The 576,716-nt window shown below is 40.0% G+C and overlaps 2 protein-coding genes across 2 annotated transcripts; both read left to right on the forward strand.

Annotated features, from left to right (window-relative positions):
* Positions 1-182,645: 182,645 nt before the first annotated feature.
* CFAP20DC (CFAP20 domain containing) lies at positions 182,646-442,675 on the forward strand. The gene is made up of 16 exons (XM_080817181.1): positions 182,646-183,003; positions 185,592-185,681; positions 188,361-188,454; positions 196,972-197,044; positions 268,613-268,727; positions 294,203-294,359; positions 317,600-317,764; positions 340,231-340,367; positions 341,229-341,391; positions 342,948-343,064; positions 344,283-344,402; positions 346,822-347,153; positions 383,893-384,096; positions 394,923-394,984; positions 430,914-431,008; positions 442,095-442,675. The coding sequence occupies exons 1-16, from the start codon at positions 182,983-182,985 to the stop codon at positions 442,205-442,207; spliced, it is 2,058 nt and encodes a 685-aa protein (XP_080673307.1). The 5' UTR covers positions 182,646-182,982; the 3' UTR covers positions 442,208-442,675.
* A 73,118-nt stretch (positions 442,676-515,793) lies between these two features.
* FAM3D (FAM3 metabolism regulating signaling molecule D) lies at positions 515,794-543,556 on the forward strand. Its single transcript, XM_080819374.1, has 10 exons — positions 515,794-516,173; positions 518,385-518,435; positions 520,277-520,384; positions 522,802-522,822; positions 526,161-526,278; positions 532,239-532,297; positions 535,036-535,086; positions 539,833-539,917; positions 540,599-540,725; positions 543,134-543,556. The coding sequence occupies exons 2-10, from the start codon at positions 518,423-518,425 to the stop codon at positions 543,221-543,223; spliced, it is 672 nt and encodes a 223-aa protein (XP_080675500.1). The 5' UTR covers positions 515,794-516,173; positions 518,385-518,422; the 3' UTR covers positions 543,224-543,556.
* Positions 543,557-576,716: the final 33,160 nt, after the last annotated feature.

Genomic DNA, 576,716 nt, shown 5'->3' on the forward strand with positions numbered 1-576,716 from the left:
GAAAAAAACATTCTGAAGATCATAACAGTAGTATCTGTAAAGTATTTAGGAAAAATGATTTTCTGATATAGCACTGGCATTCATTTGGATGATATGAATTGCAAAATATGTCTCATCCTCTTGACAAAATAAATGGAGTCTCATAAAACCTTGGCACATTTGGATTGGAAGGGACCTAGAGTTACTTATTTACTTTCATCATTTAGACTTAAGTATGTTATCTCTACCATAATTCCAACTAATGATTGCCCAGACCTTCCCTGAACACCTCTACAAAAACAGGACGCTAATTTTGGCAGCTCATTCTTCCTTGTTCTGAGACAACAGTCCATCTGGGTCTTTCTTTTCACCCTTAGATCATCTCTCTGCCTTCCGCACCCATGCACATTGCATCCTCCCCAAATTGGGACTCCCCAGAGTTCCCCTCTTTGACCTCTGCACAAAAAGTCTAGTTTGGAGTCTCTCACCATCATCGTTCTAGTTCTCCGGGTCACTCCAATCTGTCACTGCCCCTCCTGTCATCTGGTGCCCATGACCCAGCCTGGTACTCCAGAAAAGGTTTGGCCTTCTACTTGCATTATTTGTTTGGCATCAGGATTTCTGTAAGAAAGATATTCAATTACATTCCTTAGATATGATCTGTAAATCAGATTTGCCATTGAAAATGGCCTACCCTCCAATGAGTCCAAAATTTGAGGGATTTTTTTTTCTCTCTGTTGTTCCTCTCTCAAGTCCAGATTGTCTCTTTAAGTCATCCTGAGCTATAAAAGCCAAAACAAATCAAAATTAAGATTGCCCAAGTATCACCCCCAGCAATACAGAAATAAAAAGTCAAACATGATCAGGTATACCGTTTCTTCAATGTAAAAATGACTGAAAAACGAACTGAAAAAAGAGACTCAAAAAACAAGCTGAAAAATGATGAGACTTTTTAAAAAAGATTTATTTATTTATTCATTTGAGAGAGAGAGAGCGGGTATGAGTAGAGGGGAGGGACAAAAGGAGAGGAAGAGAGAGAATCTTAAGCAGATTTTGCTCTAAGTGCAGAACTCAATGCTGGGCTCCATCTTACCACCCTGAGATCATGACCTGAGCCAAAACCAAGAGTCAGACACTTAACTGAGCCACCCAGGTACCCCAATCATAAGAGACTCTTAACTATATAGAGAGAACAAACTGAGGGTAGATGGAGGGAGGGAGGTGGGGGATGGGCTAAATGGGTGATGGGTATTAAGGAGAGCACGTGTTGTGAAGAGCCCTGGGTATTACATGTAAGTGTTGAATCATTAAATTCTACACCTGAAGCCAGTTTTACCATACATGTTAACTAACTAGAGTTCAAATAAAAACTTGAAGTAAAAAAAAAGTAAAAAATAAACACATTTTAAAAATTAAAAAAAAATTAAAAACAAGATGAAAAAGTCTCCTAACTTGATAAAGTTCCTTTTACAAACTTTTCCATCTGAGAAGAAATTGAAAGTAGAGTAATTCTTGTGAATGAAACACAGAAAAGATTACTTTAATATTTTCTACTTTCAAAAAAAAGCCCTAATTTATTACCAAAATATTTGCTAGGCCTGGTTTCAAAATTATTTATTTAATACTCTTGTTCTTAACACTCAGGACTTACTAGGGGTAGAAAGGCAGGAGAGAGAGGGAAGCAGACCCACGACATTGGGGAGAGGCCCAGTGAGCCTGCACCCTGATGGTGGACACAGTGGTAAGACCCAAGCTCATGATGGGAGCCAGGGGCAGCTGTCTGGCAGGTGCCTTGGCTCCAGAGAGCAGTTGATTACTATTCCAACAGTACATTTCACAGTGGAACAAAAGACAATTACTCCCCTTAGAAGTTGGGTGTTTGGGTTTCACACCTTCTCATTTGGGCATTCTTTGCTTGGCCATCAACAAGAACTGATTGAAAAGAAATACTCACAGAGATTTCAATTACTGTTAATGTGGCCTAAGTGTTTTCACTGTCACAGTCTAGGGCTTCAACTTTTTAATAAGTTTCCCATAATTATTACAAGTTTTTGGTCTAATTCCAGCTGAGGATTTAATGGGACTCATTCTGACAAGATATAGGATATTGTCCCAATAGATGTTCATTTGGAAATGGGCCACTTGCAATTTCGAGTGTGCAGAGCTGTGCAAGATTAAAAGCACTGGCAGTATAATTTCTACCTTGTGTCCCAGGCTCTGTGGATTTGTAGCTCATCCAGGCTGTCCATCTGGGGAGCAAACAGCATGTACTCCTTGATGAGAAACTCTGGCCAACCAACCAGCTGTGAAAAAAATAGATTACTCTTGTCATTTTTTTCTCCTAGGTAATTTGCTGGGAGTAAAAATATAATTTCTTAGAAGGTGCGCAGTTAAAAGCAAATACTAGAGATGTGTCTGATTTATATTTAAAACTTCACTACACTTTTATTTGTTAAATTTAATTTTCAACAATACCCTGGCTGTGATAATATTTTCTAATTCACAGGAGATGGAAAGATTGGTTTGTGGTATTTGTACACTAAGCAAACACAGGAAGGAGGATGTGGATGAGAAAAGAACATAGGAGAAGGACTCAGCTGGCAGGCTGAGCTGAACACAAAAAAATGCACTGTCGTTCTTCCTAAGGTAAAGAAGATATTATGGTAGAATTAAGTAACAGTTGGGAAAATAAATCTTCCTATTGCCCCCAGGAAGCTAAAATGGTAAATGCATCTTTTTAAGGCCTCTGACATATAACTTCATCCTTGTAAAAATTCCGAAGGTCATGCTAGATAGATAATCATGTTAATTCTAGATCAATTGAGCTTCAGAGCTAAAAGAGATTGTTAATAACAGTATGAGTTGTAATATGTAATAGCTATAGGTGTAACTTACATATTTCAGCCAGCCAAAGGGAATGTATTTTCAGTCAGCCAAAGGGAATGGAAGGATATATGTCAAGTAAAATTAAACTCTTCCTTTTGTACCCAGTGGAAACTTAATGATACAATTTGAAATGAAAGAATTTTGGTAATACCTCTGCACTGTGAGTTACAAAATATGTAGACATAAATGAGTGTTGCAGAGTAACTTGCTGTCTGAATTTTTAAAATTACAGCACTGTGCCTCATATAACCTTACCCAGAAATTGTTCTGTCCCAGAAATTATTTTTAAAAAATTGATTCCAAACAGGTATTAACATTTTTTAATTGCTATATTAATGTTAAATATTATTTGATATATTTTGACATTGGCTATATTTAGCTCTGCATTAGTATATACATGTACACATACATACACACACACACACACACACACACAAACACATAGGACAAAAGACTTTGTATCCATAGTCTTTTTTTCCTACAACTCAAAAAAAGGAGGATTCTTACAATTTGATAAAAGGAAGCCAAATAAACCAATAAAAAATAACGCACAAATATCTGAACAGAATCTCTACAAAAAAAGATATATTTATAGGTAAGAAGCACATGCAGAGGAGTTCAACATCAAGACTTATGAGGGCATTGCAAATTAAAACAATAATGAGATACCACTCCACATTCATTAGATTGAATACAACTTACAAGCCTGACATTATCAAATGTTGATGAGGAAATGAAGCAATGGGAATTCTCCAACATTGCTAGAGGGAATGCAAAATGGTTCACTTTTTTTTTTTTTTTAAATAGTTTGGCACATATAAAGTTTAACGTTCTTTTACTATTGACCCAGCTATTCTATTTCTAGATATTTATTCAAGAAAAGTGAAAGCATAGGTCCACACAAAGACTGACATATGCTTTGCTCATGACAGTTTTACTCATAACAGTCAGAAACTGAAAACAACCCAAATGTCCTTTACCATACCCAGTGAATGGCTAATTAAATCGAGGTATACTCATACAATAGAATACTATTCAGCACTAATAAAAGAATTATTAATACACACAACATGGGTAAATCTCAAGGCATTATGCTGGGGTGCCTGGGTAGCTCAGTGGGTTAAGCCTCCAACTCTTGACTTTGGGTCATGAGCTCTGGGTTGTGAGATCAAGCCTCTCATCAGGGCTCAGCAGGGAGTCTCCTTGGGATTCTCTCCCTCAGTCCTCCTCCCACTCTCTTTCTCCACCACCCCCCCCCAAAAATAAATCTTAAGAAAAAAAATTGCACTGAACAAAAACAGCCAGACACCAAAGGGTACTATATGATTCCATTTGTATAAAGGTCTAAAAAAAAAAAAATCTAATCTTTAGTCATAGAAAAAAAAGATTAGTGGTTGCTTGGAACCAGACATGGGAGCTGGTTACTGACTAAGATGGGCACAAAGGAACTTTCTGGGTAATAAAATTTTTTTATATCCTGATAATGGTGGTATTTATACAAGTATACAAATGTTTCAATACTCTTTAGAGTACATTTCATTGTATATAAATGTATACCTCAATAAATGTGATTAGTGCATTTTTTAAATTGCCAGTGACTTTCTAATTCATTTAGAGTAAGCCTTTAAAGGATTATCAGGCTTCTCTTTGACTTCATTGTCTTCTTTTCACCTCCTTCTCTACCAAAACCACCACCTTACCCATCTTGATGTGTAACTGGAAATGCCAGACACACTAAAATCTTAAGCAAACCATTCCTTCTGTCTGGAAAACTATAATTTCAGATCCTGCTTGACTCATTTCCTCAACTTCAATTATTTTCTCAAATGTCTTTTTCTCAGTGGGACCCACTTTGCCTACTCTACTTAAAATAACAACCTTCCTAACATTGCCCATAACCTATTCTTTTATTTTTCTGTATAACTTCTATCACCTTCTAATACATTCAATATTTTACCGATTTTTTTTATATTTTAGCTGCCCCAAACTACAACGTAAATGTCATGAGTTTGGGATTTCACCTGTTGTATTCATTGTTGAATCCCTAGAACATTGTCACATAGGAGGCACTTAACATGTTTGCTGAATAAATGCATAAATAAAATCATAAAAGAAATGAAATCAACCTTATAGTCATAATACTAAATATGGCAGATCCAAATTCCCACATTAAAACAACAGATAGTCATATCATGTATAAAACAAAACCCAACTGCATTCACCCAAATAAAAGTAAATAATCAAGGTTGAAAATCACTTTATGTTAGATCAATACAAGCAAATAAAAGCAAAAGCAGCAGCAATATTAAAATTACTAAGGACTAATCTAAGAGAATATCATGTTGTATAACTTATGAAAAGAATTTAACGGTTATAAATCTATAGATATCAAAAAACACATCAAAAAAAGCAAAAATAATACAAATGAAGCAGAGCTTAGTAAGAATAATAGTGGAAATCTTTTCAGAGTTGAACAGATCTGGTACACAAAATAAGTATAGATAGAGGAATTGAACGAAAAAATAAATTTATAAGGCACTTATTTCTCAATGAACATTGTCATTTCATTAAAATATAAACCCCACAAAGCAAACTATGTATCTGTGCTGTTGACTTGCTATATAACCAGCATGTAGAAAAAAGCCTGGCATAGAACTGAGCTTGATGAATATTTGTTGAATGAATATTTGCATTCACAATATTTGACTCTGTACTTGATTAACAAAACCTTCAACAAAATATTTTTAACAGATGTGTTTAAAGTAAAGCTTGTGCAAACCACATGATAGAAATTATGTAGGGTGAAACATTTGAAAGAACATATTAGCAATGTAATCCAACAATGCAGCAAAGAATAATAATATCATGTGATCAACTAAGGTATATTCTAGGAATGCAAGAGTGAGTTACTATCAGGAAATCTATAATTATAAATTCATCATATCATTAAAGGAAGAATATCACATGATCATATCAGTATTTGTTGAAAGGGCCTTAGATAAAACTAAGCCACTATTGCTGACATAAAAGCTAAATAAAAACAAAATAGATGGGGCACCTGGTGGCTCAGTCATTAAGCATCTGCCTTCGGCTCAGGTCATTATCCCAGGGTCCTGGGATCAAGCCCCACATCTGGCTCCCTGCTCGATGGAAAGCCTGCTTCTCCCTCTCCCACTCCCCCTGCTTGTGTTCCCTCTCTCACTGTGTCTCTCCCTCTGTCAAATAAATAAATAAAATCTTTTAAAAACAAATTAATAAAAAAGGAAAATAGATATCAATGACTTAAGTATAATAAAGTTTATTTACCAGTGATTAAAAAATATTATCCTAGATTATGAATCACTAAACACATTTTAATTTAAGTTAGGAGCTATACTGAGGTATCTGTTAATCATCTTCAGTATGTAATAGTAACTTGACAGTTTGAAAAAAATAAAATAGAGCCAGAAAATAAAATAATAGTATAAGTATTAGGGGAAAAAAGAGATAATATTTTTTGTTGTTGATTATAGGATTCTGTGCCTTGGAAACCCAGAAGACTCTGGTAAACTACTAGTAAATTTAATGAGGAACTTAGCAAAGAGCTGAGTACCATAGAAATAAACAGAAGCCAACATCTCTCTGAATAAATACAAAGACATGTGATGTTCTTGAATGGGTAGATTTCAAAATCACCAAAGAAATCCAAAAATTAATATATAAATTTAATACAATTAAAACTGAGGTAAGAGACTTTAAAGAGTTAGTCCATTTATTTTAAAGTTTAGATCCAAGAGGGGTGGGAAAGCCCAAAAGCTACTAAGAAAAAGATGAAGAAGAAAAGGAGATGATGTCTTTTTTTTTTTTTTTTAAAGATTTTATTTATTTATTTGACAGAGAGAGATCACAAGTAGGCAGAGACACAGGCGGGGGCAGGGGGAAGCAGGCTCCCTGCCAAATAGAGAGCCCGATATGGGGCTCAATCCCAGGACCCTGAGATTATGACCTGAGCTGAAGGCAGAGGCCTAACCCACTGAGCCACCCAGGCGCCCCAAGAACTTTAATATTCTGCTGTAATCGGGGCACCTGGGTGGCTCAGTGGTTAAAGCTTCTGCCTTCAGCTCAGGTCATGATCCCAGGGTCCTGGGATCCAGCCCTGAATCAGGCTCCCTGCTCAGTGGGGAGGCTGCTTCCCCCTCTCTCTCTGCCTGCCTCTCTGCCTACTTGTGATCTCTCTCTCTCTTTTTCTCTCTCTCTCTCTCTGTCAAATAAATAAATAAAATCTTTTAAAAATATTTTATTGTAATCAAAATAGTATCATAATGGTACCAAAATATTCACTGGGTAGTCAGTGTAATAAACAAAGAATCCACAACCAGATCTCTCTAAATTTGAGGATTAAATATATATCAGAAATTTTATTTCAGTTCAGCTAAAAAAAGAATGAATGGTTTAAGCAATGTAGACCAAGTTGGTTATTCATCTGGAAGAAAATACAGGTGAAACTCTCTCTTGCAACTTAAACAAAAATAAATCTCAAATAAAGAATAAACCATAAAAAACAAAATACAATAAATCTAGACTACATGTATAATCTAGAAAGTAAGAAAAACCTTTCTAATAAAGACAAAAAATCCGGAGATAACAAAAAACAAACAAACAAAAAAGATGAAACTACACTACAGATAATTGTTAAACATCTGTATGTAAAAAAGGTGCAATAAACAAAATCCACAAGAACATGTATGGATTTGAGACTGTATTTCCACTAATAATGAGAACCAGAGGGTTAATATCTAGAATACATAAGAATCTTTTAAAAATTAACAGGAAAAATAACTACCCCAATAGAAAAATGGTAGGAGAATATGGAAAGAACAAATCCAAATGTCCACAAACACAAAAAAAGATATTCAACCTTATTAAAAGTAAGGAAAAAAAACAATAATCAATAAAATACTTTCTACCTAGTAGAAAGGCAAAAATTAGAGAGTAATAATGTCCACTGGTTGTGGGGATAAGAGGAAAATGGATATATTTTGACATCGCTGATGAACATATGAATTGGTATGTCCTTTTGGAAACAGTCTGGCAGCATTTTTTAAAACTAAAATACCGATAGCTTTTGCCCTAGCACTCCTTCACCCCAGAATCTCCCTTAATAAAAGCACAAATATGCAAAATATATTTACAAGAATATTTATAACAGCACTACTTGAGGTAGCAAAATACTACAAAGTAACTGGTGCCCTTCAATAAAATGAAGTTAAACTCTGGACAAGTCACTCGACTATTATGTCTCTATCAAAAAGAATGAATTTTAGCTAAACCAATACACTTAGAAGAATATCCATGCTTATTGTTTAATAATTTTTTAAAGTTGTGCAAAGTGTTATATAATAACATAATCCCATTTTTTCAAACAATGACCTAGAAACCATGTTGTTCATGACACTGAGAATAATACAAGAAATACAGACCAGGTTGTTAACATGGATTCCCTGGATAGAAAGTTTGGTGATGTGGGACAAAGGCATGGGAGAAAGGTGAGAAGGAGGAGGAAGCCAAGCAAAAAGAAAATACTACATTTTTAAAGCAATGTATAAAATACTACACTCTTAAAATACAAAGCATGTAATCCCATTTGTGTATTTGTGGTATGTGTGTGTGGTATATGCATGTGTATGGATGTATGTGTGTGTGTGTGTGTGTGTTATATGTATGTGCCACAAAAAGAGACAGAGAATGTGTGAGAGAGAAATAATTCACTAGTTTCCAATGGAAAACAATTTTTTAAACTATCTTAAAATTATTTGGTTCTTTTCTGCTTGGACGAATCTTTCAAAATGTTTAGAAGATGAAAATAGATATAAATTATTTAAGTATTTTACAACCTTTCAGAAGCATACATCCATACTCCTGAAAGGAGGAAACACTTGTTTCCAGAAACTTCCTTATGACTGAAATGGTATGAACTTAATAAAGACTGATAAAAATCACAGAACAAGGTGCATAAAACAGAAATAACTCAAGTTCAATCTCTTTACGTTTAGGCTATCCTTAATTAGATTCTTATATCATAGATCGAATTGTGAAAACAGCAGGTATTTCATTTTTTAAAAAGTTCAGTTTGGCTGTTTCATCAATAAACTGCAAAACCAAGGATTTAAAATAGGCAAAAAAAAAAAAAAAAGAATTTTTCCACATTTAAAGAATCATGAAGTAAGAAGTTTCAATTTTATCTTAAAGACCATGAAAGATTTCCATTGAAGAGAAGGAGCTATTCATTCTCATATACTATATTGGTTTCCTGTGGCTTCTGTAACAAATTAACAAAATTTTGTGGCTTACCACAACAGAAATCTATTCTTTCACAGTTCTAGAGGCCAGATATCCAAAATCAGTATCACTGGGCCAAAATGAAGATGTTGACAGCCATGTAGTCCTCTGTAGGCTCTAGAGAGAACCCATTACTTTCCTCTTCCAGCTTCTTGTGGTTGCCAGCATTCATTGGTTTGTGACCACATCACTCCAGTCTCCACCTCTGTGGTCATATTGTCTTCTCCTCTTCTGTCTGTGATTTTCCACTGCCTCTCTCTTATACGGACCTTGTGACTGCATTTAAGGTCCACTTGGATAATCCAGGAAAATCTCTCCATTTCAGGGTCTTTATTTAGTCACATCTACAAAGACCCTTTTCCCCAAAAAAGTAACATTACAAGTTCCAAAGATTAGGACTTCATACTTATGGGGACTATTATTCAGCCTACTATAAATACTGTAGTAGAAAATGAGTACAATTTTTATGGGGCATGGCTTGTTAAACTGCATTTAAATCCTTAAAAATGGGTGTATCTTTGATGAAAAATACCATTACTAGAAATGTATTCTAACCAAAACAATTCATTCAGTTAATTCAGTTAATAGTTATAACACATTCAGTTATAGTTATAGTCATTCAGTTAATAGTTATAACACATACAATCTTATGAACATGGATGTTTGCCTAAAAGAATTATAATAATGACAGATTAGAAACAGCCTAAGTACTTAACAAGAAGAGAACAGGTTTATAAATTAAGAATCCATGCAATAAAGAACAAAGCAACCATAAAATAATAATATAAATGTGTACTTATAGACATGGAAAGACATATATGATATTTTAAGTAAGAAAATCAGGTTACCAAACAGTGTGATCCCATTGAATATTTGTTTATTTATGTGCTTCTGTGTTTATATTTATTCATATACATGTGTGTATGTATGTATATATATTCAGAAACACAAAGAATGGAAGTATGTTCCTCGAAATATCAACAGTGATTATCTACAGGTGAAAGGATTTAAGTTTATTTTTCTAAAGTGAATATGTATTGCAATAATAATTTTTTTAAAGCAAAAAGACACGCGCTTCTGAGAATGAATGACTAAGAGACTGCACACACACACACACAAAATAACACCAGGATATACTACAAAGAGCAGCAATCTTTAGGGCATGAAGAAAGAGGAGAAAAAAGTACAAAGGTCTTCTTTGCCTTTAGCCCGGAGCTAAGTGTACTTGACACCAGCCTGCAAGGGGGTAGGGTGCAGAGTGCAGTTGGGAAAACTGTATTATCTCTGGTTTGAGAATCAGAAAGACAAAGCTGGGGAAACCATGACTATACAAGGTAGTGGGGAAATCCTGGAAGGGAAAGACACAGAGAAAGAACTGTCGGATTCCTGACCTACATTTCTAACCGACCCCTGAACCACATATTCAGGGAAGTAGCTCAAAGCAGCTAAGCTAGTGACGAGACATCTGAACTGAGGTCTAAGCTACCACCGCAAGAAACAAGATTTGCAAGGCGAATCAACATAACCATCTACTAAAACAAAAGAAACAAAACTCATGTGAGTAAGATAACATAATACAGAACCTCCACAGCTTAACAAATAACATCAAAGACACAATTCAAAATTACCCAACATGTGAAAAGCCAAGAGAATGGAACACTCTATCAAGAGAAATGAACATCAACCAAAACTTCCTCCAAGCTGAACCACGTTTTAGAACTAGTAGATGAGGATTTTTTAATCATTATTATAATTAGTCTAAATGAAGTGAAATAAAATGTGCTTACAAAGAATGATGGTGTTCCTGTCTTCAGTGGTTGGTATGTGAAGTCAGTTGGGCAGTTCTTACACACCATCCGCCCTATACCAGCAGCCTTGAACTCATGCAACCACTCAACCCCACATCTGTTGGTTCACACTTGAATTCATTCATGCCTCAAATGTCTTTGAAATTCAAAAGCATTTTCTTTATTCTAGTAAACTTCTAACTCATTAACATATCTCAAATACCATTTCTAAAATATTAATCAAGGGATGCCTGAGGGGCTCAGTCGGTTAAACATCTGCCTTCCACTCAGGTCATGATCCCAGAGTCTTGGGATCGAGTCCCGCATTGGGCTCCCTGTGGAGAGCCTGCTTCTCCCTCTGCCTCTGCTGCTCCCCCTGCTTGTGCTCTTTCTCTCTGACAAATAAAATAAAATCTTTTAAAAATAAATAAAATAAAATATTCGTCAAGCATCAGCTGTGTGCAAGTGTTAGTGCTAAGGCTAGAAAGCCAGAAGAATGACTAAGATAACCATGTTATAGCCTTTGTGAAATGAAGTAGGAAATAAATGAACAAGTATAGCTCCTCTTTGCTTGCCATCTAGTAAGGATAAGCTAAGTACACACTAATTATAAAAATTATATACTATAGATGACACAACATAATGCTCAATACCCAGGATTTTTAACTGGAGTGTGAAGAAGGCTATGCTTTTTTTAACCCAAACACAACCCACTAGAAAGCCTGATATGCCTGCCCCGCCCCCACTGCCTACCAAGAAATGGTGAGAAATACTGCCACAGTGGTTTACTGCCTTTGATGAAAGAGTTCCATATCCCTCATATCCGTTAGAGTTAAAAATGGTCAAAACTTCAGCTATATATAATTATTTTCTAGTTAAACACACACATATATTAATGGCATATTGGAGTTTCATAACAATAATACAGAAAAAAATATTCCATCATTTTGAATTTTTACTCCTCTGATTCATATTCCATAGTTACCTCTCCAACAGAGTATGAACACCAATGACTGACCCACTGATATATATAAAAGTCTTAAGAAAGTCTTCAGAAAAACACTCATGGATTAATTATTCCCAGAGTTATCCATAAGAAAGTTATCCATAAGAATGTTATCCATAAAAATGTCTCCTTCACCTCACCCTAGTCCCAGATGGGAAAATCTTAGTTGGTGGATCCATGTAGGTGGAAATCAAACTTGTACCATCCACCTGGTGGCAACCATCCCAATAATATGGGTTATTGCCTTTGTCTAGCTGCAGACTCAACCTGTTGTACTTGCCCTAAAAAACTAAAATAACTGAAAAATGAAAGAGAAGCAAGAATGTTAAAGAGACTCTGGTTGATCATTAATAGGTTCAAATATTTGCGCTTAATTGAGCTGCGCTTACATGACATAAGGTCATTAGTTGATTGGGTTAATTTTGTCCAAGAACTGGCCAATCCAAAAAAAAAAAAAAAGAAAGAAAGAAAGAAAGAGAAACAACAGAAAAGAGTGATAGCAGCTATTTATTGAATTGTAGTCAGGTAGGTCTCAGTGCTTTGGCTGTGGGTGTAGAATACTGAAAAGGAATGGAGGCTCCTATGAAAATGGTAACTTCAGGTATTAAATCAATATGTACATGTACATAGCAAAGCATCTCATAGAAATTAGACATTTTTTTAGTTTAAGCTGATTTTTAAATGTTGAATCCATAAATACATATGACCATTTACATTTTAAAACTTTTGCCTTTAAATGTTAAAATCTGGTATTTGCAACAAGATGATGGTAGGAAGCTTCCTATTAAATTGCTTTCACTATTTTAGTTTGTACAGGACAAGATATTTTTCTTCCTCTTTTCTAATTATAAATGTAGCATATTCTCACATAGATAACTTGAACATTACAGAAGTTTCAAAAGGCAAAAAGAAATCTCCCATAATCCTACCCCCAAAGGCAACCGCATTGTTCATTTAGATACATTTTCTTCCAGTCTTTTTTTTTACATTTTAAACACAGGTAAGATTATGGTGGGCCATTCGTACATTATCCCTGTGGCTTGATACCACCATTTCCTTTGTGCTTACTTACTTGAAAAAGGCAATCACTTCATATTTGCAAATGTTATTAGTTAAAAATCATGATAGCGTATACTTGGAAAAATTCTTGGAAGAGGTATAAGATAATATTGTTAACAAAGGAGTAGAAATATACTGCCAGCAGTCTACCGTGACAATTTCATGCTTGAGAAATCAGAGATCAGGCATGCATTTCTCTCTCTATGCTACTATGATCAAAAAATTTATCTCCAAAGAAGTCTCAGAAAAAAATATCCATGTTTGTTCTCCTATTTTCTTGCATGGTCTAACTAAAATGATTCATTAGCAATAAGCTCTCAGGATAAAGGATTTTTGTTGTTACGTTATTTGTGGTTTTTTAAAAGAGCTAGTTAGGAGGCACAGTGCGTACGCATGTTTTCTCATCAAAATCAAATATTCCAACAGTACCAATTTGGGGGGCCTAAATGACATCTAGAAGATGACTATGTCTTCTTCTTCATCAGAGCCAGAGTATAATTATCCTCCATAACACTAACTTCAGCCCAGGTAAGCAGGAAAGAAAGTTGAAAATGAGCTAGCTGAACCCCAGATGTCAAGGTTGGGAACATTCCAGAGAGTTACATCTGGAAGCATCTACAGCCAAACCTGTCCTATCTGTAACAAAGGTGATAAATCCCTCCTTCAGAGGAGAGAAAACCAGAACAGGTAAAAAACAACGTTGTTGAGTCAGGTTTTTGGCAAGCTGGTACCATTCTCCGTGAGCCTTCAAGAAAGGACTGAAAAGAACCAAGGAAGTCAAGAATTGAGACCAGAATGCTAAACAAAATTCAAAAGAAGACACAAATTACAAGGATACAGGAATTAAGGATACAGGAAAGAATGTCGTTGTTTTCTTTTTCTTCCCCCCAGCCCCAAGCCATAAATAAGATACAACAGTGCACCCTTCTGGTCAAAATGCAAAACTAACATTCAGATAAAAGTCCAGTCTCTTCTAATTCTTTGGGGATAAACTCAAAGAGTTTCTGGTTTCCTCATCTAGTGAGGGGGCTCATAGTAATGACCTCACTTGCAGACTTTTTCTTAAATGACAAAAGCAAGAGACTTTCACACATGGAACTTATTTCCGTAAGGGAGCTTTGTCACTGAATGAGAGGAACACAATGGCAAAGAAAACTCAAGGCCTTTGATGCTGTATTTACTCAATATTTGTATGGGTATCTGATACTCTATTCCTTTGACTTTCTAGGAGCTTTCCCTAAATGTGATAATTACCCTAAGTACTTGCTGAATAAATTAATCAAGCAAATTTCTGAAATGCTAACCCTCAGTGAAATCTGAAAATCAATTGTATTTCAGCCCATATGCAATAGGTCTGAAAGTTTCAATAATGGGAAGCCCAAAGTATTATGCAAAGGAAAAGCAAGTATGAAAATGCCTAGCCTTTCTTGTTACATTTGTACAAATGCATTAACATCAGCATAGAATTTATGCACAGCAATGAAATCTGATCTATGTAGAACCAGTTGCTATCCTTATCATTAAGTGAAGGGTATCAAAAATTACTGCGAAGAACTCTGCATACTGCTTTGATGGAGCAATGAGTATAAAAGGTAGTTCATAAATAGCTTTGCATTAGAAAGTCTTTCCAGACCACCTGTCCACTTCTGTAAGCTATAGGCAGTGGAGGGCACCAAGGGAAGTACTTGAGCATCTTCTAAATTAAAAAAAGAAAATGTTTCAGAAACTCATAATCCTATTTTTGGAAATAACTATAAGTATGTTGTCACCTATTTTCAAATAGTTGACAGCAGTCGGGACACAGGTTCCTAAAAAGTAACTGATATTGCAAAATTCCATTTCTCCCTCACCCAATGAAAACTGTACAACACAGTAAGCTTTCCTGCCCTTTAGAATTTCCATATTAAAACTTGGAATGTTCAGAGCATGTCTTCACATATTATCCTTTTTTGGTTTCATAGTCAAAAGTATCAAAAGACTTAAAACAATATTATAAAAAGTCAGCAATATTTATAAAATATCATTATCACAATACAGCCATGTTTCACATCTCTGTAAAAGCATCCATGGTTATCTTCCTACCCTTGGTCGCCTTGCAGCAATCTATCTCTTTGAGAACTGTTTTCTGCCTTGACCACAATCTCTTAGAATTAATGAGGCTAAGAATTAATGTTTCAGTAAATGGGAACTCTTTCTTTGGCACTAGGTTGACATTATGCTATACTTATAAATGCCACCAGCTGTATTCCAATATATAGTGCATTACATGGTCTGCTCAAGTCAATGATTCATCTGACAGACAACACCCTAAAAGCATAACAGCATGACTCAGTGTTAGCAAAAATAAATTTTATACATTGATCAAAGTTTGGGGACTTTCCTATAGAGGCCTGCTATACACTACTTCCAAGGCATGCCAGTTAAGAACCAAGTATATTGACACATATGCAAAGAATGATTAGACATTCTAGAGATAAAAATAGTCTCAAAGAATTATGAATGCTGATTTCCAAAAATAGGTGTTAGTCTGAAACTCCTTGCAAAAATTACTCCAGCCACAGAAAGTCAACGAAAGCAGGAAAGAAGTCCTCTCCTAAAATCTAAACACACACACACACACACACACACACACACACAAGCTTTCCTAAGACACACTTGGGATTCAATTTTTAGCAATAAATCATCTTGCCTATAAAGATTTCTTCCAGCAAGTTCAAACCACGCAGATATCAGACACTGTAATACTAGCATAAAAATACAATGGTCAGAAGCAAAGTTCATGGACAAAAGATCCAGACTTGATAGGGGCATCAGCAGGATATAATCAAAGGAAAGGGAAGAACAGAGACTTCCTGAAGAAATGAAAGACTCTGCTCTTCTGGCTTGTCAGAGCCATGGAAGAAACACATTTAAAACCAAAAAAAACGTAGCCAAAGAAAGCAACCAAGGGTTAATGTTTCTTGAAATAGAGATGAAACTGGGAAGCATGAAAAGCAAAAAAGGTTTCCAAAGCAGATAACCTGCATACCCCAAATCTTGAGAACGCAGGCAGTGAAAGTACTCATATATTATAAAACACCTTGCCTATCACAGAAACACCTGGATCCATGGGCAATAGACCTGAAATGGTGTCCATATCAAATGCAAGATGAAAGAGAACATCAAGAAAGAGCAGATGAGCTTTGTGGAGTTAGAATGTTAGAATCAGGAAATAATACAAAATGGGGCACTTGCAGAGAACCCACAGGGAGTAGCCATGGATGGGTAGGTGGGGGAGATTTATCTGGAGGTAAGTCTCGGTAAGTATTTTGTAAAATTAGAGGTCTGCCAGAAATTAATTGATGATACAATAAGCTAAGTTTTAAATGAGCCATTACATAACGCTGTATGAAAGGTTAGTGGTGGGGTGTGCAAGTACAAAAATGATGGCAAGATCCGCAAAAAGATACAAAAGTTTGCCAACAAACAGAGGCCAATCTATAAGCCTACCTTGTGCCTAAGCATGGTGGTGGGTGTTGACAGCATGTGAAGGAATAAGAAGACACTGTCTCCGCCCCCCAAGGAACATAGGAATGAAAGGTTCTAGACGGCTTTAATCCTTATGAAAATCCTGTGAGATAGATATAACCACCTCCATTTTACAGATAAGGAAACTGAGGTTTGAAGAGATTAAGTATTTTGCCAAAGGTGCACAGCTAGAAAAGTGCTAATTCAGAACTCAAAGCACATGATTTTTCCACTAAAACACATATTCTAATACATTGTAGAATAATATGCAGCATATTTAAAAAATAGCAACCAATATGGGGTGGCTGGGTGGCTCAGTGGGTTAAGCCTCTGCCTTCAGCTCAGGTCATGGTCTCAGGGTCCTGGGATCAAGCCCTGCATTGGGGGGGGGGGGGGTTGTCTCTGCTCAGCAGGGAGTCTGCTTCCTCCTCTCTCTTGTGATCTCTGTCTGTCAAATAAATAAATAAAAATCTTAAAAAAAAATAGCAACCAATACAAAATAGCAGGTTTTGAGTGTCAAACACAAGAAAATCTGGTAACATATAGCACAGATGAAAGGTAGAAATACAGTGGAGTGTCGATTGTGTATCCTAGACATCAGTGCTGGAGCTGATCAGAAAGGAGGGGGCTCAAAGAAGACAGAGGTAGTCAAGAAAAGCAATGGACAAAGGGATATCTTTCTTGGCAGGATCATCACGTGCAGGAAAGTGAGCGCAGTGGGTTCAAGGCACAGGAAGGAGAGCGGCCTACCAGAAGTGGAGCTAGGAGGGGCCACCATGGAGAAATGCAGCATGGGCAGGTCACATAGAACCTGGAGAACCGGGCAAGAAATTTGAGATTCAATGTGGTGGGAAAGAGAGAACACTTAAGATTTCTGAGCTGAAGAGTAAAATTCCTACTGTCCCATTGTAGTCTAAATTTGTCCTTATGTTAGTTTTCTAGTGCCACTGTAACCAATGACCACAAGTGTAGTGGATTACTACAATACAATTACTATCCTGCAATTCTGTCCAACATGGATCTCACTTTGCTAAAATCAAGGTGTCAGCAGGGCTGCATTCCTTTGTGAAGACTCAAGGGAAGAATTCCTTTCCTTGCCTTTTCCAGCTGTTAGAAGTTGCCTGCACACTTTGGTAATTGGCCCCCTTCCTTCATTTTCAAAGTCAACAACAATTTTGCAGTCACATTTCCGTCTGACCACATCCATAAAAGTTGTCTGCTTTCATGGACTCATGTGAGTAGGATAGGGCCATCTGGATAAACCAGTATGCCCCTTCCTGTGATTAAGGTCCTTAACATTAGTTGCTTCTGCCAAGACCCTTTTTCTAAATAAGATCATATATTTACAGGTTCCAGGGATTAGGACACAGACATTTGGGGGACGATTATTTTGCCAGCCAGACTCCTGACTATCACATGTCCGTTCATGCATCTCTAGCCCCTTGTGGCTGTCACACATCCTCCTCTCTGTTCCCTAGCTCCTCTCTGTTCCTCTGCTCAAAACCTTCAATGGCAAAAACTACTCACTGAATGACAAGATGCTTAGTTTGGCATTCCTGTCAAATGACTGGGAACCAAATGAAGGAATAAAATCACTGTGTGAGGAAGACCTGAGAAAGATGAGGGCAAGACAGAGGCAATGGGCTGATGCTTGGGAGATGGTAAGCTTGGCCTGGAGTTGAGGTCAGCAAGGCAGAGAAGCACACTGTGGCTGCAGAGCCAGACTCCATCCCTGGGAGGTGTGATGTAGGGAATTTATAGCACCTCTTTCAGTTCTGTTATGGGTCTACTGAAATGGGGATACTAATAGAGCTTTCCTCACTGGATTACTGTAAGAATTGATGAAATAAATGAAATTAAATACATGGCAGCCATTTATCACATAGTAGGCACTCAATAAATGTTACTTCCCTCTCCTTTCCCAATATAAGGAAAAATATAGCAACTGAATTACAGTGATTCATGAGAACTAACAGAGAGATGCAGAGGTATTAAATGTTGGGCTTAGTTCAGGGTAATTGCTCTTTCCACATGGGTAGAAAATGCTATATCACTTCTCTTTAGGATGTGTGACCATATTTCTATACAGAACTAATGAAAAGATGTCATTAGCAATGAATATTTAATTGAAAAATTATAATCTAGAGAAACAGAATTTAAATGTTAAGTGATAAGTACAAAATGAAAGTTCTTAAATATGTGTGTATGTATAATATCACTAAAAATCAAATGCTGTATTCACAATGATTGAGCATTAGAAAATTTATGAATTATTTATTCATTGAAAAGTATTCATTGAATACCTTTTATATTATATGTCAATATATATTATATGCTAAACACTTAAGATACACTCTGCCCTCTTAGAACTTACATTCTAGAGGGGGGAGACTAATATATTTATATATATAATTAATATACATACATAGTAAATAAAATAAGTGAATAATTCTCTTTCCCAAGGTTTTTCTCATAGATGCCCAATAAGTACAAAATTTTTTCATGGGCCCTTAATAAATATGCATCTAAATTATATTTTAACTTGATAAGTTTTTTCATATTAAAGCAAGAAGTTGTTTTTGGGCTTTTTTGTTGTTGTTTTTTTTAAGATTTCATTTATTTATTTGACAGACAGAGATCACAAGTAGGCAGAGAGGCGGGCAGAGAGAGAAGACGAAGAAGGATCCCTGAGGAGCAGAGAGCCCGATGCGGGGCTTGATCCCAGGACTCTGGGATCATGACCTGAGCCGAAGGCAGAGGCTTTAACCCACTGAGCCACCCAGAAGCCCCTAAAGCAAGAAGAAGTTTTAAGAAATATTATACCAAGACAAAACCTATAAATAAGGGAGGGAGACTCAGTAATAAATTATTCTCAAGAATCTGTGTATACAAAGAAATACGCTGCTTATTTTTATGCCTCCACATCATTCTAAACCTCAATTCACATATGCAACAATACAGGATGTAAGAGAGAAGAAAAGAGGCAAAAAAGAAAGAGGGAGAGGGAGAGCGAAAGTAAGGAAAAGAGAATGTGGGGGTGGGGGAGGGAGTGAGAATAGAAGGAAGGAAATGTAAATGAAAGCAACAGCAGGAAAATGAGATTAATACTGTAACACGTTTCTTTTCTGGAAAGGGACTAGAAATTAGAAACTCTGAGCTACTTAGCAGTCAAAGCAAAGAAGGAATACAATTACCAACAATCGTCACAGAGTTCTAAAAATAAATATGTGCCTGAAGAAAAGCATATATTTACTTGCTCAGAGACCTAAGAGAAATCTCTCCCACAGATTCTCCTCATACCTGTAATACTACATTTTCAACAACAGTTTAGGCACAACAATTTTAATGCTGGTGTCTTCAACACACTGGAAGGCTGCAGCTAAGGGGCAGAGAAAGGAGTAGAGTTCCAGCAGCCCTCCAAAATGGATACCTCAGACCTGTACCATATAACACACGGTGAGCTGCTCAATGACACAAGTGCGTTGCACCACGAGTGCTCTGCTCTGTTCATGTCTGAGGAGAAAGACTGGAAGCGTCTGATCTTGATAAATGGATGGAGCAAAGATCCTTTAGCCATTCTTTTTTTTTTTTTTTTAAGATTTATTCATCTTAGAGAGAGAGAGAGCTCAAGCAGGGCAGAGGGAGAAGGGGAGAGAGAAAAGAAGACTCCCCACTGAGTGCAGAGCCCAACGCAAGGCTCCATCCCACAACGCCGAGATCCTGACCTCAGCTGAAACCAAGAGTGGGACACTTAACCGACTGAGGCACCCTCCTTTAGGCATTCTTTTTTTTTTTTTTTTAAGATTTTTATTTATTTATTTGACAGAGAGGAAGAGAGCACAAACAGAGGGAGGAGCAGGCAGAGGGAGAGGGAGAAGCAAGATCCTCACTGAGCAGGGAGCCTGATATGTGGGACTTGATTCCAGGGATCTGGGATCATGACCTGAGCAGAAGGCAGCCGCTTAATCGACGCAACCACTCAGGCGTCCCACCCCTTTAGGCATTCTTAAGTGTGAACATAGTTAAGTAGCTGAGCTTGGTAAGACCAGAACAAAGGGGAATTTAGAGTCCGTCCTCTGCCAAAAGTCTGGAAAATGAATCTTCTGGTCAACTGGATGCCTTGGGGGTAAATTTGGCATCTTCTTATTAAAGGCAAGAAGCCTTCCAGAGCGCTTGCCTGACAGAAGACCATCTTCCCTGGGCACCGAGGCCTGCTAAGTCCAGTAGCACCCCATAATGGACACAGCTATAACCTAAATGTCTTTCTTGAACAAAACATTAAAATGTTCAAATGAATCATACATTTGAAGAAATAGTTGCAAGATAATTTAATTCTGCTACTACAGTTTTATTGATTTTATATGTTCCTTTACTTTTAAAATACACTAGAAGCAATTAACCCTAGTGGATTTTGACATTTGCTGTTCCTTAGAGTACCATCAACTTTAATTAGATTCTAGAAATGAAGTAACAATATCTTTTTTTTTTTTAAGATTTTATTTCTTTATTTGACAGAGAGAGACACTGTGAGAGAAGGAACACAAGCAGGGGGAGTGGGAGAGGGTGAAGCAGGCCTCCCGCCAAGGAGGGAGCCAATGCGGGGCTCCATCCCAGGATGACACCCACCCCCCAACCATGTCCTGAGCTGAAGGCAGACACTTAAGGACTGAGCCACCCAGGCACCCGGAAGCAACAGTATCTTATCAACAGGAAGACATTTTGAGGATGGAAAAGCCAGCATCAGACACCACCGACTTTAAGAAACATTAAAAGCCAAACTTGTAAAACAGAGAAGTTAGTAGGATATAATTTACATTTCCAGAATTATTCCTGACTTTACAAAAGCATTCACTGCAGGGATCCTTTAAATAGCAGATTTCTCTTGTACATTTGAAATATTAACTAATTTACAAAAAATTCCCTCTTCAGGGTGCATTTATGTTGTTAATCTAGGCTCAGGGCAATCAACGAAGAAGCTTAACTCTTCTCCATATGTACGCAGAGTAATTGGAGGCAAATCACTTCACTTCTCTGATAGCGGTTTCCATATCTCTCCTCGTCCAGACTATCACTCAGAATTGATGAAAGGGGTAAACATCTTATTCTTGAAAGTGTTTTGTAAACTTTAAAGTTCTTTTCAAATATTTACTTTGATACAAGAAGGAAGGAAGGGCTCTAGCATTCAGACAGTGATACACATTATTTGATTTTCTCTTCACCACATTGTTACTTGAGTCATACCATTACCACATGAAGCTTCTGTGACTCAGACCTTGCTCACACAGCTACTCAGTGATCATTCTAGAATATTAAGCCTGGTCTGTCTGACTCCAAACACCACTCATTCTACTACGTCAGGTTCAAGTACTTGCTCCATCACCTATTAATAGTGTGACTTGAGCAAGTTAATGAACCCCTCTGAAATGCAGTTAGCTTGTCTCAAGATTAACATGAAAATATGTCTTACCTCAGAGGTTTACTGTGAGGACTGAATGAGCTGATACATATAAAAGCCTTGGCACTGTGCCTGACAGACTAAGTACCCAATATATATGGATTATAAGCAGGTTTTTAGCCTCCTCCTTGGCCCTGCAAAAAAAAAAAAAAAAAGTTTTCAAACCCAAACAAAAGTTAGGACACACCTTAGCACAAGCAGGATTTAAATATCTATAAATGGAAAAGAATGGTTTTTCTAAGCAGTAACAGAAGATGTTATTTTGTGATATTACTGTAGTATTTCTATTATGCATGCTTAGTAAAAGCACTAGATTTAGTATGAATAAACAGGAAACCTGGATTCTTAGTTGAGTTATTAACTAGGAATTCTGCTTGAAGCAAAATCTCTATATGTTTCAGCTTTCTTTACTATCAGAGATTTTAAAAATGAGAAAATTACAGAAGTGATAACAACATATAAATAAATCCAAATGGTACTGATTTTTTTCCTTTTCCCAAAATGGCAGACCATTTTATTTGAAACAAACCTTACTTCCATCAATCACTACAAAAGCTGGAGAAAATTAAAACAAGCATCTATTTGAAGTCAGTCAGAGCGCTACCAAGACAGTAAGAATTTGAAGGACTAAGATCTTAAAAAGAAAAGAAACCCGGAAAAGTGAACTGGCATTTGGCACTGCTTTTCCCCTCTGAAGAATTTATGAATTCTCAAGAAGCATTTATTTTTTTTTTAAGATTTTATTTATTTATTTGACAGAATGGGAGAGATCACAAGTAAGCAGAGAGGCAGGCAGAGAGAGAGGGGGTGAAGCAGGCTCTCTACCGAGCAGAGCGCCAGATGGAAGGCTCGATCCCAGGACCCCAAGATCACGACCGGACCCGAAGGCAGAGGCTTAACCCATTGAGCCACCCAGGCGCCCCTCAAGAAGCGTTTAAAAGAGAAGAAAAACTGAACAGAAAATCGTGTTTGAAAGCCTGTAGAGCTGAACGGAGTTTACTGCAGTCTCAGAAAATTTGTGGTTCTCAGTTCACCCAGCAGGAGGGGCCCAAGTAAACACTTCAGGCTTTAGTTGATATTTGTGAAGTGCTGTCATTTAGGAGTATAAACTCTAAATAGAACAGGTCTCACAGAGCTGAAGCCCAGCTTTGTACCTCTTCCACACAGGAATGGATTAAACTGATATGCAGCCTAGGCCGCCTGCAGGCCAAAAACAAATGTAAACCTCCCTGAAGTAAGAGATGATCCAGAAATTCTAGCTATCTCTATAATCTTTATAAATAACAACCCAAGTTCAACTAGAAGTAACAAAGCATGACAAAAAGTTAGCGAAAAGTAAAAATATTGAAAGACTATGGAAATAGACCCACAGGAGACACAAATATTAGAATTTTCGTATAGGGACCTTAAGGATTATGTTTCTAAAAGTACATGACAAAATGGAGAATTTCAAGGAAAGACCTGAAAATTATAAAGAAAAAGTCAAAATAAAATTAAAGAACTTAAAAAAAGTTCATAAAATCCAGTAAATGAAATTAAGGACTCAATGAATAGGTTAAAAAGCAGAATCAATCCAGCTAAAAAGAGAATCAATAGACTAGAAGATAAATTAGAAGAAAATACCCAGACAAAAGAGACAGAGTGAGGGGAAAATATAAAAAAAAAAGTGTAAGGGTCATGTGGGATATGTGCAGAAGTTCTAATATGTATAATTGGAGTCCCCAAAGAGGAGAGAGAATGGGAGCAAAAGCAAAATCTGAAAAGATAACATCTGAAAATTATTTTTAAAAAACTGGAAGAAGATACTAAGCTATAGACTCAAAAAGTGCTACTATGAATTCCAAGTAAAATAAATACAAAGAAAAATCACACCTAGTCACAACAGGACAAAACTGCTAAAAACCAAAGACAAAGAGAAAAATTTAACAGCTAGAGGGAAATATCACATTACTTCTGGAGGATCTACAGTAAGATCAAGAGATTATTAACAACAGAAACCAGGGATGCCTGTGGCTCAGTCATTAAGCGTCTGCCTTCAGCTCAGGTCATGGTCCTGGGTCCTGGGATGAAGTCCCGCATTTGGCTCCCTGCTCAGTGGGAAGTCTACTTTTCCCTCTCCCACTCCCCCTGCTTGTGTTCCTTCTCTCGCTATGTCTCTCTCTGTCAAATAAGTAAATAAAATCTTTAAAAAAAAATTGGGGTACAGATGGCCCTGTACCCCAAAGATACATCTGTATCTTTGGGGTAAATACCCAGTAGTGCAATTGCAGGGTCATAGGGAAGCTCTATTTTTAATTTCTTGAGGAATCTCCACACTGTTCTCCAAAGTGGCTGCACCAACTTGCATTCCCACCAACAAGGTAAGAGGGTTCCCCTTTCTCCACATCCTCTCCAACACACGTTGTTTCCTGTCTTGCTAATTTTGGCCATTCTAACTGGTGTAAGGTGGTATCTCAATGTGGTTTTAATTTGAATCTCCCTGATGGCCAAGTGATGATGAACATTTTTTCATGTGTCTGATAGCCATTTGTATGTCTTCATTGGAGAAGTGTCTGTTCGTATCTTCTGCCCATTTTTTGATATGATTATCTGTTTTGTGTGTGTTGAGTTTGAGGAGTTCTTTATAGATCCTGGATATCAACCTTTTGTCTGTATTGTCATTTGCAAATATCTTCTCCCATTCTGTGGGTTGCCTCTTTGTTTTCTTGACTGTTTCCTTTGCTGTGCAGAAGCTTTTCATCTTGATGAGGTCCCAAAAGTTCATTTTTGCTTTTGTTTCCTTTGCCTTTGGAGACATATCTTGAAAGAAGTTGCTGTGGCTGATATCGAAGAGGTTACTGCCTATGTTCTCCTCTAGGATTCTGATGGATTCCTGTCTCACGTTGAGGTCTTTTATCCATTTCGAGTTTATCTTTGTGTACGGTGTAAGAGAATGGTCGAGTTTCATTCTTCTACATATAGCTGTCCAGTTTTCCCAGCACCATTTATTGATATGGATTTTTTTCCTGTTTTGTCTAAGATTATTTGACCCTAGAGTTGAGGGTCCATATCTGGGCTCTCTACTCTGTTCCACTGGTCTATGTGTCTGTTTTTATGCCAGTACCATGCTGTCTTGGTGATCACAGCTTTGTAGTAAAGCTTGAAATCAGGTACCCCAATGTTTATAGCAGCAATGGCCACGGTCGCCAAACTCTGGAAAGAACCAAGATGCCCTTCAACGGACAAATGGATAAGGAAGATGTGGTCCATATACACTATGGAGTATTATGCCTCCATCAGAAAGGACGAATACCCAACTTTTGTAGCAACATGGACGGGACTGGAAGAGATTATGCTGAGTGAAATAAGTCAAGCAGAGAGAGTCAAGTATCATATGGTTTCACTTATTTGTGGAGCATAACAAATAACATGGAGGAAAAGGGTAGATGGAGAGGAGAAGGGAGTTGAGGGAAATTGGAAGGGGAGGTGAACCATGAGAGACTATGGACTCTGAAAAACAACCTGAGGGTTTTGAAGGGGCGGGGGGTGGGAGGTTGGGGGAACCAAGTGGTGGGTATTAGGGAGGACACGGATTGCATGGAGCACTGGGTGTGGTGAAAAAACAATGAATACTGTTATGCTGAAAAGAAATGAAAAATATTTTAAAAATGTATTAAATAACTATTTCATGTCAAGAAAAAAAAAAAAAAAATAGAAACCAAAGACAATGGGATTATCTCTTCAAAGTGCCAGAGGGAGAAAGGTTACCAAACCTACAATTCTAAGCCTAGTCAAATTGTCTTTAATAAAGTCTTAAATTTGCAGACAAATTACTTTCTATTGCTGAGAAGTATCTCAATGTACGCATATATCCTATTTTGTTCACCCACTGATCTATTAATAATCATTTGGGTTTTTGGTTTTTCACCATTATAAATAACACTGCTGTGAATGTTAGTATGCAGATGTCTGGATGGACATACACTAGCTTTCATTTCTCTTTATTATGTCAAAGGTGGCACTGAATTATAGTGGGTAAAACTGGTCCTTTAAATACATGATGCTGGGGCGCCTGGGTGGCTCAGTGGGTTAAAGCCTCTGTCTTTGGCTCAGGTCATGATCCCGGGGTCCTGGGATCGAGCCCCGCATCAGGCTCTCTGCTCAGTGGGAGCTTGCCTCCCTCTCTCTGTCTCTCCGCCTGCCTCTGCCTACTTGTGATCTCTGTCTGTCAAATAAATAAATAAAATCCTTAAATAAATAAATAAATGATGCTATGTCAATTATCCATATGGAAAAAGTATCAACTGACCTCCCCCAAACTCACACCACACACAAAAATCAATTCTAAGTAACTTGTAGATCTAAATGAAAGAGAGAAAGGAAGAAAGGAAGAAAGGAAGGAAGGAAGGAAGGAAGGAAGAAAGAAAGAAAGGAAGAATTTCTAGAAAACAAAGAGGATAATATCCTTAGGACTTTGGGTTAAGCAAAGATTTCTTTTCTTTTCTTTTTTTTAAGCAAAGATTTCTTAAACAACACAAAGCCCTAGCCATAGAAGCAAAGAATCATGAATTCTGCTACATTAAATTAAATATTTCCACTTATCAAGAGGTACCAGTAAGATAGTTTAAAAAAAAAAAAAAAAGGAAAGACATTGAGGGGTATTTTTTTTCCTTTTTTTGGAATTCATGTATCCTTCAAAAGGCTCCAGAATAAATAATTCCTATGAATCAATGAGAAAAACAAAAAGACAATCGAATAGGGAAATTGGTAAGAGATACTTCATAAAACAGGATATCTAAATTGCCAATGGACTTATTAAAAGATAGTAAACATCATTAGTCATCAGGAAAATGTGAATTAAAATCACGAGACAGCACCACAAACCCACTGCAATAGCTAAACAAACTAGAATACTTGAGTTTGTTCTGGTGGGATACGCAACCTACCAAAACTCCCTGAGACTGTGGTATGCATACCTGATGACCCAGCAATCCCTCTTCTAGATACATACTCAGCTGGTATATATTTATGTGTCACCAAGACAGACACATAAAAGAATGTTTACAGCAGCTTTAGTCAAAGTAGCAAAAAAATAAAAACAAAACTGGAATCAATACCCACCAACAGGAGAATCTGGTTTATTCCTATTAACAAATACTTCAAAGCTATTAAAATTTAAAAAGTACTATCACATGCAACCACATGAATGTATTTGCTGAGAGTAATGTGGAGATAGAATGCTCAGACACACACACAAAAAGTATACTGTATAATTCAACTTACATAAAATGCAAAAACATACAAAACTAACAATGGAGTTAGAAGTTAGGAGAGTATCTTCTCTGTGTGTATAATAAAATATATGTAATACAAAATGAAATATTTTAGCCATTTTTAAGTGTACAGGTTAGTGGCATCAGGTACATTCAAACTATGATGCAGCCATTGCCACTATACATCTCCAGAACTCTTCTCATCAATGCAAACTGAAACTCTGTATCTATTAAAAAATAACTCCTCATTCTCCCTTCCTCCAGCCCCTGCAGCCTTCTGTCTGTATGAATTTGACTACTATGAGTATCTCATATAAATGGGGTCACACAATATTTGTCCTTTTGTGTCTGGTTTATTTCACTGAGGATGATGTCTTCAAAGTTCATCCATATTATAGTATATATCAGAATTTCCTTCACTTTCGGGGCTAAATAATAAATATGTACCACATTTTTAAATCCATTCATCTGTCAATGGACATTTGAGTTGTTTCTACCTTTTGGCTATTGTGAATAAGGATGCTATAAATATTGATACACAAGTATCTGTTTGAGTCCTTGCTTTCAATTATTTCAGTATATACCCAAAAGCAGAATTGCTGGATCATGTGATAATTCAAACTTAATTATTTGGGAGAACTGCCAGACTCTTTTCCATACTGGCTGGATCACTTTATGTGCCCCTCAGCAATGTACAAAAATTCCAGTTTTTCTGCATCTTCACCAACACTTGTTGTTTTCCTGAGTTTCTGTCTTGGTTTGGTTTGGTTTTGATAAGAGCAATCCTAATGGATGTGAAACATTATCTCCTTGTGGTTTCGATTTGCATTTCCCTAATGACCAGTTATGTTAAGTGTCTTTTCATACATGTTATTTATTGGCCAGCTATATCTTCTTTACAGAAGTGTCTATTCAAGCCTCTTGCCCATTTTTTAATCAAGTTGTTTGTCTTTTTGTTGCTGTTTTGATTTAGGAGTTCTTTATATATTCTGAATATTAATCCCTTATCAGATAAGTGATTTGCAAATACTTTCTCCCATCCTGCGGGTTGCTTTCTCATTCTCTTGATAGTGCCCTTTGATGCACAAAAAAGTTTTAATTTTGATATTTTTTTTCCTTTATGCCGTGAAGAGTCATCGTTGATGATGAGAGAACACTTAGAGGATGATTGAGAGCTTCTGAGGTGCTACTAGTGTTCTATAAACTTATAATTTGTACATTTTTCTGGTTATACCTTTTCTTGTGACTGGACATATGACTGGAAAACAGGATGAAAAGACAGCCAAGTTAGTGGGTTTGGTTGGTTTAATGATCAGTTTAGGTCACTGCTATGCTAAATCAATTAACTGTAGGTATTAGTCATTAAGTAAAACCAAAAATCAGGCTTACGTAAATATTTATTTTTAAATGCTCATTTTTAAAGCACTAAAAATTAATAAATGTTAGATGTGTTTACTTTATTAAGTAAAGTGGCTACAATATTGTTAAATTATAGTAATTAATGATACAAAATATAGCTAAGCATCATCTTCCTAGGTTGTCAGGAAGCTACCTGTCTCCTCACTTATTATTGTGCATATTAGATAATTAATTATGTGCAGGTACGCATATCATTTCTAAAAGTCTATTTCACAAAATGTATCCAAAAATATTTTAAATGTGCTTGCTCCTTGACTCATCTTTTTCAGTTTTAGAAATATTCAGTTATTCTGAGCAAGTAAACAAAACTATGCAGGATATTCCCTGAAGTATTGCTTATAATAGTAAACAATTGGAAACAATTGTCCAACAATAGGGTATTGGTTAAATAAAATGTAGTCTGGTTAAATAAAACACTGTCTATACATGCTATAGAAAAGTATATACATCAATTAACTTTATATTTTAAATCTATACTAATGTGAAAAGGTAAAATAAATAATTCTATTAAAAGTTCAGTTCAGAAAACCATGTGTATGGTATAATCTCATGTTTTAATGTGAGAAGAAAGTTGAGAAGGACATAACACCTTAGTAGGACTATCTCTGGGAGGTAAAATTACCACTAATTTTTCCCTTAATTTGCCTACTTATGACCCTAATATTTTTTTCAGTGAAATGTCTTACTTTGTATTAAACACACTTAAAATGCAGCTTTCCTCTGAAAACAAAATTGGTCATCTTGGATCAGATTTATCACAATTTAATTATTAGTTTGTGAGATGGCATTTTGCAATTTTCATTAAGTAGATATGTTTACACATGCATAAGCACACACATATATAAATATGATGCAATGACAGTCTTCATAACAAGCCAACACGTTTCAATTTTAGATTAAAATGACAATACAACCTTGCAAATAATATTTTCTATCTACATGTCCACACCAGTGCATCACCAGCACATTAATAGAATAAAGAAGAAAACAAAACAAACTTCATTTTGATCTATCATATGAACACCAAATGGAAAAACAGTATCTCAATTGTGTTATCCATTTTATACTTTGCTGGTTTGTTATGATTTGTTTTATTTGTTAGTTGGATGGTTGTTTATCTCATTTATGACTATGTTTGACTGAAAAACAGAGAACCAAAGGGTAGCCAATTTAGTGGGTTTGGTCTGGTTTTATGGTCAATTCAGATCACTGATATGCCAAGTCAATTGACTTTGCAGATATTTGCCATTAAGCAAGACCAACAATCAGATAAACTCTGCCGAGTCCAATTTGAATGTACTGTCCAGACACAGCCTTTGGCAAGCAGAGTTCACTTCCTCAGCTTCTCCCCAGTCTTGCTTTATCCCAATTTGGTAAGCTTTCTGCCACAAAGAAAAAAAAAAAACCAAGACTAGAAGGAAAGAATTACACTTTTTTTAGTTTCAATTACAAGAGCTAGACAACATAAGCAGAGATCCGAAAAGAGCCTTTAATATAGCAATTGATTCTTTTCTCTCACTGTGGGGAATGGCTACCATTGGTATCATTAAGACGGACAGTTTCTACTCAATTTAGTTTCTGCCAGAAGCCAGAAAGTACATTCAACATGTTAACAAAAGAGTCTATGGAGTCTATGTAGTCTTTACCAAAATGTCAACAATGTAGTATGTCTCTGTGCCATATAACTTATTGGATTTCATGCTGGGAGAAATGTTTGGAGAAAGGCCTGAGAACCATTTTTGAGTTACTAAAAGTGCAGAGCTGAAATTCTGTTGACCTAAAAGTGTGAGATCGATGTCTTCGGAGGAGACACTCTCATACTCTGAACTGGGTTGAATGATAGAAAGCTCATTCGAGGCTTATGACACTGTGGTTTACACCTAAGCTATCTCCTGGATGTCTTTCTAACGAGGACTTCTGAATATAATAAATGGTAACATTTGTCACTGAAGTAACTCCCACCTCAACTGCATTCTGGAATTTATCATTTCCTACTGTGTAGGTCATGTGAATGGTATATTCTTCTGTCAAAAATATAACTTTCAACTAATAATTCCATACCATTCATCACTGGACTTCTCTGCATCACCATCCAAAAGGACAAGCCCATTTACAACTCTGTATTTTGAAAGTGAATAATTTTTATAAGTCCAGTTGATCTTATATTTATTTTTTAATTAATCAAACTTTTCAAAATTTGGTGCATTATATTCAAACAATAGAATTACATTTTAAAACAACTAGTATTGAATTTACTTAGAAAACCAAGGAAAAATCCAGAAAATGAACTGAAGACTGGCCTTGTGAATTAAAGCTTTGTTCTGTCAGTGCTTTTGTATCAGCTTCCAAGATGAGCAGCACAATGCCGTCAGTTTGGTCAGAGACTAGCAAAGGGGCATCTCAAGAAAGCTCCTATTGAAAGATATTTGGGGAACACTATAAACAATGCCTATCCCCATGGAAATTAAAATTGCAAACTAACACATTAAAAACTGTGAACCCAGCAATAAACTTTTAAACCGTTGCTTAACCCAGTGTCTCCATCTATAAAAAATCCATATTTGAGAAATACCAGTTAAAGATAAAAGAAGTTTCTGGAAGAATACTGTCCAATAGAAATACAATGTAAGCCATATACGTAATTTTAAATTTTCTTATAGCTACATAAATATAAACAAAAATAAAAAGTTAAAATTAATTTTATTAATATCTTTCATTTGATGGAGCCAAAATATTTTTCAAAATATAAATAATTAAATAACATATTATTATATTATTATATTGCTAAATAATAATATAAATTATTAAAGAGAGGTATGCTTTTTTGGTAACAAATCTTTAAAATTCAGTGTGTATTTTACACCACCTTGATTCAATGTAACCATGTTTCAAGTATTCGATAGCTACATGTGACTAGTGGCTACCTTACTGGACAGGCACACATCAAAATTAATGATGTCATGAATTTAAATATTTAAAATCTCATAATATTTTACAAATTGATTATAATCCAGCTAATCAACAAATGATACGTAAGGTAATTACATATTAACAATTGTTATTTAGACAACAGTACTATGTTGAACTTCTTGTTGCCAATGGAAACCAGAATTGCTTGGTTATGTCCAGCAGCTTTTTCAAAACAATAAATTTTTTATGTATTTTGTTAATTGCTATATCCATAGAATAGTGCCAAACATATAGTTGATGGCCAATAAATATTTGTAAAATGAATACCATTCTCACTTAGGAGAAAGTCATATTTATAACACATGGTCAATAAATGCTTTAGGTTTGCCTTACTCAACATACTATGGACTATTCAGAGCATCAACTACATGCAACTTACTAAGTGGTATAGTTTAACAATTGAATAAGCCCTCAATTAAGGAACTGATAGCAGGGGTTAGCAAATTTTTTTCAACAATGGTCCAGATAGTAAATATTTTATGTTTTATGGGCCATGTTGTCTCTACTACAACTACACTCAACTCTGCCATTGAAGTACAAAAACAGCCATAAACAATATTTAAACAAACAGGCATGACACTGTTCCAATAAAACTCTACTTACAAAAACATGTGGCAGGTCATATATTGCCGGAGAGCTATAGTTTGCAACCTCTGGCTTATACCATATAATAAGCAGCTTAAATATATAAGACCTAATTACAACCCCACTTACAATAATGACAGAAAAGGCTGAACACCTAAATAATAAAAAATCAACTTAGAAAAGAATTGGACAGAAACCATATTGAGAATTTTGAATTCTACTACAGAATATATGTGATCCATATCTCCCCCAAAAGCTAATTTCCTGAAACTATAAATAACACTGAAAATGAATAAATTAATATAGTAATCCAATAAAAACTGGGCAAAGTCAAAGAAACACAAATGGCTCTCAAACACAGAGACGATGACCAGCCTTATTCATAATAGAAAAATGTAATTTGGAACTACAGAACTCTATTAGTAAGAATGGGGGGAACAGGAAATATGAATTGGTACCATCCTTTTGGAGAGAAATTTAGCAACATCTATCAAAATTACAGATGCATGTCTCAGCAATCCCACCTCTAAAAATTTTTTTCCCTGAAGATAAACACACTCTTGCTCATGCGTGAAATGATATAACACACAGGGTTATCCACTACAGCTTTGTTTATAATAGTGAAAGTTGTGGAAAAACCTTAGTCCATTATTAAGGGAGAGTTAAAGAAATTATGATACAGCCAAAAAATGGAATACTATGCATCCCTAAGAGAGGAATGAGGATATACCTGAGGTGGTGGATGAAGGGGTCTCTAAAACATTTGGTGGACAATAAAAGTACAGAACAGTGTATATAGTATGATACCATTTCTGTAACAAGAGAGGAGAAAATAGATGATAGGTAGAAGATAGTGAGATAGATATTAATATATGTATAATATATGTGTGTGTGTGTTCTTATATAGATTAAAATAACTCTGGAAAGATACAAAGAAACTAATAACATTGGTTTCTTATTGACTGGGGAAATGAATGTGTTGGTAGACAATGGTGTGGAAGGAAAGCTTTTCAATGCATACCTTATCTTTTGAACTTCAAACATATTCAAAACTAAACATGATATAAAATAAATAAGAATGAAACAAAGCAGAATGAAATGTACATTAAATCAAAGTGTGAGCAATATGATACACAAGGCATAAGAAAATGAAGGTTAATTTGATGGGATGAAGCATCCTTCTGGGGTCAGTATATGCCTCTCACTTGTAAAATCAGTTAGATACATTTCATGTGTTTACAGATAGAATCACAAATGAAATTAGGGAATCAGAACCTAGCCTCTGTCCCTCATCTCTCTTGCAACTATCCTTATCCCTACTTGGTCTGAAATGTCTACAATAACTTGTAGCTATATCACAAACTGGAAGCTATAAAACCATCCCATAGATTTCTTCATCTTATTATCAAGGAAATTTGGTCACTTGGTCAAATGCCATGCCAAAGTAATCACTACACCTCACATTTATATTCTGGAAAGCATTTATACCAAAAAACCAGAAACAAAAACAAACATAATTAAGCAGCATTCCTTTATTCAGCAGGTACTTATTGAGTGCTTACTGTAGGGCACTGTTGAAGATAGTAGGAGTACAGTAAAGGTTAAGACACATGTGATCATAAACTTCACTGAATTTGTATTCCAGTAGGAAAGAAGCCAGACAATAAACAAATAAAGTCACTGCAGTATAATTTTATATAGCAATAAATGTCTTAAATAAAAACAATAAGGTAACATTTTTTGGCTATTAATCTGGATAGGGCTTCCATACAGAGCCCCAAATGATAAGACTACACTGTCTTTGGCATTTCCTCAGTCCACTGGTCTTGTGAATAATCCGAAGAAAAAACAATACTATTTTGGCCTGACTTGAAAAGCCTGTGTTCAGAATGAGTCATCACTTTTTGTCCCCCCAATTATCCACAAAAAGTAATTTTGAATTACTTCAGATCCAGATCAAGCTTATTAGCCAACTGCTTTTTTTTATCCTCTCCTTTTGAAAATTAGGATGCCAGCCCCTACCCAGGATCCTGGAAATTCTCTGACACTCCATGATTTCTCAGAGATTACCAACTACAACTGCAGTTCTTTGATCAGGGCCCCGGAATGGGAGTTGCCTATGACTTTTCATCTAAGCTCTAGTTAAGGGCCAAGTGTTCTTCTTCAAATCTCTCTTGGACTTAAATTTTCTTTTTACCGATTTTTAGTCCATCCTTCTGGCTTGAAGATCATTCTCCTTCTAGAAGAACAAAGAAATCAAAGCAAAATCAAAGTTGGAAGGCACTGCCTTTTCTCTCTTATTTGTTAAACATTACATTACCTGCCCCAAGCAGGTCTAGCCTTTCTTTGTGCTGCAAATATAGCTTGAAAAATCCTTTGGGGCTGTTCTGAACTATCCCATAAGAGTAGATCTTCTAAGAAATAAGCTCTCATTTGTTCCTTTCTATGAATTTTTTTTTCATCTGTTGAGACAAGTTTACTACTTCTTCAACTCTTAAAATTTGCATAAACAGATCATTTATTGTCAGATCACTGTTTGTTATGATCACACACACAAACACACACGTACCTCAAACCGATTTCAAAAAAATAAAAGTCATCAAAGAGGAAAGCCAATAGAGCTGTAGTTTCATTCACTCCAGTGGCCTTGTATGACTTTTCCCTAATTACAACAAAATGCCTGGTGGGCACAATATGCCTCCAGAAATATTTTTATTCTTTTTTTGAGCCCGAGTTTTGTTGGTTGAAACAAAGCACTGTGATCTCTCTTTTTTCCCTCTGGAGGTTTCTTTCTTTCTGGTTTGATACTTTATTAAGATAAAAGGTGAACAGATTTTCCTTCGTTTCTTCTTCTTACAGAAGTTCACAAGACCTATCCAAAAGGATAATATATTTGGCCTTAAGGAAGTGGTTGGGCCTCAAGCATTTGCACACTTTCTTGCTGGCTCTCTCTGGGTCATTGCAGATGACCACCTGAGTACAGGAAAAGAATAAAAAAAAAACAAAAAACAAAAAACCCTCACATGAAAACAGGTTTTTTAAAATTGAGCTAAAATTACCTGAAGGGACCATCTAAACACACCCTCAGAAAAGATAAAGCTACCTTTTTCTCATGCTCTCTCAGCTGGAAGAAAAAAATTTCAGCATAAAGAACAGGAGGGCCACCCATTCCACCTCAGAGAATTTATTGCCCAAAGCCAGCTGTGAAAGTATAGACCAAAGACTTATCTTCCCATCTGCTTGTCCGACAGTTTGCCAATCACTGAGGTTCATGCTCTCTATTCTCTCCCGCCTCTCTCTTTAATACAAGTAGTTTTCAATTCTATAAAGTAACCAGTGAAAAGAAAAATCTCTAAGCACTTTGATTTACCATACCAGAATCTGACAAGATAAAAGTGCACAAAATTTTACTTATAAGCAAACAAAAATGTAATGCAAACTTCAAATTAGAATAACATCCTTTCTCTGGAAATTTCTTAACAAAGAGAGATGTTATCTAGTAAAATAAATTGGGTTTTTAGCTTGATTTTATTGGGAAATAAGTTTCTCTTTTCAAGTTTTCTTCTCATCAAAAGTTCCTTCTTTTTTCCATGCTCCACTTCTTGTTTCCTTCTTTTCTTTCTTTCATTTTGGCTTTACTTGTTAGAGACAACCTAACCTACACTGGTCAGGCTAAGGGTCACCTAATTAGTCCAACTTGGAGACCTAAAGCCTTTGTTTCCTAATAAGCCATATTTATTTTTCTGAATCCAGATTTTGATTCCACTAAAACAACTCTGTGCACTTTGGAGAAGAGAAAATATATATCAAAGTTAAAGACTATAAGGAAAAATTAAAAGAAATATTCCCAAATCTAAAAATAATCAAAAGTTTGAAAGAAAAATAAATGACTGGGGTGAAAAAAGATATGGCAAAGATCCTAATTCAGAGAATAATCCGAAGAGTAGAGTCTACCCAAGCATCTCATTGTAAAATAAAACAGTATATTTTGTTAAGAGTTGCAGAATTGGCTTTTAAATTACATTACAATGAATTTAAATCGTCTTAAAAGGACATGCTAAACCGCTGGGATTTTCGGATTTATTACTGTAGCATCATTTAGATGCACCTAGTTGTTAAAATAGAGATGTAGTGAAGATTAAATAAGATTATATATATTGAAAGCACTTAACATTATCATCATCAGGTGGTGCCTAATATGGTGCAAAATAATAATAAAATACTTTGCACATAGCTAAGACTTCAATAAATGACTGCTTTTGTTATTGTTAATGTTTTTGCTTAAGTCCTGCTGCTCCTCTTCCCACATCACAGGCTGCTCTTGATCCACTCTGATTCCCACTATCAAGGAATTTATTACTATTGAGGAAATGTCTCAATCTCTCAGGTATGGAATATGTGTCAATTGGTGTATTGAAGTAAGTGTGGCTTTGTGCCAATGTAGCCTGCCACATGCCACTTGGAATCATCACCCTCTATATCTGACCCAGAACAGGTCTTTTCTCTCTTTCTCTCTCTCTCAATCTCTGTCCTGGCTCTATGTCTCTTGCTCCTCCATCTGCCATGGGTTTTGCATCCTTGTTCCTTGCTTTGTGATAACGGATGTTTCTGTGCCTCCTTCTTGACGAAAAGTAACTGCCAAGTAGAGCCCAAGTTGAAAAGTGTTCTGTAGGGACAAAGAAAGAATTCTATGACTTTTTTTTTTTAAGATTTTATTTATTTATCTGAGAGCGAGAGAGAGAGCACGCACAAACGGGGTGAGGGGGTTCCCTGCTGAGCAAGGAGCCAGATGCTGGGCTCAATTCTGGAACTATGGGATCATGGCCTGAGCTGAAGGCAGGCCCCAATGACATTTCTTGCAGGAGTTCAGGAGTTTTAATTTAATTATTTTACACCCACTATCATATAGGGCATGAATGCTCACTATAGGGAGATGGCAATGATGTCCAAAAAAAGGAGGAGGGGAGGAAAGAGGAAGGAATTAAATATAGGGAAGGAAAATTACAATATATATATTACATATATATATACATATTATATGTATATATATGAATATTTCTTTATTAGCCCCTTTGATAAGCACTGTATATACATTATCTGTTTCTGAATATCTGTTTCTGAATAGAAGACTTTAAGGGGCAACTCTTGACAGTTTTCCAGAACATCTGGTTAAGTCTCTAAGTTTCATGCAATTAAAGCAAAGAAATGGGATAAGAGCCGTATTTGTCAATGGTGCCAAAAGTTCCATGTCCCATGCAAGGTCGTGTAGAAATTAAAACCCTTGTGTACTGCTGTGGCTATGTAAAATAGTGCAGCCACTGTGGAAAATAGCATGGCATCTCTCCCCCCAAATTAAACATTCAATCACCACATGATCCAGCAATTCTGCTTTCTGTTGTATACTAAAATAATTGAAAGCAGGGACTCAAAGAGATATTTGTACACCAATGTTTATAACAGTATTATTCCCAGTGACCAAAAGGTGGGAAATGTCCATTAAAGATGAACGGATAAAAAACATGGGGAACATACATATTATTCAGTCCCCAAAAGGAAGGAAATTTGGCATATGCTACTCCACTAATGAACCTCGAGGACATTATCCTAAGTGAAATAAATAAGCCAGTCACAAAAAGACAAATATTGAATGATTTCTTTGTATGTGGTACCTAGAGTGATCAAGTGATCTAGCTGGGGGCTAGAGGGAGGAATGAATGGCAAGTGGTTTAATGGGTACAGAGTTTCAGTCTTGGAAGATGAACAAAGTTCTGAAGGTGGGTGGTGGTGATGGTTGCGCAAGAATGTGAATCTATTTGATGCCACTCAAGTGTCCACTTAGAAATGGTTAAAATGATGAATTTTAAGTTACGTACATTTTACCACGATTTGTAAAAGAAAAGTTCCACAAGCTGTAGACAACGCACACTGAGGTCTCCAGGAAGGACCCACCTGTGGGAGGTCTGTGCTCTTCCCTCTGCTGTGTGGGGAACCGTAGTCATGAGGAAAGGATGAAGATATGGATGACACCGGTTAAAGCAGAGCAGCCAGGCAATTCAGTTGGAAGTATTCTGACATTTAATTTAACTGAGGTTTCCCAAGCATTTGATGTTTGCTTCCTTCAGGGAGAATAGACGATTTCCATTGCCTTGACTGTTCTGTCCAGTAGAGTGTGTGAGTTCTTTCCAGCTCTGCTTCAGAAAGGAAATACAGATGGTAGTTGCTTTCTTCCTGTCTTCATCACCTTGCCAATAAAGGCAGCTTCCTTTCCAAAGCGTCCCTGTCGCACATGTCATGTGTTCCCCCCCCCCTTCCTCTCTCCTTTTATTACTTTTTTCTCTTTCAGACATATGGAGAGACATGTGTCGGAGCAGACCCAGTTTCCTATACCACTGCCAAAGTCAGGGGCAGCTCTGAAACTTAGGGAATTGACCTTAGGCCTGTAAAACTGATTAAGAGGGTAGAAGGAAGTCTGAAATTCTAAGTGAGAAGTGGTATGTGAGCAAAGTGTAGTCTGGCAGAACGAGGAAATAACTCAGGCCATGTTGACGACGACACCACAAGTTATTCTATGTCACATGACATTAAAATATCACAAGGCTGGGGCGCCTGGGTGGCTCAGTGGATAAAAGCCTCTGCCTTCGGCTGGGGTCATGATCCCAGAGTCCTGGGATCGAGCCCCGCATAGGGATCCCTGCTCAGCAGGGAGCCTCCTTCCTCCTCTCTCTCTCTGCCTGCCTCTCTGCCTACTTGTGATCTCTGTCAAATAAATAAATAAAATCTTTAAAAAATATATCACAAGGCTGTTCACTCTGCCCTGGCTGTATTGGGGGTAGGATGCGGAGAAAATGCGACCAAAAATATGTATCGATCAATGAGAGACCCATGAAATATATTTTGAAACATCCAAAACAGGTGCTACAAAATGGTCTTGCGTGAGTTAGGAAAAGTGCGCCCCCTGGTGGTGGGTCAATTGCAAAAAGCCAGACCGTCCCCCACCCCACCAACCAGGAGGTCAAAAATGCAACAGCTCGGGCTCTCAGGGCCACAAGCTGCAGGGGCATAGGCTGCATTTCAGCTTCCAGACACAATTTGCTCCCAACCTGCAATGCATGGAGACATTAAAAAAGAAAATCCTCTGAGATACATAATTAAGTAAAATGAAAAACTGAGAAGAATTGTTTTTTAAATACAAATGTATGCATGGGTTATTTCTGGAGAAGGAAAAAAAATCTGTGAGACTGGTGCTTACCAGTAGTAACTCCAGTGTTTGCAGTTTCAAGTGACAGATGAGTGAGCCTTTGTACCTGGAACGGAATGCCAGACATGCTGGTTGGGGCAGGAGTAGGCAGTTTTTTTTTTCTTATTATTATTCCTCTTCCTTCTCCTCCTTCTCCACCTCTCTACCCTCCTTCTTCTTTTCTTTTCCGTCCCATGAGGTTGCATGCTTTGAATCGGAGAGCATGAGATCTCCATCAATGTCATTTTCCTCAGTTTGGAGGATAGCATTTAAACCAGGAGAAATGTTAAAAGTCTTTAAAAAGTAATTTGGCTCTTTCTTGCTAAAGAGCACCACTGGCTACCAGTTTTCACTTAAATTAACAAGAGCTGAGGCTTCATTTTGGTTCACAGCCTTAAGAATTATCTCCAAATATTTAATTGAATTATTTTTCTTTGGCTTAAAATCAATACCTTCCTTTGGAAGAGAGAGTGGGAAATGTAAGGCAAAGTAGGTCAAGTCTCAGGTTCCCCACTTTTGTTTGCCACTGACAGTTAGGAGGCATATGAGTCACCTGTTGATTTTGTTACTTCAGAGAACCCTGAATAAATACACTGTCTGATAGGCTAGTCTCTCTTCAGTGGCCAAAGTTTTCCTTATGAACTTACATCCAGCTTGTCTAGTTAAAATTAAAAACTGTTATTTGTTATTGTAATGCTATTAAGTGTATACTCTATAGCATAATTTAAGCTTAGAAACTGAAAATGTAATTTGGGGAGAACACAAATCTTTGTGATAGTATGGAGTCTTTCTATGATCGAGGCTTATTTTCTAGCTTTCAGGAGTATTTCATATCTTTTTCACTCATCCAAACATTTCTTGTTAAGGTTATTCCTATATGTTGTCCTTTTTGATATCACCATAAATTCTATCTTTTGTCTATCATATATCATGTTTGCTAACTGTTTGCATACAGGAAAGCTACTGCTTTCTGAATAAATCATTCCATCCCCCACAACTTTTTGAAATTTCTTTTTCATTTGTGGTAGTTCTCTACTTGATTTCCTGGGTTTCCCAGGTATAAGAACCTATCTTCTGCAAACATTGGTAGTTTTTCCTCCACCTTCTCTGATTTTATATTAGTAATTACATAACTTTCAAAAATTACTTTGGTTTAGCCAAATGCAGTATTATATTAGTGATAGTGATGGGCATAATCAATCTGTCTCTAACCTCCACAGGTATACCTCTAGAATTTTTCCTCAAACCAAAATGCTGGCTTTTAGGCTGAGATAGAAAATTATTACATATTAAGAAAGAGTTCACCTGGTTTTATTTGTGTACCAGATTTTTTTTTTAATTGCAAATCACTACTGAATTTTCTCAAATTATTTTTCAGTAGCTATCAAGTGATGAGAGGGTTTTTTCCTTAGGTCTAACGAATATTTATATTAATAGATCTCCTAATAGTGAGCCATCCTGGCATTTCCAGGCTGGAAGGGAATGACTTCATCATGATATATTCTTGTATTTTTTTAATATATGTGAAACATAGCATACATATAGAGAAGTGAAGACATGTATGTGTACTTCGATCAGGCAATAACCATTAACCACTATGCAGGTCAAGAATCAGAACACTGGAGTATTGAAGAAGCCTCCATATTTCCCTTCCTAGTAACAAACTCTCCCCTTTCTTTTTGGAGGTAACCACATTCCTGATTTTTCTGACAATAATTTCTTTAATTTTCTTTATAGATTTAGTGATGTCTTCTCAGTTTTAAACAACTAGAATCAATAATACCTACTATGTTTTGTCTAATCTCTACCTAGGTAAGACTGTTATGTTATGGCAGATAGCTGTGGGTTTTTCATTTTCATTGCTCTTTAATATTTCAGTCTCTAAATGTACCAAAATTTATATATTCATTCTATTGCTGGTGAACAATTGAATGCTTTCTACATTTGGGTTATAAAAACACCACCTGTGTCTATGAACTATTATATAAATAAGCATATATATATATATATATATATATATATATATATATGCTTATTTTTCTAAGAGATATATCCAGGAACAGAAGTACTGAGTCGTAAGACATACATATCTGCAACTGTACTTGATAATGCCAAATTGTTTTACAATGGTTATATTAATTTACACCCCTATGAACTAGTATATGATAGTGCTGATTGGACCACATCATTTTCAACACTTTTTATGTCAAACTTTTTAATTTAAGGCAAACCATTAAGTGGTAATCAAATCTCATAGTGGCATTAATTATATTCCCCACTACTAATAAGAATGAGCACCTTTCCACATGTTCACTAGCCATTTGGATTTCTACTTTTTTGAAATTTTCATTTTTGAAGTTTCCACTTCCAATTTTATTTGTTTTTCTTTTTCTTACTAATTAGTAGGAGGGGAGTTTTTTCAATTTTTTATTTAAATTCTAATTAGTTAACATACAGTGTAATATTGGTTTCAGGAGCAGAATTTAGTGATTCATCACTTACATATAACACTCAATGCTCAGTACAACAAGTGCCCTCCTTAATACCCATCACCCATTTAGCCCATCCCCCCAGCCACCGCCCATCCCCCCAGCTGCCTCCCCTCCATCAACCCTGTTTGTTCTCTATAGAGAACATATATATATATATAACTCTATATGAGTCTCTTATGCTTTGTTTCCCTCTCTTTTTTTCCCTTCCCCATGTACATCTTTATATATTTTGTATATGAATCATTTGTTGGAAAGATGTGTTAGAAATATCTTCTCTTGTTCAGTGGCTTATCTTTTCAGTCATTTTGTAATATCTTTTGATGAATACAATTCATAATTTTAATGTAGACAATTTTTTAAAATATTTTTGTTTATAATTAATAAGTTTTGTGACCTCTTAAATGAAACTTTTATGTACTCTATGATCATTAATATATTCATCTGCATTGTCCACTAGAAGATTTTCTTGTTTTGTCTGTCATTATAGATCTTATTTCACCTAAAATAAATTTTTTGTTTAAGAATACAACTTTGTTATTGCTTCTTGGCCTTTTAGCAAAGATCAAGTGTAGTATCTGTTCTTATCAGTTTAATATCTGATCTGTCCTCTATCCGAGGACAATATATTAAATGGATTTGGAATTAGGAGATGGAATAGGAGCTTATATACTCCATCCACTCCACCATCGACCTGGTATTGCAGTACTTCCAGGAACGGTGCACCCCCTTCAGGGGGAATTAACTGCTGTGCAAAAATTGGAATTTAAGAAGCCTTGTGTTCGGTTTTGTCGCTGTGCTGTTTTTGCTCTCGATAATAAAAACTTACTGCATTCGGGAAAAAAAAAAAGAATACAACTTTACTTTCCTCATATGGGTACTTACTTGTCACAGCCAACTTTACTGAAAAGATTGTCCTTTACCTACTGTTTTGCAATGAATCCTTTGTCATACAACAAGTGTCAATATGTCTATAAGATTTTTATTCAATTCCATTTGTTGATTTGTTTTCTCTACACTAATGCCACCCTGACTTAATTACTCCAGTTCTTTAATAATTCTCAGGATCTCCTAGAGCAAGTCTATCACCTTATTTTTTAAAGAATCTTTTGGTTATTCACGGCTCTTTTCTTAACATATAAATATTAGAATCAACTTACCAAATTCCTCAAAAAATACCTTTTGGGATTTTGATTTTAATTGCATTGAATGGATACATCTATTTGGAGATAACTGACCTTTTAAAAATATTCAAATCTTTAGTTCATAAACAGAATATATGCCATCCTTTAAGTCTTTTTTAATGTCTTACAATAAAGTTTTATACTTCTCCCTATAAAGGGCCTGCATATATTTTGTTATGCTTATTTCTAGGTGTTATTGTAAAAATTATATCTTTTTTTGATCATATAGTATGCGTTACTCATTTTAGAGGAAACTGGTTATAATCTTATTTAGCAGATGTCAATTTTTTTAGTCACATAACATAAAATTAACCATCTTAACCATTTCGAAGTATAAAGTTCAGTAATAAAAGTATATTTATACTGTTGTGCAGCCAATCTCCATAACTTTTTATCTTGCAAAACTGAAACTCTACACCCATTAAACAATTCCCATTTCCCCTCCTCCCAGCTTCTAGCAACCAGCATTCTACTTTCTTGTAAAAAATACCTTTTTGCTTACTTGATTTTTTTAAAAAAGCTTTTATTTATTTATTTGACAGAGAGAGAGATCACAAGCAGACAGAGAGGCAGGCAGAGTGAGAAGGAGAAGCAGGCTCCCCATCAAGCAAGAGCCGGATCCAGGGCTCAATGCAGGGCTCGATCCCAGGACCCCGAGACCTGAGCCGAAGGCAGAGGCTTAACCCACTGAGCCACCCAGGCGCCCCGCTTACTTGATTTTTTAACTGTTGCTCAGAGTACTTTTAAGTCTCTTATTTCTTGAGGATTTTCTGTGTAGTTACTCTCAGTTATTGGTAAATGTATACAAACTCTGACTATTAATTGTGGATTTGTTTATTTCTCCTTACAGCTCAATCAATTTTTGCTTCACAAATTTTAAAGTCCTGTCATCATGTCTATAAATGTTAGCAATTATTATGTCCTTTTGATGACTTCTCTTTTATTATTATGATATGATTCTCTTTATCCTTGATAACATTCTTTGCTTTGAAATCAACCTCAGTATTAACATACCTACCCCAGCTTTCTTTTCATTTGTGACAGCGTGCTGTCTTTTTCAATCCTTATTCTCTTAATTTTTTTATGTTTTTATATTTATAGCATCATTTCAGTTAAACACTCTCAGCAAACTAAACATAGAAGGTAACTTTCCCAACCTAATAAAAGGTGCCTGTGAAGAACCTACAAAATCCAAATACTCAATGGAGAGAGACTGAATGCTTTCCCCCTAAAATCAGAAACAAGACAAGGATGTCCACTTTAATACTGTATCCAACATTACACTGAAGATTCCTATTAGTAAAATAAAACAATAAAAAGAAACAAGACATGTAAGATTGGAAAAGAAAAAGTAAAAATGCCTGAGTAGTAAAAAAGTAGAAAATGTGATGAAATATACAAAATGCTACAGAAACAAATAACTGGCTTTAGCAGGTTTACAGGATAAAAGATCAATATACAAAAATTAATTCTAAGAGGAGTCAAGATGGCGGAGAAGTAGCAGGCTGAGACTACATCAGGTAGCAGGAGATCAGCTAGATAGCTTATCAAACCATTGCAAACACCTACAAATCCAATGGGAGATCGAAGAGAAGAACAGCAATTCTAGAAACAGAAAATCGACCACTTTCTGAAAGGTAGAACCGGCGGAGAAGTGAATCCAAAGCGACGGGAAGATAGACCACGGTGGGGGGGCGGGGGGCTGGCTCCCGGCAAGTGGCGGAGCAACTGAGCACTAAATCAGGACTTTTAAAAGTCTGCTCCACTGAGAGACATCGCTCCAGAGGCTAAACCAAGGTGAAGCCCACACAGGGTCAGCATTGCCCCAGGTCCTGCAGGGTCACAGAAGGATCGGGGGTGTCTGAGTGTCGCAGAGCTTGCAGGTATTAGAGCGGGGAAGCCGGCTACAGAGACAGAGCTGAGGAGTGAGCTCTCACCTTGGGGTTCCCTTGAACCGGTCACAGGCTGGGTGAGCTCAGAGCGCAGTCGGAGGCCAGGGAGACAGGAGTGATTGAGCACTTTTCTCTGAGGGTGCACTGAAGAGTGGGGCCCCATGCTCTCAGCTCCTCTGGGCTGGAGATTGGGAGGCCGCCATTTTCATTCCTGTCCTCTGGAACTCTACGGAAAGTGTTCAGGGAATAAAAGCTCCCAAAAGCGAACCAGAGCGGATTACTTAGCCCGGCTCCTGGTAAGGGTGGTGCAATTCCGCCTCGGGCAAAGACACTTGAGACTCACTACAACAGGCCCCTCCCCCAGAAGATCAACAAGAAATCCAGCCAAGACCAAGTTCACTTACCAAGGAGAACAGTGGAATTCCAGATGAGGAGAAAGCAAAGCATGGAACTCATAGCTTTCTCCCCACGATTCTTTAGTCTTGCAGTTAATTTAATTTTTTTTTAAATTTTATCTTTTTTTCTTCTGCTAAAATTGTTTTTGACTTTTACCCTTTCCTTTTTAACGTTTTTTAACTAGTTTATCTTAACAATACCTTTCATTAAAAAAATAATAATAATAATCTTTTTCGAACCTTCATTATTATAGTCATATTTTATCCTTCATTGTATCTAACTTTATTTTTTGTATACACATAGGGTTTTTTCTTCTAAAAAATTTGAGGTACAACTTCTTCTAATAGATCAAAATATACCCTAAATCTAGTTCCAGGCTTGTTCTAGTCTCCAGCCCGAGCAAATTCTCTCCACTTTCTTTTTCTTTATTCTCCCAACCAACTTACTTTATCAACTCCTTTTTTAGAAACTTATAAAAAAAAATTTTTCATCTTTATAGGCATATTCCATCCCTTCATTGTGTTTACCCTTATATATGTTTTTCATTCTTTAAAATTTTGGGAGGTGGTTTCTTCTAAGAGACCAAAATACTCCCAAAATGAAGTGGGTGACCCTGTTCTAGTCACCAGTCTAATATATATATTTTTTTCTTTTTTATATTTTTTCTTGAATTTGTTTTCTTTTTTAATTTTTTTTTCTGAACTTCTTTTTATCCCTTTTCTCCCCCCCACGATTTGGGGTCTCTTCTGATTTGGTTAAAGTGCATTTTCTGGGGGTCTTTGCCACCCTTTTAGTATTTTATTTGCTCCTTCATATATTCTAATCTGGACAAAATGAAAAGGCGGAAAAACTCACCACACAAAAAAAGAACAAGAGGCAGCACCAAAGGCTAGGGACCTAATCAATATGGACATTCATAATATGACAGATCTAGAGTTCAGAATGAATCTTAAGGTTCTAGCCGGGCTCGAAAAAGGCGTGGAAGATATTAGAGAAACCCTCTCTGGAGATATAAAAGCCCTTTCTGGAGAAATAAAAGAACTAAAATCTAACCAAGTTGAAATTTAAAAAAGCTATTAATGAGGTGCAATAAAAAATGGAGGCTCTAACTGCTATGACAAATAAGGCAGAAGAAAGAATTAGTGATATAGAAGACCAAATGACAGAGAATAAAGAAGCTGAGCAAAAGGGAGACAAACAGCTACAGGATCATGAGGGGAGAATTTGAGAGATAAGTGACACCATAAGACGAAACAGCATTAGAATAATTGGGATTCCAGAAGAAGAAGAAAGAGAGAGGGGAGCAGAAGGTATATTGGAGAGAATTGTAGAGAATTTCCCTAATATAGCAAAGGGAACAAGCATCAAAATCCAGGAGGTGCAGAGAACCCCCCTCAAAATCAACAAGAATAGGTCCACACCTTGTCACCTGATAGTAAAATTTACAAGTCTTAGTGACAAAGAGAAAATCCTGAAAGCAGCCCGGGAAAAGAAGTCTGTAACATACAACGGTAAAAATATTAGATTGGCAGCAGACTTATCCACAGAGACCTGGCAGGCCAGAAAGAACTGGCATGATATATTCAGAGCACTAAATAAGAAAAACATGCAGCCAAGCATACTATATCCAGCTAGACTATCTTTGAAAAAATAAGAGAGATAAAATGCTTTCAGGACAAACAAAAACTGAAAGAATTTGCAAACACCAAACCATCTCTACAGGAAATATTGAAAGGGGTCCTCTAAGCAAAGAGAAACCCTAAAAGTAGTAGATCAGAAAGGAACGGAGATGGGGCACCTGGGTGGCTCAGTGGATTAAAGCCTCTGCCTTCGGCTCAGGTCATGGTCCCAGGGTCCTGGGATTGAGCCCCACATCAGGCTCCCTGCTCAGTGGGGAGCCTGCCTCCTCCTCTCTCTCTCTCTGCCTGCCTCTCTGCCTACTTGTAATCTGTCTGTCAAACAAATAAATAATAAAAAAAAAAGAAAAGAAAGGAACAGAGACAATATACAGTAACAGTCACCTTACAGGCAATACAATGGCACTAAATTCATATCTCTCAATAGTTACCCTGAATGTTAATGGGCTAAATGCCCCAATCAAAAGACAGAGCGTATCAGAATGGATAAAAAAACAAAACCCATCAATATGCTGCCTACAAGAAACACATTTTAGACCCGAAGACACCTCCAGATTTAAAGTGAGGGGGTGGAAAACAATGTACCATGCTAAGGGACATCAGAAGAAAGCTGGGGTGGCAATCTTTATATCAGATCAATTAGATTTTAAGCCAAAGACTATAATAAGAGATGAGGAAGGACACTATATCATACTCAAAGGGTGTGTCCAACAAGAAGACCTAACAATCTTAAATATCTATGCCCCTAACATGGGAGCAGCCAACTATATAAACCAATTAATAACAAAATCAAAGAAACACATCAACAATAATACAATAATAGTAGGGGACTTTAACACTCCCCTCACTGAAATGGACAGGTCATCCAAGCAAAAGATCAACAAGGAAATAAAGGCCTTAAATGACACATTGGACCAGATGGACATCACAGATATATTCAGAACATTTCATCCCAAAGCAACAGAATACACATTATTCTCTACTGAACATAGAACATTCTCCAGAATAGATCATATCCTGGGTCATAAATCAGGTCTCAACTGGTATCAAAAGATTGAGATCATTCCCTATTTTCAGACCACAATGCTCTGAAGCTAGAACTCAATCACAAGAGGAAATTTGGAAAGAACCCAAATACATGGAGACTAAACAGCATCCTTCTAAAGAATGAATGGGTCAACTAGGAAATTAAAGAAGAATTGAAAAAATTCATGGAAACAAATGATAATGAAAACACCATGGTTCAAAATCTGTGGGACACAGCAAAGGCAGTCCTGAGAGGAAAATATATAGCAGTACAAGCCTTTCTCAAGAAACAAGAAAGGTCTCAAATACACAACCTAACCCTACACCTAAAGGAGCTGGAGAAAGAACAACAAAGAAAGCCTAAACCCAGCAGAAGAGAAATAATAAAGATCAGAGCAGAAATCAATGAAATAGAAAAAACAAAAAAAAAATAGTAGAACTAATCAGTGAAACTAGGAGCTGGTTCTTTGAAAGAATTAATAAGATTGATAAACCCCTGGCCAGACTTATCAAAATGAAAAGAGAAAGGACCCAAATAAATAAAATCATGAATGAGAGATTACAACCAACACCAAAGAAATACAAACAATTATAAGAACATAATATGAGCAACTCTACGCCAACAAATTTGACAATCTGGAAGAAATGGATGCATTCCTAGAGACATATAAACTACCACAACTGAACCAGGAACAAATAGAAAACCTAAACAGACCCATAACCAGTAAGGAGATTGAAACAGTCATCAAAAATCTCCAAACAAACAAAAGCCCAGGGCCAGATGGCTTCCCAGGGGAATTCTACCAAACATTTAAAGAATTAATTCCTATTCTCCTGAAACTGTACCAAAAAATAGAAATGGAAGGAAAACTTCCAAACTCATTTTATGAGGCCAGCATGACTTTGATCCCCAAACAAGACAAGGATCCCACCAACAAAGAGAATTACAGACCAATATCCTTGATGAACACAGATGCAAAAATTCTCACCAAAATACTGGCCAATAGGATCCAACAGTACATTAAAAGGATTATTCACCATGACCAAGTGGGATTTATTCCAGGGCTGCAAGGTTGGTTCAACATCCACAAATCAATCAATGTGATACAATACATTAATAAAAGAAAGAACAAGAACCATATGGTGCTCTCAATAGATGCTGAAAAAGCATTTGACAAAGTACAGCATCCCTTCCTGATCAAAACTCTTCAAAGTGTAGGGATAGAGGGCACATACCTCAATATTATCAAAGCCATCTATGAAAAACCCATAGCAAATATCATTCTCAATGGAGAAAAACTGAAAGCTTTTCAGCTAAGGTCAGGAACACGGCAGGGATGTCCATTATCACCACTGCTGTTCAACATAGTACTAGAAGTCCTAGCCTCGGCAATCAGACAACAAAAAGAAATTAAAGGCATCCAAATCGGCAAAGAAGAAGTCAAACTATCACTCTTTGCAGATGATAGGACACTATATGTGGAAAACCCAAAAGACTCCACTCTAAAACTGCTAGAACTTGTACAGGAATTCAGTAAAGTGTCAGGATATAAAATCAATGCACAGCAATCAGTTGCATTTCTCTACACCAACAACAAGACAGAAAAAAGAGAAATTAAGGAGTCAATCCCATTTACAATTGTACCCAAAACCATAAGATACTTAGGAATAAACCTAACCAAAGAGGCAAAGAATCTATACTCAGAAAACTATAACATACTCATGAAAGAAACTAAGGAAGACACAAAGAAATGGAAAAATGTTCCATGCTCCTGGGTTGGAAGAACAAATATTGTGAAAATGTCTATGCTACCTAAAGCAATCTACACATTTAATGCAATCTGTATCAAAATCCCACCCATTTTTTTCAAGGAAATGGAACAAATAATCCTAAAATTTATATGGAACCAGAAAAGACCTCGAATAGCCAAAAGAATATTGAAAAAGAAAGCCAAAGTTGGTGGCACCACAATTCCGGACTTCAAGCTCTATTACAAAGCTGTCATCATCAAGACAGTATGGTACTGGCACAAAAACAGACACATAGATCAATGGAACAGAACAGAGAGCCCAGAAATAGAACCTCATCTTTATGGTCAACTAATCTTTGACAAAGCAGGAAAGAATGTCCAATGGAAAAAAGACAGCCTCTTCAACAAATGGTGTTGGGAAAATTAGACAGCCACATGCAGAAAAATGAAATTGGACCATTTCCTTACACCACACGAAAATAGACTCAAAATGGATGAAGGACCTCAATGTGAGAAAGGAATCTATCAAAATCCTGGAGGAGAACACAGGCAGCAAACTCTTTGACCTCAGCCACAGCAACTTCTTCCTAGGAACATCACCAAAGGCAAGGGAAGCAAGGGCAAAAATGAACTATTGGGATTTCATCAAGATCAAAGCTTTTGCACAGCAAAGGAAACAGTTAACAAAACCAAAAGACAACTGACAGAATGGGAGAAGATATTTGCAAATGACATATCAGATAAAGGGCTAGTTTCCAAAATCTATAAAGAGCTTAGCAAACTCAACACCCAAAGAACAAATAATCCAATCAAGAAATGGGCAGAAGACATGAACAGACATTTCTGCCAAGAAGACATCTAGATGGCCAACAGACACATGAAAAAATGCTCCACATCACTTGGCATCAGGGGAATACAAATCAAAACCACAATGAGATACCACCTCACACCAGTCAGAAGGGCTAAAATTAACAAGTCAGAAAATGACAGATGCTGGCGAGGATGCGGAGAAAGGGGAACCCTCCTACACTGTTGGTGGAAATGCAAGCTGGTGCAGCCACTCTGGAAAACAGTATGGAGGGTCCTCAAAAAGTTGAAAATAGAGCTACCCTATGTCCCACTAATTGCACTACTGGGTGTTTACCCTAAAGATACAAACGTAGTGATCTGAAGGGGCACGTGCACCCGAACGTTTATAGCAGCAATGTCCACAATAGCCAAACTATGGAAAGAACCTAGATTTCCATCAACAGATGAATGGAGAAAGAAGAGGTGGTATATATATACAATGGAATACTATGCAGCCATCAAAAGAAATGAAATCTTGCCATTTGCGAAGATGTGGGTGGAAGTAGAGGGTATTATGCTTAGCAAAATAAGTCAATAGGAGAAAGACAACTATCATATGATCTCCCTGATATGAGGAAGTTGAGATGCAACCTGGGGGGCTTGGGGGTAGGAAAAGAATAAATGAAACAAGATGGGATCGGGAGGAGACAAACCATAAGTGACTCTTAAGCTCACAAAACAAACTGAGGGTTGCTGGGGGGAAGGGGGGTCGGGAGAGGGGGGTGAGTTTATGGACATCGGGGAAGGTATGTGCTATGGTGAGTGCTGTGAAGTGTGTAAACCTGGCGATTCACAGACCTGTACCCCTGGGGATAAAAATACATTATATGTATTTATTTATTTAATTTTATTTAAAAAATAAATTAATTAATTAATTCTGTTCCTGTATAGTAGGAATTTACGATCAGAAATTGAAATATTAAAATGTCATTTATATTATCAAAAATGCAAAATATTAGCAATAAAATTGAGAAAAGTTATATAAGACCTATTCACTGAAAACTACAGAACAGTTGTCAGAGAAGCTAAAGAATGCCTAAATAGATAGAAATACATGTCTATGGGTCAGAAGACTCAATATTGATAAGACGTCAATTCTCCCTAAATTGGTCTATAGGTTCAATGCAATCCTAATAAAAAACCCAGCAGAGTTTTTTAGTAGAAATTGACAAAACTACTCTAAAGTTTATGTAGAAATACAAGGTTCTTGAATAACCTAAACAACTTATAAAAAGAACAAAACAGAAGAATTCCTATTACCTGATTTCAAGATTTATTATAAAGGTACTACCAAGATAGTATAGCATTGGTATAAAGAGAGGCAATGGAATAGAATAAAAAATCTGGAGACAGACTCACAAATATATCAAATATGATTTTCAGCAAAGGTGCATAGACAATTCAGTAAATAAAGTATAGTTTTTTCCAATATATGGCACTAGAATTGGATATCCCTGGGAAGAAAGGAGAACTTCATCCCATATCTTGTACCATATATAGAAATTAACTCAAAATGTAAAACAAAACTAGACAAGTTCTAGAAGAAAACAGAGGAGAAAATCTTCATGATTTTGGATTAAATAAAGGCTTCTTATATGACACCAAAAGTATTACCTATAAAAGGAAGATCTGATAAATTGGACCTCATGAAAATTCTACTCTTCAAAGGAGACTGTTAAGAGGATGAAAGATAAGACCTACATTGGGAATAAATTTTTATAAATCATATAGCCGATGAAAGAACTTATATACAGAATATATTAAGAACTCTCAAAACTAAATAAAAATATAAGCAATCAAAAATTTTAAATGGACAAGGTATTTGAATAGACACATATACCAATGGTAAATAAATACATAAAAAATGCTCAACATCATTAGTCATAAGTGAAATATCAATTAACATAACAATGAAATACTTCTACATACATTTTAGAATGGCTGAAAATAAAAGGCCTAACTATATCAAGAGTTGGCAAAAATATGAAACAAACACCATTGCTGATGGGAATGTAAAATGATACAACCACGCTGGAAAATAGTTACACAATTTCTTAAAAAGTTAAGCATTCACCTTCCATATGATCTAGCCATTTTAGTCATAGGTATTTCCCCGAAGAAATTAAAGCACATATCCATAAAAAGACTTACATGCAAATATTTGTAGTAGTTTTAGTTGCTATAGGAAAAAGCTAAAAATGACCCAGATATCCATCACAAGTGAGTGGATAAACAATTATGGTATGTCATAAGATGGAATACTACTCAGTAATATACATAGGGAATTACAGACGAATCTCAAAATAATTATGCTGGGTAAAAGAAGCCAACAAAAAAAAAAAACAGTATTTTTACTCTGTGATTCCATTTACATATAATTCTAGAAAATTCTTATGGATGTAAAGTGACAGACGTTGATCAGGAATTGCCTGGGGATGGGGACAACAAAGAAGCACAAGAAAACTTTGGGGGAGTGACAGATATATTTATTATCTTGATTACGGTCATGGTTTCATTGCTGTATATATATTGTTTTCATATAACTACATATACAAATTTATTTAGCTGTATGTTTTAAATATGTGAAGATTATTGAACATTAATTATACTTTAAACAGTGACAACAACCAGCTTATTTTTTTGACAAGTCTTTGGACTGATAAGTAAGCAGTGGTCTAGCTGATCTAAGATGGGCTTATATGGGACAACTCAGATCAGTTCCATGTGCTCCTTCATCCTCTAGGAGTCTAGGTGAAGCTTATTCTTGTGTCAGTCAGACGGGTCCAAGAGGAAGAGGAAAAGAATGTAACGACTCTTAAGGTCTAGGCAGGCAATCACTCTATTACACTGGCTAAGATAAATCAAAAGACCATCATAGATTCAAGATGTGAAAAATAGGCTCTATACCCTGAGGGGAGAAACATCAAAGTCCTATTTTAAAAGGGTATAGATACAGGAAAGAGTGTAGACTCTCGGTCATTTTTGCAATTAATCTACCACACCTACTAAATAGCTGGCATCCCTAGAAACGAAGAATTACAAATACTATTTCCTTTGATCATCCTTAGAACTCAAATAGGTAGAATCTTAATTTTGAAGATGAAGAAACTGAGTCCTAGAGAAGAGGTTAAGTAACATGACCAAAGTCCCACAGCTAATCAGCTGCAGAGGTGGGATCCAAGCTTTCCTGATTCCAGAGCATCTGCCCTTCGAAGTTATGATTCATCACTTGTCTTTACTGCTACAATTTTCTTTCCAAAAGTCATAACCCATCTGCCTAGGATGGCCCCCATCTCACTGCCATGTCTAGAAAAGGCGCCAAAAACTTTTCATTGATGGCATATATAAAATGGGAGTAGGGAGGGCTTTCTCTATCCTTAATTTCTATGAACCAAGCTTTACCCTGGGTAGATTTTAGTTTAAGTATGAAACCTCTGAAGCAGTATAAATTTCAATCCCAATCAAGAAAAATTATGTTGTGTATGCAAAGATTGCATACTAAACCCCAAATGTGATTTCACAGGACATGAGAAAGATTGTCCTATTTGAAAAATTTATTAAGACTATTGGATCTACTGAAGGTCAATCATTATCTACCTGTTTATACCTGTTTATAAAGGCAATTTGTTAATAAATTGTGTTCCTAAAGTTTATACATAGGCCAATGATTTGGAAATCAGATTACATTATTTTCATAGAAATAATGCAATAAATGCTTCCAAGATAGCCTATTAAAGGCCACTTAACACATAATGGCTGAAATATAATACAAAGAATGAAAGAGTACTTCCATGAAGTGTTTAAAAAATAAAATGTTTCTGGGGAAAAAAAATGCCTGACAACTTCCAACTCAGTATTCCACAAATAGAATTATCTTCTATATGCCTTCTGAAAACGGAAGAGCAATATAAACATTTATTTCCCAACAGGTATGAAGCATGCCACTTGCTTTAGAAGACAATATCAACTATAGTCACATTTGGGTTTTTTTTTTTAATTTAAATTCAATTAATTAACACATAATGTATTGTTTCACGGGTACAGGTCTGTGATTCATCAGTCTTATATAATACCCAGTGCTCATTTCAACACATACCCTCCCCAATGTCCATCACCCAGTTACCCCATCCCTTCACTCCCCTCCAGCAACCCTTAGTTTGATTCCTATGATTAAGAGACTCACATTTGTTTTTGTTTTTGTTTTTTTAAGATTTAGTTATTTATTTGTTTTGGAGAGGGAGGGGCAGAGGGAAAGGGAGAAGCAGACTCTCCGATGAGCAGGGAGCCTGACACCTGGCTTGATCCTAGGACCCCAGGATCAAGACCTGAGCTGAAGGCAGCCCCTTAACAAACTAAGCCACCCAGGGACCCCCACTTTGGTTTTTTTGTTTGTTTGTTTTGTTTGTTTTTTTAGGATTTTATTTATTTATTTGTCAGAGAGAGAGAACACAAGCAGGGAGAGCGGTAGGCAGAGGGAGAAGCAGGCTCCCCATTGAGCAAGGGGAAGCAGGCTCCCCCTCAGGCAAGGAGCCTGATAAGGGACTTGTTCCCAGGACCCTGGGATCATGACCTAAGCTGAAGGCAGACTCTTAACCAACTGAGCCACCCAGACATCCCTACCACATTTGTTTTCATCTTAACTACACATATAAAGGACATTCATGCCTGTGCATTAACCAAAACAAACAAACAAATCACAGGACTATTTTCAAATGAAAAATATAGTTCAGATACTAAAATTGGAAAATAAGACCTACATCTAAATTTAAGTTCTCTATTTAAAATTCTCCAATGGTACCCCATCTCACTCACAGTAGAAACCAAAGTCATTAAATAGCCTATAAGGCCCCACATGGTCTGCCCCAGTCTCCTTATTTCTATTGCTTTGTTATCTTTTTCCTCCCTCTCCTCTTTGACTCTGTTCCTACTCTGACCAACTTACGTTTCCCCAAACAGGATAAGCACGCTGCTGTCTCAGGGCCTTTGCCCTTGTTTCCTGTAACCAGAACACTCTTTCTCCAGACACCTATATGATTCTCTCAACCCCTTCACATCTTTGCCCAAATGTCATTTTTCAACTAGAGCTTCACTGACCATCCCTTGTAATATAGCAACTATTATTCCTCCTTTTCCCCATTCCTTACTCTCATCATCCCTCCTTACTTGATTTTACTCCATATACAGCTTTCCACTTTATATATATTATGCAGGGGCACCTGAATGGCTCAGTCAGTTAAGTGTCTGACTTGATTTCAGCTCAGCCCATGATCTCAGGGTTGTGGGATCGAGCACCTCATCAGGCCATGGTGGGTATGGAGTCTGCTTAAGATTTACTCTCTTCCTCTCCCTCTGTCCCTGCCTCCTCTAAAAATAAATAAATAACTATACTATTCAATTCACTTATTAGTTTATCATGCTACTATCACCACCATTAACATGTCATTTCCATGACAGTGATGATTTTATATCTTTTGGTCCCTTCTATAGGATCCAACACTTCCATGTTCCAGAATGCTGCATAAACAACTTCTCTTATTTCATAATCTATTTATTTATACACCCATTTATTTCATATGTATATTTTTTGTTTCACTGTCTCTTTTGAGTCTTCTGCTTAAAGGGAATAGTTCTTCCCTTTGGCAAAAGATTTATCTGGGAATAACTAGTGAGCCATCAAAATTGCAGATAGAAAATTCATTGTTGGAATGGTTGGTGCAACAGCCTTTCAAATAGTTCTTGGTATTCAGATCATTAAAAAATTTGTGTTTTCTATATTCCTATAGAGTGGCATAAATCTGGTTGAAGCTGTTCTCTAATCAATACTCATTTAGACTGTATGATTGTGTAATGTTTTAGCACCCTGTAGAATTATATCTGCTGTCAATAAAGTATCCATTCATGAATAGCATGTACTGTATTATTTAAAACCCAAAATTACATTGATTATGAAAAGGTCCAGTTCAATGATTTTTGCCATGTATTTCATTGAATTAAAATTTTACTATTTCCTTAAATCTGTTTTTTATCAATTAATCTAGATAAAAACCAGCCCCCATCATTGTTTTGAATATATCTATACCATCGCTTCCAAGTATTATTTAGTATAGCAACTCTGACATTTGTTGGTATGATTTCTGTAATACAGCTCTCCTCATATGTTGCTATCTTAATACTCATTCACTCTGATTCCCAATTCACTGGATCCAGTTGGGCAAACACTGTGGCCTCCAATCAGGCTGCTAATGGTGCCAAATTAAGAAATGGTTTTGCAAGGCTTATAAAATTAAAGATGACATATGAATTCAAATTTCTTTTTAACCTAGCTTGGAAGCTGAAGAAAATATATTGTATTCTGCCTATATTCTCATACCAATACATTCACACTTAATGGGTTTGGTATTTAACATTAGTCCTCCCCACCTCTTTCAAGTATGCAGAATACAACTATGAGTTGAACACATTCTGAAGCATTCTCTTTTGTAGGACTCTGATGAATTCTGAAAACTGGAATGCATGTGTCATTTAAAATTATTTTCAAGTTAAATAAATGTGTATTGTAACTGACAGTCTATCTTTGATAATTATTTAGGGCACATATTAAAAACATATTGAAACTGTACCTTAATAGCAATACAAAAGCTTATGGAAATAGAAATCACATTGAGTGAAAGCCTACCATATACTCAGCCTAAGATGTAATTAAAATATGGATAAAACTCAGGCCCCACCTAAAGAAAATGATTAGTTATACATATATACAAAGAGTATCCCACAAGAGAAGATATGGTAAATACCATTAAAATAACATTTTGTTGTTGTAAACAAATTTTGAGCAAAAAAGATATTATAAACTTTCATTTGAGCATCACAACTTCCTTTCAAGAGATTAAACTCTTATCAAAAATGTCCCCCCATTCAGTCTGTGAAAATTTGAAATATATGTTCAACTGTCTGAAAGTAATTTACTCAGCCTTATAAATAGCTAAGAATAAAACATTTTCAGTTCATCATCTCAAAATATTGAATTTTTCTCTCCAGTTTTCCTGCAATTATTTTCACTGCAACTCTTTGGTAACTTTAAGAACTCATAGAGTAACAGTAAATTACAGTAGCAGTAAATATATATATGTATATATATCACTTATATATAAATTATACATATTATCTTCTTGTTTCTCTTCAGGAGAAAAGTTAATCCTGTTCTTTTCTTTCTAAAATAAGTCTTAGTTATTAAATTAAAATTTGCATAATAGGAGATTATGAATATGTTTGATAAATATTTCAGATAGCTTACTGTCATCATAATTTCAAAAAGGATTTCCTTAATCTCAACATTAAGGCATAAAAGATTAAGGAAGAGCCTCAAGAATTTTAACTCAGATAATAAAACAGATAAAAAATGAGAATTTTAGAAAGAAGAAATCAATAAAAATACCTAGAATATAGTATGTATTTTTAACTGAATATTTTCTATTAAAATGGATAGAATTCACAATTCTCTTACTGTAAAATGATAATGAAGTTAGAAATATATAAATAATGTTCCTCTAATTGTTTGTCAATTTTTAAATTATTTTAAACTGTCAGAATAATATATTTGAAATCTACCTTTCAAAAACCTCACATTTCTCTGGAGCTGCAGGTGTCTCCTAAACATTTGCTTATTGTTTGAAAGTTCTTTGTCCATGAGCATGAGACATTTAACTAGTTATAAATTAAGCTTTATGTTCTGAGAATCTGCACACATCAGTGATTTTACAAATAATCACTGATGTGATGTCAAACACTGATTTCAAACATCCTTGTGGCTTTGTGCTGTGATGGACAGGCTGGTGAATTTCAAGAAAAGTCAAAATCATGGTATTTGCTTGATCAACACCAGGATTCTATCATTTATTTTTGAGTCTTGAAGTATTTGATTTACCCTATAATTTTCATTAGCATATTTTTTTAATGTGTACAACATGTTTATTCAACAATTCTATACATTACTCGGTGCTCACCATGATATGTGTAGTCACCATCTGTCACCATAAAACATTATTATATTATTGACTAATTTCTTTACGTGATATTTTTCACCTCTTAGACTTACCTTCCACCTCTTTTATAACTGGAAGTTTGTATCTCTCTTTTTTTTTTTTAATGTTTTTTAAAAAGATTTATTTATTTATTTTAGAAAGAGAGAGCATGGGTAGAGGGAAAGAGAATCCTCAAGCAGACTCCCTGCTAAGCAGGGAGTCTAACATGGGACTCCATCCCAGGATCCTGAGATCACGACCTGAGCGAAAAATAAAGAGTCTGCCACTTAACCAACTGAGCCACTCAGGCACCCCAGTTTGTACCTTTTAATTCCCTTTACTTTGCCCATTCTTCCATTACCAGTTGGCTCTCTATAGTCTGTTTGGGTTTTGGGGGGGGGGGTGTTCATTTGTTCTGTTTTTAACATTCCACATATAAGTGAAGTCATAAGGTATTTGTCTTTGTCTGACATATTTCACATAACATAACACGCAATGGACCCTCTAGATCCATCTATATTGTTGCAAATGGCAACATAACATTCCCTTTTATACCTGAGTAATGTTTCACTGCATATATATTCCATATCTTCTTTATCAATTCATCTCTCAGTGGAAAGACACTTGGGTTCCTTCTAGTCTTGGCTATTGTAAATAATGTTTCAATAAACATAGGGGCTCATACACCTTTTTGAATAAGTTTTTTTTAATTCCAGTATGGTTAACATACGATGTTGTTATCAGCTACATCATTAGCATTTCTTTTAGTTAGTCTCAAAACACAAGTATTCTATCTACCCCCCAGTGTTACAAATTAAAGGTAAGATTAAATTTAAGCCAAAAATAGAGATCATTTATATCTGTCTTCAAATAATCTGCAAAGTCCCTATGGGGAAAATGGGTTAGTCTCAACCTGTGGTTGCAGAGAGCTGTGCTAGGACTAGAAGAAGGATCAGGCAGTCAGACTGCAGTCAAAATAAGCAAAGGCTTGAATTAGAACCAACTGGAAATAGAGTATTCTATCTTGTGAGGGGGCATTCCTGGCCACTTGATGTGCCTTACCAGTTACCGAAATGTTGTAAAAGAATTTGAGTTCAAATTTAGAAACAAGTTATTTGACACCACTTTCTGCCTCTTAGGGCGTCTTATATGTTATGAAACCCTGGTCTATGGCCAGCTCTATTGACCACTCACCCAAACTTGTATTTGACATTTGTTCAGTATGAACTGATATATTTACACACATGTCACCACAGTATACATAGCAGCCTCTTGGTGATACCTAATTTCCAACCAATTTCCGTGTGTAAATAATTCCCCCTGGGGTGGTATCTTTGATGAATCAGAAACTGCTGGTAGCAGTTACAGAGGCCTATGCAGGGCAGTAGTAAGATACAAGGCCAAAGGCAGGCGAATAAATATATTCTTGTAACAAGTTCCAAACACTTTTCTTTTCCCTTATTTCTTTTAGTAGATTTATAAAGTGATCTTTAACAGTACCAACATTCTCTCCCCCATCAATATTCAAAGTGAGGTATTACTGAGGTCACTGATGGCCACAGAAAGACATTTTCGTGTAATTGAATGCCACGATATTTTGACACAGGTGTTCCAACGTGCCATATTGAGTTATATAAATCAGAATGTAAAAGCATTTAAAATTCTAAAAAATTATTTTGATAATAATATATTATTATATAGTGAGAGGTTCACTTCACCCTCCACCCTAACTTACCCTTTTTGCAAGGAATAAGATAAGACAACAGAAGGGGGTGAAGACATCTAATGAACATGTTACTTTACAATATGTAAAACCTTGAAGCAAGTTTAAAGACCCCCTTTTCAACCTATGTCTAAATCGATTGCTAACCTACCGTCTTAGGGAAGCAGGGAAGCTCCCATAGGCAGAGCTTTGTGCTGATTCTTCTGTGAACCCTATGGTCCCTTCCAAAATGTGCACTACCAGGAGGGTGGCTGAGACATGATACCCTATCAGCGGAGTAACTGGGAGTGGTAAAACTAGAGGCAAAGAAGCTTATCCATTCTCCTCCTGAAATAAATGGATCTCAACCATGGTGCTATTGGGTAGATTTGCCACTTAAATTGTCAATACCCATGAGTTCCAGGCTTTGGGGAATCCTAACACCCAACTGTTACTTATTTGATTAAACAAAACCCCCTTTACTCCTTTCAGAAGAACTCCATTCTGTACAATATTAAAATGAATGGAAATTAAATGGCATTTCAGAGTCTTGAGAATTTTGCAGTATGTTTTGAGATACGCAGAAAGATTCCAAGTGGCTGGCTTGGGAATGCAGTTAGTGACAGTAGATGAATCTGTAAGAACACAAGTATTATTCTTTGTCTTATTCACTGCCTAATTAATATATGCTAGAGGGGAGATGAATGAGCAGAAAACATAAAGGAATGTGAGAGCTAATAAAACCCATCTAGGGGGCGCCTGGGTGACTCAGTTGTTACACGTCTGCCTTCGCCTGGGGTCATGATCCCACGGTCCTGGGATCAAGCCCCGCATTGGGATCCCTGCTCAGCGGGGAGCCTGCTTCTCCCTCGTCCACTCCCCCTGCTTGTGTTCCCTCTCTCGCTGTGTCTCTGTCGAACGAACAAATAAAATCTAAAAAAAAGAAAAAAGAAAAAAAGTTTGGGGCACCTGGGTGGCTCAGTGGGTTAAAGCCTCTGCCTTCCGCTTGGGTCGTGATCCCAGGATCCTGGGATCAAGCCCCACGTCGGGCTCTCTGCTCAGCGGGAAGCCTGCTTCCCTTCCTCTCTCTCTCTGCCTACCTGTGATCTCTGTCTGTCAAATAAATAAATAAAATCTTAAAAAAAAAAAAAAAAAAGCCGATCCAGTTGTTGGAGCAGTCTAGAGGAGTCAATAGTCCAATGAACAGCATCCAAAGAAATCTGGTCAATTTGAACCTACTTCCTGCAGATGTCGTCTTCCAAGGAGGTCTAATTTTGTGAGAGCTTAGATGAAGTAATGGAAAAGGACACAATACACAAATTTTAACTGGCTTCCATGAGTTTCTTAATTATAAAGCATTTATATATATATACATATATACACACACACATATATAGTATATATATAGCATACATAAAGCATAATTATAAAGCATATCTTGAAATCAAAAAGCTGATGAAACTTACGGAAATTCAGCTGACCTGACAGAATATTCATTATTTTTACAGATCCTAATAATTATTCATAAAATGTGAATGTATTTTAGTTACATATTCATAAGTTTATTGTCAGGATAATTAAATACCTAATTTTTCTTGGATACAGTATCTAAGTCCAATAATCAAACTTTTGAATTGTTCAAAGTCATGGGTTGGTTTTTTGTTTTGTTTTGTTTTGTTTTTTAAGATTTTATTTATTTATTTGACAGACAGAGATCACAAGTAGGCAGAGAAGCAGGCAGAGAGAGAGGAAGGGAAGCAGGCTCCCTGCAGAGCAGAGAGCCCAATGCAGGGCTCGATCCCAGAACCCTGAGATCATGACCTGAGCTGAAGGCAGAGGCTTTAACCCACTGAACCACCCAGGCGCCCCCAAAGTCATGGGTTTTTAAAGGTAAAAATAGATGAAGTCAAGAGTCTGTCCCTAGGAATTATAAATGGTGCTGTGCCATTCTGTATGACACTGAAACAGCTAAAACTATGAGAAACTATGTTCTTCTGAATATAAAGGTATATTTGTATCCAGGTAAGTGTAATATACAATGATCTAGATTTATTTCAGGGTCACATATTTATTATATTAATAAGGTATATACTATAATACATACCAGAATATGTATTATATGTATATATATATAATATAATGAATATTATATTATATATAATAAAATCACCTTTAACACAAATTCACTGGATTATGTTCTTCTACATGATTACAGCTTATAATCATTGATATGTGTTTTTTTATTTCTTTGGTCTTATAGAGTTTTTCTCTTCTCATTCTCAGACATTTTTGTTTCTTTATAAATGTTTTTCTTCAGTGTGATGGACTTTCATGTTTGAGTCTTGATGTATTTGAAGTTACATTAGCATTTCTTTTACATATTCTCAGAAGTTCTTAGGGTTAAGCATTACACAGTTCTTAAAATTTTTAAATCTTTGATGATATAAGTAAATACTGAAAGTACCTAAAATTCTTAGTAAAAAGTCTTCATAAACACACTTAATTCTTATAAACATGCTTAGACATCATATTAACTTCAAAATCTAAGATATTTGTTAAATGTTAACATTATTACTCAGAAACTTACACAATTCTTAAAGCAGTCACTATCTACTTCTCACCCATTGATGTCAACACTTACAAGTTATTAGATATGACTTTCATAAATTACTAACTATAAAAACCATAGAGTTACAAACCAAAGACCAGAAGAGTTAAACTTGGAGAAATAATTTTAGTTTTTTTGTTATTGTTGTTTGTCTTTTGTTTTAATTAAAATATATCCACCTGCAGGAATAGGGGCCTCAATTGGGAACCAGAGTACGAAGCAGGGCAACTAATGATGAAAGTGCCAGTTGTGTAAGCTTGTTCAACCCTTCGAGCTCCTTCTAGACACAACAACAAACAATTCTGGACCAGTACAACTAAATTCCGACACCATTGACTGGTATGGTTAAAGCTTAGAATATTTCTCCTACCTTCATCAGATCTGGCTCAGAATCTGAGCCTCCTGGAGGAAGGTGTCAGAAATTATAGTGGACAAGAACTGGGAAAAGTAAACTTTGATAGAAAGTAAAATAAAAAATGTCTAGAAAAGATCTGGCAATAACCAAGTCTAAAAATTTGCCTCTAAGAAATGAAGCACTGATCTGCTCATCCCTGAGATCTTTGCAAAATGTGATCACAAGACTTCCGTGACTCCAACAACCTTCCCTCCACTGCACCACCTTTATCCCCTTCTCTGCCCCAGAATCCTATAGAAGGGATTCAGGCTTTGGGCTAAAATATTGCCTTAGTACTTTTAATCCCAATGTTTTATAGGGATAGAGCATCCCACTGGTCTGCAATAAGATTTGTTTTCTGCATTAGCTCATTTCATGGGTGTGTTCATTTTATAAAATCATGAATCAAACCCCTTGAAATATGTAAAATTCTATGTGTAAAACTCTAAGTGTATTCATGGTGGTTATATATATAAGGGACTGTCAGATCCCAACCCCAATTATGTGTACTTACTGAAAACACATTCACAAATGAGTAGAACTCAAGATCATAAGTTCTATTAATTTTAATGCTCCCAAGATGAGTCAGAATTTTTAAAGAAAATGGCTCATTTGCTTGGATCCTTAGCTCTGGAAGTTGTTTTAAATTAGTGAAATTGGTTGTCCTGAAATGTTTAAGTTGATGTAGAGTTTTTCTTTCCACTTCTGAGGATTCTTTTCAGTGATTAAGGAGGTTTTATATTTTAATATTAAATAAAATTTTGCCCTCAATAACTTTTAATATTTTAATAGAATATGCATGCTTTGCCTAACATTAGTCAGTTCAAATGATGTATAAACTATTATAGACTGAATTTCATTACTGTTCTAATTTCTCTATGAGCTACTATGTTATTTCCCCACTGCTCAAATCTAAAATACTATGTGACAATAAATATTTAAGAGGATGAATTCCACAGCAATTTTGGTTAATAGAATTCACCATAACTAAGAAAATTATTATAATAAATATGTATTAAGATCCATTTCACCAAATCCCAGAATATTAAACATTTACAAATGCCCTTAAAAATTAAATAAAATATTCTTAAAGAATGCAAACTTGTAAAATTTGCCATCCAGAGAAATAGTGCAAGCAAAAATGTAAGTTGGTTTAGAGATACATAAAAAAGTTTCATAAATGTGACTCTGAAAATGTATATCTATTTTGATGTTAAAAAAATTGCCATACAGCTTGGCATGACATTTTGCTGGTCTCTTTTTACTCATATAATAACTATTCATTAAGTAAATATACATATGTATATATAATAATATATATTCAGTAATAATTTCAGAATTATTCAGAATGACATATATTCAGTAATAATTCTGATATTGACATGTTGAAATAATATTTTGGATGTACTGAGTTAAATAAAATATATATTAAAGTTAATTTCATAATTAATTTTAATTAATTATGATTAATTAAAAATTAATTAATTTAACATGGATTTAATTTAATGAATTAATAATTAATCCATTTAACATGGATACTAGAATATTTTACATTTATAGGTGGCTCTCATTATATTTCTACTGGATAGTGCTGGTCTAAGGAAAATTGACAATAAACATATAAATAAAAAATAAATGTAAAATTTAATATATGTAAAAAAAAGCATTCTGAATCTGATCATCAGAAAGTCATGATAAAGAATGTAGCAGGATGAATAATGGTCACCCAAAGATATCAAATCCTAATGCCTGGGACTTGTAAATGTTATCTTATTTGGAAAAAGGACACTTACAGACATGATGAAAGAATTTTGAGTTGAAGAGATTACTCTGGACCTGAGTGGGCCCTAAAAGTCTCACAAGTATATTTATAGGAGAAAGGCAAAAGAGATAACACAGAAGAGAAGAGGCAATGTGACTATGGAGGCAGAGTTTGGAGTGATGAGGCTACAAGCCAAGGAATGCCAACAGCAACCAAAAGCTGGAAGACAAAATGAGTCCCTAGAGCTCCCAAAAAAGTACAACACTGCCAACACCTTGATTTGGTACTTCCGGCCTCTAGAACTATATAAAAATACATTTTTGTTTTAAGTTCCTCAGTATGTGGTAATTTATTATAATAGCCACAGAAACTAATACAGAGATAATGGTGGGAAGAGGTTGTATGGAGTGGCATTAAAAGTAAATGGGGAGAGGAAATTCCTTGAATGGAATGATCACTAAAGTCTATCTAAGAAAGCTACCTTCAGGTGAGATTTAAAGAAAAAGAAAATACTAATTATTTGAAGAGATTGGGGAGAGCATTCTGATCACAGGGAGCAAGACATGGGCAGGCTCTGAGATGGGAAAAAGATTAATCTCTTCTAGGAACAGAGAAGAAGCTAAAGTTTCTGAAACACAGTAAGCAAAGGAGAGCATGACTCAAAAACAAAATGGAGAGTAAGCAGAGGGCATTCAGGACCATGTCTGCCATGATTAGGAGTATGGATTTTATTTTAATTATAACAAACTGTATTAAGTGGTAGAATATTATGGTTAGATTTATGTTTAGAGAAAGACTTCTGTTGTTGATTTGTAGAGAATGTATTGAAGTGTAGCTAGGATAGAGCAGAAGAATCAATTAGGAGGAGGATGTAGTAAGCCAGGCAATAGATCCCAATAATCTGGCCAAGCTGCTGGTAGTAGAGATGGTAAAAAAGCAGAATAATTTAAGATAATTTTGAAGACTGAATGTGGGGAAATTGTATGAATTGGGTATAGTGAGTGAAAGTACACAGAATAAAATATAACTCCTAGGTTTCTGGCTTGAACAACTAAACTGATTATTGAGATAGGTAAGACTAGAAAATGAGGAATTTCACAAAAATTTGTGTGCTTAGTTGCAGTGATGTTAATTTTGAAGTGCATGTGAGATACCAACTATGCACCAAGCAGAAATATATATAAATTTATGTATGAATTTTGAGGTCCAAGGTGAACACTAGATTCAAAATACAAATTTGGAAGTCATTAGTCGGTAGCGATAGATAAATCCATGGGCATGGATAAGATGACCTAAGGAAAGAACATAAAGAGATAAGAGAGAGAGGCCTAGGACTGAGTGCTGAGGAACTCTAAACTTTAAAAATTAGATAGAAGAGGAAATGCCAAGGAAGAAGACTGAACAGAAAAAGCCATGGAAGAGGAATGACAAGAAGAGTGCAGTATCTCAGAAGCCAAAAGAGAAGACTACTTTGAGGAAAAGAAACATTTACTACAATAAATAGTGCTCAGAAGCTGAGTAGGAATAATGAGAGGAAAATGGCCACTGGATTTGACAAAATGGGGGTCACTGGAGAGTACATCAAGATCTCTTTTCATAAAATGATCAGAACAGAAGTCAGATTGATAAGAATTAAAAAGTGAAGAGACTGATTTTGGTGTATGATATGAAGTAAAGATCTGATTTTACTATTTTCAGTAGGGATAAACAATTAAGCTCAAAAACAGGTAAATCTGAGGAATGCATTTTATAGTGATGCATACTTATGTGGAAAATTACTTGAAAAGTAAAGGAATTATAAAAGCAAAAATGTAGGCAGATAGTTAACTCCTGAGGAGGAAACAAAAGGACAGAATTCAGGCCACTCAGGTATCCTCAAAGGAATTGATAATATTCTTGTCACTAAGTTAATCATTGCTTCATAAGAATTTATTTAATACTTATATTCATAATCTACATCATAGCCCTATATTTTTTATTTTTTTTATTTTTTTTTTTTTACAGATTTTATTTGCCAGATTGAGAGAGAGAGAGAGTACACACAAGCAGGCCGAGAGGCAGGCAGAGGCAGTGAGAGAAGCAGGTTCCCTGACGAGCAAGGAGCCCGATGCGGAACTCGATCCCAGGACTCCGGGATCATGACCCGAGCCGAAGGCAGCGGCTTAACCCACTGAGCCACCCAGGCGTCCCATAGCCCTATATTTTTTATATGGCATGTAAACTAAGGATTCTGGGAAGCTGGTGGAGTTGGAAGCACCAAGAACCTGCCTTCCCACCTAGATAACAATTATGCTGGCAGAATCTGTCTGATATAGCTATTTTGGAACTCAACTTTCAGGAGAAGATTTGGACAATAAATTAGTTGATTTTAGTTTATTTCAGCTCTTAGCTTAGCAACAACTACCCATTCTCCAGTCACCAGCTCTGTGGCAGGCAGCCCTGCACATGATCCTGGGGTAGCTTGCAAATAGCCTATGGAAGTGAGATGGACAATAAGGACCCTGTCCTTCAAGTTACAAGGATGTGTGTTCTGATCACTGTTACCTGCTTCTGGTAACAGAGGTACATGCACAAATGTAGGGGGCATTTCTTCCTCCTCAGGGTTGCACGTTACATTCCCTCAGGCCAAAACAATTTCCAGGGTTAAGATTTAAAGAGCCAGTGCCTTTTCTCCCCCTTCATTTTATGACTTGTGAGAGTCAGACTCTCAAGACCAGGACATTAAAAAACAACTGCATATACCAGGTAAATTAGAAAATCATCATGCAAGTTCAAGGAAATGTGCAGGCTCAGAAAAGACCAGAGAAGACCTTAAATTTATACCTCAGGATGATCTCTGGCACAGAGACAGCCTACAGCAATTAAAACAAAACAAAATAAAAATAGCAAAGCCTGAGGAAGGCGGAGAATCTGGTTATCATCATTGCCCCATTATTAAATTCAAATGTCCAGTTTTCAAAAACAACAAAACTGTAAGGCATACAAAGAAACAGGGAAGTGTGGACCATTCAAAGGAAAAAAGTAAACCGGGTACTGGGGAGGGCACGGATTGCATGGAGCACTGGGTGTGGTGAAAAAACAATGAATACTGTTACGCTGAAAAGAAATAAAACATTAAAAAAAAAAAAGTAAACCAACTGCCTCTGAGAGATACCAGATGGTGGGCCTACTAGACAAAGATTCTGAACAACTTTCTTAAAGATGATCAAAGTACTAAAAACAGAATGTGAAGAAAGTCAATAAAATGATCTAGAAACAAAATGAAAATATTAATAAAGAGAATAGAAAAACCTAGAAAGAAATAAAAAAGAAATTCAAGAGCTGAAAAGTACAATTATTCAAATTTAAGATAAGATTTGCTTTCTCCTGCTGTGGAATTCCACTGTTCTTGGTGAGCGAAGTTGGTTTTGGCTGGGTTTCTTGTTGATCTTCTGGGAGAGGGGCCTGTTGTAGTGATTCTCAAGTGTCTTTGCCACAGGCGGAATTGCACCGCCCTTGCCAGGGGCCGGGATAAGTAATCCGCTCGGGTTTGCTTTCAGGAGATTTTGTTCCCTGAGCGCTTTCTGTAGAGTTCCGGAGGATGGGAATGCAGATGGCGGCCTCCCAATCTCTCAGCCCGGAGGAGCCGAGAGCTTGGGGTTCCGCTCCTCAGTGCGCCCTCAGAGTAAAGCGCCCAACGGCCTGCCTCCCTGGCCTGCAGTTGCGCCGGTAGGAAAGCAGTCAATTGCTGGAACCTGGAGAAAAGCGCCTGGTCGCTTCTGTCTCCGTGGCCTCCGGCCACGCTCCGAGCCCACCCAGCCTGCAACCTGCACAAGGTAACCCCGGGCTTAGAGCTCACTCCTCGGCTTTGTCACTGTAGCCGGCTTCCCCGCTCTAATACCTGCGAGCTCTGCGGCCCTCAGACACCCCCAGTCCTTCTGTGACCCCGCGGGACCTGGGGTTATGCTGACCCCGCCTGGGTTTCCCCCAGGTTTAGCCTCTGGAGCAATCTCCCAGTGGAGCCGACTTTTAAAAGTCCCCAATTATTCAAATTTAAAAATTTACTAAAATGAGTCAAAGGCAGATACAAGCAAGCAGGAGAAAGAATCTATGAACTTGAATGTAGGACAATGGAAATTATCAAGCCTGAGAAACAGAAAGAAAAAAGATGGAATAAAAATGAAGAGAGCTTATGAGACTTATGAGACACTGCTCAGGAGACCAACATGCGCATACATTGTAGGCATCCCAGAAGAAAAAGACAAGAGAAAGGGCAGAGAGATTAATGGCTAAAACTTCCCAAGTTGGATGAAAGATATGACTATAAACAACAAAAAGCTCAACAAACTCCAAGTAGGATGAATTCAAAGAGATCCACACAACGACACATTATAATCAAAATGTCTAAAGACAAAGACAATCTTAAGAGCAGCAAGAAAGAAGAAACTTGCCACATATAACAGATGTTCAGTAAGATTATCAGAGACTTTTCATCAGAAATTTTGGAGGCCAGAAGACAATGAGTTGAAATATTCAAGGCACTAAAAGAAAAAAACTGACAACAAAGAATCCTATATCTGTCAAAAGTGGCCTTCAAACAGTGAAGGAGAAATTAAGACATTCCCAGATAAACAAAAGTTGATGAAATGTGTTATTTGCAAGATATGCGAAAGGGAGTCCTGTAGGTTGAAATAAGAGAATACTAGACATATCTCGAGACTTTATAAAGAAATAAAAATCTCAGTAAAGGTAAATAAATTATAATGGTCAATTATAAAATCTCTTATTATTGTAACAACAGATTGTAATTCATTTTTTGTTTTCTGCATGCTTAAAAAGACATTAAAAATATTATTCTAAAAACTATTATTGTAACTTTGGTTTATAACTCCATATTTCATTGGGGGTTTTTTGCATAATTTAAAGACTAACATATTTTTAAAAAACAATTATTGTTTATATTTTTGGACACATAATGTATAAAGATGTAATTTTGTGACATCAATAACTGAAAGGGACAGAAAAGGGGCTGTAAAGGAGCAGAATTTCTGTATATTATTGAAATTAAGTTGGCAGAAATTCATATTGTAGTGTTAAAATCGTAGGATTTTAGATGTAATCCCCATGGTAACTACAAAGAAATAGTTATAGAATATACATAAAAGGACATGACAAGGGAATTTAAATATTTCACTACAAAAATAAAACTAAACACAAAAGAAGATAGTAATTCAGAAAATGAGGACAAAAGTACTACAAAGCATATAGAAAACAAATAGCAAAATAGCACAAGTCCCTCTGTATTAATAGTTACTTTAAATGTACATGGATTAAACTCTCCAGTTAAAAGACAGAGATTGGTAGGATGAGGGGAAATGAACAAAAACTATAATCCAAGCAGATGCTGTACAAGAGAATCACCATATATCCCAAGATACAAATAGGGTGGGAGTGAAAAGATGGAAAAAGATATTCCATGCAAATAATAATTAAAAGAGAGCAGGTTAGCTATACTAATATCAGACAAAATAAACTTTAAATCAAAAAATAGTTTATAGGGGCGCCTGGGTGGCTTGGGGATTAAAGCCTCTGCCTTCCACTCTGGTCATGATCTCAGGGTCCTGGGATCAAGCCCCGCATCAGGCTCTCTGCTCAGCGGGAAGCCTGCTTCCCCCCCACCTCTCTCTGCCTGCTTCTCTGCCTACTTGAGATCTCTGTCAAATAAATAAATAAAATCTTAGAAAAAAAACCCATAAAATAGTTTATAAGATAAAAAGAAGGACTTTACATGATAAAAAAAAAAAGATCAGGAAAGCAAGAAGATACAACTATAAACATTTGAGTACCTAATAACAGACCATCAAAATGAATGAAATAAAAAGTGACAGAATTGAAGGGAGAAATAGACAGTTCTATAATAATGGTTGAAGACTTCAATATTCCATTCTCAATAATGGATAGAACAGTGAGATGGAAGTTAAGTAAGGAAATAAAAGACTTGAACAACATGATGAGCAAACTAAGTCTGACATATACAGAGCACTCTATCCAATAAAACAGATTATACATTCTTCTCAAGTGCATATGGGGTATTTTTCAGCATTGACCATATGTTAGGCCACAAATTAAGACTCAATAGGTTAAAAGACATAGAGATCATGCAAAGTATCTTCCCTGACCACAACATGATGGAGTTAGAAATCAATAACAGAAGTAAAATGGGAAAATTTCAAAATTTATGGAAATTAACACACTTAATCAATGAACCAATGAATCAAATGAACCAATGAGTCAAAGAGCTCAAAAGGGAAATTAGAAAATCCTTATAAATGATGAAAACCAAACCACAATATATCAAAACATAGAGGATGCAGCAAAAGCAATGCTAAGAGGGAAATGTATAGCTATAAATCTTACATTAAAAAAATAAGAAAGTTCTCAAATCAACAGCCTAATTTTGCACTGTAAGAAACTAGGAGGAAAAAAAGAAAAAAATAAATCCAAGCTTGCAGAAGAAAGTAAATAATAAAGATTGAATCAGAGAGTAAAATAAAGAACAGAAAAACAATGGAGAAAATCCATGAAAATAATGTTTATTCTTTGAAAAGATCAACAAATTCGGGGCACCTGGATGGCTCAGTGGGTTAAAGCCTCTGCCTTTGGCTCAGGTCATGATCCCAGGGTCCTGGGATCAAGCCCTGCATCGGGCTCTCTGCTCGGTAAGGAGCCTGCTTCCCTTCTTCTCTCTCTCTCTGCCTGCCTCTCTGCCTACTTGTGATCTCTGTCTGTCCAATAAATAAATAAAATCTTAAAAAAAAAGAAAAGATCAACAAATCCAACAAGTCCTTAGCTAAATTGACTAAGAATAAAGAGAAAGACTCAAATTATTAAAAAGAGAAATGGAAGTGGGGACATTACTACTTATTCTACAGAAATAAAAAGGATTTTAAGAGAGTACTATGAAAAACTGTACACCAACAAATTGGATAATGTAAATAAAATGGACAAGTTCCTACAAACACAAAAAGTACAAAAACTGAATCACAAAGAAAGATGAATCCAAATACATCTATAATTAGTAAGGGGAATGAATCAGTAACATAAAATAAAGAAAAATCTCCCAGCAAAAAAAGAAGTCCTGGAGTTGATGGATGCACTGGTAAATTCTATAAACATTTAAAGAATTAACACTAATTCTTCTCAAACTTTTCTAAAAAATTGAAGAGGAATTAACACTTCCTTACTCGTTCTATGAAATGAGCATTGCCCTGATACCAAAGCCAGACAAAGACACTACAAAAAACCACAGACCAATATACCTTATGCATATTGATGCAAAAATCCTCAACAGAATACCAGCAAATCTAAGTCAACAGCATATTAAGAGGATTATACACCATGACCAAGTGAGATCTACTCCTGGAAATGTTCAACATATGAAAATGATCAATGTAATATGCCATTTTAGCAGAATGAAGTTAAAAAAAATTATCATCTCAATTGATGCAGAAAAGGAATTTGACAAAATTCTACATGCTTTCATGATTAAAAATACCCAAAAAACTAGGACTAGGAAGAGACTATCTCAATATAATAAAAAACCATATGTGGAAAACCTGCAGCAAACATCATACTCAGTGTGGGGGAAAAAAAAAAAATGAGAGCTTTTCCTCTAACATCAGGATCAAGGCAAAGATTCCCACTGAAGATTGCTGAAGATGCAGAGAAACACAAGGAACCTAAATTTTAGAAGTGATAAATCCATCTAGGAGAAGAGATCCATAGACTCTTTACTCCCTGGCAAAATATCAAGAGGATAAGTCTGCCAAAAATAGCATGAAGAAGAAACTATCTAAATTTTGAAAAACTTAGCATCTCTTTGAAGGTTGGTGTGATGAATTTGATCTTGAGGAACCCTAAAGTTTTCCCCAACTAGGCTATTCTTTCCCATTGAATTTAATTGAGTGTCAAAGGCTGGGTGTAGGTCAGAAGAGACAACAGAGTCTTCACCAAATACAACTACAGCAGTGACTCACTGAAGCCTGAAGGTAAAACAGGAGAATGAAGAGAAGTCACTCACAATCTTCACCAAGTTAAGGTAGGAGATGCTGAATGCTGAGGTCAGGGCAAAACACCAAAGGAAACCTCCAAAACATTATGTTAAGTGAAGGAAACAAGAAACAGATGATCACGTTACAGCTGATCCTTGAAGAACATGAACATGAACTGTATGGGTCCACTTACATGTGTATTTTTTTCAATAAATACAGTAGAGAACTGTAAGCGTATTTTCTCTTCCTTATGAGTTTCTTAATAACATTTTATTTTCTCTAGTTTGTGTTATTTTAAGAATACAGCATATAATACATAGAACATACAAAATATGTGTTAACTGTTTGTATTATCAGTAAGGCTTCTAGTCAGCAGTAGGCTATTAGTAATTAAGTTTTGGGGAAGACAAAAGTAATACATGGACTTTTGTCTGTGCAGGGAGTCAGCACCTCTAACCCCTATGTTGTTCAAGGATCAATTGGATAGGATTCCAATGATATGAATTATCCAGAACTGGTAAATCCAAAGACACAGAATATATATGGGTGGTTGCCAGTGGCCAGGCAGAGGAACTGCTTAATGGATAAGAAGTTTTATTTTGAGACAATGGAAATATTTTAGAACTAGGTAGAAATGGTGTTTGCATAGCTTTCTGAATGTACTAAATGTCACCTAATTGTTCACTTTAAAATAGTTAATTTATAGATTGTGAATTTCCTCTCAATAGATTTTAATAAGTAAGTAAATAAATAAACAAATGCCTAAAAGCATGTTTTGTTTTATTTTTTAATCTCAAAGAAATTCCTCTAAGGTACTCTGGGGCCTTAACCGTGGGTACTATAGCAGTCCTCTAGAGGGGACTGGGCAGCAAGGTGAAAGGGGGCAATAAGCTGGGGGCAGAACTAGAGAGCAAAGAGGGCTCCCAGTGATAATTATACTGGTAGCTGGGATCTCTACAGTCTCATAAAACCCTACCATCAAAACATTTGAGCCAGTGACAACTGAAATAACGAAATATGGGACAAAGCCCTGATCCAGCTCTACTATAGATAGATTGATTTAGTCCCTCATATTAATAGCCTGACAGAAGAAGCAACATCACTTTTATGGTGGTAAATATTATTTATAATGTCCTTCTACATACAATGCCTGGCATAAAATTAAAAAAAAATCGTAAGATATGTGAAGAAGCAGGAAATATGTGACTCATGATCAGGAAAGAGAAAAAAATAATAGAAGCAAATCTGGAGAGAACTTATATATTTGTATTTATCAGATAGAGATATTAAAATAATTATGATCAATACATTAAAGAAATCAGTATAAAATTTGGGTAACATGAGTGAACAGATAGAAGAATTTTGACAGATACAGAAACTATAGTCAAGAACCAAGTGGAAGAGCTGGTGTGGCAAGAATTAAATTGTACTGATATAAGGATCTTACATTGGCTCATGCCCTTTAAATATAAAGGGTTTATCTCTAAATTATATTATCTATAGAGCAACCACTAAAAATATACAGAGGTATACATAAAAAGTCAATAGAGGAAATAAAAAAAAAATACTAAATATAGTGATTCACCCACAAGAAGCAAGAAAGGAGGCACAGAGAGATAAGGAACATACAGGAAAAATAAACTGAAATACCAAGATGATAGACTAAAATCCAACCATATGAATAATTACACTAACTGAAAGTGGACTAAGTACTCCATGTGAAAGGAGAAGATTGTCAGACTGGATTTTGCTATTTGGAAGAAACATACTTTAAATATTAAAAACCCAGCTAAATCCAAAGCTAAGTTTATCATATATTCCCCAGAAATAAAAATATATAAACATGTAAAAAAAATCAAAAATATTTCATTTAAAATCCATAGATAAGGGGCACCTGGGTGGCTCAGTGGGTTAAAGCCTCTGCCTTTGGCTCAGGTCATGATCCCAGGGTCCTGGGATCGAGCCCCACATCGGGCTCTCTGCTCAGCGGGGAGCCTGCTTCTCCCTCTCTCTCTGCCTGCCTCTCTGCCTACTTGTGATCTCTGTCTGTCAAATAAATAAATAAAATCTTTAAAAAAAAATCCATAGATAATAGCTTCATACCGGATACCTCAGAAAAAGCTAAGAACATCCTGAGTTCTGCCCATTCTGAGACATACAACTGAGAGAATAAAGACAATATTCTCTCCCCCCAAATTCTCCTGACGTCCTTGCCATGAAAACACAATACAGAACTGGAAGACAGTCTCATTGACACTCCATAAAACATTCTGAATTTTCATGGTTTTACATGTAAATGTAATACATGCATATATACATACTTACACACATTTATACTTTCATACAAACATATGTGTGTATGTATAACTCCCTCCAAAAAATATTAAGTGGTCAAACAGTATCAACCTGAGCTAATGTTGACTCACAGGAAGAGCTCTGGCTTGAGTGAATAACAGATGACTTTAAAGACAAGACCCCAAGTCTTAAAAGACTCTTCCTACAAAAGGAGTGTTCAAGCTCTCCAATGGCCACACAGTGGCCTCTCCAAAGTTGCTCTCCAAAGGCGACATAAGCATCCAAGCATGCTAATCCTGCAGAGAGGGCGCAGTACCAAAAAAATAACAACACAAACTTGGGGCTCAGGAAAGGACATAGAGCTTTAGTGATCCACAAAGCAGTCTGCAGAGCACATCTGAGAGGAGCAATGTTTTACATAGACATTAATTGATAAAATCTCAGGATATAATGGCTATACTTTGAGTAAGTGCACAAACACATAACAGTATTCAGCTATAAGGGTCTGGAGGCAAGAAATGAGCATTGTAACATAGACCAGACCAGTTGGAAAAAGGAAGATAAAGAGAATACCTATACTGTAACCACTACATTCATTTAGCCATAGTTGTTAGGGTTATCGCCAGTTACCTTAATAAGGAAGAAATCATCAACAATATCAGAACCCACTTGTTTACTCAATTGTATATATTTATGAGAGTGGGCGTTCAAATATGTTCAACAAACAACAGTTATCATTAAAGAGAAGTGTCTGAATTGCATGGGCCGTAATTACTTCTCCCTGGGTATGTGATACATTATATACTATAAAAATTTGGCCACAGACATGGAGGGGGGACTAAATCATAAGAGCATAAACAACCATGTCCAAAAATATTTAAAGCCTTGTTACATAACTAATTCCATAACTGATAGAAAATGTGTAAGATATCAAGAAACTGTGAAAGCAAATTACATCATAATCCCTCAGATGTTAAAGTATTTACCTAAGTCATATTTTACCCCTTTATACCTATCAACTTTGAATTAGATAAATTATACTGTCCCTTCATATCTCTGTAGCATTGCTTTCAAGTGGTTAAGAGTCATCCAGAGAATAGGGAACAAAAACGTCGTTGTTGAAGGACTTTGGATCTAAAAGTCCACAGAGATGCATAAAGATGACACAGAGACCCATTTAATGGGACAGTGTAAAATAGTAGGTGGTCCTTCACCCCTGAAATGCTTCATGGAACAGATCATTTTGAAAGAAGAGAAAAGGCTTTGATATAAACTAATCGCAGGTATGAGAAAAAAAGAAAATACCTTTAGAAAAGATGTGAGAAGATAAAAAGCAAGAAACCAATCCTCCCAAGACAGAAGTCTGAATCAAAGTTGAGCTGCTTTCCCCCAGACTGACTTGAACATATTAATGTCTTGAATCTGAACACTGGCACTGGAAATTTCAGAAGAGCTCATCGATTTTTAGCACTTGTGCTTGAGGCCAGAATAGAACAAGAACAGAAACAGAGCAGGTATGCTTCTTATATATTTTTCCACCAATTAAAAAGGAACCCAAACTGAAGAACTACTTTTCTGAACCCAGAATCACTTCCCTCGTTGGGACCACTGTCTTCCATTTACATTCCTCAAGACATTTACATACTCACCTTAGTGAGCTGGGAACAAGTGTACGCACAATCTAAAAAGAACCTATTCTATATTTTGAAACTGCATTGCTATTAAGGAAAGTTGGAGCCACTTAAGTTCATGCTAGTCTTTAATACATTTTTGAAATGTTATCAGAATAATCCTGTACTTAAAATTGGACAAAATGTACACAGGAGGTTTTAACTTAAAAATCACTTTGTTTACTTTTTCATTTAAATACTATTCTTATTTTTCATTGTTATTCTTTATGAAAGTTATGCCTGAGATACAGTGTAAGGAGTAAACATTACAAGGGTTTTATTTCTGAAAAATAACAGTTTCCTGACCTGCTCTCTCCTGATTCTTCCCCTTCCAAAGGCAACCCTTGCTCCTCTTTCAGGTTATTAATTGTTTTAGAATTTGCCTCCATATCTCTAAATAACATGTTCACATTATTTTAATTCTTCTCTTTTTTACTTCCCATTACAGAATGTGTGTGTTTAGCACGTTTCCTTCTGCTGTTCCTACCATACACTTAACACTCTTGTCCACTTCCTCACCATTAATACAGGTATACAGGGAGGATCGAACAAAGATCATGGGTTTTGATATTATGATTATGTAAATATCATCCAAAGTTGTGCTATGAAATGAACTCTATTGCTTTTCTGCACATCTTCTTGTTTTCTCTGGAGCTAATAACTATGTTACTATTTAATCATTTACTTACTGTTCTATATATGTATCATTAATTCAAGCCCTAACTCGATGTCAGTTTTATAAATCTCTCAAGACAGACACGTCAGGTTTCTATCAGTTTCCTCTCCCACCCCTTTCCCCCGATCTCTTGGAACCTTGTGACCTGCTCCAATCATACTGGTAGATCAGCTCTGCCTGATATGCCACACTCATCCTGGGATTCCCTTCACCATTATCCTGGGGACTTTTTTTCCCCCTCTCAGCTCTAGTGCATCTTCTGTTTCTGGTATCCTTTTTCTTTCTTTCTTAGTATCCCCCCTGATTCTTTGAAGTATTATTGCTTCCTAAGAAAGGATAGAAAGGTTAGAGTACAGTAGCTTCCAAAGAAAAGGTGCACGGTTTTTAGTTTTAGGTTTATACAAAATTTGAGCAGAAAGTACAGAATTCTCACTATGGCCTTTCTCCACAAGTCTCCCTCTCTACACATTTTCCCCTCTTGCTAATATTTTGCATTAGTGTAGTACATGTCTACAATTGATGACCCAGTATTGATATATTATTAACTAAAATTCATAGTTTACTTTAGGGTTCATTCTTTGTGTTGCACATTCAGTGGGTTTTGATAAATGTGTAATGACATGTACCTATCATTACAGTATCATACAGAATAGGTTCATGGCCCTACAACACTCTGTTCCATGTATTTATCCCTTTCTTCCTCCCTCTTCCTGAACCACTGATCTTTTTACTGTCTCCATAGGTTTGCCTTTTGGCCCATAACTATTTCCTTAGTAGTCCCCTTGAAAAGAAGTTGACCTTATTTTCCTTTTCAGGTAGTTTGTGCTCTGGTAATACATGACGTAGGGGACAACTGAGAGCTGAACGCTAAATTCCTGAGTGTTAGAGCCAAGAGACAGAAAGAAAGAAAATGAAACTATAAATTGGGAGTAACACAGAAATTTAAAAACACAGTTTGGTAAGAGAATATATATTGCAGAAAGTCAAAGCTAGCAAATAAGGAAAAATCTGTACCTCAAAATGATAAAAAAAAGTTTACATGATCTATTAATGAGCTATAATTTTAAGAAATATTTAATAAATGATAAATTGGACATAGCAACCTAAATTCATTGATATTTTTAAAAAAGTAAATGTTCTATCAGTAAAGCCCTACAGGTCTTTGTCATCATTCTTTAGCCACTTAATCATATGAAATGATATAATATGTAGTCCCCGTGCCCAAGTTTAATTTATAAAAGCTGAAATTAAAGGTGGGGCTTGCACATCTACATGAAAGATAGCAAGAATACTTTTAAACTCTTCTGGTGATGTTGACAAGAAGCTGGCTTGAAAGGGCTCTCATCGGCCAAAATGTGAGGAGTGTGAACATGAGTCAAAAAGAAACTGTTTATAACTGTAGAACGAAATTATTTGAGTCTGTGAAAGGCCATAAATATATGATGATGTTAAAAAGGAATATATATTAGAAACTATGGTAGATAAATTTACCAGCTACCACTTACAAACTTGTAAACCCATATCGTGCATCAAGAATTGACATGTCTAGACATTTGCCTAAATGGGTAAGTTATTTTGTAATGGTGTTGTGGGCTGTATAAGAATAGCTGGGACAGAGAAAAAAAATGTCCATTCCTTTCCTCAGATGAGGCAGGACTCTACCATGTATGGACATCATTCCTGGAACCTGTACAACCCATTAAGGTACTTGGGGCCACGAAAAAGTCATGCCAAGATACACTATACTGATCCTGTTCATTGTGCCATCAACTACCATAACATTCTGGATTCTTGAGTAACTATACGGGGAACTAATATTGTACATGAGTGTGTGTGAAAACAATCATCCTGCCAATCCATATTTCCCTGAAATTCATGCTGCATGATAGGATATCACTTTATACACAAAACAGTTTAGGAGGATAGACGCCAAAATGTTAACAGTGATTTTTACCTGGACAGCTGGATTTAACATAAGTCTCACTCTCTTATTTATAAAAAACAATATTAAAAAAAAGAGGTTTTATTTCAAAAATTTAAAAAATTAAACTTATCATGAGTTTGAATGCAACAATAATAGCATTTGTTGTTTAAGAGCTGCAGAATTCTGTCCTGACATTTCCAAACAGAAGTGCTAAACTACTGAAGTTTTACAAGTATCATTACTGCAAAAGGGTAGCTCCAACAATGTACGAACTTGGGACATGTTTTAGCTCTCTTGAACTTCAGTTTCTTCTTACATAAAATGGAGAAAGTACCACCTACTTCATGACTGTTGTGAGAACTGAAGATACACTGATGACATGTCACATGTACATGTCTCTTAGCATAAATAACATACTTGTCCCATTCATAAAATATTTCATGGTAGTAAGAAAGGAGGAATATGAACATATAGTTGCATTTGCTTGAATTTGTGCAAAGAGATTCTAGGAAGATAAATATGCAAAAAATAAGTATAATTCCTTGGCCTAGGGAGAAGAGGGGAAACAGGATGGGTGGGAGATGGTAAAAGTGAGACTTTCCATTATACCTTTATATCTTATCATTATACCATATATCTTTATATGGTTTTGATTGGTTTTAAAATAAATTAAATCAGCTTCACAATAACTTCAAAATTTCTCCTTCAAACTCAGTCCACCAGGGCTAAATACTTTCCATGATGCTTAGTCATCTCTCATGTTTCTGACAAGAAATTACTTTAAGATTCATTTCCACATCCCTGCCTTCAGGAACAGGAATCTGTGATCCTCTATGACTGCCAATTAGCACTGCAAAACAAAATATACTTCAGCCTATTTGCATCAGACACCTAACTTCCCAATAAAAGCCTGCTCTGTGTTCTTGTGCAACAACCACAGCCATCAGAAAATTATAGATAGGCTGATTTTAGGTAACCACATAATTTGTTACTGTTTCAGATTCTTCCTTCTTTTTTTAATTCTAAAGGAAATATATTTGGCCAACTGGATTTCTTTGGGAATACCAAATATCCTAGCCCAGAGATCAGTCAAAATAAATAATAATTGACTATAGCATCTAATATTAATTTTAATCTCTGCTATGCCAATTATTCTACTGCGTTGCTAAGAAAATCTAATGTTGAGGGGTGCCTGGGTGGCTCAGTGGGTTAAAGCCTCTGCCTTCGGCTCAGGTCATGGTCCAGGGTCCTGGGATCGAGCCCCGCATCGGGCTCTCTGCTCAGCGAGGAGCCTGCTTCCCCCTCTCTCTCTGCCTGCCTCTCTGCCTACTTGTGATCTGTCTGTCAAATAAATAAATAAAATCTAAAAAAAAAAAAGAAAATCTAATGTTGAGAGTAAAAATTTTGGAGTAGGAAATGAGATTATAATGCCTTGATGCATAACGGTAAGAAGGCTATTAATTTTTTTTCACAGATGATTTGTTTCTCCTGAATGGGCAGAGGATAGGATGTAGGTGAGGGTGCTTTTAGTTTATATTCAGTCTTGGTGTTAAAACTTTCTCTCTGCTCAAGAAATCTAGAGAGATAATTACTACTTGCAATAAATTCTTTATATTCAAAATTTGACACATTACAAAGTTTGCTAATGACAATGTTCATGCAGACCCCAAATCCTCCTGATTCCTTTTCTCTTGGGGGAAAAGTTTCTTTAAAAAGATTTGAGAATCTGGTTGAACTGCATAACTCTGCTTATTTTTCAGCTAATTCAGGAAATGAAAATGTAAGCTATTCATGCCTAAAATGAAGATGTACTATAATTGGAGATCCAGAAAAAGCATTAACCTAGTTTAAAACACATGTCTTTTATTAGGGGAGGAATAGGAATTTTAACAAAATAGTTTAAAGTTATGTTTTCCATATTTCTGGCTTCATTTTCAGAAATGCTGGTACAAATTCTTGATGATCTTATGCCAAGGTAGAGAAGGAAACAGAGACTGAACAATCTCAGGGATTTTTCTACTGAACCTTTAATTCTAGGCATAGTGTCCTGCCTGCTAGTGGGACACAATGCAGCCTGACTGAAATGACAGGTCTAAGCTCTAAAAAAAAATCCTGAAATTTAAGCCTTTCATTTCCAGTTGAACTTAATTAAAATGAAAAAGATTGTTTTCTTATAAGCACACCAGTCTTCCCCTGTAGGGAAAGACAACCATTTTTTTCCAGTGCACTTGTAAAATCTCCCTTAGGTTAGAAAAACAGAATCCCAATTGATGTTTCAACTGGAATGTTGAACAAGAATTCATTAACCTTGAGTATGTGGTACCTTAAAGAAGTACAATCCAAATGTATTCTCTCATTTCCTAACTTTCCACCTGGATGCAAATGGTTTCCAAATGTATAGTTCTCACTCATATATTTGCCTTTGGTAAGAGTCATTTATATACTCATCTGAACCTCAAGCCCACTATCTTGTCCCACTTCAGAGCATTGTACAGATTTTTCCATCTGCTTGGAACAGTCTTTCCTGGATCAGCACATGTCAGCTTCCATATCGTTCAGATTTCAATTCAAAGACAGGCCCCTCCACACCATCTTATCCTATGTTATCTTTAGATGGCACTTTCAGGATTTGAAATTCTTATTTATATGTTGATTTCTGTGTCTTTCCAGCTAGAATCTTGGTTCATCAAGGCTAGAACATCTGTCTTGCTTACCTCTATCTACCTGGACCATTACAAACACATAAATGATTATAACAGAAATATAGTCTTAACAACAGAAATATAGTCCTCTATTCTCAGAAATGCTGTGGATATAGTAGGTAACCAAAAGTTATTCATTCTCAATGAATTCTACCACTTTCCCCAAATATGATCAAACAAAACTAATCACATACCCAGGTTTAAAACCAAGAGAAATACTGACTAACCATCAGTTCCTTAGATCTAGATTCAAAGTGTTTAAGAAAGTGAAAGACTCAAATAATTTTTTCAAATTATGTGATCTTATTTTGCTAAATGAATACCATAAAATCTGAGATCATGTGCATAATAAATTGTCCAGATAAGCCATGTCATATTATTAAGTTTTGACTCCATAGTTGAATAAGGTTATGGGGAGGGGGATATTTTAAGTCCCTTAGAGTACTAATATGTACATTCATAATGTAACTATTATTGGGGTATGGGGCTGGTTCAGTAGGTAGAGCATTCATTTCCTGATCTCAGGGTCATGAGTTTGAGCCCTACATTGGGTATAGAGATTGCTTAAATAAATAAACAAATCTTCAAAAAAAAAATAGGTGTAACCATTTTTACTAATTTTAAAATTAACTAATTTAAAAATTTTTAGAAAACATTGAAGTATGTTTAAGAAGATTCTTGCACTGGGCGCCTGGGTGGCTCAGTCAGTTAAGTGTCCAATGCTTGGTTTTGGCTCAGGTCATAATCTCAGGGTTGTGAGATCAAGTCCCAGGTCAGGCTCTGTGTTCAGTACGGAGTCTGCTTGAGATTCTCTCTCTCCCTCTGCCCTCCCCTTTATGCTTGCACTCTTTCTCTCAAATAAATAAATAAAATCTTAAAAAAAGAAAAAGAAGAAGAAGAAGATTCCTGTACCAAAAATATGTCTTCAAGATAAAAAACATGAGGGGGCACCTGGGTGGTTCAGTCAGTTAAGCAAGCAACTTCTGGTTTCAGCTCAGGGCATGATCTCAGCAGTCATGAGATCCAGCCCTGCGTCAGTTTCCAGGCTTAGTAGGGAATCTGCTTGAGATTCTCTCCCTCTTCTCCTTCCCCATTCCCCACTTTCTCTCCCTTTCTGTCTGTCTCTCAAGTAAATAAATAAATAAATACATACATAAACAAATAAAACCTTTTTAAAAAGATAAGAAACATGAGTTTGCTATATTCTCAGGAAAAATGACAAAGAAGAAAGCAACTAATAGAAACACTTATAGAACAACCTAACTAAAAAGGTTAAATTTGCTTTTAGCTATTTAGTTATATTAGGTATATAAGTCTACTAGGTATTAAGTATAGCAGTTATAAAAATAGATGTTTGGTAGGTAAAAAGCAGTTGAAAATCAACAGTTATACATGGATAAACTTAGACATAGAGAAGATTTCCTAAATGCCAAACACTGTAATGGCAATTGTCACATCCTATCATTTAAAGTTCCCAAGGAGTCTCTGAGCATTATCCCTATCTTACAATTAAAGAAACATGGGCTTAGAGAAACTAACTTCTCCAAGGTCAAAGAGTTATGCAGTTCTACAGCAAGAATTAAACCCCGAGTCTTCCCATCTCCACAAACCATTCTGTTTCTGTGTCACCCTATACTCTATGTAAACATGTACTTTTTTATTAATTAATAACATCTTTGCCTTAAATTCCCTACTTTCATTGCTGGCTGGATCTCCATGGTTGGATGCTTAAAACTGAGCATTATAATTAATCCTTTTTATGTTACCATTAACAAAAAAAAATAGGAAAAGGGAAGTGCCTCTTGAGATATATCAGAACAGTAACCAAGCCATTTCTGAGACCAATATTTATGTTCCCATGAGGCCAAGGGCAAGCTTTGTTTTCATCTTGAAAAGTTTTTTTCCTGCTATTAATTTGGAGGATGCATGGAAAGTAAGTGTACAGGCTAACTTAAATTGTGAAAAGCAAGATACAACGAGAAATAATGTACTTGGATTCAGATAAATCATTCAAGCTTTGGGACTAATGTACAGCAAATTGAGCTCAGTCCAGAGAAAATGTAGATAAAATGAGTTTGGGAGCAAATAATGGGATGTGGAAATACATTTTAAATGGAACAATGCTTCAGTTTAATAGTTAAGAAACTATTTTAAGAACCAAGGCAGAAAATTTCTCATAAAATTTACTAGTCTATACAACAGGCATAGCAGAACAAACTGATATGGTAGATAAGGTGATGGTTATGTTGCTAGAGGCTTAGAAGTCAAATAAAAAAGTGATATTGACAATTTTTTGATATGGTGAAGGGGATTTCAAATGTCATTCAGTAGGGATTTACCTACCTTCCCACAAACATTTTCAAACATTATCAGAAGATTAAGTGTTCTCTAAGGCATGAGTGAGTAAGACAAGCCAAGTCTGAATCTTGACTCTACCTTTATTAGCTTTATCATGGAGGGAAGACATCAATTTCTCTAAGCTTCCTGATCAACTAAAATAGAGTAAATAGTAACCACCTCACAGAGTATTTAGGAACAAATGAGATGGTGTATGTAAGAGGAGTTTGTGATCTGTAAAGCGTTATAAAATGAAAATTTAAAATGTTACTACTAATAACAGAAACTAAAATAAAATGAAAGGTGATATCCTACAAGTGGTATGATCTTACTTATAGAAAATTAGAATATCTGTGTTTATAAAGGCATGAAGAAGTTAGAAAGATAATATTAGAACCATACCTAGTGACTTGCAAGGCTATCCATGGTGTGAAGTGAAAAAAGCAAACTGCATATAGCATTATTCTATTTCAATAACAAGCAATAAATGTGCATATATGCTTGGATATATTTGTATGAAGGAGGGAAAAATTGTGAAATGGGTCATTTCAGGCTGTCAGGGAAGTGAGGGAATTGTTCAGTTCTCATATAATGCACATATACACACACATGCATACACATGTAACTATCATTCGCTTTCCTTTTTTTTTTTTAAAGATTTCATTTAATTTGACAGACAGAGATCACAGATAGGCAGAGAGGCAGGCAGAGAGAGAGGGGGAAGCAGGCTCCCCACTGAGCAGAGAGCCTGATGCAGGACTCGATCCCAAGACCCTGAGATCATGACCTGAGCCGAAGGCAGGGGCCTAACCCACTGAGCCACCCAGGTGCCCCCTCATTTGCTTTCTTAACCACATGTCCATATTATATTAGTAATTGGAGAAACAAAGGGGATTTTTAAAAATGCTAGTAATATGAACCCTTGAAGGCAATATTAATAACACCAAAAAATCACCAAAGTATGCAGCAGCATCCAAACTTATACTCATTAGCAGTTGTTCTACCTGATTATTCAACGTGCTTCAAGTCACCTTTGAACTGTCAATCCAAACCACAAAGTGGGGCAGCTTTGCTGTCCACGGAAATCATACTTATAACATCAAAGTAAAGGGTACACCAGGGGATCTGAATCTAGCCTGAGGGTCCTGGGGCTTTGGGGCATCTGAAATACTGATGGAGTGGGTAAAAGGGATGGGAGACAGGGCGCTTGTTAAGGACCTCAATGCACACCATGAAGTTCTTTAAATTGGGGAGCATGTAGGCCACCTAAAAGATCTCTCACTTAGATGACATAGGGGAGCCATTATATGTATTAATACACTTAGTTTCAAGCCACTTCAGGTATATTTTCCACCTACAGTTAGTAGGGGGAAAGTAGTGGCCACGTTGTCTGTTTCTTTTTAATTCGATTAGGAAAGGCTCTGAAAGCATAGAAACTCTATAAAGGAATGTTGACTGGATATACAAAATAAGCACTTTACGTTTAAGATCTCCAAGTCAGAGAAAGACTAACGAAAATCAAGAAATGAATTTTAAAGAAATGCATGGCATTCTGCTTATCTTTCACAATCCTTTTTTTTTTTATTTTTTTATTTTTACCAAAGTCTGTTTCTGTAAAGAGAAATTACAATGTTTGCCAGAGCAGATGTTTATGTGACAAATCAGAGAAGGCATTGGAGATGTTTAGGAGGGGAAGTGAAAATGTTTGAGCAAGGCCGTATTTATTATTTTTGGTGGTGACTTCTCCAAAGCGTTCATAAGTTTTCCCCAGGTGTTTGGAACCATTCTCTAGGACTTACTCCTGCTCAGAGAAAGAGACCTCCCACAGAAGGAACGTTTACTCAGTTTCTTTAAGTAAAGACTAAAATGTTGTCATTTCATTAAAAATACCTTCATTTCTTCCAGAAACACTTCTTCGAACATAGAGCCTTCTTTGTTCTCACCAAGGAATCCTAAGGTACTTTACTGGTAATATGAGGATGGAACCTAGCTTGGGCTCTTGGTTTTTCCAGCTGACGCTGTCACATCTTCAAAACAGCATTCCAAACCACAGAGGTACAGCTTTGAAAGCAGCCAAAGGCTTTGAAAGTGATATTCTTCCATCTAAATTGAGAGACGAGCTGGTACAGAGAGGAGTGCTCTTCTAATCTATTTAAACAAATGATACAGAAGGGAATGAGTGTTAAGCAAATGAGGGCTTCTCCTTGTGAAGCAGACTGCTCCAGCTGCTTAACAGGACAGGCTCCACATGAAAAGCTCTGGCCCCTCCATGGAAATACATGAACCTAGCAATGGTCCTTTGAACATGAAATGTTCTCAGTAGGCTCTACTGAATAGATCGGACTCTGTTCTAGCAATATTTATTGGGACTAGCAGGCCTGCATTCCTTAGGATGAAGAAGACTCAGCTTAGGAACACTTGAACAAACACATTTAAAGCCAGTCTTTCCTTCTCCTTCAAGGACACAATGATAGCACCAGTAAATCACAGTATTGTATTCAGAAAACCTAAATGTTACATAAAAGGAAACTTTGAAGGGGAGAAATTCTCCTAAGGTGGGCAAGGAAAAGACAAGACAAGAAAAAGACAAAGACAATAAAAAAGGAGGAGTTGTGGATTCACTGAGTTGAAGAGTTTTGAACCTAACTAGATTTCTCAATGTAGCCAGTACTGGAAATGCTGGCTCGCCACGGTCTTCTGATCTTTGTTTCTGATGAGATATTAAGGAAGATTAGCCTCTCCTTACAGACTTAGGGGCAGAGAAAAAAAAAGTTCTAACAGAGATAAAGTTAGAAGGAAACAAAAATTTTAATAAAAATTAAAATATGGACAGTCTATTTAAAGTGTGGTCATCCTTTTATCGGTTTGTTTCACAAAAATCTGCTAAGAAAATTAGGTAAAAAGAAGCTTTCTGAATCCCAAAGAATGAGCTTTTATAGAAAATCCAAGGAGCTTTAGAAAACCTTAAGATTTGTCCAAAGATGATGAAATACAACTAGATGAGTTTGGAGAGGTGACAAGTTCAAATATTGAAGTAGTAATGAGCTTGAGATCACGCCAGGAGATGAAAGAGATTTTTTGGCACTTTGGGGGAATAAACAACTATTTTTCTTGGTACATAATATGTAGCACCTTTTTATATACTCTACAAAAGAAAAAGTTCTTCAGTTCTTAAAGTAAAGCTTGATATAAAGCCTAGTGGCTGTCTCTTTGAAAAGCAACAATTACATTAAGAGAAATGGGTACAAATTCTTAGCCATGATATAAATTTAAAATGCCATTTTCAGAAAGACTTAGAAAATTAGACTTTCATGAATATTTAGACAAGCAACTTTTTTTTTTTTTTTTTGCAAAAGTAAGTTTGAATGCAGCAAGATGTGAAGGTTCAAACAGTGTCACTGACACATTTTTCAATGATGGATCAAACTTGGAAAAATTGAAGCTTAAATCCTGCTCAGTGTCTGGTTTGTCTCTTATATGAGAATGAGGTATTCAGAACTTCACTTCAAGTCTGCAGTGAGACAGCTTCTGGAGACTTAGAGCGTGAAAGCTTAAGTTGCAGTTACTTTTGTTGTCAAGTTAACAATGCTGCTATCAGTACAACTACAATTTTAAGTCGGTCTTTCAGCCTAACAAACAGCAGCTTCTAAGAATAAACGTTTTCTTCCCGTCTATTGAGCAAAACTACATGTCATTGTTGAATTAATTTCTTTTAAATACATTACAAAAAACTTAGACAAGTGTCCAAGCCACTTTTCTGCTTTCCTTTTCTTGTTTGTATGTTATGTATGTATGTATATATATGTGTGTGTGTGTGTGCACCCAAGCAGGGGGAGAGGCAGAGAGAGAGAGGGGGAGAAAGAATCCCAAGCAGACTCTGCCATCGGCATGGAGTCCTACTTAAGGGCTTGATCCCACAACCCTGAGATCACAACCTGAGCTGAAACCAAGAGTCAGAAGCTTAACCAACTGAGCCCCCATGGTGCCCCAACAGAGCTATTTTTATTGAATGCACAGATAACTTGATTGTCTTTGCCTCACTAAATTTCTTTGCTGGGTTGAAACTGTGATTACCTCGTGTGAACCTAGGGAGCATTTTTTTAGTAAAGACATGCTTCTGTTGAAGCGGCTGTGAGAGGTTTACCATGGAATAACTTGACATCAAAGAACTCTGGCAGATCATCTGTGACAGACTCAGGTTCTGTCCCCTGCACCCTTTCTTTCCTTCTCAGCCTCCTTCTTGGTGGATGGAGGGGTTTTTTTGACACAGTTATATCAAAGTTGTGCTATAAGGGTTGTGTTTATATTAACACCAGAGAGGCTGGTTTTATAACAGATTTCATTCTAAGAAATCTGAAAGGTTTAAGCTAAATCCCATGGAAGGCTGTGAGGGGCCATCAACCCTGATTCCTCATCACCTTCTAGATTAGATCCAAGAACAGTGGTTTCTCCAGCTTTGACCAGGGAGGAGAGTAAAGGAGTAAAAGGAGGATACCTAGGGGGGAAGGGGTCTACAGTTGACTCAGGCTAAAAGATCATAATGAAAATATTAAACAAAAAATATTTTTCATCATACAGTGCATTCTGAGAATGCTTGCAGTCAGCTACTAGTAAGATTATATTTTTTCTGGCAATGGACTGGACATGCATGGCTCCTCAGACGTTACAGAGAATAATAGAGGATTACATGCACATTGTGAAATAAACTGCTAAATGATCAGAAAATAACATCTATTTTTCACGTGGCAGTATTCTTGCTTTATTGCAGTGTGGACTTCTGAGGATTATTTAAATTAGTAGTAAACAGTAAGATGGCTTCAGCCCCTTCTTACCTCTAAAGGAGACTGGGTCCCCAACTCTCCAGTTATCAAAAATCAGCTTAAATGGATAAGATAAAATGACAGAAATAGTAATCAAAGTTAGAAAGCTAAATGAAGGGGCACCTGGGTGGCTCGGTGGGTTAAGCCTCTGCCTTCGTCTCAGGTCATGATCCCAGGGTCCTGGGATCGAGCCCCGCATCAGCCTCTCTGCTCAGCGGGGAGCCTGCTTCCCCCTCTCTCTCTGCCTGCCTCTCTACCTACTTGCAATCTCTGTCAAATAAATAAATTAAATCTTTTTAAAAAAATTAAAAAAAAAAAGAAAGCCAAATGAAGTCAGCTATCAGACACTGATTTTCATTGTTCCTGTGTACTGTAGCAGACCTTGTGTAGAGATAGGGACTTTTTATGAAGCATTTATATGACTTGAGATTGCTTTTACGCAGACTGCATTATGACTGTATTGTTTATTATGCTGTGTTAGCTTCTCTTCCAGCATGATTCATAAAATCAGGAGAGAGTGGGCTCCTCCGAATTCTAATTATTGTAACTACTTCAATCATATGGAAAGAACAGGGGAAACAACATACCATGATTCTCTCATTATTTGATCCTCAAACAAGCACAGGTATTTGCTATAACCCACTAAATGGTCAGGCATGCAAGGAACTTGAGCAATATCATTCTCTCATCCGTCTAACCTGGCACAGTCATCATGAGTGATACTCATGATGATAAAAGCAACTTCCCGAGGCACAGGATGTTATGGCTCAGCTGCAGGGGTTGCTCCTGTGGGCTGTAGTCATGGCATTTTACCCTGTGCTTCTGCCAGATGTATGACACCCTAGATACCTTGTGGAGATCTTTTCCTTCGGCATTTTAGGTAAAATGCCACTTCATCAGAAAGGTACTCCTAGTCTGGGGAAGCCTTCCAAACACTCATCCCTTCCTCATTATTGTTGCCTACTATACCTTGTTTTTTATCATACTTCTAACATAGTGTAATGAGATATTTATTTTTCCATTTACATAGCAGCAAGCACAATAGTTATCTGTAGAGAGGAAATGTCATCAGTGGTGACTCAACAAGGCCCTCCTCGTGTTGCTCCTTAGGGCCTGCCTGTGAGCTCCAAAAGCCCCCCCCCCCCTTCCTTCCTCTGAGCCCAACCAGAAGAACTTCATGTGAAGCTGTGCTAAAAACCTAAGTCTCAACATTTTGCTAGACCTTAGGAACTGGGTAATCTGGGCAATTTCAACAAGCAGCTTTACTGGACAAAGTATCTTCACAGCTCACACTGATACTAATAAATGAATATGAAGATGTATACAACATCAAGAAACATCAGATAAATGCTAATAAAAGCATACTTGATCCGCTAGTCACACACATACAAACACACACACACACACAATGTGTTTTTTAAAAGTGTTGTGATGAGCACTGGGTGTTATACAAAACTAATGAAACATTGAACACTACATCAAAAACTAATGGCTAAATGAACGTAATAAAAAATCATAACAACTAATGTTAATAAATTCTACTTTAAGATGAAATTCATCTCCACTCTCTCTACTCATCTCTACTAACTACTTTACTATATTCATCTCTACTCTTATCCACTGAAACCTATCCCCACTCTTTTGGAATAGACAACATAGAGGGAGAATAGTAATGATTTTAGTACCTTTGACTCACTCCTTCAAATTTATACTAAAGAGATAATTCAAAGGAAATGTAAAAGTTAAGACGCACAAAACATTACTTCAGTATTTTGTATCATTGCAAACATTTGGGAAACATCTAAATGTCCAATACTTAAAGAATGGTTATAGCATAAACAAAGTGATAGAAAGCACACATCAAAGATTCTGCAAACAAAACAAATACTAGGGGGAAGAGTCTTTTTATTAACAAGCAGAATACAAAATAATATATGTATCATACATTGATTTATTTGAAGTTACTTATTAAACACATGTTATTTGGCAGGCTCTAGTCTAAGAACTGAGAATATATCCATGAACAAAACAATCTCCCCTTGAGCTTTTATTCTAATTGGTAGAGAAAGACAACAAACCACTAAGAAATAAAATTTATGATAGTTTTCTACCAATGACAGTAGTTTATCACAGTCAACCTCCAAATACATGTCTATAAGCAAGCAAAGTAAAATAATTTTATTCCTTAAATAGAATCTTTGAAAATTTCAAATTTTATCTTCCGAATTAAGCATATCTATGTTACTAATGATGCTAAGTGTGTCTATTGCAAGAAGGCACAAACTCAAGGAAATTCTATTTCTCAAAAAGAAAAAAAGATGACAAGGATAAAATTAATTCTAGAAGCAAACACACTTGACCTCATCTATGGGGTCTAATCTACTTCTGCCTTTTCTATCCTGGTTGTAATTTTATCTGGTTTAAATAAAACTCTGTATTTTTACACAGCTGAAATTCCCAGAAACTACATATACATATATAAAGTAGGTCAATAATTTCACTTATTTGGTATGTTTATCTGCTTTGGGTCTCTCTCTCTCACTGAAAGGTTATCCCCATGGTAGCCAAGGCCTGGAATGTCTCCCTTGCCACTATTATTCCCAGCACCTAGTATGGTGCCTGGAAAAAATGATAATGTCATTCTGGACTCTCTTCCTCTTACACCCTACATCTGGTCTGGGCTCTAGTTAAAAAAATATCTCCAGATATTTCATACTTCATACTACATCCTTGTTGGGAGACAATTCCTCATGGATTTTTTTGTTTGTTTTTACATTTCTGCTTATATTACAAAGGAAGGCACTGACAGCTTTTGTTCTAGACTACCTTTTCAAGGAGTTTTGGATACCAAAAAGCGAGTAGTGATTGGTAGATAGTGATTGTATTCCCTCTGGAACAGAGACCAGGTTTATTTACTATCCAGTATAAAAAAGAGAGCAGCGGTTAGGCAAGTTTGCTTGTAGTCCATTATAAAAGATTGGGTGCTCCTAAACTTAGGGTTCCTTGGCTGTGACACAAATCCACTATACACACATGTCCACTAAAGCCACTCTGCATCACCTGTGAGACCTGGGGGACAAACAGAATGAAACAAACATGAAGCATGGGGTGACTGCCATGTCATGAAAAATAAGTCCTTTGTCTCTGATCCATAAATCTCCTATTTTCTGCCAGCATGCAAGAAACTAGGTAATTTGATAGCTTGTAAGTAGAGGATAAAATCTCAGACCCTCACAGCTCTCGACAGTGCTCCACTCCTATACTAGCACAACAGACCATCCTCTCTCACAAAGTAGCCTCCTAAGGGTCTCCTGCCTCCACCCTGGTTCACCCATAGAATTTTTTCCACATGGCAGCCAGAATGATCCTTTGAAAACTAAGTCAGATAAAGCAATTCCTCTGTTTAAAACTCTCCCATGGTTTCCAGTCTTGACAATGCCCCACAAAGCTCAAAGTCTCTAGCTCTCCCCTGTCTTCTTTTATCTCATTTTTGTTCCACTCTACGCACTATTCCATAGCTCAAGCCATGCTGGTGTCCTTGCTGTTCCTCTAGGCACACTTTCATCTCAACCCCTTTATACTTACTGTCTTCCTCTGCCTGAAATGTTCTCCTGCAGAGTTGGGACCCTTCCTTCAACTCTTTTAGGCCTCCGCTTAAATACTGCTTTCTCAGCTAGGCTTTCCCTGATCACCCTATTCAAAATTGCAATCTCTCTCCCTACTTGGCCTCCTTTCTCTGCCTTATTTCTCTCTAAAGCACTTTTAAGCTTCCAATATGTCACCTGCCATTCATTTTTGTTTATGCCTCCTCATAGGAGAAAGTAAGCTCAATGAGGCCTTTGCTTTGTTCATTTTGGTATTCCTAATCTTGAACAATTTCTGATACATAGTTGGTGCTTAATAAATTCTTATTAAATTATGGAGAATGGACTTCTAATCAGGCCAAGCTCAATCTCTTATTATTAATCATATCACTTTGGACAAGTTGCATAGTTTCTCTGAGACATAGCTTCCTATCTGTAAAAACAGAATCATCATGTTCATATGACTGTTGAATTGATTGGACAAGGTGCACATGAAAAGCACTTACTAGGTACCTAATTAATGACATTTCTACTTAATAAGATCTCAATGAAAATTATATTAATTATATACATTTTAATATCACCAGGAAAAACTTGATATATTTTGTATATCACTAAGCACATCTTTTCATCTTTATATCCTCAGCACACAGCTCAGTTTCTAGAAAACACTAGGAATTCAATAAGGGTGAACTTGTTCATTTGCTTTCTCTCATTATAAAAATAATACCACATTAAAAAATTTTAGAAAAGATAGAGAAGGAAAAAAATCACCCATATTTCCTACATAGTAACATGACTATCATTATTATTTTATTGTATTTTCTTCTAGAATTTTTCCAATGACAATTTTAACTGAAATTATAATGTGCATTTGTATTTGTATTTGTATCTTTTATACATTTTTCCACATAGTTATGTTGTCTTTCCAACCATTAGATTTTGAGAGTTGCATCGTTTTGTCAAGTAGATATATTATAGTTTACTTGAGCACTTTCTCATTATTGGATATTTAAATAAATTCCTACTGTTTACTTCAATATATTTTAAAGGATTAAAAAGAAAAAGAATCTACTTCTCTCTCTCTTCTAAACTAAAAGCACGTCTGACCCTTTTGGGGAAAAAGGGACTGAATTCCTCTACTTTGCATTTGTAAGAGAGCACTTCTGAATAATTCATGGGTACATAAAGATGGAAAAGATATACATCATCTAGCTGATTATTAACATAATACAGCCAAATGAAACATTATCCTAAAAAGTCATTTAATTGCAGCTGTGGAAATGAGACTTTGAACATTTTAGAAAGAAGTCATATTTGAGATGTAAATAAATACATTTCAAAATTATTTTAAGGCATTGCCTAGTGCAAATTCTTTGCTGTAAATGGTGGTTATTGGGTTTTTTTCCATAAAAATGGAAAATCAGTCCTTCCAATTTACCAAGTTAGTGAACAATCTGGAGAATAATGTAGTAAACTTCAAAAATATCTACAAATAAAAGGTAACACTAAAGTCACCTACATTTTTGTATATGTATGTTAGTAGCTTTTTTCACTGCTTAGTTAAGGTTATATGACTCAAATGATGACATAAAAACTATGCTAATTCCTTTAATCACTGATAATGTGTGATTATATTATTCCTAAAAGAAAGGTATACTTCTTATGCCTTTCCCAAAAATGGAAACTATAAACAGATTATGAAAAAGATAAGTATAAAGACATTTATTTCACACAGGGCCAAACCAATCAAAAAGAAAAAAGAAGGATGCAGCACTTCCAGCACACTCCTTACTGGTTACTGAATGCACTGATGATTTAAAACCTCAGACGACCTGAGTTCAAATGTCTTCCTTCACTCCCCTTTCCCTCAGCCTGTCTCTTTCTATCTATGCCAGCTGCACTCTGAGCCTAATTGTGTAGTTGCATGCTGAACTTCCTTTCATGGTTTATTTCTTAGTTTATTATTGGTTTCAGTTAAAGTGCATCCTCCAGTTGCTTCCTAAGAAGGTAAATGTTTTCAGTACTTGTATATCTGAAAAAATAGCTTCATTCTACCATTTATCCTACTTGATTAATCTCTTAATAGATTAAGAAGCTGGGCACATACTCTTACGATTTTGAAGGCATTGCTACAGTACTTTCAGCATCAATTTTTGGATTTGAAAAGGGCCTGAGGGAAGACATCTGGCTGTCAGATTTCTGAGATCAGAGTGGGGAGAAGGGGAGGTGCTGAGAATTCCATTGTTCAGTAAATTGAACACATAATTTGTTGTTGCAGTCCTTACCTTGGTGCTTCACTCTAATGTCACTGGTCAAGCCTCCTCCAGTTCAAATCATGAGAATGAGCCTGTTGCTCTTTAAGGCAGGAGGCCAGGGTCCAACCACCTTCATTCCCTCTCTATCCCTATACATATCACTCCCACCTTCTGCAGGACTTGGTGCTTGCAAGAGCTGAGACTCCAGAGGCTGTCCAGGGGCCACTGGCATACATCTAGTCTAATCACTCTAATCTCCTTATCTGTTTACTGATTCTGAAAATATTTCATCTACTCCTATCTCTGTGCTCTCTATTTTTGTGAAATAAAAACTATGTTTTATTCCTTTATTGCCCTTTTCTAAAATGTATTGGAAGAAAGAAAGGCTCTTTATTCTTCAACTGATGGCATGTTCTTTTTTTTTTTTTTTTTTTTTTTTGAGGCCTCCTTGATGACAGAGTCCTCTGGTCCACTGTTCCGTTCCTCCCTCTAAGTTATCAGAGTGCTGGGAACTGATCTCTAGCAGTGACTTTCTGGTCTTTTTTCACCTCTTCTACAAACACTACACCTACACCCTATATGTACATTTGAGTACTTGGACACAACCATCTTGATTTGCCTGTATTTCATGTATCAGAAGGCATGTCATTGCAGGGACACAGACTAGCATTTCTTATGCAGCCCCACAATGCCTGAAATAGGGGATATCAGATTCTAGCATGCCTAAAGATCATTTAGAGAACTCTTTGAAATGAAGATTCCCAGACTTCACCTCAGAGAAACTGAAATGACTTCAGCATGGTCCTAAGATCTGGATATTGGAAAGGTACACCCACATAATTCTGATGCAGGTAGTTTGGGAAATATTGCCTGTGAGATATATTGCCTAAGGACATGTCTGAGCACTTGTTCAGTAAAAAAATGAAGTGATTACATTGGTTGACTTGTTGTTTTTCCCTATTTTTTCCTTCTAAAGTTTAGAATTCTGGTTTCCCTTAATATGTCAACATGAATCTGACATTCATGAATTTATCTGTTTTTTCTTTAGACTTTTTAGTTTTTTCCCTTTAATAGCCTAGTATTACAAATTTTGTTAAGTTTATAGCCAGATAAAGTATAGTTCCATGTTTTTCTGTTGCCCTTGATTTATTTTTTACAAGACTCACAGATATTCTAGTTATAAAATCCTGGATTTGATAAACGTTTCAGTCAGCTCAGGCTGTCATAACAAAACACCATAGATTAGGTGGCTTGAACAACAGAACTTTATTTTCCCACAGTTCTGGCAGCTGGAAGTTCAAGATCAGGGTGCAAGCATGGTTAATTGTGATGAAAACCTTCTTCCAAGCTTACAGACTTCCTGGCTGCCTTCTCACTGTGTGCTCACATGACCTTTCCTCAGTATGTGCAAGAAGAGAAAGGGAGAGAGAGATGGAGAGAGAGCTCTTCCTCTTTGTATGAGGCCACCAATTCTACCAGATTAGGACCCAATCCTTATGACCTCATTTAACCTTAATTACCTCCTAAAAGCCCTGCCGCCAAATAGAGTCACCTCGGAGGTCAGAGCTTCAACACAGGAATGGGGAGGAGGGGCAGGGAGACACAATTCAGTCCATAGCAACAAACTAACACAATATTTAGTTACAACTACAGCTACACACAAGCATGTGCATCCAGGACTTGGCACCATACACAGAATGTTCCAGGTGCTCGGGGAGCATTTGTTTGATGAGTGAAATAACAAAACATCTAGAAAACAAAGCTACAAAAATAGCTAAGAAGAGTATCTGACGTGCTCTGCTTTACACAATCAATGTATAAAAATGCGGGAATTCACATAGTGATATACTTGATATACAAAAGAATTCCCTAACACTTCCTTTGGGCATATGAATCATTTAAAAACCCCATTTATATATTTTTTTTGAAAAAAAGTGTTACCAAGCAAATTAAGGTATATATATAGCTAACAAAAGCAACAAGTAACCAGACTGACAGTTTGGGTGGTTTATCTATGAAGGTTTCATGAAGACATTATTTTCAGGAGCTTGGAGAAGAGGGAAATAGAGATTCAAGCGCTGGAAATTAAATATCTCCGCTACAGTTCACTGGCCAAACACAAGTCCTGCGGAATTCTCCCCTGCATAGGGAAAAGTGAACTGGTCAATGAATAGTGGTAAATGCTGCCACAGTGACTACAGGAGTTTTTTTCAATGCAAAACCGTCTGTATTCTCAAGGTATCTGTTGAAACATTTTAGTTTTACTGATTTGAGTGTTAGCAACAATTCCCGACCACCGTGCAGAAAATGAAAGCAAGAGGTGGCTTAGAGGTCTACAGCTGCTGGTTGATGGGCCGCAATTTCTTTTCCACACCTCTCTTTGGCATCTGAGTGGATCTGAAGAGACAATTTTGGTCTTTGAGGCTTCAGAATTGATTGAAAGTGAAATAATTAGGGTCCCTTGCTTCGCCTGAAAAAGCCAGAACCTGAAAGGTACCCCCAGGGGAAGAGTAGCAGCTAAACGATATGCACTCTAGAGGCGAGAAATGCTGGCTCTTACAAATCTGCTGAAAGCCTCTCTCAACAGTTTTCTCATCCTTGCCTCCTCAGAGAGCTGAGCAGCGAATTCAATGAACAGAGACAGAAATCTAATGCAGCTGTCTAGCATGCTACTTACAAGAAAGAGACACTCATCTTCCTTACGACGACGGCATTCTCGGGGCTCACAGAGCCGGGGAACTTTCTCCTTCTGAAGGAATGGTGAAGTAGGAAAATCAACCTTCCCTTCACAGTGAACTTCACCTCTTAGGGAACTCCAGGGTGGGAGCTGTAACTATCCACACCACCTTAGAATCAGAACTGCATTGGGATTGCCCCACAACCAACCAATAGCACCTCTAACTAACAAGTCTAAGATTCCTGGTTCTGTGTGACTCTCCCAGCTAACACCGAGTAACATAATTTCCAAATGAAGACCTTCACATGGTGTAGGATAAAAGGAAATAAAAGTGACCCAAAGGTGCCCACTTGGGGCTGTAAAAAAAAAAAACAAAAACCTGAAGCCATTTCATTTAGCTGGATTGGGGGAATGGCCTTGACAGTAATCTAGACAGAAGAGATTATTCATAAACCAATCTCACCAGAGGATGACTATGGACAGAACTTAACTATGCATGAATAATACTGAATTCTGTTTGCACCTCAGGCCCGTTGAGGATTTCACTATAGTACACCCTCTGTAACCAATCTCCACTCAGGCTATCTATCAGATTAACCACCTATCCCCCCAGTGTCACTGTGAAATATCCCAGCCAGTACTACAGCACACGAGATCCTATTCTTTTGTAAATCCATGTACTTTTTCAATTCCCACCAACTTGAGTTGTATATTTACCAAGAGTCAAGTGTATTTGTCCCCAAACTTGCTAACATCAGTTGTACTCCTTTTAATTATAAAATTTAATTACATGTCATGTAAACTAATGAAATGTAAATGTGAGAAGAAATGAGAGAAGTTGCTTCTTCTATAAAAGCCAGTATAAATGCTTTGGAAAGATTCAAATAAAAGTGTATGATAGGGACGCCTGGGTGGCTCAGTTGGTTGGGCGACTGCCTTGGGCTCGGGTCATGATCCTGGAGTCCTGGGATCGAGTCCCATATCAGACTCCCTGCTCGGCAGGGAGTCTGCTTCTCCCTCTGACCCTCCCACTTCTCATGCTCATTCTCTCTCTCACACTCTCTCTCTCAAATAAATAAATAAATAAAATCTTTTTTTTTAAGTGTATTATAGAAGAGAGAAATGTAAAATACTAGAGGAAAAAATAAAATAAATCTAGAAGAATTTCGTCTCACTGCTTTGCAACTGACTTTACTTAGTTTTACATAACTGAAAATGGGAATTCTTATAATTATGGTGTGATATAATACAAGATAGATTCAGAACTCCAATTACCTATACCTTACTTAAAGAGAAGTAATTGGCCTTATATTAAAAGGTTTTAAAATAATTCATGTTAATAAGCTTTAAATAAACAATTCTTAAGATAATAAGAAATATTTTGTTTTTAAGTTTTTCCAATATTTTACTAGAAAAATATCAAATTGATATAAAAAGACAAATCTGTAGGGCTATAAACACTTGTACACCTTCACCAAGTTTCACCAATCTTAATATTTTGCCACATTTTTAATCTCCTTCAAGACAGATATACACACATATGTGTATGTTTTAGGAACCTTTTGAAAGTAAGTTGCAGATATTATAACACTTCACCCTTAAGTACTCTAGCCAGAATCTCCTAAGAGTACAGATATTTTCCTATCTAACCATAATACCATAATCATACTCAGATAATTGAAAGTAATTCAGTAATACCGTCTAATGTGCTGTCTTAATTTAAATAATCTCAGAAGCCTCCAAAATGTCTTCTAGATCACCTTTTCCCATATACAGAATCCAAATCAAGTTTTGTACGTGGCATTTGCTTATTTTGTCTCTTTAGTCTCTTTTAATTTAGAACAGCTTTGTTATTGTCTGTTTTTTGTGACATTTTTTTTTTAGTCCAGGCCATCATATTATGAAATTGTCTTATTATCTTCTCACTATTAGATTTAGTCATAACTTTTTTTCTCAAGAACACTAGATAATTAACATGTATTTCTTATTGCATCTTTTCAGGTTGCAGTATTGTCATCACTGGTAGCAGTACCTCTATTGGTAATAATAAATTTGATCACTTGCCGAAAGTACACATTTCTTTCTTGTAATTTGAACCTGATCTGTATGTCACCATGGCATGAATATTCTATTCTGCAACCACCTTTGATCCAATAGTTACAGCCTCTATTGATGATCACCGCCTAACTCAAGTATTACGCAGGGAGAGGCAAAAGAGGGATTTCCTAATTCTACAGTCACTTCTGCTTTGATTAGTTGATATTTTTGTGTATACCTGCATGTAAAAAATTAAAACAGCTTTCCCTCGGTTTTCTTTTTCTCTTGTAAGTACCTCATCAACTCAGAAATTTCTTTTTTTTTTTTTGATGTGTAATAATCAACATGTTTGATTCCCCATGGTGTAATTCAACATGTTTCTCAGCTTTTAGTATCTCCTATAGATTGGTTGTTAGATCTAGAAACTTTTAGATTTTACCTGGCAAAGACAGTTTAAGTGATGTCATGTAACTTCATTTGGAGGTGCATAATACCTGACTGATTTTTTATATAGGATGTCAGCAACTAATGATGATCATTGCTGAAATCCATTAATTTATTAAGACTGCAAAATAGTGATACTGTAATTCTTCCTTCTTTATTTATTAGCTGGAATACTCTTATAAATACACAAATTCCCCCTCATCAAATATTTAGTTACTCAGGGATACAATGTGAATAGGAAAAAAAGAATAAATATTTGACACTTTCTCTTTATTAACTATTTTTTCAGAATAATGAGTTGATTACCTAGAATTCCCCAAAAGTAGCCAATAATTTCTTTTTATCATTATAAACTCATGAATTTTAAACCTATTTGCTGTGCTACAGTTACTGGAATTATTTTCACATTGTGTTCATATTTTGTCCAAAAAGATCTTGTTCAAGATAGCTCCCATATCCCTCTGTCACAATAAGAGTCGTCTTTGGCATTTATCTTACTTTTTGATAATGGTAAGATGGTTCAGGCTTATCTTGTAAATTCTCTGCTCAAGATTCTGGAATCTGCCACTTCTTAATCAAGTTCTGGTTTCTTTTAGTGAGAATTGAGATATAGAGACCACAATAAGGACTCTCTTCATTGCTATGGGTCCATTATTGTTTTTCAAGTTATTTTAAAGGAAAGTGCTAGAAAATGCTTTAAAAAAAAAAAAGCATGTGTTCATATTGATAATTCCAATTCAAATTCAGGACCACAATACTTTATTAATCTCATAAATCTTATTATCTGTATCTCCTTTCTCCTATACAAAATATCTCAGCTCTCAACATCCTATTATTATACCCCTTTTACTTTATTTCACAATACACATTCCCCAGTCTCAGAAGAGTGCCTACATTACCACCAACAATGTTTACCAAAAAGATTATTTTGTCTTTTCTGTTTTTTTTTTCTTTTGAATATAATCCATTGGGGACATATAGTCAACTTTAATTCAATTACCTATAGCGTATACTTATAACTGAAATAACTCTCCTTCGTGGTTTTGCCACCAGCTCCATACATTTAGACATTTGTTTTATTTTGCTTCAGATTTTTAGGATCATTTTTAATTTCATTTTGTTTATATAAAATATTTACACTGATACAAACTCAGATCTGTAAATCAGAGTATGATCAGAGAAACCTAGCTTTTATCTCTGTCTCCTTCATATTGTTTACTCTTTCTCCCAAAGAATAATCAATATTTTTATTTATCCTCCTATTAAATACACACACACACACACACACACAAACATACACAAATGTGTGAATTCTTATATCCTCCACTTAAAAAATGGTAACATAAAATGCACACTTTTCTGTAACTTACTTTTCTCATTTATACAACACGTATTGGAGATCCTTTATAGAAGATATTACTCATTATCCTCTATGGCTGCCTGATAATTTATTGTGCAGTACTCATAACTGCCCTACTGATGAATATTTGGAAATTTCTTTTGCTATCATGAACAGTGCTAAAAGGAAGAGCTTTTTGCTTATGCTTTATGTATTTTTGCTACTATACTGCTTTTGCTACTGTATCTTCTAGAGCTCTAGAAGTTAGATTGCTAGACTAAAGTATAAATGTATATGTAGGGGTGCCTGGGTGGCTCAGTGGGTTAAAGCCTCTGCCTTCGGCTCAGGTCGTGATCTCAGGGTCCTGGGATCGAGCCCCACATCGGACTCTCTGCTCAGCAGGGAGCCTGCTTACTCCTCTCTCTCTCTGCCTACTTGTGATCTCTATCTGTCAAATAAATAAATAAAAATCTTTCAAAAAATGTATATGTAATTTTTCTAGACGTTTACAAATTCCTCTTCAAATTATTTTATTACTTTGATTCCTATCAGCAATACACAACATTAATTTATTTCTCCATAGCTTCACCAATGTGTAAGTTGTCAAACTTTTGGACTTTTGCCAATATGATAGATGAAAATTTTATTTTAGGGCGTTTTAATTTGCATTTCTCTTGTTATAAATGACAAATGAGGTTAAGCATCATTTTCGTAGTTAAGGATCATTTGCAGTAATTTTCATGAATTGACTATTCAAATTACTAACTTATTTTTCTATAGAGTTGCTGGTCCTTTTTCTTTTCCATTTCAGATGCTATTGACATATTTAATATTTGGTCTGTGATAAAAGTTGCAATTTTTAAAAATTTGCCCTTCATCTTTTTACATATGGTAAAAATATTTCCTTTTCTTGTTTTTACCATGCAAAAGTTATTTTTTTACATCATATTAACAATTATCTCCCTTTTAGATTTCATGAAGATTTCAGTCCTATTTCTCCTGCCACTCATGATTTCTTTTATTTTAACATTTAAATCTCTAATCTGTTTGAAATTTATCATTATATTCAGTATTAGGAAGATATTTGATTTCATATATTTCTCCATGACTATCCAGTTTACCCCAATACCACTTATGAAAAGTTCATCATTTCCCATTAATTTGGGATGTGCCTTTACAGTGTACATGACAACCTACAGTGTTGTGGATTTTCTATTCTGTTCTATTATTCTGTTTGTCTATTCAGGCACCATGATCTCACTGTTTTAATTTATTTTTTTCTTTTTTTATTATTAACATATGATATATTATTTGTTTCAAGGGCACAAGTCTGTGATTCATCAGTCTTACATGATATATAAAGTAGGCCTATTCTACCCCCCTTGCTCTTCATTTCCAGTGACCTCCTACATATATTTGACTATTCACTTAAATGAACTTTATAATCAACTTTTATACCCCCAAAGGAAAAAAAAACCTGATAGTAGTTTATTGGAATTCTGTTAAAATTATAAATTAACTTAGAGAAAATTGACAACTTTATGATGCTTCCTCTTTCTATTCAAGCCTATGGTAAAACTTTTTACACGTTCAAGTTAATTTTTGTGTCTTTCAGGAATATTTTTATAGTTTTATTTTTATTATATGTTTCAGATACTTCTTGATTTTATGCCTAGGTATTTTATTTTGAATATAATAAATGATATCCTCTCTTCTATTACATCTTCTAAATGGTTTAGCTCTCCACATGATAAGGCTATTGTTTTGAATATTGACTTTATAACCTACTTTACTAAATTCTCTTACTAACTTGTATTACTTTTCCCACTGATGTTTTGGGCCTTCCAGATATAAAATAATATCACTTGAAATAGAGGTCATCTTTCTTTTTTCAAATTCACATGCTTTTAATTATTTTCTCTTTTTTGGTTAGAAAAGAAGAAAGATGTAAGATTAACAGTAATCATTTCCACATTAGAAAACAAGAAAGAGAAGTGTAAATTAAATCCAAATTAAGCACAAGAAAAGGAATACTAAGAATTATATCAGAAATCAGTGGAATTAAAAACAAGAAATCAATAGAGAAAAATGAATGAAACTAAAAGCTGAATCTCTGGGAAAATCAGTAAAATCAATAAATCTTTACAAAGACTAAGAAAGGAAGGGAGGATACAAATTACTAATGTCAGAAATGAAAAAGGAGACATAACTATGTCTCCATAGATTCTATGGACATTAAAAGGATAAGAAAGGAATACTATGAATATGCTACGCACACAAATTTAATAACCCAGATGAAATGGACCAATTCCTTGAAAGACACAACTTGCCAAAACTCAAACAAGAAGAAACAGACCATCTGAATAGGGCGTTATCTATTAAAGATATTGAATCATTTATTAATAACCTTCTCAAACAAAAAGCACCACCCAGATGGGCTCACTGGTGATACCTACAAAGCATTTAAGGAAGAAATTTTACCAATTCTCTATAATTTCTTTTTTTTTCAGAGGATAAAACCAGAGAGGAAATGGAGTAACAGGAATGCTCATTTATTGCTGGTGGGAATGCAAAATGGTACAGCCATTTTGGAAGACAGTTTAGTAATGTCTCACAAAATTAAATGTACTCTTACCATACAATCTAGTGCTCACACCCTTTGGTATTTACCCAAAGGAGTTGAAAATTTATGTCCACCCAAAAACCTGCACATAGATGTTTATAGTCACTTTATTCATAATTGTTGAAACCTAGAAGCAACTAAGATGTCCTTCAGTTAAAGAATGGATAAATAAAGGTGCCTGGGTAGCTCAGTGGGTTAAAGCCTCTGCCTTCAGCTCAGGTCATGATCTCAGGGTCCTGGGATGAAGCCCCGCATCAGGCTCTCTGCTCAGCGGGGAGCCTGCTTCTCCCCCCGGCCCCGCCTGCCTCTCTGACTACTTGTGATCTCTGTCAAATAAATAAATAAATTTAAAAAAAAAAAGAATGGATAAATAAGCTGTGGAACATTCAGAAAATGGAATATTATTCAGTGCTAAAAAGAAATGCACTATGAAGCCATGAGAAGATGTGGAGAAACCATAAATGCATATTTCTAAGTGAGAGAAGTTAGTCTAAAAATGCTACATAGTATAAAATTCTAATCTGAAAAGTCTACATACTATAAAACTATATGACATTCCAAAAAAGACAAAATGATGGGGACTGCAGAAAGATCAGTGGTTGTCAGGAGTTGGGGGTTGGGGTGCAGTGAATAGGTGCAGCACAGATTTTTAGAAAACTGAAAATACTCTGTGTAATACTATAATGAGGGATACATGTTATTATACATGTGTCCAAATACATGGAATGTACATCTCCAAGAGTGAACCCTAAGGTAAACTATGGACTCTGGATGATTATGATGTATCAATATAAGCTCAACAATTACAACAAATGTACCAGTTTGGTGAGAGATGTTGATAATGAGGAATGCATAGCATATGTGGGGGCAAGAATATGGGAAATTTGTACCTTCTGCTCAATATTGTTGGGAACCTAAAACTGCTCTAAAAAAACAAAGTCAAAAAATATTAAAAAATTAATATGGAAATCCAAGGACCTCAAATAATGAAAAGTATTTTAAAAAGTCAAATTTGGAGGCTTTACACTATCTGATTTCAAGATTTATTATAAAGCTACAGTAATCAAGACAGTGTAATATGACATAAAGATAGATTAATAGCACAAAATTATCCAGAAACTGACCCACACATATCTGATCTACAGATTTTGACAAAAGCACCAATATAATTCAATGGTGAAATTATAATTCTTTCAATAAATGGAACAATAACTGGATATCTGTATAGGGAACAAAAAAGGTGAGCCTCAACCCGCACTTCTCACCATATACAAAATAAGCTCAAAATGAACATATACTAATAAAGTGGTCTACCAAAAAGAAAAATCTAACAATTATAAATATTCATGCCCCTAACCTGGGAGCAGCCATCTATATAAACCAATTAATAATAAAATTAAAGAAAAACATTGATAATAACACAATAATAGTAGGGGACTTTAATGCCCTACTCACAGCAATGGACAGATCATCAAAAATGAAGATAAACAAGGAAACAAGGGCTTTGAATGACACACTGGACCACATGGACTTGAGAGATATATTTAGAGCATTTCCTCCTTCATACACATTCTTCTTGAGTCCCCATTGCACATTCTCCAGAACAGATCACATACTAGTTCACAAATCAGGTCTCACCTGGTACAAAAAAGATTGAGATTATACCATGCATATTTTCAGACCACAATGCTATAAAACTTCAACTCAGTCACAAGAGGAAATTTGGAAGAAACACAAAAACATAGAGGTTAAAGAAAATCCTACTAAAGAATGAATGGGTTAACCAGGAAATTAAAGATGAATTTAAAAATACATGGAAACAAATGAAAATGAAAACATGTCAATTCAGAACTTTGGGATGCAGCAAAGGTGGTCCTAAGAGGGAAGTGTATAGCAATACAGGCTTTTCTCAAGAAACAAGAAACATCTCAAATACACTGTCTATAGGAGCTGTAAAAAGAAAAGAAAATAAAGTCTAAACCCAGCAGAAGAAGAGAAATAATAAAAATTAAGAGCAGAAATCAATGATACAGAAATTTTTGAAAAAGTAGAAACAGATCAACAAAACTAGGGACTGGTTCTTTGAAAGATAAGACTGATAAACCCTAGGCAGACCTATCAATAATAAAAGAGAAAGGATCCAAATAAATAAAATCATGAATGAAAAAGGAGAGATCACAACCAACACCCAAGAAATACAAACTATTATAAGAGAATAATATGAGTAATTACAAGCCAACAAATTAGGCAATCTGTAAGAAATGGATGCATTCCGGGGCACCTGGGTGGCTCAGGGGGTTGAGCCTCTGCCTTCCGCTCAGGTCATGATCTCAGGGTCCTGGGATCAAGCCTCGCATCGGGCTCTCTCCTCAGCGGGGATCCTGCTTCCCCCTCTCTCTCTGCCTGCCTCTTTGCCTACTTGTGATTTCTCTCTGTCAAATAAATAAATAAAATCTTAAAAAAAAAAAAAAAAAGAAAGAAATGGATGCATTCCTAAAGACATATAAACTACCAAAACTGAAACAGGAAGAAACAGAAAACCTGAACAAACCCATAACCAGCAAAGAAACTGAATCAGTAATCAAAACTCTTCCAATAAACAAGACCCCAAAGCAGGATGTCTTCCCAAGGGAATCCTACCAAACATTTAAAGAATTGATACCTATTCTAAAGCTGTTTCAAAAAATAGAAATGGAAGGAAAACTTCCAAATTCATTCTATGAGGTATTACCTTGATACCAAAACCAGAAAAAGACCCCACCAAAAAGGAAAATTACAGACCAATATCCCTGATGAACATGGAGCAAAAATACTCACCAAAATACTAGCTAAGAGGACAACAGTACATTAAAAGGATTATTCACCATGACCAAGTGGGATTTGTTCCTGGCCTGAAAGGGTATTTAACATCCACAAATCAATGTGATACACCACATTAATAAAAGAAAGGACAAGAACCATATGATACTCTCAGTAGATGCAGAAAAATCATCTGACAAAGTGCAACATCCTTTCTTGATAAAAACTCTCTGCAGTGTAGGGATAGAAGAAATGACCTCAATATCATAAGAGCCATATACAAAACACCTCAGTATTTCCTCAATGTGAAAATACTGAGAGCTTTCTCCTAAAGTCAGAAATATGACAGAGGTGTCCACTCTCACACTGTTGTTTAACATAGTACTGAAAGTCCTACCCTCAGCAAACAGACAACAAGAAATAAATAAATAAAAGGTATCCAAATTGGCAAAGAAGTCAAACTCTCACTCTTTGCAGATGACATGATACTCTACATAGAAAACCAGAAAGACTCTACCCCAAAATTGCCATAACTCATACAAGAATTCAGCAAAGTGGCAGGATATAAAATCAATGCACAGAAGTTAGTTGCATTTCTATACACTAAAAATGAAGCAGCAGAAAGAGAAATCAAGGAACTGATCCTGTCTACAATTGCACCAAAAACTGTAAGATGAGTAGGAGTAAACCTAACCAAAGAGGCAAAAGATCTGTACTCTGAAAACTATAGAACACTTATGAAAGAAACTGAGGGAAGACAAAAGGAAATAAAGAAACAGTCCATGCTCATGGATTGAAGAACAAATATTGTTAAAATCTCTATGCTATCCAAAACAATTTACACATTCAGTGGAATTCCTATCAAAATTCCACCAGCATTTTTCTTTAAACAATTTTTTTAAAGATTTTATTTATTTATTTGACAGACAGAGATCACAGGAGGCAGAGAGGCAGGCAGAGAGATAGGAGGAAGCAGACTCCCTGCTGAGCAGAGAGCCCGATATGGGGCTCGATCCCAGGACCCTGGAATCATGACCTGAGCTGAAGGCAGAGGCTTTAACCCACTGAGCCACCCAGGCGCCCTCCACCAGCATTTTTCATAGAGCTAGAACAAACAGTCCTAAAATTTGTAAGGAACCAGAAACGACCACTAATAGCCAAAGTAATATTGAAAAGGCAAACCAAAGCTGGAGGCATCACAGTTCCAGACTTCGAGCCATATTACAAAGCTGTAATAATCAAGACAGTGTGGTACTGGCACAAAAACAGACACATAGGTCAATGGAACAGAATAGAGAACTCAGAAATGGACTCTCAACTCCATGGTCAACTAATCTTCAAGAAAGGAGGAAAGCCAATGGAAAAAAGACAGTCTTTCCAACAAAGGTGTTAGGAAAATTGGTCAGCCACATCCAAAAGAATGAAATTGGACCACTTTCTTACACCATACACAAAAATAAACCCAAAATGGATGAAATGGATGAAAAATGTGAGACAGGAACCTATCAAAATCCTAGAGGAAACACAGGCAGCAACCTCTTGGCCTTGGCCATAGTAACTCCTTGCTAGACTTGTCTCTAGACACAAGGGAAACAAAAGCAAAAATGAACTATTGGGACTTCATCTGGATAAAAAGCTCTTACATAACAAAGGAAACAATCAACAAAACTAAAAGGCAATCTATGGAATGGAAGAAGATATTTGCAAATGACATTATCAGATAAAAGGCTAATATCCAAAATCTATAAACTACTTACCAAACTCAATACCTAAAAAACAAAAAATCCAGTCAAGAAATGGGCAGAAGACATGAACAGACATTTCTTCAAAGAAGACATAGAAATGGCTAACAGACACATGTAAAAATGATCAACATCACTTGGCATCAGAGAAATACAAATCAAAACCACAATGAGATATTACTTCACACAGTCAGAATGGCTGTTTTGTTTCTTAAATTCCACATATGAGTGAAATGATATGGTATTTGTCTTTCTCTGACTGACTTATTTCACTTAGTGTAATACCCTCTAGTTCTATCCACATCATTGTAAATGGCAAGATTTCATTCTTTTTGATGGTTGAATAATATTCCATCATATATATATATATATATATATATATATATATATATATGAATGACAGGGGAGAAAAAAGAATAATAATAAATGATAATAGACTTAAGGAAGATAGGGCCATCATCAAGCATAATAACATTCACATTATAAGAATCCCAGGAGAAAAGAGAGAAAAGGGGGTAGAAAATTTATTTGAAGAAATAAAAGATGAGGGACACCTGGTGGCTCAGTAGGTTAAGCAGCCGCCTTAGGCTCAGGTCATGATCCCAGGGACCTGGGATTGAGTCCCACATTGGGCTCATTGCTCAGTGGGGAGCCTGCTTCTCCCTTTGCCTGCTCTGCCTGCCGCTCCCCCTACTGTGCTCTCTCTCTCTGACAAATAAATAAATAAAAGCTTTTTTAAAAAGAGAAAGAAAAAAATAAAGTCTGAAAACCTCCTGAATCTGGAGAAGGAAATTGAAATCCAAATCTAAGAAGCACAGAGAGCCCCCAAGAAAATCAATCCAAGAAGGTCTACACCAAGATATATGGTAATTAAAATGGTAAAAAGTTGTAAAGAGAGAATTTTAAAAGCAGCAAGAGAAAAGAAAACAGTTACATACAAGGGAAATACCATAGGCTATCAGTGTATTTTTCACCAGAAACTTTGTAAGCCAGACGAGAGGGGCATGATATATTCAAACTGCTGCACAGAAAAAACAGTGGGCGAAGAATACTCTATCCAGAGAGGCTACCATTCAGAATAGGAGAGATAAACAGGTTCCCAGACAAACAAAAGCTAAAGTAATTCAGAATACACATTCTTTTCAAGTGCATCTTGAACACTCTCCAGAAGAGAGTACATATTGGGCCACCAAAGGAGTTTCATCAAGTTCAAAAAGACCACGGCATACAGTGTATCTTTTCCAATCACAATACTATGAACCTAGAAATCAACCACAAGAAAAAATCTGGAAAGAACACAAATACAAGGAGGTTAAAGAAAAAGTGCTACTAAACAATAAATGGGTCAACCAAGAAATCAAAGAAGAAATAAAAAAATATATGGAGACAAATGAAAATGAAAACACAATGGTCCCAAATCTTTGGGATGCAGCAAAAGTGGGTTCTAAGAGGGACATTAATAGCAATACAGACCTACCTCAAAAAGCAAGAAAAATCTCAAAAAACCTAAAGGAGCTAGAAAAAGAAGAACACACAAAACCCAAAGCCAGTAGAAGGAAGTAAATAATAAAGATAAGAGCAGAAATAAACAAAATAGAAACTAAAAATCAACAGAACAAACACATCAAAGAAACCAGGAGTGGTCTTGGCAAAGACCAACAAAATTGATAAACTTTTAGCCAGACTCATTAAGAGACAGAGACTCTGAGAAAAGACTCAAACAAAATCAGAAATGAAAGAGAAATAACAACCAGCACCACAAAAATACAAAGGACTATAAGAGAATATGAAAAACTATATACCAACGAATTGGACAACCTAGAAGGAATGGATAAATTCCTAGAAACATATAACCTCCCAAAACTGAATCAGGAAGAAATAGAAAATTTGAACAGACCAATTATCAGCAAAGAAATTTAGTCAGTAATCCAAAAGCTTTCATCAAACAAAAGTCTAGGACCAGACAGTTTAACAGGTAACTCCTACCAAACATACAAAGAAGAACTAATACCTATTTTTCTCAAAATATCCCAAAAAAATAGAAGAGGGGAAAAAGCTTCCAAATTAATTTTATGAGTCTAGCATTACCCTGATACCAAAACCAACCAGATAAAGATATTACCAAAAAAGAGAAATAAAGGCTAATATCTCTGATGAACACATATTCAAAAATCCTCAACAAAACATTAGCAAACCAAATTCAACAATACATGAAAAAAAAAAATCATTCACCATGGGGCACCATGGGGCAGTGCGTTAAGCACCCAACTCTTGATTTCAGCCCTGGTCATGATCTCAGGGTCCTGAGATCGGGCCCCATGCTCAGCAGAGAGTCTGTCTGAGATTCTCTCTTTTCCCACTCTCCCCCGCAACCCAAATAAATAAATAAGTCTTGAAATAAGATCATTCAACACACTGAGTGAGATTTATTCTTGGGTTAGGAGAAGGGGGTCAATATTTAAAAATCGCTCAGCACAATATATCCCACACGATTTATCACATCAATAAGATAAAGGATAAGAACCATATGATCATTTCAATAGATGAAGAAAAAGCATAGCATCCATTTATGATTAAAAAAAAAAAAACCCTCCACAAATCTAGGTTCAGGAGGCATCCAAATTGGTAAAGAAGAAGTAAAGCTTTCACTATTTACAAATGATATAATATAATATAATATAATATATATAATATAATGTAATATAATATAATACTCCATCTACATTGTTAACTATAGAGAACAAACTGGTAGTTGCCAGAGGGGAGGTGGAGAGGGATTGGTGAAATAGGTGAAGGGGATTAAGACTGCATTTATCATGATGAGCACTGAGTAATGTATAGAATTGTTAAATCACTATAATGTATACCTGAAATTTATGTGACACTGTATGTTAACTGTGCTGGAATTAAAAAAAAAAAAAAAAAAAGATTCTGGAGGCCAAAAAAAAAAAAAAAGAAGTGAAACTACTTGCCACAGATTAAGATAAAACATTCAAAATAAAAAATAAGATCCAAATATATCTGACAAAACTCTCATATCAAGAATATACAAGGAACACTTACAACAGAATAATAAGACTAGCAACAAATAAAAATAAAGATACCTATTATATTGGTTCCAAAATTGATCCTACGGCCAGCTATTAGCAGGACTTCTGACTGCTTGATATTGCCTAAAGGGCAAGATATCCAATTTCAGGAGTATTGCTGGATTTACTTCATTCAACCTTGCACACAGAGTGTGAAACAAGTTAAAAAACAGAGAGCAGGGACTTCTGCAAGTTTACAGATCAGTTTGTAAGAACTGTTTTGAGCCTGCTCCACTAATGATACCTGTCCACCAAATGTCTACATATAAGACAGTAAAGTAAGAAAAGGGAAAGGAATAAAAGTATACTACATGGCTCCACTTCCCAAAAAGTTGTAGAAATGTAAATTCCAAATATTACTTTAACCACAGTTTTGACAGAACTATTTTGAGAGGGATAAATTGAAAAGCAGTTCTTCTGGAAGTAAGGATGTTAGATAGAAATTAAGAATTAAGTCAGAAATTATATCTAGTAAAATGTATACTGATTCACAGAACTGTACCAAACCAAACTATGATATTCATTATAGACTCTCACAATTAACACCAGGTTATTCAGACTCCTATATATAAGACCACAAATAAACTGATACAAGGGTAATTCCACATAGCCTCATGTATTCTAAAAAATAAAACCACCAATGTTCCATCAGCCCCTTAACTTACAAATTCTGATCAATCCTTGCTAAGATCACCCAGATTTTATAACCCTCCCTTCATTAGCCCCTTCTGAAACACACCTTTGTTCTGCATCATGTACGGTCTCCTTTGTTGCAGCAAATAATAAACTTAACTCGATTTCAGGTGTGATTCTAATGGTCTCCGGCAGATATCGAAAGCAGATACAGTGTATGGTGCTAGATCCTCATTCCCCATAGCTGGAAATGATTAGACAATGAATAAAATTTATAAATCAAGAAGCAACAATAAAAACATGTTATTTAGATATAAGGAGATAGGTATCAAAATAATCAGCTAAGGAAATTGAAAGTGGTTGCCTCAGGGAATGAGTTAGAACATGGTCATTTTGTTTAAAATGTTGAAGAACTATTGAAATCCTTAAGCTATATGCATATATTACTTTGATAATGAAATTAAATTGAAAATAATAACTTAGACAAATATTTGAGAACAAAAATGAGAAACAAAGCTATTTCTATTTCTTGCTTACCTGAATTTATACTCATTCAACAGGTATTTCTTGATTGAACACCATTATGTACCAGACAGTTCTGCATACTGGGGATACAGTAGAGAAAAAAAGAAAAAAAAATAGTCTCTCCTCTGAAAAAGCTCAGACAGAAGAGGAAACTGGGCCCCACCTATACCTCAAAAGGTGAAACAGTTCTAGGTCACATAGCTAGCAAATGGTTAAGACAGGATTTGAAATAAGGCCATGTGATTCTAGAACCTACTGATTCTAATTTTAATTATAGACAGATTGAGACAAGGACAGAAAATTTCTAAAAAGAATCTAGAGCATTTTATAGTGCCAGAAAGTAAGAAAAAACTCAAAAAAAAAAAAAAAAGGACTCCAATAAGGAGCATATGTCAAAAGGACATGGGCACATGGTAGCCAACTAAAAGAGATCATAATGGCCAAAGCGTAACAATTTGAGCAATAAAAAATAAGGAAGTATTGGATTATAGCACAAAATATAAACTAAATATCCATGAGTCCATATTGACATAGGTAAATGGTAAATATATTCATATGAACATGCATACATACATATATACATGGGAAAATAGACAAATCTCCCATGGGGCATTCCATATAATTTATACAGCTACTCCACTCTCTACGTGGGGGAGCATAATTCTCCCCTCCTTAAATTGGACTGTGCATAGTGACTTCTTTCCAAAGATGACAGTGTGGAAAGAGTGATAAAAAAAGAGTAAAGATACAATGAATAAACTGGACAAACACTACTTCAGCCAGATGTCAAGATCAACATCAACAGTGATGTTGTATTGATAGTAACTTCTTTTGATAGGATATGATGAGATGGTACTTTATTTTGTTGTCTTCCTACCAAAAACTCCTAACTCCAGGTCAATCATGACAAGAACATCAAAATATCCCAACTGAATGGCATTCTAAAAATATATGAAGAGTACTCATTAAAACTCTCAAGGTCATTAAAAACAAGGAACATCTAAGAAACTTTCACAGGTAAGAGGAGTTTAAGGAGACACCACAACTAAATGTAATGTAGTATTCTGGGTGGGATTCTGAAAGTGAGAAAGGGCATTAGGTAAAAACTAAGGAAATGGTGAATAAAGTCTGAGCTTTGATAACATATCAATATTAGTTACTTAATTGTAACACACATACTATACTAATAATGCAAGATGTTAATAATAGGGGAAACTGGGTAGAGGGTATATGGGAACTCTCTGTACTATCTTTGCCATTTTTCTGTAAATCTAAAAGTGTTTCTTAAAATACAGTTTATTTTTAAAACATTTGAACAAGTGAAAAATACTTGGACAGCATGGCAATTTGGCAATTATGGTCTGTTCTATCCTTCAAAAATAACAATATAGACCCTAGCTGGCTAAGTCTCCTTATCATGTGTTTTATGAAACAAGCTGTTTAAAAGCCAAGGTTATGAATTCCAAGTTGAATATTCCAGAAAAGTGTATTAAAAAAACAAATACCTAAATATCAAAAGTAGTTCTCTCTAGGGGGAGATTACAGGTGACCTTTTTGTTGTTGTTTTCTGTGTTTTACAAGTTATCTGTAATGCTTATGTATTACACATACAATTTCAGAAAAGAACATAATAATACTAAAAGAAAAGAAAGGTGCTTTTAGTACAATTTGCAATTAAATAACTGCAGAGGGCACCTAAGAGGAAGGAAAAAGAAGAACATAATTTTACAAATACTAGATAACTCACTGGGCTGAGCACTTAACACGTATTATTTCATTTAGGTGTGTAAAATAAAGATGTCCTAGAATTGAATCACATTTGGAGAGTAATTTTATGCTTATGAAGCAATTATAACTTTACAACAAAAATGCAAAGACATGCTCTTTAGAATTCCGGTCATGCATTTTTTTGCTCCTACACTGAAAGCACAATTAGTTACCCACCACCTAACATGTCATCCACGTTTTTTTCTTGTCACATATTTTTATTTGATCCACTTCTGAAGAGAAGCCAATATACCATGTCATGCCTATATATGAATCTCTTAAACTAATTATATGCTTCATTGTGAAATAATTGATTTGTGATTCACAGGACATTAATTAACTCATAAGCCTTTAATAGTAAGTAAATAATGAAGTTTAGAAAATGATGGCATGCTCGGAGGAGTCAAGATGGCGGAGAAGTAGCAGGCTGAGACCACATTGGATAGCAGGAGATCAGCTAGATAGCTTATCTAACCATTGTGAACACCTACAAATCCAACGGGAAATCAAAGAGAAGAAGAGCAACAATTCTAGAAACAGAAAATCGATCACTTTCTGAAAGGTAGGACCTGCGGAGAAGTGAATCCAAAGCGACGGGAAGATAGACCCCGGGGGGAGGGGCCGGCTCCCGGCAAGTGGCGGAGCAACAGAGCACAAAATCGTGACTTTTAAAAGTCTGCTCCACTGGGAAACATCGCTCCAGAGGCTAAACCGGGGGGAAACCCAGGCGGGGTCAGCATAACCCCAGGTCCCACGGGGTCACAGAAGGACCGGGGGTGTCTGAGGGCCGCAGAGCTCGCAGGTATTAGAGCGGGGAAGCCGGCTACAGTGACAAAGCTGAGGAGTGAATTCTCAGCCGGGGGTTACCTTGTGCCAGTCGCAGGCTGGGTGGGCTCGGAGCGTGGCCGGAGGCCACGGAGACAGAAGCGACTGGGCGCTTTTCTCCAGGTTCCAGCAATTGACTGCTTTCCTACCGGCGCAACTGCAGGCCAGGGAGGCAGGCCGTTGGGCGCTTTACTCTGAGGGCGCACTGAGGAGCGGAACCCCAAGCTCTCGGCTCCTCCAGGCCAAGAGATTGGGAGGCCGCCATCTTCATTCCCGTCCTCCGGAACTCTACGGAAAGTGCTCAGGGAACAAAAGCTCCCGAAAGCAAATCCGAGCGGATTACTTAGGCCGGCCCCTGGCAAGGGCGGTGCAATTCCGCCTGCAGCAAAGACACTTGAGAATCACTACAACAGGCCCCTCTCCCAGAAGATCAACAAGAAACCCATCCAAAACCAACTTCAGTCACCAAGAACAGTGGAATTCCACAGCAGGAGAAAGCAAATCTTATCTGGACAAAATGACAAGGCGGAAAAAGTCACCTCAAAAAAAAGAACAAGAGGCCTTACCGAAGGCTGGAGACCTAATCAATACGGACATTGATAACATGACAGATCTAGAGTTCAGAATGACAATTCTCAAGGTTCTAGCCGGGCTTGAAAAAGGCATAGAAGATATTAGAGAAACCCTCTCCGGAGAGATAAAAGCCCTTTCTGGAGAAATAAAAGAACTAAAATCTAACCAAGTTGAAATCAAAAAAGCTATTCATGAGGTGCAATCAAAAATGGAAGCTCTCACTGCTAGGATAAATGAGGCAGAAGAAAGAATTAGTGACATAGAAGACCAAATGACAGAGAATAAAGAAGCTGAGCAAAAGAGAGACAAACAAATACTGGACCACGAGGAGAGAATTCGAGAGATAAGTGATACCATAAGATGACACAACATTAGAATAATTGGGATTCCAGAAGAAGAAGAAAGAGAGAGGGGAGCAGAAGGTATATTGGAGACAATTATTGGAGAGAATTTCCCTAATATGGCAAAGGGAACAAACATCAAAATCCAGGAAATGCTAAGAACGCCCCTCAAAATCAATAAAAATAGGTCCACACCTCGTCACCTGATAGTAAAATTTACAAGTCTTAGCGACAAAGAGAAAATCCTGAAAGCAGCCCGGGAAAAGAAGTCTGTAACATACAAGGGTAAAAACATTAGATTGGCAGCGGACCTATCCACAGAGACCTGGCAGGCCAGAAAGAACTGGCATGATATATTCAGAGCACTAAACAAGAAAAACATGCAGCCAAGCATACATACCCAGCTAGGCTATCCTTGAAAATAGAAGGAGAGATAAAGAGCTTCCAGGACAAACAAAAGCTGAAAGAATTTGCAAACACCAAACCAGCTCTACAGGAAATATTGAAAGGGGTCCTCTAAGCAAAGAGAGACCCTAAAAGAAGTAGATCAGAAAGAAACAGAGACAATATACAGTAACAGTCACCTTACAGGCAATACAATGGCACTAAATTCATATCTCTTAATAGTTACCCTGAATGTTAATGGGCTAAATGCCCCAATCAAAAGACACAGGGTATCAGAATGGATAAAAAAACAAAACCCATCAATATGCTGCCTACAAGAAACTCATTTTAGACCCGAAGACACCTCCAGATTTAAAGTGAGGGGGTGGAAAACAATGTACCATGCTAAGGGACATCAGAAGAAAGCTGGGGTGGCAATCTTTATATCAGATCAATTAGATTTTAAGCCAAAGACTATAATAAGAGATGAGGAAGGACACTATATCATACTCAAAGGGTGTGTCCAACAAGAAGACCTAACAATCTTAAATATCTATGCCCCTAACATGGGAGCAGCCAACTATATAAACCAATTAATAACAAAATCAAAGAAATACATCGACAGTAATACAATAATAGCAGGGGACTTTAACACTCCCCTCACTGAAATGGACAGATCATCTAAGCAAAAGATCAACAAGGAAATAAAGGCCTTAAATGACACACTGGACCAGATGGACATCACAGATATATTCAGAACATTCCATCCCAAAGCAACAGAATATACATTCTTCTCTAGTGCACATGGAACATTCTCCAGAATAGACCACATCCTGGGTCATAAATCAGGTCTCAATCGGTACCAAAAGATTGAGATCATTCCCTGCATATTTTCACACCACAATGCTCTGAAGATAGAACTCAATCACAAGAGGAAATTTGGAAAGAACCCAAATACATGGAGAATAAACAGCATCCTTCTAAAAAATGAATGGGTCAACCAGGAAATTAAAGAAGAATTGGAAAAAAATCATGGAAACAAATGATAACGAAAACACAACGGTTCAAAATCTGTGGGACACAACAAAGGCAGTCCTGAGAGGAAAATATATAGCGGTGCAAGCCTTTCTCAAGAAACAACAAAGGTCTCAAATACACAACCTAACCCTACACCTAAAGGAGCTGGAGAAAGAACAACAAAGAAAGCCTAAACCCAGCAGGAGAAGAGAAATCATAAAGATCAGAGCAGAAATCAATGAAATAGAAACTAAAAAAACAATAGAACAAATCAACAAAACTAGGAGCTGGTTCTTTGAGAGAATTAATAAGATTGACAAACCCCTGGCCAGACTTATCAAAAAGAAAAGAGAAAGGACGCAAATAAATAAAATCATGAATGAAAGAGGAGAGATCACAACCAACATCAAAGAAATACAAACAATTATAAGAACATACTACGAGCAACTCTACACCAACAAATTTGACAATCTGGAAGAAATGGATACATTTCTAGAGACATATAAACTACCACAACTGAACCAGGAAGAAATAGATAACCTGAACAGACCCATAACCAGTAAGGAGATTGAAACAGTCATCAAAAATCTCCAAACAAAAGCCCAGGGCCAGATGGCTTCCCAGGGGAATTCTACCAAACATTTAAAGAAGAATTAATTCCTATTCTCCTGAAACTGTTCCAAAAAATAGAAATGGAAGGAAAACTTCCAAACTCATTCTATGAGGCCAGCATCACCTTGATCCCAAAACCAGACAAGGACCCCACCAAAAAAGAGAATTACAGACCAATATCCTTGATGAACACAGATGCGAAAATTCTCACCAAAATACTGGCCAATAGGATCCAACAGCACATTAAAAGGATTATTCACCACGACCAAGTGGGATTTATTCCAGGACTGCAAGGTTGGTTCAACATCTGCAAATCCATCAATGTGATACAATACATTAATAAAAGAAAGAGTAAGAACCATATGATACTCTCAATAGATGCTGAAAAAGCATTTGACAAAGTGCAGCATCCTTTCCTGATTAAAACTCTTCAAAGTGTAGGGATAGAGGGCACATACCTCAATATTATCAAAGCCATCTATGAAAAACCCACCGCAAATATCATTCTCAATGGAGAAAAACTGAAAGCTTTTCTGCTAAGGTCAGGAACACGGCAGGGATGTCCGTTATCACCACTGCTGTTCAACATAGTACTACAAGTCCTAGCCTCAGCAATCAGACAACAAAAAGAAATTAAAGGCATCCAAATTGGCAAAGAAGAAGTCAAACTATCACTCTTTGCAGATGATATGATACTATATGTGGAAAACCCAAAAGGCTCCACTCCAAAACCGCTAGAACTTATACAGGAATTCAGTAAAGTGTCAGGATATAAAGTCAATGCACAGAAATCAGTCGCATTTCTTTACACTAACAACAAGACAGAAGAAAGAGACATTGAGGGGTCAGTCCCATTTACAATCGCACCCAAAACCATAAGATACCTAGGAATAAATCTAACCAAAGAGGCAAAGAATCTATACTCAGAAAACTATAAAGTACTCATGAAAGAAATTGAGGAAGACACAAAGAAATGGAAAAATATTCCATGCTCATGGATTGGAAGAACAAATATTGTGAAAATGTCTATTCTACCTAAAGCAATCTACACATTTAATGCAATCTCTATCAAAATCCCATCCATTTTATTAAAGAAATAGAACAAATAATCCTAAAATTTATATGGAACCAGAAAAGACCTCGAATAGCCAAAGCAATATTGAAAATGCCAAAGTCGGTGGCATCACAATTCCGGACTTCAAGCTCTATTACAAAGCTGTCATCATCAAGACAGTATGGTACTGGCACAAAAACAGACATATAGATAAATGGAACAGAATAGAGAGCCCAGAAATAGACTCTTAACTTAACTCTATGGTCAACTAATCTTCGACAAAGCAGGAAAGAATATCCAATGGGAAAAAGACAGCCTCTTCAACAAATGGTGCTGGGAAAATTGGACAGCCACATGCAGAAAAATGAAACTGGACTATTTCCTTACACCACACACAAAAATAGACTCAAAATGGATGAAGGTCCTCAATGTGAGAAAGGAATCTATCAAAATCCTTGAGGAGAATGCAGGCAGCAACCTATTTGACCTCAACCGCAGCAACATCTTCCTAGGAACATCGCCAAAGGCAACAGAAGCAAGGGCAAAAATGAACTATTGGGATTTCATCAAGATCAAAAGATTTTGCACAGCGAAGGAAACAGTTAACAAAACCAAAAGACAAATGACAGAATGGGAGAAAATATTTGCAAATGCCATATCAGATAAAGGGCTAGTATCCAAAATCTATAAAGAGTTTATCAAACTCAATACCCAAAGAACAAATAATCCAGTCAAGAAACGGGCAGAGGACATGAACAGACATTTCTGCAAAGACGACGGCCAACAGACACATGAAAAAATGCTCCACATCACTCGGCATCAGGGAAATACAAATCAAAACCACAGTGAGATACCACCTCACACCAGTCAGAATGGCTAAAATTAACAAGTCAAGAAATGACAGATGCTGGCGAGGATGCGGAGAGAGGGGAACCCTCCTACACTGCTGGTGGAAATGCAAGCTGGTGCAACCACTCTGGAAAACAGTGTGGAGGTTCCTCAAAAAACTGAAAATAGAGCTACCCTATGACCCACTAATTGCACTACTGTGTATAGATCCTAAAGATACAAACGTGGTGCTCCGAAGGGGCACGTGCACCCAAATGTTTATAGCAGCAATGTCCACAATAGCCAAACTGTGGAAAGAGCCTAGATGTCCATCAACAGATGAATGGATAAAGAAGATGAGGTATATATACACAATGGAATACTATGCAGCCATCAAAAGACATGAAATCTTGCCATTTGCAACGATGTGGATGGAACTAGAGGGTATCATGCTTAGCGAAATAAGTCAATCGGGGAAAGACAACTATCATATGATCTCTTTGATATGAGGAAGTGGAGATGCAATGAGGGGGGGGGTTGGGGGGAGGTAGGAAAAGAAAAAATGAAAAGATGGGATTGGGAGGGAGACAAACCATAAAAGACTCAATCTCAAAAAACAGACTGAGGGTTGCTGGGGGGAGGAGGGATGGGAGAGGGTGGTGGGGAAATGGACATTGGGGAGGGTATGTGCTATGATGAGTGCTGTGAAATGTGTAAACCTGGCGATTCACAGACCTGTACCCCTGGGGATAAAAATACATTATATGTTTATTAAAATAAAAAAAAATTAAAATTAAAATTAAAAAAAAAGAAAATGATGGCATGTAACTGAGTCTAGACTCTTTCCCATAGTTTTTGTTTTGCTTTTTACATTTTATCAAATAAAGACAGTCTATATTGTAATCACAGTGATCACAGATATTAAGATCACAAATTTTACATATATGTTAATATTTTTTAAAAGGGCCCATTTTCTGGGGAAGCCTACCTTGAAATCAAAACTGTAACAAATAATCAACATATACTGTTCTTGCAAGTGATTGCTGCAAGTGGATGTTCGGTAAGTTTGTAAATTTGTAGAGTTTAGGTTATTTTCTCTAAAGGTTTCCAACAAACATAGAAAAACCTGTTTTTTCCCCCCAATGCCTTTTTCTGGAGGTGACTGCTTAATTCCAGAGAGTGACAACATGATAATTATTGAATGCTGGCTTTGCATTTTTATCATGTAGTCTGATTTAATCCCTACAGTAACTTGTGGTATAGGTACTGTTATCCCCAGTTTATAGGAATCTGCATGAAGTCACCCAGCAGTAGGTAGAAGAGCTATGTTTCAAACCTGTGTTATGTCTGATTCCAAAGCCCAGAGCCTTTACCACCCTGCTGTACTGTTTCTTAGCATTGGTGCCTTTATTTGAGGCTGAGTTAGCTTCAGCTTCTCAGCTTATCCAGCTCGCCCTGGGGAGTTGATCTTACTCTAGAGTTCTATGCCATCTTGTCCAAACCACCTTCATCCCTCACCTAGACCACTGCCTCAGACTCCTCTGTATGGTTCTATGGTCTTCCTCATCCTTTCTTTATGTCTCTTTCCTCCTTCTCCACCCCCAGCCTCAATCCATTCTCCACACTGTAATCACAATGATTTTTTTTATCAGGCCTATATGCCATTATGTTTGCTGTGTGAATTTCCACTTTTACTTTTCACAATGCTACCCCTCACTCTCAGTGCTCCTGCCACTCTAGTCTTCTTTACATATGAATATGTACCATGGTCCCTCCTGCCACTATACCATTGCATAAGCTGTTCCATCTCCTTGGATTACCCTTTGCTTAGTTAGCTCACCGCTCACATAACAACTCATAATAATACCATCAGGAAGCCTTTCTTGACCTCTCTACCAAGACATAATTCCTCCTATTATACACTCCAGCAATGTGCATCTCTGTTCCATTACATGCTATCATTACGATGTTATATTTTTTGTGTGTGTGATTTCTTGATTAATGTCTGATCTAAGCCCTATGCCTTACTATGCACCAGATTGTAAGCTCAGTGAAGACAAGGGCTCTGTTTGCTTTTGCTCCCCTCATGGTGATTTTGCACACAGTAAGCTTCCAACAAATGCCTATAGGTAAATGACTATTCCCCTTTTCTTCCACCATCATCATCTAGATAGGGACTACGATCCTTCTCCAATAGGAAGAATATTCTCTGCCCTTCCACAAAATCAAAGGCAGGAGTAAAACTAGGGCAAAGAGGGAAGAGAAATGTAAATAGTAGTGGCTGCCGATTAAACTGTCTGGGATCCATGGACAAGAATTTCAACAGCTACTTTAAATTCTAGGTATTAGTTTCAAATGTATATTTCCAGCCTTCATATATCCCCTGACCTACAAATTTCTATATATGTCTATTTAACATCTCCACTAGAATTTCTAAGAGGCATTTCAAATTTCACACACCCCAAACTGAACTATTTGGATTTCTCCTCAAAATTCATTCCTCCCTAGTTTTCCCTACCTCAGTAAATGGCATCACCCTGTATCTAATGCTCAGGCCAGAAACCTGAGAACCATGCCTGATATTCCTTTTTCTCATACACCCTACATCTAAATTCAAATTTGTCCCCAGTTCAAAACTCTCCAATGGCTCCTATCATACTTAGAATAAAATCAAAAATCCTTATTTGACCTTAAAACTTCATAATGTGGCCCCTCATTACCTCTTTGATCTCATTTTCTCCATTGTTCCCTTCTCATAGTAGTTCCGCGTCATTGGCTTCTTTGCCAATGTTCCTGGAAGATGCACATGACCACCTCAGAATCTTTGTATTTGCTTCCCTGTGCCTCAAAGAGTCTTACCTTAGATATTTGCTCAGCTCAGCATTCTCTCACTGCTTTCAGGCACTGCTCACATGTTCGCTTATGAAGAGGTCTTCCCTCATCACCATAGCTATATAGCCCTCAGAGCTTAGAGCTCTGTATCTCTCTCCCTTTTCCAAACAGTACATATCAATACCGTATTAAATCATATATTTGTTTATGTATTTATTCATTATGGCCCCACTGCTATATTTTAAACCCCTCAAGTGTTATCTATCCTGTTAAGCATCTAGGAGCTTAATAATTATCCTATGAACGAATGAACATTATTGTCTTTTGAATTATTTAACAGTTTGAATTTTTTATATCAACCAGAGCTGGAATAGGAAATAAATGAACTATTTAATAACTAATGTTAAAAAAGATAACAATGAAAAGAAGACAGCCATGCAAAATGTCATTTTTTAATGATTAGCTAAGAATGATTACAAATGTGTTCCAGTGTAAAAAAATAAATTAATTAAAGCTTTATTGTTGTAGTTTCTTAATTGTTTAGGAAACTTAGAATCAGATAAACCACTTCCTTTATTGTTTCCCCTTAGCCTTCCTCTGTGAAGTCTGTCATTAGTAGCTACTCATGACAATATCATGTAATAAAACTGTGTGTCAATGCAAAGATCATATAATTTATAAGAAAAAAGACAATAATGTTAAAAGCAATAAAATTGTTAAGTGATTCACCCTGTGATTACTCAGTAAGTAAAAGCATAAGAGATATGGACAGAAGCTCACTGTTAATTTTTTTCTTTATGTTACACTAACATCAGCACCAAAGAATTAAAAATTTCTGATTCAAGCAAGAAAGAAAGATGATAGGCATCTTTATATCTCCTATTTTATATTTCCTATTTTAGATGATGGATACTTCACCCTAAAATTTCCAGTATGCCAGAGGAAAGCTAAGAGAGCTCAAAAGGACACACATCTACTTACTTAAGCAGGTCAGTAAAGCTGGAAGCCAGCCTCGACACTCCTCTTTCCTGTGCTTGTTGCCCACCTCCCCCACTATTCAGTGTATCATTGAGTCCTATTTTCTACTATGTCTCAAAGTCATCAGTTTAAGGCTTGGTTGGTCACTGCCCTAATCCTCTTACTCAGATTATGAAATAGTTTCCTGAAAGTTCTCTCCACGTTCACCTGTTTTCCTTCAGATCCATTCTCCAGTTTATAGCAGAGGATATTGTATTATCCATATCCAATAATTTGTCCCCCCATTCCTTAAAAACATACAGTGACTTCTCTTTGCTTTTAGGAGAACTCTGGTCCTTAATGTGACCAAAGGCCACATGTATTCTGGCCTCTGCCTAACTTCCCAACCTCGTTAGGAACCAATTTCCCCTTTGTTCTTTCCACGTGAGCTACACCATTCTCCTGTTAGATCCTTCAAAGTGCCAAATGCCTTTTTGTCTCAGAGCCCCCTCATAGGTAACATTTTGATTTCAGATCAAAGGTCACTCCCTCAAGGGAAGTTTCCCAGTCCCTCCAGACTAGGAGAGGCTCTCCAACTACAAATCTTCATAGGTGTTCTCTGCACTTTTCCATCCCAACACAAGCCATAATTGTACAATTTACTTATTTACTCTTTTTCTTCTTATACCTTGTAAGCATCCTGAAAACAAGAACCACAGTAGTGCTGTTTGCTATTATACCCCAACACCTAACATATAACCTAGTATACAGCAGAAGTTCTGTAAATATTCATTGAATGATAACAGCATGAGATGAGAAGAAACAGTCAAATGTTGGCATTAGGAATCCGTGCTACATTTAAGAGGACTTTCCCAGCATCAGTGAACATTGGAATGGGCTCCCCCAAAAAGGCTGAAGAATTATCCCCTATGGAGACTCTTAAAAATAATACATATTTATATCTGTCTAGAGCTGTACTATCTAATAAGGTAGCCACTTGTCAAATGTGACTATTGAATTCTTGAAATGTGTAAAATGTCCTAAATTTTTACATTGACTACATGTTGAAATAATATTTTTGATATATTGGGTTAAATAAAATAACATGCTAAATTTAATTTCACCTCTCTTTTTACCTTTTTTAATATGACTACTAGGAAATTTAAAATATAGGCATCTCACATTACATTTCTATTAGACCATGGTAGTCTATAGTATTTCAGGATGATATTGCCTAAAGATAGGCAATGACATAGTGAGACAAGCTCAAGCTGTTGACATGGATCTGAATACTGTAAAAAGTCCTGAAGACTCTTATGCTAGCAATGTGTTTCTATCTCCCAATATCATCCTGTACCACTTAGCTGTGGCTGTGGCCTTTCACCACACACTCAAATATTTGTTCAACATATGGCCCCACATGGTCAAACAATCTTTACAAACTGAATTTCAAAGCTCCTCCTTATGTTTTTATTCAATCAGTATCTTAAAGTCTAACATAAAGTTTGCTAAGTTCAGCTTTCTCACTTCACTGAATTCCAAATGGCCAGTTTGTTGATAGAGAGCTTGGGACAAAGTGTCATTTCTACCCAAGGTAACTAGTAACCAAACATTTCAAGCAGCAGCTCTGTTTAGAATTGTAGATGTAGGGTTTTATGGATTTTCTACATACCTCAGAAAGCTTTGCCCCTCACAGTTTTGTGTTCTTAAGGCAGTTTTCCCATGAACTCTTCACATGCTGTCTTCCTCTTAAGGTCCTGAGGCAAGTGAATTTATAGATTTATCTTGGTATCCCTAGCATCTAGCCTACCACAGTGCCTGACACAAAGTAAATACTCAATAAATCTTTTCTAGAGTGTGTTGAGTGAATGTATTTTTCCTCACTCTGATCACTCCTTAACTCTAACCCCAACACTGACTATAGATTCAATTTACAAGCTTGTACTTAATGACCCATTGCCCAGGGATTATTTTAGGACCATTTCATGAGTATGTGTTTTGAATGGCTAAATCAAAGAGTATCGAACTTCCTTAAAATGCTTAGGGCTATGCTTTAAGCATTGTATAGGTTCAATATACACTAACTAACAAATTCTAATCATTAGATCAAATACTATTCCCACATACAGATAAAGGACCAGACTATGATTGCTCTTAGCATACTCCGTTTCCTGGTCAAAGGCTATGCTTAGGTATACAATTAGTATTCATACAACTTTGTGAGTATACCTCTAAGATGTAAGCTACAGTTTAGGATCACTAGCAACCACTGAAATATGGAGTCCAAATAATTCCTTTTGGACATAAACTCTTCACAACATAAAGATGATTGAAAAACTACATCAAAAATGTGTACTGAATAATTTATCTTAGGCCATTAGGTCTAGGTGAATAGAGCCACAAAGTAGTCATGGGTACATGGCAGACTAATATATACAAACTTCATGTTTGACCAGCTGCAACCCAAGACCTTGCTTCTACACAAGAACATTGAAAGCCACAACAGCATGGCTGTTGACCGCCAGGAATCAACACAAGGTGACAGATAACCGTGGTACCTGGCAGCGTTAGAGATTCACTGTTTCAGCAAAAGCATTAGGCAGTCTAACCAGGTGAAGGACAATGCAGCAAATATCCATAGTTCTAGAAATTTTTGCTAATGGGAGGGAAGTCCAAGTGTACTCTTGGGGTGAGTCCAATATCTTAATGAAATATGAACATTAACCAGTCAGGTATAATTAAATTGGAAATTCAGTTTTGGGGATTTCAATTGGATGATTCTCATCAAGAGGTCACAACCCCAAGACAAAGAGATTTTGTTTTACAGCAGGTTTTTCTTCTACACTGGTAGCCCACAGAACAATACTATATCACAGAATGTTTTTTAATAGTTAAAGGTGTGTGTGTGTGTGTGTGTGTGTGTGTGTGTACTCCTCCAAGTTGTATAAACCTTAAAAACCAACATTTATACATATAAATGGCTGACCTGGTCTACAACCAGCTCATTAGTACTTTTATCCTTGGTCACTATCATCTGCCTTAGCAATGGTCTAGAGAAAATGTGTATGGAAAAATTGCAATCCCATTTCAGTAACTGATAGATAGTGGGTTCTAAGCATTGTGGCAGTCACAACCTCTAGCTATTCCATTTTTCCATAAACAAAGGAATAATCCACTAATGTGGATTCAACTAGAGGCATTAACACTGTCTTTGCCAACACATTCTCTTCTTGCTAAAAACTACAACTTGCCATTTTGCAAACAATCAATGTTGCAAAGAGAGTCATAAAAACTCATAAAAAGCTATTTAACCCATTATGTGAATGAGATGACATGGAAGGAAAAAATGACAGGTAAATGGGGAAAGGACAGGAAGGAAAATATGGGATTCCCTAGAGCAATGATAACACAGAAAAATTCCAAGGGGAATTATAAATTCATCTCAGCTATAATATGAATTAGGAGATTAGATTATTTGATAACCCAACTACATTTGTAATGATATTTCCATGGGAAATGTCTCTAAAATGATTTCCTGAAATTAAATCTGCTTTATATCACCTTTTGCCTATAAAAAGATTTAAATGAAAAGTAGTAAAAGGTAGTTACAGTTAATTAAAAAAAAATAAAAGGAATTCATTTATTCTCTCCTACTTATTGGAGATACAGGAAAGTAAACAAAGCATGTGGTAAGCTAACTGCTTTAACAGGATGTAGGGCGCCATGGAATACAAAGGAAGGGCATGGAAGTAGAGAGGGAGTCAAGGAAGGCATGGTGGGGGGTGATTTGAGAGCCTTGAAATGTAAAGGACCGATAAGAGTATTCTTGGCCAAAAAAAAAAAAAAAAAAAATTCTAGAGACAAGAGAAATAGTAGAGTCAAGGAAGACTCTCAGGTTTCCAGAGTAATAGTGGTACCATTCACCAAGAGAGGGAATAAAGAGAGGTCCAGCATGAAAAGGAAAATGTAGAATTTAGTTTTGGATATGTATCAAAAGTACCTAAGGAACAAACAACTGGTGGTATCTAGGAGGTAGATATCTGTATCTCAGGATCATGAGACTTCTGGGCTGGAAACACAGATTTTTAAGCCATAGGAATAGTAACTGGGGGTTTTGGAGAAAAAAAAAAAATCCCCTTCTCTAAGAGTGTACTGATGTGAGAAGGGATAACCCCAAAGAAAAGGTAACAAAAGAGAAATGGCCAGAATGTTTGGAAGAAAATTTAAAGATGCCACTGAAGCAAAATAAACAAGAGGATTTTAAGAAGGAATGAGTGATTGAGAAGGATGACTAACTAATATGAGGACTGATATGAACCTGCTGGATTGAGTTACATGGGGGCCATTGCCAACTTTGGTAAGAGCAGTACACTGGAATGGTGCAGGAGTACAGTAGCTGAATTGTGAAGAAGTAGAGGCAGGTAGGTAGATAATTCTCAAAAAGTATGCCTGTCAAGAAGCAAATAAAAATATGGATGTACTGGGAGGACAACATGGGCTTGAAGCAGGGAGGGCTTTTATTTCATTTTGCTTTATTTACATAGTCAGGTGAAGGAGCCAACAAGAGAAAGGAAGAATTTGAAGGTATGAGAGACAAAATCAAGAAACGGAGAGACTTATAAAGGAGGGAAAGAATGGGACTCAGAGACCATGTGGAAGGAATTAGCCTTAAATAGGAAGAGATCTATATTCTTCATGGGAGGAACAAGAGAAAAGGAGAAAAATATAAAAGTAAAAAAATATATATAAAAATATAAAAAGGAGGGAAAAAAAAGTAAGTTTGTTGCCTGGAGTTGGAGGTGTTTTCTCTGATGATTTCTGTTGTCTCCATGCAGCAAGAAATGTTTTCATCAGCTGAGAAGAAGTAGGAGTAAAAAGGTATAGAGGGACAGCTTTGCGCAGAGTGGGGAGGGGGTGAGAGAACTGATTCTACACACATGGAAGACTTGTAGAACTCTACCAAAAACATAACAAGGTTCTGAGGTTTTTGCCAGTAACTGGTTGAAGTGCTGGCTCATAGGCTGTGAACTCTACAATTTACAGACTGGGAAAAAAGGAGAAATGAAGAGACCTGAGGCATCTACGAGAAGAAAGAATAATTGTTGGGGAAGAGACTGAAAGACCTGGAAAATTCGATTTTTAAAATTAATATTGCAAAGGTAGGGCAATTCCAGGTAATAGCAAGAATGAGGGCATGCTTACTGTTGTAGGTGGCTGAAGTTGGGTGGAGATAAGGGTCATGAGAGTTGATAAAGTCACAGAAACGAGATGTTACAGCTGTTGGATAAGTTGTTCACAGAGGCAAGGAAGTCACTCAGAACAATGGTAAAAACTGGGGGAAAAAAAATGAACAAATTGTCTTTAATTAATGAATAGAAAAGCTGTGATGAATGCCAAAATTGAAGTGCTCAAAAAACAGAAATCAATGATTAAAGATAGAGGAGGGAAACAAAAAAACAACCTAAAAAATTTCCAATGGCCAAGGTTTTTGAATGAAACAATAGGTTTGAATTATAGCACAAAAGTAAAATAAACATCCATAAGTTTATATTGATATAAATAAATGATAAAATTAATAAATAGTGGGAGAAGTGACAAGTTTTCCATACAGAATAATTCTAAATAATAAATGCAGAAAGAATGAGGAAAATAGAAAATTGCCACAGCAATATTTGCTTTAGGCAAGATCCACAGATGAATGCTAAAAGCAGCCACCAAAACATTAAGGAGAAACAGGATAATTTCCATAGCCTCAAACTATCTTCCTCAATATATTTATTAATTACTGTGGTGATTTTAACATATGTCTAAGCATTTTTCAATATTTCTCCCTCTAGGAAGTAGAGCTTAATTCTCCTCCTCTTAAGTGTGGGCTAGACTTAATGACTCATTTCTACCTGAGATTCTGAAAGGAGGAAAAAATAGTAACTCTACAGAGGAGAATCCTCATAGACACTACCTTAACCTAGTGATCAAGGTTTATATCACCAGTCCTAAGATGTATTGATGTCACGCACCCCCTGACACGATGTGATGGCAAGGGTACTTTCCTTCTGTGGTAGTCTTCCTCCAAAACCATACCCTCAGTCTAATCATGAGAAAACATCTCATGATGAGGGACAAATTCAGGGACATTCTACAAAATATCTGGTCAGTAATCTTCAAAATTCAAAATCATGAGAAACAAGGAAATGCTGTGAAACAAGGAAAGACAGATCGGAGGAGACTAAAGGGACAAGACAACTAAGTACAATGTGTACTGGACTGACTGGATCCTGGAACAGAGGACATTCATGTAAAAACTGGTGAAACCCAACCACTAAAGGCCACTAAAGCCTGTCATTTAGTTGATATTATTGGACCAATGCTAATTTCCTTGTTTTGGTAAGATGTTAACATTAAGAGAAGCTGGCTGAAGGGTTTATGGGAATTCTATATACTTCTTTAGAACTTTTTAATAAATATTAATTCATTCAAAATTAAAAAATTAAAGAGCTTTAATGAAGAAGAATGGATAGCTAGGAGACCACTATATAATCCAGTAAAAGACAGGGGATATAATGAATGTGGAAGATGAATGACATGAGGATCAATGGAGCAGGAGGTTTTACAGAAAGATGAAGAAGGAATGTTTTGAAACATCATTAACGGAGTGAGGAATATAGGCCAACTTATAAACTCAGCATTAGAGCCCAACATTTATTTGACCAGATGCTATTGCTATGTCTGGAAGTCAAATGAGAATTGAGAAGTGTTCACTGTGTTTGATAATTATCTGATCCAAGTATTATGTGGACCACTGATCCTGGTAAGAAAGGCCATCATCCTTGAAATCTATCAATATCAATCAGCTCCCTTCCATTGTCTATAGCAAATATATGCTACTTCCTGCTTCAAAGTTTGCAGCCCCCATGGGCAAACTTTTATAAGTGATCTAGGGAAAGCCACAAGTCCTCAGTTGTTTTGCATAATAGAGATGACTTGCATATTTGGAACCTAGCAAATGATCACGTTCCTTGCTCATATTTCCAGCTTTCCTCACCTTTGACTGCCTCTTACCAATGAGGAAGTTTTCTACAAAGTACTCTAAACATTATGTCAAAGTAGCAAAAAATTTAACAAGGAAAGGAATTTTTAAAAAATCAAAACTGGAGTTTGTTGAGTGCTTGTCAAGAGTTCAAGCTAGTAATTAATACTTTACATAAATGATCTCAATTAGGAATAATTCAGAAAATGTGAATACAAACATGTAAAATGAAACTCTGATAAATACTACTCACTATACTAATTGGAAAAATTAATAATGCATACTACTCTAAATTAAAAATTTAGGAAAAACAAGAATGGGAAGGAAAAGTTTTAAGGTACAGACAGTTGGACTCTTCCACAGTAGCTTTAGGTATCGTTTAACCCAACCTATGGTTTATTTACTGTGGTTAATTGCCAGCCTACAACCACAGCAAAGTCACAGATGCAAACAGAGCGATGCGACAAAGGAGATTCGCCAAGGCACACAGAGTCAACACTGCCCATCACAACCAGCAAAACAACTCAAATCTGCATTTAATATTCATCCCAAAGTTCCAGAAAGAAAAAAAAAAAAAAACTCCCAACTTTTCAGAAGGGTTTCACTTAATATATCAGTTTAACAACTACAACTAGAATTAAAATATAATGATGATACAAAAATGAAAGATAGATGATAGATTAGGTGGGAAGATATAGACAGAGAGACAGACCGATGAAACAACAATAAATGTGTTCTAAGAACCAGATCCAAAACTTCAGTTAATAACGTCCATTAGGTTAAGAAACGGAATAAAAAATAAAAAAAAAAAACCTTTTCTAAGACTAGCAATATTTGAGTGCTTAAATAAACAATAGAGAAACAAGTGCAATAAAACATTATAGCTTCTTCAGCACCTGGCTTCTGAGAAGCTTAAAGTGCTTTATATATAATGTCAGTTGCACTCCCAGAGAATTAAGCTGGAATTGGCATCATGAATAAAATGAACTGATCTGCTCAAAAGCACATAGCAAAAATGACTGGGCCAAATCAAATCCTAGAAGAGTGTTTTATGCAGCACAGAAGAGTTACAGCGGAAACATGGAAAGACACACTGAGACTGTCCTAAAAGACATTCAAAAAATTTTTTTCAGAAGTAAAAAATCACAAGAGAAAATGAAGAATTTGAACAGATTGGGGATTTGTAGGCTTTATCTTAAATGGTTCAAGCAGTATTCTCACACAGCTCAAAGTTTACACCAAATTTAATACATACACTGGGCCATATAATTCACTGGGATAGGATACATATAATATCTACACTTTAAATTATTTAATCAATATGAAGACTCAAAAAAATATGAAGACTCAGATAATTTTATTCTGTTTGACACTGTAATAACCAAGATTTTATTTACGTTTTTTAAAGATTTTATTTATTTGTCAGAGAGAGAGAGAAAGAGCATGAGCACAAGCAGGGGGAGTAGCAGGCAGAGGGAGAAGCAGGCTCCACACTGAGCAGGGAGCCTGATGCAGGACTGGACCCCAGGACCCTGGGATCATGACCTGAGCCAAAAGCAGACGCTTAACTGAATGAGTCACCCAAGCATCCCAATAACTAAGATTTTAAAAAACCTTTTTATTGAAATATACATATAGAGAAGAACACATATCTTTTTTACTTATTTTGTTTTTAATAGACTTTGTTTTTAGAGCAGTTTTATTTTCACAGAAATACTGAGTAAAAGGTACAGGGATTTCCCATATTCTCCCTGCCCCACACATGCATAGCCCCTCCTTGCCCTTAACACCCCCCCCACAAAGTGTGGTATATTTGTTACAACTGAGGAACCTACACTGACACGTTATTATCACCCAAAGCCCATAGTTTACATTAGCGTTCACTCTTCATAAGTGAACATTCCATGGTTGGAGAAATATATAATGCCACATATCCATTATTAGTCGCCCCTAACCCAGGCAACCACTGATTTTTTTTTACAGTCTCCATAGTTTTGCCTTTTCTAAAATGTCATATAGTTGGAACCTTATAGTATGTAGCCTTCTCAGATTGGCTTCTTTCACTTAGTAATATGCATTTAAGCTTCTTCCATATCTTTTCATGGCTTCCTAGCTCATTTCTTTTTATTGCTGAATAATATTCCATTATTTGGATATACCACCGCTTATTTATTTATTCGGCTACTGAAGGACATCTTGATTACTTCTAAGTATTGACAATTATGAATAAAGTTGCTATAAACATCTGTGTGCAAGTTTTTACATGGATGTAAGTTTCCAACCCCTTTGGATAAATACAAAAGAATGAGAGTACTGGATTGTATGCTAACAGTATCACCAAAATATCTTCCAAAGTAGCTGTACCATTTTGCATTTCCATCAGCAATAAATGGGAGCTCCTGTTGCTCCTTATCATTTCCAGTATTTGGTATTGTCAGTGTTCTGGATTTTGACCATTCTGATTGGTGGTGTATAGTGTCTCATTGTTGTTTTGATTTGCATTTTCTTGAGGGTACATGATGTGTACCATATTTACATATGCTTATTTGGCATTTGTAGATCTTCAATGGGGTTTCTATCAAGGTCTTTGGCTCATTTGTTGATCAAGTTGTTTGTCTTCTTATTGTTGAGTTTTAAGAATTCTTTTTATATTTTGGATAACAGTCCTTCATCAGTTGTATCTTTTGCATGTATTTTCTCCCAGTCTGTGTCCTGTTTTCTAATTCTCTTTACAGTGTCTTTTGCAAAGCAGAATTTTAAAATTTTAAAGGAGTCAGCTTATCAAGTCTGAAAAGTACAAGGCCATCCAATGTTTCTTCTATGTTGTCTTCTAGGAGTTTTACAGTTTTGTATTTTAAATTCAGTATTGTGATCGATTTTGAGTTAATTTTTGTGAAGGGCATATGGTCTGTATTTAGATTTATCTTTTTGCATCTGAATATTCAGTTGATCCAGCACTATTTGTTAAAAAGATAATCTTTGCTCCATTGTATTGTGTATGCTTCTTTGTCAAGATAAGCTGACTATATTTATGGGGTCATGTGTCTAAAGTATAAAGAGTAGAAATTTTCACACATTGAATAAACCCAAATAACCATGTTTTAAATGTTATGAGTACATCTAACTAAAGAAATACTCTTCAGTATTCCATATACATGTTCAAATATTATCAAAAAACACTTGCTGGCATTTTTAACCCTTAGAAATATGTAACCATTTTTATCTCCTGAATTTCTTCTTTCACTTATTAGTTTTAAGAACTCAGGCCCAATGTTAGAAAATAAAATTATCTCATTACCTGCAAATTTGACACCAAACATATTCCTCAACTGGTGCCTGGGTGGCTCAGTGGGTAAAGCCTCTGCCTTTGGCTCAGGTCACAATCTCAGGGTCCTGGGATCGAGCCCCACATTGAGCTCTCTGCTCAGCGGGGAGCCTGCTTCTCTCTCTCTGCCTGCCTCTCTGCCTACTTGTGATCTCTCTCTGTCAAATAAATAAAATCTTTAAAAAAAAAAAAAACATATTCCTCAACATATTTCTTTAAGCACCCCACTCAATTCCAAGTTAAGACTTTCTAATATAAAATTGGGTGAGAAATTTTTATTCCAGGTTTCATGTCCTTTTCAAATTTGCCTCAGACACTAATGATGATTCCAATGATATGGACTCTGAATTCTGTTTATAAGAATGATGATCCTGAGGCTTCTTCCACATCCCTTGTAGCTGTAACAGAGATAGGGTTGGCCAAGCTTGGGACTAGGGTATAGCGGAACGAGGATTAGCTCAAGAGTAGGTCCTAAACCTTTCAAAGTTGTCTTTTTATTATTATTACTATTATGTTCAGTTAGCCAGCATATAGTACATCATAAGTTTTTGAAGTAGTGTTCAACAAATTCATTTGTTGCATATAAGTCTTCTTAAAGAGGTAGAGTCTTGATACCTAGGAAAACTGAGAGGGATTCCAAACTATCTCAATCATGTTCCAGTGTCAGCAAATATGACCTCAACTCATATACTTCATCACACCCACAACCCTGTACAGTTGTTTATTCCAAACCAGACTAGAAGAAGCAAAATGAGAATTGCTTAGATAACTGAAAAATCCAAGGGTATATCTGATTTTATGAGGCTTGGCTAGACCCAGGGGCTCAAAGCCATCCAAATTTAGCTCCTGTCCCACAGTGGTCTCAAGTGAATTCCTGGAAGTCTCAAAGATACACCTTTCCTCAGTCATGTCCAGTAGAAAATAGTGAGAGTTCTTGTCCCAACATTCCTACTTAATCAAGGATTCATTGTCTCATTGTTTCCAATCTGATCACATGACTTTCTCTAAACAAATTTTCTAACTCTTAGTGTTTGTTGGAGTTACAACAAGCACTAAGAGTTAGAAAACCTGGTTAATCTGTAATGACTTCTACACAAAACAACCTGCCCCATGTCAATATCATCCTCTTCTCACTGAAGTGGGCAGTCTTTCTCAACACTGTCCAAAAAACATCTTTAACTAAAAGAAAGAAATGAAGTTTGAACTGTTTGCAATGTTTTCACTGGATAGATTAATCTGTGAAGTAAAAGGCAGAGATATGTGATTAATACATAAAGCACTAAGCCCTAGGATCTCAAAAAGGGCACCCATGGAAATCAGAGCTGTGTTCTTAAAAAAAATTGGTTGCTCACTGAAAAATTCTGATATACTTTCATTGTGGGCATAAATAGAAATAGAGAACTCATATAGATCTTAAGACTCAAGAAAAGTAATATAACACAGCACATTCAGTAACATCATTTATATTAAAATTAACCTGCTGGCTAATGCTACCTGAGTGGGGTGTGGAGGCCTAATGAGTTCAGGCAGCCACCCAGAAAGACCCACCCTGAGAATTTAAACAATTGATAGAGTAGCAAACATTCAGCCAGGGTTTTCTTCAAAGGATAAACAGAAAAGAGTGGGGCCAGGGGATAATCATATAGTTGTATAAAATGCTAGATTTTTCTTAGCAACATATTCACAAAGCACTATAACAATGCATACTAAATCTGCAGTATTATAAATTAATGGGTAATCAGTAATATGCGTGTAATCATACAATGATAGCATGTAATAGTAATGGGTTAAATTTTCTTCGCTATTTGTAGAGGTCTCTCAAAATTCCTTATCTATTAGATCAGTAGTGTCATTATTCTTTATTACATGTATCGGATGAAAAGATGGATGCATGCATGAATGAAGTGAATTAACTAGTGATTGAACTTAAGTTTTCACAAAGGGTTAATTTTATGAACTTGTGTGTGCAAGAGTTGGAGTATTCATTCTTGCGAAACAGCTTTTGCTCTATAAGCTAATTTCAGATTGTGTTACCATGCCACTTTTTTTTAGTATGGCTATAATGCCTACATCAGAGCTGTTTAGTCTCTACAGGGTTTTGGGGCAAGTTAGAGGTATCCCTTAAGGAAAGATGCAGCTCCTTGGACATGTGAGTTGGTGAAAAGGGGGAGACCTTGTATAAAAACAAGAAATAAAATGTGCCCCATTCTCTAGAAGACTTGGGGAGGTGGTGAGGGACTGGGCTGGATTTCTACCCCACTACCTCATCTTTGTTGAAAGTATAAGTGGTATAGCCTTAGCTGTATAATACAGAATAATCATAAAGAAAGGAGTGAAAATCATAACTTCCTTACTTTTCTGTTTCGTGGACTCATTTTCCTCAAGTCAGATTCTATTAATAAACAATATAATCAATAGTTGTAAATACTACCTAAAAGAATGTATTTAAATGTTAAAAACTTCAAATTTCCCCCAAATTGTTTTTCAACCTATTCTTTCTTACCTAATATGATTTTTCTTGAAGGCCAAGTGGAATAAAATCATTAAAAAAGTAATACACATACAATATTTATTATATGTGCATGTGTGTGGGGGGGGTCACAAAAACTTTCTAGTCTAATCTTACAGAAATTTTTCAAAGTAAAATGTTATTGCTATCTAGTAGCTATTTGTTTTACTTCTTTTGTATCCGTGAAGGTTATTTTTCTTTCTTTCCCCTATGACTTTCCAATGGCTATTGTGATCAACTAAAGTCCCCCATTCTAATTCTAAGAGATGAGATATGCTCAGAGCAAGGAAAATGGGGAAAGAGCGATGGAGAATGGTAATGGAATCTATTTTATCCTGAAGTAATAACCAAATGAATTCAATTTGCACAAAAGGATTCTGATTTGCAGCCAAAGGAGTAAAAATGTCCTTCTGTTTACTTTTCATTAGACAAGTATACATGCCACATTCTTTTCTGGCTATCTTATAGCCATGAAATGAGTTTGCTCCCCCAGCTGTTAAGCTCTGCAAGCTGAGGCTAGTTCTGCATGTTTTTAAATTTTATTTAAATTCCAGTAGAGTTAACATACAGTGTTATCTTAGTTTTAGGTGTACAATATAGTGATTCAACAATTCCATACATCATTCAGTGCTCATTACGACAAGTGCACTCCTTAATCCCCACTCCCTGTTTCACCCATTCCCCACCCCCCACCACCTCCCCTCTGGTAACTATCAGTTTGTTCTCAAGATTTAAGAGAGTGTTTCTTGGCTTGTCTCTTTTTTCTCTCTTTGTTCATTTGTTTTGTTTCTTAAATTCCACACGAGTGAAATCATATGGTATTCGTCTTTTTCTGTCTGACTGACTTATTACACTTAGCATTATACTCTCTACCTCCATTCATGTTGTTGCAAATGACAAGGTATCATTTTTATGGCTGAGTAATATTCCATTGTATATATACCACATCTTATTTATCCATTCATCTATCAATGGACACTTGGGCTGCTTCTATAATTTGACTATTGTAAATAATGTTGCTAATAAACATAGGGGTGCATGCATCCTTTGATATAGTGTTCTTATGTTTTTTGAATAAATACCCAGTGGTGTAATTAATGAATCACAGGGTAGTTCTATTTTTAACTTTTTGAAGAACCTCCATACCCTTTTCTACATGGTTGCAGCAGTTTCCCTTCTCACCAACAGTGCAAGAACATTCCTTTTTCTCCATATCCTTGCCAACACTTGTTGTTTCTTGTTGGTTCTGCATGTTGAGTTGGAAAGAAGTGGACTGTGAACCAGCAGATCCAGGTTTGAGTCTCAGTTTCTCACAAACCGACCTTATTCTTTTTTTTTTTTTGTATTTTTTTTAAGTTTTGTATTTCTTTTCAGCGTAACAGTATTCATTCTTTTTGCACCACACCCAGTGCTCCATGCAATCCGTGCCCTCCCTAATACCCACCACCTGGTTCCCCCAACCTCCCACCCCCCGCCCCTTCAAAACCCTCAGGTTGTTTTTCAGAGTCCATAGTCTCTCATGGTTCACCTCCCCTTCCAATTTCCCTCAACTCCCTTCTCCTCTCCATCTCCCCTTGCCCTCCATGTTATTTGTTATGCTCCACAAATAAGTGAAACCATATGATACTTGACTCTCTCTGCTTGACTTATTTCACTCAGCATAATCTCTTCCAGTCCTGTCCATGTTGCTACAAAAGTTGGGTATTCGTCTTTTCTGATGGAGGCATAATACTCCGACCTTATTCTTGGCAAACAACCAAGTCTCCCAGTTCCTTCAGCTGTGAGATGGGGTAGAGCTAAGTAAGTGGTTATACTAATGATAGCAGCTGCCATTTATTGAGAGCCAACTATGTACCAAGTACTATGGTAAGCATTTGCAGTATCATTGTCTCATCTAACCATCAGAAGTCTGGTAAACTGAGTGATTTCACAGGAAAGAAGCTAAAGCTTAGTTGGGTTAAATAACTTACCAGGGTCCTAGAGCCAAAAGTATCAGAGCCAAGATAGGATCAGAGGTCTCACTTAAAAATCCATCTGGCATATTTACAGACTAAGTGAAAAGCAAGCAATAATGTGAATCTCAAACAAGAGCTACCTTCAGGTTTTCTTTTTTCCACATACCTAAGCGAATTGACTCTAGAACCAATGAGCTACAAACATGGTTTGTAAGCTCTACGATGAGCTTCCAAACATGTTAGTGAAAAAGAAACAAGACTGCTCTCTTAACAAGCGTGTTAATGGTGCCAAATCCATTGCTGTGTCTTATCACCATGCGTTTGCATGTCTAATAGTGAAGATACAGATTTCATTTTACACAATTCATATTCTTCTTAAGAACTGATACAATGCAAAGAAAATTTCATGGGCTGTGAAGCCAATTCCCAAAGATTTCACTCATATGTGGAATTTAAGAAACAAAAGAATTCTAAAAACATTTTGAAAATGGTATCATCATGAAACAACTCAGTGGTTTCTGAAGTGGCTACTCTAACTGGGAGATAGTCTTTAACTGGGTAGGTGCAGGCACTTTGTTAAAATCTATCACATGACTTCAGAAACACACAGTATATGGTGAGTGTTTATTTATAAACTGACTCATTCAGGAGAATGTGTGGAGTACTTATTGTTCTGGGCACAAGAGACACAATGCAATCAAGATGGAAATTGTCCCTGTCCTCATGAAACATAGATGAAGAGACAGAAAATGAACAAGCAAATACTACAAAAATAACTACAGGTTGGATTAAGTTCTATGAAGGATATAGGATGCTCTTCTAGAGAAAAATAATTGGAGAAGGCAGTCCATTTTAGCTGGGGTTGTCAGGAAAGGCTTTTTTGAGATTTGAAGGATGAGAAGAAGCCAAACATGAAAAAAAGAAGGATGGCAAAAACTCTGAGGCAGGAAAGTTTGTCAAGTTCTAAAAACTATGTGTGGTTGGTGCATAAAAAACTATGGGTAAAAAACCACAGCTAATAACGCACTTAAAAAAAATATTTTGTTTATTTATTTGACAGACAGAGATCACAAGTAGAGAGAGAGGCAGGCAGAGATTGAGAGAGAGAGAGGAAGCAGGTTCTCTGCTGAGAAGAGAGCCCAATGCAGGGCTTGATCCCAGTACCCCAAGATCATGACCTGAGCCGAAGGCAGAGGCTTTAACCCACTGAGCCACCCAGGCGCTCCTAAAATCGCACTTACTGATAAAACACTGAAATACTTTCCTTGTATAATCAAGAGGAAGACAAAAATGTCAGTTCTCGCCATTTTTATCCAACACATGTTCTTAGGCAAAAAAAAAAAAAAAAGAGAGAGAGAGAGAGAATAAAAGGCATACAGACTGAAAAGAAAGAAGTAAAACCATCTCTGAAGATGACATGATGTTGTACATAGAAAATCCTCAGGTCTACAAAAAAACTATGAGAGCTAATAAATGAAAACAGGAAAGTTGCAAGATACAAGATCAATATACAAAAATCAATTATATTTCTACAAATTTGCAATGAATAATTTGAAAATGAAATGAATAAATCATTCATTGACAAAAAGAAAATATTTAGGGGGCGCCTGGGTGGCTCAGTGGGTTAAAGTCTCTGCCTTCGGCTCAGGTCATGATCCCAGGGTCCTGGGATCAAGCCCCGCATAGGGCTCTCTGCTCAGCAGGGAGCCTGCTTCCTCCTCTCTCTCTGCCTGCTTCTCTGCCTACTCGTGATCTCTGTTTGCCAAATAAATAAATAAAATCTTTAAAAAAAAAAAAAAGAAAATATTTAGGGATGAATTTATCGAACAAGTCTAAAACTTTGTACACTAAAATCTATAAAACATCACCAAAACAAAACAAAGAAGATGTAAAAAAAAAATAAGTTAAATTTAAAAAAAGAAATTAAAGAAGATCTAAATGAATGAAAAGACATCCTATATTAGAATAGATTATATTATTAGAAGACATAGTATTATTAAGATGGCAATAACCCCCAGATTGATGAAGAGATTCAAAACAATTCCTATTAAAACCTTAGGTGCCTTTTTTGCAGAAATTGACAAGCTGATCTTATAATGTATATGGAAATGCAAAAACAAAAATAAAAACAAAAACCAGAACAGCCAAAACAATCTTGAAAAAGAATAAGGTAGGAAGATTCACACTTACACAATTTCAAAACTCACTACAAAACCACAACAATCTAGATAGTGTGGTACTGACACAAGGGTAGACTTATAGATTAATGGAATGATTTGAGAGTCCAACAATAAACCCAGACATCTATGATCAACTGACTTGTAACAATGGTGCCAAGACCATTGAACAGGAACAGAACAGTCTTTTGAACAAGTGGTGCTGGGATAACTGGATTACCACACATGCAAAAGAGTGAAGTTGGATCCCTTCCTCATACTATATACAAATATTAACTCAAAATGGGTCAATGACCTCATTGTAAGGGCTTAAAAATTAAATTCTTAGAAGAAAACATAGGTTTAAATCTTTGTGATCTTGGATTGAGCAACAGTTTCCTAGACATGACACAGAAGCACAAGCCACAAAAGAAAAAATAAATTTCTCTTCATCAAAATTATAAATACTTGTTATTCAAAGGACACTATCAAGAAAGCAAAAAGAATCCACACAATGGGAAAAAATGTTTGCAATTCATTTTTCTGATGAGAAACTTCTACTTAGAATATATAAATAACTCTCACAATGCATTAAGAAAAAAAATCCAATTTTTTAAATGGGCAAAAATTCTGGATTAACATTTCTCCTAAGAAGATATAAAAATGAACACTAGGCGATAAATAGATGCGCAACATCATTATCATCTGAGAAATGTGAATTAAACCCACAATAAGATACCATTTCCCACTAGGATGGCTATACTAAAAAAGACGAATAGTTACAAGTATTGGCAAGAATGTGGAGAAATTGGAGCCCTCATACACAGCTGGTAGGAATATAAAATGGCACAGTTGCCTTGGAAAACAATTTGGCAATTCCTCAAGGTTATAGTAGTCCCCCACCTTGTCCACAGTTTTGCTTTCCACAGTTTCACTTATCTGTGGTGAATTGCAGTCCAGAAGCAGATGATCCTCCTTCTGATATATCATCAGAAGGTCAACAGTAGCCTAATGCTACATCACAATGCTATGTCATTCACCTCACTTCATCTCACCACACAGGCGTTTTACCATCTCACATCATCACAAGAAGAAAGGTGAGAACAGTGCAAGATATTCTGAGAGAGAGAGAGAGAGAGAGAGAGAGAAAACGACCAGTTACATAACTTTTATTACGGTATGTTGTTGTAATCGTTCTATTTTATTATTAGTTATTATTGTCAATCTCTTACTGTGCCCAATTTATAAATTAAGTTTTATCATAGGTAAATAAAGGGAAAACATACTACATAAAAGGTTCTGTACTATGTGTAGTTTCAGGCATCCACTAGAAGTCTTGGAACATATCCATCATGGATAAGGGAGGATCACTGCAACCATAGAGTTATGATATGGCCCAGAAACTCTGCTCCTAGCTATATATCAAAGGGAAATAAAAATACAGCTCCACTTAGAGACTAGTACGTGAATGTTCATTGCAGCACTATTCATAATAGCCAAAAAATGGAGACAACTCAAATATCCATCAACTGGTGAATGGATACATAACATGTGATACATCTACACAATGGAGTATTCTGTGAAAAAAATGTCCGGATATAGTCCGGATACGCACTACAACAATGGATGAAACTTGAAAACGTTATGTAAGTGAAAAAAGCCAGTCACAAAAATCATACCTTGCTTGATCCCATTTAAATAAAGAATAAGCAAATCTATAGAGATAGAAAGTTGATTAGTGGTTGCCTAGGGCTAAGAGTGTCAGAGTAAATTAAGGATGACTGTTAAAGGGTGCAGGGTTTTCTTTCGGAGTGATGAAAATGTTCTAAATATGATTGTGGTGAAGGATGCACAGTTTTCTGGCTATATAAAAATCTATTGAATTTACACTTTAGATGGTTCAATTGTATGGCATGTAAATTACAGTTCTGTATTCCTGTAACCAGAAAAAATCCTGAGAGGAAAAAAAGAGACTGGGGATAGAGATGAATTTGGAGATGTAGGCACGTGTGAGAGCTTGGAGGGCTTTATTGGCCATTTTACGGAACTAGGATTATATACTCAGGGCAGAGGGAAGCCACAGAAGAATTTTTTTTTTAAAGATTTTATTTATTTACTTGACAGGGAGAAAGATCACAAGTAGGCAGAGAGTCAGGCAGAGAGAGAGGGGGAAGCAGGCTCTCTGCTCAGCAGGGATGCTGAGGCAGATGCGGGGCTCGATCCCAGGACCCTGAGATCATGACCTGAGCCGAAGGCAGCGGCTTAATCCACTGAGCCACCCAGGCGCCCCAACCATAGAAGGATTTTAAGGAGAGGAATGATATATGATTGAGAGTTTTAAAAGTTCATTCTGGCTGCTTGGAGGGGGGCAAAAATGGAAGCAGGGAGAGCAGCAAAAGGCTACAATCGCTGCCCAGGTACAACACGATATTATTTGAATTAAGACATGTTACAAAGAAGCTGGAGAAAAACAAATGGATTTGAGAGATATTTTGGAGATAGAACATATATATGTATACATAAATATATAAATATATATTTTATATATAATATAGTCTATATACATATAGAACATTTATATATTTATATATTATTATATATAATACTATCAAATAATGTATATATGTAAATCATACTTAAAATAATTTAAATAAAACAAAAAAATTAAGGATATTTGTTGAAAATACTGTTTCTGTTTAAAATTACAATGTTTTAGGGGCACCTGGGTGGCTCATTTGGTTTAACATCGCCTTTGGTTCAGGTCATGATCCAAGGGTCATGGGATCGAGTCCCACGTCCAGGTTCCCTGCTCAGCAGGGAGTCTACTATCCCTCGGCCCCTCCCCCTACTCATGCTCTCCTCTTTCTCTCTCAAATAAATAAATAAAATCTCAAAAAAAGCCCCCGCAAAATTACAAAATTTTATATTTAACTAGGAATTTGTAATGGGCTAGATAATTTTCTAGAGTCTCAATTCATTTAATTCTATTATTTTAATAACTAATTTCTATAAAGAATAACTATATAATTTCATCCAGATTTTAAAATGAGATGGAATTAAAATCACACAAATATAAAAAGTATGTTAAACTATCAGTCCTAATTTGTTGACCCTAACTGTGTATCATAGTTGCTCACAGAATTTCAAGAACCTAAAGGTCACTTATTTAGTCTAATGATCCTATCATCCGATGGTTAAATTTTTTTCTACAACATCTTGACAAGCAATCAGCCAGATCTGACATCTTATCAATGCTGAATATTTATTAACAAAGAGATAATGGAATTTTGACATCTCTAAAGATTCACTTTGGACATGAACATTTTTAGTGGATGCTTTAAAACATAAATATTTTGAAGCTATACCTACAGGACAATACTATAAAGAAATTACTATTTAGGGGTGCCTGGGTGGTTCAGTTGGTTAAGCATCTGCCTTCAGCTCAGGTCATGATCTTGGGCTCCTGGGATAGAGCTCTATATGGGGATCCATGCTCAGTGGGGAGTCTGCTTCTCCCACTCCTTCTGCCCCTTCCCCTCACTCATGCTCACTTGCTCACTCTCTCAAATAAATAAATCTTTTAAAAAAAGATTTTTAAAAAGATTTTATTTATTTATTTGACAGAGAGACAGATAACAAGAGAGGGAACACAAGCAGGGGGAGTGGGAGAGGGAGAAACAGACTCCCCACTGAACAGGCAGCCCAATGCGGGGCTCACTCAACCCCAGGACCCTGGGATTATGACCTGAGCCGAAGGCAGATGCCTAACAACTGAGCCACCCTGGCACCCCTCAAGTAAATAAAATCTTTTAAAAAATTGTAGTTGCACTGATAACAGCATTAACTTGACAGCAAAAGTAACTACAACTGAAGTTCAGTGCAGTCTGCCTGGGATTCTCTCCCTCTCCCTCTACCCTTCCCCCATGCACGTGTGCTCTCTCTCTCAAATGAAAAAAATCTTTAAAAAATAAGAAATTGCAATTTAAATAAATTATAGTTACTTTTATAAATAATTTTGTTTACAAGTGTTTCTTAATTTATTTTTATCTTTACATGTAAAGAAACTGTCTAAATGAAGTCAGAATCCATTTTTTCTCCATGAGATAAACTGACCATCCATGAAAAGTTTACATATGGCTACTAGCAAAAATTTACTAGTGAATTTATACCAAAATGAATGAATCATGTATCTAGCAACTCCAGCAACAGCAGATTTATCTGGCCAAGTTGAGGAATGAAATATGCCATGCAAACAAATTTTACAAATAAACTCCTATTGTAATCAATTCACGGAGACTTTTCATCTTAAAACATTTCTCACTGAAATCCCTCTAAATCTGCCTAAGGTGCTATAAGCTTCACTATCATAGCAAATAGGTGAACATAATTTAAAACTTGCTGATGAATTAGGATCATTATTTTTTAAATTTCATATAATGATGCTAGTGAACTGAATAAAAGTTAGCTTGTCCACCCACTAAATGTTTCCATTGACAGCAGAGCTGATGGATTTTATTGACACATTAAGTACATACACTGTAGAGGTCATCTCATTTCCTTTAAAAAAAGCTTTAGCAAAAAATTTTTTGTGCCCCAGTTATTTCAAAACTCTTCATCCTGATTAATTCCTTAGGTATACTCCTCTCAGATTCATTGTAAAAATATTCTCTCTGTAAAAGGGCCTCTCTCTTGTACTGGGGGTTCTCCTTTGAATCACTCAGGGATTTTAGTTGCAATCAAGAGAGACTAACTTTAGCCAATTAAAGAGAAGAAGCAGTTCATTAAATAAGATTTGTGGAAGCTCCCAGAATTTCTAGGACTAGACTAGGACTAGACCTAGACTAGTGACTAGGTCCAAGAGGACTAGACTTGACACTAAGATTCTAGGATAAAGGACTAAAACCACTCTGCAAAACTGACAGAATGGAAGACTACCACTGCCACTGCTGCCCTACAAATGTCATTCATATACTCAGATATTCCCATACTTTCCTGCCAGAGCAGGGTTTTTTTTTTTAATATTTTGATATCACAGCATCAGACGTACAGTAACTATTCAATACATGTTTATTCATTCAGCAATTCTGTAGTGAACACCTACTACTCTTCTTGAATTGAACTAAAACCCCTTTAATGTCCTTAAGTATATAAGGTGATTCTACACATTTTCTCAATATATACTACATGTTTAAGCACAAAGTACTGCGCTGACACTAAAGAAATGATTTTGACAACTGGTAACCCAGCCTGAAATCAATGTACATCTGGTCTGCAAGCATTACCTATAGCTTAAAACTAATTGCCTGTGGGAGTAGGAAAAAAACTACAATGTGGATTACTATAAGGCCACTTTAAACTAATAAGATAATCATTGTAAGCACCCTATACGTGTTATGCATGAGTAGTTGCACTGAGATTGGAAGAGGTTGGCGCATAGCTACACTTTAAGCTTGGTTAATGCTAAACTCAGTTAACTGTTCTGGATAAAAATGAATGTACAAATGTAGATACCACTTCAAAGATACCACTTCAAAGTGGTATTCTTTTACAAATAATGAAGATTTACAATCTTCATACATATAAATAACTCAGATCCCACTCAGAGATCCTAAACAGACTCAGGTATGAGCCACCTGGAGGCCTAGAGAATGAACACTGCAGTGAAACCTGAGAAAAGGAGCTCAGATCAAATTAGCTACTGTTACAGTGGGGAAAAAGGCAAATCATTATCTTGTCTCCATTAATACTCTTATCCTCTGTCTCTGGGTTTCTGGTCAAATTCCTGATCCTGCTATACAATGTAGGGGAACATACTTTTCCTTTTGCCTCAGGTTTTAACATGGCTCAGCACAGCAATGCCTGGTTGATCATACTCTCAGACTCAAGTGAAACAAAACTGTTGGGTTGTGTAATATGAAATTAATGTTTTTGTAAACCCAAAATGGCCAATTATCAGTAATTTTATATGGTTCAATCTAAAATTTACACTTCAGATCCATAGGACTGATCCCTGCTAGTAGTTCATAAAATTCTAATTACCATGCTTGACATTGGGTCATAGAAGTGCACTTATAATAATGTGAAAAATGAAGGCCAGGAAAGTTAAAGTGCCTGGTTAGGTTAAAATAGGACAAGAACTCAAGTCTTTGACAGCCTGACCATAACCTTTTCATGATACTAGGATGCTTGATGGTAGAATTCTTAATGCTTTGTTTGACCAACATTATGGTATTTAAATTTTGAATAACTTGTCAACATTTTTGAAGAACTGACAAAACATTGTATACAAGTTTCAGGTATACAACATAGTGATTTGATATTTATATACCTTATGAAATGATCATCACAAGTCTAGTGACCATCTGTCACCATACAAAGTTGTTACAATACCATTGACTATATTCCCTATGCTGTGTATTATACCCCTGCATCTTATTTATATTACAGCTGGAAGGTTTTACCTCTAAATCAATTTCAGCTATTTTGTCCGCCTCCCAATCCCATCCCCTGTGGCAACCATTAGTTTGTCCTTTGTATGTATAAGTCTGTTTCTATTTTGTTTGTTCATTTGTTTTGTTTTTTTTTTTTTAGATTCCACTTATAAGTCCAGTAATAAGGTATTTGTCTTCCTGTCTGACTTATTTCACTTAGCATAATACCTTCCAGGTCTATCCATGTTGCCACAAAAGGCAAGATTTCATCCTTTTTTACGGCTGAGTAATGTTTCTCTGTGTGTCTATGTATGTGTGCGTGTGTTTGTGTGATATACACGTGTGTGTGTGTGTGTGTGTGTGTGTGTGTGTGTGTATGATATACACATCTTATTTATCCATTCATCTTTTGGTGGATGTTTAAGTTACTTCCATATCATGGCCATTCTAAATAATGCTACAAAGAACATAGGGACATATATATCTCTTTGGATGGATATTTTCATTTTCTTTGGATAAATACCTACAAGTAGAATCGCTGGGTCATATGTTACTTTTATTTTTAATTTTTTTGAGGAAACTTTATACTGTTTTATATAGTGGTTGCACCAACTTACATTCCCACCTACAACACACAAAGATTCCCTTTTCTTTACATCCTCATCAACACTTATGTCTTCTCTTTTACAAAATAGCCATTCTGACAGCTATAGCATAGAAGTGATATAGAAGTGATAGCTTATGGTGGTTTTAATTTGCATTTCCCTGATGGCTAATGATTATGTTGAGCACCTTTTCATAAGCCTGCTGGCCATCTATGTCTTCTTTGAGAAAAATGCCTATACAAGTCATCTGCCCATTTTTATTTTACTTATTTTTATCAGAAAGAGAGAGAAAGTGGGAGGGAGGGTGAGAGAAAATCTGAAGCAGACTCCACACTGAGTACAGAGCCCAACTTGGGGCTCAATCCCACAATTGGGAGATCATGACCTTAGCCAAAACCAAGAGTTGGATGCTGAACCAACTGAGCCACCGAGGTGTACCACAAGTAATCTGGCCATTTTTAAATCAGACTTTTTTAATACTGAGTTTTTTTAGTTCTTTTTATATTTTGGATGTTAACCCCTATCAGACATATCATTTTTAAATAGCTTCTCCCATTCAGTAGGTTGCCTTTCCATTTTGTTAATGGTTTCCTTCGGTATGTAAACGCATTTTTCGTTTGATGTAGTTCCATTTGTTTATTTTTGCTTTTGTTTTTCTTGAATTCAGATCCAAAAACATATCACTAAGACTCATGTCAAAGAGCTTACTGCCTATGTTTTATCATAGTTTTATGATTCCAGGTCTCATAGTTAAGTCTTCAATCCATGTTGAGTTTATTTTTGTACACGGTAAAAGAAAATGGTCTATTTTCATTCTTTCACATGTAACTTCCCAGTTTTCCCAACACCACATAGAAACTCTTCATCTCTCCTTCAATTCTGAATGATAACCTTGCTGGGTACCTTTGATTGTTAAGGTTTTTCCTTTCAGCTCTTTGAATACATTATGCCACTCTCTTTAGACCTGCAAAATTTCTCCTGAAAAATCAGCTGATAGTCTCCAGAGGTGTTCCCTGTGTAGGCTGTGTTCACCCTCCTGTTGTGGCAGAGCTGTGACTACTATAGGCATGCTGATGACTGGGGTTGGACCTTGGCTGGGGTGCTGAGAGTCTTGGCCATGACTGCTACAGATGCACTGGTGGGTAGGGTTACTGTTCTGTCAGCTATAAGGCTTGGCAAGACATAAGACTGGGCAGGTCTCAGTGGGGCACACCACATGACACAGCAGTCTAGATGGAAGATTCCAAAATGGCGCTCAATGACACTGACATCAGCAGGGCAGAATGAGCAGACAAATGGGGCTGTCACCAGCATCTCAGTCCCTAAGGAGAGGCCCAGCTGCTTTCTCCCACCCTGATGGCAGGCCAAGATTAGTAAGTGGGTTTCCTTTACAGGTAGTCTTTGGGATTTTTGATCTGATGTCTTTGCACTGGTTTCTAGACTAAGTGGATCTGTAAAGTACCTTTAAGAGTGAGTTTTGATATCTGTACAGTCCTATAGTTTTCCTGAACATATTCTCTGTTGCTTTTCAAAGTCAGATGTTTTAGGAGCTCATGTATCTTACACAGGACCTAAGGGTTCAGGTATCTGATATGGAGCTCAAATTTCTCACATCTCAGGGAAGTACGTACCTTTGAAATCCCTCCAGACCATAGAGAACCATGACTGGGGTGTATTTTTTTCCTTAGTGAGACCGTATTTCTTCTACCTATCTAGGTGCTGTCCCTTGGTGGAGGTTCTGTTCATCTAGTTTCTGGGTCCCTTTTGGTGGGAATTATTCCAAATGTAGTTATATATTGTTATATCCAGGGTAAGGAGGTGGGATCAGGATCTCCCCACACTTTTGTCTTGAGCCCAAGATTCCTAGCCAACATATTTAAAATATGAGATTTCACATTAAAACCTGGATGTGTCAACCTCTCTCAAAAAAATGGAGAAATTTTGTTTTGGGTCCAGGATCAGGATTGGGGTGAGACAAATGAGGCACTCTGTGGACACAAAATTTCAAGGGCTGCCAAGAAACTTGATAATCAGGATAAATAATATTTTAATGCAATCTGTAAAAAACAAAATGCAAAAAATTCATGATTAATAAAATATCAAAATGTTAAATGGAGATAGGCTATTGTTACTTTGTTTTATACATTATGTGCAATTATTATGGAATGAAAATAGTCATTTCCAACCAACCCTCTGTTCTGGGGTCACGTGCCCATCAACTCTTCCCACTGGACAGATTTCTGAGGGTTCATAATTTTATGCAAACTGATTGAGCTGATTTTTGTTGTAGACTTTTAAGTAACTTTTTCCAATTAGTTCAAAATATAAGAGGATATTTTGATAAGTACATACAGAAATAAATGTTTTTCATTTTGCCTTAAGTTCCAATATGGCTTTTCATGGTGGTGCCTGGCAACAACAAGGTGAACGCAAGTAGCAGCTGAGCCTTTGGCTGGAGATATACTCCCAGGCAACATAGCCTGCATTCAACCCTCTTCACTTACCTGACCTCCTTTGCTTTTTCTCTGCTATCTTTTAAATGTTGGAAAAACTCGGAATTCAGATCTGTACCCTTTCCTCTTCCCTAGGTAATCTCTCCAGAGATTGAAATCATGGATTTAAATGCCATCCATATGCCATTAACCCTCGAATATATATGTCCAATAGTATGACCTTTCCTTGAGCTCCAAATTTTAAATATATAACTGCCCACTTGATATTCTACTAGGAGGATGAATAGGATCACAAAATTGACCTTTTCAAAACAGAAACACTTTTTATTTTTTTCTGCCCTAACTTGTTTCTCCTCCAATCTTCCCCATCTCAGTAAAGGATACCACCATCCTCCTAGTTCTGGACACCAAATACTTAGAAGTCCTCTTTGATTTATCTAATCTCCCCATCTCTTTAACCCATTAATAAGTACCATTAACTCTAACTTTAAAAAAGTATCATATCTACTCATCTTTTTCCACCTCTCTTGTTATTATTATGGTCCAAAATAAGATTATCACCATCTCTTTTCCTGACTTTTGACAAAAGCCTTTCTATTGGTCTTTCTATTTTAACTTTGCATTCTATCTCCCTCTCTATTCCATTTTCCATTGAGTGGCCTAACTGACCTATCTGAAATATACATTGGATTATGTTCCTACCGTGCTTAAAAGTTTCACAATGCCTTTCTGTTGCAAATAGACCAAAATGTATACTACTTATTATGGCCTACAAAACATGAGTCCTGGGGCGCCTGGGTGGCTCAGTGGGTTAAAGCCTCTGCCTTTGGCTCAGGTCATGGTCTCAGGGTCCTGGGATGGAGCCCTGCATCAGGCTCTCTGCTCAGCAGGGAGCCTGCTTCCTCCTCTCTCCCTGCCTGCCTCTCTGACTACTTGTAACTTCTGTCTATCAAATAAATAAATAAAAATCTTAAAAAAAAAAAACAAAACATGAGTCCTACATCATCACATTCCAACTACAGTGGATTCTAATTCTCAGAAACAGTCTAATCTCTCCTAGAGGCACAATCTCTCCTAGAGGTCTTTTATAGTCTCATGGCCTAAAATGCTCTTTCCACAAATCCTCACATAGCTGGATGTTTTTTCTCATCCTTCAGATCTTAGCTCACCTATCACCTCCCCAGAGACAACCTGTAGACCAATTTACAAGAGGTTCTTCGGCCACTCTTTCTTGGTGTGACCTTATCTTTTGAAATTACTGTTTTCTTGTTTATTTTTTCCTTTCCTTGTGTGGAGTTCACTGTATAATCCCAGCATCTAGCCTAGTGCTAGGTAAGCATAAGTGTTTGATAGATATTTGCTGAATCAATGCCTAGATCCATGAAGGAGTAAGTAAAACCAACCATATCTCAAAGAGAGGACCTAAATGGGAGCATTAAGTATTATAAACTATCTAAAACGCTATCCAAATTCATATTTCCTCCAGAAGTACAATGCTTTCTTTTGAAATGGTTATCTCCATAAGCTTACTATAGATCAAAATATTTCAATTCAGAAAAGACACAAATCTTTACTGTAAAACAGTATTTGGGTCCTAGAAAATAACATTAGAGAAAATTTAGAGTCAACAATAACCATATGAAACTATATGAATTATAAAGTAATTGATAAAATGAAGACCTTAAAAGACTTATCTGGCCACGAAAAACAGAAATAAAAGCAGCAAAAGAGAAATTATTTTTAAACATTGTGGTCTCATCTCATTTTTAATTGTTCTGTCCTCATCCCCCCACTTCCTGTATTTTAGCACATTACCATGTGTCATGCATCTTTTTGTTTCCTTAAACAGCTTTACTATTATGTAAAAAATTTATCAAAAAATTCAAGTGAACAATTTAAGCGATTTTTAGCAAGTTAACTGAGTGGTGCAATCTTCCCCATAAATCATTTTTAAAACAATTTGATACCCCAAATAAAATCCCTCATAGCCATTTATATTAAATCCAGATTTCCACTCCCAGACCCAGGCAATCACTAATCTCCTTTCTATCTACATAAATTTGCCCTTTCTGGACATGTCCTAGAAATGGAATCATACAATATGTGTTTCTTTCACTTTGCATTGTTTCTGAGGTTTATCTATAATGAAGAATGTGTAAGTAGTATGTTATTTTTATTGCTGAAAAATATCCAATTATATGGATATGTTATATTTTGTCTATTTATTACTAAATGGACATTAGAGTTGTTTCCAGTTCTTGGCTATTATAAATAATGTTGCTATCAACATTCACATATAAGTTTTTGTGGGAGCTTGTATTTTCATTTTTCTTGGTAGTACCCAGAAGTCAACTCCTGGTAGTTTTAACTTTTTGAAAAACTTTCAAATAGTTTTTGAAAGTGGCTACAGATCTTACATTCCCACCAGCAACATATGAGTTTCCATTTCTCTACACCCTCACAAATATTTGTTATCTTACTTATCATAGCCATTCTAGTGGGTATGAAATGGTATCTCATTGTGGTTCTAATTGCCATTTCCCTAATAGCTAATAATATTGAGCATCTTTTCATACGCTCAATAGCCATTTCTAAATACTCTTTAGTGAAATGTCTGCTCATATCTTTAAGTCATTTTTTTTTGGTTGAGTTGTATTAGTCTAGCATTTTAAGGGTTCTTGGTAAATTCTGGGTGCAAGTCCTTTATCAGATATGTGTTTCTTCCCAGTCTATTGTTTATTTTCTCATTTTCTTAATGGAGACTTTTGAAATGCAAAAGTTTTGGATTTTGATGTTCAATTTATTAATTTTTTTTGTGGCCTGTGCTTTTGGCATAGCAAAGAAATAGCTAAGCAATCTTTGCCTGACCAGTGTCTCAAAGATTACTTACTATGTTTTATTCTAAAAGTTTTATTGTTTTAGTTTACATTTAAGACTATTATTTTTATGTATAATAAAAGTGAAGTGAGAGTATAAGTTCATCTTTTTGTATGTGGGTATCCAATTGTCCCAAATTCACTTGTTGAAAAGATTACTATTTCCCCCAATGAATTTCTTTGGAATATTTGTTTAAAATCAATTAATTATAAATATACATATTTATTTCTGGACTCTCAATTGTGTTGTATTCATCTATATATCTATCCTTATGTTACTGCCACACTATCCTGATTATAAATTATATTTATAGTAAGTTCTGAAATTGAGAAGTGAAAGTCCTCCAACTTTGTCTTTTTCAAAATTGTCTTGACTATTATAGGTGTTTTGCATTTCCATATAAATTTTAGAACCTGCTTCTCAACTTATGCAAAAAGGCAGCCAGAATTTTCATAAGGATTATACTGAATCCATAGCTCAGATAGTGCAGAATTTCCATCTTAACCACATTGAATCTTCTAATCCATGAACACGGAATGAACTTCCGTTAATTTAGATCCTTACTTGTTCTCAAAAAATATTTTAAATTTTCAGTGTAATAGTCTCATATTTCTTTTATTAAACATATTCCAAAGGTATTTAATTCTTTTTTTTATTAAATTCAATTAGCCAACATAGTACATCATTAGTTTCAGATGTAACGTTCAACAGTTCATCAGTTGCATATTCTTTTTGATGCTATTTTGAATAGAATAATATTTTCTGTTTTCTGGTTCATCATTGTACAAAAATACAATTGAATTTTTCTCACCTGGAACAAATAACTTTGCATTTTTTTTGTTTTATAGGTATATAATTCATATGCCATAAAATCTATCCTTTTAAAATGTATAATCCTGAGGTTTTCAGTATATTCACAGAGTTGGACAATCTTCATCACTATCTAACTCCAGAATACTTTCATTACCCAGAAAAGAAACACTGTGCCCATTAGCAGTCATTCTTCCTTTCCCCTTACCCCCAGCCTCTGGCAATCACTAATCTTTGTCTCTACAGGTTTGTCTATCCTAGGTATTTCACATAAATGGAATCATACAAGCAGAGTCGCACAGCGGAAGCATGCTGGGCCCATAAATGGAATCATACAATATGTGGCCTTCTGTGTCTGGCTTCTTTTACTTAACATAATGTTTTCAAAGTTCATCCATGTATTGTTTGGTTTGTTTCCACTTTTTGAGTATTATAAATAATACTACTATAAACATTCATGTACAAGTTTTCATGTGGATATATGTGGATATAACATATCTCTTGGGATATGTTTCTCTTGGGAATATACCTATGAGTGGAAAAACTAGGTCATATGGTAACTCTACATTTAATCTCTAGAGGAACTGCCAAACTTTTTCAAAAGCTGCACCATTTTACATTCCCATCATCTGTATATGAGGGTTGCAATTTCTCCACATCCTCACCAACATTGTCTTTTTTTTTTTTTAATTATACCCATTTTAGTGGGTGTGAAGTGGTGTATCATCATGGGTTTGGTTTTTCTCCAGAGGCTAAGGATGTTGAACATCTTTTCATATGCATATTGGACATTTGTTATATCTTATTTGGAAAAGTGTTACTCAAATCCTTTGATCACTTTTAAATTGGGTTACGTATCTTTTTATTGATTAGTAATGTGTTTTAAACTGCTGAATACAAGTCTTTTATCAGATAATTTATAAATATTTTCTCTCATTCTTTTGATTATTAATTTCCTGATAATGTCCTTTGAAGCAGAATTTTTTTTTCCATTTTGATGGTCTCATTATCTATTTCTTTCTTTTGTGGCTTATACTTTTGGTGATGTATCTAACCAACCATTGCTTGAGCCAAGGGCATGATGATTTACACAAAGGTTATCCTCTAAAAGTTTTGTAGTTTTAGCAACTACATTTAGGTCTTTGATTCAACATGAGTTAATTTTTGAATATGGGGTGAGATAGGGATACAACTTAATTCTTTAGCATGTGGATATCTGGTAGTCCCAGAATCATTTGTTTAAAAGATTATTCTTTCCCTATTAAATGATCTTTGTACTATCATAACCAATATCATAAGTCTGAAATAATAAAACATCAAGTTCTGATGTCATAATGGTAATAGTATATCCATTTGCTTCTGATAGCTGAAAGTCTTTAAGTTATCTTTTCATATTAAAATAATACTTGATGGGTGCCTGGGTGGCTCAGTGGGTTAAGCCTCTGCCTTCCGCTCAGGTCATAATCTCAGGGTTCTGCAATCGAGTCCTACATCGGGCTCTCTGCTCAGCAGGGAGCCTGTTTCCCCTCTCTCTCTGCCTGTCTCTCTGCCTACTTGTGATCTCTCTCTCTCTGTCAAATAAATAAAATCTTTAAAATAAAATAAAATAATACTTGAAAAGAATTTCAGAAGTATTTTTCATTTTAGAGTATCTTAATAATCAGTTTGACACAGTTATAGTCCAACTTGAAAACACTTTTTTGTCAGAGTTCTATTTATTTCAGAAGAATATGATACTAGATTTTTAAGAGTTAGAATGTTTTCTGCCACATGTACAGGAAACATCGATCACACGGACTTAAATAAAAATGTATATCATTATCTCATATAAAAGAAGCCCAGAGATAGGGCAAGCCCCTGAGTTAGTTGATTCAGTAGCACACTGAGGAAGGTAGATAGCATTTAGGGAAGGCACATTCTCCAGTGCCCTCTTCAGATGTATCCAGGAAGAATGATGAAAAGGAAGGTAAGCAGACAGACATGGGGGAAAAAGTATACTGAGAAGCTATTCCCAAAAAGCAGAAACAGTGACCAATAAAGGGATTTTCCTCACCCCTAGGGTAAAAGGTTCTTGTGAAGCCTGTAGGATTTCAAACTATAATGACAAAACTAATGATTACTATGTCTCCCATTATTGCCCTTTCAGGAATGGGAATACTTATTGCAGTACCCATCCATGTTACATCTTTGTATTTAAGGAGTAGAAAATTTGCCTTTTTAGGTTCACAAGTCCCTGAAGAGGAGTCACATCAATGCTTTACAGGGAAACTATCATAATATCTTGAATTTTGAGCCTTATACTGTGATTGGATGTGACTACTGAGTTGTCTATCTTGAGTATAGAATGAGTATATTTTATACTTAAAAAGGAAGGAAAACCGGGCACCTGGGTGGCTCAGTGGGTTAAAGCCTCTGCCTTCAGCTCGGGTCATGATCCCAGGGTCCTGGGATCGAGTTCCGCATCGGGCTCTCTGCTCAGCGGGGAGCCTGTTTCCCCTCTCTCTCTGCCTGCCTCTCTGCCTACTTGTGATCTCCGTCTGTCAAATAAAGAAATAAATAAATAAATCTTTAAAAAAAATAAATAAAAAGGAAGGAAAACCAAGAGGGTAAAGTATGGTAAATAATACTGTTCAAAACATTTCGTACTTCATAACATCAGGCTTTGCCATATGATTTCCTTTGGCCAATAAAATAGAGAAGCCAGATATGCCACTTCCAAGTAGACGCTTTAAGAGCCATTGTGTGATTCTACTACATTTTTCATTTTCTTTCACCATGTGACTGTCAATGTTCCAGATAAAGGCTGTTCCCTCAGCATGGGTTCCAGAATGGAGACAACATCAAACTGAGTTACAGCTGACCAATGGGAGATGTGTTGAAAGACTAGGAAATAAGCCTTTGCTCTTTCAAGCTTCTGAGAATTGAGAATTGTTTTTGTTATGGCAGCACAGCCTCAGCTGATGAAAATAAAGATGATTTTACAATTGTTTCAGAACTTTTGATTCATTAAATACCTCTACGGAGTCCATAATATACAAAGGAAAGCTTGGTTTCTTAGACTTAATTCCAAATTCTAAAAAATTAGAAAAAATACTTCTTTTAAGACAAGACCTGGCACAACTCTTATATGCCAATCTAAATTTACATAAATTTCTATCAACTTTCCTACTTAATTATCTTCAAGGACCTAACATCTGAATATGATGCTATTATCCCAATATTCAACTAGAAAACTTGCAGTTTCCAATATACTCAAATATTTAAATTTTGTATTACAATATATGACTTACATACTATACTTACTCATATTTATATAAGTGCTCCCAAAGTAAAATCATTCATTAAAGAAAAAGAGCCAAAATGCATTCATGGGGTTTCTTATATGGAAATTATTCCTAATATCACACATTGAATAGTTTTTACACACCAAAGAATCTTCTAACTTAGAGCCATTCAGTTCTCAGCATGTTGCAGCTAAGTTCCAACTATTTGAAGTAAAAAGAGAATACAAGTTACTTGTAACAATCTACATTTTGGTTGAAGGAAGTTCTAACACACTAGGAAGTGGTTTGTTAGAGAAGTAACAGCATATTTACTGGTATATTTCAACCTGAAATAAAAATTAAAATGTGTAAATTTTGTATTTTATTAGGCTATCCTTATGACAATACCTACATGTTCTTACATATTAAAAAGTTCACTCAAGATTATGTTATAGTTTTAAAGAAAATCATAATTCCAACACTGGTTCTACTATCTATAAACAGGATTGCTTTCTAGCAAACTAAAAAACAATTTCCAAAACAAGCAAATGAACAGAAAACAAAGCTGCTAAAGTCCTTTTGCAGACTTATATTTTTCTATATAGTATTTACATTTTAGCTTATAGGTATTAAAAGGAATATTATCGTGAAAAATACAAGGATTGGAAAAAGTCCAAACAAGCCAACCAAGGAGATAAACAAATGGGACAAAGAAGTGGGGAGAGAAAACTAAAAAGCTAAACCAATTCAGTAAGTATTAAGTAACTTAATTCTAATCCCGTATCAGGAGAGTACCAGATTCCCTAAGCAATATAACAGAGATTAAATTTTTGTTCTACAGAAATGAGTCCTATTTTCAATAGAACTATTTTATTATCTAAATATAGCTACAATTAATTTTAATTTAGCTAAGTGCATTATCCATGACTATCCATTTGAAAGATTATCTTTAGCACTCTGTCAGGACAACAAAGAAACTATAGGATTGGGAAGAGACTAAAGACTACTAAAGCAATAGAGGACAGAACCAATGCTTGTGCATTTCCTATCATGCATCACAGCAAATACAGTATGGCATCACTCAAACTTCTGTGGATCTCAATGACAGAATATCTTTTAAATAATCCTGCTTTGTAATTTTAGATATACAAAATAAAGCTAGTGGGTGATAGCAGTAGACAAAAAGAGATTATGATTTTGTTTGAAGTAAATATATTTTGATATTCTGCATAGTGACTGTAAATTTTACATCTTTTATTTTACAGTTTCATCCCCATGCTCATATTCACATTTACAAATTTCATCTACTCTACAAGAGATATCATATCCTCCAAGAAAAGTTAATTTATACATCTTTTATGGTATTTTTTAGTAAAGCAGTATAGGTAGCCTAGCATGGGCTTACTCTTTATTATTAATATATAGTATTATACAATACTATATTATTAATATAGTGTATTATATTCAATATAAAATATATTACATATACTTTATAAAGTATTATATTTTATTATAAAAGTATTATAAATACTTTTTATTACATTAAAAACACAAATAAATAAAAAACACAAATAAAAAAACAGAAAAATAAAAAACTGTTCATCCTCTCTGCCTTGCTCTGTTTATTTGTAAAATAGGGATTAGGAGACAAGATGGCGGGGAAGTAGGAGGAGGCGCCTTTTCAACCTGCACCCTAAAGTGAGCTGATTACCTACCAAAGAACTCCGATCACCCATGAAATCAGCCTGAGATCAGAATTATACACGTCTGGATCTCTACGGGGGCCAGAAGACGCCAGTGGGCAGGTAAAGTGGAGTGGGAACGTTGGACTGATATCGGAAGATAAACAAAAGGGGGAGGGAGCCACCAGAGGCGACCAACTGGAAAATAATACCCCAATACGAGAGTGCCCGGCATCTGGGGACCAGCATTAACTTGGAGTCTTGTTGAAAGCACTCAAAAGAGCAAAGACTCGAGCGGGGAAATTGTGGGAATCGGGGCGGATAGGGATAGGGGCTTAAGTCCCCAGACCCAGGGCAGCATCCCCTGGCACTGAGCCGGAGAGTGCGGCGGAGAAACCTGGTCTTTGTCCCGGAGCCGCCAGTGCGCCCGAGAACGGGTGGAGTCCGGCTCCCGTGAGGGGCTGGGAGCCACACCAGACGGCAGAACGCGCACCTTACTGGAGATGCGCGCGTCCCTCAACCTCCCCTGAGAGAGGTGCACGCCCAGCCTGGTGTTCTGGGACCCACGCGGCGATAGACCCACGCGGTGATAGAGCCGATAGAGCTGGAGGCGCCGCGCCCCAAACCATCCCCTGGGAGAGGTGCGCGCAAGACCTGAGCTCTTAGCCCCAGCCAGCGGGAAAATCTCAGTGTGCGATTGCTGCTTGGAACCTCTCTGGCGGTCTGGAGCTGCCCAGACAGCCACAGCTGCCTTGGTTTTGCGTACAAGCAGGAGATCCTGCGTCCCCAGGGACCGTGACTCAGAACCTGCTCTGCCAGCGGCCCAGCGGCTGCAGCACCTGCAGGGGAGCAGACTGAGGCTTCTCTCTGAGAGGGAGGTTGGGGTGCAGTTTTCTTTCCTCTAAACCTCCAAAAACCATCAAAAGCTGTCAAGGCGAGAGAAAAGAAGTGAACAAACATAAAAACCTCCAGAGAACAAAAACCTGAAAAAAAACGTTTTTCTCAGAGCCCACCCCCTTGAGGGGGTCGGGAGGACTTAACTCAGGGAACATCATTGACTGAAAACCCACGTGGCAGCCCCCTCCCCCAGAAAACAAATCAGGAAAAAAAAAAAAAAAAAAGACTACAAGAGAACAACCACCACTACTTCATAGATACAACTTTTATTTTTAATTCTTTCCCACTATTCTGGTTCATTTTTTTTCTTTTTTTATATAGATAATTTTTTAACCTATTTACCATCACAGTGAGATGTCCAGTACATCAAATTCCATGATAAACTTCTAACCTGAATTTTTTGATACATACACATGTGTTTTTCTTTTGCTTTTCTATTTTCTTAATTTTTAAAAAAATTTTTAATTCAGTTTAGTCCAGTTTATTCCTTTTTTATTTTTATTTTCTAATATTCATATAGAGTTAAACTTCAAGGTAACCCCCTTTCTCCAAGCAATGCTACCCCTATAGGTGAACCAATTTTTAATCCCCCTTTTTCTTAGGAAAGTTGAGTCCTTTAACAAAGATATCAAGATACATCCAGGAAGAATCAAAATAACCTTCCTCGCCCACACCGAGAATCTATAACCATGCTCCCATCTTTTTCTTCTGCCAGTGTCTCTGTGTATTTATGTTTGTCCGGATAGTATATAAATCTTATACTTGGGGTTCTTCTTGACGAGGCTCCTCCTTTTTTTTGCTTATATATATATATATTTTCTCTCGTCATATACTTTTATCAGTCTTTTTGTTTGTCTGTTTTTGTTTGTATACGTCATAAACCTTACCCTGGGGCCCATTTGGGCTGAACCTTCACTTTTATCTTCCCTTTTTTTCCTGTCTCTCTCTCTCCCTCTTTTTTCTTTTTCTTTTCTTTTTTCTCTCATTTGGGTGGGGAATCCTGAGTGCTCAGAAGCGTTCCAGGGTGCACCTTGACTGCACCACGGTCAATACATCCAGCTACATCTGTCCAGTCATCTCTCACCAAAATGACTAGGAGGAGGAATCCCCAACAGAAGAAAAATACAGAGGATGGGCCTTCTGCAACAGAGCTAACGGCTATCAACATAGACAATATGTCAGAAAGAGAATTCAGGCTAACAATTATCCAGGCAATAGCTAGGTTGGAGAAAGCCATGGATGACCAAACAGAATTGATTAGGGCAGAATTGAAAGCGACCAGAGAGGAGGTTCATAATGTTAGGGCAGAGCTGAAGGCCACCAGGGATGAGGTTCACAACGCTCTCAATGAGTTCCAATCTAATCTAAATTCTCTAAAAGCTAGGGTAACTGAGACAGAAGATAGAATTAGTGATCTGGAGGACAAACAAATAGAAAGGATCAGGAGGAAGCCTGGAACAAACAGCTTAGAAGCCACGAAAACAGAATCAGGGAAATAAATGATGCCATGAAACGTTCCAACGTCAGAATTATTGGAATCCCTGAAGGGGAGGAGAAAGAAAGAAGTCTAGAAGATATAGTGGAACAAGTTTTTCATGAAAATTTTCCCAATCTTGCGAATGGAACAAGTGTTCATGTACTAGAAGTAGAAAGGTCCCCCCCCCAAGATTATAAATTCAAAAAAAACATCCAGGCACCTCATAGTAAAATTGAGGAATCATAATTGTAGATACAATCTCTTGAAAGCCGCTAGGACAAAGAAGCTCCTTACATACAGAGGAAAGCCCATCAGAATAACGTCAGACCTGTCCACAGAGACCTGGCAAGCCAGAAAGGGCTGGCAAGATATATTCAGGGCACTAAATGAGAAGAACATGCAGCCAAGAATACTTTATCCAGCAAGACTGACATTCAAAATGGATGGAGAGATAAAGAGTTTCCAAGACCGGCAAGGCTTGAAAGACTATGCAACCACCAAGCCGACACTGCAGGAAATATTAAGGGGGGTTCTATAAAAGAGGAAAAATCCTAAGAATAGCATTGAACAGAAATATAGAGACAATCGACAGAAAGAAAGACTTCAAAGATAACACAATGTCAATAAAAACGTATCTCTCAATAATCACTCTCAATGTGAATGGCCTAAATGCACCCATAAAACGACACAGGGTTGCAGATTGGATAAAACGACAGGACCCATCCATATGTTGTCTACAAGAGACCCATTTTGAACCTAAAGATACACCCAGACTGAAAGTGAAGGGATGGAGAAGCATCTTTCACGCCAATGGGCCTCAAAAGAAGGCCGGGGTAGCGATTCTCATATCAGATAAATTAGATTTTAAACTAAAGACGGTAGTCAGGGATACAGAAGGACACTACATCATTCTTAAAGGGACTATCCACCAAGATGATCTAACAATTGTAAATATCTATGCCCCCAATATGGGAGCAGCCAATTACATAAGAAAACTATTAATCAAGATAAAGAGTCATATTGATATGAATACATTAATAGTAGGAGATCTTAACACGCCTCTCTCAGAAATAGACAGATCATCGAAGCAGAAAATCAATAAAGAAATAAGAGCATTGAATGATACATTGGACCAGATGGACCTCATAGATATATACAGAACATTCCACCCTAAAACAACAGAATACTCATTCTTCTCAAGTGCACATGGAACCTTCTCCAGAATAGACCACATCCTGGGTCACAAATCAGGGCTCAACTGATACCAAAAGACTGAGATTATTCCCTGCATATTCTCAGATCACAATGCTTTGAAACTGGAGCTCAATCACAAGGAAAAGTTCAGAAGGAACTCAAATACCTGGAAGCTAAAGACCACCTTGCTTAAGAATGCTTGGATCAACCAGGAGATCAAAGAAGAACTTAAACAATTTATGGAAACCAATGAGAACGAAGACACTTCACTCCAAAACCTATGGGATACAGCAAAGGCGGTCCTAAGGGGGAAATTCATAGCCATCCAAGCCTCCCTCAAAAAAATTGAAAAATCCAGAATACACCAGCTGTCTCTACACCTTAAAGAACTGGAGAATCAACAACAAATCAAACCAACTCCACACGTAAGAAGGGAAATAATCAAGATTAGAGCAGAGATCAACGAGGTAGAAACCAGAGATACAGTAGAACGTATCAACAAAACTAGAAGCTGGTTTTTTGAAAGAATCAATAAGATCGATAAACCATTGGCCACACTAATCCAAAAGAAAAGAGAGAAAGCCCAAATTAATAAAATTAAGAATGAAAAGGGAGAGATCACAACTAACACCAAGGAAGTAGAAACAATCATCAGAAGCTATTATCAACAGTTATATGCCAATAAGCTAAGCAACCTAGATGAAATGGATGCATTCCTGGAAAACTATAAACTCCCAAAATTGAACCAGGAAGAAATTGACAACCTGAATAGACCGATATCTAGTAACGAGATTGAAGCAGTGATCAAAAACCTCCCAAAAAACAAGAGCCCAGGACCTGACGGATTCCCTGGGGAATTCTATCAAACTTTCAAAGAAGAAATAATACCTATTCTCCTGAAGCTGTTTCAAAAAATTGAAGCAGAAGGAAAACTTCCAGACTCTTTTTATGAAGCCAGCATTACCCTGATCCCCAAACCAGGCAAAGACCCTACCAAAAAGGAGAATTTCAGACCGATATCACTGATGAATATGGATGCTAAGATTCTCAACAAGATCCTAGCAAACAGGATCCAACAGCACATTAAAAAGATTATCCACCATGACCAGGTAGGATTCATCCCTGGGTTACAAGGATGGTTCAACATTCGCAAATCAATCAATGTGATAGAACAAATCAATAAGAGAAGAACCACATGATCCTCTCCATTGATGCAGAAAAAGCTTTTGACAAAATCCAGCATCCGTTCCTGATTAAAACGCTTCAAAGTATAGGGATAGAGGGAACATTCCTGAACTTCATCAAATCTATCTATGAAAAACCCACAGCAAATATCATCCTCAATGGGAAAAAGCTTGCAGCCTTCCCATTGAGATCAGGAACACGACAAGGATGCCCACTCTCACCACTCTTGTTCAACATAGTATTAGAAGTCCTAGCAACAGCAATCAGACAACAAAGAGAAATAAAAGGTATCCAGATTGGCAAGGAAGAAGTCAAACTCTCTCTCTTCGCAGATGACATGATTCTTTATATGGAAAACCCGAAAGACTCCACCTCCAAACTACTAGAACTCATACAGCAATTCAGTAATGTAGCAGGATACAAAATCAATGTCCAGAAATCAGTGGCTTTCTTATACACTAACAATGAAAATACAGAAAGGCAAATTAGAGAATCGATTCCATTTACTATAGCACCAAAAACCATAAGATACCTCGGAATAAACCTAACCAAAGAGGTTAAAGATCTGTACTCGAGGAACTACAGAACACTCCTAAAAGAAATTGAAGAAGACACAAAAAGATGGAAGACCATTCCATGCTCTTGGATGGGAAGAATAAACATCGTTAAAATGTCTATACTGCCCAGAGCAATCTATACTTTTAATGCCATTCCAATCAAAATTCCACCAGTATTTTTCAAAGAGCTGGAGCAAATAATACTAAAATTTGTATGGAATCAGAAGAGACCCCGAATTGCTAAGGAAATGTTGAAAAACAAAAATAAAACTGGTGGCATCACGTTACCTGATTTCAAGCTTTACTACAAAGCTGTGATCACCAAGACAGCATGGTACTGGCATAAAAACAGACACATGGACCAGTGGAACAGAGTAGAGAGCCCAGATATGGACCCTCAACTCTATGGTCAAATAATCTTTGACAAAACAGGAAAAAATATCCAGTGGAAAAAAGACAGTCTCTTCAATAAATGGTGCTGGGAAAACTGGACAGCTATATGTAGAAGAATGAAACTTGACCATTCTCTTACACCGTACACAAAGATAAACTCGAAATGGATAAAAGACCTCAACGTGAGACAGGAATCCATCAGAATCCTCGAGGAGAACATAGGGAGTAACCTCTTTGATATCAGCCACAGCAACTTCTTTCAAGATATGTCTCCAAAGGCGAAGGAAACAAAGGCAAAGATGAACTTCTGGGACTTCATCAAGATAAAAAGCTTCTGCACAGCAAAAGAAACAGTCATCAAAACAAAGAGGCAACCCACGGAATGGGAGAAGATATTTGCAAATGACAGTACAGATAAAAGGTTGATATCCAGGATCTATAAAGAACTCCTCAAACTCAACACACACAAAACAGATAATCATATTAAAAAATGGGCAGAAGATATGAACAGACACTTCTCCAAGGAAGACATACAAATGGCTACCAGACACATGAAAAAATGTTCATCATCACTAGCCATCAGAGAGATTCAAATCAAAACCACATTGAGATACCACCTTACACCAGTTAGAATGGCCAAAATTAGCAAGACAGGAAACAACGTGTGTTGGAGAGGATGTGGAGAAAGGGGAACCCTCTTACACTGTTGGTGGGAATGCAAACTGGTGCAGCCACTTTGGAGAACAGTGTGGAGATTCCTCAGGAAATTAAAAATAGATCTTCCCTATGACCCTGCAATTGCACTGCTGGGTATTTACCCCAAAGATACAGATGTAGTGAAAAGAAGGGCCATCTGTACCCCAATGTTTATAGCAGCAATGGCCACGGTCGCCAAACTGTGGAAAGAACCAAGATGCCCTTCAACGGATGAATGGATAAGGAAGATGTGGTCCATATACACTATGGAGTATTATGCCTCCATCAGAAAGGACGAATACCCAACTTTTGTAGCAACATGGACAGGACTGGAAGAGATTATGCTGAGTGAAATAAGTCAAACAGAGAAAGTCAAGTATCATATGGTTTCACTTATTGGTGGAGCATAACAAATAATATAGAGGACAAGGGTAGATGGAGAGGAGAAGGGAGTTGAGGGAAATTGGAAGGGGAGGTGAACCATGAGAGACTATGGACTCTGAAAAACAACCTGAGGGTTTTGAAGGGGCGGGGTGGGAGGGTGGGGGAACCAGGTGGTGGGTATTAGGGAGGGCACAGATTGCATGGAGCACTGGGTGTGGTGAAAAAACAATGAATACTGTTACGCTGAAAATAAATAAAAAATTAAAATAAAATTTAAAAATAAATAAATAAATAAATAAATAAATAAATTAAAAATAGGGATTAAATTAAAACTGCTTCTTAGGGGTGCCTGGGTGGTTCAGTTGTTAAGTGTCTGCGTTTGGTTCAGGTCATGTTCCCAGGGTACTGGGATCAAGCCCCACATCGGGTTCATTGCTCAGCAGGGATCCTGCTTCTCAACTTCTCCTTCTGCCTGCCATTCCCCTGCTTACGCTCTCTCTCTGTCAAATAAATAAATAAAATCTTAAAAAAAAAACAACTATCCCTTAGGTTGGTTGTAAGGATTACAAGAAGGAATACACACAAAGTACTTAGACTAGGACCTGACACACATTAAGTTCTCAATTAATTTTAGCTCTTCGGATCATAGAGAAAGCAGAGGATAAACTGCATTGTCGATGGTTAGATTCCATATCTAACACAGTGCCTGGCACCTAGTAGCTCTCAACTATCTACTTTTGAATGAATAAAAACGTGGCCTTGAGAAGTACTTCTAATTAGAGAGAAAGAAGAGTCAGCAGAGAAGTTTTCAAGGCAGAGGTGAGCAATAAGTTTGTTTGTTTGTTTGTTTGTTTCAAGAATTTCTATTTATTGGACAGAGAGAGAGCACACACGAGAGCCTGCACAAGCAGGCAGAATAACAGGTAGAGGGAGAAGGAGAAGCAGGCTCCCTGCTGAGCAACGAGCCCGAGCCAGATGTGAGGCTTGATCCCAGTACCCTGGGAACATGACCTGAGTCAAAGGCAGACACTTAACTGACTGAGCCACCCAGGCGCCCCAGGCAAAAAGTTTTTAAAACTGAAGGACATTCAAACAATGTGGAGACTAGGGGGAAAAGGAACTGGGTCCTATGGTCAGTGCATTAAGTAACTTGCTTCCCGTGGGGATTATACTAGGGATTTTATTAGGAAAATGGATGATAGTAACAAAATATAACCAGACCCCAAATCTTTGATTAAATTTGGTTAATAATTTTTATAATAAGGAAGAAAAGCAAATTTACACAATCATAAAGTATTGTATAATAAATATAGCTGGTATATACTTTAGATATACCTGAAGACCATTTTAAAAATACTTTTGCAAAAAGTTTTTAAAACTTTCTAGTCTTTTAAAAAAAGTTTGTCTTAACCAAAGCATCAATGAAGAAACCTTTATCTTATATGTTTGCTTTGAACTTTTCTGTGTTTTTTCAAGGGCTTTTCAATTGATTAAGGGGTATTTAAAGACTATCATTATGTAAAAAAAAAAAAAGACTCATTATGTATACATGTGTACATATGCATTATGCATGCACTATAACCACATAACCACTATAACCACCAATGGAAGTCTGTTAACAGTAAAAAACATCTTTTCTTTCAACTTATAACAAACATACAAAGACATTAGATATCAGAATACCATGCAAGATGAGCATCTGGAGTCCTTTTACAATCTTTGTTGTGACCTTTCCTACCCCTCTGTACTTGCTGAAGCCCCATTCTAGAAGAGTAGATTAAGTAGAATGAGTGGCTCATTCCGAATTCTATCCATGCCTCCATCCTGGTAATCATAGCAGGTCCTTTCCCTGTGTTCCCACAAAGGAGGTGGAAGCCCTTTCAATTGGACCTTCTAGGAGACAAATCTTTCTCCTCATAATATCAACTATATACCCATTGTTTAATTTCAATTAATATGCTAAAAAACGTATCTGACTCCTATGGGATAAGAAATGGTAATAAGGAGAAGAAAATCCCATTCAGCAACACAGTCCTGTTAGTGAAATAAAGCTAGTAAGAGGATACCTGAGTAGAATTGGAGCCCTGTTGCTTTTGTTCAGTGGAGTTAGACAACATCCCTCTTCACAATGTCAATTTGGATTAGAATTAGATGTTTGTAGATACTGAAGCAGAATAAATTACATTATGCATGTATCCATTTGCATCCTGTGATTTGCACTGGGGCCAAAGTCTTCCAGGGAAAAATATTTAAACTCTATCCACTATTGAGGTTGAGATATAACTAACTGACAGAGAATTAGGGGCCCTAATGAAAGTTAGATTTTAGGAGGGGATGTGCCAGAAGGGATCCACCATAAGGGAAGAATATACAATGAGTTAAACCAGTAACAGCAGCCAAAAATGGCAGCAGGATATTGGTTAAAGATACAACAAATACCCCAACTGTCCCAACCCAATCACCCCAGTGGAATTAGTCCATCAGTGGGGGGGGGGGGTTGGGGGTGGGGGGAGGGTAGGATATTTGTGTAAATTTCTAAAATTAGAGCATTTTGGCACTCAGTCAACGTCATGTGGAGTCCTCCTGACCCCCAAAACCTTTTCTTACCTTGAAAAGACATCTTTGCCTGGGTGAATAGATGAAGAACTCTACCAGAAAACCAGGCATCAACAGTAATAGTGACAAGCAGTTTAAATGACACTCAAGAGAGTGTAGGTGACTCTACTGAAATAGTTTTACTTGAAGTCTTGGCTTCAAAGTTAGGGTTTGACTAGCTTCAGCATTTGAGTAAAAACTCATCATTGCTAAACACTGAACACTAGGACCTGAGTAACTTTCCAGAAGACTCCCCTACCTTCAATCCTGGCAATTGAATGAAATTTCTACAAACTTTCTGTCTGCTCCTAAGAATGAAACACAGAGTTCTGGATTTACTGGTGTTAATTCCCAATAGCTAAAGAACATCAGAAACATAGCAGTAATTAAAGAAGTTGGGTTCATCCCTTTTATTGCAAAAAAGGGAGAAAACACCATTGCGGAACCATGGGCATTTCAATAAGAGGATGTTAAAATTTATTTTAGAATTTGGGCTTATGTTAGTTGATATGGGGGAAAGTTTAGGGAAGCAGGTCTTTACTTGGGATTGGATCCTGTCAGGAAGCAGGGATAATTCAACAGTTGGGAATATTAATAAATCTTATCTATACAATGGGAGGAAGCAGGTAAAGCTTAGCTATAAGTGGTAACGAAAGAGCAGTAACTCATATTAGCCAGGATAAGGAACTGTTTGGTTATCTCCATAGTTTGGACAATGTTCATGTTTTTGTCTGTGTTCAGACATGGTTGTGGAGTGGTCTTATTTTCGTATTGATCCATCACAGTCAGAGAGTAGCTTTGTCTGATATTCTGTGAAATTATTCATGCATAATGACCCACCAAAGCCTAGCTATGAGTGGTGGGCCAGCTCCTAGATGTCTCTTTCTTACAGTGACAACATTAGCTACAGTAGTTACAGTCTAATTTCAACAGCTTCAAACATGACAGATATTCAGTGGCAATAGTGGCAACCAAGCAGAATCCTTCATAAAAATGTTGGGTCTAAGGAACAGTGCAACCAAGTACACACTCCCAAAGTGATTCCCAGATACCTAGTCTCCCCCTAAAGATCTTAGAAAACACATGATCATCTAATAACATAATGGATTTCCTGTGCCTATATAGGAAAGGTCCTAGAGAATCTAAGAGTTAATGTGAAACCTAGAATAATTAAATGGGTAGTGGATTAAACTAATTTTGTCTGTAATCTCTACAAAATCACCACATATATGACAACACTATAATGGACATTTGCTTTTGGCTACCCAACATCTATCCTCCCCCTTTCTTATAAGAGGACCCAGAGTTTCCTTTGAAAATAATCCCTCCACATTCCCAGGCTGAGTTTGGTGGCTTTATTCTGAATCAATCATTATATCCCATTTCTTTAGCTGCAGTGATTGCCTTAAAGACACAATCTTGTCTTAAGCCAATTAAGATGCACAATTATCTGACTGCTGTGGTTGGTAGAGATAGGCATATGATCCCAGTTGATGCAAATGAAGGTGAATTTAAGGTCTTTGGCTCAAAATGGTCTACTTTGATTTAAGGATATAAGATTGAGAAAGCTGCAGCCATTTTGTGAGCCCAAGGAGAGCCAGCCTAGGGACTGAGCTACCTAGAAGAATGTAGAGAAAAAATCTGGCAATGCTTTTTGAGCTCTGGATACAGCTGGATCTACTCTGGGTAGCTAAGTTACATAAACCAATAATCAACTACTTATTGTTTGAGCCCGTTACAATTTAGTGTTCAATCACTTTAAACAAAAAGAGTGCTGATAAAACAAATGTGCAAATTAGTAACTTCTGATTTGGGAAATGTACTCAAATAAGACAAAATTCCTATTATACAAAATAATAATATAATACCAAAATAATAACATGATCACCAAATCAGTTCAAACACCTTCAAGATCCAAAATTTTGGATACCATAATCTGTTTTTTTTTTTTAACATTATGATCTGGTTCATAAATAAAACCACCTTCATAAAAGGGTACTGATGCAATTTTCCTCTCCAATGCTAACAGTGACTAAATTCTTTTTTTTTTTTTTTAAGATTTTATTTATTTATTCGACAGGGAGAGAGACAGAGAGACAGAGTACAAGCAGGAGGAGCAGCAAGGGAAAGGGAAAAGCAGGTTCTCTGCCAAGCAGGGAGCCCAATGAGGGGGCTCAATCCCAGGACCCTGGGATCACGACCTGAGCTAAAGGCAGACGCTTAACTGACTGAGCCACCCAGGCACCCCAGTGACTAAATTCTTATAATAAAAGTAAACCAAGGGGTGCTTGGGTGGCTCCGTGGATTAAGCCGCTGCCTTCAGCTCAGGTCATGGTCTCAGGGTCCTGGGATTGAGCCCCGCATCAGGCTCTCTGCTCAGCGGAGAGCCTGCTTCCTCCTCTCTCTCTGTCTGCCTCTCTGCCTACTTGTGATCTCTGTCAAATAAATAAATAAAATCTTTAAAAAAAAAAAAAAGTAAACCAAAATCTGTTTTATAAAACCATAAAATAGGCTATTTTATACTGTGAATGTTTAAGGTTTTTTGACAAAGCATGAAAAAGGTGAGTTTCCTGAGAGAATTTATAATAACAAATAAATTTATCCTGTCCTTTGATTTTCAGATTAACTTGCCACATGATTTTGACCCTTTATAAGTTTTTGCACTAAGCTTTTCCTTTTTGCCTTCAACTGTAAATTTCCCTATAGTTTCATAGAACTATGACAAAAGAATATTTCTTTTAAAAATCACCACATAGGGGCGCCTGGGTGGCTCAGTGGGTTAAAGCCTCTGCCTTCGGCTCGGGTCATGATCCCGGGGTCCTGGGATCGAGCCCCGCATCGGGCTCTCCGCTCCGCGGGGAGCCTGCTTCCTCCTCTCTCTCTCTGCCTGCCTCTCTGCCTACTTGTGATCTCTCTCTCTCTCTCTCTCTGTCAAATAAAATAAAATCTTTAAAAAAAAAAAAAAAAAATCACCACATAAACATTTCTATTCACAATACTTGAACAAAAAAGCCATTAGCAGTCTATATAACAGGTCTTAATACTCAACTAAACCACATTAATGTAAGGCTCTCACACACAAAATTATTTTGCTTTTGTTCCTACTACTGGAAAGATATACTATGATTGTAACCTTCAAAAGAGTCTTCATACTAAAATTTTATTCAAGAATGTAACATTAAATTTCAAATAATCCAGGAAAATGTAGTTAAGAGTCTACATGCTACCTTCTCTATGAATTATATATTCTCTTTCATTAAAATGGATCATACAGGGGTGCCTAGGTAGCTCAGTTTAGTGTCGAACTCTTTTTTTTTTTTTAAAGATTTTATTTATTTATTTGATAGAGATCACAAGTAGGCAGAGAGGCAGGCAGAGAGAGAGAGAGGGGGAAGCAGGCTCCCCGCGGAGCAGAGAGCCCGATGCGGGGCTCCATCCCAGGACCCTGAGATCATGACCCGAGCCGAAGGCAGAGGCTTTAACCCACTGAGCCACCCAGGCGCCCCAGTGTCAAACTCTTGATTTCAGCTCAGGTCATGACCTCACGGTCATGAGATCCAGCCTGGTATCAGGCTCTGTGCTCAGTGGGGAGTCTGAGATAGTCTGTCTCCTCCTTCTGTCCCTCACCATCCTGCACGTTAGCTCTCTCTCCACAAAGTAAATAAATCTTAAAATAAAATAAAATAATTTAAAATAAAATAAAATAATCTTATAGAGGTCACTGTTGATCTCCATGTTACTTTTCAAGTCTTACCTTATTTGACACCTTAGAAACACAGGCATTTGCTGACCTATCCCTTTCTTGAAAGATCTTTACACCACTGGCACAAGAGTCACCAGATGCATGTGGTCTTTCCCTACCTTTTTGACTTCTCCCTTTTGATCCTTTACTCATTTCTTACAGGGCATTTCTGCCCAAGCTTTCTTTTCTTCTTTCTCTAGAGTCTCTCTGGTTTTTGTAATCCACTATCTCAGGGTCTTTAATTACCATCTATATTTTGATAACTCCTGATTCTATTTGTCTAGCCCAAATCTCCATCTTGGGCTTTAGAACCATACCCGATTGCCTATTTAATAGCTCAAATTATATGTCCCACAGTCCATCTGAATTTAATTCACCCAGTTATCTGAGCAATAAACTGATAGGATCCTTAAGTCCTCCCTTTTCCTTATCTCTCACATCCATTCAACCACCACTCAGGGCTTAGTAAGCCACACCTTTAACTTGACAGCATTAAGAAATCACTAGAGTATTTAAGCTGTGAAGGGAAAGAACATATTTGTGTAGCAGAAAGATTACGCTACCATATAATGGAGGATGGAGTGGAGTTAATCAAAGATCAGAAATTATTTTGACCTGAAATGTGGTAGAAAACATGACAGCAATGATACTTTAATTAATATGTGTCAAATACAAAAACAAACATACTGAGGAAGAGTGTTTTTTCTTTAAACCAAGTGTTAAACTAAACATATTAAAAGTAACATATTTCTTCCTGCTACATCATCCCTTCAGAAAATCTGCTCCCTAAACAGCACGATTTTCACTGTCCTCAGCTGATTGAATCACCTGTGGATATGTGACTTCAGAAAACCCTTACCACCGGGCACCTGGGTGACTCAGTGAGTTAAGCAGCCCAACTCTGGTTTCAGCTCATGATCTCATGGATTGTAGGATCAAGCCCTTTGTAGCAGCTGGCTCCTCACTCATCAGGGAGTCTCCTTGAAAGATTCTCTCCCTCTGCCCCTTCTCTCCCGATCCTCACTCCAGTTCCCCGGCTCCTGCTCTCTCACTCTCAAAATAAATAAACCTTAAAAAAAAAAAGTACCCTAGACTGCGTTAGGCCCATTAAAACCCCCTTTCCTAGGTGCATGAGATGAGGATAGATAATCTTTACCAGATTCTTGAACTAATTTGTTTATTCTGTTGAAACAACAGTGTTTATATTTGATGAGAAATTTTTGAGTACTATATACCTAAATAAAAATATCAGAGAGAACATAATATCAGGAAATGTGAAACAATTTAAAAAGTTACTACCTTTTAATCAAACAACTGACTTTTTGGAAATCCTACAGAAATAATTTTTAAAAATTAGGACAAAGATTTGAAGAACAACAATTGATGTTCACTACTGGGCTACTTACTAAAGCAAAAAGTTTGAATAACTATGTGTTGACAATAAAAGATTGCTTAAGGATATACATAAAAACATTAACAACGTTTATTTCTGTGTAGTGAAATTACAGTGATTTTCCTTTTGCATTTTTCAAGCTTTCTAAGTATATATGCCTTTTCTAATCAGAAACATAAAAAATATCAATAGAAAAATCTACTCACCCTTTTAATTAACCAAATAATCAATCTCAACATCACTATAATGGGACAAACATTTTTTTTTTAATCTCCAGAAGGGATGCATTATATCACTTACATAGTAATTTTTGCCCTAAATGTTTAATTTAGTCATAAGAAAACAATCAGACAAACCCATATTGAGCAACAATCTACAAAACAACTGGTGTGAACTACCCAAAATACCAATTATCTTGAAATACTCCAACTGTTCTAAGTTACATTACAACTAAATTTGAAGTATGATCCTTTATTGATCCTGTGTGGAAAAAAAATTGTTAGAACTGGAGAAACCTGAATATAGACTATATCAAAAAACATTGTTGTTCAATATTAAATTTCTTAACTGTGATAATGATCTTGAGGTATAGTATACATGTGGTATTATGGTATAAAATGATATATAGGAGATTATCCTTCTCCTTAGGAGATACATGCTATTATGCTATGTAATTAGCAATGAAATGTTATGATGCCTGCATTTTAAATAGTTCAGCATAAATAGACATGCCAGGGCATGCACACACACGCATGCATGCACACATGTACAATTATTAATACACGCATTTCTTAAGCTGTTTCTAAGGAGCCTTTTTAAAGACATTTTTCCTTATTAGCTCCTCTCCCCCCATAAATTGTTTTAATTGTGGTAAAAAAAATATGAAAATTTAACCATTTTTAAACATTTCTAAGTGCCCAGTTCAGTATTATTAAGTATATTCATCCTGTCATCCTATCAATCTCCAGAACTTTTTTATCTTGCAAAACTGAAACTCTATAACCGTTAAACAACAACTTCTTACTTCTCTGTAGTCCACCCATTCCCTGGCAACCATCATTCTACTTTCTGATTCTATGATTTTGACATCTCTCTATACTTCATAGGTAGAATCATATAGTATTTGTGTGTATGTGTGTGTGTGTGTGTGTGTGTGTGATTTGCTTATTTCACTTAGCATAAAATCCTCAAGGTTCATCCATGTTGTGGCATGTGTCAGAATTTCCTTCTTTTTTAAGACTGAACAATATTCCATTGATTGTATATATCACATTTTGTTTATCCATTAATCCATCCATGAACATGGGTTGTTTCCACTTTTGAATGTTGTGAATAAAGTTCCTAAGAACATGTGTGTACAAATGTCTCTTTAAGACCTTGTTTTCAATTTTTTTAGATATATACTCGGAAGTGAATCATATGGTAATTTTTTTTAAAGATTTTATTTATTTATTTGACAGAGATCACAAGTAGGCAAAGAGGCAGGCAGAGAGAGAGGAGGAAGCAGGGTCCCTGCTGAGCAGAAAGCCCGATGGAGGGCTCCATCCCAGGACCCTGGGATCATGACCTGAGCCAAAGGCAGAGGCTTTAACCCACTGAGCCACCCAGGCACCCTCAGATGGTAATTCTTTACTAATTTTTTGAGGAACTGAAATACCGTTTTCCATACCTGCTACACTATTTTACATTGCCAGCAACAATGCACAATGGTTCTAATTTTTCCCCATCCTCATCAACACTTGTAATTTTATATGTTTTGTATATGAGCCATCCTAATGGGTGTGAGGTGCTAGTTCATTCAGATTTTGAACTGCAATTCCCTAATGATAGTGATGTTGAGCAACTTTTCATGTGCTTATTGGCAATCTGTATTTTAATTAAGTCCTTTGCCCATTATTTGTTTATTTATTTATTTAATTAAAGATTTTATTTATTTATTTGACAGAGAGAGGTCACAAGTAGGCAGAGAGGCAGGCAGAGAGAGAGGGGGAAGCAGGCTCCCTGTTGAGCAGAGAGCCTGATGTGGGGCTCTATCCCTGGACCCTGAGATCATGACTTGCGTGGAAGACCTAGGTTTAACCCTCTGAGCCACCCAGGCGACTTGGTTGCTGTTGTTTTTATTGAGTTGTAGAAGTTCTTTGTAAACACTAAATATACACATTATCAGATGATTTGCAAATATTTCTTCCCATTCCCTAGGTTGCTCATGTTGATCATGTCCTTTGCTGCATGTAAGTTTTAAATTTTGATGTTGTCTAACTTATCTTTAACTAAGTTGTTTGTGCTTTTAGCATCACATCCAAGAAATCACTGTCAAATCCAGTGACATGAAGCTCTTCCTCCATGTTTTCTTCCAAAACATAGTTTTATAATTTTAAGGTGTATGTTTAAGTCTATGATCCATTTTGAGTTCTTTTTTTTTTAAATGTAGAATATGGTAAGTGTCCAACCCCCCCCCCCTTTCTTTTTGCATGTGGGTATCCATTTTTCTATAGCCTTCTTACCATGAGTCAACACTAACTGGCTTTAGGATAGGGATGGTTATGTTAGAAAAACTTGCTACTAAGATCTAACTCAACTTTTTCTGACTGAAGAAGAGCATTTATATACTTAAAAACAAACTGGTATTAAATATCAGCTCACTTCATTTAATCTTTTCAAAGATGCATTTTACAAATATTTCATTTTTCTAAATCTAAGTGCTTATTCCATAAAACTGTTTTAGTTAGAGAAGCAGTCGTACCTAAATATTCAACTACTAGAATTGTTTGTTTGTTTGTATTCCCCTGAGAAAATTGTCTGGTAGTAGCTACTTTTGGAAATGTCAAGTTTATACATGAATTTTGAAGTATTTGGTCATCTAAAGGTAAAGGCAGGAAAGCGTCACTTTAGAACCTCAGAAAACAGAGATGGGGGGAACATATCTACCATCAGTAAAATCCTCAAAATCTTTCCCCATACCACACCTGCCTGAGAAAAGAAGACATCGCTATTCTCAAATCAAAAGTCAAATGGATGACTCAAGTATCACCAATTTTTCTCAATTCCTTCAAACTGTAAAATAGTCACAGTTCTTAAATTATTCTATCAACTTAGCATTAGTGCCATTCATAAAGTTATCCCATAATGTGGAAAAAAAAACCCTCTGAGTATTAAGCAGATTATTGTGCAGCAAAATAAATTCTGATCATCAAACCAGTATCTTTTTTCCTCCCATTATGCTAAGTAATTTGATTATGAACTGCAACCAAAATATAAACTACAAATATACTGTAATAAATACTGTATATTCTTAGTTCAAAAGAATACTATTTCTTGTCAAATGGATAATCATAGCATCTAACTTGAATGACTACATTGACATACAAAGATTCCACCACTCTCAAAGAAGTAGTCTATTCCATTTTAAATATCATCCAATATCCTTTAATAACATTAATACACCACCAAATTACTTTCTTTGTAGAACAAAGACAAGTACTTTTAAAGCCTGTGAAGTGACTAATTCTTAATGTTGTCAAATTAAGTTAAGCAATTTAACACAATTACTAAATGTACTGACTTCTTTAAAAATTGTAGCAATTAGAGAAAATGTTTCACTGTCTTTTATAACATACATAAATAACTGGGCTTAAGCAAAGTTGTTTGGGCAGACTGTTTTTTTATTGTTGTTTGGGGGGTTTTTTGTTCGTTTATTTTTTCAGCGACAGGGCTGGATTTTGGTAATTATTCGTTTTTTTAAGATTTATGTATGTGTGAGAGAGAGAGCACATGCACAGGCACAAGCATCACAAGCGGGTAAAGGGGCAGAGCAAGAGGGAGAGAGAAAATCTCAAGCAGACTCCAGGCTGAGCACAGAACCTAATGAGGGGCTCAATCTTACAACCCTGAGATCATGACCTGAGCCGAAACCCAATAGTCAGATGCCATATCAAATCCAAGATTTTAGTCATGGCTTGCATTCATCCAAATCAAACAAGAGCGTTTGATATTATAAAATTGGATCTCTTCCCATCTCTGGTTTTGAGTTCATATTGTTAAAGCAGCATACATTCTTATTGTGCTTTACAGCCACTACTGTCAGTGGTAAGGGTAGATTTTACCATAGACAACGCAACTTTGATCTGACACAGGCAGGCTTTAGAACTGCCTGCTGCCTTGAGAGGCCCTATTACGCATTTGTTAATCGAAGTCCAGTTATAAATCTCCTAAACTTGTGTAGTTAGGAGGATTAGGAAATGACTCAATGACCCAATCCTTGGACAATTGAGCATTGGACAATTACTTTCTCTCAAGGAGACAGGGAGATTGAAATAAATTATCTGGTTCCTTCTAGCCTTAAATTGAATAAGCAGATAATACAAAAAAAAAAAAAAAAAAACCTGAGTAATGACAATTACTGATACTATGATTAATCATTTCAACTCCATAACTAGGTTTTCCATCAATAAATTGAGATGATTAATTCACCCATTTACCTTAATCTATTTGCAATTGCTTTCTTCTTATTTTCTCAACATCAAAGCCTATGGCTGTCTTTTAAGAATATATTCATCTTTCATCTCCTCCCTTCCTCATTTACTCATTCATTCAAAGGGGGATTACTATTTTGTTATAGCAGGTACAAGGTTGAACTAGTATACCAGACACTAGGGATGCAAAGATAAACAAAACAGGCATGGTCCCTACTTTCTTGACATCAAGAGTCCAACAGACATGGCCAATATTATAAACACAATAACATTTCAATTATTTCAGAATTGCTAAGGGCTAAGATGTTATAAGAACCTGTAAATAGGAGGATGTGATCAAGTCAGGGATATTAGAGATGGTGTCCCTGAGAAGGGGACCCTTGATCTAAACTCTTATGTTTGCAGAAGTTGGCCTTAACCAAAGAAAAAAAGGTATCAAAAGTAATCTATTCAAGAGAACAGCACAAAGGCCCTACAGGGGAAGCACATATGTTGAACAGGAAGAACTAAAAGAAAACTCCATGTGACTGAAATATAGGGGGCTGCATACCATATATTGAACCTGGAGAGGAAGATAGGTTCTATAGTCACAAAAGGGTTAGAAACAAGAGACTGAAATGACTGGATTTGTGTGTTATAAAGATGGATTTGAAGGGAGGTCAACATTGTGTATGAATTAGAAGGATATCATAGTAGTTCAGAGAAGAGCAAACCACAGATAAATCAGTGTACAGACTACAGCATACAGAGCAAAGGGAAGTAGATTTTAGAGGTATTTAGATAAAACAGGTTTGGGTGATGTACTGGGTATGGGGAGCGTATCAGTTGCGATATAAAAAATCACCCTAAAACTTAGCAGTTTACAATAAATATATCATAATTTCTGTGGGTCAGGAATCAGGATACAATTTAGCTGAGTGCCTCTGACTCTCGCTTAGTCATAAGGCTGCAACCAAAGCATTGACAGGGACACATTTACCTCAAGACTTGACCAGGGAAAAAATTCACTTCGAAGCCTACTCATGTGACCGTTGATAGGCCTCAGGTTCTCACTGACTGTTGGCCAGAGACATCAGTTCCCTGCAACATGGACCTTTCCGGGGGTACTCACAATATAGTGACTTGCTTCCTTCATGTAAGGACAGAGTTAGGGAGAAGAAACACTGCAAGAGAGTGAAAAGCCAAGCAAGAAGGAAATCATGGTCTTTCTCTAACCTGATGTTGAAAATGACATCTCAGCACCATATTGTATTCATTAAAGTGAGTCTCTAGGTCCAGGACACTCCGCAAAGGGCAAACATACCAGAAGGTGGGGAATCACTGGAGGTCATTTGTGAGGCTTCTGTACCACAGACAGTGAGGATGCAGGAGGCATTTGTGGTATTAATGAGACTGGGAAAGATGGAAAAGGCCAACGTTTAGAGAAGTTATGTTTTGGACATGGTGAATTTGAAAGGACAAGGTACCTTTAATTTAGTCGACAAATACATATTTATAAAACACCTACTATGTGCCACGCACTACTCTAGTAGTTGGGATATAATGATGAACACACACACACAAAAAAACCCTTGCCCTCATTAAACTTACCTTCTAAGGGGCGCCTGGGTGGCTCAGTGGGTTAAAGCCTCTGCCTTTGGCTCAGGTCATGATCCCAGGGTCCTGGGATGGAGCCCCGAATCGGGCTCTCTGCTCGGCAGGCAGCCTGCTTCCCTTCCTCTCTCTCTGCCTGCCTCTCTGCCTGCTTGTGATCTCTGTCAAATAAATAAAAAATCTTAAAAAAAAATTTACCTTCTGATAGCTAAAGACAAATGATAAACACATAAACAAACAAACTCAGATAATGATAAAGATAGAAAAAAAATAACAGAGGATAAAGAAGATAAAGAATAAACTGAAGAGGATCTTCAGTTATGGTGTTAAAACAGGCTTTACAGAAACCCAAGTAGATTGCTAAAAGCCTTAGGATGTCCCCTAGATTCCTTCTGTACTCCCACTGACTTCTTGCTTCTCTTACAGTATTTATCTAAAACTATTTTGTATTGGAGTCCAAGTCACCCTTTACCTTAGGCCAAAAAAATGTGACCTCCACGATGCCTACATGCACCTTTTGGAACCTGTGAATGTTTCCTTATTTGGAAAAAGGGTCTTGCAGGTGTTACTAAGTTAAGGATCTTGCAATAAAGTGATAATCATGAATTATTCAAGTGGGCCTTAAATGCCATCACAGTAGTCCTTAAAAGAGACACTGAGAGAAGACATAGGATGAAGCAGGGTGAACATGGAGGCAGACATCGGAGAGATGCAGTTACAAGTCAAGGAATGCCAAAAGCCACAAGAAGCTGGAAGAGGCAGAGCGGATTTTCCTCCAAAGATCCCAAAGGACTGTCACCCTGCTGATACCCTGATTTTGGACTTCTGGCCTCCAGAACTGTGGGAGAATAAATTTGTTGTTAATCCACCCCGTTTCTGCTTACTTTTTACAACAGCCACAGGAGACTAATAGACCCTTCCAGTGTTATTCCCTATTACTGGATTCATGGGATTTATCACAAGTTGTAATTATTTATTCACTTGTTTATTGTGTCCCACCCCTCCTAATGTGGAAGCTCCATGAAGATGGGACCTTCCTTGTACACCTAGCTCTTGGCATAGTGTCTAGAATATATTACATCCCTAGGAATTATTTGCTAAATGAATGAATGCATAAATGTTCCCCAGTAGATAAGTCTTAAAAGAGACCATGTCTATTGGCCATAATTCCTGAAGCCTCCATCAAAGAGTCTTACCAAAAACTGTTGTTGAACTATGTTTGAGCTCTAGAAATCAGGGATTCTGGATATTGTACTGCAATTTACAGTTATGCAACAACCTCACCTCTACCTTTGTAAACATCTGGTATTAGATTTAGTATGTTCAAGTAAGTTTGTTCCTTATCAGCTTTTCTTTTCTTAGCCCTGATAAGAGCAGGTTCAGATACCATTCATTTTCTCATGCTGTACATGATCCACAATGGTTGGCATATTGTAGGGAACATAAACATTTAAGCCTTCTGGATGAATTCAAATATCAGGCTCAATCATAACAACACATCCTTGAGTAAATTCCTAATCAATTCTGAAATGAAATATTCTCAGCTGAAAGGAGACTAATCCTTACCCTCACATGGCTGTGAACCTGTGAACCACCTGGCCTGTGATAGGGGCTCCTTGAGTGGTACCTGGTTATTCATAACGCTTACCATTCACCTAACTCAGCCTTGGGTACAGCATTAGACACGAGCTCTAAACCAACTCCATCACTTATGGCCATGGGACCTTGGACAAGCTGTTTTACCTTTCTGAGCCAAAAAGTGATAATACCTACCTCTAAGAGTGGTTCTGACATAGAAACTACATGAAGTAACCAAATAATTAAATTTAGGACACTGCCTGGCTCAGTAATGTATGTAGTTATTTTGAGCAAAAAAACCTTTGGCTTTTGAACATGTGCAGTAAATACTCCTGTTTCAGTGGGCCTTCTGAAACAATGAATGGGACTAACTGACTCTATTACTGCCTCAACGAAACCGAGTTTGGGAAACCTTTGAACCAAAGGCCATGCGAAGGTTCCCTGATTCCATGACTCCTTCCTTCAGCAACCTACCGGCTTTCAGTGTTTACAATAAAGAGAGACCAAACCGACGTGACAGGTTCTCCAGAAGAGTCCAGCATCTGTGGTAGCTCTTAAACCATGCTCATTTCACGCTTTTTCGCAAACAGAGGTCACGACCTTATAGAGCGCGGGTCACAGGTTGAGCGGTCCAGCGTCTCCACGAGACACCTTGAGTTGCCTGGGCAACGCCGACGTCATCGCGTAGTCGCATTTGTTCGTCGGCGAGAAGTCCAAATTGCTCAAAGCGCAGGCGCCTCGTGGGAGCCAATGGGTGCGGCCCGAACGCAGGCGCCGCTGGGCCCCGCCCCTTTCCGATCGAATTCGGGGGCGGGGCGGCAGCGGGAGCGCGCCCGTCTTTCCTGGGCGAGTGGGCGGTTTTCCGTGGCTCTGTGTCTGGGCGCCCCGTTACGTAGGTTACGCATACAATCACTCCCGAAGGGCCGGCCGGAGCCCGCCCAGATAGTTGCGCGCTTCCAATACCCGGGCACCCCGGAGGCGGGGGCCGCGATGGTACCGGGCGGGGGCTCGACGTGGAGCTGACCGGCGACTGAGAAGAGTCGGGGCGACGCACGAAGCCCTTCCCTGCCGTCGGGGCTCCCGCCCGCCGATTTCCAGCCGTCAGGGTCACGCCTCTCTCTGGACGCCCTGAACACCGTGTCCCCCAAGTCCCGGGCCCCCTGCGGGAATGTTCAAAAATGAGTACCAGGTAACCCGAATCGGCGCTCCAACCTATCTAGAGCATACTCCTCTTGGGTGAAGTAGTCCGTGTTCGGGGTGAGGACAAAGCTCCCTCCCCACTCCCCTTAACACGGGTTTTTTTTGTTTTTTGTTTTTTGTTTTTCCTGGGTGAGAAGGAAACTCTGGTTAGTGGTCTTGACCCCAAAACAAAAAAGGAGTAAGCATCCACAGTTTGGGCGTATGATTTGGCTTTTGTTCAATCTCCAGCTCAGTTCTTTTCGAGGTGTATGGATTGCCTGCAACTCTGATTAAAATGCAGATCTTAAAGCCCCGCTCGGACCTTCTGGATCAGAATCTTGAGGGCAGGGCCCATAAATCTTGAGTTTTAACAAGTTACTTGGGTACTCACTAATTATGCACACTGATGTCTCAGAAGCTGTTTAGAATAGAGTGAATGAGTGAATGCATGAGCGGGTTAAACCAAGAAAGAAAATAAGCAATTTGGCTACGTGCTGTTTTCTTTTTCCCTAAAACTGGGGTCAGTGATTCTCAAACACTGGGGCACGTTAGGATCTCTTGGGGGTACTTGTGAAAATGCAGATTTTCTGGCCCTTACCTCCTATCTAGTGAATGAGAGTATCTGTAAAAACTTCCACCAGTTGATTCTGATACACATGGTCCAAAGATCACAATGGGGAAACTGCTTCTGGGTCTTCCTCTGTCACCTTGAGTATCTCAGTGTCTTCAAAACATGTGTTGCTCTCCTCACCTCACTGGACTCACTGCTCCTTTTTTCACCCTAGTCTCCTGCCCTTCCTTCCTACTTCTACCTGAGGTTACATTCTCTTGTTTACAATTGTCCCCTTGCTGGAACAGCCCTCCATTGATTACCTGTTTGTGGCCTCTACCTTTTCACCAAATGCTACTTGCCTTCTTATGAGTGTCCTCCAAGTAGCCTGCTGTTCTCTTTCTTCTACTCCCATTTGATATCATTAAATGTGTTAGAACAATTTAAGAGAGTTTTCCTCTCAATTTTTGTTGCTATTAAAAAGTATATGCCCGGGGCGCCTGGGTGGCTCAGTGGGTTAAAGCCTCTGCCTTGGCTCAGGTCATGATCCCAGGGTCCTGGGATCGAGCCCCGCATCATCATCATCATCATCATCATCATCATCATCATTGGGCTCTCTGCTCAGCAGGGAGCCTGCTTCCTCCTCTCTGCCTGCCTCTCTGCCTACTTGTGATCTCTGTCTGTCAAATTAATAAATAAAATCTTTAAAAAAAAAAAAAGAGTATATGCCCACAATTGAAAATTAAGAAAACAGGAGAAAGCAGAAGGAAGAGGGGGTGGTTATTTCACCAGGTACAAGGATTTTTCTCTTTAAAAAAAACAAAGCAAAACAAAAACTGCCTCAAATTTAAAATTTTTACTGATATGTGACCTGATCCCAGAAGCAATAGTAATTTATAGTAATTCTTAACCACACACAGTTTGCACATAATTGCACAGTTGCACATAATGTTAAAGCTTAGAAGCAAAAATATCTTTATATTATTGAGAAAAGTTAAAAGCTGGAAATTCTTTACAAAAATCAGACAGATTTGCCCATATGCGGCTTATAATTAAAATAGACCATAAAAGAAAATCCTATTTCATCTCCATTTCAGATTCTCAATTTCTTGCAATTAACTCTTCCTCAGAGATAATCACCTTAATTCCTTTTTTTGATAATTAAAGCTTATGGATATTCAGTAATGTGTTTAGTACTTTTATATAAACATGGCCCTGCATGTTTTCAGGGTTACAGTAGGGAACACATAGCATGTCTATACAAATCATTCTCTATTTTTCTTATTTTCTTATACAAATTTTATAGATTTCCATATCAATTTATATTAGCTATATAAAAAGATGGGAATGCTCAGAATAAGAATAAAAATCCCAAACCCATTCAGTCCCAAGCTTTTTTATTAACCAGTACCAAAATACTCAATTTGCCCTTTTTTAAATTTTATTATTGCTGGCACTATTGAGCCCTTGCTATGTACAAGATAATGTGCTTGATGGTTTATGTTTACTATCCTGTCTAATCCAACAACCCATTTTACAGATGGAGAATCAAGAGATTAAATAACTCTCAAGGTCAGGTAGTTAATAAATGTGAAAGCTGGTATGGGAGTTTGGGTCAGTATGACCAGGAAGCTTGTAGCCGCAGATAACTTAACAGAATTTATTAACCTGGCTCTAGAGTTGAGTTTAAACCCTTTAGTCAGAGATGAATAGAATGTTTTATAAGCATGATTTATACATGGCAAGTAAACGAACCCCATATCGAGAGACTGTAGGGTTTGTATGGCACAATTTGATGTTTATCATTCTTAAAAAAAAAAAAAATTTCCTTAAATCATTTATCCCAGGTGACCCAAATCAGAGTGGTTGTGGCTTAAGTACAATCAAGGTATACTATAGGAGTTAATAACAGGGATAATGTTTCCTCCCAGATCTATTTAACAGACAGATGCCAAGAACAGTGGTTATAGACTGTGTGGTGGATCATATTTTCTCTTTAGCATTGTCTTTCACTTTAATTTAAACATGTTGTTGTTTTTGTTTTCCAGGGAGGTGCATTTGTTGAAATCTTTAGTGCCCAGGGCAAAAATCCTGGAGCAAAATGGAAGATCGTTGGCAGTCCGTCAGTGATTTGGAAAGTAAGTATTTGAAGTTAGAGCCACCGAAATCCTAGAAAGAAAGGAGATTTAAGGTTATAAGAAAAAGGTTTTGATAAGGTTTCAGAACTCTTTTTACTGTTCATTCAAAAACCCTTTCATGACCCTGTTGGCTGCAGCTCTCCCGGAAACCACTCCTCTGTCGTTTGAAGACTTTGGCATACATCTCATAACCCTTCTCTGTAGGCCAAGTTCAGCTATTACTTTAGGTGACTTCAGTGTTTGTGGGGAAAATCTCCAAACCCTGAGCTTCTCAATTTCTTGATTTCTTCATCACTAATGACCTCTTCTACTCTCTGTCAGTCCCCATTCCCACTGTCACATCCTGTACCTTCCCACAGTAAACTGGAGGGCCTCTGAAATGGCTAAGACCTTGAGAGATCCCTCTCTGACCCCAAGCTTCAGTTCTTAGTCTCATTGTATTTATTCTTCAACCTAATTGAGACCTTCAGGCCATTGGCCTTTCTACTTCCCCGGTGCTTGGTTTTATTTAGGCATGTATTCCTCTGTCTTCATTTCCTCTCCTCTCCAGCCCAGAATCCAGAGTCTGATTTCAGTCACTTCCCAGGCAAAAGCTTGAATGCCCTTGCTCTTTGTCCTTTCATCATGCTGGCCTCGCAGAGGCCAGCCATTTCTGAATAACCAGTCCTCTGTCTTTTCTGAGTGGGGTTCTGAGCCCCTCTAACTTTGGAGGAAAAAAATTGATAACCTCTTAGATTAATAATACTATAAATTCAACCTGAACAGCCTGAAAAGTTCTCCTCTTATGTTCTTTTAGTCTCTCAAATGGTTATTTCTCCATTATCTTCAGGTTTTCAACCCCCAACTCTAACCCCACCCCCAATCCACAACCAGTATAGGCCCTCTTCACTGACTCACCAGAAGACCTCATGCCCCATTTCCTGGGGAAAACGGATGCCATCAAATAGAAACTACCTCAGCCTGCTGCCACCAGACTAAAAACGTATATCTATCCCTATCCCTATCCTTTTACATCACTCCTCTCCTATTCACTTGGGAGAAAAACACCTTTCTATGGACGTTGTTTTATGGGTAACTTTTTAAAGCTACTGTTAACTGAGTACTTACTGTTTGCCAAGCCCAGATTTAGTACATTACATATATTTATACAGTAGCTTTGTTTGATAAGTACTTTATGCCAATTTTCTGGATGCTAAAACTGAGGCCATGGGGAGAGTAAACAGCTTGCTTGAAATTATGCAGCTCTTCCTATGAATGAGAGATCAGTGATGCTGAGAGGGTATAGAGCAGGGAGCATACTTAAGGCTTCCCCAGGGAAATGACATTGGATCTCTAAGAGCTAACTGTGCACTCTGTGGGGCTGGTGGAGACAAAAGAGTTTTAGGCAGAAGAAAAAACACATACAAATTCCTTGTGCAGGAGAGAGCTTAGAATTTTTAAGAACTTGCAAGAAGGCTACTAAGGCCAGAATACAGAGAAAAAAAGAGAGTGCTAGGTAGGAGACTGAAGTTTGCAAAACCACGTAGCAGCCAGAGTAGGTGGGGGTTTATGGACCGTGTTTTTGATTTGGGTAAGCTGTTGAAAGGTTTTAAGTATATGTCCAACTTGTGTGTAGATGAAATAATATAGTTAGTCTATGTGTGTTCATTTCAAATACAGGAGAGATGCTGTTGTGATGGATATAATACAGATTTATTTGAATGTTATTTAATGCTTAGCAGTCTTAGTTACAATGTATTTCTTAACACATACAGAAAAGAAAATTGGGAGGATCTGTGAAATATTATAATGGGTCTTTATTGGGAATTTGCTTCAAGATGAGAAAATAACCATTTACATTACCACTTTGAGTTATGGAAATTGAACTGTCACATATAAGGAGGCTTTTTATTTTCAGGTTTGGTTTTGTTCTGTTTATGTTTCTCCTACCATAGTTTTTTTGTTTGTTTGTTTGTCTGTTGTTTTTTTTTTTAAGATTTTATTTATTTATGTGAGAGAGAGAGAATGTGCGTGCACACAAGCAGGGGAGGAGGGAGAAGCAGGCCTCTTGACGCAGGGCTTGATCCCAGTACCCTGGGATCATGACCTGAGCTGAAGACAGACACTTAACCAACTGAGCCACCCAGGCGCCCCTCTCCTACCATAGTTTTTTAAGGTCATCTTAATTGTAACACTTTAATTAATACACATTTTCAGTAGGTGATATATAGAACTTCAGGTTGAGCACTAGGGAAATAAGGCAATGATTAATTCCATTTGAGTCATGGCCAGACACCTAGGAGCTTATGGACCAGATACAACAGGTTAGGTGATTTTGTATACGGTAACATGGAGTGGTTTTCAGCCTGTGCTGTTAGACAGGAATACGTAGATAAAGGAGAGGAAGGGTAACTAAATTCCGAAAACTCTAAATTAGTAATTTGGGAATCCCTGAAACTAGGAAATTTCTTATTATTTGGAGGGAGAGTTTCTTGATATGATAGAGGATTTGTCAAGTGACATACAAGAGCTTCTGTATTCCAATTCCCAGCAGTTTGCAGGGTAAGAGTATCATCAAGGCCAAGCTTCTAAGTCATTTGAATCTGGGACTTTTTTCCCCTGTGGGTTTGCAGCTCCAGTTATGATAGAAGCCAAATAAAATATGTTCCAATTACCACTGTTTTTATTTTTGTTCCACAGGAGTTTGATAAAGAAGTTAAAAGTTTTGTATTTGTCCTGGAAGGCAGCAGCCAGACCAACAAAATTCAGTTACCAAAGGAGAATAAGCAAATCCGTAAGTAAGATTTTTTTATATTAAAGTTTAACATTTGATTTTTAAATTATACTTTTAGGGCTACCACACAGACATTAGTTTGACTTTTACTGGCATCTGTTAACTTGAAGTGGTAGGTCTGTTTTTAATTTAGAAGTTAACCTTATGCTAGATTTCATGTATACATAAATATTATATATATATATTAAGTTACATATATATATTTTTGATTCACTGTTGATTCATAAGCTAGAAGTATTTTTTTAAGATTTTTATTTATTTATTTAGAGATTGAGAACGAGAGCACACAAGCAAGCAGGGGCAAAGGGAGGAGGGAGAGAGAATCCCAAGCTGACTCTGCATTGAGCACACAGTCCCATATGGGACTTGATCCCACAACCTCGGGACCCAGTCCCACAGCCCCTGCACCATGATCCAAGTTGAAATCAAGAGTTGGACGCTTAACTGACTGAGCCACCCAGGCACTGCTAGAAGTATTTTTAAGAAGATTTATATTATTTGGTAGCCATTGATTAGCATAGTAATGGTATTTATTGAGTAATTAACTGTGTTCCTTCTCACTTCCCTAGCATTTTACATTTATTAACTCTTTTAATCCTGATAGTAGTTCTTTTGCAATGAACACACTGAGATTGGTTCTTCTTCAAGAAATCAGATAATTAAGGGTAAGCTTTGAAATAAACCCAGGACTTCCTAAGTTATAGGAAAAATCTGAGAAAAAAGTTGTGTGAAATACTATAGAAGGCATTACTTAGTGATACATCAACTTATATCTTTCAAGAATATGAATACCTAATATGTATAAATACAAATATGTGTTTCAACAAAAACTCAAAGAGTAGATTTTCAATTCTTTCTTACTTTGGAAATTAGGACCATCATTTTAAAGCAGAAGGAACCTTGAAAAATCACCTGAATTTACAATCAGAAGCCCAATTATTGGCAGAAATGAGGTTAAGATTCAAGGCTCTATCACCTAAGTAGGCTATGTGTAAACTGATGGCAATTGAAGATACATAATTTTTCAAAATGATTCATCCGATTTTCATCAACTTTATCCTATGTATTAACTATAGATTTCAAGTGATTTATTAAAAATAAGCAGCCAGTTATTTTTTATGTTGGTCATTTACTTATTTCTTCTTTTATTAATTAAGAACGTTTATTGAACACATACTATGTACCCGGTACTATGAAAAGACCTGTTCTTGGTAGCTGATTTTCTCATTTTAATTCAGTTTTCTAAACTTTCACAGGCTTTGCTTTATCTCCCACTTAAAGCTACTGCATACATATTATAGATTACTTTTTTTTTTAGTTTTAACTTTTTTTTTTTTTTAAGATTTATTTGTCAGAGAGAGAGTGTGTGCGCGCACAAGCAGGGGGAGTGGCAGGCAGAGCAGGCAGAGGAAGAAGCTGGCTCCCTGCTGAGCAAGAAGCCTGGTGTGGGACTTGATCCTAGGACCCTGGGATTATGACCTGAGCTAAAGGCAGGCACTTAACTCACTGAGCCACCCAGGCATCCCCATGTTATAGATATCTAAGATGTAAACTGAGCCATAGAAATTATAGATTGAAGATGATTAATTTTTAAATGGTTTGCCAGTGTTTCTAAAATAAGAAACAGAACCTCAAAGAGAAGGGTTAATCTTTGTTGAAATCATTATTAATTTACTACCATTTTTAAAAAATGATTACCTCATAGTTCCTTTTTTTTTTTTTAAGAATTTTATTTATTTATTTGACAGAGATCACAAGCAGGCAGAGAGGCAGGCAGAGAGAGAGGGGGAAGCAGGCTCCCTGGTGAGCGGAGAGCCCAGTGCAGGGCTCAGTCTCAGATCATGAGATCATGACCTGAGCCGAGGGCAGAGGCTTAACCCACTGAGCCACCCAGGTGCCCCTCCTCATAGTTACTTTTAAACAGTAGAGTTTTTTTCATTTCCACAAAAATTTGTATACTTATAAATGAGGTGAACTAAGATGAGCCAGAGAAATGTGTCTGAAGCTGTAGGTTGTTCTTGTTACAGGAGACATGGTCCATCTGTTTTAAGGATATTGACTTTGTGAGATGGATACATCTGATTTGCAGGAACGTGGCTTTGTTCTAAACCAGTGTTCTCTTGTTGGCTTATCCTTCTATGCAATGCCCTTAGCATCTATTCACATAATCATGTTACTGATAAAATAAAACCTTTCTCAGTTGGATCTGAGAAAGATTTCTCCTCTACCAAAGACTCAGTGACTAAAGACAAGCTCCCTTTTCCTACATTTATCTAAGTTTTTTCAAGACATAAAACAAGCTTAATGTGTTATAATTGCTTTGTAAAAGGAAAAATGATAGTTTTAATTGGAAGAAACAGAAGAATCTTTTAATGTGTTTCTTGTACAATGCCCTGTAATTAAAAATTAATCTGGCTCTTCAGCAGTGTGTGTGGTACTGTAACAAATGAAACAGTTTATAGAGTCTGCCCTGTACTAATGCCTTTAAGATTAATTATTTGTAATTTTTGATAACAGAACTTTATAGCTATTTTCACTTGTATAAAATGACCTTCTGTGTGAAGTTGTTGTTAAATTAAATGGCATGTCTTGAGTAGAGAATTGGTTTTCCATTAACATGTCTTAATTTAGTTCAGTTACCATTATATATTCCTATTTTAAGAGTAAACATCTACTTTATTTATGTAAACTTAAAATGAGCTACCCCATATGTATTTCCCACTATATTAGGTACTTAGGAAAAAAGCTTAATGATGAAAGTAAGTATCTTTAACTTTGCATTTTAAATAATGCTATTTCTGAGTTATATTTGAGCATCTCTAAATGTCAAGAGTTTTGTTTGTTTTTTTACATAGCATTTTATTAAATAAAGGAAAGTGTGATATTGATAATCAGATTGTGCAATTCTCTAGTGCAAGAATCTTGCACCATGTACTCCGTACCCCTAACTTAGTATATCATATGTAGTATATCATATGTAGTACATCAAATAAGTTTGTTAACTTTGCCCCAGGAAGAAACTGTCACAATTTGGGTTATAATTTCTAACTGTAACCAGTTCGTGTTCATAACCAGATTTGAGTAAATGATTAGCCAACTAAGTAAAAAAATCTGTGATGCTCTTCATCCTGGATCGTGCTGTGGAGCTGCCTGTATGGGATGCAGCAGAGTCACACACAGACATCTATCCTTTGGTTGGTCTGCCCCAGGACTTAATCTTTTTGAGGCCCTTATTTGAAACCTTTGTTTTGTCTGGCAGTGGCATCTGAATCTTATGGTGTGTCTCTTGGGATCAGTATCCCTGAAGCCTTTTGTTTATCTAAGTTTCCGCTGCTCTGGAGGATGAGGATGATGTCATCTTTATGAGGTTCCCCCCCACCAACCTACTCCCACCCCTACTTTGGTGGTATGCTTAAAATAAAAGTCATTATGACTTGCTTTGTTTAAAACTCTTCAGTGGTCTTGACCTCACTGCTCTATTAGTGCTTTTGCCAGGGTCACTAGTGATTTCTGTATTCCTGAATCCAGCCCTCATCTTGCTTGACGTATCAGCAGCAATTGACAAGTTGACACCATCATCCTGTGTATATTTTCTTTACTCATCTTTTTTTTTTTTTCTTTTCTTTACTCATCTTCCAGGGTGCCTATCATCTGGGTTTTCTTTCCACTTCACTTGTCTTCCTTTTTAGTTTGCTTTCAAGTTCTTCCTCTCCCCAACCCAGCTTCATGTTGCAGTGCCTGTAGACCTGACCCTTGACACTCTGTCTGCCTCTAATTACTACTTTGATTATCAGTGCTAGTCTCATGGTTACTCCAGCTTGAATTTATTTCCAAATCAGACTTCTCCCTCAAACTCCGGACTTGTATCTTCAGTTGCTTTGATGACATTTCTGTTTGGACAGCTTTACCTTACAAATTATTCCTGTTGCTACAGATAGCCACATCTCTGTTGTTAGCAACCTCTCTTTCCAGTAGCTCTGACAAAAAAACTTCATTCAGTCTGATTTTTTCTCTCTTCATTCAGTTCATCAGGAAGATCTTGTTGGTTCTATCTTCAGCTTAGACTTCGAGTCTGACTACGACCTTTTGTCTCCTCCAGTGCTACCATTTCTCATGCTTGGAATATCTCCTGCATTCATCTTCTCATTCCGTGCCCCCCCCCATTTTTTTTACTTGTTTCCCTACCATTTGTTGTCAGTTTCACAGCTAGAGCAATACTTATACAAATGTAAGGCTCTCCACTACTGAAAATGTCCCATCTCTGAGTGAAAACCAAAGATCTGTAGGACCCTACAGTATCTGGTACCCTCTTTTTTTTTATTTTAAGATTTTATTTATTTATTTGACAGAGAGAGCACAAGTAGGCAGAGAGGCAGGCAGAGAGAGAGGAGGAAGCAGGCTCCCTGCTGAGCAGAAAGCCTGATGCGGAATTCGATCCCAGGACCCTGAAATCATGACCTGAACAGAAGGCAGAGGCTTAATCCACTGAGTCACCCAGGCACCCATCTGGTACCCTCTTAATTCTCTGACCTTATCTCCTGTTGCTCTTGCTGTTGTTCACTCTGTTGCGACCATATGGGTCTTCTTGCTGTTTTCAAACGTAGCCTGGTGCTCTGTCACCTTTGCACTTGTGCATAAGCTGGTAACCCTCTGCCCAGAACTTTCTTTTCCCTAATAGCTGCATGGCTCACCACCTCCTCCTCTTTAGGCCTTTACTACAATGTCATCTTCTCAATGACAGCCCACCCCACCCTATAATTTATAGCACTTCCACACTCTTGATTCCTTTTACCTTTCTCTATTTTTTCCATGTACTTATCATCATTTAACATGCTATTTGTTTCTTAGGGTTTGTTTGTTTGTTTCTATTGTTTTTTCTCACTGTTGCTAGAGGTAAGCACCTCCAGCACAGAATTTAGTCTATTTTGTTCACCTAGTATAATGTCTGACACATAGTAGACATTCAGTAAATCTTTGTGGAAAAAATTAATGAATGTATGAGTGGATTCCCATTGATCTTAGGATGACCTATATCCTTTGCATGGCCTTCACGGCCCTGAATGATTGAGATCTAGCTATTTGCCAGAATTACCTCCTGCTGCTTTTCCCTTTCTGTGTCTTTTACCAGCCCTTTATGTCTTCATAAAGATTCATCCGCTCCTCTGTGGCTTTTTTCATCGCATGATGGAATATCCCCTCTTCCTATAATATTTGTTCCTCCATCTCCCTCACCCACTCAACCCCTATTCTTTCTTCCCAGCTGAATTCCAGTGTTATTTCTGCCAGAAAACCCTCACTCATCATCCTCTTCCCTCGAGCGACCCAGGATTATACACTTTCATTGCACCCTGACCTTCTCTTTCCTGGAACTAGAATATCAGTTCTAAGAGAGTAGAGATAGTATTTGTCTTATTCACTACAGACACATCCACATTGAGTCTGGCGTGTAGTAGATGCTCAGTAAGTCTTTTGTTGAATGATAGATCTAATTTAATCCATACAAATAATCCTGTGAGGTATATATCTAATTTGTCAGCTCAGTTTTACATATGAAAGGAAAAGAGCCCAGAGACGTCTTCTTACTTGCCCGAGGAATATGGAATGATCCAGAATAGAGGCATGCCTGTTTCCTGCCTTCTGGGTTGAAGTGGGAGAGGTACAATTCAGTGTGCTGTTCGTGCCAGGACTGCGCTAGGAACCAGGAAGTAGCTTCAGTCATGACATGGCAGAGCACTTGTAAAGGATGACTGTGTTGTGTTCTCATTCCAAACTCATGGACAATGAGACAAACACTTTTGAGATGTGCATGTGGTATACAACTGTCACTGGCTGTAATGAAGCAAGTATAAAACCACTGTTTAAAAACCTAATGGTGTTGGGCGCCTGGGTGGCTCAGTGGGTTAAGCCGCTGCCTTCGGCTCAGGTCATGATCCCAGGGTCCTGGGATCGAGTCCCGCATCGGGCTCTCTGCTCGGCGGGGAGCCTGCTTCCCTCTCTCTCTCTCTCTGCCTGCCTCTCTGTCTACTGTGATCTCTCTCTGTCAAATAAATAAATAAAATCTTTAAAAAAAAAAAAAAAAGATACTAAAAACCTAATGGTGTTTTACCAGTTAAATGTGTTCTAAAATATTCAAAGAAAAGAAGGACCTGACCTTTTAAAAATAGAGGTAGTTTATCTCAGCAGAGAACAGATTATGAAACTGCAGGAACTTGCATATTTCAGTAAAAAGACTAAATTTTTATGAATTTATATACCTGATGGCCATTTTTTGACTAATAGTAGTCGCATTCAGCATTTCTTAGTGACTTTCAATATAATGTAGCCAAGAAGAGTCAGTTTAAATTTACTAGGCCATTGGAAAAAAATATTACTATAGAGTTTATTTAGCGTTTCTGACACATAGGATCAGTGTATGTCAAATGTTATTAAAGTACTTTTTTCTTTTGTCGGATCATCACCATATGGGATTGTCATACTTCTTTTACTCTTAGAAGTGAAGCCTTTTGGACACCAAGGCTTCTGTATGTGAGAAAGTTGAATTACAAAGCTTTCTTTTTTTGAGGGCAAGTGTCTTTCATATCTAAAAATGTTCATAGGAAAATGCCCTGTATGTGTAGCGTAGTTCATTGTTCTTGAAGAAAATTGGGCCAATTCAGTGAGATTTGTGATACAATTTAAGGACCTTTGTCAATTCATTTATCCAGGTGCTGTCTCAGTTCTGTATATAGAGGCCATTGTGCAATGGAAAAACACCATAGGGCCAATCAGTGGAAGATGCGGGAGAGAGATTAATTAATGATGATGTATTCAAGTTAGCCTCATTTTGGTATCTCACTTCAGTTTTGTAGTCCAGAACTCAGAGATGCCTCACTGGCTTTTCCCATAAATATGGTAAAATCCAGTTCCTAGGATGTTTACAAAGGTCAGAGCCTGTTATTTCCTATTTCCTTTATATTACTACTCTATGTATGGCTCTCTGGAGCAGTTTGTAAGCTTAGCATTATAAGTAAAAACCTATCTTTGTATGTTGGGTTTAAAAGATACTGAGCAGGGGCACCTGGGTGGCTCAGTGGGCTAAAACCTTTGCCTTCGGCTCAGGTCATGATCGCGGGGTCCTGGGATCAAGTCCCACATCTGGCTCTCTGCTCAGCGGGGAGCCTGCTTCCCTTCCTCTTTCTCTCTGACTGCCTCTCTGCCTGTGATCTCTGTCTGTCAAATAAATAAATAAAATCTTTAAAAATAAATAAATAAATAAAAATAAAAAATAAAAGATACTGAGCAGACTTGACCAAATATGTTTATTTTGTAGGAACTAAATTTTGGGTAAAATGTGGGAACTAATTAAGTTGTTCAGGAATATTGCAAAACAGTTTACCAAAGGAATTATAAACCAGAACATACATCCAGATTATCCAAACATGTGTTGTTAAAAAACACAACAAACAAACAAACACACATGTATTGTCGCTTTGAAATAGATAAATTTGTTAAGTCTACTGAATTGGAATAAACAGAAAATAATATGCCTTTTAAATGAGTTGCCTTCTTTTATCCAAGTGTTGCCCTATACTGTTAGATTTGTAGGATAGATTCACAGATAAGTTAGAACATTTCCATTTCCTACAGAAGTTCCACATGAGGAAATAAGTTCCTAAAAGCCATGTTTTAGGAGGAAGTGATTCTAAAACATCCATTAGGAACATCATAATTGAGAGAGCAAGCAAAAGTTCAAAACCTAAGAGAAAAGGAATTAAGTGAATGGGTTTGAAGAGATAATATAAAATCAATTGATTTTCAAAACAGTTGTAGACTTCAGCCATCAAAAGTGCCATAGGGGTTGTTTTTTCTTCAAATATTTTTTATTCAGATGAAAATGGTGATGGGGAATGAAAGTGATCAGTTTGTAGTTTGTGAGCACTGAACTAATTAAAAGTATGTTAAATTAACAAAGGGCATTATAAATGAAAATATGTTCCTCCATCCATCTCACTGTGGACACATTTAAAACCATATGAACCAGATATGGCTCATCAAACCTTCAGTTGTAGTTGTCATAAATAGAATTGTTTTTCTTGATCTATTGTTTTTTATTAAGTTCTTTAGTACAATTAAGACTGTCAGCAGATAAAAATAATTGCCACATGTTTTTATGGTTGCTTTGATGTGAATCTGTAGTTCAGTTTTATAGGTTTCTATTGAATGTGTACATTCTTTTGCAACCTAATAAAAATGGTGAGTAAAAAATTATTATTTTTTTAAAATTTTCATACAAGTTTTACCAAGCCCACAGATGGGACCTTAAAAGGCAGCATTTGTTGTTAGAGTTTGATTTGGTTTTCATCAGCTTTTTTGCTTTTATAATGAAGTTGTAACTCATGGGCAGTGCTATTACAGCTCTACTATATTACTGAAGTGCTAGAAGCTTCAGGTTGTTGATGCTGTGTGATTGTGTTCGTTTATATGCACATATAAGTGTTTTGGACATATGAATGTATATTTTCCCCCCTCTCATTCCAGTTGGACTGATCCAGAGGTTTCTCGTACTTCAGATTTACATACCCCTGGGACAAGACTTCTCCACTGAGTTGCTGTAAGATATACAGAACTTCTTTCAATGTTTTATGTGTATTAGACATTTGATCAATTGAAACAGTATAGACAGTCATTAATTACAAGTGGCAGTTTTTGCATTAAAGAGCAGTGACTTATCAAGTTGACATGAAGTAATTAAACTAATTTAATCGTATTTCTCAGATATCATTATAGTCTGGCATTTCCCCAGGGAAAGAAGGCAGATTTCATCTGTTTAAGAAAATACCAAAGGATTATGGATTTGACAATAAACAGCCTATAACATGCAGAAACAAATAATCCAGAAGTTTAAGGTTTTCGTTCAAATGAGGGGCAGTTTTGTACTCTCTGCTATTGAAAACCACATTTGGATTAAAATTGATCAAAATACCTCATTTTAAAGTTATTTACTTTAGCTTAGAAATATCAGCTGACACATGAATGGCTTAGAATGTATTTGTTTTAAATAGCCTTGCTGTGAACAGATTGTTTAGCAAAAACTGAGAATATACAACTTTAACTCAATTGGACTGTCTGTTGTCTGAGATGATTGTGAGAATGAAAAAAACATTTGATTTATATACTCATATAAAATGAAATCTTGCTTAAGATTTCATTAATACATTTGCACTTTTAATAACATTAGATTTAAGGTATGCTATTTTCTCATTTTTCTTTGTAATTAATAGCTTTTTGGGGCCTAAGCTTAGTCTTTTATTTTCCCTGCTGGAATAAATGGCTTTTCCTATTAATGAAGTTAATTTTGTACTAGTCGCATTGGTGCAAACTGAGAGGAAGGAAGAGCTTTCTTAGTAAAATGAGAAAAACATAAATTTGAGGTTATTCTTTTGTCTTTGTTTATATACATTAAATTATTAGTGATTTGTATGTATGTTGGAAAAAATATAAATTTAGATAATAACATATGATCTTGTTTTCTTAGTTGATAAAGGACAGATGGAACAATACATACCTTCGTTTTATTCAACTTTAAACCACAGTAAACTTCCAGGGTTTTTCTGGAAGTTTATCATCTGCCATGGTTATCATAATTCTTTAAAACAGTTCTTACAGTAACAGCACCAACATGCTATTTGAGGCTCTTATGTATCTTTCCCTGGTTCTGCAGAAAAAGCATTTTCAAGACTGTAAAGGCATTCCAAAGGTACGGAGAATACTACATAAAGCTCTGTTTCCAATGTAGGGGAAAGTGGTTCCTACCAAATGGAAGGAGGCAAACTATTTTATTTTTAAGCTTATTAAGTTCCTTATATAGAAATCCAGTGCAGTGCCTTTTCTTCTGATCTCTACCACTTGTGCTTTGAGATTCTTCAGAAGCTGCGGCAGGGGCACTCATGGTTGGCCTTCTGATCAAAGCTGTGCAGGACACTTGGCTTAACCTTGGAGCAGACTCTCACCAAGGAGCATTCTTCGCCTATGCAAAATCAAGCTTTATTTGTGCCCCCAAATACTTGAGCTTATCACCATAGCCTAGGCAAGATACTGTTTTGTTTTTTTTTAAGATATTATTTATTCATTTGACAGGCAGAGATCAGAAGTAGGCAGAGAGGCAGGCAGAGAGAGAGGGGGAAGCAGGCCCCCCGCTGAGCAGAGAGCCCGATGCGGGGCTCAATCCCAGGACCCTGGGACCATGACCTGAGCCGAAGGCAGAGGCTTAATCCACTGAGCCACCCAGGCGCCCCACAAGATACTGTTTTAACTAAGTTAGTAATAACTAAATCTTTAATTATTGAGAAATTGACAGGTATGTTAGTATGTTAGGTTTAACTTCATCTCAGCAAGAGAGTAGCTGTTCTAAGTAAGCCTGACTACATCTTCATTACCCTATTATTAATGAACATCTTGGCCAACTTAAGGATGGGAAAACATTTTCAGGGGTGATGGGAATACTTATTAAATTTTGAATTCACTTGACTGTAATCATAGATTCTCTTGTGCTCTGTGGACAAGCATTTGGATTTTTCTAGTGGCTTTAGATTTATAGTTTTAGGAAAATAAATGTCTTATGGACAGAAGATCAAAATTATTAAATAACTGACATCCTCTGTCCTGACCTTGTGAATTTAGCAGATTTTAAGGAAGTATATTGACTCTGCATTTGAATTTGCTGCTAATAGATAATCAAGATATTTTGCCATTTTAGGAAGTAATGGCAGAGACCATATTTTTACAAGAGAGAACATAGAAAAATGAGTATAGACTGTCTTTCTAACTCTAGCTTTTTTCTTTTCTTAAATGAAAGGACTTTCTTTCAACACCCTTAGTGTTTTACTATATTTCTAGCAGCATAGCTCCAGGCTATTTGAAATAATACATTTCCCTAATAAGCTTGGAAAGTCTTAGCAGAAAGATTTCTGGCTTCTAAAATATTCCATTGTCAGAATGGGAGAGGCATTTTGTTTCACAAAGATACCATAATGCATCAAGAGGTTTTCGTAAGTGGAGTCTTGCCAGCTGCATTATGAATGTAATCATCGTTTCTTCAGTATCTTCCTGTGTCTCTCACGTCCACTAGATGGTGATACTGCTCGGGGGAGGTCATGCATCTGTGGGTTCGTGGATGCCATGGTACCAGCAGCAGCCTTGCCTGAGGAATCCTCCAGTCAGTCCACAAATTACGGAATCCCTGTTCCTGTCAGGCAGCGGTTTAGGGGTGGGAGGTCAATACACATTGAAAGTGTACACTTTTTCCTACTCCCACTTCTTCCCTCCTGGTCCCAGACTGCCATCGCATTGCCTCTCATCTGCTGTTGAGCATCCCATTGGATTTCCCAGATTCTCCTGTCTTTTTTCAACGCCATCCCCACACTGTAGCTAGTGTGATCTTTCTAAAAATCAACTGGAATTCCCATTGTATCGAGGATAAACTCTCTCCAGTTCTTGATGGTCCTGTGTATTCCAGTCTGTCCCCTCTCCCTTCTCATCTCATACCTTTCTGCCCTGAGCTCACCATTTGTCAGCCAGACTGGTGCCTTTTTGGCCTTACTGGCCTTACTGGCTTTCCCTTTCTCACACATCAGATGAAGTCTTTTCTTAGGGTCCTATGCACAAGTGGTTTATATCCCCATTTCTTTGACTTGCTAATTCCTACTCAGTCTTCTCATCTCAGTTTATGTGTCCTTTCTTCAAAAAGGCCTTTTTGGATTTTGCCCTACTAAGGGAGTTTCATCTTTTATGCTCTTTTCTAGCACCCTGTTCTTTTCTTTTCTAGTACCCTGTTCTTTTTCCTCCATTACGGCTATACCAGTTTATAATTCTGTGCACTTTGTTATCTGTCTTTGGGGGTAGATTTTGAGTTCCATGAGGATAGGGACCCATGGGTTCTGGTCACATGATATGCCAGGACCAGGAACCTAACAGATGCCTGGCACAAAAGCTCTGATGTGGGTGAGGAGGCAGTGGGGACAAATGGACTGAAATGAATGAACAGGACCCAATCTGTGTCCTCACAAGAGTTTATTCAGAGAGTGAAAGATCAGTTAAAAGCGAATTTAAATACATTTTTTTTTAAGATTTTATTTATTTGACAGAGATCACAAGTAGGCAGAGAGAGAGAGAGAGAGGAGGAAGCAGGCTCCCCACTGGGCAGAGAGCCTGATGCGGGGCTGGATCCCAGGACCCTGGGATCATGACCTGAGCCAAAGGCAGAGGCTTTAACCCACTGAGCCACCCAGGCGCCCCTAAATACATCTTGATAAATATTGTGATGACATAAGAGCAGGACTTGTAGGTGACATGGGAAGTATTAGGTGGAAGTAAGAGCTTAATCTTGGGCCTGGACAGATCCAGTGTCAAGTCCTGGTTTACCTCTCTGTGACTTTGGGCCAGTTACTTAACTCTCCTCACCCATGGAATGAGAGTAATAATATCTACTTCACAGGTGTGTCATAAGAGGTAAATGAGAAAATTAACATAAAGTAACAATGATTCAATTTACTAATCACTTACTCTATACTGGACATTGTCCCAAACGTTTTGTTTTAGTTGAATTAATCCTCAGAATGAATGTATATAGTAGTCATAATCATTGCTTCTGTTTTACCATTAAGGAAACTGAAGTCTGGAAAGATTAAGGAATTTGCCACAGGTTATGGACCGACTAACTATTAGAGCTAGAATTCAGGGATGCCTGGGTGGCTCAGTCAGTTAAGCCTCTGCCTTCGGCTAAGGTCCTGATCCCTGGGTCCCAGGGTCTAGTCCCACATCGGGCTCCAGGGAGCCTTCTTCTCCATTTGCCTGTCACTTCCCCTGCTTGTGCTTTCTCTCTCTCTCTCTGACAAATAAATCATAAAAAATAAAATCTTAAAAAAAAGTAGAGGTAGAATTCAGACTTACAGTTTAAATGCGGGACCTGGGCTCTGCACTCTGCACCACCGTGCCGTGCTGTCATACTTGAAAATACCATTATTTTTCTATAGTATACATTATTTTCTATACAAACTGTACATATATATATACGTAGTAGGGATATTTTATTTGAATCCTGTATAAGACAAAAGTGCTAAGCCTTCTGTGTCTTCCTGTAATAAACACAGTGCTATCATTAGAGCTCTGGGAGGGGAAAGGTCTCTCATTCTAGATGTTCCTCTTTCTTCAGAGCTTCATAACCTGACCAGCAATTATCCAAACACATTACATTTTGGGTGTAGAGAAAAGGGAGTGTTTACTGTGCTAATGCATAATGTATTAGCAATAAAGTAACACAGTTCTCTCTTACTTCTCTTCTGGTGTCAGCCCACAAAATAAAATCCCCTCTCTTACTTTTTAAAAAATAAACTCTTTTTGACTTACTTCTTAGCATTAGCACTTTTCATTTCCAAAGTATGTTAGTGTACCTATATCTCACTATTTAACCTGAAGTTAAATGATTTAGTAAACAACAGATTTTTGAGAATTCTTTCCTTTTGTGATCTCTTCCATGCATGGCAGTGGGAAGCCAGCGGCTCCCCTGTGTGGGTTGTTAGGTGTTTCAGAGCCTGGGGGCAGACATCTGGTGCACGGGAGGAACACCATGAACCTGAGCTCTTGGAAAAGAACCAACTGCATCTTGAAATAGAAATCCATTTTGCTATATTTGATGCTGCCAGTCACATTAAATGATTTTGGAATATTATATTTTTTGACAGGAATTGCATTCATTTTACTGAATATTGTTGAGCTGCATTAATTCCTTTCTCTATCCTGATTTTGTCATTATTTCAATGAATTCTGAGAGACATTTTGTACTGTTAATTCCTCTAGTGAATTGACATTATTTTTCTCACTTTCACTCATCTCAACCAGTGCCTTTTCAGGAGATGGGATGAAAGCACTATGAAGCTGGTGGTGAGCATCATGTGCTATTTGCAGAGGTTGGGGATGCTTAGCCTGCAGGTCCTGGGAAATATTATTGCCAGAAGGTTTCGCATTTTGAGCCTTTAGCTATTTGGAGTACTGCTTTCATTTGGAATCTCATAAGGTAAATTCTTAAAAACAACAACAACAACAAAACACCTGCTGATCCTTTGTGATGTCTTCATTACAATATTCTGAATTTGAATTTATATCTGAGTAGAATTCAATGATTTTAACCTAGAATTCCATCTGAGATTTATGATACTCGTTCCAGAATTTTTCTCTCATCCTTTTGCTGTATCCCCTAGTTATATGCCTTTGGGCCGGGCACTTAACTTCTGTGTCAATTTCCTCTTCAGTAAATGGTAATGTGAGTTTTTTTCTTTTGTTTTAATTGTCAGAGTTAATCGGTGATGTTGGGTTTTTTCCTAAGAAATACTATGAAGGTTAGGTCCATGTGGATCTTAAAGTTTCCTCTCTCATTTCTGTAAAATGGAGAATTGAAATTTACCCATCCCACAAAACAAAGCTTTAGCCTCAAGGTAATTTAATAAAAGTTTTCCCTGTATCAACCTTTTCTGTATTGCTGCTAGTGAGCTAGACAAAGAAGTCAAAAGAGAAGTTTAATAGAAGTTTCAGGCCCTTCTACCCTATTGAGTTTTGCTCCTGTCTCTTCTTGAGTAACACTGGGGATGGTAGACTTCTTTGAAATTTTATACCAAGTAAGGGAAATATGGTCTCAGCCACAGACCTGTTCTTTTCACATGGCATCTGTCTTCTTCAGCCACTTTAAAGCCACCAGAGTTGAAAGAATACCTAAATTTGATACCTTTACATCAGAATGACATAGGCAAAAGCTTTTGAGATTGTATCCATTTAACCAAGCACAAATAACTCTTCCTGTGGAAAATTTATGTTATTTATTTATTTATTTATTTGGTCATTTTGATCCCTTTCTTTGGAGAAAAGAATGGTTTCTATGTATCTCTTAACTGATGTGTAGAAACAATGTTATCCAAGAACCAAGTATTCTGTTATCCAATAAAATATTTTATGTCACATCTCTAAACTCTGTGTTTAGAACCTGGCAAAAATGGCCAGGTGTTGCTCTTTTTCAAACTAGTAGGAGTATCAAGTACTAAAGTGGTCATGACATTGCAAGTTTCATTAACATTTTGAATGTAGCTCATGGCTAATTCCAACTTCTATTTTTTCTTTTTAAAATCATCAGTATTTAAATCTCATTATTTTAATTATATCCAATTAAATGTACTTGCATAATCAGTATATTTTGTTACATGCATTAGTAAGGAGAGTACTTTAAGATGCTTTGCATAGTGTCTTTCATAATATATTAAATTTGCATTCCTTAAAATAGGTTTTATGTAGGAGATTTAGATTCCACATGTGGTAGGTATATAAATCAGATGCCATATTCTTTATCTATTAAATAAGTGTTTTTTGAGAAATCTTTTGTTTCTGGTTATTAGTTGGTTCATTTTACTTTTCTAAATTATCTTGACAGTACTCTTTAGATAACCTAGATACGTTCTGAAAGCTAAAACACAATACTAGCAAAAGAAGAATTGCACATGCGCAAATATTAGGAAGTGTTCTTACACTAATTAATTTATTATGCAAAATCATAATTAAAGGTCATACATTTGTCAGAGTGCTGTGCAGTTAAATTATTGCCCTGAACACCATCAGGGCACAAGTCAAAGTCCTGTGATGGGTCAGCTTGCAGAGTCCTGGGAGTCACTGGTTTTGCCCTGGGCAAGATGCTGAGCCCTCTGTGTGTCACAGCCTCATTTGTACAATGGGGGAGATACTCATACCTATTTATTGAGTAATTACAAGGATTAAGTTCATAATGCCAAATGGTAACTGAATAGTTAATTCATAATTTTTATATCTCTAAATAAGTGCTGAAATATTTAATTTTTAGATTGTTCTTCTAAAACATTTTTTAAAAGATTTTTTTAAAGTTATTTGAGAGAGATAGAGGGAGAAAAATGAGCAGGTGAAGGAGCGGAGGGAGAAGTGGGCTCCTCGTGTGGCTCGGTCCCAAGACCGTGGGATCGTAATCTGAGCCAAAGGCAGACACTTAACTGACAGAGCCACCCAGGTGCCCCGGTTCTTCTAAAACATTTTGAAACAAGTTGGGCGTGTCTCTTCTCCCTGTGAAGTTTTCATGGTACTAGTCCCTGAAGAGAGATGGGAAAGTTTTTTTTGACTACTGACTCATGCAGGTGTTCCATCTGGAAGAAAGTGATCAACGTGAAGATGAAAAGAAGAGTCTCCCATCTGTTGGTTATGGATGCTAGCGGTTTATTTAAAAGACAACTGTAGGAACTCCCAGCTTAGAGCATTGGTTTGAAGGGACTTAACAGGTGACCAGGCCAAGTGCAGAACCAACCACAGATAGACAGGAAGGTTCATCTGTGAATAAACAGGCCCTGGGAAACATAGATAAAGCACATAGATTTCCAGTGCTTAAGGTATAAGATGGAGGCCTTTGCTGTTTACTACAGCCCGTGATCTCCTTCACTAACAGGGATGATTAAAGATGACTCATAGCAAATCCCATATCTCCCAAATGCTCTTACTTCTTTGATATGGCAGAGTTGGAAAGATAGGTTTCTTCAGTGCCATTGATATATAGCTCACTTTTTATTGTCAGGAGAAATGTTTCATCTGGTTTGGTTCTCTTTCCTTCTCACTGTATTTTTTTTTTTTTTAAGATGTATTTATTTGAGAGAGAGAGCACAAGCAGGGGAAGGGCGGTGGGGGGGAAAGGAAGAGAATCTCAAGCAGACTTTGCGCTGAGTACAGAGCCCAACAATGTGGCTCTTGTCTCACAACCCAGAGGTCACAACCTACACCGAAATCAAGAGTTGGATGCTTAACCAATTGAGCCACCCAGGCAGCCCCGCCTTACTGTATTTTGTTTTTATTCTGGCACTTAAATATTTCAGTTATTCAAAATAAAATAATTTTAAACACCCACAAAATACAATACAATGTGTATGTTATGGGATTTCCAGAGTACCCATTATAAAATGTATAATAATTTAGGAATTTTTATTAATGGAGCATTCTAGAATGGAAGAAAACGTCCTTGTTAGCAATTAAAATATGTCATGAAACTTTATGAACTCATTTGGCTTTCATTAAGTCATCTGGTAATAATTGCAAGCCTCCCAGTGGGGAGGGCTGGTATCTCTAGCATTCCTGATTTTTGCAATTTTTTTTCCTCTGAAATTGTAGAGTTTCCTACTTGGCTGTGCAGGTATTTTAGAGTCTTTATTTGGACTCACAGAAATATTTGGATTGAAATTTATGTATTAAATCACAAACATATCTTACAACAGTGCTTACACATAAGTCTGCTGGGGCATTTGTCACATAATGGTCCTATTACTTATGTATCGCTGTAACCAACTCTGTACCCTAACTAGACCATGAGATCTTCAGGGGCTAATGCATTTGGATCCCAATGGAGCTATCATCAAACTTTGAATTTCTAAGTCCCATGTGAAAAGACTTTGCCCAGCTATTGCCAGTAGGCAGCCACAGACTTTATTGGACTTTGAGTTGTTCACAGAGATCTAACATAGTACCTGGCACATAGTGTACACACAGTAAATGTTCATTTCCTTCCCTTGGCAATTTCTGATTCTTTGCATTGTTAAACTCCTTTAAGTTGATCTCAGTTTGTGGTGTGGTGTACTTTTTTGGGCGGGAAGAAAAGAAGGAGGAGACGGGTGCTTTAAAATTGGTAAGATGGTGATACTTCCATTTAGAATTTCCATTCATAGCATTGAAGTTTTGGAGGTAGCTGGAAAGAATGTTTAAAATTGTCTAATGCACTGATTTTTATACTGACAGTCACTTCTGTTACTTCAACAGAACAGTCTGTTCTCCCTTTTTTTCAGTTTTATATATATTTTGGGATGATGATGTTTATATGTTTTATACGAACAGAGGATGCTGTTTCTCCCTCAGAAGGTTGAAATGCACTGAGATGGTTCGACCTTCTCTTTAAAACTGAGCAGTAATACAGAGCCAAATAAAGCTGATGTTGCAGATTTCAACTACATTTAAGTCTTCTCTTGCTGGGAACTCTTAACATGTGCTGTTACTTTTTAAATGATCAGTATTTGAACTTTAAAGTTTTCACTTTTGATCTTAGACATCCTAGATCCATGAAGCCATCAGATTTGCCACAGCCCAAGCCCTACAGAGTTGGTGGTTACTGGGCACCCTTGGCCTTTTTGGATCTGACCTTAGACACCTCTTCCTCCATGACTCATTCCACTCCTTCCCCTTGCCTTAGACACTCTGGTTGCTGGACACCACACATGCTCTTATGCCTCTGACTTAATGTGTCATCCAACCTGATCCTGTCTCTTCACCTTTTGAAACCCTGATCACTCTTTAAGGTCAAAGCCAAATATGTGTCCACATCCTCCCCCTGTTCTCCGGTTGCAGTGGTCTCTCCATTCGGGGTATTCCCCTCCTTGTATATATGATTTCTTTGGGGGTCAGGACAACTTACTCATCATTGTGATCACCACAGCACTTACAAGAATTCTGTGTGCATGGTGGGTCCTCAGTAATGCTTGTTATATCATATTATACTGAAATTTGTTGATACACTATCAGGGTGGTTCTTGGATTAGGAAAAGGTAGGGGAGAAATGAGAATTAGAGCAAGTGAGCAGTATCCAGCTTTCCTCTTGTCAACAATTAGTTCCTGGGCAAGTATTGAGCAAGCCGTAATTTAACCTTTTATTTGCTCTGCCAAGTATTAACTGCATTTCTCTTAGCTATACCTCTACTGGCAGGATAGTAACTATTTCAAAGAATGAGGAAAGGCAGAAGAACTTAGTAAGGAGAAATAAATTCTCTTGAGTTTTCTCAAAATGGTTCTGTGGGTAGGAGTATACGCAAATAAATGATCTCAAGGCTGGATTAAAACTAAGGAGTATCATACTTGGCTCTTCGATGAAGCTCTGATTATAAGCCCCTAACAGAACTCCCAGAGAACTTTAATTAAAACCAAGTAGGAACGCATTAGTGATCTTACGTTTTATATCTCTTTCATACTTAAAAAGCTATTATAATAAACTGAAACAATGACAGTGACAGGAAATCCTCAGTATAGTTGGAGGTTGGTTACATGTGTTAGCAGTAAATAGGAACAGCTGTTCTGTTTCCTAAACATAGGTATTACCATTCCCTTTTTTCTAAGGCTAACTGCCACTGATTTATAACTTGGGAAATAAATTATTTAAAACCATATGTGATTATTGCTATACCATAAACAGTGATTTTTAATAAAATGTACAAATTCACTGTATTTAGAAATTGATGTGTTAGCATAAACTTTTAAGACGTTTTAGAATTTCAGTTCTCTATTATTATAGGGAATCTACAAATCTTATCCAACCCTTATTTTTTTTTTAAAGATTTTATTTATTTATTTGACAGACAGAGATCCCAAGTAGGCAGAGAGGCAGGCACAGAGAGAGGAGGAAGCAGGCTCCCTGCTGCGCAGAGAGCCCGATGCGGGGCTCGATCCCAAGACCCTGGAATCATGACCTGAGCCGAAGGCAGAGGCTTTAACCCACTGAGCCACCCAGGTGCCCCCAACCCTTATTTTTTATAGAAAAAAACCTTGAGACTCAGAAAGGGGATGTGACATTGTTCAAGACACAATTTCTTAGAGGCAAAACCAACACTAAATCCAAAACTCCTGACTCCCTAGCATCTTTGCTTGACATCTTTACTGCCTTTTAGTGCTTGCGTTGGAAAAAGGTAAAGATGTAGTATGATTTTATAATCATGTTTTCTGACCCTCTGAAAGATAAGTTATTTCTGCAAGTACTTTGGACTCTATGTTGTAGAAAATTAATTCTGTTACTATAATCCAGGTTTCTATTCCTCCCCAACCCTTGTCCTGTAAAAACCACCAAGAATCAGTTTAATTCTGTGTTTGGGATGGGATTACCAAGGTTAAAAAAAAAAAAAAAGCTACTTTTAAGGATCATTGGGATGTTAGGGACATTATTAAATTATGTCAAGTAAAAGGAGAAGTAGAAGAATGTGGAGGGATCTTATGGAACCCAACTGCACAAATTGATATAGGTCTCTTCAGAGGCGAAAGTTGTCAGTAATTTCTCTCCCTCTGGCAGCTACTCTCTCTCATCTCTTATCCTGTAGGTCTGCTCAGTTCTGTTTCATGCTGCAGACCAGCTTTCTCTGATTGCTTGCCATTACACGCATGGGCAAATATGGCTCCCAGTACCTCCCTCAATGTCCCTACAACTCCCATACCCATCACTGTCTGACCACGTTCATTCGGTGTACCTTCTAGCGCAAAGATATGAAAGAATAATTGGGATTACAGCCAGGCCAGTGATTGGCTTTCAGCCACCTGCTTCATCTTTGGTTTCAGCTTCAGAGACTCTAAGCTAGAGTAGATTACCTTAGAGGTAGAGGGTGTGAGCAGGTCAGCCAGATGCACTCTCCTTGGAGCCTGAGCATTTATCAGTCATCTTAGACCCTCTTCCTTTCTCAGTCACCTGCCAGTGACCTCTACGGATATTCCTGAGCCACTCCATTGGGTGGTATTTAGGGGTACATGGTAGCCAGAATTTTTTATTACAGTGAGAGCTACTCTGATGCCACTCCTGTCCTTTGTCATGTCGTCCATTTAACTACCTTAGTTAATCAGGATAGGCTGTGCTTTGTGTAGTCACTCAAGGACAAAGCAATAGTTTTTTAGTACTGCTTTCACTAAATAATAGCACTTATTAGAAGGGTTATGTTTCTTGAGCATCTACATATATTAGGCTTGTTTCATATTGTAGTTACCAGATTTGCTAAAGTGGCTTACAACAGTTTTCTATATTTCTGTCACACATTACCAGAAAGCCACAGATGATGGTCAGCTATGTATCTGTTCTCTGTCTTCTCATTCTAGAACCTGCACTCAACAGACAGCCCCTATCTGGTCCATGCTCCTCATGAGGCAAGTGCAGAAGAGCAAGAGTCTGAGCAGAACCACAGAACTAAATTTAAAGCTTCTTCTCAGATATGTGTGGCACTTGTTACTTCTGCTTACATCCCATTGGCCAACTCAGCTCATGCAGCCAAGCATGAAGTCAGTGGAGTGGAGACGTAGAAAATCTTACATAAAGAGTGATAGTGAATAATTGTGAACAGGGATAGTATGCACAAACACATACATGTGTTGTCTCATTCAGTTATCACAACAATCTTAAATGTGGATATGCTCCCATTGTACAATGTATGAGTTTTACAATTATATATTTAGCTCCTACCATATTCTAGGCATTGTTTTTCAGTTACTAGGGGTCAGCTGAGGGTCCTCACTATCCCATCTCTTGTATTTTAGCAATATGGCTTTATTTTATTTAGAATGATGTGACTGTTCGGTCTACTCATGCTTATTGTGAAACAGCGGTTCTTAAACTTTTTGGTCTCAGGACCTCTTTACACACTTAAAAATTATTGAAGACCCCAAAGAGTTTTTGTTTATGTGAGTTATATTTGTCAGTATTTATCATATTAGAAATTAAAAATAAATTTAAAAGATAATTATTATTAAAAAAAAGATAATTATTATTTAGAAATAGTAACCCCATTACCTGCTAGCTTAAGTAACTCTGAATAAGTAACATAAAATATCTGTATTTTCTAAGCAAAAATAAAATTAGCAAAGAGTTACATTGTTTTACATTTCAGTAAATCTCTTTAATGTTTGGCTAACTAGAAGACAGGTGTATTCTCATATTACCTTCTGTATTCACCCTCTTTTGGTATGATACATCATGTCAGCTCTGGCAGACTCCACCGTGTACTTATAAGAGAATGAGTGAAAAGGACAAAGAACATCTTAGTATTGTTCTGAAAATAGTTTTGACATCACAGAGCCCCTGAAAATGTCTTGGAGACTCCCAAGGGTCCCCAAACTGCCCTTTGAGAACCAAGAGTCCCTTAACCACACCTAGAGTACTGCTATTCTAAAGCATGTTCTAAAAGCAAACACATGAATCCTCAGTGCATTTTCCTTAAGTGTCCCCTTTGTATTAATCTGTTTTATAAATCAGGTAGGCTGTTATAACAGATAATCTAATCTCAGTAGCTTAACACTGTTAACGGTTGTTTTCTGTTCTTGCCACAATTCAGGCCAGTGGTAGGGGCTCTGATCACCCACAGTCATTTAGAGACCTATACTCCTTCCATCTTCCATCGAGGACTTTATAGTCCTCTACTGGATCTTCTGTATCTGGACAGCAGGCACAGAAGAGAGAGACTAGAGAGTCATGTGGGAGGATATTTGAGGTCACATTCCTCTGCCGGAACTCAGATACCCCCCGTAACAGCATCCAAGTCTGGGAAATAGAGTCTGGCTGGGTGCCCAGAAGAAAAAGAAACAACAGGCTTTGGCCTAGGCATACCATCATTTACCAGCCGAGTTTCTAATAAATAAGTTAAAAGAAAACTATGATTTATTGTCAGCTCTTTTGCCCTTATGAAACTTAAGTGGTAGTTAATACCTCATGCTTTGAGACAAATCATAGGGACATGCAGTCTAAAATAATTTTTAAATATTTTAAACTTTTTATTTTGAAGCAATTTTGAGCTTAAAGCTTAAGTTGCAAAAACAGTACCAAGAACTACCATATATCTTTTACCCAGATTCACCAGTTATTAATATTTTGCCACATTTGCTTTTACTTTCTGCATGTGTGTATGTATGTGCATGTGTGTACATACACTTTTTCCCCAAACTATTTTGGAGTGAATCGAAGAGCTCACACTCCTTCACTGAACACTTTAATATGTGCCTACTTAAAGAACAAAGACATTCACTGACATAACTGTGGTCCAGTTTTCAAAATCAGATTTTTCAGTGTTAATGCATTATTATTATCCATGGCATAGACCTACTGTCCTTTATAGCAGTTGTGGTTTTAGTTTAGGATTACACATTGCATTTGGTTTGCATTTGTCTTGAGTCTCCATTAATTTGGAATGATTCCTCAGCCTTTTTGTGTCTTTCACATCAGTGACATTTCTATAAAGTACAGCCTAGTTATTTTGTAGAATGCCCTTTCATTGAGTTTGTCTGATGTTTTCCTTATTAGACTCAGGTTATACATTTTTGGCTTTAGAAATACTCTGAAAGAGATATTGTATCCTCAGTGAATTTTATCAAGAGGCATATGATGTCAGTTTGTTCCTTTATAGGTGGTGTTGACTTTGATCACTTGGTTAAAGTTATGTCTCCCAGGTTTCCTCATGGTAAAGTTACTATTTTTCTCTTTAAATTAATAAGTCATTTGGGGGATATACCTTGATAGTTTGTAAATACCTTGGTCCTTATTAAGCTTTCCTTTACTAGTTTAGCATGATGATTCTTGCCTGAAACCAATTATTACTATAGTGGTTGCAAAATAAGGTGCATTTTTAAAATAAATTTATTTTATTTTATTTTCAAAGATTTTACTTATTTGACAGAGAGAGAGCACAAGTCGGGGAGCAGCAGGCGTAGGGAGAAGGAAACTCCCCACTGAGCAAGGAGCCCGACATGGGGCTCGATCCCAGGTCCCTAGAATCATGACCTGAGCCAAAGGCAGACGTTTGACCAACTGAGCCACACAGGTGCTCCAATAAAGTGCATCTTAAAAGTTATTTTCTAATTACACATATGAGAAACAAGTGGGATAGACATTTGTTGGCTCTCTGCCTGGCATACTTTGCCACATTTTTCTCTTCCTAAAATTTTCTGAATTTTGTTTGGATATATCCCCCTGTCTAATGGCAGCCTGTCTGCTTCTAGTAAAACTGATGACAACATAGCCGCTGGTGTGGGTTTTGATTGATAGGTTAGCATGTTCTATCCACGAAGCCACATTTATTCTTTTAGGAGTGGGACTCTGTCCTACTCTAGCCCAATCAGAGTGAACTTTAGGGCTCTTGTTTCAGTTGCTGGATAAGCAGTACCATTTGCATCTGGCATCTGTCCTGTGACCATGAGGCTAAAGCTTACCCAGGTGGCAGAAGGGGAGAAACAGAAATAAATTGGGTCATTGATGACCATTTTGAGCAGTTAAATCAGTCAACCCTGAAGCCTGCCCTACATGAGCTAATAAATTTTATTAAGTGAGCTAGCTTGAATTAGGTGTTCTGTTAACTTTTGACAGAGTCCTAATTGATATTCTTAGTAACAAATAAATAGTTGTAGCTGTTTTACTTGATTAAGAAAAACTGGCGAGAAGGATGCATGCATAAAACTTTTCCAACACCCAACAAAAAGAAATGGGCAGAAAGGTATGTTTGTTTCCTCCACAGCTTGGTGATAGACCCTGGAATATGCTACTAAGAAGGGTTAAAATAGCAGAATCAACAACATCTGTCCCGTGTGTCAAAGGACCTGTGAGTTCATTTGCAGTAGTGAAATTGTTACAGTGGTGAAGAGGGGCTAGATTCATTTGACTCCTCTCAGTTAACCAAGCCAGCTCGAGTGAATTAAAACACAGTAGGGGCATCAAACACAGGTATGTTGGAGCGTCACATGAAGCCCAAGGACAGCAGTGCAGCCGGGCGTGGAAGCCAGCGTTAGAAAGCCTTAAGTACTCTCCATCTCTGCTATTCTGTGTTTCTGCTTCATTTCCAGTCCTACCAGGCAATTTTAAAATACCTAGAGAGAGAATATGATCGTGTTAGTTTGGGTCAGGCATTCGCTCCTGTTCAGTTCAGTTGTGCTCATTGGTGTAAAAATGATTTCAGAAGACCTAGCCCTGAGGGTATGGAGATTTCAAGGAGGAGTCAGACTCCAGAGTTGGCTACTAGAGAAACATTTATGAATGCCACAGTCAGCCGAGGACATAACTGTAAGCAGGAAAAATTAATTCGTGATGCCTTTCTTCCCGTCTCAGGACTCCTGCCCCTCATTATTAGCCTGTATTTCTCTCATTTGAATTCTTGTTAAGATGCTCACAAATAAGGTTTGAGGTGTGGGTCCTAGTCATTTCCAGGATATGTTTATTTTATGAAGTCAGTGTTTTATACCAGCAGCCGCAGCAACCTGGGAATTTGAACTGCAGATTCTCGGGCCCCCCATTCCTGAAGTGCTGAGAGAGAAGCCAGCAGTCTGCGTTTGAACATCCTCCTCTAGGTGATGCTGATGCACTTGACCTCTGAAAACCACTGCCCTGGGGAATTCCTGGAAACCCACAAGGAGGCCAGAACCTGTGCTCTGTCTTCTTCCTGGCCTCTGTTCCCTATCAAAAGATGGCCAGGTTTTCCTCAACCATTGCCTCAAAAAAGAACCCTAAGCTCTGGCCTCTAAAGAGGCAAAGACACCTGAGTGCTGGAAGGGTCGCTTTTCAGCTCGAGAGCCTCCATCTCTTCAGATTGGACCCAAGGGCTCATGGTGCATCTAGCATTTCTGGACATTCTTCTGCTGGTGCAGAGAAGTCTGAAAGCCCCTGTTCCTTCTCCCCCTTCCTGCTCTTCCTACGACTCCCTCCCTTCTCCTCCTCTTGCTTCTTTACTCTCTTTCCCTCCATCTTGTTTCTTCATTCTCTTCTCTCCTTCTGCATCCTTCCTCCTCTTTCTCTTCTTTCTCTTCTCTTTGCCTTGTCCTTCCCACCTTTCTTTTTTTAATTCTTGCCCTTTGCCCTCTACTTCTTTTTTCTTTTTCATTGTCTCTTATTTTTTTCTCCTCCTTCCTTCTCCTTCTCATTTCTTGTAATTTCCCACCTGTTCTTCCTCCTCTCACTTGAACTCATAGGAAGGGTAAACTTGCTCAAGAAGAGAAGCTGAATGCCCAAGGGCCACAGAAAGTGGCAGATGCCATTGCTGTTGTCCTACGGACATCCTTAGACCCCCAGGGCACCTTCAGGATTATCCAGGGTCTGAGCCTGCCCACCCCTGTGCCTGTTCAGCAAGACCTCAACCTTATGCTCTTCAGCTCTGGGTCCCCTCAGCCTCCTAGCCCAGCCCCAACCTTGATCCTAGGAACAGCTCACAAGGCCGCGTGGTGGTGCATGTTCACCAGTGAGCTCTGTAACCACACAGGTTACAGGAGGTGGGGGGGGGGTGGGCATGGTTAGGAAGGATCCCGGATGTTTCACATTTGCTAATTTCTATGATGTAAACATTCTCCCTATGGCTGCTTTCAAGCTACCAACCTGACATCACCGAATGAGGAGCTGGAAATGCACGCTCACAGCAGACTCGCACAAACCAGTCAAACCCACAAACACACTAAGCAGGGCCTAACTAGCCGTGGCCTACATACAGTACTGCTGCCTTCCCCCATTAATGCAGGTGTTTTGGAGTTAACCATTCATGAATGGATTACGGTAATTTGAAGCATCAGATGTTTGTTCACTCATTATTTAACAGACTCATTTTTTTAGAATGGCCATTGGAATAATTAAAAACTGCAGTATATAATAATTGCCACAACACCACCTTTTAGTTCAATTAAATAAAATTCAGCTGCAAATACTGCCCCCCAAATTGCAGCCTTTTCAATGATTTGTAAAAACCCTTTTACTTATGTGTCTGAGCTCGATCAAAATATCACTATAAATTGACAGCACTTTTGGGTTATAGATATAATAAAGTCTCGGTTAATACTCAGTTAAAACATAGAATATCATTCTGTCACCCTATCTTTTTTATTTGTATTCTACAGCATCTCTGGTGGATTTTTATTATTTTTAAGTAGCTTCACATTATGTTTTATGATACATTTCTTCCTGCAACAGTTTTGCATACAGATGGAAATGTTGGGAATCTAGTTTAAGGCTGATCTTATTTTTTTATTCTGTTATGTGATTGATCTGGTCAGTGAACAAGAAATTCTTCGAGGCCATCCATCACTCCAGGCAGCAGCTAAGCTAAACCTTCTAACTCACTGCTTCCAGTCAGTCATGCAAGATTCGGGTTATAAATATTGAATGTGCAAACAACTGTTTAAATTAGCTGTCCTATCTATTTTATGCAATTTCAGTAGAAAAGCAAGCTGATACATTGTTTAGTGGCAAGAAGTAGAAGACAGTGAATTCAGTATTATCCTTACATACGTCATGGAATTCATCCTATTGCAAATATTTAAAACAGATCAAATTAATTCTTGTGCCCTTAATTTAAATTAGAAATAAGGCAACTGAGCATGTAATTTATGTAGCTTTTTTGGTTTTTATATTCAAACAGTAGCAAGACTGTTAATAATTGTAAATGTGGCCATCTGTCGTAAATATAGTAGCCAATTGTTAAAAGCTTAGTTCTGTGAATTTTGTTACCTCTTTGCAATAACAGAAATAGCTTAATATTTGGAAAATATTTGGGCAGGAAGGAAAGTAGCAGCTGGCTTGTCCCACCATTCCTGGTAAGCATCTAGAATATTGAACATGTGCAGGTGTTTGTGCTTCTGCTACTTGGACTTGTAACAAGTGGGCATACTTTCACTAGTATTGATATACACAGTACATAAAATTGCCAACCATTTGTAGTGACTGCTAGGAACCTTTTGTATGTGATGAATTTAGGTAAACTTCCAAAATTGCTATCTGTGTTTGAAGTTCATCATTCAAATTATATTATTCTGGGAACATCCTTTCAAGAAGCCCACATTCATGGCACACATGAACTACCTACAGAAGAGAAAAGTCTCTGTCTCCCTCACAGACATGCAGGGTGTTCAGCATGTGTCTCTTAGCAGTTGGGTTGCAACCTAACAGGAGAGCTGTGCAAGATTTTATGTTACTCTCTGTGGTAAACACTGCTCATTACCCTCCCAAATCCATGGTTCTCTCCTTCCTTTAGCAGAATTTTGGTCAGGGTGGCAGTAAACCTAGCTAAACAGATGCACCTTCTTATACCCCCCACCCCACCCGTAGCTAGAGACAGCCACGTGACCTAGTTCTGGCCAATGAAATGCAAGTGGAATTCACTTGGCAGGACTCCCAGGAAAGCTTTTTTTTTTTTTTTTTAAGATTTTATTTATTTATTTGACAGACAGAGATCACAAGTAGGCAGAGAGGCAGACAGAGAGAGAGGAGGAAGCAGGCTCCCCGCTAAGCAGAGAGCCCAATGCAGGGCTCGATCCCAGGACGCTGGGATCATGACCTGAGCCGAAGGCAGAGGCTTTAACCCACTGAGCCACCCGGGCGCCCCCCAGGAAAGCTTTTTAAAACGGACACACTCAGCTAACTTGTTCCTTTAGCCCTATGTCCTTTGGCACTTTGCTCTTGCCTTGTTTTCTGCTCCAATGTGAACACAATGCATGGAAGCACAGCAGCCTTCTTGGAAGTATGAACTCGAAAGCTGCATGTGAGGACGGCACAGGGGAAAATGGGGAAAAATGCTGGGTGCCTGATGGCATTATTGAGGCACTAACCTGTCCCAAACTGCCAGTCCTTAGACTTGAGTGAGTACATGAGTCTCATTTTTTTTGTTTAAACCACGATTTTTCAGCAATACTTACAGCCTAACACATCCCTGACTGATACCCTTCTCTTTCGGAGTTATCTAAGTCTTCATGAAATTATGCATTGCGTTTTTTCAAACATAGTCTACTTTGGAATTACAAATGTCAACTTTGATGTATGTCCATGCATGAAAATAAGTTGAACCAGTATTGCCATATGAAAAACTTCATGATTGATAAACGTAAAAATGGTATTGTTTGATAATTTTAGTAATAAAGATCACAATTTCAGGATAAAGCTCAGGGAATTTTCTTAATGTCATCTCTCAAATCTTATTTCCTTTTGTCTTTGATCAATTCCTGTCATCTTTTCTCACCCAGTGCTCATAATCAGGTAGAGGCTAATTTATAAACAATAATAATATAGCGTTACAGGTCCTAGAAATATTTGTCACAAATGTAAATCTGATTTCATTATTTCTCTGCTTAAAAGCTTTCCATAGTCTTTGATGTGGTATTAAAGACTTTTTCATTCTGGCTCCAGATGTCTTATCCAATCACATCTCCTTCCTGCCTACCTCCCTCTCTCCCAACATATTCCATCAGCCCTGTGCTGTTTAAAACCACTGGACTTCTGGTAGGATTCTGAAACTAGACCATACTTCCGTTCTTTCATATCCTCCCTTATCCTGTCTCATCTCCATCCGTGAGCACATCCCATTCATCCATCCGAAAGAACTTCAGTTCAGACCTCTTTCTCTTTGAGGCTTTCCCTGACTCTTCTAACTTCATTGTCCTTGCTTTCTGCTAACATTCTTTTTATGCTTCTATTGTAGCTCTTACTGGGTTGGTTTATATTTATTTATAGGTCTGTCTTTCCCAGGAGACTGTAAGCTCCATGAGAAGATGAGCTAGCTTTACTTTGTTTTTGCAGCTTCACTATCTAAGTCAGGATCGGGAATGGAGTAAATACGAAGAATTTTTTTATGTTTTTAGAACAAGAGAATTTTAAAAAAAAATTCTGCACCTCTCATTGAGTGCTGGGATTGTTTACCTGTTTATTAATGTATCCCTGTGAAGGAAACGTTGCCAGTAATAGAATATTCATGAATTATATAACAAATAATCGTCCATCTCAGTCAACTATGCATCTGCTTTTATTGAACCATGACTGACTTTCTTGTGTCTTTAATTTTTTTGGTTTCATACCATACATTGTATGTAAAGAACAGTAAAGCCTTAAGTAAATAACATTCACCTCCAAAAAGTACATGCCCCTTCTTGTAGACCAGTGGGGGAAGCTGGGACTGAGTCAGTTTATGGTTGGGCGAGGGCAGGGCTTGGAAGCTTGAGGCTTCCGAATGATTCAGTTTGTTACTAATCCCTTGAGGGCAAGCTCGGATCTTTCCCTTCAACAGGTCTTGAGCTCTGACCACTGGCAAGATTTAACAGATTCATAGGCACAGAACTTTTCAAACTGTGAGAGATCTCTCTCTCCTTTGTAGTCTAGATGGCAAGTCTTTGGGCCCCTTGGGAGTTCTCTTTGTTCTCAGTCCTGCCCCTGGCTTTCTATGCCTGATCCAAGCCTACTGAGGAAGGTGGCCTTACACCCTGTGGAGGCCAAGAATTCCTTGCAGAGTTCTCTCTGAGCTGCCCTGGTCACCCATAGCCTCTAGAAGCTGAAATCCCAGAGAGCCTTAGATGAATTTCCCTTCATTCTCTAGTTCCACATTGTACATTCAGTAAACAACCCCTGCCCTTGGTGAAGACCCATGGGAAAAGGTTGGCAGACAGGCAGAGACTTGCTTTGTGGGGGGGCAGGGGGAGCTATCAGCATTCTGATCTATCACTCGGGCTACATGCAGCTGTGACAAGCCAGGCTGAGTCCTCCTTATCTCCATCCATGGCTGATTCTTTGTCTTCCTTCTGACATTCTCCAAATAAGAAGTGCCACTGGCCCTTGGTTTCTCCTTTCCTAGGAAGGATTCATTCACTTCTGCGATTTGGTTCATATCCATCTCTTTGCATCCCCAGCTCTCTGATGGGTTTCTAAAAACTATGATTTCATAGTTTATCAGGCTTATTTTGGTTGTTGGGGTGAGAGTTAACAGTCTTTAGCCTCTTTCTACATCCTCACTTCTCTCCTCCCCTTCCTTCCATCCATTCATCCATGCTTTGTGTGTGTATATATACACAAATGTGTATTAAATACTTTACATTGATGAGTAACACTGTATCTTGTATATCATTTCCCTTCCTCTACATCCCCAAATTATCAAAAGCGATATATCCTTATTGCATTCTTTACATGTAGAAGGAAATAATATCAGCTTTCTTAAAGGAAAAAGAAAAGGTTCTTTTCACTGAAAGTCACTTTTTTTTTAACCTATATCAGTGTGTCTAGGATATTTTGCAAATAACAGTTTACAAGTTCATATTGTCTTTTAGGGTTTATCAAATAAAGAAATGAGAATAATCAATTAAATTTGATTAGTTCACAAGTAATGTAGTCGCTATTGACCACAAGATGATGAGGAATCAGATGATGAAAACATGCAGTTACATTAGTATATTGAATTTTGAGGACCATAAGAGCTAATGATAGTTCCGTAGTACCTGTCGCCTGCCTAGAATATAGAGTGGTGGCATCTTAAACATGATGTTATCAGTATTTCATATCAGTTAAGTGTTATCTAAACTGGGTAAAGTGGTATAAAATGACTCAAAACAAACATGAAGTTTAATTTATGTAAAAATTACATAAGAGCAAAATTTGAAAATTATTTGAGAACAAAATTCATACATGATCTACTTTGAGTATGTTACAGTCTCTCAGTAGAGCGGTATTGACCACAGAACACAGTAGGGGATAAGAGGACTTGACCCCAGTTTGCTTTTTTTGCATAACAACCCACTCCAAGATTCAGTGGCTTAAAAATATTATGTCTTATTTCTCATGCATCTAAGGGGTGGGTTGGAGTTGACCGGTGTTGGCTGGGCTTGTCTAGGCAGCTGTGCTTGAGGTGATAGGGGGCAGTTGGCCTATATACACCCTTGTGCTATAGCAAAGGACCCTGTTATTCTGCTGAGAGGGACAGATCAAGTTAGGAAAGCTGGCCCAGTGCTATAAGGCATACATGCTTAAGCAAAAAGAAGAAGAGCACACACTGAGTCTGAAACTGGGAAAGGTATTCCCACACAAGGAGATAAGTTCAGCACAGACTGTGGGGACTCCCTTTATTTCTTGATAAGGACGTGTTCCAAGCCCAAGGCCCCTTCTTAGCTGACAAGTGGTCAAAGGACGACTACACATGTAAGTCTGCCCTGTCCATCAGTGTTTTCACAAAGAGTGTCAGTTAATCCAGTGGGTCTGTTAAGAGAATTTCCCTTGTATTTAAGCAAAAACCAATTTTGAAAAAAGCCCTTAGTAATATGGGGCAATGCAAGGTAAGTTAGAAAATCTTCATCCTGTTGTATGTTTTAATTACAGGCTCCTCTGCTTTCTTCCTGCATGTTAGTTTCACACTTCTCCTGGAATGCTCTACAGAGGCGAAATTAGGATTGACCTGTTTTTACCATCATCAGGCATAGACTGTCACTTAGATACATTGACTGCTCCACTTTCATATCATGTCTGGAAAATAGAAACAGATGTTTTCAGACTTGCCCCACTAACATGAGATTTCATCTGTCTGTGTCTAGACATATTGCCATCGCCAACACTATGCCTCTGATACTCTTAACTTGGATCTTTTATGGGGATGCCTATGGGTTGCTTTGGCATATATGTGACTATTGGTTTAGAAAGATATAGAATAGTACCGTAAATATAATCCAACTATGAAAGCAGCCTATGTTTGCCTATTGTGAAATGGGTCCAGCTCTCCAAGTGTTAACTCTTTTTCTGAATCTCTTGAATAGATGTGGTTACATAACACCTGTAAGTTTCACATAAACACCAATAAGTTTCTGGCTAAAAGATCTGTGTAGCAAATCTTCATTTCCTTCTCTCCTATTCAGAACTTCTGTTAGAACTGTGACATCTGCTTGCCCTGCATCCACCCGTTCTAGCTGTTGTTTTGGGGGGGGAAAAAGGTGGGGGGAGAAATAAAAAACTAGGTTGTTATAATGCATAGAAATCAATGTCTTGTTTCAGATTACTGAGAATCTTATATACAGCATTTCATAATTCTTAAAACCTTTCCATTTCTTCCCCTCCCTTTTGTGCTGCATTTTTAGTATGAATAATCAGTACTTTTTCCCACCCCCTCCAAACTCTGGTAGCTCTTAAAATACTACAAAATAGATCATTCGATTCATCATATAACCACAGGAAAAGAACACAGGATTTTTCCAACAGAATATCTTATAGCTTTGTCATTAAAAAGACCTCGGGCAAGTGATTTCATTTTTTTAGGAGTCCCAGTTTTTTTTTTTTTTTTTTTATGTAAAAGGAGTAAATGCCTACTTAATGTGAGGATTAAGTGTAATGATAAAAAGAGAGTGGTTTTTAAGCTGTACAAATGTTAGTTCTTGTTAAAAGAAGGTCACAAGTGCCTTCCTTTTCATACAAACTTTAAGTATCAGCCCCTTGGATAAGGGAGAGAGATGAAGAAAAATAGAACCAATCCCAGCTGATAAGCTCAAAAATGTTGATTTGCCGTCACTCGCTACACCTGGAGACCACACCAAGTAGATCAGATTTGTTGCTGAGAGTAGGAATAGTAGAATATAAAATTCAGCAGTGCTCTTTATGTTAATTTGTCAATAACTTGCCCTGTTGTTGTTTTTTCCCCCTCAAGGTGTCCAGAATGCACTTCAGTATTTCTTACAATCGACACTGTAGCATTATCAGTGATAGTTCTTAAAGCATAAATTACTAAGTAGATGTTTTTTAGAATCTGAATTTTGAGTAAGATTTTAATTAGTATTATGTAGTGCCTAGCACATGACAGTTGCTCAACAAAATGTATTGAATGAGTGAGTGAATGACATCCCATTTAAAAATACTTCCACCGGGGCACCTGGGTGGCTCAGTGGGTTAAAGCCTCTGCCTTCGGCTCAGGTTATGATCCCAGGGTTCTGGGATCGAGCCCCGCATCGGGCTCTCTGCTCAGCGGGGAGCCTGCTTCCTCCTCTCTCTCTGCCTGCGTCTCTGCCTACTTGTGATCTCTGTCTGTCAAATAAATAAATAAAATCTTTAAAAAAAAAAAAATACTTCCACCAACCCTTCTCACATAACACCATTTTAGTTATGGTGAATATTAGGGACAGTGTTAAGAAACATTCATTTTTTTTTTCCCCAGTGACTTTTGTTAGAAGTTGGAGATGTGAGCTGTGGGTTGGGACCATGTAGCTCTTAGGAAGGGAGCTCATGTTTATTCAATACATATGTGTGACAGGTGCTCCTATCAGCATCATCTCAACCACTCTGGAGTAAGAGAGATTTTAGTTCCCTTTTGTAGATGAGGAAACTGAGATTCTAAGATGGTCTTTCCCAAGGCTTCTCAGCAAGTTAGGAAGTGGGATCCCAGTCAGTTATGCTTTTAATGGCATTGTTCTGTCTCCTAGGCAATGGTTAAGATGGTGGCCAAGTGACATTTCAGTACACTATAGGTACTTGAAAATGCCAAAAGTCCTAGCCTTGTTTTGTAGTTTTCTATTTAGAATGTTCTGAGTTTTGGAATCCTGTCTTTACCACAAGTCACCTTTGTGTCTTTCCCCTCAAGCCACACTACTCAGCAGAGGGCCTGGGGAGCCCCTGACTCCTAGGAGACCAGACATTACATCAGGAGCTTCTCTTTCCTCCCTGAGGCCACTCCTCAGAGGAAGTGCTGCCTGGCTGGTTCCCTGCTCTTGAGAGATTAGAGGAAGACTTTTCTTCAAAGGCCAAACTGCCAGTCATCAGGGTTACTATCCCCTTTCTTTTCTTGTTGATCCACATTGTCCTATAGAGGCTGAGTACAGGGCCCTGTCTTCACTGTGATATCATAGAGTCTTCATGTATAAAGTGACCAGATTAAGTATATAAATTATAACTTACTGTGCTGTGTTAATTATTTTAACATTGATTTGGCCTTTCTAGATCCTCTCTTTTCTTTTCTTCTGTTTCCATTCAGCAGGCCTCTAACTGCTAACTTTCTAACTCTTATTTATTTGATTCCAATATGCAACCTCGTTGTAGTAGGATTTAATGTTTTAAGCCTCTTGGGATTAATAGAGGATTTCTTCCTTTTCATCCTCTAATTTAAATCCAGATTTCTCTATTGTTTCCCATCACGATCACATCATCCAGTTTACCTGTCTCCATGGGTGACACTCATGGCTGAGTTTCTAGTCAGTATTCTAAGTTTTAGTTCAAAGCGGTGGTATTTTCCATAAATTAATCCCCTATGCCCCATCCCACCTGGTGCCCCTTGAACTCTGTTCCAGGAGCTCCCCAAATGGGCCTTCCTTTTTGGAGGGACACAGCACTCTGCTCTACTCTCTGGAAACAGAACCTCTAATACGGTTCTTCACATTCTACCCTCCAGTTTGCCTTCCGTTCTGTCTCTGTTGCTGTCAGTCTGCATCCCCACATCTCTTACATCCCTCCTGGATTCTCCTGGGTCCTGCTGTCTCATAAACCAACAGGACCTGACAACTCAATACTTTTCCAGTTTCCTCCATCAGTGTTCCCAAATCTCCTAGCAGGCACCACAGCCGCCCCCCCCCACCGTCTACTTGATAATGGTTTATTTCCAGATCTTATCATCAGGTCATTGTTTCCTGTCCTGAAAAAATTAACACAGGCATCATTGTCATTACCATTATCACGGCTCTGTTTCTCTGACTCCAGCCTAAGTAGTTTGCTAAAAATCTTGACTGGCATTTGAAGCTGAAACATTTCTTCTTCACCCTGTACCTCTACCTTAAGCTTTATCTACACCCCATCCTGGTCATCACAGGGAACTCATGCAAATGAAGAACAATGCAGCAATAAGGAGCATATGGTACAAAAGGGCAACGAGGAAAATTCAGCTGTGGTAGTTCCATGTTAAATTACAGAATTGAGACTGAATTTTCTGGTGTTTCAAATAACAAGCACCGTTAGCCCTGATAAGACCAATGAAAACCTTTTCGGAGGTAGCTCTCATGACTGGCCACAGTATGGTCCTTTCTTGGGAACAATCCAGTGAGAAAAATCAGAGGGCCAAGGGTCCATATCCATTGTTGCAGTTCCCCAGGCATGGCATTTTAGAATCTGTTTGTCCTTCTCTCCCTCTTTCTAAGAAGTGTGAGTGGATATGGGATTCTTGCACATCCAAATAATCACTAACCATCTCCTGTCTTGTCCCCTCTGTTGATATGGCCGATGCTCCCATGCTAACCTAGGTCTCTGTCTCAAGCCTGGAGTAGCCTCCTTACTCAATCTCTTGTTCATGTCTTTTAAGACTGTTCATCTTCCTATTAGTCTTAGGGCATTTTCTCTGGTCCCCCAAATGACAGTGGATTCTAATTTTTCACCACTTGAAGCCTACATTCTACTGACCTTGTTCACCTCTGCCATAATCTGTGTTCACGCTCGCATCCACTCTTACCATACGTACAGATCTTGCTTCTCTTCATCAGACATGCTCCCATTCTGCTTTCTTCTCTGCCTCTGGCCATCATTGTGTCTCCCTCCCAGGCCTGGCTGCTAAGAAACCTCCCCTGGTGTCAGTCCTCTTCAGTAATGGTGAGAATATAACAGGCCCAGAGGCAGTGAGCAGTGGTTTCGAACTGGACTACCCACCCACTGTGTGAGTTTGTATTAATTAACTACTTTGTGCCCCAATTTTCTCCTCTGCAAGTGAGGATATTAAAAGTACTAAATGATCCCCAGCTCTCCATGGCTGTGACAAGACACATTGATCTCTTGCTCGGGGCACAAGGAAGCTACGAGTATGCTGCAGCTGTGCTTTGTCAGCCTTTTTCATTCCAGCATGTGGGTTGACGTGCCAGCATCAGGGTCAGTATTGTGGTGGCGTCTCTGTGTGCCTCTTGGACTTCTGCTAGATGGGTCACATCTGCCCAGTTCCATTGGCAGAGGCTATCACATAGCTGACCCTAGAATCACTGGGGTAGAGATGTATTCTCTCACAGGGAAAGGAGTAGGGGATATATGTCCATAATAATGCAGTCCACCATGCTGCCTCATAGACTTATTGTGAGGTCTAAATAAGTTAATAGGTGGGGGAGTTTAGAAGGGTGCCTGGCATATAATCAGGACCTAGTAAATGTCAGCTGTTATTTTTATCATCTAATCTTGTGCCAGGTTTCTATGCTAAGCATCTCACATGTATCTTATCGTTTACTTCTCAAAATTGATATCATTATTCCCATTTTGCAAATGAATAAACTAAAGTTTACAGAGGATAAGTACATTGTTCACAGTCACACTGTTTGCATGGGACAGAATGGGCATTTAAACCAGACCCGCCAGACTTCAAAGTCTTTGCTCCTAACCTTCTACTAGTCCAGTGAACATGTATTGGGAAAATTTTTCCTATGAGCCTGTTTCACTGTGGCATTTAAACCAGACCCGCCAGACTTCAAAGTCTTTGCTCCTAACCTTCTACTAGTCCAGTGAACATGTATTGGGAAAATTCTTCCTATGAGCCTGTTTCACTGTGGCTACTGCAGTCTTCACCACCCCTGTACCCTGATGTGACCTTGAAGGACTTGCCCGTGCAAAGACACACAGCTGCCAAGCTTTCAAGACTGATTCTAATGACCTTCAGATTTCAGTTTTTGTCATTGATTCCTTTATTTAAACAATATTGTGGTTGATTCAATGGAAGACTGCATGTGTTGGTACCTGGATTTTCTAAATCACATATTTGGAGAGCTGCATTTATATACCACCCCAACCTTGCCTTCTGTGGGATTATACTTGTCTAATTCCTTGCTGGGTCTTACATGCCTTTCCCCCAAGGCACCAGCTACAGTCCACACAGAGTCCATCTAGACGTCGTCATTCAGAAGGTTACCTGTTGGTTCCTCTTCCGGTATCCCATGGGTGGGCAAAATGTCAAATAAATCACGCGGGCATTTACAGTTCTGTGAGGTTAGACCTGTCCGTACACCTTCAAGACTTGGGGTTTGGAGTGTTTCCTTAAAAGAACTTGTTGGTCCTCTTGTTCACTCTTCTGAGCCCAGGGCAGGGAAGCCCTTCCACCTCATACTTGGTTCACTTATTCAGAGTATTTCCTCCATTAGGACATGAGCTTCACGAGTATAGAGACCATGTTTCATGACCCTCCCGCATTTTCCCCACATTACCTACAGGCTCTGGGGCATCCTTAGAGGCTACCAGAGAGAGCATGGAGCTATGAATTAGGTACAGACCCTCCTGGACCAGCACACGTGTAGGAGCACTGTCTCTTAGCTCTAAAATGGAGACACTTAATGTCTGCATAATTGAATTGAGGATTCACATTTGAGGAGAGGCAGTGTGTTGAAGTGGTAGAAGTATGCCCTAGAGCCCAGACTGCCTTGTTTATATCCGAGCCCACTATTTCCTGTCTGGAAACTTCACTCATCAGTTTTCTCATCTGTAGGATGGGAATAATAATAATACTTATTTTACAAGGTTATTGTGAGGATTAAATGTTAGTGCAGCTGCTTGGCACATAATTCAAGAAATCTTATGTAAGTAGCAAAATAACACATATGAAAGCATCTAGAATTACCTAGAACGATGCTACTCAAAGTGACCATCTTTAGTGAGATAAGGAACTTAGGCCATGATGTAAATCAACACTCTTCTTCCTTCTTTGGAAGATTCTTGTTAGGAAAAAATTGCATGTTTGGTGAGAAAGCTGATTTGCATTCTGGCTCTGGCCAATTGTCTTCTCTGTGCATAGTACTGAAAGGTCCACAGATCATACCTCTTGTTCCCCTGACCTACTACATGGTAGGCAGTCAGTAACTTTGTTTATTTAGCCTGGAAAAAACAACTTAAGATGTCTTATTAAGGTAAATAAATACAATGAATTTTATAGATTTGAAGTTCCATTATAGTCTTTGTATATCTTCAAAGTTACAAATAGGATGCACAGTCATTTTTTTGGTAAAAGTTGTGAATCATTTTCGAGGAGGGAGAGGATAAAGGTAGCCTTGTGGGTCATCATGGGAAGTCTAGAATGAGCTTTTTCAGATAGCAGGAAGACATAGAGGAGATGCCCTCATTTTCCTCCATCAGCACTGTTAACATTTATTTACAGACTCAAATGTAAAAAGTTGAAGCATGGTTTTTATAAAGGAGATTTATTTATATAAATAAGTTTAGAAACTATGCCTATTTACAAAAAAAAAAAAAAGAAAAGAAAGAAAGAAAAAAGAAAAAAAACCAAGTATGGTGGTATTACCTAAGAAATTAATATTTTATGTCAACACTTTTTTTTGCCTCATTTATATCAAAGCCAAAGTAACTTAAGAGGAAAGTTATAATTGTATTAGTCTAGCTTCTCCAGAGAACCAAAACATATATATTTTTATTTATAGTTAATATATTATACATTATATATATGGTATGTATATGAAAAGATTAATTATAAGGAATTGGGTCATACGGTTATGGAGGCTGAGAAGTCCCACAGTCTCCACTTGTCAAGCTGGAGATCCAGGAGAGCCTATGGTATAATTCCAGTCTGAGTCCAGAGACCTGAGAACCAGCACATGGAGTAAGCTCCAGTCCTGGTCTAGTTCAAGTCCAAAGGCAGAAGGAGAGGAGTGTCCCAGCTCAAAGTCATTCACAGAGAGAGAATTAATTCTTCCCTCTGCCTTTTCTTCAATGCAGGCCTCCAACAAATTACATGAGACCACCCACACTGAGGAAGGCAATCTGCTTTATACCCTCTACTATTCTATCTATTATTATATCTTATTTTTTTAAGATTTTATTTATTTATTTGACAGACAGAGATCCCAAGTAGGCAGAGAGGCAGGCAGAGAGAGAGAGGGGGAAGCAGGCTCCCTGCCGAGCAAAGAGCCCGACGAGGGGCTCCATCCCAGAACCCTGGGATCATGACCTGAGCCGAAGGCAGAGGCTTTAACCCACTGAGCCACCCAGGTGCCCCTATTATATCTTATTTAAATGTTCATCTCATCCAGGGACACCCAGAATAATGTTTAGCCAGGTATCTTGGCATCCTGTGGCCCAGTCAGACACATAAAATTAACCATTATTTTAATATTAGACACAGTGTCTCATAAAGGTGGACTTTTTTGATTCCTATGTACTTTTTAAAAAAAGATTTTATTTATTTATTTGAGAAAGAGAAACATAGAGAGATTGAGAGAACAAGTGGGAAGAGGGGCAGAGGGAGGAGCAGACTCCCCGCAGAGCAGGGAGCCCGGCATGGGACTCAACTCCAGAATCCTGGGATTATGACCTGGGCCAAAGGCAAGACGCTTAACCACCTGAGCCACCCAGGTGCCCCCTATATACTTTCTAATGAATTTTTATGCTACTTAAAATATATTACTTAGCTTAGTTTTGGATTTTAATTTCTTATTTTTGAATAAGATTTGTTTTATTTTCTTTTTAATTTCTACAAGTAGCATGTTTTTATGAGGGGTTGTCTACATCCATATCTGTTGCATTTTAAGTGAACATTTAAAAGACATATGCCAGTGGTGGTTCTGGCAAATTTTCAGTTGCAGGAAAATCCTGTTTCTGAGCTAAAAAATAGATTTGGGAGATTATAGAGGTAACCTTTTGAGTGATGGAGCAGAGGAAGGTAGGCCGCTTTGTGCAACTGTATCTCCTAATATCCTCTTGAAAATGGCATCATAAGGATGTACAGTGAAGGTGGTAACCTTCTGTCGTTCCAGAAAAGAAAGGGATATAGGTAGAACCTGAAGGTTCTCAGGGCATGGAGGAAAAACGTTTCAAAAACAGAAAAGTACTATTTGAAAATGCAAAAGAAAATGGCTATCCTAGGAACGAATTGGATTATTTTTCATGATAGCCTTCCTGTAACCCTAACAAATAGTACCATAGCTCCACCTACTGCATAAAGAGGCAAAGAGGCAAAACACTCCATCAAAAAGAACCTTCTTCCCCCACCCTGGGAATTTTTTTTTTTTTTTTTTTAATCTTTTGGTTCTTTACCCAAGCAAAGTCATTGAAACTTATTTTTTGCTTCCAATCATCCTTTCTCTCCTCTTCCTACTAATTTCATGTTTGAAAGATTTATAGGTATCATTTCAAAAGCTGACATTTCAAAGAAAACATAATAGGAAATTATAATCTGATGATTTGGTTGAGGTGTCTGGTAGTGAGTATACATAAAGTATAATTTAGATATATATCGCACTCGAATAAAATATGTGTGAGAAAGATTGGAGGAGAGGAAAGGCAGTATTGTTATCTGATGAGGAGAAGAGCAGGGGTTTTAAAGACCTGAATTCTCTGGCACTAATTTGTTTGGTGCCTTGGGCAAGTTACTTAACTTTTCTTTGTGTGCTGCTGTTTCTCCATTTAAAAAAAAAAAAAATGAGGATAATGGCATATGCCTTTTCTCTGCCTCATAGAATTCTTATCAGGATGATAGAAGATCAAGTAATACCCCACTTCTCCAGCCATCATGCTTCCAGCCACAGCCATCTGTAATGAATCTCAGAAGCAGGCAGAAAAGGCCTGTGAGCCATGAGAGCACTGCATGCTTTGACAAAGGCACATGGCATTGACTTGGAATTGTGCGTAAAGTAAGCTTAGAGATTGTGAATGTGTGTGCGCGCTCGCTCTCGTGTTGTTTCTCCACTGTAGTTCTTCCCTTTCTGTAGCTACCTAGAAAAACAGATTGTAAAAATGAAAAGCTAGGAAAGGGAGGTGGAGGCAAGTGCACGTGTCTCATTAGAAATTCACCGGGAAGGTACCTGGACATGACATCCCAGGAGCCCAGCAGCATTTTAACGCCAGAATCAGAAGTAAACAGTTTTACTGTATCTCGATTAGGCACACTGTATTGGGTCTCTCTTTCAGAGCTGACAGACCTTAGCAAAAGTTGTCTGCATCATGTCGAAAATGCGCTTTTGCAAAGAAGTTTGTGCCACGTTTTAGGGAGAGTTACATTAAAAGGAAAAAGGTCTTTTAAGGAATATGCATCATTGATGTTCATAATTACTATATATCAGTATATCATTTTTTCCTCCACGGTGGTAGAAATATTCAATATCATGATATTATTTTAGACATATTTTTGTTTTCCTCAGTCAAATGGAAAATTACTGCCCCAAATTTCCTTCCTTCTGACTTCTGATCTAATTTAAATTCCTTTCCAAATTATTTAAAATCTAATATAATGAGTTAGATTCTGGAAAACTGATTTTGCAGGGTAGGGGGGTGGATGTCTCACAAAATATTAGTGTAAATTAAGTATTTTTCATTGTATTTAGCATTGTATAAAGACTTTCAGTAGGACTGAAAACTTAAAGTTCCGGATGGATGTTTATGTAGGTATATTTTTATATGTACATAAATTACTAGGCATTATATTTTCATGCAGTAAGGGCCACAAATTATTCATATATTTCATATTGAAATGCTTTTATATAACATTTTCGTTAAAATACATACTAAATTTATAAATGCAAACTTGAATGAATCCCAGAACTCTTTCTATATTTCTTGTCTGATGGAGGCAGGCAAAAAGTGATACCCACCATTCCTTCCCATCTGAGATGGGATAATCTGAGAATTCAAATGAGGTCAGCATAGATTAGGGCTTCTCAAACAATTTAAAGTACCAGATGTTTTGTTGTTGTTTTGTTGTTGTTTACTTTCCTGTTTGTCTAAGACCATCATATTGTTTGACTAAGTATGCATAGTACCAGTTAGGGCCACATGCTGTTCATGTGCCTTTGACAACTCCTAGCCTGGTCTATACCCTGTCCAACTAGATGTGTCCAGTGATCACATACTTGGATGTCATAACAATGTCAGATTGCTATATAAGTTTCTGAATACTTACTCTCAGTTTGGGTACTTGACTGGTCGTGGACTGGTAACAGTGTGTTTGCAGGCAAACTCCTTAGAATGACACTAGATAGATTAGTGATTAAGAGCACACATCTAGAACCAGACTGCCTGGTTTGAATCCTGGCTTTGCCATTTGCTGGGTTGTGAGACACCAGTATGTCCTTCAACCTCTGTGTGCCTCAAGTTCCTTATTGGTGGAATAGGGATAGCAATGCTTAACCCATTTCATAGGGTTACAACAAGCATTACATGACTTCCGGTAAACCTGATCACTTAGTTTACTTACTATGTATTTAGCAGCAGGGGGGGTGTTACTAAGTCAGCCAAGCTGTATTTTGAACCTACTTGAAATTTCTATATATTTTTTAAATTTTTTATTTAAATCCAATTTAAATTTAAATTTATTTTATTATTTATTATCCAATTTATTTAAATCCAATTAAATTGGGTGGCTCAGTTGGTTAAGCGTATACTTCTGTCTCAGGTCATGATTCCATGTCCTGGGATCAAGCCCCACTTTGGGCTCCCTGCTCAGTACAGGGCCTGCTTCTCCTTCTCATCCCTCTCATACTCTCTCTCTGGCTATCTCTGTCTCTCTCTCTAATAAATAAATAAAAATCTTTAAAATAAATAAATAAATTCAATTTAATTAACATACATTATTAGTTTCAGAGGTAGAATTTAGTGATTCATCAGTTGCATGTAACCCCCAGTGCTCATTAAATCAAGTGTTCACCCAGTTATCCCATTCCCTCACCCACTTCCCAGGACCCTGGGATCATGACCTGAGCCACCCAGGAGTCCGGCTTTCATTAATTTTGAGTTTATTGTTGTGTATGGTGTAAGACAATGGTCCAGTTTCATTCTTCTGCATGTGGCTGTCCACTTTTCCCAACACCATTTGTTGAAGAGACTATCTTTTTTCCATTAGACATTCTTTTGTGCTTTGTCGAAGATTAGTTGACCATAGAGTTGAGGGTACATTTCTGGATTCTCTATTCTGTTCCATTGATCCGTGTGTCTGTTTTTGTGCCAGTACCATACTGTCTTGATGATTACAGCTTTGTAATAGAGCTTGAAGTCTGGAATTGTGATGTTTCCAGCTTTGGTTTTCTTTTTGAACATTCCCTTGGCTATTTGGGGTCTTTTCCGGTTCTGTACAAATGTTAGGATTATTTGTTCCAACTCTGTGAAAAATGCTCTTATTTTGATACGGATTGTGTTGAATATGTATATTACTTTGGGTAGCATAGACATTTTAACACTGTTTGTTCTTCCAATCCATGAGCATGGAATGTTTTTCCATTTCTTTGTGTCTTCCTCATTTCTTTCATAAGTGTTCTATAGTGAAATTTCCATATTTTGCCAATGTGTCTAGGATAAGTGTGTCAACACCTTCTTTATTTCTAAGGCATGTATTTTAAGGACACATAGATCATGAAAGTAAATCTAAGTCCAGAATATTATTCTGGGGGAGTTTGATCTATTCATTTAATATGAATGAATGATTCAAATATTACAGAATATTTAATATTCAGTGAATAAGTATTGATCATACCTTTTCATATTCAGCTTTTAGAGGACATCATGAGGTTCCTAGGAAGTAAGCAGTCAGTGAGCCTCTGTCAGAGGTCACAGTTAAAGAAGTCTGGCTGGAGATGATTATATCTGTTTTCTTAGTCACAAAGATGTCATTGTCACTTCCTTAGCTTGAACTGTTTTACTCACCCTCTACAACATTTAAGTTGGCATGCTTGGAAGAGCAGATGCTAGTCTGTTTGGGTTATCCATAATGAAATATCAGTAATATTTCTGCATTAGTGATACACTGTTGCCAAGGTGAGTTCTCAGCTTTTGTAAGTAACCGTTGATATTTCTTCTGGGAGAATTGATGAGTATTTGTTTCTTAAGGAAATGACTATAAATTGTTGAGGGTGTGGGACATATACAGTATAGGCCAAAAGATAAGGAAAATATTATAAATGCCTTCCTTTGAAAAGAGACTCCATTCATTCATTCATGATTGTGTACCCAGAAAATATATTTTTTAGTGTTTTTGTTCATTTAATATTTATTAGTGCCCACTATGTGATAAGAGTGGTTCTAGGTACTAAGAATATTTTCAGTGATCTAGGCAGATAAAATCTCTGCCCTCCTGAAGTTTACATTCCCATAGGGAGGCAAGAAAGTAAACTGTGTTTTTAAAAAATTAAATTAAAATGTAGATGTTTATGGGGTAAATAAAGAGCAGTAAGAAGGCACACAAAAAGGTCTGTTTTAGGTAAAGTGGTCAGGATAAGCACCCGTAAGGAAGAAACATTTGAACAGAGACCCACAGGAAAAGAACAGGCAAGCCCTTTGGGGGGCTGAGAAGAACATTCTGGCAGGTGGGAAGCTGTTATGCCCTCTGTGCAGTACCTTGGACCAGACATTTCAAAGAACTCATCAAGAGTGATAGGTGCTATGTCTTTTCTCAAGCTGTCTATAACCTGTAGTGAAAGAATACAGAAATGACTACCGCCCAAAACTGTCATTTCTACTTTAATTTACTATGCCAGTCTTTCTGCCTCTTCAGAGCTGCTAATTTCTTCATCAGCTACCACATCCTCCCAGGACCTCTCTGAGGGCTGATCAGGGCTGCAGTTCAGAGTTCCCAAGGCATTGTCAGAGCACAAAATGCATTCCATTTGCTCCTGACTTTATTACATGCTATCCATCAGCTCACTGCAGGCACCTCTCAGGCATTTAATTCCACCGAGAGTTTTTCTTGATACAAATTACTTTCATTTACTGTAATTTTTTATACATTATCCACATGATTAGCTAGTTTTGAAACTCTTGACTAACACCTTTCTCAGAGGTCATAATTCTTTCTCTTTCTGCTATATTTCATGCTTTGCCTTGTGCTTTGTAATAATGAATCAATAAGCTCATTTCTTATCCTCACCCCAGTGAAGCCATATATGGTAACCATTAATTAAAAATTATTTTTCTTGGCCCAAAAATCCTGCTGCTTCTTGAAAATTTTATGTAAAGTTTTGACATGAATTATTGAAAAGAGATCATCTTTTTGTGAAGTGAAAACTAAGTTCTGGTTAGTTTTATTAAAAGTAGTATGCAAATCAAACAGGTTTTTGTTTTGTTTTGTTTTTAAGTTAATAGTTATAGATTTATAATGGAATAGAGATATATATTACAAAATTTTATATTCCTTGAGTGGAGTGAGAAATGTCTAGAAAAATTCATTAATGAATTTTGAAAACTTTGGTCATGAACTACTTACACTGTCCTCTTTCCATATTTCAGTGATACTGAATACCTCTTAAAGACAGGATATGAGTAATGCTGTATCTAGTGAAACTCTAGGAAGAATTTAAAATGTAATCATCATTAGCAAAAATTCTAAAAACAGCATGTTCTTACTCAGTACTTTGGCTTCCTTGCTATCTTAATTCTATATGCTTGCCTTCTTTACATAAGATGTGCTACTCTTAGTATTACAGATCTAGAGCCAATTATGGTAGAATGACCTGGATTCTGTGTGTCTTACATATCATCAGCTAGATTTTTTTTAACTAGTCTCAATTTTAGTAACAGTAAATCTATAAACTGAAAAAATAAACATGATATAAATTTCAATTTATATTGACTTGAGTGATGAAAAACATAAAATGTTCATTGACCTTTCATTTATTATTTTCCTTTACTTGTGTGGTTTATCATTAATTTTATATTTAGTCTTCTTGAAATGTAATATACTAATTTCACCTCCTGTTATCTAAGTAGGGAAAAATGTTTGTTTTTTTTTTTTAAAAGAACAGGATGAAATATTTCAGGAATAATTCTTGTCTGAAAAGTTTACTACAGCTTCTGGCATATGTCAAAATAACATTTGGACCTTTGGAACCATGGCTATTGATGTTCTTGGCAAATTATTATTTTTTCTTCAGGTTTCCATTTCCAAAATAATAAGAAAAAGTGTCTTACTTAATAAAAATGGGAAGTATTTTTTAAATGACAAATAATGATTTGGAAAAAGAAAAGGAAAAAAATTAAGAAGTAATGATATCAAGTTAAATATTGTACCATTTTATTTTCCTTTAGGACCAACTGAAAATACAGAAATACAGTAGTTAATAGTTGAATGCAGTAGTTCTCTAACTCTAGTATATATAATAATCATCTACCAAGCTTTTAATTTGTGTGTTGGGGGCGGGGGTGTATGTGACAGTCTCAGATTCTCCAACATCAACTAGGTACCCAGCAGTTAAATTCAGTTCTGACACAAGCTCCCAGAGTTAGTGTTAGACACTACAGGTTAAGGGCTCAGTCCCACAAGACCTCCCACACTTTGGACACCCATTGCAATAAAGTGCCCAGGCTACCCATAATACCAATCAACAACTATGAATTGGGGGTTTCTGTGACACCCCCCCCCCCAGCTCTCCATGACCCTCAAGTTCAGTAATTGCTAAAATGACTCAGAACTCAGGACAGGAAGCATTTGACGTACTACTGCTGGTTTTATTATAAAGGATACAATTCAGGAACAGCCAAAACAGGAAGAGCTGCATAGGTCAAGGTATGGGATAATGGGGTGTCAAGCTTCCAACCCTCTCAGAGTACATATCCTCCTTGCACCTTGATGTGTTCACCAACCCAGAAACTCTCCTAACCCCATTGTTTAGGGGTTATATGAAGGTTCCTAATTAAGTAGGCACACTTGATTAAATCATTAGCTATTGGTGGATGAAAGTTCCAACACTTTTTAAAAATTTTTTTTTAGATAACTGATTTTTTCCCATTTTGATTAACATATAATGTATCACTGGTTTCAGAGGTAGAGGTCAGTTATTCATCAGTCTTATATAATACCCAGTGTTCATTACATCATGTGCCCTCTCCTTAATGTCCATCACGTAGTTACCCCATCCCTGCACCTCCCTCCCTTTTGTTTGTCTCCCTCTCTGATTTCATCTTTATTTCTTCCTCTCTTCCCCTATGATCCTCTGTTTTGTTTCTTAAATTCCACATATGAGTGAGATTACATGATAATTGTCTTTTTTTAGTGACTTAGGTCGCTTAGCATGATACCCTCTAGTTCCATCCACATTGTTGCAAATAGCAATAATTCTTTCTCTCTCTCTTTTTTTTTTTTTTTGATGGCTGAGTAGTATTACAAGTTCCAACCTTTTAATCACATGATTGGTTTAATCACATGACTGGCAACCAGTCCCTAGTCTGAAGTATCTAGGGGCCCACCGAGAGCCACCTTATTAGGATAAACTCAGGTAAGGTTGAAAGTGTGTTATGAATTTAAAAAAAAAAAAATGCTTCTGTCACTTCTATCAGGAGGTTCCAAGGGTTTTAGGAGCCCTGTGTCAGGAATCAAGGACAAGGGCTAAATATATATTTCTTACTATAGCCGAGGTAGTCACTGGGATTGTTTCCAAATATTACAGTTTTCCTTCCTGACACATGGTAGAATTTCACTTTCTCACCCCTTTTATTAGGTTGGACGTATGACTTGTTTTAGCCAGTAAAGATGAACAAAAGTTCCATGGTCACTTAAGGAGGAAGCTTTAGAGCTTTAGAAATTATTGTACCAGTCACCATGTTTGCATCTCAGTGCCCTGATGGTTATGGAAGAATGTACCATCCTGGGTCCCTGAGTTACTAGACTAAGCAGAGCCTCTTGTTTCCTCCATGGGACTTGTGGTGTGAACAAAATATAATCTTTTGCTGTTACATTAAGCTTCTGAGATTTAGGGGTTAATTACTATAGCCTAACCCACCTTGACTGATACAAGGCTTAAAAATATAAATCACAGATTAAAGTGCTTATTTTTCTAGTTTGCTAAGGCTTCTTATCAATAATGAGTGCTGCATTTTATTGAATGCTTTTGTTTCTCCATCTGTCGAATTGATTATATTTTTCATCTTAATCTGATACTTATGGATTACATTACACGTATTCTCTTATTGAAACATCTTTCTATTCTTGAGTTAATTTACCCTGTTGATCATCTTATTTGGTATTTTGATATATTCATAGATTCAGTTCTCTATTTTTTAAGAAATTTTAAATATATGTTCATCACTTAGATTGTAATTTTTTTCTTTCTGTCCTTATATAAGGTTTTAGTAACAAATGTCAGATTTAATAAATTAAGTTGGGGAGCTTTTGCTTTTTCTTCTAATGTCAATCGCTATTGAGTTCCTTAGTAGTTTGATAGAACTTGTCTTTAAAACATCTGGACTTGGTGCTTCTTCGTGGTTAGATTTATGACCTTCAATAAAAGTTGTTTAATGGTTATAGGCATTTTCAGCCTTCCTATTTTTTTCTTGAGTCAGTTTTTGTATTATTTTATTATTTATATTATTTTATTATTTTTTCTTGGGTCAATATTTATATTATTCTAGAAAATTGTCACTGTCTTAAATTTAATATCAAAGGGTTATAAAAGTTATATGTTTTATAGAGATATATAGACAAGTATATATGTAGCTTTTTATTCTCTTCCATATCCATACAAAATTATTATTATGTTTTTATTTCTAATATTGTATACTTTTCTTAACCAACCTTTCCAGAAGTTTTCTGTTAGACTCTTCAAAGAATCAGATTTTTGCTTTAGTTGATACTCTGAAGTTTCTATTTTAGTTATTCTCTTAATTTTTACCTTCCTTCCACTTTGTCAGTTTGTTATTTTTCTAACTTCTTGAATTTAGTGTTTAACTCAAGAAGCTTAATCTTACCTTTTTTAATAAGTAGTTTAAGGCTATCCACTTAGATCCAAATCAAGTTGTTTTTTTTTTTTAAGATTTTATTTATTTATTTATTTATTTGACAGACAGAGATCACAAGAAGGCAGAGAGGCAGGCAGAGAGAGAGAAGGGGAAGCAGGCTCGCTGCTGAGCAGAAAGCCCAATATGGGGCTCGATCCCAGGACCCCGAGATCATGACCTGAGCCGAAGGCAGAGGCTTTAACCCACTGAGCCACCCAGGCACCCCCCAAATCAAGTTTTTATATGTAGTACATGTTGTTTAACCTTGGCTAGTTTGGAAGTTATACATTCCATTTCTATTCTTTTGGGGTTACCTTTACATTTATAAATTTGTAATCTTCATACTTACCTTAACAAAGTTGAAAATTGCTAGTTCATCCCCTTACAAAGCAAGCACCTTATATATCTTTTTAACTCCACTTCACCCCACCCATCTCATTTTTTCCTTTTATCTCTCCATTTTGGTTAATTTCCTCAGATCACTAATTCTTTAGCTAAATCTAACATGTTGTTTTGTCTGTCCTTTTTTTTTCTTAATGAAATAAAACTTTTTTAAAGTTTTGGAATCTTACTTGGTTCTTTTTCAAATCTGTTGTTTATGGAATTCCAATATTTTATGGTGGTTTTAAACATAATTTTTTAGTGGTTTTCAGATTGCTCTATTATCTCAATTTCTAAAGAAGCTATTCTTTCTATTTGTTACATCTGCTGACTCTCCCTCATGGTGTATCATTTCCTCACATTAGTGAGTAACTGGGTTGTGTGTTTGTCTTCACTGAGGGGTGTTTTACCTGTGGGGGTAACTGTAGCACAGATTGCTGAAGCGTCCCTCTGGAAAAGCATTGCATTTTCTTCTGGCTACCTCAACCAAGGCTTTTGGCTTTTGGCTTCTGGCTCTTTTACTGATACAGAACCAGTTTTTAAATGCCTTTTTTAGCTTGGAATTTACTTGCCATAAATGTAGTTTAAAGTCTGACTAAATTTACATACATGGCTTTGAGTCTGGGGTCTTGATTTTTCACGGTAGACTTTTCCTCAGCCCAGAGCCTGGCTAGAGAAAAACTTTTTTATTGCCTGGATCAGTGAGCAGAGTGTCTCACCTGTCTCACAGAGGGGAACAGTCCTTTCAGGGTTTGGCTTTATATAGGAGTCTCAGTTCTAGCTTGTCATCTTAAGTAAACTCAAGGCCACACCTACTGCCCCCCCATAGGCATTACAGAGCCCTGGGACCTCTGTCCATAATTTTATATGCACACACACACATATTAGGATCTGATCTTGTATTTATTTAGGCCAGATATCCTGTTCCCTCTCCTACCCAACACACTTTGGCATCAACTCATAGCTGATCAGCCTTGGCATTTATTTCCTTTTCGTTTGACACCTCATCAGCATACTCCTTCATCATGTAAACTTCACTTTTTTCAGACTTTGTGTTTGTAGCAGGCAGAGAATATTCATTAGCTCAATCCACCACATTGATAGAATCCTTTACTTTCTATTAAAATACTGAAATGTAGTAATAACTAATGGCTGACAAGCCAAATCAGGGATGAGAGGAACTAATTGGGGAAAGCTGCCTGGATATTCTTTCATTTAATATCTATTGAACAAGTACTGTGCGAGATTCCAGAGACTGCTGTAGACCCTGGAGATAGAAAGACAAGTAAGATACAGTGTCTTTCCTTCGGGAGTTCATAGTCTGTAGAGAAGAAGAATATAGAACAAACAGAGAAAGCAGTGACGGAAATGCTAACAGAAGCTTGTGTAATTTCTGTGGAGCCTGTAAGTAAAATCCAATTCTCTCTCCTCTTTGCCTTTTAGAGTCAGAGATACTTGAGAGAGTAAATGATGTTTCTAACAGTTGTTACAGAACAAGTGAGAACCCCCAAAAGGTAGGGAAGACATTTTAGGAGAGCAGACCCTTGCGAAGGCCATCCCAACGGTAGTACTTTGGTTTGCCTGGAGAATTAGGAGGAAGTAAAGAACTGGTGGCAGAGGAAGCCAGAGAAATAGACACAGGTTTTCAGACTTGATTCTGTAGCAAGGGGTTCATCATTGTTAGTCAGGGAGGTAGCACTGGTGGTTGTCTTTGTATGGGTGTGTTAAGATGCTGAGAAGAAAGCTAGAAGGTGTGAGCCAAGTTTGGAGGCTGTTGCAGTCAGGCCAGTGATGACAGATTTTGTAAAGCATGAGTAGAGGTGAAGAGGAAGGAGGAGTGGATTTCAGAAATGGAGACTCTCAGAGAAGATTTCATAGTTAGTGGAAACAGAACAGAAGGGTGATAAGTAAACCAAAATTTATTGAGCAGTGACATATGCCAGGCATTTTACCAAATTCCCTTAGCTCGCACAACTCCCTAAGACAAGTGATAATTTATAGATGAGAAAACAGACACAGAGAAGTTCATGAATAGCCCAGCATCACACCTGTGGGGCTGTAACCCAGGGCTGCCTGGCTCCCAAGCTTGATTCTTTCCACTCCTTTTATTGCCTCTCTGTAGGGAATTTTTTTTATTATTCTAATCATTTTTTCCATGGAAGTCTGCCTCATATTGTAGTTTTATAAAGTGAAATGATGAGCAATTCAAGAGTCTCTAAATAACTATAATTTGAAGCTTCAAATTACTTCTCAACTGTAAGCTAATTAAATCTTGCAAGGCCTGCCCCTCTAAAGTTGAAAACGATTTGGCATCTCTTTCCATGTCATTAGGCTACATCTATCTTCACAGTGTGACGACTCTGCACCCTGCATTTTCTGTTGGTCGACATGTGGTTTGTGGGGCGGTGGGGCAAAGGGTAATAATTACTCCCATTCCCTCTGGTGAAATTTATCAGAAACTAATTCAGAAGCTGTGCTCTCATCACTAAGCTAGTTCACAGTTCAAAAAACAGTGATCGCTCAGGGATGTCTGACAAATACGGTGTCACCATAAATTGAAGAAATAGGAGACCAGTAGCAACTACTGTTGGTTTATTGCAAGAGTTCTTTTGGGCTTTTCAGAAGGAAGGTTTTATATAAGTAGAAAAGCTCTGATTATAAGGAAGATGGAATCCTATCACCAGCTTTTCCTGTCAAGTGGGTTCTTTCTTTCCTACCAACCAAATACCCAAGCATTCTTTCCTTTTTTCCCCCCATTAAACACTAATCATGAGGACTAATGGGACACTGAGAGGCAACCCTGAAGTTCAGAAATAGCCCACACTCACCACTCCTATGTTGCCTTACACAGGGTGTTAAATCGGATTTCTGGGTCAAGGTGAGGACAGTGCACATCCTAATGGTTTAGAGGACAGATGCTAGATCCAGACTGCCTAGAGTTGAATCCTGGTTCTGACACTCACTGGCCATGTAACTCTAGACAAGTTGCTTACTGTCCCTGTGCCTCAGTTTCTTCATCAATAAGGTGGGAGTTAAAAGACCCAGCCCACGGGGGGCACCTGGGTGGCTCAGTGGGTTAAAGCCTCTGCCTTTGGCTCGGTTCGTGGCCTCAGGGTCCTGGGATCGAGCCCCACATCAGGCTCTCTGCTCAGCGGGGAGCCTGCTTCCTCCTCTCTCTCAGCCTGCCTCTCTGCCTGCTTGTGATCTCTCTCTGTGTGTCAAATAAGTAAATAAAATCTTAAAAAAAAAAAAAAAAGACCCATCCCACGGGGTTATTTGAAGATTACAATAAAACATAAAGAACTTAGAACAGTGGCTGGCATAGCATAAACCTTTGTAAGAGTTTATTACTACTACTATCATTCTTGACGTTTATAAGCAATAACTCCTATTTCATTGTCTTATGGTGATTGTTATTAAGCTTAGATAATAAAATATTTGATTTCTTATTTCCAGTAAGCAAATTTTTGAGTCGAATAAGAACAGACTGCCTCTTTTATGCTTCCCCATTATGGTGTTTTGCTCTGATTTTGTTGTGTAAATCTTTCAAATAGAAAAGATTTAAAACTGAACCATAAGTTCCAAAACTGGTATCTAAATTGAATATGGCTTTTGTGCTTTTAAAAAGTATATTTTCTTTGTTCAATTGGAAACAATTTAGTGCATCCACATTCCTTCTGGTTTAAGCAATCTATAGAAAATTAAAATGACTACAAAGGTAGGATTAACCAGATTTATGATTGGCAAAGGAAAGTCGCAAACTGCTTCCACGTAGCAGGTGTAGCTATTTTAATGGATGTTCCAGACTGGTCCATAAACCCACCCAGTTGCTGCACTATTCCACAGATGGCCACTTAAACAATTTAATGTCACTAAAATTGTTCTGGTAAAGAATTCTTTAAAACAAACCGCAATGATTTATCATTTTGAGCTGCCTGAAATACCATCATTACCCTAATGGCCCATGGTCGGAACATTTTTCTTCATATGTTTTTTTTTTTTCCTCCCACCGGCTCTCCTTCTTCTGTTCCAACCCTCTTTTTTTCCATCTGTGTGTGTTTGTTTGTTTCAAGTTTGTATTTGATTTCTAGTTAATATTAGTTTGTATTTGATTTATAGTTAATATTAGTTTCAGGAGGAGAATTTATATTATGTAAGTGATTCATCACTTACATACAACACCCAGTGCTCATCACAACAGGTGCCCTCCTTAATGCCCACCGCCCCTCCAGCCACCCTCAATTTGTTCTCTTTATTGAAGAGTCTCTTATGGTTTGTTAATACCACTAATGAGCTTCAGTTTCATTCACAGTATCTAGCCTCCATTAGATTTCCTTGCCCTGCTCTGTTGTCCTTAATTCGAAAAACATTCTGTTTTCAAATCTTACCCACTGTGAGTCAGTTTTGGTAACTAGTAGGTAACCTTTTTCTTCAAGTTCTGAGGGCTACTTACTTGGGAGAGTAGGGCAGCTTGACAGAGGGCTTGACAATACAGAGGCTCAGTGGTGAGAGGCCTCTGCACTGAATTTCAGGAGGGATGCGTGCCATGAGCAGGTCCTTATATAAGGTGCAGCGTGTTGTACAATGTGCCACGCCCTCAGCTGTGGCAATGGGAGCGTGGCTAAATACATCACAAAGGCTCCCCACTTCCTGGCTGACGTCCAGGAATGTCCATGGGGCAGACAGTGCTCATCGATCGTGGCAACCTTGCCGTCCTTCTTAATGGAGCACTCCAGTCACTACCAGTCATTTGACATTGGCACTTAAGATGAAACCTATTTGCCATCTGGGATAGGATTTTTGCAAGACATAAAGTTTCTTCAAGTGGATTTTTCTTATATTGATTCTCCATAAGAAAAGAAAGAAAAAAAAAACTGAGGACAAAACTTTAAATCTCAACTTTGTGAAGGCGTTTCTTTAGGGGGGAATATAATATGGTTCAGAATATCAGACATCTCAAGCAAGCCTTTGGCAAGTGCTAGATTAAGTCAGTTCATAGCTGAGGTTTTTTTTACAAGTGCCTGAAGTGCTGAGACTCAGTGCTGGTGCTTAAGGTGAGATCAATATAGTGTACATTCCAGACTGAGTTGACATTCTGTTATAGAAGTTCAGAACCCAAATTTTGTTCTTGTCATACTGAGAGCCATCATCTTCTTGAGTAAAGGTGGATTAACAGGAGTGGCTCATTTCTCAGGAGCTTTATGCTCAAACACTTGGATAAATGCTTTGTTAAAACCTCAGAGTTCTAGAATATGAACAAAACCTAGTTAACAGCTGACACAGAACACACAGAAATGCCTTATTTAGACTATGCTAAGCGTTTTCCATTTGTTATCACATTTGATCCCCATAGCAATTCTACATGGTAGAGCCTAATTTTATTCATAGGTTAAAGATGAGGAAATGGAAAAGAGGGAGCCCTAACTTACTATAGCTAATAAGTGGGAGAACTGTGATTTGTGTTCAGGTAGTCTGATTGAAAAGCCTGTTCTCTTAACTTCCACACTGCCTTTCCTTCACTTGAATTGCAGGTTTTATAATTCTCTTTGTCTGAACATTCATATCATCCAGTCCTGCCTCTCACTCCAAAGAAGCAAGGGGCTTATTGAGTAGTAACTTCTAAAGCTTGGGACTTTATTGAGTAGTAACTTCTAAAGCTTGAACCCTGGAGGAAGGTACCTGATAAACCACAGGCTCACCACCATCACCACGATAATAAAGATCCCCAGTTAAGGTTAGGCTTGATGAATATAGCAAAAATGCATTTGGGGTACCCAGTGCATTAGGGATAGCCAAGAAGAAGTAGGGATTGATAAGAATTGAAAGCCCGAGGAGTGCTTTTCCAGGGAAGCCAACTGTGATTCTCAAAATGTGGTCATTGAAACCCCTGCATTAGAAGTGGTAGGAAGTTGGGGCGCCTGGGTGGCTCAGTGGGTTAAAGCCTCTGCCTTCGGCTCAGGTCATGATCCCAGGGTCCTGGGATCGAGCCCCACGTCGGGCTCTCTGCTCAGCAGGAAGCCTGCTTCCTCCTCTCTCTCCGCCTGCCTCTCTGCCTACTTGTGATCTCTCTCTGTCAAATAAATAAAATCTTTAAAAAAAAAAAAAAAAAAAAAAAAAGAAGTGGTAGGAAGTTCCGAGTCCAGAAATATCTTCTGCATATTGCTCTGTTTTAATTTTACAAAATAAGATTTTTCTCAACACTCATACATCTGGTGAGCTGTCAACTATGAGGCCATTAGATTTCTTTCAGTTGAGATTTGCAACCCTACAAAACAGGAACAGGGAAAAGCCTTTGCCTTCTGGAGCATGAAGGTCAAGGATGGGAGAATATTAGAATGCAAGGGAGTGGAGAAAGTCAGAAGGTGGGTGGTGTAAGGACCTTGAGAATCTGAAGGGTTGGAAGGCAGCTGTAAGGGTCCTGACAGATCTGCCTTGTGTTCCTCTTTGTTTTGGGTGTTTTTGTTTTTGTTTTTATTTTTGGTCTCTCCCCACTCCATCCCAGAACAAAGAGTGGGGCCAACTGTGGCTCTCTCTCACCTATTTCCAGACCCTTTCCTTTTGGGCTGCATTAATTCCAGGAAGGAACCCCCATGCCTTTCCCCATGAGGTCCCTGAGAGGAGGGGCTGGGGTTTCTGCAGAAAAAACTGCTCTTAAGGAACAGGCCCCTCTCATCTCCTTGTACCCATCTCCCCCGACCTTGTGCAGGTTTCCAGCTGGCCATGGCAGCAGGGTGGAGTGAGGAGAGACGGAAAACAAAATCATGAGGCAGCTCGGGGCGTCCTTGCCAAGGGGAGCTAGTATGATACTGTCGCCACTGGTTTTCAAATCTGCTGCCTCATGTCCTCCCCCTTTCCTTTTTTTGTTTACCACCTCATCACCCCAAAGTTCTATAGCTTCTGTCAAGAAGCTATAGAACTTTTACCAGGGAATAAACAAAGTCCAGAATTTTGCCATCCCCGAAGTTCTGCCATATGGTCATTATTTGTGATACACAGGATAGCCCCAAGGCCAATGTGCCACCTACAAGCACGGTGTAGTTTCCTGATATCAGTCAGGGCTGACCCCAGTGCTTGCCAGGAGGCCTGGTATCATCTTTTCAAAGTTATTCTGTGTTCAGTGATTACTGTTGCTTATGAAAAGCATTTGCTTCAACTGTTTCACCTCTTTGAATTCTGACTGCGGGTCTTCATACGTGCACAGGGGAGGTTCTAGCTGAGAAAGACTAATTCAGGTATTTTCATCCAATTTAAGTATCAGACAGTATTTTCACAAGAACCTTGCAGTTTAGGTTCTTAGCCCCATTTTACAGATGAAGCAACTAATGCTTTGAGAATCCATTACTTGCTTAAGTCTCACAGATAGTAAGTGGCAGAACCAGGATTTAAAGCCAGTTCAGCCTGCTTCCATGGCCTGTGCTCACTCCACTTGTTCTTTTGGGATGCCAGGTGGTGACAGTAACAGCCCCTGTGACAGGGACAGCTCTCCTCTGACAACACTGCTGCTCTCCTCCCACAAGAAGGATGGCAGTGTCATCAGGCCTGGTAGCAACTATCAGGATGTGGGCAACTTCCTTTCTCAACCACCATTACCCTTCCCTGTTCCTTGATCCTCCTCTATTTCCTTGTGTACTTTTACTTCCACTGTTACCTCCTTCCAGAATTAGGGATTTCCTGACTTACTTTCTCTTGCCAATGCTCACGGTTACTTTGAATCTCTGTTCACTGCTCAGATGTTGAGGTGCACCTTGTTGAATGAATCTTAAGTGGAGATTGCCCATTATAAATGCAGTTGCCTTGAAAAATAATGTGGTATATAAGTGAAGCCAAAGGTTGCTTTTTATAGACGTTTTGCAAAAGCAAATAGGCCTGTATCATTCATAATGAAGGTTAAAATGCCCTGAAATTTAGGATCAGCTGATGCTCCTCTTTCAAAGGAGGTAAGAGAAGCACTTGGATATTTAAATGTACAATCATGTGGAAGTGTTGTCACCACTGTAGACTGTGATTTGCAATTGCCATCTTATTACATCTAAACTATGATAGCTACAGCCAAGTGTTGCTACATTCAAAGCTACTCCCTGTTTCTTTGTTCCCTTTCTTCAATTAAGAGAAAAAAGAAGAAAAGATGTTGAAATGACTAATAATCTAGTACCAAGAACGTCACAGACCAAAACAGGTGATTTTATGCTATTGCTATAGAAACAGCAGTTTAATCTTAACAGCAGTTAAGATTCAGTTATTTTCTTTTAGACCATTGGTGCCATAATAGACATTCTCATTTTAAGTAAACAAGGAATAGAGCATTTATTAATGCAGATTTTACATGACATAAAGATTTATTTTTTAAAGCTAAATCCATGCCTAATAGAAAAATAAAGATTAAGTGGGTTTTCCTCAGTGCTGCCTCGGTTTAGAATTTATGCAGATGTTTCTGGAGTTCCACTGTCTCTAGACACAGACTTACGATTTTGCTATGTAATTTGGCCAAAAATTCAGTTAATATTTACTAAGCACCTACTGTATGGCAGGCGTCTGCTAAACACATTGCCACCTCCCTCATATCCTGGAGGAGAAGGCAGAGAAATGCAAGTACATAAAATATTTACATATTTTAGAAAGTACTCTGAAGAAAACAGGTAAAGGATTAACCAGTGAGGTGCCTGCTCTTAGATAGGGCAATAAGGATATTTAAATGTTAAGACTTGGGGTGCCTGGGTGGCTCAGTGGGTTAAAGCCTCTGCCTTCGGCTCAGGTCGTGATCTCGGGGTCCTGGGATCGAGCTCTGCATTGGGTTCTCTGCTCGGCGGGGAGCCTGCTTCCCCCCTCTCTCTGCCTGCCTCTCTGCCTACTTGTGATCTCTCTCTCTGTCAAATAAATAAATAAAATCTTTTAAAAAAAATCAACAAATAAAAAATAAATGTTTAGACTTGAAAGAGGATGAATAATTAGCCATGGGAAGAGTAGAAGGAAAAGGGTACCCAGAGAAAGAAAAAGCCTGTGCAAATTCCTGTTACAAGAACATACCAAGCGTGAAGCTGGGGAGTAAGGAAAGGGGACAATAGCATGAATGAGGTTGGCATTTCCATCCCTCCTTTTCACCCGTCCACATCCATGCACTGCCTTTTCTCATGTGCTCTGTGTCCTAGGAGGTAGATCCCTTCTGTTCCTCCACATCACATCGTATTAATCACGCGGACTCCCTTGATCTCCAGGCTTCTCAGTCAATGGGAAGTACCAGCGGGAGATCAGAGGACAGCAAGAGAGAATTCAGGGTATTTCTTCCCTGTCTGTCTGCAGGACCCCTCCTATGAAGATCCAGTTTCTCTGGCTCTAGTCCTCCCCTCGCCCCAGGAATGGTAATGGCTGCACACTGTTGTTATCTTTCAGTGTCTGACCATCCCTTGTTTGTTCCCTCAACCCTGCCTGTACCTCTCTAAAGAGTTGTTTCATGAGTCTCTCCATTTAACCCATGTAGACAGACCTTGATTTCCTTTGAAATCCTGGACTATAGAGAATGAGACCTATAGTGAGTGAGGCTGGATAACTTATAGGCCTTGTGAGTTAGGAATTTAGATTTTGTTTTCAGAGCAGCACGAAGTTACTGAAATAAGACAGGATAATTGTTCCCCATTTAAGATGTTCACTGTAGCTGCTCTCAAGGGTCTTGACTGGGGGATGGAGGAAAAGAATGGAATCAGGGAGACCAGCTGGAAGGCTGTGCAGGCAAGACCCATGGTGCTTGGACCAGAAGGACAGTATAGGAGTTAGAGAAATGAGTGGATCCAACATAGAACTGATAGACTTGCAGAGAGGAAATACAGGTCAAGAATGACTTTAGGTTTCTAGTTTGAGCCCCTGCTGGCTAGTGGCGAGGATGGGGAATTAGGGCTTGCTTTCTTTTATTTTTTTTCCTTTTTATTCAAATTCCAGTTAGTCAACATACAGTATAATACTAGTTTCAGGTGTATAATGCAGTGATTCAACAATTTCATATGTCACCTGGTGCTCATCACAAGTGCTCCTTAATCCCCACCACCTACATGACCTCCCCTCTGCTAACCACTAGTTTATTCTTTATAGAGAGCTTGTTTCTTGGTTTGCCTCTTGATGGGTTTCATTTACAGTGTTTGTGGAATATCCAGGAAAAAAGTTTCAAGTAAGCAGTTTGGAGTTCAAGGAATGAGTCAGGGCTAGAGATGCAGATTGAGTTGTCAACACAGAGATTACATTTAAAATCAGAGCAGGGAGGGGAATAGTCCCCATGGAATAAAATGTTTAACACAGAGAGAAAGAAGAGAACCCAGAAGCTCCCAGATATAAGTCTATAGGAACTATTTGAATGCACATTTTAATTCTTTCCCAAATATTAAATAAGATATAAATCTAGCTTTAGGGAAAGTAAAAATGGAAATAGTGTTTCAGAAATCAGATGTGAAAATGTTAGGTATTATCTTCTCTCCATAAAGTAATCTTGATATCTAATTGGATATATTTTTTAAAAGAGCAATAGTTTTGTGCCTTCTGGGAACATTGCCTTACTTCTGCTTTGGAAATTGGCCCATGAATAGCTCATGTGACCACTTTAGTCTTGTGCCGGAAGCTCGTGAATTGACTGTAGAATGGAAGGAGTTAATTTGCCGCTCATTTCTAACCAACTGGATTCAGGTGATGAATTCTGTGTGTTGTCTAACTTAATTGGGAAATGTGTTTACACTGATAAGCTTCCAGCCTAATTCAAATGAAGGAAAGCTTTCTAATTTCACCTTTCATTTACCAAAATTTCTTAAGAAAGAAGAATGTATAAAAATGGCACCAATGTGTTAGCTCTAATGCAATCCGTAATAACCAAATCTGTTTGCTTTTTGTTGCAAAACAATCATCAGGCCCTACAAGGAGATATTTCTTGGTGGTTTTCTTTAGTTCCTCTACAAATGATCATCCCCTGACTCCAGGGACCTATAAATTTTAGTGTATGGCCTTCCAGCTTGTATATTATAGCGCTGAACTGTCATCTATAGCATCCATTAAAATGTTATTGACCAAATGTCCACTCGCATTGAACTAAGCACTCGATGAACCACTATAAGTAAATTGTTGTGCTCTTACCTCGAAGGATGGTCTATTGATTCCCCATACGAGTATGGACCTAGCAGCATGACCCTAGCTACAATTCCCTGTGGTACCTGTAAAATGTTGCATAATGTCTTTTTTGAGCTCCCCAGAAGTAAAGAATTCTTTGAAACATTTCTTTTTTATATACTGTTGTCTGTACAGATTATTTTTTTATTTCACATAGTAAACTTCTAATCATTGCTTTGTCCTTATGGGCTAAAATTCTTCCATTTATAAATTATATTACATAATAAAAACAATCCATGCCCATAATAAGAAACTTTGGACTCATTCTCCAAATATAACTACATCTAATAATTTTTTTGTGAGTACTTTCAGAGATTAACTGTGTGTGTGTGTTTGTGTGTGTGTGTGTGATATTATAATAGTTTTTTTCCTAAAGGAGAATCATACCATTCATACTACTTGGAAGTTGGCTTGGTGTGGTGACAGCGGGCTTTCTACTTTTATCTGTCTTGGGAATCTTTTCATGTTGTTACATATTAATCTACCCCTCATTCTTTTTAATAGCTGCCCTGTTTCTTTTTTTTTTTTTTTAAGATTTTATTTATTTACTTGACAGAGATCCAGGGCTCGATCCCAGTACCCCAAGATCATGACCTGAGCCGAAGGCAGAGGCTTTAACCCACTGAGCCACCCAGGCACCCCAGCTGCTCTGTTTCATTGCATGCATTTAGCAGAACATATTTATCCAAAATTTCCTTGTTTGTTTTTCGTTCCATGTTATAATGAGTTTCCATGTAAGTGTATCTTTACATACTTATAAAATTTGCCCCATTTAAAGACATGAGATTTGGGGCATCTGGGTGGCTCAGTGGGTTAAAGCCTCTGCCTTCGGCTCGGGTCATGATCCCAGGGCCCTGGGATCGAGCCCCACATCGGGCTCTCTGCTCAGCGGGGAGCCTGCTTCCCCCTCTCCCTCTGTCTGCCTCTCTGCCTACTTGTGATCTCTGTCAAATAAATAAATTAAAAAAAAAAAAAAGACATGAGATTTAAGAGAATATGTACATTACCTAAGGGGTCACAATCTTCTACAGCTATAGTGATACATTCAGGAAAGCAGAGGTGAAGAGGGAGAGAAAATCTAGAGCTATTCAAGGACATTTGGCAGATTTCCCCCCTTGTTGGATACTGTCAAATTCCCAAACTTACAGCAAAATTTGTAAAAAGTGGGGGCGCCTGGGTGGCTCAGTGGGTTAAAGCTTCTGCTTTCAGCTCAGGTCATGATTCCAGGGTCCTGGGATCGAGCCCCGCATCGGGCTCTCTGCTCGGCAGGGAGCCTGCTTCCCCCTCTCTCTCTGCCTGCCTCTCTGCCTACTTGTGATCTCTGTCTGTTCAATAAATAAATTTTAAAAATCTTTTAAAAAATTTGTAAAAAGGTTTTTTCAAGACTGTAAATAATCAGAAATCCCCAATAATCTGTTTATGTAGTATTTTATATTGATAATTGAGACTCTAACTGGTCTACAGTTTGTGAAAAATGTACTTTAGTGCCAAGTATCTTCTTATAGTGGTTTTCAAAAAGTGATCATTTATGATGGTACCATTCTGTTCAACAGAATAGTCAATTATGGAACTAGCAATGCCCTAACCCTATGTATAAAAAAAGGCTACAGTGCGTTAGTGCTGTATTTCATAAAATGCAAGTGAGTTCATTGACAGTTTATGGCAAGGTGTATTTTGGGGGGGTTAAGTGAGTGGGTGGTATGAGAGTTCCATAATCTGACTTCTAACTTTTACGTTAGAGAACTCTAGTACCCAGGCCGTAGCTTTTCTAAGGAAGGTGAATTTTGCTTGAAAAAAAAGAGAACCCAGTAAATTTAGAGCTGACAAATCAATTAAAAGAGTACACCTGGAGGAGTAATATCCTATATTTATAAAGTACTTCACAGTTTCCGAAGTGTTTTCATGATCTTTTTCTCAGCACAATGAAGGGACAGATGTTATTATCCCCAATTATAAATGAAGGAATTGGGACTCGAAAAGATTGACTCTATTTCCTGGAACCCTTTGTCTTTAGTTAATAAAGATATAAATATTAGTGTAGTAGTTTCCTAGGGTTGCCATAACAAATCACTACAAACTGGATGGATTAAAACAACATAAATGTATTGTCTCACAGTTCTGGAGGCTACAAGTCCCAAATCAAGGTGCCAGCAGGGTTAGTTACTTCTGAAAGCACTGAATGAGAATCTGTACTATGCCCCACTCTGATACATTTCCTGATGGTGTCCGGCAATCTTTGGCATTTTTTGGCTTGTAGATGCATCATTCCAATTTCTCCCTTGGTTGTCACATGGCACCCTCTCTGTTAGTCCAAATTCCCTCTTCTTTTTGGGGGGGGCAGAGGGAGGGAGGAAGAATGAACAAGCAGAGAGGAGGGTCAGACAGAGAGAGGGAGGGAGAAGCAGACTCTGCTGAGCAGGGAACCTAATGTGGGACTCGATCCCCCTGAGATCACAACCTGAGCCCAAGACAGATTCTTAACCAACTGAGCCACCCAGGCACCCCCAAATTCCCTCTTCTTATAAGGATGCCAATCTTTGAATTACAGCTCACTCTAACACAGCATGACTTTATTTTAATTTGATTATATCTGCAAAGACCCCATTCTAAATAAGGTCACATTCATAGGTACCAGGGATTAAGTCTTGAACAGATCTTTCTGGGGGACACAGTTCAACTCACAACAATGACTGTGGGTCATTGAATGAATGTCTTCCAGGAGCACAAGAGCATCACCAAGAAAGGTGATGCTTACTCTTTTCTGTACCTTTCTGTTATATTTCCACTTACCCAAAGTCCCATCACCAATTAGTGATTGAACTACTAACAGCTTTTTTTGTGGGGGGAGGATATAATTCACATACCATAAAATTCTCCCTTTCAGGTGTATTATTCAGTGGTTTTTAGCATATTTCACAGAATTGTGGAACCATCGCCACTATGTAATTATAGAATGCTTCATCACTCCCAAAGTACCTGTATTCATTAGTAGTTACTCCCTGCTACCTCTAGCCCTTTCTTTCCATCTCTAGGAATTTGCTTATTTTGAACATTTCATATAAATGGAACCATACAATACGTAGTCTTTTGTGTTTAACTTCTTTCACTTACCATGTTTCCAACATTTGTCTGTGTTGTAGCATGTCTTTGTTCCTTTTTTGCCTGAATGATAATCCATTGTATGGATCTCCTGTATTTTGTTTATTCACCTATCAGTTGATGGACATTTGAGTTGTTTCTACTTTTTGACTATTATTAATAATGCTGCTATGAACATTCATGTACAAATTTTTGTGTGGACATATGTTTTCAGTCCTCCTGGGTATATACATAGGAGTGAAATTCCTGGGTCATATGGAACTCTACATTTAACTTTTAAAGAACTGACAAACTGGGGGTGCCTGGGTGGCTCAGTGGGTTAAAGCCGCTGCCTTTGGCTCAGGTCATGATCCCAGTGTCCTGGGATCGAGCCCCACATCGGGCTCTCTGCTCAGCAGGGAGCCTGCTTCCTCCCTTCTCTCTCTGCCTGCCTCTCTGCCTACTTGTGATCTGTCTGTCAAATAAATAAATAAAATTTTAAAGAACTGACAAACTGTTTCAAAGTGGCTGTACCACTTTGTACTCCCACCACCAATGCAATTTCCCTGTTATTATTTGTCTTTTTTATTATACCCATCCTGTGGGTATAAAATAGTATCTCATGGTTTTGGTTTTCATTTCCCTATTGGCTAATAATGTTGAGCATATTTTCATCTACTTATTGACCATTTATACCTATTCAAATTCTTTGCTAATTTTTAAATTTGATTATTTCTTTTTATTGAGTTGTATGAATTCTTTACATATTTTGGACACTAGACTTATCAGATATATGATTTGTAAAAATTTTCCCCTATTCTAGAGCTCTTCTTACTTTCTTGATAGTATCCTTTGAAAGACAAAGTTTCTGATGTTTAGAAATGTAGTTTATCTATTTTTTATTTTGTTGCTTGTGCTTTAAATGTCATATCAAAGAAACCATTAGTTAATTGAAGGGCATGAAGATTTTCACCTATGTTTTCTTCTAAGAGATCTATGGGTTTAACTTATATCTAAGTCTGTGATCCATTTTGAGTTAATGTTTAAAAAAAACTCAACACAAACTAAGATAAGAAGGGAATTTCTTCAATCTAATAAAGGACATCTATGAAAACATATAGCTTATCATACTTAATGGTGGTAAGACTAAATGCTTTCCCCTGAGGGATCAGAAACAAGACAAAGCTGTCTTCTTTCACCATTTCTATTCATCATTGTTTTGGAGATTCTAGTCAATTCAATAAGGCAAGAAAAAGAAATAAATAGTATAATGTGTCCGTACTGAAAAGGGAAAAAGCGAAACTCCTTGTTTGCAATCAACATAAATGTAGAAAATAAATAAATGAGTTTGGCAAGCTTGAAGAATATGAAAATCGATATACAAAAGTCAGTTGCATCTCTATATACTAGATAGAGTAATCTGAAAATGAAATTAAGGAAACAGTTCCACTCACAGTATCACCAAAAAGAATAAAATGTTTAGGAATAACTTAAACAAAATTAGTGCAAGATTTGTCAACTGACTATTTTAAAATACTGCTGACAGAAATTAAAGATATAAATAAATGGAGAGCCATTCTGTTGGGAGATTTAATATTTTTTTTTGGTAATTCTCCCCCGATTTATCTAAAGATTCACCAGCAGGTGATTGGTTTTTGTTTGTTTGTTTTTGTTTTTTTGTGGGCTTTTTTGTAGAAATTGTTGAATTGACCCTAAAATGTATATGGAAATTCAAAGGTGAATAGTAGAACAGTTTTGTGAAAGAGCAAAGGTGGAGGACTTAAACTTACTGATTTCAGAATTTACTATAAAGCTATAGTGATCAAGGCAGTATGGTAACTGGTATGAAGAAGATAGATCAATGAAGCAGTATACAAAAATAAAACCTTACATTTATGGTCAGTTGATTTGTTTATAAATTTGCTAAGACAATTCAGTTCAGTAAAAGAATAGTATTTTCAGCAAATGATGCTGGAACATTTGGATATCCACATGCCAAAAAATTAATTTAGAACCTTACCTCACACCATATAGAAAAATTAGCTCAAAATGGATTATAGACATAAATATAAGAATTAAAAGTATAAAACTTACAGAAGAAAACAGTAGGAAATCTTCATGACCCTGGCTGTGACAAAGCATTTTTTGATATGACACCAGAACACAGATAATAAAAGAAAAAATAACAAATTGGACTTTGTAAAAATTTAAGTTTTGCATTCAGAAGGCACCATTAAGTAAATGAAGACAGGCCTCAGACTGGTGAAAATATTCACAAATTGTATATATGGTAAAGTTCTTGTATCCAGAATATAAAAAGAATTCTCACTGTTACTAAGGAAACAACTCACCCAGTGTAAAACTTGGTAACAGATTTGAATAGGCATTTCATAAAAGCACATAGATAAATGGCTAAAAAGCACATGATAATATTCTCAATAAGGAAATGTAAGTTAAAACCATAATGACTGTTTCCATAATTTGGATATCATAGATAATGCTGCTATAAACATCAGGGTGTGTGTATCCCTTTGAGTTAGTAGTATTTTTGTGTTCTTTGGGTAAATACCTGATAGTGCAATTACTGGATCTTAGGGTAGTTCTATTTTTAACTTTTTCTTAACTATAGAGAACTGATGGTTACCAGCGGGTAGGAGCACTGGGGGATGGGTTAATTAGGTGATAAGAAATAAGGAGTATACTTGTTGTGATGAGCACTGAGTGTTCTATGTTGAATCACTGTATTGTACACCTGAAACTAATATTACACTATATGTTAACTAACTGGAATTTAAATTAAAACTTAAAAACAAATTATTTTTAAAGAAAACCAAAATAAGATACCACCTCATACCCACCACAATGGCTGTCTTCCTGGGTATATGCCTAAGAAACGTGAAAATATTATGACCACACACAGAGCTCAACATGAATGTTCTTAGTACCATTATTCAGTTTGGCCAAACCTGGAGACAGACTACAATTCGATCAACTTCGTTGGTGAATGGGTAAGCAAAATGTGGTATATCCATATATTACGGTACTGTTCTGCAATGAAAAAGTAATGATACAGGCTACAATATGGATGAATGTCAAAAACATTGTGCTCTGGGCACCTGGGTGGCTCAGTGGGTTAAAGCTTCTGCCTTCGGCTCAGGTCATGACCGCAGGGTCCTGCGATCCAGCCCCGCATAGGGCTCTCTGCTCAGCGGGGAGCCTGCTTCCCTTCCTCTCTCTCTGCCTGCTTGTGATCTCTGTCTGTCAAATAAATAAATAAAATCTTTAAAAACAAAACATTGTGCTCAATGAAAGATGTCACATGCAAAAAATTTTATATTTTATATTCCATTTATATGAAATATCCAGAGAAGGCAAATGTTTGCAGACCCAAACCAGATTCATGGTAGCCTGGGGATGGGGATGAGACTGGGTATTGACCACAGACAGGTTGTAGGATCTATTTGGGTGATGGGAATATTTGACAACCTAATTCTGATGATGGTTGTGTAACTCCCTAAATATACTAAAAATGTACACTAAAAATGGTGAATTTTATGGCATGTAAATTTTACCTTGATAAAGCTGTTTTTTAAGAGGGGACCAAATGACATTCAGAGAAAGATTCAGAGAACTCCAGTTATTGATGTAAAGCCATATATGTGAAATGTGCATTGTAATGAATGCTAATTATAAAAAAGAGGACTATCTTGTGTTTTAATAAGTATATGAAAGCATCTTAGGTTCAGAATTCTGAATTTTTCTATAAAGGACAAAAGAATCCTCAGGGAATTTAAACTTAAGCCGAAGGGACCCAGGAAAAATTGATGGAATAAAATTCCCATGGTGATCAAGAAGCATAGGAGTGAATGCATAAGGGAGGCCTTCTGCATGGCGCCATCTTCTATATGGCTCTAAATTTCAGTGCACAGCCATATTAACTATATACCCAAACATCATGGCACACATTTACATATACTATTTTGCAAACTCACTCTTCTCTTGTAACTTATACTTGGAGTTATTTGGCAGCATCACTGAAGGTGTGCATTCAGATTTGGTCATTTTTAGCTCATGATAAGAAAAATACCATTTTGGCTTTAAGAACAAATAATTCTAATAAACGAATCTAATCATCAGAAGCCTGACATCAGTTTTGCAAGTTCATTCTAACCTGGAGTGAACATTCAGTGGTTGTAAATGACAGTACCTATGGAAGAAAAGTGAATAGGTAATCTAAATAGACAAGTTTATCTGCACTATTGGATGGTTGCTACCATTTACTCAAATACTCACTGAGGTGCCATTGTTAAAAAAAAATTGTCAATCAAAGATGAAGATATAAAAGCAAATTGGAAATTGAATTGAAAAGTAATTTTACTTTCAAATGGTTTGCAAATGTAGATGTTAAGTTTGGAATGAATGTCACTAATGACCATAGCTGAGAGAGTTATACACCTGCTGATCACTAGAATATTATAATAAATGAGGTTGATTTTCCTGTTGACTACCCCATTTTTTCTCAACATGGTCTCATTACTTTTTCTATCACATTGCTGACCCTTAGCTATGAATGCTCACTTACAGATATAAAAATGTATTAACTCATATATGTTTTTTTTAATAAAAAATGTCTTTAAGAGCAGCAATGCCAATGTTGCTTGTCTTTTTCTGCTTTGTTAGGTCACAGGAGGTTTTAGATGGTGAAAATCAAGCCTGTATTACAACTGAAGAGCTGTTTTACAAGCAGTCTTCCTTACAGCAACTAAATTGTCCCCAAAAAAGCACATGAGCACATGAGCATAATGAAGCTTTTAAGTAGGCACACATATGCATTTATATTCTCTCTCATGAATGACTAATTTTAATTTTTTTAAAGTAGCAATTCAGCTTGCTTTCAAAACCATTTAAGCTTAGCACATGATTTTGTTTTCCCTCCAAAACCAACTATTCTTGATTATGAGATAGGGAAGGTTTGCATATTTATTTTTGCAAAGACAGTAGAATAAATTCTCATCAGTATATGAGTGGCTTAGTCTTAATACCTCTGTCCTAAACTGGGCACATGAGCATTTAGAAGTTTTTCCGAGACCAAAGCCACCATGATGGTTAGATTTAACTGAGAACTATCTTGTGCAGACCAAAACCTAACCTCCACAAGGGCAAAATCAGGCCCTGTACCCCCTGTGTGTTTCTTACCAGCCCAGGGGGGCTTACCTTTCTTAAGAAATACTTTAGTTAGTAGAAAAATAAAGGCTAAAAATATATAGCCACCTAAGATGATGGTTAATACTTAGGTAGTTTTCTGTATGCCAGGCATTGTTCTAAGCATTTTTCTTATAGTCACTTAATGTTTGCAGTCTTCACATCAATTCTATGGATACTCTTATTTTCTACGTTTTATTAATAAAGAAATTGAAGTACAGAAGGTCAAATAACTTGGGTAAGCTAGAAATGGTGAAGCCAGAATTTGAATACAGAAAATATGGCTTTGAAATTATTGCTTTTAACCATTATGCCTTATTTCCACACTTGATGATTAGTCTAAAATAATAACAATTTGGGGCACCTGGGTAGTTCAGTCAGTTAAGCATCCAGCTCTTGATTTCAGCTCAGGACATGATCTCAGGGTCATGAGATTGAACCCAATGTAGGGCTCTGTGTTCAGTGTGGAGTCTGATTGAGAGTCTCTCTCTCTCCCTCTGCCTCTGCCCCTCTCCCTGCTCACATTCTTTCTCTCTCTCTCTCTCTCTAAAATAAATAAATAAAAATCTTTAAAATAATAACAATCACTAAAATAAAGTAGCAGTACTCAAAAACTACAGTCAACTCAAGACAACACTGATGATGAATTTGTAATAAATTGTCCTTCCCCCAAACTGCAGAAACCCCATCTCTTGTGTTTGTACATCTGCATACTAGGAACTTTTACAAATTACCAAACATTTCAGGGCAGTCAGATTTCTTTGTGGAATTTAGAATGAGAGGCTTCTTGAAACTCTAAAATGGGCTTTGGAATTCCGAACTCTAGTAACCTTTTTAAACTCAATTAGATGTTACTAGCAAGTGGTAAAGCTGAAATATATAGGACCACATGTTATTCACCCATGAAAACAAAGGAAAAGATTTGCATATTTGCATCAGATTGTGGCCCATAAAGTGGACTATAGTTACTGACCTAGAACACCAAAGGGGAATGAAAGAAATTCAATAATAGAGGTTGAAAAACATGCTGTGGTAAGTTTAAAAAATGGTGTAATTATTTTTAATTTGGAGATCTGAGATGTTTTCCAGGAGGATGTGGGATTTCAACCCAAACTGTGATGGATGAATATAATTTCAGTTGGCAGAATGAGAGAAGGGGCTTTCCAAGGGAAATGCATAAGCAAAGGCATGGAAATATGAAAGGATGGAGTATGTTTAAGTAGCAAACATGCTGGTATTGTCATTGTGGCAGTCCACTCCACTGTTCCATGTCACGTCCTGTGGGTCCACCTCTGATATCAGCTGTGGCTGCAGTGGGTGGTGTGGAGCAAGTTTGCTTGGATAGTATCCCATATCAAGTACCATCTGGGATCTTCTTTGATGCGCTGGGAGCCTACTACTCTACCCACAGACAGGCATAGCCTGGAAATATTAGGGTGGTAGGCCCCCTGAGGGAACTCTTAACCACTCAGTGTTAGGAGTTAGTGGATATAGGTTCCCACCTCCTACTCTTCAAGTGGCCGGTTCTGGGAGGCATTCTATACATGTCTCCATGGATATTCTAGTGAAATGGAGCCCCTGCAGTCTATAGCAGTGTTGTTGACAGTTGGCTTTTCCTCTTTTGTTGTCTTACTCTCCCTCTTCTTCACTCCTGTGTCATGAAATCACTTGTCCAATAAACCACTTGCAACTGTGTTCTTTTCTCAGCTTCTGCTTTTGAAGGTGTGCTTCCTAAAGAGGTTGCACAGCTCAACCAGGTATATGAGATAGTGTAAAGGCTTCGATTGTCAAACAGACTCAAAAGAATCAGAGATCTTAGCCAGTGCTGATAGACACGTGAAACAAGAGATCTGGAACAACCATTGCAGCTCTCCAGTTCTTTCTAAATGCACTTTGGCCCAGGTTGAACAGATGACTTCTCTAAACATATTTGAGAGGACAACACCTGAGAATATTGCTCACCCAAAGGGAGCTCTTCCACTTTTAGCTTATGTGACATTTTCCAAAGAACCATGCCCCATAAGTGCATGGATCCAAGTTTTTTAACCAAAAGCAATCTTAGAAAGATCAGGTACATCCTGAAAAAAGAAAATACCTTCTATTAAGGACTTCCCCTCTAATAAACACCACTGATGTATTTGTCAGAGGTCAGTCATGTTTACAAGGAGGCTTGGCTCGTTACCTTTCTCTTGGAATGAATGCCCTTTAGTAAAGGGGTTGAATGGATTGTAGGCCAGTTACTCAACTCTTCCTTCCTAGTAAGCATGAAACCTTTCAAAAACACTAAGCCATGCACTGCCATCCTTTAGAATTGTCAGATAGACTTGTAAATAATGTACCTTTATTCCTCTGGCTTTATCTTTTTAGATAGATTACTGGCTCTGCCACATACTAGCTCCGAGACCATGAACAAATGGCTTAATGTCTCTAAACCTCTCACTACATTGGTAATAATCACTACATATGATTATTAATTTCTATCTCAAAAGAATTGTTGGAAAGAATAAATGAGATAACATTGGTGAAATTGAGTGGAGGTTCTAGCAAATGGTAGGGATTTAGATGTTTCTCTTCCATTTTCCATCCTTTTCTGTTTATTAAGTATAGCCTTGATATCTGCCCCATCAAGCTCTTCTTGATATCTCATATTTAAGACTCCTCAAAACCAACCCTGGCTTTATTCTGCAATTTCACTCCTTGCTGATTTTCTCACCTGGTTTCTCTGCAACCCCCTGGTTTCAGTCTTGAACTCATTATATGAAGTCTGACATGAGCAGAGAGTACATTGAGGAATGTGGTGAAAAATGATAATGGAGTAGTGACTAAGGGTCAGATTTTGGAGGTCCTTGAATAACAAGATAAGGAACCTTGGGCTTTATTCCTTAGATTATAGGATGCCAAAGAAATTAGAGCCAAGGGGTGACATTCAGTCCCCATGGCTTGTCCACATGAAGAATGGACTGACAGACAAAAGTATGGAGGCAGAGAGACTAGTGTATTCAGAGCAACAAATGACTGAGAATTGTGGCTGCAGAAAACCAAAGAAAAAACAGACATAAAAACATGAAACTACTAGAAAGATGACTATGATGGGATCTGACAGCTAATTGGAACAGGGAAGCCCAAATGTTCAAAACAGGAAACAATCAGTGATTCACAGAGGTCCTCACTAATAACTGAGAGGATTGTGAGTAAGTGTATGAGGCCTATGGTGGGACAGTGAAGTAATCTACAAGAACATAGAAATAAAGAAAGCAAGATTAGCCTATGAGCTTTTAATTGTAAGATCAGAGTTCCTGGATCATAGAAGGTTGTTGTTGTTGCTGTTGTTTACAAATTTTTAAGGAAGACTTTGTCAACAGAACATGTGTGCACGCGGGCACACACACGAAGGCAAACGTAGGCTCTGTCCATCCAAACACAGTAAAGGATAGGAATCTTATCTACCAGATATTAAAAATTTTCTTCCCAGGAGCAAAGATTATTCTACCGTGGATGTGTTTTTAGGCTCTGCCCAAAAGAAAGTCAGCATGTAGTTAAGAATGTAGGTATTAGGAGCATTTAGATCTGAGTTTAAATCTGGATTCTGCTAGATGTGTAACTTTGGGAACTAAAGCTTTAGTTTCCTCATCTGTTAAGTAGAGGTAATAATAGTAGGCATCTTGTAAGATTTGTGGGAGCATTAAGTGAGATAATGCATACAGAATACTGAATACAGTGTTGGCATATAGAAAATGTTCAATAAGTAATTAATATTTAATAAAAATATTGCTACCTTTCCTTTGGGGAATGCATACATCAAGCACTGAAGCATAAGTCACTCGTTCTGATCAAGTAAAAAAAAATTCTGATGCTTGATAAATTTTTTCCCTTTAGATAAATTACCAAATTCTAGCTGAGTACACTCATCTTGCTAGCTTTGGATCATCCTTTCAGGAGGCTTTGCATGGGTCATGGTTGTAAGACACATGTTTGTGACCTATTGGGTAATTGGATCCAGACTGGAATCCAGAATTGAGTGGGAAATGGTATTTAAAAGAGTGAGAACGGGAGAAGAGAAGGGGTACATGGTTTTCATCAGATGAGCAAGTATTGTTTTAGAAGTGTTTAGCTGGGGTTCTCTGAAGATGGACATCAAGGCACTCTTGTCACTGCTAGCACAGCATGTAGCAAATAGTGGCCATTCAGCATAAACCATTCAGCATAAACGAATGAAAGAAATTCAGCCTGTAATGGTAATGACCATACTGTCATATCATTGAAATGACAGTGGATTTTGAAGAGATAAGTTTTAACACTCCGTTACCACTAGCTGTATTTACATAGACTAGTAGCTTCCTAAATTTCTGGAGTCTAGTTTCCCCTTCTACAAAATGGAGAATGAATATACTGCCTTCAGTGAAGGATTTTTGTGAGACTTAATAAGATAATGTCTGTGAAATGTGCTAAAAACTGCTACTTAAGAATGGTTATCTTTACCCCCTCTAATATAGTGTGTTGTGCTACTGAGGTATTGACTGAGTGCTGGTAGAATGAATTAATGAAATTAGGAAGAAAATTTGAATAGGAGACCTTAAAGTTAGAATAGATGTGTTAGTTATCATAGTGGAATAGGTTTTGTTTTAAATTAAATTTTGCTCTCTAGGTAGATAAAGTTACCCAGAATGGTGGCAGAAGAAAATTGTGATCTAGGTGCCAGAACTGCCCAGAAATATGAAAGAATGCCCTAAAGAGAAATAGATGATAGATCAGTATGGAGTAGACTTAGGGAAAGCAGTTTTTAACTTTTTAAAGTGCATGTAGACCATTCAGTCATATGCTGAATCATACTGTCTTATTACCTTTTTTTTTTTAGAAAAGAAACTTTATAAAGTATGTTCTCTGACCACAATGGAATGAAATTAAAAATCAATAGTAATGCAATATATAGAAAAGACTGTACTGTTTGGAAAGTAAATAGCACACATCTAAGTAGCACAAGATTCAAAGAAGAAATCATACGGGAAATTAGGAAATATTTCAAACCGAATGAAAATTATAATACAATATACCATAATTTGTGGGAGGCAGCTAATATAATGCTGAGTGGAAAGCTTATAAGCTTTAAATATTTGTATGAGGAAAAAAAAAAGTTTAAAATTAATTATCTAACCTGTCCATCCTAAGAAGCTGGGGGAAAAAAATAACAAATTAAACCCAAAGTAAGTAGAAGAAAAGAAATAAAAATAGAACCAGGAATCAATAAAATTGAAAACAAAAAATAGAGAAATTTTATGCAGCCAAGAGTTGTTTCTTTAAAGAGATAAGCTTAATAAACCAAAGCAGATTGATTAATAAAAAGAGAGAAATCACAAGTTTCTAATGTCAGGAATGAGAGAAGGAATATGACTATAGGTGCTACTGATGTTAAAATGATAAGAAAGGGAAGGAGGGGGGTTGGGAGAGGGTGGTGGAGTTATGGACATTGGGGAGGGTTTGTGCTATGGTGAGTGCTATGAAGTGTGTAAACCTGGCAATTCACAGACCTGTACCCCTGGGGCTAATAATACATTATATGTTTATAAAAAATTTTAAAAAGATAATAAAGGGAATAATATGAACAACTTTATGGCAGTAAAGTCACAATTTATCAAAACTAAAACAACAAAAATTAGAAATCTGAATAACCTACTAATCTATTAAATTGAATGTATAACCAAAATCTTCCCACAAAGAAAACTTCAAACGTAGATTAATTCTATTGACATTTAAACTAGAACCATTTTAAACAAATTTTCTGGCAATACAGGAGGAAGAAACACTTCCCAAATCACTTTGTAGGATTAGCTTAACTCTGTTATCAAAACCTGACATAGATATTATGAGAAAATTACAAACCAATGTCCCTCATGAACATAGATGTAAGAATCTTCAACAAAATGCTAGCATAAATGAAATTTAGACCAAGAGTACCAGGTTGATTTCACATTTGAAAATCAATTTGTATAATTCAAAATATGGACAGAATAAAGGAACAATAGGATCTGAATCGTTGCAGAAAAAAGGCATTGACAAAATTCCACACCCTTACATGACTAAAAAAAAAAAGAAAAAGAAAAAAAACTTTAAAAATTAGAAATAGAGAAGAATATATTAAATCTGATAAAGGAAACCTACATCTAACATCACATTTAACATAGTGAACATAGCAGAGTTTTCTGTGCTCATCACTTCAATTTAGTATATGCTGGAGGTTCTATTCAGTGTGGTAATACAAGAAAAAGAAATAAAAGGTATAAAGATTGAGAAGAGCCGAAGTAAAAGTCTTTATTCACTGAAGACATGCTTGTTTATATATAAAATCCTTGATTGTTTATATAAAAAATCCTCTGGAATCTACAACTACTAAAACTAATATTTGAATTAAACAAGTTCACAGAAATAATTACATACAAAAATCACTGAAATTTCTATATACTAGTAGCATTTGGCTGGTGAATTTTTTAAAATTCATTTTCAATCATGTCAAAAAACAAAATATTTAGGAATACATTTAATAAAAGATGTGCAAGATTTCTAAAATGAAATCTATAAAACATTGTGAAAGAAATTAAACAAGGCCTAAATAAATGCAGAAACTATATATGTAAGTGAATTGGATGACTCAGTATTGTACTCCCCAAATTGATCTGTAGATTCAACACAATCCAAAACTCTGAACATTTTTTTTTTAAGATTTTATTTATTTGACAGACAGAGATCACAAGTAGGCAGAGAGGCAGGCAGAGAGAGGAGGGGAAGCAGGCTCCCCACTGAGCCGAGAGCCCGATGCGGGGCTCAATCCCAGGACCCTGAGATCATGACCTGAGCCGAAGGCAAAGGTTTTAGCCCACTGAGCCACCCAGGCGCCCCAAAACTCTGAACATTTTTATAGAGAACGATAAGTGGTCCTAAAATCTGTGGAAAACAAGGGCCAAACAAACCTGAACAAAACCAAGTTGAAGAGTTTCTTTGTCTAGTTTCAAAACATACTACAAACCCACAATGACTGAGGCAGTGTGACATTGGTAGATGAATGATTAAATGAAACAAATGGATCAGTGGAAAGCCCAGAAATAGATCCATACTCATACATACATATTCAACTGGTTTTCAACAAAGTATCACAGCATTTCAGTTTGGAAAGAAGAATCTTTAACAAATAGTGCTGGGACAACTGAATAAACATACAGAAAGAACCACACCCACTACCTCACACAATACTGAAATTAATCTTGGACAGATCATAGAATGTAAAACCTAAAACTATGAAGATCTAGAAGAAAATGTTGGAAAGTACCTTCTTTGCAACTTTGGGCTAGGCAGAAATTTTTTAGGACATAGAAAATACTAGTATAAACATTGATAAACTGGACTTCATGAAATTAAAAACTTCTGCTAATCAAAAAGTATCATTAAGCTAATTTAGACAAGCCTATATGAGTCTCTGTGCACTATTCTTTTTTTTTTTTTTTTTTTTTAGATTTTATTTATTAGACAGAGATTTCAAGTAGGCAGAGAGGCAGACAGAGAGAGAGAGAGGAAGAAGCAGGCTCCCTGCTGAGCAGGGATCCTGATGCGGGGCTCGATCCCAGGACTCTGGGATCATGACCCGAGCCAAAGGCAGAGGCTTTAATCCACTGAGCCACCCAGGTGCCCCACTGTGCACTATTCTTGATACCTTTCTGTGAGAAATTATTTCCAAATAAAAGGTTAACAAAAGATATCATTGTGATAATAGGGAAGAAAATAATCACAATGCATATATCTGACAAAAGATGTATATCTAAAATATATAAAGAACTCTTAGAATTATAATAAGAAAACAGCCCAATAAAATTTGAACAAATGATTTAACGGACATTTCACAAGGCATACCAGTAAAGACATGTAAAAGTGGTCAGTGCCATTAGTCGTAAAACAAATGCAAATAAAATCACAATGATATCAATTCATACCAACTAGAATTGGATAACATTGAAGTCTGATAGTACCAGGGTGCCTGGGTGGCTGTCAGTTCAGCATCCAACTCAGTTTCAGCTCAGGTCATGATCTCAGGGTCATGAGATCAAGCCCTGAATAGGACTCCATACAGTGCAGAGTCAGCTTGGGATTCTCTCTCTTTCTGCCCCTCACCCCTCCTTTCTCTCTCCCCCCAAAACAAAACAAAACTTAAAGTCCAATAATACTAAAAGTTGGTGAGGGGCGCCTGGGTGGCTCAGTGGGTTAAAGCCTCTGCCTTCGGCTCGGGTCATGATCTCAGGGTCCTGGGATCGAGCCCCGCATCGGGCTCTCTGCTCAGCAGGGAGCCTGCTTTCTCCTCTCTCTCTCTCTCTCTCTCTCTCTCTGCCTGCCTGCATATCTGTGATCTCTGTCTGTCAAATAAATAAATAAAAATAAAAAAAAATAAAAAAAAATACTAAAAGTTGGTGAGAATGTGGAATCATTGCAACCACTTTGGAAAATTATTTCTATAAAGTTAAAACTGTATATCCCCCAATTACCCAGTAATCCCATTCCTAGTTATCAAGAGAATGAAATACCTGTCCACAAGAAGACTCGATGAGCATATTCAGACAGGTTTTATTTATGAGAAACCAATACTGGAAACAAATGCCCATCAATAACAGAATGGATAGATAAATTGTATAGCCATGTATGACTCAGCAGTTAAAGAAAGGTACTATCGGTGTGTGCTACAACATGGATGAATCTCAAAAATGTCATGTTAAGTGAAAGAAGCCAGTCACAAAAGAGTATATGCTACACCATTTCATTTACAAGAATTTCAGGAACAGACAACACTTACCCATGTTAATAGAAATAAAGAGTGAGGATTGACTAGAAGGCGCCAGAAGAGTACTTTCTAAGGTGATGGAAATGTTCAATACTTTGTTTGGAGTGGTGATCAAATCAGTGTATACATTTATCAAAGCACATGAGATTGTAATCTAAAATCCACGTTACAGTTATACATATTTTACCCCAATAAAGAAATAAAAGAGACTGTATTTGTTTTTAAAAAATATCCATTCATCATGCAAGGTAGAATGTTGACTCTCTAATAGCTTCCTTTTATAAACAATAAATTTATAAAACCCCTTACGTTGGCTAAAGACCATGAATGATTTGTCTCTTGTCTACCCTTTCTACTTCATTTCCCTTTTTACCTACCAGATAGATCCTACCTAATTCTGCTGGCTTTATTGTCCAAAGTAGGTCATTTTTTTCTAGTTCAGTCTTTTATTTGTTATCTTCATTGCACTTTAGTAGTTTGCATTTATTTTGTCTCTCTCTCCTTTTTTATCTTGCTTTTTTCACCATCATGTTCCCCAGTGTATTACCAGGATATTTCCTGGATCAGTGAGAATTTGTTGAACATGTGAATGAATGAATGAATGAACGAATGAATGAATGTTTATTCCTTTTGTTTTATATGTTGATAAGGTGGTTGTCTACTAAAACATTCCTCTGTTTGGAGTTTGATCCATACCAATTCGAATAAAAATGACATTGTCTAATCTCTATAAGCAAAGCAAACGTTTAATAAAACAGTTTTTGGTTGATGCAACCAAACTTTTTGTATAATGCAAGGGAAGTTTTTCTTCCCTTTCCCTTTCCAAAATCCCTATGTAGTCTTTCCTTCTCTTCCCTAATCAGAATGTCTTACACAAGAGGCCTAATAACATGACAATTCTTCCCAAATATATTTGATCCTGTACCCTATTGGTAAAATGTTTGAGCACACTAACCACATAGGTACATTCATTTATTTCAAAAACAGGAATATGTTGCTGTGCTACTACATAATGAAATATGCACAAAAAATAACATTTTAAAAGGGCAGGATAAGAGATAGAACAGTTTCCTTCTGTACTTCAGCGGATGATTGTGTACCACCCCACCTCCTCCTGTGCTCATCTCACTTTGAAGACACTGCCTTGGGGCAAAAATTAGACTACATTTACTTATACATCTAAATATAAAACTATGGTAAACTTAATCCTTTCGCATCTTAACCTTACCTTTGACTCTGGTTTGAAAGGATTTATTGCTTTTTAAATGAAATTATGGTATTTTTTTTAGTGTAGGTGCAGTTACTGTACTTAATCTTAACATTGTTCAATAATAGTTTTTCTATAGAATATGTATTTTAGAAAGAAGAAATAATGAGAATAGAAAAGTAGGATGGGGAGATAAGAAAGAGGTATGGAAGAAGCTTTGTTGACTTTTCAAATAGTTAATTACATTATAAATATTGGTAGCAATTCATTTGAGTGAAATGTTGTCACCTTGAGGGATTACTGACTGTAGAAAATAAGCAGTTTGTACATCTAGATAAAGTTTCTAAAAGTGGGGGAAATCACTATTCTCTGATTAAAAAGACAGTCTTTAATAAGCATCAACTCTACCATATAGCAGCCTGAGACAGGTTTAGAGATTTTAAGCCTGCTGTGTTACCTCTGAGACCTAAAGGAAGCAGAACATAAAAATGAGCCTCTATCAATTTGAAGCAAACCTAATCTTTATGATCATGGCCGTGGTCTAAATCTATTAAAGATGTTCAAATTCAGTGTCCTTGGTATCACTGTGACTTGACCTGAATAGTGAGCAATAAACTTGTATATTATAATTCCGGTTTGAAGATATGTGCTTAGGAAGTGAAACCGACAGTCAGTGTTTTGTGTCTGTCTCTAAGCAGACTAAGAGCCTATATAAAATGACAGGTGCATTTTTAGGGAAAGAAACCCATAATGTTTTCCTATTTAGTAGGTGACAGTATGTCCCAAGATAACACAGCTTAAGGGGCTGGAACAGGCATGGTTATTAAAGGCTAGCAGTTTCTCAGTTCATACAAATTGAATTTTTTCGTAGGCTAGAAGACTGTAGAAATCTAGTGTGGAGTACTGAAATAAATTAGCATATTAAGTGAATTTATACATTCAAGCTTGTGAGCACTTTGAATTTAAGGAAGAAATTTTATTACTTCTTGAGAGAAGAAAGGCAATTCTTAAATTCTGTGTTTGATCTCCCTATTGCAAAGGGCCTATATGATAAATTATATCATTTTGATGATTATTCAAAGTAGTAGTTATTATATTAATGGGAATCTTACTCTCTTCTTTCTTTTTTCAGAATTACTGATTTAGGGAACATTAAAAGAAGATTGTATTTATCAACGGTCCATAAGGAACTGTCCTCAACTCCTCTTCATGCGAAAATCCCACTCTTCATGATCAAGCGCAAAATTGTAAGTGCCACATGAATGCTACTTAAAATATTAAATTCATTTCCCCAAATATTAATTATGGGCCTACTCTGTTTATAAAGTACTTTGTTAAGTACCATGGTCATATAAAAAATGAATAAAATTCATACTCTTCCTTTCTCTCCCATGAGAGAGCTTAAAATCTACTAGGTGGGAGAATATAATTATTGAACATCTAGAATATCACTGAAACTGGTGGTAAGCACAGTAGAGAGAGGTCTACTGGTACTATGAAAGGGAAGGAAATCCATCTGACTACAGGATGAGGAAAAGCTACATGAAGAAGACTACATTTAGTTGGGCCTTTGAAAGAGTATAGGATTTCAACAGCTAAAGATAGGAAGCCAGGCATTCCAAGCAGAAGGAGCAGCATGAACAAAAACATGATTGCTGGAAATTGGTACATGTTTGGAGAAAAAAATGATTAATCATTGTTGCCGGATTTTTTTTTTAATAGCCTTAAGGAAACATCAGTCCTATAATATAACAGTCAGGTATAGGTTGGGAGATTTTATGCCTATTGTATAACCTCTAAGACCTAAAGCAGTGATAAGGTATGATTAGATAAGCAATAAGCAATAAATCAACTCACCTCTTTGGGAGCTCAAATACATTTATTTTAAAAGAAGCCTTTAACCACTTCCTCAAATGCACAGACACCAGTGTAAGGAAGGATCATAAATATGACACCACCAAATGAAACTAATAAAGCTTTAATAACTGATCCTAAAGAGATGGAGATCTGTGACCTGTCAAAGAATTCACAATTCATAATCTTCTTAAAGAAGTTTAGTGACCTACAAGAGCATACATACATACAGACAACTATGTGAACTTAGGAAAAGCCATGAACAGCACAAGATGTTTGAAAAAGGAATGGAAACCATCAAAAATAAATGAATAGAAATTCTAGAGCTGAAAAATACAGTAACTGAACTGAAGAATTCAGTGGAGAGCTTCAAAAGCAGATTGAACCATGCAGGAAAAAAAAATCATTGACCTAGGAGGCAAGACAATTGAAATTATCCAGTTGGGATAAAAAAAGGAAAAGGAATGACAAAGAGTAGAGAAAGCTTATGGGAAATATGAGACTTAAGGAAAATAAGCAATAGTCACATTATGGGAATTCTAAAAGGAGAAGAGAAAGAGAAAGGGACAAAGAGTATATTTAAAGCAATAATGGCTAAAAATTCCCCAAACCTGGGGAGAGAAATAGGTATTCAGATCCAAGACGCCCAAACGACCACAGATAGGACTACACAAACATGTTATGAGTAAGTTTTCAAAAGTCAAAGAAAGAATTTTAAAATCAACAAGAGAAAAGAAAGGTTAAAAGTTACATACAAGGGAGCTCCCATAAAACTATGGGCAGATTTCACAACAGAAACTTTTCAGGCCAGAAAAGAAGGTGATGACATATTCTAAATATTGGGAAAAAATTAAAAACCAACCAAGAATACTATACCTGGCAAAGCTGTCTTCCAGAAATAAAGGGGGGATAAAGACTTCCCCAAACAAACAAAAGCTGAGGGAATTCATTACCACTAGATCTGCTTTACAATAAATGCTAGAAAGAGTTCTTTGAGTAGAAATAAAAGGACTCCAGCAACTTAAAAACATTAAGAAGGCCATGTAATTCTCACTACAGTGGTAAGTGTATAGTTAGTCACACTTGGAGTAATAGTGGTGCATAATTCATTTACAGTAATATTAAATTACATTCACCCTTCTATGTTTAAGTATTGATTTCCTTATTCATCTAAGATTTTCTAGAATTCAACATTAGGCGGTTTCCAATAGTTAAATCATACAAGACTAATACTCCATTCTGTGTGTGGTTAATAAATAAAATCTGTCATTACCTTGCTTTTGTGAGTTCAGTCACCTTTGCCAGTTAACTAATTGAAGTTCTAAATATTTGTTAAAATCTGAACTGATCATTCTATACATGGATATCATCGACACACACATAGTAGTATGCTTGTCATCTAGTGACCTTTGTACGAATATAGTATTTGAAAATAAAACATTACCTTTTTTTACAAACCTTGATGAGATAGAAAGTGAACTTGACTGACCTATATTTCCTTTATAATAAATGAGTCAGATGAATATGTGCCAGTGGCCCCAGGTATCTAGTGGCATAAGAAATGTACTACTTAAACTAAAAAATAAAAATAAAAAGTGTAATAGGTCCTGTGGGACAGTGTTCTGTAACTCATCTACCTCAACTTCCTACCCTCTAGTCAGATGACTAAATGGAGAATGGTTATATATAGTTTTAAATCCTGGTTTGAAGAAAGCAAACATTTCATTATTTTAGGTAACTTGAGCTTATGCTAAATTTCAAAAGGCAAAATAGTCATAACATACTAGAATTTTTTTTCTGAGTATGGCCGAATTTAGAAAGAATTACTTACATACATTTGAGACAGTCCTAAGCAAGAAGCAAAAAAAGGTATTTTTTTCTATACTGACCCCATTCCAGTAAAATCACCAAGTCATTCCTACTTGTAATATGTTCTAATCTATATGTAGGGCTTAAGAGCATGGTATCTGAATTCTGACACTTACTAGTTATGTGACCCTGTGCCAGTTCCTGTATTCATTCTCTTCATCTATAAAATGCAGATAATATGAGATATACTTCCTATTAAAGTTGTTGGAAGATTAATGCAAGTAAATAAACATACTGACTTTTAGAACATTGCCTTGCACAGTCTCAGCCCTAGGTAAGGATTATAGCTCCGATTTGCTCTTTGATTGCTACTTCTTCCAGGAATGCCTCCATGATTTCTCCTCTGTGGAATAGTTATTTTGGTTACAGTTCACTATTGCTATTCACTACTTCATAATCCTTGTAACACTTCTTCACCCTGTGCTTGAATCATGTTTGCTTGTCTATCTCCTCACCTTTAGACTACAAGCATGTTTTACGTGACTTTTATCCCTAGTCCCATTAAGAACATGACACATGGTAAGTGCTCAATAAATATTTGTTGGACAAATAGGCAAGTCTTACTGTGCCTCCTGATGTGGGAAATAAAACAAATGAGTTTGTCATGGACCTTTCTAAATGGACTTGATGATTCCAGAAATATTCTGTACTGTTCAAGCAGATATTAAGAAATTCAGTTCTGAAACTTGTACTCCTTTCCCCTCAGTTTCCTCGCAATCGAAGAGATGCTACAGTAGCAAAGGGTCTTTCATTTCCACTGTTAATCTAGTCTATTTCCATTGAGCCCTTATCAAATCAAAGCTGAGCCATTTTAGGGGAATTTTCTATGGAGAGAAGCAAGGTAAGAGAGAACACTCCACCCATTCAAAATGCCATCCCTAGGGCCCTCCTTGCTGTGGTGTTGCTCTAGTTCTCTACTTTTTTGCCAAAACTTTACTCAGTTCTACTTTTTAGGAACTATAGATAGTTTGGTGGTAAACCTTGGACACAGTATTTTTAAAGTTCTTCAGCTAACATTTATAAATCAGAAGTTATCAATGTTGTCTCTTGTGCAGTGAGCAGTCAGTTGGAGCTGAGAGGCAACCACATGCTTTTAACAGAGCTTTAAGCTCTGCTGTAAAGTTTAATTTTTCCACTCATATAAGGAATGCAGGTGCACTCAGATGATTCCTGCTTCATTCATTTAAGTTATCTGCCTAGGCCCTCTAGAGATAGAGCTTGTAACCCCAATTTAGAGGATAATTGCCAAGTGGTCCACTTTGCCTTGGTTCTTTAGCTAAAACCTTTACATAGCCAAAGGCAACAAATATTCTTAGACCATACCAATATGAATATTTATGTATAGGCCATTTACTATTCCAGTTACCATTAAATGTTCAACCTTTCAAATAAAAAATTTTATTTTTTGTGTTTCTTAATTTTGAAGAATTCATTTTAATATTTAAATTACAACAATTTATAGTTTTAACTGAGGTTTTCAATGGCAAGAACAGTTTGAAAAATTAATAACCATCAGATTAAACAATGGAGGTAGCCACTTAGTCACTAAAATCAATCTTACTTCTTCTTCAATATAATTTTAATTAGTTGGTGATAGTATCAGATGAACATCAATGTCTTGCTACCAAAGTATATATTAATGTACAGTAAATTTAATTGTATTTGAATAGGAAGTTCAGGTATGAAATATCATTGAGAATGAATCATTCATTGGAGATATGATGAAGTGGTATGATAAATTACAATGCCAAAATCTTTTAGTATCCTTTACCACTCATATACCCAGTGTTTGTCATTTAAATGGATAAAATTACTCTTAAGGAGTTGTACTTTCTTGACCATGACTCTGATGGAATATGTTATAGCTTTTATTACAAACTGAAAGTGTGGCATAATGTTTTTAAAATTTCCCCACAAAGATCATTTTCCCAGTAAAGTCAATGATTTAGAAATTTTTGATTTTTAATAGTATTTAATTTCTCGAATGTTACTGAATGAGAAGGGAGTGGAGGAAACAGGTTTATTCAGACCAAGGTCATTTAGATATATATTTAATATGCTAGAGAATGTCTCTTAATAAAACCATTCCAACCTAGAATGCTTCTGGTACTTATTTGAAGGTTTGCAAATGTTTTCATCTCCTCCATGAGAATATCATTTTTGTTTTCTTAAAGATTTTATTTATTTATTTGACAGACAGAGATCACAAGTAGGCAGAGAGGCAGGCAGAGAGAGAGGGGGAGGCAGGCTTCCTGTTGAGCAGAGAGCCCGATGCGGGGCTCAATCCCAGGACCCTAGGACCATGACCTGAGCCGAAGGCAGAGGCTTTAACCCACTGAGCCACCCAGGCACCCGAGAATATCATTTAAAAATATTTGTTTTTCTCTCTCTACTCACCTGTCAGTCTAATATAGATGTTTAAGAAATTTAGGGAAAGAAAAGTAGTTCCATGTCTTCCCCTGAAGTCCCTGAATAGTTATGTGAGGTAGGAACAACTACATAAAAATAAGTTTGTTCTGGAAAACAGATGATCGCCCCATTTTTAAATCACATGATTTTTTTTTAAGATTTTTATTTATTTATTTGACAGACAGAGATCCCAAGTAGGCAGAGAGGCAGGCAGAGAGAGAGGGGGAAGCAGGCCCCCAGCTGAGCAGAGAGCCCGATTTGGGGCTCGATCCCAGGACCTGGGATCATGACCTGAGCTGAAGGCAGAGGCTTTAACCCACTGAGCCACCCAGGTACTCAGGAGGATATTGTTAGAGTTGAAGTGTGGCCTCTAGAACTAGCTTGTAGTGGTTCAAGTTCTAGTCGTCATTTCCTGTCTGGGCCCTTAGCCGAGTCAGTTAATCTCTCTCTGCTTCATTTTCTCATCAGTTAGGTGGAGAAAATAGTAGAACCTGCTTCCTGGAGGAGTTGTTAAGATTTTAAGAGTTACTACCTAGAATAGTGCCAAGCTCATATAAGTGCTCGATTAGCGTTAGTTGATACTGTTATTATTTTACTATTTTCTCTTGACATAAATCCATGTTTATTAGGAATATAGTGTCACAATAAACTTCTGAACTTAAAGTTCATTTCAGTTGGCAAATATTTATTGAGCTCCTACTATAGGCCAAGGTCTGTGACAAATGATAGGAATCTAAAGGTGAATATAATATGGCAGAGGAGGCAAACACATAAACAATTAATGATAATGGTCTCTGGTAAACACCAAACTAGTCTTAGGAACCAGATGCTGCTAAAGGAAATTATCAAACTTGCCTAGCCAAGTTGGGGATTATTACAGTGGAGGTATTTATGCTAAATTATAAATACACACAAACAATAGTATGAAAATTTATGTCACAGTTGATCCATTAACTGATTCAAATGCATGGAATTACACTGCTAGAAAAGAAGGCTAGACAAAACCATGAAGGGCTTTGAAAGTCATGTTGAGAAATACGAATTTTAGTCTATTAGAAATTTTTAAAGCAATTTTTAACATGGAGAAATTTCACAATATGATCTGCATTCTAGAAAATAAGTATGATATCAGAATGGAGAGCTAGAGGAAGAGACCAATTAAGAGGCAATGCACAGACGTCTACGTGAGACATATAAGCCTGCATTAGTGTAGTAGCAAAGAAGTAGAAGAGGAGGACAGATATGAAAGATACTTAAAGAGTAAAGTAAATTAAAAAAAAAAAAAAAAAACAGAGATAATGGCACTGAAATTCACTGGATGGACTTGACACCAACTTAAATACTGGGGATATCAGTAAAATTGACCCAGGAATGTAGAAACCATTCAAATAAAGGACGGTGCAGGGGGGGACCTCAAAAAAAAGATGAGTACAGTCTGAATGTCTTGAAAAACAATATCAACCAATCTAATATGTGTGTAATTGACGTAGTAACAGGAGAACAGAGAGATTGAGCATGAGAAAATTTATAGAAGTGATGGCTGAAATTTTTCAAAATTTGAAAAATATACTCACAGATCCAATAAGCTCAACAAATCAAGGGCTGGAGATCTCTCAACAGTACCAACTCACACAATGGTATATCGTAACTTAAAAAACAAAAAACACTGCAAAATCATGCCATGGTATGTCATAACTAAATTGCTGAAAATCAAGGATAAAGAGAAAATCTTAAAAAGTAGGCAGAAGATAAAATGACATTATTCACTAGAGAACATTGATAAAAATATATCACAAGCTTCCCCTCAGAAGCAATGAAAGTAAGAAGACAATAGAATGATGCTAGGGTAAAAAAAAAAAAATAATTTTTAACCTGTCAACCTAGAATTCTGTATCTAGTGAAACTATTCTTCAAAAATTGGAGCAAAATAAAAACACTGAAACTAAAAAGTGCTAGAGAATTCATTGCTAGCAACTTGCACTAGAAAAATATTAAAGGAAGTTCTTCAGACTGAAAAAAAATATGTACCAGATGAAAATCTGGATCTAAATGAGAGAAGAGTACCAGTAGTGATAAATATGTAGATGAATCTGGGGGTGCCTGGGTGGCTTAGTGGCTTGAGTGTCCACCTCTTGATTTTAGCTCAGGTCATAATCTCAGGGTTGTGATCTCACGATCGTGATATCAAGCACCTCATCGGGCTCCAAGCTCAGCAGGGAGTCTGCTTCTCTCTTTCTCTCTCCCTCGCCCTCTGTCCCTTCTCCCACTTGCTCTCTCTCTCAAATAAATAAATCTTTAAAAAGTACATAGATGAATCTAAAAGATTCTTTATTCATATCATAATTTCTTTAAAAGTATTTGTCAAAAGCAAAAATACTAACAGTATAGAAGTAAACTATATGACAGTAACACAAAGAATGGTAAAAATATTAGTATGCTTTTTAAACATTCTTACACATGAGATAGTCTAATATTACTCAAAGTTAGATTGTGGTAAGTTAATGATTTATATTCCAGACTAATACAGTGATTGAAAAAATAAAAGAGTATAACTAATCAACCAATTGATGAGATTAATGGGACACTAAAAAGATATTCAATCCAAAAGGATATAGGAAAGAACTAAACAAAGAAGAGATGAGACAAATTGCAAACAAATAGCAAGATGATAGCCTTAAACTCATATATAGGAATAATTTCATTAAGTGGAAATGGGCTAAACTCTCCAACTAAAAGACAGAGATTATTAGATTAATTAAAATCGAGACACAATTGTATATGGTTTATAAGAAATGCATATTAAATCTAAAGACACAGGTGAAAAAATTAAAAAGGAAAAAGGTTATACTATACAGGCACTAACCATAAGAAAGCTGGAGTGGCTATATTGATATCGAAGTAGACTTCAGGAAAAGGAAAATTATGTAAAGAGGCATATTTCTTAATGATGAGGGAGTTTAATCATCATGTAGAAGATATAACAAACCTAAATATATACACACCTAGTAACAGTGCTTGGAAATGCATGAAGCAAAAACTAACAGAACCAAAGAGAGAAACATAAATTCACAATTTTATATGACGATTTCAATACTCCCCTCTTAGATATTGAGAGAAAATTGGTAAACTTGAAAAATGCTATCAATCAACCAGACCTGTTTGACATTTTTAGAACATACCATCTTACAACTGCCTAATACACACTACATTCAGGTGCACTCTGGTTTACCCAAGGTTATGTGATATGTTAGGCTTTATTAATCTCAATAAACTTAAAAAAGACTGAAATCATACAGAGTATGTTCTGTGAATACAAGGGAATTAAATTAGGAATTAATAAAAAAATATAATTGGACAGTCCCTAAGTAGTTAGAAATAAAGTGGCATACTTCCAAGTAACTTGTAAGTCAAAAAAAAAAAATTATGGGAGATATTAGAAAACATTTCTAACTGTTATTTTAACTAATTTCAAATGGTAATGAAAATAAAGCATACCAAAATTTGTGGGATGCATCTGAATCATGTAAAATGTGGAGAAAGAAATAATCAAGAGAATATATAAATGAAATAAAAACTGGACAGTGGAGAAAATCAATAAAAACAAAGTTTGTTCTTTGGAAAGATTTAGCAGGTGATAAGCTGTTAGCTACTTTAATCAAGAAAAGAAGAACACACACATTACTAAAATCAAGAATGAAAATGGGGAAAAGGGAAAATAAGGGAATACTATGAACAATATTTTGCCGGTAAGTTTGACAATTTAGATGAAGTGGGAAATTTCTGCTAAAAACACAAATTACTAAAACTGATACTAAAAGAAATTAAAAGTTAAAATAGCCATATATCTATTTTTAGAAATTGAATTTGTAATGTAAAACATTCCCGCAAAGAAAATATAGGTCCAAAAACTCCATATCCAGGCTTTACATATAATTCTACCAAACATTTAAAGAAAAAAAAATACCAATTTTAGACACTGTCTTTCAGATAATTAAGGAGAAGGAACATTTCCCAAATCATTGAATAAAATGAGGACAGCATAATGTTGATAACAAAGCAAGCTAAGATATTATAATTCCCAAAAAAGAACTGTAAATCAGTATCAGTCATGAACATAAACACATGAATCCTTAACACCGTGACTAGGTGTTTATTCCAGGAATTTAAGGTTAGTCTTATATTTGAAAACCAGTCACTGTAATCTATCACATTAATGGAATAATAGGGGAAAAAATCATAAGGTCATCTCAGTAAACATAGAAAAATCATTTAACAAAAGTTCATTAGTCATTCATGGTTAAAGCTTACATCAAAGTAGGAAAAGAAAGAAACTTTCTCAATCTAATAAAGGAGTTCTGTTTAAAAAACAAAAACCTACAACTAAATCATACTTAGTGGTGAAATACTGACTACTTATCCCCTAAGATAGGGAACAAAGCAGGGATATCCACTCTACTTCTATTCAGCATTGTATTGGAGGTCCCAGTAAGTGCAATAAGATAATAAAGAGAAATAAAACACATACAGATTAGAAAAAAAGAAGGAAAACTTTCTCTCTTTGCAGACAACATAATCATAAGACAATTGTAAGGAATCTGCTAAAACCAAACAAAACCTTTTAGATTAAGTGAGTTTTGTAGGGTCCCAGAGTATAACATCAATAACCAAAGTCAACTATATTTCTATATATTTCTATATAAATTGTTTATAGCAATAAACAATTGAAGTTTTAAAATTTTTTAACTTAAATATTTTTATTAAGTTCTTTATTTTAATTCCAGTTTAGTCAACATATAGTGTTGTATTAGTTTCAGGTATACAGTATGGCAATTCAGCAATTACGGTTTTAATTTTTAATTTTAAAAGTATTTAAGTTGCGTCAAAAGTACATGATACTCAGGAATAAATTTAATAAAACATATGCTAGACCTTTACACTGAAGACTATAAAACATTGCTGAGAGAAATTGAAGAAGACCTAAATAAATGGAGACATGTTGGTTTTGGATCCAAATACTGTATATTCAGTCCAATCCCACTCAGAATCCCAGCAGGCTTTTTTTAAAAATATTTTTTGCAAAATTTATAAACAAATTCTATTTTTTTTTCAAAATGTAAACAATTTTCAAAATGTAAAAATTATACCTCATTATTTCACGACATATTATAAAGCTACAGTAATCAGGACAATGTGTTCTTGGCAAAGATACCAGTAAAAAGTTTACAAATAGACACACGCATGTATAGTCAGTTGATCTTCAACTAAATCACCAGAGCAATTCAATAGAGATAGGAACATCTTTTTTCAGACCCAGAACTTCTTAGTATCCATATGGGAGAAAAAAATGAACATCAACCCATATTTCACACCATTCACAAAAATTAAGATGAGTCATAGATCCAAATATAAATGCTGAAAATATAAACAACTATAAGAGATTTCTTAAGACCCAGAATACATTAACCCTAATAAAGAATAAGTTGACAAAATGGGCTTCACCAAAATTTAAAACTGCTCTGGGCACCTGGGTGGCTTAGTCCGTTAAACCCCTGCCTTCGGTTCAGGTCATCATCCCAGGTCTTGGGATCAAGCCCTGTCTTGGGCTCCCTGTTGTTGCTCAGCAGGGAGTCAACTTCTCCCTTGTCCTTTGCCCTTCCCCCCCAGTCATACTCACTCCCTCTCTCTTTCTCAAATAAATAAAATCTTAAAAAAAATTAAAACTTCACAAAGATTCACAAAGATTATACAAACAAACAAGCATGTGAAGAGCTCCATACTATCAGGGGAATTCAAATGAAAAACACAGTTGCTACTACTTTACCCACTATAATAGCAAAAGTAAAAGAGACAGGAAATACTAAATGTTGGTTAGATATAAAGCAGTTATCATACATTTCCAACATACATGGAGAATTTCCAGTGTAGCCACTTTGGAAACACCTTTAGAAGTTCATGATAAAGTTAAACGTTTACCCATTGATACAAAAGCTCCGCTCCTTGGTGTCTATCCATGAAAATGTAAGTACATGTACACAAAAAACTCGGCTGGGAATTTCACAACAGCTTTATTTATAAAAGCCAAAAACTTGAAATAAACTTATATGCCTCACAACAGAAGACTGAACAGTTAAATTGTGGTATATTCACAGAGTGGGGTACTACTCAACAAAACAAGAATGGATTACTGATCCATGCAACAACATTGATGAACCTCAAGTATTAATGCCAAGTGAAAGAAGCCACTTACTGTGATCCCATTTATATAAATTAATAGAGCAGACAAACTAAGGTAAAAGAAATTAGCGGTTGCCCTTGAGAGGGATAAGTCTGAGATTGGGAAACAGCACAAAAGATCTTTCTGGGGTGATTGAAATGCCATATAACTTGTTGGGCTATGGTATGCTGGTGAATAAAATGGTCAGAATCATCAAATTGTATCCTTAAGGTCTGTGTGTTTTGTAGTATGAAGTCAAAAAGATGGTGTGGTTAACATATATTAAGCACATATATGTTAGGCACTATTATAAGTGCTTCCATGTTTTTAAACATTTAATCCTAACAACTCTGAGACATGTATTATTACCACCATTTTACAAATGAGGAAAGCGAAGCACAGAGAGGTTGAGTAACTGCGAAACTTACCCAACTAGTAAATGCTGGAGCTGGAATGCAAACTCAGGCAGATGGGCTGCAGAGCCCACACTCTTGCATCCCTAGGAGGAATGTATTTAGAAGGAGTTGCCAGTAGAGTTTAACTGGAAGGGATTTCCAGACAGGCTAAAGAATAGAATATTATAATTAGATAATAGAAAATAATTTCTTATTCCAAATCTTAAAAGTTAAGTGTTTCAAAGAAAGGAAGTTAAATGTCAGGATGTAGTCATGTGAGTGGGTTACTGTGTAAAGCGGAGGAGGCTTTTGAAGGAAAGAAGGTTAAGGGACTCAGGGTATTGGACAGTGTTAGAAGGTAAGGTGAATCTGGTCCCAGCGGTTTTCAGGAATGTGTAGATAGGCTGACAAAGGTGTGTCTGCAGAAGCAGGAGTGACCAGGAAGTGATTTGAAGATCAGTGAAGCTAAGAGTGGAAGCAATTCCTCCAGCTTCAAAGAAGATAGGGTTCCCAGTCAGAAGTGTGAGCCCGCTCCCAGTGCCACCTAACCATGTGGTCTCAAAATTGGAGGCTGTAGAAACACATATGAAACTTCCTTAGTGAGCTTTAACTCGAGTTGAAGGGGAAGTAATATCTCAGAAAAGCCTGGTTTCAATTAAAGTAAGGTATGCAGGACCCTTAGAAAAATACAGAGTAGTAAGTACTTCTCAGTGTAAGGATTTCAGAGGGCACAGTGAAAGGTGACTTGAGAATTAGCAAGAGAAAGATTGGCTGCTATTTCAGGAAGAGACTGCTCGCTCATGCTGGTAGGAATGGGAGGTGGAGGTCATTTGCTAAATAGGTATCATAAAGACACTATGTAAGGAACTTGCCTTTCTGTGTTTCAACCAGGAGCTACAGCCCTGACAGCCCCAACCTTTCCTAAACTCCCCTCCCTCCGTGTAGGGACTTGTCATGATTTGCTTTTCCTGAGGAAATTGTTTTTTAATACAGTAGTAATAGGTAATTGCTTCTCCTGACCGTGCGGATATAAAATTACTATTTCGATCTCTGCTTACACCATTTAATAAACAAGATGATGGTGATTGAGATGAATAAGGTCATTGTAAGCAATTTTTGTAAGAGATTTTCTCCTGAGATATTTAAGCTAACATGTGAAAATTATTATAAAAGACACAAGAATAAACATTTTAAAACCCCATTCTTTGTTATCATTTTAGGAGGACAGAAACAGAATGAGGTTCTAAAATTGTGAGAAGAGATGTGCTTTACGATTGCTGGGTTATGAAATTGTGGTTTCTTGTTTGTGATTTCCTCTTAGAAAGGCAGCACTAGCCAGAGCTGTGCACTGTCCATGACTCAGGCTCTTTCTGTACTGGCAAAATGAATCCAATTATCTTCACATCTTTCCTGCAGTAATGGCAAGTAAAATCAAAAAGTGCTGGATGACCAAGAACTTGTTATTGCATGCATTTGAGTGGCGCGTGTGTGTGTGTGTGTGTGTGTGTGTGTGTGTGTTTTCACACAGTCTACTGGCTTTTCACCAGTATAATAAAGCCATATGGGGGCCCCTGGGTTGTTCAGTCAGTTAAGCAGCTGCCTTGGGCTCAGGTCATGATCTCCGGGTCCTAGGATGGAGCCCCATGTCAGGCTTCCTGCTCAGTGAGGAGTCTGGTTCTCCCTCTCCCTCTGCCCCTCCGCACCCCTTCCCCGTGCACATGCACGCAAGTGCGCTTTATCTCACTCGCTCTCTCTCTCTCTCCTCCCCTCTCTTACTCTCAAATAAATTTATAAAACTCTTTAAAAATAATTAAAATTAAAACTAAAGCCATATGGCCAAAATATTAGTCAGTAAAAACTAGAAATTCATGCTTTGCATCGTTCTTTTACCCTTTGCCTGCCAGTTCCTTTATGCGGAATTTCATGCTGGAACTAAATAGTATGAACTCTCTCTCTCTTTTTATTTATTTATTTGACATATAGTGTATTACTTGCTTCAGGGGTAGAGGTCTGTGAATCATCAGTCTTACACAATTCACAGCACTCACCATAGCACATACCCTCCCCAGTGTCCATAACCCAGCCACCCTATCCCTCCCCAACCACCTCCTAGCAACCCTTTGCTATTTTCCTGGTACATAATCCTCAAACCCATAATTAGGAATATTTTGAATCAAGAGTTCTTCCCTGCTAGATTAGAATTACATGTAGGAATAAAGTGATCAGAGATCAAGAAAACTCAAAAAAAGGATTTGAAGAGTGGTTGATCACCAAGAGTAATGAAAATAATATTTCATAAAAATCAACTAATTCAGGTAATCCACATGTTGAGAGTAGACAGTTCATACTCTTTTCTGAAACTTTGGAAAAGTATGACACAGCATTTATATGAATAATGAGTTATTTGTTGAAGCCTATGAAAAGTGGAACCTTTATAAATAAAACTGAACAAAAAAATAATTTCATTTCCTCTAACCAAGGGAGATTTTTAAAAGTTATTCCCATCTTTCTCAGGAAATACTCCCATCTGCACTTGTAAGAAGTGAATTCACCCAAGTTATCAGTTACCACACATTTATGGGGCTAGTTGAGTGATTATAAAATGAAAGATTGAGAATTTTGCTTGAGGGGGAGCTTGGGAAGATGGCAGAGCAGGAGGACCCTGAGCTCACCCCATCCCACGTTTTCGGTTTATTTTTTTCCTAAGGATTCTATTTATTTATTTGAGACAGAAAGATAGAGTGTGTGTGTGTGCACCCAAGTAGGGAGAGGGGCAAAGGGAGAAGGAGAATCAGACTCCCCACTGAGCTGAGATCCTGACAGGGGACTTGATCCCAGGACCCAGAGATAATCACCTCAAGTGAAGGCAGATGCTCAACCATCTGAGCCATCCAGGTAGTCCCCATCCCAGGTTTTCAACTAGGTATCATCCACATCCAAGTCAACAAACAAGAATGCTGTCTAAAGAATGGAAGAACAAACTCCACAACTAAATACAGAGATGAAGCTGCAGCTGAAAGTTTACGAAGGTCAGAAAGGCAGAGAGGAAGGCTGCCTGCAGGAGAGAAGGAACTATATGTGGAGAAAGCAAGGCAGAGAAATGGGCCCTCACCCTAGGGAGCTCATAGGGGGAGACTAATCCCCATAACATTTGGCTTTAAAAACCAGAGGGGCTAGGACACCTAGCTGGCTGACTTGGTATAGAGCATACAACTCTTGATCTCAGGGTTCTGAGTTTGAGCCCCACATTGGGTATAGAATTTACTTAAAAAACAAACAAAAAAACAGAGGAACTGAATTCCATGAGTTTATAAAACCACTAGTTCTTGGAACCTAGAGCTTTAAAAGTCAACTGAGGGACGCCTGGGTGGCTCAGTTGGTTAAGCAGCTGCCTTCGGCTCAGGTCATGATCCCAGCGTCCTGGGATCGAGTCCCACATCGGGCTCCTTGCTTGGTGGGGAGCCTGCTTCTCCCTCTGCCTGTGCTCGCTCTCTCTCTCTCCCTCTCTCTCTCTGACAAATAAATAAAATCTTTAAAAAAATAAATAAATAAATAAATAAAAGTCAACTGACCCAGCACTAGGCAAGGAAGGATGAGTGATAGCTGGGTTGCTACCCTTAAAGAGACAGCAGTCTGCATGGAGGGACAACCAAAAAATAGCAGTTTGCACAACCATAAAGACAAACAGGAGATAGATCTCTTCATCCCGATTTCAGAGCATACTGGGGGACTTCTCCAGAAGCAAGGGAGCTGGCAGATGCCATTTTCCTCCCCTACCTCCCAGCATAAACACAGAGCCACCTTCGAGAGGTGATGCTACACAGACACTTGCTGCTTGACCCACTGGCAAGTGTGCCATGCCCATAAGTTTTTCTGAGGACTAGCACACTCCAAGTCTGCTGGTTTTGGCCCTGAACTCAGGACAAATTCTGTTAAAGCCAAACATGTGCCCTGACCAGCTGCTGGGTGTATGGCCACCACAGTATGCTGCACACAACTGCTGTGCTTCACCCTGCCGGGCACCCCCAGACACCGTAGTGCACCCCACCCACCACCAGGTGCACAGCTGCCACTGAGCACCATGCCTAGTCACCCCACCAGCCCCAGCCACTGCACCGTACCAACCACATGCCCCCAGCACCCTCATGTGCTGGGCCATGTTTGCTCACCATGCCCAGCCTCATGCAACCCCCAACCACCACAGCATTTTGGAGTGGCCCAATGCAAATTTTGCTAAAACTGCTATCCCTTCTCCCAAGTCTTGTGGCAGGCACACCTGCTCAGAGCTGGCCTGCCTTGGTCCCACTAACACCACAGAGAGCAAGCACAGCCCACAGCAGGCAGAGAGTCAGTGCAGACAACTGCACTGAAAGGAAAAGTGACTCAGACACAACAATAGGTGTAATCAACACACACAAGATGCTCTCCTGAAATGCCAGGTTCTGGTGAACAGGGGACACTGCCCTGCAGGGTACCCCAGGACTACATCTTCATAAAGTCACTACTTTCAAGAGCAGAAAATATAGCAGACTTTATTAATATATATAGAAACAAACATAAAGAAGAAGAAGAAGTATATCACAAATTAAAGAACAGGACAAGGCCAAAGCCAGAGATCTAAGCAAAACAGATAAATAACATGTCTGATAGAGAATTTTTTTTAAAGATTTTATTTATTTATTTGACAGAGATCACAAGTAGGCAGAGAGGTAGGCAGAGAGAGAGGGGGAAGCAGACTCCCTGCTGAGCAGAGAGCCCGATGCGGGGCTCGATCCCAGGACCCTGGGATCATGACCTGAGCCGAAAGCAGAGGCCCAACCCACTGAGCCACCCAGGCACCCCTGATAGAGAATTTTAAACCATGATCATAAGGATAGTCACTGGACTTGAGAAAAGAATGGAAGACATGAATAAGATCCTTAACACAGAGATAAGGAATAACATAGCAGAGATAAAGGACTCAGTAAACAAAATGAGAAACACGCTTAATAAAATGCATAGCAGGATGGAAGAAGCAGAGGAATGAATTAGTGATGTAGAAAACAGCAATGGAAAGTAATAAAGCTGAACAAGAGAGAGAAAAAATAATTCCACAAAACTAGAACAGACTTAGAGAACTCAGTGACTCCATCAAATATAATCACATTTGTATCATAGGATTCCCAGGAGAAGAAGAGAGAGAAAGGGGAGCAGAAAATTTATTTGAAGAAATAATATCCAAAAACTTCCCTAATCTGGGGAAGGAAACAGATGTCCAGATCCAGGAAGCACAGAGAACTCCCATCAAAATCAACAAAAGCAGACCCACACCATGGCGTATTGTAATTAAACTTGCAAGATACAGTGATAAAGAAAAGAATTTTAAAAGCAGCAAGACAAGAGAAATCATTAACTTACCAGGAAAATCCCATAAGGCAAACAGGAAATTTTTCTACAGAAACTTTGAAAGCCAGAAGGAAGTGTCATGATGTATCCAAGGTGCTGAGTGGGAAAAATCTACAGCCAAGAATACTGTGTCCAGCAAGGCTATCATTCACAATAGAAAGAAAGATATTTTCCTAGACAAACAAAAACTAAGGAGTTTGTGACCACTAAGCCAGCCCTGTGAGAAATATTAAAAGGGACTCTTTGGAGAGACCAAAAGTTGACAGTATAAAGGTAGGAAATACAAAAGCAGTAAAAACTAATTATTTCTGTAAAAAATCAGCCAAGGAACTCAAAAAAGGATATAAAATATAATAACATATGCCTAAAAAGTGGAGAGGAGAGAGGAATGGGTTCATATTTAAATGACCATCAACTTAATATAGACTGCTATATGTAGAAGAGGTTATCTACAAACCTAGTGGTAACCATATATCAAAAACCACTAATAAACATGCGAAGAATAAAGAGAGAGAAATCCAAATACATCACCAAAGAAAATCAGCAAAACATGAAAGAAAGAAAGTCAAGAAAGGATCAGAGAAAATCTCCAGAAACAACCACAAAACGAGTAATAAAATAATATAAATACATATCAATCAGTAATTATTTTGAATGTAAAGGACTAAATGCTCCAATCAAAAGACATAGGGTGACAGAATGGATTAAAAAAAAAAAAATACCCATCAATATGCTGCCTACCAGAGACTTATTTTAGACCTAAAGACACCTGCACATTGAAGGGGGGAATAGAGAAACATTTATCATTCAAATGTATGTCAAAAGAAAGCTGGAGTAGTAATACTTCTAGCAGACAAACTAGACTTTAAAACAAAGACTGTAATAAAAGACAAAAAAAAAGGGCACTATGTCATAATAAAAAGGACAGTCCAACAAGAAGATCTAATAATTATAAATATTTATGTATCCAACATGAGAGCCCCCAAATATATAAAACAGTTAATAACAAATAACAAACATAAAGGAACTAATTGAGAATACAATAATAGTAGGGGACTTTAACAACCCACTTACATCAATGGGCAGATCACCTAAAGAGAAAATCAACAAGGAAACAATGGCTTTGTATGACAGACTGGAACAGATGGACTTAACAGATCAGTTCAGAACATTGCATCTGAAAATGGCAAAATACACATTCTTTTCAAGTGCACATGAAATATTTTCTGGAATAGATTGCATATTAAGCCACATCATAGGCCTCAACAAATACAAGAAGACTGAAGTCAGATCATGCATCTTTTCTAACCACAACACTATGAAACTAGAAGTGAAGCACAAGAAGAAATCTGGAAAGCCCACTAATACATGGAGGTCAAATAATATGCTACTAAACAATGAATAGGTCAACCAGGAAATAAAAGAGGAAATAAAAGAATACATGGAAACAAATGAAAATGAAAACACAAGAGTCCAAAACCTTTGGGATGCAGGGAAATTGGTCCTAATAGGAGGGAAGTATATAGCAACATAGGCCTATCTCAAGAAGCAGGAAAAATCTCAAGAATCTCAAATCTCAAACCACCTAACCTTACACCTAAAGGAGCTAGAAAAAGAACAATAAACAAAATCTGAAGCCAGCAGAAGAGTGGCTCCCAACAAACAAAAGTCCAGGGCCAGATGGCTTCACAGGTGAAGTCTACCAATCATTTAAGAAGAGTTAACACTCATTATTCTCAAACCATTCCAAAAAATCAAAAATGAAGGAAAACTTCCAAATTCATTGTATAATGCCAGCATTACTCTGATACCAAAGCTAGATAAAGACACCACAAGAAAAGAGACTACAGGCCATTATCTCTGATGAACATAGATGCAGAAAATCCTCAATAAAATACTAGCAAACTGAGTCCAACAATATATTTTAAAAAATCATTCACCATGATCAAGTGGGATTTATTCCTGGGTTGCAAGTGTAGTTTAATATTTGCAAATCTATCAATATGATATATCACACTAATAAAGGATAAGACTTTAATAAAATAAAAACTTTAACAAGAGACAAAGAAGGGCACTATATAATAATAAAAGGGATAATCCAACAAGAAGATTTAACAATTATAAATATCATTTCAATAGATGCAGAAAAAGCACTTGACAAAGTACAACATCCATTCAGATAAAAACCTTCAACAAAGGTTTAGAGGGAACATATCTCAACATAATAAAGGGCAAATATTAAAAACCCACAGCCAAAATCATCCTAAATGGGGAAAAGCTGAGAGCTTTTTCTCTCCAGTCAGGAACAAGGTAGGACAATCCACTCTCACCAGTTTGATTCAATGTAGTACTAGAAGTCCTAGCCATAGGAATCAGACAACAAAAAGAAATAAAGAGCATTCAGATCAGCAAGGAAGAAGTAAAACTTTCACTATTTGCAGATGCCATGATTCTGTATAGAGAAAATCCAAAAGACCCCACCAAAAAACTAATTCAGCAAAGGTAAATGAATTCAGTAATGTGGCGGGATATAAAGTCAACATACAGAAATCTATTGCAGTTCTATATACCAATATTGGAGCATCAGTAAGATAAATTAAGGAATCAATCTCACTGTACAAAAAACAATAAGATACTTAGGAATAAACCTAAGCAAAGAGGTGAAAGACCTGTACTCTGAAAACTACAAAATACTGATGAAAGAAATTAAAGATGACACAAAGAAATGGAAAGACATTCTATGCTAATGGATTGGAAAAACAAATATTATTAAAATGTCTATACTACCCCAAATAATCTACACATGTAATGCAATCCCTATCAAAATACCAATAGCACTTTTCACAGAACTAGAACAAAGAATATTAAAATTTGTATGGAATTACAAAAGACCCCAATAGCCAAAGCAGTCTTGAAATAGAAAACCAAAGCTGGAGCCATCACACGTCTGGACCTCAAGTTATATTGCAAAGCTGTAGTAATCAAAATAGTGTGGTTCTGGCACAAAAATAGACACATAGATCAAAAGAACAGATTAGAAAACCCAGAAATGAAACCACAATTATATGGTCAATTAATCTTTGACAAAGCAGGAAAGAATATTCCATGGGAAAAAGTCTCTTCAACAAAGGTGTTGGGAAAACTGGACAGCAACATACAAAAGAATGAAACTGGATCACTTTCTTACACCATACACAAAAATAAATTAAAAAATGGATTAAAGACCTAAATGTGAAACCTGAAACCATCAAAATCCTAGAAGAGAACACAGACAGTAACTTCTTTGACATCGGCCATAGCAGCTTCTTTCTAGCTATGTCTCCTGAGGTAAGGGAAATAAAAGCAACATTTCCTTAGCAATTTGGGGTCTCTTCTGATTCCATACAAATTTTAGGATTATTTGCTCCAGCTCTTTGAAAAATACCGGTGGAATTTTGATCAGAATGGCATTAAAAGTATAGATTGCTCTAGTCAGTATAGACATTTTAACAATGTTTATTCTACCGATCCAAGAGCACGGAATGGTCTTCCATCTTTTTGTGTCTTCTTCAATTTCATTCATGAGTGTTCTGTAGTTCCTCGAGTACAGATCCTTTACCTCTTTGGTTAGGTTTATTCTCAGGTATCTTGTGGTTCTTGGTGCTATAGTAAATGGAATCGATTCTCTAATTTCCCTTTCAGTATTTTCATTGTTAGTTTATAAGAAAGCAACTGATTTCTGTACATTGACTTTGTATCCTGCCACATTACTGAATTGCTGTATGAGTTCTAGTAGTTTGGGGGTGGAGTCTTTTGGGTTTTCCATATAAAGTATCATGTCATCTGCGAAGAGAGAGAGTTTGACTTCTTCATTGCCAATTTGGATACCTTTTATTTCTCTTTGTCTGATTGTTGTTGCTAGGACTTCTAATACTATGTTGCACAAGAGTGGTGAGAGTGGGCATCCTTGTCATGTTCCTGATCTCAACGGGAAGGCTGTGAGCTTTTTCCCATTGAGGATGATATTTGCTGTGGGTTTTTCATAGATAGATTTTATGAAGTTCAGGAATGTTCCCACTATCCCTATACTTTGAAGCGTTTTTTTTTTTTTAGCAGTTTATTTTATTTATTTATTTATTTATTTGACAGACAGAGACCACAAGCAGGCAGAGAGGCAGGCAGAGAGAGAGGAGGAAGCAGGCTCCCTGCTGAGCAGAGAGCCCGATGCGGGGCTCGATCCCAGGACCCTGGGATCATGACCTGAGCCGAAGGCAGAGGCTTTAACCCACTGAGCCACCCAGGCGCCCCTTTTTTTATTTTTTTTTAGCAGTTTATTTTATTTATTTAACTTTGAAGCGTTTTAATCAGGAATGGATGCTGGATTTTGTCAAATGTTTTTGCTGCATCAATTGAGAGGACCATGTGGTTCTTGTCTCTTCTTTTATTGATTTGTTCTATCACATTGATTGGTTTGCAAATGTTGAACCATCCTTGTAACCCAGGGATGAATCCCACCTGGTCATGGTGGATAATCTTTTTAATGTGCTGTTGGATCCTATTTGCTAGGATCTTGTTGAGAATCTTAGCATCCATATTTATCAGTGATATTGGTCTGAAATTCTCCTTTTTGGTGGGGTCTTTGCCTGGTTTGGGGGGTCAGGGTAATGCTGGCTTCATAAAAAGAGTCTGGAACTTTTCCTTCTGTTTCAATTTTTTGAAACAGCTTCAGGAGAATAGGTGTTATTTCTTCTTTGAAAGTTTGGTAGAATTCCCCAGGGAATCTGTCAGGAAATAAAAGCAAAAATAAACTAGCATCAAAATAAAAAGCTTCTGCTCAGCAAAGAAGACAATCAGCAAAACTAAAAGCCAGCCTACAGATGGAAGAAGGTATTTGGAAATGACATACCAATAAATATTTGGTATCCAAAATATATAAAGAAATTATACAACTCAATACCCAAAAACCCAAGTAATCCAATTAAATAATGGGCAGAAGACATGAATAGACATTCTTCCAAGGAAAACATGCAGATGGCCAACAGACACATGAAAAAAGTGTTTAACATCACTTATCAGGGAAGTGCAAATCAAAACTACAATGAGATATCACTTCACACCTGTCAGAATGGCAAAAATCAACAACACAAGAAACAATAGGTTTTGGTGAGGTTGTGGAGAAAAGGGAACACTCTTACACTGTTGGTGAGAATACAAACAGGGGCAGCCACTCTGGAAAAGAGTATGGAGATTCCTCAAAAAACTCGTTTTTTAAAGGTAGTTTAAGGTAGTTTTTTAAAACTACCCTACAAACCAACAGTTGCACTACTAGGTATTTACCCAAAGAATATAAAAATACTTCAAAATAATTCAAAGGGATACATACACCCCAATGTTTATAGCAGCACTGTCTACAATAGTCAAATTATGGAAACAGCCCAAGTGCCCATTGACTGATGAATGGAGAAATAATAATGGGTAAATATACAAGCGAATATTACTGAGGCATAAAAAAATAATGAAGTCTTGCCGTTTGCAATGACCTGGATGAAGCTAGAGAGTATAATGCTAACCAAAATTAAGTCAGTCAGAGAAAGACAAATATCATATGATTTCACTCATATGTGGAATTTAAGAAACAAAATAAGCAAAGGGAAAAAAAGAGAGGCAAACCAAGAAACAGACTCCTAACTTTAGAGAACAAATGGATGGTTACCAGAGGGGAGGTGGGTGGGGCGTGGCTTAAATAGGTGATGGGGATCAAGCAGTGCACTGGTCCTGATGAGCACCGGCTGATGTATGGAAGTGTTGAATCACTATAGTGTACGTCTGAAGCTAAAATAATACTCTATGTTAACTAACTGGAGTCAAAATGAAAACTTAAGAAAATAAAAAATTGAAAGTATGTGTATTGGCATGTGTATGTATGTATGTCTTCATACATCATACATACACACATGGGGATCATTATTTGTTGAGCACTTTCCATGATGCATGAGTCTGGGCGGAGGGAATAACAGCAGCTTGACTATGATGAATAAGAAAGGTGTGTAGTAGGTAAGGACCTGGTTTCCTGGGACTCAAGAGTTTTTGAAGGAAGAGGACACCAATTCCCAAGCCAGCGGATTGCAGTCTGATAAGGCATAGAAGTATAGCCCTCTGGAGGGTTCATCTAAGTAGGGAATAAAGGGCAGGGGCCTGAGAAGAAATGCCCCAGCATGTTCCCATGTCTCCCTGGATTTGGGAAGTATTATTTCTTGTTTAAAACCAAACTCATGCCACCTCTAAGCCTTTCCTAAATATAGGAAAACTTGGTTTCAAATACTATAATGCAGATCATTTTAAAAACAATCATTAACTCTAGAAATATAAAGAAGTTGTAGAACAATAGGTAATCCTAGAGCATCACTTAACTCAGTTGTGTACAATATTCACATAGTCACAGTGAGAAAAACACAGAATATGGATTTTGAGGAAAAGGTAAAAAGAACAAATGGGAGACAATTATCCAGGGAGGATGAAGAGGAGGAAGTAGGCTGTGTAAGTGAACTACAAGTCTTACCTACCATAATAGGAAGATAATAGATAATGTCTAAAAATGAAAAAAGGTATTCTTTAAAAATATAGACAGAAGAAGAGTTAAAGAGTTGACAGTATGATTAGAGGAGTGGAGAAGTGACAGCAATATTTTGTGTAAAATTTGGCATATTTGGGCCTATATTTGCATATAATATCATGGCATTTATAAAAATTTTTTTAAAGAAGCCTTTCTTGAACTTCCGCATCCTCCCACCCTGAGTCTCCTCTGCACTAGCAGTATAAAACAGATGCTACATGTCTGCCTCCAGCCTCCCTTCTCAGACTGGAAGGACTTTCTTATTCCTTGCCATACGTCGGAGTCGTGCGCAGTGTTTAACACCTGAGAAAAGCGCTTAGCACCTGTGGTGAAGAATGGATGAATACAGTTACTCTGGGGGCAAACCAGCTGAATAATTGCAGTAGAGACATAATCAAGTCTTTTAGGAATAGGAACCACAGATCAATGATAATGATGCTAATATAATAATAATACTAACAATTACTATTGGATTGCACTAGAAACCCCAATGCCTCCATCCCCTGTAACCTGGATTTTACCAAGTCCTGCTGTTTCATTCGCCCTAGGATATGCGTGTTGGGTTTATCCCTTATATCCCACCTCCTATACTAGTCCACTACCAGACCCTCCTCACTTCATGCTTAAATAACTGACTGACTGGTCTTTCTGTGCCTCAGTCTGTCTCTATTCTATCTCAGCCTTCCTCCCACCCCCAAACATTCCTGCATTAGAGTTGGTTCAGACTTCCCAGCACTCTACTCTTGTCACATTCTCCTTCAAGAATCAAAGTGACACCTTACCCTCTGGAGTCCAAAGTTCTCCTGATCTTCCAATGTCCAGAACCTGGCCTTACTGGCCCATCCCACATTACCTCTCATGCCTCCCCAGAGCTCGCCATCCTGCAGGGCAAGCCAGTCTCATTACTGCATCACACTCAGTCCCCCGTCCCACCTTTTAGTACACCAGACTTCTTTTCACCCAAAAGATCAGAGTATCCCTATGGCCTGAGAATATAATTTTACTGTTAGGACACATACAAATAATCTTCATGTGTGTAATTAATAACTTACTGCAATCTCTTTTATTTTTCTATAGTGGAAACCTATAGAATAAAATCAACATTTCTAAACAGAATTTGCCTTTAAGAATAACATCATAATTTCCTTTATCAATAAATACAACTTTCAATTTTGACAGATTAATAAAATGAACCTTATGTAAATTGTTCTTCTAATCAAATAATGGAAGAGCTTGATATTTTAAAAGAAGTACAGACAACCTTAAATACTACTTTTATTTTAATTTCAAAAATTCTTTTCCCTGTTGTTGTCCTGCAATCCTCAGTATGTCTTAATTTCTTACTAAATGATTATTTTCTCCTTTTCTTTAACTCAGACCATTTAGAGAATTCATTTGAAGTATTGAGGAGCCTAATTGTTTAATGGGCAGAAATTAGTCCCTGCAAGAGTACCTTTAAAACTGGCAAATACCAGGCATAATTACAAATTCTCTGGAAGAATCTATTTCTGTACAATAGGTTAATTGGTTATAAGTAGACAGCACTGGCCACAATTTAAACCCAGCTTCTAATTTCATCCATGATTTTTTTAACAAATATAAGTGGCTAATTATGATCAAATTAGTCCCCTTGAAGGAACAATTGTCTACTTATCCCCGATTTTCAAGATTTAAGTGGTCTAATGCACCTACAGTTAGCTTCCCACTAGCATACTGCCTACAGATCCAGAGTTATTTCCCAGAGTTGTCAAAATCTTCCCTCATCATGAGAACTCTACAGCCAGATGACCAATGTCTGGTTTAGATTATGGTGACTTCTTTGGAAGAATCTGGGCAATTTTTAAGAAAACTGAAGCCAAAATAGAGGTTTGCCTGAGGAAGGATATTGGTTTGAGGCTGGTTGATCCAGACAATTGCCTCAATTCTCTGGACCATCCACATATAGATGATTTGTTCACCTCTTTGATTATAGAAAGGACTTAACTCCTCTTTTCTTTATTTTAGTGGTGCAATCTGTGCATAGACTTGGTAGCATTTACCAGTGAAATATTCAAGGGAGCAGTTTTCCAGTCCTTGGATGGAATTATTGTCTCAGCTAACTGTAAGCTGCGGAAGATCTTCACTTTAAAATGCAAGCCTCAAGACACTGCTGATAAAGACGGTATGTTCAAGCTGCTACTATGAAGATTTTTAAATTCTCCAATGTGTTTAAAATTAGACATACCTTTGGGGGCACCTGGGTGGCTCAGGTCATGATCCCGGGGTCCTGGGATCGAGCCCTGCATTGGGCTCTCTGCTCAGTAGGGAGCTTGTTTCCCCCTCTCTCTCTACCTGCCTTTCTGCCTACTTGTGATCTCTCTCTCTGTCAAATAAATAAATAAAATCTTAAAAAAAATTAACATACCTCTGGATAGTATGAGTACAGAGTAGTGGTTTTTCTAAATTTCTTATTTGACTGTGGAAAAAACACTCTTTTAACATGAGATCTGTCCTCTTAATAAATTTTTAAGCATACTACATGTTTTGGTGACAGCAGGTGCAATGCTTTACAGCAGATCTCTAGAGTTTGTTCATTTTGATCAAAACCCATTGATTTGTAACTCCCTATTTCCCTTCACCTCAACCATTGGCAACAACCATTCCACTCTGATTCCTTGAATCTATTTTAGATACCTTAAGTAAGTAAAAGCATATAGTATTTGTTTGTCTGTAGTTGGCATATTTCACTTAGCAGAACTCCTTATGGTTCATTCATGTTGTAGCATATGTCATTCTTTACTCTGAATCACGTTTATTTTTACTGTAGTCAAAGATATCTTTTTTATTTTTGTGATTTTTTTTTCTTTTTTGTTTTTGATAGCACTTACCATGTGAATTAGTCAGGGTTTTTATTTGCAAGCAGTGTAATCCTCTCTAGGTAGTTGAAACAGAAAAAAGAATTTATTTAAGGTAATTAGCCACTTCATAGAATCTCAAGGATACCCAGAATGTCAGGCTTCGAGGCTACAGCCAAGAACAAACACAGACCCCACCACAAGACTGCTCCTAGGAAGACCCCTGATAGCTACTGAAACTGGGTGGACTCCATAAGTCACAACACAATGCTCGGCTCTAGGTTCCAGAATTTCTATTACTGCTGCCCTGGAAAACTGAATGTCTTCTTCCTCACCACCCTCGCCAGAAGCATACATCTTCATTTTTCTCTGCTGAATAAAGGCAGACAATCTATTTGTGTCTGATTTGTAGAACCTAGATCACATGATGCGAGGGTAGCTAACAAAGCCAGTATCTGATTCCTGATGGAAGGAGATAGGACTCATTGTGTAGCAAAGTCACCAAATTCACAAGGGTGTTCAAAAGGTATCACCATTCAGAGTGCCTGGGTGACTCAGTGGGTTGAGCATCTGCCTTTGGCTCAGATTGTAATCCAGGGGTCCTGGGATCGAGCCCTGAGTTGGGCTCCCTGCTCAGTGGGGAGCCTGCTTCTCCCTCTTTTTCTGCCTCTCCCTCTGCCCACACTCTCCCTCTCTCATGAGTAAATAAAATCTTTTTTTAAAAAAATGTCATCATTCAAAAAGCTCTGCCATTTTCTGGTATATACTATCTCATTATTCTGTACATTTCATGAAGTCATTTGAGAGACATTACATGTATAAATTTTCTAATGATCATATTAGAAAAATGAGTTATTCCTAGAAAGATACAAAAATACACATTTATTATTTATTGTGTGATTAATAAATATACTCTGCAGATAACTGAACCATCTAGAATTTATAAGATGATACAAATTCTCCAGCTAAGATAGTCTTAAACAACTGAAAGTATTGAGAGAATACTGATGCTTCCTTTTGATTTTTGTCTGGGATTATTTTTAACAAAATCAATTTTTCTAGAAGCCCAGGAAAGAGGGCAGCACATAAGATGGCAAAGGTGATTTCTTAGAAGTTTGTATAAAGTAGACTTCAGACTTATGCTCTGTCTGGATGAGTGTCTGAGAAATCCTTGTGTGGTTCACTCTGTGGAACAGGACACTGTGCCTATAAATTTCATTTGATAATAAAACACAGCAGTGCATTAATAGCTCCCCAGAGAGATCACAAGCCAGAAGTGCAGCCACTCATCTTATGTACCATTTAAAGGCTATACAAGAAAGTGAAAGTCTTCATTTAAAAAAAATGTATCACCCAACTAATAAGAAACCTCAAAATTTGTAGAAATATATGTGCATTCTATAGCAGACCAGAGGAGGTGAATCATAACCTGATTAGTATTTTTAAATAAATGTAAGGGAAAAAGTAAATCAAAATATGGCATATTAAATACAAGTTTTTATCTCTGATCCTTCCTGAAGCCCCACAAGAATTAAAATGGTAATAAACCCACCAGGAAGAAGAGAATGGAAGAGTAGGAAACAATAGGGAAAGTGTGGTCATAAATTTGGTAAGATTGAGGAGTGATAACTAACTTAGAAGAGCAGAGAAAGCTGAAACTATTGGGTTTACAGAGAGGTTTGTCAATGAGAGTCATAATATAGAACCTCAGAGGAACTCCAGAATTGGCAGCCCTAGGTACTGCCAAAGGCAAGGGGGTGTGGCTAAACGCAAGGAGATTAGTTAAAATTCTATATGGGTTGCTATACAATCCCAGATCCCCCTTCCAACTACAAATAAGCAGAAAACAGGATATTTATTCTCTGGAGAAACTGGACCAGAGAACTTCTCAACTCAGATACGTTGCATGTATGGTAGATAGACACTGAAACTAACAGGAAGAAAGAAATAAATAAGGAATAAATACATGTTTTTCTCAGTTAAGAAAATATACCGCATCTATAAAATAGGAGTAGTTTGTTCTTGCTGTATTTCAATAAGCATTTTGTTAAAGTTTATTATAAGCTTTTTATATAATTTAGAAACAGTTACAGATCACAGGTGTGCAGCTTTAGGAATTAACACAAAGTGAACACATTTCTGTAACCAGCACCCAGATCAAGAAATAGAACTTTACAAACATCTCAGAAACCCTACTTATAATCTCCTCCTAATCATGACCCTCTCTCTTCTTCCCAGAGATAACACTTTGCTGACTTCTAACACTATAAATTAATTTTACCTATTTTTGAAGTTTATTTAAATAAAATCATATAGTACATATTCTTTCATATATACATTCTTTAACAAAACGTTGGGTTTGTGAGAGTCATCTATATTGCTTATTTAATTACTGTACAGTATGCCATTGTGTGAATGCACCACAGTTTGTCTATTTTAGGCAACTATGAGTAGTACTGCTGGAATCAGTCTACATTTCTCCTGGAGCATGTAGGTAGGCTTTCTTTGGATATTGATCAAGGATCTGAATGAACACATATTTCAGCATTCTTAATTTCAGTTATTTTATTTTTTGATTCTAGAGTTTCCATTAGATTCTTTCTTACAGTTTCCATTCTTCAGCTGAAATTCTCTATCTCGCTATCAAATTTCTCAAATATATTAATCAAAGTTATTTTAAAAGCCTTGGCTCACAATTCCAATATCTGTCTCTCAATTCCAATATCTGTTTTTATTTTCTATTTTTCTCTTATCCTTTTATCCTGATATGTTTAATAAGTTTGAGTGAATACTGGACATTTCGACTTAGAAACTATACACTATTTTGAGACTCTGTATTGTATTTTCTTGTTCCAGGGACTTAAAATTAAAAAAAAAAAATTAAAAAGAAGCCCAAAAGACTGAAAATAGGATCAAAATGTTAAGAATATTAGAAGTTAGTCCAAGTGGACCACGAGCAGAGTAATAAGATTCTAAGATGAGAGACTAGAGAAAACACGAAGGATGACATATAGGAAGATTTCCCAAAATTAAAGGCCAGGTGTTTTCACATTGACATAGCTCATCAAAAACAAAAAACGAAAAAGAAAAAGAAAGAAAGGAAAATAAGAGCCACCATTGTATAATTTAGGAATAAGAGGGAAAAAGAGAAAAGATTATTTAAGCTTCCAGAATTTTTTAAAAATCCAATTTGCATACAAAGGAGTAGGAATGAGAATAATGATGTCTGACTTCACCCAACATTAGATGGCACAAGACCTTAAAACTATACCTTCAAAAGTCTTAAGGAAAAATGATTTCCAACATAGAATTCTATACCCATCCAGTCAATTATTTTTTTCCAAATATTTATTTAAATTCTAGTTAGTTAACATATAGCATAATATTGGTTTCATGAGTAGAATTTAGTGAGTCACCCCTTACATATAACACCCAGTGCTCATTGTAACAAGTGCATTCCTTAATATCATTAACCAATTAGCCCATCCCTCACCCACTTCTTTCCATCAACCCTCAGTTTGTTCTCTATCATTAGGAGTCTCTTATGGTTTGTCTCCTCCTCTCTCCTTCTCTCTTTTTCTTTTCCCTTCCCACATGTTCATCTATTTTGTTTCCTAAATTACATATATGAGTGAAGTCATATGGTATTTTTCTTTCTCTGATTGACTTTTTGACTTATTTCACTCAGCGTGATACACTCTAGCCTCCTCCTCCACATCACTGCAAATGGCAAGATTTCATTCTTTTTGATGGCTTTTCATGACTACAGTAATATAGTCATAGTTTGGTTATTGTTAATAATGCTGTTATAAACATTGTGCATGAACCCCTTCAAATCTGTATTTTGGTGTCCTTTGGGTAACTACCTCAATGTGCAATTGCTGAACTGTAGGGTGGTTCTATTTTTAACTTTTTGAGGAACCTCCATACCGTTTTCCAGAGTGGCTGCACCAGCTTGTATTCCCACCAGCAGTGTTCCCTTTCTCTGCATCCTCACCAACATCTGTTCTTTCCTGTGTTGTTAATTTTATCTATTCTGACAGGTGTGAGGTGATATCTCATTATGGTTTTGATTTATATTTCCCTGATAATGAGTGATGTTGAGCATTGTTTCATGGGTCTCTTAGCCATCTGGATGTCTTCTTTGGAAAAATGTTTATTCATGTCTTCTGCCCTTTCTTAATGGGATTATTTGGGTTTGGGGTGTTGAGTTTGATAAGTTCTTTACAGACTTTGGATACTAACTCTTTATCAGATAGTCATTTGCAGATAACTTTTTCCATTCCGTAGGATGCCTTTTGGACTGTTGATTATTTCCTTCACTCTGCAGAACATTATTATCTTGAAGTCCCAATAGTTCCTTTTTTGGTTTTGTTTCTTTGCCTCTGGCAACATGTCTAGTAAGAAATTGTTATGGCTGAGGTGACAGAGGTTGCTGCCTGTGTTCTCCTCAAGGATTTTGAAGGGATTTTCCTGTCTCACATTTAGGTCTTTCATCCATTTTGAATTTATTTTTGTGTGTGGTGTAAGAAAGTGGTTCAATTTCATTCTTCTGCTTGCTGCTGTCCAGTTTTCCCAACACCATTTGTTGAAGAGACAGTCTTTTTTCCATTGGACATTCTTTCCTGCTTTGTTGAAGATTACCATATAGTGTGTGGACCCATTTCTGGGCTCTCTATTCTGTTCCATTAATCTGTGTGTCTGTTTTTGTGTCAGTGCCATACTGTCTTGATGACTACAGTAATATAGTTTGAAGTCCAGAATTGTGATGCTCCTGCGTTGCTTTTATTTTTCAGGATTGCTTGGGCTAATCAGGTCTTTTGTGGTTCAATATTTTTTCCAAAATACAAGTCAGAGATAGTACCTAAAGCACAAGTGTAGAAATGTCAATATAAGGCTACAATTATAAACACAGAAGTAAAAGCTATTGCTGAAAGGCTTGAGACTAGGCCATGTGTGAGGTAGGAGGGTAGCAGTTAGGGAATAATGCCTTTCTCTCATAATTGTAGTGCCATTTGTATTTTTTAGCAATATACATATATTTTGTTTTATAATTAATTTTTTAAAAGTGAATGGATAATCTAAAAAATTCCAAGAACAAATATTGGCATGATTTCTTTTAGGTTTTCAAAATGCCTGGAAAAAAGGCTAATTAATGTGGCAACTCAGATTGCCTAAAATGTTCTGAATAGACTTGGGGAAGCATGGTGTGGTTCTGGGTGCTGTGGAAAATAACCCTCTATTCCTCATTTAGCTTCCAGGACTTAACCTTGCACAAGTGCTCACCCCATCTCTGTATGCTTCAATTTCTGTGTCAGTAAAATGAGGATAATTGTTCCCTGGTTAAGTAAAATACATTCCCACTAAAAGCATAAAGTGTGTAAACTGAGTACATCTTGGAGAAGTTAAATTGATATTGTAGCAACTAAAGACACAGATTAATGGTCCCACAGTCAGTTGCTGTGACCACATACCAACTTTGTGCTTTGTGTGAGTTCTGAACATCTCTGAACATTATTTCCTCATTAGTTATTATAAGGTTGTTTTGAAGATCCAATAAAACAAATATATATGTGAAAAGACATAAACTATAATTCATTGTGTAGATACTAACCATTTATCTGCCTCCTACAATCAGACACTGAGATGACACAGCCCCTGCTTCAAGGAGCTTGGAATCTGTCAGGGAAATTTACATGTACATATTGATTGTTATACCTGGAGGAAGCTTCCCTAATGGGCTTAACAAGCACTGGGGGGAGAGTTTGGGGCACTTAACTCTAACTTGAGAGAGCCACTTGGAGAGGCACTTGGATTTCACAGACCTACCAAGTTATGAAAAACTGGACTAACATAAGGTTGCCAACTTTTAAATTCGCCAAATCAGAGCATTAGAACAGAGAAACAAGAAAAACTACAATTATTCTAATCACTTAATTAATTGGAAAGATTTAAACACACACATATTAGGAAGGTGTTAATTTCAGAATAAAGGCTGATATTTTCACCAAAGACCAGTGAAAATGACTTAATGGGTCAGTATCTATCCATAGAGCAGTGTTTGGTGTGTACTCACGTGAAGAAACAAATTTTCCAAACTATATCCTGAATGATAAATAATAATTTCTCAACTAATGAAGTAATTTTTCAGGTAATGAAGGTGGACAACAAGAAAGGAAAACATTTCAGGAAAAGGAAGAGTGTGTATGTATAAAGACATGGCATCATGAGTGGATCTGATCCATTCAAGGAACAGGGAGTTCAGTATGGTATATGGCAGAGGTGGAAGGAATGGTATAAAATAATATTTTATTACTAGGTTGCATACTTTGACACAAAAAGGTAGAGCAGTTTTCCTGTCCTCGGAGTTCTCTGTGTAATTGTGGACACCAGAAAAGTAAAAACTGCAAGAGTTCATTGTCAAGACAATTTGATAAAAGAGAACAAAGGATAACACAGCATGGGGTAAATTGAGTGTCCCTGGTCAAGGAAGTTGGCAGCAGAAATGATAACAATGATGGTGGTGCTAATAGAAGCAGTAGGTGTTCTAAACACTTTATATATATGAACTTAATTTAATGCTTATACAAACTCTATAAAGTGGGTGTTATTATCATCTCCATTTTACAGATAGGGAAGCTTAGGCACAGAGAATTCAGATAATGTGCCAGTGTCACAAAATTGTTAAGTAGTAGAGGCAGGTTTTGAACCCCGGCAGTAGGACTCAAGTTTTTACTCCCAATCACTATAGTGTACTGCCTTTCTTGGGAGAATGAAAGGGAGGGGAAATTTTAAAAAGAGGAGAGAGAGAGAGAGAAAAGACATCATGGAATACGAATGCCAAAATATGGTGACTAGCTGTGTTAAGTGTGTCTGTATTCAGTAAGTAATGGATGTCCCTTTGTCTTTCATACTGAAGATGGGGGTGGGGGGGACATTTTCTTCTGCAGAGACAGTTCTATTAGTCATGAGGTTGAGACTTTTATCATAGGAAACTCTTTTCCCTGTTTCTTACATTTCATTCTGAAATTCAGTTTAAAGATGTTGTATTAAAATGCTTGCTTAAACTCAGTACCTGTTTCCCTTAGTTTATTTAAGCTGCTACATTTCACTCAAGAACCTCTTAAACTCACCCAAGCTAGGAAATGTTGCCTAATTCCATTGCTGTTCTCTGTTTACACAGTGGAATATAATAGAAAGTGAATTATTGGGACCCTAAAACAAGAAATTAACCAGGTTTTCACTTGGCCAGAGGAATGGCTGATGCTGGACAAGTAGTAAAGCATGCTGATTCAATTGAATTTATGACTTTTATGGTTCCTGAGGGAACATGGACTGGCATTTTTAGGCATTTGCATGACTGAATTATTGACTAACTCATATCATTCTGCATCTAAAAAAAAGAACAATATATGTACAGATGTTAGATAAGAGAAAAACAAGAGGAGAGCCAAGAGAAGAAAGGAAAGAGCACACAGTTATCCACTAGGTATGGATTTATGCTCTACCGGTGATGATTTTACAGGTCTCCTGACACCAAAGTTCATTGCTTTCTAAAATATCAGCACTTGAGCATATGTGTTCTGTGTTAAGGAATGCGAGAAGAAGAGAATAATTAAAAGTATAATTTCAGACTGAGAGTCCCTTTGAAGGCATAGGTTGAGTCTCCATATTTTTACCTCTAGCACATGACCTGGCACTGGTAATCTGTCATACATATATGAAGAATTGATGAAGTAAGAGTTGGCTAATTGTTCAATTATTCATTCAGTCATTCTCTCTATTCAGTAAGCCTTTACTGAATGTCAAGCAACGCGAAGAAAATTATCCCTTCAAAAGCCACAGAAAAAACTAGAAGTACTAATGTAGTGCCTTAATAGACTCATTGAGCAGGGTGGGCCTTAGAGATAATGTAATCCAATATCCTAATTATACAGAGAGGAAATAAGACCCATGGAAAACAAGGCATCTTGTGCTGAGGTCACAGAAGGTAGAACTCCAGGCCAAGCCTCTGACTGTTCCTTCCTCAGCAGTATACATATTTACCTTCCTCAATAACTGGAATTCTTTAGTGTTTTTAATAATCAGCGTTTTTGAGTGTTTTCCTGCCCCTCTATCTCCAGATCAGGTGATACACATCATATTCAGATCTCTTCAGTTTAAGGCTGCATTCCCACTCCTTCTTGCAGCAGAGTCGAACTCAGATTACCCTTGCCTAGAAAACCACCCCAGGGCAAGAAAAAAGGGGTAAGATCTCTGCATAGGAGAGGTTTCCAGCCACTAGTAGATCGCACAAAAATGGATTATGAATATCTATATATCAAAGACACAGACGTATACTGATTATAATATCAACTGTGTTTTATAAGTAGGCATTATAAATATTTATAATAGAACTTCGTATCTTAAAAACTCTAAGGATAACAATTCCATTTATAATGTCATCCCAAATAATTAAATACCTAGAAATAAATTTAATCAAGGAGATGAAAAACTTGTTCACTGAAAACTATAAAACATTGCTAAAGGAAGTTAAAGAAGACCTAAGTGAATAGAAATAAATACATCCAACATGTATGGATTGAAAGACTTGATATTGTTAAGATGTCGGTATGACCCAAAGAGATCTAGAGATTCAGTGCAATCTCTCAGTATTTCAATGGCCTTTTTTGCAGAAATGAAAAAGCTGATCCTCAAATTCATATGGAATTGCAAGGGGGCCAAAATAGCCAAAAACAAATTTGAAAAAGAAGAACAATGTTGGAGGATTCACACTTCCCAATTTCAAAACTTAATTGAAGAGTTGCAGTAATCAAAACAGTCTGGTATAGTTAGAATGGACATACACACCAATGGAATAGAATTGAGTCCAGAAATGAATCCATACATCTAATTTTGACAGGGAGGCCAAGAACATTCAATGAGGAGAGAGGAGACTCTTCAACAAATGGTTCTGGGACAATTGGATATCCACACACAAAATAATGAGTATATAAAAACTACCTCAAATGGATCAGTGACCTAAATATAAGAACTAAATAAAACTCCTAGGAAAAAAATAGAGCTTAATCTTCATGACCTTGGGTTGACCCCAAAGCATAGCAGCAAAATTTTAAAAATAAATAAATTGGACATTAAAATTTAACACTTTTGTATATCAAAGGACACTTAAGAAATTGAAAAGACAACTTGCAGAATGGGAGAAAATATTTGCAAATCATATATCTTATAGAATAAATATTCTGATTCGACATACAGAGTGTGTGTGTGTGTGTGTGTGTGTGTATGGAATCTTCTGATATCTTCCAGTATCTAGACTATGTAAAGGACTCTTATAACTCGACAACAGAAAGAGACACAACCCAATTAAAAAATGGTTGAAGGACTTAACTGCTGTAGATATATCTCTGAAAAAGATATACAAATAATTGACGAACATGAAAAACCGCTCAGCATTAGTTATTAGGGAAATACAATTCAAAACACGATGAGATACCCCTGCACACTCACTAGGGTGGCTGTAATTTTTTTTAATAGAAAACAAGTGTTGGGGCACCTGGGTGGCTCAGTGGGTTAAGCCTCTGCCTTCAGCTCAGGTCATGGTCTCAGGGTCCTGGGATCGAGCCCCGCATCGGGCTCTCTGCTCAGCGGGGAGCCTGCCTCCCCCTCCCCCTCTGCCTGCCTCTCTGCCTACTTGTGATCTATCTCTCTCTCTCTCTCTGTGTCAAATACATAAATAAAAAAATTTAAAAAAAAAAAAAAGAAAGAAAACAAGTGTTGGGGGGCGCCTGGGTGGCTCAGTGGGTTAAAGCCTCTGCCTTCAGCTCAGGTCATGATCTCAGGGTCCTGGGATGGAGCCCCGCGTCGGGCTCTCTGCTCGGCAGGAAGTCTGCTTCCCCCTCTCTCTCTGCCTGCCTCTCTGCCTACTTGTGATCTTTGTCTGTTAAATAAATAAATAAAATCTTTAAAAAAAAAAAAAAGAAAGAAAGAAAAGTTGGTAAGGGTGTGGAGAAATTGGAATCCTTGTACATTGTTAATGGGAATGCAAAATGGTTCACCCACTATAGAAGACAGTTTGGCAGTTCCTGAAAATGTTAAACACATAATTACCATATGCACCTGCAGTGCCACTCCTTGGTATATACCCAAAAGAATGGAAAACAGATACATGTACATGTGTGTTCACTGCAGTGTTATTCACAATAACCAAAATGTGGAAACAGCCCAAATGTTCATCACCAGATGAATGGATAAACAAAACATGGTATGTGTTTAACACATAGTCACATATTGCATGATTCCATTTATATGAAATGTCAATAAATCCATAAAGAAAGAATGGAGATTTGTGGTTGCCAGGGAGTGGGAGTTGGAGAGAATGGACAGAAACTGGCTAATGGATAAGGAATTCTGCTTTGGAATGATGGAAGTGTTTTAGAGCTATATAGAAGTGGTGGTTGCAGAACACTCTGTATTATGTACGGATGAATTGTTCACTTTAAAATGCTTAATTTTTACTAATATATTAATGTGAATTTCTCCTAAATAAAATATTTTAAAAAAAAAACTAAGGGCATGATTCATTTCAGGATAGCCAAGTGTAGTTCAGGCTTATTTACCCCTTTAAATATCAGCACCTTTTATTATAAAAAACACATGCTAAGGCACTGTGGTTGTATCTCCATTATAATTAAATAGTTGACATAAGTATTTGTCTGTTATTAATAATAAACAGTTACATAGTAATTGCTATGTACCAGGCACTGTTCTTAGGCCCTTACAAACATTGACTTATTTAATCATCATTATAACCCTATACAGTATTATTTTCTAATCCATATTTTACAGATAAGATGACCCAGGGCACAGAGAGGTAACTTACCTTGCCAAGATCACACAGCTAATAAGTGATGTTTTGGTTTGTTTGGGTTTTTTAATTTATTTTTTGTTCAGTTATAAGTGAATTTTTTATTAACATATAATGTATTATTTGCTTCAGGGGTACAGGTCTGTGAGTCATCAGTCTTACACAATTTACAGCACTCACCATAGCACATGTTTTAATGCATAAGGAGCATTTGTATGTGTTAAAATTGGTGACTTATTTTTTTTTTTAAGATTAATCTATTTGAGAGAGAGCACATGCCTACCTACAAGCAAGGGGAGGGGCAGAGAGAGGGAGAGAGAGAATGTCCAGTGAAATCCCTGCTGAGTACAGAGGCCAAAGCAGGACTTGATCTCACAACCCTCAGATCATGACCTGAGCCAAAATCGGGTGGGAGGCTTACCCAGCTAAGCCCCCCAAGTACCCAGTGACTTAATTTTTAAAGCTAGTTAAGATCTTCATCAGAGATATGCAACAACTACAGAATGGTTCACATTATGGTGGCATTATAGACAAAGCCAAACAGGATTACAAAATCTCTCAAAACATTCTAATATACTAACTCATACTGGGAACAAAGACAGCAAAAAAAAAACCCCACCATGTGGTTGTGTTTCGATGCTACATGAGCAAATCTGTTAGTTTTCTCTTAGCCTTCTCTTTCCATTTTGGCACTGAGCTGACCATTCCAGCGAACATTGTGTCCCTTCAGATTTGTTAGCAAAAGCACCTTAAATCAACTGTGTTATTTTCCAGTGTTAATGAAGCAGTCTGCTTGTTACCATACACATCTCTTACAGAAAATAGAACTTGTCTGGAAGAACAATTCAGATAGGCCTTGGTCCCTTAGTATCTGATTACCACTTTGACTTGTCATTTGCCACCTGGGGAGAAAGATGTGATATCCAAATAAAATGTGTGTGGAATACTTCTCAGGAAATAGCTGAGCAAAGAACAACCAAAGAAGAAAAGTGGAAAACTTGGCAGCTGCTTTTAATCTAGGTCAGCTGTTACTAAGGGGCCTTCATCCGGAGACGGGCTCCAAGATGGCAAAGAAGTAGGAGACCTAAATTTCATCTGGTCCCAGGAATTCAGCTAGTTATCAAACCATTTTGAACACCTATGAACTCCACAGGAGATCAAAGAAAAGAATAGCAGCAACTCTATGAACAGAAAAGCAACCACTTTCTGGGAGGTAGGACATGTGGAGAAGTGAATCTAAGGCGATATCTGGGAAAAAAGACCACAGGGGGTGTGGGGAGGAAGCCTCCATCAGTCAGCTCCCAGCAAGTGGTAGAGCAACAGAGCACAAAATCGGAACTCTTAGAAGTCTGCTCGCCTGAGGGACATCACTCTGGTGGCTAAGCAGGGGATGGAACCCTCACTGGGACAGTGTGGTCAAAGGACCCTCAGGGTCACAGAAAGACCTGGGGTTCCTGAGTGCTGCAGAGGTCCCATGTATCAGAGCAGGGAAACCAGCTGTGGAGACGGAGCCGAGGAGTGGGCTTTCAGCTCAGGGTTGCCATAAACCGTGATCTGCAGCACAGTCAGGCCTCCTGGAAGAGCAGAGGCCCAACAAGCAACAGATCCAGGGAGACCCCCTCACTTCCTCCCCTGGGAGGAGTGGCACAGGACCACACTGCAGGAATCTACTGGGGTTGGAGAATCCAAATGGGGCTGTGAGCCAGAGATAGAAATACTCACTCACAGGCTGAGTGAGAATGGAGTGTGGCTGGAGACCAGGGAGACAGGGGTGATTGACTGCTTTTCTCTGAGGACTCACTCAGGAGTGGGACCCTGAGTTCATGGCCTCCTCCAAGGCTGGAGACCAAAATATACCCTAAATCTAGTACATGCTTTGTTCTATTCACCTGCCTGATCAAATTCTTTTTTTTTTTCCTTCTTTCTTTTTTCAGCCAATTTCTTATCACTTCCTTTTTTAAAATTTTTTAATTTTCATTTTTACAGTCATATACCATCCTTTCATTGTATTTACCCTTGTTTTTGTATATATATGTTTTTCTTTCCTTAAAATTTTGGGAGGCAGTTTCTTCTAACAGACCAAAATACACCCAAAAAAACAGAGCCAAAAGTCTGTGGATCTGTTCTATTTACCAGCCTGATCATATTCTTTTTTTTTTTTTTTCCCTTTCTTCCCCTCACCCCCCACCCTGGTTTTGGATCTCTTCTGATTTGTTTAGTGTATATTTTCTGGGGTCATTTTTACCCTTGTAGCATTTTGTTCTCTTGTTCATCTATTCCTCTCCAGACAAAATTACAAAATGGAAAATCTCACCTCAAAAAAAAAAGAATAAGAGGCAATACTACAGACTGCCTGCCAGGGAGCTAATCAACATGGACATTAGTAAGTTGTCAGAACTAGAGTTCAGAATGACAATTGTAAAGATGCTGACTGGGCTTGAAAAAAGCATGGAAGATTCTAGAGAGTCCTTTTCTGGAGAAATAAAATCTAACCAAGTCAAAATAAAAAAGGCTATTAATGAGGTGCAATAAAAAATGGAGGCTCTAAACACTAGGATAAATGAGGCAGAAGAGAGAATTAGTGATCTAGAAAACCAAATGACAGAGAATAAAGAAGCTGAGAAAAAGAGAGAGAAACAACTACTGGACCACAAGGTGAGAAGTCAAGAAATAAGTGATACCATAAGATGAAACAACACTAGAATAATTGAGATCCCAGAAGAAGAAGGAGAGGGGTAGAACATTTATTGGAGCAAATTATAGTAGAGAATGTCCACAATTTGGGGAAGGAAATAGGCATCAAAATCCAGGAGGCACAGACAACCCCCCCTCAAAATCAATAAAAATAGGTCAACATCCGAACATCTATTAGGAAAACTTACAAATCTCAGAGACAAAGAGAAAATCCTGAAAGCAGCTTGGGACAAGAGGAGGTAGGTCTATAGTGGTCGAAGCATTATACTGGCAACAGACCTATCTACAGAGACCTGGCAGTTTTCTCATTTACTTCAGAGCACTAAACAAAATTATGCAGCCAAGAATACTATATCCAGCCAAGCTGTCATTGAAAATAGAAGGAGAAATAAAAAGCTCCCAGGACAAACAGAAACTAAAAGATTTGCGATCACCAAACCAACCCTACAAGAAATTTTGAAAGAGGTCCTCTCAGCAAAGAGAGAACATGAAAGTAACAGACCAGGAAGGAACAGAGACAATATACAGTAACAGTCAACTTACAGGCAATACAATGGCACTAAATCAATATCTTTCAGTAGTTACCCTGAATGTAAATGAGCTAATGTTCAAAATACACAGGGTATCAGAATGGATTAAAAAAAACAAGAGCCATTGATATGCTATCTACAATAAACTCATTTTAGACCCAAAGACCCATCCAGACTTCAAGTGAGTGGGTGGAAGACAATTTACCATGATAATGGACATCAAAAGAAAGCTGGGGTGGCAATCCTTATATCAGACAAATTAGATTTTAAGTCAAAGACTGTAAATAAGAGATAAGGAAGGACACTATATCATACTTAAAGGGTCTATCCAACAAGAAGATCTAACAATTTTAAATATGTATGCCCCTAACATGGGAGTAGCCAATTATATAAGCCAATTAATAGCAAAATCAAAGAAACACATCAACAATAATACAATAATAGTAGGGGACTTTAACAGCCCCCTCACTGAAATGGATAGATCATCTAAGCAAAAGATCAAAGAGGAGATAAGGGCTTTAAATGACACACTGGACCAGATGGCCATCACAGATATAGTCAGAACATTTCATCCCAAAACAACAGAATAAACATTCTTCTCTACTACACATGGAACATTCTCCAAATAGATCACATCCTGGGTCACAAATCAGATCTCAATGGGTACCAAAAGACTGGATCATTCCCTGCATATTTTCAAAACACAGTGCTCTGAAACTAGAACTCAATCACAAGAGGAAAGTTGGAAAGAACTCAAATACATGGAGGTTAAAGAGCATTCTACTAAAGAATGAATGGGTCAGCCAGGAAATTAAAGAAGAATTAAAAAATTCATGGAAACAAAATGAAAACACAACTGTTCAAATCTTTTAGGACACAGCAAAGGCGGTCCCGAGAGGAATGTACATAGCAATACAAGCCTTTCTCAAGAAACAAGAAAGTTCTCAAGTACACAACCTAACCGTACACCTAAAGGAGCTGGAGAAATAACAGCAAAGAAAGCCTAAACCCAGCAGGAGAAGAGAATTATTAATATCAGAGCAAAAATCAATGAAACAGAAACCAAAAGAACAGTAGAACAGATCAATGAAAATAGGAGCTGGTTCTTCAAAAGAATTAATAAGACTGATAAACCCCTGGCCAGACTTATCAAAAAGAAAAGAGAAAGGACCCAAATTAATAAAATCATGAATGAAAGAGGAGAGATCACAACTAACACCAAAGAAATATAAACAATTATAAGAACACATTATGAGCAACCACACCCCAGCAAATTTGACAATCCAGAAGGAATGGATGCATTCCTAGAGACATATAAACTACCAAAACTGAACGAGGAAGAAATAGAAAACCTGAACAGACCCATAATCAGTAAGGAGATTGAAGCAGTCATCAAAAATCTCCCAATGAACAAGAGCCCTGGGCCAGACGGCTTCCCAGGGGAATTCTACCAAACATATAAAGAAGAATTAATACCTGAAACTGTTTCTCCTGAAACTGTTAAAAGAAAAAAAGAAAAAGAAGAAAAGAAATGGAAGGAAAACTTTCAAACTCATTTTATGAGGCCTGCATTACCTTGATCCCAAAACCAGACAAAGACCCCTTTCTCAACATCATAAAAGCCATCTATGAAAAACCCATAGCAAATATCATTCTCAATGGGGAAAAACTGAGAGCTATCCCCCCAAGGTCAGGTACATGGCAGAGATATCCACTATCAGCACTACTAATCATCATAGTATTGAATGTCCTAGCCTCAACAACAGACAACAAAAAGAAATAAAAGGCATCTGAATTGGCAAAGAAGTCAAATTCTCACTCTTTGCAGATGATATGATATTTTATGTGGAAAACCCAAAGTCTCCACCCCAAAACTTCTGGAACTCATACAGGAATTCAGTAAATGGCAGCATATAAAATGAATGCACAGAATGCATTTCTATGCACCAGCAACAAGACTGAAGAAAGAGAAATTAAGGAGTAGATCCCATTTACAACTGCACCAAAACCCATAAGATACCTAGGAATAAATCCAACCAAAGAGACAAAGGATCTGCACTCAGAAAACTATAGAATACTCATGAAAGAAATTCAGGAAGACACAAGGAAATGGAAAAACGTTCCATGCTCATGGATTAGAAGGAAAAATAGTGTTAAAATGTCTATGCTGCTTAGAGCAATCTACACATTTAATGCAATTCCTATCAAAATAACATCAACTTTTTTCACTGAGCTGGAAAAAGTAATCCTAAAATTTGTATGGAACCAGAAAAGACCTCAAATAGAGAACTGTTGAAAAAGAACAGCAAAGTTGATGGCATCACAATTCCAGACTTGAAGCTCTATTCCAAAGCTGTAATCATCAATATGGTATGCTGTTGGCACAAAAACAGACACATAGATCAATGGAACAGAGCAGAGAATCCAGAAACAGACTCTTAACTCTATGGTCAACTAATCTTTGACAAAGCAGGAAAGAATGTCCAATGGAAAAATGAGTCTCTTCAACAAACAGTGTTGGGAAAATTGGATGGCCACATGCAGAAGAATGAACCTGGACCATTTCCTTACACCACACACAAAAATAGATGTAAAATGGATGAAAGACCTGAGTGTAAGGCAAGAATCCATCAAAATCCTTGAGGAGAACACAGACTGTACCTCTTCAACTTCAGCCGCAGCAACTTCTTCCTAAACACATCACCAAAGGCAAGGGAAGAAAGGGCAAAAATGAACTATTGGGACTTCATCAAGATCAAAAGGTCTTGAAAACAAAGGAAACAATCAACAAAACCAAAAGACAAATGACAGAATGGGAGAAGATATTTGCAAATGACATATCAGATAAAGAGCTAGTATCCATAAAGAACTTATCAAACTCAACACCCAAGGAACAAAGAATCCAATCTAGAAAAGGGCAGAAGATATGAACATTCTGGCAAAGAAGACATCCGGATGGCCAACAGACACATGAAAAAGCGCTCAACATCACTTGGCTTCAGGGAAATACAAATCAAAACCACAGTGAGATACCACCTCACACCAGTCAGAATTACTAAAATTAACAGGTCAGGAAACAACAGATGTTGGTGAGGAAGTAGAGAAAGGGGAATCCTCCTACACTGTTGGTGGGAATGCAGGCTGGAGCAGACACTCTGGAAAACCATATGGAGGTTACTCAAAAAGTTGAAAATAGAGCTACATTATGACCCAGCAATTGCCCTACTGGGTATTTTATCCCAAAATACAAATGTAGTGATCCAAAGGAGCTCGTGCACCCCAATGTTTATAGCAGCAATGTCCACAGTAGCCAAACTATGGAAAGAGCCTAAAAGTCCATCAGCAGATGAATGGGTAAAGAAGAAGTGGTATGTATATACAAAATGGAATACTATGCAGCCATCAAAAGAAATGAAATCTTGCCATTTGCAACGATATGGATGGAACTAGAGGGTATTATGCTGAGCGAAATAAGTCAATCAGAGGAAGACAATTATCATATGATCTTGATGATATGTGGAATTTGAGAAAAAAGGCAGAGGATCATGAGGGAAGGGAGGAAAAAATGAAATGGGATGAAACCAGAGAGGGAAACAAACCATAAGAGACTCTTCATCTCAGGAAACAAACTGAGGGCTGCTGGAGTGGAGGGGGTGTGAGGCATGGGGCATGGGGTGTCTGGGTGATGGACACTGTAGAGGGTCTATGCTATGGTGAGTGCTGTGAATTCTGTAAGACTGATGAATCACAGACCCGTACCCCTGAACCAAATAATATATCATATATATATATAGTCAAGGATATATATCCTTCAACCATGACCATTTATTGAGTATTCCCTGTGAACCAGATGCTGTAGTAAATATATCATTGGGATTCTGTCACTATTCTCTCCCACACTAGCAGCCCTTTGGCAGAATTGTCTTCTTTCACTTCCTAGAATGCACCAGCGTTCTTCCACCTTCAGAGGCTTCAAATGCTCTGTTCCCTACACCTGAATGATCCCTCCGATCCATTTCACCAGGGGAAATGGTGCTTATCTTTTATGTCTCAGTTGTTAAGTGACTAACTTCGGCTCAGGTGATGATCCTGGGCTCCCAGTATCGAGTCCAGCATCGGGTTCCCTGCTCTCTCTCTCATTCTCTCTCTCTCTAAAATAAATAAATAAAATCTTTTAAAAAACAAAAGATAAATAAATTTCTCTTTATCAGGAAAGACTTTCTCTGACACCCATTACCTCTTTCATTACACCTTGAACTTTTCCTTCAGAGCACTTAATAAAATTATAATTAAATAGTTATTTATAATATAATTTGTTTCATATTCTCTGTTAAGTGTAAGCTTCAGAAAGACCAGGAAAGAGTCACTCTGGCTCACCACGAGATTCCCTGGCATACAGTAGAAACTCAAAAAGTATTTGCTGAATGATAAAATGAGTAAACGAATGAGTGAGGGCAGAGCATGCCCTGTATGTACTCACAGTTTAGCACCATTTATTTTCTATGTAGAATCCATGCTGTGTTCAGAATTCTTTTTTTTTATTTATTCGAGAGAGCGAGAGACAGAGAGAGCATGAGCAGGGGTGGAGGGGCAGAGCAGAGGGAGAAGCAGGCTCCCTGCAGAGCAGAGAGCGCGACACAGGGCTGGATCCCAGGACCCTGAGAGCATGACCTGAGCCGAAGACAGACACTTAACTGAATGAGCACCCAGGTGCCCCTGAAATTCTTATTTTTTAATTAAGCCATGAATGCTAAAAATTAAAATAAAATGGCCTAGTAATTGAATATGGAGAAGGGAGTATTTATTGGTGAGGTGGGTGGTGGGTAGCTGAGTTAACTTCCACTTTGGTTTATCAAAACATCCAACTACCAGGTCATAAAGCTCTTTCATAATTTGGTTTCACAAAAATGAGACTAAAGACCCTCTCCATGTATACCTCCACCAAGTTTGAGAGTGAGTAGTTGCTAAATGGGCTTAATAATTCATTTTTATTTTAAAAAGTAATGAACTGGTAGTTTTTTCTTTGATTCCTCCTTTTATTGCAGGTTTTATACTGCTCACACTCTCCCTTGATGAATAATCTAATGAGTAGTGTGACAGTTGTGGCTGCAAAGCGAGAGTAGATGTATAGAAAGGAAAAGTGGCACAAAAGGGATTTGTCCTTTTACTGTGGAATCTGATTTGCATGTCAACCACGATCCTGTTAAATTCAGACTGGAGTTTTGTAATAGTCTCTGCCTTGGATCTTGGGTTACCAGGAATTTTCGGCTATTTCTTGTTAGATGGAAACTCAGGTTTTGTTTTTGTATGCAGTTCAAACTTTGTATGGCATTGTACCCTGTATCATCCACACAATCCCTATAAGCTAACATTTCCATGACTTGTCTTTATGTGACTGAGAATATGGCATTTTATTTCAGGGTCTTAGAGCCTACAGAATTCTCTGCCTCTTTTAATAAAAAATCTAATTTATCAATATTGGCATTGATGTGGAAATTATCTTGTTCTACCTCAGAAGAGTTTGAAATGATATGTCAAATATATATCTGGAGTTAGTTTACTTATTTTTCCAAATGTTTTCTATTTTGAGAGTTTATCTACTCAACTACTTTATATTGATTTTCTAAACGTGGATGACAAATAAGAAATGGACCAACAAACAACACCTGAAAACTAAGATTTGTAAATCTACTGCATTTTTAAAGACTGGAGCATTAGGACACTTAGAAACCATTACATTGCTGATGAGCATTCAAGTTTTTAGTTAAATGATTCATTTCCTTTTCAAGATTAGGACATTGGGATCTAATTAGGAAACTGCCATGACTTGGGTGCATATAAACCTAACATCATTTGCCTTTATAAACGTGGTTAGAGTTTATACTTACATAGGATGTTTTTTGAGGGATGATTGGTTGAATTTTTGTTACTACTCATTCACATATACACACACATTTTTTCCACTAGATTCTAAAATTAGATATTTTACTTATAAAAATTAAAAACACAGACATTTTTATGTAGAAGAAAATAAAGCCTACACTTAAGCTAACCATCAAAAGTTATTTTACATCTCAGTATATTTCATTTTAGTCTTTTTGCCATGCCCACATTTTATTCATTGATTTTCTACAGTTAGAGTTTTGTATATATTACTTTCATGGAACTTCCTATCATGAATTTTTCCCACATCATTAAGCTATCTTCATAAATAGAATTTCTTGTGGCTCTTTACTGGTAATTCAAGTTTTTTGTTTTTCAGAAATTATAAACACAGATCTTTTCATCTGAGTTTCTGTTTGTTTGTTTGTTTGTTTGTTTGTTTGTTTGTTTTACTTCAGAAAAGACTCAGGGACACCTGGATGGTGTAGTCAGTTAAGCAGCCAACTCTTGTTTCAGTTCAGGTCATGATCTCAATGTCATCAGATCAAGCCTCAAATCCTGTGTGGGGCTCCAAGCTCAGAGCAGAGTCTGCTTAAGACTGTAAGGTGGAGGGAGAGACAGTCTTAAGCAGACTCTGCTCTGAGCTGTAAGGTGGAGGGAGAGACAGTCTTAAGCAGACTCTGCTCTGAGCTGTAAGGTGGAGGGAGAGACAGTCTTAAGCAGACTCTGCTCTGAGCTGTAAGGTGGAGGGAGAGACAGTCTTAAGCAGACTCTGCTCTGAGCTGTAAGGTGGAGGGAGAGACAGTCTTAAGCAGACTCTGCTCTGAGCTGTAAGGTGGAGGGAGAGACAGTCTTAAGCAGACTCTGCTCTGAGCTGTAAGGTGGAGGGAGAGACAGTCTTAAGCAGACTCTGCTCTGAGCTGTAAGGTGGAGGGAGAGACAGTCTTAAGCAGACTCTGCTCTGAGCTGTAAGGTGGAGGGAGAGACAGTCTTAAGCAGACTCTGCTCTGAGCTTGGAGCCCCACACAGGATTTGAGGCGTGATCTGATGACACTGAGATCATGACCTGAACTGAAACAAGAGTTGGCTGCTTAACTGACTACACCATCCAGGTGTCCCTGAGCCTTTTCTGAAGTAAAACAAACAAACAAACAAACAAACAGAAACTCAGATGAAAAGGTGGTGGGTATTAAGGAGGGCACTATTGCATGGAGCACTGGGTGTGGTGCAAAAACAATGAATACTGTTATGCTGAAAAGAAATTTAAAAAAAAAAAAAAGGAAGAAAAAAAATAAGACTGTCTCTCCCTGTCCCTCCTCTTCTCCCCACCCCATTAGCATGTGCGCGTGCATGCTCTCTCTCTCTCTCAAAAAAAAAAAAAAAAAAAATCCTTAAAAAAAAAGAGAGAGAAAAGATTCATAAAGTGAAATTAAGGAGTAAATTGGTAGGTACATTTTTAAGGCTTTTGATACATATAGGAAAATTGCTTTTTGGAATGCTAATACCAATTTAATTTCTACTTAATACATATGACAAGACTTAATATCTTTGCTCTAAGAGAGGTCATACAAATGAAGAAAATGATGTTCTAATACTGGAATGGGTTAAGAACATGAACACAAAATTTACTAAACTGGAAATTTATATATCCATATAAATATATATGATTGATATCAAATCTCATTAGGAATACAAATTACAATAATAAAAATACTATTTTAATTATAATAAACTGTTCTTTCTTTGAAAGTATTCAAAGGTCAGATGTTAACATTAGGGGAAGCTGGGTAAAAGGTATTAGGAACTCTACTATTTTTGTAAATTTTCTGTAGATCTATAATTATTTCAAAATAGAAAGTTAAAAAATAACTTTACTCATATAATGTCTCTAGGTACTTATTCAACTATATCTTTGTGTATATTGATATTGTATATTTGTGTATATATGATTTATGTATATTGTGATATATTGTGTATATTGATTTGTGTATATTTTTAAAAAAGGGTTTAAAAAAATCCCAGTGTAAATGAGCCACTGTACTTGGAGCACACCTAACTAGCTCTTTTCTTGAGTTACATTCTAGTACTGAAAAATAAGTATAAAATATATCCAATGAATGCTGTCATTTATTGCACAAGTCTCTGAACTTACTCTATATGTCATACACTTTATCTCATTTAATAGTTCCTACAGCCCTACAAAATAAGCAGTAAAATTACAACATTCATTTTACAGATGAGAAAGCCGAGGCCGTAAGGTTAAGTAATTCATTCAAAGTCATATTCTAAAATGTTTTACTTTAGGGGCGCCTAGGTGGCTCAGTCGTTAAACATCTGCCTTCTGCTCAGGTCATGCATGATCCCAGGGTCCTGGGAGTCTGGTTCCCTGCTCAGTGGGGAGACTGCTTCTCCCTCTCCTGCTTGTCTGCTTGTGTTCCCTCTCTCATTATCTCCGTCAAATAAATAAATAAAATCTTAAAAATAATTTAAAAATAAATAAAATGTTTTACTTTAATTGGTTTCATTTATAAGATATGTCCATTTGGCAGAAATGACTTACATTTGAGGAATGAATGTTTGTCTTTATTTTCAGCTGGATATGGTGTTCCCTTTCCAACAGATGAACCTACAGACGTTATTCCACGAAGCTGCCAACTAACGACAGATGTTCCACAAGTCACACAGCTGCTAAACATGACTAAACTCCGCCAAACCGAAATAAAATTTGGAGGTCATCCTCTAAGTTCAGCAGAATCAGGTATGCATCAGGCACCTAAATTATAAGCATATTTATTTGAAAGACCAAAAAAAGGGTTAAAAAAATCCCAACACCGCAATGATGCTTTATAGCTTGAAGTTAAAATATTAAGTCACTCTGACATCGACTCTTATCTGTGATAAATCATTTTAAATTTCTCTTTAGCCGCTAAAATATTTTCTGGGTTTTTACATACCAAATCAAAACATCCTTGATTAGTCCTCTCCCTTTCCTGTATGTTTTCAGGCCCAGCCAATTATACTTCCAAAACATCTCTGGAATCTCTCTGCTCCTCTTCTGTTGCTGCTGTCATTGATCTGGTTGCTCACCTTAGCCTCCCAGTTAATCTCCACGTTGCTGTCAGAACTATCTTTCTGATAATAGAAATAGAAATGTGAGGGGCGCCTGGGTGGCTCAGTGGGTTAAAGCCTCTGCCTTCGTCCCGGGTCATGATCCCAGGATCCTGGGATCGAGCCCCACATCAGGCTCTCTGCTCTGTGCTCAGTAGGCAGCCTGCTTCCTCCTCTCTCTCTCTCTGCCTACTTGTGATCTCTATCTGTCAGATAAATAAATAAAATCTTTTGGGGCGCCTGGGTGGCTCAGTGGGTTAAGGCCTCTGCCTTCGGCTCAGGTCATGATCTCAGGGTCCTGGGATTGAGCCCCGCATCAGGCTCTCTGCTCAGCAGGGAGCCTGCTTCCCTTCCTCTCTCTCTGCCTGCCTCTCTGCCTACTTGTGATCTCTGTCAAATAAATAAAAGTCTTTTTAAATAAATAAATAAATACATACATACATAAATAAAATCTTTTTAAAAAATCAATAGATTAAAAAAAGAAGTATGATCATGTCTCTCTTCGATTAAAGACCTTGAATGCCTTTCCCACTATCTTAGAAGACAAAATGAAAAAACCACTGGGAACTCACACAAAACCAACCTCCCCTATCTCAGCCTCCTCCAGAGTTTCATCTCTCATTCCCCACATACAATTTTCTGACCACTCCTTGGGCTACCACACGTTCATATTTGGGAATTGCTGTTTCTTGGCCTAAAACAGCTTCTTTGTCTTTCTGCCCAGAAATACTCCCAATTCATTTTTCTAGATCCAACTCAAATGCTACCTCTTCTGTGCAGTCTTTCCTAATTCTAACAAGCCCTGTTCCCTTCTTTCCCTGACATTTTTTTCCCTTTCTTTTCTTTTTTTTTAACAATATTTTTTAATATGTCTGCATTTCCCAATAAAGTGTGACTTCCTCCAAAACAAACACTGTACTTCATTGTTCTATATCCCTACCATCTAATACAGTGTTTGCCACAGGGTTTGCAGCCCAGGGCTGCAAACTCAAATTACTATGGAGGCCAGCATAAATGAATAAAGTGGGCTGGATGCCTAGATATTTGACACATAGAAACATTTTTTACTCAACAGTGAGCCTTATTGGAAGTAGAGAGGGTCATTAGGGGAAAGGAGTCAGGTAGGGCTTCAAAGAATTGTTTTCTACTGTTAAATCAGGAACATGAACAATTATGCAAATGAGAGAATAAATGGTAGTACTCAGCCCCTGTAAGGGAGCAATAGGGAGTGGTGAGGACTGTAGGAATCTAGAAGCTCATTCTCCCTCTAGAAGGGATACTGCAGTTCCATTCTAGCCAAGTGATGCCTTGCAATAATTCATGCACAGTCTTACCAAATCTTCCTTTTTTTTTTTCTCCAAGAGGAGCTAGGTAGCTCAATGTTTATGATAAATCTTCCAATTTTAAAATGTTGTCTAAAGCCTAAAATTGTTTTGAAAACACTGTATGAGCCTAACAAACCATGCCAGGGCTACCAGTTTTGTACCTCTATATTAAATACCCATAGCTCTTGGCCAAATGAATGAATAGTACATATAAATCAAGAAACCTAATATTTGGATGAGTCTCAACTTCCTGTTTGTTAGGATCACCTGGGACATTCTATAAGTAATTTGTGTAAAAAAAATTTTTTTCCTAATGTCTATGCTTCATTTCCAGAGAGTCTGATTTAATTGTCCTTAAATGAATATTTTTTAAATGCCTTCAGTAATTCTAATGGGCAGCCTGGGTTGAGAACCACTGGATCACTTATCCAAACAAAAGTCCTGTGGCTCAGATGACACTCAAAAACACAGAAGTAACCCAAAGGAAGGTAAAACGATGGTCATAAGAAGGAACTTATGGAGGAAGAAGTAGGTCTTGAAAGTATTCAGTAAATACTTGCATAAGTTTTTATTATAAATAAGTATAAGATTTATGGAAGTGTAAGGTTGTACAGAAGACTGAGCAAAGGCAAAGAGACAGCAAAATGCACGGATGAGTTTTCTGAGGAATGGCCTCAGTGGGCAGAATGGCTAGGTCAGAAGAATATGAGAAGAGTGTGCCTCCTGCTCCTAAAGTAGAGACACAATAATGCCTTTTTTAGGAAGATGAATTTGACATCAGGATTCAAGATGAATTTTTAAATCAAGTGAGACCAGAGATTAAGGATTACAGCTCAGATGTCTTTGCAGCCAACTGGGCATAAAATGTCAGTGGCTCCGAGGTAAGTGATGAGCCTGAGAGATGCTGCAGGGGAAACACAGGCAGGACTTGTGGATTCTCAGATAACAGACGGGGAAGAGAGCAGGGTCAGAGTTTGAGAGAGGTCAAAGTAGAAGCTGGAGAAAAGAGATAGCTATGAGAAAATGAGTGAATCATAGCTATCTCTTTTCTCTGCAAAAGCTATTTCTTTGAACTGTTTTGCTTTCTATATTTATCCTATATTCATTTATTCTTGGTGTATTTTTTATTTTATTTATTTGAGAGAGAGTGAGTGTGTGCACACATACACACACACGTGAGTGGGGAGAGGTGCAGAGGGAGAGAATCTTAAGCAGACTCCCCACTGAGCATGGAGCCCGAGGCAGAGCTCGATCTCACAACCCTGAGATCACAATGTGAGCCAAAACCAAGAGTCGGATGCTTAACCCACTGAGCCACCTAGGCGTCCCCCTTGGTGTATTTTTTTATGTCAATCCTCATCAGCATTACATGTCCTAAATTGTATATTCCTGGAGTTTGTAAATTCTTCCATGTAAACCCTGGCCAGGTACTGTGATGTATAAGTAGACACTAATTCTAAACTATTATGAAATTTCCAAACTTCCAAAAATGTAGAGAGAAGACATAATAAACACCCATGTCCCCATCACCTATTTCCACAATTGCCAACTTTAGGCAGGACATTTTGGTCACACAGGGCACCGGTAATGAAAATTTGTATATTTATTATATACACTATCTTTAGAAAGAGAGAATATATATAACCCGTGTTCGTTAAAGAACCTTTAGAAAATATATAGAACAATGAAAAAGATCTCACTCCCCTGAGAGCCACTGCAAACACCTCAGTCACAAATCAATCTAATGGAAGATTCGCCACAGAATGAAAGGAGCAAGCATGTTTTTGATAACCAAACACTTAATCTGTATCTAATAGTCTGTAAAGGCTTTCAGTAACAGAAATGACTGAGCTATAAAGCCTATCAGATAACTCAAAGAGCAATTGTGAATGCTCTTTTCTTCTTTTATCTCTCCAGCTTAATGTTTTAAGAATTAATTATGTCTTTAAATGGAAATGCAAGTCTATATCCATATATTTTAAGTGTCTTTTTTAATTTAAAGTTCAAGGACACGTATGATGCTTGAGATTAGAGAGGAATTTGAATAAATATTAATTGCATCATTAACTTAATATTATAATAAACAGAAACTTTTCATAGGCCATATTTGGTCCCAACTTGTAGAAGAGGATATGAGTATATATTTTGCAAATTCCATAAATGAGATCTTAATACATAATGATAGCCAACTTAAGTCAAATATACAGAAAATTAATAATCAGGAGTGCCTGGGTAGTTCAGTTAGTTAACCATCTGACTCTTGATTTCAGCTCAGGTCTTAATCTCAGGTTCATGAGTTCAAGCCCTATGTTGGGCTCCACACTAGGCATGGAGCCTACTTAGGAAGAGAGAGAGGAAGGAAGGGAGGGAGGGAGAAAGGGGGAAGGTGAGGAGAGGAGAGGAAGGAAGAGAAAGGAAGGAAGGGAAGGAAGGAAGAAAGAAAGAAAGAAAGAAAGAAAGAAAGAAAGAAAGAAAGAAAATTAACAATCATCACCTAATAGCATATTTTTTCTACCCTGTGAATCCCAATTATATTTCTTTTCCTTTATAACCATAAAGTTTCTCTTTTTAAAAAAAGCTCATTGCACATGCATAGCAGCTAAGACAGCAGTCCTCCCTTACCTGAGGTTTCAGTTACCTGTGGTAAAGTGTGGTTCAGAAGTAGATGATCCTCCTTCTGATGTATCATCAGAAACTCAATAGTAGCCTAACCCTAGATCACACACCTACATCATTCACCTCACTTCATCTTCTCACGTACAAATTTTATCATCTCACATCATCACAAGAACAGTGAGCCACAGCACAATAAGATATTTTGAGAAAGAGAACACATTCACATAACTTATTACAGTATATTTTTATAATTGTTCTATTTTATTACTAGTTCTTATTAATCTGTTACTGTGCCTAATTTATAAATTAATCAGAGGTATATATGTATAGGAAAGAATGGAATATATATGGTTTGGTCCTGTCTAGTTTCGAGCATCCATTGGGGGTCTTGGAGCATATCCCCCAGGGTTGGGAGGGGGCTACTGTACTTTGAACTTTATGTTTTTCTTTCTACAAATACTTTTCAATTGCTAATTTTATCATTTGTGGGCTTTGAAACTTACTATAAATGAATATAATAATAACAGTTGTTCTCTGTATAAGATATTTCATTTGAAAGGTGTAGCTAATGAATTATGCCCAAGGGCAGACTTTCTAATCTTGAAAAAGCCAGGAGATATTTCTTCATTTCAGCTCTTTGTTTTTGTCTCTGTCTGAAAAATGCACTCCCCGTGATGAAATTTTTGAATTGGATGAGAAAATGACTGTGTGATCTTATAACTGACTGTACAGTATTCATGTAAATTGTGGTACTTTATTACAAATGCACACACTGAGATCCCAGTGAAGCTGCCACAGAAAATAGTCGTTGCTTCGTATGGATGCTTTCTAGTATGTTCACTCAAACAAAAAAGGAAACCTTAAAACTTCCATTTTAAAGTGCATTTTGTCGAATGTCATGTAACTTGATCAAGAGCATTTAATTAAATTAATAAGATAATTGTGTTTCCAAAAAGCTAATGTTACCACACTTCTCCACTGTTCACTATGTCAGTTCCCAGGGTACATTAGCTAATGACTGTTAGTTTGCAGAGAACTGTGGGGTCTCTGATGATCTTATTTTCATTAATGGAACCCCAGTTTAATTGAACCAGAGATTCAGGTCTGGTTATTGAAGTTGAGCATATGACTACTAATGGCAAGATGCAATGGTCCACTAAGCACAAATCAAAACCAGTGATTTGCTTAAAAATTAGGAGGCAGTTTTCCCAAGTGCCCTCCTTTCCACAACAGCAGTCTTATTGGTCCTCTACTCCTATTTAAATGAGAAGAGACTGGCATCTCTGTTTCCTAGCATAATTGCAAATAGGTAAGTTAATGCATTTAGCAAAACCATGAAGTAATCATCCAACTATAGTTGGCACTGGTGAGATCTTATTAGTATTTCTTTGGGTTTCAATTTATGAAAGCAAAATTCAAATCAAGTAACAAAATCCACTGTAAGGGAGAACTAAAAGAAAAAAGATTTAGATTGTGACTTCAGGAAAAAAACAAACATTTTACTTCTTTTTTTTTTAGAGAGAGAGAGCAAGCCAGGGGGCCTGGGCACAGAGGGAGGGGGAGAGAGAGAGAATCTTAAGCAGGCTCCTCTTCAGCTGGGAGCCTGATGTGGGGCTCGATCTCACAACCCTGAGATCATGATCTTAGCCAAAATTAAGGGTTGGACACTTAATTGACTGAGCCAAACAGGATCCTCAACAAAACACTATTCTAAACTCACACTTTCAGTAAAGACTTGTCTTAAGATTGTTGGTTTAAAGAGATGTCACAATTTGTGGGTCCAGTGTCTGATACTAAGTCAGAGTGAACTCAGCTGTCTCTTACATTTGAATTATACACCCTCTTTCCCCATCTTTAGTAAAAATAAGTCATACCTGGTCACATTCCTTTACAAAAAAAAATTTTTTATGTAAAAGGAATTTAGTGTGGATATTGATGAGTATCTGTGAAATTTGTTACAGCAAAATGTAACAAATCATACATAGAATGAATTTGAATTTTTCTGAGATAATTCCACCAACTATTGAAGAAACTTTGATATATAAATGTTAATATAATAGCAAACGTGAAAACCACATCTAATTTGTTACGTAGTTGTGCTACTTTCCCAGGACTGACTTGTTCCAACCTTTACATTTCTCCTTTAGATGTCTATTACAGCATGGCTTAAAATGACAAAACTAGAGACAAATTACTTGTGCATAGTAGGGAGTTGATTAAATACCCACAAATAAGATATTATGGATGCAGCTGTCCAACTGACCTGATCTGCTTGTGATGGTCTGGAAAGGTCTCAGAGCTGTGTATGTCTATCAGTGACACACGGAAAGCTAGGATGTTGTCTCTGTATGAGCCCACTGATATAGTAAATGAACAATATAGCTACATAGGGACGCCGGTATAGGTGTACTTTAAGGAAACACACAAAAATTAACAATAACCTTTAGGAACAGGGATAGTAGAGGAAGGGGCAGGAAAATAAGACTTACTTCTCATATCTTCCTCTGTTAGAGAATTGTAACTTTCTGAATATGTTCATGACTTGTGATATCAATAGAGATGTATTATGTTAGAGCAACTATGAGACATGTTTTGTTTCTTCTGTATACCTTTCTGTCTTTTGAAAAGCCCAGAGAATTGCTATAAAATTAAAATATATTTCTTGGGGCACCTGGATGGTTCAGTGGGTTAAGCCTCTGCCTTCCTGTCAGGTCATGATCTCGGGATCCTGGGATCAAGCCCCACATCAGGCTCTCTGCTCATTGGGGAGCCTGCTTCCCCACCTCTCTGCCTGCCTCTCTGCCTACTTGTGATCTCTCTCTCTCTGTCAGATAAATAAATAAAATTTAAAAATTTAAAAATAAAATATATTTCTTTCCTTAATGTCGGTACTCTCATTTAAAATATATAAGAGGAAGAATGGAGCACATGGGTGGCTCAGTGGGTTAAAGCCTCTGCCTTCTCTCAGGTCACAGTCCTGGGGTCCTGGGATCGAGCCCCACATGGGGCTCTCTGCTTGGCGTGGAGCCTGCTTTTCCCTCTGCCTGCCACGCCCCCTACTTGTGCTGTCTCTCTCAAATAAATAAATAAAATCTTTTAAAAAATTTAAAAATATATATATAATGGGAAGGAAATCCAAAATTAATGACAAAAGAAAATCTTTTAAATATATAGTTGTATATTAAACTTGTTTATTTATGATGTAATAGGGGAATATCTGTGACAATCTATACAGTATTAGTATCAATTATGCTCATGTACATTTTAATACATAGTTCACATAGTGGTGAACATGAGGATATAATCATCCAGTAACCCCCAAGACACCCTCTCTTTAACATCACCCTGCTTTTATTTCCATCACAGCATTTATCCTTACCTATATTTTCTTTTTACTTAATTCTTTGTTTGTTTATTGCTGTCTCCTGAAGAGGAATGTGAGCTTCAAAACTGCAGGGGTCCTGTTTATTGTTGTATCCCTAGCATCTAACTCAATCTTTAACCCTCACCAGGAACTCAATAGATATTTGTTAATTAAGTGATCAAGGAATGAATGAAATGCTGGCCATATAATTTGAGAAGATGAGTATATTAAGCAGCAAATCATCATCATCATCACTACTAATGTTTAGTGACTTTTTGCTGTATCCTTTGCATAGTGTACTAGTCAAGTTCTCCAGAGAAACAGAACACTCACATATATACAACTTACATACAATATAGGCCTTGATAATTTCCATCATTTGGTTTTAGAATATATATATATATATATATATATATATATATATATATATATATATGGAGAGGGAGAGAGAGACCAATTTATCATATGGAATTGGGTCACGCAGTTATGGGGACTGAGAAGTCCTAGAATCTGCAGTGATCAGGCTGGGAGACCAGAAGAGCCAATGGTGGAGTTTCTGTCTAAGTCCAGGAGAGCCAATAGTGAAAATGCCAATCTGAGGATGGCTGAAGACCAATGTCCTAATTAAGGGGTCAGGCAGAGAGATCAGATTCTCACGTCCTCTACCTTTTTGGTATATTCAGGCCCTCTTGGATTGGGTGATGAGGCCCACCTACATTGGGGTGGATTTTATCGATTCAGATGTTAATTTCATCCAGAAATGCCCTCACAGTCATACTCAAAGCAGCGTTTAATCGGGGCACCCAGTGGTCCAGTCAAGTTGATACATGAAATTAGCCATCACACATCATTTATTCCATTTAATCCTCTCATATATCTTTTTGTATAGAAACCATCATAATTATCATTTTGTAGGTAAGGAAACTGAGGCTCACAGACAAAGTAATTAATGAGTGGGAGACCTAGGATGTGACCAGGCAGTCTGGTTTCTAAGAAGCATTCTTAACTACTTACTCCCATTAAGCAATTGCTCACTACTTGTTTTAAGGATTTTCTTCTGAGGAGCCTTCTCATGTTATAGGAAACTGCTATTTCCAAAACCAAATGATGGAAATTAAGTCCTATATTATATTTCAAGTCCTATATTATATTTCAAGTCCTACCAAGTCCTATATTATATTTCAGCTCCATTCTATCAAAAATGGGAAGTTTTCTTGAGATAATAAAATTGTTTCCTTGAAAAGTTTTCTTTACTCATTAATTTTAAAGACCAAAAGCTAGACTATTGATAGCTTTTTAATAAATTAAGAGTTTGTGAAGAAAAGTAATATCTTGTGCTTTATTACTTTTTATCTTGTTGCCATATCCTAACTTTACTCACAGATGACATTGTCTAAGGTAATACTCAAGTTTAGAAAAAGAGATATTCTAATTTTAGCTTCGAATGTGTTTTATTACCTTTCAAAAATGTCTTAAACTTTTTAAAATTAACATATAATATATTATTTTCCCCAGGGGTACAGGTCTGTGAATCATCAGGCTTACACATTTCATAGCACTCATCATAGCACATAACCTCCCCAATGTCTATAACCAAGCCACCCACCCCCAGCAACCCTCATTTTGTTTCGTGAGATGAAGAGTCTCTTATGGTTTGTCTCCCTCCTGATCCCATCTTGTTTCATTTTTTTCCTCTCTACCCCGACTACCCCCCACGCTGCCTCTCAAATTCCACATATCAGAGAGATCGTATGATAATTGTCTTTCTCTGATTGACTTTTTTCGCTCAGCATAATACCCTCTAGTTCCATCCACGTCATCACTAATGGCAAGATTTCATTTCTTTTGATGGCTGCATAGTATTCCATTGTATATATATATGCCACATCTTCTTTATCCATTTATCTGTTGATGGACATTTAGGTTCTTTCCATAGTTTGGCTGTTGTGGACATTGATGCTATAAACATTCAGGTACACGTGCCCCATCGGATCACTACATTTATATCTTTAGGATAAATACCAAGTAGTGCAATTGCTGGGTTGTAGGGTAGCTCTATTTTCAACTTTTTGAGGAACCTCCATGCTGTTTTCAAGAGCGGCTGCACCAGCTTACATTCCCACCAACAGTGTAGGAGGATTCCCCTTTCTCTGCATACTTGCCAACATATGTCGTTTCCTGACTGGTTAATTTTAGCCATTCTGACTGGTGTGAGGTGGTATCTCACTGTGGTTTTGATTTGTAGTTCCCTGATGCCAAGGGATGTTGAGCACTTTTTCATGTGTCTGTTGGCCATCCGGATGTCTTCTTTGCCAGAATGTTCATATCTTCTGCCCTTTTCTAGATTGGATTCTTTGTTCCTTGGGTGTTGAGTTTGATAAGTTCTTTATGGATACTAGCTCTTTATCTGATATGTCATTTGCAAATATCTTCTCCCGTTCTGTCATTTGTCTTTTGGTTTTGTTGATTGTTTCCTTTGTTTTCAAGACCTTTTGATCTTGATGAAGTCCCAATAGTTCATTTTTGCCCTTTCTTCCCTTGCCTTTGGTGATATGTTTAGGAAGAAGTTGCTGTGGCTGAGGTCGAAGAGGTTGCTGCCTGTGTTCTCCTCAAGGATTTTGATGGATTCCTGCCTCACACTCAGGTCTTTCATCCATTTTACATCTATTTTTGTGTGTGGTGTAAAGAAATGGTCCAGGTTCATTCTTCTGCATGTGGCCATCCAATTTTCCCAACACTGTTTGTTGAAGAGACTCATTTTTCCATTGGGCATTCTTTCCTGCTTTGTCAAAGATTAGTTGACCATAGAGTTGAGAGTCAGTTTCTGGGTTCTCCATTCTGTTCCATTGATCTATGTGTCTGTTTTTGTGCCAGTACTATACTGTATTGATGATTACAGGTTTGGAATAGAGCTTGAAGTCTGAAATTTTGATGCCACCAACTTTGCTTTTCTTTTTCAAGATTTCTCTGGCTATTCGGGGTCTTTCCTGATTCCATATAAATTTTAGGATTATTTATTCCATTTCTTTAAAAAAATTGATGGTATTTTGATAGGGATTGCCTTAAATGTGTAGATTGCTTTAGGTAGTATAGACATTTTCACAATATTTGTTCTTCCAATCGATGAGCATGGAATGTTTTTTCATTTCTTTGTATCTTCTTCAATTTCTTCATGAGTACTCTATAGTTTTCTGAGTACAGTTTCTTTGCCCTTTTGGTTAGGTTTATTCCTAGGTATCTTGGGGTTTTGGGTACACTTGTAAATGGGATAGACTCCTTAATTTCTCTTTCTTCTATCTTGCTGTTGGTTTATAGAAATGCAACTGATTTCTGTGCAGTGATTTTATATCCTGACACTTTACTGAATTCCTGTATGATTTCTAGCAGTTTTGGGATGGAGTCTTTTGGGTTTTCCATCTAAAGTATCATATCATCTACAAAGAGTGAGAGTTTGACTTCTTCTTTGCTGATTTGGATGCTTTTTATTTCTTTTTGTTGCCTGATTGCTAAGGCTGGGACATTCAGTACTATGTTGAATAGCAGTGGTGATAATAGACATCCCTGCCATGTTCCTGACCTTAGGGGAAAAGCTCTCACTTTTTTCCCCATTGAGAATGATATTCACTATGGGTTTTTCATAGATGGCTTTTATGATGTTGAGCTATGTGCCCTCTCTGCCTACACTGTGAAGAGCTTTGATCAAGAAAGGATGCTGTGCTTTGTCAAATGCTTTCTCTGCATCTGTTGAGAGAATCATATGGTTCTTGTTTTTTCTTTTATTAACATATTGTATCACATTGATTGATTTGTGGATGTTGAACCAACCTTGCGGACCAGGAATAAATCCCACTTAGTCATGTTGAATAATTCTTTTAATGTACTGTTGGATCCTATTGGCTAGTATTTTGGTGAGAATTTTTGCTTCCATGTTCATCAAGGATATTGGTCTGTAATTCTCATTTTTGATACGGTCTTTGGTTTTGGGATCAAGTTAATGCTGGCCTCCTAAAATGAGTTTGAAAGTTTTCCTTCCATTTCTTTTTTTTTTTTTTTTAAACAGTTTCAGGAGAAACAGTTTCAGGTATTAATTCTTCTTTATATATTTGGTAGAATTCCCCTGGGAAGCCGTCTGGCCCAGGGCTCTTGTTCATTGGGAGATTTTTGATGACTGCTTCAATCTCCTTACTGGTTATGGGTCTGTTCAGGTTTTCTATTTCTTCCTTGTTCAGTTTTGGTAGTTTATATGTCTCTAGGGATGCATCCATTTCTTCCAGATTGTTGAATTTGCTGGCGTACAGTTGCTCATAATGGATTCTTATAATTGTTTGTATTTCTTTGGTGTTAGTTGTGATCTTTCCTCATTCATTCATGATTTTATTAATTTGGGTCCTTTCTCTTTTCTTTTTGTAAGTCTGGCCAGGGGTTTATCAATCTTATGAATTCTTTCAAAGAACTAGCTCCTGCTTTCGTTGATCTGTTCTACTGTTCTTTTGGTTTCTATTTCATTGATTTCTGTTCTGGTCTTTATTATTTCTCTTCTCCTGCTGGGTTTAGGCTTTCTTTGCTGTTATTTCTTCAGCTCCATAAGGTGTAGGGTTAGGTTGTGTACTTGAGAACTTTCTTGTTTCTTGAGAAAGGCTTGTATTGCTATATACATTCCTCTAGGGACCACCTTTGCTGCGTCCCAAAAGTTTTGAACAGTTGTGTTTTCATTTTCATTTGTTTCCATGAATTTTTTTAATTCTTCTTTAATTTCCTGGTTGACCCATTCATTCTTTAGTAGAATGCTCTTTAACCTCCATGTATTTGCGTTCTTTCCAACTTTCTTCTTCTGATTGAGTTCTAGTTTCAAAGCACTGTGTTTTGAAAATATGCAGGGAATGTTCCAGTCTTTTGGTACCGGTTGAGACCTTATTTGTGACCCAGGATGTGATCTGTTCTGGAGAATGTTCCATGTGCAGTAGAGAAGAATGTTTATTCTGTTTTGGGATGAAATGTTCTGACTATATCTGTGATGGCCTTCTGGTCCAGTGTGTCATTTAAAGCCCTTATCTCCTCTTTGATCTTTTGCTTAGATGATCTATCCATTTCAGTGAGGGGGCTGTTAAAGTCCCCTACTATTATTGTATTATTGTTGATGTGTTTCTTTGATTTTGCTATTAATTGGCTTATATAATTGGCTACTCCCATGTTAGGGGCATACATATTTAAAATTGTTAGATCTTCTTGTTGGATAGACCCTTTAAGTATGATATAGTGTCCTTCCTCATCTCTTATTATAGTTTTTGGCTTAAAATCTAATTTGTCTGATATAAGGATTGCCACCCCAGCTTTCTTTTGATGTCTGTTAGCGTGGTAAATTGTTTTCTACCCCCTCACTTTAAATCTGGATGGGTCTTTGGGTCTAAAATGAGTTTATTGTAGACAGCATATCTACAATATGGATCTTGTTTTTTTATCCAATCTGATACCCTGTGTCTTTTGATTGGGGCATTTAGCCCCTTTACATTCAGGGTAACTACTGAAAGGTATTAATTTAGTGCCATTGTATTGCCTATAAGGTGACTATTACTTTATATTGTCTCTGTTCCTTTCTGGTCTATTACTTTTAGGCTCTCTCTTTGCTTTGAGGACCCCTTTCAATATTTCCTGTAGGGCTGGTTTGGTGTTTGCAAATTCTTTTAATTTTTGTTTGTCCTGGGAGCTTTTTATCTCTCCTTGTATTTCAATGACAGTCTAGATGGATATAGTATTCTTGGCTACATATTTTTCTCATTTAGTGCTCTGAATATATCATGCCAGTCCTTTCTGGCCTGCCAGATCTCTGTGGATAGGTCTGTGGCCAGTCTAATAATTTTACCATTGTATATTACAAAACTCTTGTCCCAAGCTGCTTTCAGGATTTTCTCTTTGTCACTAAGACTTGTAAGTTTTTACTATTAGATGATGGGGTATGGACCTATTTTTATTGATTTTTTTTAAACTTATTTATTTGACAGAGAGAGGGAGCTCACAAGTAGGCAGAGAGGCAGGCAGAGAGAGAGGAGGAAGCAGGCTCCCTGCTGAGTAGAGAGCCCGATGCGGGGCTTGATCCCAGGACCCTGAGATCATGACCTGAGCCAAAGGCAGAGGCTTAACCCACTGAGCCACCCAGGTGCCCCCTAATTTTATTGATTTTGAGGAGGGTTCTCTGTGCCTCCTGGATTTTGATGCTTGTTCCCTTCACCAAATTATGGAAATTCTCTACTATAATTTACTCCAATATACCTTCTACCCCTCTCTGTCTTTCTTCTTCTTCTGGGATCCCAGTTATTCTAATATTGTTTCATCTTATGGTATTATTTCTCTCTCAAATTCTCCCCTTGTGGTCCAGTAGTTGTTTGTCTCTCTTTTGTTCAGCTTCTTTAGTCTCCATCATTTGGTCTTTGATATCACTAATTCTCTCTTCTGTCTCATTTATCCTAGCATTAAGAGTACCATTATTTATTGCACCTCATTAATAGCTCTTTCTATTTCAACTTGGTTAGATTTTAGTTCTTTTATTTCTCCAGAAAGGAATTTTATTTCTCCAGAAAGGGATTCTCTTATATCTTCCATGCTTTTTTCAAGCCCAGCTAGCATTTGATAATCCTCATTCTGAACTGTAGTTCTGACATATTACTAATGTCCGTATTGATTAGGTCCCTAGCCATCAGTATCGCCTCTTATTCTTTTTTTGTTTTGTTTTGTTTTTGGTGGTGAGTTTTTCCACTTTGTCATTTTATCCAGATAAGAATAGATGAATGAGTGAACAAAATACTAAAAGGGTAACAACAACCCCAGAAAAATACACACTAATGAAGTAAAAAAAGACCTGAAACTGGGGGGGAGAAGAAAGGCAGAGAAAAAGAAAAAAGAAGAAAAAATAATATGTGTGTATATATATATATATATATATATATATATATATATATATATATTAGACTGGTGAATAGAGCAGAATCACATACTTGATTTTGGGTGTATTTTGGTCTGTTAGAAGAAACTACCTCCCAAAATTTTAAAGAAAGAAAAATATATATACAAAAATAAGGGTAAACACAATGAAGGGATGGAATATGACTGTAAAGATGAAAATTTAAAAAATTCTAAAAAAGGAATTGATAAGAAGTTGGTTGAAGAAAGATTTAAAAAAAAGAGGAAAGCATGTGATCAGGCTGGAGATTAGAACAAAGCTATGCACTAGATTTAAGGTATATTTTGATCTATTAGAAGAAATTTTATCCCAAAATTTTAAAGAAAAAACTTATATGTATACAAAAAATAAGGTTAAATACATTGAAGGCATAAAATATGACTATCACAATGAAAATTTTTAAAAATTTTTAAAAAGGTATTGATAAGATAAAATAGTTTAAAAATGTTAAAATAGGAAAAAGGAAAAAATTTTTAAATAGAATAAAAAAATAAAATTTTAAAAATTTAACTTTAAAAGACTAAAGGATCATGGGGAAAAGGCCTGAATGCTATGTGCTTCTTTCCCCTAGTTCTGGAGTTCCACAGTTTTCATTGATATGTGAACTTGGTCTTGGCTGGATGTTCCTGCTTATCTTCTGGGGGAGGGGCCTGTTGTGGTGATTCTCAAATGTCTTTGCCGGAGGTGGAATTGCACCGCCCTTGTCAGGGGCCAGGCTAAGTAATCTTCTCAGGTTTGCTCTCCTAGCTTTTGTTCCCTGAACACTTTTCCGTACAGCTTTGGAGGACGGAAATGAAGATGGCAACCTCCCGATCTCTACCAATTAGAGCCGAGAGCTCAGGGCCCCACTCCTCAGTGCCCTCTCAGAGAAGAGCAGTCAATCCCTCCCATCTCTCTGGTCTCTAGCCACACTCTGTGCTCACCCAGCCTGTGACCCAGCATTTCTGTCTATGGTGCATGGCCCCATTTGGAGTCTCCAAACCCAGCCAACTCCTGCAGCATACTCCCCTGCTGCTCCTCCCATAGGAGGAAGGAGGGGTGTCCCCAGATCTGCTGCTTATGGGGTCCCTGCTCGAAGAGCAGTCGCCTGACTATACCTTGGATCATGGTTTAAGGTAATCCTGAGCTGAGAGCCCGTGCCTCAGCTCCATCTCTGCAGCTGTCTTTCCCGCTCCAATACCTGGGAGCTCTGCCACACTCAGACAGCCCAGGTCTTTCTGTGACCCTGTGGATCCTGAGACCTTACTGTCCCAGTGAGGGCCCCCGCTACCGCTTAGCCTCTGGAGTGATGTACCTCAGTGGAGCAGACTTCTAAAAGTTCCAGTTTTGTGCTCTGCTGCTCTACTGCTTGCCAGGAGCCAGCCCCTCCCACCACGGTCTATCTTCCGGTCGCTACAGATTTACTTCTCTGCACGTCCTACCTTCCAGAAAGTGGTCAATATTCTGTTCCTAGAATTGCTGCTCTTCTTCTCTTCTGTCTCCTGTTGAGTTTGTCAGTGTTCAGAATGGTTTGATAACTATGTAGCTGAACTTCTGGGACCTGATGATATTTCAGTCTCCTACTCCTACTCCTAGGCCATCTTGCTCCTCCCCCCTTAAACTTTTTATTAATGAGATACAACTACCCAGACCTGGTGCCCAGTCACTACTGAAAGGATGGGTGGATGAAGGAATAAGTGATTATGAATGGACTTTTAAAGTGTTAAATGCTATTCAAGATGGAAGATATGAATAACATATTTATTAAGCATTTAGTCCCTATTGAGCACAGTATTTGGCATGTTACATGCATTGTTTCATACGATCTAACAAAAACACCATGACTTAAGTACTATTATTATCCTAATCTTATGAAAAGGAAGTGAGGCTTAGAAAGGCTAAGTACCTTGTCTAAAATAATATTGCTTTCCTAGATCAGCCTTTTTTGTAATTTTGACATTCTTTTTCACAGTGCACATATAATAAAATAAAAATTAATCTAATTCAAGGTCTGGATTTTGGTAGCAAGTTTAATTCTGATTTGATTGCCAGATAATAGATGTAAGTCTTGAGCGTGACCCTTCAATGATTAGAGTTGAAAATTCAGCAGGTTTTTCTGGTTAAGCTTTGAAAACCCTGCAAACTTAAATGACTATAATAATTAGAACATTGTATCTTGAGACAAAAATGAATGTTTATTTTTCTAAAAGACAATTAGAGAGTAGACCCTCAGGTTTTATATTCTAACTACAAAGGCATGTACCCCTCATAAAATACCAAAATAATTAACGGTAACATCTCTGACCTACACCAAGTTCATTTTCCGCAAACTCAAGAAAATGAAATGCCTAGAGCATGACTTTAATCTAATCTTGATTTTTAACCTTATATTGTGCATATTGATATCAGCTCTTAAAAGAGCTCCCTTTAGAATTCAAAAGGCATGCATTTCTGCTTGTAGTTTTCTTTTATTAAGGTTTTTCTCATTATAGAAACTTTATCCCTTTTACTTTTTATTTTAGAAACCAAAAGTCTAAATTACTTTTCCTTGTAGGTTTTAATTAGGATTCTCTCATAGTAGATAAATAGCATGATACATGTTTATAGAGATAATTGTGACAATTAATGATTATAAATAGAATTACTAAAATGAAACAGCCTTTGAGAATGTGTGTGTGTTAATTGTACCAAGAAATTTAAAGAAATCTGCTTATTAAAGAGATACTTAATGGGTAGAGTACTGATATACTTTCGCTTGTGAAAAAAGTGTACTAACATTTATAAATTTTTAAAAAAAAATTAACTTAAGTTTAAATACAGAGTGGTAGGTTACTCTAAAGAAATTCTGTAGTAGAACTTCTTATAAAATATAGTCATATCTAATTTTCTGTTATTTAGAAGAGTATATTATATGAGGTTTTCATGTATCTTTAATTGTCACTGAATATCCACAGCTAAGTAAGAGATTCCTCTAAAAAATTCAAGGTATTTAGGAATTTTAATTTTTTAAATAGTTACAAACTAGTTTATGTATACATTTTGTTGGAATTACAGCTAGAACTATGTCAGTATGATTTTTTTAGTATTCCCTCCCTTAAAAAATCTTCCTTTTAATCTTTAATACTGTTTAACAATTGTGATGAACTTTATCCATTGTCTACCATGTACTGTCCCAAGCTCCACAGTTGGAGGTACATACAGTACCAAATACCAATACCAATGGTCTTTCTACTCAAAGGAGCTTAAATTAGTTGGGGGGGGGGGCGGGGAACCTCCATATGTATATAAAGAATTTGAAAAAACATTAAGGAAATCACCCCATAAGATGTTTGAACAGAAAGATGTACAAAAGATATGCCCATAGCCTAATGGTTTCCATGACTAGAAGTTCGGGGAAGAAAAGTTCCTATTCCGATACTAAAAATTCCCATGTCGGCCCAAGACATATTCCATGCCCTTCAGGACCTTCAGTGGCTCTTTCTGGGAAAATCAAAGTTTGAGAACAATATCAGTAGGCTAGAATTTGTTCTACTTGATCACAGATGGTACAAATGATGATAGATTCTCTAATAAATTTTTCTGATTAGCCTGGGATTTGAGTGTCATTTCTTTCTGTTATTGATCCTGAGAGACTAATGATGTTTCGTTAACTCCAAATGGATATTTATAATGACTTAAAAAAAACACAGATGCACACACAGCCAAGTCTACATGCTAACACTAGAACATTTCATATGTAACCTGAGGAGGCATCTGATTGTGGTGCTGTATAGCACTACTGATGTTGAAAGCCATACCACTCATATGGTAATTATCAATTATCAATGTCTTGGACATTGTTGAGCCTTCTCTCTCATCCCCCATATGCTGGCAGTTGTCCAGTCCTGCCCAGTCTTCCTCCATTCACAATAAAACCTGCAGATGGAATTTTCTTAAAATGAGAAATGAAATTCTAGCCATAATTAGAAATATTTAGTCATTTAATCCAACATCCCATTTGACTCATTACATTTAATGATTCATTCATTTTGCTCAGCAAGGATCTATCATTCCATGTCAGGCATCAGGCTAGTAATTCAGGGGTGACAAACTAGGCTACTGAATTTATATCTACTGAGCATACATTATCAGAGAATCCCACAAACACATGTAGAAGTACAATTTTAAAAGAATGAAATCTTGCCATTTGCAATGATGTGGATGGAACCAGAGGGTATTATGCTAAGGGAAATAAGTCAATCAAAGACAAATACCATGTGATTTCACTCATGTGTGGAATTTAAGAGACAAAACAGATGAACATAGGGGAAGGGAAGGAAAAATAAAGTAAGATAAAAACAGAGAGGCAAACCAGAAAAGACTCTTAACTCTAGGAAACAAAGTGAGGGTTGCTGGAGGGGAGGTGAATGGGGGATGTGATAATTCAGTGATGGGCATTAAGGAGGACACTTGCTATAATGAGCACTGGGTGTTACATGTTATGTTATATATACTGATGAATCACTAAATTCTGTCCCTGCAACTTAAAATACACTATATGTTAACTGAATTAAAAAAAAAAAATTAAGTGCAGTTTTGACAAGTTATAAGAAGGGAGGGTAATGGGAGTACCTATACTGGAAGAGCCTTCTAGCTATGGAGAACAGCACACACAAATTAGATGGTAGGCAGGAAGAAATGAGGAGGCCAGTGTGTGGAGAGAGCAGAAAACGAGGGGTGAAAGCTGTGAACTGAAGCCAGACATGTAGGTTTTTGCAGCCACTGTTAGGATTCTTCTTAATCCTAAATGCAACAGGGAGGACATTGAAAAGTTTTAAGTGAGGGAAAGGAATGACTTGATCAGATATATGTTTGCCTAAGACCACTCTGGCTACATTTTGGAGAGGGCCTGGGACAGGGAGCCAGCATCGACATGGGGAATCCCTTGAGAGGCTCTGTGATCATCCAGGAGAGGGATGCAGTCGCCTGGACTGTGGTGCTGACGGAGGAGGTGGAGAGAAGTAGACATGGGTTGGCTGTGGAGAAGCTGAAGAGAGGAGTCAGGGATGATACCTGGATCCTAACTCTTCAAACTTCGTGGACCGTGGTGGCAGTCACTGGACCACGATTTCCATTTGAAGCATCTTTGAGACATGGAAGAGGAACTGAGCAAGAAAGCCACTAGATACAGGTGTGGAGCTCAGAAGAGAGGACTAGACCAGAACTAGAAAGCAGGAAGTCCTCTGGTGCTTTACAACAGCCGGAATAACTTCCCAGACTTCTGCTTGGACATCTTCAAAGTGACAGAACATTCTCCACCACAATGACCACACATGCTTAATTAAAGAAAGATGTTCCTTATGTTGGACTAAAACCTTAAAGTCAGTTCTTCTCACTAGTTCTGATTTGGCCCTTTGGACAAATGGGATTTCTCTTCTATCTACCAGGGCTTCAAGAATTTGAAGAAAACTGAAACAGTGTGTCTCCTCACCACTTTGCCATCCCACCACGTTAGATCTTCTTTCCAGCAAACATTCTTTCAGATCATGTGAGCAGTCTGGCCCTTGCCCATCTCTTCATCTTCATCTATTGCAGGCATAAAACCAGACCCAGAAAACACCCATTTACCCGCACATATTACTTCTACTCAGATCTAAACAAGTGGAGCTTTCTAAGCATGGTATGTTTTCACAAACTTTGGTGACTTTTCTCATGCCGTTGCAGAAAAGTTGTTTCTAACTCCACATGTAAAGTTATAGTTCTTTAGCAGAGGCTAAGGAGACCACCTAGCTAACTACAGGAATTTTTTCTGGAGAAAAGGTTAGACAGAAGTGACCAGTAGCTCATCTGTATCCAGGACTGTAGGACAAATGTGGACTTACTCAGAGCCAACATCATAATATTCAAGTTGGTTCTGTCTTGCAAGGAGGAGCAGCAGAAGGCTTTCTAGGTTGCAGGCAGTTTTTTGAGTTAAGAGCCATTACCCTCACCTGCAGTCACAAAGAGCCCCACAGCCTTGTCCAATCAGGAGTTCCTTGGGCAGCCTTCCATAAGGTCATTCAGAGACCCAGACTCCTTTCACCCAGGGGTTCCTCTCCAGGCCTTAAAGCCCTCCCCTGGATCTTCTGCATCTTGTCAAGAGATGCAGGAAGAGAAAGAATGGGGGGATTATGTGGGAGGTCTTAGGGGCCAGGAAGTAGCTTACCCTTCTCACATTTCACTTCTCAGGTCTCATTAATAAGATATCAGTCACATGACCCATATAACTGCAGGGAAGGCTCAGAAATGTAATATAGCTGTGTGCCCAGAAGGGAAAGCAGTAAGGTTTGGTAAAGCATACCTGCCTTATCCTGAAGGTGCTACCAGTTTGTTCTCTTTCTCCCCCCAAATTTTCAATGATACCCTATCATCTGTCAAATTTAGAATAGGCTCGGGCACCTGGGTGGCTCAGTGGGTTAAAGCCTCTGCCTTCACCTCAGGTCACGATCCCAGAGTCCTGGGATCGAGTCCCACATTGGGCTCTCTGCTCAGCAGCGAGCCTGCTTCCCTTCCTCTCTCTCTCTGCCTGCCTCTCTGCCTACCTGTGATCTCTGTCTGTCAAACTAAACAAAATCTTTAAAAAAAAAAAAAAAAGACTGGGATCCAGCAATTTAAAAAAAAATTTTTTTTTTGAATAGGCTCCTAACAGTTTAAGGTTGTTTTCATTGTGACCCAAACCTATCCTTCCAGCTAAACTGGCAATTTCATTTTTCCCCAAGTATACCCTACCAGTTCACTCTTTCTGATCTCTGGGTACCCTACATCTTTTATCCCTGAAATATCATCAGTCATTCAAGGTCCATTCAAGAAATCACTTACTCTTTTTTTTTCCATCATGGTAAGTGTACTCCGCATCCCCTATTTCACCCTTCCCGCCTCCTGCCTCGCATCTGGTAACCATCAGTTTGTTCTCTAGAGTTAAGAGTCTGTTTCTTGGTTGTCCCTCTCTCTTTTTTTTTTCCATTTGCTCATTTGTTTTGCCTCTTAAATTCCACAGATGAATAAGATCATACAGTATTTCTCTTTCTCTGACTTGTTTCACTTCATATTATACTCCCTAGCTCCATCCATGTCCTTCCTAATGGCAAGATTTCATTCTTTTTATGGCTAAATATTCCATTGTATATATGTACCACTTCTTCATCTGTTCATCTATCACTGAACACTTGGGCTGCTTCCATAATTTGGCTATTGTAAATAATGCTTCAATAAACATAGAAGTACAGGTATGCTTTTAAATTAGTGTTTTTGTATTTTAGGGGTAAATATCCAGTAGTGTGATTACTGGATTATAGGGTAATTCTATTTTTAATTTTTTGGAACAAGAGGTCACTTTTCTGAATTTCCACTGCTCTGCTTTATGTTAAAATTACCTGTTTACTTGTACTATCCCCTCCTTTGAGGGCAAGTGATCCATATTACCGATTTTGTGTCACTAAAAACTTCTAGGAAATGCTTTAGAGTACTCAATCACATGTTTGTTCAATTGAGTTAAATAGTTTTTTTAAAATTATTTCCTTAAAGAGAAATTAAGATGTATTTTTTAGTAGCTTTTCTTTCTTTACTCTCTCTCTGAGGAAGAATATTTGTGGCACTGGTTCTCAAATGACAGCATAAGAACCATTAAGGGGAATTTGTTAGAATTATAGATTTCTACCACTCTTTCTCAAGATTCTAATTCTACGGACCTGCTAGATCTGATATTGGGCTTCAGTATCTGAATTTTTTATAGGTGCCCTGTAGTGGAGAGGGAAGATTCAGATCATAGGACACCTGTATTGTACTTTCAGAAACATTGCAACACGGTGTTTGTCATTATGTCCATTAATGGACTATTATTTCCTTTTTGAACAAAACAGATCAGTTCATTAACAAGGGAACAGGTAATGTGCGCAACAGTAAAAATCAAGATGTTTGTCATATCGCCTTTGGATCCAGAGTTCTGGGACCACCTCCACTCTCTGGAAGAAGGAATAACATGAGGATATCCACTGAGGTAGGAGCAAGGTCTGAAGAGCTTGTCTCAGCATGAGGGGCATGGGAGAAGGGGTTTTTTCCACAGTGCACTGGAAGGGGGCGGGGGGTTAGGGGGGTTAGGGAATACATGCCAAAAGCAGAAGTCTTGAATAAATTTGGAACAGAAATTCTGGATTTTAAAAGAATTCAAACTGTTTTATTTTTGTCATGTCAACACAGTTAACATTTCTGAGTATTCTTTTGATCAAATATGTTAACAAAACTTAAAGGCAAATATATGTGAACACATTTTGTGGTCTCTGTCAAGGAGTTGGATCAGGGTCCCTGAGTGGCTCATTTGGTTAAGCAGCTGCCTTTGGCTCAGGTCATGATCCCAGGGTGCTGGGGTTAAGTCCCACATCATCGAGCTCCCTGCTCTGCAGGGAGCCTACTTTTCCCTCTGCCCCTGCCTCTCATGAATAAATAAAATAAATAAAATCTTTTTTAAAAAATAAAAAAGGAGTCGGACCTTCACCAGATACCTTACAACAAACAGATTTCTCAAATGTTATATTTTTATTTTTTATTTTCCTCTGAATTTCTGACACGATTTTCAGTTTTAACTCCTACCTACTAAAGATGGAGTATAAGCACGTTTTAATTTATGTGTCTGGAAGATTTGTTTGTCTTCTGTTTTGTCTCACATTATATTTCTCCTTCCATTTCTTTCTAATTTTCTGGTATAATGTCCCTCTCCACCAACTTTCTAACCTTCTCATTTCCTCTAGTTTCTTTTCTCACTTTTTATTTGTCCAAATATTATTAGTCTCTGTAAATTCTACAGAAAATAAATGCAATTCCCATATTATAAGATGTGCAGATTAATTCCTCTCCCTTACAGACAGTAAGATCCATTGGGTCCAAAAATAACCGATCAGGCCAGCAGTCTGTGGCCGAGGACTGTGTGAGCAGTGCAGAGATGTCAGCCTCGCTGATGCCGGAGTCTGAGGAGCAAGCAGATAAAGAAAATATTCACCAAATAAAGCAAACCATACCAGTTCATGGTAAGACACATGCATAAGTGCCAATAGCTAGGGGAAAATAGAAACGTTCCTGTGAAGATAAATTTGAAGTTTAATTCTTGATTAGATCTTAACATCCAGAGAATTATCATTTAAAAATGAAAAAGATGGTGGATATTGAAATCTGTTTCAAATTCTTATACATATATTCTCTTCTAGAACCTATCGTTCTCTCTCTCTTTTTTTTTAATACTTTATTTATTTGTTTGTTTGTTTGTTTATTGTAGGCTAGGTGGGGCTTGAACTCATGACCCTGAGATCAAGACCTGAGCTAAGATCAAGAGTTGAATGCTTAACCTGACCAAGCCACTCAGGCGCCCCAACTATCATTCTCTTTATAGTCTCTTTATTCCATTATTTCAAATCCTGCATTTTTATTTTATGATGACTGGTGAGGAAATAACATAGCATTCTATAATTAACTAGATTTGGGGAACTTTACGTATGTTTTAAATTTTCTTAATTTTATCTTTTAGTTAATCTCTTCCACTTATAAAGTGCTTTTTATTTTCTCCTATTGATGCACAGAGAACCCTGTTGGTGAAGAAGAGATTTTTGTCCCATTTTGTAGATTGAGGGTTCATGGCTAACAGAGAGGTAAAGTGATTTGCAATTTGTAATCACTGGAAAGAATTGAGACCAGTACCAAAGTCTTACCACTCACTGTAATTTTTCCATCCTTGCATGTCTGACTTTTGTGAGAGTTGGAAAGGAAGGCATTTGGGTTCATTTTATTTGATTTAGAGATTAATGATCACAACTACAGACTATATTTCTCATATAGCACAAAACTGAGAGAAGTACGTAAATGCCACAGATGTTCAGTCCCAGCTCTACCACCATCTATAAGATGATCAAAATTCCTAAACCCTGTGGGCCTCAGTTTCCTCATCTGTAAAATGGGGATAAAATTGCTACTGGCCCTGGTAGTAGTAATAAACAATGATTGCTTCAAAGGGTCATTGTGAGGATTCAACAAGAAAAACCAGTCAAGCACATCATACTGTGCCAAGAAGTGAAGCATTCCATAAATATTAGATGCTGCTATGAATGCTGTTAATTATTATGATGATGATTATGCAGTTAAATTACACTTAAGAATTCCTTTCCAGGTGTGATCACAGTTCTCCAGGATTCTTTTGGAAACTACCTACCAAGCTGTTTATGAATCATACTTACCAACTTTCTCTTTCAAATGAAGCAATTATTTTTCTGTATTAGTGATCAGTTTCATTTTTTGTATTTTTAATATAGTATGTTATATGTATAATTAACCATATTACCTGTTGCTCTCTGTAAGATTATATTACATGCACAAAATGTCTCAGTAATTTCAAAAGATATGATCCCAATAATGGAATAGGAATAATTACCTATTTCCCATGAAAGAATAAGTTGTGATTTTGATACAGATTTATATGATGTCACAATGATACCTGAACATTCTCATTATAGGTACGATTATATTTACTGAGTTATTTCAGACCATATAGTACTTTTTGTTCTGGCTTTTTGTTCTTTGATATGAAATGTACCAGCCGATCTACATGTTATGCATCCACATCCCCCTCAAGAACCATCAGCAGATAAGAATAATAACAGGAGAAGATTACGGTTAAAAAGCACCAGCAGAGAAAGGACAGAGGCACACAGCGGTACGGCACTAATTCAATACTATCTTATATCTGTATATTATTCAGAGCAATGGAATCTCTCTCTGCAGGTTATAAATTTCAAAGGATTACAAACCAATTCATTTAAAATATAAATGTCTTTTCTACAGGGATTATGGAAGTCAATTTTTCTGCAAAAGAATTGCTCTAGAGCCCTAACAGATTTGCTGGATTAAACAGACAGTACCTCAGAAGTAAAGGACTTCCCTACTTCTACTCTCAAAGGCTGAATAAGCTTAAATTATTGTTTTTTAGAAACAGCCCAAATTTGATAGAGGAAGTTCCTGCCCGCAGACTTCACTAAAATTGAACTTAACTCATAATTTTTCATGTTTCATATATATCTCTTCTTTTTAAACTGGGCCCTTTTCAAATATTTCAAATACATTTCAGATATATTTATCTGTGAGATATATATATATATCTGAGATATAGGTGTGTGTGTGTGTGTGTGTGTGTGTGTTTAACATTTGCTCTCTCTCCCTTTGGACTCCATGCTAATAGGATGTAGGTTAAAATTTCAAGTATTCACAACCAATAAAGCATTAGTTTTATAGTTAACAATTACTTTTATTATAGTTATCCCTTTGAATATTGGATTTGAAGCATTTAAGTATAGATCTGCCTGCACATTCATTAATCAATCCTGAGTCAAGCCCAGAGTATATCATGTACGCATCTGTTAGCATAATTTCTCAAAAATGTAGGGTTCTTAGGTAGGCTGAAATTCAGCTTGTTAGGATTCATGTTATTTTCATAAAATAATAGAAAAGTTAATTCTGTGTCCATTTTCTTAAAATGCTTAAGGAAAGTGCTTGGTTTAAAATTTTGAGTCAGGTTGTGCAAGAACTGTAATTTAAAGAAAATACTCTATTTTATGGGTAACCAAAGGGAAAATATAGGACCCTTTGAAAATAATATGGGTGTTAGAATTCCTTTTATTGCATATTGTAAAACTTAAATCTAAAATGCCCCCATGCAAATATCAAGGAATTTAAAGATGACCCTCTACAAAAATGCAGCTGAGTTCATCTTTGAAACATTCTAGTGGAAAAGAAAAGAACTCCAGATAGTCTGTATTATCACCTCTAAGGTACTCTTCAATAATCATGTAGAAAAGCACACCATGTTATTAGCATTCTTCCAAATGAATAAAAATCAAAAGAAATAACATCGTGGAAAATATTTATTCCAATAAAGGCAGTTCTTCAGGAAATAACAGGAATGAAGATAAAGCAACAGTTGCCCTCAACAGTGGATCCCAACAAAGCACAGAGATGAACCCCAGCTCTCCAGCACTGCAGTCTCCCGATCAAACAGGTTGGCATCTTTAGTACCCTTTAATTGTTAATAATTGATGAAATATCAATATGTTTAGCATTTCAAACCCAGTCATTTGAGAAGTTGTGATACAGTCATTTGCTAAAATCTATCATTTTGTGATAAATCTCCTTTTAACCCCAATTGCATGTCAGACTTTAATGGATGAAAGGGCATTTTTATTTCCAAGTTTCAATGCACCAATTATCGCTCAGAAGGAAAGTTGAAACTGAAGTTTTCACAGGACATTGTCACCATCCCCAAAGATTACCTATTGTTGCAAGTCTCCAGTCTTCTTCATAATGGAGATGGTTGGAGTGTACAGCATTGAGCCCATCAACATATCTTCCCTAGCAGGTGTGTGGTACTTTTACAAAGGCGAATTGTTTTTGAGCAAGAGAAAAAGGAAAATAAATGAAAATTGTTTGTAGTTTGTCAGTCTTATTTATGCAATGTTGAAGCCTTCATTAAAATGTTAGGCGCAATTAGTGTCTCTAGCATAAATCTGACTGTGTAGAAAAACTAATTAGATGTTTAGGTGATCATTCTTGCATTTATCTTGTTTGCTGCAATATTGTGATTACACAGTAATTTACATATTTTCCTAAGAAAACACACCAAATTATTCATTACAATTGATATGGAAATACTTGAGGTAAAACTACGAATTCCAAAAAAGCATGTGGTGGTGAGATAATTAGAGTTCATTTGGTGTAGAAACACTCCTTTTACCTTGACTTTTTGACAGTTAATAATATGTTTGACCATAGGTCATACAAGTTGTTGAATTGCAAAATGAAGATTCCCAGTATCTTTTCCTCCAATTTGCTTTATAAATCCATGTAGGTAATGCAGCCCATTGGTTTTTATAATCTTTTTCAACGTTTATTTATTAATAAAGGATATACTGTGTTTACAAAACACCTGCTATATGCTTAGCACCATGCAATAGGGTTTGCCGTCCAAAAGAGGACAGCCCATTGAATCTGTTTATTTCACCCGCTTATGATACACTGACTCCGGACCTTCCACATCCCCTGTGAATGTGGTCCAATGATGTAGATTTGGCCTGCTGTAGTCCACTTACCTACAGAAAATGTGAAAGCCTTGTCCCTTTCAGATTTTCCCTAAGAAATGTACATTTGTTACCCTTTTTATAAGCAAGTTCTACTATATAATGGTAATCTTAAGAAACGAATACATTACGATGAATACGATTTTATTTGTGCCGTTAATATTATTTTTATTAAAGGTCTTTTTGTTTGTTGCTTTGGTACTGGAGGTTTTAGAGTTTCAAGTCAGCAAATCTTAGATGTCTCTTGGTTACTTTTCTTGTGAAGTTAAGTAGAGCAGGATTCAAGAGTCAGGGTAAAATTACCATGTCCACATTTTGGTTCTGCTGAACACAGATTTTTTGTAAGATTTTCACCATTGTCATAGTGCTCAAAAAAAGTAAATTTTAAGGAAAATAGACTAAGCTGAGAAAATGCAACCTTTTCCTGCTGTCATTCTAAAGAAGAAAGTAAGCATGCTTTTAATGACAATCGTTTTAATATTTGTCTGTTACATTTGCCTGGATCGTAGTTATAAAAATCTATCTCAATGTTGTATGAAAGATTAAAATCTTTTTACTGTGTTGTACATCTGAAACTAACAAAATGTTGTGTGTCAACTAAATTTCAAAAAATTTTTAAAGTTCAGAATTTTTTTTATAGTTTTGGTTAAAATATATCCCAGGGGTAGTATAGAGTATTTTTAACCAAAACAAATAATGTTGTGCAAAAAGATTTATATATCAAAACATTCTCTGCTATAATTAAAGATCTTTTTCACCCATCACATTAACAAGTATTTCTGTGGATTTTCTATTACTGGAAAAGTCTGCTCAGTTTAGTCTATGAATTGTCCTGTTTCAGTCAATGGAATGGAAAGGAAAACCCTGTTAACCTTTTCATGGTTTCCTCTCCTCCATGATTTGTAATCAAACAATGCCCAGTTATTTTATTTAAAGAAACTTGTTAACTATTCTGCCCTCCTGCAGTTAAAAGAAGATATTAGTAACTCAAACCCTTTTAAACTTGGAAGATTTCCTCCCCCCGTGGAATGTCAAATTAATGAGACTGTGCTATGAAGAACTTGCTGCAAGACAGGTGATAATTATTGCAGACTTATAAATTTCCTGGCCAGTGTTTCAACTCAGACCGAGAAGAAGTGCAAATGAGTTGCCCGTAGCTATAGGCACTGATCTATGGGTTAAATGTTCAGCAGGTTACAAGATGGTGGATAAATTGCATTCGTTGGCTTCTGCATTATTTGATAAATCTCAGTTGCAACCCAAGAAATTTTAACCTAACTACCTGCCTTAATAGAACACTGATGGAACACTCCTCTAACTTTTGTCATCTTTCCCCAATGTCAGATGAGTGGATATTTCCTGAAAATGATGATGGCATTTCCCATTTGGCATCCAGCAGACGGTCTCTCCTGGATGAAGACTCCTGCCACGCTTCACACATGTGGCTGGAAGCCAGCAAGGAAAGTGAACATGGCCAACTGGCAGAGGAAACCCCGGTTGTCCCGAAGGACATTTTCACCTTTTCATCAAGACCACGATCAGCGCCTCATGGAAAAACTCAGAACACGTCCCCAGAGGGGTGCCCATTTATTCTGGATCTAAAAGAGGTTACCAGCCTGACAAGGAGAGACCCCGAATCGGAGGAGGATTTTTACGGCCGTGACAGCAGCGAAGAGGTACACTGCTTGATGAGTGAAGTCGTTTTAAAGCACAGTTGTTCCATTAGCTCCGACGAGCACTAAAACTAGTTGAAACGAAAGAGGGGGAATCAGCTGCTATTTATAAAAAGGCAGCAGATTGCATGTCAGTCGACAGTTGCCGCAGGTTGTTATGGAAACTCCAAATTGCTGCCTTTTTTTATTAACAGTCAGCCAATTTCATTTTTAAAAATTTCATTTTTAATTATGAAAACCAGTTTTGGGGTTGTTTGGTTTTCTCGTTTTATTTTTTGTTTCATAGAGTGAGAGAAATAACATGCGGTGTAGTAATATGATGGAGAGACCAGTAAAACACTGAGAACACATTGTTCTAGCTCTCTGGGGAGACTGCCACAGTGGCTAAGCATTCTGAATTGACGGTTTTCTGGCTTCCTCACTCCCCTGACATCCCTCCACCTTAGACCTATTAGAACTCATTATTTTCCATATGGTCCCAGAATTTCAAGAGTTGTGCCAATTAAAGTTTAGATAATGAATCATGGATTAGTACTGGGACTTGTCTTACCCTAGGTTTTCTGTTCACAATTATTTAGAATACAAATATAGTTTATAAACTAGTAAATTCACATAAAGTTAAAAAAAAAAAACTTGTTATGAACCAAACAGAAAGTAGTTCTGAGACATTTGTTTTAAACTTAATGTATTATGAGGACTCTTTTCCCTCATACAAAATGAATTTATTTGTGAAATTCCTTCAGCTTTGTTCTTTAATGATAGGCATCCCTATATTCTGTGGAAAACAGTTATCTTAAAAGCAGGTTATAGGGGCACCTGGGTGGCTCAGTGGGTTGGAGCCTCGGCCTTCGGCTCAGGTCATGATCCCAGAGTCTTGGGATCGAGCCCCACATCGGGCTCTCTCCTCAGCAGGGAGCCTGCTTCCTCCTCTCTCTGCCTGCCTCTCTGCCTGCTTGTGATCTCTGTCTGCGAAATAAATAAATAAAAATCTTAAAAAAAAAAAAAAAAAAGACTGAGACCTAATTTCAGGACTGTAGGATTCTTCCCCTCTCCCTACCTTATAAAAAAAAAAAAAGCAGGTTATAGTCAAGTTATGGTTTTGTAAAATTATACAAACCATTTCTATGTCAAAATTAAATTATAAATTACTTAATTATAGGCAATAAATATAAATATAGCAAATTATATACTAATATAATTATTATATAATAATTAGAATAACTTTTTGTATATGCTTACAAAAAATTTTTTTAATAATTATAACTGATCAAGGATCCCCCTTGGACAGCAGGATGTAGATAAGGTTCATTGCTCCTACCTTCAGAGACAGTTGAGAATATGATGAAATTGTTCAGGCGGTAATTACAATTTTTTGCAACTTTTAATGAGTTTCCATAGCAAGGTGCATGGGGAAATCCTTCTTTTTATAATATCTTTGCCTTCTGAGTGTAGTGAAACTATTAGTCATACCAAACATAAACCTACTACACATCCCTTTATGCATAAGTAGTACTTTCAGTGCCAACATTTGAAATGTTGCTCTGGACATCTTCATCCCTTTCACCCTGAATAACATTAAGATATAAAAAGTAAAATAGACATTTGCCTTCAGCATCTACTACTGCCTCCATCCCAGCTGTCAATTCTTCTACAGTATGAATAGGCTAATCTGATAAATTAATTCATACCATTTCATTAATGGGATAGTCCATCCCCTTCCCATATGCATTGCACCATCTTTCAGATCTAAACCAAAAGCATTCCTTTAATGGTGGAAATTTCAAGGCAGGTGGGAAATATTAGTTCCTTCCCTGGAAAAGTTTGAGCAAAGTTTTTATGAGAAACTGCCCTTTAAACATCATGACACGAGGAACTTGACAAGAAACAATAGAGCTTCATGGGAAAATGAAGAATACTATTTTGAATATTTTAATTTGTTATCACTTGGTGTTCTGTCTTCTGCTACTAGCTACTCTACTTCTGACATCCTTTGTCATTTATTATGCAAACAAATATTAATTACCAACTACATGAAATTGAAAATAAATATATCATGTATTACCCAAGTTCTGAGTGGCATAGCTATCTGGTCACCCCCGAGCCAAGACCACCAAAATGACTAGTAGCATAGGGCTAGAGTCTATACTGGGACCATCTCATGGCTAACACCTGTCCTGGCCCACCTTTAGCTGGAGCCTGCTAAGAGTGGCAGCCAGAGAGAAGGGCAGAAGCCTTGCCATTTGGGGTTTATTATTAAAGGCAATAACAATATACAAACTATGAAACAGAAAACAGACCAACAAAAAATGTTGGGTTTTACTTAAAGAAGTTCTAGAATTTATGGTGATCAAATTAGTCTTTAGGGGGCTTTTTTAGTAATTTCTTTTCCTTAGGATTACTTCTTTCATTTATTAATTGTGTAAGTCAATGGGAAATCAGATTAGCTATTTAAAATGTTTATTTACATACAGTCTTTGAAGAAAAATCAGTTTAGTTAATTTAGGCATCCTTACTCTTAGTTGCATTATTTTATAATGTTATATCCTTAGAGTAGCATAATTATACTTAAGGAAAACAATGTCATGTCATAAATAATGGTGGACAAACGCAGATAATTACATTACTTACTATGCTTGAAGTTTTAACTTGTAGTGAAAGACTTTATTTGATGGCCAACCATTGAGTATTTTTAAAGGGAAATTAGATATATTCCATAGCCTGTAATCTAAGAAAAATCAAATGTTATCATGATAGCTAGAGGAAAAGTACATATACAATAGTAAAAGCTAATTAAAAGAAGCTTTCAGTGATACATTGATTTTGAAATTTAAGTTCCTCATTGTTAATTCACATCTGAGCTCTTCATAGTGTGAGACCCTCAAAAGTATGAGTTTTCTTTTTTTCTTTGCATTTGCTCTTGTCTTAGTCTTTGCTTTACTATATATTTTATTCCCTAGGCAGCCATGTATACTAATATTCCTGATACTCAATTAATTTTGAGTTTGTACTTCTTATTTGAAAAGCACACTATGGAAATATATAGCTATAAAATCAAGACTACCATGTAAAATGAATTATCCTAGGAAAGCTATTAAAACAAAGTGCCTTTCCCATGATTCCAGCATCTGAAAGGAAAAAAAAAAAAGCCTCTTTCTATTATCTCTATTTTGTATTTTATGCCGTTATTCCCAACATGGCTTTGAGTATATGCCTGGTTTACAACTGGAAATAGTTAGCTTTATATTAATATTTTATTACTCCCCTAGTTTAATTTTTCATCTAGAAATACTGTCATTTTTTCCCCAAAGCTCTGGCTGTGTATCACATACTAAAGTACATATTTGCAAGGCCAGATAATTTGTCCTGCATCACAATCCAAATTGGAACATTAAGCCAAAAAATTATCCATAGTTGGACATGAATTATGTGGACTGACTACTCAGAGCATTCAAATTAGCTAGGACACTTCCAGATCTTCTCTCCATCTAATAACTCCTTGGAGGGCTGCAGAAGACAAATTTACCAACAACAAAGTAAAAAGGACCCTTTTAGTCCTCCTCTTCAGTTTTCCCCACATTGTTGCTTTGAAGGCTTTTTGTTTTGTTTTGTTTTTCTGGCACTCAGCAGTTTAGCTGTTTCATAGCATTTTTTTCCCCGCATAGTTTATATTTCTGGGTTAGTCTATAAACCATTCACCCCATATACTTGACTAATGAATTTGAATTACTTTCTCACACACATGTACATACACGCAATAGAAAGACTATTTACTCCTCTTGAGGCTGCTTATATTTCTGTGTAGCCTTTTAAAAATTTTAAATGTCAATATCTGTGTTAGAAAAAAATGGAAGAAGGGCGCCTGGGTGGCTCAGTGGGTTAAGCCGCTGCCTTCGGCTCAGGTCATGGTCTCAGGGTCCTGGGATCAAGTCCCGCATCGGGCTTTCTGCTCAGCAGGGAGCCTGCTTCCCTCTCTCTCTCTCTGCCTGCCTCTCTGCCTACCTGTGATCTCTCTCTGTCGGATAAATAAATAAAATCTTTTAAAAAAAAAAAATGGAAGGACTCTTATTTTGAATATATTGCCTTGCATTTTTGTTCCTATATATTATGAATTACAACATAACATCCTCTAAACCTATCAGGCAGATTTAATATTTATTCTGGGTGAGAAATTTTTTTTTAAGATTTTATTTATTTATTTGACACAGAGACACAGAGAGAGGGGGAACACAAGCAGGGGGAGTGGGAGAGGGAGAAGCAGGCTTCCTGCTGAGCAGGGAGCCCAATGTGGGCCTCGATCCCAGGACACTGGGATCATGACCTAAGCCAAAGGCAGACACTTAACAACTGAGCCACCCAGGCACCCTGGGTGAGAAATTTTTTAAGGCTGTTCACAGCTCTGTGTCTTTATTACTATCTTGTGAAGCTCTGTTCCTCTCTGCAAACGTCACAGGACCCTTGGTTCTTGTGACTTGGCTCTTCATTGTTATATGCAGGTAAAGAAGATTTTAAAACTCTTGTCTGCTCAGAATATCATTCTGTAGCTTCTGCTAGTAGATAAACATCTTGTGGATAAATATTTGGTTATGGATAGGAGTTTCCACAAGAAATCTTTAAAGTGTTATCAGCTAAAAGAGCATGAAGTCTTAACTTAAAGAAAAAAATGTTTCTGTCTTAAACAATTAAGAGTGTCATCATTTTCCCCAAATAGTCATGTGATGGTGTTTGCCCATCCCATAGAGTCCTTCTAACTTCTGCTATTCATCTGTCTGTAGAGCATCACTGACTAGAAGTAAAAATATTTACAAAATAATTTGTCCAACCCCTTTTAATATCAAGCCTGCTGCAGGTTCGTTACTTGTCAGAAGCAGTTACATCTTCCTTTCTCATTTTACTTCCAGAAAGAACTGTATTACTTTAATAGTTTCCTATAAAATTCAAGAGGTGGAAGTAAAAATACTTCTTGGGAATGGTTGTTAGGGAAGCCCTTTAAGATACATTTGAGTGGTCGGGCGCCTGGGTGGCTCAGTTGGTTGAGTGACTACCTTCGGCTCAGGTCATGATCCCGGACTTCCAGGATCGAGTCCCACATCGGGCTCCCAGCTCCTTGGGGAGTCTGCTTCTCCCTCTAACCTTCTCCTCTCTCATGCTCTCTCTCACTCATTCTCTCTCAAGTAAATAAGTAAAATCATTAAAAAAAAAAAAAAAGATACATTTGAGTGGTCAATCTTGTTATCCTCAAAGAAGAAATGATTTTTTTCATTCTGTTAAGACCAGTGTCTTTAGCTACATCTATGCAAATAATTGTGCCTTTTAGTTGACAGTGGAAGTATATACCTCTAATCATCTCTTTGGTCCCCTAGTGCCCATGTCCAGCTAAAGGATGCTGTCAGTGCATGCATTTAGTCACTAAAACATTGGACAATAGTAAAGACTCCTGCTGACTCAATCTCAATTACAGATTCAAAACTGCCATCAAAAGTATGTTTGAATTATTACAGATTTTTTTTTTCTACAGAACTTTTAAGAATGTTCTACAAGACTTCTTTTCACAGTGGACTGAATTAAAAAATCAATTGAAATATAAATAAATATAATCATCCACTTTTACAAAGGCTAAAACAGAGCTCTACCCTGACTCGCTCAACATTAAAGTTGTGATACAAAGAGCCTGGGTCCCATCTGCTCCAAGTAGGTGGCCCTCAAGAGTCATTAAAATTATCTTTTTAAAATTACAGCTCAGCAAGAGCAATCCGTTTTATGCATCCAGAAATTATTGTCCAAATGCCCATCTGCATGTCATTTTAAGAAACGTAGTTCAACAGAGGAAGTGCTGGCTCCTTGGGGAAATCATTCTCATCTTCAGCGTACATATGCTGTGCTACAGTTAATCAGGCAAACTCTATTGATGTTCCCGGCACTTGGGCGTGATTGAATATTTAACAAACAAATGCCTCTGAGCCCAGAAGACAAATGGTTTAAGAGATTTGGGACTTTTAAAAAAATATATCAAGTTAAATCAAAAGCATTTTTTATTTGTTCTTCTGAGAAACAGATGAACAGACGATCAGAACATGAAAATGGCATGACAATTTCTTTTTTATTTATTTTTTTTAAAGATTTTATTTATTTATTTGTCAGAGAGAGAGAGAGAGCGAGAGAGCGAGCACAGGCAGAGTGGCAGGCAGAGGCAGAGGGGGAAGCAGGCTCCCCGCCGAGCAAGGAGCCCGATGTAGGACTCGATCCCAGGATGCTGGGATCATGACCTGAGCCGAAGGCAGCCGCTTAACCAACTGAGCCACCCAGGCGTCCCGGCATGACAATTTCTTTACACTCTGACAAATTATACTCAATTGCTGTACAGGTTTTCAGTAAATGATAAACCAGAGGGGAAAATGTGGTTGTTTTTCACTCAGGTCATAGTAAGCTTACTTTTAATGCATATAACAAATGCATATATTATATAAGAAAAAATTAAGCCAAGAGCATGTTGAGCCCAAAAATGTTACACGTGGAATCAATAAACATCATCTATACGTATATCATCTACTTTAGTAAGTCAAAAGTGTTGCTAAAGAAAGGAATAGAGTTTGCCAGTGTACCACGCCTAGAGAGTACAATACTAGGTTTCATTCTTATTTCTTTCCTCTCCAAAAGAGAAGCCGATCCAACTTAAGTCAAAATATTGGTCTCGTTTATCTCTTGCCTTTCTCATTTATCCTAATTCTCCTTTTAGAATCTGGGATAAACCAGAATTGGTTCTGGGGCAGCCAAAGTAAACAAGTCTTTTATACTCTGTCCAGATTCTCCAGTTACTTATCTTTTCTTACTTTAAGTAGTAGCATAGAAAGATATTACGTAGAAATGCAGTACAACCAAGAGAATGCTCACCAGGGAACACAGCTAAATCTCTCCTTCTCGGATCATCTCCAGACCAGGGTATATCTTAGGAAAAATGTGAGATGAATGGCCATATACATCTCATGAATATTTGTGTATAATCACTGTTCATGCCAAGCAAAAAGAAATAATTTTACACCTCAGTAAACTACTGGAAGGAAGAAAAGGCTGTACTCTGACCCACCCAGAGATACAAAAAATAGACTTCATATAAAATAATTTGATTTTTAAGGTATTTATAAAATGATGTAGCAAACATCTGGCTTTATAGGTATCCCTCTAACTGTACATCTGAAACTTTTGAAATGATATTTGCTACCTTCTACCTTATGAAATTTTTACTTTTGTAGGTATCTATCTCTCAGCTTTATGCCTTTGCCTTCAAAATTTTGTGCCTCTTGAGGCCAATGCCCATGTTCTTCTTACCTGTGTTTCTTCTGTAGTGCCTAGAAAATGCCTTACACCTAGAAGGAGCTTAGTAAATATTTACAGAACTCATTTTTATTGCAAAAGCTCCCAATTTCTGCCTATGTCATATACAAAATAGAATCCCAGAGGGATCCAAAGATTCTGGCCCAAAGATGCATAAGTATACTGTTTCTGCATAACCAACCTATTTTTAGGGCCTATCTGTTTTAAATACATAGCACATGCTTATTTATTATATGCAAATTGATGGAAATGGATGAGCATAGGGTATTTTTGGTCACAGAAAACCCACTGCCCAATGTATATAACCAGTATAGGAAATTAAACTAGAGTTTTTTGAAAGCTGGAGGAGAGATAGCACTATCAAGCAGCCAGACTGAATTAACAAGAAATCCATCCTACTTCCACCAGTACCTTCTTAGAACTAGGGTTTGGGGAATATTTGCTATATTCCCTGTTTACTTTCTCCAAGACAAGGCTACACTTTTATCCTCATTTCATCTCTGTAAAACAAGAATTGCAAAAGCCACCACCCCATTCCTTAGTAATTTAGGACACTAGGCATCTTTCAGGTCCCTGGCATTCTTTCCAGTTTTCTGCCTGAGGACAGGGTTCTTCAACCATGTGAACAGCTTAAGGGCTCTCAGAGTGGCGGTGAAGGATTAGCTTATTCAGTAAATGATGTACAGCAGAGAGAGTTGCCCAGTGCCTGCAGTTGCAGCCAACGCAGTACTGTTGCAAGGGGAGAAATATCCCAACCTTCTTATTTTTTCACATGGAACGTAAAGTAAGTGCCCGTGGATTGACATCCAATCACCATCTTTTCTTTACTCTATCTGAGCTCTGGAAAATATATTTCCCCATCATTTATAAAGAAATATATGTATGAGAAGATCAAGCCAGCATAGACAAAGCAAGTTTAGGCCCAGGATGAATACCAAGAAGAAGATCCTTAGACACTCTGCAGTTCTTATCCTTTATTACAGATAGGCAAGCTGTTTCTTAGGAGACATTCTAAGACCCGAGTGTTCTAAGACCTTTCTTGAGATTACAGTTACTTTCTGCAGGAAGTACTTTCCACAAGGAAGGAAAATCATTTTATAACAGGATTAGGGATTGCAGACTCCCTTTTAGAGATTTCCAGAGTCACTAAGTATAGCATACCCTGCCTTCTGCAGAACTCTCATATCAGCCCAGCCTCTCCATCACCACTACCACTGCTTTAGCCCAGCCACGCCAGCACCTCTAATCATGACCGTTTGACAGTCTCCTAATTGGCCTCCCTCTCAGTAATCTCCACAGATGCTGCAGACACCATATAAACTCACGTCCATGCCTTCTATCTTGGGCCATCGCTGATTCTCCTGAGTCATATCACCCAAGGACCCCTCAAAGGCCCTGCATGGCAGAGATTAAGTTCTGGACTACCATTATATGCCCATCATCTACAGTGTCTATGGCAATAGCCCCAGACATGATGAGGAAGAAAGGAAGAGAGGCAGAACTATGACAGACACACAGATAGATCCCTTCTCATTAAAAGGCGTGATAAATTCCTCTTCTGGGGATGCCTGGGTGGCTCAGTCAGTTAAGTGTCTGCCTTTGGCTTGGGTCAGGATCTCAGGGTCTTGGGATCAAGCCCTGAGTCGCATCGGGCTCCCTGTTCATCAGGGAGTCTGCTTCTCCCTCTCTTTCTGCCCATTCCCCCTGCTCGTGCTCTCTCTCAAGTGCTCTCTCTCTCAAATAAATAAAATCTTAAAGAAAAACATCTTTTTCTGGCCTGTGTGCAACCTAGAGCAGGCTTTCTCGCCTTTACACATGCTTCACTTCTATTGAAAGGGAAATCTCACCTCAGATAGTCATCTGTATGTTGAGCGTGATGATGACCAAACACTGAGCAATAAACTCAACAGTTCAATAAGCCTCTCAAATATTTTGTTTAAAAATTACAAATCTGGTGGTGGGGTGGGGGGGGGGGATGCCTGGGTGACTCAGTTCATCAGGCGTCCAGTTCTTGATTTCAGCTCAGGTCATGACCTTGAGGTCTAGAAATCAAGCCCCCTGTCAGGCTGCATGCTGAGCGTGGAGTCTGCTCAAGATTCTCTCTTACCCTCTCCTTCTAGCCCGCCCCCACTCCTGCATGCAGTCTTTCTCGATCGTTCTAAAAAAATTTTAAAAATAAAAAAACAAATTTGAGGAGTAACTAGATGTTTGGTTCTGTGTGGCTACAACTTGAAGGGTAAGCAATAGCTTACTGAAATTGAATGTAAGAGATACATTCTTAGATAGCAAATAATGGCTTTAAAATATAATCTGCTTTTGGGGGATACCTGGATGACTCACTTGGTTAAACATCTGATTTGATTTTGGCTCAGGTCCTGATCTTAGAGTCATGAGATCTAGCGCTGCGTCAGGCTCTACACTCAGTGGGGAGTCTGCTTGTCCCTCTCCCTCTGCCTCTGTTACCTCCCCTGGCTTGCACATGTGTTTGCTCTTTCTCTCTGTCTCTCAAATAAATAAATAAGTAAAATCTTTAAATCTGTATAGAGATAGATATATACTCTGCTTTTATTGATTTTTTTTCTGTCCTAAGTTTATCATTTTAATATCCACTTATTTTTTTACATATTTAAGTAAATAAGACAAATTGGAAAAATCTACCTTGGCAGGTATAAGCAATGATCATGTTAGTTTGTTCTTTCAGGTTCTTATTTATAGCAGAAAAATCCAACTGAAAAAGCACTGTGATTCTCATTTCCATTATTTACTTTGACGGCCATTGATTTTATGTTTGTAGTTCCTCCTTTCTCAGATTTAAAAATTAAAATTTTTGCTTTCCTAGGGATAACCTCAGAACTATGTATTTATAAAACTCATGTAGCTTTACAAATAATTGTTTCATCATGCTCATGTCTTACGGAAAAAAAAAAATACTTTCTATAATTGAAATTTTCATGTAAGAAAAGTATTTCACAAAACATGTCTATTATCTATTGCTCTTGAACAATAGGACTTCCCTACAATAATTTAAAACAAATAACTTTGATAGCCCAACTTATTTTTAGAGTAGCATTTCTCTGCTTAAATAAGCTAAATACTGTAAGTTCTAGCTGTTCCTCTTCTCGTAGAGTTAGCTCATTAGGAAGTCAAAGTGTGCTATGCTTATGTAACTTCCGGTGGATCCTCTTCTTTCACATGCTTTTTTGAAATGACTGTATTTTTAGTGAATGGCTCTCTTGTAACTCAGAGGTAAAAAAATATATATATGCCTTACCAAGACCAGATAGATACCACATAGCAGGGCATCTTACCAAACGATTTATACCTATTGCCCTGCTGTTTTTAGATATGTTGGGGCCAATTCCACGTTAAAACCTGTTAAACCCCTAGGGCCTACCTGGGCCTACTTAGCCATAGTGACTCCATGTTGCCTAGGTAGACATTTTGTTGTTTAATAAATGCCTCAGCAGTTACTGATATCAGTTCCAGGTAACTGTTGCTAAAACGCACACCTAAAACAAGGCCATTTTGTTTAATAAATGCCTCAACAGTTACTGATATCAGTTCCAGGTAACTGTTACTAAAACACACACCTAAAACAAGGCCAGAGAGGTGGAAACATCCAATCAGCCAAAGCCACATATGTAGAGGTCTGCGGTTGTGCCCTATAAAACTAGCCTGTAAGACCAAGGGGTCGTCGCTGTCTTCGGAGGCGGCCCTGGCCGGTCAGTCTAACTTCTAATGCTTGGCATAGAATAAGGCTTTGCATAACTTTCACTTTGTCTCAGTCTCGTTCCTTTGATAACGGACCCAACAAGTTACTCATCTTTTTATTGCAAAATAAAATAGGTATATATATATAAAGTATAGGTATATTATATATATACTTTGGCTTTTATTCAGAGAATAAATGAACTTTTTAAGAACTGTTCCCAGTAGCTTCTTCACCACAGATTTTGGCTCAGTGTGGTTTCACTTTGTTCCCCCATGTAGGGTAACGACAGTATCCAGGGTTCCCCGAGCCCAACAACTAGTCCTTCAGGGTTAACTCAGCTAACATTAGAGAACATGTTGGGGAAGGCTGCAAGGCGGACAGATAAAGGACCTCTAAAAAGTGCCTACGCAGAAGCAGGAGCATCAGAAAGCCAGAATTCCTTGGCAAAGCAGATAGATAGAAAAGACTTTCGAACGAGTGTGGTGCCTACACTATGCCTTTCTCCCCCGGGAAGAAGTGAAGCCTCTCAGAAAACTCCAGATCCTGTTATCAAAGCAAAGGACCGACCAGCCCATCAAGTACCAGCTTCAATAAACAAAACCTCCCTAAAGGAGATCTCGGGGGGAAAGTTGAGACCGATTCCTGAAGCATCTGTAAGTGGCTTCGCTCTGGTTTGCATAGGCGGGCAGCACGTCTTGCTGTGTTCTGTTCTGTCCCACTTCGCACGGGTTTGCAGCAGGACCTATTTTTTATCATTTGGGTGATCAGTAATATATTTGCCTTCCTATTCCAATGTGTTTTAGCTCAGTAGCAACAGCTGTTAAAGAGTATATTGCCCATCCCAGTGATAATAGAATGCCTCATGTTTTTAATGAGAAAGATAATTATCATTATAGTAATTTTTTTATTTCCCAGTTACTTCTCATAATTTTAGATATCACTGCCTGCTAATTATAAATGAAGATCTTATTTTTGAGCCAAAGGCTTGCCAGTGAAATTGACAGATTTTCAATAACAATCTACATTAGGAGCCATAAAAACATCATTATTCCCTTCACTTTCTGGTCTCTTTGCAGCAGTTTCCCAAATAATAAATGGCATGAGTGAAGGTTAGCAGTAAAGTAGTGTCACTGAATAAATCCCTAGGCTAGTTTGGTGGCTATATTCATGTCCATTGGGTTGATTTTCTTCCTTCCTGTGTTAGTACCTCTCTTCCTTCAGTCCCTCCATGCTGCACTTAGAAACCAGAGAACAGATGAAGCTATGCCGAACAAATGAACTTATATTCCATTTTTTTAAAACACAGTAAAGGTTTTCTTTATTTGTCATGTCCTAAGTATTCTGTATGTGTTACATTGTAAAGCTTTGGTTCAATTGCATACTAAGCAATTGAGGGAGGATTGTTCCCTCACACAAGTCACAGACATATATGTCATATTAACAGAACAGAAATAGCTAATACTTCTTCTTTTTTTTTTAAGATTCTATCTATCCACTTGACAGAGATCACAAGTAGGCAGAGAGGGGGGAGGGGGGTAGCAGGCTCCCTGTGGAGCAGAGAGCCCGATGCGGGGCTTGATCCCAGGACCCTGGGATCATGACCCCAGCCGAAGGCAGAGGCCTCAACCCACTGAGCCACCCAGGCGCCCCAATAGCTAATACTTCTTAAACACCTGCCATGTGTCAGTCACTCTGCCAAGCCTTTTTTCCACTGAAGCACTTCATTTAATCCTCACAGTGACCCTGAGAGGTAGACACCTTCATCCTCATTTTTTAGATGAGGAGACTGAGCTCGGTTATGCAGGGTGTTCAAGGACAATAGCTAGTTAGTTGGAGAGTTAGAACTTGAAACTATATTGTCTGAGACCAGAACTGCTGCCTGGGTTCACCGTACTGGGCTGCATAAACGTGTACCAACTCTCACATAAATGGTGGGCCCTCCTCAAGAAAGACCCAGATAAAACTGAAATGTGTATTCATTTTATTTCTCACGTTTGTATGCATGTCTGCATGTGTGCCCACAAAAACGTAGTGAATCACCTAACTTAATGAAAATGGAATTTGTTTTATGGTGATTTTAGGATGAAAGTGGTCAATAGTAATATCTTTGCCTGTTTTGCATTTATTTTAAAATATTTCTAAAACAGATATTCTACCTAACTGTAATTTTTTTCCCCTTTGGTGTACTCATAAGTGGAATGCAGCTAATAAACTAACCTTAGGGATTTGTTCTAGGATGCTCCTTCCCTTGACTGCAGCCAAAACTGGGCTGCCAAAAATGGAACCAAAGCAAGTGTCTAAGAAGCCTTCCGCTCCATTCTCCCCTAATTTTTTTGCCACCACCCTTCTATTAGGTAAAATCTCTCATTCTAATATATCCAAAAGATTGCTTATTTTTAATCTTTCCATCTTTCTGTAGAAATAAAACCAGGACACGAAAAATCAGCTTGTAAACTTGAGGCACAAATGGACTTTGAGTACCTGGCCACTCGACCAAGTACACTGCCTGAACCATAGTGCTCTCTGATGATACCAGGGGGAAATGAAAGGCTGGAGAGAGAGCCTGGGCTTTTCCCTTACCCATCGTCTTCATCTGAGAGCCAGTTCGCTGAGACTCTTTGCGTTGCTCCAAGAGTCCCTCCTCCCAGGGGCTCACTGCCCTTTACAAAGCGCTCACCTGACTCCTGTGCCTTTGCGCAGGCGCCCGGGTGCAGCGTCGGCCATTTTTACTAGTCCATTTTACCGCTAAGGAGACTGACAGCAATCCCTTCAAAAGGATGGAAGAGGGAAGGAACTTTACACGTGTGGACAGGATAGAGGCACAAAAGCACTGCTTACCATTTGCGCAGAGAGGTTTGACCTCAGTGTAAAAATACAGACTAATAAAATGTGATCTCAGGGAACCCATATGGTCGCTACAATCTGTGGCTCACATTCGTGAATGTGATAACCCCAATTTAATAGGATGTGAAATTATGGAAGGCATCGGCACTCTGCCGCATTTCAGGGTGAATTTACCGTGGGAATGGAGTGTTCTTCCAGAGACATCATTTAAAAAAGAAATCATGGTCATAGTGAAAGGGTGCTAATACTTGACGTTCTCTCCATTTAATAACTGTAGCTAAGAATCTGAAACAAGTTTCCTTAAGAGAGCCGTGTGCTTGCTAACTCCACAAAGGAATTTTTTCCCCCAGATTCCAGAAACCCATGGTGGTGACTGTTAATAATATACTAAAATAGGGGGCGCCTGAGTGGCTCAGTGGGTTAAAGCCTCTGCCTTCAGCTCAGGTCATGATCCCAGGGTCCTTGGATCGAGCCCCACATTGGGCTCTCTGCCCGGCAGGGAGCCTGTTTCCTCCTCTCTCTCTCTCTCTGCCTGCCTCTCTGCCTACTTGTGATCTCTGTCTGTCAAATAAATAAATAAAATCTTTTTTAAAAAATAAGAATATACTAAAATTTAATTCACACAATATAGAATTCGGCTTTTTTTAGGGCACTCATGGAGTTGTGCAACCATCACTACTTATCTTAGATCATTTTTATCACCCCAAAAGAAATTCCATCCCTATTAATAGTCATTCCCCATTCATTGCTTCCCCCAAACTCCCAGAAGCCACTAATCTGCTTTCTGTCTCTACGGATTTGCCCATCCTGGACAGTTCATATAAATGAAGTCAGACAGTATGTGGCCTTTTGTGTCTGACTTCTTTCATTTAGCATAATGTTTTCAAGTTCCATCCATGTTGTAGCATTTCATTTCTTTTTATGCCTGAATAGTAATCCATTATATGGATATGCCATATTTGTTTATTCATCTATCAGTCGATAGCTGGTTGTTTCCACTTTTTGGCTATTATGAAAGATGGTACTATGAACATTCATATGCACATTTTTGTGTGGACATATGTTTTCATTCCTCTTGGGTATATACCTAGGGGTGGAATTGCTGGGTCATATGGAACATTATATTTAACTTTTGAGGAACTGCCAAACTGTTTTCCATAGCAGCTGTACCATATTACATTCCCGCAAGCAAGGCAAGTTGACGGGATTTTTCTACATCTTAGTCAACACTTGTTATTGTCTGCCTTTTTCATTTAAGCCATCCTGGTGTGTGTGAAGTGGTATCTCATTGCAGTTTCAGTTTGCATTCCCCTGATGACTCAAGATGCTGAGCATCTTTTCTTTTTTTTTTTTTTTTTAATTTTTTTATTTTAATAAACATATAATGTATTTTTATCCCCAGGGGTACAGGTCTGTGAATCGTCTGGTTTACACATTTCACAGCACTCATCATAGCACATACCCTCCCCAATGTCCATTTCCCCACCACCCTCTCCCATCCCCCTTCCCCCCCCGCAACCCTCAGTCTGTTTCTTGAGATTGAGTCTTTTATGGTTTGTCTCCCTCCCAATCCCATCTTTTCATTTTTTTCTTTTCCTACCTCCCCCCAAACCCCCCCACCTTGCATCTCCACTTCCTCATATCAAAGAGATCATATGATAGTTATATTTCTCCGATTGACTTATTTCGCTAAGCATGATACCCTCTAGTTCCATCCACGTCGTCGCAAATGGCAAGATTTCATGTCTTTTGATGGCTGCATAGTATTCCATTGTGTATATATACCACATCTTCTTTATCCATTCATCTGTTGATGGACATCTAGGCGCTTTCCACAGTTTGGCTATTGTGGACATTGCTGCTATAAACATTCGGGTGCACGTGCCCCTTCGGAGCACCACGTTTGTATCTTTAGGATATATACCCAGGAGTGCAATTGCTGGGTCGTAGGGTAGCTCTATTTTCAGTTTTTTGAGGAACCTCCACACTGTTTTCCAGAGTGGTTGCACCAGCTTGCATTCCCACCAACAGTGTAGGAGGGTTCCCCTCTCTCCGCATCCTCGCCAGCATCTGTCATTTCTTGACTTGTTAATTTTAGCCATTCTGACTGGTGTGAGGTGGTATCTCATTGTGGTTTTGATTTGTATTTCCCTGATGCCGAGTGATGTGGAGCATTTTTTCATGTGTCTGTTGGCCATCTGGATGTCTTCCTTGCAGAAATGTCTGTTCATGTCCTCTGCCCATTTCTTGACTGGATTATTTGTTCTTTGGGTATTGAGTTTGATAAGCTCTTTATAGATTTTGGATACGAGCCCTTTATCTGATATGTCGTTTGCAAATATCTTCTCCCATTCTGTCAGTTGTCTTTTGGTTTTGTTAACTGTTTCCTTTGCTGTGCAAAAGCTTTTGATCTTGATGAAATCCCAATAGTTCATTTTTGCCCTTGCTTCTGTCGCCTTTGGCGATGTTCCTAGGAAGAAGTTGCTGCGGTGGAGGTCAAAGAGGTTGCTGCCTGCATTCTCCTCAAGGATTTTGATAGATTCCTTTCGCACATTGAGGTCCTTCATCAACTTTGAGTCTATTTTCGTGTGTGGTGTAAGGAAATAGTCCAATTTCATTTTTCTGCATGTGGCTGTCCAATTTTCCCAGCACCATTTGTTGAAGAGGCTGTCTTTTTTCCATTGGATATTCTTTCCTGCTTTGTCGAAGATTAGTTGACCATAGAGTTGAGGGTCTATTTCTGGGCTCTCTATTCTGTTCCATTGGTCTATATGTCTGTTTTTGTGCCAGTACCATACTGTCTTGATGATGACAGCTTTGTAATAGAGCTTGAAGTCTGGAATTGTGATACCACCGACTTTGGCTTTCTTTTTCAATATTCCTTTGGCTATTCGAGGTCTTTTCTGGTTCCATATAAATTTTAGGATTATTTGTTCTATTTCTTTAAAAAAAATAGATGGGATTTTGATAGGGATTGCATTAAATGTGTAGATTGCTTTAGGTAAAATAGACATTTTCACAATATTTGTTCTTCCAATCCATGAGCATGGAATATTTTTCCATTTCTTTGTGTCTTCCTCAATTTCTTTCATGAGTACTTTATAGTTTTCTGAGTATAGATTCTTTGCCTCTTTGGTTAGATTTATTCCTAGGTATCTTATGGTTTTGGGTACGATGGTAAATGGGACTGACTCCTCAATTTCTCTTTCTTCTGTCTTGTTGTTAGTGTAAAGAAATGCAACTGATTTCTGTGCATTGACTTTATATCCTGACACTTTACTGAATTCCTGTATAAGTTCTAGCAGTTTTGGAGTGGAGCCTTTTGGGTTTTCCACATATAGTATCATATCATCTGCAAAGAGTGATAGTTTGACTTCTTCTTTGCCGATTTGGATGCCTTTAATTTCTTTTTGTTGTCTGATTGCTGAGGCTAGGCCTTCTAGTACTATATTGAACAGCAGTGGTGATAACGGACATCCCTGCCGTGTTCCTGACCTTAGCGGAAAAGCTTTCAGTTTTTCTCCATTGAGAATGATATTTGCAGTGGGTTTTTCATAGATGGCTTTGATAATGTTGAGGTATGTGCCTTCTATCCCTACACTTTGAAGAGTTTTAATCAGGAAGGGATGCTGCACTTTGTCAAACGCTTTTTCAGCATCTATTGAGAGTATCATATGGTTCTTACTCTTTCTTTTATTAATGTATTGTATCACATTGATGGATTTGTGGATGTTGAACCAACCTTGCAGCCCTGGAATAAATCCCACTTGGTCGTGGTGAATAATCCTTTTAATGTACTGTTGGATCCTATTGGCCAGTATTTTGGTGAGAATTTTCGCATCTGTGTTCATCAAGGATATTGGTCTGTAATTCTCTTTTTTGGTGGGATCCTTGTCTGGTTTTGGGATCAAGGTGATGCTGGCCTCATAGAATGAGTTTGGAAGTTTTCCTTCCATTTCTATTTTTTGGAACAGTTTCAGGAGAATAGGAATTAATTCTTCTTTAAATGTTTGGTAGAATTCCCCTGGGAAGCCGTCTGGTCCTGGACTTTTGTTTGTTTGGAGATTTTTGATGACTGTTTCAATCTCCTTACTGGTTATGGGTCTGTTCAGGTTATCTATTTCTTCCTGGTTCAGTTGTGGTAGTTTATACATCTCTAGAAATGTATCCATTTCTTCCAGGTTGTCAAATTTGTTGCCATAGAGTTGCTCGTAGTATGTTCTTATAATTGTTTGTATTTCTTTGGTGTTGGTTGTGATCTCTCCTCTTTCATTCATGATTTTATTTATTTGCGTCCTTTCTCTTTTCTTTTTGATAAGTCTGGCCAGGGGCTTATCAATCTTATTAATTCTTTCAAAGAACCAGCTCCTAGTTTTGTTGATTTGTTCTATTGTTTTTTTTAGTTTCTATTTCATTGATTTCTGCTCTGGTCTTTATGATTTCTCTTCTCCTGCTGGGTTTAGGCTTTCTTTGTTGTTCTCTCTCCAGCTCCTTTAGGTGTAGGGTTAGGTTGTGTATTTGAGACCTTTCTTGTTTCTTGAGAAAGGCTTGCACTGCTATATATTTTCCTCTCAGGACTGCCTTTGTTGTGTCCCACAGATTTTGAACTGTTGTGTTTTCATTATCATTTGTTTCCATGAATTTTTTCAATTCTTCTTTAATTTCCTGGTTGACCCATTCATTTTTTAGAAGGATGCTGTTTAGTCTCCATGTATTTGCGTTCTTTCCAAATTTCCTCTTGTGATTGAGTTCGAGCTTCAGAGCATTGTGGTCTGAAAATATGCAGGGAATGATCTCGATCTTTTGGTACTGATTGAGACCTGATTTATGACCCAGGATGTGGTCTATTCTGGAGAATGTTCCATGTGCACTAGAGAAGAATGTATATTCTGTTGCTTTGGGATGGAATGTTCTGAATATATCTGTGATGTCCATCTGGTCCAGTGTGTCATTTAAGGCCTTTATTTCCTTGTTGATCTTTTGCTTAGATGATCTGTCCATTTCAGTGAGGGGAGTGTTAAAGTCCCCTGCTATTATTGTATTACTGTCGATGTATTTCTTTGATTTTGTTATTAATTGGTTTATATAGTTGGCTGCTCCCATGTTAGGGGCATAGATATTTAAGATTGTTAGATCTTCTTGTTGGACAGACCCTTTGAGTATGATATAGTGTCCTTCCTCATCTCTTATTATAGTCTTTGGCTTAAAATCTAATTGATCTGATATAAGGATTGCCACCCCAGCTTTCTTCTGATGTCCATTAGCATGGTACATTGTTTTCCACCCCCTCACTTTAAATCTGGAGGTGTCTTCGGGTCTAAAATGAGTTTCTTGTAGGCAGCATATGGATGGGTTTTGTTTTTTTATCCATTCTGATACCCTGTGTCTTTTGATTGGGGCATTTAGCCCATTAACATTCAGGGTAACTATTGAGAGATATGAATTTAGTGCCATTGTATTGCCGGTAAGATGATTGTTACTGTATATTGTTTCTGTTTCTTTCTGATCTACTACTTTTAGGGTCTCTCTTTGCTTAGAGGACCCCTTTCAATATTTCCTGTAGAGCTGGTTTGGTGTTTGCAAATTCTTTCAGCTTTTGTTTGTCCTGGAAGCTCTTTATCTCTCCTTCTATTTTCAATGATAGCCTAGCCGGATATAGTATTCTTGGCTGCATGTTTTTCTCGTTTAGTGCTCTGAATATATCATGCCAGTTCTTTCTGGCCTGCCAGGTCTCTGTGGATAGGTCTGCTGCCAATCTAATGTTTTTACCCTTGTATGTTACAGACTTCTTTTCCCGGGCTGCTTTCAGGATTTTCTCTTTGTCGCTAAGACTTGTAAATTTTACTATCAGGTGACGAGGTGTGGACCTATTTTTATTGATTTTGAGGGGCGTTCTTAGCATCTCCTGGATTTTGATGTTTGTTCCCTTTGCCATATTAGGGAAATTCTCTCCAATAATTGTATCCAATATACCTTCTGCTCCCCTCTCTCTTTCTTCTTCTTCTGGAATCCCAATTATTCTAATGTTGTGTCGTCTTATGGTGTCACTTATCTCTCGAATCCTCTCCTCGTGTTCCAGTAGTTGTTTGTCTCTCTTTTGCTCAGCTTCTTTATTCTCTGTCATTTGGTCTTCTATGTCACTAATTCTTTCTTCTGCCTCATTTATCCTGGCAGTGAGAGCTTCCATTTTTGATTGCACCTCATGAATAGCTTTTTTGATTTCAACTTGGTTAGATTTTAGTTCTTTTATTTCTCCAGAAAGGGCTTTTATCTCTCCGGAGAGGGTTTCTCTAATATCTTCTATGCCTTTTTCGAGCCCGGCTAGAACCTTGAGAATTGTCATTCTGAACTCTAGATCTGTCATGCTACCTATGTCTGTATTGATTAGGTCTCCAGCCTTCGGTACGGCCTCTTGTTCTTTTTTTTGAGGTGAGTTTTTCCGCCTTGTCATTTTGTCCAGGTAGGATTTGCTTTCTCCTGCTGTGGAATTCCGCTGTTCTTGGTGACTGAAGTTGGTTTTGGATGGTTTCTTGTTGATCTTCTGGGGGAGGGGCCTGTTGTAGTGATTCTCAAGTGTCTTTGCCGCAGGCGGAATTGCACCGCCCTTGCCAGGGGCTGGGCTAAGTAATCCGCTCGGGTTCGCTTTCGGGAGCTTTTGTTCCCTGAGCGCTTTCCGTAGAGTTCCGGAGGACGGGAATGAAGATGGCGGCCTCCCAATCTCTCGGCCCGGAGGAGCCGAGAGCTTGGGGTTCCGCTCCTCAGTGCGCTCTCAGAGCAAAGCGCCCAATAGCCCCGCCTCCCTGGCTTGCGGTCGCGCCTCGAGGAAAGCAGTCAATTGTTGGAGCTGGAGAAAAGCGCCGGGTCGCTTTTGTCTCCGCGGCCTCCGGCCGCGCTCCGAGCCCACCCAGCCTGCGACCGGCACAAGGTAACCCTGGGCTTAGAGCTCACTCCTCGGCTTTGTCGCTATAGCCGGCTTCCCCGCTCTAATACCTGCGAGCTCTGCGGCACTCAGACACCCCCAGTCCTTCTGTGACCCCGCGGGTCCTGGGGTTATGCTGACCCTGCCTGGGTTTCCCCCCAGTTTAGCCTCTGGAGCGATGTCTCCCAGTGGAGCCGACTTTTAAAAGTCCCGGTTTTGTGCTCCGTCGCTCCGCCGCTTGCCGGGTGCCGGCCCCTCCCCCCGGGGTCTATCTTCCCGTTGCTTTGGATTCACTTCTCCGCAGGTCCTACCTTTCAGAAAGTGATCGATTTTCTGTTTCTGGGATTGTTGCTCTTCTTCTCTTCGATTTCCCGTTGGATTTATAGGTGTTCACAATGGTTAGATAAGCTATCTAGCTGATCTCCTGCTACCCGATGTCGTCTCAGCCTGCTACTTCTCCGCCATCTTGACTCCTCCCCCACTGAGCATCTTTTCATACACTTATTAGCACATCTGCTTATCTCCTTTGGAGAAATGCCTATTCAAATCTTTGGCCTATTTTTTCATTGGATTATTTGTCTTTTTATTGTCCTGTTGTAAGAGTTTGGATACAAGCTCCTTGTCAGATACGTGATATGCAAATATATTCTCCCATTCTGTAAGCTGTCTTTTCATTTCTTGGGGCTATCTTTTGAGGCACGGAAGTTTTTCATTTGGTGAAGTCCAATCTATCTATGTTTTTCTTCTGTTGCTTATGCTTTTGGTGTTATAGCTAAGAGCCATCGCCTAATCCATGGTCACAGAGATTTATTCCTGTTTTCTTCTAAGAATTTTTTAGTTTAACTCTTAAATTTTGTCCTATAATCCATTTCTAGCTAATTTTTGTCTGTAGTGGGAAGTAGGGATTCAACTGCATTTTTTTGCTTGTGGATATTCACTTGTGCCAACACTATTGATTGAAAGACTATTTTTCCCATTGAATTGTCTTGTCACCTTTTTTGGAAGTCAGTTGACCATACATGTGAAAGTTTATTTCTGACTTCCCAGTTCTGTTCTATCTATATGTCTATCCTTATGCAGTATCACACTGTCTTGATTACTGTAGTTTTATAGTAGACTTTGAAATCAGGTAGTGTGACTCCTTCAACTTTGTTCTTCCTTTCCTGGATTGTTTTTGCATTTCCATAGGAATTTGAGGATCAACTTGTCAGTTGATATTGCAATGCATCTATAAATCAGTTTGGGGGATGTATCTTAACATCTTAACAATATTAAGCCTTCCAATCCATGGATATCTTTCCATTTATTTGTGTCTTTAATTTCTTTTGGCAATGTTTTATAATTTTCAGCATACAAGTCTTGCACTTTCTTTGTTAAATTTATTCCTAAGTATATTTTTGATGCTCTTGTGAATAGAATTGTTTTCTTAATTTTTTAATTTATTCATTTCTAGGGTTCATAGAAATGCAATTTATTTTTATATTGATTTTATATCTTGCAGCCTTTCTGAATATTAATTAGTTCTAATGGTGTTTTTGTGAATTCCTTAGGAATTTCTATATACAAGATCATGTCATTACAAATAGAGATAGTTCTACTTCCTTTCCAATCTGGATGTCATTTATTTCTTTTTCTTACCTACTTGCCCCCACAAATGGATTTCATTTGAATGAAAAACGTTTCTTTCTTTCAAGATATTTAATATTTAATACTTCAACTACTGTGGCCCAGTAGTGAATTCTAACACAGACATGATGAGCTCAGTCAGGCCTAGAAGGATTCTACTGGTATGATGCATAGGAAATGTACTAGATGCAAGAGAAAAATTTTGACAATTATCCTGGGACTGGAAGTCCATCCAATATATGAATTCAGGTATGAAATTACCTCTGCTGGCTAGCTTTGTAGTCAATGTATATAGAGCACTAACATGTAGGGGGGTTTCTGCCTCGTAAGCTGGGCTTCTAGGGGCACCTGCGTGGCTCAGTCAGTTAAGCATCTGACTCTTGACTTTGGCTCAGGTCATGATCTCAACATTGTGAGATGGAGCACTGCACTGGGCTCCATGCTGGGTGTGGAGCCTACTTAAGATTCTCTCTCTCTTTCTCTGTCTCTCTCTCTCTCTGCTCCCCCCCCCCCACTTTCCCTCTCTAAAAATAATTAACTAATTAAAATAAAACAAAGGACTTCTAGGTGATGAGTTACAGCTGTTCTGGTTCTACTTCTGGATTATGTCAGCATCTCCTCTTCTGCTGAGTGCCTTTCAGGCCAGGTATTCCCTCTGGTGCTAGAGATAAACCAACCCAAACAGATGAGGCCTGTCTCTGCAGGGGGCTTATATCTGTTAGGAAATACAGACGATAAAGACGTACAAACAAATACATAAAGTGATTATAAGCTATGATAAGGTTGTGGGAAGACAAAGACAAGGTGATATAACAGACAACAGGGTTGGCCAGAATGGTGGGTACTTTAGATATTATCTGACTGAGTAGGTGACATTTGAACTGAGATCTGAAATTTAAGATGGAGCCAGCCATGCAAAGAACCTGGGAATACTGTTTCAGGTATCAGGAACAGTAGGTACAAAGCTTCTGAAATGGATGTCTTTGGGGAATAGAGGAGACCCACATAGCTGGGTCTTTCGGGAAAGGGCAGGGGAAGTGGAGGATGAGGTCAGAGCTGTTAAAAGGCCCAGATCACATGAGATCAGGATGGCCACGGTAAGGAGGGTGGCCTTTATTCCACATGCAATGGCAAGTCTTTGTAGGGTTTGACGCAGGGCAATAACATTTACATTCAAAAACTGCCCTCTTGCTGTGTCAAGGATGGATGCAACAGGGCAGGAATAGAAGCAGAGAAAGCAGTTGAGGCATCACTCTCTGAGAGATCAGAGCGGAGGTGAAGAAAAGTGGCAGATTCCCGGAATAACTAAGAGCTAGGACTAATAGGATAGAGGGAAGAGGAAACAGGCAGAATCAAAAATGACTCTGAGGCTTGGGACCTGAGCTACAGGGAGGGTGGTCATGTAATTCACTGGGCTCTGGGAGACTGAGCAGACCTGAGCCATCAACTCAACCATCAAGGTACTACAGTCAAGAATTGTAAGCTGATTCCCCATTGAAAATCAGCTCTTACATGGGGTGCCTGGGGGGTTCAGTCGGCAAAGTGTCCAACTCTTGATTTTGGCTCAGGTCATGATCTCAGGGTTGTGAAATGGAACCCCGAAGCAGAGATTCTCTCTCCCTCTCCCTCTTCCCCTCCAACCCCCACCCCATGCTCGCTCACTCGCTCTCTCTCTCTCTCTCTCTTGAAAAAGGAAATCTGCTGTCACAAAGTGCCAACTTGAAGCAACTGTATGACAAGGGACAATTAAAGGTTCTTACAAAAGAAGGTGCAGGAGAATTGTTCTCCTAATCCCCTGATATGCCAGAGTACTAGTAATTCTAAGGAACACTTACTGAAATTGATTTGCTAACTTCTTGGTAAACCTCATCCTTGCAATGTCTTATTCATTTTTTAAATAGAGTTCCCTATTATTAAGTTAAAATATTTTTAATTAAGAAACAAGTACAACCCTCTGGGTAATACCATAACCATGTAGATAGCTAGTAATTAAACTTTTCCACATGTATAACTGCATTCAAACAGTTTTGAATGAAGCATTTCAAACCTGTAAATGTAATTATGTGCATCTTTAAACAAACAAACAAACAAATAAAAAAGACATAGGCTTTGTGGTTCCAGAAAAAGTTTGAACTTATTGAAGGATGGTTATTTTCATAAGAAAGACAAAATATGCTACCAATTACAAATTCAGGTATTCTTAGTAAAAAAACAAGACATGAGATTTTATAGGGAAAAATTATAAAATGAATACCATATAACTTGAGTTTAATTTTCACATTTTCATTTTTAAGAATCAAAGCTGAATTATGAAAGGACACTTTATATGTGTTTTAAGCTGTGGTATAATTTTTTTTTAATTGTCAAGCCTTTTCCTTTGGATATTGAAAAAGGATTAGTTTGACTGCTTCCCTGATGAACTTGAGCTCGTATTTTTTTGAAATAATAGAGGCTTACTGCTCTATGCAATTTGTACACTACAAACTTAGAGGAAAATGAATTTGTAACTCATTTTAGAGTTTTAAAGGCATTGTTCCATTACATAAAGTTCTGCATTTTCTAGGGTATATAATACTCTGTGTTCAAAGGGAAGCCATCTGTCTCTCTTTGAATTTGCCACTCAAGTATGCCATTTGCAGCTGTCTTTCCAACAATACCCCATTGTTTGAAGACTTCATAAATGTCTGTCTGACCCCTGACTTCCTTCAGTTACAACAATATTCCATTGTTGCAAAACACCTGCCTGGGGGTCAGGTTATCCTGTGTGCTGTACTTATGTCGATCATCCTTGCCTAAATGTTCAGGTTCACCCAACGACTCTCTTTCCTTCCAAGGCTATCACTATAGATGACTACTGGCCTCATGCTCTCCTGAGCCACCTGGTAGACAGCTTTCACCTTTGCCACCCTCAGGACTTTCCCCAAAGAGAGCTCTACAGCATGTCTATCTACATTTTCATTCTTCCGAGCAGTCGAGAGCAGTGGACACCACGGCTCAGAGTACCAGCTTAAACCAGCAGACCTGGATTTTCATTCTGGCTTTGCTTCTTCTTACTTATGTGACCTTGGACGCATTTCTTAACGTCCTTGAACCTCAGTTACCTCATCTATCAACTTTGAGAAAATAATAATACTTATTCCATAGGGTCATAATGAATATCACATGAGATAGTACATGTGGAACACTTAGCCCATATCAACCAGATATTTTCCTCTACCCATGTCTGAGTAGTTAGAAACGTAAACCAGTATGCCTGGCATACTAAAGCACACTTTTTCAAATCCAATAAAATTCCAGAAACTAATTATTGGTACTGTTCAATAAGGGAGAGCTATGTGTGTTTCTTGTCCTCTGTTAAGAGTTGAATCAAGTGCTAACATAAAAGTGAATTAATGGGTCACTTCTATCAGATAATGTGTTGGTATTTTGTCAATGTTCACTGAAGAGAGAATAATATTTAGAAGCAGGACCTGGTGTGTCTCCAGTCATTCCCCTATAGAGCACTCTTTGTGTGCCTGCCTTATTCCCAGAGCTAAATTAGAGATCCGCAGCTCCATGGCTGATGGGATGAATTAAACGTGGACAAGACTAGTAACAGCTTATAAATTGTTTATAACTATGAACTGTTACACATGGTGAGAATGTGACATTTGTTACATTGGACACTCCTACCAATTAGTAGTCTTCGAAGAAGAGTTTGTGATTTCATGTTTTGTCAAAACTATACTCTTTCTTTGCCTCTGGGGGAAAAAAAACACAGAGTCATTGTGTCAGTTTTATCGGTCAATGCACTGCTGGGGATATTGCTGAAGCTACAGAATTTGGTGGTTAAATAACATTGGAGCTACCAGTAACAGGATTTGCATTAAGCATAGAAATTTTCTGGGTGGAATTTGCTTCTAGCCCTCTTATTTTTATTTGGGTTTTTTTTTTTTCAGTCTAAATTTTTGCTGATGCTACAGATGCATCTAGTGTCTAATTTAGTTGTTGACCAAGGCGAAATGGTCCAGAGTAGAAGTATCTTAAAATAATTAAAAATTAATAATGGTCCAAATTTGGGGTGATGATATGGACCTGCAAAAGTCATTATTCATATCACCAAACAATGTGCCAGTTACTGTAATGAAGAGGAGCAGTTTCAGATTCTCAGAAGTTTCAGAAATTGTAGACAGACTTGACAAAAACTAAGAAACTAGCAGAAGTATGAATCCATGAGAACACATTAATTGCTTAGCTAACACACTGTAACTTTTTACTATGGATTCTCCAATATTTTAATGCTAAGGTTAGCATCCTACTAGTCAAATGTTTACGGAAGAAATCCATCTTCTTTGATGTCTTGGCTTTCCTAATTTTAAAGGAACAAGTCATACTTGCCATTTTCCTATTTTATGGAAGAGGCCTTAAGCTGATAGTATTTCCTGACCCACTGAGATCAAGGTCTTTGGTTCAAGAACCTTGTTTGTGAATTTAAAGATTTAGGGCACTTGCCATATGCCAAGTGCTCTACAAGGTGCCCCACTCTTTCTGTCCAGTCTCCATCTCCAGCCCTTATAAGAGGCCTCACTTATTTCTGTTTGACAGACCAGGAAGCCCAGAGGCTTTAGCTAGTTCACATCCAATAAGTGACTAAACCGAGAGTCATACTCAAGAGTTTGGGCCAGAAAAGCTGGTTCGCCTTCCACTACCCTGGACCACCATCCCCAATTAAAGCTAACTGAAAAGGTTCTGTGATCGGGGCACCTGGGAGGCTCAGTCGGTTAGGTGTCCAACTCTTGATTTAGACTCAGGTCATGATCTCGGGGTCATGACATCAAGCCTCAGCGTGGAGCCTACTCAGTATTCTCTCCTCCCTTTGCCCCACCCCACCCATCCACCCCCAACCCACTCACATGCACTCGTGCTGTCTCTCAAAAAAAAATTCTGTGATCATGTGGCAATTTAACTTCCATTGCCACTTTAACCTTCACAGCATTTTTTTTTAATTTATTTGAGAAAGAAAGAGAGCATGTGCTCTGGTGGGGAGGGGGGGCATTGGGTAGAGCAGAAGGAGAGGGAGAAGCAGATTCCCCACCGAGCAGGGAGCCCCATGCAGGGCTCAATTCCCAGGACCCAGGGATCACGACCTGAGCTGAACTTAACTGACTGAGTTAGTTTAACTCACTTAACTGACTGAGCCACCCAGGCACCACACTTCACAGTAGTTTAATATGCAAATGCATGTAGAGTTGTTGGTATGTCTTTCATTACTGGATTATAACCAAAGTGTTTTATATTCTAAAACAATCTGACCTTAAAGTTACGATCTTCCCACTCCAGAGGTAAGCCAACTTACCTCTGAAAATGCTATTTTCATTTCTGTAAGCAGGCACAATAATTATTTTCCTCCTGGTTCTTTAAATAATTTTTAAATTTAAGTTATATTTAATATTTACAATATTAATTAACCTTTATATATATTTATATATATGATATATTAATATTGTGTGTTAATTTATATTTATATGAATTATAATTTATATATTATATGTTAATGTTTATAATATTAATTAATATTAAATAATAATACCATGTATGAATGACTACTGTGGTTACCCATGTACAAGGCTACAGTCATCTTATAGATGGCATATCCTTGAATATAATTTAAAACCTGTTCCATTTGGTGTTACTAGATTCCTTCTAGTCTATAGTAATTGTTCAACTCATGAAGTACCCTTGAACTTAGTAGATAAGTGCTGGGAAATTACAAATTATTTATCAATAATAAGAGCTCAGCTGTGGTTCAGAGAATTCTTTCTGAAAATTAGCAGGCTGACTCCCAAGACAAAATGTACGGAAGTATATGGTATGGAAGTCATGGAGGGAAAGGGTGTTCGATACAAATATAGCACATCGATATAAAGATCTTTTTTAAAAAATGCTTTCATGCTCCTCCCCTCCAAAAAAAACCCACCACATCTATGAGATAGAAAGCTACCCCTTTGCAAGGACTTTTTGCCAATATTGGTTAAACTACCCAAGAATTCTCTACCTAAGACATTCTTAAGGGATTAGTATGCAGAGATGATGAAGTATGAATTGAATCAAGGATTGCGAAATATCTCTAGGTTATAGCCAAAATGTTTGTGACAGACATCTTGGAGGTGGCATTGGGTCTGGTTAAGCCTAGGTCAACATGAATGCCATTGATCTAAAACACAACCTAGATTCTGACCTGTTGTTTTTTCTAACAGCCTGCTTACTGATTTCTGCTGTGTTAAGTCAATATAGCATCCCTTCGGTGTAGCAGTTTTTCAAGTTGTACTGTAGCTTGGTCTTTACATTTCAGTTTGCCTCTTTTGCTTGATGGAGAAATATGCTAAAAGCTACCATACACTGTGAATGAGTTATTTGCTCAAATGTGTGTCACTTGAGGCTCATGCCTGAGATTTCTGTCTTCATTCTTCTCTTCCATGGGCCTGCGTTCTCAGTGAATCAGGGTGAACTCTAGTATGGGATACGTGCTCAAGAATTTGAAACAAGTCTTCAAGCGGTGCTAGTTGGTGAAGAGATGTCCCGGACGCTAATTTACCATCGGCTCATTTTTAAAATGTCAATGTAGCAATACTTTTGCTGTCTGCAAATAGCAATAGAGAGGAGATTAATCTTCATATTAAAATACCAGTTGAGGTTTAAAATTAGCTTTGGAAAATGGACTTCTGCTACTTTTCCAATGTCTGCTATGACGTTAGAGTTCAGAAAAACTCCCAAAACTTTCTAATTACAGCTTCAGCACTCTTAATGACATAAATTTGAAACTAGCAGCAATACTGAACCCCCAGAATTTACAAAATGCCGCCTTTACCCCTACTAAGATGGTCCGGAGCAAGGTGCCAGTGACTAACAACTATTACTTCCTAGGAAATCTTTTCTGAGTCTTAAGACTTCTTTGCCACTTTTGGTCATGGAGAAGTACACAAATCATAAACATACACTCTGATGAATTTTCACCAACTGAACAAATCCATGTGACCATGATCCAGAACAAGAAAGAAAACAATGCCAGTGCCCCAGGAGCCCCATTGTACTCCCTGTCAGTACCCCGTTCTGCCACCTTCCCTTCACAACTTCCGCTGAAACCCCCAAGACTAGTCTTGCCCATATATGCCCTCTTGTGCCTGGTTTCTCTCTCTCAGCATTTCTTTTATGAGAGTCAGTATATCACTTATTTTGTTGCTGTATAGTGTCCTGCTATCACACCACCCTGCTGATGGGAGCTACTAAGAATATGTCTTTTTTCATCTTTCTTTTTTAAATTCATTATTGAAGTATGGTTGGGATACAGTATATTAGTTTCAGGTGTATAACAGAGATTTGACAATTCTGTGCATTACTTGGTGCTCACCATGGTAAACATAGTCACCATCTGTCACCGTACAATATTACTATTATTGACTGTATTTACTGTGCTGTACTTTTCATTTCCATGACTTATTTTATGACTGGTAGTTAATACCTCTTAATCCCCTTCCCCTATTTCACCCATTCCCTCATCAACCTTGCTTCACCAACCACCAGTTTATTCTCCCTATTTAAGAGTCTGCTTATTTGTTTTCTTTTTCAGATTCCACATGTAAGTGAAATCATATGTTATTTGTCTTTCTCTGTCTGACTTATTTCACTGAGCATAATACCCTCTAGACCCATCAGTGTTGTTGCAAATGGCAAGATCTCATTCTTTTTTTTTTTTTTTTTATTTTCAGCGTAACAGTATTCATTGTTTTTTCACCACACCCAGTGCACCATGCAATCCGTGCCCTCCCTAATACCCACCACCTGGTTCCCCCAACCTCCCACCCCCCGCCCCTTCAAAACCCTCAGGTTGTTTTTCAGAGCCCATAGTCTCTCATGGTTCACCTCCCCTTCCAATTTCCCTCAACTCCCTTCTCCTCTCCATCTACCCTCATTCTTTTTTTATGGCTGATATTCCTGTGTGTGTGTGCATGTGTGTGTACTACATTTTTATCCATTCATATGTCAGTGGACACTTGGGCTGCTTCCATATTTTTGCTATTGTAAATAATACCATAATAAACATAAGGTTGCATATATCTTTTCAAATTGATGTTTTTATTTTCTCTGGGTAGAATACAGTATAGAGATTCCTCAAAAAATAAAAAATGAAGATCTCATATGATCCAATAAGAATATATCTTTTGAGAGAATCATAGGCTTTTAATGAGACTTGGCCAGGGAAGTGGAAGCCATTTGGTCCTAAAAGGTTTAGATTAAATTCTAGGTATTCTAGGTATTTCCAGGGCACCTGGGTGGCTCAGTTGGTTAAGCACCTACCTTTGCCTTAGGTCATGATCTCAGGGTCCTGGGATCAAGCCCCACATTGGGCACTCTGCTCAGCAGGGAGTCATCTTCTCCCCCTCACTCTCCCTCTGTGTTCTCTCTCTCTCTCTCTCAAATAAATAAATAAAATCTTTTGAAAATTAATTAATTAATTCATTCATTCATTCATTCTAGGTATTTCCATCCTTGTTATTTGGGAACCATTTTGCTGATTTCATTTCTGAAACAGTATTTACAATACGTAATGCTTTCTATGAATATAAACTCCATACTTCCAGCTTATCTCGTGTTGTTTGGCCTGGTGGTTAGAATACACTGCCATACCACCCTTCTTATCCTTCAAGGTCCAGCTTAGAGACCATTGCCTCCCTGAAGCTTGACTGATTCTACAGGACGTGACCTTTTTCTTTTCTGAAATGCCAGACTATTTGGTACACCTCCCTTTCCTCACATGCCTTTTACATTATGTTCTGTTCTAACAGCCAACATCCCCTCTGTAGTAGCAGTTTCTGTATCTTGGTGTAACTTATAAGAATACAAAGAGTCAGGGATAGCTTGGTAGACCTTTATTAATAGTTTTGTTTTGTTTTGTTTTTACACGGTGTCCCCTAAGCTGTAGGTGTCAGGCACTGTGACAATTCAAACCTGATTCAGAAAGAAAGTCTCAGAGATTTTATAGGTTCCAGAATGAGAATAACAGCCCAATTTTCTCCCAATTTTATTATTCTCCCATCCATGTAGAATGGAATGAGTTTCTTCACCTGATCTTATTAACCCATGGCTGTGTCTCATTTTGGCTCTACACTACCATTGTGAACTTAGCCTTAGAACTTAGAATGGTTCAGTAAAACCAGTTCTTATCTGAGGCTCAACAACATTCTGTGGGCACGTGTTTGATGCATTAAGCTGTTCTGCCTTAATATCTTGAGAAGAGAGATTAGGCGAAGGGCATCAAGTTGTGAGGTTACTTTTATTTGTTTTGTTTTATCATTTTGCTGGAATTATCTGTTTCCCTTTTTAATCATGATCAAGACTCTGTGTGATTAACTAGTACGATACCCAAGTGTATGCTACCTTTTTTATTTAAGTAGGCTTCATGCCCAATATGGAGCCCAATACAGGGCTTGAACTCAGAACCCTGAGATTAAGACCTGAGCTGAGATCCAGAGTCAGACAGACACGTAACCAACTGAGCCAACCAGGTACCCCCTGTGCTACCTTATTTTATGCTCAATTCTTTCTAGCTCTTGATTGCCCTACTAGATTGTAAGGCCTGTGAAAGCAGGGACAACATCTCACTTGTCTTTGTGACATACTGTGTTAGGCTCCTAAAAATGTCTGAAAATCAAAGAACATGAGTGGCTCAACTGGCTTCATGAGGGAAGAACTTGCCCGGGAATCTGAGCACAGCTGAATCGTATAGCCTTGAGCCCATTACCTCCTTCCTAAAACAAATCCAACTGATAATGTCTCCCTTCTTTCCTACAAGGTTATTTTGAGACAAAATTAGGTCATACGTAACATTTTGCGGCTTTTGGAAATAGAATGAGATAAGACACTTGTCTCTCACACGTTGTATAATTTAGTTAGATGCCATCTTATGCTACAGTCCCCTTTCCTGTGAAGACTTTCTTATAAGCCTTCTTTAAAAAAAAAAAAATGTAATTTAAATGATTTAGCCTTTCCAGTGATTTTGAAATGGTTTAAGAGATTACAAGTCAAGAATGTATCAGGGGACTAAGTTAATTACCTGTCTCTGCCACCAGTTGCTCTATTCATGACCCGGGAGAAAGTCACTTTTTCTCTCTGCTCATTTTCACCTGCTCTTCCAGCGTGTTGTCAGAATACACTTTTACTGTTGTAGGAAGTAAATTCACAGAAATTCAGAGTTCTGAGCAGACTTAGCATCAACAGTTCCTGGCCCATAATAGGGTCTCAGTGAGTATTTGTAGAGTAAACTAATGAATGAACCAATCAGTGCATTTCCGCCACTGCTGATGACAGCAGTATTCCCGGCAGGTACCATTTCCCCAGCATCTGCTTCCGTACGTCCAGTGGTAGAGAGAGCTCACTCACTCTGAAGTCCACTCATTCCCTTTGTCAACAAATTTAATGACTATCCAGTGCCACCTTGGACTCCTGCGAGGCATCTTCCAAATCTGCAGGGCAGTTAGACACCGCCATGCTGTGTTCCTCAAGCATCTTAGACACATCTGTGTTGTAGTATTAATCTGGGTACATATAATACTCTGACTTATAATGCCTGTTATGTCTCCCTCTCTCTACTGTGAGCTCCATGCGGACAGAGGGGTGTCTTATTTTCTTTATACTCCTGCCTCCTGACATAGTACAGAATAGGTGAGAGACTGGGGGAGGGGGTAACAGAAAATGAAAAGAAAAAACGCTAATAACAGGGAGCACATGTATTGACGGCCAACTCTTCCTAAGAGGGATGTACTCACCCAAGCAGATGTGCACCAAAAACCATCCACTGGGCTCAAGGAAGAAAATGTTGAAACTATTTCCATTGTTTTTTTTTAAAGTATTTTTATTTTTATTTATTTTATTTTTTATTTATTTTTAAAGATTTTATTTCTTTATCTGACAGAGAGAGAGAAATCACAAGTAGGTAGAGAGACAGACAAGAGGTGGGGGGGGTGGGAAGCAGGCTTCCTGCCGAGCAGAGAGCCCGATGCGGGACTCGATCCCAGGACCCTGGGATCATGACCTGAGCTGAAGGTAGAGGCTTAACCCACTGAGCCACCCAGGTGCCCCTATTTCCATTGTTTTTTAAGTTCAACCATTTTAATTTCTGTTTTTATGTTTGTTTTATACTATGCATACCAGTTTAATATAGCTATACATGTGTTTAATTAAAGACAAAGATATATTAGAAGGTACATACGCAAATGCTTTTTTCATAGAGGTGCACACCATAAGTTTGGAGAGCTTTCATATAGCTGTTCATCAAGTATTATGCTAAGCATTTTGCATGCATATTATTTCATTTAGCCCATTGAAAATCATGTGATGTATATACTGTGGTTCCATTTTACAGATGAAGAAACTGAGGCACGGGGAGGTTAGATAATTTGCCCAGTCACATCCAGCTGGTAACTGGTGGGACGAGGGCCCAAGCTCAGATCCTTCTGGCTTAACCACTGTCCATTCTCTCCTGTTTTCTGTCCTAACACCTGTGGAGGCAAAATACAGGTCTGTGGATTAAATACATGAAATGAATGGATGATCTAATCATACTGAGTATATATTAAAGCTTTCTCAAGAAAAACTGTGAAATGAAAATAAAATTTCCTTTCTCATTGTAAAAGTGTGTTGGCAGCAACAAGCCAAATGACATGCCCAGGTGACACATTGGAACACTTCATTCCATTTCTTGACAGAAAAACTGAAGCGAAGCCCAGTAAGTCACTGTTGTACGCTGAACCCAAAGTCAAGCTGCTAGTCTTGTTTTTACATTTCATGACTGAACTACTTTGTTTTTATTGAGCTATAACTCATATACCATAGAATTCAGCTTTTTAAAGAGTACAGTTCAGTTTTTAGCATATTCACAAAATTCTGCAACAACTGAATTTCAGAACATTTGCATCACCCCCCAAAGAAACTACACACCCACTGGCAGTCACTCCCCATTCCTGCTCTCTCCACCCTGGGCAACCACCAGTCTGCTTTCTGTCTGTATGGATTTGCCCATCCTGGGCATTTCATATTAGTGGAATCATACAGTCTGTGACCTTTTGTCTCTGGCTTCTTTCACTTAGTATGGTATTTTCGAGGTTCGTCCACATTGTAGCGTGTGTACTTTGTGACTCTTCATGGGAAAATTACATTCCATTGAATGGATAAACAAAGATCTATCCATCAGCTGACGGACATTTTGTTGTTTCCTCCTTTAGGCTGTTATGAATAATGCTGCTGTGAACATTTGTATTCAAGTCTTTGTATGAACATATGTTTTCAATTCTCTTGGATATATATCTAGGAGTGAGTCACTGGGCCACATGGTAGATACTGAACGTTTTGAGGAACCACCAAACCGTTTTCCAAAGTAGCGGCGCCATTTTACATTCCCACCAGCAATTCCAATTTCTTTATAGCTTCACCAACCCTTGTTGCTGTCAAACTTTTGTAGCATAACGTTCCTAGTGGTTGTGAATGAGATTTCATTGAAGTGCTGATTTGTATTTCTCTAATGACAGTGAAGTCAAGCATCTTTTCTTGCGTTTATTGTTCCCCCAATTATTTCTTCTGAATTTAAATTATTCTTATTTTTCTTTTTCTTTTTTTAGTGCCTTTCATTGGAATATAAATTTCATTCTTCTTGTGATATCTGTTTTGTCCTAGGAACTCTCAAAACATATTAAATACTTATGAAACCTCCTGTTAGGGATTGTGTAGCCTCTCAGGGTGCCAAGCTGCTGGAGCCATGAGTTCTAAAAATTTAAATGAGTTTCCACCAGAAACTTTCCAGAAAATATCTATATTACATTATTAGATCACAAGCTTTGATAATCGCCAAATTATGATAATGATAGCACTTTATTTAAAACTTCATAGACACACCAAGACTTTTTTTTAATTATATTTTCTTAACTTTTTACATCCCTATGAGGCAGAAAAGAAGAGAAGGCAGTAGCTGTCTCAAAGGGTCCTCCGAGAAAGTAAGTGTAGAGATCTGAGTATCTAAAAAGTTCTAGTGTGTCATGAAATAAACCTTTTTTTTTTTTTTTAAATAGAGAGGGAAATGGAGGGTGGGGAGGGAGAGAGAGAATCCCAAGCAGGTTCCATGCCCAGCGTGGAGCCCTGTGTGGGGCTTGATCCCATGACCCTGATATCACCACCTGAACCAAAATAAGTGTCAGATGTTTAATCGACTGAGCCACCCAGACACCCTATGAAACAAACCTCTTTGAGCACAACCCATGTTTGCAGATGGATAAGAAAATTTCAAGATTACTTGTAAGTTAATGGCAGTCCCAGATGTAAATCAGTATTCAAATGTGATACTAACATTTCAGCAATGTTGAAATTAACCTTTGCTATCAAACTTGGCTTACATCACAGAGAAAGGAAAGGTTTTGAAAATTCCATATGACAGTTTCTTACCTGTACATTGAAAGAATATTTACATTAGCCTTCAAAGATTTGTAGTAGTATTCTTAGGGGGCAAAATGCCTGACAGATTACATGTAGAGTAAAGGCCATATTAGTGTGTGTATTATAGTTGTGAGTTCTTTCTGGCTTTCAGAACTTACATGTTCCCATTTTAAGATTAAATTTTTTTAATGGCTTTTATCAACATTAGTCATTCTCAGTCTCACTATAAGTTGAATGTATTTGGTCATAATGTTCACAGTGATAAAATTCACCAGTATTCTTGAAACTGGACTTTTTTATGGAAAATGATAATTTCTTTTCAAAAAAACTTCTTGAATTTTTGTTTAGTCAAATACAGGTCAAGCCCCAGGCATGGGAAATACAGTGAGTGTAAGACAGTCATTATGTTTGCCTTTGTAGAGCTTGTAGACCACCTGTGAATGCCAAAAACCATTAGGTAACTGCAATTGTGATAAATGCTAAAAATGAACACCTTCTGTTTCCATGAGAGCACTTAGTGGAGGGGCCGCCCCAGTTTGTGATTGTCAGAAAAGGCTTCCCTGGGAGATGACACAATGTGGGACCTAAAAGAGTTAGCCAGCACAGGCTAGCACTAAGGCAGACTGGAGCCTGATGCTCTTGAGGACTTTAATGAGCAACAGTGTGGCTGGTATGCCCAGAGCAAAAAGACAAGGTGAGGCAGGTGGGGCAGGCATTGTATAAGGGCACTTAAGAATCTGGGCCTCGGTCAGTGGAGAGCCACCAAGGGGTTAAGGCTGTAGAGTAGCATGTGTTGATGGTCTATAAATTCAGAACAGGCACCTGACCCTTTGTTGCTTTCTTTTCTTGATCAGGAATATGACTGGAGAAACTATCAGCCCAGCCAGATGAGTGAATCTGAATTGCAAATGCTGGCAAGCCTGCGGCGGCAACAGAATGAAGAACTGGAGGACACAGGGGCTTCCCACGTCCTGAGTGCATCCCAGGTTGACAACTGTAACGTCAGCATTAGTACCAGCAGTGACGACACAACCACCTGGAACTCCTGCCTGCCACCTGTGAGTCCAGGGCTCTGGGTCTTTGTGTAACGCCTTAACGAGGAGCAAACTTCTTTCTAACAAAGCCCAGCCTTGCCTGGGAAAACTAGGGCCAACACGAGAACCCTTCCCGTGAGAAATATTCAGAGCCCATTCAGGAGCACCTGACTGGCTGAGTCAGTAGAGCCGGCAACTCTTGATCTTGGGGTTGTAAGTTCAAACCTCACATTTGGTGTAGAGATTACTTAAAAATAAAATAAAGAAATAATCAGAGCCCATTCTGGGATAGTGTTTCAGGCCTGAGGGCATTGCCCTTTCTTAAACTGTCTTACTCACCTTCAGATAATGTAGGCTCATTGTGTGCTAATATATACCAACATACACTGAAAGCAAAAAGGAATCATTTTACTGTCAATTCTGGGTCTCTCATGGCACCTGCAGCTCCTAGCATAGGCCTGGCACATAGAGAGGGCTCAGTATTCGTTAAATTAATGAACAACAAAAAAGATGTTTGCTGCTCGCTGTGCCTGAGGGCCATGATAGGTACCACAGACAATTCAATAGCTTATCTTTTCCCATATGTTTATACAGTTAAAGCACTTTTAAATATGGCCCATCATCCTCACTATGGACCAGCAGAGGAGTCGGAACAGGTCAAAGTCTTCCTGTCTTTCAGGTGAAGAAATTAAACTCTCCTGGACCCAAGCTTCTACACCTGGTCAGTGGCAGAGCCCAGAGCAGAGCCCAGTGTTTTGACTCAGTCTGTTTTCTCTCTTCTGGCCTTGGGGATCTTATGGCTGAATTGGAAAGACAAAGTGGAAACATTGGTAGAACAGTCCTCTACAGCTTTAAAAATGTCATAAGTCAGAATAGTAAAATTAGTGTTTTAATAGTGGTAATTAGAGCTACTATTTCTTTAAGCACAGAGATATTTTAAGACCTCCATAGGCCCAAGGAAATTTCCTTAAAGTGTACTTACATTTACCTATAAGGCTACATTCAACATCAAATCAAACAAATTAAAATCCACTTTCATCCAGCAGTAAATATTCCTTTTTTACTCTAAAATTTTTGAAGGGAAATATAAAATTAAGTAACTTTGATTTATATTTATACAAAATTGGGCTGAGTTCAAGTGTAGTTGACAGTGGATAACGTACGTTTTATGTATCTAATTAAATATTTATTAATCTTACAATTTTCTTTCCAAGCAATTTTTTTTTCCCCAAGTCTCCAGCATCTTTGTAGACATTCAAAATCGCAGCAGCTCTGGCACTAGGCCTTCCATGTGTAATCGAACTCAGTCCTTACTGCTGTCTTATGTGGTAAGTGCTGTTGCATTCCAATTTCCAGATGAGAAAATTGAGACTCTTGAGTGTAGTGGTTCAGACTTAGCTTGGCAAGATTCCTCAGTCTGAGCTCCTAACCACCATGATAGGGTGACTTCTTGGTGTGTGACTTAATTTGTCAAACGGGTGCCACGGACATCCAGTGGATGGTGACATTTCGGCTCTGGAGATTACATACACGTCTTCATAGAAGAGTAATTCAGATTGGCTCTAAGGAGATGTAGGGGGGAAAATATGTTTTCATGAGTGTTTTTTATCCCTACTTTGCCCATTGTCCAGGCTTCTCTTGCCTTAGTTATATTTTCATTAAACTAAGTGATCAAGCGTGCATAAGGCCTCCAGCAGCCTTGGTGCCAAAGAGTATCTACCCATCCAACAAAAATACCCCTGTGTGCTGGTTACTCAGAGTATCCTTGTAGCCAGATCTAAGAACATAAGAGTAAGTTGCAGATTTTTGCCAATGTAATTTACAATGGAATGGAAATATTGCCTTTCTTATAAAATATTCCTCAGCAGTCATTTAAACAGAAAGAAAGAGAAAAGAGGCCTCCTGAATGAGCTCATTCTGTCACAAAGTAGCTCAGAGACCAAAGGGCAAACTGAGGAATGACTATTTATGGACTGAAAAGACTGAGCTCTTGGTTGCCCCGGATACGGTGTTCTCATCACTGTCCTGTGCTGGCAAGGAATAAAGTCCTCATACACAACAACTACTCCACTCCATAAAAGTAAACAGCCAAAAATAGCACCATTGGTAATGAACTTAATAACCCCTCCATTTGACCAAATGAGAAATTGAAAACATTCTATTTGTTAGACAGAGAAAATAATTGAAAAGCCCACCTTTGGTATTCATAAGATATGTTTATTATTGCATCAAATTCACTCTATTTCAATATTGGAACTATCACCAAATGGAAAATTGTGTTTCTTAATGAACTCGGCATCTTGTTGCTCATACAGAGTTTAAATAGAGCAATTTACAAGAACCATTGTGGGCTTTCTGAGAGCGCATGCCTTTCTCTTTAGAAGTTGTACAGGGAGAGTGAAAAAGAAGAAATGAATAATAACTTTATTTATTACAAAGATACATGCTTTTCATGTATCTCAATGGCGCTGCCATCCACAGTGGCACTCCACCAGAAATTTGGAGTACTTCTCCACTTCTCCTACCCTCTCATTTCCAAATCCTAAGAATCCTCAGGACTTTACTCCTCCCCGCCTAACAGCATAACCTTGGCACTTTATTTTTCATCCACTTTCCCTCAGTAATCTCCTGGTACCTCTGTACCTCCCATCCAAGCACCTGATGGTGAGGAACATCTGCTCTGAGGTCAAACGGCCAAGGTTCAAATCTAAGCCATGACCTTGTAAACACTTGGCACTGTATCTGAGACACAATAAGCGTTTAGTAAATTAAGGTTAGTTCTCATTAATTATTATTGTTATTATTCACACTAGTGATCTTCATAAAGCCCAGATCTAATCTTACCTCTTCCCTGCATAAAGCCTTTCCTAGTTCCCATTGGCTCTTTGATTAGGCATACAGGGCCCCCCATGATCTGAGACCCTCCCCCTCCTCCGGCTCATCTCTCACTGTTCCTCACCTTTTACTCCATGCTTCGGTCCAAGTTATAACTTCCTGAATGCAGTCAGCCCACATCCTTATACCTTGTACCTGATGATCTCTCCAGACATAGCTCTAAAGCCCACTGTAGCCCTTCTCCAGGCCTCACTGTGAGAGACAGACCTTCCTTTCTGCCACTAGAGCCAGGAATATCTCAGTGACACTCTTGTTCCCGAACTCAAATTCAGCTGCCTGTCACTTGGAAGATCCTTACTCAACAGAGGAGTTTGGATTAGAAAAGACTCTGAGCTTTATTCAGGAGGCCAGCCACCTGGGGAGAAGGCCAACTCTTACCCAGAGGCCAACTCTGAAATTTCTGCCTAGCCCAGGGGTTTTTAAAGCTGTTTAAGGCAGTTGATCAACAAAGGGAGTAGAGTGGCCCATGCAAACTCGATGGTGCCAGCTACAGACATTAACTCAGTGCTCGGGGCTTGTGCGAGGGAGTCTGGCTTATTTCCCAACGTGTAGGAAGACTGTGTTCTTCCCACAAAGGAGGGCAAGGTCTGCAGACACACAAAGGGAGGTGGTAAAGTCATTTGTGTGACCTGACAAGGAACAACATCTTGCTACAAAATTAATGGGTTCATCAGAAAGCCAAGGCGGCTCCCAATAGGCTTGCTGGCCTCTGTGGCCTGGGAAAGTTCTGGTCCATCATGCTTCAAGGCCAGTGGTCTGCAAATCTCAAAGAAAGGAAGTTCTGTTACAGATCAAGGGCCTTCAGTCAGCAAGTAAGGAGTATGTTAACTTGAAGCAACCCTTAAGACAAGCTAGAGTGCTGTTAAACTCGTGTAAACTCTCACCTCAACCCAGCTTATCTGTCTCACATTTATTCATTCCACATATTTGGGGTGCTTTTGTTTTGCTTTTGCTTTTGCTTTTGCCTTTGAGTGGTACAATAGGCTGTGAGCTATGCTGGGGATAAAAATAAAACTTGACCTGGCCTTGAGATGTTCCCCATATTGGAGAGAGGCAGAGAGTCAACATCTCCCTGCAAGTCAGGGCACTGAGTGATGACAGAATGAAGAGTTCTATAATATCTCGTAGAAGAGTGGCCCACGTGAGAGAAAGCAATTGATTCTACCTGTTGGTTTCAGGGATACTTTCACAGAGAAGGCTACAGTTAAGCCAGAGTTCGAGAATGAGTGCCAGCTCATCATGTGGTAAGAAGGGGAAAGGAATTCCAAGTTCTGAAAGGGAACAGAAATAAATCTTTTGGAGGCAAGGGTGGAGTCTCTCCTTGAACAGGATAATCTCCTCTTAGTGTCCTTGTTTCTCCATCACCTTGAACAGAACCTGGAATGAGTCTTTGCTTGTCTCACCATCATTACTCACCCCTAGCCAACATACACACAGAAGGCCCCCATACTCAAGCTACATCACGCAGTGTGCCTGTCACTGCCGTGCCCTTTGTCCAGATCATGTCAGTCACATCATTGCTCATCGTGCTCTTCCTTCTGCCTGGGGAGACCCTCCATTCCTCTTCTCCACCTGGAACACTCCCTTGTTTTCCAAGGCCCAGCTCAAACACACTGCTTCATGAAACCCTCTCCAGTTCTCCACCACCCTGCACAAAATTATTCCTTCTTTGGGTTCCCATTATCTTCAGTCTCAATGTTAGCACTTACCACATCAGGGAGCCATTGTTAGCGATGTGCCTGAGGCCTGGTTGTTACCGGCTTGAAGGCAGTACCACGCTGAGCACAGTGCCTGGCATGAGGTCACACTCAGTCATCTGCTGTTAGCCATTGACTGAATGAATCAATCAGTAATATTTAAAAGATTCCTTTTTTACTCTACAATAAGGTAGTTTTCATCAAAATTCCAAAATAAACCTCAGTTTTGCTTTGCTTAAATAAACTCTGAATGATACAGGTAATATTTTACATTCAAGACTTGATAAATGGATATTAAATATACAGACAAAGGAAAAATCTCTCTCCAGACAGGGCTTGATGACCAATGGTTTTTTGTTTTGTTTTCTTTTTGTTTTTGTTTAGTTTTGCTTTTTATTGACATATAATGTACTGTTTGCTTTGGGGTACAGGTCTGTGAATCATCAGGCTTACACAATTCACAGCACTCACCATAGCACATACCCTCCCCAATATCCATAACCATACCCTCTCCAATGTCCGTAACATACCCTCCCCAATGTCCATAACACAGCCACCCTCTTCCTACCTCCCCCACAGCCCAACAACCCTCAGTTTGTTTTGTCTCTTATCGTTTGAGTCTCTTATGGTTTGTCTCCCTCCCAATCCCATCTTTTTTTTGTTTTTTTAGTTTTTTGTTTATTTATTTATTTGTCAGAGAGAGAGAGAGAGAGAGAGAATGAGCATGCACACAAGCAGGCAGAGGCAGAGAGAAAAGCACGTTCCCCCCTGAGCAAGAAGCCCAATGCGGGACTCAGTCCCAGGACCCCTGGGATCATGACCTGAGCCAAAGGCAGCAGCTTAACTGGCTGAGCCGCCCAGGCATCCCCCCAATCCCATCTTGTTTCATTTTTTCTCTCCCTACCCCCCACAACTCCCCCACCCTGCCTCTCAAATTCCTCGTATCAGAGAGATCATATGATAATTGTCTTTCTCTGATTGAGTTATTTCGCTTAGCATAATATCCTCTAGTTCCATCCATGGATGACCAATGGTTTAAGAAGGAGATTTAAGCAGTTCTCATTCAATTTAGCATCTTTACCTAACGACTTCACACACACTGCATTCTGAAACAGAAAGCCTGTGCCGAGGAGAATGAAGAGTCTTTAGCAAAATCTATTGTGTTTACTACAAGCTCTGATTCTTCAGCTCTCCTCAGCATCTGTACAGTTCAGAGTAATATGTACTGTTTAAAAGGTGTTTAGATATAATAAATTAGTCATTTAAAAGTGTAATTAAATGTAACCATATTTCTCATAGCAAATTGGCTTTTGTAGGCATCTCTTGCTAAATAAATCAAGCCTACTGAGAAATCCATTGGCCTTTGACAGACAAATTTTTCAAAGTTTCTAACTTAGAACCAAATTCAATTAAAACAATACTTTACAACTTCTGTGGAAACCAGGCTACAAGTAATCAATTTTGGAGAGTTTCTGTTAGGAGTAGCCCTCATGAGGTTTATTCAAAAACTCGGCTCTAGGCAGCCTGAGGAAGGGAGCTAAAAGTTGCTTATAATGGATTCTTAAGTGAATTTTATTTTGGTGAGGGCTTTTGATTGACAGCAGCGTAAAACCATGTCGCGCGTGCGTGTGTGTGTGTGTGTGTGTGTGTGTGTGTGAGAGAGAGAGAGAGATTTCTTTTTAAGGAAAAAGAGTACCTATTAATGGAAACAGCTTTTTGCCGTGCCCAAAAGAATCCAGACTCTGCTTCAGCCAACCTGAGCTCAAATCCCAGCTCTACCGTTTACTGGCACGATGGCCTATAAAATGGGAATCATAAAAGGGCTTCCTCATACTGGCATGGTGAGAATTGAATCAGTACAGGGGATGCGTGTGCCCAGTGCCTAGCAGAGTAAGTTCCTAGTTGTTACCTGCTGCTCCCCCGAAGTTATTCTCCTCAAAGGGCCACTTGAGTGATCAGAAAAGATTGCTAGGATATTTCCGCTTTTTGTGACTACTGAGGGCTATAAGGAGAGGTAGAGTTTCTGTTGTGCTTGTCTTGATGTGAGCTTAACCACTAAAATCCAGACTTATTCCCTCAGAGCTTTCAAATAAGCCCTTTCATTATTTTATTATTTCAGTATTTCATTATTTCTCTGTCTTGCCTCTACCTAAGATTCAAGGAAAGCATGCCTCCTGTACACTCTATCTTGTAAGCTGAAACCCTAAAACCATCATCCCTTCATTATAAGAATTCCCGTAATCTAATATCAAGCACGTAAATCTCCTCAGCTTCTTTAAAAAAAAAAAAAATGTTCTCGCGTGCATCCATCAACATGGCACACTGCAGAGCATAATATTTGGAGAAAAACAAGGCAAAATGCACTTAATAAAATTACAAGCATATGGTGAGGTTCTCAGACAAGTTATTTATGGTCTTGATTAACCTTGCAACATTTTTGCCATTTTCATAGGTTTTACATAACACCATGAAAATATTGTCTTTACCTTTTAACATGGCAGGATTATCTTATCTCCTGTTCTTTTATTTAGCCTTCACTTCCCTCTCTCACCCCCCAAATTTCTAGCAGCTTGATCATGGGAAAGCAAAGCTTCTTGTGCTCAGTGGCAAATTTCAATTGTTCCGTTTTCCTGACGCTAGTGCATAGCAACAGCGCCACCAAAAGGACAAGGTCCTCAGTTTCTAGAATCAGTTCCATTTCTTCGCTCATTAGCATATCCTCATTTTACGGGATGATTGCTGGCTAGTACGTGTCCAATATATAATATATTGGCATTTCAGGCTCTTTATGGTTAATAGGTCTTAATTTGTTCTGATCTACAGATTGATTAACTTCTCAGCTCTCTTTGGGTGTAATGAGTTTTCTTTTAATTCTCCTGAACTAAAAACGTAAGTAGTTGATTGTGCTAAGTGGCAGATAAATCAGATGAGCAGATGTTCTTATACCACTGCAGAAATGATATATGAAAACTGATATTAGAGTCAGTGTAATACTGAAATGTATGAGTTGTTCTGTGTGTAGTGACTATGAAAGTCACCCCATGAAATAAACTTCCCTCATTCTCAGAGTATTATCTATTATACCTTATGTTTGTCCCCAGTTTAGCAGCTTGGCAAAACTTGCTTTTTTAATTTCAAACATTTAGTGATATGTCATAAGAATGAAATCATGAACTTAATTTACGGTGAGTAGGTTGTCTTATAGATCTCAAATAGTATTTCAGACCACTTTTTTTTTTTTTTCCCATAACCCGAACTGAGTATGTCATATGTGTTTTCAGAAACTTTGGTCTTCACCACTGTAGGCAAACCCCTGAGCTGGATTAAGCACTACAGCCTAATGGTTAAGAGGGTAAAGTGTGGTGAACTGGGTTCGAACTCTGGCTCCACTCTTTCCTGGCTGGCATGACCTTGGGTTAATATCCAGTGTCTGAATTTCCTTTTCTGTTAGACGGAGTTGTTAATCCTGTCTGTTCCACAGAATTGCTGTGAGGAGCAAATGAGATAATATCTACCAAGGATTTAACACGGAGCCTGTGCCGATTAAATGTCAGCCAGTGCTATGATTATTGTCTAGCTCTCTGTAGGTATTGGTTGCTCTTCTTTTTGCTGCTTCTCCTCGTATTCCCTGAATATAGCTAAATTCCAAAGTCAAAAAAATCAATTTTTTTTTTTAACCTGGTGCTTTCGTCGGCTATTACCTACCCAGGATTAGTACAGATAGGTTTACTGCTGCATATGTATCGAAACAGATCTGTTTCCATGTGTGGATGAGGACATCTGGCTTCCGACAGCCCATCATGTTCCCCCCAACCCCACCCCACTGTGTTCGGAGAGCTTTTAGGAAACCATTAGGTACGTTCTCCTCCATTCTGATTTGGATCTAGGAAAATAAAAAGACCTCCTCCAAGTGAAAGCTCTGCCCTTTCAAAGCATCAAAGCAAAGTTATCGGAACTGAAATACCTTAAAGGGGCTTTTTAGCCACATCATTGCCATAACCCCTTCCTGTCCCGGAGACTGATTATGAAATTAGGAGACATGTACAGAGAAAGGGAATTGGGGCCACCCGGTTTTGTATGGTACCCACTCCAGAACAAGACTTGCGTCCTTCCCCAGCTGAGCCCCTAGCAGGTGGGGCACATAAGGCCGTGGGTAGCAGTTACGTGTGGCAGTCAGAAGCTCTGCCATGATGGAAGTGGCTTAGAATAAAATATTTGGGGGCAACAACTTGGTAATTAGTTTTTTCAATACCAAAAATTAAGTTAAGGAATCAGGTGTTCAGACTGAGTTCCGTTACCATACAATTATTTTAACAGGATTTTTTTTCCTTTCCTTTCCTTTCCTTTTCTGTTCCCTCATGTTAGCACCCTTTACTAATTCTGAAACATTTCCACTGGTTTTGTTTTGTTTTGTTTTGTTTTCTAACACTTAGAAACCACGATAAATGTGAGCCTTTTGTTGACTGTGTTCTCTTACTATTTGCATCCCTGGATTGGTTTTATACATCAGGAGGAAATGTGGAAGGGTCACTGTGTGTAGTCTGAGAGCAGAGTCACAAACAAGACAGGATTCTGTAGCCATTTCTATTCTCCAGAGGATGTAATAAGTGATTTGGAATAAGGGGGTTGGAGACAGGTGTAAATAGAATTAATGGTATGAAATTAAGAAAATGGAAATTTATGAATACCAAAACTGTGGTGCATAGAGAGTTATGGAAATGCCTCTGGAAGCAAATCGGGTGGAGGCCCTTTCACTGGAGGCTGGAGTAGAGCTGAACTACGGGGCGAATACCAATGAATGTATTATCAGGAGTATTTCTGCACCAGCGTGAGATGCTCTAGAGAACCTGTTAGGCCCTTTGCTTGCTAATTCCTTTTTTGCTGTGAAATAATGAAGCCTAAATCATAAAACTAAATTTCACTTGCAAATTGCTGGAAGTCTTATTTCTCCAGTGAGATCAAATATGTCTTATGACATGTTTTTCCTTCCACTGTTCTCCCAGCTGTTGTTTCTTATTACTGAAATGGTGATGCATTGATACCGGTTCAATTACCAAAGTATCTGAGTACATTTAAATTCATGGTGCATCACAGATAGTCAGGCTAAGTGACTGTGATTATCAGACAGGGTGTTTGATTTAAATTAAAGGAACACTTCCAAGAGATTATTTATAGAGGAAGACAGTTTACTCTAAAGAATTCCCATGACCCACATCTTTAATATTTTAGGAGTTAAAATTAGGAGTATGTGGAAAATAAGGAATATGTGCTCTGTATGGATAGGCACCATTGCCATACTATTTCCCACCATTAGAGTCAACACTGTAGGACCACCCTATGGGTGAAAAAAGCTTAACACGAACCCTTTTGTGTTAGGAAGGAATGGAAATCCTTTCAATGCAATTCAAAAATGTATACGAAATTGCAACTTGTAATAAAATGAGAATGTTAAAAATGATTTTCATATTAGAATTACGTGGCTGTTAACCACATAAGAAAAATCCTGCGAGCTGATGTTCAAAAGAGAATGTGTATCAGATATAATGGAATTTTCTCCCTTTTTGGAACAAAGGAAAAACATCAAATTCCATTGAGGCAAGAGTTTAAAGCTTATTTTGGGATGGAGTTGTTTAACGATGTTTTGAAATAGTAACTTAAACGTTTCTCACGTAGGGAAAATAAAGTTGAGATTTCACATTTTTGTTAGGTACTGGCACCATTTTTTTCAACTCACTGATTAATGCTTGAGGTCTTATTACACACTTGGGGAAATGACCACTTTGACCTAAGATTAACATGTTGTAATTCCATTAGCAAAAATGCAAGTTATCCTTGCAAACTTCCTAATGTGGACACATAAATATATAATCCTTATCTCGGGGTCTCTTGAGTTATTGCTGATACCAGCTGTGCAGCACTAGCTCCGTGAGATATCTTTTATTTTACTGTAGCGGGAAATATCAATGAATGTTAACAGAGTAAAAACTCTACAAGGAGGGAGAGCCCACACATGAACTTTAATTGCATCATAGATGCTATCTTGTGCAGTGACTGGCCATTAAAATAACCTGTTTTTTCTCATGTGTACCACCTTGATATTTGCTGGATCTTCCAAACAACCTGTAGGTCTTCAGTGAACTAAACAGACCCTTCTTGCAGATTGTTCCTCAGGAAAAAATAGCAGCAATGAGAGCACATGGGAAAGTGTATGTAAAGAACATTACCCTCGTTAGTAAAATATTCTGTCTTTTTTTACAGCCTGTCAACCAGGGTCGTCACTATCAGAAAGAAATGAATCCACCTTCTCCTTCTAACCCCCGGTAAGATTCATTAATAAGCTAAATGTCTTTTTTTTTTAATTATTTAAAAGACTGTGCATTTTTCTTGGTGTCACGAAATTGTTTTCCAAAACTTCTAAAGAGCTTCCAAAGTTCTTTTCTTTAGAAGGCTGAGTTCAGTCTTCTTTTCTTATTTAGACTACTATGGTGTGGTAGTTAACAGTCTACCTAGGTTTAAATGGCAGCTCTGCCCTTTTACCAGCTTTAGGACTCTGAGCAACCATTTAACTCAGGTCAACTAGGCGTCATAATTACTCCCTGTTCTTTGGGGATGATCATATGAATGAAAACATGAACAATTCTTAGCACAGTTTCTGGCACACAGCAAGCTCTCTTTAAGTGTTAATTTATTCCGTATTATTCTATTTACATAGATATTTTATTTTAATCAGTATGTGAAGTTTAGTACCTTTTAGGCATGAATCGTTTGGTATTATCCGGTCCCTTTAAATTTATCAAGACGGCGTATATCAGTTCAAAGGCCATTCTCTTGTTCCAAAATTTCAGAAGTTAATCCCAAAATTATTTCATTATTTCACAAATGTCATTGGCATGATGAGTCATTTGTCAATATAGAAAAATCTCATTATCTTAGGCTCACTAAAGACAAGCACATTGGAATTTGTGTTTTTGAAATATATGTAGGAGTATATGATTTTCCAGAAAATAAATTTGTTTATCAGCACAACTCAGTATCATTTTATTACTATTTATTAAATACTTGGAATTTATTAAAAATCAGTCTATTTTGAATTTCATCTACAGGATCTTAGTTATCGTAATGCATCTCATCGTCCAGCTCTCTCACCTGTGCTATGGTTCATCCCGTAAAATGGTCCTAAACACCAGTGTTAGTATTGTAGCTCTGGCTCTAGAATGTGGTATTTATTTATTTATTTATTTTATTTATTTCAGAGAGAGACAGAGAGAGCTCTAGCAGGGGGAGAGACAAAGGGAGGGATAGAGGCAGACATCCTGCTGACCAGAAAGCCCCACACAGGGCTTGGCCCCAGGACCCCAGGATCATAACCTGAGCCAAAGTCAGACACTTAACCAACTGAGCCACCCAGGCACCGCTAGAGTATGATATTTATTACACAGAGTCCGAATTATAGTCAAACATATCAAAAACAACTTAGCTAGTCTTAAGAGAGAGACAGAGACAGAGAGAAACAGGAGTAAGAATAGTAAGAATACAAGGCTGCGGGGCACCTGGGTGGCTCAGTGGGTTAAAGCCTCTGCCTTCGGCTCGGGTCATGATCTCAGGGTCCTGGGATCGAGCCCCACATCGGGCTCTCTGCTCAGCAGGGAGCCTCCTTCCTCCTCCCTCCCTCTCTCTCTGCCTGCCTCTCTGCCTACTTGTGATCTCTGTCTGTCAAATAAATAAATAAAATCTTTAAAAAAAAAGAATACAAGGCTGATCAGAAAGGATGAATACTTAACATTTACATTGACCTGGAGGGTGTTATACTGAGTGAAATAAGTCAATCAGAGAAAGACAATTATCATATGGTTTCACTCATATGTGGAATATAAGAAACAGGGCTGAGGACCGCAGGGGAAGGGAGGGAAAACTGAATGGGAAGTCGTCAGAGAGGGAGAAAAACCATGAGAGACCCTTAACTATGGGAAACAAACTGAGGGTTGCTGGAGGGAAGGTGGGGGTGGGGGTGGGGTAATTGGGTGATTGGGTCGCATGATGTGATGAGCACTGTGTTACGCACAACTGATGAATTATTGAACTCTATACCTGAAACTAATGATGTGCTATATGTTGGTTAATTGGACTTCAATAAAAATTAAAAAAATTTAAAAAAAGTATACAGAGCTGCCCTGGAACACAAGGGCAGCCACGCCTCAGGAAGAGAATAGAACCAGAATGCTGAGAGGCAGCCAGGCGGTATCCTCACTCCGTCTCTCCTTGCTTCTTCCTTCTGTTCCATTGTTCTCTCTAAGCCAACAGCTTTCTGTTTGCAGTCACATATGGCTATCTGACAGCTCTTGAGTTTATATGTTACAGTTCATAGCACATCCCGAGCCTGACAGGCTACGTCCTGAATTCCCAGGAGAGAGAATGTGATTGGCCTTGCTTGGGCCAGGTATCCACTTTTGGTCCAGTCAGTAATGAACAGCCAACCAAGCCATGTAAAACTAACATGGCTGCCGGGAGACCACCTACATGGTTTACAGGACTTTTAATGGGGCTCAGAGTATTGACAGAAGTAGAATAAATGTTCTTTATTAGTAATCACCTCTAAGTGTTCCTGGTCTATACACATGATCTGGTCACTCTTTCATGTTATCTGGTAGGGGGAATCGCCACTGTCATAAATAAATATAATAAGGAGTTCAAAATTGAGTTTGTAATTTCAGTATATAAAAAGGTATTTCAACATTCTTAAAATCAGTTGTCTGATTTTAAAATCTTAAAATCTTTCAGCTCATAAGCTCTTTTAATCTGTGTAGGAATAAACTTTTAAGGTAACTGGAAATCCAGCTTTGGTTCAAAGTATAACAATCAGTATTTGTAATCTGAACAAATGAATGTGATAGTACAGATGTGTTAGAAAGTGGAGACTTTTGTTTCAATAAAAGGTAAAAGGAGAAAGAGGACCCAAGTCCCATCCTAATTCTCCTACTAACCCAGTATCTGATCTCAGACAAGCCTCTCAACCTGTCCAGACCTCAGCAATAGTATGAATGCCCTCGTGTGTAAAGGAAAGGATTTGAGTTACATGCTCTCTCAGGTCACTTCCAGCCTTGTGATTCTGTGACTTTGATGAGACTCATGGACTCTACAAATGAAACCCAGTTCCACCATCAGAGGGTACACTGCCCTACCTAGGAGACATACCTCATAATGTTGTATTAATTCATTGATGTTTAGATGTAGTACTATGTAACTTTAAATATCTCTTTTAATATTTGATTCCCAAAGATGGAATATAAGAAAATTCACCAACCAGACAGCATATTTTATTTAGCCAATTAAATGTTCATTTAGGGAAAATTAATTTACATTTTTACACAATAAAAAGCCAAATTCCAAAGCAAAAGACAAAATGTTGTCAGTCCCATTTGTTAACAGGTTATCCACCCAGTTTCTTAGAAAATTATTATTTAGCTGTTCAGAAAACTTGTGGATTATGTGGTTTGGCTCTTGGCTCCATAAATCCAGCAGCTTGAAAGAATTGGCAGAAAGACATTATTGGACCATAAATAAAGACAATGATAAAGTTACACGGTCAGCATAGATCATCATATAAAAATGGGATAAATTGAATCATGTAATATATGTAAGTTAACTTAAAATTGAAAACTATGACTCTTTTAAGATTTGTATTGATTATATTTCTTACAAATAGTATCCCACACCTAGACCCTAAGACACAGAACTCTGAAATTTAAACTTAAATTTAAAAGATACTGATAAAAAACATGAAAAAAATAGAAGAATTGAAAAGTCTTTCACTCTACCCCTTGGATGAACAAGCATCTAACCTGAATTCTGGATTGAAAGTTCTACCAGCAGAGGCTCTGAACAACACAGGAGAAGCAAGTAGTCTTTGATTTCCTGAATTGAGTGTTACTGTGATCAGAGTAATGCAGACATGATGGGGATGAGGACACGTGTGCATGCAGGTCCTTCAAGACACCACGCTGGTGCCCTGTGGGAGCGGAAGTGGCCACGTCACCTTCAGTGAAATATCTGCAGCTGTTCCACAGAACAAAGATTTGTACCCACACTCATCCTCCTACGCACACTTGTACCCATACTCATGCCCACACACGCATATATTTAGAGTCAGTTTTCAGTTAGCTTAATTAATGTCACAGAACAACCAATATCCCCAAAGTCTTTCATGTACATTTTGCTCTGGGAAGACTTTTCTTTCTGAAACATAATTACCTTCTTAGTTTTATGTGTTTATGATTAAAGATAGCATGCAGTTCACAAAGCAGGCAAATTTGGGTTTTGAAGAGTTGACTCTAGGATGCCAATAACTAAAACACAGCATATATTCATAGATTGTTTTCCTCAGAGTCAAAGAAGCCACTTGCGCTCGCAGAGCGATGCTTGACATTGGATGGAAGTGGGAAACAATGGTGATCATTTCCTGAGAAGTTTACGGTCTAGGATTGAAATCCACATGGTTCACCTAATGATATCCCCTGGTGTCTAGATTTGCAACAAAGCCATTTCCCTTTGCATTGTTAGGCGTGGGTCTGATAGTTCTTATTATTTTTGCGTAACATGCTGACTGATATTTCGGCAGCGTCTCAGATTCCGGGGCCCTTGCCTCCAGTGTCCACCCACGCTGCCTCTTGGGGCACTGACAGCCTCTATGACAAGGTGCAGAAACAGCTAACATAATCTAATACAATTTAGAGGCGTGTTGGGTAGGAGGAAACAATTTCACAGTTCATTCCTGTTGAGAAATGTCTCCTAGCATGTAAACGTACGTGCTGCCAAATGGAGCAAAATGGATGCTGTTTGCAGCCTTAAGTAATTTCTTTGAAAATGCCATCTATTGGTTTGTGGGGTTTAGAGCTATCCCTTAGGCACATCCATTTATGTGTTTATGTAGATTCTTCAGAACAGCTCGAGATATTTTTATTCAGAAATGGGTTTTATAAAATAAGCTGTGATTACATTCTGGTTGTCTCTTCCTATGGATGGAGTCGATAACCAGTCTTTCATTTCAAATGGTGATTATACTTGCTATTTTTACAACTCATTGGAAAATTAGGGGGAGAAGGGAAGGTAGTCAGAGGCTCCATAAGGTTCTAAATGTTTATGGAAGTAAACAGTAGAGAAAATAATCCCTGAATGCCCAAACAGTAATGAATGGCATGGTTTTTTGCAGTGTTTGCTTTATGATTTATTGCTTATCTGTAGATTTTTCAAATGTCACCACCGATTGTGTGAAGGCTTGCATCCTTTGCCGCTTTGCTACATGTTTGTGTGTATAAACATACTTATAACTATAATTAGATGATAAAGCCCTGCAGACTTTGACAAGTGATTAATAACCACTGACCCCGGTTCACGCTGGCTCAGCCGGCCTTACTGAGGCAACTGGCCTGTCATCATAACCTACAAGTACTACTCTGGACTGATCACCGTGGCTTCATTTTTCTTTTCTCCCCAGTTGTCAGGACTCAGCCTGATGGGTTTCTCTATTGCTTAAGCTTTCCCCCCCCCCAATACAAAAGAGAGAAAATGTATAAATAAATAAATACAGAACTTGCATGTCATGTTTCTCCCAAAATTATTAAGTTTGGATCATTTTAAAGCAAGTAAGTCAGATTTTTAACAAATACTCCTCCTTCAGACCAAACCACAACAGAGGATTTCCTGATTAGCCTTGCAAACAGTTTCTCTGAACGTTGTGTTATGGTTGTTTTCCATTATCTACATTTTTGCATTACATCTTAATGATCTGTTTATAAAACCAAAGGCACCAGTTTTTACTTTCATCATTTCTCTCGTTAGCTTAAGAAAAGCTGTCCGTATTGCTGCCTCTCATTTCACACTCCCCCATTCCCAGCACCTGCTCATCTGCAGGCTGCAGTTCTCTGGACTCGGAACCCCAGTCTGGTTCACGCTCCTTGACTGCCATTGCTGTTCTAGCTGTGGGTTCCCCAGAGGGCAGGGTGGCATCATGCCCTCTCTCCTCCTGGTGCTGTTCAACTGGCCTGGCTTGGGTAGGAGCTCAGATAACACAGAGAAATGAAAGTCTTCATCCTGAATGTTAACCAGTTAAATGTCAAGTTTTTCCCTACATCTTTGCAAGAATTACCCTTTCCTTTCCTGAAAATAGGATGACAGTGGCATTGCTTTATTCATAAGCAGGATAGCTATGTGTTTTTATGAGAGGCTTGTTTGGGCAGTTTACATCTAATTTCCATGCATGTTCTACTCCCTGCTGACCAGAGATCCCTAGACACTGATAACCATTAGAATGGCCCTAATCTTTAATACATAATATAATATGTATTATTTATACAAGCTATTTAATAATAATAATAGCTTCTAATACCTTCTATATTCTAATGACTCTGAAAGTTATATGTCCAGTCCTGACCCTCCCCTGAATTCCAGACTCATCTATCCAAGCTGCCAATTTAACAGATACCCATTTGGATCTCAAGTCCAAGTATTCATAACAACTTGGTTTTTCTCTCCCTCTACACATCTGTTTATTCTTCAGTCTAATCTATCTCAGAAAATGTCACCATCATCCCACTTTTACTCAAGGCAGAAAGCAAGAGTGCTCCCTGCTTCCTCACCCTGACCCACTCCGTGTCCATCCTCAGTAAATAGTGCTGGTGCTCCCTCCAACCAAATCCTATGCCAGATCCAGCCTGTTTCCACTGCTGCAATCCCAGCCCACGGTTGCCATCACCCCAACCTGGACACATGCCATAGCTTCCCACCTGCTTTCTCTGCTCCTTTGGCCCCTACTGGAGCCCAGCATGGCCCCATGGAAAACCTCCCAGAGGTTGCCCACTGTTCCTGGGGAACCAAATAGTAGTCCTTACCCTGGGTGCCCACCACCCAGACTGTCCTGCGTACCATTGTGCACCCTGCTCACTGTGTATCAAATACCATGGTCGTGTCCCTTTTACCTGGACGCTCCAGGCTTGATTCCACTCGAAGAGCTTTGCATGAGAGGCCCCTCTGCTTGGAGTTCCCTCACCCTAGAAAAGACCCTAGATAGCAGCTTCCTCCTACATACATGTCATACATACATATATACATACAGCTCCCTATACGTGTCATCACCTCAGAGAGGCCCTTCCTTAGCATCCAACCTAAAATAGCCCTAGTCAGTCTCATTATATTATCTTTTTTTTGTTTTTACTACAGTACTCCTCACTACCTGATATCTTCTTGCTTGTTTGCCTACTGTCTACACACACGCACACACACGTGTGCGCACGCGCACATACACACACACTTCCAGAATACAATGGAAATGTAAACTGCCTGAGCCTAGGAACTTTATCTCTCTCATGCTCACTATATACCTAGCTCCTCAAACAGCGCCAAACACAAAGGAGACACTCAAGAAATATGTGTTGAACTCGTTGACCCTCACTCACAGAAATGAATTTCCCCTGTCTCCCTACACCAGCTACCTCGCCCTAGATTTAACTGCTAGCCAGAACCCAGAAGTACCTGCATACTTTTCTCCCTTGAGGGTGTCTGTAACCTGGCCCTGTTCCTACATGTAGTAAATGAAATCTCTCTCATGAAGTAGTTTAAAATGATCCCTTAAAAGATAGCCACAATCTAAAGTCTCCAGTTAAGAATCATTTTAAACCTCTTGGTAGAGGCAAGTTTTCCGAAACTGAACTCCTATGTTTTGTTTTGTTTTGTTTTGTTTTTTGGTATTCTTATTGGAAATTGCTTATCTGTATTTGCCTACGCATGCCTATTTTGTGGAGTCGGGTGCCACTTGCTAGAAGTCGCCTTGGGTTGCCACTGTGACAGAGGTGTACTTGACCCTGGCCAGGCCAACAGAATCTGGACAGGTAAATGGAAAAGAAGCAAAAAAGCAAAAAGGCAGAGAGAGAGGGGGAGACAGAGTCTGAGCTTATGGTGCTGATGCCCTTTAAATTCAAGTGACTCCTTGCTCCTCCTGTTCCTGAAGAGGTCCTTAGTCCACTGGTCAAAGCTTTACAATAGTCTTTAAGAACACTTGATAGAAAGAGGACTCCTTCCCTCCTAGTTCTATAAGCAAAGTCCTGGCTTAGAGTGGCTTCTCCAGCCTCTCTAGCCCTGCCATAGTAGATCCCTCAGTAATCATCCCACTTCTTTCCTCTGACCACTTGGAACCTAGGGCAATGCCTGGTCCCAACTTCGAGGCTACCCTTCCCATTGGGTTCCAGCAGTTCACCAACGGTGCTGCCCCATTGCTTCTTTCTCCTCTGCTCTTGGCACTTGGCTGCCCAGCCCACTTTGGGTCCTGGTTCTGACCACTTACTCTACCAGAGCCGGTTAGCTCAGATTGCACACCCTCTCCAATCGCCCTGTTCCAGGACCTAACTGGCCAGCACCCCTGCACACCTGAACAAAATTTCTTTTTCTTCACTTTCTCTGCTTGTTCACTCTGGCGCTGCCAGCTTGGGCATCGGCTGACCCCACTCTTCAGTTTCTCAGTTGAGATGTCTACCTGCTGTCTGACGGGATCTCTTGGGCCCCTGGGACTCAGCATTTCAACCTGAATCTCCTACTTTTTCTGTTGTACTTCATGAGAGGATCTAAAGCCATTAGGGCTGGGGAAACACTCATCAATATTTTAGTTATTGTCTTATTTTCCAAAATTGCAGACTCAAGAAACACATATCTGTAAGAGTTATAGAAAACAGATTGCACCCTCCCCCCTCACTTTTCCCCAAAGCTGCTGTATCTGAAATGATGGATCCCTGAAAATTCTTAGCATTTTTAACTGGCAGAATGAAGAACTCCTGGGATTCCCTGGGCCTCCCCAGTCACTGTTACCCATCCACATGATGAACTCAGATTACCTTTGGCCCAGGGTCCAATGTAAAGAAGGTAATTACCAAAGCAATTATTTACCATTCTAACACTTTACCATTTCAGCTTTTAATTAAAAGATTCAGTTTTTCCTTCTAGAGTAATGAGCACGTTTAAAAAGTCGAAGTACTAATTCCAGTTTATAACATTCACCTCTATTCTGAACGGGAAGGGAGGGGATTGCAGGCTGAGGCCCAGGATAATGACATGAACCTAAGAAATGGAAGACTGTAATTATGGTTCAGTGGCCGGAGCCAGATGCATCCATAGACTGACTGCCCCATCATTCATTCTGTAACCTGGTGCAGAAAAGCTTCCCTTGTTATTTAAACAAGGAACCACTACAGCATGAAATGACTGAGACTGTGTGCAGATCAGACCTGTAGAAACACTCCCTGAGTACTTTCGAAGCACCTACTATGTGCAGAGTGCCTTGGAGAGGTGACTTTCACGTGCCATCTGAGCTTGCGGCCTAGCGTGGCCTGGCCTCCCCAGGCGGGGTGTGAACGTTTTAGCGAAAGTGTCCAGGGGTGTGGGAGTGGGTCCCTAGGCTGTCATGGAGAAATTCTTGCCCTTCCAAACCTGCACTTACTCGCAAACTCTGTTTTTGTTGGCGGTTGGTTCTGTTTCTTCTCAGTAATTATTTTGTTTCACTTGTTAATGAAAAACATTACATTTGGAAATTGATTAATGTTAAAACACATACTTCTTCACTCTAACAATATATTATGTTTATCTGAGTTTACAGCTTCATATTTTGCTGTTCATTGCCACATAAAAACTCACTCAGTATGATAAATACCACATGAGTCAAACGTTCGGCCAGTTTAAAATGACTTAAAGGAGAAAAAGCAAACAACTTTTAGCTGATTTGATTGAATTAACACTAACATTATTGTTCTATTGACTCTTTCTTGTCCATTGATTTTTAAAAGCCTTTAGCTCCCTTGCCATCCATTAAGACAAATCAGATGCAATTTGGTGCTCAGGACAAGAAAATGCTGTCGGGTGTTGGGTGTACACATGGAAAAAACATTGTCTGTGTGCTGGAAAGGACTGATTAGAAAGCCAGGGCTCATAACTTCCCTGCTTTTGACTTTCGAGGTTAACAATAATGACCTTTATTTTAGTATGTGAAAACCTGGATCAGTAACAAATGAAGCCAAATTGTGATTTGTAGAGGATGTACCTTACCTCTTATTTAAGGTGAAAGGAACCTAGAATTTCTACGTTCTCCTGTCTTTCAGTACTTCATTCTCTTTATTTGCAGAATTTATAGACTAATAAGCAGCTGAACTAAAGCAAGAAACAAGGGGAGCAGAGAATATATTCTGTTGAATTAACAGCGAGCAAATTTTAAACCACAGAAACATTTGTATTGTCAAAATAGCCATGAGCAGGGGCTCCTGAGTGACTCAGTCGCTAAGCGTCTGCCTTCAGCTCAGGTCATGATCCCAGGGTCCTGGTATCAAGTCCTGCATCGGGCTCCCTGCCCTGCGGGAAGCCTGCTTCTCCCTCTTCCACTCCCCCTGCCTGTGTTCCCTCTCTCTCATGGTCTCTCTCTCTGTCAAATAAATAAATAAAATCTTAAAAAAAAAAAAAAAAAAAACCAGCAATGAGCAAGAACCCCAAGATCTGGCCTGGCCTGACATCAGTCAACATCATGATAAAAGTGAAGGTCTCAGCTTAAATAAAATCACATTGTGGCTTTCAATTGAACAGGGGTATTTATGCTAGTGAAGCCCTGTCTTTTGTGGGAAGCAATTCATCCCTAGATGAATGGACAGATATCTTTTCCTTTCTTTTTTTTTTTAAATGAAATTTTTTTTCTTTACACCTAGGGGTAGGGGCGAAGGGTGAGAATCTATTTGTTGTCCACCAACACTGGAAGAAAATTCTTCTATGGTCAGTGTTTTGATGCAGTGAAGGGCGTGCTTACTTTATGATTACCATTTGCCCTCTTCCGACCTCTTTAACAACACTTTTATTGAAACCTGAAACCGCCATCGTTTTGGAAACACTATTAACTCACATTAAGAGTCCAGAAAAGTTTTAGTTTCAACTGCTGGAATAATGGAAGAAATGGGAAACAAATAAGAACAACCACCCATGTGAAGTCTCTAAATTTGCTTGTGATTTTCTAAATTTCCATGGTAGCAAAAAAGCAAGTTGCAGCAAGGCATACAGTAAATGAAGATATTATGTATTAGAGAAGGAATGAATCTGTCACTTTGACGGATTGTGAGGCAAAGAGCAGATTAACAGATTACTCATAGTCAGAAGGCAGCTCAGTGTGAAAAATGTGCAGGAAATGATAAGTGCGGGTTTGTGCTGATTTAATGATATTTTTAAACTACAATAACACTCTGGTAGTATAATATAATAAAGCACTTTGCTTGCATTTTTAAATCATCAACATATTTCCAGTTTGACCTTAAAAACATTTTGGACCATTCTCTATTAAAATATGTAGCTTTCAAATTAGAAAAAGGCACCATCTGAAATATCAGAGCAATGACCTTACAGGAAATTGCCTTTTAAAGCCAGTTCTTTCCTAAACTAGAATTTGTAATACAAATTTTAATTATGTTTTAAGTACACAAACACCACACATACTTTCTCTTTGGACATTTAAATCACTTACAACAAGAAATTGTTATCTCCTTAAGAACCATTTCCAATGAAATGCTTCATAGATGCCACTGATTTGTCTTCATATTTTCTTTGCAGGTTCTTAGTTTTGTAGTTGAGATCATGGAGGGCTTATGAACAAAAACTATTGTATTTTTCCACAGATGGGGATAAAAGCCGTTCAAATTTTAATTGAGTACTCTGAGTTACAGCAAAAAATAAGATGAATTACTTGTTTTATTTTATATTATTACAAATATCTGCCAGAAAGCAAAACTTTTGTAAGAGGTTTGCATTTTTATATAAATAAAATTGGGATTTGAGGAGCACACTTTTAGTTAATTTGACAATGATGGACTGGCATTGCCAAGAATTTTCAGAATAACATTTCTGTAATGCATTTAAATGATTTTTATTCTAACATCTTAATATTCAAAACCTAATATAAGGCTTGAGTTGTTTCATATCTTCTCTCAGTTCACCAGTGATGGCTTGACATAGTTAGGTACAATGAACCTTGTAAGATAGTAAAATATTACATTTTCTGTCTAAACACTTGTATCTAACCTAAGTAAAATAAATTTACTAACATGGCATGCCAAGGGCTTGAATCCCCGACATGATTATGGTTCAAACTATGTTTTACAAGTACAGGGAAGACTTCTACCAGAATTCAGCATGTTTTGTACATTTCCCCTCTTCTAGTATAGTAATACTCTGAACATGGGGTAAGTAATCAAGCTGATATAGAGATAGTCAATATTCTCCTTGGTAGAAACTCTGAAAAGTATACAGCAAAAGCCGTTTGCATGTTTCCTGGCTTCCTTGCATATTTACTGTCTGCAACAGTTACTAACATGCTTTGCCAGCTTTCCCCAGATCTCCCAATGCTAGCCACATTGTTGGATTGCATTTCTAAGCCACTTGGTTTTGGAAGGAGCAAGTTAGCCCAACCGGTTCTAACCAATGCATTATGGGCACAACAGCCTATGTTGTTGCTTAGCTGAAACATTTGACTGCAAGTGTGAGAACTTGCAGAGTTCTTCCCCCCACCCCCCACAACACCTACCGGCAACATTCAAGATAGTGGTTGTTTATGTCAGCCTGGTTGTTGAATGACTTTGATAAACTGTTCCCCTGATCATCTGTCATAGACATTTAGCATGAGCAAGAAATGAATCTTTGTTGTTTTTAAGCCACTGAGATTTGGGGGTTGTTTGTTACCAAGCATAATAACCTTATTCTACCTCTCTGACAAAGTTACTAGCTATGACATTGAATATATTTTGTTATAAGAAATATGGTGTTTCATATACTTTCATATTTGAAAATTTAGAAATGGGTTAAAATCATTGAGCTCGGTATGGGATTCATTGGCATATAGTAGAATAAGTGGTTTTAGGAAGGGATATAATACGCTGGTTAAAAGCCCCATCTCTGGAATCAAAATGCTAGGTTTGTATTCTTGTGAAATTACTTCTCTAAGTCTCAATTAAATTATCTAAAAAAACAGGGATGGTATTTTACTACCTCCCTTATAGTGTTATTTTAAAGATTAAATGAACTATATGTTACAGTAATTTGCACAGGGCCTGGTGTATGTATTTTCATTAAATGGCAGAAAGGGGGCTGCCTGGGTGGCTCAGTCAGTTAAGCATCTGCCTTTGGCTCAGGTCATGATCCCAGGGTCATGGGATCAAAAACCCTGCATAGGGCTCCTTGCTCAGCTGGGAGCCTGCTTCTCCGTCTCCCTCTGCCAGCTGCTCCCCCTGCTTGTGCACACTCTCTCTCTCTCACTATCTCTGTCAAATAAATAAAATCCTAAAAAACAAATAAAAATAAAGCAAATGGTAGAAAGGGATTGTAATGGTGGTAGGGGTATTGATAGGAATATTAATAACATAAAGTTTTCAAGAAAGAAAAAAGGTCACATTGTGAGAGAATCAGAGAATCCCGGAGTATAAAGAGATTACAAAGATGATTTAACCCAGCATCTCTTCACAAGTCTCCTCTGCACGTCTTTGCCAGGGAGGCAGGCTCAGTGTAGCATAAAGCAGCCCCTCCATTACTGAGCATCCCTTAGACTGAGCTGACATAGGTTTCCCAATAGCTTCTCCCTTAGGGTCCTAGTTGTCTTTCCAGAACAATAATTTAAGTTAACATTCTTTCACATAATACCCTCTGAAATTTGAATATTGCTTTTTGGGTGTTCCATTTTCTCCTCCAGTGTCCCATTTCTCCACCCTCAAATCTACTTTGCCATTCCTGGTCCCGGTATAGTTTTGGACACTTTTGGGTTTATCAGATTGGGGGTTCTCTACATTGAACAGGCTAATGTAACAGTTCAAATTACAGTTAAACCATTGACCAGGACACTGTATATATTAGGGTACCTCAAATCACATTACTTTTTTTTTTTAGTACCCATGTCCCATTAATGTCTTATCTCTGACTTTTGGTCACTTAAAACTATCACCACCTTTCTTCTGGACCATTGCTGTAACCCCCTAAGTTATCTCTCTGCATTTACATGTGCCTTTTCACCACATCCCATACCTAGCCCCTGCAGAGCAGCCATAGCAGCCTTTTCTAAACACACATCTGACTGTGACACCCGGATATTAAAACCCTTCAATGACTTCTCATTGTTCTTAGGATAAAGACCAAAATCTTTCAATGACCTGCAAGGCTTGAGTGGTTTGGTGCATGCCTACTGGGCCAGCCTTATGTTGCATCATTTCCCCTCTAGAGATTTGTGCTTTAGCTGCACTGGCTGCTTTTCCTTCTCAAACCCGCCTACTTCAGGGCCTTTGCCCATTGCTGCTCCTTCCTAGATTGTTTTCCCCTACCTTACTTCCATGTTGACTGGTCAATACCTATATATCCTTTAGATTTCCTCTTAAGTATCACTTCTTCTAGGGAACCCCCAAGCCCCATTTGTGTATTCTCACAGCACCATTTAACTTCACAACGTTTATTCATTTTTGTGTGATTATCTGGTTGATGTTGGTCTCACCCTCCATACTATACTGCAAGCTCTAAAGGGCAAAAACTCATTTGTGTATTCTTTGCTTGCTAGAATCTGACACAAAACTGGATCTTGGTAGATACTTGTGGAATAAATATCAGTGTCTGAACCAATTTTCTTGACTATCAAGATCATTCTGAATCTCAGTTTTGTCACCCAGTCTGTTCTCTCTCTCAGCCGAATGTTTCCCATAAATGTGCAAGGCATGATCACTGTTCTTGCAGGACAGTTATAACCTTAAATAGGTCATCACTGAATATAAAACACTTTCGTCCTCCATTAAAGACCTTCCATCATGTTGATATTGATCAAGAGCACTTTGAAGTAATGTGATTATAGAGGAGGAAAAACACTATTTTTTTCTCTACTCTCCTGGGTTCTGCAACTGGACCCTGAAAATTACACTGACAAGATTAAAAGCATACGAATTTTATTTATTTGTGCAACCCACATACACATGGGAGAAACTCAGTGTAGGGTAACTCAAAGGAGTGGTTAGAACTTAAAGGTTTTTTTAGCATCTTAGCACAGAACACTGTATTTGTAGAGAAGTGACATGACAAAGGAAAAGGGGTTTTGGCTCTTAGGGTGGCAAACTGGGGAATGGTAAATATATAGGGGAAACTAATGGAAGATAAGGGTTGTATTAATAAGGCATCTGTCAGTGGTATCCCTGGTGATTGAATTGTACCGTGTACCAGAAAGGGCACCTTGCTCCTGGGAAACTTTATGCCCTGCTTTTAGGTAGAAGGGGGAAGGTCAGGAAGCCTATCCTGAATCTACTGTTTCTCAAGTGTCTTCAACTCAAAACAATCAATATGCCAAAGCAGTATTTTGGGGGTGGCATGTTCAGAAACTTTACATGATAAATCTAAATTATTTTAATTTACAAACAGTTCAATAGTATACTTGTGATGCATGATAATTTAATCATTGGGTATGATTTCTGGGATGTTATGATTCACACTCATGTGCAGCTATCCCCCACCCTTTGTCCATTGCAGACATTGCCAGTGGACTGCAATCTTCTTGCCCACTGAGCCCCACTGCATACTTAAAATCCTTCTCAATAATGTACTCCAGGCAATACTACAAATCAGAATTATCATGTGATTTATAATTCATTTGACTTCTTTGAGCTAAAATTTCCATTATCTATTTAATCAGCTATTTTATCAAATAGTCTCTATTCCTAGTCCTACATGACACTTCCTGACTCTGGACTATTACCTTGCTATCTAAATCTCCTACTCTAAAAGTCATCCCCACTCTTCTTTAAAACTTTCCCTGACTAAAGTGAAATTAGGACTGCCCTTTTCCCAGAACCCTGACTCAGTTCTCCACATCATCCATGATTAAAATCCTACAACATTAAAGACAGGCGTGATATATTTTTTAATTAATTAATATAAGTTCTGCCTCTTGCAATGGCAGTCTTGCTTGTTTCACACTGAACTTCCCTCTAAGAACAACCAGAAGCACCAAACAAAATATGAAAATCATCTGATTGAAGTTATTGGAGAGCTGCCAGGCTGTGAGAATTTATGGGGCTTTGCTCCGGAAGAGAAGGGAAGCAGAGAAGGGAGAGAGCCTGCAAGCTGTACTACTGTCTCGGGAAAAATTCCCTCCACAGAGCAGCAGCTGAGAGGCTGAGAAGCTGAGCCTGAAGCCTCCAACAGCTTCATGGGCTTGGGGGACAAAAATTGGAGTTTCTGTGTCTATGAAGAGAAGAGGTCATAGTAAACCCCAGAGTGCTACACCATAGGTAAATGAGTTAACCAGAAATAGACCAGCGTTCTGGAGAATTCAAGACACATTTATTGTCTTTATTGTCTTTATTTATTGTCTTTATTGTCTTTATTGAATTGTCCTAATTGCTGATGGCCTTCTGACCCTACCCTAATTGCCAGCCAGAAGCAAAAGAATCACATCTAGAGGAATAAATCAGCATCCAGAGCTGCTGTCCAGTTGAAATATGTGAGCCACATATTTAACTTTAAGATTTCTAGTAACATTTTAAAAATTAATAAGTAAAATTAATTTTGTTAAGTTATTTAGCACAGTGTATCTGAAATACTATCATTTCAGTTGTAATTTTGGGGAGGAAAGCTTTTTCTCTACCAACTTAGGTTTGGTGGAGGGATTGGTGAGAGATGGGGGCAATGAATTTGTTGACAATGTATGAATAGGAGAAAAGTTTTATATGCATGAATATGGAAGCATTCTATAAGGAGAGGCCCCTCAAAGAGCCTGAAGTAAAGGTTTATATATCAGCTTAATAAATGGGAGTAGACGGGAGGGGTTAGGACTTCAGTGGGAAAGGATGGAAGGTTCTGATAAGGCTTGTTTACACAATTTCTTGGAATGTCCCGTCACTAAAGGTCAATCACCTCCCTGACTGAAGACTTTTTCAGAGTGAGGGATTTGCGGCAGCTGACTCCTGAAAAGCTCTACTCTAGTCAGAAAAGGGAAGTTCCCATAAGATTTCTTTCTATGTTTGCTATTTGCCCAAATGTTTTCAGCTTAAAATAGTCTTTATGTCATTCCAATTGGTTGTTGGTCCCTCCATAATTGGTATAAAATATTGTGTTAGTAAGATACTTTACCTTTTTTTTGTCATCATAAGTCCTTGACATCCAGTGTCATTTATATTTACTGCCCATATTTACTGCCCATCCCAATTCAGATTAGGTCCATTTCAAGTGCTCAGTAGCCACTTGTGACTGGTGGTTACCATATTAAACAATAAAATTCTGGAAAGCAACTTCAAATAGTAGCTTCATGGTCTTAGGTAGGCCTCATATTTTAGTAACCATAAAAAAAATTGGTAATTGACCACATTAAAATTAGGAACTTTTTAAAGAACACTACTTAACAAGATAGAAAGGCATGCCACAGAGTGAAAGAAGAGATTTGCAACACAGGAAGGGCTCCAAATATATATAAGTCCAGAATATATAAAGAACCCCAAGTCAGTGAGAAAAAGAGATGCTCCAAAAGAAAACAAGAATGACCAAGAGACTTGAACAGGCATTTCCAAAAGAAAGTTTCCAAATGACCAGTAAACACGAAAATGTACACAGTCATTAAAAATATCAGAAAAATGCAAATTAAAAAAACACAGATTCTACTACACCTCATCATAATGGCTAAAATACAAAATATCAATAATTTGGGTGAGGATTTGGAGGAACTAGGACTCTCACACAGTGCTGGTGGGAGTATAAATTGATACAACTACTTGGGGAAGCTATTTGGCAGCAACTAGGTAAGCTGAACACAACCATACTCTTCTACCCAACAGTTACCCTCCTAGAGATATGGCCAATAGAATGAATACATATGTGCATCCAAAAACGTATAAATGGTGGGGACCCTGTCAGACTCCCAGAGTTGATATAAGAATTATTTTACAGTGAAAACTTTTGAGTTACAGAGGATACAGAAAGAAATCATATCTGAACTCCCCTTCTCTCACTAAAACAGAGCCTCCTAAAAATACAGCTGCCATGAAAACAGACTCCCATTCACATTGGCATAAAAAATCTAACAGGATCTTCCACACTTGCACATTGAAGACCCAAATCCATCCTCTTGTTAACTTGGCATATAAACTTTTATCTTGGGCTAGCCAATGAGTTACTTATAAGCAACTCCCATGTGCACATGGAAGTAAGTTTTGTCTTTTTTCCTGTTCATCTGGCTATTGTCAGTTCATTTGCAAGCCCCCAACCACTGGACCCAAGTTGGAAGAGGAAAGTTTTTTCTCCCAACATAGACACATTCACGATAGCCCCAAATTGTAAATAACCCAATCCCCTTCAATAGTAGACTAAGTAATCTGGGTTATATTTACACAATGGAATACTATTTACACAGTGGGATACTATTTATACTCCAAAGCATGGATGAATTTTGATAAATGTAATGTTCAAGGAAACAATCTAGACATCTGAAGAATACATGTTTTTTATTCCATTCATATAATATTTAAACACAGTCCAACTAGTTGGCCTGGGCTACATTCAGGGATCAAGGTGTAATGATCAGGAGGAAGGGTGAGGGAAGCTTCTATTCTTGGTCCAGGTGGTGCTTATGGCCACTTTGGGATCATTCGTTGAGTTGCACATTTATTATCTTTGCACTTTTCTATGTGTATGTTACGCTTTCTGAATAAACGGATTTCTTGATAAGAACCATTAGTGTGACTCTTAGTCTAATACAGTCAGTTTGCTCTTTCTGGTATTTTAATGTTTCTGTATATTCCTGCCTTTTTTAGTTTACCATGTAAGCTTTCTTTAGAACCAGGACCATACTTAGATTAAATAGCAGCTGGAGTAACACCATGAATAATCATGATGATGATGGTAGCTTCGTGATGTGAAAGAATTACTGTCCTTTCTGGCAAGCCCAGTTTACTCACTGGAATGGTCCAAGCAACAAAATAATTCTGATTATTTCCTCCCGATGTTTTAAAAATAGCATTTTACCATCCTATCTGTTCAGAAGTCCATTTATCACCCATATCAACGTTTAATCACAATATTTTTCATTAACCAAAATGTTACAGTTAACACACCCTGCAACTGCTGGCTAATAAACCTAGTCAACTAAAGATCCTGTCAACTTTCCATGGTTCTTTATTTTCCTGTGTAACCAGCCAACACTGGAGAAAAATTAAATTGTCATTCACCTCACAGAGGCTTCTTTTTAGCATATCATTGTTTTATTTGACTACTGAACATAAAAGAATAACCAAACTTTGAAAGGAAAATGGAAATCAGTACATAAATATGGCATCTGATAATCTGACACACTTAATGATGAAAATGATACCCTGTAGGTATTCTTTACAAAAGCCCAGAGAGCTAATTTAGAGCATTAAATTAAACCCCACCTACTCGTTCTGCAACATTAAGTCCCATCATTCCATACAAAGGCTTAGATGGTTTTATTTTTTATTCTAATCTTAAGGTAATTATTCTCTAGTTAAAGTTAGAGAAGCCTACAAAGTTTTCTGCTCTTGATTTGCTAATGATTTTGTTATAATGCATTCCAGCACATAGTTGTCTTGTAACTCCATAAAAGGTGTGATATAAAGTTGCTAGACAGTGAATCTTTTTCTGTAATTTCAGATAATAGTAACTACTAACACTATTACTACATTTATCACCTACTGGCTCTATCTCTGTAGCAGGCCCTGAGTGGTGAGAGTTTCCATAGGCTATATTGCTTCATTTAATCCCTGCTCCAACTGGTTGTGATGAGTCCTGTTATTCCCATATTCCAGGTGAAAAAGGTACAGTTTAACCCAAAGATTGCAAGCTTAAAAGGGAATGAATATATATATATATATATATATATATATATATATATATATATGGTATTATTTATTTGACCTAGAGATAGAGGATACAAGTAGGCAGAGATGCAGGCAGAGGGAGGGAGAGAAGCAGGCTCTCCGCTGAGCAGGAAGCCCGATGTGGGGCTCGATCCCAGGACCCTGGGAACATGACCTGAGCCTAAGGCAGCCGCTTAACCAACTGAGCTCGCCAGGCGCCCCCTAAAAGGGAATTTAAACCCAAATCAATAACTGTGCAACTTCAATTATATGGTATGTTGGTACCCCAAATATGTGTCTAATGTCCAGCTCCACAATGGATTATCCAGGTGTTTTCTGTTGTGGTGGAGATAGTTGTTGTGATTGCTACCGTCTCCCTCTACCCACCCCCCACCAGCCACTTACTCATCCAGATACACAGCATAGGAATATGTTAGCATTCCATTATGTGACCAGCCAAGCCTTGCTGGATTTTAGGAAATCAGTCCTAGAAGTTGAGGTAGTCAATCTAAAGTCATGAACTGGGACACCTAGATGGCTCACTTGGTTAAACATCTGCCTTTGACTCATGTCATGATCCCAGGATCCTGGGATGGAGTCCCAGATTGGGCTCCCTGCTCAGCAGAGAGACTGCCTCTCCCTCTGGCCCTCCCCACCCTTGCTTGTGTGCGCCTCTCTCTCTCTCTCTCTCTCTCTCTCTGTGCGCTCTCTCTCAAATAAGTAAATCAACTCTTTAAAAAAATAAAGTCATGAACTTCTCTCTAATTCCCCATTCCTCCTTGTAATTATGCAGTTAAGAGCTTGAAAATATCTATTGATTCTCAGTGACAGGACTTCCTTGGTAAACATGGTTTAAATGTGAATTTATTTTGTTTTTCTGAGAGGCTCATTATATTAGAAACATCCACCTCTGATAGATGACCCTAATTCAGCCATTCTATGGTTGCCATAGAATGCACATAGTTGTGCATTTAGGATCAGTCTGTATGCAACAGGTTGGAGTTTTTATGGGGACCTATCACCCTTACTTTGTGCTAGAGCTGTTAATACGATATATTCATGAGAGGCAACATGGGGAGCTTGGGGGTAGGAAAAGAATAAATGAAACAAGATGGAATCAGGAGGGAGACAAACCATAAGAGACTCTTAGTCTCACAAAACAAACTGAGGGTTGCCAGGGGGAGGGGTTAGGGAGAGGGTGGTTGGGTTATGGACATTGGGGAAGGTATGTGCTATGGTGGGTGCTGTGAAGTGTGTAAACCTGGCGATTCACAGACCTGTACCCCTGGGGCTAATAATAGATTATATGTTAATTTAAAAACAATTTTTAATTGAATTTTTAAAATATGATATACTCAAGAAATCTAATTTTATTTTTAGATTTTTAGAGCACTTTTAGCTATCTGAAATAATATTCCTTCTGTAGGAGAGGAAGAACTTATTCCCTCTATCCCCCTCCATGCTTTCCTGAAAATTAGAGTGGCAAAAGACAAATAACAATAAAAACAGAGATTTATTAACACCTGCAATGTGCAGAATCACAGAAGTACTCAGTGATGAGTAACTCAAAGGAGTGGTTAGAACTTGGACTCATAACATCTTAAAAAAAAAAAGACAATAAATTTTGTAGAAGTGACAAGACAAAGGAAAGAGACTTTGAGTTTTCAGAGGTGCAGATTATGGTAAGGGAGATATATATTATTAATGGAAAAAAGAGCAAGTTAGTAAGGTTGGTTGTGTAGATTGCTCTGGTGTCATCTCTAGTGAGAGTCTAGAGTTGGCTCCAGTGATTAAAAATCATCCAGCACTTCCCGATAGAGGGAGGGCAAAGATGTTTTCTTGTGTCTACTTCTCATTACCTTCAGCTCAAAATAATCCTTACGTCAAAGTGGCACATTTGGGGGTGGCATAGTCTGAACCCCTTCCCTTATTTGTATACTTATTTATTATCTGTCTCCACCTCTAGACTGTCAGCTCCTTACAAGCAGGGAGTGTGGCTTGGTCACCACCTCTATTATCAATACTTAGAACAAAAGTATTAAGTGGCAAAAGCAGATATTTTTTGAATGTTCCTTCAAAGATATGAAGATAAAACTCGTTTTTCAGGAGATAGTTGTTTGCCCTGCATCTGCAAAGATGTCATCTTTATTTTGAATGAGAAATGCTCATTCTATGAGCATCCTTCTGCTGGGTAAAATGGTATTTGTGTCCCAAAGAAATGTAAGGTTCCTGTAGGACCACTTTTAAAATACCATAGCTTCATACAGTTTTTCCTCAACCTTTCAGTTTCTGTTGGGAAAGTGTACTCAGTAAATATAATTCACACGTGCACATTTTGGTGGACATGAGTCAAGGCCCTGCTCATAAATCCAGCAAAAGTCCAAGAGTAGCCTCTTGTCTACCTTAGGTCTCACGTCTGCCCCCATACTGAGTGTGAAAGAAGGCTTAGCACCCCCCAAACCACATGAGGTGGGTTTTCCGTAAAAAAAGAATCGTGGTCTCAGGGTCGTGAGGTCAAGCCCTGCATCCAGCTCTGGGCTCAGCACAGTGTGCTTGGGACTCTCTTTCCCTCTGCCTTACTCCCCTCTCTAAAATAAATAAATCTTAAAAAAAAAAAAAAAGAAGAAGAAGAAGAAGAAGAGCTACATTCTCAGAAGAGGGAGAAGAAAAGTAACCAACCAAAAGCACAGGTACTATGATACATTACTAATGGGCAGCTTGAACTTTTAGGAACTAATTTCTATATGCCATGCATACGCTTTCCTTTCCAGCCCTCTTCAAGAAAACATATGTGAATGGGAATGATATTGAGATTACCTTGAATTCTTTTCAATTTTTTTAGGTAAATTATTTACATATTTCCATAATTAAACTATTTTGATAACATTGCATGCAACAAACGTAGTATCTGATTGCAACACATTAGTTAGCAAGTATTTATTTGTGCTCTTCCTAAATTCCAAGCACAAAAAAAGAGAATTTTTTATCCCCAAAAGATGGAGAATTGCTGTTTTCACAGACAAAATTCCAGACTGTATTGCAAAAATCGACTACACAAAATATAATCATCACTTTATAGCTATAACTGTGATTTTTAAGAGCAAGAAGCAAACCATTAATAAACCAATCTTGCATTCGACATCTTGACATTTAAATTGACTTCATGCAAATAAAATAAGCAAATTGAATTTTCCAATTTACTCATCAGACACTATATGGATGCATTTCACATCCACATCTTAAAAATGTAATAAGAAAAATTTTATCTCTTTATGTCTGGCATGTCTGTTCCTGATGAATTCCATAACCAACTTGGGTGACAACTAAACTGAGAGAAATCTCACATCACTTTTTTTGTCCTCTTTTTATTATTGTGTGATCTTTTCAAGTAGTTGATTTTGTGTGTGTCCTCCTTGAAGAATTCTGAAGTTACTACCCATTTTTACTCCATAGATGAAACTTGTTCTTTTAGCATGGAAACATCAAGGGGAAGAATTGCAATGTTCATGCCAATAGTCCTCATCATAAGAGAGTTTTCACTTTATCCTGACCTGACTTTGAACATTTAGGGAAAATGCTCAATTTGTAGCCTTAGCTAATGGCACTACAATGTCACACTTCTCTGTTTAACATTCAGCTTTGTTAATCAAGGAAACCAGATTGGCTCTCTGCATGTTGATTAAATTGATTACAGCTGTAGGCCTTGATAGCATTTTTTCAAGTGTCTCTAATTAATCAGACAATGCTTGATTAGTTTTTTCTGTTTTGAGGAGATAAACTGACTTCCTTGAGAATTTTCACCCCAAAATTATTCCCCTCCAGTGAAAGGTAAAGGATAAGTGAGTCAGGGCACTGAAACCTTTTATCTTCCAGCAACTAAAAAAAAAAAAAAAAAGGAAGAAAGAAATCCGTTGAAAAGCAGATTAAAACATAATATTAACCTTCTTCTTCCATATTCTCATGAATACATCTTGTGGAATGAAGAAGTCTGTGTGTTCCCTCCGAGCTTTTAGGCTGGCCTATCACAGAGCATCTTCCAACTTTCTCATTGTTAACCGCTCTTTATCAAGTTATGTCATTGAGTTGTCAGGCCCGACAGTTCAGATGTCAGCCCAGGAACTATTTTGTTTTAATAATCAGGCTCGAGGATGATGTGTTAAAAAAATAATAATAATAAAAAGCCACCACCTATTTTTTTTCAGTCATATCTATAGCATTAGATAAAGCAGCTGTTGTTTATGCAAATGAAAACTTGACAATTTCCAGGAACATTACCAACATTTATGAAGACCCAAAATGTTCTGCTTTCATCATTAAAGTTGGTATTTCCAATGGGGAAGGCTGCTAGGATCAGCTCAGATGGCGCCTGTTGGCATGAGGAAGGCACTATTTTCCTCTCTCCTCCCCTATTGGTTGAGGGACCAGTCTAGACTCCTGTTTCCAATAAGCACTCATCACTTAAAACACTTTTTAAAAGAGACTTTGAAGCTGTGTTTCAGAGACGTTTTCTTAAGATGTCATCAAACTGAAAGCTCCTGAAGAGAGAGAATCTGCCTTTAAAAAGGAAAGTAGAAAAACATTCAACCAGAGCAGAAAGTGAGAAACAGAACTGACTCCTCCCATCCCCAAACCCACATTTCTACTCCCAGGTATGCTGATGGTTAACAGTTTTCTTGGGCATCCTTCAGAAACTGTCTGTGCATATTACCAGGAAATACATGTTTTATTTACATATTTTTTCAACATAAAGGGGATAAGACTCTATATTGTTCTATACTTGCTTTTTAGATTTTTACAGAATAGGTTTTGGACATCTTTCTAAATTTGCACATAGAGATGAACACATTCTTCATTAACTGCCAGGTGTTATTTCACTGTTTGAATGTACCATCATTTATTTAGCCGGTTCACTGCTGATGGACTTTTAGGTGATTTCTAGCTTTTGTTACTGTAAACCGTGCTGTAATAAACACCCTCATGTACATATCTTTGTGAGCTTGGACAAGTCGGTGTTTACAGCAGATCCCTAGCGGTAAAATTATTTGGTCAAAAGGTAACTCTGATAGATATTACCAAACTGTCTACCAGTTTACATTCCTACCAGCTCACACTGAGTTTCGTGAAACTTCAGAACTTTTGCCAAGCTACTGTATGTCAGTGGTATCTCGTTATTTTAATTTGCATTTCTATAATTATATACATGGTCCATGTCTTTCCGTATTAAGGGATGCGTATTTATATGTCTTTTCTTCTGACCTGACCATTCATATCTCTGCCTACTTTTCTAGGATCGTGTCTTATTTTTATCCAGTGTCCTTATAGACCCAACACAATACTGGGCACACGGACCCTCAATAACTATTTGAGTTTTACTTAGATAATATATGGGACACACAGAAAGAATCTATAATAGTCCTAATTAGAGTGTAAGATACTTGAGGCAAACTGCCATCTCTAGAGCCTTTCACTCTCAAAGGATGACAAAAACAAGATGTCTCCTTAGGAGACCTCTATACAGTAGGACCTTATTTTGGTACAGTAGGAAATCCGTTTTGTCAAAGGGAAGGCTCTGTGTTCCTCACGTGCATTTTCATACCCACGTGTACTAAATTTCCAAACAACACCATTAGTTCTTGCCTAGATCATACAGCAACAAGATCCTAACTCTTCTTTCTAACCCCCTTCTTATTCCCCACCAGTCCACTCTCCACACAACTGCTACTGCTATTTTCCTAAAAGGCAAATCCAAGATTCTTGTAGCTTAAGATCCTTCAAAAGATCCTCAAGGCCTTCAGAATGAAGTAAGAACTTTTTAGTTTGCCACCTAAAACCCCTGCCTTCTTTAGGAATTGATGACACTCCTGTCATCTAACACATACGTATGCCCGGTGTCTGTCATTTCACACCGCAAGCAGTGCTCCTGGCTTTCTATGCCTTTCTGCTGTAGTGCGTGCTGTCTTTTCTAGAATATCCTTCTACCTTTTCTCTATCTTGCTCCTCCATTCTCCTCCTTCAGGAACAACCCTTTCATCACTTTTGCTGAAACCCCCACCTGAAATCTCCTAAATGTGAAAGTTTCCCTGGGCTTAACTTTATCTAACAATACTTATTTCGCCTTCTTCTAAATGTTGGTCTAATGAACAGTCTGTCTCTAGGAGACTGAATTCCTCAAGGGCAGAGTCATGTCTTCCTCCTCAGTACCAGCGTAAAGTCTGAGACCCTGCCGGGGCTCAGTAAACATCTATTCAATGTAAAATCATAAAGCAGCTGTGCTGGTAACAGTACACAGAAGGCAAGGAAGGGGCCAGCCTCTCTCGTGCTGTCTCAAGGAGATGGGCTATTACTGTTCATATGTTGTAGTTGAATTTGATGGCTGATGCCTGGATTTGAGTCTCCAGAGTTGAATTATCTGCCATATCTAATGAGTCAGTGTCTGTAAAATGGTCCCAAGATGCCGTGTCGTTAATATTTTTTTAGACTGAGGGAAAATACTGCCAAACAGGAAAGATGTTCAGCTCTGCAGAGAGCATATAAAGCATATTTAGTAGAGTAAGAGGAATTAATGATTTCTGTGATTTGTTGGAGCATTGAGCACTTGGAGGGAGCTAGGTCTTCTCCAATTTATGGATTTTCTGACAAAGGCATGGGCAGGAGAGATGATTTTGTAGAGGCCAGAAGAAGAAAGAGTATGATTTCCCTTTTGTGTGAGTGTTTGTTGCATGTCTCCAAATAACATAGATGGATGTGAAATGAAAATACAGTGCTTCTTTATGCAATGTGTTTCCCAAATTTCGCTATGGAAGAAATGCAACCCTATTCCAGGCCCCACCATAATGTAAACATCTTCTGAGCACTTCTAGGAGGGGAGGAGAAGAAATAGTTGGGGAGAATAATTCCCATATTGTTCTGAACTAGCTGCCTTCCCTGGCCTCTGTATTTGCTCCCACTGCTCTCAGAGCATGTTCTCCTGACCTCCTCTCTACCAGATCTTTCTCAAGTATTCATCCATTTCTCAATCTTTTCACTCTCACCTATAGGTCTTTCTCTTATAGCCCTGGCCTTCCTACAACTGTTCATTCATTCACTCATTTAACATCTTTTAAATTTTAATTCCGGTATAATCATTCAACAGATATTTGTTAAGCATCTCTTATGTGTCAAGCCCAAGGTGAAGAAGGCAGGCATGATTGCCTGCCTGATGGGATTTCTAATCTGTCACGGCTTGTCTTCCTGGTTCATAGACAGCCGTATTCTCACTGTGTCCTCGCATGGCAGAAGGGGCAAGGAAGCTCTCTGGGTTCACTTTTATAAGGGCACTAATCTCATTTAGGAGGGCTCTGCCCCCATGACCTAAGCACTTCCCAAAGCCTCACCTCCAAACACCGTCATGCTGGGGATTAGTTTTCAGCATAAGAATTTAGGGGGGGATGCAAAGATTCACTCTATAGCACTAGGCAATTATGAGAAAAGAGTCTAAGGATGTGGCTCTCCCTCTGAAGCCTAGAGTTAGTGTGGTGGTGAAAGTGAGGGAAAAGCACAAAAACATTCTGTAGAGATAGTAAGGACTCGACTATGTAAAACTTTAAGCCAATTGGGGGCGCCTGGGTGGCTCAGTTGGTTAAGTGTCCAACTATTGATTCTGGCTCAGGTGATGATCTCAGGGTTATGAGATTGAGCCCTGTGTCAGGCTCCATCTGGGTGTGGAGTCTGCTTAAGATCCTCTCTCTCCCTGTCCCTCTGCCCCTCTGCATACTGTTTTCTCTCTCTCTCTCTCTCAAAATCTCTGTTAAAAAAAAAAAAAAAATTTCAAGCCAATGTAGTGATTTTGAATTTTGCCCTAAGAGTGAATTTTTAAAAACTCACCCTGGACTGGATTAGAGAGAATCTAGATTGGCTGGGGGAAGAACAAGGGAGAGATTCTAGAAGCATAGACTAACATGGTGGCAGTGGGTATAGAGATATGTCACCATATTCAAGAACTAAGGTTAGGACCTAAAATGGATCCCTAAATATTTCCAGCTCATCTTCCCTTAGAGAGACTACCAAGACCTCAGATTCCTCATGTGCTAAAACAAACTCCTGGATTACCCGAACCAGTTTCCTCACCTCAGGTTCCCAGTTCATGCAGTGGTACCAACACTGTTTCATTTCCAGAACCCAGACTGTAAGCTGCCTCATTCTCTCTTTAGACTAGCTTCCTCTGTGTAATAGGAAATATGGTAACCATTGACATCTGAGTTTTACTTCTTTTGCCTTCATCTTTACTGGAGACTCTCTCATTTTCAGGCCCAGTTTCAAAAGTTCTAGGGAAACACAATTGGCCCAGATTAGGTCAAGTGTCCACATATGGACCAATCAACTCAGGTTGTAGGCTCACTAGGAACATGGTAACTCCCAGAAAGCAATATGGTTACAGGCTGCTATTCCAAAGAGATGGGGAAGGAGTTCTAAGCAGTCCCTTAGCTCTCTTCTGCTGTCTGGATGAGAGATTACAATTGTTCCTTGGAAGTGCCAAGGGCGAAGAAAGGAGAAATAAGTGGAAATGGGGGGGGGGGGACAGATTTTGCCTCAACATGAGAGAAGACTTTTAACAAAGTTATTTGAAGATGAAATGTGATCTTTGAAAGAAGTACACACACAGTTACTGATACTCAGGTATAAATTAGATAATCACTTGGTAAGAATGTTGTAGAAGGCAACCCTCAAACACTGAAAATCCAATACTGACGTTAGAAAACTCTTATAGAAAGCCAACCAAAATTAAACAATAGCATCTTAATACTTATTCGAGTCCATTTTAATAGATACACAAGAGTTCCCCACTTATAGTTTGAGCTTCCTACTTCAAATGGGAGATGAATCCTATGAAGAAAAAATATTTAAGTTTAAAAAAAAGATATTTTCTTAGTTTTTTTTTCTTTTATATAGTAGTTAAACATATTTCTGAACCAGCATTCTGTTTTCTGAGGCAGAAAATTAAATTTTTCTGTTATGGCTATAAGGAAGCAAGTTGTGTGTCTCCAGATTTACCCCAAATTGTGTGTACCACACATGATGAAGAAACAATAGCATGCTCCTGGCAGGTGGAGAAAGCAACATGGATGGAAAATAGAGAGTGGGTTGCAATGACAGCGTTACAGATTGTTAGGGAAACTTACAGCAGCAATGAGTGGCATTCAGTATCCTGAACTGCCAAAGAAACTCTTTCAATAGTCATGCATTTGATAAATATGGAGAAGTGCCCACTCTGTGCCAGGCACTCTGCTGGGTAGGAGGCAATAGAGGGCGACTACGTACATCAAATGATCAAACAAATGAGTTAATTATGAACTGAGACAAGATCTCTTAGTGAGAAGATCACAGTTGCTCTATTAGAAGGGGTAGATTAGAGAGGGTGGTTAGGGAAGACTTCCCAAGAGAGTGATACTTGAGCTAAAACCAAGTTGAATATGACTTTACCAGGCCAAGGAAGAGTAGGAACAGGGGAGGAGAGTGTGCTGTAGACAAGGGGGAACAGCCTGGGCAAAGGCCCCATGATAATAGGGAGCATGACATGTTCCAGAAATTGAGAGAAGACCAGCGTGGCTGGAACTTAGGGAGAATAATGCAAGACGAGGTTGGAAAAATACATAGAGATTAGTTTATGCAAAGCCTCAAAGGCCAGCATAGAGATTCTGGTTTTACTCTCAAGTACAGTATCTTCCCAATGAGACTGAAGGATTTTAAACAAGAGGTTGACATAATCAGACTGGAATTTTGGCTGCGGTGTGGACAGAAGAGAAGGGAAGCCAGAATGAATGGCAATGAGGGGATCCATTAAGAGTTTTTGCTACAGATAACATGAAGCAAGATAATCATTAGGCTTTGGTGGTAGAAGTAGAGTTGGCAAGAAAGGTGAATTCAAAACACATTTAGGAGGGAAACTGACAGAAATTTTCATAAGAGTCCTGAGAATGTTTCACTCCATAATTCCTTCCTCTAAGACAGAGGCTGTTAAGCTACATACAGCCTGTGGGCCAAATCCTGTTCATTGCGAGATTTTTTGGTAAGATTTTACTAGAATACAGCAATGCCCATTCGTTTACTTGTTTATGTGTGCTTTCACAGTACTGCAGCACTGCGAAATAGTTGCAACAGAAACCTCATGCTTGTAAAGCCCAATGTACTGGGGTGCCTCTGCCTTCAGGTCAGGTCGTGATCTCAGGGTCCTGGATCAAGCCCCACATTGGACTCTCTGCTCAGCGGGGAGCCTGCTTTCCTCTCCCTCTCTCTGCCTGCCTCTCTGCCTACTTGTGATCTCTGTCTGTCAAATAAATAAATAAATAAATAAATTTTTAAAAGCCCAATGTATTTTCTATCTGGTTCTGCACAGAAAAGCTTTGCCAACCATGGAATTTACACTGCTCAAAACAGCACCTCCATGGTATTCCAAGGTGTAGACATGCCTAATATAGGAGTCCAAAAGTCCGTGAATGGGCTTTAGATAATCTCCAACCTCCTGAAATTGGAAGTAAAACTTAATATTTATCTGATCGGCCAACAGCATCCTTTTTGTACAACTCATGTTTTAATTCGTTTTCTGCTGGCTAGAGTGCTTCTTCCATCAGACTGTGTGCTCTTTGATTCCCCAGGACCTGACACACAGAAGTTCAGTAAATGGTGACTGAATATGTAGAGAGATGATTAAGCTAACTGTTGGCCTCATATCTTGTATTTCTATATAAATATATATGTATGTGCATGCATAATGTACGTAGAGGAAACACATTAATGAAATAAATGTGTGTAAAATTGTTCTTGGAAACAAAATCTTGCTTTTAAATGAAGGAACTGAAACCATAGTCTGTCTTCACTGAGGACATTCTCCTCAGTTATAAAAATATCTGATTCAGTTAATGCTCAGTGCCTCACTTCAAAAAAATCTATCATGCAATTGGGAAGAAAACAGTGAGGTATTCTTATTTTGGCCAAGATTTTAATATTCAATAAATCTGGCCATTGTGAAAATTCACAAGATGGTATTTGTTCTTCATCTGCCCTGTATTTTTTTATGTGGTATTTAATGTGACTTCATTGTCTTAACTCTTAAATAAAACACATCTTCTGGTGACAGTATTCAGTAGACACAGGTGTACCTGGAGGTCCTTTCTCTAGTTTCAAGAGGAGAGGGAGGGGTGGGAGGCCTGCCGAGTCCACGAGAAGAAAGGGAAAGACACAGCAGTACCTGAACACGCTCAGAGAGCAGGCCTGACTGGAAAGGGTGTTGTTCACCCACCAAAAGAGTTAGACACTTTCCTAACAAGTAGATAGAGTCAGCCCTTGGGAGAAAAGGATTATAATCAGAGCTGAGGAGAGCAACCAGAGCATCAAGTGCAAAGGACAAGGCAAGTGTGAAAATGGTGGAACAAAGAGCAAGAAAACGTTCCAGAGCACAGCCACTGAGGTAAGAGACCAGGGAGACGTTCAGAACTCTGGCCGGGCTGGCATGTTGTTAGTGTGCCTCAGATGAACTCCCACTTCCTTAGATGTTTGCTGCTTTCTGAGTTAGGAAGGCATAGGGTTTAAAGAAGCTGATCAAGGGTCAAGTCAATTAGTATTAAATATCACATATGAAAATGAAAACATATAAGATATAGGTGCTAGACTGTACACCTGTGCTTATCAACAAGACACCCGAAAAATGCTCTGGAAAAAATGAAATTGTTAAATATATACGAAGTAAAATAAAAACAACAAGCAAAAACAATGTCACCAGGATGGGAAAATAGTGCAACCTGAAGCATTTCTCAAGGTGTGGTCTATGGACTTAGGATCCCAAAAGTGTGACAGTTCTGGATGCATGCATGGGGGCTATCCTCCTCTTGGAAGAGTCACAGTGTGTTAAAAACTCTGAAAAGTCCTATTTATTTATTTGACAGACAGATCACAAGTAGGCAGAGAGGCAGGCAGAGAGAGAAGGGAGGAAGCAGGCTCCCCACTGAGCAGAGAGCCCGATGCGGGGCTCGATCCCAGGACGCTGGGATCATAACCTGAGCCGAAGGCAGTGGCTTTAACCCACTGAGCCACCCAGGCGCCCCTTAAAAGCTCTCAAAAGTCCTATAAGAAAAAGTCCTGATTGACTGTGTTTAGCCCAGTATTTTCCATATTATAATTATAATTAACAACTTTTTTTGCAAAATATACTTTATAAATGCATACTTAGTAAAAGGCCAAACAAACACATTGCTTTGATCAAAATTTCTTAGTTGTATAAGATCTTCTGAGTCTTAAGTTAAAATAATATCACTTGTCAAGAGAACTCTGTAGTCATTTTTTAAAGATAAAATTACATCCACATTATAATCGGAATAAACTCACACCATGTACTATAACTCAAAGTACAGAGGCAATAAAAGAAAAGAGTAATACATTTGATTACAGAAAAATTTTTTTAAACTATTGCATGGCAAAAGAAAAAAACAGTGTAAGCAAAAACACATGACAAAGTGAGGGGAAACAAAAAACCTGATAGAAGAAGGGGCAAAGACATGATTACACACACAAATAGATTTAAAATTTTTTAAAAAAGCATATATGCATATGCCTACATATTACATGCCTGGCCTTATGCACATGAAAAGTTAGTCAGCTCCATTCATAATGCTCATATTGAGAACAAATGCAAATCAGAACTACTTTAAGGTACCAGTTTTTATCTCTCAGCTTGGAAAGCATTTAAACTTGACCACACACTCGTATGGCATGGCTGTGGAGAAATCAGCACTGACCTGCGTGGCTGGAGGGAATGCAGATGGCACAGTCCCCGTGGAGGGCATCTGTTAGTGTCTAACAAAACCAAGTATCCATTTACCTTTTGTCCCAGAAATTGCACTTCTAGGAATTTACCTTGAAGATATGTCTCCAAGTATACAAAAATTGGTAGCTCAAGGTTATTCACAGAACTGTTAATTGCAGTGATTGCAAAATATTGGAAACATGCCCAAACATGAGAGAGTGGTGAAATACATGATAGTCTAGCCAGACGTGGAGTACTACACAGCCATAAAAAAGAATGAAATGCTCTCTATGAACTGGAGGTGAATGATTTCCAGGTTATATTTTAAGTTGACCTTTGCATTAGACACATGTCTGCTTATTTTTTACAAAAAGAAACATAGGAGATAGCAGAATGAACTTGAATGCCATGGAAGTGATGAGGGGTTGGAAACAGACTGGGAGGCATGGGGGAAATGTAACTCTTACCTGAATAAGACTTTCTGTGTATTTTGACTTTTGAACTGTTAACATTTTATATACTCAACAACAAAAATAATAAAAAATCAACAGTTAATGGACAAAAAGATTTTTTTCCTGTTCATATTTCTCTTTAATCTTATATTAACATATAATACAAACAAAAGTGGATGGATCCAACTGTATTTCAAAGAAATAATACAACCACACTGAAGAGGAAGGAGAACTAAAATAAATTTAGAACATCCTATTTGACTATTTTATACTATTTTAACAAAGGAATAAAAAGAACCCTAAACAGAGAACTCTAGAGAGTAGGCTTGGGTTCTTCTGTTGGTTGTTTTGTTTTGTTTTGTTTGCTGAACAATTCTGAAGCTACTTTTGACATGTTCTATAGTTCAGAAAAGAAATAAATTTATTGAGGATAATGGGAGCCAGGTTCCTCACTGTCAAAGGAGTTACAAATATGGAAAGAGGAGAGATGAGCATGAACGTGTGGTGTTGCATTAGTATTGAAGAAATGAGCCCATAATTATAGAATAGGGATCATCAAACTTTTTTCTGTAAAGGGCCAAACAACAAATACTTATTTCCTTCACTATAGCACAAAAACAGCCATAGACAATACATAACAAGTGAATATGACTTTATTCCAATAAAATTTTATTTATAGACACTGACATTTGAATTTTATATAATTATCATATGTCATGAAACATTATTATCTTTCTTTTTTCACCCACTTAAAAATGTAAAAATCATTCTCAATTTGCACGCTGTGCAAAAACAGGCATTGAGCCAGACTTTGCCCACAGGCCATAGTTTCCCAATCCCATTTAGAAGAGAAATGATGATAGATAAATAGATAGATAGTAGATAGCAAGTGTGATAAAGTGTTTAAGTTGGGGAATCTGGATGAATGATATGTAGGAGTTCTTTGTACTCTTCTTTCGAAGAAGTACTCTTTGTACTTTTCTTACAGAAAAGCTGTAAATCTGAAATTATTTTAAACAACCAAAAAAAATCACAAAAGGAAGAACTCCGCACTTTTCATAGCTACTACAGAGAAGGAAAAACATTAATCAAGTCACTGGCCTAAGAAGTGAACATCTTACCTTTTATAATAGTCACACAACCCCCATGTCCATGGACCGTGAGTGGGAGCTACTCCTGCCAGTGTTTAGAGTTTCTGATTTGTCACTGAGGATGTCTTCATACGATAACATTATTATTTCTGTTGCTGGTGTTCCCCGTTGCTCTCCAGCAGTCGTACTGAGTAATGAGGTCACCAGGACTGGTAATTTGTATGTGACCTTGTAATTTTCTATAATGTGGGGATTTGGGGTCTACAGTAATGAAATGGGCTAAATGAAAGGTGCTTATCAGAAAAATGCCCCATTAGCTTGGAAGTCTGTGACAATTCCTTTCTGATGTCCTTAATGTGTTATTATGAAATTCAATTATTCAGCACGTTCACCTTGCGTATTTCACTAGCCATAATCAGTGATAGCTAAGGTGAGGAGGAGAGACTGTAAGTGTCTTAAAATATGGCAAATAGGAATTGGGTAATTTTTACATTGAGATAAATTTTTTTTGCAGCAAGAGTGAATGACTTTCATGGAAAACCTCTGCTATAGAGACTTGTAACCATTCTACCTTCCTTGACTGGTTTAATTCCAACAAAATCCAATTCCTACTATCTTGGTTTATCATTGTAGGGAAAGCCACACTATGGTTTTCACCAATAATGAAGTGATGGTGGTCATAGCTAAAATGTACTGAATGTGACCCTGTATCCAGATCCATGCCAAGTGGTTTTCATCCTTTTTTTTTTTCCATCTAGTCCTAAAACAGAACTCTGTGGTACTGTCATAATCTCCTCTGTCTAAAAGAGACTTACTATGTAAGTGGTATGGCCAAGCTTTTGCATGGGGAAACATGGAACCGGGATTGACCTGGAGAGCCAGTGCTCTTACTTCCTGCTGGAACTGTCTCCCATTGTAAATAAAGACAGAAATATAGAAATTTAGAAAGAAGTTGTTTAGTCATGAGGACATGCCCACGCTCCTGTTGAGAAGAATAAGATAAACGGAAGAGATGCTAGTATCAATGCAAGCACGAATTCATGTTGGATCACTTTCCCTTACTGCCCCCATCCCCGGAAGCTCACTAACAAGTTTAGAGATGAGAAAGGCTTGAAGTAGAGCGCACAGTGACTTGAGCCCCCTGGATGTCACCCTCTTGCATCACACCCATTCGGGGACCTCCTAGAGGGACCAAGAAGACCAGAAAAGAATGGAGGAGGGGGAGTAAAGAACTTGGGAAATAAGGTTGGCAGTTGGAGGCAGAGGAGCGGGAACGTAGGAGTGGCTTTCCAGAGTGGTTTTGCCCCCATTCTTAATGGGAGAACTGAAGGAATGGGTCACTTGAGGGACCAGCTCCCCCCTCACTCTACCTTCTTTTGCCCTCCGATGCTCTAAAGACTGAGTGAGTGCCTGCTGACCCCGCCATTGTGGCCGGTCCCTAATGTTGTCATGGAGGTAACATGTGCCTTTGCCAGGTTTCCTTACCCAAAGATCATTAACAAGCTTTGTCTGTACTGCATTTCTTCTGAATTATCAAAATAATTTTTTAAAAGATTTTATTTATTTATTTGACAGAGATCACAAGTAGGCAGAGAAGCAGGCAGAGAGAGAGGAGGAAGCAGGCTCCCTGCTGAGCAGAGAGCCCGATGTGGGGCTCTATCCCAGGACCCTGGGATCATGACCTGAGTGGAAGGCAGAGGCTTTAACCCACTGAGCCACCCAGGCGCCCCCAAAATAATTTTCTTATAGGAGAGGAACTGTGTACAGTTTAATAGCCACAATAATAAACTTTTGAGAGGAATAGTCATCTTTAATCTAGTTGATATATTTGTGGAACAACTAGTGAGTTCAGTGATTGACAGTATATTAACCCACTTATAGAACTGAATATTAACTTCTGGACATTGTGTCCTTCTGAAATATGAAGGAGGGAAAAAAATGTTTCTCTGTGGAAGTCCCAGGAAATTAAAAATCCAATGGAAAGATAAAATTTATATATGAAATTGCAGACCTGTTGTTTATTTACTTTCTTCTTTTCTTTTTAGGGACTGGTTAAATATGTTGAGCCCACCGATCGTTCCTCCCAGTCAACACCCAACAGACCAGCATCTGGATTCTTCTGGAAGCTTGAGTGCTCAAGGTGGGACTATGGAAAATGTTATGCATAAAAAAATAAAAATCATTAACTACAAATAGAGAAAATCATTCGCTTTGAGATGCCACTTTTTATTAAATGCTAATCATTTAGGCTCACACCCCCAAAATGAGATACCCTGTGCCTCATTTTATAGAATAATAAGTCCTTCGGTATCAAATTGACCTTCATCTGGTCAAAAAGCACTAGCAGTGGAGGAATGGGAAGGAAGCAGGAATGAAAATTTGCCTGGGGTTCCCTTTGTGGGCAAGAGTCATAGAAATGAACCATCAGTTTTTGGTTGTGCGCAGGGAACATGATTGTCTGGAGTACATAGAGGAGGAAAGGAAAAGCACCTTTGGTGGAAACAGGGATTGGGGTGGAAGGGGTAGAGTGACAGATAACCTCAGAGTGGGACTCCCTGGACGGCCTTTTGAGCTGGGCTTCTGAAGAGGGAACCACGATATCTGAAGTTAAGACAAATAATACAGGAACTGAAGCCAATATAAATTGCTCCAACAAAGGTGCCAGGTTTTTTCCCCTAACTGCCCCAGGGAGAAAGTGGAGCATCCCATTTTTCTTCAGGTATGGAAAATTCAGAGTGAGAGCTCATACATCTGAGTTGTACATTTTGGCCGCCCAAGGGATGGAGATGTCTCCGTGATTTACTGTCTGAAATAGATTATGCCCCTCAAATTGGGAATCTTTTTAGAGGTGTACATTTATAATTACTTATGACAGAAAAATAGAATCCTGGCTGTCAGGAGGAGACCTTGCTGTGAGAGAACAAATAATATGTTATGTTAAGTGTCCTAAATAAACCACGGGAACAGAGAATGTGGTCCTTGAGCAAAGGCACCCAAGATATATATTAGTGAGAAGTAGCTGAAAGGATGGCTTCGAGTCACCATTACAAAGTGATGTTTTGACAGCAGGAGCTCAGTTATGTTGAAGGTAAACAGAACTTCCAACGAGGGCAAGTTAACAGAATAAATTCAGAAGATTGTAGAAATGTTCTGGCCAATGTGAACCAGGTCTGGCACCCCTCCTGCCCGTCAGCCTTGGTTCCTTTCAGCTGTCCCTTGGTTCCTTTCAGCTGTCCCTTTCCCCTTTTCTGATCTGCTCGAGTGGTTTATAGCTAATTCATATCATCAAAAATTAGTGTTTCCTATTTGGTGACTCTTTACATGTTACTGGCTTAGTTTTAGACAACATATCAATATGCCAAGGTAGTGTTCTTATACAATGTTTGTCAAAGAAAAATGATGGGTTCAAGTATCCAGTTTGTATCACCAGAAGCAAGAGGGAGACATGGTTGTGGACAGTTGGGCCTCTTTTGGGGCTTCTGTTGCAGGATATCAAGAATTTAGAGAGATATGCCGGACACCATGCTAATTTCTAACAGTAGCTGTCACAGCAACACGGTGAGGAAGGTATTATTTGTGTGTGTGTGTAATTATTAATCTTTACAGCTGAGACAACTGAGGTACAAAGTTCTTGAATGCCTTGCCCAGGGTCACACAACCAGTCCTCAGCAGAGCTGGGATGGGATTCCAAACAGCCCAGCCCCGGAGCCCAGCCACTGTTTTATACCTTTTTTTTTGAACCAAGTACCTAGATTACCTACTCGAAAAGAAATGTATATGAAATCAGGAATTGAATTTTTTTTTCCTCTTGAAATTTCCTGATCTATAGGTGAATAAAAAAACAAAAACAAATGGAAACATGTCAAGGGCTAAGTAATTAAGTTCTTTAAGGAAGCAGGAGGAAGCAGACCTCTGGTCCCCTGTTTGAGCCCTGGACCTGCCTCCCCTGCCCATTCATGCTTGTCAGGAATCACAAGTGGCCGCATTTTCTCCATGGGAGTGAGGCGCTCAGGGGCAAAGCTGCTGTGTTGACCAGATCTGAGGGAGCGAGGGCCTGACTGAGAGACAGGATCCCTGGATTGCCGAGCTGCCGGGCCTGAGTATTTCCTTGTCACCTAGCTTCCCAAAGGCCTTTCTAGACAATCTCATCTAAGCAGGTCAATCTCCCTTCACCTTGTACATTTTCTTCGTGCCCTTTTCACAATGTGTAATCCGTGATTTGTTGGCTTGTTTAATGTCTTCTTTCCTACATAGCCTTTAAGCTTGTAAAAGCAGAGACTTCATCTGTTTGCTCACTCCTGGATCCCAAGTACCCTATGCAATTTCTGTAGGTTATTAGATACTCTAAATTTTTGTTAGAAGGAAGACTGGAAAGGCTGAAAGGGGAAAAAAGAGAGAGAGAAATGTTCTTCAAATGGCCATTCTTATACCAACCTTGAAAAAAAATGAATAATTCATTGAAGTCTTACTTTCAGTAAGTCTTGCTTACTTACTTTTCCCCTATTCCAGATTTTTAGTATATTATGTATATTTCTAAAATTTGTCAATGAGAGTATTGAACCTAGACCCTTGCATTTTAGCAACTAAAACAGTGACAGGTCACGTGAGGCAGTGGCTCTTAAAGTATATTTATAAGCCGTGAAACTTTTCTTTCAAATGAATTTCCTATGAAATTCTAACATTTAAAAGAGAGAAGAGCAGAACTGCTCTGGCTAACGGGGAAGTTAGGGTCTCAGAACCCTGCCTTAGGGCTCTGCTGGACCAGCTAAGACAGTGGTGCAGTCCTAGCCCCAGCTAGGATTAGGACCCAGGCTTCCTCCTTATCAGTGCCTTTCTGCAGAACCTTTGAAGGTGATTTTGAAGCCTGGTTCCCAGGGAGGGAGGGTGTCCCATCGTTAGATTTCTAGGATAAAAATAACAATAGCTAATATTTATTTTCCTCTTCCTGTGACCCACACCTGCAAGTACCCTTTACTTCTCATAGTAGCCTCCTGAAGTGTAGCTACTGTTATTCTCCGCCTTTTCCACATGGACACTGGCGCTCAGAGCTGGGAAGAAACGTGCTGAACCCCCACAGCTCCAGCCCGGGTGGAAAGGCCGAGATGCTTCTATAGAGTGAGAGGCATAACTGTAGTTCAGCAGCAGGGCCTGACCAATGCATAGTACTAGAAAACTTGCCCCAGGCCATATAAAAGTAAGTGTGTGGGTTAACCTTAAAAACAAAAAAGTGAATTATTTGACCAGGAAAATGTGTTTATTTAGGAATAGCAAAGGAATGGCAATTTGGGTCATGCACACTGCAGCAAAGTGTAGGCAGGCGCGGAGAACAAAGGAGAGAGCAACATTACTTTGTAGAGACAAAGGAGGGCTTTCTCAGAGGCTGCTTTGGAGGAAAGTCTATTAGAATCTAAAAGTCCAAAGCAAGAGTTAAAGATGACGCCATTTCCCATTGGCTAGGCTATTGCTTGTCAGGGAGAAAATCTCCCTCCCTTCTACTTGGGCAATAAGATGAACTTCCTCCTGCCCAGGAGCATGGCGTAGGCGGCCACAGAAAGCTCGTGCATGAGTGCCTCCCTTTCCAGGCTTCCCCACTCCATTTCAAATGAGGTCTCCCTCTACTCCTTGTCACACATGCCTTAGACCTGGCCTTTGAGTCTTTGCCTTATTCAGTATGAGTTTGTGTCACAGCCACAGCTCCTGCTCAGACAGAGGCCTCAAGTGTATAAATGCCACCTTCAAGGAAACAGGCCGTGTCCTTGGAGAGCCAAGCAGCCGGCGGGACCGGCCTTGCACTCCGGGCCCTGCGGCTGGAGGGAGAGTGGGGCGCGGCGTGCAGCTCCTCCGGGGCCGCAGCCTGCTCGCTGAATGTCAATTACCAGGGGCACAGGAGCCCTTAACACTTGGCACAAATGTGTTTTCCTGGAGCGCATGTGAAATGTGAAAATGGGAAGTTATGATTTCAGAACTTACTCAAGAGAACTACCAAGCTGACCTTTGGAAAATAAAGCAGACTTTGCTTGAAGAATAGTTGTCAATTTGTTTTTGACATTTGTTCCTTTACAGATATGACCCTTCAATTATTCATGCTTCCCAGCTCCAAAATGGAATAATAATGACCTCTCTTGTCAGGCCTGCAGAACCGCTCCTGCAGTTTACGTAGATTTTGAGTAAGAAAGACATTCAGAAGTGCTTGTGGAGTTGCCAGAATCTCATAAAAATAACATCCTTGTACCTTCTTTATGGCAAGACCATAGAGGATATTCCTTTATGAACATGGGTGTATCTCCCACGAGACGCAATAGGCAACAGATGCTGATTTTAAAGGTGTAATATCCGAGCTACTGGCCAAGAATTTAGAAGAACCTCATGGCTCCTTGAAGCTAAGCAGAGAGAGGGGAATCTGGCTGTGTGCTCTGGGTGCACAGAGTCTTATTTCCTGCCACACAGTTATTCGACATCCACCTGATATGATGAGCCTAAAACAGTCTTCTAAAATCTGTTTTACTAGGATATCTTACAGACATTCTGCTTCACTGAAAAACCATGGTGTCCCCAGGTGCTTGACTTGGCGTCTAGGACACAGTCCACACTTAATAAATATTTAATGACTGCTTGCGTGAATCATCTGCCCATGGAAAACAGAAGGATGATTTGGTTTACTCTTTGGATCTTCCTTGTATCGTCAAGATTTATTTAAGGTGCAAAGAGACCTTCTCCCCCCCAAAAAAACAATCCTGGCAATGTAGAAGTAATAAGAGAAGCCAGCACTGGCCATGTGCCCGCCACAATGTTGGATTTTCCTGTGTTACCTCACGATGACTCCTCCTGATACTGCCAGCTGTGAGGCTATGTTAGGTCCCCCACCGTGCAGGTGAAGTTAAGGTCACCGCCTGCGTCACAAACCCAGAGTGTGGAGCAGGACTCTGACCCAGGCCTGTCAGACCTGGCAATCTCTACCCCTAACCCGCATGCTGCTACAAGGCCACAGAATTCCCACTGAGGTCAGTAAGAACCATACAACTGAACTGTCCACTGCAATTTTTTAAATTTAGGAAGTTCTCTTTCTTGAAGCTTTCTGGATAAAATAGTACTCCCTTTAGTACTCTCCTTCAACCCGTGGCATCCCTACCTCAAGGCTCAGCTCCTATGATGTTCATTAGTATTCATGACGTTCCGGAATCCAGAGTCCCCACCCCTTCCCATGTTAGGCAAGGAGCTGCTTTTGCTCTCAGATTAACCTTGAGGAAGAGAGGTATTTTCTCTTACGCAGCTATCAGAGTCTCGGAGGTGTCTTCTCTGCACAAAAGTGGTTGGGTGATGGGGGGCTCGTGATCAACGCCCTCACTAGGCTAAAGAGGTGCCTTCCTTCTAGGAGTACTAGAAGTGAGCCTGGAAGTAGGGAAGTAAACACATTGCTGGTGTCTGAGGCTCTCTCTCTTATTCTAGAACTATCCCCACCTACTTATTCCCAGATGTACCCCAGAAATGTTCCTAGTCTAGCTTCCCTTGATGAAATTGGGGTGAATTTTCTTCTCGCTCTAGTGTTGCCACCTTTCCTGAGATCAGGCCGTTGAGACATTATGGGTTTCACAGCTCAGTAGTCTGGTTAGGGACTTCCCTGGGTGTGTAACAAAACGCATTCAGAGTCACAAGCTGCACATTTCCAAGTGCACAATTGTTTTGTAGGTTCTTTTCCCAGCTTTACTGAGATAAAATTAAAATGTAACATGGCGTAAGTTTAAGATGTAACACTGTGTTAAGTTTAACTCAATGATTTGATATACAAGCACACATTTGCATCACTGCACGTTTGTAAGTGGAGACTACCTGGAAAGAATGAAATTACACTAATTCCCAGTTAATCTTCCAAATCCTTCAATATGTTGTCTTAAATGGCATTTTCCAAGTAAAATTTAGCCACTGGTTTTTGCAAAAAGGGTAATATTATTTCCCAAATGAAACCTGAACTATAATCATGGCGTGTTATTTGCCTTCCAAGAAACAATATGGTGTTCTAATAGAAGAAAGTATCTTTTCTTCCTTTTTATCCCATCCTTGATCATTTATCTTTCTCCCATCCCAGGACACATATTTGCCAAAAAACAAAATTCAGCAGTTCACAGTAGACTTTCTCAGGTTTTAGTGCAAGTTAATTTTGCCCTGCTGTGAGAAGGGTTGGTGGGAGAGTTTGCAAGCACCTGGTGCTCTGCAGAATCTTATCTAAAATGTCATCTTTATTGATCCTGAGGCTGACTGTTTGGAATGGTGATCCCTCACCATTGAATTGTTTAAACAATAGTGTATTAGTATGCACATAAAAGTACAGTCAATCAGTTCTCAAGATCTATAAGAGAGAAAACGCATTAACTTTTTTAAAAAAAATTCTGGATGGCAGCGTCAGAAAATCGAAAATCAAGTGCAGTGTCTTGATTCAGAGATTTTAAATCTGATAAACCGGTGCCACATTATTTGTTTTCAAGCTTGAGGACTCAGCCTGCGCATACAGGTTTTCTATTATCTATGGTTAAAACGCGATAAATATAGATAATTAAGCATTTATATTAATGGATTTTCAAAAGGTGAACTGAAGAAATTATTTGCCTGAACTGATCTAACAGAGGGGAGGGCAGCTAATATTGCCGCATTTGGTCTGGCTCTGCTGGCTTTTCTTCTATTATTGCTGTTAGCCAATTTCAAAGTGGATGAAGCTGGAAGTTTGTAAATAGATTATTATCTGAAAGGCAATTTTATTTCACTGGAAATGACTTTATTATGTGGAGAAGAGTAAAAATGTAATTTGGACCCCTGTCCAGATGCTCTTAGTCTGGTAGCAGAGAATGGTTTTATTTGTTAATTTGTCCTTTTAGAGTTTCTGTAGCCAGTCTTTAAATAGAGCAATTTAGCATTTGGGGGAAAAACAAACTCTGCACCATTCAAGAATATAATTGAAAATTACCCCATACCCATGCACAATAATTACCTTTCAAAACATTTCCCATTGCTTGACATCATAGTGGTAATTGCTTAATGATATTATAATTTCATTACGTAGGGATTACAATGGCTTAAAATGATGTAAATTGGAGGCGTTGAAAATTAAGTTATAATGAAAACAAAACCTTCTATGCAACTTTAAAGCACTTATTTCAATGTAAAATTATACATAATGTCACCCAATTTTTGTACGAGTGTCATTGTTGGTAGAGTTTTAAAATTCATCCATTTAAACCTTTAGTACTAAAAACCACAAAACCTGCTTTAGTCTCATGGCTATAATGCATGAGGTTCCAGTTTTATGGTGATATGTATTGGAACGAATGCATTTACATAGCAGTTACTGCTTCAGTTTGTATGCATTATGTACCAAAACCCCTACTAATGAATTGGATCCACATCGATCCCTTTGCAGTTGGGTGATAAAGACCCGTAGCCCATTACAACTGTTGTTTTCATCTAGAAAGATTCTTGACTGGTCATAAAATGTATTGAGTTTTCTAACTTAATAACACCAGCTTAAAATTTTATCTTTTTGGAAAGCACCAACTCCAGAGTGCGCTAAACAGTAATATGGCATGTAACTTATGTGCCAGAGGTCAGAATTTCCCCCAGTGTGTGGATGGAGTAAAAACAAAGCACGGACAAAGACCTCCAAGATGGGTTGACTTATCATCACTTACCTCGATGATTCATGATTTCAACATGACACCTGATGGGAAAATTCATTTTACTTTTAAAAAATACGCAATTTTTGGTTTAAGTACTCTTTTTACTTAAAGATGAATTCTTGATAATGTCCTTTATGAAACTAGTTGGGGTCTTTGTATTTCATTCAAATCCACTATTCTTTTTTCTCTTGGTAGTAAAAAATCAAACAGGCACAGTTTGGAGATGGGGAATAAGGTATAAGTGGACACACCCCTTTTGTTTCTAACTCGGCTATCTTCAGTTTTTCGTGATGACAAGTATAACGACAACATTTATTGAGTATTCACTGCGTGTGTGTGGAGTCTTACTGAGCATCTTACTGAGTTCTCATAGGTACTCTCACAAGTAGGATTACTGTCCTCGCATGAGAAGACTAAGGCTCAGAGTGCTGAATTTTCCCAGGGTCCCACAGCTACCAAGTGGTAGAATGGGATTTGGACCCAGGTCTGTCTGACTCCATTGTCTCCGTGTGATGCTGTCCGTCTCTATGAAGCCTTATCTTAGGACTCTAAGCTTTATCAGTGTTTTTGTTCTGAGTAACTAAGCAATTTATAACTGAGTAACTAACTGAGTAACTAACCAATTTATAACGAACTCGTGACTTATTTCAAGGTTGTCATTATCCTTAATAGTAACAGTAACAATCATTTGTTGCAGAATTACTGTGTCCGCTGTGTTATGCATATTATCCAGGGTCCAGTTTCGTCTTCCACAAAACCCTATGAAACAGTCAGTATTATTTCCATTTGGTAAATAAGGAAATGAGGGTCCAGTGAGGCAGAGTAACCCATAATTGCCCAAAGGTCATTTGGGTAGGCAGCAGCCGAGCTCCCTCCCATCCCACCAGCAGGATCCTAGGGCCCAGGGCTCTCTCTGCCCCTCTGCAGTTGCAACTCCCATCCCCCCACCATTAATCTTCACTAGCTGCTTTTGTTTTGTGTATGAATGTCACATCCACACCCAGACGTAGTACAAATTTAATAGACATCATCATGTAGCCTGCACACATGAGTTACTTATTGGTTCTGTTCTCTGAAGAAGCCTAAATAAGAAAGGGATGATGGGTTGAATATGTGAAGATAAAGGACACATGCACACCCTCCTTTTGATGTGCAGAAGTGACCTAAAGGGGGTCATCTTCCATGAGAAACAGCCACTTAAAAAGCATTCCCAACTTCTCCTACTTAAAGGAAGAAGGTGGAGGCAGGACCCTGGGGCCCACTCTTAAGGTAACAATAGAAAGTAAAGGAAAAGCAGCCTGCCTTCTCTGATTTCCTGTTCTTAATTAGAAACCGTGCAGGGTGCTCAGGTCAGCTGCCACCATTAACGTGGCCATTAGCAAAGTCCTGTCATACTTCAAGGACATAAGCCACTGCAGCCAAGAGTCACAGAAACTCATCAAAGGCACCGCGGGGATCACTGGATCTGGTCCTGCCCTGTGCACAATAAAATCTGACACAAGTGGTCGCCCCAGTCCCTGCGTCACCCTCCCCAGGGTCCACCTCCCATTTCCTGGTCTGCTCTATGGTTTAGAAAATTCTTCCTTGTGCTGAGCCAAAATCTGGCTCCTCATAACTTTCCCTCATTGATCCTCTTGCTTCCTCCTGGAACCCCACAGAATCGTCTTAACTTTTTTCTCATTTACCACCCTTGATGTTCTTGAGGCCAGAAGGGCTGCTGTAACCGCAAGCTTTGTCTTTTCTGGAGTTAATAAGCCCGGATTTTGCCTCTGCCCTCCCACATGGACTCTCATCTTTGTCTGTGATCTTTGAAGTGTGAGAAATGAAATTTCTTTTGTTTCCAAACCTGAGTTTTTCAAATATAGGACACCTTTACAACTTGACACCTTTACAATTTGTTACACTTCTCCGTGTTTAAATCCCCATAACATAATGGCTCCCAACTGAACGTGTTCCACCACCTTCTTAAGGAAAGCAGGGCACCAGTATGGTAGAAAGAATGCAGAACTGAGAGTCTGGAAACCCGGGTTCATCCCTGCTTCCCTCGTCTGTCAGATGGGCACCGTGACTCCTCCCTGTTTCCCAGGAGGGTCAAGTGAGCTCCTGCATGGGGAGGTGCTTTGTAAACCATCAAGGGCTCCACCAGTTGAGGTGTTAGTCAGTAAGGCGGAGGCTCCAAGTCCTCCATCCAGCCCCACTTTTGAAGGACTGCTCGCTCTGCGTGCAGCCCATAATAGTTGGCTGCTCTTGGGTTTTGCCCAAGTCGCCACACACTCTTTGAGAACAGCACCTTCTTCTTCGACCAACTCATCCCCAGCACTCCACTCAGGGCCTGGTGCAGGGGCAATCATGCTTTAGGTCTTTGGATGGTCAGAGGAATGGCTGTAGTAGAATCTCAGCCCCCGACCTCACCATCTTGGCCCCGCTCCCTGGGACTTAACTCGGGCTTGTCACTGTCCTGACAGGATCCATGCACCAGCTCGCTCTGACTTTGGCTGGAAAAGATGGAGTCCCACCACCTTCCCGTACTCTGGGCAGTGACCCTTATAACCACAGACTTCGTTTTCACAATCATGTATTCCCCCTTTCCAGAAACATCTGTATTGACTGAGCCTCTGTTACATGTCAACCTTACCGCAGGCCCACAGCCGAGACCCTCTGAAAGTAACCCTGGTGAGCTCACGGCCCCAGAGACTGGGTTTTCTCTGGTCCTCAACAGCCTGTGCTCAGGAAGAGAGGGGGGTGTTCTAATCAGCCCTCCTGCCTGCTCTGATCCTCTCCAGCTCAGGGAGGTCTTACCTTCCGGGCTTCGGGACTCCTATTATGTGCTTTTCAAAAGTACTCAGGAGGCACTCGCTTGCTGGAGGCGGCCTCGAGTGTACAAGTACTCAGCACAGCCCTGGGCACATATAAGGTGCTCAGGAAAGATCTTACAAAAACCTTTTTTTTTTTTTTTCATTCCATGGCATGTGTTAGAAACCAACCAAAACTGCTAATAACTTAGGCAGCAGGAGTTCCTCCAAAATGTCTAAATAGTTGTCACAGAGACAAACATGAAGCCACATCCACGTTACTAGCAAACGTGACAGACCTTCCTACCATTGTTGAAATTACGCATCACCTGATAGTTCTCTGTATGTGTTCTTTGCTTTGTGTGTCTTGTGTTCCTAAACAACATTATCATTTTAATTCAGGTTTACTTGGTAGCACTTTTAGGATGCATTCATACAGCGCTGGCCCACAGTGAAATCTGGAACTGTCGCCCCTGTCTTGAATCCCGTTCATATCCTTGATCCCGTGAGTCCCTTGGCCATGTCCCTTTCTTCTCTCCCTCCCTGCCTGGCCTCCACACTCAGCTTTTCTTGTCCTTCAGAGCGAAGCCGGCCCTTACTGATGCTGTGAGCAGAGTCTGCGCATCTGCCGTGCCCCTCCATTCTGGCCTTGACATTCTACCTCTCCCAGGAGGGTTGGAGGGGCCTGACTTCTTGCCCTTCTGCCCTGGCAATCAGGAGTCCTGGGCCAGGCAGGCAGCTAACGTGTCTGTGGTTCCCCTCCCCGCAGGTGAAGAAGACCCGAGTGTGGAGGAGGATGAGGAAGTGCTGACTCTGCTGTACGACCCGTGTCTGAACTGCTACTTTGATCCCCAGACTGGGAAATACTACGAGCTGGTGTGAAGCCTTCCTCCGGGGCCCAGAATGGCCACGCCCAGGCGGGGCAGGCGAGCCGTGCTGACCGTGACGTTGGCCCCACAGTGCATGTGTCGGGCAGGCTCGCAGAATCCAAAGTAACTGAGAGAAATGAATTTGTTTTGTAAATAACGTTTGGTGTTAAGGATGCCTACCTTCTCTTTGTAGATGCATGTGATTTTTTTTTTTTTGGCAGTGAAGTAATTAATACAGAGACAAGATTTTAGGACTTCAAATTGATTCTTATTGGCTCGTTCTCATCCTACATATCATTTTTTATTGCCTATAATCTTATGGAAGCAAATTAAGAGTTATTAATTCAAATGTTTTGCAGTGTTACTCTGTAAATGATGGCTTGATACACAGAAAATGTATTCTTGTTTCAAAGATATTTGGGTACCTTTTATTACCTATTTGTATTAAAAATAAAGTATGATGGTCAAAAGGATACCTTTTAAACTGCCTTCTTTTATTTGCCTTGCTTGCATTCTTTACCAGAATATTCCAAGATAATATTTACCCTTCCTTAGGCTCTCAAGAAAGGGAAACACTGTGACCTGGTCAGACTTTATGATCGCATTTTGTTAGCACTGGCCCCACTGTTCCATTTCATTAAGGTTCATCCAGAGTTTGCCAAAGATCAAAACATTGCTAATCACTTAAGCTGCTTAGCACAGTGCTGTGCTTTTTTGGTTTGGGGTTTTGCATTTTTTTTTTTTTACCAATTATCTCTAAATTCTAATGTTATGATCCAAATCTAGCTCCATGGATCCAGGTTTAAGAAGTCACCCATTTGAACACTGCCCACGCCTCACCACTTCTGGGACTTGGCCTGGAGAAACGAAGGCTCTGTCACTGTAATTCTGCCTGCTGCGTCACCAGGAAGAAATCGTGCACTTCCTGAGTTTGAGGAAACGGCCTTGAATTGTGTGCCAAGTATATTAATATTGAGCTCAAGGAAGTACTTATATTAGCTGGAATATTTTGTTATTTAATAAAGATTTTTTAATAAAGAAGAGTACCACTGGAAATGAAAAATTACTGGTTTACAATTGGATTTAATGGTAGGACTATAATTTCATTTAATGTTGCTTGATAGAGGAAATAAGAGCTCTTTTTTCAGGAAGAGATTTGGGCTCCTGTTCAAAGGATCATACATTATTTAGAACCATGTTTCTGTTTGATAAGCTTTTAATCCTATTGTTCACAACATATACCTTTGTTAGGATTTTTTTCCCCAAGATGTTCATACTTACAAAATGCAAATAAATAACTGAGGCTTCAGAAAGCATAGAGAATGATAAAATAGTTGGACTATCTTGGTTATCTTGGTTATGACCTTGAAGATTGGAGTAGGACCTGGAGAGCCTGGAACCTGCCTTAGTCTCAGGACCATCCATGTAAACAGAGGAGTCAACTAAAGCTCTGTGCTAGTTAAGACATGTAGTTATAAAGATCAAAAACACCCTGAGCTAAAATATCTTTAAGTATACAAGAGTATCTCATGAGCCCCAAAACAGAATGCTGCAAACCTCCATGTGGATCTGAGCTGGGACCTAGAAAACTGTTCTAGGATTCTTAAATCACAAGCAGCAGACAGCCTTGATCTCAAAGACTTGCTGAACAATCAGATCCCAGAAGACAAGAATCTGGACAGCTCCAGGGATCCTATAGCAGAAACTAATAGTTTCTCCCAACAGTGGTCACCGAAATGACAGCGTCACCTTTTTCTGTTTCATCTCTGCTCAAAAAGCAAAGGCCAGTAGGCTTGATTTGTCAGTTATCCCCAGGACCACGAGGAATGGGAGTGAGATAGTCCCTGGAGAATAAGGCACTGTTAACAAAATGGGGAGGGAGGCCAACCAAGCAAAAATAGGAGTCTTAGAAGCATCGTCTCTACCACTCACCTCCAATTTGTTTGCAAAACGAGTTATCTCTCCCCATAATTCTCAGCTACTCAGTTCACCTGCCAGAACATTCAGCCATGCTACAGCTCATACATCCAACCACAAAGAAGTATGGACTCTGAATTTCAACTTAGAAATCCAGACTTGATTCTGGTTGGCCACTTTGCTTCAGTGGCCACCAGAACCCTCTGGTGTGGATGGGAAGAGGAAGGCAATTAAGGAGTTTCTTATGAACCAAGTAGACACCAGAAGATATCTACCACAAGCTCTTACCCACTTTTTTCATTTTACTTGCCTTTTTTTTTTTCAAGGAGTAGGTTCATTTTCTGTTCAGATTATTTCCTTTTTTTTTTTTAAGATTTTTTTATTTGAGAGAGAGAGAGCGCGAGCACATGCATGAGCAGGGGAGGGGCAGAGGGAGAGGAAGAGAATTTCAAGAAGACTCCGTGCAGAACATGGAGCCTGATGGGCTCAATCCCACAACCCTGAGATCATGACCTGAGCCAAAATCAAGAGTTAGGTGCTTAACCTTCTGAACACCTAGGTGCCCCTCCGCTGAGGCAATTTCTACGGAAGAGTTGTAAAATAAAAACAGATGTGTTTCATACTGCTAATTTTAAACGAAAGTCATATAAGCAGTTAACTTGGAAATTCATTGACTAGGCTATACTGCTTCACTGGTCATCAAATTTTGCTGCATATTAGAATCTCCTGAGAAGTTTATAAACATACTGGCGCCTGGGTTACACCCCCAAAGAGTCCGATTTGATTAGTCTCAGGTGCGATCTGGGCACTGGAAATTTTTAAAACCTCCCCTGGCAATTCTAATGTGCCATAATGCTTGAGAATCGTTGCTAGAGATCAGATCCAACATGATGAGGGGGGAGAAGATTTGCCTGATGGCGGATGTTTCAGTGGGGAAGAGTGGATTAGTTTCCACTTCCAAGAACTTGATTTCTACCTTTATAATCAAATGTGGACTGAACATTATATCTGAAACTAACGATAATCTGGTATCAGTTTTGGGACTGACTCAGTTTGTTTCATATAATTTGGGATGCAACTTGCAAGTGACTTTAAGTCTTCAGTCCCTAAATTATTTAATTACAGAACCCAGGTAATGAGAATTATGGAAAAACAACAGTCAGCTAATACATGGCATCAGATCAATGATTTAGCTTCTCTGGCGATTATAACTTCTCTCTCCAATTAATTTTATTTTATTTTATATTAAATAAAAATACTGCCATATGCAAAATACATAGATGCTTTTGCATAATAACTTGCCCTATTGTGTTTCTCCATATTTTTAGATTAGCTTCATTTAAATCAGTCGTTTCAACCACATCTTGATTTTTTTTAAAGTGCAAACTGTGTTTAATAACCAAGAATAGTGCAATCACAGATTGTACAACCTAAAGGACAATTAATTAAAAGAACTAATTTTAAAGTTGCCCTTTGGCTTTAATTAAAGATCAAGCTGCTGAAAGTTTCTGGACTATTTGCGAGGAGAAAAAAAGACTTGAATGACAGCAAATACAGTACTAAAACTGCTTTCATCCAGGCTGCCCCCATGACTCTCAATCTTCAATCACAACGGCCAGATTAATGAGGACTAGAAATCACCTATGCACAGATGGTTGTATTACAGGATTTCTATTCATACACCATTCCTTTTGCACCCCAAAAAAGTTGGTCTTGAAGAGAATTCAAGCAAATCCTATCTTCCTTTTTTCTCCCATTATAATAGTTGGGGTAGAATCACCTAGTTGGGCCTAGAAAGAACAATCAACATTATTTCTTTAAACTCTGATTTTATAATAGTGAAAAGAGAGATTCAGATTGGAAGTTAATTGTCCAAAGGCACTCAGCTGTGGAAGGGAAAATCGAAACCATGGCTCCTCACTTCCAACCCAGTTGTGTTCCCACCCTGAGGGAATGAAGGTGAAGATTCAAATGACAGAATCAGGTGGACATCACAGACACAATACAACGATTGCCAGAGGACATTAACACCCGCCAGAGGGTTGGGCTCTCTGGTTCCTTCTCTTTTGCTCTGTGCAGATTCTTTCTTCCTTCCATGGTCAGCCTTCACACCTCAATGATCAGCATTCCCACAGTGTGTTTCAAGAAACAAATACTATTCAATGTTAACAAACTTTATGAGTTTGGGGAAGAAGCCCATGGTCAAACAATGTTGGATTAATAGCAGAGAAGCAGAATGGATATTTGTCTTAACTGGAGAAGTTCTCAATGGCTTCAATAAATTAACATGCAGAGGGAATGTCCAAGAAGGACACTTCTCAAATTTCTTTGTCCTCAGAACCCTTTTGCAATAGAACATCTCAAGAGGCTTATCACCCACAGAACCTCTTTGGAGAAATGCTGCAGAATATCGTCTTCCTCCTGTCCAGGCCTGTGAGCCCTGACCTCCACCACAACTCCCAGAAATGTGTCTCCCGAGTCGGGGGGTTGGTTGAGAGAGTGTGCATGTGTTACTCGGTGATGGCCGTGGGTTTTTTGCTGTTTGGTTTTGTTTTGCCCAGATATTTCACAAATCCCTGGCCACACTATAGAATTAGTCATCAGACCCACTTTTTGTCTGAAACAAGGTATGCTGGGGGCGCCTGGGTGGCTCAGTGGGTTAAGCCTCTGCCTTTGGCTCAGGTCATAATCTCAGGGTCCTGGGATCAAGCCCCTCATTGGGCCCTCTGCTCAGCAGGGAGCCTGCTTCCCCCTCTCTCTCTGCCTGCCTCTCTACCTACTTGTGATCTCTCTCTCTGTTTCAAATAAGTAAGTAAATAAATAATCTTTTAAAAAATTAAAAAATTAAAAGATTAAAAAATAAAACAAGGTATGCTGACGCCTAAACTTTCCTTAAGTCAGAAACTTCAGTCACCTAAGATGAAGAAATTTTCTTCCTCATGCTTTAAATTATACAAACTTATAACCGTAGGTAATACAGTTAACTTATGACAAAGGATAAATCTAAGCTAACGTTCATTCATCATGAATATTGGAGCTTTACATCTTAACAAATATTTTGGTTCTGGTTTGGGTGGTTTTGATATAATTTAAAATCACATTAAGTCAAAATAATTTGACTTATAAGAATTAAATAACCAATAAACATGGGCCACAGATAACACTAATTTTTACTGATGACATATTCTTCTGTACTTAATCACCTGTAACCCTGGGAAGCATTACAGAAGTGAAGTGTGGGAAATGGTATTGATCGGTTTTTATCAGCCCAACTTATCATTGTCAATGTTGGTGCTGAACCTGGCAAGATGTAAGCATATGAACTTGCTCCTAATGATAATAAGTATTGCCAATGGTTCAACCTGTAGATCAGGAGAAATTATCTCTAATTTGCTATAAAAGGTACTTCCAAAGGCATGGTGGTGGGAGAGAGGATGCCCTGGGACCTTAATAATTGAGATAAGCCCAATCATCTAGGCATATTTGGCTTAAGAAGTCCAGAAGAGGAAATCACTCTTTGTTCATTTGTGTTATTATGCCGTTCTGAAATATAATTTTTATTAATGATGGAGTTTTAATAATCCATAAATAAATCATGAGATAGGATTAAGATCATTTCCAGTTTTGCTTTGCATCTTCCCAAACTCAAGATTATCTTAATTAAAGAAAGTCAATCAAAATTCCACTCTGTTTTTCCTGCAACATGCAAAAGTGCTTCATTCGTTTCAAACCCTAGAAACTTAAAACCTTTTAGCCAAGTCAATTGAAAAGAGCTTTCCTTTTCCTTTAAAACCTTTTGGCTGGTCAAAGAAATTGATAGCATCTTTCCATGGGCCAATTCTAGTAAGCAGAATATCTTTTCACCCTTAATTCTTGTCTTCTCTTTGACTTTTAACATCTAAATATTTCTAAAATTCATCTAGGTGCTCAGGTCTGCACAATATACTTATAATACCTTTCAATTCACTTATTTCAAAAGGTTTTGATTCTTTTAGGTCAGGTACTTTTCAAGAACATCTACCATCATCAAAAGAAATTTGATTTAGGAAACAAAAATGTGGCTTCTTTTGTTAGCTAAACCTAAGATCTATGGATGCTTCAAAGTTCAGATAAACAGAAAAAGAATTAATTCCAGAGATTCCTGTTATAATTTTCTCTGATCAGCAAATGCTTTCCCTGTTAATGTCTACAGCCTTAATTCAAAGGTGATATCACCACTAGCATTTGTCTTATAGTTTCTGAAATTCCTTTCCATGTTCTGTCAATTGTCACTTTCAGTGTAATCTGAAAACTCAACTATGCGCATGTTGCATCATCTTGGGAGTGTAAAAATGCTGCTGCCAGGGTCCAGCCCCAGGGATTCCAATCCTCCTGGCTTAGGTTGTGACCTGGGCATGGCAGTGTTTCAGAGAAGCCAAGCCTGAAACCCTCTGACCTAACCCATTCTCGTTTCTTGCTTCTAACCTCTCCTCTTTACTTCCTGTGGTGTCAGAGTGAGCACTTCGAAGATTCCAAAGGGCATATGGTATCGGTGACATTCAATAGTTTCAATCAACAAACAAACCATCAATTGATGGATTTCATCTGTGGGTGATCCAGTACTGTTCTAACAATTTGCGTCACATGGTTGATGACCTCTGGAATGGAAAATATGGCTTGTTTGGTTTTGTTTTGCTTTCTCCCTCTATCTAGCTATCTAGATATCTAGCTATTATCTAGCTATTATCTCCCTCTATCAAGCTAAACCACTCATTCTGTTTCCTGCCTTAGATTGTATTTTAGGTCAATGAACATATCTGGGTTCTAGCTTCCAAACTAACAAAGGAGGAACATGGAGTAACTGTGTATAAGTGATTGGAGCCCCTGTCTTAGGTTATGGAAACCAATACATGTGTGCCTGTGTCTGAGTATGTATTTGATAACTACAGTCAGTTCACAAAACCATTCATGAATTGGTATCATTAAGTTAAATACTGAAGTTTTGGAGTCTTTCCTTTTATAGTAGCTCTTAGTGAGTCAGATGTATTTTTCTTTCATATAAAAATAGCATTTTTTCCCAATCTGAGCAGAGACGTAGAGCAGGGGCTTTCAATTTTCCTGTGTATATGGCATACTTCTAAATATGAGACTACGAGAGAGGCCCTGGGAATTTAAATACGTGTCTAAATCACTCCCTTAAGAGTCATAAGTCTTTTGTAAAGTCTGTTTTATACACAATCTTGAATGGGAGGTATTTTGAGCTACGAAGGAATTAAGACAATTGCTGAATAGGGGAATAATAAGTGCAGGACAGAGAAGGGGAGAAGGGAATGGGACAGTCAGAGTGGAGGTCAAGAAACCAGAAAGCCTTCCTACCAAGTCAATGGGCATTTGGAGGACCAAGGCCCCCTTGGGTCTTTGCAGAATGTAAATGGGGTGAGACTGTGGATTAGTTTTTGGGATTGCTTGTTGGTTTTAACCTGGGGTGGATTTAACCCTAGCATTCAGACGAACATAGAGACGTACAAGATGCAGATAAGTGACGTACCTATGAAAAAGCACTTAGTACATAGTGAGCACTCAGTAAATGTTTCCTGCTGTGATACTTTTATGTATTTTTTTTTCTAAAGATTTTACTTATTTATTTGACAGACAGAGACCACAAGCAGGCAGAGAGGCAGGCAGAGAGAGAGGAAGGGAAGCAGGCTCCCTGCTGAGCAGAGAGCCCGATACAGGTCTCGATCCCAGGACCCTGGGATCATGACCTGAGCCAAAGACAGAGGCTTTAACCCACTGAGCCACCCAGGTGCCCCTCCTGCTGTGATTCTTATTTATGCCTGGGCCTCATGAAAAATGGGCTCTCCGATTTGGACCTCTGGTGATATGCATGGCTGTGGCATTATTCCTAACAGTGTGGATGGTGCATGTATACTCGAATGTATGTAAGCTAGAATTTCCGTATGTTGCTATAAGACTAGGCTTAAAAAATGTTTTGTCAGAGCGACTGGGTGGCTCTGTCGGCTAAGCATCTGCCTTCAGCTCAGGTCATGACCTTGGAGTTCTGTGATCCAGTTCAGCAGGGAGTCTGTCTCTCCCTCTCCCTTTCCCTCTGCCTCTCCTCCAGCTCACACTCTCTCCCTCCCTTGTCTCCAATAAGTAAATAAAATCTTTTTTATTTTTTTTAAGATTTTATTTATTTATTTGACAGACAGAGATCACAAGTAAGCAGAGAAGCAGGCAGAGAGAGAGGAGGAAGCAGGCTCCCTGCTAAGCAGAGAGCCCGATGTGGGGCTCGATCCCAGGACCCTGGGATCGCCCCAATAAAATCTTTTTTTAAAAAATATGTTTTATCAGTGCTCTGAAAGAATAGGACTATCATCTTCATGTAGTAAGCCATAAAGAAAACTAAAAATTGGTGCCTGGGTGGCTCAGTGGGTTAAGCCTCTGCCTTCAGCTCAGGTCATGATCTCAGGGTCCTGGGATCGAGCCCCGAATCGGGCTCTCTGCTCAGCAGGGAGCCTGCTTCCCCTTCTCTCTCTGCCTGCCTCTCTGCCTACTTGTGATCTCTGTCTGTCAAATAAATAAATAAAATCTTTAAAAAACAACAACAACTGAGAATGGGAAGAAACACCACTGACACTCATTAGAGATTTAACACTTGGGGCTATCTACCTGTAGTTGAAAAATGGACATTCCAGAAATCCTTCAAAGCTGTACTTATTCAATATTTGTGAAAACTTAGGTCTGACCCATATAGAAATAATTGATTCCACTATGAATTTTCAGAGTCTTCTTCCTTCCTTCTTTCAAAAATCAACAGCTCCTTTTCAAAACAAAGACTTCAGGAATGATCAATTCCAAGCCAAGCAGGTCATGTATGTTAAAGGTTTTTACTTCTATTCTTCATGGTGTGGTATAGATTATTCCAATCAGTCTTTCTAGCTCATCTTACTTTACCTGTTAACACACATTTTATCTTAGGGCATATGAAAAGTATTTGAGGGGCGCCTGGGTGTCTCAGTTGGTTAAGCATCTGCCTTCAGCTCAGGTCATGGTCCCAGGGTCCTGGAATCAAGTCCCATGTCGGGCTCCCCCTGAGCCTGCTTTTCCCTCTCCCTCTGCCTGCTGCTCTGCCTACTTATGCCTACTTGTGCTGCCAAATAAATAAATAGAATCTTAAAACCAAAAAAAAAAAGAAAGAAAGAAAGAACAGAAAAGTATTTGAAATAATTAAACTATATTTGTTTAAGCAGAGTCTGTAATCCACATTTTGTATCATTTCAGTCTGGCTTTCTTCTCCTTAGGTTAAATTAATGAGGTTTTTCTAATACTTGGGCAAATTCCCTGAAGAAGTTACAGCAATCATTGGTTCCAGCTTTGCCTTTCATTGCTCTTCCGAAGGTCAGCCAGCATCTACAAACGTCTCTCCCCACATTTCTGACTACAGCTTCAACACAAACTATAGACGCAGAACAGTCCACCAAAGAGGTATCAACATCTGCAAAACCCAGCTTCCCAACCCTTTGGGCAGTGTTTGCTGCCTTCCACAGTGGAGAAGAGGAAGGAAGTTCACCAGCCCTCCCCCCCACCGTGGCTGTTTTCCTCACGGCTTTCCTGCCATGTCGGGTGTTAGAGACCTGTTAAGCAGTGAAGCTGTTCCTCTCCTGTCTTTACTCTCCTGTTAATTCCAGCACCATTGGATTTATTTGCATTTCCAATACCGAGCTGAAGAGAAAGAAAGAAGAAAGAAGGAAGGAAGGAGAAGAAAATGTATCCATCATCCTCTAAAACAGTGTGTACAGTAAATGTCACATAATGCTTTCTGGAAGTTATAATTTCATCCACCTGAAGTGATAAAGGGCCTTTAAATCTTCCCTTGATTTATCCTAGAGCCCCCCGAGGCTCTGGTGTCACTCTGCAACCTGGTCACATTCCAGAACCATCTACATCTTTATCATAGCAAGTATTGCTTCTGGTTTATATGCAAAACCCAATGGTTTTTAAAGATTTTATTTATTTATTTATTTGACAGAGAGATAGAGAGCACAAGCACGCAGAGTGGCAGGCAGAGGGAGAGGGAGAAGCGGGCTCCCCGTTGAGCAGAGAGCCTGATGCAGGGCTCGAACCTGGGACTCTGGAATCATGACGTGAGCGGAAGGAAGATGCTCAACGGACTGAGCCACCCCGGCGCCCCAAAACTCTGTGGTTTTAAAATGCATTCTTATGGTATTCTTATAGCATTTCTACCAACCTGAATTTGACAAATACTATCAGATTACATATCAAAGGGAAAATCATCCATTGTTTTCATTTAACCTAAGGATTCGTTAGGTTATGACCTATGAAAAATGGACACTCCAGAAATTCTTCAAAGTTCGGTGACCCTGCTCAGTGTTTTGGACTATGATCCTGCTCAGTGCTTTACTCTGTCCCAGAAATTTCATTATCACGAGGTGCAAATGACTTCCTTGGCAATTGCCCTCAACATTTATATTGTCATCACTACAATAATTTATTGAGCTGTCAGTGTTTTCCCAAGCATCTCATTTAATACTCATAACAACTCTTTGAAACAGACATTAGCCCATTTTATAAATTAGGAAACTGAGGCACAGACAATTTTGGGAGCTCTCCAGAGTGAGAGGCTGGCTTACATCACAGCTCATGACATGGCCATGGGCAGTGCCCCTGACCAGTCATCAGTTTTGAGGTGGCTGGAATTTCTCAATTGCTCATGAAGAGAGGAAATTTGTTCATCCTAACCCCCTGCTTCTTGCTTAGGTGCTATCTCCATGGTTGCAGCTTGAGAAATATTTTTCCTATTTATCTGTTGCATTTTATACCAAAAAAATATATTTTTTGTTAAAAAATTTTTTTCTAAGTCTGTGAGAAATTTACTACATATACCTAAATACGTTTTAAGATTACTGGTAGTTTTGCATAGTAGAAGCATTCCTCCCTATTATCTACACGTTTATAGAGGAAAATGTTAGACAAGGTGTGCAGGTATCACTTCAAAAACCTGCTTCTTCTCCACAAGGCATTCTTCTAATTCTTCTCATCCCCCTGGTGTTTCTATAGTAACCTGGCACCCTCATCTCCCGCCTTTCTATTGGCACTAAAAGATCATTTATAATCAGGCCTCCACTTTCTCTGAAACGCACCCTTCAATTCATAACACAACAGATAGTGTGTAAGTTGAACAGGACCCGAAGCATTTCTTCTCTTGAGTTAAACTCACATGTTCAGAGGAGTGAAAATATCAGGAAATGTGGTGTCGTAGGACTCAGCTTTCAGCTTCACAACTGATAAAAAGAGCCAAGCTGGGATCTGGGGAGTCAACCTTGGGTCCTTCATGCCCATTACCTTCTCTTGTTTCTTTCATGATGAAAACTATAACTGACCAGGGATACAGTCACATCCAAGAAAGGAAAGTTTCAGAAACTTATCTTTCCTAAAGTCAGTATTTGGGATTTGTTTGTTTGTTTCCTAAAAAACCTCTAGCTCTTCCTTCTCCAGAACCAGATTGACAAGGCTTTTTTGACATATCAGTAATCAAATAAAGTCTATATTCAGGGCCTGTCATGATAGAAGCAGAAGAGTCCCTCTGAGCTGGGCTTCATGTCACAAAGGCATTTGCATCATCTCCAAGAGGCGTTAGACACATACTCGCAGGGACACTCCACAGCCTCCAGCAAAGAAAGTGGTCAAAATGACCTCGGATTACTAAACCACCTCAGTTGTAGTATATGACGAATTACTTTTTAAAAAGTAAACTCTATTTTAGGAAAATCTCAACCACATGGCATTTATCATTTGGGAAGATTGAAAGAGTTAATATATCAAATGTAACCATTCAAAATTCACCAAACCAGCTCCATTCATACTCTTTCTCCAGCCATAGTCTCCTCTGGCTCAACCAATGATGAATCCATCTTTCTAGTTGCTGAGACCAGAAAACCTAGAAGAAATCTTGATGCTCCCCTTTCTCTCACACTCCCCTTTCAGACCATCAGGAGTCCCACAAGTTTTATCCCCAATATATTCAGAATCCAACTACTTCTCACCATGCTCACCACTATCACCCTGGACCAATACCATTGTCCCCTCTCGGTGTTCTGCCTACTTCAACCGTTGCCCCAGCATCCCACCACCAATTCATTTTCAACATTGCAGCCAGAGTGAGCCCTTAAAAATATGACATATCGGGTCACTCATCTGCTCAAAATCTTCCAGGGAATTTTATTTCTAATAATGGTGGACTAATTTGGTATAAACCAAGCTTAAGAGCCTCCAAAAAAATTTTTTTGAATCTTATTCAGTTCAGGCTACCATAGCAGAATACCATAGAATGGGTGACTAGAACAACAAGCATTTATTTTTCATAGCTCTGGAAGCTCAGAAGGCTAAGATTAGGATAGCAGGAGACTCAGGGTCTGTTGAGAGCTCTCTTCCTGGTTTGCAGGCAACCATCTTCTTTTTGTATCCTGACATGGTAGGAAAAGACCACTGATGTCTCCATCCCCTTATAAGGGTACCAATCTCATCATAAGGGCTCTGCCCCCATGATTCCATCACTTCTAAAGGTCCCGTCTCCAAAATCATCTCACTGGGGATTAGAGCCTCAACATGTGGATTTGGGGAAGACACAAATATTTAGCCCATAGCAACAAACAAAATAAATTCAGTCATATATAAACAGGAACAAACAAAACATCATGATGAAGTCAGATTTACTTTAGGAATGTGGGTTTGGCTTAACATTAAAAAATCAATCAATTTAACTCAGTATATTAACAAGAAAAAATTATATAATTACTTTGATGCAAAAAAATGCATTCGATTAAATTCAACATTCACTCATGATAAAACCTCTTAGAAACTAGGAAAAGAAGAAAATTTCTGTAATCTGATAGGTGCTATCTACAAAACAAAAAAAAAAAAAAAAAAACAGTCAAACTCTCCCTTAGTGCTGAAACATAGAACAATTTCCCCTTGATATTGAGAATGTTACAAGAATGCCCACTGTTACCACTTCTATTCAACATTGCCCTGGTGGTCTGAACCAGTACGATCGGCAAGAAAAAGAAATAAAAGCCATGTCAGTTGGAAAGGAAGACAAAAAACTGTTGTAATGCAGATGACACTGTTGTATTCATTGAAAACCCAAGAAATCTACAGATAAATTACTAAAATTAACAAATTTATCTACAATGTCTTAAGTTATTCTATCATCTATAGATAAATTATTTAAAATTTAAGAATTAATTACTACTGTTGTTGGATACAAAATCAATACATAAAAATCCATTGTTTTCCTGTAAAACAGACACACAAAAAAATGGAAAACTAAAAATAAAATATACTATTTATAAGACACCAAAAAATATCAAATACCTAAGAATAAATCTAATAGAAAATGTCAAAGTTCTCTACACTGAACATGATAAACATTTATTTTATTTTTTAAAGATTGTTTATTTATTTATTTGACAGAGAGAGATCACAAGTAGGCATAGAGGCAGGCAGAGAGAGAAGGGGAAGCAGGCTCCCCGCTGAGCAGAGAGCCCGATGCGGGGCTTGATCCCAGGACCCTGGGATCATGACCTGAGCCAAAGGCAGAGGCTCAACCCACTGAGCCACCCAGGTGCCCCATGATAAACATTTATTGGTGTTAATTTTAAAACTACATTAGTTATCTCTTAACACATAACAAATTTCCCTAATTTAGGGAAATTCCTCCTAACTTAGTTGCTTTAAACAAGATTAAACATTATCTCCCACAATGTCTATAGGTCAGGAGAAGCTTAGCTGTACAGTTCTGGCTTTGTAACCATCCCTTAGAACAATGTGCTGCTTAAAATATAACCTATGAGAAATTATACTAGTTACCAAGCATGCTTAGATGTAGCTTTAAGAAAAACATGTACTGACAACAGACCTCTGGGGGAGAGGACAACGTATGTCCTTGAAGCTGAGTGGCTGGGGATGCCCCGCCGGCTCAGGGCAGAACTCCACCTGCTTCATTTTTCCGTTATCTCCCCTTCCCCGGAGAGCATCCACAGTCAGTCAGACAATCTTTTCATTTGGGCTTACTCACTATAGGTCATGTACTACGTGACCAGACATGTTTTGCCTTTCTTCTTACGTGTCTACAAGACTCATGGTCAACGTGTAATCTACTCTGGCTTCTTCGTTGGTTGTTACTCACTTTCTAATAAATATGAGACTGACAAGTTGCTCAGGGCGACAGTCTTTTCTACTGTTGTCCTCTACTCCCTTTCTCTTGCAGCTGACTTGTTTGTGCCTCATTCTTCTCCCGTGCACTGTCAGGAGGCCACAAGGCTTGGGCACTCTCATGAAGTTGCCGTCAAGATTTCTTCTCAGGCTGGGGCCTGTGGGTGGTGCAGTTGGCTGGGCAGCCCATTCTTGGTTTCTGCCGAGGCTGTGATCTGAGGGTCATGAAGTCTAGCCCCATGCCAGCCTCCATGCTCAGTGGGGAGTCTGCTTGGGATTCTCTCTGTCCCCCTGTCTCTCTCTGACCCTCACCCCTGCTCATGTGCGTGGACACTCTCTTTGTCTTTCAAATAAATAAATCTTAAAAAAAACAAAACAAAACAAAACAAAAAAAAATAGATTTCCTCTCAGGCTGTAGTCATCTGAAAGCTGCTTCATCTACATGGCTGCTTAGGTGACCTTGAAACATCGAAGTTGGCTCCCCTCTGAGAAATGATGCAAGAAGCCAAGGTAAAAGCCACTATGCCCCACACCATCATTCTGCCATATTGTGACTCTATTGGTCACATAAACCAACTCTGAATCAGTGTGGGTGGAGATTACACAAGGGTGTAAATTTTAGGAGGCAGGAAATCATCTTTGAAGTTGGATACAGCAAAGACTTAAATCATTGAAAAGACGTTCCATGTTCATGGATTGGAAAATCCAATATTATAACAATGTCAGTTCTCTTCAATATGATGTATAAAGTCAACATGTTCATCGAAACTCTGATATGCAATTTCCTCTGCCATCAGAAGTCTAAAATCAATGGAATGCTGCCATTCGTTCATTTTCTTTAAATTACTGATTTACTTCTGTGTTAATTCAGCAATAATTAAAAGTCTGTGCCTTTCATTATTTCATCCCAAGGTCATATCCAATTTCTTCATTAACCCAAATGATATCTGGGAGGGCATCTTCTCCTGTAATCCATGTGAGGAAGTTTTTAACAATCAACCTAGAAGTTCTGAATAAAACAAAGAAATACCAAAATTTTTAGTGATTGACATAAATTCCATGGAATAACCAATTTTCAAGAATCCTTCCTTCTAACCAGTTGTTTCTCTATCATGGAGACTTGAACCCTCTTTCAACTACTTCCCCAGTGGAACAGTCACAGGTATTTTCCCATGAAAAACCTTTAAGACAGGTATGTTTCATAAACATAAACATGCTACTTTGGACTTGACCTGCTTCCCAGAATAATAAATGGCTTTTGTGTGAATCTCACTTCCTACTTTCTGGTTATGCAGCTACATGCTCATCAAAGTGCAAAAACGTGTGTTCACTTGGACCGTTCACAAATATTCAGGCTCTGTCTGCACTCTGACTTCACTCTGCTGCCCACTTGAAGAGAAGAACGGCTACACAACGTACTTTAGCCAATAAAGTGTGAGCAGAAGTGATACGCGCCCCCTCCAGGTGGGAGATGAAGAGTTAGCACACTTTGCCACTTGCTTTTTCCCTTCTGCCTGGTGACTGCACTGTTCAGAGTGCTGGCTTCCCCCATCAGCCTGGCTGCTGGAGTGAGGAGATCAAAATGGCCCTGGGAAAGAGACTGAGAATATGGCTTTCCTCTCGAGCCCAAGAGGTTCCACTCAAGAGAAAGGCATGTCTTGAAAAAAAATCTCTAACTATGGGCACACGAAGCTGATCAGAATCAAATAAATAAGAAAGCAATTAAGTTTCTGAGAGAGTTGTATAGCCAGAGAAACTAGGAGTCTGGACACAAAATGTTTACGACTATTCAAGATTTAAAAGCACCTGTGGACCTTCAATCTTCCTCAGGCAGGAACGGGCTAAGAAAGCCGTTGGGCCCGAGAGGAGGCATGTTCTCCAGTGCTTGCTTCAGATGTGGCCAGATTAAAAGTAGAGGAAAACCGTCCAGAACATGGAACCTGATGGATTGGAAAGCCACAGAACCCAGCCCTAATCAGGGGGTACTCCCCAGACCCAGGGCGGGAGTATCTGCCAGCAAAAATCAGAACTGCCATGGGCTGGAGCCTGCCCCGGCATCACCACAATCTTTCTTTCCTCCACCATTGCGCTCTGGGTGTTGCGTGTGACTTGTCCTTTTTATTCATGATCTCTGAATTAATAGAATCCATATCTGACCTGAGGTAGAGACCTTGGCCCATTATCCCAAGATCCTGCTATTTAAATCATCAGACCCCACGGGTACCCCCAGGTGGTGGTGCCCTCCCCAGCCCTCAAGAACATCTAACGCACTTTTATTCCTCTGCCCTGCTTACGAATAAAAGAAGTTGAGGATATTTTAAAAAGACAAGTCTCCCCTAGTGTCTCTGATAAAACTATAGATGTCTTTGTTTCTATCTGAAAGCGATGACTCTTTAAAGCCATTACATGGACCTCTAAGGGTGCTGGTACCTCCCAAGCTACAGTTGGCATTAATTGTAATCGATGTCAACATAACCCAAATGCTTAATGGTTAGGGAGCTCCCTCTGGGATAATAATGGCAGAACCTCTGCGCCTCCCACTCCCATCAAAATGTGGCCCAGCTCTTTCTGGGACTTGCAGAGCTGATAGGCTCCACACCGCAGCACAGTTCGAGGCCTGGTCCTGACCACACCTGCTCCCCAGCCCCTGGTTACTCAGCACCCCTCCTCCTCCCATTCCCCTGTCAATCTCACTGCCTTGGGGCCAACAGAAGAGGCTGGTGGAGGGACCAGGCCCAAGTGGTCCCCTCAGGGCTCCCTCCTCTCCCCCACCCCACCCCGCAAGGAGCCCTCCTTTCAAAGGAACTAACCAAAGGAGCCCTCCTTTCAAAGGAACTAACCATAGCATCCTACACTGAAGGGCTTGTAGATGTTAACTTCCCCCAGCCCAGCAAGCAAATGTCTGCCCCATATCCATGTTGGACACCCCAGAACAACAGCAGAGAAGTGCCTGCCTCCTCTGGTAAAAGTTACTAGGATATTTTTAACTGTAATTGTTGTCCTCAGAACAAATGAAGGCTTTTATTCAACTCTACATCTCTCAGCCACCACCGTCAAGGTCACAAGGCCTTGAGCGTGACCACGGGTCAGACACCACCTGCTATACTGAAGCCTCACACTAGCTGACGGGCTCTGTGAACTTACAGCCCAAGAGGCAAAGCAAAAGCCGAGGACCCAAGAGTAAATGGGGCCAGCGCAAGGTCACCCAGCTAAGGAGGGCTGGAGACCTATCTGCACCGTGGCCTGCTCCCGACCACCCCTCCTATCACCTAGAAGCAAACGGGACCGTATCATGAAGGCTTATGTATCGACACCCCCACTTAGTGGCCAATTAAGGTACAAGAATGCTCCCTCAATTCAAAGTCAGAAACTCTCCCATGCAGAGAAAAAATGTTCTTGCAAAGAAAGAACATAAATACCAGCTTATGTGTTCTTTCACATTATAACTGTTGCTAAACTAGTAAAATTGTTGAAAGTGGAATGCTATTTACATTACATGAGTTGAGTTTTTCCATTAAAAAGTACAATATTGGATGATTGTGCATTTTGTTTGTGTGGAAGGGGGGGGGGGAATGCCTTTCCCCCTCTGAAATTGCAAATGTCGGTACAAAGTGTTGCATATTTATTAGTCCATCTGCTACTACAGCATTAACGGGGGAAAAAAAATCTTACTATAAGCAATTTATTCACAGTTACAGTTTTACCACCTGATATGCAAAATAACAACACCCAGTAAGCGTTCATTGTTGTGCTGAGTAATTTCGATTTTCAATTTAATTCATAACATTTTTTAAAGACCACAGAAGTGAACATTGGCTCAGCATTGGGTTCTGTTCCTCCATTTGGGGTGGATAGAATAATCACCAGTTTGGAGTGATAGAGATAAGCCGCTCACCAACACGCTTTTCGGGGACCCCGGCTGTCTGAGGTTTCAGCGACCTGATGAGGTGGTCACGAACGGACGTGGCAGCTTCACATTTCCAAAACGGACACGGTAAAATCTGAAAGGTGAATTTGAATCAGGCCGCCCAGGTAGTTCCAGGACAGATGGCTCCGCTGGGAGGCAGCTGCTGTGATCTGACTCACACTGAATCCAATCGCGGTACGAGCTGAGACTGCTTATCTCTCTTGGCAAAACACCAGCGATGGGTATCAACTGGGGGATCTTTCAAAAACAACTGATCCCCAAATAACAATTAAATAAGGACTCGGGCCGATAATCACAGACCGTGTGTGACTTTCGCACCTGGAAGATAAGTGAAAAAGAACTCTGAGAGAAAAACACTCCACGGGGTTCCCTCTCCCGCCTTGGCCCCACCCGAGAGGGGAGAGACCAGCTTCTGAGGTAAAGACGGCATGTCCCGGGTCTTCTACCTCGGCACCCACAGAATGGAAGCAGAACCTCTGAGTTCCAGCTGAGGTGTCCCGCTGATTGTAGCTGCTACCTGCTGCCCTTGGCAACACGGCCCATCCTGTCTCCTTGGACACGTGTTCTGCTTACCTGCTGCTACGCAACACACCAGCCAAGCCCAAGTGGTGTCAAAGCACCATGAAGCATGCTCATGAATTGTGTGGGTCAAAAACTCCAAGAGGGGTCAGCCGGACAGCTCACCTCAGCTTCACGACATCTTGGGCCTCAGCTGGAAAGGCCGAAATGGGCAGAAGTGACTGGGCATCTGGTGACAGGAATCATCTGGAAGCTTCATGCTTCCTGGGTCTGGTGCCTGGACTGGAGTGATGTGAAGGCTGAGCTTTATATTGACTGGAGTGTCTACATGTGGCCTCTCCATAGGGTTTGGGCCCTCCCAAGAGGGTTTATCCAGAAAGCAACTATTCCACAAGAACCAGCATCCAAGTCCTGGGTGGTGGGGGTTCCCCATCCCCTCCAGACCCATCTGGACCACTGGCCCCTCTCTCTGCAGCCACAATGACCCGCTTTAGGTTTTTCCTGCTTCTTCCCAAGTTCCTCTGCCCCAGGGCCTTTGCATTGCTGTTCCCTCCCCTCTTCAGCTTGTAATGCCCACCTATCCTTCAGATCTCAGCTTAAACACTGCTTCTTTGTGAAAAACTTTCCTGAGCTCCCTGACTAGGTCAAACTCCCAAAACAGACCCTCATAGCAGTAAATACCTTATCACGGTTGTAACTGTTTACTATTTAATATCTGTCTTCTCATCTCAACTCTAAACTCCATAAAGTCAGCAACTCTGGTTTTGATGACCATGGTAACCCTCTCCCCAACCCACATACACACAATTGCAAAATCCTTGGCCCAGAGAAAGTACTGAATAAACATCTATTGAGATCGATTTTTAGAGTTATTGAGCATCTTGTATCCACCACACATGGTGTTAGGTGTGGGAATACAGCAGTGACTGAGACAACCACACTTCCACCATCCTGGAACTCATATTTAGAGCAGGAGACAGACGATAAACAGAAAATTATGGGATGCATGTGTTGAAGGAAGAAGAGTTCTGGAAGAGAAAACTAGGAGACCTAACCCAGCCTTGGAGTCGAGGAAAGCTTTCTTGAGGAAATGAGATTTCCACCAAGATTTCCTCCCCACCTAGACCCCCTGAGTTCTCCATCCCAGCCAAGCATGTGGTCATTCACATCTCAATTTCTTTCTTTCTTTTAGGAGCGAGCAAACAATCACTCCTTTGTAATTTACATTTATGGTGTGCTGCAGGATAAATCAGTATAAGCCAAAGAAAAAGAAGTATAAATATATTTCTCAGTGTGAATGGGCTGTTTAATATTACCGTGTGCGCTAATTAAGTTGCATGTAACACAGAGAGCACTTTGACACTATTAAACTTAATGACCCTCTGCTTAAAGAGGAAAGACACATTTACAGTGGAATTATGGTCTGAGCTGTAATGCCTAGCTCGAGGAATGCCTTCAAGGAGATTGTTCCCAAATGCCTCAGAGCACCAGCTTTGAAATAACAATAATGTGTAAGTGGCCGCGCAGTCCTTTAAGCAATTTCATTGTTTGCAATTTCTTCTACCTGTCCACACAGCAGAGTTAAAAGTCAGAGCAGTTCATAAGGGCTGGAATTACCTTACTGATCCTTGGAGCCAGGGACGTATTCGGTAGCCAAGAAAGCCTTCAAACTCACGTCTTGTATTAAAAGCTCATAGGAAGGCCATCACTTCCACACATATTCTCAACTAATCTTCATGACAACCTCTAAGCTATTTTTACAGCCATTGGATAGATGAGGAGACCGAGTCTGGGCAAGCTGAAACAACCTGATTCATTCCTCCATTCACTGCAATAAATAGGTTTCACATGTCTGCTTTGTATCAGCCCCATTCTGAGCACTGGGAGGTCGGCAGGGAACAAGATGGTCCAAGCCCCTGTCCTCATAACGCTGACATTCTGCCGGGGGAGCCACATCAACATGGACAACAGCACAGGCTGGAATGTTCTAGAAGAGAATAAAGCCGGGCACCGGTTACAAGGATTAACTCACGCATAGGAGGCCTTTCTTGAGAGAGCATTGGTGAGAAAGCCCCTCCAAGGAGACATTTGACCAGAGGTTTGAATGCTGAGGAGTGGGCTGCTCTGGAAAGTGGTTTCTGGGTAGAAGGCACAGCTGGTGCAAAGATTCGGAGACAGGGGTATACTGGGCATGCTCGAGGGCAGGGAGAAGGCTAGGGTGGAGGGAGAGCGTTCCAGGTGGTCTCTCTACTGGGATATGGACATCAGGCAGTTCTGTCTCCTTCCCGAGCCCACAGTCCTCACCACTGTGGTTCACATCCTCATACCCAGAAAGTACAACACAGGGGAGCGTGAGCTGATTCTCCGGGAAGAGAAAAGCCAAGCAGTGAGTTCCAGCTCCTCTGGGAAGACACTAGCTTCCCAAGATGTCATGGAGGAAAGAGGACTGGGTGGAAATAGGTTCTTCAGGCCCAACCAGGTGAGATTCCATTTTATCAGACAGAGCTGGTGCACACAGGGATGCCTGAGGGATCTAAGTGAAAAATCTGGGCAGAGCACAAGATCTTCCATGCCTGTAGGGTGCATGTTGTGCTAACCGGACTCATTCCTTCATTTAAATGGTATTGTAGGGCATCCATGGTGTGCACAGTAGGTGCCGAAGCCGGCACCCAAGCTAGACGCTACCCCCATCTGAATGGAGCTGACAGCCTCCCGAGGCCCAGATGATCTAGAATTCTACTCACCAGGAACCTAATTTTGTCTCCCTAACTCGGTGTATGAATCCAGGAAGGAGTTAAAAAAAGAACTTTCCCAAGACATGCCAGGAGGCATTTCCTGCTTCATCTGTCCACCTCCAGGACAGTGACTGCCGAGTCCCCACTAGCAGCTTCCAACAGAGGAAGAGGGAAAGGGGGGCACTCAGACATTGGATAAGGATTTTGCATTACAATTCTGGAACAAAGCAGGAATTCTTGCTTAACCGGTTAATCCTTAGTTAACCAGAGAATCAATCAAAACTTTCCCCTGCCTCCTTTTTGTACATTGATTGAGTTTTTATTAGAAGCAATTGTGCCGTGTCCAGCACACCCATAAAAAATTTCAGTTTCTAAACATTAATTCTTTGAGTAATAGGGATGATAGACGGCAAACAGCAAAGGAATGTCCTTTCATTCCCATCCCTACCTCTTCCCGCCAATGCACACACACACATAATACACACACACACACACACACACACACACACACACATCTAAATCCTGCTCCCTAGATCCCGGGTTTCGGGTTTCGGTATCTTCATCTCGCTGAGAATGCAAAAACGGATCTGAGCCTGCGGGCGAGGCTCTGCGGATAAAAGAGGCCGATATTTCTAAGTCGTATGATCTTCCTTACCATACCAAGAGCAGGCCGGTGAATGGGACCAGAGTATTCCCACACGGGCAGCTTAGAGAGAAATGAGATGCAATGAGAAAAACAGCGGAGGGCTCACCCCTGCGGTAATAGGGCTGAGGAGCTGCGGAGGGCACGGGCAGAGACTGGGGTGGGGATTTGCCTCTGAGCCGAGGCCCCAGAACTCGGAGGTGCCTGAGGCAGGTGATGGCAGGAGCCTTGCCCAAGTCACGCTCACCAGTCTGGGCGGGTCAGTTCCCAGGCTCATGGGCCCCAATTCACAGGCCCTCGATGCAGCAGACGGGATGCCCGGCACACACTGGAAGGTCAAGCAGGGCAGGAGTCTGGCTTTCCAAGCCTCCCACCATTTTGGGGGACATATGGCAGGCCCCTGCTCTTTCCACATGCTCTGGGGTGGAACCAATGGGCAATCTTGGCAGAGGCAGGTGAACTTCGAACAAACTGGATATTTAAACTGAAAAGAGAGAGTTGAGACCATAAGAACCTGAGATATTATTAATCGGCTCCTTTAGGTTTGGTCCCTTGCCAGCAGGAGGAGGTTATGTGAGAGATCGGATGGGTTATGGGAAATAAAGAAGCTGTGTTTCTTCACCATCTGGGTGCAGTATTTGCCAGTTTGTAATCCCAATACATTTGCTATCACCTCCAAGAGAACTCTGGATCATGGCTCTTTTGTTCAACATAGTCGATTCAGTGCCTCACCAGGCCTTCGATAAGCAGTAACTGAATGTATGAATGAATAAATGAATGAATGAGGCCAACCTTAATCCCTCTATAGCGAATCCAAATGTCAGTGATGGAAATCAGAAGCTGATGAGGAGAGAACTTGTCAAGAAGTCAGACAACAGTCACAGCCAACGTTGATCGAGTAACCCGATCTCCCCTCCCCTTGGTCTAGCTAATACGACCCTAGTTTGGGCAGCAGTGTGCCCGTTAGAACACCCCCTCCCCCAATTCCCATGTAGCTGGAAATGGCCAAGTCACCAGTTCTGTCAGCCGAAGTAAAGAATGGAGTTTTCAGGAAAATCATTATTTTTCTGATAACAATGGACAAATTCAGCTGGCACATACCTTTTTCCTCTTCCTCGTCCCTCTTCTTCCTAACTGAAATACAAAAGCAGCGCCCGGAGGTACAACAGCTCTTTGCACCATTAGGATGAAACCATCAGGACAAAAGCCACATGCTAAGGATATCGGAACAAGGAACCGGAAGTCTGAACCCTTGATTCTTCCTCGAGCAGCAGCACAAGTCCCGGACTGCAACCTCCAGAACATGGTCCCCGTGAGAAGAATAAGCCTTTTGTTCCGAATCTACAGATCCCAAATCATACCGAGAAAGAATTCAGGGTTTCATAAACTTGTGGGGGGAAAAGGTTACATCGTTTTTACAAAGCTCTAACACTTTGTATTCCTTCCTGTTATGAATGCGGGCAACGGACCAGACTGGCATCAGTGACGCCTGTGACCTTGTCAATAAAACTCACAGCCGTTTTCATTTACAATTCTTGCTTTTATTTTGATTCATCACTTATACTTACCCCTATATTGAGATGCTGGTGGTTTATTTAAGTTATTTAATGCATAATTTAAAAGCACACAGGGGTGGCTGGATGGCTCAGTTGGTTGAATGTCCAGCTCTTGGCTTTGGCTCAGGTTGTGATCTCATGGGTCGTGAGTTGGAGCCCTCAGTGGGGCTCGCCAGTCATCATGGAGTCTGCTGGAAGATCCTCTCCCTCTGCCCCTCCCCCAACTCACGCACGCGCTCGCTCTCTCTCTCTCTTTCTCACGCATGCTTTCTCTCTCTCTCAAATAAATAAATAAATCTTTAAAAATAAATCAGTATATGGTGCCCTGGCGGCTCAGCCGGTTAAGCGTCTGCCTTCAGCTCAGATCATGATCTCAGGTCTCAGGATCAAAGCTCATGTCAGGCTCCCTGTTTAGCAGGGAGTCTGACTGTCCCTCTCCCTCTACCCACCACCCCTGCTCATGCACTCTCTCTCTCAAATAAATAAATAAAATCTTTAAATAAATAAATAAATAAATATATATATCACTATATCCCAAATTTGGATTTTGGAAATTATTTTGATAAAATTGGCTTTCTTCATAGTCTTACTTTTATTTTATTTTATTTCATTTCATTTCATTTCATTTCATTTTACTTATGTAAAAAACATTCTTCCACAGGACTCCCCTGAGTGCCAAAGAAGGTCATGGCTCAAAAAAAGGTTCAGAACCTCAATTCCATCGAGTTAAGCACCATGAGCAGATTTCTTTGCATGGGGCAATAGAATTCCTAACCAATCCTTCCATTTCTCCCAGCTGATGCATAGACAACTCTGAGGGATGGTAATTTCTAGAACCACAAGTAGAGACACATGAATAGAGAATGACTTCTGCAGCTCATTTCCCTTCCATCTTAACTTTTCTCCCTACCCCAACCCAAGAGTCTCCTATTGAAATGCAGCCACCCTGGAAAATACCAAGTGTCTCGGCCTCTTTTAATAGTCTCCCTGCAACCGGGCCTTCTTACTATTTACAGGACAATATCCAGCCGATGAAGTGGAAAATGACTTCCTTCCTATCAGTGCATGATCCCCAGGGCCAGAAAGTTTTAAAAATTAGTCGAGGCTTTAGCCTAGCTGTGCTATTGTCCTTGGGCAAGCCTTCCCCTTTCCCACCCACCTCCACCCCATGGGAGCCTTGCTGGTAGTTTCCATGCTTTGTGGTGGCTGACACTATGCCTTCCTGCCGGCATGATTTGTACTCCAATGGTTATCCAGCTTGGCATGCCCAGCCTCCGGATGACCTGCCTTTCATCACAGCCACCAGTTGGCCCAGAGCCATTTGTCCAGACTACAGCCTCTTGGCTCCTTGTGACATGACTCCATGGGCTGACCGGGGAGCCAAATAATAATAATAATAATAATAATAATAATAATAATAATAATGGCTCATCTATGAGTTGAGCAAAGGTCACCCCTTGTCTGTGGCAACAGAACATCTGCCCCAGAGAGAGGAACTGATGACCACTTCATCATTCATAATGATGACAGCTGATCAACTTTCTTTTCCTATTGTGTTTGGCCATAAAAGAGAGCCAGAGCCAAGATGGAAAACCAGTAGGTCTCAGACACCAGGAGAGGCCCAGCGTTGGCAGTGGCTGGGTGGCATCGGACAGCTGTGCAGTTAAGGTCATTGGCAGCCCCCAGCCTGGTCTCCCACAGAAAATGCTGCTTTCATGCTTCTGAAGGACACTGAGTCCACTGAGTGTCCCTCTCAGAGGCTTCCTAGACTTGTGTGTACTATCTTGCTCCCGGAGTTAGATTGTGAGTGTACTCATTATCTGTTCCTGTGGAACAAATTACCCCAAAACTTGGTAGCTTAAAAACATAAGCATTCCTGTGGTTGGGAATTCAGGCATGGCTTAGCTAAGGGTCCCTGCCTCAAGGTCCCCCACAAGGCTATGACTAAGGGGTAAGCAGGAACTACCTCATGTTATGGCTAGACTGAGGGAGGACTTGGTTCCAAGCTCATTCCTGCGATTGTTGCCAGGATTTAGTTCCTTATGAGCCATTGGAGGAGGGCCTCGGTTCTTCACAGACTGTTGGCTGGTTCTTGACCACATGGGTGTCTCCATAGGGCAGCTCACAGCACAGCAGCCAGTGTCCATTAGAGAGAGCAAGTGAGAGAGGGTGAGGAAGAGGGAAGCCACAGTCCTCTTATAACCTGATCTCCAGAATGACTCTTGTCAAATTATGCACATCAGAAGCAAGCCATTGGGTCCAGATCATACTCGGGCAGAGGAGATTACATAAGAGCAAGAGTACCAGGAAGCAAGGATCCCTGGGGGCCATCCAATGACCACCTACCACTTTGGGGAGTTTTGTGAAAGTCTGCCCATACTTGATGCATGCATTGCATTTCTGAAGCCAGTTTCCTGTGCTTCTAACTTCAAATTGCAAGTGTGTTGTTGCCCAACCCCAGGGATTTTTAACCTAAGATCCATGGGCCTTGGGGGAAGGTTCTAGGATCTCCTGAAATTGTGGGCCAGATGTTGGATATACATAGATTTTCCTGGGGAGAGAATCTGTAGTTTTACATTAGATTAGATTCCCAAGTGGGATCAAGAATCCAAAAAGAGAAAGAGACACTGCCCATCATGTTTGTGATCTGTGTTTGCAAAATGCTCAGATTCGATCAGAAGTCCGACAGGGGAAGTGGTTAGCCAAACAGTGGGTCCAAGTTGGCAGGACTGAGCTGGCCTCCCCAGAGACTATCTCATCCAACAGGTAGAGAAAAGTAGCCCTAGGGAGGAGAGAGAGACAGGTAAAAACAGTGGGCCAGGTTCATAGATGACCTATCAGGGTTGGAGGCCAGAGCTTGTTCTATTTTCCCTATGCTACTATTTTTGCTACCTGCTCCACCAAGGAGTGGCACCACGCATTTTGATGGCCACTCAAAAAACATGGATCTTTGCCAGCAAACCCATATAAATATTGCCACAACACAGTATGCTGGTATACAAAATCCATTCTCAACTCTTTGCTTAGACCTTCATTCTTTTTCCTTCCACTTGTTTGAAAACCCGTGCTTTTTGTTTATAATAGCCATTCACTCTCCACAGGACGGGAAATTAAGAGGAGCCACTTGGAAACTCATACTGTTTAATGACGGGAGGTAGAAGGGCTAGAGGTGACAACGGGCACTCTGGTGAAGCCACTTTTGCAAAGACAGCCCCTCTAATCAACATCAGGGTGTGGCTGAAATGCCCCGGTCAAGAGTGTGTCTGGCTTTGATTACCTCCTCTTCACACTTAAGACATGTGGCCATGGCTAAGTCACTTAACCTCTCTGGACCTCAGTTTCCCTGTTTGCAAAACGAGAATAACGATAGTACCCATCCCATAGAGGAGCGAGGAGTATTCAATTAGCTAACAGATATAAAGCACGGAGCCCAGCATCTAGCCCAGAATGAGCCCCTGATTTAAAAAAACAAAAACAAAAAGCTGGCAGTATCCTTTTCCTTTCTGGATTCCTAAAGGCCCAGGCGATGGTGACTAGTAAGGAGTAGAGACTGCATGGTGCTTTCACTCCAGAGTCTGAACTTTTAACCACTGAGAGACACAAGAATACCAGTGGAAAGCCCTGGAACCCTGGGATGCTGGTGTGAGTCTCTTCTTGCTACCACACCAGGTTATGGCTTTCAGCAACTGCCTGCTCTCTCAAAACCTCGCATGAGCAAGGCAGGCTTGCTCAGAGGGACTCAGAGCCACACACCTGCTGCCCTGTCCCTCCAAAAACCCCACACACACCTGGGACAGATGCTGCTAGTCAGCCGTGGCTCCTGGGAGGACAGGTGATCGAGGTCTGCAATCCACTCTTCTCTTCTTCAAGGGATGCCTTGGGAAAGCAAGGAAAGTGACCCAGTCAAGTCCCCACACAAACATGCTGGTGACTGACCTTCTGGAAAACACAGATGATGTATTTACTGGGAGGGAATTCTCCCCCATGGAGTGCTTTCAGCAGGATGCACCTAGGCTGCTTACAGCAAACAAATCTAAAATCCCTGGATTTATGGGGTGTACATCCCCAGAAAATGTCACTTAACCTTTGTATTCACTGGAGTGTAAAATAGAAATGCTTCGTGATCAAAATAGCTCTTTCTGGTAAGTGTTGCCCCCACGGGCATTGCTCAGAGACTTTGGTTGTGAAATCTGGAGGAGGGAGCATTCTAATGTAACAGGAGAGGGTCTAGGGACTCCACTGGGGGTCTGGCTTCTCCCTGCTTCGCCTGTGCCTGAAAATAACTTGTGTCCTCAAATTGTCAGTTAAGTTGGATACTAGGTAAGAGCTCTGATTCTCTCAAGTCTGGCTTGGCATTCCAGTCTTTGTGTTATCGCAGCCCTCTGGGGCTAAAGAGAGTTTGATCTGTAGAGACTCTGGGAGAGGGCGGACGGCGACCTGCTTGGGGTCAGGACCCTCGCCGCATCTCTGCGTGGCATACTGGACCTGACCATCGTAGGCGTTCCTTCAATGTTCACCGGATGAATGCTGGTTGTTTCATCCCAAGAATTGACTTTTGGGCTCCCGGCTGTTCAACAGAAGCAGTCAGTGATTACACCCGAGAGAGCAGGAGGAGAAATCGGATAAGGGGAAGAAGTCATGCAGAAAGCTGTGCATTTCCTCAAACCCATTTTGAAAACTTTAAGCCGCCACCCTGAAACTGCTGCCAATGTGATTCAGAGGCTTGGTGCTGAACACACTTCTAAAGCAGTCCTAGCAGCCCAACACATTTCTTCTCTGCCACTACAATAAATAAAGGATGAGTTTAAAAGGATTACATTGGTAACCAAAGCCATCATAATCCACCAGCTCGAACTTGGGAATTCCGTGTAAACAGCCAATGTGGGATGCATGTGAGCCCCACGGAAATAAGCATCCACAAAACTCACCAAACTTCTTCTGTTTACCATTCCTTTTCCCCAAGGCAACCTAATAATTAATGTGGGATATTTAAAAAAAAAAAAACAACTCAGAAATGATCAAAACAGCAGGTTTTGTCAGCCCCATTTTTCTGGGCTTTGCACATCCTTAACACAAAAGAAGAAAACACTGAAAACGTGGCAAAGAGAGAGGGGCTCAGGGAAGAAAAGAAATTTACATTTATTGGGAAATAATTTTCCACAGCATTATAATAATCCATTAAACCCAGAACAAACCCAAAGTTAATGGCCATTATCATTATACAGTGACGTCTCGCATTTTCCAAGGCAAACAAAACCATCTAAAAACAATGGTGTCTCCCTCGAAGCTCTTTGAAGGCTCATTTTGGTGAAATAAAATCCCATCACCCAGAAAAGGAAATGCCCAGTGCCAACTACTGGATTGTGCTTCGGTCCAGGGTCTGGGTGGCGTCACACACCTGTTTTAATAGGAGAAAAGCTCTGAAATTGAATTACTGCCTGGAGATTTTGTGCAGAATAGGGAAAGGACCTTGTCAGATCATATTTCATATGTTTTATAAGGCATCTCATAGTATAGACTTAAATCTCACAGACTTTATGCTGGGGCTGTGAGCCCCAGGCTGTGAGCACTGAGGTGTTAGAGGACACAGATACAGTGAAATAAAATGCCCGCTCTTCAATCTCCATCATAATTCTCTCCACTTATAAAGTGACATTAGGAAAAAAAAGGCTGTGTAGGGGGTGTCTGGGCGGCTCAGTCGGTTGAGCGTCCAACTCTTGGTTTCGGCTCAGGTCATGATCTTGGGGTCGTGAGATTGAGCCCTGTTTGGGGTTCCACACTCAGCAGGGAGTCTGCGGGAGATTCTGTCCCACTCCCCCCTCTCATGCTCTCTCCCTCTCTCTCTCTGAAATAAATAAATCTTTAAAAAGAAAAAAGACTGGGTTAGAGTCAGAGACAGAGACAGAAACAGGGAGATTAAACATCTTCTATGAGGTAGGGCTGAAAGGCAAGCCTGGTTTTATTTATTAGTTAATTACCTAGATCAGGATTTCTCTATCTTGACACTACTGATAACTCTTTTTGGAGGCGGCTGTGGGGCTGTCCTGTGCTTTGTAGGATGTTTAGCCACATGCCCGACCTCTACCCACAAGATACAAGTGAAGGAGAGAAAGATTTTACTTGCTGATAAAACAAAACAAAACAAAACAAAAAAACTCATGAAAGAAACACTCCTCTTTTCTACCAATACACATTTTTTAAATTTTTTTTATTTTAATAAACATATAATGTATTTTTATCCCCAGGGGTACAGGTCTGTGAATCGCTAGGTTTACACATTTCACAGCACTCATCATAGCACATACCCTCCCCAATGTCCATATCCCACCACCCTCTCCCATCCCCCCTCCCCCCAGCAACCCTCAGTCTGTTTTTTGAGATTGAGTCTTTTATGGTTTGTCTCCCTCCCAACCCCATCTTTTCATTTTTTCTTTTCCTACCTCCCCCCAACCTCCCCACATTGCATCTCCACTTCCTCATATCAAAGAGATCATATGATAGTTGTCTTTCTCCGATTGACTTATTTCGCTAAGCATAATACCCTCTAGTTCCATCCATATACACATTTTTGTGTGTGAATGTTGATGCTGACGTCCTTCATCTCATGAACCAGCTGAAGACCAGGTCAATGCAATGAGGATGGCAGAGCAGAAAGGAGAAAAGAACCAGGATCTTTAAAAGTGTCTTTGAGCCCCTGGGAACTACCCTTCTTGGACTTCTTGTTCCTTGAGATATGAAATTCCTTATTTCTGAGCTAGGTGAGCCCATGGCTTTTGTTACTCATAGCTGATGTCACTTGGTCTACAACAAGGCAGAAAACTGAGTTCTCCAACCTAAGAAAGTGGGTAGTCTGAGAAATGCTATGATGATAGTGATGACAATTGTAATGATGGTGATGATGCTGTTGATGATTGTGGCAGGGGTGATGGCAATGATGGTGATGGCAATGGTAATGGTGGTGATGGTGACGGTGATGATGGTGATGGTGATGGCAATGGCAATGGTGGCAAGGCAGTGATGGTGATGATGGTGATGGTGATGGCAATGGCAATGGTGGCAAGGCAGGCAAAGATCATGGGAATGGTGATAGTGAGGTCAGTAGCTAGCATTTGGTGACCTTTGTACCAGATCTACTTCTGACTGGGTCTCTCAATTTCTTGGGTTAATATAAAGAGGAAAAGAGATAGTAGACACAAAAGTTTCCAAAATGATTAAACCAATCATTGTATTCATAATCCATTTATTAAATACTTACTAAACCCTACACTATGCTAAGAACTTTGGGCAGCTATTTTCTCACAACAAGACTGTGATAGAGAGTCAGACTCCCTTTTTTATGTCTGTCCACTGACAGCTTTTGGACCCCCTTCATAACAATTTCTCTTTGCCCCACACCTGGGTAAGTCAGTGAAAGCTCAGACACTCCTTTCCTTGATCCAGTGGGGAAATTCAAGCCATGCAAACTCCTGCTCATTTAAGGAAACTCTTGCTCCAGCCCCATCGCCTGACCACAGGAAGAGTTGGAAGAAGCATTGCTCCTTCCAGCCATTTTTAGACCAACTTAGGGGCCGATCCTGCCTTCCCCCAGAATATCTCGCAATGCAATAAATATTTTCATACCCCTTTGATGCATCTATGACATCATCATTCTCAACATCTAAACCAATTTTGGGGTGTGGGAGGCTGGTCCTGCCCTCTGCACAAGGAAAAAACAAAGTAAACCTAATGAGATAGACAATGTGACTATTCCCATTTTATTGATGAACAAACAGAGGATCAGAGAGGTAAGTTTATTTGATTTGGATCACATAACTAGTATATAGCAAAGAAAGGGATCTGTCTGATCTATATTTTCTCCATTTGGGGGGTTGTTTGAAAACATGGAACCGGAATACTCACTGTGGAACATCCTTGAAAAACAGAAAGGTTTGTTAACTTACTTGTTCTTTCAGTCATTCTGCAAGTAATTTGTGGTGGCCCTGCTGCATGCCTTGCTGTGGCTAGCTTTTAGGGACAGACATTTGGACAATTAGAGGCCCTTTGAGCCAGACTAGAACCCAATGCTTTTCTAAATGAGGTCATAGGATCCTGAGGCAAAGTAGAGGTCATCTAGGCCAACCCCTGTGGAAGATGCTCAGAAAAAAGTTCGCCAAAATGGGCAAATAGATCGAGAACAAAGGACCAGGGAAGGACCATAAAAAGGTAACTCCAAACCCAAGCAAGCATGAGGCTCCTTGCTGAAGCAGGACACAAAACCTGAACCAGGAAAGAAATGCATTTTAATGAATCATTGCCTAAAATTGCTGATGAGAAAGTCACAATAATTCTCAGCACCATAGCTTGGATTGGGAGACTGCCTCACTAATTAATGAAATGAAGAATTAATTTATAAATCAAATATTCATATTAAAAATTCAGAGGGCAGCAATCAATATTTTTCTGCTTATGCTACATTCATCTAATTTTCTGTAATAAATGACATTAGGGATGATTATTGGTAAATTAACGGAATATCCAATTGCAACCCTTCCCGAGAGTGTTTGTCAATTTGGAGGGCTTGTTTATGGAAAATACAAGGCTGGGGTGGATCCTAAGGACTGTCGAGTAATTGACTCCTCATTGAGCAATGGAGGGCTTCAGTCTGAATGGTGACAAATCAACCAGAGCCATTTAGAGAATTAGGGGATGTGTAGAAATATGTACCTTCCCCCCCCCCCCAAAATGGATCAACTCTTGCTTCTCCCCATCCCTGGAGCCTGGGGCCACGATTGACCTTGGCCAAGCCAAATGAATGCTATTCCCCTGGATTTTGAGCCTCTGGCCAGTGAAATAAGGCCAGAAGGAGCAAACGAAGGCATATTATCCCTGCGGCCACAGTGGCACAGGGATCACATTGCCCCTGCCCTGGCCCTACGGGAACACTTGGTTCTCATTCATTTCCTAAGCCTGGTTTCCAAGCCAACCATCAATTCTGAGAGCTCGAATGTCCTTCTAATAGATTCCTTTATGCTGAAGAAGCCCAGGTCCGTTTCTTGCTGGCAACCAAGAATTTTGATGGAGGCATAAATAAACTGAGGGAAGAGATAAAGTGTGCATTAATCAAGCTTCCTGTTCAGGTTAGGCGCTCTGAGGAAGGTAAGAGGAGCTTGCTTTTAAAAATATGGGAGAAGGCAGCAGGAAGCTATTTAGCTTTGATAGATGTGGAGAGTGTGGTTTGGAGGGCACCTGTCTCCAAATGAAATGGGAACAGAAAGAATTATGACGAGAGAGAGAGGAGGGAGAAGAGAGTCAATCCGTTTAAGCGGAGCATGTGGAATGATGTCATTACCCAACAAACAAAGGGTAGAAGTACTATTCGGGCTGGTGCAATTGTTCGAGGCCCCTCCTTAAAGGAATGATTAGGATGAATGGCAAATACACAGGTCAGGTCATGAATCAGTGCAGAATCTTCTACCTGAGCTTGAATGTCTGACGAGTGGCAAATTGTGATTCCAGAATTATGCCTCTTCTTTGGAAAGGATGAGAGGCACAGCCTCTAGAAAATGGTCATGCAGCACTCAAAAACACTTACCATCCATTTAAGGACTTCATTCAATAATTTCTTTCTTTTATAGGTTTTTGTAGCCAACCTTCAAGATGGCCCCTAATGATTCCTTCATACTAGAATTCATGCCATGTCTAGTCCCCTCCCACACGGAATAGAGCTGCATAGGGCCAATGTGTATAATCAATTGGATATTGCAGAAATTATAGTGTGTGGCATCCAAGACTACATCATAAAAGACACTGCAGCTTCCACCTTACTCTCTCTTGGGTCACTTGTTCTGGAAGAAACCAGCAACTATGATGTAAGAATACTCAAGCAGCCATGTGAGAGGTCCTCATGGGGAGGAACTGAGATTTCTTGCCAACGCCCAGCACAAACAGGCCAGCTATGCTAGCGAGCCATCTTGGAATCAGATTCTCCAGCCCCAAACAAAACTTCAGAAGACTAGAGCATCCTGAGGGACCATGACCCAGAACGACTTAGGTCACTCCTAAACTTTTTACCAATAAACATTGTGTGAGGTAATAAATCTTATTACTGCCTTTTTTTTTACTGGTTTTTAAAAATTAATTATTAATCCTAAAATTTATATGGAACCAGAAAAGACCTCGAATAGCCAAAGGAATATTGAAAAAGAAAGCCAAAGTTGGTGTCATCACAATTCCAGACTTCAAGCTCTATTACAAAGCTGTCATCACCAAGACAGCATGGTACTGGCACAAAAACAGATACATAGATCAATGAAACAGAATAGAGAGCCCAGAAGTAGACCCTCAACTCTACGGTCAACTAATTTTCGACAAAGCAGGAAAGAATGTCCAATGGATAAAAGACAGCCTCTTCAATAAATGGTGTTGGGAAAATTGGACGGCCACATGCAGAAAAATGAAAGTGGACCATTTCCTTACACCACACACGAAAATAGACTCAAAATGGATGAAGGACCTCAATGTGAGAAAGGAATCCATCAAAATCCTTGAGGAGAACACAGGCAGCAACCTCTTTGACCTCAGCCGCAGCAACTTCTTCCTAGGAACATCGCCAAAGGCAAGGGAAGCAAGGGCAAAAATGAACTATTGGGATTTCATCAAGATCAAAAGCTTTTGCACAGCAAAGGAACAGTCAACAAAACCAAAAGACAACTGACAGAATGGGAGAAGATATTTGCAAACGACATATCAGATAAAGGGCTAGTATCCAAAATCTATAAAGAGCTTAGCAAACTCAACACCCAAAGAACAAATAATCCAATCAAGAAATGGGCAGAAGACATGAATAGACATTTCTGCAAAGAAGACATCCAGATGGCCAACAGACACATGAAAAAGTGCTCCACATCACTCAGCATCAGGGAAATACAAATCAAAACCACAATGAGATATCACCTCACACCAGTCAGAATGGCTAAAATTAACAAGTCAGGAAATGACAGATGCTGGTGAGGATGCGGAGAAAGGGGAACCCTCCTACACTGTTGGTGGGAATGCAAGCTGGTGCAGCCACTCTGGAAAACAGCATGGAGGTTCCTCAAAAAGTTGAAAATAGAGCTACCCTATGACCCAGCAATTGCACTACTGGGTATTTACCCTAAAGATACAAACTTAGTGGGGCACCTGGGTGGCTCAGTGGGTTAAAGCCTCTGCCTTCGGCTCAGGTCATGATCCCAGGGTCCTGGGATCAAGCCCCATGTCGGGCTCTCTGCTCAGCGGGGAGCCTGCTTCCTCCTTTCTCTCTGCCTGTCTCTCTGCCTACTTGTGATCTCTATCTGTCAAATAAATAAATAAAATCTTTAAAAACAAAAAAAAATACAAACATAGTGATCCGAAGGGGCACGTGCACCCAAATGATTATAGCAGCAATGTCTACAATAGCCAGACTATGGAAAGAACCTAGATGTCCATCAACAGATGAATGGATAAAGAAGATGTGGTATATATACACAATGGAATACTATGCAGCCATCAAAAGAAATGAAATCTTGCCATTTGCGACGACGTGGATGGAACTAGAGGATTACATGCTTAGTGAAATAAGTCAATCAGAGAAAGACAACTATCATATGATCTCCCTGATATGAGGAAGTGGAGATGCAACATGGGGGGCTAGGGGGGTAGGAGAAGAATAAAGGAAACAAGATGGGATCGGGAGGGAGACAAACCATAAGTGACTCTTAATCTCACAAAACAAACTGAGGGTTGCTGGGGGTAGGGGGGTCGGGAGAGGGGGGTGGGGTTAGGGACATTGGGGAGGGGATGTGCTATGGTGGGTACTGTGAAGTGTGTAAACCTGGCGATTCACAGACCTGTATCCCTGGGGATAAAAATACATTATATGTTTATAAAAAATAATAATAATAAATTTAAAAATTTTTAAAAATTAATTATTAAAGTATCATTGACATACAATGTTACATTAGCTTCAAGTGTACAACAAAGTGATTCAACAATTCCATACGTTACTCAATTTTCACAATGATAAATGTAGTCATTTTATTGCTGTTTTAACTGTTAAGTTTGAGGGTGATGTGTTATGCAGTAAGAGATAATGAATGTACTGGATATGTCATCATCTATATAAAAGAGTGCACAGAAAGGTAGAGATGTGGTGTGAATTTTTTGGTCTACTTAAAGTGCCTCCTCCCTCCCCAAGTTTCATTCCTCATGAGCAGGGGTCTTGAGAGACTTAGGGTTTTACCACATGGCCAACCCTGTAATCACCAAAAAATGCCCCACCTGGGGGCGCTTTGGTGGCTCAGTTGGTTAAGCGTCTTGCCTTCAGCTCAGGTCATGATCCCAGGGTCCTGGGATCAAGCCCCACATCAGGCCCCCTGCTAAGCGGGATTCTGCTTCTCCCCCTGCTTGTGTGCTGGCTCTCTCTCTCTCTCTCTCTCTCTCTCTCACTGTCTCACTCTCTGTCAAATAAATAGAAGAAGTCAGGAAGGAAGGAAGGAAGGAAGGGAGGGAGGAAGGAAGGAAGGAAATGCACCTCCTGGATCTGCATCCTTATGTCCTTCTCTCCCATTTTCCAAAGATGCATCTCCTCATGTTTGGCTTCCAGAGTGAATTTTAGCCATTCTTTATTCATCTAGTTCCACTGTCAGATGGGGAATGGGGCCTCCGACCCTAAGAGTGGAGAGGGGGGCGCAGGCAGCGTTTTCCCCAAAGTCTCTACTCTAAGTGGAGGGTCAAAACCTAAAACTCACACCTTTCACACAATGAAAACTGCATCTCCTTCTTTCCAACATGTCTCCTCTAAGTTACTACACTCACGACATGGCAAAAGGCTTGAGAGTGGCCTGTGCCTGGAGCCAAACACTTGGTCCCACGGTGACAAGGATACCATACTCCTTACTTTCCTCTTCTCTGACGAGGGCTTTAGCTCAGTATTTCCCGAGCACGGGATCACTGGGCTCTTGGGATTCCCAGGGGAGAAAAAGATACACATCTTCTGTGGACAAAGAGTCCAAGAATCGCTGTATGCTGTGGCCCCCTCGTGGAGACCCACAGAATACGTTCCTGTCCTCCAAAGCAGCGGCTCATGAAGAAACCTCGTTAACCCAGGAATTCCCAAACGTGCCTGGACACAGAATAGTTCTCCTTGCCGAACGTGAGAGGCTGTGGCGTTAGCGTTCAACAGAACCTTTCGGGAAAAGACTGTTTCAGCCAAAATGCTGGTTTATTCTCTTTTTCGGTTCAGACCTCACAGCAAAGGCAAATAATGAAGAATCGGATGAGGAGCGCGCCTGCCCGGCAGATGGACTTCAGACGAGCAGTGAGAAGACTCAGGGTGTTTTATTTTAGAGTTTTATTTACTTGCTTACTTTTTTGGGGGGGAAAAACGTAATATTCACACGAAATTGTAAAAACAGCACAGAGCTCCCATTGATACCTTAAATAACTTAATGATAATATCTAGCATGGCCACAGCATCAAAAGACTGACATTGGTGCATCAGTAACGAAGCTGTTACTCAGATCCCACTTGTTTTTACTTACTTTTTTTTTTCTGGCATAGAGATTTAAGACATCTTATCACACACATAGGTTTGTGCAACCAGCCCCACCATCAGGATTCAGAACTGCTCTGTCACCACAAAGAAACTCCCTCGTGCTCTCCTTTTATACTCACATCCTGTACCACTCCTAGCCCCTGGCAACCGTCACGGAAATCTATCGCACAAATGATGACAGAAGTGTGACCCAAGAGTCTACGGCAAAATTATGACAAAACAGTGATAAATAAGGTAAATATATGTAACTCTTGTGGTTGGCTTTTTTTCACTCTGCATGATATCCTTGAGACCCACCCAAATCGTTGCTTGGATCAACAGTTCCTTTATTTTCATTGCTGAATACTGTTCTTATATGAATTTAAAACCAGTTGCGTAATCATTCACCTGTTAAAGGCTATGTAGGTGGCTTTCTATGTAGGTGGATATGACAAATAAAGCATCTATGAACGTTTGTGTATAGGTTTTTGTGTGAATATATGTTTTCAGTTTCCTAGGATAAATACCCAGCCGGGAAATTGCCAGGTTAGATGGTAAGTAAATAGTTAACTTGATAAGAAACAGCCAAATTGTTTTCCAGAGTGCCTGTATCATTTTTCATTCCCACCAGGAATGTATGCGATTCACTTTCTCTGCATCCCTTCTCAGCGCTTGTATACCGTCAGTATTCTTTTATTTTAGCCTTGCTATTAAGTGGGTCATAATATCTCATTATGGTTTCAATTTGCATTTGACTAATGGCAAATGAGGTTGAACATATATCTTCATGTGCCTATTTGATTGACATCGGTATCCCCATTTGGTGAAATGTTTGTTCAGGTCTTTTGTCTATATATAAACGGGATTATTTGTTTTCTTACTTTTGAGTTTAGAGAGTTCTCTCTACATTTCAGATACAAGTCCTCTGTCAGATATGTGACTTGCAAATATTTCTTCCCCTTCTCTTTCTTTTCATCTCTTGCCAGGGACTTTCACAAAGCAAAGCCTTTAATTTTGATGAAGTCCAATTTTTCTAATTCTTTTTTCTTTAATGGATTTTGCTTTGGGTGTCATGTCTAAGATCTCTTTGCCTTGGCCTATGTCACAAAGATTTTCTTCTAAAAGTTTTATGAATTTACATGTAGATCCAGGATCCATTCTGAATTAGTTTTTATACAAGGCATGAGATTTAGGTCAAGATTTTTTTTTTTTTTTTTTTTTTTTTTTTTTTGCCTAAGGATGTCTAATAGTACAACACCATTTATAGAAAAAACTATCCTGCCATTTTGCACCTTTGTCAAAAATCAATTGGCCATACTTGTGATGAATATATTTCTGGAATCTATTATGTTCAGTCAATTCATGTGTCTGTCCCTCCTTCGATACCATAGTGCCTGAGGACTGTATTTGTATAATAAATTTTAACATGGACACAGCCCACGTTTAGTCCCAACTCCTTCTTTTACCAGGATGATAGAATAATGTCCTCCAGAAGACGTCCACGTGCTGATCCCCACAAACTGTGAGCATGTTACTTCGTACCGCAAATGGGACTTGAAGATGTGATTAACATGAGGAACTCTAAGATTAGAGATTATCTCTGATTATCTGGGTGGGCCCAAATCTAGTCACATGCGCCCTTAAAAGCAGCGAACCTTTCCCAGCTGTGGTCAGAGACAGGAAACATGAGAACCAGGAAAGGGGTTGGCCAGATGCCGCATTTCTGGCTTTGAAGATGAAGAAAGGAGACCATGAACCAAGGTGACTTCCAGATGCTGGGAGAGCAAAGAGACAGACTGTCCCCTAGAGCCTCCAGGCAGGAATGCAGCCCCGCCAACACCACTTTAGACCTATGCTGCATCTCTGGGCTACGGAGCCGTAAGATCATAAATTTATGTTGTTTTAAGCCGCCACATTTGTGGTATTTTTTTATAGCATCAATTAGACTAAGGGCTTTGGAGGGGAAGAGTGAGGGGGGTTGAGTGAGCCTGGTGGCAGGTATTAAGGGGGGCACGTATTACATGGAGCACTGGGTGTGGTGCATAAACAATGAATTCTGGAACACTGAAAAGAAATAAAATAAAATAAAATGAAATAAAAAATAAATATAAATATAGTGGCAATTAAGAAACTCATACACTTACTTAATGTGAGACCTCGAATGTCGCTTTCTGTTTCTTCACCAGCGAATGGAGATAAGGATGGATGTGAGAATTGGAAATGTAATGTCCAAAGTACTAGGCATGCTGTAGGCACTTACATATGACAGGTCTCTTCCTGCCCTTCTTTGAGGAAGAAAGAAGGAAAGATGGGAGGAAGGAAGGAAGGAAGAAATGAAGAAAGGAAAGAAGGGAGGGAGGGAGGGAAGGAAGGAAGGAAGGAAGGAAGGAAGAAACCATACAAAAGAAGAGATTGCTCTGAGAATAAGAGCTAAATTAAAATGAAAAGGTGTATTTGAGCTTAAGTGTCCATTTACATTTTCTGAACACCAGTCTTCCCATCTGTCAAATGAGGATAATAATACCATAAAAACTCAGGTCACTGACCCACCTGGCCCAGCCCACCAAATTACCCCACACCCTCAGGCACACAGTGACGACTGCCCGTGGCATTTCGAACATTCTCAGCAGGGGCACCTGGGTGGCTCAGTGGGTTAAAGCCTCTGCCTTCGGCTCAGGTCATGATCCCAGGGTCTTGGGATCGAGCCCCGCATCGGGCTTTCTGCTCAGCGGGGAGCCTACTTCCCCCTCTCTCTCTGCCTGCCTCTCTGCCTACCTGTGATCTCTGTCTGTCAAATAAATAAATAAAATCTTAAAAAAAAAAAAAAAGAACATTCTCAGCAGCACTTAGGGAGCTGTCTGACCCCTCCAGCCAATTCCCCACTTGAACTGATGTTCTGATTAATCTCCGACTACAGGTCTCATTTATACCGGGTGAGAGGGCTCCTACTCCAGCATATGCCACCCCGGGACATTATAAAACCCTACGTGATGGTCATTAATTAAATGAACTGTTCTTAGTCACCTCAGGACCAGTGTTCCAGGTGTGAGGGCAATGACAGCTGCACCACGCGCGGGAGACTCCAGGCAGGTGGAAGCCTGTCCTTCAGGCTCACCGAGCCCTGACATTAAAGCATCCTAAGTGGGGCTTCTTTCAATAGAAGATGAGGGGCTGGTGCTTCTTCACTGAGGTGTGAAGGGCCTTTCCTAACTCTCCTACCTCTCCTTCCCCCTGGCTGTGACCCTGGCCTCACCAAGGTCAAGCAGGAGAGTCCATTTAGTTAAGTGAGTACATGCCGATGGTGCTTTGAAAGAAACGATGCCCACCCCTCATAGCAGAAGATACCATTCTAGGTGGGCATCAGCCCACAGGCACACGCATGCCCCAGAATGTGGCTGAGCACTGTCTCGTTAAAATTTTCACCTTTCCCCTTTTTTGCTTCAAACACATGTGCATGTGTATGTGCGCGTGTGGGTGTGTGTAATACCCGCCCAGCTGAGGAGACACAGTTTGGACGTGTTTACAGTGTTTTCTGTTTTTTTTTTCTGGAGGGCAGAAAAGAGGTAACTTTTAATTCTCCTCTATGTGCTTACATTCCAATTTTCTGCAATAAGTATGTCTGACTTTATGAAGGGAAAAAAGGAGATTAAAAATAGTTTTCTCTAAAAATAGTTTTCTTTAAAAATAGTTCATGAAAAAAATATAAATAAATAATATAAATGAAAATAGTTTAGGATCGGGGCACCTGGGTGGCTCAGTCAGTTAAGTGTCCAACTTTTGATCTGGGCTCAGGTCATGACCTCAGGTTGTGGAATCGAGCCCGGCACGTGGCTTCACACTGGGTGTGGAGCCCGCTTAAGATTCTCTCTCTCCCTCTCCCTCTGCCCCTCCCCACCTTCCTCCCTAAATAAATAAATAAATAAATAGTTCAGGATTGAGGGAAATATTTTCCGGAGGCTCATCTGTACAGTGTAAAACATACTGAGCACATGAAGACAGCCCAGGTTTGAGCTGGGTTTTTGGTGAGATGGAAGCCAATTTGCACCCCTGCATGGAGGGCTGAAGGAGCACTTGTCCAGTCTTTCCCCGACCGATAGCAAAACATGCCTGGAAGTTTCCCAAACTGCTTTCATCCAGGTTTCATCCAAAAGACCTGGTCTTTAAGGCACTCTTCCCACAAGAAGAGTCCAGCCTGCTAAAAGAGCAACACCGCGGTTTCTGGGTGGCTCAGTGGGTTAAGCGTCTGTCTTCGGCTCAGGTCATAATCCCCAGATCCTGGGATCGAACCCTGATGCCAGGGCTCCCTGCTCAGCAGGAAGCCTACTTCTTCCTTTCCCTGCTTGTGCGCGCGCTCTCGCTCTCTCTCTCTCTCAAATAAGTGGATAAAATCTTTTTTTTTTAAAGCTGCACGAAAACCTCCAAACATCGCTGGTTTCCTCTGCCTCGTCCTGCTTCCGTTCCATGAACAGAAGGGCACGTTGGCAGCCAGGACCCGGTCTCCAGCCAGGGCACACGTGCTAAGCCCTTGTGAATACCTGGATAGCTGCTAGTTCTGATAAAGGTGGGCTGTGGGTGAAGAAAATAAACCCAGCAATAAAACATGTGTTTGACGGAAGGAAATTATGACAGAAAAGGATTTGGTAATAATTACTCCCTCACACCTGAAACCATCCAGCCCTGTGAACAAGCGTCCTCTCAAACATTTGTGCTTAATGTTTGCACTTTTAGGTGTGGGCAGAGATAAAAGGATCAGAACAGGAAGCAGGAGAACTCGCTTGCAGTCATTGCATAAGGGACAGGATCCCCCCTAAGCACTGGCTGGCCTTGGTCAGCTGTCAGGAGATGGGGATAAGCTAAACCACCGGCTAGGGGCTGGGAAAGGCAAATTCTATGCATCACCTCATGCATTTCATCCCACTGGGGAATGTGGAAAGATACCCCCCCCCCAAAGCATGGGTGAGTCTTGACATCACCAGTGGGATTTCATCACCAGTCTTGACATCAATCAGTGGGATTTCAAGGGTCAGGATCCACCCGTCCCCATCTCCAGGGAGGAACGTCAGGTAGCCTCATGGGGAGGAAGGAACCCCGACCTGGGAGTGTGTGACTTTTGGCAAGTCCTTGAATTTTTCTCTCTCACCTGTAAAATAGAAACAATGAGCCTAGAAGTTCCTGTATGTTGAACATCAACCATGCACCAGGAAGCTGGTTAAATATCCAATCCCCTGAGCCCTAAAAGCTGGTGAGGAGGTTAAACAACTTGCTCCAGATCCCACTGCTAGCTAATGGTCAAGCCAGGATTTGGTCTCAGGTCTCTCTGACCCCAAAATCTATGTTCCTGTCTACCAGGTGACACTGTCTCCTGCCTCATGAGGGTCAAGTTGAGTTAATGCAAGTGCACTGCTGGGCCAACCATAAAGTGATAACTGACTATCAGGGCTGGCTGTTGTATTGTTGTTAGTAATAGCCAACAGAATTACGGAGGCTAAGGTCTTTGCATCTAGCAAATGACAGTCCAAAGCAGGCCAGTGTTGGATACACCTGTTTGTAATATCGACCAAAATACTGTCAGATGAGTGGAAACTTCAGAGAAATGGAAAGGGAAAGTGGAATCCATTCATTTAGGTCCTGTCTGCCATCTGCTGAGATCTCTGTGATTTTCCCTAAAAGATTAATAAGACTCACCAGTCAGTGTTGACCAATTATATACACAGAAACCTTTTTTTTTTAATTCTAAAGATTTTATTTATTTATTTGACAGACAGAGATCACAAGTTGGCAGAGAGGCAGACAGAGAGAGAGGAGGAAGCAGGCTCCCTGCTGAGCAGAGAGCCCAATGCAGGGCTTGATCCTAGGACCCTGGGATCATGACCTGAGCTGAAGGCAGAGGCTTAACCCACTGAGCTACCTAGGTGCCCCCACAGAAACCTTCTAAGAGGGACAAAAACTGTCAACAGTTTCTCTGAACGGCAATTCTCATCAAGATACTGGGGCTTAGTTAAACTAAAAGCAAGTGTCCTTCAACAGAGACTCTAAACGGGATCTCAGGTAAGGAGTGTACGTTGCTCTCTATGGATTTAGGTCCAGGTTGGCCTGGCCAGCAGATGGGAAGCCTTGTGCTGGTAGTCAAGGGCTCATGGAGAAGCCACCGAGAGTGAAGACAGGGCTGGGACAAACACCAGAAATGGAGCCAGAGCCATGGGTCAACCACAGTGAGTTTTCCGTTCTGGGAAAACTTATCCTCCGTCGGTGACAGGATCCTCCCCAAGGCAACTGGACTTTGGTGTCAGAACCTCTGTGGAGCCCAGACTCTTCCTGAGAGAGAGAAGAGGGGGCACAGAGGGCTTTCTCCCAGAAATTCTGCTCCCTGACTCTAAGTGCTAGAAATGCACTGCCCAGCCCAGTTGGGGGAACTTTGGAGAATTTCAGCAAAATGGAATTCTGACACTTTAGAATCTTGGAATCATAGCCTCTTAGAACAAATGAATTCCAAACATCCCTCCAGGGCATGGATCCTTTCTTACATTTGCTCCCTCGGCGCCTGGCACAGACCCTGGCACAGAAGAACTAATGAAACTTTTTTGTAACCTTCATATATTCAGGGGCCTCCCGGCCAATCTGCAGAGTCATTTCCAAATAAGCCTGGTCTGGCTTCTAAATGAAAAGAAAATTTTTTTAAGATTTTATTTATTTATTTGACAGAGAGAGATCACAAGTAGGCAGAGAGGGAGGCAGAGAGAGAGAGAGGAGGAAGCAGGCTCCCTGCTGAGCAGAGAACCCAATGTGGGACTCAAACCCAGGACCCTGAGATCATGACCTGAGCCGAAGACAGAGGCTTTAACCTACTGAGCCACCCAGGCGCCCCTAAAAGATAATTTTTGAAGAACTCTTTTTATTTGTGTTTCTCAGGAAACCTGAGAGGGGCACCAGTTAGTCACCCCCGAGTACTCACGCCTCTTCTCCCCAGTTTCTCACACCCAGCAACCTCTCCAGACCACATCTCCCCAACTCCTCCACGCCCCAGCCTCGCAGACATTTTTCCTCTCTCCCCCCCTCACCCTCATCCCCAGCCCTTTATACCATGTTCAACTCAGCATCTCCCCTAAATCCCTCTCCCCTTCCTCTCTGGCAAGCTCTCCCTACTTCTTGAGATCATATAAGCTCTGAGAACCGGGATGGCACCCACTGAACACATCTTGGGTGGGAAAGGGGAAGGTGTCAAAAGTAAAAGAGGCAAATCAGGGTGGCCAAAGGCAAATCTAGCAGGAAAGACAAGGCAGAAAGCACTCGTCTCCACCATAGTTTGATGAAACACCATCTTGCAGGTTGATAAACACGCAGGTAACCAGATCGTCAGAGTCTGGAAGGACACAGACCCCACCTCACTCTTCCCCCATCCTCTATCAGCGTCAGGAATCTTCTCTGTATTACCCAGAGTTTATCCAGCTTCCGTGGGAACACCTCTGGGAAGCAGCAACCCCCAGAGAGCACGAGAACCTAGCACAGGTCCATTCCCTCATGAGCCTTAGCACGAAGAAGCTCTCACAAGGCTCAGTCTGGAGAGGGAAGCCTCGGGCAAAGCCAGACCCACAAACTGCTCCAAATGGACCGAACTGCCACAGAGCTACCCCTCCTCTACAGAAGATTCCTGAAGAAAGGGCTAAGGAAGAGGGAGAAGCAAGGAAGCGAAGGCAAGGAATAAGAGGAGAAGGTAGGTGCACTATTGCCTCCACCTGGGCCCTGAGCCTGGGTCCGTGTGAGCACGGGCTCAATGCAGCAGCCTGTCTGGGCAAACGATCATCCGGGGTTCGAGACGGCGTCCTGAGCCTGCGGCCTTCAGATCTTCACCGCTTGCTGCCACCATGAAAGGCAAAGGTACTTGCGAATGCTCGTTCTCTTTATTTCCCTCCTTTCCGGGACCTGGTCTGTGTGTACCGGAGCTGGGTGCCTGAAAGCAGGCTTCCCTTGAGGTGTGTCGGAGTCCCCATGAGACTCGCCACTGAAGGCCATTTTTTAATAAGCGCCCCAACACCCCTCCATTGTCCCCTCCTCCCCGAGGAGAGACTCTGGCATCATCTCCCCAGTTCTGTAAGCACCTTCTCGCTGTTCAGGGGCAAAGGTGGGTATTCTGGGTTTACAAGTGCAAGTCGAGAGGCTGCAAAATTTTTTTAAGCCTCTCCAACAGCCTTAGGTGCTGTAGCAATCTGGTTCTCAGAGGCAGCCGCTGGCATATGCCGGGGAGGGGAGTGAGTGGTACAGTAGAGCGTCTCGGGGACTGTAAGGGTGCTCTTCCTTTATTGTGCTATCGGGCAGCCATCCAGTAGCACCAGCTGCTGTGGGTAAGACGTTTCTGCAGCGGCTGCTCAGGCTACCCGGAATGGGAGTGGCAAGAGGTAGCGTGACTGCGCTGGATACCGGTGGGGGTGATTCAAAATGAACCATGGGAACACTTGATCCGATTGCTTTGGGAAGGGCAAGGGCTACAAATAAAAATAAAAAAAAAATAGAATATTTCTCTTTGGGGCAAAGGGAAGTCATACAGTTTTTGATACAAGGAGAACTGAGGTCTTACCTTGCTAAGTGTACTAAGGGGCCTGTGCAAGATGACCTCCGCCGCTCCCTAGCGAGAAGATTCGAGCACCTGCTGTTCCGTGTTCCATGTGCCATGGACCGTAGAGCACCCAGAGATGGGTCAGGCATGTATGAGAAGCTGTTTAGTGGTGTCTCCCATGAGACAGAGCCACGTTAAGCATGCTCCGCCTTTCACTGGCTGTGCGTCTTTTTGTACATTACCAAACCTCTCTGTGCTTCATTTTCTCATCCTAGACATAATGTCTGTCTCCTAGTTTGGGGGGATTCAGCAAGGAAGTACATTGTATAGAGCACAGCTTAACAAATGTCAGTGCTTAAAAAATAGGTGTGACTAATTTTAGTAAGTTAATTTTTAATAATGTCCAAGGCAGATTCCAGTTAGTACCACACTGTGAGAAACACGAAAGGAAGAGAGACAGTTGCATGTGAGAGAGGCAGGGAGGCCTCCCGGATGAGGAGACGCCTCACCTGTAAAATTTACAACACCTGTTCCACTAGAAGGTCCTGATAAGAAGGTATGCTCTCCAATTTTCATGCTTATTTGAATCAAAAGTGTTGGAAGGATGAGAGAAATGGCCATAGAGTTACCAAAAAAACCAAAACAAAATAAAGCAAACAAATATATAGATATATAGATATATAGATATGATTACCAGAGGTGGAGATCATTTTAAGAGGCAAAAATAATAGGGGTGCCTGAGTGGCTCAGTCATTAAGCATCTGCCTTCAGCTCAGGTCATGATCAGGGGTCCTGGGATCAAGCCCCGCATCAGGCTCACTGCTCAGTGGAGAGCCTGCTTCTCCCTCTCCCACTCCCCCTGCCTGTGTTCCCTCCCTCGCTGTGTCTCTCTCTCTCAAATGAATAAAATCTTTCTTAAAAAGAGGCAAAAATAATAGTTAATAAATATCAATTATTAACTCTCATATATCATGGAATCTAAGATACACCATATTTCACAGAATCTAAGACACACCACCAAGAAGGAGCAAAACCTATGAACTGAACAATAACACAGTGTTTCCATAACAGCAACTGTTAAGATGCATCGAGTTCAGATATATTTTAAAAGGTTAAAAAAAAAAAACGGGCATCTGAGAAATGGTGAAGTTCCATGTTTGCCGTACTCTACACTAATGAAGATGCATTTTAAAAGCATTTTTTCATGGGTTCCCCGCAAAAATAGGTATCAGGAAATCCATTTGACAGATGAGGACACTGAGGCACAGAGCAATGAAATAATTTGTCTAGGTCCCCATAACCAGTCGATATTAAAGCTGGCAATCAGATTCAGAGCTGCCTGACAGAAAATCCAAGGGTTTTTGCACCAGACTATGAACAAAAGACCTAAAACCCAAAGCAGCTGGGAAAGAGGGACAGAGAGAAGTACATGGACCAGGTCAGAACCGAGAGAGCCCTGAATGTTGGGGTTCGGACTGGCCATCCTCTCCAGGATCATGCCCTGAGCCTTGCTGTATGGCAGGCACTATATTGAGCACCGGCAGGGGCCAGGCCCAAGCAAGAAACAGACCAGATCTCTGCCTTGCAGAGTTCACAGCTGGCTGAGCAAGGGATCAGCTCCTGACTGGACCATTCAGGAAGAGAGCTGCCAGGGTCAATGTGTGCATGCGGCACACATAGAAGGAAACTTTGACCCAGAGCTGGGGGATTGGGGAGGGCTTCCTAGAGAAAGTGGCACAATGATCTGAATAATGGGTCAAAAATGAAGAAGCATGTGGCATCAGGCATCCCATGAGCTCCCCTACATTTCCCTCACAGTTAGGTTGGAGCCGTCTGACCAATCCTGGCCAAAAGAGGGGAAGAGAGGGGGACTTGTGGCACTTGTAGGCTGAGTCAGTTAAAAGACAGGTGCCTCCTCCAACTTCTCTTCCTTTGTGCCAGTGACTTGGGGGGCCACCTCTCCAGAGAGAAAAGGACCACCCAATCCGTACCGCAGCTCAAAGGAGTGAGACATAAACTTTAATGCATTAAGTGACTGAAATGTAGAGGTTAATTCAATATCGCCGCAAAACCTAACTGACCCTGATTAATTCACTAGGAGAGAGGGCTCCATGCAGGGGAAACAGAATGTGCAAAAAGAACGTTGGGACTTGGAGGAATTGAGTACTTCCTCTAGCTGCAGCATGAGCGCCAGGGGCTGGTGGGGTGAGATGAAGCTGGAGAGGCAGGACTTCCTCCCAGGGCTCTGCAGACCATGTAGCAAGTCTGGGAGACTGTGGTTCAGAGAATGGATTAAAAGTGGAGGGAGACAAGGCAACAGAGTCTGGAGACTACAAGTCCTGAGCGTGGAAATGAACACGACTCTAAAGAAACAGACATGAGAAAGACAACATGGAATCCATGCAGGGGACAAGAGAGAGAGCTGGGTCAAAGTCACCTCCAAGTTCTTGAGCTTGAGACACGAGGACGATGGTGGTGTGCTCAACCAAAGGGGGAAATCCAAAGACAAACTGAGCCATGGTGGCTCCTGATGGGTCTGACTTGGAGCACGTTGAGGCTGAGGTTGAAGGATCATCGTCCAAGGGAAATGAAGGAGCAGGGTATGGCGGGGCAGAATCCAATTCGGGAGCTAGTCTCTCCTTGCTTACAACTGAGTTGGAATTCCCTCCTAGTTCTCTCCATTCACAACAGGTTCAGCTAGATGTACTCTCTCCAGGAAGGCTTCTTATGACAGCCTGGGTTTTCCTAAATGCTCTGTAAAGACCAATTAATTGCACTAATTTATCTATCAGCTTTTTCTGGAATGAGCATCTAAGACATAATTAGACAATTGTCGTTAAACCTATGGAACAGCTCCCTGACAGCAGTCAGCAATGAGATGGTGTGTTTTCCTTTGTGGCTGACACCTCAGGTGGCTGTGGGAAAATATACAGAAACAGGTATCAAGGTGTCAGAGAAGGGAAGGAGCTCCCGCAGGCCGCAAAGCTACCACTTGGTGAACAGTTCCCTAGAGAAGAATGTGTGGTGACCTGGAGTGGTTTGGTGTGCTGGAATGGGTTCCTACCAGCTCTAAAATATTCAGAATCCCTGCAGACTGGCTGGTAGCTCAAAGTTGGCCACAGTGAGAGTACTTACAGCACAGAATTCAGCAAAGCTGCAGGTCAGGGCTCTTCATGGAGAGCAACCTTCCTTCAGTATAAACCAGTTCTCTCTCTCTCTCGTCCCCCGCATGGATTCCATGTTGTACTTCTCATGTCTGTTTCTTTAGAGTCATGTTCATTGCCACTCTCAGAACCTGTAGTCTTGCAGGAATGTGGGGGTTGGAAAGCCATCTCAGTATCTGGCTCCCCTCCCTTCTCATGGGAATATCCAAGAGCCATTTGTGATTCTCCAGTTCCAATCCATCAAATGCTCTCCATCCTGTCTCCCAAATATATCTTCATCATCTGGCACCTGATGCCTTACCTAACACTCCTCTCCTTCTCACTCACTGTGCTCAGAAGGTTTCCAGTCTGAAACGTTGCATTCTCTGGTCTGCCCTCCTAGAATATTCTTCCCCCCACTAAGAGTGACTGAAGTCTTCTCATCTTCAGATCTCAACTGTAAAGTCACTTCTCCTGAAGACCTCCCGAGACCACACCTTCTAAAACAGCACTCCCTATGTTATTTTTCTTTTTTTCACTTTGTCTCTTTCAAAGCACTTATCATAGTTTATCTTGTTGTATAATTCTTTCATTGACTTTCTACCAGACTGGAAACTCCAGGAGGGCAAGCTTGTGTTCTACCCTATTACTCATGCCTCCCATGGAGTCTGGCACAGAATTGGGGACCAATAAGTATTTACTGCAGAAACAGTGGATAAAGGGGCACACACCCCAAATTTTATAGTTGTGAGTGATACCAAGACCCCCTTTTTCAAAGGTCCTCCTTAAGGTTGGAGGGTGTTGCTGTTAAAAATTCAAACCAGTGGGGCGCCTGGGTGGCTCAGTGGGTTAAAGCCTCTGCCTTCAGCTCAGGTCATGATCTCAAGCTCCTGAGATGGAGCCCCACGTCAGGCTCTCTGCTAGGCGGGGAGCCTGCTTCCCCCCATCTCTCTCTCTGCCTGCCTCTCTGCCTACTTGTGATCTCTGCCTGTCAAATAAATAAATAAAATCTTTTTAAAAAATTTAAACCAATGGAACTCACAAGATAGATGATTTCACTGATACCATAAGCCCTCTCCAGTGGCCAGATGGAAGTAAGGTGGTGTTGTTTCCTCCTCCCCACCCCGACATACTGGAGTACATTTCAATGGAGTTACTCAGCCCACCTCTTATATTGCATTATCTCATAATTTTCCCTCTTCTCCATGACAGCCCAAGGTAAAATCAAGGGGAAGAGTTTTCCAGCCACTGTGATCTCACTTCTAAGCCTGAGGTGTTTGTTTTGACAATCTCTTCTTTCCCTAAGGCCTCCTGACATCATAGAACACTCAGGACCTGCCTCAGAGGTACAGAAGGATTTGAGTTTACTAGAGTCGGCACCAGGGAAACCACTTGCCTCCTCCCATGTGTCCCACACAGGCACAGATAAATACCAAAATTACATACATCAACCATCTCAGCAAGGGAAATGTTCTAAGGCAGGAGAATGCAGGGATTACTGGCTAACTCTTCTCAAAGCCATACCTCATGGCTAACTCTAAAGCCATACTTCACGGTGGAGTTGGGAACAGGGATATAAAGCAGTGTGGAAGACAGAGCCTATGGTGACCTCCAATGACCTCCACCTCCTGGTATTCCTGTCTTGTACAATCCCCTCCCTTGAGTGCGGATGGAAACTGTGACTTGTTTCTAGTCAAAAGAATATGGCTGGGGCGCCTGGGTGGCTCAGTGGGTTAAAGCCTCTGCCTTCAGCTCAGGTCATGATTCCAGGGTCCTGGGATCGAGCCCTGCATTGGGCTCTCTGCTCAGCAGGAAGCCTGCTTCCTCCTCTCTCTCTGCCTGCCTCTCTGCCTACTCTCTCTCTCTGTCAAATAAAAAAAAAAGAAGAAGAAGAATATGGCAGATGTGAAGGAATTTTGCTGACTGCAGATCCTCAATCAGTTTGAGTTCATCAAAAGATAGATTTTCCTCAGTGGATCTAAGTTACCTGGGCAAATGGCCTTAAAACAGAGACTTCACCCCCCCTTGAGGCAAGAGAGTCTCCTTGCTGGCTTGGTGAAGTACTATAGTGAGGAAGCCCACATAGCAAGGAACTGTGGGCATTCCCTAGGACCCAAGGACAGCCTCCAGTACACAGCCAGCAAACCTCTAGGGACTTTTGTCACACAACCTCAAGGAAATATGTGACAACCTCAGTCACATCACAACACGAATGAGCTTGGAAGTGAATTTTTCCCCAACTGAGTCTCCAGATGAGAATGTGACCCAAATAACACCTTGATTACAGTCTTGTAAGACACTGAGCAGAAGACAGTTAAAATGTGCCCACACTCCTAACACATGGAAACTTTGAGATATAGTAACTATTTGTTGTTTTAAGCCACTCGGTAGGTGGCAATTTGTTATGCAGCAATAGACAACTAACACAGGCAGTGACATGAGCTAAACCCAGGAAATAGCAACCAGAGATTCATTGATACCCTCTCTCTGTAATGCCTTGCTTGTTAGCCCTGCTGTGGGTCATTTCTGCTCCCAGACAAAGCATTTCAGGTGCTCCTTAGGAGGTAAACTGGGACATTCATCTGGGCACCCACTGTGTACCAGACCCTGGTTTGGGGACTGAGGATTCAAAGTGACTATAATATTGTCTTTCTTTCAAGGAGCTCATAGACTAGGTGGACGGATAATGCAAGTCCATCCTCCATCAGTCTGTCCTCCATCAGCCATCACCTACAGAGGGCTGGTAGTGTGGCAGGCATGGTGCTAAGTGCTATGGCCAGAGAAGGGTAAGAATCTGCTCAGCCCGAAGTGTCAGTCAGGTTATGGAGAGCTGGAGGCAGCTTATGTTAGCTCCCCAGGAGTCAATTGTTAAATTTTCAGTAATCTTGTGACCCAGTTGTTAAACGCAACCATTATGAGAAGTTAAATTATTTAAACTTACAAGTTAAATAAGTTATATTTTAAAAGGTAATGAATACTCAAAACTCGTCAGTTCCTGATTATTTTTCTACATTTGACTTCTTCCTGTGATCTTGAAGTTGTAAGCCAATATTGTTTGTGTAGGGTGGAAATGCTCTATAGTCATGTGCTACCATGCATGTCCTCCCAACTCCACATTTAGTGACTTTGCAATGGCAACTTCAAATTGGCCATAGTGTGTGTACTTATACCACAGAAACTGTCACACATCACAAATTTGAGCTTGATTAACTGCTCTGTTGATAGTCTACACCCCAGATCTCAAGAAAGTGATGGAGAAAGGTTCACAATGCATCAAATCTTAAGTGTGCCATGCGCTGTTGCCATTGCATGTAAGTTGAACCAAAAAAATCAAGGATACATTCTTCCAATATTCAAAACCTGTTATGTAATTCAGCAAAGGAGTCACTCGTATCATATACAATCAAGGGAAGTTTTGACATACATCTTCAAAGTCACTTTCATCTTACTTATTAACATAAGTGAAAGTATCAACCAAAGTTCATGACAGGACTACACTTGCTCATCCAAGGACATGAAAGACCTCTTTGCTGAATCAGAAGTGATCAAGTATACATATTCATAGTCCAATGGTGTCAAATCATGGTTGAATTGCAACCAAAACTTGGCTAAAACAAGAGTCGGCAAAAATAAATGAAAGCAATCTGTGAGAGTCAATGACCATATGAAATGCATAAGAAAGAGTACTGTGTGTTATTTTGATGTGATAATAAGTGTGTGTTTGATACATATCCTTTATACCAGTGCAATATAATAAACCTAGTTATGTGGAGGTGTGCTTATATTTTTTCTGAAGAGCTGTTGTGAACTTTCATTCAGCACATTGGCTGGTAGAGGCAGACAGAGATGACTGTCAGTGAATTGAAAGCAATCATCAAAGTATGAATGAAGATGTGAGGCAGTAGCAGAAAGTGGTTTCTTTCCCTAACTGAAAGGGTAGGAGGGGTGATTTTTTTGACCTGGGTCACTACTCTCAACTACCGTGGGGAAGGTATGGTTCAAAGACTAAGACGAGACACCAACTGCCCACATCAGCCTCTCCCCAGCCTGGGCACAGACTGGCCCAACATTGTGTCTCCTGGCTCAATAAGGAAAGGGGCATTTAGAAAGCTGTCAGCCAGGGAATTCCTTTTGCTGCTCCCTGTCTGAGTCCTGATTCCAGACCTCTTCATAGCTTGGGAGATGGAGTCATGACCAAGTGCTCAGCATCCATTAGGACCTCCTGCAAAGAAGAAGGACAATGGAGTCAAGGGGTAAAAGAAAGATGTTGGTTGACAGGGAGGAAGCATCCTGCTTTGAGCCAGGCTCCATGAGAGTTTTACCTGCATCATCTCATTTAATCCTCATGACAACACAATGAGGACATCTATCTTACCCACTTCATTTTACAGAGAAGGAGACTGGGGCCCAGAGAGAAGAAGTGACTTGTCCAAGCATGCTCATACTGCCAGTCAGTGCTGGAGCCAGGAATTGAACCCAGGTAAATGGACCATGTGCACCTTATTGTGACGGGGGAGGCTGGATCTTTCCCAGCCATCTTAGCGAAGACAATATGTGAGGAGGGAGGGAAAGCATGGAGAACGTAAGGCCTCATGCATATCCATGATGACAATGTTGATGAAGCATCTGTAAGAACTTGGGGGGGGGGGATTCTTCCATTTCATTTGGATTTCAGATTTTTTTTGCTGTTTGATTGTTTCCTCTGACTAACAAGAAACAAATTTTTCATTGTTTTCACAAATTTTTATTGATTTCCTACTACATTCTAGGGGTGAGAATTACAGCAAAGAACAAGAAAGACAGTAAGAAACAAATGGCAGAGCCCCTCTTTTGCCATCCACCCCACACTGTGTCAAGAAGCAGATCTAGTTTTGCTTTTCATAGTACTCAGGGCTCCCAGCCTGGTGTCTAGCCCAGAGAAGGTACTCATTGAGTATTTGTGGGTGAACAGCTGAATGGATGAATGCCGCAAGGGGTAATCATACCACCTTCCCTTCCCCATCCCAAAGGTGCCTGAGGACAATCAGAATGAAGAAACTCCCAAAATGTGCTCAGTGTCTGCTTTCCCCCAGGCTGGCCCTGAGAGAAGCCCCACCAGCTCACATCCTGACTGGCCCATCCTCTGAGAGCTCAGCCCCTGGAAGGGAAACTCCAGGTCACCCTCCCCATACTGTGGCACCCTGGACTTCTGCTTCCTCCACTTCCCCCACAGTCACTGGAGAAGACAGACCCCATAGCAGAGGGGCAAGTTTGGGCCTGCATGGCTGCCTGGAAGCTGCAAAGGGTGAGTCCTCCCTTCTGGAATGAAAGGGTGATAGCTGTGAGCCCCCATGAAAGAGTGATGAGGTGGTCATGAAGGCCAGCGGCTTCCTCTCCACACCGTCAGCCTCCTTGCTCCACCGGAGCCCTCCCCACAGCGTGAAAAAGCAGGGCAGCCTCCAATTTGCACTGCAAGGATTTATCTGCTATTTCAACTTGTGCCCCCGCCCAAGGAGGCTTCCACCCAAGGAAGACACCACCCAAGGAGAACTCCACCCAAGGAGGATTCCACCATCTTGGGGAATGGGGCACTCCGCTGAAAGGAAAGGCCAGCGGAGGGGGACACAGAGTATTGATAATGAACTTTATTGTGATGATTATAAAGTGATACCTACTTTATAGATAGATATAGGAGTAGAAAATGTAGAGGGGAAGAGTCGTGACAGAAAGAAAATTAAAATTGCCGTCATCCCACTTGTGAGAGACAACATGGTTGGTCCTTTGCTGCATTTCCCATAGCCTTTCGTCTGTATATGTCCTTGTCTTCACAGTGTTTAATTGAAATCCTTCGCAGAATACTGTTCGAAATCTGTGACCAGGTGGAAAGAAAAGGAGATGCCAGATCCTCTTTCCACAACCTCACTAAGCCCCTCCCCACCTCCATTTTTTGGCAACCAGGAAAGATGGAGGGAACTCCAGAATTATGGCTGGTACTACTGAAGTTGAATTATGGTTAATACTGAAGTTCTTGCCACCCTGACAAATGGTTTAGAGTGAGATTTAACTTGATTTAGAAAAATAAAGAAATATGACATTTCTTAGAACAGTGGTGCGGGGTAAAATTCACACCAGCTGAATGGATGAGTGGGTTGATGGATGGCTGCCTGGATGGCGGGCAAAAAAAAAGAGAGAACAAGGGAGACACACATATAGATGCTTGTATGTGCATAGAATATTCTAGAAGGATACTTAGGAATTGTGAAGAGTAGATCCATCTTGGAGAGTAGGTAAAAATGGGCCTTTAAATGGTTGTTTTGTTTTGTTTTTAAGTTCAAGGGCTTTTTTTTTGACAGACAGAGATCACCAGTAGTCAGAGAGGCAGGCAGAGAGGGGGGGGGGGGGAAGCAGGCTCCCTGCTGAGCAGAGAGCCTGATGAGAACCCTGGGATCATGACCTGAGCTAAAGGCAGAGGCTTTAACCCACTGAGCCACCCAGGCGCCCTAAATGGTTGTTTTATTACCTCTGCACTGCTTTGAACATTTAACCATGAGTAAGCATTACTTTTCTAATTCCTAAAACATTTGAAGTGATTTTCCCACCTCAGATATTATGAATACATTAGGTTACGTGGAAAAGAGGGATTGAGGCCGCAGATGGTATTAAGGTTGCTCATCAGCTGACCTTAAACTAGGGAAATTATTCTGGATTAACCAGAGGGGACCAGTGTAATCACCAGGGTCCTTAAAAGTGGAGGTAGGAAGGGCAGAGGAGAGTCAGAGAAAGATATGCGAAGATGGAGGAAGGAGCTAAAACATGAGGAAGTAGCCTCTAGAAACTGGAGAAGGGAACAAAGCAAATTTCCCCCAGAAGCCTCCAGAAAAGGATTCAGCTCTGTAACACCCTGATTTTAGCACCTCGAGAGCCATGTCAGACTTCTAACCTGATCCCGCTGGCCACCCCCGCTTCCCCCCACCCCACAGTGACCATGTGGGGCACAGTATGGCCAGGCTCCCTGTGGACCAGGCCCCTGAGCCCAGGAGCTTCTGAGCCAGCCGCCAGCACACGTCCTGGCACGGACAGAAAGACTTCCATTCCCACGGTCCGTGGTTGCTGTTGTTCAAAGGAACAGCGGCAGCACGAAAAGAAACGAATGGAGGAATGAATTATTAATGCTTGCGAACAGAACCTCTAACGCTATTAGTATTCTGTCCTAGCTGTGCCTCTCATGCCAAGGCACTGATTTTATTACATAGCAGATCAAGGCACAAGGCACACGTGGCCACATTGGATTTGGTCAATTAACAAGGGCGAGGAGAACTGTAAATTATTCGTCGTTTCCAGTGGCACCATTTGGCACAGTAGTGTTCGTGCCTTTCCCCGCTGGCTTCGACACACACCTGGCTTCCTTTTGTTATCAAGGCCCACAGTTGCTGTGAAAAAAGGCTGGCGAGATCTGATGCTGAAGCAAGTGCGCAGAAATCCCTGCCTAGGTCCTGGTCTGGTTTCTTCTTCAAAGATTAGGACTAGAAAGATCCGAGGGCCGGACATCGATTTCATTTGTAAAGCACCCCTTTTGTCTTTGGGCACCCAGCAGGTTATATACAGCCTATGCCAGCACACCTGTGTGCCCCTGGGCACACACGAACACACGCTGATGGGTACCCTAGACACAGACACACACGCTTTCGGGCACCCACACTTGGAGACGCACGTGATCCAGCTCAGGCAGGGGGGCTGTGGGTTCCGCTCCCCGGGGCTTCTCTCTCTGAGCTGAGCATTCTAATTCAGAAACTACCCCAACTCTGGGGAAATAATCTTCAGATTAGTTTCTCTGCCTGCCAGGAACAGAGGACCGTGCTCCATTTTTAAAGAGTAGCTTATTTCAGGAAGTGCTGGGGGGCCATGATTGGGCTGGAGCCCCTAAGAGGGTCCCAGCTGGTGACCCTGCAGCTCTCAGAGATGCAGGTGGGTGGGTGGCATGTGTCCCTTCCCAATTGCCCACTTGTGAGCTGTGTCATCAGGGGCAAATTACTTAAACTCCCTATGCCTCAGTTTCCTCAATTGTAAGTTGTGGGTAAAAATAGTACTTGCCGGGGCACCTGGGTGGCTCAGTGGGTTAAAGCCTCTGCTTTCGGCTCGGGTCATGGTCCCGGGGTCCTGGGATCGAGCCCCGCATCGGGCTCTCTGCTCAGCGGGGAGCCTGCTTCCTCCTCTCTCTCTGCCTGCCTCTCTGCCTACTTGTGATTTCTGTCTGTCAAATAAATAAATAAAATCTTTAAAAAAAAAATAGTACTTGCCTTAGAGGGTTGGGTTAGGATGAATTCTGATTCTGAAAGTACCTTGAATAACAGAGTGCCATGCAGATAGTAAATGGTCCGTAAATGCTGATTCTGGGGCTATGATCCCTACAGTCACACTCATCTAATCTCCCTACTTTGGGGAGGAGGATTGCTTTTCACATTTTATTGGCTACACGGGAGGGGCCTCCTCTGTGTCACCAGGGGTGTTCACTCCAAGCTTGGGCCCTAGGGGTCCTGGGGGTGGCTGGGCATGTCAGGCATGTTTCCATCACCTTGGAGGGGCACTGGATAGTTGTAAGGTGTGGTCTGGTTGATCAAGGTGGCATATTTGGTGAAGGGGCTGAGGGTGCACAGAATTAGGGCGAGGCGCCCGATGGTAAATGATGCGACCAGCATCGGCTCCTTGACCCAGACATCCTTGAGGAAGGTAGCGAGTCTCCTGGCTATCTTGTCGTAGCATTGGCAGCAGCAGGGGCTCCCCTTCTTTTTTTTAAGATTTTATTTATTTGAGAGAGAGCAAGAGCAGGGGGAGGAGCAGAGGGAGAGAGAGAGAACGAGACTCCCCACGGAGCATGGAGTCTGACGTGGGGCTTGATCCCAGAACCCTGAGACCATGACCTGAGCCAAAGGCAGACGCTTGACCAACTGAGTCACCCAGGTTCCCCTTATCCCCCTACTTTTTAGGAACACACACACACACACACACACACACACACACACCTTAAAGAGAGAGTGCTTGAAGAGGCAATGCTCAGAACCTGGCCTTCTATTTAAACAGCCCTTTGCCCCATGGGTTTGAAAGCCCCTTGATATTTGTGTTTTCCTTTTTGCTTCATAAAACCTTGTGGGGTAGGAAGACTGGAATTACTGGCTCTTTTGTTTAAAAATAGAGAAAACAGGGGCGCCTGGGTGGCTCAGTGGGTTAAGTTTCCGCCTTCCGCTCAGATCATGATCTCAGGGTCCTGGGATCAAGCCGCACATTGGGCTCTCTGCTCAACAGGGAGCCTGCTTCCCCCTCTCTCTGCCTGCCTCTCTGCCTATTTGTGATCTGTGTGTGTGTGTGTGTGTGTGTGTGTGTGTGTGTGTCAAATAAATAAATAAAATCTTTTAAAAAAATTAGACGGAACAAAGGTGTACAAAGGTCACAAGATACACCTGTAAAAATTCATTGCAGTGTATTTGTAACCACACCCACACACCCATACGTGCACGCACATGCACACACACACACATGCACACACACACACACACACACACACACAATTATCAAACACCCAGCAGCTGAAGAGGGTAAATGAAGGCGGCGCTTTGTAACGTGCCGTAGTGTGCAATCATTATGAAATCAACCTCCTAGTTTCCATCGACGTGGGAAATGTCTCGGCTCTAACTCGGAGTGAAAGAGAAGGGTCCAGACCCGGCTGCCGAGGAAGAGTTCCATTCAACAATCAGGAGGAGGAAATGGGCCAAGACATTAACATCGCTCCCACAAGAGGTTATACTTGCCTGATATTTTTTTTTCCTTTATACTGTTTGGTGTTTTCCAAAATTTCCAAGACAGGACTACATTATTTTTATAATTAAATTTTAAAAATAAGCTATGGAGTTCCAGTTGCTCCCCTGAGGACAAGCCGCTGGCTAGCAGCTGGGCCAGCTCCCTGAACCTGTCAGCAACGGGAGGGATGGTGACCCTTCCCTCCTGGTCACTGGGTCAGCCTTTGGCACCAACCCTCCTCAAGGAAATGAACCACTGTCACACACCAATAATGGCATTTTTAAGACCTGTTTCCAAACCCTGAATCCAGACTTGACCCCAACCTCCACGCCTACAGTGTTGTCATCTGAGAGAGAGGGAAGACCTCCCTGGCTCATGCACCAGGAAAAGTCAAACTCACAGATGATATTACGCTAATAAAAAGTAGTCATAATCACAGAGTTTACTGAGCATCTACTATGGGCCAGGCCCTTCAAACAAATTATCCTAACTACCGCATGACACAGGGATTATCCCACTTCACAGAAGAGGAAACCAAGGCTTGAAAATGGGAGGGCGTTGCCAAGGGCAGCCAGCAGCTTACTGGCAGAGTCAGGCCTGTATGCACCAGGGCCTGGGCTCTGCACCTGGGGACCAAGCAGTGGGGGAGCCCCGGGCGCACATGGGAGTCAACTCCAGTGCAGAGACCCAGCTGGTTCCTCTCTGAGTGAACACTGGGGAGAGTGTCCCCTGGGAGGCTTGCTCAGGCTGAGGCTTCAGTGAGGGCTTTGCCATTGGAAGGCAAATGAAGCAATGATTTCCTGATGGTTATTAACTTCTGTAAGACCTGAAGCCCTTTGGGAGACTGTCCCAGGCCTTCTTTCCCTCCCAAGGCTATTGCAAGGATGGCTAAGACCCTGACTGGGGGGTGGAAGACCAAGGGTTATACAACTACTCTGAGTAGAGCAGGGGTCACAGCTTCTGGGCCCTGGACCAGGGCTGTCCCTATTGAAACCAAGGCAGAAATGAGCCGGCATTCATTCATTCATTCATTCAACAAACCTTTACTGAGCATGCGCTGGGCACCAGGCATTGTTCTAGTGAGCGGAACCAGCAAGGCCTCTGCCCTCATGGAATTCACTTTCCAGTAAAGCAAGACAAGTGAACAAATATCCAAGAAATATTCTTTTAGGCTGTCATAAGTGCTACAAAGAAACTAAAAGAGGATTGCCCCCTGAGGTTAGCAGAATAACGGCCTTCGAAGATGCCCGCATCCTCAAACCCAGAGCCCTGCCAACACACGAAGGGAATTAAAGGGAATTAAAATTTCAGATGGAATCAGGATTGCTAACCAGGAGGCCTTTGAGACAGGGCGAGTATCCTCGAGGATCCGGGTGGGCCCCGTGTCTTCATGGATCCGAGAGTGGAAGAGGGAAGCAGAGGGAGAGAAGGAGATGGGACCCCAGAAGGACCATTGATGGGACACTGTTGGCTTTGGGGGGGGGGGCACCTGGGTGTCTCAGTCGGTGACGTGTCTGCCTTGGGCTCAGGTCATGGTCTCAGGGCCCTGGCATGGAGAACCACGTTGAGCCCCTCCCGAGCGGGGAGCCAAGATGGAGGAAGGGGTCATGAGCCAGGGAAGCAGACAGCCTCCAGAACCCGGAAAAGGTCAAGAAAATGAATTCTCCCCTGAGCCTCCAAAAAGGAACACAGTCCTACTACACCTGGATCTTAACCCAGTGAGACTTGTCAGACTTGTGACCTACAGAAGTGTGAGATGGTAAATGTGTGTTGTATAAAGCCCCTCAGTTTCTGGTCGTTCGTCACCGCAGCCCTGGGAAATAGGACTGTTCCCTCCTCAAACAGGCCTCGCCCGATCACATGCTGAAGGACGTCCTCCTGCTCTCCGCCTTGCGTTGTTGCAGGTTCCTTCACAGAACTCACCACAATTTTAATCAATGACTCACTTGTTTACTTTGGGAAGCAGGGCAGAGAGAGAACCTTCACGTGAAGGTCGAGCCTGAAGGATAAAAACACACCGGCCAGGGGCAGAGCTGTCCAGGCTGGGGAGAGGGGTAGGAAGAAGGCGGGAGCAGATGGGAGGCCAGTCAAGATGCAGGCAAGTGCACCCCCAATTTGCTTCCTGGGAACCCACCCCGGGCACCAGAGCAGCAGGCCCAGGGACCACCTCACCCGGCAGCAGCCCCTGTTCTCCCCTCAAGCCGGCTCCTGGGCACTCGCCTTGATCTGCTGACCAGCGGTCTGACCTCATGTGCTTGGATGTCCACTGCATTGGGGCATCGCATCCTTTCCAGAAGCAGTCAGGGTGGAAATTGCCAACTCCAGAGTACCCTCTGCCAACAAAGAGGGAGACCCCCCCAGGAGCCTACGTGGAACACAGTGCCTGCTGGGAAAAAACTCACCCTAAGGGGGAGACTTCTCGGGAATGAGAACCATGAGTAGTAGCAAAGCTTGGGGGTGCTGGGTGGAGAGTGGGGGACACGGAGTCCTAGGAGGAAAGAGGGGCAGTCACCACTACTACTTTCGCTGTTGTGCTCAAATTCTCCCACCTGCTGGCCCTTCTCTGTTCCCCTCCTTCTTTCTCCAGCTTCAACTTCTAACTCGTGCCCCAAACCAAATCCAGACTCTCTGACCGAGACCGCTCCCTGCGCCAGGTCAGGGGGCCCCTTGTCCACCATCCAGCCTCCCTGTCTTTAGCTGCCTTGACCTCCCCCACCCACAGTGTGAGTCTCCTCCCCAGGCTCGCCTCCCGCCTGCTTCCTCCAGCAGCAGCCACCTGGGCCTGGAACCTCCAAGCAGGTGACGGGCACTTCACTAACTCACTCCATGGTCCCCTCTTCAGTCCCAGGGCCGGGAAAGGGTGCCAGCAGGGGGTTGTTTTATTTTGGGGGGTGGAGTCATCTTGCATTTTGTTTTTGTTTCTCAGGCAGGGATTGTGGTATTTCATTCCTGGTTGAATTGTTCAAATCCCTGCCCGAACTTCCTCTGCCAAGGTCAGGAGAGCTCTGTGGGGAAGAGACCCTCAGCCTAGGCCAAAGCGAGGCCTCCAGGTGGCTCTTCAGCCAGACAAAACTTTGAACTAATTTCCTCCTTCGGATGACTTTCCTCCTTCCTGGGAAGATCATTTAACAGGGCGGGGAGAGTTTATAGCAGGCTTTTCTGCAGGAGGGCAGAGCCAGGGCAGAACCAGGAAGAACTGGCCCGCACACGGTGCCCACGAGCCACTGGGTCCCTGTCACAGTTCAAGAACCGGCCGGGGAGGCCCCAGCCCCTCCGAGAACCAGCAGGCTGGCCTCGCTCAGCAGCGGGTCCAGGGGGCTGACGGGCTGGGTCAGAGACCCAAAGCACCAGCGGGAACATCTGGCCCTCTCTGCCGAAGCGGGGAAACGGGAGCCCTGAGCCCTCAGGTATGTCTCCACCAGCACGAAAAGAGCTATATTTCCGGGTGCATGTGACTGAAAGAAAGGAAAAGAGAAGTGGGGTGGGCGGAAGATGAAGGAGCGAAGGAGCAGGGCGGGCAGGCCAGGGATGGATGGCCGGCATCGCAGGCTCCTTTCCTCCGGCAGAGGGGCCCCTCAGCACTCATTTCATTCTTTCATCTCCTCATTCAAAAAACACAGCTGAGCATCAATCAGCAGCCACACCAACGTTTAAAGGATGAATGAAAAAGGTCCCAACTGGGGCGCCTGGGTGGCTCAGTGGGTTAAGCCGCTGCCTTCGGCTCAGGTCATGATCTCGGGGTCCTGGGATCGAGTCCCACATCGGGCTCTCTGCTCAGCAGGGAGCCTGCTTCCCTCTCTCTCTCTCTGCCTGCCTCTCTGTCTACTGTGATCTCTCTCTGTCAAATAAATAAATAAAATCTTTAAAAAAAAAAAAAAGAAAAAGGTCCCAACTCTCATTTTTCTATGAACAAAATGATCTGGAAAGTCACAACGAAGGTGCGTGGTCTCGAGAGATCTTGTAGCTGTGTGATATCAGGTGCATCCCTACCCTTCTCTGAACCTCAGTTTTCTGATCTGTAAGGTGGGAGTGAGAGTCCGGCTGTCCTCTGTTGATCCCTGTAGTTCTCCGTCTATACATCCAGGCTAGCAGTCACAAAAAACACATAAAATAGCATCTATTATGTGCCAGGCTCTGGGCCATGTGCTCGCTACGTAATAACACATTTAATCTTCGTGTGACGTCTACGAGGTAGGCACCGTTATCACTCCCAGTTTGCAGATGGGGCACGAAGGCACAGAGAGATTAAATAGCTTGCCCAAGCAGTGTGGCTGCAAAATGTACACTCCCCGACACTAGGCAGCACTGCGTCCCCAGTGCAGGTGACTCAAAGTCTGTGGCTGGAAGAGAGCCGGTGGAAAGCTACCTTTCCAGATGATTCATTCCGTAAGCATTACCTGAGCACTTCCTGCATGTCAATTAAACAAGGATACAATGATTAACGAGACAGGATTTAAAAAAAAAAAAAAAAAGGTATGGGGGTGCCCGGGTGGCTCAGTCGGTGAAGTGTCTGGCTTGGTTTTTTTTTTTTTAAAGATTTTATTTATTTGACAGAGATCACAAGTAGGCAGAGAGGCAGGTAGAGAGAGAGAGGAAGGGAAGCAAGCTCCCCACTGAGCAGAGAGCCCGATGCGGGGCTCGATCCCAGGACCCTGAGATCATGACCTGAGCCGAAGGCGGAGGCTTTAACCCACTGAGCCACCCAGGCACCCCAATCTGGCTTGATTTTGGTTCAGGTCATGATCTCAGGGTCCTGAGAACTTCAGCAAGGAGTCTGCTTGTCCCTCTCCCTCTGCTCCAGCCCCCAAGCCCCCACTCTGTCTCTGTTTCTGTCTCTCTCTCTCTCATAAACAAAATCTTAAAACAAAACAGGTATGGCTCTAGCCATCAAGTAAAAAACAATCTGCACAGTTAGTAACTTCAGAACACTTCTGATATGTACCATAAAGGAGGTAGGAGTCAGGACAGACTTCTCGGAGACTAAATTTGTGGAGGAATGCTAGTGGGAGGAAGAGGATGGGGAGGTAAGCATTTGGCACACTTCAGACTCTAAGAGAAGGGGGAGAGGGATGAAAGGGGGGACAGTCCTGCAGGGAGAGGGCAGGAGTGGGCATTGGGAGGAGAGGGCAGCAAGGTGCTCAGATCCACCCAGGACAAGCAAATTGTGGAGTGGAGTTTGGTTCTACCCAGTGTTTGCTCTGTCTGTCTGCTCCAGTGCATTGGCCAGCTCCCCATTCAGGCTGGCCACAGCCTACCCAGCGCCATGCCAGGCCTCCCAATATTAGACGGGCAGGTCTCCTCTGAGGGCAGGCAGCTGCCACTGGGGTTCTGTCTTATGGTCATCGTTTATACCCTGTCTCTGTACACCTCCATGTGTACACACGGCCCCTGCCACTGCATTCCAGTAGGAATTTGGAAGCCTGAAGAGCCGAGGGTTATTTCCTGGGGTGCAGGATGCTGGAAGCCATGGCTTGCCAACGTGTGCTTGGGCTGGGCCATTCCTAGGCAGTTCCACCCCGGGTGAGACCGGCCTGTCTGCAACTGCTGGGCAAGTCTGGCACAGCTCCCCGGACCAGCCTGGAGTCCTACAGCAGAGGCCTTGTGGAAAGGGCAGACTCTTCTATGATTGGTACCAATCTCTTGCTTTGGGAGGTCCCAGGAAACAGAGGTGGGAAGGCCAAGGTCTGCTTCCCAAGTGCGTAGCCTGGGGAGACAAATATGTAGAAGTCATGGAAAGAGAAACTTTGGAGTTTGAATCCTATCTCTGGCTTTTTCTTGCTGTATTACCTTGGGCAAGTTACCTCACCTGTCTGGTGATGTAAATGTGGTTGAAAATGGGAAAATCCTTGTGTATCAGTACTCTTCTGGCTGCAAGTGACAACAACAAAAACAAAGAAAAATTCAAACCAGCCCAACAAATAAAGGACCAATATTGGCTCACATAACGGAAAAGTCCAGCGAGCCACTGGCAGGCAAGGCTGGATCTAGGGGCTCGATGACATCCCCAGGACTCTGACTCCATCTCTGGGATTCTTGCTTCCATGTTGCTTTATTCTCAGGCAAGGTGTCCCAGCCCCCACAGTGGCAGGTACCATCACCATCTGTAGTTCTAAGTCATCTCAAGTCAGCTACCCCAGCAGAGAGGCAGATCCTCTTCCTTGACAAGTCCACCAAGAGCCCTGGGAGGGCTGTGATCTTCTCAGCATGGGTGGCCTGCCCACCTCTGTGACCAAGAAAAGGAGTTAGGCCTAGGCCACATGGTCACACTTGGAACCAGGAATGGGGCCATCTCTAGCCAACTGCCTGGTAGGAATCAGAGGAAGGGAGTTTGGTGCCTGAAGGAAAATCGGGGTGAGGAACAGGAAAAGGGGTCATGGGTGCTGGAAAGATGACCCAAGCAGCAGGTGTCTACCACAGTCTGGCTCCAAGCATCCCTCCTTCATTTAATCACAGTTACTAAAGTAATGGATGGCAATATTGCATCAGCCACTCCACTTGTATGACCTTGGACAAATCACTTAATCTCTTTAAGCCCCTCACCAGTAAGGCAGTCAATAAAAGAATCTGCCTCATAATACTGTTGAGAAGATTAAGCAGAAGGACACGGGGCTCAAAACTGGCCAACAAAGAGTATTAAGACTTACTAGAATCATCACTGTGATTATTATTAAGATTATTTCTCCTTCAGAGATGTCTGGATCCCACATGTCCCTGGAAAAGATTTATCTCCTAAAACCTTTCCACAACCCCATTGACGTCATTGTGGAGGGGGCCATCATGTTAATCAAAGAGGCCAAGGCCCAGCTCTCTCGGATGGAAAGGAATAGAATTGCCCACGGGGTCTTAGGTGAATTTCGTCATGCTTGACCTGCTGAAGTGATTCAGATAGGCCAACAGCAGGCCATGGCTCAGGGGATGAACCCAGACGCTCCAGGCAGTCCCACCCTGATAGAGTAGCCCTCTCTGGTGACACACAGCCAGACTCTCAGCAAAGGGACATTCTGGTGGCACAAACTGGCCCCTCCGGCTAGTGTACCCAAAGACGCCTAGCAGCCTGAGATCACCCCATCCCCTTGGGGAGGGGAAAGGGCTGCATGTTGGGCCAGACACCTTCTCCTTTCTTCTACTGCTCTGTCAGGGCTTGGAGGAACCCATTCCCGATCCAGAGCATACTTTTCTCCCATTCTGGGGGTATTTCAGCCTCCTTGGGAGGTACAGTGGAGGGTACAGGGGCATCCCCAAGCAGAGTACAAGGCGGCCTACTCTCTGAACTACTGTCACTTACGAAGCACTTCCCCCGTGGCAGGTGTATTCTCGTGGGGTGTATTCTCGAATATAATTTTTACTAAATTAGGGATTGTGATGGCCACATACAGGTAAGGAAACCAAGCTGAGAGGACTGTAGCCACAGCTCCATGACAGAACCCAGATGGGGCTCCAAAGACCCCCATTCAACCACCATATTCTATAGACTCAAAATTGCCAGGCCCGATGAGGCCTCTGCAGGTCTGAAGGTGCCCATATGGCTAGAGCTGCCATTGACTGGGTGTCTCCCGAGTGCCAGGCACTGAGCAAGGCACCCTCGGATGACAATCCAGTCAGGCGAATTTGGAACAAAGTCTAAGGACAGGCGGCTGAGCCCTGCTAAACCAAGGGGCTGGTGGACCCGCCCCTGAGGGGCACACAGGCTGCCGGGAGTAAAAGGAAGGGCAGGATGATAGGAACCCTCTCTTATCCTACAGAAGGCTTCCTTCTCCACCACCAACGGTTGAACCAAACCCAGGCAGGCTTAAGCTCAGGAAAAGGAACACCAGAGCTCATGTCCACCTTGGGCTGAGATGGGCAACGCCCAAATTAGAGTTGGACAAACTAAGGCCTAGGGCCAAATTCAGAGCCCCCTGTTTTTATAAATAAAGTTTTATTAGAACATAGCCACATTCATTCGTTTACAAACGGCTACTCCAGCTTTCCCACTGCAACGGCAGAGTTGAAGGGCTGTGACTGAGAACGTATGGTCTGGAAAAACCAAAATATTTCCTCTCGTCCTTTGCAGAAATCTGCCCAGCCCTAGTCTAGAGGAGTTGGATACTGTGGTTAAGAATGTGGGTTCCTGGGGCGCCTGGGTGGCTCAATGGGTTAAAGCCGCTGCCTTCGGCTTGGGTCATGATCCCGGTGTCCTGGGATCGAGCCCCGCATCGGGCTCTCTGCTCAGCAGGGAGCCTGCTTCCTCCCTTCTCTCTCCGCCTGCCTCTCTGCCTACTTGTGATCTGTCTGTCAAATAAATAAATAAAATCTTAAAAAAAAAAAAAAAATGTGGGCTCCTGGGATCTCTCTCTTCCTCTGCCTCTCACCAGCTGTGACCTGATGCTCTGTGCCTCAGTGTCCCCGAATTCCTCATTAAGCTGATGAGGATTAAAGCAGTTAAAATAAGGAAGTCTCAGAGCAGCAGCTGGTACCTGTGGACTTTTTGTCTTATCCTGGGAAACATCCCAGGAACTTGGGAAGTAAGAAACCTCAGAATCCTGTGCCTCCCACACCTTCTTGCATCTCCTGCTGTGTGACCTCGCATGGCCCAGTAATTCTACCACTGGCCAGAGCTGGAGAAAACCATTAAAACCATAAATAAAATGAAAATAGGGCATGATGGAAATAATGGGCTTATTTCCTTCTGAAATAAATGTCACTGGCACAAAGTGTTCGACCCACCGTCCTTATTGTTTACAGATTTATTTGGAGTTTCTATGTGTCTGTATTGGTGACATGATCAGTAATTGCCTATAAATACCAGGAGTTTGCAAGATGGACCATTTAGAGAAGGAAAGGCAGCCTCTGGTTCCTCAGATTGTGAGGTCAGAATTCAGGATGGCGAGCGGCAACCGGGCGTGGGCAGCATCCCGCACGCCTCCTGGGACTCTCAGCAGCCCCCGACTCCCGTGGGCGTGGGGGCATGCCCACGTGCTAGCGCGTGTGTGTCTGTCAATGTGTCTGCCACTCTGTCTTTTAGGTTCTCTGCTTCTTTTACGTTCTGTCCTGTCCCTCTACCTCGATCTCCTCTACGTGCTGAGTGTCTCCCTCAGGGTCTGCGGCCCCCCTCTGCAGGGGCCACCTCCCACCCTGCTGCAGGCAGAATCCGTGCCTTGCGAGGAATCCTGCCTGCGTGGGGACGAGGTGGGGTGGGGGGTGCGGACTCAGAGAGAAGCCCATGGACGGAGCAGGGTGCGCCCCCCCCCCGCCTTTGGAGACAACACGTAGTCCACGGAATTTCCGGGGGTGATGAAAACGGCCAGAGCTTGCGTTTAGCCTGAAGAGGCTACTGAGATTCCGAAGTCTGAGTCCGTCCTCTGGACAGAGTTCACTTTGGAGAACACTGTGGGGCAGGGAGTAAAAGAAGAAACCACTTAGATGGAGGGAGCATCAGTGGTGTGTCTGGGGCCTTTTCTCCCTTGGTTTCTTTCCCAGACAGAAAGCCACTTGCTTCCGTCTGAGGACACTTAGTGCCCACCTACTGTGTGCCTTGGTGCTAGCGTCAGGGACATGCACGAAGAAGGCCCTCAGAAGCCACTGCCTCGAGAGGAAGCTGGCCGCTGAATTAGGCTAACCTGAAGCATGACAGGGCACCTCGATGGAGAAACTCCTTAATGGAGGAGCCAGGGTCAGTGAAGGCTTCTTGGAAGAGGTGCTACCTTCTCCACACTGAGCTGAGGTTTTATCACGGGCCCTATTTAGTTCTTCCTGTGGCCCCCTCATCACCCTCAGAACAAAGCCCAAGGTCATTCCATTAGCCCAGTCCTTACAGGCTAATGTATAATTAGCCTAATGAATAGTCCCCTTCCCCCTTCACTTTGGTCTCTGCCATCAGAGTTTCAGGTTCTGCCTCTCCTCTGAACCTCTGCACATGCTGTCCCTCTGCCCCAAACACTTTCCAGGAGAACTCTATCTCTCCAGATGCCACTTCCTCCAGGAAGTCTTCTCTGACAGCCCCCTGATCAGGAGGTTCCCCGAAGGAAGCCCAACCTGAGCCCCCATCCCACTGCGCCATCACCATCCACATATCTTTTGCCCTCACACTGTGCATTTCCAGAAGGTGAGAACCTTATTGGCTCTCTGCTCTATTCCAGGCCCCCAGCATTGTGATGGCATGGAGGGTTGTCTCAGGAAATGTAGGGTGAATGATTGAGTTGGATTTTTTAAATAATTTTTTTATTTTTTATAAACATACAATGTATTATTAGCCCCAGGGGTACAGGTCTGTGAATCGCCAGGTTTACACACTTCACAGCACTCACCATAGCACATACCCTCCCCAATGTCCATAACCCCACCCCCCTCTCCCTACCCCCCTACCCCCTCACAAAACAAACCCTCAGTTTGTTTTGTGAGATTAAGAGTCTCTTATGGTTTGTCTCCCTCCCAATCCCATCTTGTTTCATTTATTCTTTTCCTACCCCCCAAACCCCCCATGTTGTATCTCCACTTCCTTATATCAGGGAGATCATATGATAGTTGTCTTTCTCTGATTGATTTATTTCGCTAAGCATAATACCCTCTAGTTCCATCCACGTCGTTGCAAATGGCAAGATTTCTTTTGATGGCTGCATTATATATATATATATATATATATATATATATATATATATACCACATCTTCTTTATCCATTCATCTGTTGATGGACATCTAGGTTCTTTCCACAGTTTGGCTATTGTGGACATTTCTGCTATAAACATTCAGGTGCACGTGCCCCTTCAGATCACTGCTTTTCTATCTTTAGGGTAAATACCCAGTAGTGCAATTGCTGGGTCATAAGGTAGCTCTATTTTCAACTTTTTGAGGAACCTCCATGCTGTTTTCCAGAGTGGCTGCACCAGCTTGCATTCCCACCAACAGTGTAGGAGGGTTCCCCTTTCTCCGCATCCTCGCCAGCATCTGTCATTTCCTGACTTGTTAATTTTAGCCATTCTGACTGGTGTGAGGTGATATCTCATTGTGGTTTTGATTTGTATTTCCCTGATGCCGAGCGATGTGGAGCAATTTTTCATGTGTCTGTTGGCCATCTGGATGTCTTCTTTGCAGAAATGTCTGTTCATGTCCTCTGCCCATTTCTTGATTGGATTATTTGTTCTTTGGGTGTTGAGTTTAACAAGCTCTTTATAGATTTTTGGATACTAGCCCTTTATCTGTTACATCGTTTGCAAATATCTTCTCCCATTCTGTCAGTTGTCTTTTGGTTTTGTTGACTGTTTCCTTTGCTGTGCAAAAGTTTTTGATTTTGATGAAGTCCCAATAGTTCATTTTTGCCCTTGCTTCTGTTGCCTTTGGCGATGTTCCTAGGAAGAAGTTGCTGCGGCTGAGGTCAAAGAGGTTGCTGCCTGTGTTCTCCTCCAGGATTTTGATGGATTCCTTTCTCACATTGAGGTCCTTCATCCATTTTGAGTCTATTTTTGTGTGTGGTATAAGGAAATGGTCCAATTTCATTTTTTTGCATGTGGCTTCCAGTTTTCCCAACACCGTTTGTTGAAGAGACTGTCTTTTTTCCATTGGACATTCTTTCCTGCTTTGTCGAAGATTAGTTGACCATAGAGTTGAGGGTCTATTTCTGGGCTCTCTATTCTGTTCCATTGATTTATGTGTCTGTTTTTGTGCCAGTACCATACTGTCTTGATGATGACAACTTTGTAATAATGCTCGAAGTCTGGAATTGTGATGCCACCAACCTTGGCTTTCTTTTTCAATATTCCTTTGGCTATTCGAGGTCTTTTCTGGTTCCATATAAATTTTAGGATTATTTGTTAAGTTGGATTTTTTTTTTTAAGATATCACAGAGATTCCCCAATAACTCGTGACCAAGAAGACTCAGAGTCTTCAGACCTGCTCAGCTCATGACCTTGGGCTGTCTCAGACTTGTCTCCAATGCCCCCTGGCCCTAGCCCCGCACTGAGAAGTCCCCACTCTAAGGATAACACATCTCACATGCCAGCCCCAAGACGCTGGTGGGAAAGTGCCTGAGCCCTCTTCTGCTCTTCGCCAGAAAAGGCTCTGTGCTGACTTCATTTTTTCTGCTGTGGTTGGGGGTCACAGAGTAGCTGCCCAAATGCTCATCTGTGCCACCCCTGCCCCGAAGTTTCCATTGCTCCCATGAAGGAAAATGTGAGCCCTCATGGCCTGGAGATATGACCCTTCCTTGATGTAGAATTATCTTTTGGGTTCTAATTAAAGTACCTACTTTGAGTCAAGCCTTACTCCTAGGCACACGGAACTCCCTCAGACCCAGTGCCCTTCCTTCTTGGAATCTGGTGAGCGTGGGTCAGCCTCAGGCCTGCCAGCCACCATGTGGTCAACCTGCCTGATGTCTGCAGCTGGTGGTGTGGCTCTCAGCTCTGCCCCCTCCAGACCTCGGCGTCCTCCTCGGAGAAGAGGAGACAGTAGGATCCAACCCATGGGGTTGCCAGGGGATTCGGCAAGATAACATGTGTAAAATTCTTAGCCTGACTCCAGCCGCAAGGTAAGCCCTCAATAAGGGGTAGCTGGTTTAATCATTCTCTTGATAATTTATTACTTGTATTATTAGCAAAAAAGTGAGTTTGGGGTTCTGCTCTGGAACTCAGGCGATCCTTCGAGGTGTGGCTCTGGGTAGAGAGTAGGAAACCTGATAGCCAGCAGGTCCTGGAAAGGCTGAAGGGCCAAAACCAATAGGAGGGCAGCTGGCCAGCTACGGTTGTTGCTAATTACAACCTGATTTCTCCAAGCTCGGGATCGGGCCTCCGGTTCACACCTCCTTAGAAACGAGCTGCCACACGGAGAACACAGTTGAACCTGTGGCTGGTGCCCATGCCGGGGAAAATGCAGAGCGTGTTCACGGAGCTCTTTCCATTTCAGCTGTGGCTTAGGGCTGATTCAGAAGTGACCGTCGGCTGAGCCTGGATCCTTATGATGAGCTAGGAAACAGCTTCTGAATTCTGTCTTTCCAAGGACAAAGGGCTGCCTGGGTGAGGACCCGAGGCCAAGGAGCAGTTGCCCGAGGGGATGAGTCCTGGAAGAGCAATGCCCATACAGAACAGCATGTGCGAAGCTGGCGAGGGAGAGAGCCTCGCTCAGGGCTGCTCTGAGCATCTGGAGCAGAAAGAGGAGTGGGGACCGCAGATGATGAGGGCGGCAAGGTCCATCTCGTGCCAGCATTTAAATCATGTGAGGCCTTATAAGTACCTGAGATACTTTGGCCTGTATCCTGAGGGCCTTAGGGACCAGAGACCAGACTTAAGCAGGAGAAATACCTATTTATTTCTTCATCAGGGTGCTTTCCTCCACCCTCCTAGCCTGGAAAGAGAGTAATCCTTCCTCCATTCATCTTGGCTCTGGAACGGGTCATGGCTGAGCTCAAAGGCACCTGAGTAGAGAAGACTCCAGGAAACAGGAAGAAGCTGATGTCCCATCTCTTATAGGACCATTAAGAAATGTCACAAACAAACAGGCTGTGATGGCATTTTGGTTGCGTTGGAAGAGCAAACATCCGGATAGGAATCCTGGCAAGGAGGTGTGCTAGCAGGAAGCAGCAGGGGTGAATGGGTCCTGCCCACAGGGAGGAGGGCTGGGGTGGATGTCATCAGCTGGCAAAGTCCTTGTAGACAGGCGGCCTCCCTGCCTGACACCCCTTTCAGGACAAGTAGATGGCATCACCCTCATCTTATAGAGGAGGAAGCCGGGGCCCCGAGAGGTGTGCCCCAAAACACACAAGTACTGAGTGATGAATGCAGGCCTGTCTGATGGACCTGAAGTCTGTCCTCTTTCCTGACATCACTGCTCCTTCCTCCCTGACCCTCTCAAGACCAAGGCCATGAGCACTGCCCCATGCTCACCCTGGCATTTGCATCCTCTGGTAGGATGTTAGAGTCGCTGAGAAAGAGGCTCCAGCAGCTCCACACTCACAGATGTCCAACTTAGAGTCATCAGGGAAAAAAGAGCTTCTCCACCCCTCCACTCCCCACCTCTTAACCCCCCATCTCCCCACCCCCCAGTTTCCAAGATCTGTCCAGGGAAAAACTCTGATTGGCCTTGCTTGGGTCCCATGCCCCCTTCTGAACCAACCACAGAGAAATCACCTTGTTACCGGATCCTCTTGACAGGATGGGGGGGCCATAATGGGGGTTCCCTCATCCAGGACCACAGGTAGGCATTAGCCCTGATTCGCGGGGTCAGGAAAAGCTTCCCAGAGGAAGCAGCTTCTACAATGAGACCTGAAGTATAAGTAGGAGTGTTCCAGGCAAAGAGACAGACAGGGAGCAACGGGACAAAGGCTCAGGGATGCCCCAAACATGTCTTTTTTTTGTTTTGCTTTTTTAAAAGATTTTATTTATTTGACAGAGAGTACAAGCAGTGGGAGCAGCAGTGGGAGAGGGAGAAGCAGATTCCCTACTGAGCAGAGAGTCCGATGTGGGCTCGATCCCAGGACCCTGGAATCATGACAGGAGCCGAAGGCAGACTGAGCCACCCAGGCACCCACCCTGAGCATGTCTTGCTCACAGTCCTATCCCCTGTCTCATGCACAGCCTGCCTTCCCGTGACTGCTCAGAGACTGCTTCAGAAATTAAATCCACAAGTTGCTGTGTGGCCTTAGACAAGTCAATTGCCCTCTCTGAACTTCAGCTTCCTTCTCTACACAGTCATTTCCTTGCCCTAACCTTTCAGGACTGTGCAAGAATCCGGTTCATTCAGGCCCCTGATATTCATGGAGCACCTCCTCTGTACTCAGCCTTGTATGGGGCCTACAGGAAACCAGGCCTGCCATGGAAAAGCAAAGCATGCTTGCGGCTCACGCACAGAGCCAGACATGCAGCCAGAAATCCGAAGAGGTCCAAGGGGAGGGGCAGGACAAAGGGAGAGGCTCAGGACAGTGAGGGAGGACCATGGGTTCTGCCTTCCCCTCCCCACTCCTCCAGCTCCGTCCCCTCCTTTCCACCCTCCACCCTCCCACCACCAGCCCTGTGTCCACAAACTACCCTGGGGCCATCATATGTGTGCAAGGACAGTCAGACCTTTCTCCCCATGCCTTTGCCCCACAGCTCCGTAACCTGAATAACAGGTTGTGACAGACGTTCTCACAGGAACAAGTAAGAAAGAAACTTTTGGGTTTGGGTGGTTACGGAGGGAATTCTTGCCCCACCCCCACGTACCGGTCCCAAGTGCCTTTCTCCCTCCCTCCCCACCCCCAGCAGACCTGGTCCCAGAGCCCAGGACTCTGGAGCTAGAGCCTCCTGAGCACCCATGTGCTGGCAGGGTGAGCTGGCCAGGTGAGCTGGCCAGGTGAGCAGGCGGGGAGCTCAGGAGACTGGAGAGCCCTGCAGGTGCTGAGGGGACAGTCGGGGACTCAGCCAGGAGGGACATCAGACTCACCACCCTTCCCACCCCCAAGCTCTGAAGCCAGAATCCCTGCTTGGCATGGGCAGGACGGCGAGAAGCTAGCCCCCCGCCCAGGTATGTGTCTCAGCCTCTATCTCTGTCCCATCTCTCTTGTCTCTCTCTGAGTGGCACTTTTTCTCCTTCTGAGTCTGGGTAAATGCATGTCCTGAGTATTTGCTCTTCCCTCTGCTCCTTTACATGTTTTCCTCCTCTGCCCTGTCTTGTTCTTTCTCTTTGTGTCCCCTCAGCCCCTTGTCCTTTGTCTCTCCGAGTTCCATCTCCCGCCTGCTCTCTGTGAATATCAACGTGTATCTCGTTGTAACTCGTATCAACGTGTATCTCGTGTATCTCGTCACCTGTGCATCCCCAACCACCTGACCCTGTTCCCATCCTTCCATCCTGTCTGGCCCCCAGCTCTCCTGGGTCCCCACACGGATCCCATGCGGATCCCATGGAACGTCCTTCAGCATCATCTGGGGGCCTGGGCTCCCAGACTGTAGGTCAGATTCCAGGAATACTCAGAAGCATAATATACTCTTGCATCGAAAAAAAGGTGGAGGGGGTGGGGTGATCATTTGAATTTCAGGAAGTTAAAGTTCTATAAAACCTCTGTGGGCGGAGTCAGGCACGGGCTCACCTTTCTCACCCGGAAGGACCTAGACGGCAGGTCTGAGTGGGTGGGAACATTTTCATACTTATCAAAAGGAAATGTAGATTTGCCCTTGCTTTTGTTTAAATATCAGGGAGTGACCCAGGGAACTGCTTGAATGGCCTCCTGTCTCTTTTCTGGGCCCTTGGCGGTAGGGCTTAGGAGACCAAGTTTATTGAGATGGATTCTTAGGATAAAGAAGATTCTGGAGTGGGGAGGGGCAGGAAGAATCGTGGGAGCAATTCCTTGCAGTCAGAGCCACTCCAGCTGGCTGTGGGGGTTCAGAGACGTAGAACAGTTACCACCAGCCCTGCCCTCCCCTCCCCTAGGTTTCTAGAGACCCCCTGGGCGTCTTCACAGCTGCTGAATCACTGGGAACTGCCCAGCACCTGGGGGGTGACACAGGTGAAAGCTGGGGCCTGGGGCTCAAGAAGGCAGGGAACTCCAGTTTCAACTCTCCTCTGGGACAAAGGGCCCTGGCAGTGGGACCCTGTGGGGATTGGGCAGTGGAGACCTGCTCCAAATTCTGGCTGTGACCCTCACAAGCTGAATAACCCTGGGCTTAACCACGATGAGTCTTGGCTTTACTACCCTTAAAATGGGGGTGTGAGAGGACGAAAGGAGATAACTGCGTATATAGCACCTGCGCAAACTCACCCATAATGTGAGCCTTCTCGTTACTCTTCCCCTTGGCACTTTGGCAGAAATCACTCGAGCTGCTCTTTCCTGATGGTTTTGCTGGAGCCAGCTAGCTCAATGTCTCTCAGCTGGCTGGAGGGACGGAAGGATGGATGGATGGAAGGACAGAAGGATGGAAGGATGGATGGATGGATGGATGAACAGATGGAAGGATGGACGGATGGAAAGATGGACAGATGGAGGGTGGAAGGAGGGACAGATGGAGGGTGGAAGGAGGGACAGATGGAGGGTGGAAGGAGGGACAGATGGAGGGTGGAAGGAGGGACAGATGGAAGGATGGATGGATGGAAAGATGGACAGATGGAGGATGGAAGGATGGACAGATGGAGGGTGGAAGGATGGACGGATGGAGGGTGGAAGGAGGGACAGATGGAAGGACAGAAGGATGGAAGGATGGACGGATGGATGAACAGATGGAAGGATGGACGGATGGAAAGATGGACAGATGGAGGATGGAAGGATGGACAGATGGAGGGTGGAAGGATGGACGGATGGAAGGACAGAAGGATGGAAGGATGGACGGATGGATGAACAGATGGAAGGATGGACGGATGGAAAGATGGACAGATGGAGGATGGAAGGATGGACAGATGGAGGGTGGAAGGATCGACAGATGGAAGGGTGGAAGGATGGATGGATGGATGGATGGATGAATAGATGAATAAATCAATCTTCCAAGAGACAGTGGCTGGAAGACTACAACTTCCTCTACCTGCCAATCTCTGCACTCAAGAAAGACGTGTTGAATAGAATATAAAATTCTAGGGGCAAAAGTGAAGGAGAGGTGGAGGCAGAGAGTGAACAGAAGACAGATGTTGAGGAACCAAACCGAAAGGTCGGTGATCTCCTCAGTCAGAGATACTCATCCCTAATCATCTATCTTATTTGTTTTCAGACCCAAGGTGCCAGTTTCCAATTTGATTTCCTTCTCTTCACAGGCTAACGCTGACCCCAAGCTGCTCCTCACCTGGACAAGATGAGAAGATCAGGTAGGGGCCATGTTCTAAGGATTCAAAGTCTCAAGGTCTGATGCTAGTTTAGGAATCATTTTTTTCTATCAGGAATGCAGCCAGTCCCTGGACTCAGAGGTTGGTTGGCATCCCACGCTCTCAAATGTTCAGACCAGACTAACTCTAGGAGGAAAGGGGAAAAGGCAACTTGCTGCCCGTAGGCTGAAGAGCCAGAGAAGCTTTGCCATCATGGCCCCACCAGGCTGGGATCACAGGGACTGTCCCTATTTTGGAGATAACCTAATCCTGGAAGGAAGTGAGGGCTCAAGGAGGGCTGTTCTAGAATCTTCATAACATGGGGCTGGGCACAAGGATCAACCTTTGCCTTCTCATCCATGTTCTCATGCTGTACCCTCTGTACAGATAGGGATACTGAGGCACCAAGGAAGAAATGGACACAATTCATTTATATTCCCAAATAGCTGTGAGGAAGTTCAGAGCACAAGTTTTAGAGTCAATGCACTTCCCTGGGTTCAAACGCCACATCTGAGCCAAATGACCACCTCCCTGAGCCTGTTTCCTCATCTGCAAAATGGGAATGTCAGCAGCATCCAACACGTACATTTACGGTGAGGATAAACTGAGATAATGTACGTGAAAGCTGTTGACCCGCTGCCTCCAACAAAAGGCTGTATCATGTGAGCTGATGCCCAAGGAGAATTCTGGGTGCCTCCAGCCACACTGGGGCCCAGAAGATGAGGGACCCCCCACAGCCCTGAGCCATGCTCCACAGGATCCAGGGGCCTTCTCCTCCACCCCTAGTAGCCAGAGGCCAACACAATACCTCAGAGCTGAATTCAGGGCCACACGGAGGTCAGGGACAGAAGTAGAGAGTGTGGCTTGATGACGGTGGTGCCACCAGAGTCCCTGAGCTAGGAGGTGTAGTGGTACCTGCCTCTGGCCCTCATGGGAGAGTGGGGGAAGGGAGTGAAACCAGGAGCTCTGGGGGTCTATCCTGGGTGGGGGTTTGCTCCCCACTGGTGCAGAAGCAGTCAGGCTGTGAGGCCAGGGAAGCCATGTCAGCAAGGCCAGTGTATGTTCCTATAGATAGCATTGTGTGGTTATTTGTGGCAGCTTTCAGGAGGAGTGATGGGAAATGTGAGGGACCAGCCCTAGCCCCAAGCCACCTTGGAGGCTGCCTACTAGAGACAACTATCACATCGCTCCCAGAGAGCTGTGGGAGGCTGTTGAACCATGTCCACCGTATGACTGAGGCACTCCTGGCCAGAGAGGCTGAGCTTCGGCCCGAGGTCACACAGTGGCACCGGCTGTCCAGAGCACTAGCCACGGCCTTCCTGACTCCTGTGGCGGGGCTCCCTGCTCGGGCTGTCTGCTGCAGAACCTGCCTCCTGCTTTGCTGCCACACACTCAGGCCTCACCTCGGGGTGCTGGATAAGAGTGCAGATTCCCAGGCCTCACCCATCAAGAGTCTGTCTCTGGGTGGCTACGTGGAGCCCAGGAAGGTTCATTTCTAACTTTTTCTCCCAGTAGATCCACTTGGGGAAATGTGCCCACGTCACCTTGCAGCACGGTCTCACCATTTGATCACTGCATGGACTCGCACATGGTCCCACCACGCGGTCCCCTGACCTGGTCCAAGGTGTGGGCCTCAGTCTGGGGCTACAATATGGGGTCTCCTGGTGAGGTCTCGTGACATGGTCTCGCTGTGGGGATTCAGTAAGGACTCACAAGGAGCCTTGCTATGTGGCCTTGTGATTCATCCACCCATCCATTACCCACCTACCCCCATCCATCCATCTATATATCTGTCCACCCATTCATAATCTATCCATTCACGGCAGGATCTCCTTGCTCTGCAGGTGTGCTCCGACTCCTGGCCCTCATCTTTGTCCTGGTCACCACATGGATCTTTTTGCACAGCTACATCAGCTTAAACACGAAAACTATCCATCTGCCCCGCTGGCTGGGTGAGTGGGACTCACTGCTGGGGCAGGGACTATGGACTAGGACGGAGCCAAGGATAGTCCTCCCTCCATCTGTGGGTGACCTAGGAGAGAGCCAGACATGGCGGAGTTTGGGCTGCCTTTGGGACTCCAGCCTTTGTGGAAGTGGAGGCTGCCAGGAAGGCTGGAGCCCATGGGGAAACAGAGAAGTGTTCCAAGACCCTGGCCAAAACATGTGCCTGCATCAAGGGCCATTTTGGAAATGTGATTCCAAGAAAAATGGACAGAGGGAGGAAGAAAAGAAGGAAGGAAGGGAGGAGGGAAAGAAGGAAGCCAAGAGACACAAAACTGAGCATTGAGTGACATCCAACCACAGCTGCTCTTACCTCTTCCTGAAACACTCTTCACACAGATGTCCCTCTTCTCCAACTTCAGGTCTCTGCTCAAATACGACCTCCTCAGAGAGGCCTTCCCCAACAACCCCAGCTGCAGCCATGACACCTCCCTCTACTTTAGCCCCTATGTCAGCCTATTTCCTTGAGAGCTTCACCATCATCCATTATTAGGGTGTTTATTTATTTGTCTACTTGGTTGTTTTCAATCACCATCCCCTAGAATGTAACCTTCTTGAAGGCAAGGATTTTATGCTGTGTACATCCATTTCTCTAGCACTCAGTGCAGGGCAGGTGGTCAGTAAACATTTGATGAATGAAAGAAAAATGAACAGATGGATGGATGAATGATGAATGGGTGGACTGATGGAAGGTGGATGGAAGGATGGGTGAATGGATGGATATGCAGGTGGATGAATGGACAGGTGGATGGATGGATAGTGGATGGATGTGTAGATGGATGATGGATGATGGATAGATGGTTGATGAATGGGTGGATTGGTAGATGGTGGGTGGAGGGATGGATGGATGGATAGATTATGAATGGGTGGACAGATGTATAGATGGATGGATGGGGGTAGGTGGGTAATGGATGGGTGGATAGATGGGTGGATGGATGGTTGGAGGGCAGATGGGTGGCTGGCTGGATGGATGGGTAGATGGATGGATGAGTGGATGATGGATGGGTGAATGAATGATGTCTGGGTGGATGATGGATGAGTAATGGATACCAGTTGCTTACATGCATAATCTCATATAATCTACACAAATGGCCCCATGAGGTGATCCATGGTGTGGTTGTGGAGTGGACTCATACACAACCTCACAGTGTGGTTTTATGTGTAGTCTAAGAAAAGAAAAGCTCAGGGAGCTTCAGGGAGACAAAGAAATTTGCCCAAATTTCCCCTATAGAGGTCAGCAGGAATGGGAGCCCAAGTCTCCCAGGTCCAAATCCTTTCAAAGGAAGGAAGGAAAGGAAAGGGATTTATGCCTCTGCATTTATCCTCCTTGGATTTAGGGAATGACCTCCACTGACATAGTCAATAACCACTAGCAACACAGGCTAGCTCACAGCTTCACAGCAGCGAGAAGCCAGTCACCCCACAGAGGAGTCTCTGAGATCCCACACCTCGTCCACTTCTGGTCAGGCATGGCTCACACCCACATCAGGATGAATTGTATAGACCCATGCAGGCCACCATGTCCCCGGCCCCAGGGCAGTGCTTTTACAGAGATGGACTTGGCTGTGCAGACAGCCTGGGAAGAGATGGGCCCAGGTCAATGTAGGAGGCTCTGAGCAGAAGTGGAGCTCAGGGCTGTCCTCTAGAGGAGAGAGCCCCAGCCTGAAGTGAGAAAGAGGACAGGGTTTGAAAGTACACCCCAGAACTGAAGTCTGATGAATCAACACCTCCAACGAACATGGAGTGACTATTCTGTGTTATGTCCCAGGGACCCCAAAATGGGAAACATGTGGCCCCCGCTCATGGTCTGAGTCAGAAAGACAAACAGACTTAATTACAGAATATGCAAAAACAAAAGTGATGATCCAGGGTCTCGAGAAATACTTACGGTGACAGGACAGGTAACCAGTGGGAAAGTGCCATTGAAAACCATGAATGTTCGGCCACTGAAAGGGGTAATATTCATTTTCTTCAGAGGTTCCTAGCCTGGCTGCATACACCCCCCCCACCTTATTATTTAATGCACTAATATAGAAGCACATAGATTACTGTAGCACAAATTTATGTTTTAATATTTTATTATATTGATGTATAGTTGGTTTCCGTTCTAATCTATTTTATTTTATGCATTTAATAACATGCTCTGTTAGAGTAGGAAGTGCTGTGTGTGTGTGTGTGTGTGTGTGTGTGAGTGAAGGGGTGGCAGCGGTCGGTGAGGGAGGGCTCCCTGACAGGGTGGGACTTCTAGAGTTCACCTCAACATCCCCCACGGGAGAACGCTTGGCCAGGCCAATGCCACTCTCCAGCCTCCAGCAGGGGGCGCCCAAAGCACTTTCTCGCTAACCAGATTGTGTCTTCTCTCCAGCAGATTTGGACTCCAAGAAAGTTGGTGAGTATCACCCCAGCCCTGCCTTTGCCTTAGAGTGAGATTTTCCAGGGCTGCTCTTCCCAGCCCTGCAGGCCCTAGAAACATCTTGGTGTCCAGAATCTGCCCGGCTCTCTCCTCCCATGGACCCATGGTGCCTTCTGAAGCCCTCAAGTCCTGTAGCAGTAGTGGCCTCCTCTCAGCCATTCAGACTGATGGAGATGGCTCAGCTCTACCTTCCCTAGCAACCCCACCCTGCAGTCTGGATTGCCTCCCTAGTCACAGCCCCTGGCCCTGCACAGCCACCTCCCCTCTCTGACCCCCACTGAGCCAGAGCTCTGAAGATGGGTGCTGTGCTTATTATCATCGTGCAGTGACCACAGGCTTGGGTCACAGTTCCTGTTCCAGAGTACCAGGGGCCATATGGGGCACTCCAGGTGCCCCCAGAAGCATATAGAAGGGGGTGCTGATTGTCTTTTAGGGTAGAAGTGCCCACTGTGCCAAGAGAGATGGGGCAGAGTATTCTGGCCTCTGGGAGGGTTACCCCCTTCCAACAGGATGAGATCAGAGAAGGCATTAGGGAGGGAATGGCAAAGGCCTAGAGGCAGTAATGTGGGGGGCTGCAAGAGAGACCACGGCTGGAGAGTCAGGCACTGGAAAGTGGGAATGCTGAGGCCTCCAATGTTGGATACTGCAGCCGTCCAACCAGGGCTTCAGCAAAAGACCCCAGCCCCCAAAGTGTGGAGAGGGGGGAAGGGAGGGACAGTTATAATGATGATGATGATGATGATGATGATGATAGTACAGTGATGGAGGGCCGACTATGTTCTGTGTTCAGAGCGTTCCAGGCAACCCATGCAATCCTCACCACCTCGGGTAGGAGCTCTAATTGTACCCATTTTATAGGTGGGCACACTGAAGCTCAGAGAAGTGGAATCTCTTGGCCAAGGCAACACAGATGTACATAGTGGAGCAGGAGTTCAACTCCAGGCTAGCCCAGAGCCCACCCTCTCAACGCTCCTTTCAGGAGGCAACATCTCCAAGCCCCCCTTCTCCCACCCTAACATAGTAGTGACAGAAGAGGGTCGTAGTTCCAGGAACAGAATTTTGACTGAGAAGGGCATGGGGGCCCCTCTGCACTGTGGGGTTACAGAGAGCAAAGACCATATGGATAAACACCAACCATTCACCCACACCTGCAACTCCATTGACCTGAGCCTTCTGAGTCCTATTCTGGAGTAGACACAGAGCAGCACAGCAGCTCAGTACAAACACACACTCAGGCATCATCTGCTGGAGTATGACAGATCTGGGCACACAAACTGCCTCCCCCCCGCCGGCTCTCCTGGTCGACATTGCCAGTCAATCCAGCCCTGGCCCTGCGGGCCCGCAGGCAGTCTCTACCGCTTTATCATTAAGCCCCTAATAGCAGCTCCACGGACAGTTCTGAGAAGAGCTATCCGACAGCCCTGATCTAAACCAACTCCTTCATTTTATAGCTGGCAAAGGTAAAGGGAGAGATTTCTGGCAAGTGACACTGAAGATTATTCAAAAGCAGCCCACATTTCCTGACTGCCCCCCACCCCAGTGCTCTGCTTCACACCCTCAGCAACAGCACTAGGGGTTCCCAGAGGGCTTGGAGTCTCAGGGTTTGAGGCAGCTGGTGGGAGAAGCCCCCCAGCCCAAATCCAGAAAGCAAATCCCTGCCTCCCAGTGGCTGAGCCCCCTGGACGTCATCCCCTTCAGCCAGTAGCTGGACCGTGAAGGCTGGGTGGTCAGAAAATCAATTCTGGAAAAGCCTGCTTAAGCCAGCCTGTTGACATCAGGTTTATCAGACTTAGCTGCAGTTGATTAGGCTCTGGGCAAACTCTACAGTGGGGTCCAGGGCCTGGAACAATCCCTCCAGCATCGGTGAGAATGTCTGGTCTCAGGAGTTACCTGGCCTTTCCATGAGGGGACAGGGCACCAAAGGTGAGGGCCCAAGGCTCACAGGAGAGTAGGACCCCTCCCCAGCCTCATCCTCAGCCTTCATCCCCACCTTTTGGCAGGTGCTAGGCCTCCTGAGAAGGGCCCTCTTCAGAAGGTGGGGAAGGGGAGTCAGGTCCCCACGTCTCCAGCTCTTTGACTGGAGCCACCGGCCTGACACCCACTCTGCCCTTAACAGCCCCTTGTGGGAGTCTCGGCACCTGGCGCTCATTCTGGTGACAGTGTTCTGGTTTGAGCTCTGGTTATACCCATCAGGTGGGTGTATTGAATCTCGGAGCAAGAGGCAGAGAGCCTACCATAGGCATTCCACTCAGGCCTCCAGGGCCGCCCGCTTGGCTGGAGTACCGGGGCATGAGCAGGCCTCCCTCCTAGGAAGGAGCACCTTTTCCTACTCTGAGGTGCCATGGGCTTGGCACATTGGGTTGTGTCCCCCCCAGAGGGGCACTTTTCTCTGAGGCACAGAAAGGCTCCCTAGAGGCTGGCAAGATCCTCAGCACCGTGATGGCATCCTTTCTCCCAGCCTGGAGCCCAGCCCTGCCCAACCACCTATGCGATCATTCAGTGAATGCTTATTGAGTGCCTACTGTGTGCCAGGCACAGGAGTTCCCGGCACGATTTAACAAGATAATAAATGTAAAGTGCTTGCCACAGTGCTTAGCACACAGCAAGCCCCCGGCGGCTGCCAGCTTGTCTCAGGAAGCCTGGGGGTTCACTCCAAGCCCGTTCTGCCATAGCTCAGCAGGGCGCGGGGCAGGGGCTGGAGGACACACGCTGCCCGATCATGGCTTTCCCTTTGCAGGTGAACTTTCTCTAATTCCGCGTTTACCCAGCCTCCCTAATGGTACTTTCCAAACTGTCAGGTGGTGTTTAAAAAAAAAAACAAAACAAAACAAAAAAAGCAACAGCAGGCATTAATATAAATGAGAGCCTGCCGGGCTGAAAACACAGGTGACGGAGATCCCCGCTCACAAAGAGTCCGTTGTGTTTGGGGGTCCCAGATACATCTCCCGCCTCTCTCCGGTCTCCGGGGCTGGCCGTGGGAGGGCCACCGGGAGAGGACACGGGTCTGAATCAGAGCCAGGCGCTGAGCTGGAGCTAGAGCTGTCCTGGAAACCCTGAAAATAAACTCGAGGATGGTCAGACACACAGGTGTCCTGCGTCTTCGGTGGGGAGGGCTGGAGGCGCCCTGCGCATGCGTAAAGGGGCAAATCCACCCCCCACTCCCCCCGCCACCCCAGCCTCAGGCAGTCGGCAAAGGTGCCTTGGGGAGGGGGCCTCTCGCTGGGGTCCGGAGCCTGCTCCCCGGCCGCTCCCCTGCCTCCTTCCGAGCCCCTTGCCACGCTGCGACCACCAAGGTTGGTCTGTTCCCTCCACAGAGGTCGTGAGGACCAAGTGCGGCCTCAGCAAGCCCTGCCCGGACAACTTCTTTGCCTTTAAAATCAGCAGCGGAGCCGCTAACGTCGTGGGTCCCTCCATGTGCTTCGAAAACCTCGTGTAAGTTTCTTGCGTTCCCTTTCTTTTCACGGGTTCATTCGCCAATTCGAAGGCTGCAAGGGGCGGGCGTTGAGACGGGCCCACACCTTCCACTGGCTTCCTTTTCCTCGGGGTGGATGAGTCACGGATCACACTAATCCGGACAGTTTCCCCATCCGCCAGCACCTTGCTAAATGCTTTCCGGCTTCCTCTCATTCAATCCCCCAACCCTCCCGGGGTTGCAATTACCCGCTTTGCAAAGATGAGGAAATGGAGGCTCAGACGCCATTACCCAGCTGACCGGTGGCAGAGTCTGGATTTGAACTCTTGAGCTTATCTACCTGACAGCCAAGGTCCTGGGCTTCCTCTAAAGGGGAATGCCTCTGGGAGAGCTCAGAATCAAGATCCAGGCCTCAAAGTTCAGATGCAGCAGGTACGGGGGCTTTCATCCAGGTGCAGGACAAAGACTATGTACCCATTATCCAAACTAGATGGTAAAGGCTCTGGGGCACTAAGTTTATCCTACCAAAGGGGCCAGGGACTGGTGGTGTATGTATTTATGTATTTATTTTTCTTTATTTAAATTTAATTTAATTTGACATATACTGTATTATTAGTTTTTTAGGTAGAATTTAGTGATTCATCAGTAGCATGGAACACCCAGTGCTCATTACACCAAGTGCCCTCCTTCATGCCATCACCCAGTTACCCCGTCCTCCCACCCAACTCCCCTCCAGCAACCCTCAGTTGGTTTCCTATGATTAAGAGTCTCTTATGGCTTGCCTCCCTCTCTATTTTCATCTTATTTTATTTTTCCTTCCCTTCTCCATGTTCATCTGTTTTCTTAAATTCCACATATGAGTGAAATCATACGGTATTTGTCTTTGACTTATTTCACTTAGCATAATACCCTCTAGTTCCATCCACATCATCGCAAATGGCAAGATTTCATTCTTTTTAATGGCTGAGTAATATTCCATTGTATGTATATACCACATCTTTATCCATTCATCTGTCAATGGACATCTGGGCTCTTTCCATAGTTTGGCTATTGTGGACATTGCTGCTGTAAACATTCGTGTCCCTTCAAATCACTGTTTGTATCCTTTGGATAAATACCTAGTAATGAAGTTGCTGGGTCATAGTGTAGCTCTATTCTTAACTTTTTGAGGAAACTTCATGCTGTTTTTCCAGAATGGCTATCCCAGCTTTCATTCCTGCCAACAGTATAAGAGGGTTCCCCTTTCTCCACATCCTCGTCAACACCTGTTGTTTCTGGAGTTGTTAATTTTTGCCTTTCTGACCGGTGTGAGGTGGTACTTCATTATGGTATTGATTTGTATTTCCCTGATGCCCAGTGATGCTAAGTGCTTTTTCATGTGTCTATTGGCCATTTGTATGTCTTCTTTGGGAAAACGGCTCTTTATGTCTTCTTCCCATTTCTTGATTGGATTATGTGTTCTTCAGGTGTTGAGTTTGATAAGTTCTTTATGGATTTTGGATACTAGCCCTTTATCTGATAAGACATCTGCAAATATCTTCTTCCATTCTGTAGGTTGTCTTTGGTATTGTCAACTATTTCCCTTGCTGTGCAAAAGCTTTTTATTTTGATGAAATCCCAATAGTTCATTTTGCTCTTGTTTCCCTAGCCTTTGGAGATGTGTCTAGAAAGAAGTTGCTGAGGCCGACAAAAAGGTTGCTGCCTTTGCTCTCCCCTCAGACTTTGATGGATTCCTGTCTCACATTTAGGTGTTTTATCCGTTTTGAGTTTATTTTTGTGTACGATGTAAGAAAATGGTCCAGTTTCATTCTTTTGCATGTGGCCGTTCAGTTTTCCCAGCACCATTTGTTGAAGAGACTGCCTTTTTCCCATTGGACATTCTTTCCTGCTCTGTCAAGAGTAGTTGACCACAGAGTTGAGGGTCTATTTCTGGGCTCTCTATTCTGTTCCATTGATCTATGTGTCTGTTTTTGTGCCAGTACCATACTGTCTTGATGATGACAGCTTTGTAATAATGCCTGAAGTCTGGGAACTGTGATACCACTGACTTTGGTTTTATTTTTCAACATTCCTTTGGCTATTTGGGGTCTTTTCTGGTTCCATAAAAATTTTAGGATTATTTTTTTCCAGCTCTGTGAAAAATGTTGATAGTACTTTGATAGGGATTGCATTAAGTGTGTAGATAGCTCTAGGTAGCATAGACATTTTAACAATATTTGTTGTTCCAACCCATGAGTATGGAATGTTTTTCCATTTCTTTGTGTCTTCCTCTATTTCCTTCATGAGTGTTCTATAGTTTTTATAGTACAGATCCTTTTCCTCTTTCATTAGGTTTATTCCTAGGTATTTTATGATTTTGGGTGCAATTATAATTCAGATCAATTCCTTAATTTCTTTCTTCTGTCTCATTTTTAGTGTATAGAAATGCAGCTGATTGCTGTGCATTGATTTTATATCCTGCCACTTTACTGGATTCCTGTATGAGCTCTGGCAATTTTGGGGTGGAGTCCTTTGGGCTTTCCATATAGAGTATCATGTCTTCTGCAAAGAGTGAGAGTTTGACTTCTTTGCTGATTTGGATGCTTTTTATTTCTTTTTGTTGTCTGATTGCTGAGGCTAGGACTTCTAGTACTATGTTGAATAGCAGTGGTGATAGTGACATCCCTGCCGTGTTCCTGATCTTAGGGGAAAAGCTCTCAGTTTTTCCCCACTGAGAAGGATATTTGCTGTGGGTTTTTCATAGATGGCTTTTATGATATTTAGTTATGTTCCCTCTATCCCTATACTGTGAAGAGTTTTAATCAAGAAAGGATGCTGTACTTTGTCAGTTGCTTTTTCTGCATCAATTGAGAGAGTCATATGGGTCTTGTCCTTTCTTATATTCATGTGGTGTATCACATTGATTGATTTATGGGTGTTGAACCACCCTTGCAGCAAGGAATAAATCCCACCTTGTCATGGTGAATAATCCTTTTTTTTAAATTAACATATAATGTATTATTAGTCCCAGGGGTCCAGGTCTATGAATCGTCAGGCTTACACACTTCCCAGCACTCACCATAGCACATACCCTCCCCAATGTCCATAAGTGAATAATCCTTTTAAAGTACTGTTGGATCCTATTGGCTAGTATCTTGTGAGAATTTTTGTATCCATGTTCATTAGGGATGTTGATCTGTAATTTTCCTTTTGGTGGGGCCTTTGTCTGGTTTTGGTATCAAGGTAATGCTGGCCTCATAGAATGAGTTTGGAAGTTTTCCTTCCATTTCTGTTTTTTGAAACAGCTTCAGAAGAATAGGTATTAGTTCTTTACATGTTTGGTAGGATTCCCCTGGGAAGACCTCCAGCCCTGGACTCTTGTCTGTTGGGAGATTTTTAATTATTACTTCAATTTCCTTGCTGGTTATGGATCTGTTCAGGTTTTTTCTTCCTGGTTCAGTTTCAGTAGTTTATACATTTCTAGGAATACATCTGTTTCTTCCAGATTGTCTAATTTGCTGGCATATAGTTGCTCATAATATGTCCTTTAATTGTTTGTATTTCTTCAGTGTTGTTTGTGATCTCTTCTCTTTCATTCATGATTTTATTTATTTGGGTCCTTTCTCTTTTCTTTTTGATAAGTCTGGCCAGGGGTTTATGGATCTTATTAATTCTTTCAGAGAACCAGCTCCTAATTTTGTTGATTGGCTCCACTGTTCTTTTGGTTTCTATTTCATTGATTTCTCCTCTAATCTTTCTTGATTCTCTCCTGCTGCTGGGTTTAGGCTTTATTTGCTGTTCTTTCTCCAGCTCTTTTCAGTGTAAGGTTAGGTTGTGTATTTGAGACTTTTCTTGTTTCTTGAGAAAGGTTTGTATTGCTATATACGTCCCTCTTAGGACCACCTTTGCTGCATCGCAACAGCTTTGAATAGTTGTGTTTTCATTTTCATTCCTTTCCATGAATTTTTTGAATTTTTAATTTCCTGGTTGACCCATTCATTCTTTGCTAAGATGCTCTTTTAACCTCCATGTATCTGTGTTCCTTTCAAATTTCCTCTTGTGATTTGAGTTCTAGCTTCAGAGCATTGTGGTCTGAAAATATGCAGGGAATAATCCCAATCTTTTGGTACCAGTTGAGACCAGATTTGTCACCCAGGATGTGGTCTATTCTGGATAATGTTCCATGTGCACTAGAGAAGAATGTGTATTCTGTTGCTTTAGGATGGAATGTTCTGAATGTATCTGTGAAGTCCATCTGGTCCAGTGTGTCATTTAAAGCCCTTGTTTCCTTGTTGATCTTCTGCTTAGATGATCTGTCCATTTCAGTGAGAGGGATATTAAAGTCCCCTACTATTAATATATTATTATCAATGTTTCTTTAATTTTGTTATTAATTGGTTCATATAATTGGCTGCCCCCATATTAGGGGCATAAATATTAACAGTTGTTAATTCTTGTTGGCTAGGCCCTTTAATTATGGTATAGTGTCCTTCCTCATCTCTTTTTATAGTCTTTGGTTTAAAATCTAATTGGTCTGATATAAGGATTGCCAACCCAGCTTTCTTTTGAGGTTCATTAGCATGATAAATAGTTCTCCACCCCCTCAATTTCAACCTGGAAGTGTCTTTGGGTCTAAAATGAGTCTCTTGTAGACAGCATATCAATGGATCATGCTTTTTTAGCTAATCTGATACCCTTTGTCTTTTGATTGGGGCATTTAGCCCATTTACATTCAGAGTAACTATTGTAAGATGTGAATTTTGTGCCATTGTATTATAACCTGTAAAGTCACTGTTTCTGTATATTGTCTCTGTTGCTTTCTGGTCTGTGTTACTTTTGGGTTCTTTCTTTGCTTAAAGGATCCTCTTTTGTATTTCCTATAGGGCTGGTTTAGTGGTCACAAATTCTTTTAGTTTCTGTCTATCCTAAAAGCTGTTTATCTCTCCTTCTATTCTGAACGACAGCCTTGCTGGGATCAAGTACCACATCAGGCTCCCTGCTCTGCAGAGAGTCTGCTTTTCTCTCTGTGCCTCCTCCCACTTGTTCTCTCGCTCTCTTTCCCTCTCTTTTTCTCTTTCTCTCTCTCTCTCAAATTAATAAGTGAAATCTTTTTTAAAAAACAGGGATTTTGAACCTAACTCCAATTCGAGCAAAAGAAGGAACTTAGTGATTCCCATATACAAAATGCAGAGATAACAGGCTTCAGGACCAGCTGGATCCAGGGGGTTTAAACCATGTCATCAGGGGTCCCTCTCACACCATCTTTAGCTCTGTTCTCTTCTGTCAGATACTGTTTTCTCAACATGAAAATGGGTTGGTTCCTGTGAAGGAGGGAGGCCACTAGCTGGTTGACAGAGCAACCCAGGCTGGCACCCCACTGGGAAGAGAACTTTCCCATCCAAACTATCCCTATAAAAGTCACAAGACTGAATTTCACTGGTTGGCCTGGGTCACATGACCATACCTGGCTCAGTTACTGTGGGCAGGGACACAGGGTATTCTGCTCATCCGGTCCTGGAAGACTGAGGTCAGCCCTGAGAACTACCTAATCTGAGAGTAAAGAAAGATAGTTTTCCTGAGAAATACCAGAAAATCGGGCTGTGGATGCTGGGCAGGCAAGAACACAGCTGGTCTCCACACAGAAATCTCAGCCTCTGCAGGATGGCAGCAGCACTCTGGGTTCTGCCTTCTTCCCAGCAACCAGGCCTCACTGCCTGGGGGAGGTGGGCTGGTCCCACCTCCAACACCTCAGAGCCCCAGGCAGGGACCTTCCCTCTTTTCCAAGCAGACTGTTCTCGTCCAAACATGCCATGAGTATTCCTCAGAGAATCCAGCCCACCGCTCGTTTCCAGGAGAAAACAGATGGCCCAAATTATTCTGTGTTTCCTAATGCTTCTGCATAGCGCCATGTGGGCCCCCTCAGAGTTCCAGAGTCACAAAAGCAGAGTGTTCGTTCCACACTGGGGACCAACAGTTGTATTTTGTTTTTCTTCTTATTCAGGATCATGAGTCCTGTGAAAAACAACGTGGGCAGAGGCCTGAACTTTGCCCTGGTGAACGGTGAGCTGCAGATCCACCCCCCAGACAGCCCCCACCATGCTCTTAGTACTGAGGGCCAAGAGGTATGGGGAGGTAGTTAACATTCATTCAGCCAACAGCAGCTCAGCTCCTACCACATGCCTGGGGCCGTCCTGGGGAAGCTTGTGGGGCAGGGGGTCTGAAAGACCTGGTCCTACCCACCAGAGTCCTGACCAGGCTTCTGCCATGTGCAGCTATCCCAGGAGGATATGCTTCTCCTGTGAAGCATGACCCCATCCTCAAGGCCACGCAGCCTAAACCAACACAAGTGAAACCATGGGGGACAACCCCTAACAGTGTGAGGTGATGAACTGATTACATACCTCATTCAGTCATTCAACAGTATTGACAGCAGGTACTGTGGGCCAGGCCCTGTATAGAGAGCACTGGGTCGGGGGGGTCAGCCATGAACAAGGAGGACCAGCCCTAGCCTCACACTCCCTGGGGTACCCACGAAGTTAACCACCAATCCAGTGGGGTGGGCATCTGTGAAGGAGAAGGAAGCACAGCCCTGAGAACCGGGACACAGGGTGGGGAAGGGGGTCATCAGGGGAGGCTTCCAGAGGGAAGTGCTGGTCAGCTGAGGCCTAACGGAGAGTATGGGTTGGCCAGAAAAATGTAGGGGAGACTCCTTTAAGGCTGGGGCAGCACTGTACAGGGAGCAGAGAAGGAAGGAATTGGGAGAGGGGTTGGGGGCCACATGGGGTCTCTCTGGACACATCAGAAAAGGAGGGATGACAGGTACAGCTGGGGCAGGGGGCAGGCAGGATGACAGAGTGAGGGGCTAAGTATCCTGCTAAGAAGTGTGGGCTTAAAGTAGAGGACAACAGGGAGCCTCGGATAGGCTTGGAGCAGGGTGTGAGGGCCCAACCCTGCATTCCAGAAACTTCCTTCCAGCTTGGAGTAGGGAGGCTGGAGGCAGGGAGATGGTGGGAGAAGGCCCTCAGCCTTACTACCCTGCATCTCTCGCAGGGAGCACCAGCAGGCCAAGCCTGAAACAGGGACACATTTCGGGAGGGGTGGGTTTACAGGGACAGGGTAAGGACCACGTGCTCTGCCCTAGCCAATACCCTCCTCTCTGCCCTTGGAGAGGCATGGATGAGACGGAGAGCAAAGGCCGGTTCCCTGAATCTAAGAGCCACTTCCTGGGACAAAGGGCAGGTGAACAAAGGGCACAGCAGACGGTCAGAAAGGAGAAGGTCAAGCTTGTGTGCGGCATGACCATGTGAACACGCTTAAGGAAGTGACCGGGTTTAGATTGGTTGCTCCTACAGGAGCCATCTCCCTTCTGCCAAGAATCCTGCTGAGTCTGGAGAAAGGTCAAAGCCTAGAGCAAAAATGGAGCCTTCCCCAAAGCAAGAGGTCAGAAGGCACGCCCTGCTCCAAGCCTGTCTGGGGCTCCCTATTGTCCTTCGAATAGTCTCCCATGAGACAGGCTCAGACTAGGGCCTCCTGCTCTTCCCGTCATTAAGTGCAAAGACAAAAACAAGCATCAGTAGCACCAAGAGCTGACGCTTATCGAGCCGTTGCTGTGTGCTGTTTCATTCAACCTCCTCCCCATGCTACAGTGGAGTTGTATGCCTGTGTTCCAGGTAAGAAAATGAAGGCTCAGAGAGGTTGGGCAACTTGCCCAAGGTTACACAGCCAATAGAATCATCTAGATTTGAACCTGGATCTGAATGACTCAGGTCAAATTGCTCAGCTGAACTAACTTCCCTAGACTAAAAACCTCTGGAAGTGCATGCTAGCTGTGGAGATGTCCAGTGGATCACTCTCAGGGCCTCTGGTTCTCATCTATATAATAAGCCAACAAGGATTGCTTAAGATTGGTGGTTCTCAGTCTTTTAGGGAGCAGAAATTCTATACCTCATCCCCCTAATTCTAGAAAAATGCACAAATGAACATGATCAGTCTCCTGTGTACATCGACCACTCCCTTCCAAGGACCGTACAGTGGTGGCTTTGAGAATCCAGGAAGGGCTGTAGTGTAAACCCTCCACCGACCCAGCAGAAGAGCCTCCACTACCCAGGTCCCTGTCCCTACCCTCTTCAGGGATCCACAAACTGGCCTGGGGGGAAGGGTCCCGTGGTCAAACTGTAGAGCTGCCATCCCCTCTGCAACACCCCCATCTAGTGGCAGAAATTGAGAACTGCGACTCCCCCTAAACACCTGGTTCCCTGTAGGACTCCTTTCGAAAAATACACAAAAGCAATTCAGATGACTGGACTCTGAGCTTTGACTACATTCAGCCCACTGCAAAACCCTTTGCCTTCATGAACCAGAGGATTCAGATGTCCTATTTAGGAAGAGTTAATGATAACGATTTCAGTTATTTTTACTACTGTTTTCCAGCTAAAATTTGTCTTGTATGTTTACTACCTAGTTTAAATCCCATAGATCCCATAACCCATTGTTCAGATGCAGCAGTTGATGTCCAAATACTAAGAGGTGCATTAGGAAGTGGCAAGGCAGAACACAGCCCCAAATGGGTTGGATACTATTCGATTCCAGAGATCCTTCACCATCATGTCCTTGTACCTCTCAGATCAGCCCAGAAGTTCCTGGGCCCCTACTCAGTCCTGCATGCTTTCTATGGGAGCTGACTTGACTCCATTATTATTCCATTTTTAGATCTTAGACTAAAAAGTAGCCATTTTCTGCAAAACGATAGGCAGGATGATCTATTGCAGGAAATCACAATTTTGCTCTCTCATCTGCAGGAACCACAGGAGTGGTGCTGACACAGAAATGTTTTGACATGTACTCTGGAGGTAAGCACCTCTATTGGCACTGAGGTCCCAGGGTGGGCTGAGCTCCTCAGCTCTCTTCTCCCGAGGAGACGACCAGAGAGAAAGCATGTTAGGGGTGGAGGACCATCCTGCTGTCTTTGAAACTTCTTTCTACTGTCTTAGTTGGGCTCTCCTGGGTGCAGATCCCAAGACCAGGAGTCAAGTGCAATAGTTCATTTGGGAGGAGGTGATGTCAGGAAATGCCAGCAGGAAGTGATAAAGAGAGGGGGGAGACAGCTAGAACAGTGTGTTACCAGGCTGAACGCTGCAGGCAGTTGGAACTCGAGAGCTAGTGTCAAATACATGCCTGAGAGAAATCTCAGAGAGGCAAGGGAGCTGGGGCTCTAATTCCCTTAATTTGTTGGCACTTTCCACATTTCTGGCCTGCCCCAGGGCATGGAAGAAGATCTGGAGGTCAGAGAGGACCTTGAGGCAAAGAAACGCTGGTGTTGGCAGTTGGAGGCCAAGCAGGTGTACACTCAAGTGTTAAGGACAAGGATACACAGCCCAGTTTGCTCTGCTAGGTAAAGGTATTTTTTTTTTTAAGGCCACAGGGGTCTCTCTTGGGCCTAAGGACAGAACAAGGCCTCCCAAGGCCCAGAAAGGATCACTTAGAGGCTCCAAGCTCTCTGCATCTTGCTGCTCTGTCTGCACAGGAGTGCTTTCTGAGCTCTCTGGACAGGTGACCACTCCACTGTCCTCACGGCCCTTAGCACAGCCTGTGGACAGGACTCTGACCTCCCTGGGCTGGCTGTTCCCACCAGCACCTTCCTCACCCCTCAGGCTGCCTGGTGAACCTGTGCTGGGGGCAGGAGTCTCACCCAACAATCCTGACATCTTCTAAAACACCGTGGAATCCATCCCAAACCCAATAGGCCACCCACTGCCAGCTGGTAGCCCACCCCCCTCCCTCTGACCCGAAACCCTCAACAAGGAGTGAAGCAACAGCAGGGCGGCCCCTGGTAGGCAGCAGGCGTCTTGATCCAACAATGATGGGTTTCCATCAGGACAGCTGAACTGAGCCCAGCCCCCTTCTCAGAGTTCAGTTCGGCTCGGTCTCCCTCCCCTGGGCCTGGGAGCTCAGGGCCAGCTCTGGGCTCAGGCTTCACTACCTTCCTGTGCCCACCTAAACACACGAGCCCCAGAGGGGACAAAGCCAGGCAGCAAGAAAGCAAGAAGCCCTCTTGGCTTTGCAAACAAAGTAGGGGCTGAAAGGTGGGCCATGGGAATCAGGTGCCCAGCAGTCACAGCAGGGAATATTGGGAAGGGGATCCGCTGCACCGCACATGGAGACAGCAGCTGGCCCCCTGACCCCTGGTCCCCTGGGTCCCCTGAGGGTCAGCCCCCTGCTGAGTCCCAGCTCATGGGTAGGGTCTGCAGGGCCCGAGGTTGTGCTAGCTGACAGCCTGCCTTAGGGCGCATGCAGGCTTCTTCCAGGCATGGCCCGATATGGCAGAAGCTGCAGACCCGGACCGAGGCATGGCCAGGGCCTGGCAGGGGCTGGAGGGGAGGGAGGGGAGGACAGAGCTTAGATGGGCAGGACAGAGCTGGAAATGGGTGAGGAGATGGTGGGTCAGGGGTGGCTCAGGGCCAGGTTTATCGAAAAGCTCCAGTCTCTGGAATCAAAGACTTCAGGCTGGGGCAGGTGACCCCTTGTGAACTTCAGTTTTGTCATATGTAAAATAGAGGTAAATCACAGTGTCCCTTCAGGAGACGGAACAAGGAGATTGGGTGGGAACTGACACCAATCAGTGGGAGGGGCCTGGGGTGCATACAGCCTCCTCCCCTCCCTCCACTCCCTCCCCTCTCTCCACTCCCTCCCCTCCCTCCACTCCCTCCCCGCCCTCCATCCACATGACTCAGAAGTAAGGTCATTGTCAGAATGAAAAGGGTAAAAAATAATTTATTTTTATTTAAATTCAATTAACATCTAGTGTGTTACTAGTTTCAGAGGTAGAGTTCAGTGATTCATCAGTCTTATATAACACCCAGTGCTCATTACACCATGGGCCCTCCTTAATGCCCACCACCCAGTTACCCCCATCCTCCCACCCACCTCCCCTCCAGCAGCACTCAGTTTGCTTCCTACAGTTAAGATCTCTTATAATTTGTCTTCCTCTCTGATTTCATTGTTTTATTTTTTCCTCCCTTCCCCTATGATTCTGTTTTGTTTCTTATATTCCACGTACGAGTGAGATCATATGATAGTTGTCGTTCTCTGACTTATTTCAGTTAGAAGAATACCCTCTAGATCCATTCACATCATTGCAAATGGCAAGATTTCACTTTTTTTAAAGATTCTATTTATTTATTTGACAGACAGGGATCATAAGTAGTCTGAGAGAGCAGGGAGGAAGCTGGCTCCCTGTTGAGCAGAGAGCCCGATGGGGGACTCGATCCCAGGACCCTGAGATCATGACCTGAGCTGAAGGCAGAGGCTTAACCCACTGAGCCACCTGGGTGCCCCAAGATTTCATTTTTTGATGGCTGAGTAATATTCCATTATTATATGTACACACACACTTACACACACACCATATCATCTTTATCCATTCATCAATGGACATCTGGGCTTTTTCCAAAATTTGGCTACTGTGGACATTGCTGCTATGAACATTGGGGTGCATGTGCCCCTTCACTATATCTGTATCTTTGGGGTAAATACCAGTAGTGCAGTTGCTGGGTTGTAGGGTAGTTCTATTTTCAACTTTTTGAGGAACCTCCATACTGTTTTCTAGAGTGTCTGCACCAGCTTGCATTCCCACCAACAGTGTAGGAGGGTGCCCCTTTTTCCTGTTCTTTCCAACACCTGTTGGTTCCTGAGTTGTTAATTTTAGCTATTCTGACTGGTGTGAAGTGGTATCTCACTGTAGTTTTGATTTGTATTTCCCTGATGGCAAGGGATGTGGAGCATTTTTTCATGTCTCTTGGTCATTTGGATGTCTTCTTTGCAGAAATGTGTTTGCATCTTCTGCCCATTTCTTGATTGGATTGTGTGTTCTTTGGGTGTTGAGTTTGATAAGTTCTTTATAGATTTTGAATGCTAGCCCTTTATCTGATAAGACACTTGGAAATATCTTCTCCCATTCTATAGGTTGTCAAAAAGGGTAAAAAATGATTTAAAAGAAACTAAATTTTATATTGTTCTATTATGAATGTGGATATAAGGATGTAACCATGGCTGATGGGGACCCAAAAACAGAAGCATTTGAGGACAAGTTGCCCCTTCCCACAAGAGATAAAAGAAGTCAATGACTTCTTTAAGTGAGAGGATAATTAACAGAAGGCACTTTTTTTTTTTCCCTAAACATTACTGTCCATCCCAGACAATAACAGATCTTGATATCTAGAACTAAGGGCTCCAACAAATTTTCGGAGTTCCCTCTTTTGTCTCAAGATATCAAGGGCCATTTCACTAACAGAGCCACTGTGGTCACGGACTACAGGCCTCTGTGTTACTGAGCTGGCTGGCAGCTGGCCTTGCTTTCAGAATTTGTTTCTTCCCCTAAGTCCAAGGGATCCCCGGGGAATACTAAGAACTGGCTCAACTTCACGGGCATGGGCCTGTGAGTAGGGCAGCCATGCAGCCCTTTGCTTAGAACAAACTTAGGTTTGGTTTGATGCTCTGCCTTCACCGCCTTGAAATTCTTAATTTTTTAACAAAAGGATCCACATTTTGATTTGCACTGGGGCCCCAAAATTATGTTGCTATCCTGCTGATAATTACAGTTCCACTATAGTGCATTTTCTATATGCCCAGAGTCATCATCACATTCGCTGCTTACAAAAATGCTGTGGGTGGGGCTATGAATCATCCTCATGTGACAGATGTAGCCCCTACTTCTCCCACTAAGCAAGTCTTGCCTATACTTCCTCAAGTATGGGCTTCCTGTTCAAGAGCCACACACATACATAAATTACACCATATCCAGAGTACTATCTGAATTACTAGTATTTTGTTTTGAATCAGTTCACTTCTTTTAACCTAAATATATCTTAAGAGATATATTTACATTTATATTTATATATCTATCCTGCCCTAAGTTACCAGTTTTAATGTAGGAAAGGTGACTATAAAAATAAGCACAACGGAAACAAATCCATGTCCTTGAAGGAAGCTGGGTGCCAGTGCCTCCCCCCCCAACCAGGTGCTGCACCTAGGCCTGCTCTCTGGTAAGTGCGGAGATTTTGCAAGTGCATGGAGGTATTAAAGATGCAAAAGGAGGCTTTCTGCTTGGTCTAAGCTGGAGAACTGAAGGACACAGATGTTCTGTCTCAGTGACCTGAGTTGTCTGTGGAGCAGTGGGTTTATCTGTCCTCTAAATTCAGCACAGACAAGTTAGGTTCTTAACCAGCAAAGAAGGAGGTGGTAGGGGGTATACAGAAAGCTCAGAGTTCCTGGGCGATGACTGCGCTCCATTCCTTAGGTACAGGTCCCCAAGGGCCTTTAGAACAATGCCTCTCACTCCTGGCTGCTCGTCAGGATCGCCTGTGGAACTTTCGAATTCCAGAGTCCACCCCTGATCACCTGAATGAGGGTACCCTTGCTCCAGGCACTTTGCTCTCCCCTGGACAAGGGCTACAGGGAGCTTCACCCAAGGTGTCCCCTCCCACTGGCCCTGAGCTTCAGATGGAGCTCGGTGTGAACCTGCCCCTGGCACTCATGGATCTTCAGGGCAGAAGCAGAGAATGAGAATGAGCAGCACCCCACTTTCCTTTCTCCCGCAGATGTTACGCTCCTGGTAAAGTTCCTTAAAGAAATCCCAGAGGGCTCACTGGTGCTAGCGGCCTCCTATGATGACCCAGGAACCAAGTAAGTGGGAACCTCCACCTGGCCAGCTATGGGTTGAAGTGACCCAAATGCTTCCAAGTCCTAAGTGTCTTTTCTCCACTCCTCCTCTGGCTCTGTCTTCTGGCAGCTTCTCCTAGGAAACTAACCAGACCAGTGCACAAAGACGTGTTTCCCCATCACAGCCTCAGTTTCAGCATTGGAAAACTGGATGCACTGGCTGTGTCCAATAGAGACCAAGTAGTTACAGAAATTATGACACATGTTGATATGACATTATATGTGCATAGAAGAGGACCCTCATCAAAAATGATGAAGTAAAAAATTTAAGGATGTGGAACAATGCTCACCCTTTAGTATTAAGGGGAAAAAAACAGATTATAAATGCCTTGGTATGACCCCCCTCCCAGGGCATTGGGGAAAAAAGACATTAAGGAAATGCACATGAAAGTGTTACAATGATTATGTCAAGTGGGGTGAGACTGTAATTTTTAGTTCCTCTGTGATGGTCCATATTTTCCAGATAAACATGTATATTTGTAAACAGATGCAAAACCGTACTCAGAGCCACTCGGCCCTATTCCCCCTGAATGCAGCTCTGCCCAGCGTGGCGGCTGCACCCAGCGGGCAGAGGTGAGACCAAGTGCTTGAGAAACTGCCCTTCTCCCACCCCTCCACCTCACTGTCCTTTCTGGTCCTTTGCAGAATGAATGATGAGACCAGGAAGCTCCTCACCAACTTGGGCAGTTCCTATGCAAAGCAGCTGGGATTCAGAGATAGCTGGGTCTTCTTAGGGGCCAAAGACATCAGGGATAAAAGCCCTTTTGAGCAGGTGAGTTCCCAGTGGCCTCTTCATCCCAGTGAGGCAGGTGGGGGTAAGGTGCCAAGGATGGATGGACAAGGACTGGGGTGGCTGGGGAGGACACTGTGGGGACCTCAGAGGTCAGGGTGGCCCAACTAGCTAATCCCCTAGCAGAAAGTGGACTTGACCATTTTGCAAGGAGCTGGGTCCTCTATAAATGCATAAGTACCAGAAAGGAGAAGGAAAAGGAGAAAAGAAGGATGAGGGAAGTGAGGGATGGGAAAAAGAGAAGGGAATGTAGGGATGAAGCCTGCATGATGGGCAGAGCAGAGGGCAGGACGTCTGGTTTCTGGTCCTAATGGAAACCTAAGCCCAGCCCCTTCTGTCTCTCCACTCCCCAGCCCCAGGCCTCAGGCCTCCCCACCAGAAGGGAGAGGTTTAGACCAGGGAAGCTGTCCCCTTCTAAGCTTCCTGTAGAGAGGATAAATTTACATCAAGAGGAGGACAGCGGGAGCACCTGGGTGGCTCACTCTTTGGGCATCTGCCTTCTGCTCAGGTCATGATCCCAGGGTCCTGGGATCAAGCCCCGCAATGGGCTCCCTGCTCAGCGGGAAGCCTGCTTCTCCCTCTCCCACTACCCCTGCTTGTGTTCCCTCTCTTGTCTCTGTCAAATACGTAAATACTGTCTTTTTAAAAAGGAGGACACAGGAGAACCTGCCTGAGTCCACGGGAGGGGTCAGGCATGGTCCATGACTTGTGGCCCCACAGCTACCACCCAGGACCCAAGCAGAGTCTGGAGTCTCAGTGGTGCTCAGGGGAGGAAAGGGGAGTCCATGAAGGGGTTGGAGCCTCCAGGGAAATGCTGTACCTTCTCTCCCTGTCCCCCATCTGTGCATCCCCACTCAGAGCACTTCCCAAATGTGGGAGAACTAGCCAGATCTTCCGGGGCCTGAGGTAGCCTGCAGTCTGGTGGTGAAAATGTTCAGCGCTGCCCAGATCCCAAGGCAGGCAGCTAAGGGTCGATGACTCAGACACATCATAGGACTACTGAGGAGACTGGACCACAGTGGGGAGCCATGGAGGGCTTAAGCAGAGAAGAGCGTTTGGAGAAACACTAGCATTCAGCCAGCACTGGCTGTGTGCAGGCTTGGCTGAGCAGGTTACCTGCAGCGCCGCCTTTAATTCTGCAATGAAGCAGATACAATTCTCCTCCACCCTGCCATTGAGGGTCCGGAGCAGAGCAGAGGTTTTAGCGCGCTTGTCTGGACCTAATGCGGATATAGCTCTCATCCAGGCTGCCAGCCTCCACCGGAGGTTCCCATGCCCATGCTCTCAGCACAGCCTCCCTGGCTGAGCACAGGGAGGAGGCCCAGGCAGTAGTCAGACCAGAGGCACAGCAGCCTGCAGGGGAGGGGCTGAGGGAGGCAGGGGAGGGACAGCGTCAAGACTCCGGACTCCGGGTGGGGGAACCATGATGGGCTACAAGGGATTTTGCCTTGTCTGGAAGATGCTGGCCTGGTTAGTATGTGTGAGTTTCTAAGATAATGAACTCAGGTCGTTAGAAATTACTTTTTTAAAATGATTATACAAAGTAGCTTGTACTGGAGGAGACAAGGAGGGAGCCCTCTGGTTATAGCCTCTGGGTGAAGAACACGGGGGAGGGGTGGAGGATGGAAGATAGACCCATCACCCGGAGGACACTGGGGACCACGATGTGATGGAAAACATTAAGTCCTTGTTCCCATACATGGGGCTCTGGGTTTTAGAGATGCAGCATCTAGAATTTCTTTTATCCCTAAGGGTTAGCTACAGTTATTCCACTGGTAGGTTTTGCTATTTACATTTTTTTCCTCCAAAAACTAAGCGTAGGCACTTTAAACACAATCTTAACTGATTTTATTCTCTCTATATTTATTATTAATACTAACATTACACAGTGGTTCTGCCCCTGGGGTAACTTTGGCCCTCTATGCCTCAGGTTCCCCACCTGCAGAATGGAATGGTCATGGTATGGACCTTCTTAGGGCTCTTGTAAGGAATAAATACATAAGGCACTTTGCACCTGGCATAGAGCAAGTGCTCTTTTCATTGTGGTGGTGGTTTGGGGGTGTCCTAGAGAGGCTGTGAGAATTTGGCAGAGGAGCTAATACTCTGCATGCCTGCCCCCAGTGCTTGGTACCCTCCTCCCCAGGGCATGACAGGTAAGGACTGAGCTCTGACCTCCTCTGTAAAACCTTGGGCATGTTGCCGTCCCTCTGTGCCCCAGTTTCCCCACCTGTGAAATGGGCTGGTCCTATCCGACCCCACCACCTCCCCTTGGGGTGAAACCAGGGTGAAGTGAGTGAAGGCAGGAGGTCTTAAAGCGCAGTGAAAACTCAGGTGTAAATCTTGAACAGCCTCCCCCGTGGTCCACATTTCTCCTCTCTCTCTCTCTCTAGTTCTTAAAGAACAACCCAGACACCAACAAATACGAGGGCTGGCCGGAGCTGCTGGAGCTGGAGGGCTGTGTTCCCCAAAAGGTATCTTAGGGCAGCTGCAGGACTGAAGAAGCCCCCTCGCTGTCCTAGAGTCAGCGCCAGCTGCGGCTGCAAGAAGGAAGCCAGGTGGCCTGTGGAAAGTTGCCCTGGGGGGAAGGGGGTCCGTGCCCTCTGCACACCTCCCCTCTTCGGAAGCAGCACCCTCCCAGGGGCTACGGCGGCCCAGCCGAGATGGCCAGCCATCAGGGGTCTTTCCAGAGCCCCTCTGCAGGAAGAAGGAATGGTGCGCTTTCCCTCAAGATGGCCAGCGGTCACTCCCAAGGAAGGACAGACTGCCCGTACCTGCGGCCCACCATTAAATTTTATTTTTGCTGATTTTGACTGAACTTTCTGACCTTCCCATGTGCTGCGTTTCTCCCTGGGATCAAACTGACCCAGGCCAGGTTGGCTCTGGCACAAGCGGGAACAGGTCAGTGACAGCTTCGGGTCCCAGGTTAGGCTGCTGGAAGACAGGTTGATTTTCTAGGGATTTCACGGAAGGGTGAATGAATGACTCCTTGGCTCCCAGCGTGAGAGGTAAGACCCACAGAAGCAGAGAGAACTGGAGGAGAGGACAAGAGGACACCGAGCATGTTGTCTTCCCTTGCTGCTTGATGAGAGCTGGAGGCTCCAGACCCAGAGAAGGGGAGGCAGGCACCGTCTGAGGAAGGCTGGGAGGAAGAGGCAGGCTGTCGGGCAGGCTTCATCTTGGAGTCGTTCCCCAGGAGCAGCCCCTGAGATTTACTCAGGAGGTGATTCTGGACAACACCAGTGGGGTGGGGAAGTAAGATGGGGAAGGGAAGGCAGCCAGTAGAGGCTGTGTTGTCGACTCTCTTAGGGCTGTGGGTGAGGGGAGCCTAGTTCCTCGAGGCCTCCTGGGAATCCATGAGTACACACATCAGAGATCTCTGAGCCAGGGGGAGGGAGCTGAGCTGCTTACACACCACCCTGTCTCTGCTGGGGAGCTGCTAGCGCTGGGGCTGATGGGAACTCCTGAGTACTTCTTGTCTGCCCTACAGAAGAAAGCGTGGCCACCCGCGGCTGCAGCGGGAGTCCTTAGCCAAGAGACATTGACACCAGCCACTGGAGCCCACGGAGGTGGTAAGGCCCAAGGGACGTGGTACAAACACCCTGCCTGAGGTGTCTGAGAAGGGCCACGGGTGGCGTGGCTAGACCAAATCCTGGGAGGGGGACATGGAGGCAGACAGGACTGATACCTGGGCTCCTGGGTGTGGACCACGGAGACCGCAAAACTCCCATGGAAGTGCAAATGCCCTGAGCAGTGGACCACCAGACACTCAAGTCCTGTACACAGGGATGTGGGGCCCTCAGGATGGGCAAGGCTTCCAGTGTGCCCGGAAGGTCTAGGGTAGAGAGGAGGACAACAGGTGGGACCCTTCAGCCAGGGGCCATGGTGGGCTGGAATTTGGGCTACAGTTGCAGTGGGGTTGAGATTGGTAATCAGAGCCTAACAGGCCAACTCTGAACAGGCTGGGTTGAGGAAGTCTAAGGAGGGCACCCAGCCAGCCGCCACCATGGCCAGTCCCATTACCCTGTTTTTGCCAGGGCAGATCACTCTCAGGGATTAAAGGGGGAGTTTGCTGGCAACCCCCCACTAACCTTTATGCAGACACTCACATCTGTGTGGTGTAGAATGCCTGACGGCTCCATACACAAACGAATGTGCTCCATTCCTGCCATTTCGTTCCAAGAGGGTCCTCTTTACACCTGACCGTCTGTGCTACACAGGGCTGCCGCTGAACCCGGTCACCCTCCTTCTCCAGTCCCCGGGACTGAATGGGGCCTTTCTGCAGGCCCTGGACCCTGATGGTGCCGTTCCTTTTCTCTTGGCTGACTTATATCTTTTTTTTTTTTTTTTTTTTTTTTTTTTAAAGATTTTATTTATTTATTTGTCAGAGAGAGTGAGCACAGGCAGACAGAGAGACAGGCAGAGGCAGAGGGAGAAGCAGGCTCCCCGCTGAGCAAGGAGCCCGATGTGGGACTTGATCCCAGGACGCTGGGATCATGACCTGAGCCGAAGGCAGCCGCTTAACCAACTGAGCCACCCAGGCGTCCCAACTTATATCTTTTTTTTAATTAACATGTTTCAGGGGGACAGGTCTGTGATTCATCAGTCTTACACAATTCACAGCACTCACCATAGCAGGTACCCTACCCAGTGTCCACCACCCAGCCACCCCATCCCTTACAACACCCCCTCTACTCCAGCACCCCTGATTTTGTTTCCTAATATTGAGTCTCTTACGGTTTGTCTCCCTCTCTGGTTTTGTCTTGTTTCATTTTTCCCTCCCTTCCCCTATGATCCTCTGTCTTGTTTCTCAAATTCCTCATATCAGTGAGATCATATAATAATTGTTTTTCTCTGATTGACTTAATTTCACTCAGCATAATGCCCTCTAGTTCCAACTACGTCATTGCAAATGGCAAGGTTTCAGGCTTTTTGATGGCTGCACAGTATTCCATTCTATAAATATACCAAATCTTTTTTCTCCATTTATCTGTGGATGGACATCTAAGCTCGTTCCATAGTTTGGCTGTTTTGGACATTGCTGCTATAAACATTGGGGTGCACGTGCCCCTTTGGATCACTACATTTGTATCTTTGGGGTAAATACCCAGTAGTGCGATTGCTGCATCGTAGGGTAGTTCTATTTTCAACTTTTTGAGGAAACTCCATACTGTTTTCCAGAGTGTTTGCACCAGCTTGCTTTCCCACCAACAGTGTAGGAGGGTTCCCCTTTCTCCGCATCCTTGCCAACATCTGTTGTTTCCAGACTGGTTAATTTTAGCCATTCTGACTGGTGTGAGGTGGTAATCTCACGGTGGTTTTGATTTGTATTTCCCTGATGCCAGGTGATGTTGAGCATTTTTTTGTGTGTCTATTGGCCATTTGTATGTCTTCTTCCCATTTCTTGATTGGATTATGTGTTCTTCAGGTGTAAGTTTGATAAGTTCTTTATGGATTTTGGATACTAGCCCTTTAATATGTCATTTGTAAATATCTTTTCCCACTCTGTTGTCTTTTGGTTTTGTTAACTGTTTCCTTTGCTGTGCAAAAGCTTTTGATCTTGATGAAGTCCCGATAGTTCATTTTTGGCCCTTGCTTCCCTTGCCTTTGGCTGTGTTTCTAGGAAGAAGTTGCTGCAAATGAGGTTGAAGAGATTGCTGCCTGTGTTCTCCTCAAGGATTTTGATGGATTCCTGTCTCACATTGAGGTCTTTCATGCATTTTGAGTCTATTTTTGTGTGTGGTATAAGGAAATGGTCTAGTTTCATTCTTCTGCATGTGGCTGTCCAATTTTCCCAACACCATTTGGTTGAAGACTCTTTCTTCCATTGAATATTCTTCCCTGCTTTGTTGAAGATTAGTTGACCATGGAGTTCAGGGTCCATTTCTGGGCTCTCTATTCTATTCCATTGATCTGTGTGTCTGTTTTTGTGCCAGTACCATACTGTCTTGATGATTGCAGCCTTGTAATAGAGCTTAAAGTCCAGAATTGCGATGCCACAAACTTTGGTTTTCTTTTTCAACATTTCTCTGGCTATTTAGGGTTTCTTCTGGTTCCATACAACTTTTATGATTATTTGTTCAATTTCTTTGAAAAACGTTGGGGATTGCATTAAATGTGTAGATTGCTCTAGGCTCTAGGCAGCATAGACATTTTAACAATATTTGTTCTTCCAATCCATGAGCATGGAATGTTTTTCCATTTCTCTGTGTATTCCTCAATTTCTTTCATGAGTACTCTATAGTTTCCTCTTTTTTGGACCACGAAATAGCTTTCTTAAATTTTTTTAATTTTTATTAACATATAATGTATTTGTTTCAGGGGAACAGGTCTGTGATTCATCAGTCTTACACAATTCACAGCATTCACCATAGCAGGTACCCTCCCCAATGTCCATCTCCCAGCCACCCCATCCCTCCCACCCCCTTCCCCTCCTACAACCCTCAGTTTGTTTCCTGAGATTAAGAGTCTCTTATGGTTTGTCTCCCTCTCTGGTTTCATCTTGTTTCATTTTTCCCTCCCTTCCCCTGAGATCCTCTGTCTTGTTTCTCAAATTCCTCTATCAGTGAGATCACATGATACTTGTCTTTCTCTGACTTATTTTGTGTAGCATAATACCCTCTAGTTCCAACTATGTTGTTGCAAATGGCAAGATTTCAGGTTTTTGATGGCTGCATAGTATTCCATTCTATTATATATGCCATCATTCATCTGTTGATGGACATCTAAGCTCTTCCCATAGTTTGGCTATTGTGGACACTGCTGCTATAAACATTGGGGTGCAGGTGCCCCTTCAGATCACTACATTTGTATCTTTGGGGTAAATACCCAGTAGTACGATTGGGGGGTCATGGGGTAGCTCTATTCTCAACTTTTTGAGGAGCCTCCATACTGTTTTCCAGAGTGTCTGCACCAGCCTGCATTCCCAAAAACAGTGTAGGAGGGTTCCCCTTTCTCCGCATCCTTGCCAACATCTGTTGTTTCCTGACTGGTTAATTTTAGCCATTCTGACTGGTGTGAGGTGGTATCTCACTATGGTTTTGATTTGTATTTTCCTCTATAGTTTTCTGAGTACAGATTTTTTGCCTCTTTGGTTAGATTTATTCCTACGTATCTTATGGTTTTGGGTGCAATTATAAATGGGATTGACTCCTTAATTTCTTTCTTCTGTCTTGTTGGTATATAGAAATGCAACTGATTTCTGTGCATTGATTTTATATCCTGCCACTTTACTGAATTCCTGTGTGAGTTCTAGAAGTTCTGGAGTGGAGACTTTTGGGTTTTCCACCTAACGTATCGTATCATCTGCAAAGAGTGAGAGTTTGACTTCTTCTTTGCTGATTTGGATGCCTTTTATTTCTTTTTGTTGTCTAATTGCTGAGGCTAGGACTTCCAGTACTATGTTGAATAGCAGTGGTAATATTGGACATCCCTGCCATGTTCCTGACCTTAGGGGAAAAGCTCTGTTTTCCCCATTGAGAAAGATATTTGCTGTGGGCTTTTCACAGATGCCTTTTATGATATTGAGGTATGTACCTTCTATCCCTATACTGTGAAGAGTTTTAATCAAGAAAGAATGCTGTACTTTGTCAAATGTTTTTTCTGCATCTGTTGAGAGGATCATATGGTTCTTGTTCTTTCAATGTGATACATTACATTAATAAAAGACTGATTTGCAGATGTTGAACCAACCTTGCAGCCCAGGAATAAATCCTTCTTTGTCATGGTGAATAATCCTTTTAATGTACTGTTGGATCCTGTTGGCTAGTATTTTGGTAAGAATTTTTGCATCCATGTTCATTAGGGATATTGGCCTGTAATTCTCCTTTTTGATGGGGTCTTTGGGTTTGGCGTCAAGGTAAGGCTGGCCTCATAAAATGAGTTTGGAAGTTTTCCTTCCATTTCTGTTTTTTGGAACAGTTTCAGGAGAACAGGTATTAATTCTTTAAATGTTTGGTAGGATTCCTCTGGTGGGCTCTTGTTTGTTAGGAGATTTTTGATTACTGCCAAATTCCTTGCTGGTTATGGGTCTGTTCAGTTTTCTATTTTGTCCTAGTTCAGTTTTGCTAGTTTATACATTTCTAGGAATGCATCTGTTTCTTCCAGATTGTCTGATTTGCTGGCATATAGTTGCTCATAATATGTCCTTTAATTGTTTGTATTTCTTGGTGCTGGTTGTGATCTCTTCTCTTTCATTCATGATTTTATTAATTTGGGTCCTTTCTCTTTTGTTTTTGATAGGTCTGGCCAAGGGTTTATCAATCTTATTTATCTTTATCAATCTTATTTATCTTTATCAATCTTATTTATCTTTATCAATCTTATTTATTCTTTCAAAGAACCAGCTCCTAGTTTTTTTGATCTGTTCTACTGCTCTTTTGGTTTCTATTTCATTGATTTCTGCTCTGATCTTTATTTTTCTTCAGCTGGGTTTAGGCTTTCTTTGCTGTTCTTTCTCCAGCTCCTTTAGGTGTAGGGTTAGTTTGTGTACTTGAGACCTTTCTTGTTTCTTGGGAAAGGCTTGTATTGCTATATACATTCCTCTCAGGACCGCCTTTGCTGCATCCCAAAGATTTTGAACAGTTGTGTTTTCATTTACATCTGTTTCCATGAATTTTTTAAAATTCTCCTTTAATTTCCTGGTTGACCCATTCATTCTTTAGTAGGATGCTCTTTAGCCTCCATGTATTTGAGTTCTTTCCAACTTTCCTCTTGTGATTGAGTTCTAGCTTCAGAGCATTGGGGTCTGAAAATATGCAGGGAATGATCACAATCTTTTGGTACTGGTTGAGACCTGATTTGTGACCCAGGATGTGATCTATTCTGGAGAATGTTCCATGTGCACTAGAGAAGAATGTGTATTCTGTTGCTTTGGGGTAAAATGTTCTGGATATATCGGTGATGTCCATTTGGTCCAGTGTGTCATTTAAAGCCTTTATTTCCTTGTTAATCTTTTGCTTGGGTGATCTGTCCATTTCAGTGAAGGGGGTGTTAAAGTCCCCTACTATTATTGTATTACTGTCGATGTGTTTCTTTGAGTTTGTTATTAATTGGCTTACATAATTGGCTGCTCCCATGTTAGGGGCATAGATATTTATAATTGTTAGTTCTTCTTGTTGAATAGACCCTTTAAATATAGTGTCCTTCCTCACCTCTTTTTATAGTCTTTGGTTTAAAAGCTAATTTGTCTGATATAAGGATTGCCACCCCAGCTTTCTTTTGCTGTCCATTAGCATGATAAATTGTCTTCCACCCCTTCACTTTAAATCTGGAGGTGTCTTTGGGTCTAAAAGTGAGTCTCTTGCAGACTGCATATTGATGGGTCTTGGTTTTTTATCTAGTCTGATACCCTGTGTCTTTTTGATTGGGGCATTTAGCCTACTTACATTCAGGGTAACTATTGAAAGATATGAATTTAGTGTCATTATATTTCAGCTGACTGACTTCTTGTTCTACTCTGTTCTACCCCATTCATAGGCAGTGTGGTGGAGGGAAAGCCCAGCCTGGGTATGAGCACTGACTCTCCACTGGCTAGCTGGGTGAGCAGATGTCCCCTCTCTGAGCCAGAGCACCCCTGTGAGAAATGGAGGATTCTATCCATCTCTCGGGCTCATGGGCATGAAATATGATAAAATATCCACATCACTAAAAGTTGTCAAAAAAGGAAAAAAATTTCATACACACACACACACATACATACATACATACATACATATATATACATATGTACCCTGGGAGAGGCAGTGACCATGGACAGCCAGATGGGCCTGGATGAGGAGACATGACCACCTGGTATGCAGGAATTGTCACAAAGAGGGTCAGTTCACCATGAGGAAAGGCTTAGCACGAGGGAGCCGCACTTGCCGCTGCCACGCGGGGCCTGTGGGAGAGGCCCCCTGCTGTTGCATGCAAGGTGGGGGGAAAGACAGGAGGCTGAGACCACAGGGACCACAGGTCATACCCCCTCGTGGCTCCCCTCCTCACCCAGGGGCAGACCTCAGTTGGCATATCACCTGCTGAAAGGGAGCCCAAATGACCATCAGTTAATAAGGTTAATAATGTAATAGTAAATCCACTTTTTATTTACTTAAATCACTGGGTGGCCCCAGGCACAGCCTGTAGCCCCTCTTTCTCCATCTGCGAAATGGACAAACACCTGCTCCTTCTTGACCCACGATCTTGTAGAGGAAAGCAAGGTTTACATCATGCCTCTTACATGCTGCCTTTCTCAGGGTGAATCCCAGAAGCCAACTGGCAGGTGAGTGTTCTCGTGCAGGTGATTTATTAAGGACGCAGGTAGGGGAGTGGTGGCGGAGCAGGATAGGGAAAGGGACACAACCAAGCAAAGGGACACTTTGAGGCCAGCTCCCAGCCTGATGTAAATTAATGTTAATCATGCCAACCTACCCAGGACATGGCATTCTAGAGCCAGTCCTTTATAGGTACCCCCAGGGTGGGCATCACAAAAAAGGCAAATGCCCATCAGATTCTCAACACCACTGTCAGGGCACTGTGGCCACTACGGGGAACCCTGCCCCCAGGTCAGCTCAGGATTAGGCAAGACAGTCCCGGAAAGTGGCGGGGAGATTTAGGTCTGTAGTCCCCTTATGAGACTGTTTCCTATTCAGTCATAACTCACCTGCTACACATCAAGAACTGGGTAGGCACTGGGGACACCACGGTGAAGAAAACCAGACACGGTCCCTGCTCATAGTCTGGGAGTACCCAGATCAAGAGGTAGTAGGACTTGATAAGGGTTATGTTCAGGTTGGGGGTGGGGGGTTACTGCAGGATCAGGGAAGGCATCCTGGAGGAAGCAGCATCCATACTAAGCCTGCAGAAGGCACAGGAGTTCACCAGGCCTAGAGGGGAGGGAGGCCAGGCCAGGAGCAGCATGAACCAGGCCTGCAAGCTGGAGAGGTCTGGAGGGGCAGAGGCAGGTAACAAGGACTAAGCGGGAAAGAGTGACAGGCTTAAGGGTCCTGAGGGCTGGGTGCAGGGGCTGGGGCTTTGTCCAGGGGCTGTGGGGACATGGGGAGAGATTGAAGTTGGGGGACGACCCCATCAGATTTGCAGTTTTTGAAAATCCCTCCTGGCTGCTGTATGGAGAAGGGAGTGGAGAAAGGGAGGCCAGCAAGTAGGCTGCTGCATCAGCCAGAGTGGTAGTCTGAACCAGGAGATGGCATGGGGATGGAAAAAAGAGGACCAGTGCCAGGGATATTCGGGAAGTAAACCAGACAAGACTTGATGGATTTTTCTCATCAGAGTGGATGAGGCTTCAGGAGTCTCTGCAGGCTACTCACGGGCCTCAGATCTTGGGCCTCCTATTTCCCTATCCTCCCTGCCACCAGCACACCACTCCTCTCTCCCAGGACTGAGGATGGAGAGGGCAAAGCGGGGTGTGTGATGCGTCTGTTCCCTCAGCCCCTGCGGGGCTTTCCTGCAGCTGTAATTCCGGTCCTCACCAGTAGGTGGCAGCCCAAGATAGAAAGGGAAAGGTAGCAAGATTACCCCAGCCTATCCTGTTTGGGGAAAGGTGCTGTGCTTGATGGACAGCGTGCCTGGAACTTACCAATGGGCGGTGGACTTCCTATCACATTAACAGCAGCATAACAGCAGCACCTGACTTCTAGGTGGAATTGCTGTTGTATGCTCTGTGCAGGGGTTTATAGGAATTTCATTCTCACAGCCCCACGTGGTGGGGCCCTTTGTTATCTCCTTTTACACTGAGGAGAATGAGGCCCAGAGAGGCCAAAGGACCCGTCCAAAGTCACACAGCTAAGAAGCCTCAGATTAAGGGTTGGAAACCCAGCCTATCTACAGCACTACAGGAAACAAACCCTTCAGAAATACTTGCCCTGAAACTACTCAGGGGTCAACAATGTTTGCCTCCTTCTCCTCCTTTTCCTCTTCCCCTTCCTCTCCCACACCCAGTCCTCCTCCGCTTCCTCCTCCACTTCCACCTGGATGCCTCTAAAGACATTTGAAAATTGCTCAGAACCTCTGAGTCAACGTTCTCAAAACCTTCCCCCGTTCTGTAAGCCTTGCTTCCCTTTACAAGAGTGTGGGTCCTGGGGCGCCTGGGTGGCTCAGTGGGTTAAGCCTCTGCCTTCAGCTCAGGTCATGATCTCAGGGTCCTGGGATCGAGTCCCGCATCGGGCTCTCTGCTTGGCGGGGAGCCTGCTTCCCTTCCTCTCTCTCTGCCTGCCTCTCTGCCTACTTGTGATCTCTGTCAAATAAATAAATAAAATATTTAAATAAAAAAAAAAAAAAAAACAAGAGTGTGGGTCCAGAAGGAGCAGGTGTTTATGTCCAGTTCGCAGATGGAGAAAGACAGGCTAGAAGCTGTGCCTGGGGCCACCACCCCCCTTCCGCCCATGGCATGGGGTCCGATTCTCGCACTCAGACCCACATCCTGCCAGGAGCCGGGCTTCGGACCTTCAGCCAATCGAGGCCTCCAGTCAACCAGGCTTTCAGTGCAGCTCATAAGTCATATTACAGCAGGACTCCAAGCAGATGGGGAACAATTAATAAATGCGGAAAATTCCTTTTCTCTCCTCCCATCCCACCAAGAGCCAGGCTGGTGGATAATTATGGGATGGCCGCCAAAGGGGTTTGATCTTCAGGGTTGACTTATGGCATTTTTACTGCTCTGGCTGACAGCCAATTTAGTCACTGCCCTTTACAATTTTGCAGCTGTTCTCCTTACGGCAGGAAAGCAGACGCTGTACCCCAGCCATGAATGAAACAGGGAGAAAGGGAATGGTTGGGGCGGGGGGGGCGCTGAGCCAGGGACTGGATCCAGAAGAAGGAACAAAGGAAGAAGCCACATTTTTGCTTGCCCAGAGGGGACAGGACGAATACTTGCCATGCAGGGAGCTCTTGCAAGGAGCTAGGGCTGTGTTAGACTATTTCATTTCACCCCCATCCTGTACTCACCCACTCCACCAATATTTGTTGAGTAACTGCAATGTGCCAAGCTCTGTTTTAGACCCAGGGGGTCAACTGATGGGACCAGGTCCCAGCCTTTGTGGGGCTGCCATTCAGGTGCAAGAGCTGAACAATAAACACAGAGATAATATCCTTCCAGTTGCTGATAAATGCTATGAAGAAAAAAAAAAAAAAAAACAGAGATCCCAGGAGGTTAGTTTGCATAGAGAATCAGGGCAGGCTTCTCTGAGGAGGTGATAATAGGCCCTGATGGATAAAAGGAAAGAATTATGCAAGATTAAAAATGGAGTCAAGGGAAAGAGATGGGAACCATTCTAGGCAGAGAGAGTAGCATCTGCAAAGGCCCTGGGGTGAGGAGGAGGGTGGTATGATCCGGGAATTGTCAGGGAAAGAAGGGAATGGGAAATGAGGTCTGAGAGGCAAGCGAGACTTGATGGAACGGAACTTTGGACCATGGGGAATTTCATTCTATGGGCAAAGCTGGATCTAGAACACCTCATCCCGACCCTTTACCACCAACTGACATTTCATAAATCATGTGTGCCATAAACCATCACCACCTCCAAGCCAGGCTAGAGGAAAGGGAGGGCTGGAAGGGTTCCCCCACCCAGCCACCTCTTAAGAAAGGGTGTTCTGCATAATAAAACTGGCTCCCTGGGACTTGCCAAGTAGCATTAACAGCATTATAACAGCAGAACCTGACTTCGCTGGAGAATTGCTGTTGTCCAAATCCTCTCTGCTCAGAGCTTCACACAAGTCACCCTATGTCACACTAAGTCACCCTTTGGCCAAGTGAAAGAGTCCAGAACAGAGAATGACCTCATCTGATTTATGCTTTAACAGAACAATGGCTTCAGCTGTACACAACTACCTCTTTCAGCCATCAGAGCATTATAGGAAGGCGTGCACACACAGATGGAGAAACTGAGGCCCTCAGAGGGCAAATCATGCCCCCTAGGTCACACAACTGGGAGGAAAGAGCTGGGATTCAAGCCCAAGGTGGTTTACGGCCTTAACCTCGTCCCATGCTGGCGATAAAAAGGAGGAAAGGGGGTAGCAAGTGAGGAGGAGGGTGACTGCTGGGGGAACTTTGAGAACTTGGCTCTGAGCCTGGAATCCTGCCTCCAGATATTTTCCTGGCCTGAGCCCAGACCAGCCCTCCCCGCCTGGACTACCGTCCTGGTGAATGAAGTACTCTGCTCTCAGTCCCTGCTCTGGGAGACCCCTTGCTCCCAAGTGTCTTCAAAGATCAATTGTTAATGGGGCTGTCCAGCCCGAGGTTTACGTCCCCACACAAGCCCGCCCCAAGCCGCACGCCCCGGCTGTCCCACTCAGCCTCCCCTGTCCGGGACCTGTCTGCGGATCAGTGCCCAGCCAGCGAGAAGGCCAAGTCCTGCCTGCTAGGCCAGCCAGAGGTCACCCGCTATACCCCAGCTGCCGACTGCATGGTGAGAGGACCGCTTTGCTTCTCCCCCGACCCTGGATGCCTCAGTTTCTCCTCCTGAGAGAGGCAGAGGTACAGGATGTGAGAAGTGACAGGGACCACAGGACCTATGAGCCATCTGGAGACACCGTGTCCCTTTGACAGGACCAATCACCCTAAGCCTGTCTGAGGAGCTCTGGGCTTAGGAGCAGCTGTGAAAGCCTCCTTTGTCCCTGAGGAGAATGAGCCGTGAGAGGACGGGGGGCCCTGGCCCGGGGAACCCCCTGGGCCCCGGCTCCTGAGATCAGCACCAGCAAGAAGGATCCCCAACCTGGCCCCCGAGGCCCACCCAGGCCTGGTGCCCACTCTGTGCCATGGGAGCCATCCATGGGAAGAAGGTAAGAGCCCCCGAGGGCCCTGCTGGGTCCATGAACGTTGGGAGGGGGACTGCATCTGACAGGCAGGAGCCCTCCACCACACCAGCTGGCTGCATGGGGCCTCGGCCAGGCACTGCCCACCGGCCTCCCTCCTTGAGCTCACAGCCAAGATTTGCATTGAGAAACCTGGCTGGGGCTTAGGACAAAGGCTTCTGATCTCTCCATCTCTGGAACAGACCTGGGAGCTGCCCAATGTCACAGGCTTTCTGGTCTCACTCACATACCTCTCTACTTCCCCGCATCTGGGCTCCATGGCCGCCCCTTCCCCACATGCACAGGAGTGTCCACAGACAAGTTGCTGAAGCTTTCTGTGACTCATTTCGCCATCTGTAAATTAGGGCTAAGAGTCACCACCTCAGAGACTCATAGTGAGAATCAAATGAATTAAAATAAATGCAAAGTCTTTCCAACAGTGCCGGGCACACAGTGGGCCACATATAAGCTATGCTCGGTTAGAATTAGAATTCTCGTCCCATCACCCTGCCTCTTCTTCATCTGGGCTCTCAGCTGGGGATTTGTATACACAGCATATGCAGTGTTTCTGAAAATGTGGTCTACAGACCCCCTGTGTTTGCTTTAGAGAGCGGGCATGCAAGGGGGCTGGCTCAACTGTCCCCTTCTTGGGGCCCCCCCAGACATCTTGGTAGGGGACAGGGAGGCAGGGCTCCCGGGGATTCTCATACAAGCTCTCAGCCCACATCACCCAGGGCTGTGACCCTAGCGGTGCAGTCAGTCTGCCCAGGTCCCGGCTCATCCACTTCCCCACTGTGCCAAGGAACTGAACCCCTCTGGCTCTTGGCCCCTCCCCTGTCAAGTAGGCTGGTCCCCACCCTCTGGGAGGTGCTGTGAGAGGATGCCACTGATGTAGGTAGCACAGGTAGCATGCTGCCTGACACCCAGGGGGCCCCAGTAAACAGGAGCCCTAATCTGCAGATGGCTCATGGTTCTGCTTGACTCTACATTTTCTGCCAACCCTGCCCATTCCACATTTTTCAAATTTTAAGTAAGACACATCATGGACCCCATGGAGGAAGCCTTCTGGACCTCAGTTTCCCCAAGTGGAAAATGAGTGTTGGGTGAGAGGACCCCTGGGTCTCCTTGTGCTGGTCTCTGCTTCCCACCTCCTTTGTTTCAGGCACAGTCAGGTCTGGAAGGTCCTGCCTCCCCTCAGCACCCCCAGCAGCATTATCCTAACAGGTCGATGTCCTGGGGCATCTCTCCTGCAATGGCCAGCACAGGTCACTAGGGCAGGTAGATGTTCTGTGCAGCCCAGAGCTTTGCACCCTGGCCCCACTCAGTCCCCTCTCAGGAGCACTCTTCAGCTCCTCCCTCCCGAGGGAGGATGACCTCAGCCTCTAGGCCCTACCTGAAACAGAAACATGCAAGGAGTCACCCTGGAGAACGGCATCCCCTGCCTGGAAAAGACCCTGACAAAGCCTGGCCTAGGAACGGCAGATAGAGCTCACAGACGGCCTCTCTCTCCTCTCTCACCCCTGACTAACATCACAAATCAACCCCTGCACCCTTTCCCGCTGGGTCCAGCCGGCCTCAGGTTCCCCCTCAGCACAGCATCCCAGGAGGCCCCCACCGGTCAGAACTTGCCCCAGCCTGGCAGCCGGGCCTGTCCTAGGCCCAGCCCCTCCTCCTGTCCTTCCGGGGAAAGGCCTCCCAGGGAGAAGGTCCCAGAGTACAGTGAATGGGCACGTGGGCTCTGGGGTCAGACAGACTGGAGTCGGTTCCTAAACACATATCCTGTGACCTTGGCCAAGACAAGGTACCTTTCTGAGCCTCCTATAAACCAAAGATAATACTCCTTCTCACACTGTTGGAAGACCAAAAGATGCTCAGGGATGTTGTCCCTCTCTGCGTCCTCTTCTGTGCCTCACACCCTCCCTTTGAGCCACCGAGGGTATTAATATCATACCCTGTGGCCGATGAAAATGCTGAGTCAGGAGCAAACATGACTTCCCCCCACTGCTCAGTGGTGGAGCCTGCTGGGAGCACAGGCTGTGAGCAGGTCTAGGCCAGGCCCTTTGAGGGGCTCCCTATCTGTGGGTCACCCGCACCCAACCCCCTCATGCCTACTGCACTGTTTCTGTTGGCATGAGCCCAGCTGGCCTCTGTGGGAGGTCCGTGACACGCACTGGCCTGTCCTATAAAGGTCATAGTGCCGTCTTTGGGGGCTTCTCGGACCCCCTCTCACTCTTAGGGCTCACTCAGAGTTCTCAAGTTACAGCTCTGGAAACCCCCTGGTGATGTGGCCCAATCCACTCCCCATTGCACAGCCAGGAAGACTGAGGCCCAGAGAGCAGAAGGACTTGCCAGGGCCATGCAGCCAGGCCAGGGTCAAACCATTTCCATAAGGCCTGGCAACTCCAGGCCAAACTCTAGAAGCACAGCGGAAGGCAGAGAGTGGGGCTCCTTCCCCAGCACCATGAAGGGCAGGACTGAGCCTCCCCTCAGAGAGGACTCCTACCCATTAAGTGTACAAATGTCCGCCTTTCATCTGTTCAAGTGCATGTTTGTCCAAAAATCTTCCTTTGTTCCCACCCCAGCCTCCCATTAACAAACATGAACTGGGTCCTGTGCTGGGAGCTGGGCCAAAGGAGGGAAAGGCATCCCTGCCCGCGCGGCAACTCTCACAGAACTCAGACCCCAGCTGACCATCCATGGAGACCAGGGGTCGGGGCATGCCGTCCTCAGTCCCCAGCCAGCAGCCAGTGTCCCTCCCCCAGGAAGGGGACAGGCCCACAAGCTGTTCCAGGCCGTTCCTACCCAAGTCCAACGTCCCAGACGTGATCCCAATTCTACCCCTAAGGCCGCCAATACTAAAAACAGATACTAAATGATATCCTGGTTATTGGAAAATGTTACTCGTAACAGCACACAATGGACCACCAGCTTCGGCCCAGACTCTCTCATTCAGTATTCCCACTGCTCTCTGAGGTGGATACTTCCCTTACCCAAACAACCAGAGGCTCAGAGAGATTGAACAAGATTAAACAGGAGCTCAAGGCCACCCAGCTCGTAGGCAGTGGAGATCTGAACCAGGCAGTCTCAAGAACCTGGACCCCTTGGCCAGTGAGCCGCACTGCTGGAGAGTATGAAGATGGGCTCTGGAGCAGGAAGCACAGGGTTCAAATCCCACCAGGGACCCCTGTCAGGGCCACCTGCTTGTCCTCTCTGAGCCTCAGGCTCTTTGTCTGCCGCATGGGACCGTGATTTCCCCTCGCACACTAGAATGAACTGAGGTGCCCCAGATCTGGAAGCAGAAGGTGGGGCTCCAGCAGAGAGGGGGCCGGGGAACCCCCTGGAGGTTGGACACCTCACATGCTCTAAGACAGCTCTCCAAACTCAGCACCACCTGGGGTTCTCACTTCCCTGATCGAATCCGGTATTCCGACCCTGTTGGCGTTTGCCAAGTCACTCGTCGCTCTGCATTCGTCTTCATTAGAAAAAAGTCTCCTTGGCGGAAACAAACGGGAAAAAAAGATGAGAGATCCAGCTAAATTTGATAAATGGCCTGAAAGGGAGTGCTCATTCTTTCCGAGTCCAAAAGGCGCCCATCTGGCTGGGCCCCACTGGCTCCCTGAACAATTATCCCCACCGATGATGGATGGCTGCTGCTCGGTGGCACCCACTCGGCGGGGCACGAGGACCTCGTTAGGAGGCTCTCGCTGCCCCTGCCATGCCATGGCCCCCACTCTGCCCACCGCCTCTGACTGCCTCTCTGAGGGCAGCTGGGGCCCAGCGCCCCCACTAGCCCCTCTCATCCACACGTGCAGGGCACACTCCCGGGGGTTCTGGGAGGAGAGACGAACACACATGCTGCGATCATGAGCACAGACTTTGTCATTCAGGTCCACGCTCCCCCTTCTGACTCCATCTGTTCGCCCCCTGGATCTGAACGCTCCTGCATGATCTCCTTCCCGGCCTAACCAAACTGATAAACATGCCGTCCTCCCCCTCATGGTGAGCTTTCCTCTTCACCTCCTTCACCACCCTCACCTGGTACGCTGAAATTTCTTCCCTGGGAAAGCTCAGGGACAGAGGATGAGGTCTGGGAGCTGGGGAGCTATGTCCTGGCAGCAACTGAAAGAGGCATTTGAAAGCAGGCAGAGAGACATTTGGAAACAGGGAAAAGGCATTTTTCCTGTTCCATGAGGCCTCCCATTGGGGAGAAGGAAAGTCCTTCTCCTCTGCCCTTGGCTTCCCCAACCTGGGTTCAGAAGCTCAATGCCCTGGGCTGCCCCAAACAGATGCACAGGCTGCGCACTGCACAAAGGTAATAGGTAGATGGGTTAGCAGGGGTGAAATCCAGTCCACCCGTACCCATGCAGCCTGCTACCCAGGTGTTAATTAAGTCTGCCCAGAGGAAAGACTCTGCTGCTTGGTGATGTCACAGTGCCATCACTTACAGTCCTGCAAACACCTCTTCCAAGACTAAAACGTCTCCTGTCCATCCTTATGGCTGGAAGCCCAGCTTAGGAGGGAAAGAAACTGCAGGAGAAAGAAAGGATGAAAGATGCTAGCTCCCCTGACACTTCTTCTAGGAAGTCTTGCCTGAGTGGATCTCAAATGTCTACTCAGGGCAAGGGGCTGAGGTGGGGGTGGGGAGAGCAAGCTTGTCTCAGGGCTGTGTTTGCATGAATAGGGCTACAGTTTTTCCTAAGCCTGGAGGATCACCAGGGGTAGCTGGGAAGAGGCCAGAGAGATTAGAAGGGGGTAAAGCTCCTTCAGACACCCCATGGCACCACCACCCCCTCCCCCCACCCCGAGTTGCCCAGTCTCGGGCAAATCCCATTATGCTTTCGGCACTCTCCCCACCACACTGATCATGGCTCTAATTTCTTTAATTTCTAATTTCTTTGATTTCTTTAATTCTGTGATTTATCCAAGAAGGAAGGGAGAGACGGTGTTTGACTTGTGGTTCACCATCATGTCCCCAGCACCTAGCATATAATTAGTACCCAATAAATTGAGGAGGGAAGGGAGAGAGAGACAGCAGCTGGGTCTGGGGGGGGGGTGCGGGGGTGGGTTACTTGAGGGTGGGGATGAAGGTCAAGCTCACAGAAGGATCCATGCAGATCTCAGGCTGCAAGGAAGGATGTAGGCTGGACCCCTCAGTTTTTCCCACACATTCCCTCCTTTCCCTCCAATAGCTTTAATTTCCACATTCTGCACCTCACCTCCAGCTGCCCACCACACACACACACACACACACACACACACACACACACACACACACACCGCTTCCTGGCCAAATGCAAAACTTCATGGATTGATTGTTATTATTCATTCAACAAGCATCGACTGGGCACTACTGGCTACCAGGATCCCAGGCACAGGAGACAGAGCAGTGAACAGGACTTAGGCCCTGTCCTCGGGGTGCACAGCCCAGCAAGAGAGAAATAAGTCAGTGGGGATGATAGAGCAGGTGCTGGGTGCTGAGGAGGGAAGCAGAGACGAGTTGGGGCACAGGAGGTCCACAGAGCAAGAAGAGCCATCAGGAAGCTCCCCGACACATAAGCTATGATCTGAAGAATGAGGGTTAACGAGGTCAGGGGCTAAGAGAGGCTTCCAGGGGACAGAAGAGGACCTGCCAAGGCCCCCGAGGTATGAGGGGCGTGGCATGTCCCAGGAACTGAAAGAATCCCTTGGTCTGCAGCAACTCTTCCTGGCCTTGTAGGACCTTCCCAGTTCCTGATTCCGGGCTGGGGACCTGCCACGGGGCTCGTTCAAGTGGGGCCCTAACCCCCCACTCTCCCCCCCCCACCTACCTTTCCACCCACCTTGCCACAACACCCTCCCTTCAAAAAAACCAACTATGTATCTGCTTTAGACTCTCTGGTCAAGGAGCAGATTTTCTTTTTTTCTCACTTTTGCTCAAGTATTCAAAAACAGAGCTGAGAACAAAACAAAAGAGAGATGAAGAAGGAGAGAGGTACAGAGAGGCACAAGACACAAAAGCCACCAAGAGAAAGTCCTGGAAGCAGAATGAGGAGATCCCACACCTCTCTTCCTGACCTCGGCCCCTCTGCTCCCCACAACCTTTGGGGGCCCCTCTGGGCCTCTTTTCCACTCCTGTGTCTTTTAATGTCTCCAGACTGGAAAGGGGAGAAGGAGCCAAGATGGTGGGCTTTATTTCATGCTTAGGCCAAGAACAGCAAGTCTTTCCTGGACAATAGACTGAGGACATTATTTTCATTCCTTCTTTATGTCACCACCTCCTTTTAGTCTGATCTTCCCCCTCCACTAAGGAAATGTCTTCACCTCAGAGGCCCTGAGTGACCCTGGGCAAGATGGTCTCCCTTTCTGGCATCCAGTTTCCTCTCCTGTCAATACAGTGTTGGTAGCCGTGCTAGACTCATGGGTTTAGGAGCAAATGAGGCAGGGAGAAGAGGGGAGGCGGAAACAATCATCCCCCCTAAAGGATGCCAGGCCCCACGCACGCGTGGGCAGTAGCCCCTCTCTGCCTCCTGGCCTGGGGTGTCTCCCCAATTCCACAGCCATGAAGTGGTCAGATGAAGTCACTGAGTTGAGGCAAGGTGGCTTTCACTTTCCTCCTACACATGCCAGAGCCAAGAACACGCAGAGACCTTGTTGTCCAGCACAGCCTGACCCAGGCCTACACCCATAAGCTGGACTAAACCCACCAGACATGGGTCCACAGCCAAAGGGGTGATAGATCTCTAAGGCCTCCTTCTCATATGTAAAATGGGCACTCCTTGAAGGTAAAAATAGTAATGCTTTCCAATCACTGAACTCCTACAGAATCCTCACCACAAACCTAGTCGCATACACATCCATGTCCCCACTGCACCAAGGCAGAAACCCAGGCTCAGAAAGGTTGAGTTCACTGCTCAAGATCACACAGCCAACAACTGCCAGAACCGGGACTTGAACCCAGATACATCTGGTTCCCCAGCTCATGTACTTATTTTTCAAGTGTCTGGATGAAACCGTGCCTCTCGAGCCAGAATAAATCTTCACCTTGCTGGGTAGAGTTACTAGCCAGTGGTGGCTCCCGTCCCACTGTGAGCCGTGCTGTAGAGGGACCTTAAAGTTCAGAAGAATTTAATTTCCTTCATGAAAGGCTTGGAGGTGGGGCAGAAGGGGCCAAATCAAAAGCCGGCTTTGGAGAAGGCAGGAATCCAAAAACGCAGCTCCCCCCCTCCCCAGGGCCCCAGGGATCTGCTTACAGAACACTGTGTCTCCTAAGCTGACGTGAACGAGGGGCTTTGTTTAAGGGAGAGATCAGATCTCAGTGCCTGGGGCATAGGGAAAGGGCAAGGAGCTGGAACTTTCCTTTTGTCTTTTAACATCGAAGAGAAGGCCAATGAAAACAGCAAGACAGCCCTGGGAAGCTGGGAGAGCCAGGCTTGGTCTAGGGGACACCTTGCTCCCATGGAAACTCAGAACAGGCCATGGGGTGTCTCATAAGGGATGTCATGCCTAGAACCTGCAGAACTCAGCCAGAAACTGGGCAGTGGTGCTGTTTTAGGGGACCGCCCAGGTTTTTCTTATGCACTAGAGCTCTCGGAAATGCTTTGGGGTCATTTGGGGATGTATGAGGTGGGAGAAGTTCACGGAGAGCCCTGCCATCGGGACCTGCAGACCCAGCAGCTGGGAATGCCCGTGGTGACTGATCACAGCCGGGCAGTGCAGAGGGACATACTGGTTTCCCAGGGCTGCCTACCACAAACCAGGGGGCCAAAAACAACAGAAATCTATTTTCTTACAGTTCCTGACGCTAGAAGCCTGAAATCAAGGTGTTGACAGGGCTGTGCTCCTGTGAAGCCTTGAGGGGAGAATCTCTCTCTGCCTCTCCTTTAGCCTCTGACGTCACCAGCCACCCTTGTTCCAAGGCCTGCATGTGCATCCCTCCAATCTCTGCCACGCCGCTGGTACGTGGCATTCTCCTGTGTCTCACCTCCTCTACTTATAAGGACACTGCTCATACTGGTTTAGCAACTGCCCTAATGACCTCATTTTTAACCTGATTACAACTTCAAAGACCTTACTTCTGCATAAGGTGACAGTCATAGGTACAGGGGCCAGGATTTCAACATATCTTTGGGGGTACACAATTCAACCCATAACTGTGACCCTCACCCCACTGGACCTCTACTCTTCTTTTTAAGATTTATTTATTTATTTGAGAGAGAGAGAGAGCGAACAGGGGAGGGGCAGAAGGAGAGAGAGAATCTCAAGCAGCTCCTCGCTCAGCACAAACCCCCGATCTCACGACCCTGAGATCATGACCTAAGCAGAAACCAAGAGTTGGAGCTCAACCAACTGAGCCACCCAGGCGCCCCATGGACCTCTACTCTTCCCAGGCACATAAAGGTATACGTTAGTGTAGCTGGACCCGTCCATCCTCTGCCGGCTGCTCCCCTGGGACCTGGAGTTCACTTTAGCTCCTGTCTGCTGCAATGACTTCCCACAAGGCAGAGCCAGAGAAAGCCATTTGGATTATGAATCTAATCCTCTATTCTCCTGGGTAAAATCCTCGGAGAGCAAATACCATGGAAGTCCACAACCTCCAGGCCCTCCGTGACCCCTATCCAGCCTGACCTCCTAGGAGGCTGGCTCTCACTCACTCTTTCTCCACCGGGTCAAACTCTTCCCCACCTCAGAGCCTTTGCCTCTACTGTTCCCCCTGCCTGGTGCTCTCTTCCCTGGCTCTTTCCAGGCTGATCCATGCAGGTCTCGGCTCAGAGAGCGGCCTTCCCCGTACCACCTCCCCCCTCCCCCCACCCCCTGCCAGGCTACTAAAGGATCCCCATCTTGGAGTTGCTCACAGAACTTACCACCATCTGAAATTACCCTCTTCAGTTATTTCTTTAACTGTTTCCTATGTGGCCTTCCCAGCCAACATGCCGGGCAGGACCTTACCTGTCCTTCACTGACAATGCTCCCTGCCTAGCACAACTCTGACACAGCAGGTACAAGTGAATGCATGAATCCATGGCCGGCACAGAGGGAGCCCACTCCTTCGTTCCATAAACATTTCCTAAGCATCCACTCTGAGCCAGAAGCTGCAGGCCTGAGGCAGTCATCCTCTGCTCAGGGAGACAGACAGGATAGGCCATAGTGACTGACTGACAGGAATTAGATAATGCCATCCTTCCTCAGAGGCCTTCCCCATCAGCTTCCAGAAAAATCAGAAATTCAAGTTCTGCTATCTACAAATGACTCTGCTGAGATGGCAGCATGGAGATGTCCCCAAAGACCAGCTGCCCCCTTCCTGATGTCCCAACACCTCCCCCAGAAGCCCTCAACCCCCAAGGCCCTGGAGGAGAGGAAGAAAAAAAACAAGATCTCCAAACAATAGGAATGTAGTTTCTGCCAAACAATAGGTTCAGAAGTGGGATTGCTAAATCCCAGGGCACACACGTGCTCACCTGCGGGGGAGGCAAATTTTCTCTCTACTCTCTTTGGCTCTCCAACTGGGCCTAAGAATTCAACTAACCCACGACAGATTAATAGGAGAAAAGCTTACGGATTTCTGCAGGTACCTGAGAGCCCCCACAGGAAAACAAAGTCCCCTTAAGCAGGTAGGCCCAACGGCTTACATCCCAGGTTGAACAAAGAATAGCAATGGCAGTAAAGTAGCTGAAACATACAGTGAGATTAAAGGAAGACAAGGGTTATTCTAACAAGATCTGTTCGTGTAGATTTCTCTCAGCTCAATTCCCTGACTCTGGTGCTAACAATGTTTCTCTCCTCCTGGGAGGGAGACAGCATCTTTCACAGGGGAGTTTTAGCTCCTGCTTTTGGGGAGACAAGGGGAGGTCAGAGCCCCCTTCCTGCACCTCCTGTTTTTCAAGTGTCTTTAGCTCAGAATCTTCCTTATGCCAAAGTGGCATCTGTCGGGGTGGCCTACGCTGCCACCCTCCACATCTCTACTGGATAAAGCCAGACTAGTTACAGCAACTTACACACTCACGGGCAGTATGTCAGTGTTCAGATGCCCCATACCCTCACCGACACTACTTTTCAAGCGTTTTATTTTTTGTGAAACTGACAGATACATACTGGTGTCTCATTGTGGTTTTTGCTTTCTTCTTTAAAAAAACAGCAGACTTGATTTAAAAGATATCTTTGGATACCTATACAATGTTTTCAAGCATTCACGGAGTATTTACAAATGTTGACCACACTGTAGGTTACAAAACAAACCCAGATACCCTACACATCATAGCGTAGGTCTACCACATAACTAAAGGACAATAACAAATGAAAAAGAAATGAATCAAAGATATCAGGAAATCCTCAGACCCAGATGGGGATGAAGATACTGTTTATCAAAACACAGCTAACCTAGCATCTAAAGAGAAGTCTGTAACCTTAAAAGCAGAAAGAAAAGAAGACTGAGATTTAATGAGCCAAATGTGAAAGTTAAGAAGCTGGTAAAAGAACAAGAAAACCAACCCAAAAAATGTAGAAGCAACGAGAAAGTAAAAATAAGAGCAGAAAAAAAAGAAGGGGACAACATCTATGTGATAACAAGATTCAATACGGCTCAGTGTATCTTTCTTTTTGAAAGATAGCAAATATGGCTATAATATGGCTGACTTGGCCATGATAGCCTGTAAAATTTAAAACTCTCTAGAAACATCTACAAAATATTGTTGAACAACTGGCTCAAGGAGAAATAAGCAACCCAAAGAGTTAGTAACACGTAGAGAAATGGAGCCATGGGTTAACCTTCCCATAGAGAAATCATGAGACCATCAGTTTTACAGGTGAGCTCTAGTCAACTTTAAAGGAATTCATCAGTTTGGTTTTATACTTTGTCTTCTAAACAACAGAAAATAAGAAAGCACTTCCCACCTCGTTTTATGATAAAAATAATTTTGATACTGGGGTACCTGGGTGGCTTAGAGGGTTAAGCATCTGACTTTTGATCTCAGCTCAGGTCTCAATCTCAGGATTGTGAGTTCAAACCCCACAGTGGGTTCCACTCTGGGTATGGAACCTACTTAAAATAATAATATTGACATCAAAATTAAACAAGGACAGTGAAAGAAAAGTAAATTGCAGTCCAATCCACTCATGGTTATTGACACAAAAAAAATTCTAAGCAGGACTCCCAGAATCCCAGAGCCAGGCCCTGGTGGCCCTGGAATTATTTTTAGCCCGTGGACTATACACGTCTCCGCTCCGTGAGTCTAGTCTGACTCACAGACAGCTAGCTGAGAAGTTCAGACCTGAAATGGCCACGGACTCCCTCTCCTCTGAACCTTTCAATTCCAGAGACAGGCCAGAGTAAATGGAAAGTTCCAGTGGCAGTTTTTCCAGGGACGTCTCCTGCAGGTTAAGACTGGAGAGAGGGACAGACATCCTGGGGTGACTGCACTGGTCCAGTCCTGCCCACAGGCACTGTGGTCTGCGGGCACCCCCCTACTCCTAGCCAGCTCTGCCTGCAGCCGGGAGCCTCTGGGCAGCAGACCCCTGGCCTGTCTCCCTGAGAGCCACAGGCTGCAGGGGTCATGGTGCCAGCAGGAGCTGAGCCAGAGGCTGTCTGCAGCACATGTGACATGTACACCTCAGACTGGCCATAAGGGCTAAAGTTTCCTGCCTGTGCCTCCCACCTGGAAAAGGCTACAGCATCCCAGAGCAAGGATTTGATGGTCCCAGGATGCTGAGCTCCTTGGCAGGGCTGGGTAGAGAGTCTCCTTCAGAGAGCAGGACCTCCTCCGAGCTCACCCCCACAAGCAGGTAACAGATGGCTCTGGGGTACCTAGCCCTAGGGAGGGGGGCATGCTTTCAGGTCAATCCCTTCTTCGTGGGCACACAGTATTCCCCTGATATAGACACCCCACAATTTGCTTGAACAATCCTTGATTGGAGTTTTTTTATTCTTCCATATCCTGGTAGATATAGTTGGGTGCACATCCTTCATCCTTTCCTTGGGATAAATTCCACTTTTAGGCTCATGAGCAGGGTTCTATGAAGTTGGGTGCTAAGTGTTGTACCTGAGGACGGACAGACTTTCCAGCCAGAGGGAGCCTAGCCATCAGACCCTAGGGGAGCTTGTTTCCAGAGGCAAGAACCTCTTCTGCAGAAAACTCCACTTGCACAGCGTGACTTGTCCCCCTACTTCCTTCATCCCATTCCGAGCAGTCTGACAACTTGGACCCCAGGGCTTCCAACAACTTCAGTTCAAGGAAACGATAATTTCCCATTCAGTTAATCATAATCACGTGACAGGCATCACCCGAGTGCTTTACACGCACCATCCCCCAGCAACTCCACAAGGTTGGTACTGCTGTTATCCCCGTTTTACAGAGGAGAAACAGCTCAGAGAGGTTAGGTGCCTTGTCTAAGGTCACACAGCAGGCCAGTGGTGGACCCAGGAATCAGACCCAGGCGGCTGCCTCAGAGCTCACTCTCTGAGCCACCCGTGCGCTTGCAGGAGCATCAAGGCCCGGGCCATGGGGGAAGGGGGGCTCCCCAGAGCCCAGGAAGCCAGCCCTGAAGCAGCAGTCTCCGTGCTCCTCACAGTCAAGCGAGCAAGGTGCTCTGGGCTGAGTTTCCATCCGAGTCCTGCCTATAAACAGGTGTTGCATAAAATCAAGAGTGTCTGCCTGATGGAAGGAGCCATCCAGGATGGGCCCACCTTCAGTCGTGGGCTGGTCCCACTGGAGCTCTGCTAACTCCACCTCTGCCTCCTCGGGACAGTCCCGTCTCTGGGAGCACAGGCGTGGCGACGGGAATTCTGCTGCTCTCAGACTGGGAGGCAGAAGCAGAGTGGATGAAGGGGATGTTGGGGCCCTTTGGGCAGGACCCCCTCTTTCCGTCCACCTCCTTTCACACTGGGGGGCATGTCTGCAGCAGCCCAGACCAAAGGCAGCATTAGCCGGCGTGAAGGAACCAATTCCAAGGCGAAGGCGGGGGTTTCCCTGGAGGAAACCAGCCACAGCCCTGCCCACCACTCAGGTGGAAGGGAAGGCAGCCTTTGGAAATTCAGTGAGTCCTCCGGGAATCACATCAGAGATAAAGTTATTGACAGTTAGATTTACTGAGCACTTACTATGCCCCCACCTATGCTGAGAGCTTCGTATTGTCCGATTCCATCCACTCGCCAATACTTTGATTATCCACATTTTCCAGGTGAGAAACTGAGGCTGGGAGAAGTTAGGCAGGTGACAGAGCTAGGGGGTGTCAGAATAGGAACCTATACCAAGGCAGTCCAACCCCGGTGCCCGCGGCCTTCTCCCTCTACCCCTCAGCAAACCCAGGGAACCTGGGGGAAAGTCCTAAATGTAGGCATCTGCCACCAGAGGGTGAGCCCCCCCAGGGGCAGGGATCAGGCCTTCCTCCCTGAGACAAGCTGAGCCTCAGGGATGGCGGGCCCTGCATAGGACCAACCTGGGATCAAGTCCCTGTTCGCCACCTGCCAGTTGTGTAGCCTTGGAAGAGCTACCTGGAATCCCCGAGCCTCGGTTTCTTCGCCTGTGAGTGGGAATTAATGACACTCATTTACTTTGGTGTCTGTCAGCAGCAGAAAGAATGATCTGGTGCAGTCCTGCCCTGATAAATGGAAGTAGTCATCATTAATGCTGTTATTTCCATCCTGCAAGTGACTCAGCTCTCTCCTCATGTTCATTACCCATCGGAGGCTCCAAGAGGGAATGGCCTCAGGCTGCCTGGCCCCCACCTGGAATACTAATGATAGGACTCGCAGTCCTATCAGCAGCTAAGATGTACGGTATGCTGTGTGCCAGGCACCGGTTCTAATCGCTTTACCTACAAACTAGTTAACACACAGCCCCGGGAGAGGGCAGCAGGGAGGAGAGCCAGAGGTGGACAACCCATGCCCAGGCCAGCCCATCCGTGCGCAGGCCTGCTGGATGAGAAGGTCACACATGTCCCCGCCAACAGATTCCAGGCCCCAGCCTTGGCCCCACATCCATGTCTGAGACCTGCAAAATGACTTCTCCTCACCAGCCCTCTGGTGGTTCTGAGTGAGGACCCAGTGCTGGGGCTGCTGCCAGAGGGCTGGAGAAACAGAAAGAGGATGGGGGGGGGGGGGCGGGTGTTGGGAGAAAGCTGCCTCCAAGCCACCCAGGCCTAGAGCAGTGCGCAATAATGTTTATTGACTGACTAATATTCGCTGACTATAGTACAAGCGAGGGTTCCATTTTCAGAGCACAGTGACTCAGGTGTTAGGCTCCGCCAGCCATTTTTTTATGCATGCATGGAAAGAAAGACTGGAAGGATACAAACCAAAGGTGAATCCTGATTATCTTAACTGGGGAGGAACAATGAGGGGATAGAATGGTCATTTTTCTGTGGTTTTTGTTGTTGTTTTTTGTACTTGCTTCATTATCTATTATGAGAGAGTATTATTTTTAAGAAAATAAACCTTTCTGTGAGCTCAGGACTCATTCAATTTTACAGAAGAAGAAACAGAGGCCCAGAGGGGTTAAGCCATTTGCCCAAGACCACACAGCAAGGCAGAGATGGCTGGGAGAGGCCCATGTCTGCTATCTCAACCCCTATACCCTCTGGGAACTCAAGCCTTAGGACAGGGACATCTCCGGCTCCTACGTGGTGAGGGCTCTTTTCTCTTTTCCTTACCACTGTACCCTGAAAATACCACCATCCCAATCCTGCCAGCTCCCCCAACTCCTGAGAGTCCCCTGACAGAATTAGGATCTCTGCAGATCTCAGTACAGTGATCAATGGAAAGAAATACATATAAGCCCCCATTCCAGCTTCACGGACTTGCCGCTTATTCATAAATAAAAGAATGCCCAGGTTATTTTGGGCACCTGTAATTTTCTACTTGAATAACCAGGGAAGTGGCTGCTTGCCCGCTTCTCTGCCCTGCTCATGGCGCCGGAACGGGGGAAACGTGATCTCTCCTGGCGTAATGGGATCTGGGGCCAGGTCTCACTGCTGATTTCCTTGCCTTTGCCCCGTTCCACAAAGCCCAGGTGTCCCCCATACCACATCCACAAGAGTCTGGGAAGGGAGACTCCAGGCCAGATTTGGTGCACCTTCCAGGTGCACGAGACAAATCTCAGCTCTGCACCAGCCAGCTGTGGGACTTGGGGCAAGTGACTCAATCTCCCTGAGCTCCAATTTCTTCATCTACAAAATGGGGATACTTATATCACTGTGCAGGTTTGGTACAGGTGAGGTGTCTGGCTCTTAGGGTAATTGTTATTTAACATATGAGGAAAGAGCTGTTCTGGAAAGAACGCACACAGGATTCTCAGGCTGTTTTTTGCTCTTTTGATTGCAGTTTAGGGGGAAGGGAAGATGATTTATCAGTTCTTGTAGCTGAAAGTCTAGGAGTAATGGCTTCAGGCAAGGCAGGATCCAGGGTCTTAAATTAAGTCTTCAAGATCTTGTCCCTCTCTTCCTCATGGCTCCACTTTGCATTGACTGACCTCATTCCTGGGCCAGTTCCCCCTCATGGAAACTCCCAACAGGTGCAGGCTTTTATCATTCTTACAGCTAGGAGGGTATGAAGGCTGGAGGAGGAAATAGGTATGGGGCAAGGATGACTTATGACAAGACATGGGAAATGAAATTAAAAGAGTAGGTGGAAATGTAGGACTGAAATGCAGACAGATGATACCAAACAAAAAAGAAAGAGAAGGGAAGGGAAGGGGGAAAAAAAGAAAAAAAAAAAAAACAAGAAAAGACAAGACAAGACTAGCCTTTACTCCGTGGTCCAACGTTTTCCAGTATGTTCCACAAGATTTTAGTAGGTGCTAGATGAGCCAAGGGTTTCAGGGCCAAAGACTGGGTAAAGCCCAATTAAACAGGTTTCTTTCCTACAAAGCTTCTGCGTGGTCACACTTCCAGCCGTGAATCTCCAAGAAGAGAGTTGTGGGCTATAGTATTCCCCAGGAGGGGTCATAGGGAGGCACCGAAGTCCGTGGAGCAAGAGAATAAGACAGCAAAAGTGTTCTGGGAAGAATACAATGGAGGCCCCACAGGAGACACCTCTAATCCTCCACGCTAAGAGTGACAGCTGCCAGGACAGGGGGTCAGTGGCAGAAACAGGAATAAAGGTACACAGCGAGGTATGGGATGTGGGAAGACACGGGAGTTGGCTCAGAACATGCTGCTGTTTTGGTGATGGTAAAAGTGAAACTTAGTTTTGATTTGAGCTTTTCCAGTGACAGCAGGACAGGGACAAAACGTGGGCTCTGAAGTCCAGCAAACTCTTCAGTAATTTGCCCCATTTTGCTACTGGGGCAATTTCTATACCACCCACTGAACCTGTTCCCTTTGCTTATTCAATGAGGATAGTAAGCCCTTTTTCTCAGGGTCCTTGTAAACATCCCGAGACAAATGGAAAGAGAGAGAGAGGATGAGAGAAAGAGAGAGCCCAGCTAGGAGTTGTCCCTTCTGGACATAACAAAGGACTTGGTACCAGACCAGTACTCCCACCAACAATAACTTTACACTTGACAAAATCAGAGATTGGGCAGCGAACAATATAGTGATTCTGAGGGAAGGAAAACTCACAAGTTGAGCCCCTCATCACCTGGGCTCTCGTGGTAGGAACAATCTCCTGAGCACAGGACAGGGCAGTGGAGCCTAAACAGAGCACAACAGTCCCCCCCAAGCTCAGGATGCAGGGATCAGAGTTTGGGCAACTAAGACAGCAGAAACAGAAGGAAACTGCAGGACAGGACCCTCAAGAGGAGGAAGCTGTATAGCCAGGGGGCCCCGGAAGTCTGTGTGGGGGACCCCCGGGACCCACAAGTCCTTGCGCAAAGGCTGGGCTATGCGTGCACAGGATGAAACTATGCAAGGTCTACCAGAGAGCAGCTGTTACGAGCGCGGAGAGCAAATGTATCCTGCGAGGCAGGCGGGCTGGGAGACGTTGGAGAGACCTTCATCACGGGCTTCCAACTGAGACGCCACAAAGGCTGCGCCCTCCGAGTGAGGACGGAGCTCTAGTGTGAGGGCTGCTCTAGACTGGCCCGAGCACAGCCGGAAGCCAAATCCTCCTGGATCCTCAGAGGACAGAGGGTGAAGGCGAGTCCTGCCGGGTTAGGGAGGCTTGAGAAACAGCTCGGGCTTTGCATGAATCCTCCCTAACAAAGTCTCAAACAAAGCACATGGGATTTGAAGAGGATCAGCCGGTAACCGTGCTGTCTGCTAAAATAAAACTTAACACTCTTCAGAAGCAAACAGAATCCAGATTCTATAACACATCTCTCTCTCTCTCTCTCTCTCTCTCACACACACACACACACACACACAAACACACACACACACAGTATCCAGTACACAATTAAGATTTTCTAGACATGCAAAGAAACAGGAAAACATGGTCTTTAGTCAAGAAGAAAACCACCGGTAGAAACGGACCCCGAGACGGTCCAGAGGTCAGATTTAGCAGATAAAGACACTTACAGCCCCTACTCCAGGTTTTGGCACATAGCAGATGCCCCATTCATGCCAGCTGCTCCTCTCCACTTGAGCAAGGGAATCACTTGTCCCCCAAAAGGCTTTGAAACCCAAGGATTCCTAAAAGGCAGTGCACCCAGTCTTCGCATACTGAGTTCTTGCTGTCTTCACCATACGGGACTCAGAGTGAGGGGCTGCCTCATGCAGTAGCGACACACAAATCATGACCCTGCCACTAGCTCACTGTGGGAGTTCCTCAACTCCCTGTGCCTCAGTTTCCCTGTTTACCTAACGGGGAGGGCAGCCAGGTCATCTCAAAGGGCTCTTTCTCTCCATGATCCTGAGTCTGTCTGGGCCAGGAGCTCTTTTCAGCTGGGATACACTCTGAACTGGGTCTGGAAGAACCAGTAGGAGAAGGAATTGGATCCACATCGAATATCACGGGGGGAAACATAGGCTAGGATGTCTCTCTCCCAGGTATAATAATGTGAGACTATAGGCAGAGCCAGAGCTCATTTTCCAAAGGAAACTTTCTTGAGAAATGTCTCCTAGCAACCAGCTCTGCCAATATACAACCTTCAGGGACCTCTGCAGAAACACAAAGGCTTTTTGTGGCTCCTTCTTCAACAGCCCAGGTTGGAAGCGCTTCTCAACCAAGATGCGAATGTGAAGCACAGAGAGCAGGCGGAGGGGGCACGTGGTGGGTCAGTAGATGTTGCATCCACCCACATCTTCGTTCTCCTTCCGCTCTGTGAAATTGCCAGCAGTCTGGCTTCAGGGCTCAGAGCAAGAGCTTCAGACCAGAGTTCAAAACCAGGCTCCATCCCTTACCAGCTGAGTAGCCTTGAGCAAGTCACTTAACCTCTCTGAGCCACAGTTTCCCCATCTGTAAAATGGGGATAATAACATGTAGGAGGTCAGTGCTCCACCCAGAGCCCCTGTACTCGTCCAGCACACCCAGCCGCCAGGCGCTGTGAGCGTTGGCAGCTAACTGCTATACTCTTCTTAGAACAATTTGCCGACAGGAGCTGATTCACCCAGAAGTACTTGGGAGATTGACCCCATCAGCCTGATCATCCCTTCCCATGTCCTACAGCCAATGACCAACTAACACAGAGGGATAAAAGACCAGTCCTCTTGCCTCAATGCAGGACAACATGGTTCCACGTAGAGCCCAGACCTCCGCATGGGGTCAGGCTGAGACCAGACTTCAGCCGAACCCGCCTCTTTGCCAAACTTCTACCCCATCCTGTTCTCCTCGCTTACTTCTTCACAGACTTCCTGTGAATGTCCTCCCTCGATAAATCCCTTGCAAAGACCCCATTTCAGGCCTTCCTAGGAAATCCAAAGACATGAGAATATCTACGTCTCAGGCCACTAAGAGGATCCGACGAAAGAAGGTACATGAAGTACCAGCCGGTGGCCAGCTGGCCGCGTGTGCTCAACACACTGACAGCATTCTCCTCCTCTTCCTCCTCAGTATTATCGTAATTACAGACAGTCCTGGGACCAGAGACGGCTTCTAAAGTGGACGAGAGTTGGGGACAGTCTTGGTGTGAGGGGATAGTTGCACTTAGACTGGTTAATATAGTTAAGACTGTTATCACCTTTCCTTGTTTCCTAAGTTAGTATGAATATATTATTTTTCCTATTATAAAAACAATACAAGCTCATTGCCAAAAAATGAATAAATAAATCCCTCATCGAGGCAGAGAATGACAAGAATGAATGAATGAAAATTTCCCACCACTTGAGTATAATCACTACAGACATTTTCCTTCTACCCTCCCAAACATTTCCCACATAAATTCACATACTATACATATGTAGACACATAGACACATACATCTCCATGCAGACATGTAATTGATATATGTAACATATGTCTATGTATATATAATACACCCTCTCTCTAGCATAACCCTATAAATGTAATAATACACATATAGCTAATTTTGGTACCGATAAAAATGGAATCACAAATACTATTTTGTCACCTGTAGTTTGTTTGTTTTCACCTGATTTTCACATACAGATAGTGCGCATCTTCCGTGTTAGTAAACATGAGTCTACAGTATCAGTTTCAGTCAAAGATTATTACCTTTCCTGGAAGTAACACCGTTTATTTAACCAGTCCCCTACCTCTGGTTATTTACCTTATTGCCAATCTTTCTCCTATCATGAACAATGCTGATTAATGCAAATCCTCAAGCATGTATCCTGGTGCATATGTTCAGCTATTTCCTGAAAATGAATTCCTAGAAATGGAGGAGTACGGCTATCGGAGCCCACACATTTCCCTGCAGAATGACTATCCTGTCAACACTCCCTCCAGGAGGACTGGAGTGTCCATTTCGCTGCACTAGGTGTCCAACTGTCTCTAACACCAGGTATCATTTTTGTTTTAATTTTTGCCAATCTGATAGGTGACAAAAAATACTACACTGTTACTTCAGTGTGCATTTCTTTGGTTTCTGGGGGAGGCCAAGCATCTTTTCTTACACTTGTGGGCTGTTTGGATTTCACCTGCTGAAAATCACCATTGTCCAGTCCTTGGCAAAGCCCCTCTGGGTGTCTCCTTTCCTCCCCCTTCCCCACCCAGATCCACAGGCCCAGTGGCTCTCCCAGAGTGTTTCCTGCAAGACTGGTCTCCCAGGAAGGCAGAGTTTTTGCCCTCAGACTCCAGCAACCAGCCAGCGCTGGGATTAGTAGGGATCCAGTTCCCTGACTCCCAGGTGCCCCCGTCCATGTCCCTGCAACACAGAGACCTTACAAGCCAGATCTGCTTAAAGAAAAAATTTCTCCAAACCCACCCAGAAAATACGTTCCAGGGGTGATTACTAGCAGGGTTTAAGGAACCTTGTCAGAAGAAACTACTAGAACATTCCTTTAAAGTCCCATGCTCCCTAGGAGTTTAAAAGGAGATTTTACATATGCCAACATCTATCACAGTTGAAAATACCCCAACCATTGCCCCAGCAATACCACTGGTAAGATTTTTCCCTCTGGTGGGTGAACGTACCCAGTACAGAAAGACATGTGTAAAGGGCTCATGGAAACATCACTCCCAAGAGCAAAATAAATGCTAACAACCTGAATGCCCATCAGTAAGGACCTGCAAAATAAGTTACAAATGACCTTTACCAGGAAACATCATGCAGACAGTAAAATCACTGCACATGTGGAAAGACACCCTTGAGATATCATAAAGCGACAAAAGAAAGTTACAGGGGAGTGCATTTAGTGTGATCCCTTTTGCACTTTTCAAAAAAAACCAGATCAGAATTGTTTTAGATGGTTAATGAAAGCGGAACCAATTCCTGAGTCCGTACATAAGAAACTACTCACAGCAGTTTCAACTGGGACAAGGATGGGGGGTTCAAGTATTCAGAGATTTTTAGGTCCCATTTTATATCCATCTGCATTATTTAAATTATTAGCATGAATATGCTTTACCATTATATGATGCAAGACCTTTCAAAGTGATCACTTGATATCACTGTGATAATAGTCTGACTGTTGACGAGCTTACTGAATGTCAAATACGTGCCACCGCTGTACATTCTCTCATTTAGTCTTTTTTTTAAAGATTATATTTATTTATTTGAGAAAGAGAGAGAGAGAATGAGCAGAGGAGGGGCAGCAGGAGAGGGAGAAGCAGGATCCCTGCTGAGCGGGGAGCCCAATATGGGGTTCAATCCCCTGCGGGCATGACCTGAGCCAAAGGCAGACTGTTAACTGACTGAGCCACCCAGGCGTCCCTTTTCTCATTTA

This window comes from Martes martes, assembly GCF_963455335.1.
Source record: "Martes martes genome assembly, chromosome: 1".
In the NCBI taxonomy this organism is placed as follows: domain Eukaryota; kingdom Metazoa; phylum Chordata; class Mammalia; order Carnivora; family Mustelidae; genus Martes; species Martes martes.

Coding starts and splice junctions, on each gene's coding strand:
- CFAP20DC (XM_080817181.1), top strand. CDS start 182,983: ATGTTCAAAAATGAGTACCAG. Junction 268,728..294,202: donor TCATGATCAAGCGCAAAATT/GTAAGTGCCACA, acceptor TCTTTATTTTAG/TGGTGCAATCTGTGCATAGA. Junction 394,985..430,913: donor CCTTCTCCTTCTAACCCCCG/GTAAGATTCATT, acceptor TTTTCTTTTTAG/GGACTGGTTAAATATGTTGA.
- FAM3D (XM_080819374.1), top strand. Junction 532,298..535,035: donor GAACTTTGCCCTGGTGAACG/GTGAGCTGCAGA, acceptor TCTCATCTGCAG/GAACCACAGGAGTGGTGCTG. Junction 535,087..539,832: donor TTTTGACATGTACTCTGGAG/GTAAGCACCTCT, acceptor TTTCTCCCGCAG/ATGTTACGCTCCTGGTAAAG.